Here is a 487,587-nt window from a genome sequence, read left to right as displayed (position 1 = left end):
CCTCACCATTGATGGGGATGTTAAACTCTAAGCTTCATTTTTCACATTACCAGAAGGTGCTTTAAAGTGTTGTCCACAGTGTCAGTGGTTCAGTACCTGCCAACAACAGCAATCTCCTACAGTAGATTCCTCAACACTTTTTCTGCTGCTCTTCCTGGAAAACGGAAATATCAGATGGCAATGGGCACTTGAACACTATAACCAGTATTCTAGGTAGCATACACCAGCCTGACCGACAGAGATAGCCATAAATGCCTGTATTCCTTTCTATTTCCACTGATTCAGGGATAAAAAAAAATTGAAGAATTAAGTTTCTCCAATGAGACTGCAAATCTGTCCGAGATAGCAAAGGACCTCAACAATGAGTTGAATGGAATGAATAGTCTCTCGAAAACATGTTGTAAAATGGAATCAGTAAAAGTAAAACATGGGTAAAGGAATGTAGTCAAATTAAATCAGGCAATGCCATGGGAACTGGATTAGGAAGTGAGACACTAAGAGTTGTAGATGAATGTTGCTGTTTGAGGAGTAAAATGACTGTTGATATGAGAAGTAAACACAGCATAAAATGTAGAATGGCAACAGATAGAGAAGCTTTAAATATGTGAGTGTAGTGCCAACTACACTGTGAATTTCAGTGTTAGGAAGTTGCAGGTGGAAGTATTTATCTGGGGTATAGGATTAACTGGAAGTGAAAAGTGGACGATATAAGGAGGACAGAGACTAAGTGTTACATAAGAGTGCTGAAAATTAGATAGGATAACTAACGAAGTGGTGCAACATAAGGAAATCAAGTTGTGCAAGGGAAAAAAAACTTTGTCACAAATTGACTAAAAGAAAGGATTAGTTGATAGGATTCATCCTGAGCCACAAAAGAATAGTTTAAGTGGTGAGGGGGCAATGGTAAAAATCATATAGAGATATCAAGGTTTGAATACAGTAAACAAATTCTAACTCACGAGGTAGGGTTGCGATGTTCTACTTACCTGTTTTGTTGCAATCGGTTTTGAAAATTTTTGACAGCTCGTATCTCACTTAACTGAAATGAAATACTGAGGACTGATTTCGAGTAGGAGGGATTCAAATGATGTAAATTGGACACAAAAGTTTTTGAAAGATAGTTCATCCCAATATATTTTCATTTAATTATAGCTGGTGGTCAGTTCCAGTTTCACGATTCACAGTATATACAGGCAAATGGAAGAACATCTTCTTTGTAACCCCACATGGAAGGAGAAACACCTCACCATCAAGCAACAGCACAGATTTGGTTAACGTTAACAGTAGCTGAATAAATGACGATGAAATTATGATTGTCTCAGTGCACACTAAAGCATTTACGGTATTATTGCAAGCATACCTAACACTGTCCAATAAATGCAGTTTGCAGATCATTAGCATTTTTGGGGTTAATATTTACTAGCTCACTACAAGTTTTGAGACCCAAAAATATTTCACAATTTCATACCCTTTACAGACACTCGTGATGCACAATTCATATCAAGACGCAGAATTTCCACCTCAACTGAACTTTTGTTTACATGCCATGAATCGATCAGTGACTGGAAATGGTTGTGTTCTGCTGCTTGGAGACCTTTTTCAGCTGTTCGTGGAGATCATGTTCCCAAAGAGCCAAGGAATTTTTATGGATGATAATGCACAATGTCATCAGACTACAATCAGTTGCAATTGTTTTGAAGAACATTTTGAACAATTCAAGCCAATGATTTGGCCACCCAGATCACCCAACAAGTCTGTCCATGTAGACACATGTCAATCTTATCACTCAAACTTAGTTCTGCTGCCAGTCTCCTCTCAGTGATGCTAGAGGTTCCTACTGTCATTTTAGTGCATATTGTTGTGGAAGAAAATGGAACACTTGTGGCACTGGAATCACGAATTTTTTTCACAGAGTTTATAGAGCTGCACCAAAATTTTCCTTGTCTCTGGAAAGTAAAGTCGAAGAATTACAGCAACCGAGACAAGCAAAACCAGGCATAAGCCACTTTGGTTAATAAGTAGACAGATGTGGATTGTGAATTAAAATTGAGTTGGTCACCAAAAAGATTAAGTCATTTTGAACAGTTTACAGCAAAGAGACTGTGACAATAAAAGCATCCACGAGATCTGGAGCTGGAACGGTAGAAATTTATAAACCCTCTTTGTGATACCTAGACTTACTTTCCTTCTTGAATGACAAAGATCATTGTCAGACATAAAAAATTCTGGAAACGAATTAATTAATAAAAAAATCACTTAATTTTTGTGACCAGCAACCATTATTTATCGCATTCCTCAAACTAAATTATTAGGCAATTCGAGGTCCTTGTAGTTCCTGCCAGTCACTAAATCCTTAAAGTTGCATTGAGTGTCTCATGGGGGCCGATAGCCACCCTTATACCACTATCTTCTTTTTCAGTTTCTGGGGTCACTAGTGTTGACAGTTTACTGTATGTTTCTACGTCCCTAAGTAATTGAACAATCTTCGGGTTCCTGCTGTAGTTCTTGGAGAAAATTCACATGTGAGAGAAAATTCACATGGGAGAATATTCCTCTCTTCAATAATCAATCCTAGGACTATCATGAATGATGTGTACACTTCATTTTTTTCTTCACATAGCACAACCATTGTCACTAGCATTTCTTCCTCCATGACTATTTCAGAACGACCGAGCAAAAGTTTGAATAGTGTAGCTACATGATTTACGTCAGTCTTTGATGATCATACACAACTGATGACACAATATTATATGTAGACCAGGCTTAATACTTTACTACTGTTTGGTTTATGATAAATATTTCAAGGTAAGTAATTCACAGTAGTGCATGGAACATTATTATCTAAATTGAAGGGGGGGAATGGGGAGGGAAGGGAAAAGGGAAGGAATTGATGATGTCGGCTGCATCCAGGTTTTATTCGGAATCGGTGGCAACAAGTGAAAATTTGTGCCAGAGCGGGACTTGAACCCAGTACCTCTGCCTTCAAGACACAGTGTTATCGCAAATGCACAGACTATCTCAGCATGCTCCCTGGCCGACTCACATTCCCACCTATCGACAGTCCCTATCCGTGTCCTCCATGCTCACTAATTTTAGATTTCTGTTGTCCAAAACACCAGACACCATGCATTCATATATAAACAGAACATTACTATAACACGGTTTGTGGAATCCTCTATTTACATGTATGGTATCCCTCTTGAAATGAATCTCTTTATTTTAAATCTTAATTACTGACTGAGTTAATGAGTCATGGTGTTTAATTTATAAGAAGAAGAAGAAGAAATACAGTAATAAAACTCTATTGTCAAAGTTCAGAATCTTCCAGTCATTAAAGAAAATAAGAGATTGAAATTTTGGAGAGTCCGAAATTTTGATGTCAATTATTTCATAATTTAATTACTTTTAGAGACTTCCAAATAAGTTCTCAAAGAGTTGGGAGTGCCAGCTTCCAAATGAGTGGTAACAATAACTCGCTGCTGCTTCTTAGCTCACCAAGTTATTTCCGTTATATGATGTTGGCATAAGTTCCATTTGCTGCAGTTTTTAGTTCCTACGGCTTTCAGTCAAACAAATTGCATTATTGTAAGCAAGAACGTAAATATAAACAACTGAGATATAAGTTTACAAGAAATTTTGCATCAATAATAACTTGACATATTCCCGTACATATGATGTATTACGTCTGCACCTGCATCTGATATGGAATTAAAAAGCGGAAAAAGTGTTATTCTTGGAAGCAGAAACATAACAGGTGGATTATACTCCAACTTTTTACTTCTCAAGGTGCAACATTTATGCGGATATGAGAAGACTTGCACAGGACAGACTAGCAAGGAGTGCTGCATCCAGCAAGTGATCATGGTGATGCATGCAGCAACAAAATTGTACGTAATCGCTGACTTTTTGTGAGCTGTGTATTTGCAGAACTTTGTGGCACAGGTGAATGAAGAAGGTGTTGTCACTTGAATGTAACAGGTGAAACTTATACGTAATATTTATTCAAAAAGTAAATATTGATTTCATGTTACATATTCAAATTTGTAAATGACAATTTTCTGTCTATACCAAGTTAGGCAAAATGTGTTTTAAAAGATTCTATGAAATAAGGAATATTGCATTATTATGTCAAAAATGGATGATGCAAATCTGAGCTTTGTTCATAAGATGACCTTTGTTTCGAAATAATAGTGTGCAAGTATGTGTGAGGGCCGTTCAATTAGTAAAGCAACACACTTTATTTTTTTTCCAGTCAATTTCAGTTGAAAACAACATGGAACTTATTGTGGCACATCGTGAAATATTCCTGCTACAGCCCCTATAGGTTCATGAAGTTTCAATAGGTGGGACCACATCATCTTCAAAATGAGGTCTGTAACAGAGATGCATTACAAGGAGAGAGCTGTCATTGTGTTTCTTTTGGTAGAAAGGCAGAGCATCACAGATATTCATAGGAGCTTGCAGAATGTCTACAGAAACCTGATGGTGAACAAAAGCACGAGTCCTCAGGTACCGCATCTTTCAACATCACAACAAGGTCAGACAGACCTGTCCAATCTCCCACGTATCGGTTGGTGACGCACAGCTGTGACTCGTGCAATGTCGGAATGTACGGACGTTCTCATTCGAGGTGATCGATGGATCACAAACAAACATCTTGCTGCTCAACTGGACGTCTCTGTTGGTATTGCATGGATCAACTCTGCAGTGTATTGTGCTACCCTCAGGAAATTGAAGTAATGACTTCAGCATGTTTGTCACCACAAAAATTAAATGAGCTTCTTCTCCATGACAACGAAGAGGCTGTGTACCTGAGAGCAGCTCACAAAATTTCATTTGACTTTTCTTCCTCATCCCACCTACAGCATGGATATTACACCTTCTGAGTTTCATCTGCTTGGCCCAATACAGGATGCACTCTGCAGGAAGCGGGTGTCCACCAGTAGAGTGGTGCCATGCAGGCGCACAGACGCTCCCAGTAAGGGAGGGTAAAGCCATCACAATGAACATAGATAATATTGAAATATAGGGTTTTGTAGCCAAAAGACTGGGGAATTATATGGTGTGTTGTAATCCTGAATAAAAACAACCTGCCTTCAGAAAAAATGTTACTTATTGAATGCCCCTCGTACATGCCATGACTAATGAAAGTATGTGCCAAACTGGGTCTCAAATCTGTATCTGCTACTCTTTTTGTGCAGTCACCTTAACTACGAGGCTTGTTCATTTGTGATTTCCAAACACTACTACGAACATTGATAAAATCAAGATAATGGATCAATGAATGGACACCTGAGGGAAATATATTAGTTAGAAGTACACAATTCCAAAGAGTCACAGAATATATCTATCTGGGTCAACTGATAATCATGAAAGGAGATTTAAAACCAGAAATATTATGACAAATTAAATTGGGCTGGCAAGCTTATGGGAGGCACTCTTCAATTTTGAAATCTAAGATGTTGGTTGAGCTGAAGAATTCTATTTTTGACCAGTGTATATTGCCAGTAGTAACTTATGACTGTGAAGGATGGACATTAAATGAGTTCATTGTTAGGAAGCTAACAGTAGCCCAAACAGGAATGGAAAGAGGAAGAGACCAGTTGAAATAAGACAAACAATGAAGATCAGCAACATAATAGAAAGAGTGAATACATTGAAATGGCAGTGGGCTGGACGTGTTGCTCGGACAAAAGATGGTAGATGGTCTAAACATGACCTAGACTGATATAAAAAAAACCAAGATGACTTACCAAACGAAAGTGCTGGCAGGTCGATACACACACAAACAAACACAACACACACATGAAATTCTAGCTTTCGCAACCAACGGTTGCTTCGTCAGGAAAGAGGGAAGGAGATGGAAAGATGAAAGGATGTGAGTTTTAAGGGAGAGGGTAAGGAGTCATTCCAATCCCGGGAGCGGAAAGACTTACCCTGGGGGAAAAAAGGACAGGTATACACTCGCGCGCGCACACACACACACACACACATATCCATCCGCACATACACAGACACAAGCAGACATTTGTAAAGGCAAAGAGTTCGGGCAGAGATGTCAGTCGAGGCGGAAGTACAGAGGCAAAGATGTTGAAAGACAGGTGAGGTATGAGTGGCGGCAACTTGAAATTAGCGGAGGTTGAGGCCTGGCGGATAACGAGAGGAGAGGATATACTGAAGGGCAAGTTACCATCTCCGGAGTTCTGACAGGTTGATGTTAGTGGGAAGTATCCAGATAACCCGGACGGTGTAACACTGTGCCAAGATGTGCTGGCCGTGCACCAAGGCATGTTTAGCCACAGGGTGATCCTTATTACCAACAAACATTGTCTGCCTGAGTCCATTCCTGCGAATGGACAGTTTGTTACTGGTCATTCCCACATAGAAAGCTTCACAGTGTAGGCAGGTCAGTTGGTAAATCACGTGGGTGCTTTATCACGTGGGTGCTTTCACACGTGGCTCTGCCTTTGATCGTGTACACCTTCCGGGTTACAGGACTGGAGTAGGTGGTGGTGGGTAGATGCATGGGACAGGTTTTACACCGGGGGCGGTTACAAGGGTAGGAGCCAGAGGGTAGGGAAGGTGGTTTGAGGATTTCATAGGGATGAACTAAGAGGTTACGAAGGTTAGGTGGACGGCGGAAAGACACTCTTGGTGGAGTGGGGAGGATTTCATGAAGGATGAATCTCATTTCAGGGCAGGATTTGAGGAAGTCGTATCCCTGCTGGAGAGCCACATTCAGAGTCTGATCCAGTCCCGGAAAGTATCCTGTCACAAGTGGGGCACTTTTGTGGTTCTTCTGTGGGAGGTTCTGGGTTTGAGGGGATGAGGAAGTGGCTCTGGTTATTTGCTTCTGTACCAAGTCGGGAGGGTAGTTGCGGGATGCGAAAGCTGTTTTCAGGTTGTTGGTGTAATGGTTCAGGGATTCAGGACTGGAGCAGATTCGTTTGCCATGAAGACCTAGGCTGTAGGGAAGGGACCGTTTGATGTGGAATGGGTGGCAGCTGTCATAATGGAGGTACTGTTGCTTGTTGGTGGGTTTGATGTGGACGGACGTGTGAAGCTGGCCATTGGTCAGATGGAGGTCAACGTCAAGGAAAGTGGCATGGGATTTGGAGTAGGACCAGGTGAATCTGATGGAACCAAAGGAGTTGGGGATGGAGAGGAAATTGTGGAGTTCTTCTTCACTGTGAGTCCACATCATGAAGATGTCATCAATAAATCTGTACCAAACTTTGGGTTGGCAGGCCTGGGTAACCAAGAAGGCTTCCTCTAAGCGACCCATGAATAGGTTGGCGTACGAGGGGGCCATCCTGGTACCCATGGCTGTTCCCTTTAATTGTTGGTATGTCTGGCCTTCAAAAGTGAAGAAGTTGTGGGTCAGGATGAAGCTGGCTAAGGTAATGAGGAAAGAGGTTTTAGGTAGGGTGGCAGGTGATCGGCGTGAAAGGAAGTGCTCCATCGCAGCGAGGCCCTGGACGTGCAGAATATTTGTGTATAAGGAAGTGGCATCAATGGTTACAAGGATGGTTTCTGGGGGTAACAGATTGGGTAAGGATTCCAGGCGTTAGAAAAAGTGGTTGGTGTCTTTGATGAAGGATGGGAGACTGCATGTAATGGGTTGAAGGTGTTGATCTACGCAGGCAGAGATACGCTTTGTGGGGGCTTGGTAACCAGCTACAATGGGGCAGCCGGGATGATTGGGTTTATGTATTTTAGGAAGAAGGTAGAAGTTAGCGGTGTGGGGTGTCGGTGGGGTCAGGAGGTTGATGGAGTCAGGTGAAAGGTTTTGTAGGGGGCCTAAGGTTCTGAGGATTCCTTGAAGCTCCGCCTGGACATCAGGAATGGGATTACCTTGGCAAACTTTGTATGTGGTGTTGTCTGAAACCTGACGTAGTCCCTCAGCCACATACTCCTGACGATCAAGTACCACGGTCGTGGAACCCTTGTCCGCCGGAAGAATGACGATGGATCGGTCAGCCTTCAGATCACTGATAGCTTGGGCTTCAGCAGTGGTGATGTTGGGAGTAGGATTAAGGTTTTTTAAGAAGGATTGAGAGGCAAGGCTGGAAGTCAGAAATTCCTGGACGATTTGGAGAGGGTGATTTTGGGGAAGAGGAGGTGGGTCCCGCTGTGACGGAGGACGGAACTGTTCCAGGAAAGGTTCAATTTGGATAGTGTTTTGGGGAGTTGGATCATTAGGAGTAGGATTAGGATCATTTTTCTTCATGGCAAAGTGATATTTCCAGTAGAGAGTACGAGTGTAGGACAGAGCCACTTCCTCATCCCCTCAAACCCAGAATCTCCCACAGAAAAACCACAAAAGTGCCCCACTTGGACAGGATACTTTCCGGGACTGGATCAGACTCTGAATGTGGCTCTCCAGCAGGGATACAACTTCCTCAAATCCTGCCCTGAAATGAGATCCATCCTTCATGAAATCCTCCCCACTCCACCAAGAGTGTCTTTCCGCCGTCCACCTAACCTTCGTAACCTCTTAGTTCATCCCTATGAAATCCCCAAACCACCTTCCCTGCCCTCTGGCTCCTACCCTTGTAACTGCCCCCGGTGTAAAACCTGTCCCATGCATCCACCCACCACCACCTACTCCAGTCCTGTAACCCGGAAAGTGTACACGATCAAAGGCAGAGCCACGTGTGAAAGCACCCACGTGATTTACCAACTGACCTGCCTACACTGTGAAGCTTTCTATGTGGGAATGACCAGCAACAAACTGTCCATTCGCATGAATGGACTCAGGCAGACAGTGTTTGTTGGTAATGAGGATCACCCTGTGGCTAAACATGCCTTGGTGCACGGCCAGCACATCTTGGCACAGTGTTACACCGTCCGGGTTATCTGGATACTTCCCACTAACACCAACCTGTCAGAACTCCGGAGATGGGAACTTGCCCTTCAGTATATCCTCTCCTCTCGTTATCCGCCAGGCCTCAACCTCCGCTAATTTCAAGTTGCCGCCACTCATACCTCACCTGTCTTTCAACATCTTTGCCTCTGTACTTCCGCCTCGACTGACATCTCTGCCCGAACTCTTTGCCTTTACAAATGTCTGCTTGTGTCTGTGTATGTGCGGATGGATATGTGTGTGTGTGTGCGCGAGTGTATACCCGTCCTTTTTTCCCCCTAAGGTAAGTCTTTCCGCTCCCGGGATTGGAATGACTCCTTACCCTCTCCCTTAAAACCCACATCCTTTCGTCTTTCCCTCTCCTTCTCTCTTTCCTGATGAGGCAACAGTTTGTTGCGAAAGCTTGAATTTTGTGTGTATGTTTGTGTTTGTTTGTGTGTCTGTCGATCTGCCAGCACTTTCATTTGGTAAGTCACATCATCTTTGTTACGTCAGTGCATAGGTATGATTATAAAAAACCAAGTAGATTACATTTTATTAGTGATGTAATAGTATTATCTATGTGAAGTATAGTGGCTCATTCTTTTTTTAAGATCTGATGGTCTATGTGCTCAAGACTGATAGTCAATAAAAAGTTTCTGTTCAAGCAGAACCTATCATAGTGATGATTACATTCTTTAGACATACAATCATCTGTGTCATGTCCACAGTGGAGTTTCCACTGCTTATAGTTGAAGACCAGTTGTTGAACACAGGGCATCATTACACAATCTTGCAGAATGCATTTAATGTAAGGGTTACCAAAACACGGTCTGAAGAAAGCCACAACAATGTATGTGAAATTATGCATCAGCCGTCATCCTAATTGAAGGAAACTGTACCTGAGGATAGAAACTTACAAGCTCAGCCACAGTGAAATTTGAGGAGGATGTGTTCAATCACGTGAAAGTAAGTAACTTCGTCAGTAAGCTTAGTCAATTTGTCTGCCAGGGGGACACATCAAAGAGTGTGGAGAGTACTGGTGAAGCTGCAATTACATTCTTGAAATAAACAAACACCTGTATGGTTTTGACTCTATAAAAAGTCACCGATATGACATTTGTTGCTGGACACAGATCTCCCTCCTACACTTTTCTATGCACTACTGTCCTCCGTAATACACATCCTTGTCTGATTGGTATTAGATGCAATGATATAAAGAAATTTACTTTTATATGCATCATTTCATTTCAGTTTCCCACAGAGCTTAGTACAATCTGTGATGTGATTAATTCAGCAGTGTTCTCAACAGTGTCACTTTGTTGTCAGTCTTGTACTTTCTTATCTTATGTGTTTGGTTCCGGCCTGTCAGTGGCTTTACACTGTTTCAACCCTTCAGAAACTTCAATTTCTTTATTTTTTATTAGTACAGTGTTAAACAGTGCTACTATTAATCTTACAGGAACAGTAATAAGAATTAAAAATTTAACATTATCGTCAGTGAGTTTATTAAAAACTGACAAAAAAAGGTGAAGTCCCCAGAAAGGGAGGAGGAAACACAACGAAACTTCACGGGCTGAGAGGATACATGGTGTTATTTCAGTGATTACAAAACTGAGGTAAATTTACATTAAAATTAGCAGAATTAACCCACTTATCAAGATGACATGCACCTCCTCTGGCCGTATGCATCGCTTGGCAAGTATGTCAAAGCTGTCGTATCGTCTCCCTAGATAAGCTGGCCCACAATATTTTTTAATGGGTCCTTGATATCATGAATACTGGCACTGGGATGGAGTTGACATCCAAATTGGTCCCACAAGTGTTCTATTGGGAACAGATCTGGAGATCTTGCTGGCAACGGAAGTACTTCAACAACACAAAGGCAGTCAGTTCATAGAGACACGTGCCGTGTATGGACAAGCATTGTCCTGTTGTAAACTGTCACATGAGGATGCAGATGTCCATGACATACTGTAGTGGTTTAACAGTTCCCTCAGTCACTACCACCTATAACTTGGTCATACACAGTGGATACCCACACTATGATCTCAGGAGTAACATAGCTGCATCTCACCAAAACATAGGAAGAATGGGACCTCTCTCTACACCACTGCTATACTCACTGGTGATCATCACCTGGGATAATGCAGAATCGTGACTTATCACTAAACACACCATTATGCCATTCATCAGTAGTCCATGCTTCCCACTGCAAATAGGATTTTAGGCTCGGGATAATAATTCCATACTCTGGAGATGCTAGTCTTTGGCCAATGGTAAGGGATACCAGAAGGCTGCAAGAAATGCATTACTTGTTCTCAAATGGCATGTGCAGCTCTGAAGGGGTTCCAGTATGCTTGGTGCATAATATGGCAATCCATCCGTGTAGTTGACAGGAATCTTGATGAGTATGCCTGCCCTCACATTCTCATGCGGTCCAACAATGTGCCACTGTCTCTTCCAAATGTCCCACAAATTTGGATATTGCACAATCTGATCAAATGAAGACCCACAATGAGATCCCTTTCAAATTTGATCAGGAGTTGATAATGCTGTCTCGTACGAGTACACAGCATCTCCGTGCCCTTCACAGTGACCACTCCACATCTGACATTCTTCACGTCCCTTATATACCCAATAAGACTTGGTTTCGGCATTAAACATGAATAACAGTAAGGTCCACTGGTGGCTGTTCTACCAGTCACAAAGAATTGCTGCTCTAATCCACCAACGGTTTCATGTGTATGAAGCTATATTGGTACTGACCATGTCTCCTGGGTGCTTTACTTTTTTTTGCTAGGTGTGTGTGTGTGTGTGTGTGTCTTCATATTTTGGGATCAAACATAACAAATATGCGGTGTAACCAGGATGGGTGTAGGCAGGATGTTTTTATGGTGCATATAAAGATTTCTAAAAAATTATAATCCAGAATTGTGGGCCTTACTTACCTACAGTAGGTGAAATATTTAGTACTACCAGTAGACACTATGCTAGTTTTACTAATTATTAGGAAGGGAGAGAGAGAAATTTGGAAAAGTTAAAAGCATGGGTAGATCGTTCAGTCTCAAGAATGACAGGGACTCACCTGTTATCAAGCTTCCTGTTGTGTTTGACAAGTTAGGTCAGAGTTCAGGTGCAATAAAAAGTTGTGTAGGCCTAGGAAGAGAGAGAGAGAGAGAGAGAGAGAGAGAGAGAGAGAGAGAGAGTGTGTGTGTGTGTGTGTGTGTGTGTGTGTGTGTGTGTGTGTGTGTGTGTGCGCGCGCGCGTGTGTGTGCACTTTCTGTGTGTGGCTTTAACAATCAGAAAATTGCAATGTGTCACTTTCTACAACAGAATAAAGGCACAGCACTATTACAGAAATTTAGATTCTCAAATAACAAATTTTCGTGTTAGTATTAAAGGTATTTTCATTAGATTTATGTAGGGTGCATTAAGACAATAAATAGTTCCAGACACCTAGTAGAAATAAATACACAATGTTATTAAAAGTTTACAGAATCTTACAACAGTTCTTGAGTTAACTTTTAAATACAAGAGAACACTTCATACATTCAGTATTTGTTTCCCCGGGTAGCTCAAAGAAAAGAAATGTCCAACTGTGTAACAAATGGCTCTCTCTATGATAGGTCAAAAAAATAAAGCCTCCTCCATTTGCAAAATTTAAAAGGTTATAGATACCACTTAAATGCAAACAGCTGAAGTAATTTTCTTCAGTTAAGCTTCTGTAGGAAAGCACAGCACAGCCCAGCACTGCCTGCTGAACTATTTTAGCAATTGACATGACAGTTTTACATAATTATACTTTCTTCTTTTAAAGCATTATCAAGCTATACAGAGAAGGAGGGGAAGTGACTGGAAGTTAAAGTGAAAAGCAAGCACTTACACTATTTGGAAGAGTAATCTACAAAGTTAGCTCCATAACAGAACTTTATACACTAGAATCAAAATCCCAAGACTGAACAATGGAAATTTTCATTACTAATATAAAACACACAATGTAACAACACAAATGTATGTGTTATTATCACTTAGTGCTTCCTTCAGTTGATTAGAAGAACATAAGGATTAGGAACCACTAATATGAACACAAATTTTGAGGAAGGGCCATACAAAATTAGTTCTGCTGAGATCCAGAATATGATTCAAATAATTTAGTCCTAATGTGCTAAGACACTTAGTTCTGGCACTTTTCTGTTAACTTCCCTGGGATTAGTTGTTATGTAGATCTGAGCAACAATTAGAAGGACAGCAACTTTTTGTTAATGCGGTAATAGTAGCTGGAATGTTTTACAGATAAATAAAGTAAATGATTTTTGAGCAATAATTTTTGTTAATATTACAATTGATGGAAATTAAAAGGATGAGGAATCGAGCAAGTGCCACTAAAGAGGGAATTCATGAGGGCCAGAAAGTAATCTCTGTAGCATGGGAAGCAACAGGGGGGGGGGGGGGGGGGACAGAACAGTTACTACACTGACTCGTGCAGCAAATGAGTGGGCTCAGAGCTGCAATAGAGAGAAAGCTCCATTGCTTCTTGTTGGCCTGCAGTAGATGTTCAGGTGAGCACTGTAATTGAAAATCACAGTCAATGTAAAATCCATTCCATAAAATGGTTTTCAGTAGGAAAAAAAACAAAAACTTTTTGACATTCATAATGAGGAATGTGCTGCATATGGATAGAATGTCATGAATGAAGATGATTAAGAATGGAAGGATGAGTACTCATAATGGTAATAGACTTGGCAGTTCATATGTACCCAGCAATGAACTGGTTTTAAATGTTGAAGTAATTCATGAGAATAGTGCCTCACAATTATCTCACCTTTCAGATAACTTTACACATGTTTCTCAGTGCTTTGCCAAAGACCATGACTAAACAGCTGAGGTACATAAACTGCTGTGCTTAATGGTTCCAAAACTCCTTTCCAAGAGCCACAAAACTCAGTGTGTAACTGCTTGTTTTAAACTTCTTTTTTGGTAACAATACTTGAGGAGAAAACCTACCAGACACAATCGTGATCTGTAATGAGACAGGTATGTGGAGACAAAACAGCAGTCAAAGCTGTGAGATCATACCACCACAACAACATGCTGACTCTGTCAGCTACACCGATTTTCACTACCACTCTTTTGGGACACTAAAGGAATATTGTTGGTGGCTTTTATAGAATGTAGAATGATAAGCAATTCTGAAGTGTACTGTTAACCATTAAGATAACTAAGATTCAAAATAAAGTGTGGTCTCTCTACCACTGTTCTGGCTCAACAATTCTAGGTCATGCTTGTTGTCTGGTAAATAAGATTTGTTGTGCCAGTTGAAATGGCAAGTTTTTGAGCGTTCACCCTAAAGTGAAAATTGGGCACCATGAAACTTCCACCTTTCCACACACAAGAAAACTGGCTTGGCTGCCAATCCTTTGACAGTGCTGAACTTGAAGATGCTGCCATGGGTTGGCTGCAACTGCAGGCAGCAGGATCTTATGCAGAGGGAATTACTGAATTCATTAGGAGAGTTGGTAATTGCTTAAATCTGAATGGTGTTTTTGTAGGGAACTAAATGAGAGGTATAGTTTCAAGACATTTATAGTAAATTTGTTTTAAGTATTGCAACATTTTATTTACAGCCTAGCAGAGTTTACTTTCTGAATAGCCCTCAGTGATGTCTGTTCATCCCTTCACAGTTTAGTTAAACATGTATGTATTAACATTCAGCATCAGTTACCTCATTTAAAGCATGTGAAAGCACATATATTCAAGAGGTTTTGATTTGATTATAAGTTTTTTGAGGAACATAATTGTGATGCTGAAGTTTTTCTAAATGGCACTACTTTGTGTCATAAGCACTTAAGTAATTTATGCCAAAGTGAGGACCTAAACTTCCACTTAAAATTGCTACTAGTAATGACTGTATACTTGCAGCATCTGTTACATCATCAGTAACTGCCATATCTGAGATGCTACATGCATCATGTACATTCTAGACAACTACATTTGTTCCTGTTAATAGCATGCTATCGTGCTAGGAGCTACTAACAATTCATCATAAAAAGGATATGGAGAAATGGCATCTCAATAGATAATATTGACTGCATGGAGCATTCCATTCTGACTTTTTATGTGCTTTCCTCAGAATATTTATCTTTGGAGAATGTAAATCTGCTAGAAAAATTTTACTGTTATACTTGTCTATTTACTGATTTTCGTTAATAAAAAAGTGTACAAGGCAGTATATGCTTTGGCACTTCTGACAAAATCTTCCAGCTTCACAGTTAAGGAAATTTCTTACATATGCCACATCAGATAATTTTCCAATGTGATTCAAAAGTTCCCAGCAGTTATTTAGTATTGAAATCCAATTGATATCTGACATATCATGAAGTTTTATAATTGCATAGAAATAATGACACTATAATATGGGTCACGGAATATAAAGGTACACAAACTATATCATCACAAAAGCTCTCAATACTGTGGCCACCTGATAACTGAAACACAAAAATACAAACTTTTTTTTCTTTCACACTACTGCTTAATTCAGTTCTGTGAAACACAGTATTGTTAAGAGATCAGCCAATATATCTGCACTCCACTTTACTCTGATCTTTTAACAACAGCAGTGTAAAACATATCACAGTCTAGGAATATAAAATAAAGACAGGATGAAATGGTAAACTAGGGGAAGTATCCAATCTTATGCATGCAGTTCTTAGTTCTAATAACAATAAAACTGCACTAAATCATTATCCCCTAAATATCGGGATTCAGGTATAGCCTGACAAATGTTTTTAAACAAATGGGTCTATTTACACAAAAAAGATTACTAGATATATGCTCTATGCCTATCACTCAGCATTTACAATATAAATAAAGTCTTCATCAACAAATAAGCACTCCTAAAACACTGTTGACATTAAACATAGCTATTAATCTAACAACACTACTAGACAACCTCTGCTTACAGAGATGCAACCAATCACAACTTTTACAAAAAGTCCTCTCATCTTAAACAGGCAATAAGCACACAACATTTTCACATAGAATTTGTATAAAATGACATTTTTTCTCACAATCAGTGCCGTATTATAACCATCCAACAGTTATATCAGTATTGAAAGATATTCAATATCACAAGAACAACACATGGCAGTACATTTTTCAAATGAACACTTACTCTGGGCATTTTAATATTTTTGTTTCAGTATACAATACAGTCTGCACTACAGTTAGACAAACTGCAATGGAAGTCCAAGAATGTTCCTGCTGCCATGAGCAGTTTACAATCGATATTTTTGATGGACACACACCAAACCATGATGCATAAAAAGGAAGTTTTGAGTTCCGTGATCTTATATAAAAAGGAAATTGCAATACTTCTGATCAAAATATGGACGAAGAACAGTCAGCTACAACTTTTTATAAAGTGTGCTGCACCTACGACATAGGAACACAGTGGAATACTGTTGCAGAAAAGACTACATGCTACATTTATTCTGCAGGAACTAAAATGATGTAGAAAGAGACAATAAAACCTAATCTTACTTCAGAAATTAACTGGTTTTATCATGTGAATGTTACATTGAGCACCTGAACAAATGTGCACATATGAAATATTTCAAGCTTTGATAAACAATCTAACTACCTCTTACTGTACACAGCAGTTCACATTATATTAAGCAGTGACCTTAAACTTTAAAATGTTTGATGTACTGAAATATGGCAATTTCAAACAGAATATTACATGAGAAGTGATAGAGGTTTTCTTTTACACACCTGCTTTACAAATTTCTCTCTCTCTCTCTCTCTCATCTACAAGGCCAAAAATATACATTCTTGTTTTAACAGCTACTCTGGACAAAAAGTTCTTACTTTACATTATTATGCTGTTAAAATGAATTTTTTCATTCATTTATGATGGGAAAAAGTCTATAAATTCCAAAACTGAAAAACCACATTCTGAGCTATAGAAGAAATTAAAAAATCACCTTTCCAGTTTTTGTGTAAGTACAGTGCCTAAACTATGTTCATGACACTCAGCAAAATCTACTGCTAGGCACACAACAATATTAAGTACAAGATGATGTGAATATTTTCAACCAAGTTACACAACCGTATCTTGTTAACAGTGAATGTTTAGGAAAGCACATTTCTGAGTAGCAGCAATATGCTTGTGACTATGCAGTCAGATTTTTTTTTTCTTTTTTTCATTTACTCAAAATTCCAGTGTTTAGGACATTACAAAGGGCAGTAAATTTCCAAATGAAGAAAGAGATAAAGCAAAGTTTCTTTGTTGATTAGTTAAAAATTACCTGGTCCCTAAAAGTTTCTAACAGAAAACTGATTAACTGTGAATTGTCATTAACAAATTATTATGCAGCAGAGCATACATTTATAATCTGTTGACAAGTAATTTGTTTCTTTTTAATTGTGTAAGACATATTCTTCTAAGGCCACAAAATTTATTTTTGTGCACCAGAAATTCAGAACTACAACACCAGGAATGTCACGTATTCTATTCCACTGAAGATTCCCTGCTTAAATAAATTAATCTATTGGTAATTACCTAACTAAAGATACTTCCAAGTTGCAATTGGAGAAACAGCTATGAACTATTTTCAGTCCAATAGTGATACATTTCTAAGTCTTTTCAATAAAACCTCAACACATGAGGAAGCGTTGTGTAATGGTACCTTATATATCAAGACAATAAAAAAACCTTACAATTTCTCAGCGAACACATACATACACATTTACAAATGCACATGTTCACACACACACACACACACACACACACACACACACACACACACACATTCTAATGTTTAGACAGCAGATATAAAATTATTTCTAATTCAGAGGATATAACATATCCAACATATCACATGCAACCTCATATATAAATACCCAATTATGGAACTTCTTGGCAAACACACACATCTCAGAAATTAATTTCTAACAATTTAATAAAATATTACAACAGCTTACCAAAAAATAATTGCAGTAGTAAAAAATCTTCCTAACATTTTAACACGAGGCTTTCCTAATAAATTACCCACACTGCTATTCCAGGACATTGTGCGTACAAGATCTTGATAAAAGTAGCAGAGGAAAGCACTAAAAACATACACTGTCCAAGCAAATGGCAGCAGTATTCACCCTCACAGCCAGAGTTCTAAATTCACATACAATCCACCCACTGCTGGTTACAGAGTATGGCACAACGACAACAGCTAAAATGATTCCTTCCATTAATCTAGTGCTCGCAGCAAAATTCATTTGAGTAATATCAAGATACAGAGACTAGGGTCATTAGGAATAAATACAATTTATGAATCAGGAATCACAACAACAGTTTCCAGACTGGGTACCATCACACACAAAACTACAGTCAAGAATATGTGCAGCCAGGCGGAAGATCAATCACCTGGTTAAACATGTGGTATCATTAACTTCAATGTTCAGCCGTAACAGTGTCTTCCGAGTCACTTATGATGCATTTAAAATATTACAATTACCACTGCACAAAAAAACACTTCTTCAGAGTGATACACACATGGAGTATACCTCCAAATATAATGAACCAGTGTACGACATGAGATCAAAGAGACGAGATGGACAGATAAGTTATTAGATAATGTCCGCCAACAGAAGATGTACCTCCACTGAGACATTGGCCGCAGTACGACAGCCGATGGCCTGAGCCTCACTAACAGCGCCCATTTGCTGCCACTACTTAGCAGTCCGACGGCTTGCTTGGATGGCACGGCACAGTTCGGCCCAAGGGTGGCCGTAGGATGTGCAGAATATGCATGCTGGGCTCGGAGTGGGCACAGGTACGGATGCAGGCGTGGACACAGAATCCGGGAGCGGCGGCGGTGGGGCGGCCGGAGGGGAGGGTGCCGGGGGCAGTCAGTCAGCCATGACACCCTGTGAGACGCTCACCAGCTGCTCCTTCAGTGACCGGAATGACGGGCGGTCCTCCGGCGCATGGCACCAGCACTTGCGCATCACCTGCGAACAGAGGGCATAAGTATAGAATGTAAAAAAAAAAAAAATTCTCTTAACATATCAGATATACCAGCATCAAATGCTTGACTACTGTTTCCATTTGTACACAGCATATTAACATGTATGTATTTTTGGAGTAAAGGAGACCACTCACCAAAAAGCAGAAGTGCTGATAGTGTACAACAGAAATGCTTATCAAACGTCTGATGCTGGCATGTTTGAATTTCTTTATTGTATAACTCCAACCTGTTTACATTTACCTGAAAGATTTTGACTCCCAGACATGAAGATGATCATTATATTTTATCAAAACTAGCTGTCAGTCATTTATGTCATGCAACAGAGACTGTAAAAGTAACTCCCCCAACGAAATGTCATCAAACACACAACAATTTTCTCAAATGGATATACCTTTTTATACAGAAAAACTGTTTTGACATCCCAGCACATGTTTACACACCTGATACACCTCTTTGTAACACGCCTTTGGTCGCTCCAGTACAATGCCCCTTTGCACCCTTTCAACGACTTCAGTGTTCTTGAGACGCCCGTAAGGCATTTTGCCACATGTGAACACTTCCCACATCAAGACTCCTGTTAAACAACAAGATTATGCTTCATGAAACACTGGAAACTCCAGGTTGGAATATCAACAATATCAGGAAAAGATAGATTGCTACTCACTGTAAAAGTGACATGCTGAATTGCAGACAAGCACAATGAAAAGCATCTTTTCACTGTGCTTATCCGCAACCCAATGTGTAATCTTTACAATGAATAGCAATCTACGATCATGCTTCACCTTTTATACTAAACACACCTACAAAATATTAATTCAATTTCACACAATAACAAAACTTATTCCCTTGAGCTTGGGGACAAAAAATTAATGGTATTTTTCACAAGACTTAAAAGCTTCTAATTACACTCTTTACTTGGCGCATGAGAAACATTGTTCTGACATGTTCTTTAGAAGCACACAAAAATACGTTCCTCTCAAAATACGAAATCATTTGAGCATCCTAGAAACCGAAACAAAAACAAAAAAATCATTGATACTCAAGGTGTGGGAGGAAAGAAATAAATGGTGTTACAAGGAATTGGTAAAAAAATTATTTTTCAACCTGCAGAAAAAAGTTAGAACCATAAACTGTTCTTAGGTCAGTCTCAAGATGTACAAATTCATTCAGCACATTTTTATAATGAAAATGTCTTCCAAGGCAAAAATAAGATACTGCCATAGGTTTGAAATAATTTTGCCTTTGTAAGAAAAAAAGTTGTCCATTGAGTGTGTGTTGTGACAAATCTCTCAGAAAATTGAAGCCAAAAATAATTAAGAAAATGAAATTAATTTTGATAACATACACCACACCACTACGTAGAATTCCTCCCCTTCAAAAGATTCCGTGTGTGGATTCATGAAGTGCTAGCCACAGAATTTTTTAGAAAAGCTACCTTCCTTCCCCCCCCCCCCCCCCCCCCCCCCATGAACCACGGACCTTGCCGTTGGTGGGGAGGCTTGCGTGCCTCAGCGATACAGATAGCCGTACCGTAGGTACAACCACAACGGAGGGGTATCTGTTGAGAGGCCAGACAAAAGTGTGGTTCCTGAAGAGGGGCAGCAGCCTTTTCAGTAGTTGCAAGGGCAACAGTCTGGATGATTGACTGATCTGGCCTTGTAACAATAACCAAAACGGCCTTGCTGTGCTGGTACTGCGAACGGCTGAAAGCAAGGGGAAACTACGGCCGTAATTTTTCCCGAGGGCATGCAGCTTTACTGTATGATTAAATGATGATGGCGTCCTCTTGGGTAAAATATTCCGGAGGTAAAATAGTCCCCCATTCGGATCTCCGGGCGGGGACTACTCAAGAGGATGTCGTTATCAGGAGAAAGAAAACTGGCGTTCTACGGATCGGAGCGTGGAATGTCAGGTCCCTTAATCGGGCAGGTAGGTTAGAAAATTTGAAAAGGGAAATGGATAGGTTAAAGTTAGATATAGTGGGAATTAGTGAAGTTCGGTGGCAGGAGGAACAAGACTTCTGGTCAGGTGACTACAGGGTTATAAACACAAAGTCAAATAGGGGTAATGCAGGAGTAGGTTTAATAATGAATAGGAAAATAGGAAGGCGGGTAAGCTACTACAAACAGCTTAGTGAACGCATTATTGTGGCCAAGATAGATACGAAGCCCACACCTACTACAGTAGTACAAGTTTATATGCCAACTAGCTCTGCAGATGACGAAAAAATTGAAGAAATGTATGATGAAATAAAAGAAATTATTCAGATAGTGAAGGGAGACGAAAATTTAATAGTCATGGGTGACTGGAATTCGAGTGTAGGAAAAGGGAGAGAAGTAAACGTAGTAGGTGAATATGGATTGGGGCTAAGAATTGAAAGAGGAAGCCACCTGGTAGAATTCTGCACAGAGCACAACTTAATCATAGCTAACACTTGGTTTAAGAATCATGATAGAAGGTTGTATACATGGAAGAACCCTGGAGATACTAAAAGGTATCAGATAGATTATATAATGGTAAGGCAGAGATTTAGGAACCAGGTTTTAAATTATAAGACATTTCCAGGGGCAGATGTGAACTCTGACCACAATCTATTGGTTATGACCTGTAGATTAAAACTGAAGAAACTGCAAAAAGGTGGGAATTTAAGGAGATGGGGCCTGGATAAACTGAAAGAACCAGAGGTTGTACAGAGTTTCGGGGAGAGCATAAGGGAACAATTGACAGGAATGGGGGAAAGAAATACAGTAGAAGAAGAATGGGTAGCTTTGAGGGATGAAGTAGTGAAGGCAGCAGAGGATCAAGTAGGTAAAAAGACGAGGGGTAGTAGAAATCCTTGGGTAACAGAAGAAATATTGAATTTAATTGATGAAAGGAGAAAATATAAAAATGCAGTAAATGAAGCAGGCAAAAAGGAATACAAACGTCTCAAAAATGAGATTGACAGGAAGTGCAAAATGGCTAAGCAGGGATGGCTAGAGGACAAATGTAAGGATGTAGAGGCTTATCTCACTAGGGGTAAGATAGATACTGCCTACAGGAAAATTAAAGAGACCTTTGGAGATAAGAGAACCACTTCTATGAACATCAAGAGCTCAGATGGAAACCCAGTTCCAAGCAAAGAAGGGAAAGCAGAAAGGTGGAAGGAGTATACAGAGGGTCTATACAAGGGCGATGTACTTGAGGACAATATTATGGAAATGGAAGAGGATGTAGATGAAGATGAAATGGGAGATACGATGCTGCGTGAAGAGTTTGACAGAGCACTGAAAGACCTGAGTCGAAACAAGGCCCCCGGAGTAGACAACATTCCACTGGAACTACTGACGGCCTTGGGAGAGCCAGTCCTGACAAAACTCTACCATCTGGTGAGCAAGATGTATGAAACAGGCGAAATACCCTCAGACTTCAAGAAGAATATAATATTTCCGATTAAGGAAAGGCAAACCTACGTTTCTACCATTTGTATATTTAGAGAAAGCTTTTGACAATGTTGACTGGAATACTCTCTTTCAAATTCTAAAGGTGGCTGGGGTACAATACAGGGAGCGAAAGGCTATTTACAATTTGTACAGAAACCAGATGGCAGTTATAAGAGTCGAGGGACATGAAAGGGAAGCAGTGATTGGGAAGGGAGTAAGACAGGGTTGTAGCCTCTCCCCGATGTTATTCAATCTGTATATTGAGCAAGCAGTAAAGGAAACAAAAGAAAAATTCGGAATAGGTATTAAAATCCATGGAGAAGAAATAAAAACCTTGAGGTTCGCCGATGACATTGTAATTCTGTCAGAGACAGCTAAGGACTTGGAAGAGCAGTTGAACGGAATGGATGGTGTCTTGAAGGGAGGATATAAGATGAACATCAACAAAAGCAAAACGAGGATAATGGAATGTACTCGAATTAAGTCGGGTGATGTTGAGGGTATTAGATTAGGAAATGAGACACTTAAAGTAGTAAAGGAGTTTTGCTATTTGGGGAGCAAAATAACTGATGATGGTAGAAGTAGAGAGGATATAAAATGTAGACTGGCAATGGCAAGGAAAGCGTTTCTGAAGAAGAGAAATTTGTTAACATCAAATATAGATTTAAGTGTCAGGAAGTAATTTCTGAAAGTATTTGTATGGAGTGTAGCCATGTATGGAAGTGAAACATGGACGGTAAATAGTTTGGACAAGAAGAGAATAGAAGCTTTCGAAATGTGGTGCTACAGAAGAATGCTGAAGATTAGATGGGTAGATCACATAACTAATGAGGAGGTACTGAATAGGATTGGGGAGAAGAGGAGTTTGTGGCACAACTTGACCAGAAGAAGGGATCGGTTGGTAGGACATGTTCTTAGGCATCAAGGGATCACCAATTTAGTATTGGAGGGCAGCGTGGAGGGTAAAAATCGTAGGGGGAGACTAGGAGATGAATACACTAAGCAGATTCAGAAGGATGTAGGTTGCAGTAGGTACTGGGAGATGAAGAAGCTTGCACAGGATAGAGTAGCATGGAGAGCTGCATCAAACCAGTCTCAGGACTGAAGACCACAACAACAACAACAACCTTCCTTTCCTCGATGTGTTGGTCAGGATGTAGGGTGACCATACATTGGAACATGCCGTTATTAGAAAGTCAACTTACATCGATTTGTTTTCACAGGCTGACAGCTGTCACCAAGGCTCAGCATGAAGGAGTACTTTATACCTTGGTTCATATGGACCATGCCAGCCCAGACTGTGAAAGCATGTCAGCTGAGGCAGCCTACCTCAGAGTCACCTTCCATCACACTGATTATAGTGAAAATAGCAGAGGGAAACATTCCACGTGGGAAAAATATATCTAAAAACGAAGATGATGTAACTTACCAAACGAAAGTGTTGGTATGTTGATAGACACACAAACAAATACAAACACACACACAAAATTCGAGCTTTCGCAACCTAACGTTGCTTCATCAGGAAAGAAGGAAGGAGAGGGAAAGACGAAAGGATATGGGTTTTAAGGGAGAGGGTAAGGAGTAATTCCAATCCCGGGAGCGGAAAGACTTACCTTAGGGGGAGAAAAGGACAGGTATACACTCGCACACACACACATATCCATCCGCACATATACAGACACAAGCAGACATATCAATATGTCTGCTTGTGTGTGTGTGTGTGTGTGTGTGTGTGTGTGTGTGTGTGTGTGTGTGTGTGTGTGTGTGTGAGCGCGCGCGCGAGTGTTTACTGAGCTTTCACATGTCACTTGACATGGCAGGAAATTTTATTGAGGGAATCTTGTTCGTGGCTTTTATAGAATGTGGAAGGATGATTAATCTGTTAGATGTTAAGCGAACTGTGAAGAGCCATCTCTCCACTAATAACTATGCTCAGCCTCAAGCTGCCTGTCACACAATATTTGCATTAATTCAAATGGTACACTTTCAAACATCCATCCTATGATCCAGAAATGACTCCAAGTTTCACTTCTCCACACACATGTCAAAACACTTTGACTCCGATGAGAGCTTGAAGAAGCTGTCATAGTCTGGATGCTATCTCAGGTGGTAGAGAGGGAATTTACCAACTCATTAAGAGAGATGGAAAATGCTTAAACTGTATGGCGAATATGTAGAGAAGTAATACAAAAGTGTAGTTACAACATTTTTCTAATAAATTTGCTGCACTTATCACAATATTTTATTTGTATCAAAATGCAAGCTTCTTTCCGAATAGTTCTCACTAAATGCACATATGACAATCACAGTGCATGAGAAGGTGATGTGAAATTCACACTTGCTAACTATTTATTTACCATATGCCCAAACATCGGACTTCGATGAGAACCTGGTGTAGTTGAGCACCTCAGGGGGTGCCCACTTGATGGGGAATTTGGTGCCACCAGAGCTCGTGTACTGGTCATCCAAAACATACCTGCAATGTACAAAGAGTAATTTAATTGCTAAAAAGATAGCCTTATCAAGACAAATTTTTTTCCACAGAAAGTTTGGATGATAATAAACAATAAGATTACTTCATCACAAATCAAACGCAGTCAGCGGTTTATTTGTATGAAACTTTGTTACAATCTGTAAGTACAGTAGCAGACAGCTGTGGGCGGAAGTCAGGAAATATTTCCAACAAATCTTGTACAACATATTCCCTACATTTTTAAGCCAAGGAACTTCCTCCAGATGACTCCACTGGCTGTTGTGTATAGGAAATGTTGTCATTGAATGACTGTTAACTTGGGCAGAATTTTTATTTGGTATCATAAATGGCAGCTTGCTTTAAATGTGGATACATTTAAGTTCATTCAGAAGAATACGAGAAAAATTCTAGTAATATTTGAATACAGTATTAGGGGCATGCTACTCCACTGTGCTGTCATTTAAATATCTATGTGTAACACTACGAAAAACAATGAAATGAAACATGCACATACGGTCAGTTTAGGGAGGGTCAATGGTCTACTGCAGTTTATGGGGAGAGTTTTGGTAAAGTGCAACATCCGAATCCAACACACTTCTGTACATTTCCCAACCAATCAACTTCCACAGTACTCCTATAAAAATACACTTACTAACTGCTCAGGCTCTCATGGGACCAAACTCCATGACGGCTAATCCCTTACCTTTGATGTATTAATATGTCATGCTATTCTGTTTCTCATACAACAAGGATGGATTCAAACACACCAGTGTGCCCTTTCTCGCAATGCTGCAGACCAGTCAAATATCTGTGTGCTATTGACATGACATGCTGAAATGTCTGTGGGCCACAGTGTCATTCCTAATATAAAAAAATACTTTTTTTCCTTACCTTAGTTATGCACAGTAGTTAATTGGTACCTAAAAATTTAAAATTGTGGTGCAAACTGTATTTCCCTGTTTCTTATAGTTTTAAGCAGAATTTATATTTGGCTGACTACCAACAAATGCATATTCATAGAAACATTTTATTTCAGGCAATTTACTAATACTAATGCTATCTATATTCAAAATTTTGTGTCTGCTACAAGAGTTTCTAGCTTAGGAAATATTGCTGTTAAAAATGAGTGTACTGTAAGAAATGAAACATTGTACAATTTCTGTAATAAATTCCTTCAAAACTCCAGTATTACCACATTACAGCATGGATTTTCAGTTTCTAAAAAATGTATACGATTCCTAGAAAAATATGGCAATCAAACATTTCTGTTGTAACATTTTGTTTCTGGAATAATCTTGATGAGCTCCAATAGAAGACATTGGAGAAATTTTTGCACCTAAATATCCATTCACTAACACAGACCCAAAATTATTTAAAGATTAGTGTTGCAATAGTTAAGCAATATACCTCTATTTTGGAATTCGTGTAAATATTACCAGTAATTCCAGTTTTCTACAATACTACTGAAAACATAATTGAGAAGTATTTCTCCAATTTGCAATAATTTGAAAATAGTTTCCTATATACGTATGGCGTGAATCTATAAAAACTCCTAGTGCTCAAAGCCGAAGTCAGTCACACCGAAGAATTTAAGTGTGAGGAACGTTTGTTAATCTGTGAAAACTTTCCACTCAGAAAACTGTGTTCGCACTGACTTTATCTGAGTCAACGTAAGTTATGGTCCATTATTTTAGATGAACCTCTGCTAGGTTCAACTGTAAGCTGGCCACAAACATTTTAGTGTGTTTATAAAAATGAAAGTGTGTCAAAAATACTTTAAATATATTTAGTATTGCCTGCATCATTTAGAATTTCCTAGCATCATTTACAACGTTTATCAACAATTAAGGCAAAGAGAAGAACCCAAATGAGTGTTGCACATCAGCAGCTCGACAATGCACAGCTGTTCGTCCACCACTACTTCCCACTAGCTGTTGAAAGGTAAGGTTGCTCACCTATCACGCATGCACATTTGCTGATGTGGTCTCTCATTCCCTTTTCCTACTTTGCTTTGTATCCGAGTATCTTCAGGATTTTATTCTCAAATTTGTTTATTCTGCAAATGAAAAAATATCATTTTCTGTAGAAAGAAAAAAGGAAGAAATTCTGGATATTCTCAGTGAATGACAGGATGATTTATTTTATGCAGATAAAAGTGATGACTTGCCAACAAAATTTCAAAGTAACACTTCTGATCTATGAACATCAGCAGGCGCAAGAAACCAGCCTTTTGTTTTCAGAGTAGATATAGATCTTCAAAGAAAGTAATCAGATATGACACCAGTAGAATTACTATCAAGACAGAAAACATAAAAAAATATAGAAAGGGAATTGAAACAACTAAAACAGTTGACCGGCATGAACACTAATAACAAATTGCAGTAGTGGCAGAGAAGACATAAGGTTTGCCCAAGGATAAAGGGAAGATTTGCTGGAACGAATAATGTAAAGCAGTACTAGAAGAAAAATGCACCAAGACCAAAACCACTTGGCCTATGGCTAGAAAAACAGCACATACTATTACATTATCGACTGCTTTGTATTTCCACCAATACATAAAGATGTTTATGCATTATATGGATAACTATGAAATGCAGCACAGTCCTTGTGACTACAACCTCGAGTGCAGTCAACTGTCTGACAGTGTGGGGCTGTCACATGGAATGTAAGTCAACACAGGCAAGAAATGGAAAATAGTTTGACAAGGAAGACTCTGTATTACCCTAAATTCAGCTGACCATTCTGCACTAGCCTACAGATAAGTACTGATCACAACATAATTATTGCCCTGACAACACCGAATCGTATAATAAGAACAACACATGTTTCCTAAATTTTGATTGTGATGAAATATTTCTTCTTCCAAGTCTCAACAATCCAAACATTGCTATGGATCACAAAGCATTGCAAATAATGTCAACACATCTTAATAACTACTTAAAACTGCAGGTGGGAAAACTACTTTGCACAGCAGAAAAGAAAACCAGTAACATCCACAAAGGAACTCTCAATCCCACACCCCTGCACACAGCATGCCTATGACCTGGCAACCTTTCTGCAGGCTCCACAAAGGGGATACATTATAATGTGCAGTGCAGTAAAACTAGGAATTCTGTGGTGACACTTTACACAAGTGCAGGTCTCATTCTTTCTGTGGAAGAGTATACAATTGTGGGTCTACATGGACTCCTGGACACACTGAGTAGAGTTGTTGTAAGGTTGACATCTGTCACTGCAGTTGTGCAGGATGCAAGTATATGACATCACATGACGGGAGGAGAATAAATTTTTAAACACTTTTATAGCTCATAGTGAAACTGTTAACAGTTCTAGGTTGTGTCAAAGTTGATCTTTAAAGTTACACAGTCATCTACCTTGCTAAACCAAAGTCGGCAACCTTCACGACATTTTCTGAACCAACCAGACAATTCCGTGCTGCCAGGTCTCTGTGGATATAATTGTGGCGCTCCAAATACGCCATCCCGTTGCACACCTGAAAATTGCACAAGCTATGAGAAACGCACTTCTACTCTAGAGAAAAGCATGGTTAATTGCTCAAGGAGTTTGAGTAGAAATAAAAACTGAAACAACAAAACGTAAATTTCTGTATAATTTACACCCAGAGTTTGACCTATTCATCAAAAATGTGTGGAATTTAATGAAGGTTTCTTATATATAAGATAAAACTGAAAATTAAAAATCAGATACAAATTGGAGATTATGTATAAATGGAGCAATAGGCTGTCACTCAAATGAAAATTGAAGATAACCCAGTAGCTGACCCATGGTCTGCACCCGGACAGAAAATAACAGACTTTCTGACAAAATGTGGCAAACAGATAGTCACTTACCACAAGAACTGTATGGCAATTGGTTCCCCTTGCCCTTTGATAAATCAACACATTGAGGCATGTTAACAGTACTTCCATCTCGCTCCATCATCAGAAGCAGCCCTGTTGTGGCTAAGCAGTATGTTTCCCTAAGCACACACATGCTGTAGTCAATCACCTCCAGGCACCCTGTTCCTCCACAAGGGCGAATCAGTACGATAGGTGTCACTGCTAATGAAAGTTGGTGTGCCCACCATGTGTTACATGGCAAAAAATGAAACTGATGGTAATTCATAGGTTAGTTCTGATTTGGCAGCCATTTGAATATGTTATGATATGTTATACAGTTTTTGCCAACATGAAGATATTACAGTATTGTTCAGTGATTTGCTGTTTTGCATTTGGATAAAGAAATGGGTAAAGAGATAAAAGTGAAATCAAATTCTGTTTATGGTACACTTCAAAATCAATGACAACATTTAGACTTTTTTTCAATGAATTTAAATGTGGTGTAACGTCGGGTTTTGTAGAGAATTATTCAGGACACTCAGCAGATATGGTTACCAAAAAACATCATTGAGAAAGTCCAGGACACAATTCTATGTGGTGGGACATCAGGGAAGAACCTGTGAGTCTGTTGGATACAGATGGATAATAGTAGCACATTACCCACGAAGATGTTTTTAGTTGCCATTGCTGTGGTGACTGTCTATATGTACTAAGAATAATGGTGCCAGAAAAGACACACTTAGAACTGACTTCCATTCTACTGTTCAAACCAATATGACATAGGGGCTCAAACTTTATATCACAAACAGTGATATGACACCATAAGGATGGGTAGCTAGCCCACAAAGCTGTGTTGATGGGAGCTTTCTGAGAATGGCAGTCCTCCAAGTGGTATCTGAGTCTTACTCGAAGTCTATAAGATATTTGCAAGTTGTTCCTCATGAGAGACAGTTTGTTAGAAACTCGCATCCAGGGAGGATGGATGATCAGGTTGTCCACAGCAGAATTATATTTCCTGAACCTACATTGTAATTGACAAATATCACTAGAGGATTTGAAAAACCATGCGAGAGGGCTGTCATTCCTACACAATTTTCATGTGCAGCACTGTAAGTACCATTTGCATATTCATGATCGCTCCCTTGTTCCAATGTGCCATAGAGGGAGTTATTACTTTTTTTTTCATTCTGGCTATCTTTTCTTTTTTTCTCTTTGAAATTGTGAGAATAATGTAGCTTTAGCACAAATTTCTGTTGCAGTCTTTTCTGGCAAAGAACTATGGTCAATTCTGGTGGCCCACTGATATCAGGTAGCCACTATTATTATGAGTGGCAGCTAAATGAAAATGAGACAGATGGAAAAAAGTAAGTAAACTGTTTCTTATTTCAAAAGTAGTCACTGTAACTGTTATTACATTTATCCCACTGAGAGACAAGACAGTCAGTGGCTTCATAGAAAAATGTTTGTGGTTTCCTATAGAACCATGAGTGTACCCAGGCATGCACCACTTCGTCTGAAGCACGTCAACAGCCACAAATGTCTTTCTGTAGGGCTTCAAAAATATGGAAATCACATGGGGAGGGATCAGTGTTGTATGCAGGATGTGTGCAGGCTTCCCAACAAAACTTCTAAGCATAGTCAAAACCACCAGCGCAACATGAGCCTGGCTTTACAGCCAAGAGAAACCCCCAAAGAAACTGGATCAGAACTACACTACTGGATTCATTTTTTAATTTATTTTTGGGAGAGTTTTGTCCACTGTCCTAAGCAATTTGCATCAACATCTACATGACTACTCTGCAATTCACACTAAGTGTAAGGCACGGGGTTCATCAAATCACCTTCAGACTATTTCTCTTCCATTCCACTCTCGAACATCATACAGTAAAATTGGATAGATTACCCATACGGTGAGTCTCCCCTGACCTGGACCTGCGGTTTTGTGTGACTTTCCCAGTATCTACCCCTTTTCCTAGACCTCTCCAGTCCTTTTCCTTAACCCTTCTTCCTTTCCCTTCAACCCTTCTGCCTGAAGAAGGAGCCACTGGCTCCAAAAGCTTGCCAATCACAACAGTATTTCGTGTGATTGTTCTGCCGCTGCTTGGTGAGTAGATTTTTTATCTCTCCAATTAAATAATTTTATCAATAATTGATTGGTTTTGTTATTATGTACAGTAAAAATGGATACTTAAATCTTTCTGTGCAAGCTCTGGTGTCTCTTGTTTTATTACAATAAATATTTCTTCCTATGTTGGTTGGCATCAACAAAATATTTTCACATTTGGAGGAGAAAGTCGCTGATTGAAATTTTGTGAAAAGATCTCGCCACAATGAAAACTGCCATTCTTTTAATGACTGCCACCCTAACTCACGTATGATATCTGTGACACTCTTCCCCTCCCCCCAACCCCCACCTCCCCCCCCCAACCCACAGCTCCCCCTTCCCCCTCCCCCCACCAACTTCATGATAATACAGAACAAGTTGCCACTTTTTGAATTTTCTGGATGTCCTCCATCAATCCTATTTGCAACAAATCCCATACCATGCAGTAAGTAATACTCTAGAGGAGTACAAACAAGCCTACTGTAAGCACTATCTTTAGTAGACTTGTTGCATCTTCTATGTGTGTGTGCCAATAACATGCAGTCACTGGTTCACTTTCCCCACAATATTACCTATATAATCATTCCAATTTAAATTGTTCTTAATTTTACCTCTTAGGTATTTAGTTGAATTGACAGCCTTTAGATTTATGTGATTTGCAACCAAAATTTAATGGATTCCTTTTAGTTCTTACGTGGATGACTTCACACTTCTCATTATTTAGAGTCAATTGCCAATTTCTGCACCCTACAGATATTCTGTCTAAACCATTTTGCAATTGGTTTTGATCTTCTTATGACTTTTACTAGATGGTAAATGACAGTATCATCGTAAAAAATCTGAGAGGACTGCTCAGAGTGTCTCCTAAATAATCAAAAATTTGTGTTCATTGTGTAAAGGCCATGAAATAAGAGGAGGGGAGGATGGGAGGGTGTAATGTGTCCATGCCTGTCTTTATCCAATGTACATTAACCTGCAACAACTATGTCAGGTAAATAAAATGTTGAAAATTCCACATATGAGGACAGATTACATTTTTACTTGCTTTACATTGAACAGAAGCAAAACATACAAACAAACAAAGTAAGTAAGCAAGGCAAAGGGCACTGTGCCATGCCCACCTGTATGCACATGTCGAGCAGCAGGCCGGTGTTGCCGCCGAGCGAGGCCTCGTGCCGGCGGAGGTAGTTGAGCAGCGAGCCGTGACGCATGTACTCCGTCACAATATAGATTGGCCGGTGCTTGCTGCACACGCCGTACAGCTGGACCAGGTTGAGGTGCTGCAGCCGCGTCATGACCTTAGCCTCCTCAATGAAGTCATCTTCTGACATAGTCCCCTGCTTCATCATCTTTACGGCGACATCTATAGATCCGCGCCATTTGCCACGGCGAACGACGCCAAACTGCCCGGAGCCGAGTTCTTCCAACAACATCAGTTCTTGTGGGTCAATCTCCCACTTATCTGTCAAGGAGAGAGGCAGGATAGCTAAGTAGTAACTTAATGCAGCATCAATGTGTGATTGCAGCACAATTACAATACTGTCATTACCAGAAAGTAAAGATATGAGAAGAGAATAAGTTAGCAGCAGATCAGAATGTAGAATTAGTTCTTCTTATAGACAATTCAAGCATTATTAAGAAGCCAAGTGAAAAAGTGTCAACTGAGAAAATAGATACCCATGTTTTTATTAATGTTATTAACTGGCTTTCCACAAGCAGTACTGCTTTAAACGTTCAAAAAACACCCCTCAGCCAGTTTCGTGCTTTTAAAAATTCTCGAACACTTCTTAATATGGCATACAAATATTGTTACTTAGATTCACAACTCCTTTTGTCATAAGAATAATTGCCAAGCATAACAACAATGGAAATTCCTGGAAGAAATAATATGTAAAATAAGGGAAAGGCAACCACTCACCTATAGTGGACTGATGTGTGGCACATAGAAACACGCAACAGAAAACAGTATTCAGTATTGATAACCCCACACTCACCTGACCAGAAGTACTGTTCTTCCCGCCACTGCATTTCACCAATTCCCTTTTCTCAGACTTCAACCTATCTATTTCCCTTTTTAAATTATCTAACATACCTACTGAATGAAGGGATCCAATACCCCACACTTTGATCCACAGAAGACCAGTTTTGTTTTCATGATGATAATATCCTTCTGAGGAGTCCTCAACTGGAGATCAGAACAGGGGACTGTCTTTTATTGACCAATACAGTATAGCTGTATTCTCCATAGAGAAAACTAACAGCTGTAGTTTTCCTTAGTTTTCAGCCACTCAAAGGGAAGCACAGGAAAGCCATACTGGCTGATGTTACAAGGCCAGGTCAGCAGGTGCCCCTGCAACTGGCGAAAAGGCTACTGTCTCTCTTCAGGAACCATGGATTAGTCTAGTATCTCCACAAATGCCCCTCTGTTATGGTTGCACCTGTGGTACCATTATGCACATCACCGAAGCGTTTAAGCCACCCCATCTTGGGAAAATCCATGGTTACGTACCCTGGTGTAATGATAAACACTCCTTCTACTTGGCTAAGTCTACAGTAAATCCAGTTTTCTGTGTGATGACATGAGTGATGGCAGGTACGTACCATGGCTGAGGCCAGCGGTGGCAGGAACAGGGCGGTCACAGGGGCTAGCCTTGAGCCGTGATGCAAGGCCACCACTGTTGTGGCGGTGGTAGTTGACCAGGTCCGGTATGGAGCTGCAGCAGTGCTTCTCGGACAGGAAGAATTCTCCCCGAGAGTTCTGTTTGATGTGATAATGTTTCACGTGGGGATGAGGACTGTAAAGAAATAGTACCTGTAAGTAGTGTCTGCATCACACACACACACACACACACACACACACACACACAAACTACATGCACATTCTGGGAATTTGTAAGTGTGAGTATGTCATGTCGGATACGGAACTACAACAAGCACACAATGTTAATAACAACCATGCTACAAAACCATATATTATCAGACATTTCTTCCTTTAATTAAAGCCAATGCTTGGTACTATTAGACTTCTTTTGGCTAGACATGAGATCTTTCTCTGGGATAATCTACATTTTAGATCGTCTTTGCTTCACCTGTCATGTTATTTTCTTTCAGGGCAGTAGAACTCCTTAACTTTGTCACCAATTTTGATATTAAGTTTCTCACTAATCTCATTTCCCTACCCTTCATTACTGCCACCTTTCTTTGATTTACTCTCGGAATACATTCTGTAATCATTAGATGTTTATTTCATTCAACAGGACCTGCAATTCCCCCTTACTTTCACTGAGGATATTGATATTATCAGCAAATTTTATTACCGATATCCTTTCACCGTGAATTTTTATCTCCCTCGCAAACCTTTCTTTTATTTCTATCACATCTTCTTCAGTATATACATTCAACATGAGGGGCAAAAACTGCATCCTGTCTCAAATCCTTTATAAACCATGAATTTTGTTCTTGTTTTCCCATTCTTATTGTTCCTTCTTGGTTCTTATACATCTATACTATTATTTAAAGACAAGGCATTTTTAACATTGTTATCAAAAATCTCAAAAAATTCTTGACTAATTTACTTCATATTTGCACATGATGTTTTAATAAACATAATGATGGAGATATATATATATATATATATATATATATATATATATATATATATATAAAGAAAGATGATGAGACTTACCAAACAAAAGCGCTGGCAGGTCGATAGACACACAAACAAACACAAACATACACACAAAATTCTAGCTTTCGCAACAAACGGTTGCTTCGTCAGGAAAGAGGGAAGGAGAGGGAAAGATGAAAGGAGGTGGGTTTTAAGGGAGAGGGTAAGGAGTCATTCCAATCCCAGGAGCGGAAAGACTTACCTTAGGGGGAAAAAAGGACGGGTATACACTCGCAGACACACACATATCCATCCGCATATACACAGACACAAGCAGACATTTGTAAAGGCAAAGAGTTTGGGCAGAGATGTCAGTCGAGGCGGAAGTACAGAGGCAAAGGTGATGTTGAAAGACAGGTGAGGTACGAGCGGCGGCAAATAGAAATTAGAGATTAGCGGAGATTGAGGCCTGGCGGATAGCGAGAAGAGAGGATATGCTGAAGGGCAAGTTCCCACCTCCGGAGTTCTGACAGGTTGGTGTTAGTGGGAAGTATCCAGATAACCCGGACGGTGTAACACTGTGCCAAGATGTGCTGGCCGTGCACCAAGGCATGTTTAGCCACAGGGTGATCCTCATTACCAACAAACACTGTCTGCCTGTGTCCATTCATGCGAATGGACAGTTTGTTGCTGGTCATTCCCACATAGAAGGCTTCACAGTGTAGGCAGGTCAGTTGGTAAATCACGTGGGTGCTTTCACACGTGGCTCTGCCTTTGATCGTGTACACCTTCCGGGTTACAGGACTGGAGTAGGTGGTGGTGGGAGGGTGCATGGGACAGGTTTTACACCGGGGGCGGTTACAAGGGTAGGAGCCAGAGGGTAGGGAAGGTGGTTTGGGGATTTCATGGGGATGAACTAAGAGGTTACGAAGGTTAGGTGGACGGCGGAAAGACACTCTAGGTGGAGTGGGGAGGATTTCATGAAGGATGGATCTCATTTCAGGGCAGGATTTGAGGAAGTCGTATCCCTGCTGGAGAGCCACATTCAGAATCTGATCCAGTCCCGGAAAGTATCCTGTCACAAGTGGGGCACTTTTGGGGTTCTTCTGTGGAAGGTTCCGGGTTTGAGGAGATGAGGAAGTGGCTCTGGTTATTTGCTTCTGTACCAGGTCGGGAGGGTAGTTACGGGATGCGAAGGCAGGGATGCAAAGGCAGAGCCACGTGTGAAAGCACCCACGCGATTTACCAACTGACCTGCCTACACTGTGAAGCCTTCTATGTGGGAATGACCAGCAACAAACTGTCCATTCGCATGAATGGACACAGGCAGACAGTGTTTGTTGGTAATGAGGATCACCCTGTGGCTAAACATGCCTTGGTGCACGGCCAGCACATCTTGGCACAGTGTTACACTGTCCGGGTTATCTGGATACTTCCCACTAACACCAACCTGTCAGAACTCCGGAGGTGGGAACTTGCCCTTCAGCATATCCTCTCTTCTCGCTATCCGCCAGGCCTCAATCTCCGCTAATCTCTAATTTCTATTTGCCGCCGCTCGTACCTCACCTGTCTTTCAACATCACCTTTGCCTCTGTACTTCCGCCTCGACTGACATCTCTGCCCAAACTCTTTGCCTTTACAAATGTCTGCTTGTGTCTGTGTATATGCGGATGGATATGTGTGTGTCTGCGAGTGTATACCCGTCCTTTTTTCCCCCTAAGGTAAGTCTTTCCGCTCCTGGGATTGGAATGACTCCTTACCCTCTCCCTTAAAACCCACCTCCTTTCATCTTTCCCTCTCCTTCCCTCTTTCCTGACGAAGCAACCGTTTGTTGCGAAAGCTAGAATTTTGTGTGTATGTTTGTGTTTGTTTGTGTGTCTATCGACCTGCGATTCCACGTAGGAAAAATATATCTAAAAACAAAGATGATGTGACTTACCAAATGAAAGTCCTGGCAGGTCGACAGACACACAAACAAACACAAACATACACACAAAATTCAAGCTTTCGCAACAAACTGTTGCCTCATCAGGAAAGAGGGAAGGAGAGGGAAAGACGAAAGGATGTGGGTTTTAAGGGAGAGGGGAAGGAGTCATTCCAATCCCGGGAGCGGAAAGACTTACCTTAGGGGGAAAAAAGGACGGGTATACACTCGCACACACACACATATCCATCCACACATATACAGACACAAGCAGACAAGTTTTATTTATGGCTTATAGAGGCTGATATCTGCATGCAGTCTGGAGCATTTCATTCACAGACATTCTGGGGCTGGACGAGATATGGAATGCATTTCTCTGCAAAGAAAAGTGAAATAATTGTCACAACAAGGAAGAAGAATAGGCCAAATGTGGATATAACTTGTGGAGGGGAAAAACTACAAGTGGTAGAGAGCTTCAAGTACCTGGGAAGCATGATTGAAAGTAAGGGGGGAAACGCAACGGAAATAAATGAAAGGTGCAGAAAAGCAGGGCAGTTCTACAAATGCATTAGGGGGCTTATTTGGAGCAAGGAGGTCCCACGGAAATCCAAGGGAATTATATACCAAACCTACTTTGTCCCCATATTGACATACGGAAGTGAGACATGGGTAATGCACAAAAGCGACAAAAGTAGAATACAGGCTAGTGAAATGAAGTTCCAGAGGAGCAGGTTGAGTGTAACAAGACGAGACAGATTGCGAAATGTGTATGTGAGGGAAAGACTAAAGGAGGAACCAGTACAGGACAGGATAGAAAAATCAAGACTGCAGTGGTATGGACACATGAAGAGAATGGATGAGGGAAGAATTCCAAAGAGGATGTTTGATCTGCAACTGGAGGGGAAGAGGCCCAGAGGAAGACCAAGAGATAGATGGGTGAAGGGAGTGAAGGAATGTGTGACGAGAAGAGGAGAGAATTGGACGAAGGTGGAAGAGCGGGAATGGTGGAAAGACAGAACACGATGGAGAGGCTTGTGTTCCCGACAGACCCAGCCAGTGGCTGGAAACTGTCCAAGATGATGATGATGAGATATGGGTTAAAATGTCACACACTGACAAAGGGATGGACAGATCACATAGCATGACGAATGATGAAAGCACCAATAGGTAAAGGTGGCAAGATAATCATCCTCCATGTTGTCTCTGCTAACAGCTTCATTGGCAACTATTTATTGCTGGTCCATCCCAGAAAGCAAGATGACTGTCACGAGAGAATGAACACCAAAGTTTTAATGGAGTGATTTTCTAGTGATCTGCTGCAAAATATTCCTCCAAATTTGACAATAGTAATGGACAAAACATCATACCACCCTGTTGTGATGGATAAAGTTCCAACAATGAACTGGAGGAAAGAGGATACTTTGCTCCAAGTGCAAAGATATGTTCCATCAGATACAATTTAACCTGGCATGAATAAGGCAGAGTTAATGGAACTTGTCATGCTTTACAACCCAGTAACTCCACACAATAAGGATGACTTGCGGCTAACGATAAAGGCTTCCTCCATATCATATGCATAAAAATAAGACTGAGTATATATATGGGCCCATGTGAAGGAGGGGTAGGTGAAGAGGGGGGGGGGGGGGGACGATGACACAAACAAACAAGAATTTTACACTCAATGAGGTTGAAATGCTGCTGAAAGAAGTCACTGCAAATGTTACCCCACAGAACTGGTCTTGAGTTATCAACAACACCAAGAAGTATCAACAATGTAGGACAGGCAGAATGCTACTTACCGTAAAGAAGACATGTTAAGTTGCAGACAGCCACAATTTAAAGACACTCACACAAAGCTTTCAGCCACAGGCTACATCAGCAAAAGAGAAACACACCATTCATGCACGCACGCAAGGGCTAGAATGCCATAGTTGATGAGATATGGATTCTTGGAGGACTGCAAGGGGAACAGATTGAAGAGATGGTAATTTCAGTCTGCTCCAGTACCAGTTCTGGGTCCAAGGAAGAGGACACTGATGGTTCTTCCCTTGGGGTCACACCACTTACACAATAAGTGTAAAAGATCCATTGCTATAATCGCTCTGTTCAGTATTGTTGTTTCTTTAACATTAAAGAATATTTGCCTGGCAGCCAGCTGATGGTTGTGACTTAAGGTAAGCGTGGTGTTATTGCCACCTGCTGGCACGCTCAGCACATTCTGGCAACTATGTTTCCCTCCACTCACTCCATACTGAACTGTCAAAAGTCACAATTTATTTTAAACACACAAAGTCACAGTTTATTTTAAACACACCACGAGTATAGTATCACCAATGTTAGTTCTCATACTTTTCTGAGTTGTATCCCATGTCTCTGTTAATTAAGTCATTAGTTACATGCATCTCGACTGCTTCTTTAATGACGACGACCAGTAGGAGGAGGCAGATGAGAGGACCTCGGTCTCTCTCTGTACCACGTCAAGACATTGTTTGGCAACAGCAGATTTTTCTCGTTGCCTCAGTCTGGAGTTATGTATGTACATTGTATCTGTCTTAACTTTGCAATACAGCTGACGAATGCAAGATTTCCCACACTCGCATGGAATTTTATACGTCCAGGGTCTCCATAGTCCTGTTTCATCTTTAATGAAACCCAGAATCATTTGCACTCATGCAGAAGGGCGGAAGGCACACTTCATTCAATGTTTCGTGTATAACCCATCGATCTATAAAGGACACACCACCAACAGAAGGTAGAAAATTCAATCTTATGGGGTCCTCCGTTTCTTTAGGCTCCTCTTCAGGTTTTGTGTGTGTTGGTTAAAATGCCTTGCCAATCTGCTTATCGGAGTATCTGTTCTGTACAAACACAAAGCAGAGATGGCTAAGCACTGCCGATAAGCTCTCTGGATCTGAGATAGTTCTAAACCTATGAACAAGAGCCTGTAATACACTACGGTGCTGAACTAGGTACTGACATCTCATAACTCATAGATACAAGTCAGTGTATTAGGTTTACAAAACACACTGGGACCCAAGGAGCGTGCTTTCTGTGAACCATGACATCTAGAAATGGGAGGTCTCCACTTTTCTCCACTTCAATGGTGAAGCAGATGCTTTGATAGAGGGTGTTAAAATTTCACAAAAATTCTGTTCCATGTGGCCATAATGCAAAGGTATCTTCAAAAACATTTAGGTTTCAAAACTGCAACTGGAGCGCTTTGTCCTCCAAGTGTTACATAAAATGTTTTGCTGCAATGGGAGACAGCAACACTTTCAGTTGCTCAAAATATTAGTCACTTAATAAAAAGTAATGTGATGTAAGCACATGTTTGAAAAGAAGTAAGACATCCTCTTCCACCTTAGCTCTTACTAGTTGCAGTGAATCCATCAGAGGCACTCGTGTAAACAGAGAGACACATTGCAATTCACTCATACACTGGCTGGTTTGAGATACAGGTTTATCAGTTGCTGTATAAAATCTATCAAATCTCAAATATGGTGTGCACATTTCCCTAATAAAGGGCTTATACTTTTCAAGCCTTTTTTCAGTTGGTCAAGAAACTGGCTGGATGGGTGGAGTGTGGATGTCTTCCTTTGAACTGAACCTGTTGGATCCTTTGGAGATGATCTTACAATAAATACTGCAGCAAATCCATCATCTTGCCAAAATAAAATGTTGTAGAAGAATGGCAGTGTTTCCCTTGTTAGCAAATGAAATTACTATTTCTGTGTCTTCTCTTAAAGAAAGGAGTGCTTTTCTTTCCTCAGTGGTGACTTCCAGCTTGGATGAAGGTGACCTAGTTGTGGCCCTATTAGTCTCTTTGCCTTTCTTCAGCAGTCTCACAGGATGTTTCAAGAAACCCTGCTCAAAGGCATTCATAAAATCTTTGATGGGCAAGGTCTTTGGGCTGGGAATAAAATATAGTCTCTTCTTAAACATAAATATCACAGTGGGTTAACTCTTAAATCAAACACAGTGCATCTGTATAGTTTATCTTGTTGCAATGATTAGTGTTTATGGGGATGGAAGTTAGAAGTTTGATGTGCTGTTACTTACTGCAGCACCCAGTCCACAAGCAACCATGTAGTACTGGCCACCCACTCCCAGGAATTCACTGACAGACATGACAAGATATTAAAATGAAGTGAAAGCAAACATCTGGAAACTATGTAGTCATTTTCGCACTCGATGGAACAGCAGGTCACGGCATGTCAATCTTTCAAGTTCCTAACATCCTACATGTCGATCATCGAAGATAAACTATGCAGACACATTGTGTTTAATTTTACAAATAAGCCACTGAATGATGCTGTGATATCAATGTTCGAGGGACAAAAATTTTGTGCCCACTTTAAAGACATTGCCTATCAAATATTTAGTGCTCTTGAGCAGTGTGTTGAAACTTCCCAGTGAGACTGCAGAAGAAATAAGGCAAAAGACTTGCAGGTCCATAACTAGGATGCCTGCTCCCAAGCAGAATGTCACCACTGAGGAGAGAAAACTGCCTCCATTACATTAAGAAAAGACACAGAAATAGTAATCTCACTTGTTGACAGGGGAAATGTACAACATCTTACAGAGTGTTTCAAAAAGGACTTAACAACTTCAAAAATTCATATAAATTAATTCATAGTACCTACAGAGATGACTGAAGTGTAGGGAAATATATCAAGTTTTGTCTCAAGTATTTTGCTAGTGCCGAATTGCACCTCAAGGAGCACTAGTGGCAGTTGCATTAAAGATGACTGCCTTCACTGGACCCAAGCACGCTAGCTGCGTGTTTTGGTTCAAAGAATCAAAGTCGGCGACAACAGTTCGGCGTAATTTCTGTACTGAGTACGCTAAAGATCTTCCTAGTAGTCCGACAATTTATGAGTGGCACAAGTGTTTTGTAGAAACTGGGCGCTCGGTAAGACACGGGAAATCATCAGGTCATCCAAGCACACCTAATGATGTTGTCGAGCGAGTGAGACAACGTTTTGTCAACAGCCCTACGAAAATGACCTGGAACGCATCTCACGAATTTCAAATCCCACATACAACTGTTTGCCATTTGTTGAGAAACCATTTGCATTTGAAACTGTACAGATTGAGCAAGTTACACCTGCAATCCTACAGCGAGTTTGGGAGGAAATTGACTTCCGATGGAATGTGTGCAGGATAACCAATGGGAGCCACATACAACATCTTTACTTCAACGAAAAAAAATTGATGTGTTTCCCAACAAAATAACACTAAACCCTGCTCTATATCTTCTTTCAATAAATTTATATGAATTTTTAAAGATGTAAAGTCCAGTTTGAAACACCCTGTACTTTGGCAAGATGATGGATTTAATGCAAAATTCATAGTTGCCTCAAGAAGGATCCAGCAGATGCAGTACAACAGAAGACACCCACACTCATATGAAAAAGAGTTTAAGGGTACAAGTGCCAGCTCTACATTGACTTTACAGCCTGCCAAAGATACGTAAAGAAAATCAGCTTCACCCCACACTGAGAAATAGAGGAGCCCCAATGAAAACATCTAGCTTCTCTTTTGAGCCATTTAGTAGGGAAATATGAGCACCATATTCGAAATTCAGCAGATTTTATATGGCAACTGAAGAAGTGGTGTGCCTCAAACCAACAGTGCATTTCAGTGCAGACTTTCTTCAGATGAATGCCTCTGATGGATTAACTACAAGGAACTATCCTGGAACCCAGTACCAGTTGCAGGTTGCCTGCCTAACAGCATCCAAAGGAAGCAAATTTGATTTTCAATATTTTGTGCAATTACTTACCGAATTTCAAAATTTAAATTATTGTCATAATCTACCCACTAAGGGTAAAATCTTAAGTTAAACATTTAACACAATGAAGCAGGTACAACAGTCAGAAACTGTGTGCGTCCTGAGGCAGCGTAGTTGACGGCATGCAAATACCAGGACTCGAATATCCAATATTCGAGAATGAAAAAATTTCTTCTTCTAACAAACCTTATACATAATTTGAAAAGTATTCAAAACTACTAATATTTGACATGGGAACATTTATAGCCTTCTACATTTTCACTGTTCGAACAGTAAAACTTCAGCATCGGACACGGTGTTTTAATTTATTACTTCCTTACTACTCACTATTCACAACACAGTTTCCAGACATTATCCACATACACCACCTAATGTAGTTGCACAATTATATCATAGTACAACACACAGTTCAGGAGATATCATGTCATACACATTGAGAGGCACGAAAAACCAGTTTTGCTTAAAACAGAGCACAAATTATATTCATCCAGTGTTTCTCATTATGAGAGAACTTAATGTCTTCTGACAAACATGAAGCTTAGTAACTCATTTGTAAAAGAATTACACATTTGAAGCTGTTTTATGCATAAGAAGAGCTAAGCTGGAACAGCTGTGGTGTGTCATCACATGCGTTGGACTGCTGTTGGAATTGATCGTCAATATTTTATAAAGTTTAGCCTTCAGTTACTTATTTCAAAGATTATTTGTGTTAATATTTGCTGTAAAGTAACTTATTAGTGGATTTTCATTAATCTCAGTCTTTCTTCCTGTGTTATTGACTCAAGTGTCTTATTTGTGTGTGTGTTTACGTCATTCATCCAAGCCTCACACCTCAGTAGCTGTAGCAATTATAAAGCTAAGTACTGACACAGTTATTTGTGCACTGTTATGCAGTTATTAAATTTAATTGTTTTCAGTGGTGTTTCGTGCAGTTTGTGGCGAAATAACAATTTAATAAACTTTTGGAAACATTCGCTCGCTGTGTTTTTTTACAGTTTTCTGTGTGTTGAAGTCATTTAGTAAATTTCGTGCTTTAGTTTTCAGCTGACGTTTCTTATTGTTCCTAGTGGAAATATTTCAGTAAAATATTCATTTAGTGTTTTAACTTGGTTGAGTGCTTCAGTGGCCACTTGAAGTTTTGGTTTTAGCTAATAATTTTGTGAAGTTTTGTTGGTACTGGTATTAGCTGTGGTGTCGTAGTATTTATATAAGGAGTTGCTTTCTTAGTAGACAGAGAATTTTGAGACTGCTACTGTTAGTTCTATAAATAGTTCTACTGGTGAAACTGAACTTAGGTAACACAGACGTATAGTTTTTTTCCAGAAACTGTAAAATTTTACCACAAGTGAGAAGTGTGGGCTCTATCATAGGTTGGTGAGTAGTGGGTTATGGGTGGGATTTGTTCAAAGTATTTTCATTGGGGAAATGCAGTGGGGAAGCCAGTGTGCATTCTAGCGAGCTCCTCTCCTGGGACGCATAGTCTGTAGTAGAAATAAGTTGATAGAGGAGCAGGAGCACAAGATCTGTGCCCTTCAGGTGCAGTTACAATGCACAAAGGAGGAACTAGATAAGTTGAGGAGGGTGAAAGGTGGTGGAGAATGGGAATTGGCAATTGGCAAGAAGGCAGCTAGGAGGAGGAGGTGGTATTGAGACAGTTTTACTTTGCGTGTATGCAGTAGATTTGACCAACTGTCAGAGTAGAGTGGAGAGGAGCCTCTCGTAGCTGTCGATGTAGGGAACATGCAGCAGTCCTCAGCAGTTAGGAGGCCTAGGTCAGTTGTAAAGTCCAACAGAAAGAAGAAGGTTCTGCTGTTAGGTAGTGCACACGGTAGAGGTGTGTGCCAGCAGTTCCAGAAAGTGTTGGGGAGTGAGTACCAGGTCACCAGCATTGTGAAACCTAGTGCAGGGTTGGCTCAGGTGACTGACAGCATAGGGGAGTTATGGAGGAATTTTACGGAGGAGGATTAGGTAGTGATAGTGGATGGAGCAGTAAATAGTCTTGATAGGGATGGGGAATATGACGTAGATGGTGACCTGTCAAAGGTAGCTAATCATACTGGCGGCACTAATGTGCATTTTGTGCAACTGTTTCAGCGTCATGATTGGCCTCATCTTGATGCGGCTGTTAGGCACGTTAACATGGTGCTGGAGAGGATGCTGATGGCAGAGGGCATGGGTCACATTTCAGTGGTGCCAGTTGCGTCTATCAGTAGATCGGGTTTCACTAGGCATGGCCTGCACCTAAATAGGTATGAGAAGGGGAGGCTGGCAAAGCTTATATGTGACAGTGTAGTGGGTGGTGCTGGGATCACTCATGGAAAAATTCCTGTAGTAGTTGGTGTTAGAGCTGCACCTTTTTTTAGATTGAAGTCAGCTGACAGTTAGAGGGGCTTCCTTTAAGCAGGTATACCTAAGGGCTCACCTTCAGAGGATGTTATGTTTCCAATTAGACAAGGAGTTAGCATATTTCATCAAAATATAAGAGGTCTTAGAGATAAAGTATATTGGAGCACCACTTAAATAACTTGACAATTCAGAGGCTTCCTTTACCAGGACACAGATTAGCTGGCTGTTTTACAAGAAGTTCCTTGTGGGGTGGGGGAGTGGCTATGTACGTAAAAAACAGTATTCCATTTGAGTCCATAGACGTATCATGGCCCTGCACTGAACAGATATTTGAATGTTGTGCCGTGGCAGTTGAATATAGTGAAACTAAACTTCTAATTGTTGTTGTTTATAGGTCCCCTAACTCTGACTTCAGAGCATTTCTGCTCAAGCTAGAGAGGGTTCTTGATTCACTTTGAAGGAAGTACCAGAAATCAGTTATGTGTGGAGACTTCAATATAACTTTTGTATACGATGGTGCAAGCAAAAGGATGCTGGTAGATCTCGTAAATTCATATGCTCTGATGCAGACTGTGATTTTTCTGAGTAGGGTGCAGGGGAACAGTAGCACAGCCATAGACAATATTTTTATTCATTCTTCACTACTAGATGGTCATCCTGTTAGTAAAAGGATGAATGGCCTTTCAGACCATGATGCACAAATTTTAACACTAAAAGGGTTTTGTACTTAAACAAATGTCACATATAATTACAAACTATGTAAGAAAGTTAATCCAACAGCACTTGAGAGTTTTTTAAACCTTGTCAAGGAACAAGAGTGGTAGGATGTTTATAGTGCCAATAACACAGATGATAAATATAATGCTTTCCTTAATACATTTCTCATGCTGTTTTAGTGTTGCTTTCCACTGGAATGTTCTAAACGGAGTACTAGCAGTAATAGGCAGCCTGGGTGGCTGACTAGTGGGATAAGGATGTCATGTAGAATAAAGCAGGAATTATGTCAAAATGTTAGAAGTAGTCACAATCAAGCTACAGTACCCTATTACAAACAGTATTGTAAGGTGCTTAAAATGTGGTATGCAAATAGAATAGCAAATTCACAGGAAAAAATTAAAACCATATGGTCAGTGAAGGAAGTGCCTGGTCAGCAGCACACCATTGACGATATAAAGTCAGTTTGCAGTAAAAATATCTCTGTTACTGATAAACCAGATATATGTACAGTTTTAACAATCATTTTCTGAGCATTGCTTGTGAATTAAATAAAAATTTATAGTTTCTACAGGGAATCATATAACTTTCTTGGCAAATGCCTTTCTGAGATTGATGTCTGAAATACTACTCTTTGTCTTTAAATATGTCTGCTTGTGTCTGTATATGTGTGGATGGATATGTGTGTGTGTGTGTGTGTGTGTGTGTGTGTGTGTGTGTGTGTGTGTGTGTGCGCGAGTGTATACCCGTCCTTTTTTCCCCCTAAGGTAAGTCTTTCTGCTCCCGGGATTGGAATGACTCCTTACCCTCTCCCTTAAAACCCACATCCTTTCGTCTTTCCCTCTCCTTCCCTCTTTCCTGATGAGGCAACAGTTTGTTGCGAAAGCTTGAATTTTGTGTGTATGTTTGTGTTTGTTTGTGTGTCTATCGACGTGCCAGCGCTTTCGTTTGGTAAGTCACATCATCTTTGTTTTTAGATATACTACTCTGTGATACAGACAAGGGGGAGATTGAGTCAGTACTTAAATCACTGAAGACTAAGGACTCTCATGGATATGACGGAGTGCCTAGCAGAACATTAAAGAATTGTGCTGGGCATATTAGCCCTGTATTTAGCCATATTTGTAATTTTTCCTTTAGGAATGGTCAGTTTCCTGAACAATTAAAGTACTCAGTAGGAAAGTCGTTTTATAAAAAGGGAGAAAGGGATAATGCACAAAATTTTAGACCTATTTCTATACCATCAGTGCTTGCTAAAGTTATTGAAAAGGCTGTGTAGGTAAGGATAATCAATCATTTTATATCACACGATTTGCTATCAAATGTACGTTGGTGAATAACTGAAAATGCTATATTCTCTTTACTCTGTGGGGTACTGGATGGGTTAAACAAAAGGTTTTGAATGGTAGGCATATTTTTTTTTTATTTAACTAAGGCATTTGATTGTGTTGATCACAAAATATTGCTCCAGAAGTTGAACTATTACAGAATACAGGGAGTATCTTACAATTGGTTCACCTCTTACTTTAGCAACAGACAGCAAAAGGTCAGTACCATATTTACTCGAATCCAAGCCGCACTTTTTTTTCCGGTTTTTGTAATCCAAAAAACTGCCTGCAGCTTAGAATCGAGTGCAAAGTAAGCGGAAGTTCTGAAAAATGTTGGTAGGTGCCGCTACAAGTAACTTATGTTAGCACTACACAGGCATGCTTTGCAGGCACAAAGATAAATACTGGCGCCAAAACCTCTGCGTCAGTAAATAAATTAAAAGAAAAGGTAGAAGAATGTAAACATTATGCCATGTATTCTTTCGTGTCTGCTGCTATCTCACTTAAATCCTGTCTGCCTAATAAACTACGAAACTAGAGTGAGACAACAGCAAATGCGGAAGAATATACATACCATGTCATGTTTATATTCCTATTATTCTTATGCTGAATAGTGATACAATCAGAAATGAAGCACGGCAACTGACTAGATGTTTAAACCTAAGATGAATCTAATTTCTGTGCAAAATGTAATGTACTAAAGAGGCGTCTGCAAAGATTTTCAAACGTAGAAAAATTTTCGCAAAACTCCCGTTCAGAACATCTATCATACGCAGTCTATTATTTGGTTCTTGTTGATCATTATCAAGGAAAGCTGCAGTGTAAGTAGGCCTAATAACAAATAGAAGTCTCTTGCCATTGTTTCGCTTATAAGACAATTCCTCTCTTTTTTTACTGTAAGCCGTGGAACGCGCACAAAAGCAAGCCATGTCGCAAGCAGCGACAGGTCATAAACACTCATTATCAGAATGCGACAAACAATGCATGACACAGTACAATAATGCATTTTCAGCTTAGAGCGACCTAAACACCTATAACAAAGATAACGGCACTTATCAGATCAAAGCAAAATAAGCAATCGATTCGAACCAGACGAAGCACGTGAAAAAGGAAGGATACCTGTATAAATACGGACAGAGTGCCTGACATAACAATGGCTACTTGGTGAAGCTTAACTGTTAAGCTTACGACTCACACCAAACTACTGTAGCTGTATCTTCATCCATTCGACCTCAATTGTGTCTCATGTTACAATGAACCAACTTTGTTTCGATTTGGAGGTGCAGTCTAAAACTTTTCTCTCCTCTTGAATTTAGAGTCTCAAATTTCAGGTGTGGCTTAGATTCGAGTGCTTCTTAGATTCAAGTAAACACGGTATTCACAATGTTGAGAATGGCTGTGATGTGGGTTTGAGTGGGGTACGGGCAAGTGGGTGGGGAGTGCCCCAGGGATCAGTGTTGGGGCCACTCCTATTACTTATTTATATAAATGATATATGCCCTCTAGTATTACGGGTAACTCTAAAATATTTCTGTTTGCTGACAACACTAACTTGATAGTACAGGATGTTGTGTGCAACATTGGCCCAGTTTCAAATAGTGCAGCTCATAACCTAAGATTAATTAATGACAAATTTGTTTACCAAATCGACAAAAATAACTTCATGTTCTGAAAGGCAATCAATACCTGACTCCCAAAACCTGGAAATAAAATAAAATCAGAAAACTGAGACTAATAACATATTTTAGCCTTCCATAATTATGTTAATATTTTAATTCCCTTTATAGCTCCTTGCTACAGAAATCTGTTTTGTTTTTGAGAGCTGCAACCAAGAGGAAACAGCAAATTAAATGTAAACACGGTTCACGTGGAGACTAGCCCTCATACCGCTACAACTCAAGCTGCTCTGCGCATGCGCGAATCTGGAACTTGGGTGTGTCAGAGAAATGTTTGTGGGTAGCATCTGGCTACTTCTTTCTACTGCTGATACAGCTCGTGTCTAGTTACCTTGGATACAGCTAACAGCCACACTTCAAGTAGCCAGAAGCATGAGAAGGTACTGCTCATACGCGAATCAACTGCGCACGTGCATAAGTCCACTGGCAACTTCTCAAATGAACCTAATGTTAACCGTTGTGATGTCACGCCCACTGGAAGCAGTTTGTTGTTATAAATTATTGCAGTCTTCGTCCTAAAGCCTTCGACACATTTTGCTGTTGGCAGGCCCTCGTGTATGTACTGTGTTTTGTTGCTGTAAATGGCGCATTTCCTTTGCAACTTAGGTTTTTATTTATTTATTTTTCCCCCTCCTCGTTTGCATTTTATTGCCGCAGTATTACATTGCAGTAATGGCCTAAAGTACAATTCTTTGTGAGAGTATCAGTTCTTACCAGTCAAAACTACAAAAATTTAACTGAAAACTAAAACATCAAAACATTCCCAGAATTCTTAAAAATTCCCAGATTTTTTCCAGTTTTCTCCCGGATGAAAAAATTCCTGGGTTTTTCCCAGATTTCCCGGAGTGTACACACCCTGTTTTAAAACATGTGCTTATCTCAAGTTACTTTTTTAATCACCAATATTTTGAGCAAACTTAACAGTATTGCTTTGGATAGAAATTAAGCCATTAATGTAAGACTTCAAGGACAAAGCACTCCAGCCAGCGGTTTTGAAACCAGAATGTTTTTGGAGTTATGTAGACATTATCTCTCTGTTCCAGCCACATGGAACAGCAATGCTTCCTTCATGTTTGGAACATCTTGACTCTCTCCAAGCACCTGCTTCACCATGAAAATGGGGACCTCCCATTTCTGGATATCATGGTTCACAGAAAGAAGAAGACTCCTAGTGTCAATGTGTGTTTCATGATCCTACACACAACGACCCATATCTATGAGCTGTGTATTACAAACAACAGCTATCTCAGATACAGAGAGCTTATCAGCAGAGCTTAGCCACCTCCACTCTATGTTTGATCAAAGCAGCATACGTCTCTGGCTTTTAATGTGGCAAAATGTAAGTTATTGCAGCGGAGTAGGAAGGACAAATCCTTAATGTTCAGATACAATATTACTAGTATCCTGCTTGACACAATCAAGTCATTTAAATATCTAGGCATAACATTGTGAAACAATATAAAATGGAATGAGCATGTGAGGATTGTGGTAGGCAGGGCAAATGGTTGACTCTGGTTTACTGGGAGAATTTTATGAAAGTGTTGTTCATCTGTAAAGGAGACTGCATATAGGATGCCAGTGCGGCCTATTCTTGAGTAATGCTTGAATGTTTGGGATCCGTACCAGGTCAGATTGAAAGAAGGTATCGAAGCTATTCAGAAGTGAGCTGCTACATTTGTTATTAGTAGGTTCAATCAGCATCTAAGTGTTATGGATACACTTTGGGAGCTCAGGTAGGAATCCTTGGAGGAGAAAACACATTCATTTTGAAGAATGCAACTGAGAAACTTTAGAGAATGGGCATTTGAAGCTGACTGCAGAACAATCTGACTGCTGCCAACATACATTTTGCATAGGGACCACAAAGATAATATACAAGAAATTAGGGCTCATATGGAGCCATATAAACAGTTATTTTTCCCTCACTGTATCTGTGAGTGTAACAGGAAATGACTTGTTGTGGTACAGGGTACCCTCTGCCACACATTGTATGGTTCTTTGCAGTCTGTATGCAAATAAGTAGATGTAGATGTCTCTAGAAATGTTATGTAGGCTTGACTAAAGGCATGAAATGCATTCAAACAGTGAAACAGTAAACTAGAACTGATTGCATTAATATCCTGTAAGCAATGTCCTTTACAGATACATTGCTCATTGCCAGAGCCATTTCAACAAATCTGTGTTGGCCTTTCACCACATCTATGTTCACCCCATTTTATATCATTTCTTAAAATAATGCCTAAATATATAAATAATGTAGTTTGCTTCTTATGTCCACAACAGATCTTGTAACCTGATAGTACATTGTTCTTTCTCTTTGTTCTCGGTGTAATCTTATCCTTATGCATATTTAAAGAGAGCTCCCATTCGTTACACCAAGTGGAAATTTTGTCCCAGCCTTTCTACGGTTCATTATAGCTAGTCAACAAAATTTCTCTGTATATACTGTCACAATCCATATACAAACAAACTGCCATGACACTCAAAGAAAATGCATTAGAACATGAAGCAGAGCCTGCTACAATGTTTGATGGGTGTATCAAACAAGGAAATAGTGATAAAGAACTTGATATCCACTTACAATTACTTATTATAGCAAGGATAGTACTGAAAAAATGAAGTGCCTAAATGTCATATGCTGCTGTGGCAGCTATCAAAACAAACATTCCAAACTGCATTCACACTGAAGAATGCACCGCATTCACAAAAGAACCCACAGAAATGTCTGAGACACAGAAGAAAAGAATTATTGTGCCAATGGATAGTCATAGAAGGTATTCACAATATTTGATTAGCTCTGAACCAGATGATACACATGCAGAGTGAAGTAGCATAAAGGCAGGTGCGCCATTATACGAGGTGACAAAAAATGTAATAAAACTGACTGAAGACTTCGGTCAAAAGAATACAGTAATAGTTCTAGTGGGAACAAATGGCACTGACAACACTTTTAACTGCAGCAGTACCACAAACATTGCAGTCACAGTACAGGGCTATTACAAATGATTGAAGCGGTTTCATAAATTCACTGTAGCTCCATTCATTGACATATGGTCACGACACACTACAGATACGTAGAAAAACTCATAAAGTTTTGTTCAGCTGAAGCCGCACTTCAGGTTTCTGCCGCCAGAGCGCTCGAGAGCGCAGTGAGACAAAATGGCGACAGGAGCCGAGACAGCGTATGTCGTGCTTGAAATGCACTCACATCAGTAAATCATAACAGTGCAACGACACTTCAGGACGAAGTTCAACAAAGATCCACCAACTGCTAACTCCATTCGGCGATGGTATGCGCAGTTTAAAGCTTCTGGATGCCTCTGTAAGGGGAAATCAACGGGTCGGCCTGCAGTGAGCGAAGAAACGGTTGAAAGCGTGCAGGCAAGTTTCACGCGTAGCCCGCGGAAGTCGACAAAGAAAGCAAGCAGGGAGCTAAACGTACCACAGCCGACGGTTTGGAAAATCTTATGGAAAATGCTAAAGCAGAAGCATTTCTTAAACAGGAGATTGGAAAACCGATGGATCGGTAGTGGTGGAGATCATGATCAACAATTCATGTCATGGCCTCCACGCTCTCCCGACTTAACCCCATGCGATTTCTTTCTGTGGGGTTATGTGAAAGATTCAGTGTTTAAACCTCCTCTACCAAGAAACGTGCCAGAACTGCGAGCTCGAATCAACGATGCTTTCGAACTCATTGAAGGGGACATGCTGCGCTGAGTGTGGGAGGAACTTGATTATCGGCTTGATGTCTGCCGAATCACTAAAGGGGCACATATCGAACATTTGTGAATGCCTAAAAAACCTTTTTGAGTTTTTGTATGTGTGTGCAAAGCATTGTGAAAATATCTCAAATAATAAAGTTATTGTAGAGCTGTGAAATCGCTTCAATCATTTGTAATAACCCTGTACTTTCTCCATTAATCATAAGATTAATGTAATTTTTGGTACAATACCAGACAGGAATGACACACCAGAACTAAATAAGAGTATTGATTTATTTAATAGAATTCTTATCTCCTATGTAGGTAACTCCAATTTCAACAAATGCAGGGCAGCTTTTAATTTTCAAACTGAGAGACTAATGAGATTGTATTTTAATATCCATGGGCTGCATATCAATAGGCTAGGCAAAGAAAAGATTTCCTCCAGGTATTCACAAATAATAAAAAACAGGACAAAGTTCACTCAACACAGAAAAATCACAACATCCTGCCTTCATGAAAATAATCAAAACTCTACACATAAGAAACCTGAACAATACACTCTACATGAAAACAGTGCAGAAATAAAACAAATATATCTTGATGAGTGGCTGATGAGAAGCCATGACATACCGTTTTATGGGAAAGCCAAAGGAAAATACCAATGTGACAACTAATAAAACAATCTATCAAGCATGCACCAAAACATTCAGCCCTTAAGAAGTAAACTTGTAAGTGCAGAAGCACTATTGAGTGATGATGATAGACACACAGTGGTGTGTTTCACTGAACACTGGTTCCATGAGCAGGAAATACCTTTGTACAATCCACAGAACTATTCAGTAGCATCACACTTTTGCAGGTCACATAACAGAAATGGGGGCAGCTGCATATACGTTTAAAAAAAAAATGGCTTGCAAACATGTTAAAGACCAGAGTCAATCTAGTAAAATACAGTGCTGAAAAAGTTTTTGAGCGTTCAGCAACTGAAATTGTAGTTCAAAATACAACTTATATCATCATCATCAATATCAATGGTTCACCTGACAGTAGTTCCAAGTCATTTTTAACTAAATTAGGTAGTTTGTTAAATAAGGCTAGCAGTTGTAAAGGAAATAAGAAAACTGTACAGTGTGGTGACTTCAAGACTGATTATAATAAGGTATTGAAACTGAGAGAGGATCTTTGTTCACTCCTGATCTCATACAATTTGCATAACACAGTCAATGACTATGTCAGAATTACTACAAACAGTGCTTCTACTATGGATTATATGGTCACCAATATACAGGCATAAAACTATAAATTAATAGTAAAACTGTAAACTACCTGTCTGATCATAATGGACAAATAATCTCAGTAGCACAAGTTTGAACCCCAGGTAGGTCTACATTAAAGATCAATAAATGCATGACAAAAATGTAAATAGCTTCAGTCACAATTTGGCTAAAGAAAGCTGGGATGAAATTCAAAGTGAAAAGGAAATGCATGAAGTTTTGGCTTCTTCAAAGTCAAATATTGTGAACATATTAAGGAGACATCACCTATCAAAAATAGATGTGTAACAAATAAAGAAAGACAGAACAAATGAATTTCAAAGGGCATCACTGTTTCAAGGAAAAGAAAAAGCACTTCACAGAACAATTAAACAATGGAAAATCCAGGATGAAATGTAACAATATTATGAAAAGGATAGTTGCTACTCACTATATAGCAGAGATGCTGAGTTGCAGATAGGCACAAAACGACTGTCACAAAATAAGCTTTCAGCCAGAAGGCCTTTGTCAAAATAGAAGACAGACGCACACATACACTCGCAAACACAACTTGCACACATGACCACGGCCTCTGGTAGCTGAAGCCAAGTGTCTTTTTTTTGACAAAGGCCTTGTTGGCCAAAAGCTTATTTTGTGACAGTCTTTTTGATATGACTTTCTGTGACTCAGCACAGAACAATTAAATATAAAACTAACTGCTTGCATTTAAAATGTTACTATACAGAATATAAAAAATCTACACCAGAGTAATAAATACACAAAGAAAATGGACGTTAAACAGGGCATTACAAACTCTGACAACACGGCAAAAAAAAGTATGGATAATCATAAAGGCAACAGGAAAAGGCAACATAAAAAATAATAGGTCCAAAGAAATCAGATGGGAAAATTCACAACAGGGAAACCCAGAAACTATGGCCACAGCATTAAATGATTATACATGTGTGCAAAAATCTAACAAAGGATATGTCTGTCATCTCTAACTACAAGTGATATGAATGCTTCAACAGAGAAAAGACATCCACAACTAAATTTTATATACCTAAATCCAACAAGTGAAGGAGGAGTAATGAGAATCATAAACAAGATGAAAAACACCAAGACCCACGACATCTACAGTATGTCAAATAAGATTACTAAAATTTCATACAAGTTCTTCATTAAAGCTTGAGCAAAATGGTTCAAATGGTTCAAATGGCTCTGAGCACTATGGGACTCAACTGCTGAGGTCATTAGTCCCCTAGAACTTAGAACTAGTTAAACCTAACTAACCTAAGGACATCACAAACATCTATGCCCGAGGCAGGATTCGAACCTGCGACCGTAGCGGTCTTGCGGTTCCAGACTGCAGCGCCTTTAACCGCACGGCCACTTCGGCCAGCTTGAGCAAAATGGTTAATGAAACAATCACAGAAGGACTGTATTAAGATAGTTTAAAACTTGCTAGGGTGGTACCACTGTACAAAAAAGGTGACACTACAGAACCTGAAAACTGCAGACCTGTTAGTATTATTCTAGTAATATCTAAAGTCTTTGTAAGCATTCTGTATAACAGACTAATAAGCTTCTTCATGTCACAGAATATCATAGCCAGGAGCCAACATGGGTTCCAAAAAATCTATTACATTAACAATGTAGGAAAAGATAAATTGCTACTTACTGTAAAGAAGACACGTTAAGTTACAGACAGGCACAATTAAAAGAAGACTTACACTTTAATTGTGTCTGTCTGCAACTGTGCCTTCTTTACAGTAAGTAGCAATCTATCTTTTCCTATATTGTTGATATTCCTACGTGGAGTTTCCATTGTTTAATCTACTACCTCAGCAACGCAAGAACGTGTGGACTGTGTAATGGGCCATTCCATGTCAGTTCAACCAGGGGCTCCAGTTCATAATCTCAGATTTGACTGAAATTCAGTACACTAATTCTACCATGTGTGGAACACTCATGTACAAAGTATTAGTTTCCCCTGCCAATTAGTTCCAGAATTATGACTTGTGAAAGAAGATGGCGTGATCCGGAAATTGCAGCCTGCATCTGGCAATCTATCTTCAGACCCAACTTCAGGTCTTAATAACTTTGGAACTATTCCACACAGTCCAGTGAAACTTTTACAACCCAGTAACATTCACTTAGAACACACAGCCTATGAATCAAAACACCAACAACATATTTCTGAGGGAAAATAAAAAATTCCAAAATGTGCTTAAAAATATGTAATATGTTAAAAGATACATATTGTAGGTGCCCTCTGTGCCAAATATAATTCACTCAAAAAGGGTATAAATTTTTTGTGGTAAGCTTAATGTGGTCTAAACACATACAGAACTCATCATGCCCATATCAGTCACAAAAACTGAGTTACAGGCACAAGAAAATACAAAAATTTGAAAAATTACCTTAAAAACATGGATTTTCGAAGTGTGGTAGCACAAAAGGGACAAATGGTATCCAAGCCAAATTTCACACACTGCATAAGTAGACCATAATGATATATATCTCAAAATTTCAGCATGTTGCTGCAAGACATTTGTTTACAATGGAAGTTGACAGATGTATTTGGTGATGTGGCCATTATTCCACAACAAAATTTTGTAAAAACATATCGTAAACTGTTCTGCCTCTTCTTATCCTCTACCACAACTGTTTAATCACTAAGTAACAACATATACACAGATTAACACAACCTATCATTAATGTTTACTGCACCTTAACTGCTAAAAACCAGTCGATTGTGCTTCGAACAGAAGTTCTCCCACACTTTAGCTACTGTACTCTGTACATTGAGTGGCAAATTGCACTGTCTTCCTGACACTGTGGCAGGAACTGGAACTGTCATAAGAATATTTTCAAAAGGAATCCAACACCTGTCTGCCAAACGTGGCCAATGAAATGATCTTGCTGGTCCTGCTGGTGCCATGAAGTTCACAAATACATCACCTTCTGCTTCACAGCACTCTGCAACACATCCTAAGTACCATTTGTCATCATAAACAGCAATAACATAGCAACCTGGTTGTATGTTGCTGCTTTTGCTTCTGAATCCTGAGTCAGACACAATGTGAAGACACATGTTGTGCATGAACCTATAGTTATAACCGGACAGTCTGCTCATCTGCACATTGTCAGAGTCTGCTGGAGAGAAGTGATGATGGCTCCTTGTGCTTGCAACAGTTTTAACGTGTTCTAGTCTGCATTTTAGCAACTTTTCGACTGATTTCACCTCATCTTTCGAAACATAGAATGACTGTATGTCAGAGATATTTTTCCATACCCAGGTAAATAATTGAAGAGGTGTTAGAATGTGACCTTCTGTAGGGTGCTGCAGACTAGCTCGTGATGCCATGTGCTTAATGGTAGCACCAATACCATCACATACATTTTTACCGTGACTTGTTGCGAAAAAATTCCATTCTGCGTGAATCTGAAAATCATGGTAATGCACGCATAAATTTTTGAGATTTTTACAGTTTTTGTACTGACTAGCTGCCCCATCACTGAAGTATTTCACAAAATGCGTGTGAGGCAGCTTGGTTTTCACATATTCCATGGCAGTGCGAGTGTGGGCACGAACTGCAATGGCATCATGAATTAAACAATCACTAAAAACGCACAGGTTCATGACAGACACATCACCTGATTCACCTCTATAGTAAATCACAAATGGCTGGAGAGTTGCTTGACTGCTGTCCAAGTGATATCCTTTGGTGGCATCTTGAACTATAAATGCATAATTTTCAGAAAAGTCTAGTATTACTATAATTTCATCTAGTTTCAAATTACCCTTACAAAACTGAAGATAAGCCGATTGTGCTGTTGCTGTGAAACTGAGTGTGGTCAGTTTGTCTGTTTTTTGACAACACATTTCAACAAAATCTTCCACTGTACTTTGCTTTCGTTTCAAGACTTGTGCGATCCATGTGTGTCCATTGTTTATAAGAAACAACATCGTAGTCATCCATAAGGAGTTCACCGTACAGTTTGTTATTCATGTGTTCTGCAAGATTTGCCTTACCAGGACACTTTTCACACCTGTGTATCATGCTCTGGTAGGAACTGATGTCACACACTAGCAGCTTCATTGCACCTTTGTAATCCAGACCATAATCCTTTATAGCAGCAAACATCAGCTTAGCATTTTGATGGGTCTCACATACACAAACATTGTGTGTGCCCCTTGCACTTACAGGCACAACCCATTTTGACCAAAGATTGAAAAAGATGATAAACCTAGGTTGGTATTGGGATACTTTTCCTTGAATTCTACATATAGTTCTGATATGTTGCATAACAAAAGTATTTTTTGCATCTGTACACACACATTTCCCATTTTCACTGTTACATAGTCTTTTTCTCCAGGTATTATTCGGCTGTAGTCATTTTTTTCATAAAACTCCGACACTAGCACCTTTATTTCTGAACTCAATTGCTTACCCTGAGCCTGCTGAAGTTGTGAAAGCACTCCTTGGGTTGCTTTTATTTTCCTAGCTTGCTTTACCATATATGTAGAAACATTGAATTCCTTTGCAGTGTAGTCAACAGACCAGCTGGACGTTGCACAGGTAAGAATAGCTACTTTTTTATGGTGTGTGGATATGGCACATTTTCCTTTCAAATCATGCACAATTTTGTCCAAATCAGAGCATTTCTGGCATGATTTCTGTTCCTTTGGAGCAGACAAATCTTCCTCTTCCACCATTAGTGTGTCAGCTATTTTGTGTTTTAATTCCATTTGAGCTTCTTGTAGTTTCCTTCTGCCTGTCTCTTTTCCCAACTTTGTGTGTCTTCATGGGAGACAAACCAAGAGCAGTCACTGAAGTATTTAACTGCTCATCCACTGTGGTTGTAGGTGGCTGATACTCTTCATCACTGTCATGTAAATTATCAGAATATTCTTCATTTTTTAGCAGTGTAACAGACCTGGAACATAACTTTTGTCCTGGTTTCATGTTAAGCCCCATGCACTGATTCACTTTCAATACTGATTTTATATCAATTTCTCTGAGGTTACACTTCACTGTCTTCTTATGAATCTGAAATGGATCAAAACAACTTCTTTGTAGGAAAGAATACTTATCCAGAAACATTTCATATGATGATAACAAACACTAAATTTTCCTGGAACTGTACTTCTTGTGCCCACAGGGTGTGTCCCAGATCTCCATAGCAACAAATCTTCGTCCGATTCATCCAGATCATACAGTACAAAGCGAATGCCACATTTTGTTCCATATCCTGTTTTATGACATTCAGATGCTTGTGCTCTACCAATACTGCAACTTGTTTGAACAAAAGCACCACTAGTACACTCTTCTGCCTCCATACTGACTTTCCACAACAGTACTGACCAGTCTGAACTAGAATCTGAAAAACATGAGTAACCTGTAATTGTTGCTTGTTTCCTTTGTTGTTCCTGCCAAACAATGACTCATTCTCTCCCTGAAAACTACCATTGTTTAACTTTCTGTTGCCTAATGGTTCCCAACAATTGCTGCAGCTTTATCTGAAACAAGCTGTCTGCATCATCACTGTTACTTGCTAAATCGTGTTAAAAGAAACGTAACCAAATACATTTCTGTCAACTTTTATTGTACACAAATGCCTTGCAATAACAAGTTGAAATTTTGCCACATATTATATTATGGTCCACTTACGCAGTGTTTGAAATTTGGCTTGGATACCACTTGTCCCTTTTGTGCTACCACACTTCGAAAATCCATGTTTTTCAGGTAATTTTTCAAATTTTTGGTATTTTCATGTGCCTGTAACTCTGTTTGTGTGACTGATATGAGCAAGATGAGTTCTGTGTGTGTTTAGGCTACATTAAGCTTACCACCAAAAAAATTATACCCTTTTTGAGTGAATTATATTTGGCATAGAGGGCACCTACAACATGTACCTTTTACCATATTACATATTTTTAAGCACATTTTGGAATTTTTTATTTTCCCTCAGAAATATGTTGTTGGTGTTTTGATTCGTAGGGTGTGTGTTCTAAGTGAATGTTACTGGGTTGTAAAAATTTCACTGGACTGTGCGGAATAGTTCCAAAGGTATTAAGACCTGAAGTTGGGTTTGAAGATAGATTGCCAGATGCGGGTTGCAATTTCCGGGTCACGTCACCTTCTTTCATAAGCCATAATTCTGGAACTAATTGGCAGGGGAACTTAAAATTTTGTTCATGAGTGTTCCATACTTGGTAGCATTAGTGTGCTAAATCTGAGACTATCAACTGGAACATTTTCTCAAATTGGTTAAATTGACATGGAATGACCCTAACGCAAACACTTGACAGGGAGAAATCAATAATTGGAGTATTCTGTGATCTATCAAACGCTTTCGACCTAGTTATTCACAAAATTCTCCTTGAAAAACTAAAATGTTAAGGGGTTTGAAGCAATGCATTCAGTCTTCTAATAAAACTACTTCATGAACAGATACCAAGAAGTGGAAATAACAGATGAGGAGACAAATAAATACTACTCAGACATGGGGACGATACAGAACGGCGTATCCTGGAAGTGTCCTATATGAGGAAATTCAACAATTTGCAGATGACACAAACATTTTAATTAAGGGAATGGGTTTCGAAAAAGCTACAAATGCAACTGAAAGTGTTTTATGCAGAATACAAAACTGGTTTAGAAATAATAACCTAACGATTTTTTTTTAAAAAAAAAGCATCACAAGCTGTTAAACAAATGCCCAAAAGATAATAAGTTAGTATTAAAAATCAAGCAATACAAACTACAACAAGAACCATGCGTGAAATTTTATCTTGATAAAATAACATGGCCAGAGCACATCAATAGTATAAAGAGTAAGTTAAATTCAGGCTGCTATGCACTACAAAAGTTAGCCAAAACTTTAATATTTAAAAAGTCCGCAAAATGTTTTAGTTTGCACACTTTGAATCAGTAATGACATTTGGAAAAGAACTGTAGAGAAGCTCAGCACATACGAAGAAGGCGCTCATCTACAGAAAAAAAGCTATGAGCATAACGACCAATGTGAAACTATGAACAAGCTACAGACCAAAATTTAAACTGCTAAACATTTTACCAATAATAAATACTTATACAGCTTAAGTACTAGTACACACTCCATAAAATGTTAGTAATTTTAAGAAAAGTAAAGAGATTCATTAACATGAAACAAGGGACTGTTGGAAACTGAGAGCAGTCCAACACAGGTTATGTCACTATGATGGGAATGTACCTATTCAACTGCCTTCCAAACAGCATCAGCGAAATAAAGAACATTAATATCTTTAAGCGTGCAGAGACATACTGGAGAAAAATTCATTTTATTCTGTAAATGAATTTACTGATTATTGCAAGAAAAACTCAAAAATGTGATAAGAAGTAACCATCATTCAATTAAAAAACAGAGATAAATGTATACATGTAAACTTCATTGTAAGGGAAACAGTCATATACTGTGAAAAAGGACTATCCACACTGAACAGTACCATAAAAGTATCATGCTGTAATCGGTGCCATAAATGCACAAGTTTTAGAAAATTGTTACGGTATAATCAAAATGTCAAGGCCTATATGTAACGATACAACATGTACCAACTGAAATACATCAGGTGGCTAAATAAATAAATAGATAACTGCATTATTAGAAGACAATCTTATATAGTTTTTGATCCTATCTAATAAATTGTTTGTGTATAGTGTGAACATTGGAGATCTTGTCAGGCTTCCTTGGAGAACACTTTTGTTCCAGTTGAACATTCACCATCTATAGTTGAATCAGCATAAGTAGATCCCTGACGGGTGCATTATGCTGGGCACAGTAGCTTCACAGGATTACCTCAACCAACAACATTAAGTAATTTTGTTAACATCTCTATCTACATCTGCATCTACATCCATACTCTGCAAGCCACCCGACTGTGTGGCAGAAGGTACCTTGAGTACCTCTATTGGTTCTCCCTTCTATTCAAGTCTCGCATTGTTCATGGAAAGACAGATTGTCAGTATGCCTCAATGTGGGCTCTAATCTCTCTGATTTTATCCTCATGGTCTCTTCGCGAGATATACGTAGGAGGGAGCAATATTCTGCTTGACTCCTTGGTGAAGGTATGTTCTCAAAACTTTAACAAAAGCCCATACCGAGCTACTGAGCATCTCTCCTGCAATATACTGCTTGACCCCTCAGTGAAGGTATGTTCTCGAAACTTTTGTTGAAGTTTCGAGAACATACCTTCAACAAAAGCCCATACCGAGCTACTGAGCGTCTCTCCTGCAGAGTCTTCCACTGGAGTTTATCTATCATCTCCGTAACTCTTTCGCGATTACTAAATGATCCTGTAACGAAGCGCGCTGCTCTCCGTTGGATATTCTCTCTCTCTTCTATCAACCCTATCTGGTACGGACCCCTAACCGGTGAGCAGTATTCAGTCTGTGGGCGAACAAGTGTACTGTAACCTACTTCCTTTGTTTTCGGATTGCATTTTCTTAGGATTCTTCCAACAAATCTCGGTGTGGCATCTGCTTTACCAACGATCAACTTTATATGATCATTCCATTATAAATCACTCCTAATGCCTGTTCCTAGATAATTTATGGAATTAACTGCTTCCAGCTGCTGACCTGCTATAGTGTAGCTAAATGATAAAGGATCTTTCTTTCTACGTATTCGCAGCACATTACACTTGTCTACATTGAGAGTCAATTGCCATTCCCTGCACCATGCATCAATTCGTTGGAGATTCTCCTGCATTTCAGTACAATTTTCCATTGTTACAACCTCTCAATATACTACAGCACCATCCGCAAAAAGTCTCAGTGAACTTCCGATGTTATCCACAAGGTCATTTACATATAGTGTGAATAGCAACGGTCCTACGACACTCCCCTGTGGCACACCTGAAATCACTTTTACTTCAGAAGACTTCTCTCCACTGAGAATGACACGCTGTGTTCTGTTATCTACGAACTCTTCAATCCCATCACACAATCTGTCTGATAGTCCATATGCTCTTACTTTGTTCATTAAATGACTGTGAGGAACTGTATCGAACGCCTTGCGGAAGTCAAGAAACATGGCATCTACCTGGAAACCCGTGTCTATGGCTCAGTGCTGTCACAGCTCTGTAGACAGCTACTGTTTTCACCTGCAGCCATTAGTGTTCTGCAGTTGAAAGATGGAAATAGTGCTGCAAGCTGTGTCAGGGATCTGCTTAACCATTGACTATAGCATAATGCACAGTGACCTATTACCCAAAAAGTCACTGAACCAATTACACATCTCTATGATTTTCCTAAGTCATTTCAAGGCAACTGGTGGGACAGTTCCCTGATAAAAGTCATGGCTGACTAACTGCCCCGTTTTCTCCTAATTAAACACATTTTTTTGTGTACCCATATGTGGGTGTTTTGCTTGTATTAAGCTGACAGATACTATGTTAATGTAAACTGATCCTCAAAAATAATTACTGATGCTGACAAAAGCTATCTGTGTATTGCACGAGTTGTGACTACTATCTAAGCAACTACATTATTATGACTTGAGTATTAGAGCAGCTGCTGCTGCTACTGCAAAACAGTCAAAGCAATTTTTGTAAGGTGATGGTCTGTTGAATATTAGTACCAAAAATTAAGATTTCACACTGTTACTGAAACTGAAACAATTTTATCTTTTATGCAGTTCCTGCCCTATCCCATTTCTCTGTGTATTAATGGACACACAAGAGCCACAAACACTAAGTTGGCAGCACTGAAAATTACAGAAAACAATAACTGATGGAACTTACACTTTGGTATATAGTGAGAGTGTGTAGAGACCCTTTGTGGACGAATTTCGCACCACAAAGCACCCTTCCTTGTCTTCCTGCTTCAGAAGTGACTCTGCTCTCTGTCTGGACATGTCTCCAACATACCACCTGTTAAACAGTTGTCACAAAGTGTAAAAGACAATACTACTAAAGTACAGGAGATGGCAAATGCAAAAAGATCTGAGTTGTCCTAACTTTAAAAACTTTATTTAGGTTGATACCACTAACACTATTATTGGGCTCTCCACAGTAAAAAGACCATGAAAATACTATGTTACATGCAAAAGAACTATGAAATAACCATTCAGTTGGTTATGAAATTACATCATTTCCAATATATTCCATCTGCATAATATAGTTACTGATCTGTAACAGCACAGTATTTCAGAAAGATTCAGTAATGAATTTTAACTTACTCATATTTCTGAAGGCCCAGTAATTCTTTCTCCTTCACATAGTTACTAGGGATGTAACCTATGTTCCTGGAATGAGACGAACAAAATTTTATTAGATTTTACCTGGGTAATGTACCTGGAATACATTTTCCTAAGTAGGATAATTTTGGAAATTTTTGTCAGATGAATTTAGAAACTACAATATGTCATCAAAAGTATCCGGACACCTCACTGAAAATGACTTACAAGTTCGTGGTGCCCTCCACTGGTAATGCTGGAATTCAATATGGTGGTGGCCCACCCTTAGCCTTGATGACAGCTACGGTTCTCGCAAGCATACGTTCAATCCAGTGCTGGAAGGTTTCTTGGGGAATGGCAGCCCATTCTTCACAGAGCGCTGCACTGAGGAGAGGTATTGACGTCGGTCAGTGAGGCCTGACCCGACGTCAGCATTCCAAAACATCCCAAAGGTGTTCTATGGATTCAGGTCAGGTCTCTGTGCAGGCCAGTCCATTACAGGGATGTTATTGTCGAGTAACCACTCCGCCACAGGCCTTGCATTATGTACAGGTGCTCAACCATGTTGAAAGATGCAATCATCATCCTCGAATTGCTCTTCAACAGTGGGAAGCAAGAAGGTGCTTGAAACATCAATGTAGGACTGTGGTGTGATAGTGTCACGCAAAACAACAAGAAAAACACGACCACACCATAACACCACCGCCTCTGAATTTTACTGTTGGCACTACACGCTGGCAGATGACGTTCACTGGGCATTCACCATACCCACACCCTGCCATCAGATCGCCACATTGTGTACCATGATTCATCACTTCACACAACATTTTTCCACAGTTCAATCGTCCAATGTTTACACTCCTTACACCAAGTGAGGCGTCGTTTGGCATTTACCGGCTTGATGTATGGCTTATGAATGGCTGCAACCATGAAATCCAAGTTTTCTCACCTCCCGCCTAACTGTCATAATACTTGCAGTGGATCCTGGTGCAGTTTGGAATCCCTGTGTGATGGTCTGGATAGATGTCTGCCTATTGCACATTACAACCCTCTCCGACTGTCGGTCGTCTCTGTCAGTCAACAGACGAGGTCAGTCTGTACACTTTTGTGCTGTACATGTCCCTTCACATTTCCACTTCACTATCACATTGGAAAGGGCGGACCTAGGGAAATCTTGTGTACAGACTATGACACAAGTGATACCCAATCACCTGACCATGTTCGAAGTCCTGAAGTTCCGCAGTGTGCCCCATTCTGCTCTCTCACGATGTCTAATGACTACCGAGGTCGCTGATATGGAATACCTGGCAGTAGGTGGCAGCACAATGCATCTAATATGAAAAACTTATGTTTTTGGAGGTGTCCGGATACTTTTGATCATGTAGTGTATATTAGCCGATCTGGGGAATATAATCAAATAAGCAACTGATTTGCAGAAAGTGATTGCAATCTCACTCTTAAAATTTCTATTAAAAATATTTCAGAAATAAAACCTTCAAGATTTTCACTATCAAACTTTCCACTCGATAACAACCACTGTTTAATTTGTTATTTTTAAACAGTAAGTGAGAAGTTATTTTACAATGAGAGATCAATAATGCAAGTATTAATACAGTATAGTTAATGCTGTGCTACATGTAGTTCATGTACTCTACACATTTATCTCTATACAATTATCTTTTTAAAACTGTAAAACTATTTCCATTAATTATTAGTCTAAAAAAATACTTATACAGTACATGGTTATACAACAATTTCCACAGTCACTTTCAATGTCATTATTGTAATGCTGTATTTCAAACAAACCTTCTGTTCACTTGCAGTTTTGTAAAATGAACAGCTGTGGCCTTTGAGAATATCAGGACAACCAGAAGACTAGTGAAAAAAGAAAATATTTTGACCTACAAAGGTTACAATGAAAAGAGGAACAAAAGTAGAGCAGTAAGAATGATTTTTGCATATAGACAAAATGGATGCTGTGAGAATGCATGGAAAATAACAGGCAAGTGAGAGACTCTTTAAACATACTTGAAGAGTGCTAAAAGGCAGATAAGGTGGCAATTGGAGGAAAATCACTGAATACATAAAAGGATTTGCACAAAAAATAAAAATGAGAAAAACACACACACACACACACACACACACACACACACAGAGAGAGAGAGAGAGGGGGGGGGGAGGCGGTGAGAGGGAGGCGCGGAGAGGGAGGTGGTGGGAGGGGGAGGCAGGGGGAGTGTGCGGGGGGGAAGGGGAGGATGGGTGGGGGGAGGGGAGGATGGGTGGGGGGAGGGGAAGGGGAGGGGTATGGGGAGAGGGAGGGGAGAGTGAGGGGGAGGGGCGGAGGGAGGGGGAGAGAGGGAGAGGGAGAATCAACAGAAGACTGTCAAATGAAGAAAACCAAAGAAAAAAAGATCACTAAATACAGAAAAAAGATTAATGAAAAATTAAGAAAGTCACTGAAGATGTAAAAAAGATTTTCAAATATCTAAAGAATGTAAACAGTTCCAGAATCTAAATAAATTGTCTGCTGAAATAACTTGGAGAAAATAGAGAGTAAAATTGAAGCAAGAGATGGTTGTTAAATGTACAGTAAATATCACTAAAAAGCAAGTAAGACAGTAACGCGATGTGAGAAGGTTACTAAGTTCAGAAAAATGTAGGCAAGCAATAAAACAAGCCAATAAATGTGGGGAAACAATTGCCAAACAGGGAAAGAAGACTGTTCAAAAAGTGGATTGCCAAATAATGAAGAGAGATAACCAGGTAAAAAATAGATCTCATAACACTGATAAAAGTATGCCATATAATGGAAAAGTATTGTCGAACAAAGTGAAAAGGTCACCAAACACAAAGAAAAAAATATTTTTACACACTGAAAGAGGATCGTTAAACAGCTAATAAGGATCAATAAACATGGAAAAAGGTTGCTAAATACAGAATATAAGTTCACTAAATACAAAACACAAGAAAAATATTACTGAAAACATAAAAAGATCACCAAATGATGAAAATGATGTTAGGCAAAATTGCAAATAACGCACAGACAGAACAGGCAACAGACAGAATGTCAGAAAGGCTGTTTATTGTAGCAAAGGAAAATTCATGCAAGAAAACTTATTTATTCTAAACTACTGAGTTTTGAGATAGAATAGCTGTCCAGGACTTATCTGTTTTGAGTGGATTATTTAATACTATCAACAGACATGTAAAAGTATATACACTACCTAGCTTTTGGAACTCATAGTTTCTTCCTGAGGGATAGGTTGGGGAAGATCAAAAACGAAGGACAGGTCACTCAGACAGAACCTGAGAGGAACCCACATGTTGAGAGGCCAAGATAAAAGACTATGAGGTAAGGGATAGATAAAAATATGACACTAACCCGTGCTCGTCTTTCACCTTCCACCAGTGTTCCTGTGAATCGTCAAGCACCTCATACTCAGCACCCTGCAAAACAGGAGGCAAAGAGAACCATTTAAGTATTTCCAAGATACATTTGATACTTCATAATGAACACAGTTTATATGTACAAACTATATAGATGGGAGCTCATCTACGCTACAGCAAGGACAACCACAATTCTGTTGAATCTCTGTCTATCAAACCACCATTAAAATGATCAGATTACAATTACTGTCACATTTTTTGATACTACAAGTACTTTCAAACTTATTTACAGTTTTAAAGAGCAATAGGTGGCAGTACAGTTTCAGGAATATTGTAAGTGATCAGTAGCAGTTGCAGTGCTGTAAAATTTCAAACAAAAGCAGCTTGATGGAGAAGAATCCTTAACGATACCACTGAATGATATGAGTAATATTTTGTTCTCTGTAGTTTCTGTTATACATTTTTACAACATGACAGAGGAAACTGATCTTGCACAATAAATGGCAGGGCAATAAGTTGTGCATTCCATCTTCAGGAACAGGAGAGAGAGAGAGAGAGAGAGAGAGAGAGAGAGGGGGGGGGGTATAGTTTAGAATAAATAACAAAAAAAGAAGCTAATGTTTTTCACCTTCTCCAATGATATGTCACCACCTTCAATTGCTTTGAATGGGTAAAGAGCGACCACCACCTTTGGCCGGATCATTAGCTTTTCCTGTAAAAGTGGAAAAAAATGAAGGTATGTAAAATTAAAATAGCGATGATAAATAGACACATTTTCAAAATGAAAGATCAGTTACACATATTAATACTATAAAAACATCAAAACAAGACTCACATACAGTACACAAGAAAATGTTTACTATGATTTCAGTGTGAGGTTACATTTCTCAGGTTGTTACTTATTTCAGTACAGCATATTCAATTTAAATGTAATAAGTGTAGTTCCATACAGTGGAAGCATAATGAAGGCAAAAGAAAGATTTGAGCATCAAATTCTAACACAGCATAATACTTAGATTCCAAACAGTGCAATTAAATGATTAAAACATTTTGCTACATATAATGTCATGTAGACAATGACAGAGATCAGTAACTGCTTATTATTCTGCATAAATGTGAAACTGAGTAACTAGAATTATAAGATACACAAAAAAGGAAAGACCTCAGTTCTTACGAAACAACTAGTCATACATTCACAACTCCCATTACCTTTACTAAACATACCCCATTAGTTACTCTTTGTTCAGTGTATCAGAATATTTGGACTCTGGAATCTAAATCTAACATTTGTTAGTATATGTAGTCAGCTGACACTAGTCTGTATGAAGTTTTACAGATGCTTTGTCTGGATATTTAGATAAAATCAGCAGAAGAGAAGAGGAGTAACAGCAGCTTTTTGAACAGTAGCTTGTTAGTATACATAACAGGAGTAACCTACAGTGGCTTTTTGTGTTGATTTTCAGCTAGATTTGTTCCAGATTTTTTTTCATCTGAAGTTTGTTAGGCTACTGATAATAACTGGGAGTGTAAAAGAGTAGTTATGTTTTGGTAATTTTAAGAAAAACAAAAGTATTCCCTATTGGACACTTACCCTTGAGTAATTTTGCATGTTTTAAATAATAGAACACTACATCAGTTATGCTTCTTCATGTGTATCACAAAACATTTCAAGAATTTTTTTACACCTGTATTTTATGTGATGTCCGCTTGTGTGTTGTTCTGCAGCCATCTTGAGGCAATGTGCCCCAATTATGAAGAATGAAATTAAATTTTGTATGTGTAGTTGGCAACTGTAGTCATATTCTGTCAAATATCCATTTGGTAGCACTCTTAACTTCTCATTGTCTCACCCCAGACTGTGTCATAGGACTCAGTTAATTTATTTTCCATCCTTGTACATGTATCATGTCAATTATTTATTACTTCTGACTTTGTTGAATGGGCATCATAAATATTTCACTCTGAGCTGACGTGAAGCTTCAGAACAAGAAGTGGCAAATTTGGCAGCAATGTGATATTTATGTTATGATTGTGACTAATTCTTTACACTGGGTGTAAGAAATAACAAGCATATCCAAGATGCCATACATGATTCAGGTTTTGAGATATGGAGACGCTGCTTAATTTCTCAAAAATCTAAGCAAGAAAGATGGCAAAAACGGAGAAAAATAACTGAAGAAAACTGAGATTTAAAAGCAGTATCCTTCAAGAAAGAGACAATTTGAAAAAGAGAAGGAATGTCTTTCTTGTAACTATGAGGAACAAAAGAGAAATTTAGAGGAAGAATGCTGCAGAAATGGCAAGAAAGAAAAGTGAGATACAAAAAAATTCTGTAATAATACATATAATGTGTCACAAATCTTGAAGGATGGTGGTCTCACCTTAAGTTTTGGGTTGCCAAGGCAGTGGCAGGACCAAAACCGAGCACACCAAGGCCATCAACAGAGCAAGTAGAAATCATGAAACACATGAAAAATTTGAGTTGTACCTCATGTACTCAAAAAAGTCTAATATTTTCTGGCAGACTAAGTAGAACAAGTACTTACACATTGTAAGTGATTTATGAATTTTTTCTTCGGGGTGATATATGCTAATTGTGCAGTAGAGGGATGAGTGCATAAACAAAACCATTTCTCAGCCTTTATGTGAAAGAAGCATACAAATTTTTTGAAAGGAAATATCATGATATGGCATAATATGTTTTAGGAACTCAGGACTCCTGCATTATTATGGACAAATACTGTTTCTTCAACACACAATGTATCATGTATGAAATGAGTGTGTGATATGTGCAGTGTTGACAGGACTGACAAATACTTTGCTTGCATACCTCATTCACAAGAGCATGTGCTTAGGTGTAGCGCCTGTTGATCTCACTGCGGACTTCTAGATTGAGCCACACACAACTGATTTCAGCAAAGTGTACGGGCCTGAAGATGGCATTGACGCAATGCCGAAACTATTAGTGAAGTAAATAAAAAAATCTTAAGTACAGCTGGAGGAATTTCATTTTTAATAAAAATTATACAAGCTGTGTCCCACCTTCATTCAGCTTAAATATGGATGTACGAAGATTTATTGATAAAGGTCATAAGCTTATATTTATGAAGTCAATCCACGTGACCGAACAATTTTTATGAATTTTTTCAGCATTTAAATAAGTATTTCAAACTAAATGCCACAGGCAAAATTTTATTAAAATGCAAATTTTCCATTTTCCACCTTGCCTATATTATCATTGCATATTTTCACACTATTAAAAAAAGAAGTAAATATCTGCTTCCAAACTGAGAAGGGCATACATTGGATAGGTTGATGCACTGCATAAGCAACAAAACAGACCCCTTGTCAAGGTCTGGGATTAACAAAATAGCTGTGACAGATGGCAGAAATTTTATATAACAGAAATGTAATTTTAACACCAGCTTTGATTAAATTAGATGTACTTTTTGTTCTGGTTGATCCATAGTGAGGAGTTCTTCCATGATGTAGAACATGGCAGAAAAACAAGAATATACACATGCTTATATTTAAAAACAAATATGCTAGTGTACCTTCACAGATCACCAGGGAGGTCTCAGGGTGTTGTACCAATTGTCCCAACCAACATGTTTGAGGTGCTGTCTTTCACTGAAACTGAGCCATTGGAACTCATTTCACCTGTTTTTAGTAAACTTGTTTTGTCTGGAGTCAAGAGGAGGCAAACACAAAAAGGTATGGGTCTATTAATCATCGGCAGTTCAAACATATACGGCGAATGATGGTACTCCTTAGGAAAATGGCAGCAAGGGGCAGGAAAGGACACCAGGTGCACTCAGTGTGTGTGCCTGGGGCCCTCATTCAACTTGTTGAAGAGGCTATTCTAGCAGCCATTGAGGTAAGAGGGTGCAACCAACTGCAGATTGTAGGGCATGTTGGAACATATGATGTATGTCGTCTGGTTTCAGAGGTCATACTTGGGTCTTTCCAGTGACTGGCAGAGAAGGTTGAGAAGGCCAGCCTTGTGCTGGAGTTTCAACTAATTTCAAAATTTGCTTCATTGCCCTCAGATCTGATCGTGGCCCTTTGGTTCTGAGTCGGGTGGAAGGACTGAACCAGAGACTTTGAAGCTCGGCTGCGACTTCCTGGACTTGCGCCATAAGGTTGAGAACTGTAGGGTCCCCCTAAATGGATCACGTGTGCACTACACATCAGAGGCTGCTACTCAGGTGGTTGAGACTGCGGGTGGGCGACTCTCCATCCATTCCCGATGATGATAGCTGTAGGAATCCCAGAAGTATCGGTATAAGATTGAAAGAATTGCCTCCAACAGGTGAGAGTTTTAAAATCCTAATAGTAAACTGCCAAGCTGGTAACGCGACAGAATTTGAAGCGCTCATGAAAAGCACTGAAGTTCACATAATACTAGGTACAAAAATCTGGCTTACCTGAAACTGACAGCAGTGTATATTGAAAGGATAGGCAAGTGGGAAATGGGGGGGGGGGGCGGTATTTCTCGCAGTAGACAAGGAACTCAATTCCACTGTGATAGAAATTGAAGCAGCATGTAAGATTGATTGGGCAAGACTCAGTATATGGGGTGGACGTAAAATAACAACTTAATTCTTCTATCGCCCACCAGACTAATGTAGTTGTGCTGACAGGCTAATCTTTACCTTAACCCATTCGAAAAAATTGTAACATTCACGCTACAGTCGCCATATTGTTTACGGCGTTTGTCGCATGTTTCGTATGTCCCTGGTCAAGGCCGACGACTCGCATCGAACATTGCTCTAGAGTGTAGAGTATAGACCCACCGGTTCCTTATATTATATTTACGTAAAATTTTGTGGCGCGGAACGTGTCAACAGAACAAGCACGGAAAAACACGATGTTTTTTGGCGGCATACTGACTTCCGTGCCAAAGACAGACTCATTATTGGATAATGCACAAGGTTTTTTCCCTACCACTATTGCAATTGTGAATATCTCTGTTCCTCTCAAACTCGGATGGATTATTGATAACAAATTTCGTAAGTGAATAAATATGCTGTGAGGCTGTGATTAATGTTCCCCCAGCTGCTTAAGGGGATGCCTGCAAGACGTACATCTAGCAATCCTTTACATAATTCTAATTACTTTATTTTGTCTAATAAATGCTTCGTGCGTAAGTGAGAAGTTACCCCAGAACACTATTCCGTAAAACATCAATAATTAAAAAATTGGCAAAATATGTTCACGCGCTGAATTCTATAAGCCCAAGTTAACAACTACGACAAAAATAGCAGAAGCTGATATGTTGTTTCCACCTTTTCATCAATATGCACACCTAAGAACTTAGAATTTTCTACTCCTTTTATTACTTCTTGTTGGTATACCAGCTTAGATGGGAGCGGAATTTTTGACAGTACAAAACTGAATGAGCTGTATTTTTTCAAAGTTTAAAGCTAATCCACTTTTCTGTCGATGCTTCTTTTCTCGACTCCGCAACAATGGTCGTAACATCTGCGAAAGAGAAGTTCTGAGGACGTTATCAACGTGGGAGAGTCAAGGTTACTAAATAAGAGTGAAGAGATGATCTAGTCACTTACTTGTTAAAAGTCTTGCAACTGTAATAGATCACAGTACACTTGCCGCTGTAATACATTACCTAATCATTAGACCTAGGGTTTTTGGGTGGTCAAAAAATGATGTTACATTAGGCGAAAAATATGCCCGCCCTAAATGCAAAAATGTATTATGAAATGCATATACAAGTGACTAAATCACAAACATCCCGAAAAAATTCACTCCAGCGTTAAAAAATCTAGTCAAAAACAACAGAACACAATGACCTACTTCATCACTCATTCAGAAAACATGTGAAACAAGTAACATTCTACAAATTAAACTTTTTTAGTTTATCTATTTATTTGTTTAATTGTGTTAGTAGACAGACTGCATATCCACGTCGTTCACTTCATGATATTTGGCTAACAAACGACCATTATGCAGTCGGATTTATGCATGCTTTTCTATTTATGGCACATGAAGATAAGAACTCAAATATCAGTCACCGACAGCAGTTCGGTGCACCAATCAAAATCGACTTTGAAGTATTCCGAGCGTATTTAATATCCTAAAGCAGTATCGATTTTTCGATGGGCTGCGTGGATCTGTGGTAGAATCCTCGTCTGACAAGGTGGGTGGCACGGTTTAAATTCCTGGCAGTGTCTTTAAAAAAAAAAGTGTACGTTCTATGGACGTTTCTGTGAAGTGTGAAATACATGAAGATGACAAAAACAATCATTTGTATTTTTTTTCAAAATAAACAATCATAAAAATCGGTACCTAAGTACGAATTTACATTTTCACAAGCTGCGACATGGTCACGAATAAAACAGTGACCAGAAAATAGAATAAATTTCCTTTACTTTACGTCTATGTTCAAATTTTTTTGTCATCAGACTACCGGACCATTTCAAATCTGTTGTTGGACATGTTTCTATAAAACAGATCTGAAGATGGTCATTACAGACCGAAACCGGTAGTCTGATGACAAAAAAATTGTGACGAAAGACGTGAAGTAAAGGAAATTTATAAGAATTTAAAATTGCACTGAAAACTGGATTATTGTGTGTGATTCCTAATTAGTTATAAGAAGATGTGCGTTTTTCATAAAATGGCAATTAGGTATGCGTTAATTAGCATTCACTACGTGATCAAAAGTATCCGGACACCTCGCTGAAAATGACTTACAAGTTCGTGGCGCCCTCCATCGGTATTACTGGAATTCAATATGGTGTTGGCCCACCCTTAGCCCCTAGCCTTGATGACAGCTTTCACTACCGCAGGCATACGTTCAATCATGTGCTGGAAGGTTTCTTGGGGAATGGCAGCCCATTCTTCACGGAGTGCTGCACTGAGGAGAGGTATCGATGTCGGTCGGTGAGGCCTGACACGAAGTCGGCGTTCCAAAACATTCCAAAGGTATTCTATAGGATTCAGGTCAGGACTCTGTGCACGCCAGTCCATTACAGGGATGTTATTGTGGTATAACCACTCCGCCACAGGCCGTGTATTATGAACAGGTGCTCGACCATGTTAAAAGATGCAATCGTCATCCCCGAATTGCTCTTCAACAGTGGGAAGAAAGAGGGTGTTTGAAAGATTAATGTAGGCCTGTGGTGTGATAGTGCCACGCAAAACAACAAGGCCTGCAAGCCCCATCCATGAAAGATACGACCACACCATAACTCCACCGCCGCCGAATTTTACTGTTGACACTATACATGCTGGCAGATGACGTTCACTGGGCATTCGCCATACCCACATCCGGCCATCGGATCGCCACATTGTGTACCGTTATTCGTCACCCACACAACGTTTTTCCACTGTTTAATCGTCCACTGTTTACGCTCCTTACACCAAGCGAGACGTCGTTTGGCATTTACCGGCGTGATGTGTGGCTTATGAGCGTCCGCTTGACCATGAAATCCAAGTTTTCTCACCTCCCGCCTACCTGTCATAGTACTTGCAGTGGATCCTGTTGCAGTTTGGAATTTTTGTGTGATGGTCTGTATCGATGTCTGCCTATTACACATTACGATGCTCTTAAACTGTCAGTTGTCTCCGTCAGTCAACAGACAAGGTCGGCCTGTAAGCTTTTGTGTTGTACATGTCCCTTCACGTTTCCACTTCACTATCACATCGGAAACAGTGGATCTAGGGATGAGTGTGGAAATCTCGCGTACAGACATATGACACAAGTGACACCCAATCACCTGACCACGTTCGGAGTCCGTGAGTTCCGCGGAGCACCACATTCTGCTCTACCACGATGTCTAATGACTACTGAGGTTGCTAATACAGAGTACCAGGCAGCACAATGCACCTAATATGAAAAACGTATGTTTTTAAGGGTGTTCCGGTACTTTTGATCACATAGTGTATATCTGATGAATTTTATATTTAAACGACGCGGGAGACACTATACATCGATTACCAGTATCAATTGCTATTATTTTTTTTACACCTTTATGAATTTTACGCTTCGCGGAAATGCTCGTAGAACACACACCTTTGGGAATCGAACGCAAGCCGCCCACGTGACAGGCGAGCATTCTACAACTTTTTTCCAGTTATAAACTTTTTTTGAACAGCATGCAATTTCATTATATACAAACTACAAGACATCGTTAAAAAAATATAGTGTCGGTAAACATTTATTTACATCATAACTACGCCATGGGCCCTGTCGGAATATCAACTTTACTTAGGGTAGGGGTTCCCAAACTTTTCTTCTGGTGGAATACTTCGAAAATCCTGTACTTTGATGGAATACCTTGTTTATTTTGAAGCTCAAAAAATTACTTACTCGCGGAAATGCCTCTGATATTTTGCAGATCCGTTGCATGTGAAGCAAACTGCAGTAAATATGGTGAATTTTATTATAAAACTCGTCAGTAGTAGGGCAACAAGGACGTCACCCCACTCTCGGTTGTTGTAAAATTTATTCAAGATGGCGGCGATGTGTATGACAATGTCACAATGACATCATGGAGGGAAGTTCAAATTTTGGCTGGAAGATAGGTCAATTGGGCTATCTCCACTAACCTAACCCCCTCCCCTCGAAAATGGCGGGAAGTTTAAATTCCAGCAGGACAATGCAACACACCATGGCTACCTCCACTAACCTAAGAAAATGGCGGGAAAATAGCTCAGTTGGACTACCGCCATTAACCTAAGTCAACCGACCAAAAACTCTTCCTACAAATTGGTGGGAAAAGGACTCGGCCTGTACTGGGCTGCTGGATAGGATGGACATAGATCTTTATTTTGCATGTAGTGTTTATTATTTAAGCAGTTTGAGGCAGTGTGTTCACCATGAGGCCTGAAGTCCAACTAACCTAATGCACAATACCGCCACCAGAGGGCGTTGTCATCCCATCCATAATGTATTCCAAGATGGCAGTCTGGGGAGGGATTGGGGGGGGGGGGGGGGATGGCGTGAAAAGGACTCGGCCTGTGCTGGGCTGCTGGAGAAGGGAAGAAGTGTACTTATTTTTTAACAATTTATTTAGGCACTGATTTCATGTAGTTTATTTATTACACTAATACAAAACAATCGCTCTGACGTGCTTGGGGTCACAATACACAGCCTACAGACCTGCAAAGTACTTGTAAGTCACCAAAATAATGTAGTACACTGATCTACTGACACGCAAACAACTCGAAAACTGTCGAACTAATGCATGTATAATGCTTTGCAAACACCTACACAACTAGAAACTACTCGTAAATCACTGAAATAATGCAGTTCACTGATGTGCAGACATCCTCACTAATTATAAACTGTCGAAATAATGCATACATTTTATTTAGGGACGGATTTCACATAGTTTATTTATTACACTGATACAAAACACTCACCCTGGCGTGCTTGAGGTTTCAGTAAATAGTCTACAACACCTGCAAACTACTCATAAATCATGAAAATAATGCAGTACCCTGATGTGGAGGCACACAAGCAACTCATAAATTGTCAAAGTAACGCATGTAAAAGACTCTGCAAACATGCTTGCTAATCGTCAACTGTCGAAATCATGCACTGCACAATTGTTCACAAAATAATGCAACAGACACGAAAACAACTCGTAAATTTCTAAAAGATAATGCATGTGTAACGCTACGCAAACACGCTCACAATGCTCAAACAGCCGAAAATATGCAGTGCACAAGCACTCATTGCACGTGAAAAACACATTCAAACTATCGTCAACCACGACGTATCGGTGAACTGCTCTTCCCTACAGAACTCCTAGGCGTGCACAGCAGTCCCATATGCAAGACTCCTCTGGGCAACACGCATGTGTTTACCGTTGCTGGTGCGATACATCTCTACCTGTGGATACTCGTGACACATGTCGTGCTAGAGCAATCTGTTCCAATGCTTCCCAGAATAGCACAGGTTGCATTGTTCCTAGCGACCCTAATGGGACATGCGAGCTGTGTCTAGCCATACATGCGTATGTAACAGTCCAGCGTGGCTGATGCATCATTGCGAAATATCAGCGTAGCGACTCACCATCACACACGCACCTAAAAGGTTCTTAATGTTATGTGGACGTCACATGGCTATGTAAATAAAAGCCAAGTCGACCTCTCATAAATTGTAAAGTGTCGCAGAAATAGTTAACGCTCACTTGTGTACGAGCTTTCGTGATGTCTCAGCTTGCCCGCATGGAAATTCTTGTCCTAACAGAACCTTTTTACGAAAATAGCCCAGAATAACGCTGAATGCGTTCCTCCTGATGGTTGTAACATAGCACTCCGTCCATCACACGTTACCCTTCCTGGAAATCGTTAAGACCTGCTTTCAACAAACGTTTCCGAAATGCAAATGTTCCCACCGCTTTGTAGAGGCTCCTATGTCCTGGCACAAAGGACGTCTTGTGAATGAATTGAGCATTATGAAAACTTCCTGGCAGATTAAAACTGTGTGCCCGACCGAGACTTGAACTCGGGACCTTTGCCTTTCGCGGGCAAGTGCTCTACCATCTGAGCTACCGAAGCACGACTCACGCCCGGTACTCACAGCTTTACTTCTGCCAGTATCTCGTCTCCTACCTTCCAAACTTTACAGAAGCTCTCCTGCGAACCTTGCAGAACTAGCACTCCTGAAAGAAATGATATAGCGGAGACATGGCTTAGCAGGAGAGCTTCTGTAAAGTTTGGAAGGTAGGAGACGAGATACTGGCAGAAGTAAAGCTGTGAGTACCGGTCGTAAGTCGTGCTTCGGTAGCTCAGATGGTAGAGCACTTGCCTGCATTAGGCAAAGGTCCCGAGTTCGAGTCTCGGTCGGGCACACAGTTTTAATCTGCCAGGAAGTTTCATATCAGCGCACACTCCGCTGCAGAGTGAAAATCTCATTCTGAATTGAGCATTATGATTGGCTCTTCCTGAATTTACCCGCCAAATTACTGTTGCCGCTGGTGTGGAAGCAATTCTTGCCTGTTTTTTCTTTCTGCAGAGGAGTCTTTCAGCGGCTAAACTATTTTGTACAGACCGCCATATTGCACTGACAATTAAACCCTGCAGAGTGGCCTACAGATCTTCAAATACAGAAAGACTCTTACTCAATTACACGGCTCTCCCATCGAGGACGGATGCTTGAATATTAGAGCGTGAAACCGATCTACAATCTGACAATATATCAAGTCGCACCATGTCGATGTAGTAAACATATAATTCATATCCTGCACCATACAAAATCGCCCCTTTTGCATCATGCATACAGCTATCGACTGCCAGACACTCAAACATATACAGTGAAGACAGACAGCATAAGCAGATGCACCGTAGGTATACTCTTCGCTGCACTAGATATTTCGCGCAAGGTCGGGTGGTCACCCACTCCCAAAACATGACCAGAGTGCCCTCAGAACTTTAGTACAAGTCAGGGTCAGCTCCCTTGTCACAAAGACCTTACTCTTTCTGGCACCGACCGGCTTGCTTGGTTTTCACAACCATCTCCAGACTCTGGGATTACAAGAACACATGTATTTTCACATGGTTTGCCTGATTATTATACCTTTTAAGCGATACTTCTCGATACCAAGCACATAGCAATATTGTTTGCATAGCAGTATCGCTCATGCAACATAATTCCGAAGATATATAGACTGTAATTTTTTTTGTCATCAGTCTACTGACTGGTTTGATGCGGCCCGCCACGAATTCCTTTCCTGTGCTAACCTCTTCATCTCAGAGTAGCACTTGCAACCTACGTCCTCAATTGTTTGCTTGACGTATTCCAATCTCCGTCTTCCTCTACAGTTTTTGTCCTCTACAGCTCCTTCTAGTATCATGGAAGTCATTCCCTCATGTCTTAGCAGATGTCCTATCATCCTGTCCCTTTTCCTTATCAGTGTTTTCCACATATTCCTTTCCTCTCCGATTCTGCACAGAACCTCCTCATTCCTTACCTTATCAGTCCACCTAATTTTCAACATTCGTCTATAGCACCACATCTCAAATGCTTCGATTCTCTTCTGTTCCGCTTTTCCCACAGTCCATGTTTCACTGCCATACAATGCTGTACTCCAGACTTACATCCTCAGAAATTTCTTCCTCAAATTAAGGGCGGTATTTGATATTAGTAGACTTCCCTTGGCCAGAAATGCCTTTTTTGCCATAGCGAGTCTGCTTTTGATGTCCTCCTTGCTCCGTCCGTCATTGGTTATTTTACTGCCTAGGTAGCAGAATTCCTTAACTTCATTGACTTCGTGACCATCAATCCTGATGTTAAGTTTCTCGCTGTTCTCATTTCTACTACTTCTCATTACCTTCGTCTTTCTCCGATTTACTCTCAAACCATACTGTGTACTCATTAGACTGTTCATTCCGTTCAGCATATCATTTAATTCTTCTTCACTTTCACTCAGGATAGCAATGTCATCAGCGAATCGTATCATTGATATCCTTTCACCTTGTATTTTAATTCCACTCCTGAACCTTTCTTTTATTTCCATCATTGCTTCCTCGACGTACAGATTGAAGAGTAGGGGCGAAAGGCTACAGCCTTGTCTTACACCCTTCTTAATACGAGCACTTCGTTCTTGATCGTCCACTCTTATTATTCCCTCTTGGTTGTTGTACATATTGTATATGACCCGTCTCTCCCTATAGCTTACCCCTACTTTTTTCAGAATCTCGAACAGCTTGCACCATTTTATATTGTCGAACGCTTTTTCCAGGTCGACAAATCCCATGAAAGTATCTTGATTTTTCTTTAGCCTTGCTTCCATTATTAGCCGTAACGTCAGAATTGCCTCTCTCGTCCCTTTACTTTTCCTAAAGCCAAACTGATCGTCACCTAGCGCATTCTCAATTTTCTTTTCCATTCTTCTGTATATTATTCTTGTAAGCAGCTTCGATGCATGAGCTGTTAAGCTGATTGTGCGATAATTCTCGCACTTGTCAGCTCTTGCCGTCTTCGGAATTGTGTGGATGATGCTTTTCCGAAAGTCAGATGGTATGTCGCCAGACTCATATATTCTACACACCAACGTGAATAGTCGTTTTGTTGCCACTTCCCCCCAATGATTTTAGAAATTCTGATGGAATGTAATCTATTCCTTCTGCCTTGTTTGACCGTAAGTCCTCCAAAGCTCTTTTAAATTCCGATTCTAATACTGGATCCCCTATCTCTTCTAAATCGACTCCTGTTTCTTCTTCTATCACATCAGACAAATCTTCACCCTCGTAGAGGCTTTCAATGTATTCTTTCCACCTATCTGCTCTCTCCTCTGCATTTAACAGTGGAATTCACGTTGCACTCTTAATGTTGCCACCGTTGCTTTTAATGTCACCAGAGGTTGTTTTGACTTTCCTGTATGCTGAGTCTGTCCTTCCGACAATCATATTTTTTCGATGTCTTCACATTTTTCCTGCAGCCATTTCGTCTTAGCTTCCCTGCACTTCCTATTTATTTCATTCCTCAGAGACTTGTATTTGTGTATTCCTGATTTTCCCGGAACATGTTTGTACTTCCTCCTTTCTTCTGTTACCCATGGTTTCTTCGCAGCTACCTTCTTTGTACCTATGTTTTCCTTCCCAACTTCTGTGATGGCCCTTTTTAGAGATGTCTATTCCTCTTCAACTGTACTGCCTACTGCCCGCATCTCGTGGTCGTGCGGTAGCGTTCTCGCTTCCCACGCCCGGGTTCCCGGGTTCGATTCCCGGCGGGGTCAGGGATTTTCTCTGCCTCGTGATGGCTGGGTGTTGTGTGCTGTCCTTAGGTTAGTTAGGTTTAAGTAGTTCTAAGTTCTAGGGGACTTATGACCACAGCAGTTGAGTCCCATAGTGCTCAGAGCCATTTTGTACTGCCTACTGCGCTATTCCTTATTGCTGTATCCATAGCGTTAGAGAAGTTCAAACGTATCTCGTCATTCCTTAGTACTTCCGTATCTCACTTCTTTGCGTATTGATTCTTCCTGACTAATGTCTTGAACTTCAGCCTACTCTTCATCACTACTATATTGTGATCTGAGTCTATATCTGCTCCTGGGTACGCCCTACAATCCAATATCTGATTTCGGAATCTCTGTCTGATCATGATGTAATCTAATTGAAATCTTCCCGTATCTCCCGACCTTTTCCAAGTATACCTCCTCCTCTTGTGATTCTTGAACAGGGTATTCGCTATTACTAGCTGAAACTTGTTACAGAACTCAATTAGTCTTTCTCCTCTTTCATTCCTTGTCCCAAGCCCATATTCTCCTGTAACCTTTTCTTCCACTCCTTCCCCTACAACTGCATTGCAGTCGCCCATGACTATTAAATTTTCGTCCCCCTTTACATATTGCATTACCCTTTCAATATCCTCATACACTTTATCTGTTCATCTTCAGCTTGCGACGTCAGCATGTATATCTGAACTATCGTTGTCGGTGTTGGTCTGCTGTCGATTCTGATTAGAACAACCCGGTCACTGAACTGTTCACTGTAACACACCCTCTGCCCTACCTTCCTATTCATAACGAATCCTACACCTGTTATACCATTTTCTGCTGCTGTTGATATTACCCGATACTCATCTGACCAGAAATCCATGTCTTCTTTCCACTTCACTTCACTGATCCCTACTATATCTAGATTGAGCCTTTGCATTTCCCTTTTCAGATTTTCTAGTTTCCATACCACGTTCAAGCTTCTGATATTCCACGCCCCGTCTCGTAGAACGTTATCCTTTCGTTGATTATTAAATCTTTTTCTCATGGTAACCTCCCCCTTGGCAGTGCCCTCCTGGATATCCGAATAGGGGACTATTCCGGAATCTTTTGCCAATGGAGAGATCATCATGACACTTCTTCAATTACAGGCCACATGTCCAGTGGATACACGTTACGTGTCTTTAATGCAGTGGTTTCCATTGCCTTCTGCATCCTCATGTCGTTGATCATTGCTGATTCTTCCGCCTTTAGGGGCAATTTCCCACCCCTAGGACAAGAGAGTGCCCTGAACCTGTATCCGCTCCTCCGCCCTCTTTGACAAGGCCGTTGGCAGAATGAGGCTGACTTCTTATGCCGGAAGTCTTCGGCCGCCAATGCTGATTATTTATCAAAATTTAGGCAGTGGCGGGGATCGAACTCGGGACCGAAGACGTTTTTGATTATGAATCAAAGACGTTACCCGAAACTTTAGTGAAGAGGAGTGTTCTGTAAACCACTGAGTAACTAGAAACCTATTCTGTCTGCGAAGGCCTTTATGTGAAAACTCGAAAAAAAATAGAGGGAACTGATATTTCCAGTCGCAAATATCGATGTCGGTGATGTAACAGATTCCAAATCATTCCTGTTTTACAAAGTCAACAAGGTGTTTTTCATGTCATGAGAACCAGCAAACGTGTCTTCCAATAGCCTTTCACCTGCTAGATGCACTCACCACATCCGATGTTCCCTGAAATAAATAAAGGTGCGAAATGTGCAGAAGCAATCAACCGAACAATTTACATGGGATAGAATAATGTCCAGCGAAAATACACGTCCATTTTGAAGCTTCTCAAATTTCCACACAATCAGGAAAGCTGTCCAGCACATACTAAGCACTAGTTCGCTATTCAGCTGTCTAGAGGATGACATGGTTAAGTCAGCTACATTCCTACACCCCAACAGCCCTCTCCATTTGGACAGCTCCTACCGTTAGCCGGAAACGTGAATCATTCCCGCCACAGGTCATCGATGCTGCACGCCAAAGACGCATGGTTCTACAGGTGCACAGAAGTATCCATATTAAAAGCTATACTGGCTTTATAAATCTAAGTATGGCATTACCTAGAAATGAAGTGGTTTTTCCAGACAAATACCGCAACACTGAATACAGGCAGTGATAGCCGAAGTGTACAGTATCAGACCAACAGTGCGGTTACACGTCGCCTACGGTGCAACCTAGTACTAAAATTACTTAATTTAGAAATTGATTCGGCTAAGGAACGTGCCGCCTCTAGATATTTCTCCAGTATTTGTAATGCATTCTGTCTCAATGCCATGTCAGAGGTTCTCTGATATATCCATTGTGTTATCGGCGAAGGTTGATTGAAAAGGATCACAAATAGCAGATGGTGTGATGATTAGGTTGTAAGAAATGTACATGGGCTTTTCAGATCTCTAGTGTTACGCTATCCGCTAGAAATGCTGTCTGGGATTTGGAATCAAGTCTTTCCATTCGACCATATACCTGCCTTGGATCCTTTGGAGAAGTCCTTTAATGATTACAGCCAGTAGTGAATCATTTTTCTGGCATTGTCACGTCTCGAAACGAGTCACTGTTCTCGAACCTATCTGCTGCTGTCAAATTCCAACGTAGTTTTAGGTAGCCCCTATGCCTCTAGCAACTTTGCACACGTGATCATTCCAATTTAAATCAGAACTTAGAAGAAGTCAGAGAGTGCTATACCCACCACCTGCTGCAACCCGAGTACAAACAGAGTAACTTGAGTTAGTGTGACAGGTCCGTGTTTTGACCATTCGGTGGAAATGGGAACAAGTTGTCGTAGCTCCACCAACAGTGTACGATTTGTAAGGTCAGCGCCAAATGAACCCTGCTCCTGCAACACGAGGTAGTAGAAAAGACAGTACGGGAACTGGGTGAAGGACAAGGATTTTGCTACAGCATTGTGGTGCGTTCCAAACCACATACAGATACTGCAGTACGAAGCAGATTTGTGTCCCTCAGTGCCCATTCACCTCTATCACTCCAACATGCTATCACCGTTATTCTGTACCATCCAACAACAACAACAAAAAATTACGAACTATGAAAGCTCCACTAACTTCATCCAACAGAGAACTCGATAAGATTTTTACTGCATCATCCCATATGTGGAAAACAAATACCATCTGTGTGCTGGCATCAAGCACATGTTAAATATACAAGTATTGATCCACTGCACAGACCAGTTTACGGTTGGACCGCCTGTACTGTAGGACTATACTGTAAATCGCATAGCCGGCCGAAGTGGCCGTGCGGTTAAAGGCGCTGCAGTCTGGAACCGCAAGACCGCTACGGTCGTAGGTTCGAATCCTGCCTCGGGCATGGATGTTTGTGATGTCCTTAGGTTAGTTAGGTTTAACTAGTTCTAAGTTCTAGGGGACTAATGACCTCAGCAGTTGAGTCCCATAGTGCTCACAGCCATTTGAACCATTTTTTGTAAATCGCATAAGCTCCCTGTGACCCTGTGTCCTTGTTTGAAACATTGCTTTTTTCCCTACTGTAACACACTTTGTACACTGCCATACATTTTCTTTTTTCCAGCACGACTTCGAGGTCTGTGTCAGGTTCTAAATTGACATTAACACGTTCTGATCCATTGCCTCCCGCAGAGAACTAGATGTTGCATGGTGTAACTGTTACTGTTGCTACTGTTACTGTTGCTACTGTAACACACCACAACCACTGGGAGATTTTAAATAAAAGACAGTTACAACATAAGGAATCTGGAAGAGTTTGGCAGTGTTGTGGTGCGTTTCCAAACTGCAGTCAGAAGGTGACTGACGACCTTTACATTTAAACTCATCTGTCACAGTGACAGAATAGCTGATGGCTCTGTGTTCTGTTTCCACTGATTCCTCATATTGCTGTCATGTATGCTATCACTGTTTCGGTGCTAGCCATCAACAAAAGGTGCTGCGCCTCCACCAAAACTCTTTCTCCATCCCAAACAAATGATGTCAGTCAATCATTACATGGTGACCAACAGCGTACCAGACAGATGGTATGGAAAAGACGCTGTCGATGTACTGTAATAATATGCATCACAGTTGATAGTGTGAACAATTTCAGCATCACCGCTGTGATGCTCCCAATTTCAGTATCACCGCTAAACCGTCCATTCTCTGCTTTGCGAGTACCATTCCGAATGTAGATAGATGACTGTGCAGTACATCCATTCACTGTTAATTCTTGAATATATACATCATCAAACTATACCAGACAGCACTCTACGTATTTCTAGCATCTCGAGCATGGTGCAAACTTTACTATCTCTCTCTATGCGTATGAGAGTCACGGAGCATTCTAGCAATCTTATGATAAAATTAGAGACGGAAAGACCTCGCACTGCCTTTCACCAACCAACCCTACAGTACCATTACAGATTTAATCTGCAGCTGACCAGAAGAAGACCACTATATCCCCCGTCTCGTGAATGAATGGATCTTGCTGAGTACTCGCCCATCGAGTGCACAAGATTTCTCCAGATGCTCCCATGTGGAGGAGGTTAGCACCCTTTATCCGTGTATAGTAATAGATTTGAAAATGTTGTAATAGCAGATGATTAAGAAGAAATGAGTGGTTTTTACGCATGATGGAGCTCCAGACGGATGGTCTTCAAAGAATTTTACATAAATCAACTACACTATCAATTTTAAAGTATGTGGTTGAATGGAAAGACTTGACTCCAAATCCCAGACAGCATTTCTAGCAGATAGCGTAACACTAGAGATCTGAAAAGCCCGTGTACATTTCTTACGACCTTAATCAGCACACTATCTACTGTTTTTGATCCTTCTCAATCAACCTTCGCCTAAAACACAGTGGATATATCACAGAACTTCAGACATGGTATCGAGACAGAATGCGTTACAAATACTGGAGAAATATCTAGCAGTGGCATGAGGGAGCTGCAAATACCGGTTTCATACCATGTACCTTAGCCGAATAACTTTCTAAATTCGGTAATTTAATTAGGAGTTTGCACCTTATTTGACTTGTAACCGCACTGTTGGCCTGATAATAGACACACGGACGACCACCGTCCATATTCAGTGTCGCGGTATTTGTCTGGAAAACCACTTCACTCACATGTAATACCATACTTCCATTTACAAAGCCGGTATAGCTTTTAACATGGATACTTGTCTGCACCTGTTGAACCAAGACTACTTATGACAGTAATATGGTCATGTATTTTAACATCTGGCGGTTTGTAAGACGAATACGTCCCTCTTTCTAAGACACAGTGGTACCACTCACAAGAAAAACTTATGAGACATGTTCACCCATCGCTGATTTTCGGTCAGTATTATTTCATGTCGCCGGCAATCAGTTATCGGCCAGAATTACAATTAGTGGTATGGGATGCGTGATAGGTTCTCACTGAGCATCAGGCTTATAAAGTCTGAGTGTGTGTGTATTTTCCGACATGTGCAAAGGAAATAACTGTCCAGTCGTAAGGAAGGTCTGGATTTGCTGTGGAATGCCGTGACAGCAAAGGGAAGAGTATGTCAAGTCATAAGAATGATACAGATGTTTATATTTCTACAGAGACAACCGTGAGCATGGTGTATTTCCGATGCTTCACTCATTGTCGAATGTCGTCCAGTTGAGATCGCGATCGTAATATTTAATTGTAAATACAGTGATAAAATATATGTGTGGCCCCGAGGATGATTCTGCTTATGCTTGCTTGGTGTGCAGCGCTAGTGACCTGTGGCGGAAATGATTCACGTTTCCGACTATCGGTAGGACCTGTCCGAATGGAGAGGCCTGTTGCGGTGCAGGAATGTACAGTACATGATTTAACCGTGTAGTCCCATAGACGGCTCAGTAGCGAACTAGTACTTAGTATCTGTAGGACAGCTTTTGTGATCGCGTGGATATTTGAGAAGATTCAATATGGACGTGTGTTTGCACTGAACCATTATTCCCTTGCACGTAAATTGTTGGGTTGACTGTCTTCACATTTCGCGCCTTTATTTATTTGAGGGAACATCGATTGTGGTGTGTGCATCTAGCAGGCGAAAGGCAGGTGGAAGACATGTTTGCTAGTTCTCTAGATATGAGAAACACCTTAGTTGACTTTGTAAATTATAGGAATCATTTGGAACCTGTTACATCACCGACATCGACATTTGCGAGTGGAAACATCAGTTCCCTCTATTTTTTTCGAGTTTTCACGTAAAGGCCTTCGCAGACGGAATAAGTTTCTAGTTACTCAGTGGTTTACAGCACACTCCACCTCACTAAAGTTTTGGGTTTCTAGAGACATAATTTAAAGTCTATATATCTTCCGAATTATGTTGCTCAAGTGATACTGCTATGCAAGTGATATTGCTATGTGTTTGATATCTAGAAGTATCCCGTAAATGGTATAATATTCTGGCAAACCATGTGAAAATACATGTGTTCTTGTAATCCCAGAGTCTGGAGACTGGTGTAGAAAGCAAACAAGCATGTCGGGACCAGAAATAGTCATGCGTTTGTGCTGAGGGGAACCAACCCAGGCTTTGTACAACAGTGTTCACGGAATATGATTAAGTGTTTCGTGAAAGTGGCATGATATTGTGGCAGACCATGTGAAATTACATATGTTCTTGTAATCCCAGAGTCTGGAGATGGATGTGAAAAGCAAGCAAGCAAGCAGGTCGGGGCCAGAAAGAGTAACGCCTTTGTGACAATGGGAGCTGACCCCGACTTGTACTACAGTTCTGAGTGTGATTTTGGTATGCTGAGAGCGCTCTGGTCACGCGTTGGGAGAGGATGACTGTCCGACCTCGTAGGAAATATCTAGTGCAGCTAGGAGTACACCTACGGTGCATATGCTTATGCTGTCTACCTTTGCCATACATGTATGAGTGTCTAGCGGTCGATAGCTACATGCATGATGCAAAAGGGGCTAATTTGTAGTATGGTGCAGGATTCGAATTATGTTTCCTAAATCGACATGCTATCCCTTGCTATATTGTCGGATTGGAGATCGGTTTCACGCTCTAATATTCAAGCTTCCATCCTTAGTGGGAGAACAGTGTAATTGAGTAAAAGTCTTTCCATATTTGACGATTTGTAGGCCACCACTTTGCAGGGTTTAATTGTCAGTGCAATATGCCGATCTTTACAAAATAGTTTTGCAGCTCAAAGACTCCACAGCAGAAAGAAATAAAAAAAAGGTGGACAATGCTTCCACACCGGCAGCATTAGTAATTTGGTGGGTAAATTCAGTAAGAGCCAATCATAACGCTCCATTCATTCACAAGACATACTTCGTGCGGGGACGTAGGAGCCTCTACATAGCGGTGAGAACATTTGCGTTTAGGAGATGTTTGTTGAAAGCAGGACTTCACGATTTCTAGGAAGGGTAACATGTACTGGATGGAGTGCTACGTTAGGACCAGCAGGAGGAACGCATTCAGGGTTATTCTGGGCTATTTTCGTAAAAAAGTTCTGTTAGGACAAGAATTTCCATGCGGACTAGCTGAGACACTTTTCAATTTCTGAGAGGTCGGCTTGGCTCTTATTTACATAGCCATGTGATGTCCACATAACATTAAGAACCTTTTAGATGCATCTGCGATGGTGACTCGCTACGCTGACATTTCGCAGTGATGCGTCAGCCATGCTGGGCAGTTACACACGTGTGTACAGCTTGACGCAGCTCGCATGTCCCATTAGGATCGCTAGGAACAATGCAACCTGTGGTATTCTGGGAACCATTGGAACAGATTGCTGTAGCTCGACCTGTGACGTCAGTATCCACAGACAGAGGGGTATTGTGCCAGCAATGGTAAACGCACACACGGCCCAGAGGAGTCTCACATATGGGACCAGGGTGCACGCGTTGGAGTTCTGTAGGGTGGGGTAGTTTGCTGATATGTCGCAGTTTACGATAGTTTGAAAGCGTTTTTTATGTGCGATGAGTGTTTGTGCACTGCATTATTTTCGGCTGTTTAAGCGTTGTATGTTTCCATAGCGTTACACATGCATTATCTTTTGTCTATTAATGAGTTGTTGCATTATTTTGTGAACAGGTGTGCAGGCTCTGCAGTGCATGATTTCGACAGTTGACGATTACCAAGCATATTTACAGAGTCTTTTACATGCATTATTTTGACATTTTACGAGTTGTTTGTGTCTCTGCACATCAGTGTACTGTATTATTTCAGCAATTTACAAGTAGTTTGATGGCCTATGGACTATTTACTGAGACCTCAAGCACGCCAGGGTGAATGTTTTATATCAGTGTAATAAATAAACTCCGCGAAATCAGTGCCTAAATCAATTGTTAAAAAATAAATAAAACACATTCCTTCCTCTCTCCAGCAGCCCAGCACAGATCGAGTCCTTTTCATGCCATCCCCCCCCCCCCACACACACACCACACTACACTACCATCTTGGAATACGTCACGGAAGGGACAATAGTGACCTCTGGTGGTGGTACTGTGCACTAGGTCAGTTGGACTCCAGGCCTCATGGTGAACACTGGATAGGGCTACTGCCTCAAATTGTTGGATAGGGCTACTGCCTTAAATTGTTTATTATTTAAACACTGCATGCAAAATAAAAACCTATGTCCATCCTATCCAGCAGCCCAGAACAAGCTGAGCCCTTTTCCCGCCAATTCGTAGGAAGAGGTGGTGATCGGTTGACTTAGGTTAATGGAGGCAGCTGTGGTGTGTTGCATTGTCCTACTGGAATTTAAACTTCCTGCAATTTTCTGGGGGAGGGGACGGGGTTAGGTTAGTGGAGGTAGCCCAACTGACCTATCTTCCCACCGAAATGTGAACTTCCCGCTATGTCATTGTGACATTGCCGTATCTATCGTTGCCATCTTGGATCCATCATCTTGAATAAATCTGGGAACAATGGAGAGTGGGGTGATGTCCTTGTTGCCTTATTACTCTCTTCCTCTGAAAGGTTGACTTTTTTGGACGAATGCGTCACAATATTATTTTATACCAGTTCTCATTAGCTCTGAAAGAGAAATTTACTAATGTGTATAGTTAAACTTTGCTGAGAAGTCTGTTCTTTTCTGGAGGTTGCATACTTATATGATATATGTGAGAAGTTAAACTGATTGAGTAATTCTCTGCAAAGAAATGAAACTGATTTCATTCAGCTTATTGACCAAGTTTTGGCCTTCAAAAAGAAGCTCCTTTCTTGGAGAAGAAAAATGAATGATGGAAATGAAATGGACTACTTTCCAACTTTGCAGCATGTTATAAACGCCAATGAAGTAGGCCTTAGATTTCAGAGGGTTCAAAATCCCTTCAGTAATGCCTCTCCTCCTGAGTTCACTACTGCAGAAGAGAAAGATCTGACAGACCTTTCATTAAGATTATTCGCTAAAAGTGAAGCTTCCATCAATGGCCTTGCCGACATTTTGATACTCAGTAAGATAAAGAGTTACGAAGCTTGAGCAAGAAAGCACTGAAGACACTGATTCCTTCTGTAATATCCTATCTTTGTGGGAGTGGGTTTTTGGCAGTGACTGTTGTTAAAACTAAGTATGGATCAAGATTTGGTGGAGAAAATGAGGGTAGCTGCATCTCATCTCATACGGCGCCATGATTTGACAAACTGTGTAACAAGAAACAAGCTCAAGTATACGCACTCAGGTGACTAGTATTTCTTTCGTATCTTTTTTTATTAATTACTTGTTGGGGTACCCAGCATCGCTTGGGGAGTTGATATGAGATTGTGTGATAGTTGGAATAAAAGGGTAAACTTTAAAATATAAGAGGTAAAAGTTTTTTTTGAACTCATATAGTTGAAGCGAAGCAGGAATCTGAAGTTGACGCAGTAATATTTTGAAGTGGTCCTTGCACTTTTTTAATTGTAAAACTGTAGCCGATTCTGATTGGAAATTGCAGTCTTTTAAACTGGGGTGGCAGTTCCGTAGAGATCAGTGGTATTCTGGGTATAAATAGTGTGTGTCCTTTCCAGTCAAGTTCGGCTTCGACGATGTTATTCGATAGCTGTTTGACGACATCCTTGTTGCATTACATAGATTTGGTGAGTTGAGATTTCTGAGTAGGGTGATCGGAGATCCAATTTTAAGTCAAAGGCAGTGTAATGGCATCCCTGGTGCTCGCAAGGAGTTGAGAAATTCTATAGGGAAGTTCACACAGTCTTCAGCGTTTATCATCGTGTCGATCGATTTGTATTTTCTCTCTTCAGCGGAAATTTTCTTATGAGTATTAAAGTTGATATCGTCGATAGTATTATTTTCAGTTGCCAAAGCTGCTCCTTCAAATAGCCAGATGGTATACTTGTGAACAGTGTTTGGATAAATTTGATTGATGAGTTCGTTTCCAGCAGTAGCTATGTTGCAGGAAGCACCGTTGAGTTTAATGAGGCAGGTCGTCTTGTCAGTAGGACATATGCCTTCGCCTATTTGTAAAAATTGTGGAGCAAAATGTTCTATTGTTTCGTCTTTCGATAGTTCAGCTCTCATATTTCTTTTGTTAGTCGCAGTATTTGTACGTGTGGCCAGAGATGTGATTTTTTTAATGCATGCATTTATCTCGTTTGCTGGTGTTGATTTGGGTATAACTGGAAGTGTTTGTCGAAAATTTCCTTACAGTACGAGTAGAGCTCCTCCCATCACTTCAGAGTTTCCTCGCAAGTCTTGTAATGTTCTGTCCATGGCTTCGAGTAGATTTTTTATATGCCATTGTGCATTCGTTGCTTGCTTTAGAAGTTCACCCTGTCCAGATGCTCTTGAGGTTTTACATAACGGAATTCTTGTTCGGCTATATTCAACGGTATTTGTACGACAGAATGGGTAATTAGTCCTGGCGCTGTGGTTAGCACAGTGGAATCGCATTCGTAAGGACGACGGTTCAAACCCGCTTCCAGCCATCATGATTTAGGTTTTACTTGATTTCCCTAAAATACCTTCCTTTGAATAGGCACGACCGACTTCCTTCCCTAATTCGACGAGAGCGATGACCCCCCGCTGTTTGGTCCCCTCCCCCAAATCAACCAACCGTAGTTCTTCCACAAGTGTGGCTGCAGTGCCGGATGATACCACTGCAAGTGCGACGTGTTGTTTAGCACGTAATTACGCCAGCTGTAGATTTATTACGAACGTTTTATCAGTACCGCGTCGCGCGTCGAAGTAAATAATTCCGTCAGAGTTTTGTCAATCCGATCCCTGATAACATTGTAAATTTCCTTTTGATGGTCACGGAGGAGTGGTTTGTTGTGAGCAATGTACTGAAGTAATTCTTTGATGTTGTAGTATTTTCCCTTTGCAATTTCTAAGTTTAGCAGACTGATAGCGTCTTTTCATGGTGCTTGCATCCCAAATTGTACTAAGGTCTGGTTGTTTATCGCTAAACATTTATGTTCTAGGCGAATAAGTGTTTCATTCAAGATGTCGTCGTTGAATTCGCTGGTCAATTTTCCGATATCCTACAATATGTCGTCACTCACACTCTCTTTGAAGGAGTCCCATAGCCGTTTCGGATTTGATGGGTTATATGTAGTTAGAATTAAAGCGAATCAGCTCTCACTTGTTTGGCTGGGGCTATGAGTGTGGCTTCGTGTAGCGTTAATTCCCAGTGACTGTCGTTTCCCAGTAGTCCTGAGCGTTGGCACGCTTCTCTCTACGTAACCGTCAACAGTTCTGAGATTTGTGGAACTTGTTGGTCCCCGTATTTCCTGTTGCAACATCTGGAGATAGAAACATTCGGCGTTGTTCGGATGTACGGTGTATACTCCACCTACTGCGCCACTTTTCATGACTCCTGGATGATCTGGAATTCCTTGTTTTCGTCGTTGAAAGACTTTTCTTGTTGTGTTCCATTTGTAATAGGTAGCGACGCCACACAGAGTAATGTTTTCGCGAATGGGTCTGTCTGGCACAGTTGGTAACATGCAGTTAATGTTGTGTTCCGAGGTGGTTTGCTTGCAATTTTTCTGATGGTGTCTTCTGTGGAGTAAACTCTCTGTCCATTCTCCAAATGTACTGCTACATGTTGCACAGTTGGTTCCTGTTCGTGTGTGAGAAAACCGAAAATCCGCCACAAAGCTTCGTTACTGTAGCTGTATCATCCCATTTGGTACATGAGAATCTCGTCGTTTCTATGTTATTATTCTAACAATATTATGAGAAGGAACGTTGCCACTCACCATATAGCGGAGATGCTGAGTCGCAGATATGCACAACAAAAATATTTTCACACTTAAAGCTTTCAGCCAATGGCTTATGTCAACAATAGACACACACGCACGCACGCACGCATACACACAAACCCAACTCACACACATAACTCAGTGACAGGCAACTGATACCACACTGTCAGCAGTATCACAACTGCATGATGGGAGTGGCGACTGGGTGGGGGAAAGGAGGAATCTGTGGCGGGGAGGCGGAGGGATAGCACGGTGGGGACGGCGGACGGTGTAGTGCTGCAAGTTGGGTGACGGGCAGGGGAGATGTGGGGAGGGGGACGAGAAACGTAGCGGAAAAGGTGAGAAATAAATAAACAAAATAAATAGATGAAATAAATAAATTAATTAAAAAAATAAAGACTGGCTGTGGTGGTGGAATGACGGCTGTGTTGTGCTGGAATGGGCGCAGGAAAGGGGCTGGATGGGTGAGGACAACAAATAACGAAGGTTGAGGCTAGGAGGGTTGGGGGAACGTACGATGTACTGCAGGGAAAGTTTCCACCTGCGCAATTCAGAAAAGCTGGTGTTGGTGGGAAGAAGGGTAGGCTGCACCATTGTGGCCAGTTACTGTGCCCCCACTGAGAGAACCTCAGCTCTTGCACACCAACACCTTCAACCTATTACCCAGAACCTAAGCTTCTATATGAAAGATACCAACCATTTTCTCCACCGACTCTCCACAGTTCCTGTCCCTTTACCACATGGTGCCCTGCTCTTCACTACTGATGCCACCTCCCTGTACACTAACATTCAAAATGTCCTTGGCTTTACCTCTATTGAACACTACCTTTCCCAATACCCGACAGATTCCAAATCGACAACCTCCTTCCTAGTCGCCATGACCAACTATAGGCATCACCTACAAACAAATCCAGGGTATGGCTATGGGCACCCGCAAGGCACCATCCTATGCCAACCTATTCACGGGTCATCTAGAGGAATCCTTCATAAACACCCAGAATCCTAAACCCCTCACCTGGTTCAGATTCATTGATGACATCTTTGCTATCTGGATCGAAGGTGATGACACCCTATCCACAGTCCTCTAGAACCTCAACAACTTCTCCCCCGTTTGCTTCATCTGGTCCTACTCAACCCAACAAGCCAACCTCCTAGATGTTGACAGCTGCATTAGTACCTCCGACAATATCAAACCTACTAACTACCAGCAATACGTACTCTTCAACAGCTGCCAACCATTCCATACCAAGAAGTACCTTCTGTACAGCCTAGCCACCTGTGGCCATCGCATCTGCAGTGACAAGCAGCCCCTCTCGAAATATACCAAGGCTCTCACTGAAAACTTCACTGACCGTAATTATCCTCCCATCCTTGTACAAAAACAAATTTTCCGTGCCCGATCTTTTCAGTCTCCCACCACCTCCCAAAGCCCCACCGTCCAGCCACAGAGGAGCATGGCCCTCGTAACTCAGTACCACCCAGGACTGAAGCAAATGAATTACATTCTCTGCCAGGGTTTTGATTACCTCTTGTCATGCCCTGAAATGAGAAATGTCCTGCCCACTATCCTTCCCACCCCTCCCACAGTGGTATTCTGCTGTCCACTGAACCTACGCAATACACTCAGCCATTCTTACACAACCCGTGCTCTCATTCCCTTATCTCATGGCTCATACCCCTGTAATAGACCAAGATGCAAGACCTGTTCCATACATCTTACCACCACCACCACCACCACCACCACCACCTACTCCAATCTGGTCACTAACATCACCTATCCCATCAAAGGCAGGGCTACCTGTGAAACTAGTCATGTGGTCTACACAGTAAAGGTGCAACCCACTGTGCTGCATTCTGTGTAGGCATGACAACCAACTAGCTGCCTGTTTGCATGAATGGCCACAGACAAACTATGGCCAAGAAACAAGTGGATCACCCTGTTGCTGAACATGCCACCAAACATGATATCCCTCATTTCCATGACTGCTTCACAGCCTGTGCCTTATGGATCCTTCCCACCAACATCAGCTTTTCTGAATTGCGCAGGTGGGAACTTTCCCTGCAATACATCCTACATTCCCGCAACCCTCCTGGCATCAACCTTTGTTAGTCGCTGTCCTCACCCATCCAGCCCCTTTCCTGCTCCCATCCCAACACTACACAGCTGTCATTCCGTCACTACACACAGTCTTTATTTATTTATTTCTCTCTTTTTCCGCTACTCCCCCCCCCCCTCCCCACATCTCCCCTGCCCACCACCCAAGCTGCAGCACTTCACCATCCATCGTCCCTACCATGCTATCCCTCTCCGCCCTAGCCTCTTCCTTTCCCCCACCCAGTCGCCACTCCCATCATGCACTGGTACTGCTGCTCACAATGTGGTTTCAGTTGCCTGAGACTGCAGTTGTGTGTGTGTGTGTGTGTGTGTGTGTGTGTGTGTGTGTGTGTATGTGATCCATTGTTGACAAAGGCCATTGGCCAAAATCTTTAAGTATGAAAATCTTTTTGTTGTGCCTACCTGCGAATCAGCATCTCAGCATGTGGTGAGTAGCAGCTTTCCTTCTCATCATAACATTCCATCCTGGATTTTCCATTGTTTGCTATTTTGTCATTCAGTGTTTTTGGCTATTTGAAATGCAGCCATGTGACTGCCTTTGTTCACACAGTTACAAACATATTTGATGGATTTCAGTGAATTGCAGTTTCTATGTTTAATTGAACTTGAAACATTTTGGAAAATAGTGTGTTGTATGGTACTATCCACTGATTATCTATTTCCAGTTCATCACTGCTTCGTATTCGTAGTTTTGTTGTGAAGCCACCATTTTTGGGTGATCGTCTTTTGTATTTGGGATAGCCATCAACTACGGTTTTGTGTGTCATCCAAGTATGGTTTTCGATAATTTTTTGTACGTTTTCCATCATTCATGCATGGCGAACTGGGGTTTAATGGCTCGCATGATCAGTGAATCATGATTTCACTACTATGTCGTACAGATCCAGGTCTTTTTTGTGGATTGGGAAATGTAGATTGGATGATTTTGTCGGTATGCCTGAGATGAATTCTGCCATCTAGCCATATGAGATGGTGTAAGTGAGGCATTCCTCGTTTTTGCCAACTGATTGCGTACATCCAGCATCTAATGGTTCCAAAGATGTGGTATTTTGCGATGACTTCAATAAATCTGATTTGGTTTTGTCCGAAAACGCGGGTTTTCAAATCGTGTCGATCCAAAGCGGCTTGTCCGTTTCTTGGATGGTCTTTGATTTCTGGCCACGACGAGTTGTATGTGAATGATATGAAGAGGTCTGGTCGTCCATATTTTCTTATGTGCGTCATGGCATCTTGAGTGTATTCACGTATATGTCTGTGACTTCCAGTTATGATGAGGGTAATATTACCACTGTTGCAAGGTCATTATGTTTCATCATTTATGACTGCGTCTCGAAGGTGGATGTATACTTCGGCGCATAGTTTCTTCCCATTCAGTCTTATGTAAACCATCCGTTCCGCTTCTATTTTTGCATACACAGCTACCAGGAATTGTTGGAATAAACGGCGAGTGTTGAGAATGTGATTGTATGTTTTATTGTTTCTGATCATTAAGCGGTGTAAGCATAGAACTATTTGGAAGTGATTTTTTTATTTGATTCTACGCCTGTTTCAGGGTTGATTTGTTTCATGTTAAAATGCTATCCGTCCCTTTCCTGCAGAAATATTAATGGATATTGGAGGGCATCATATGTATTGTGTATGAATGCAATGCGATGTAACCCTTCTCTTCTTCGTTGTACAATTACGTCACAGCTTCTGTTTTCATTGTCCACAATTACGACGGCGACTTCGTCTATTTGAGGTGCATTAAATGGGCGTTCGTGTTCTCCTGGTGGTCATTTGTCGGCTTGAATTATAACTTTATAGTCATCAGAAATCATTCGGTCTAGTGCTGTTCTGAATATGTGTATCACTGATCAATTTCTGTTTCTTCAAAAAAAAAAAAAAAAAAAAGAGAAAGGGGGGGGGGGCTCTAAGCACTATGGGACTTAACATCTGAGGTCATCAGTCCCCTAGACTTAGGACTACCTAAACCTAACTAACCTAAGTACATCACACACAACCATGCCCGAGGCAGGATTCGAACCTGCGACCGTAGCAGCAGCGCGGTTCCGGACTGAAGAGCCTAGAACCACTCGGCCACAGCGGCCGGCTTCTGTGTCTTCAATTCCTCTGCAATACACTTGCAGAAATTTGTGGTCGTCGTTGAGTAGTGGTAGTAAAGATCCCATGTTGTGATAGATTTGTCCTAGGATGGAAAAACATAATCGATTTCATCCCTAAATGTTGATCGAACTGACACCGAAAGAAGCCATTTGGAAGCAGGCGTTGTACGCTTTTAAGAAAGTGTTTTTATTCTAGTTTCCCCGGTCATATAATGTAAAAATTCCTGCGGAGGTGCTTCCAGTGGTGGTAATCAAATTTTTCCATTCACGCAACAGAATCCTGGTGTTTTTCTACTGAACGTTTCGCGTTGCAAAATTGGCAGATGTTATCCATTTTTCCGCTTATGAAGTGTGTGTTATATTCTTCCGTGGGATCGCAGTGGAATGCTTCATTTGTAAATTTGTTAGGTTGTGCTGTTTACTTGTCCTAGTCTGCGCTTCCCGTAGGGTGATATTTTCAAGGCTGCCTTGAGTTCACAGTCTTTTATTATAAGACTGCGTCGCAATTCTTTATTCTTCAACCAGTTCCTTTCCTCGTCCTTCGCTTTCTCTGTTTCTCATAGTGCTCCTTGCCATTCGTTGGAAACTTAAACGTGCTTCGCGCTCTGCGTCTGTTTCGTTCTTTCGCTGTTCTTTCTGTTTTCGCAGATCTCCTCCTCTTTTACGTCTGGGCATTGTATAAAATATAAATCAAATGCACTTTTTATTAACAAATACACTAAGTACACTTTACACACTTTATTTTCGATTTATATTCAGACATTTTTATCACTTCGACTACTCACTCTTAACTGGTTCCTCCCTTCGCCACTGATAAGAAACTAACGTTCGAACCAACGACGGGTCTTGTTTTATATACCCCTACCAATTGGTAGCCCCACCAGTGCCGAATTCCAGAACATACTAAAATGGCTTCGAATGGTCCACAATGTTCCAGAACATTCCACAACATTCGAGAGTGTTCTGGAATGTTCCCGAACGTTCTGGAATCTTCCCGAATGTTCCAGACCATTCCGGAAGAACATTCCAGAACATCCCGGATCATTGTGGAACACTCTGGAATGATGTCAAATGCTCTCGAAGACTCTCAAATGTTTTGGAATGTTCTAGAAATTTCTAGAGGACGAAACTTCCCAGCCCTTATATTTTCATAAGCACGCCATTCAGGTAAAAACGGGAACCTTCTTTATTGATGGGGGATGGAGGGCTACTACACCATATAACTCCCTTGATCGTACGGGGCCTCGTTTCTGAGTTTTAGGCGGCACACACATTGTCCACTTACTTTTTACAATACAGCAGCACTCCGTCTTCAGGCCACAAGTGGCCCATCGGTACCACCCCACCGCCGTATCATCCTCAGCTGAGGATGAGGATAGGAGGGGCGTGTGGTCAGCACACCGCCCTCCCGGTCGTTACGATGCATTTCTTTGACCGGAGCCACTACTATTCGGTCGAGTACCTCCTCAACTGGCATCACGAGGCTGAGTGCACCCCGAAAAATGGCAACAGCGCATGGCGGCCCGGATAGTCACTCATCCAAATGTCGGCCACACCAGACAGCGCTTAATTTCGGTGATCTGACGGGAACCGTTTTAACCACTGCGGCAGGGCCGTTGCCTACTTTTATAATACACACGTCAAAAAAAGCTTCGCATCACCTCGGCTCCGAGAGCTCCGGAACCTGTACAGAAAATTGGAATAGAGACCAACATAAACATCATTTCCGCCCTTTTTATTACTCATGAAAACAACACATTGCATGTTGTACCACCATACAGCGAGAACTTCAGAGGTGGTGGTACAGACTGCTGTACACATCGGTACATCTAATACCCAGTGGCACGTCCTCTTGCACTGATGCATGCCTGTATTCGTCGTGGCATATTATCCACAACTTCATCAAGGCACTGTTGGTCCAGACTGTCCCACTCCTTACGGCGATTCGGCGTAGATCCGTCAGAGTGGTTGCTGGGTCATGCGTCCATAAACAGCCCTTTTCAATCTATCCCAGGCATGTTCGATAGGGTTCATATTTAGAGAACATGCTGGCTACTCTAGTCGAGCGATGTCGTTATCCTGAAGGAAGTTATTCACAAGATGTGCACAATGGGGGGCGCGAATTGCCGTCCATGAAGATGAATGCCTCGCCAATATGCTGCCGAATGGTTGCACTATCGGTCGAAGGATGGCATTCACGTTTCATACAGCCGTTACGGCGCCTCCCATGACCACCGGCGGCGTACGTCGGCCCCACATAATACCACCCCAAAACAGCAGGGAACCTCCACCTAGCTGCACTCGCTGGAACATGTGTCTAAGGCGTTCAGCCTGGCCGGGTTGCCTCCAAACACGTCTACGACGATTGTCTGGTTGAAGGCATATGCGACTCCCATCGGTGAAAAGAACGTGATGCCAATCCTGAGCGGTCCATTCGGCATGTTATTGGGCCCATCTGTACCGCGATGCATGGTGTCGTGGTTGCATAGATGGAACTCGGGAGTGAAGTTGCGCATCATGCAGCCTATTGCGCACAGTTTGAGTCGTAACACGAAATCCTGTGGCTGCACGAAAACCATTATACAACATGGTGGCGCTGCTGTCAGGGTTCCTCCGAGCCATAGTCCATAGGTAGCGGTCATCCACTGCAGTAGTAGCCCTTGGGCAGCCTGAGCGAGGCATGTCATCGACTGGTTCCTGTCTCTCTGTATCTCCTCCATGTCCGAACAACATCGTTTTGGTTCACTCCGAGACGCCTGGGTACTTTCCTTGTTGAGAGCCCTTCCTGACACAAAGTAACAATGCGGATGCGATCGAACCTCGGTACTGACCGTCTAGGCATGGTTGAACTGCAAACAACATGAGCCGTGTACCTCCTCCCTGGTGGAATGGCTAGAACTGATCGGCTGTCGGACCCCCTCCGTCTAATAGCCGCTGCTCATGCATGGTTGTTTACATCTTTGGGCGGGTCTAGGGACATCTCTCAACAGTCAAAGGGACTATGCCTGTGACACAATATCCACAGTCGACGTCTATCTTCAGGAGTTCTGGGAACCGGGGTGATGAAAAACTTTTTTTGATGTGTGTATAAATATTGATACACTGATTTCAGTTTGTACAATGTATCCAAAAGTGGAATCACAGAAGCAACACAGCTGATCAGGGGAGCCATGAACTCAAAATGGTTGAAAACCCATGTCTGTATGGTACTAACGACCCTAGGAAAACCTTCAAAGTCGATTTTGACAGTTGAATCTAAGTGCCTTGGTCTACTGATATTTCAGTGCTGAACTCCACATACCTAAACATAAAAAATACAAAAATGGCCATGTGATTTTGTAAGCTTTGTTCGGTCATGTGTTTGGCGATACCTTCTTCAAGTGCTGCCTTTACGCCTGTCAAATGGTTCATCGCGCCTTTTCTCAGAACCCTCCCCATCCAGACGGCACTTTACAGTATACTGTCCAGAAAGTGCAAATGAAATCATGAAAGCCTCTGAATGAAATATCGCAGACATTTGCAGTTTATTAGCAAAGATTAAAAATATGTTCTCAATCACGTAATGCAAGTTTTCAGAAAAACTCTTCCAGATAATAGCCCACTTGAGATCCAGTGGGACATATCTCTTTCTCTTGCTGTCTTTTAAAAACCAAAATGCTGGACAAACGTTTGAATACATGCCATCCACAACAAATTGTTTCAGGCGAAAACCTGAACATTCAGTAGTGGATCTCAAAAACAGGGTAGACGAAAACTTATGTAAATGCTAAAGGTGCAGAAGAACAAAAAACGAGAGGTGATGATGCTGGAAAACAAGCAACTAAATTGCTGTTAGGAGTGTATATTTAACCACTGAAAGGGAAAAACAATTTGAAACGCAGCACCTAAAAGTGATAAACATATAAATCAACTACTTGGAAATGCTTTTATAAACAAATTAAAGCACTTAATAATTCAATTAATTTTATTGTATTCTAAGATACGATACTATTTTGCGTATATCTGTTATAATTATTGTATGAATATATTAATGTAAATGTAAAAAAGTAAATATTATTATTTTACCTATTTGTATGTAAACAGTAATCCGAGAAAAAATAGGAGAAAGGGCAAAAGTGTCAAACCTTTCACATATGAAACTCTACAGGGTGCCCAAAAAACGTACTGACGGGCTCTCTCAATTTGAATCATCAGTTATACACCAATTCAAATATTACCTGCGAGATGAGAGTTATGATCGAGTTCGAGTCCTCGTCAATATGATCCTGCCACCAACAAACGTTGCTGTTTTCAGTCATTTTAAATTATTACTGTGCGTCACGAATGGGAGCAGCTGCGTGGTACGCCAGCTTTTGTGATTACATTCTGAGTTTATTCTACTCCTGCTGAGCTGGTCCTCCCCTTTTCATTAAGAACACACAGCGCCATCCACACAAGACAGATGCCATAACAGCATTGTGTTGAAAGAAGAAAGTTTCTTTTTCAGATATACACAAATTTCCTCTGCAAAACTCCCAGTACTGTAGAAAAACCTTATGGAAAATGACCCTTAAAGCGAATATACTCTGCTCAGGAAACCTGATCGAATACTTCATAATACAGCTACACAATTTCCTCGACTGAAAGATTTTTCTTCCATTTATGGAGTTTATAACTTGTAGTTGTAGGATCTTATGCAAAAAATGGGAATTGCCTTCAGCCTAAAAAAATTCGGATAATACCTAAAAAATAAGTTGGGCCACAAAAAGGGATAATTATGTATACCATATACTTCGTGTTAGCATTGTTAAAAGCAAAACAATAACAGTTCTTAGTTTTAAATTTCATTTTACCTTTTTTTGAGAGGTATGAAAGAGAAGATTATAACAAATTCCGTGATTTATGAACTAGCGTGCTGCAACTGCTGATGACTACTGGTAATTTGATTTTTTCTATGCAAACTTACTTTGGCTTTCGCTGAGGGAGTTCCAGGTGCCCCACCAGGCATGATGGGAGTTGATGGTGGACCTAAAACAGAACGAGAATATTCTGCATTAGATTACTACTTCAGTTAGTCGTTTATGTAGTAACTAGCCGTGTACCAGCGTTGCATGTGTGTGTATTTATTCAACTTCTATTGACCCATTCCCCCCCCCCCCCCTCCTCTGTCTGTCCATCTCCTCCTCTTTTATTACTCTGCTCATGTCTCTCTTCATCCTCCCTCTAACTCATCATCTTCCCTTTCTCTGTCCATCTTTCCCTCCCCCCTCTCCATCCATCCCCAGTTCCACCCTATTTGTGTCAGTCACCCCTTTCACCCTCCCTGTCCATCTCTTCCTCCCCCCCCCCCCCCCTTCTCTCTCCACATTGTCACCTCCAACCCAATAGGAGGTTACTGGTTCTTATTCCCACAGTATTTCGTTCAGATAGTAAAATTTGTACCAAGTTCGGTAGAAATCGATCCAGAGGTTTAGGAGGAGCTTTTTACCGGCAGCTTCGTCCAACGCGCGCATCTCACGTATTTCATACGTATTTAACATATTTGTATAAATATTTCACCTGTATCTCTAGCGAATTTCGCCTTGCAGTTTCGTTTTCGCGCAGCTCAACGTTAACGACATCATATCTTCTGAACTACGGATCGTACAATGATATGATTTTGGAGGTAAAGAATTGATAAATTAAAAGGTCATGCCTGATGCGGCAATTTTGTTGCAAGAATAGCAAAAATGTAGCAAGTAACAAACTTTTTTTCGTTTCACCATTTTGTGGTCGATGTAGCGCCAGAAAGCCTCGTAATAGTTTTAAATTGTGTGTAAAGTCTGTTGCAAGTCGCTAAGTGCTCTCATTCTGAAATATTGGAAGGATATAGTCAAGCTATTAGGGCATCATGGGCTACGCTTCTTTTTCATGCCCACCCCAGTCCCTTTGATAGGAAGGTAGTTCTTACCCCACAGTGGTCAGTGAATGTTATGCGTTCCAATGTTGGCTGAAGCCGAACCAGTGAGTTTGGAGGAGATGTCAAACATACGCCCACTTTTATAACAGGTATGGATATTATTGTTTCCTTTCCCAGATGAAACCTACGTCATCTACAGCAGCGTAGCAACTTTTTTTCCCACTGTTCACTAATTTCGTCTCCCGTGATTTAGACATGCATTTTTCATAAAAAATCTGCATGGAGCGCGGAAACTTTCTTGTACGACGTATCACCAATAAAAGCAATTAATTTACACGTCACTGGAAGGAGATAATTATACCTCTACCACCACGATAAAAATTATTTCGGTATGTATGCTTCATTTGGTATGCTGCAATAAAAGACCTAAATGTACCAACATTAAATTATCCACTGAGACCACCTTTCATTGTAAATTCTTCGAATCACGTTCAGTGATTTACGGTACTTCATTTCGTATCATTATAAAACAACAAACATGCCAAATTTAAACAGACGCAAAATCCCCAAGATTGGCGATCTTTTACAGAAGCATGAAATTTAGCGCGGACTTCAATGAGAGATGCTTATAGCAGTTTCACACAACGAAACTTTGTCTCGAAACCTGGTAGAAAATCCAAAGAGATTCTGGTCATATGTGAAGTATGTTAGCGGCAAGAAACAATCAATGCTTTCTCTGCGCGATAGCAATGGAGATATTATCGAAGACAGTGCTGCCAAAGCAGAGTTACTAAACACAGCCTTCCGAAATGCCTTCACAAAAGAAGACGAAGTAAATATTCCAGAATTCGAATCGAGAACAGCTGCCAACATGAGTAACGTAGAAGTAAATATCCTCGGAGTAGTGAAGCAACTTAAATCACTTAATAAAAGCAAGTCTTCTGGTCCAGACTGTATACCAATTAGGTTCCTTTCGGTGTATGCTGATGCATTAGCTCCATACTTAACAATCATATACAACGGTTCGCTCGACGAAAGATCCGTACCCAAAGACTGGAAAGTTGTACAGGTCACAACAATATTCAAGAAAGATAGTAAGAGTAATCCACTAAATTACAGGCCCATATCGTTAACGTCGATATTTTAGAACATATATTGTTTTCGAACATAATGAATTACCTCGAAGAAAATGGTCTATTGAAACACAGTCAACATGACTTTAGAAAACATCGTTCCTGTGAAACACAACTAGCTCTTTATTCAGATGAAGTGCTGAGTGCTATTGACAAGGGATTTCAGATCGATTCCGTATTTCTGGATTTCCAGAAGGCTTTTGACACTGTACCACACAAGAGGCTCGTAGTGTTACGTGTATACAATACAAGTGGAGACGTAGAGTCATAAGCAGATTTACCAAAGTCTTTATTACCAATTTCAAACATATGATAAGTGCGAAACGAAATTACATATCTATTATTAAAACTTTCGAGTCCAGGTACACTTGGACGACCTCGTCGTCGCACAACAGTTTACAAAAATATAGAAAACATCGAACTAACAACAACAACAGGCGACAAGAAGAATCGCATCCCAGTGAAGAGTGTCGCCGCCAGCGCTCTCGTTGATGGACCATGTGTGTTTCTTGGATGTACTCTTAATTTTAGTTTGGACATAAACGATACCTTCTCTCATGGTAATGGATGGTTGACAGTTGCCATAGTAAGAAGAGGTAGCGGAGTTCCAAGTGTACCTGAACTCGAAAGTTTTAATGATAGAGATGTAATTTCGCTTCGCACTTATCATATGTTTGAAATTGCTAATAAAGACTTTGGTAAATCTGCTTATGACTCTACGTCTCCACTTGTATTGTATACACGTAACAAAAGAAAACTCAATCCTAATGAATCTGTATTTATTTGGATAAAAGGTAAAGGTGTATGTGAATATGTAAAGTTTGTTGGTGATTGTACTGTATATTTCCATAAATAATGATCTGTAGCGTCAGCCACTAACTGGACAAGGGTACATCTAGAACCGGAGGCTCAAGGATGCAACAGTTTTGTTATGTAAACACTCTTATCGCATGGCCTTGGCGGCGCGGCGGCGACACTCTTCACTGGGATGCGATTCTTCTTGTCGCCTGTTGTTGTTGTTAGTTCGATGTTTTCTATATTTTTGTAAACTGTTGTGCGACGACGAGGTCGATATCTCCTGTAAGGCATGTTGGCGGTGTTCAATGCAGTTGCCTGTGCAGCAGCAAGACAGATTGAGCGTAGCGCGAGAGCGCGCTCGCTCATATAGCGTGCGAAAACTTTGACCTTAGATAAGGGACTTACAAGGGAACCTCCCCATCGCACCCCCCTCAGATTTAGTTATAAGTTGGCACAGCGGCTAGGCCATGAAATACTGAACACAGATCAATCGAGAAAACAGGAAGAAGTTATGTGGAACTATGAAAAAATAAGCAAAACATACAAACTGAGTAGTGTATGCGCAAGATATGCAACATCAAGGATTACAGAGCTCAGGAGCGCCGTGGTCCCGTGGTTAGCGTGAGCACCTGCGGAACGAGAGGACCTTGGTTCAAGTCTTCCCTCAACTGAAAACTTTAATTTCTTTATTTTCGCAAAGTTATGATCTGTCCGTTCGTTCATTGACGTCTCTGTTAACTGTAATAAGTTTAGTGTCTGTGTTTTGCGACCGCACCGCAAAACCGTGCGATTAGTAGACGAAAGGACGTGTATCTCCAATGGGAAACGAAAACATTTGATCGCAATGTCATAGGTCAACCGATTCCTCCACAGGAAAACACGTCTGATATATTCTATACGACACTGGTGACGGCATGTGCTTCACATGAAAGGAATGTGTTGTCGACCCACCTAACTTGTACATTTGGCGAATGGGTAAAAAGATTCTTCTACCTTGCCCGATTTAGGTTTTCTTGTGGATGTGATAATCACTCCCAAAAAAGTGATGAAAACATAAGAGTTTGTCACATAAACTGCAACAAATGAATGCAACAGTTTCACAGTCACACACTTTTCCCTGTGCCCTGTCAAAACATATGTTTTTAACATTTTCAAATTTTTCCGTGTGTAGACCGTCAAATCCTGCATGTGTCCAAGCAAATCTGAACATGTCCTGGAATTTTGGAGAGTGAAGTTGATTATGTGTGCGTGCCTGAACTTTGATAATTGTCTGAAAACAAAAAATAAATAAACTTTTCACTCGAAGGTATACTTGAACCGAATTTTGGAGAGCGAAGTTGATTATGTGTGAGTGCCTGAACTTTGATAATTGTCTGAAAACAAAAAAATAAACTATTCACTCGAAGGTATACTTGAACCAAGGACCTCTCGCTCCGCAGGTGCTCACGCTAACCACGGGACCACGGCGCTCCTCAGCTCACATTATCCTTGATGTTGCCTATCCTGCACATGGACTACTCAGTATGTATATTTTGCTTATTTTTTTCATAGTCCCACACAACTTAAGGCCTATCCACTGTGCCAACTTACAACTAAATCTGAGGGGGGTGCGATGGGGAGGTTCCCTTGTTAGAGTTTTCTATATTGTACACTACACTTCACGCCCTATACAGCCGCAGTAAATACTCCAAACATTACTAACTTGCACTCATTGTTCGTTTTACGTTTAAAAAGAATCGTATTATAAGATCGCTGTTCAAATGGAACTGCCCGATTCTTCCGCTTGGCGCTGCTTAAATAGTTCCATCCCCGTGCTACTGATGATGGCGCTCGATTTATAAGGTGTGCTGGCATCGTCGATACAGGATGCGCAACATACAGCGCCGTCTGTGAGGCGACCATGTCAACAAACTTTTTGACATAAATAAAACTAGCTGAGTATGCATTTACATGTTGAGCTAACAGATGGCGTTACTTCAGAACTTTGAGCCGAGCACGTAACAGTGTTTCGCAAAATCGGGACAAAATTGGGTCTTGTCGGGATGTCGGGGCGAGAAGGTCCACGGCGGTGATGGTCCCGAAGTATCGGAACGGATGGCAACCTCACACTAGGCGACGAGATAGGCGGGCGACACGGCAGCAACGCAGGACACCTCTGTGTGGCGTGGCGTGCGGTCGAGCGTCGAATGTGACGCGTTGCGGCGAACGCCAAAATGTATCCCGTACTGGATACAGGAAACAGGTACGGTTTCCTTCCAGCGCTAAAAGCAATTTACATATGTTAGCTACATTTCATACGTAGCAATATATGCTGTGAAATGCACCAAAGGTAAACTCGCCGGCGACTACAAGTGAACTTCTCAAAACATGCGCGGTGTTAAATTTTACTTTGAAGTATCACGGTACCTACGGACAACAACGCTAAGAGCATCACTTCATTATACGCTGTGATGTGTGGCTATAAGATGCGGAAAAATAAATTTTTTCTACCCAATAGTTTCCTTAAAATCGAATGAGAAAGACGGCGTAGCGGACGACATGCACAAATCTCGAAACAGTGGTTTCTAAAAGGGGCGTTCAAATAGAAACGACCCGGAGGCATGATTACAGAAACCAGTACCTGTATGTTAGAAGTATTGACCCTGGGTGTTGAGGCACTAGTCCCACTGTGACACAAGGCGGTGAATGGCTGTCTCATAAAATTCCCGGGGCTGCGATGTTAACCAGTTCCGCACGTACAGCTGGACGTCGTCATCCGAGGTGAATCGTTTGCCCCTCAGAGCCTTTTTAAGAGGACCAAAAACGGCGTAATCACAGGGAGAGAGGTCCCGGACTGTGTGGAGGGTGGCCGAGAACCTTCCACTTAAATTTCTGCACGAGTGCCGCGACTGCGTTGGCCGCATGTGACTTTGAACTGTCGTGGAGCAGAAAGACCCCACGGGTGAGATTGCCTGGTCGTTTTGATTTGATCGCTTGGCGAAGGGTCGTCAAGGTTTGCGAGTAACGCTGGGCATTCACTGTTGTCCCGTGCTGTAGGAAGAGAAACAGAAGGGGGCCATCTTGGTCAAAGAAGAACGTCAGCATAGGGGCAAACGACTCACCTCGCACTACGACGTCCAGCTGTACGTGCGGAACTGGTTCACATCGCAGTCCCGGGAATTTTATGAGACAGCCATTCACCGCCTTGTGTCACAGTGGGACAGGTGTCTCAATAGCCAGGGCCAGTACTTCTAAAATACAGGTACTGGTTTCTGTAATTATGCCTCCGCCTCGTTTCTTTTTGAACGCCCCATATAATTGTGAAGCGAAAAGTAAAAGCTTTACTGGCAAAGAAACTAACTACTGAGACGGATGTAACTTTGCTTCATCTGCATAAAACAACTTTTTAGACAAATCGAATAACCTGAAATTTCATTCTCCGCGTATCGTGTACGATACGGGTTTCGTGAAGCGACTAGCACTCCGTGTTGCGCCGGGCGCAAAGTTTTGCACCTCCAGCATATCTACGAAAGGGTGACAGCCTCAATTCAAGGCGAGCAAGGAATGAAAGAAAAAGCGCGTGGAATTAAAGCTGTGCGCAAAACAGTACTGAGTAATACCTTACGGTTCAAAAGAGACACAAACTATGAAAGTGTCATAAGACTGGTGAAAAACTTGTTTGAACATAATATTATTACGCAGGTCTTAACTACGCAAAGATACAGAAAACACGATACGTTTAAAGTTGCAGGATTTTTGCCTTAATTTTGGCGCCCCTCCCCCAAAATTCTGCAGGCATAAACTATGAGCGCAGCGCAATTGTTTTTGGTGCTAATAATCGACATACGAGATACAACTATTCGCGTCCGCGAGGGGAGGTGGCTGTAAGAGGTGACGCCCCCCCCCCCCCTCCTCATCCTCCTGGCCATGGAATCTAGAGTGCAGAATATTCACGCATTTCTAGAACTGATCGCCTGCGATTCTGGTGAAGAGCGGGTGAAGAGCGGATTTAGCACTGATGACGTTTCCCACATTCTTCATGTTGAATGCTGAACTTGGGCTACTCTTTACCCAAACGACCGAAAAAATACAGCTTTCGAGAAACACGTTTTGTTGAACTTTAAATACAGCGGTTAATAGTAAAAAAAAAGAAGGTATGAAAATAAGGCACTATATCCGTTAACTAGGTGAGATATGATGTTCTGAAAACATAATGTCACACATGGCACAAAAGTTGTATGAGTTGTTTTTCTTCATTCTGAGGCGTTGCAGTCAAAGACAACTGTAAGACTTATGTTCGATCTCGGTGCTTCACTTCTTTGTTTTCCTATGTGTAAAGTAATATCTGTGTAACAATGTCCTTTGAGTCAACATATGTGGAAACAAAGGAAATGGGTCCTACTAAGCCCCTTGAAGATAGTCCACACCACACATGAACCCCTGGTAGATTGACTGCTTTTCCACATAAACATGCAGAATTCCGGTTCCCAGTACACACGGTTCCATTACATTTAAATTGTGCTTCGTCACTCCACACTACCTTCGTCACAAATTGTTCGTCATCAATTATCATTTGCTGGTACAATCCTCAAAATTGCATACTGCGATCAGGATCGTCATCAGTAATCGTGGAATGTACACTTTCCACTTTGCAGCTTTCAGAATTCTTCGTACACTCGTACTGCTAACCCATACTTCACGTGCACATTGCGCAGCAGACGTCTGTGGAAAATTAACAAACGTTTCCAACACGAGAGCAGACGGAGAAAGACTTGTAGCTGTACGCTGTCTTCCTAATCTTCCTTTGTGAATATCACTAATCGTTCCATACAATTCAAACTTGTCAATGATGCATTTAATTGTTAGGCGGGGCCGCGGGTTGGCGGTTCCGTTTCAAACTCCCGCCTCCACTGAGGTTGCACTTCAACGGAATTATCGAACTTGAAAAATCACTTAACAATAAGTTTCGTTGCTCGAATATCACGCGAGCTCCAGCCATCTTGTTTTCTCAATACCAAGATGAAAGAACTAACATCTGTTGAGCCAAAGACGATATTACAACACACTCGTAACTCAAACCGAACGACAATATCGATATGTCAACAGAGGCTGACACAGAGTGTAAACATATTTCTGGCGGACTCTGTAGAATGAAGACAGAAATGCTTAGTGCACGGTTACGAATTAAAGTCCATCTGTAGTCTGTTGATAGGTCAGACAAACGTGTAGTTCCTGAAGAGGGGCAGCAGCCTTTTCAGTAGTTGCAGGGGCAACAGTTTGGATGATTGACTGATCTGGCCTTGTAACACTAACCAAAATGGCCTTGCTGTGCTGGTACTGCGAACGGCTGAGAGCAAGGGGAAACTATAACTAAGGTTTAATGATGATGGCCTTTGGTATCGATAGCTACCATGCCACGGCTTAGGTGCCAGTTAAGTTGGCACTACGACATACAACGATGATAGCGCCCTCTAGCAGGCGCAGTTCAGCTCCACGAGCACCACGACAGATTAGGCCCATTTTCATCAGGTGCAGCCAGCCAGGACACTTCGCTTCAGCATCGCACCTACGTACAAAGTTATGTAATCGTTTATCACCTTGTTTTTGCACCAGTAAACCATTTTCTTGCAGTACCGACTTGTATTACCTTTTCCCGATCCTACCCACGCGCCGCCTCCCTGGCGGGATACAAAATGGAAGAGCAGCTGAACGGAATGGACAGTGTCTTAAAAGGACATAAGTGAAAAACGAGGATAATGGAATTTACTCGAATTAAATCGGGTGATGCTGCGGGAATTAGATAAGCAAATGAGACGCTTAAAGTAGTAAATGAGTTTTGCTCTTTGGGGAGCAAAATAACTGATGATGGTCGAAGTAGAAAGGATATAAAATGTAGACTAGCAATGGCAAGGAAAGCGTTTCTGAAGAAGAGAAACTTGTTAACATCGAGTATAGATTTAAGTGTCGGGAAGTCGTTTATCGAAGTATTTGTATGGAGTGTAGTCATGTATGGAAGTGAAACGTGGATGATAAATAGTTTAGACAAGAAGAGAATAGAAGCTTTCGAAATGTGGTGCTACAGAAGAATGCTGAAGATTAGATGGGTAGATCACATAACTAATGAGGAGGTATTGAATAGAATTGGGGAGGAGCTTGTGGCACAACTTGACTAGAAGAAGGGATCGGTTGGTAGGGCATATTCTGAGGCATCAAGGGATCACCAATTTAGTATTGGAGGGCAGCGTGGAGGGTAAAAATCGTAGAGGGAGACCAAGAGATGAATACACAAAGCACATTCAGAAGGATGTAGGTTGCAGTAGGTACTGGGAGATTAAGAAGCTTGCACAGGAGAGAGTAGCATGGAGAGCTGCATCAAACCAGTGGCATTGTTGGCCGGGAGGCCCCATCGGGAGAAGTTCAGCGGCCGGGCTGCAAGTCTCATCTCAGGTGACGCCATGTTGGGCGACATGCGTGTCGGTGGAGATGATGAGAGGATGATGAGGACAACACGACACCCAGTCTACGAGCAGAGTAAATCCCTAACCCGGCCGGGAATCGAAATCGGGCCCGCTGCATGGTAGGCAACCATGTCACCACTCAGCTTAGGAGGCGGACGCTAACTTCAGAAGAACTGCATGGTGTGGAGGAAGGAAGCTCTGACTTCCTTTTTCATACAGCCACTATACCGATAATTTATGATTTGTACCTACATCTACCCCACGGTGGATACTAATCTATCGGCACACGATAGATAAGGAACGGCTTCATCACTCACTCTAGTATAAAAATGATTTAGTTTCTACCAAAGAAATGTTTGCTAAGATTCAGTACCTCAACTTATTCAAGAGATGAATCCAGCAATATTGAAGAAGATGAAAGTGATCGTTTTGTAATCGAAGGATGCACGGAAATATCCCTCGCACAAATTTGGTATACTGATTCGTGAACCACTTCATGTTATAAGTTCACGAATTCATAAATATGATATTTAAATGTACCTGTATTTGAATTTAGTAACTACTGTACCTTATAGATTCTCATTATTGCATTTACAAATGACTGTACTTTTAATGGCTTCACAGCTCGGTGGCTAGTGTGCCTGGATTCAATTCCCAGCTGGACTCGGGAAATGTTTTTTGAAGAAGTAGGTTACTCGGTACGTCCAGTAGGGCACGTGTGTGTGTGTGTGTGTGTGTGTGTGTGTGTGTGTGTGTGTGTGTGTGTGTGTGTGTGTCGCTGTCTGTCCGTATGACAGTTTAGTCTATAATTAACACAACTAAGTTAACTGATTAAAATGGCGACAGTTTGGCTATTTTTGCTACCAAAAAGGTGGCGACATTTTGGCTATATTTTGTGCAACAACTGGCTACAGAGGAGTGGAAGAACCGTGCAACCCTGGTTCCTCCGGAACGAAAAACTATAGGCGAGAATGTAAAACGTGATTTCCTGCGAAGTACCACAAGGAGTCTTTGTTGCTAACATTCGAACACTTAACATCTTGAGCGCTAAAGGACCCAAATATAGCATCAAGATTGGATTATTTATGCCTCGGATGTGAACTTATACTGGCTATTTTATTTTGTGTTAAGAACACTGATTTACTCATCAGTCATTTACCCTGACAGGTTCCATTTCCTTGTGATGCAATCAGTGTGTCTGAGTTTTAGCGAGCTACAGACATCGTGGCATTTACTGTTTTGGTCTGAAGCATAACATTCCGGCGCTAAGAAGACAATTTACAGAGAAATTTTACATCAAGATTTCATACTTTGGACACAGAAAATCGCCACATGGGTGTGTTTATTTGCATGGACCAGTAAGATGCCTAATGAGCAAATAATGTGTGATCTAATTTCAAATTTGTGCTAGGAACACTGATTTACTCATCAGTCATTTAGCCTGATAGGTTTCATTTCCTTGTGATGCAATCGGTGTGTCCGAGTTTTAGCGAGCTACAGAATAATTACTCTTTTAAATGTGCTTATTAACTTCCCTCAGGCAATAATGTTCTCAAATATTCAGTTAATCTTTTGTATCAAAGTTCAACGTGATCAGTAAAAAATGAATAATTAAAGGACTTCAAAACAGCGAGTAAACAGAAAGGGCCTAATTTCAATACATAATTGTCATTCTTATTAAAAGTTATACTCAGTACTTGAAGTAAGACAATAGAATTGTGGTTGTACTAAGCATTTGCAATCCATTACAGCTGAAATGCTTATTCAATTACACTCCTGGAAATGGAAAAAAGAACACATTGACACAGGTGTGTCAGACCCACCATACTTGCTCCGGACACTGCGAGAGGGCTGTACAAGCAATGATCACACGCACGGCATAGCGGACACACCAGGAACCGCGGTGTTGGCCGTCGAATGGCGCTAGCTGCGCAGCATTTGTGCACCGCCGCCGTCAGTGTCAGCCAGTTTGCCGTGGCATACGGAGCTCCATCGCAGTCTTTAACACTGGTAGCATGCCGCGACAGCGTGGACGTGAACCGTATGTGCAGTTGACGGACTTTGAGCGAGGGCGTATAGTGGGCATGCGGGAGGCCGGGTGGACGTACCGCCGAATTGCTCAACACGTGGGGCGTGAGGTCTCCACAGTACATCGATGTTGTCGCCAGTGGTCGGCGGAAGGTGCACGTGCCCGTCTACCTGGGACCGGACCGCAGCGACGCACGGATGCACGCCAAGACCGTAGGATCCTACGCAGTGCCGTAGGGGACCGCACCGCCACTTCCCAGCAAATTAGGGACACTGTTGCTCCTGGGGTATCGGCGAGGACCATTCGCAACCGTCTCCATGAAGCTGGGCTACGGTCCCGCACACCGTTAGGCCGTCTTCCGCTCACGCCCCAACATCGTGCAGCCCGCCTCCAGTGGTGTCGCGACAGGCGTGAATGGAGGGACGAATGGAGACGTGTCGTCTTCAGCGATGAGAGTCGCTTCTGCCTTGGTGCCAATGATGGTCGTATGCGTGTTTGGCGCCGTGCAGGTGAGCGCCACAATCAGGACTGCATACGACCGAGGCACACAGGGCCAACACCCGGCATCATGGTGTGGGGAGCGATCTCCTACACTGGCCGTACACCACTGGTGATCGTCGAGGGGACACTGAATAGTGCACGGTACATCCAAACCGTCATCGAACCCATCGTTCTACCATTCCTAGACCGGCAAGGGAACTTGCTGTTCCAACAGGACAATGCACGTCCGCATGTATCCCGTGCCACCCAACGTGCTCTAGAAGGTGTAAGTCAACTACCCTGGCCAGCAAGATCTCCGGATCTGTCCCCCATTGAGCATGTTTGGGACTGGATGAAGCGTCGTCTCACGCGGTCTGCACGTCCAGCACGAACGCTGGTCCAACTGAGGCGCCAGGTGGAAATGGCATGGCAAGCCGTTCCACAGGACTACATCCAGCATCTCTACGATCGTCTCCATGGGAGAATAGCAGCCTGCATTGCTGCGAAAGGTGGATATACACTGTACTAGTGCCGACATTGTGCATGCTCTGTTGCCTGTGTCTATGTGCCTGTGGTTCTGTCAGTGTGATCATGTGATGTATCTGACCCCAGGAATGTGTCAATAAAGTTTCCCCTTCCTGGGACAATGAATTCACGGTGTTCTTATTTCAATTTCCAGGAGTGTATTTACTTTGCAAGTTTGTAATAGTACTTTTATTCACATATTTTTGTTTGCACATATGTACTAAACCCAGTCGAGAACAGTTCCTGGGCCTCCCTTTAAATGTAGAGCCAGTATTACTTGTTGTCAAAGTGTTCTTGAGACTTTTGTGTTATTGTAAATGGAACTGGCTACGACTCAGTAAAACCACAACGGATTCACGTTCCATGGAAAGTCTCATACAGCAGTTACTTTTCCTGGTTAACAGTATGTTTGCTTGGAGCCACTTTACCTAATCACGCCGGCGACCATCTTTGATTAACGTAAGTACAGTTTTACTTTACAACCACAGTAACATTAGTTCGGTTCCCGGTAGTATAACTGCTGTTTTCCTTCAAAACATAGTCTTTCAGGTAACGAAACATAGTTCGATTGCTTCCCATTAGTACCTATTCACGCTCAAACTTAAATTCCTTTCGAAAGAGTAACTCTAGTGGAGACTTGATCTTTTAAGTCCTATCCAGGAACGATGGCAGTTTGCGCATGTCGAGGCACGGACAGGGACTGCATTGATGCCGATTCCGGGCGACAGGTGCGGTACGCGCAAGTGCGTGTTTTGTGCTTGAAGAAAGAGTGTATCCCGCAAATCATGTCTCTTGCTTCTTATGCAGAACTGTCGGTTGCCACCATCAGCGATGACAGCTAGCAAGAGTGGAATAGAAATTATCTCAACAACTCGCTACGATCACGTTTAATGCTCGCATTAGCTAAAGCATTCACAGCAGAGCGCTCATAACACTACCGAATGCTCATTGACTGTCGGAGAATGCGTGACGTAGATGCGCAGAACAAGCCTAAACTCGACCGCAATCGTTGGTGACTGCAACTATAGCAATGGCCGATAGTGTTATGCAACCGTCACCAAAGGTAGATGATTCCTGCAACACATGCCACGGCCCCTGTGCTATGAGAGCCCCGACACCGCTCTCCGGCAGTTTTTCTTCTTTTCTTGCCTGGGAAAGTGTACATAAAATTCTTGTCAGTTTTTAATACTGTAATAATAAAACACAGTTGCGTCAGCTACATTCTTTAAACGTTCGAAAATGCAATTTTACGACACTGATTTAATGCGCCAGTGCTTTAAAAATCATGTGCACGTTATCCTAAACCGTCTTAATTTTCAGAATCATGGGCCATATACTGTACTTTCATATGTAATGTTATGAGTACGTAGGCGAGTTATTCGTCCACCTAAGGATGGTATTGAGTACACCTAAGGATGGTACTGACAAGGGAACCTCCCCATCGCACCCCCCCTCAGATTTAGTTACAAGTTGGCCTTGAAAAACTGAACACAGATCAATCGAGAAAACAGGAAGAAGTTGTGTGGAACTATGAAAAAAATTAGCAAAATATACAAACTGAGTAGTCCATGCGCAACATAGGCAACATCAAGGATAATTTGAGCTCAGGAGTGCCGTGGACCCGTGGTTAGCGTGAGCAGCTGCGGAAGGAGAGGTCGTTGGTTCAAGTCTTCCCGCGAGTGAAAAGTTTAATTTTTTATTTTCAGACAATTATCAAAGTTCAAGCACTCACACATAATCAACTTCGCTCTCCAAAATTCCAGGACATGTTCAGATTTGCTTGGACATATGCAGGATTTGACGGTCTACACACGGAAAAATTTTAAAACGTTAAAAACATATGTTTTGACAGAGCACAGGGAAAACTGTGCGACTGTGAAACTGGTGCATTCATTTGTTGCAGTTTATGTGACAGACTCTTATGTTTTCATCACTTTTTTGGGAGTGATTATCACATCTACAAGAAAACCTAAATCGGGCAAGGTAGAAGAATCTTTTTACCCATTCGCCAAGTGTGCAAGTTAGGTGGGTCGACAACATATTCCTGTCATGTGACGCAAATGCCGTCACCAGTGTCGTATAGGATATATCAGACGTGTTTTCCTGTGGAGGAATCGGTTGACCTATGACCTTGCGATCAAATGTTTTCGGCTCCTATTGGAGAGGCACGTCATTTCGTCTACTAATCGCACGGTTTTGCGGTGCGGTCGCAAAACACAGACACTAAACGTATTACAGTGAACAGAGACGTCAATGAATGAACGGACAAATCGTAACTTTACGAAAATAAAGAAAGTAAAATTTTCACTCGAGGGAAGACTTGAACCAAGGACCCCTCGTGCCGCAGCTGCTCACTCTATCCACGGGACCACGGCGCTCCTCAGCTGGCATTGTCCTTGATGTTGCCTATCTTGCACATAGACTACTCAGTTTGTATATTTTGTTTATTTTTTCATAGTTCCACACAACTTCTTCCTGTTTTCTCGATTGATCTGTGCTCAGTTTTTCAAGGCCTATCCACTGTGCCAACTTATAACCAAACCTGAGGGGGATGCGATGGGGAGGTTCCCTTGTGAAGAGACCTGAATTTGCTTGCTGGGTTGGGTACGATACCGTGCCGGGAGAGTCCAGGTACAGAGACAAGCAGCGCATGGCCGAAAATGGGATGAATCCCAAATGTGCTCCAAATATGGCGGGGTGTCAGACAACTCAAAGATGGCTAAGTTACAGCTCTTTTTTGAGATTCGACAATAACTTAAATCAAATATTCATACGTGCTTTAATGTGTAACCCATTAATATACGACAGGCGCTCATTATTACCTGCAGTGCCAGGTTTTTGCAGCTCCCACCACGAGGCACAACGCGGATCAGACTTTCCCAGCCAGTCTGCCACGACATTGTCGTGGACATGTGTAGACGATTTGGCCAACCGGAACCGCGGACCAACTTTTCTTGTAGGTTGGGTACCACCACCCGACAGCCAATCCCTACACCAGTACACTAGACCCCACCGCTAGTTCACGCAAAATTTGAACAGTGTGTGGCGTTGCAGTGCCAACCGCCCAACGGAAGTTCGTCTTTCTTCACTGCGCGCGTGATTAAATGCTGTTCTAATATATGTGGCAGAGTGTGAGGTAGACAAAACTCAAATGACGGTGTCTCGAGAAATTTAAAGCCTGCAGATGTTTGTGGGCCACGTCGTGCGCGGAGTACAGAAACAGACAGACAAGAAATGAAGCACTTGTTCCATGTTTTAACGAATCCGTAGTGGTTTAATGTAACAAAAAAGATAAATGTTTTATGAATAAAAATCCAGCGACCTTCTGGGGGGAGTCCACGTAACATAAAGGAGGTACTGAATAGAATTGGGGAGAAAAGAAATGTGTGGCACAACCTGACTAGAAGAAGGTTTCGGTTCTTAGGAAACATTCTGAAACATCAAGGAGTCTCTAATATACACTCCTGGAAATTGAAATAAGAACACCGTGAATTCATTGTCCCAGGAAGGGGAAACTTTATTGACACATTCCTGGGGTCAGATACATCACATGATCACACTGACAGAACCACAGGCACATAGACACAGGCAACAGAGCATGCACAATGTCAGCACTAGTACAGTGTATATCCACCTTTCGCAGCAATGCAGGCTGCTATTCTCCCATGGAGACGATCGTAGAGATGCTGGATGTAGTCCTGTGGAACGGCTTGCCATGCCATTTCCACCTGGCGCCTCAGTTGGACCAGCGTTCGTGCCGGACGTGCAGACCGCGTGAGACGACGCTTCATCCAGGTAGAACGATGGGTTCGATGACGGTTTGGATGTACCGTGCACTATTCAGTGTCCCCTCGACGATCACCAGTGGTGTACGGCCAGTGTAGGAGATCGCTCCCCACACCATGATGCCGGGTGTTGGCCCTGTGTGCTTCGGTCGTATGCAGTCCTGATTGTGACGCTCACCTGCACGGCGCCAAACACGCATACGACCATCATTGGCACCAAGGCAGAAGCGACTCTCATCGCTGAAGACGACACGTCTCCATTCGTCCCTCCATTCACGCCTGTCGCGACACCACTGGAGGCGGGCTGCACGATGTTGGGGCGTGAGCGGAAGACGGCCTAACGGTGTGCGGGACCGTAGCCCAGCTTCATGGAGACGGTTGCGAATGGTCCTCGCCGATACCCCAGGAGCAACAGTGTCCCTAATTTGCTGGGAAGTGGCGGTGCGGTCACGTAGAAAAGGGAGCGTGGCACTCGCTATTGGTCCAAGATGGTTTTTACGTCGTTTGCAACACGAATTAAACTCTGAAAGATGGAGAAAATATTTTTAACATGCTACTGAATTATCTGGTGGCAAAAAGGTTCATCGTTTTTGACCAGTTTTACATAAATCCCCCATAAGCTGTGCTCTTAGGTTCTTGAAGTAAACACACCCTAGGAGTTCACGACATATTCGATAAAATTTTAAGGTGCGCTGTTGAGGGCTGAGCCTAACCGCACCTTAGAAAATTTGGGGAAAAATTAGCCAAATATTTTTTACATGCAAGATTACAAATTTCACCCCTGCGCATTAACCTACAGCGCAGTCTGTCACCGCGACCATATTTTTTGTTTTCACATTCGTAGGCTTAGCCAACTCACAACTAAACTGTTCCCTTCCACCCTAACACAAACTTCGGGATAAGCCCTAACCGAAACTTCGGAATAAGCTACAAATCAGAATGAAATTTTTCACTCTGCAGTGTACGCTGATATGACAATTTCTCCTAGATTAAAATTGTGTACCGGACCGAGACTCGAACTAGGGACTGGGAAGGTCAGAGACGAGGTACTGCCTTGGGACTGGGAAGGTCAGAGACGAGATACTGCCGGAAATAAAGCTGTGAGAACGAGTCGTGAGTCGTGCTTGGGTGGCTCAGCTGGTAGCGCACTTACCCGCGAAAGACAGAAGTCCCGAGTTCGAGTCTCGGTCCCATTTTTAATCTGCCAGGCAGTTTCCAGCTCAAAATCAGTTTGCAAGTACAACCATGCTTTTAGTGGCAAAACAAGCTGTGCTTAATGAAATCCTCTGAAACCGCGACATATTCGCAAAAAAAAAAAACAGCCAAATTTTCTCACAACCAGAATACAAGTGTCATTGCTTGTTGTTGTTGTTGTTGTGGTCTTCAGTCCTGAGACTGGTTTGATGCAGCTCTCCATGCTACTCTATTCTGTGCAAACTTCATCATCTCCCAGTACCTACTGCAAACTACATCCTTCTGAATCTGCTTAGTGTATTCATCTCTTGGTCTCCCTCTACGATTTTTACCCTCCACGCTGCCCTCCAATGCTAAATTTGTGATCCCTTGATGCCTCAAAACATGTCCTACCAACCGATCCCTTCTTCTAGTCAAGTTGTGCCACAAACTTCTCTTCTCCCCAATCCTATTCAATACCTCCTCATTAGTTATGTGATCTACCCATCTAATCATCAGCATTCTTCTGTAGCACCACATTTCGAAAGCTTCTATTCTCTTCTTGTCCAAACTATTTATCGTCCATGTTTCACTTCCATACATGGCTACACTCCATACAAATACTTTCAGAAACGACTTCCTGACACTTAAATCTATACTCGATGTTAACAAATTTCTCTTCTTCAGAAACGATTTCCTTGCCATTGCCAGTCTACATTTTATATCCTCTCTACTTCGAGCATCATCAGTTATTTTACTCCCTAAATAGCAAAACTCCTTTACTACTTTAAGTGTCTCATTTCCTAATCTAATCCCCTCAGCATCACCCGATTTAATCTGACTACATTCCATTATCCTCGTTTTGCTTTTGTTGATGTTCATCTTATATCCTCCTTTCAAGACACTGTCCATTCCGTTCAACTGCTCTTCCAAGTCCTTTGCTGTCTCTGACAGAATTACAATGTCATCGGCGAACCTCAAAGTTTTTACTTCTTCTCCATGAATTTTAATACCTACTCCGAATTTTTCTTTTGTTTCCTTTACTGCTTGCACTATATACAGATTGAATAACATCGGGGAGAGGCTACAACCCTGTCTCACTCCTTTCCCAACCACTGCTTCCCTTTCATGCCCCTCGACTGTTATAACTACCATCTGGTTTCTGTACAAATTGCAAATAGCCTTTCGCTCCTTGTATTTTACCCCTGCCACCTTCAGAATTTGAAAGAGAGTATTCCAGTTAACGTTGTCAAAAGCTTTCTCTAAGTCTACAAATGCTAGAAACGTAGGTTTGCCTTTTCTTAATCTGTCTTCTAAGATAAGTCGTAAGGTTAGTATTGCCTCACGTGTTCCAACATTTCTACGGAATCCAAACTGATCTTCCCCGAGGTCCGCTTCTACCAGTTTTTCCATTCGTCTGTAAAGAATTCGCGTTAGTGTTTTGCAGCTGTGACTTATTAAACTGATAGTTCGGTAATTTTCACATCTGTCAACACCTGCTTTCTTTGGGATTGGAATTATTATATTCTTCTTGAAGTCTGTGGGTATTTCGCCTGTCTCATACATCTTCCTCACCAGATGGTAGAGTTTTGTCATGACTGGCTCTCCCAAGGCCATCAGTAGTTCTAATGGAATGTTGTCTACTCCCGGGGCCTTGTTTCGACTCAGGTCTTTCAGTGCTCTGTCAAACTCTTCACGCAGTATCTTATCTCCCATTTCATCTTTATCTACATCCTCTTCCATTTCCAAAATATTGTCCTCAAGTACATCACCCTTGTATAGACCCTCTACATACTCCTTCCACCTTTCTGCCTTCCCTTCTTTGCTTAGAACTGGGTTGCCATCTGAGCTCTTGATATTCATACAAGTGGTTCTGTTCTCTCCAAAGGTCTCTTTAATTTTCCTGTAGGCAGTATCTATCTTACCCCTAGTGAGACAAGCCTCTACATCCTTACATTTGTCCTCTAGTCATCCCTGCTTAGCCATTTTGCACTTCCTGTCGATCTCATTCTTGAGACGTTTGTATTCCTTTTTGCCTGCTTCATTTACTGCATTTTTATATTTTCTCCTTTCATCAATTAAATTCAATATTTCTTCTGTTACCCAAGGATTTCTATTAGCCCTCGTCTTTTTACCTACTTGATCCTCTGCTGCCTTCACTACTTCATCCCTCAGAGCTACCCATTCTTCTTCTACTGTATTTCTTTCCCCCATTCCTGTCAATTGTTCCCTTATGCTCTCCCTGAAACTCTCTACAACCTCTGGTTCTTTCATTTTATCCAGGTCCCATCTCCTTAAATTCCCACCTTTCTGCAGTTTCTTCAGTTTCAATCTGCAGTTCATAACCAATAGATTGTGGTCAGAATCCAAATCTGCCCCTGGAAATGTCTTACAATTTAAAACCTGGTTCCTAAATCTCTGTCTTACCATTATATAATCTATCTGATACCTTTTAGTATCTCCAGGATTCTTCCAGGTATACAACCTTCTTTTATGATTCTTGAACCAAGTGTTAGCTATGATTAAGTTATGCTCTGTGCAAAATTCTACAAGGCGGCTTCCTCTTTCATTTCTTGCCCCCAATCCATATTCACCTACTATGTTTCCTTCTCTCCCTTTTCCTACTGACGAATTCCAGTCACCCATGACTATTAAATTTTCGTCTCCCTTCACTACTTGAATAATTTCTTTTATCTCGTCATACATTTCTTCATCATCTGCAGAGCTAGTTGGCATATAAACTTGTACTACTGTAGTAGGCATGGGCTTTGTGTCTATCTTGGCCACAATAATGCGTTCACTATGCTGTTTGTAGTAGCTAACCCGCACTCCTATTTTTTTCATTATTAAACCTAGTCCTGCATTACCCCTATTTGATTTTGTATTTATAACCCTGTAATCACCTGACCAAAAGTCTTGTTCCTCCTGCCACCGAACTTCACTAATTCCCACTATATCTAACTTTAACCTATCCATTTCCCTTTTTAAATTTTCTAACCTACCTGCCCGATTAAGGGATCTGACATTCCACGCTCCGATCCGTATAATGCCAGTTTTCTTTCTCCTGATAACGACGTCCTCTTGAGTAGTCCCCGCCCGGAGATCCGAATGGGGGACTATTTTACCTCCGGAATATTTTACCCAAGAGGACGCCATCATCATTTAATCATACAGTAAAGCTGCATGTCCTCGGGAAAAATTACGGCTGTAGTTTCCCCTTGCTTTCAGCCGTTCGCAGTACCAGCACAGCAAGGCCGTTTTGGTTAATGTTACAAGGCCAGATCAGTCAATCATCCAGACTGTTGCCCCTGCAATTACTGAAAAGGCTGCTGCCCCTCTTCAGGAACCACATGTTTGTCTGGCCTCTCAACAGATACCCCTCCGTTGTGGTTGCACCTACGGTACGGCCATCTGTATCGCTGAGGCACGCAAGCCTCCCCACCAACGGCAAGGTCCATGATTCATGGGGGAAGTGTCATTGCTTCGCTCACAGAAATTTAAGCTGTGCTCTTACGACCCAGTCCAAACCCATCCTCAAAAAAAAAAAAAAGCCAACATTTGTGACTACCAAAATTACGAGGAGCGTTCAATAAGTGACGCAACACTTTTTCTGAAAGCAGGTTGGTTTTATTCAGGATTCCAATCACCAAATTATTTTCCACTCTTTTGGCTACAAAACCCTGTTTTTCAACATAATCTCCGTTGACTGCAACGGCCTTACGCCACCTAACTAGGAGGGCCTGTGTGCCGGCATGGTACGAATCTACTTGTCGACATCGGAGCCCACGTCTCGTTGCCTCAGTAACCTCCCCATAATCCACGTACTGCTTCCCGCGGAGTGCATCATTCATTGGGCCAAATAGGTGGAAGTCGGAATGTGCGACATCCGGGTCGTAAGGTGGATGAGACGAACATTCCAAACAAGTTTTGTGAGCTGCGCTCGGGTACGCAGTCTTGCGTGAGGCCTTGGATTGTCATGAAGATGGAGTAGTTCGTTTGCTTTATTGTGGCGACGAAAACGACGATGTCGCTTATTTAATTTCCTGAGGGTAGCGCAATGCGATTCAGAGTTGATCGTTGAACTATGAGGAAGGCTATCAAACACTAAAATGCCTTCAGAGACCCGAAGACCGCCGCCATGACTTCACCGTCTTTGAACTTTTTGTCGGAGGAGAAGTGGTGTGGAGCCGCTCCACGGGCGATACGCATCGTAATACGCAAGCATTTCCGCAGAGATGGTCCTTCGTTGCCCTTTACGGTCTTCTGTTAGGCAGCGAGGGGCCCAGCGGCCAGACGCGACCGGTGGGCGCGTGTGTCTGCACTACCAACAGTTGTGTACCGAGGTGTTTGATTACCATCCGTCCATCACCTCGAATGAGAGTGTTCGCACACATGAGTGTCTTCGCACGCGCTAACATTGCAGGAGATCAGACAGGTTTGTGCGACCATGCTGCGGTGATGACAGACGCCTCTCCCAACGACTCGCCGTGCTTTTGTTCACTGACAGGTCACCGCAGGCATTCTGCAAGCGCTTATGAATATCTGCGACGCTCTGGTTTTCCGCCAAAAAGAACTCAGTAACAGCTCTCTGCACGGAACGCATCTCTGTTACAGACGCCAATTTGAAGGCTACCTATAGCGCCGCCACCTATCGGAACTTTATGAAACTACAGAGGCTGAGGCGGTAACATTCCACGATGTCCCACAACAAATTCCGCATTTTGTTTTAACCGAAATCGGCCGAGAAAAAGATGGGTTGCGTCACTCACTGAACGTCCTTTGTATATGCAGGCAGAGCTTAGCTTGGTCCTATGCTGTACGTACAGAATGAAATTATTGTGCATAGCATAATGTGCTATCTAGTGTAGCCTACCTGTTGTGCTTTCTGTACGTCATTGGATATAGGCGATGTTCCTGTATCCACAATTACTTTCTGTTGGCTTTATTTGTGCCACTGACGAAACAAAGTGGTCGTTAACGTCCGTAAGAAGTTCATGTTATATATCAATCTATAAATAATGTAACAAAAAGAAAAAAAAATACGCAAGATACCACATTTTTAAGGTGCAAATTGGACACAATACGATGCTTTAACTGTTTGGCACGAACGCGACTCTAACATCAGGGAGTTCGCATATCTGTTCCCCATGGCATTGCCTCGTCTCACTGAGCTAATGGGGCAACTCTGGCGCAACGCACAGTTCTTGCTACCTGTTCTTGATCAGTCACGCTGCACGCACTTACAGCGTTGCAAGAGCCTCGTTTTTTAAATCGCATTTCTATTAAACCTATCGGCGTTACTAAGTTTGACTAGGTACACTTTTAACTGCAATGAAGAATCGCATGCCGATCGCCAAGAGCAGCATTTTTTTTCTTCGCCCTGTAGAATGGGTGAACATGTAACATGAGTCGTTGCTGAAAACTGTAGCTGAAGGGGTGATGGAAGGAAAGAAGCCCAGGAGCAGATCCGGAGTGAAGGCACGAATGCAAGTCGTAGCGCGTCTCAGATTCTCTGTTAAAGAATGGGCTAAAATTGTACAAGATCGACTAATAGGATCTCATTTGGTGGCACGTTACCTGCCGTCGATTCGAGACGAGCTGCCACAATTGTTCGATGAAACCACAGTCTCTCGAACAACAAGAAGCCGTACAAGCCCGCTTCGATATTTAAGTCCGTGTGCGCCTCACCTCTACAACTAAATCTACATTTATACTCCGCAAGCCACCCAACGGTGTGTGGCGGAGGGCACTTTACGTGCCACTGTCATTACCTCCCTTTTCTGTTCCAGTCGCGTATGGTTCGCGGGAAGAACGACTGTCTGAAAGCCTCCGTGCGCGCTCGAATCTATCTAATTTTACATTCGTGATCTCATCGGGAGGTATAAGTGGGGGGAAGCAATATATTCGATACCTCATCCAGAAACGCACCCTCTCGAAACCTGGCGAGCAAGCTACACCGCGATGCAGAGCGCCTCTCTTGCAGAGTCTGCCACTTGAGTTTGCTAAACATCTCCGTAACGCTATCACGGTTACCAAATAACCCTGTGACGAAACGCGCCGCTCTTCTTTGGATCTTCTCTATCTCCTCCGTCAACCAGACCTGGTACGGATCCCACACTGATGAGCAATACTCAAGTATAGGTCGAACGAGTGTTTTGTGAGCCACCTCCTTTGTTGATGGACTACATTTTCTAAGGACTCTCCCAATGAATCTCAACCTGGTACCCGCCTTACCAACAATTAATTTTATATGATCATTCCACTTCAAATCGTTCCGCACGCATACTCCCATTGGTACCTCATCGTTCGGTTGGAAAACAAAGTGCTGTCTCACAGCCACTGCGACCTACAGCTATGCCTTGCTCCTGTCCATCCCTGTGTGGGTACACAAAATCAGTGGAAGGCTTGGAATGCTTTCACTGTACAGCACACAACAGGGATATTAGAGGCCTAAGTTTGAAACGTAAAGTAAGCTTTTTATGGATCACGCTTCACACATATTTTTCATTGGAGACCGCGTAACGCCTGAAATAGTCTTTCTTTCCTTGTGTCGTCCGTCTCTATAGCTGAGTGGTCAGCATGGCTGACTGCCGTCTTGGAAGCCCCAGATTCGATTCCCGGTAATGGCAGGGGTTTTTCCTTGGCGTGAGGACTAGGCCGGGATCCACTCAGCCTCGTGACACTCCACGAACCTCCACACCGCACGTAAATGACGCCACTGTCTGAGGTTGACGTGGCGTTCGGTCGGTCCCGATTGGCTTGTCTGGGGCCAGAACAGTGGAGTTTAGTTTTACTTACCTCAGAAGATTCAGTTAGGATGCTGTCTAATCAGATAAATCTTTAGGTGTGAGAACCTCTAGCACAGGGCAGTAGCCGTGTCAAAAAACTGTATCGAAATGCGAGAAGATCAACAGATGATGTACGTTTCATACCAAAACTGGCAGTTAACCCTCAACTAACATGAACATAATACAATGCACAAAAATTCGCGGAAAGGCCAATTATGTTTTATTATGTATTTGGCGATCAATTACTTCAAAATGAACACCGTTAAGTAGAGGGTTATGCACGTGGAGAACTTTCAACTGAAACGACGACAACAACAACAACAACAACAACAACATACTGCTGACAAAAGGACTGCGCCTACTCTTCACCAGTTTCGTCCAAATTTGTGTTGTTTGCAGTTCTTGGTCAGTTATGAAAATGACCCGTGTGAACTCCAGCGATCAGAAAAAAAAAAAGCAGCACTTCTGGCGCAGGTCGTTCGAGGTATGAACCATTTTTGTTTGCGTACTTCCCAGGCAGCGGTTGACGCAACGGAAATAATACAAAGCGGTAATCCGAGGGTCGTGGGATCGAGTCCGTAAGCGGGAACTTTATTTTCTATTTAATTACATCGAGATAATACTCAACGTATTTGATGTGACGAAACCATACGTGCAGGACAATATTTTTTCCGTTAAGTGACTCGTAGAGGGGGGCGCGGGGGTGGGGAGGGGGAAACAAATTCACAATTATACGACGGGATTTTTCAAGCTGAAGGCTTGCCATAGCGGAGCACTAAAGTGACCCCCCGAACCCCCAAATGCACGCCAATAATGCAACCCAGCAATATCTATTTTTATCTTCAGCTCAAAAGTTTTATCTGAATGCTTCAAAACTGCTCTTGTCGAGAGAGAAAAAGAATTCTCGTCCCTAGAAGTCCGCATCAAAATACATTCCATTGTACACCACAAGCCAACCTTGCCAGTATTTTACTAAACGATGCGTTACGAGTCGTTTACTATCAAAACTGTGCTATGAAAGCGCCCCTTTTATAATTGTAAACCACGTTTGCTTTAATGTAGAACCTTTACGACAGCCAACTAATAATAAAAATTCGGAGTTTATAAAGTCTACAAGACGCCGAAAAATTTACTGCTTCCCTTACTTTTACGTTACTATCCTACCACGTGTAAATCACGTGCATTTCTATGTCACAAAGATTCAGAGCCCCCATGTCTTAGTTACTGTGCGGTTTAATAATCAACTTTTATGTAAAAATATCTTAGTTACACTCTACCTATTTGTATATAACAGTTTGGTCAAAAATGCAGTGGTACACCATAAAAGATTCTGGGTCCCTGTGCTGGCCATTAGTCAATTGACGCTCACTAAAGAACATAGGGTTAGACAGTTTGTCAGCTAGTACACGATAGTGTGACAAAAATTTATTGCTCTGTTTATACCTATCAATAGACAAAGGGAAAGTGATGAGAGAGTCTTCTTGTGTACTCTGAAATTATTTTTGTTTTACAATTCGGAAGTAGAGAGAATTTAAAGTTTATTTTTCCTTCTTGAAGTGCTAAAATTATTAAGATTTGCTTTTCTGTCTGCTCGATTTCAGCTGGAGAACGTTTGTGTTTATATTGCAACATACAGTTACTATTGTCTCAGGAACTTTTGTTGAAATCTCATTATTGCTTCAGTTCATTCCTTTTAGTTAAAGAAGTTACACCGTGAAAAACAATTCATAGTTCGATTGTTCAGTTCATTAGACGGACGTTCACACTCAACTAAAATCCTACAAAAGGGGTAACATTATTTGGTTTGAAATAACAGCGACGATTACTTATTGCTGTAATGTATGTCGCATCACTGCTAAATACACCAGGTTAGTGTTAAAAGCCTGTGTTGTTACTACAAGATAATGCAGCACGTCCGCATACGGCCAAAAACATGACCGATGCGACTGCTAAACCTGGTTGGTAAGCGCTTCCCCACCCTCCATGTTCACGAAACTTAGCCTCTTCTGATTCCTATGTTTTCCAGTCTCCCTCCAACAGCATTCATGGACAAGAGGTTCGTGACGTTGCTTCTCTTAGCAACTGGCTGATTTCTTCAGCTTGAAATCACAAGGAGAGGCACAGAAGTCCTACCTGAATGCTGGAAAGTGATCATTGACAAATATGGCGATTATCTCACATCTCACTAAGTAGTGTATCAGTGTTATTTTGTATTGTATTGTGCTGTAATGTGGTGTATTTAATAGAAATAAAATAAAATTATGGCATTTTAAAAAGTCGCGAACTTGTGCACCAGTCCAATGTATTGTGGTGCACGGCAGCGGCCTAAAGCTGAACAGGAAGAGATCAGTCAGTTAGCTGCTGAGCGCCAGAGAAGAACTTGACGTAGCGGCGCGCCGGTGATGAAATAAATATGAAGGCTGTGCGGCCGATATTGGGGAATAAAATCGGAGGCTGAGAGCCGAAGATAACGGTCGGTCTAGCCAGGCCGTGGCAGTTAAAAATATTCCGCCCACCAGCTCTGGACGGGCAACACTTCTACTGTCAAGATGTGTCACGGAATGCGCCAAGTTTCTGCCACCTTCGGCTCAACGTAAGCAAGAAACAAACTGCTGCTAGGTGGTCACTGAAGATGGGGAAAGCATGTTCACTTGATAAAAAAAAATGGCTCTGAGCACTATGCGACTCAACTGCTGAGGTCATCAGTCGCCTAGAACTTAGAACTAATTAAACCTAACTAATCTAAGGACATCACACACATCCACGACCGAGGCAGGATTCGAACCTGCGACCGTAGCGGTCGCTCGGTTCCAGACTGTAGCGCCTTTAACCGCACGGTCACTCCGGCCGGCACACTTGATAAAAGGTTGAATAAATATTGTTATGTCATACGACTTCTTAGGTATTTCTGTAAAACTGAGACGGTACTTTGTGCTTACCATACCATGCAAATGTGGAAAACCTGTATGGTGTGCCGTTCTGGAGTAATGCAAGATAAGCAACACAATCGTAAAATTAAATACAGAAGAATACGAATACAGACGCAGATTCCTCTCCACATAAGAGGATACAATCTAAGTGACGGTGTACGAACAGTAATTGACTATATGAATGCACTTCACTATCTGCTGCATTCATGAATTTTATTACTGGTAGCTGTTTCAGGGACCTAAGGTGATTTTTTATTTTACGAGGAGGATTCAATACATAATGTAAAACTTTTCTGAAAGCACGTTGGTTTCACTCAGGATTCCAATACATCAGATTATTCTTCTTCACTCTTTTGGCTACGAAACCCTATTCTTCAACATAATTTCCTTTCGATGCGACGGGCTTACGCCACCTTATTCGGAGGGCGTCTATGCCAGCACAGTGCCTGTACACTGGTCGACGTCGGAGTCAACATATTGCTATATCAATAACATCTTCCTCCATCATCCACGTAATGTTTCCCGCAGTATTCACCTCAAAAAATAAATAAATAAATAAATTCAAATGGCCCTAAGCACTGTGGGACTTAGCGTGTGAAGTCATCAGTCCCCTAGATTTAGAACTATTTAAACCCAATAACCTAAGGACATCACACACATCCATGCCGGAGTCAGCATTCGAACCTGCGACCGTAGCAGCAGCGCGGTTCCGGACTGAACTGCCTAGAACCGCTCGGCTACAGCGGCCGGCTCCTCATAGGACCAAGCAGTCGGAAGTCGCAAGGTGGACAAGGAAGAACAGTCCAATGAAGTTTTGTCAGCTTCCCCGGGTGAGCAGACTTGTCGGCAGTACAAACAGAGACGCCCAGTTATGTAGCGAGGTGTCCGATTGTGATCCGTCGATCATTTCGAACGAGAGTACCCACCTTGCAACACTGCAGGAGTCACAGCTGTGTACGGCCGGCCGGCACGCGACAGGTCGGTCTGTGCGACGTCCCTACGATGATGACAGACGCCTAGCTCTACGACTCAACGTGCTGTTGTTCACCGCGAAGTCTCCGTAGACATTCTGCACGCGCCTATGAATATCTGCGACGCTCTGGTTTTCCGCCATAAGAAACTCAGTGAGAGCTCTCTCCTGGAACGCACCACTGTTACAGACGCCACGCAGAACGCTACGATTAGCGCCTTCAGCTATCGGAACGTCGGCCAAGAGCGGGTGGGAGGGAGGGAGGGAGGGCGCAGTATGTCGTCTTGAATGGAGAGTCACCGTCAGACGTAAAAGTAACTTCAGGTGAGAACCAGGGAAGTCTGTTAGGGCCTTCGCTCTTCATGTTGTATATTAATGACCTTAGAGAGAATGTTAATAGTCACCTCACACTTTTTGCAGATGATGTAGTTATCTATTATGAAGTACTATCTGAAAGAAGATGCATAAACGTTCAGTCAGATCTTGATAAGATTTCAAAATGGTGCAAAGATTGGCAGATCGCTTTAAACGTTCAAAAATGTAAAATGTGCATGTCAAAAAATGAAAAAAAGTAGTATCCTATAACTACAATATCAATGAGTCAATGTTGGAATCGGCCAACTCATACAAATACCTGGGTGTAACACTTTGTAGCGATAGGAAATGGAATGGTCACACGAGCCAGTGGTGGATAATGCAGGTGGCAGACTTCGGTTTATTGATACACTCCTGGAAATTGAAATAAGAACACCATGAATTCATTGTCCCAGGAAGGGGAAACTTTATTGACACATTCCTGGGGTCAGATACATCACATGATCACACTGACAGAACCACAGGCACATAGACACAGGCAACAGAGCATGCACAATGTCGGCACTAGTACAGTGTATATCCACCTTGCGCAGCAATGCAGGCTGCTATTCTCCCATGGAGACGATCGTAGAGATGCTGGATGGAGTCCTGTGGAACGGCTTGCCATGCCATTTCCACCTGGCGCCTCAGTTGGACCAGCGTTCGAGCTGGACGTGCAGACCGCGTGAGACGACGCTTCATCCAGTCCCAAACATGCTCAATGGGGGACAGATCCGGAGATCTTGCTGGCCAGGGTAGTTGACTTACACCTTCTAGAGCACGTTGGGTGGCACGGGATACATGCGGACGTGCATTGTCCTGTTGGAACAGCAAGTTCCCTTGCCGGTCTAGGAATGGTAGAACGATGGGTTCGATGACGGTTTGGATGTACCGTGCACTATTCAGTGTCCCCTCGACGATCACCAGTGGTGTACGGCCAGTGTAGGAGATCGCTCCCCACACCATGATGCCAGGTGTTGGCCCTGTGTGCCTCGGTCGTATGCAGTCCTGATTGTGGCGCTCACCTGCACGGCGCCAAACACGCATACGACCATCATTGCCACCAAGGCAGAAGCGACTCTCATCGCTGAAGACGACACGTCTCCATTCGTCCCTCCATTCACGCCTGTCGCGACACCACTGGAGGCGGGCTGCACGATGTTGGGGCGTGAGCGGAAGACGGCCTAACGGTGTGCGGGACCGTAGCCCAGCTTCATGGAGACGGTTGCGAATGGTCCTCGCCGATACCCCAGGAGCAACAGTGTCCCTAATTTGCTGGGAAGTGGCGGTGCGGTCCCCTACGGCACTGCGTAGGATCCTACGGTCTTGGCGTGCATCCGTGCGTCGCTGCGGTCCGGTCCCAGGTCGACGGGCACGTGCACCTTCCGCCGACCACTGGCGACAACATCGATGTACTGTGGAGACCTCACGCCCCACGTGTTGAGCAATTCGGCGGTACGTCCACCCGGCCTCCCGCATGCCCACTATACGCCCTCGCTCAAAGTCCGTCAACTGCACATACGGTCCACGTCCACGCTGTCGCGGCATGCTACCAGTGTTAAAGACTGCGATGGAGCTCCGTATGCCACGGCAAACTGGCTGACACTGACGGCGGCGGTGCACAAATGCTGCGCAGCTAGCGCCATTCGACGGCCAACACCGCGGTTCCTGGTGTGTCCGCTGTGCCGTGCGTGTGATCATTGCTTGTACAGCCCTCTCGCAGTGTCCGGAGCAAGTATGGTGGGTCTGACACACCGGTGTCAATGTGTTCTTTTTTCCATTTCCAGGAGTGTAGAATACTGGGGAAGTGCAATCACTCGTGCGATTGTTCTAGAATATTGCTAAAGTGTGTGGCACACGTACCAGACAGGACTAACAGGGGATACTGAACGTGTACGGAGAAGGGCTACACGACTGGTCACGGGAGAGAATCACAGAGATGCTGAAGGAACTGAACTGGAACACTCCTGAAGATAGGCGTGAACTATCCCTACAAAGTCTACAATTTTCAAGAACTGGCTTTAAATGATTCCTCTAGGAATATACTATCGCTCACATAGGGATAGTGAGGCTAAGATTAGAATAATTACTGCATGCACAGCGGCATTCATTCAATCAATCATTCTCCCGCTCTCCATACGTGAATCTAACGTGAAGCAACCTTAATACCTGATACAATGGGACGCACTCTCTGTCTTGTACCTCATGGTGGTTTGCAGAGTATAGACGTAGATGTAGGTAGATGTCCAACAACAAATTCCCCATTTTTCAACCGAAACTGGCCGCGAAAAAAATGCGTAATATTATTGATCGCCCCTCGTATTTTTGATGTCACTGTATGAACGTTGTGTGAAGACACTACTATGGTGCGATACACTTTTTTCTCATTTATGCGTCCTTTTTCTTTTCTTTTCACATCAAAGAGCATTGCAATAGTGCACGTTTTGTGTTCTCTTCTATATACGTTCTGTTGCTGCCGACTATAGAATCGTTATTTTTCATTTTCTCCTGGGACGTGCGTAAAATATTTTTACTTGCGTAAAGTTGTGTACTAATATAAAATAATAATTTCCCTTAAAAATATAAAATGATGTGATCTATGTAATATTCTTCGAGAGATGAGCTTGGAGCGTCCAAGGGAACGGAGCGTTCGTGTTCGTAGCATCAGTATTTCAGAATGTGTTTTTGATGTTCATCATGGAGTGTGACGTAAAACGATAAACATATTAGAGTGCTTCTTGTCGTGGACTGTCATATCACAATATAAACTTAGTGTGCGGACAGGGCAGTAACGTGTTTACTGAGTCTAGTGTTTTCGAGGTCAGCGTGAACTGTGCACATATGTGATTCTCGTTATAGACTATTACGTTAGACCATAATACTGTACTGTGAAAGGTACAAAATCGGCATAATGAAGAGGTGGCTTTATAAAGTTCGCTGGTTTCAGTGCACAGCGAGCACTGTAAAGTTAAGTTTAAATATGCTTTCGCCTACGCGCTAATATTTCAAAAAATAATAACCTGAAATCTTCGAACTTTGGGCAATGGAATAAGGCTTTTTCTAAGTTTTCGGCACATAGTGCGGACCGTGTAATATTAAACGTACTGCAGTGCTTTTCGCAGGAAAAGCCGGCCGGAGTGGCCGAGCGGTTCTAGGCGCTACAGTCTGGAACCGCGCCACCCCTACGGTCGCAGGTTCGAATCCTGCCTCGGCCATGGATGTGTGTGATGTCCTTAGGTTAGTTAGGTTTAAGTAGTTCTACGTTCTAGGGGACTGATGACCTCAGAAGTTAAGTCCCATAGTGCTCAGAGCCATTTGAACCATTTTTTTCGCAGGAAACTAATATCCGGTTATGTAGCGAGGTGTCTCATTGTCTTCTGACTGCTTTGATGCGGGCCACCGCGAATTCCTCTCCTGTGCGAACCTCCATCTCAGAGTAACACCTGCAACCTACGTCCTCAATTATTTGCTGGATGTATTTCAATCTCTGTCTTTCTCTATAGTTTTCACCCTCTACAGCTACCTCTAGTACTATGGAAGTCATTCCCTGATGTCTTAACATAAGTCCTCTCTTCCTGTCCCTTCTTCTTGTCAGTGTTCTCCACATATTCCCTTCCTGTCCGACTCTGCGCAGAACCACCTCATTCTTTATCTTATCAATCCACCTAATTTTCAACATTCACTGTAACACCACATCCCAAATGCTTCGATTCTCTTCTGTTCCGGTTTTCCACGCTCGAAACGTACATTCTCACAAATTTCTTCTTCAAATTAAGGCTTATGTTTGATACTAGTAGACTTTTCTTGGCCAGGAATGCACTTTTTGCCAATACTAGCATCCTTTCGATGTCCCCCTTACTCCGTCCGTCATTGGTTATTTTGTTGCCCAGATTCAGAATTCCTTAACGTCATCTACGAGTACTTCGTGACCATACATCCTGATGTTAGGTCTCTCGCTGTTTTCATTTCTGCTGCTTCTCATTACTTTCGTCTTTCTTCGATTTACTCTGTCCATATTCTGTACTCATTAGACTCTTCACCCCATTTAGCAGATCTGCTGATTCTTCATTTTCATTCAGAATAGCAGTGTCATCAGCGAATCATATCACTGATATCCTTTCACCTTGAATTTTAATTCCACTCCTGAACCATTCTTTTATTTACACCATTGCTTCTTTGATTAGCGCTCTAAAAACTGTCGTGCTCTACGCATTTTTTGCTCTTAGTGCTGATCAGAGAGAGCTTTCGGAATCTACTTCGCACACACTCTGTGACACGGAAGCTGTTCAGTTTTGGAATACACCTGAATTGAGGTTCTAGCATCCGCCGCTCGAAGTGATCGGCGACTGACGATTAGTGGTCTGATCAATGAATTCCAAAATATTGCTCCGAACTCAATTTACAGGACTGCCACTGAACAGCTTCCGTGCCACGAAGTGTGTGCGAGGTGGGTTCCAAAAATACTCACTGACCAGCACAACGAGCAAAGAATACGTAGTGCACGACAGTTTTTGGAGTGCTATAGAGAAGATGAAGATGATTTGTTTTCCCACGTAGATACGGGCGACGAGACTTGAATGTCGCACAACAACGCAGACTCGAAACAACAGACGATGTAGTGGCCCCATTCAAGATCAACCAAATCAAAAAAGTTTAAGCAATCTCCGTTCTCGAGTCGAAAAATGACAGCTGTCTCTTTTTGGGACGAAAAGGGCGTCTTTTTGATTGATATCATGAACCGTGGAAGCCAAAACCAAGGAGAAGATCAAGATTTTTCGCTGGTAATTTTCTGGCCATTTTCCATAGTCTCGGCTTGCACCGAGCGATTACTTTCTTGTCTTGCATTTGAAAAAGTGTCGACTTGGATCACGATTTCAAAACGACGACAAAGTCAATAGTGGTGTTACCAGCTGGTTCAATTCCCATGTGGCAGACTTCAATACGGAGGGGTTAAAGAAGCTGGTGCAGCGTTACAGAAAGTGTATACAGGGTGTGACAATAAGGTACGGCCAAACTTTCAGGAAACATTCCTCACACACAAATAAACAAAAGATGTTATGTGGACATGTGTCCGGAAACGCTTAATTTCCATGTTAGAGCTCATTTTAGTTTCGTCAGTATGTACTGTACTTCCTCGATTCACCGCCAGTTGGCCCAATTGAAGGAAGGTAATGTTGACTTCGGTGCTTGTGTTGACATGCGACTCATTGCTCTACAGTACTAGCATCAACCACATCAGTACGTAGCATCAACAGGTTAGTGTTCATCACGAGCGTGGTTTTGCAGTCAGTGCAATGTTTACAAATGTGGAGTTGGCATATGCCCATTTGATGTATGGATTAGCACGGGGCAACAGCCGTGGCGCGGTACGTTTGTAGCGAGACAGATTTCCAGAACGAAGGTGTCCCGACAGGAAGACGTTCGAAGCAATTGATCGGCGTCTTAGGGTGCACGGAACATTCCAGCCTATGACTCGCGACTGCGGACGACCTAGAACGGTGAGGACACCTGCAATGGACGAGGCAATTCTTCGTGCAGTTGACGATAACCCTAATGTCAGCGTCAGAGAAGTTGCTGCTGTACAAGGTAACGTTGACCACGTCACTGTATGGAGAGTGCTACGGAAGAACCAGTTGTTTCCGTACCATGTACAGCGTGTGCAGGCACTATCAGCAGCTGATTGGCCTCCACGGGTACACTTCTGTGAATGGTTCATCCAACAATGTGTCAATCCTCATTTCAGTGCAAATGTTCTCTTTACGGACGAGGCTTCATTCCAACGCGATCAAATTGTAAATTTTCACAATCAACATGTGTGGGCTGACGAGAATCCGCACGCAATTGTGCAATCACGTCATCAACACAGATTTTCTGTGAACGTTTGGGCAGGCATTGTTGGTGATGTCTTGATTGGGCCCCATGTTCTTCCACCTACGCTCAATGGAGCACGTTATCATGATTTCATACGGGATACTCTACCTGTGCTGCTAGAACATGTGCCTTTACAAGTACGACACAATATGTGGTTCATGCACGATGGAGCTCCAGCACATTTCAGTCGAAGTGTTTGTACGCTTCTCAACAACGGATTCGGTGACCGATGGATTGGTAGAGGCGGACCAATTCCATGGCCTCCACGCTCTCCTGACCTTAACCCTCTTGACTTTCATTTATGGGGCATTTGAAAGCTCTTGTCTACGCAAGCCCGGTACCAAATGTAGAGACTCTTCGTGCTCGTATTGTGGATGGCTGTGATACAGTACGCCATTCTCCAGGGCTGCATCAGCGCATCAGGGATTCCATGCGACGGAGGGTGGATGCATGTATCCTCGCTAACGGAGGACATTTTGAACATTTTCTGTAACAAAGTGTTTGAAGTCACGCTGGTACGTTCTGTTGCTGTGTGTTTCAATTCCATGATTAATGAGATTTGAAGAGAAGTAATAAAATGAGCTCTAACATGGAAAGTAAGCGTTTGCGGACACATGTCCACGTAACATATTTTCTTTCTTTGTGTATGAGGAACGTTTCCTGAAAGTTTGGCCGCACCTTTTTGTAACACCCTGTAGATGTGAACAGCGATTATGTGGAAAATTTAAGTACATACGTAGTTAAATATCAGTATCAATAAAAACTTTCTCATTAGCTAATTTTTTATGACCAAACGAGAGTTAGTTTTGGAATACGCGTCGTTGACTAGTCAGAGCACGCGCAGAGACATTTAAGCGGTCTATCTTATAGCGCTCGATACGCGAGTGGGATGCGAAGAAACGCCTAGTATGTGGGACCGTAGGAAGTAACCCGCGCCACGTACTTCTCAGGCGTAGCCGGCGGCGTGCCCCCTGGAGCCTGGCGAGTTCGAGCGCCCAGCAGCGCGGCGCAGTTTGGTCTGGCGGAACGGCGGGCGCGCCGTGTTAATATTAAACAGCGCCGCGCCGGCATCAGGATGCAGATGCATGCTAACGGCCGCGCTCGGCCCTGGGCGTGGCCGGGGGTCTAACCCACGCCCCTCCCGCCTTCTGACGACGCGTCCCACCCGGACGCACGACCGCGCTTGCGTGCCACGAAAAGTCTGGAACATGAAAGCCGAAACTCGGAAACAGATTTTCTCTGACGCATTTGCGTGTCAAGACTGGATCACTTTCACTAGCGCGATCAAGTTACTGTTAGCGTCTGCAGATTTAGACGAGTGGTGTCTGTAAATAAACTGTACCGATTTCGTCAGCACTACGAAGTGAGATTATCAGTACTTTCGTAATGTTTATTATTATTATTATTGTTGTTGTTGTTGTTGTTGTGGTCTTCAGTCCTGAGACTGGTTTGATGCAGCTCTCCATGCTACTCTATCCTGTGCAAACTTCTTCATCTCCCAGTACCTACTGCAGCCTACATCCTTTTGAATCTGCTTAGTATATTCATCTCTTCGTCTCCCTCTACGATTTTTACCCTCCACGCTGCCCTCCAGGACTAAATTGGTGATCCCTTGATGCCTCAGAACATGTCCTACCAACCGATCCCTTCTTCTAGTCAAGTTGTGCCACATACTCCTCTTCTCCCCAATTCTATTCAATACCTCCTCATTAGTTATGTGATCTATCCATCTAATCTTCAACGTTCTTCTGTAGCACCACATTTCGAAAGCTTCTATTCTCTTCTTGTCCAAACTATTTATCGTCCATGTTTCAAATCAAATGGCTCTGAACACTATCGGACTCAACTGCTGTGGTCATAAGTCCCCTAGAACTTAGAACTACTTAAACCTAACTAACCTAAGGACAGCACACAACACCCAGCCATCACGAGGCAGAGAAAATCCCTGACCCCGCCGGGAATCGAACCCGGGAACCCGGGCGTGGGAAGCGAGAACGCTACCGCACGACCACGAGATGCGGGCTATCGTCCATGTTTCACTTCCATACATGGCTACACTCCATACAAATACTTTCAGAAACGACTTCCTGACACTTAAATCTATACTCGATGTTAACAAATTTCTCTTCTTCAGAAACGATTTCCTTGCCATTGTCAGTCTACATTTTATATCCTCTCTACTTCGAGCATCATCAGTTATTTTGCTCCCCAAATAGCAAATCTCCTTTACTACTTTGTCTCATTTCCTAATCTAATTCCCTCAGCATCACCCGACTTAATTCGACTACATCCCATTATCCTTGCTTTGCTTTTGTTGATGTTCATCTTATACACTCCGTTCAAGACACTGTCCATTCCGTTCAACTGCTCTTCCAAGTCCTTTGCTGTCTCTGACAGAATTACAATGCCATCGGCGAACCTCAAAGTTTGTATTTCTTCTCCATGGATTTTAATACCTACTCCGAACTTTTCTTTTGTTTCCTTTACTGCTTGCTCAATATACAGATTGAATAACATCGAGGATATGCTACAAACCTGTCTCACTCCCTTCCCAACCACTGCTTCCCTTTCATACCCCTCGACTCTTACAACTGCCATCTGGTTTCTGTACAAATTGTAAATAGCCTTTCGCTCCCTGTATTTTACCCCTGCCACCTTCAGAATTTGAAAGAGAGTATTCCAGTCAACATTGTCAAAAGCTTTCTCTAAGTCTACAAATGCTAGAAATGTAGGTTTGCCTTACCTTAATCTAGCTTCTATGATAAGTCGTAGGGTCAGTATTGCCTCACGTATTCCAACATTTCTACGGAATCCAAACTGATCTTTCCCGAGGCCTTTTCTACCAGTTTTTCCATTCGTCTGTAAAGAATTCGCGTTAGTATTTTGCAGCTGTGACTTATTAAACTGATAGTTCGATAATTTTCACATCTGTCATCACCTGCTTTCTTTGGCAATTGAATTATTATATTTTTCTTGAAGTCTGAGGGAATTTCGCCTGTCTCATACATCTTGCTCACCAGATGGTAGAGTTTTGTCAGGACTGGTTCTCCCAAGGCTGTCAGTAGTTCTAATGGAATGTTGTCCACTCCCGGTGCCTTGTTTCGACTTAGGTCTTTCAGTGCTCTGTCAAACTCTTGACGCAGTATCATATATCCCATTTCATCTTCATCTACCTCCTCTTCCATTTCCATAATATTGTCCTCAAGAACATCGCCCCAGTATAGACCCTCTATTTACTCCTTCCACCTTTCTGCTTTCCCTTCTTTGCTTAGAACTGGGTTTCCATCTGAGCTCTTGATATTCATGTAAGTGGTTCTCTTTTCTCCAAAGGTCTCTCTAATTTTCCTGTAGGCAGTATCTATCTTACCCCCTAGTGACATAAGCCTCTACATCCTTACATTTGTCCTCTAGCCATCCCTGCTTAGCCATTTTGCACTCCTTGTCGATCTCATTTTTCAGACGTTTGTATTCCTTTTTGTCTGCTTCACTTACTGCATTTTTGTATTTTCTCCTTTCAGCAATTATTATTATTATTATTATTATTATCTTTACTTTCTCAGACGTTAAGTCTGGTGAGGAATGGAGTGACGCGGACCTTTATCAAGCGTCACTTCCTTTTTGCTGTACGGTATGTGTTATATTGCATTTAGGAACTTTCGGGTAATTGAACATGTATCAATAATTACGGATTTCTGTAATTGTATATATATGTTTGGATGTAGCTGTATTGCATTGATGTATTGGTGGATATTGTGTGGTATGACTCCTGTAGTTGATAGTATAATTGGTATGATGTCAACTTTATCCTGATGCCACATGTCTTTGACTTCCTCAGCCAGTTGGATGTATTTTTCAATTTTTTCTCCTGTTTTCTTTTGTATATTTGTTGTATTGGGTATGGATATTTCGATTAGTTGTGTTAATTTCTTCTTTTTATTGGTGAGTATGATGTCAGGTTTGTTATGTGGCGTTGTTTTATCTGTTATAATGGTTCTGTTCCAGTATAATTTGTATTCATCATTCTCCAGTACATTTTGTGGTGCATACTTGTATGTAGGAACGTGTTGTTTTATAAGTTTATGTTGTAAGGCAAGCTGTTGATGTATTATTTTTGCGACATTGTCATGTCTTCTGGGGTATTCTGTATTTGCTAGTATTGTACATCCGCTTGTGATGTGATCTACTGTTTCTATTTGTTGTTTACAAAGTCTGCATTTATCTGTTGTGGTATTGGGATCTTTAATAATATGCTTGCTAAAATACCTGGTGTTTATTGTTTGATCCTGTATTGCAATCATGAATCCTTCTGTCTCACTGTATATATTGCCTTTTCTTAGCCATGTGTTGGATGCGTCTTGATCGATGTGTGGCTGTGTTAGATGATATGGGTGCTTGCCATGAAGTGTTTTCTTTTTCCAATTTGCTTTCTTCGTATCTGTTGATGTTATGTGATCTAAAGGGTTGTAGAAGTGGTTATGAAATTGCAGTGGTGTAGCCGATGTATTTATATGAGTGATTGCCTGGTGTATTTTGCTAGTTTCTGCTCGTTCTAGAAAGAATTTTCTTAAATTGTCTACCTGTCCATAATGTAGGTTTTTTATGTCGATAAATCCCCTTCCTCCTTCCTTTCTGCTTAATGTGAATCTTTCTGTTGCTGAATGTATGTGATGTATTCTATATTTGTGGCATTGTGATCGTGTAAGTGTATTGAGTGCTTCTAGGTCTGTGTTACTCCATTTCACTACTCCAAATGAGTAGGTCAATATTGGTATGGCATAAGTATTTATAGCTTTTGTCTTGTTTCTTGCTGTCAGTTCTGTTTTCAGTATTTTTGTTAGTCTTTGTCTATATTTTTCTTTTAGTTCTTCTTTAATATTTGTATTATCTATTCCTATTTTTTGCCTGTATCCTAGATATTTATAGGCATCCGTTTCTTCCATCGCTTCTATGCAGTCGCTGTGGTTATCCAATATGTAATCTTCTTGTTTAGTGTGTTTTCCCTTGACTATGCTATTTTTCTTACATTTGTCTGTTCCAAAAGCCATACTTATATCATTGCTGAATCCTTCTGTTATCTTTAGTAATTGGTTGAGTTGTTGATTGGTTGCTGCCAGTAGTTTTAGATCATCCATGTATAGCAAATGTGTGATTTTGTGTGGGTATGTTCCAGTAATATTGTATCCATAATTTGTATTGTTTAGCATGTTGGATAGTGGGTTCAGAGCAAGGCAGAACCAGAAAGGACTTAATGAGTCTCCTTGGTATATTCCACGCTTAATCTGTATTGGCTGTGATGTGATATTATTAGAGTTTGTTTGGATATTAAGTGTGGTTTTCCAGTTTTTCATAACTATGTTTAGGAACTGCATCAATTTAGGATCTACTTTGTATATTTCCAATATCTGTAGTAACCATGAGTGGGGTACACTATCAAAAGCTTTTTGGTAATCAATGTATGCGTAGTGTAGTGACCTTTGTTTAGTTTTAGCTTGATATGTCACCTCTGCATCTATTATCAGTTGCTCTTTACATCCTCGTGCTCCTTTGCAACAGCCTTTTTGTTCTTCATTTATAATTTTGTTCTGTGTTGTATGTGTCATTAATTTCTGTGTAATGACTGAAGTTAATATTTTGTAGATTGTTGGTAGGCATGTTATGGGGCGATATTTAGCTGGGTTTGCTGTGTCTGCTTGATCTTTAGGTTTCAGATAGGTTATTCCATGTGTAAGTGTATCAGGGAATGTGTATGGGTCTGCAATGTAACTGTTAAATAATTTAGTTAGATGTGAATGTGTTGAGGTGAACTTCTTTAGCCAGAAATTTGCTATTTTATCATTTCCAGGGGCTTTCCAATTGTGCGTAGAATTAATTGCTCGGGTGACCTCATGTTGCAAAATTATCACTTCAGGCATTTGTGGTATCATCTTGTATGAGTCTGTTTCTGCTTGTATCCACCGTGCATGCCTGTTATGTTGTACCGGGTTTGACCATATGTTGCTCCAGAAGTGTTCCATGTCTGTTATGTTTGGTGGAATGTCTATTTTAATGTGTGTGTTATCTATTGTCTGGTAAAATTTCTTTTGGTTTGTGTTGAATGTTTGGTTTTGTTTCCTTCTATTTTCACTTTTTTTGTATCTTCTAAGTCGTTTGGCCAATGCTTGTAACTTCTGCTTCTTTTCATCTAATTGCTCCATTGCTTCTTGTTGTGAGATTTTACCTAACCTTTTTCGTTTTTTGTCTGATATTTCATTTCTTATAAATTGTGTTAGCTGTCCGATGTCTTTTCTCAGTTTTTCTATTCTGATCTGTAGCCTGTGTTGCCATGCTGGTTTTGTGGGTTTCTTCTGTGTGTTGGTTGGTTCTGATCTCTGCCTAGTGTGTATATTTAGTGTAGTGAGTGCTCCTACATAAACCAGTAGTTGTAACTCTTCCATTGTTGTATTTTCATTTATTTTGTTGTGTATGATTGTGTTGATAGTTGTTATTGTTGTTTCGACTTGTGGGTTATTTGGTGGTCTATGCAAGAATGGTCTAATGTCTGTATTTGTGTCTTTGTATTCTATATATGTCAGCTGAAATTTCTCTTCTATATCTAACATGTGTGTCACTTCGTGTTCTATTTGTGCTTGTTCTGGTGGCTGTCTTAAGATGTCGTTTTCCTCTGATTGTTTAATTGATGTGTGTTGTTCTTTGTTTGTTTGCTCTGGGATGTTTGAGTCCATTACTGTATTTTCTTCTTCTTCTTCTGATTGCACATTATTTTGTTCTAGTATTTGTTGTACTTGTTGTTTGATGTTTTCTAATTCTGACTGGGGTATCCTGTTATTTTTGATTATTACACGGATCTGATCAGCTAGTCGTTGTTCTGTTAAAAATTTTAATTCTGGGTATCTGGTAATAAATGTTGTGTGTACTTGTGATCTGTATCCAGTTGTGTTGGTTCCTAGGTTTGTTGCTTGGTAATAACAGAACATGAGGTGTCGATTAACTTCATCTGACCATCTCATCCTCTGTCTTTGTTTTCCTTCTAGGGTGGTTGCAGGAAGCATATCCTGCAAAACACCTCTATTTGGATTTAAATCATTTTCCAGTTGGCTAGCAGTGTCGTTACCATTGTGGGCGGGCATAGGGTTCAAGCGTCGTCCCCGACCATGACGGCGCTTGTCCGAGGCTTCTTTAGTTCTGTCCTGAATCAAGTAATCACACTAAAAGGGGGGTTAGCCCTATTAGTGGTTTGTTCTTTTCGTCGGCTTTTACGACTGGCAGAACATACCGGAGGCCTATTCTTTTCCCGGGCCTCCACGGGATTTATTATTATTATTATTATTATTATTATTATTACAGAATTTGGTCAATTTTAGACCGCTTAGAAGTTAAGACAAAGGCGCGATATTTTTCTCTTTATCGTTCCAGAAGTTCTTCATGCGTTTGCTGATGGCCTGCCTGTGTTCATTTGACGTCACCCTCCTAGGATGTGAACTTCACTGTTGTACAGGAAATTTTGCAGAACTGATCAGCAGTTCGAAATTTTCCCTGTTATTTATGGTATTTGCTACGTTAAATTTTATCAAGTCCTTTCTTGTCTCTTTCAGTCATCTCGCGATGTTTTCTAATTTGTAAATGAAGGTGTGGCCGAGCGGATCTAGGCACTACAGTCTGGAACCGCGCGACCGCTACGGTCGCAGGTTCGAATCCTGCCTCGGGCATGGATGTGTGAGACGTCCTTAGGTTGGTTAGGTTTAAGTAGTTCTAAGTTCTAGGGGACTGATGACCTCCGAAGTTAGGTCCCATAGTGCTCAGAGCCATTTGAACCATTTTTAAATGAAGGTAAAAATTTTCTTCGGTAGTCTATTGACGTTATTCTGTACATAAGTAAAGTTTTAATCTCCTCTTTCTTACTGTGTCTATTATTCTTTCTCTATTTCTATATAGGTCATTTCTCCTCGTTCTTTTGTGGCCCTAAAATGTTACATCTGTGATCGAATCATCTGGTGGGGTAATTTTTTTTAATAGAGAGAGTTTTAGATTTTATTGTTGACGTTGTAACTCGACATCTTCCCCTAGCATTACTTTTCCTCGACATTAATTGTCGATACCAGTATTATTCTTCGAATTTTGGACTGGTCAATATTATCTCAGTTGCTTTTCTTAAAACTTTCATATAATTTTAGACTCAGTAAGCTATGTTTCAAGCTAAAATTTATGAAAATGAATTACTTTATAAAATGTTTTGGTCTCGATGTTACAATCGATGAGGTTCACAAGATCGATCATGTTTCGCACCGTATGCAAGAGCTTTAATTTCCATGCCATATATATTTTAATATCTATTTTCATCTATTGGCTTCATTTTACATCTCAACCGTTGGAGATGTTTGACAATGATGGTGTTAAGAAGCTGTATTTCATGCGTGATGTAGCTCTTACACTGAAGAATCTCAGAAACCATTTAACAATATTTCCAATCACATTACGGTTCCCAAACAAGTCGTTGAAGACAATAATTTGCAATTTACAATTGTCTCCTTGAGCCTGTTGTAAGGCTGTATGATTTTGACAAAGAGAAAAAAACATAACATTGCTTGGAACCTACGAGAAAATGTAGCAAGGTCAAGGCGTTACGATAAAATGAAAGTTGGTCCTGCTTTTGGATCAAGTGTTTTAGCAGCAGTTAAGTATGCACTGCAATAACAGGTACTTCGATATTCTACTGTGCCTGCACAATTTACCGGTGGGTTAAATTACTGACCGACGGGAACAGGAAAAACTGGAATGTGTGAAGCTGTTAGAGGCGAACACGATGATGCTCTTCAGTTCCCCACGAGTGTTATTACGCTGTTTGAGAATTTAAAATTTGGAAAAAAGTTAGCTGGAAAAAGCAGTAGTTCTGGCAAGAACAGCACCAATTAACAATCAGAATTTTCAATCAGAATTAACTTTCCAGTCCTTTTTATTGTTCAGGCTTTCACAACATGTCCTGAAAAACTTTTCGGCATGGTTCAAGCATATAATCCAGTTCGAGATTTCTTCAGTTTTAAAACAGTCCCGCGGTGTGTCGCCTGCCGTGTCACCGTATTCGTAGCAGTCGCCACGCACTCACCAGGCGGAAAACGCTCGGCGCCCCCCTGGAGCACAGCCGTACTTTGAATAAAGGAACTGAAAATAAATTTGTGGCTGGTTGGTGTCTCAATGCCATCAACATTCGTCTTCAAATAAAGGCCACGGTCTCCAGCCGTGTCATCATATGACAAAATTGCACATCCGTACTTGCTTTGAGACATACGCAACATCGAAACAGCCATGTCTATAAGTGCAAATTTAGACATAAGAGACGTTGATGACATTTAACACGAGGAAGAACAGTATCTGAAGCATCTAGCTTGAGAACGGTAAAACAAGCAGAAATACATGTTATACTATGTTATGTGTACTGTGTCCTACTTTCTGCAGAAATACATGTTACATTATGTTATGTGTACTGTGTACTACTTTCAGCAAATGGACAGTCTGAATGAGAAAGAAGTCGTAGATTAACCGAACTCAAAATTGCACGACCGACGACACAGATTTCAAGGTCTACCGCAAGCAGCGTTAAACATTAATCAAATGGCAAAACAGTTTTCGGTGTCTATAAAAAATAAATTTTAGAATCGAAGTTGCTTCAAATACTGACGGTAGTTGAATGTAAAGCAGACAAGAAACTTCCTCATAGTACTCCGTCCTGCCACACTGTCACAGAGAATAGTACACATGTATTTTTGACAATAGTGTATATTCTTTTGATCAAACATAATCGCCAGGTAGAGATGGACGCCACTGCAATAGTGGCCTAAAAGTATAGAAGTGAGAAATGCGGTAAGGTTATTTTAAAAAGTTTTCACCAGGCAGATAATTTATTTCCTGATTTTTTCGTTAGTTATGTAAGTCTGAAGAGAGCTATAATCCGGAAAACTAACAGAATCATGAAAGACGTTAATAAGTAAACAAAATATGCACTTGAGTTTCAGTATAGTCTACTGTTCCCAAAAATATCCCTCAAACAAACTGAATGACCTCCATATACAATGTTATTACAGCGAGAGTATACACAGAGGTTCGTGTGGGACCTTCCTTTCCCCGGCGTAATGCAGCAACTCGCCGTGGCACGCACTCCACAAGACGGTGGAAGGAAGTCCCCTCCAGAAATACTGACTCACGCTGCCTCTACAGCCGTCCATGATTGCGAAGGTGTTGCCAGAGCACGATTGTGTCCCACAAATGTTCGATGGAATTCATGTTGGGCGATCTGGATGCCCAAATCGCTCGCTCGAATTGTCCAGAACGTGCTACAAACCGACAGCGAACAACTGTGGCCTGCTCATCGTCATCCATAAAAATTCCACCGTTGTTTGGGAAATGAAGTCTATGCAAGGTTGCAAGTGATGTCGATGTAGCCGAACACAACCAGCACCCAGACCACTCTGTGTAAACACAACTCACACAATTGTGAAACAACCACCAGCCCGCACAATGCCTTCTTCACAACTTCGCTTCATGGCTTCGTGGGGTCTGCGCTACACTCTGGAGCGTACTATCAGCTCTTACCAACCGAAATTCGGGACTCATCTGACCAGGCCATGTCGTCTAGGGTCCAAACGATAAGGTCTCGATGCCGGGAGAGGCTCTGCAAGCGATGTCGTGCTGTTAGCAAAGGCTCTCGCGTCGGTCGTCTGTTGCCACAGCCCGTTAACCCCAAATTTAAACGTTCATCGTACGTTCCCCATTGATCTCTGCGGTTGTTTCACACAGTGTTGTTTATCTGTTGGTACTGACAACTCTACTCAAACGCCGCTGCTCTGGGTCGTTAAGCGAAGGCATTCGGCGACTGCGTTGTCCGTGATGAAGAGGTAATGCCTGAAATTTGGTACTAGCGGCACACTCTTAACACTGTGGATCTCGGAATATTGAATTCTCTAACGATTTCCGAAATGGAATGTCCCATGCGTCTAACTCCAACTGCAGTTTCCGAGTTCAAAAATCAGTTAATTTCCGTCATGCGGCCATAATCACGTCGGAAATCTTTTCACGTGCACCGTCTTTTATACCTCGTTTGTGCGGTAATACCGCCACCTGTATACTGTATGTGCACATCGATGTCCCACGTCTTTCGTCACTACCACAAAAGTAAGTGCGAGGAAGTCTTACCCGCTTTATGAGAAAAATAACATGCCATGATTTCAGTGTCGGGACTTGCGAAAGTCGTCAGTTTATTCGCTTTATATTTGCGGTAGAAACCAGGAAACAAAAGCTGCAGTTCGCGGTTTATTTTACGCAGCAGGATATCCCACGCACATATAGTTTCGTTCACTTCCACATAAATAAGAATTTAATAGTTATGTTCACAGCGCTTCTATCGCTGCATGGCGGTCGCCACCGAGCTGGTGGTATTTACTTTATTCAGGGATTTTAAGTCTAGCTGCAGCAGGGAGACACGTCCCGGCAGTCACACGAACGCCCAACTTACAGCAGGCGGCAAGGAAAAACCTTTAGCTGGGATGCGTTAAGCAAAGATTTACCGCAAGTTGCGTGGACAAGATAAAGTCTTGTGAAATTAGGTGAAACTTTTTAGAAAACCCTGTATTAAAATCAAACCTGCACCTACTCAATGTAATCTGAACAATATTACAAGAAAACGTTTATTAATACTGTGAACTAGGGATCACGGCATAAAACAACTAAGAGAACCAAAACACTTACACTGATAAGACAAAACATTATGACCACTGCCCACCGCGCAGCTGAATGCCACCTGGTGGCGTCGCGGGAAAGTGACGCGGTAAGGAACGTATGTGAGTGGAGCAAAGGCGTCTGGGGCATCATTCTAGCGACGATACGGACCGCAAAGGGGAAATCCACTAACATCAGCGACTTTGACACAGGGTCGATTATTATTACTCGGAGCCTATGAAAGAGTTATCTCGAAAACGGCGAATCTGGTCGAATGTTCACGTGCTGCTGTCGTGAACATCTACGGAAAGTGATACGACGGTAAAACTACCACTAGTCGCTAAATGTTTGGACGTCCACGACTCTTCACAGAATGTGGGGTTCGGAGGCTTGCCTGCTCTGTAAACTAGGATAGATGGTGTTCTGTGGCATCTCTTCCGAAAGAAGAAGAAGTGTTTCGGAGTCCACAGTTCAGCGCACAATGTAGAACACGGAGCTTCGCAACAGACGACCCCTACGTGTTCTTAAGCTACCCAACGACATGGTCTGTTTCGGTTGCAATGGGCACGGGATCATCTTGATTAGACCGCGCATGAATGCAAACTTGTCGGCTCCTCGGATGAATCACGTTTTTGGAACACCACGTCGACGGACGTCTCTACAAGCGCCGTTACCCAGGCGAACGGTGGCTAGAAGAGCGTACCGCAGTACAGCTGTGAGAGACACTCCGCCGGCCGCTGTGGCCGAGCAGTTCTAAGCGATTCAGTCCGGAGCCGCGCGACTGCTACGGTCGCAGGTTCGAATCCTGCCTCGGGCTTGGATGTGTGTGATGTCCGTAGGCTAGTTAGGTTTAAGTAGTTCTAAGTTCTAGGGGACTAATGACCTCAGATGTTAAGTCCCATAGTGCTCAGAGCCATTTGAACCACTTGGGAGACACTCCCCTGTCCTTGCATGAGATCTATGGTAGCAATCGAAGACTGACCACCTGCGTCGCTTCATTCTTGATGTCTTCCCCGACGGCGATGTCACATTTCAGCTGTATTTCAGTACCAAAGACGTCTGTCGCTTTGGATTGGAGGGGATTCTCTCAGGTTTTGGGCGGCTAGCGGAAATGCTAAAGACTGCCAGTCCTGCTTCCGAGATTACGGCGGAGCTCACCATCTGCAGCATCGTCGACAGAACCCACTGTGACCCTTTGGTGCAGAGCCGAGTGGACGGTCTCAACCAGAGGCTCAGGCGGTTCCGTGACCGTGTAGGCTGCAGATTCCTTGACTTACGCCATCGGGTCGTGGGTTTCTGGGTTCCGGTTAATAGGTCCACTATACACAGGAGGCGGCTACATGGGTAGCGGGGGCTGTGTGGAAGCGACTGGGCGTTTTTTTTTTAGGTTAGAAGGTCTCAGGGGACCACAGAAGGGGCGTCCGTCAAAAAGTGGGCAAGTGAAACACAGTAAGGTAGTTGTAGAAACGGTCGGTATTGTAGTTGTAAATTCTCATAGCTGTGTTGAGAAAGAACCAGAGCTCCAAGCCCTAAAAGGAAGCACTGAAACTCAAATAGTTATAAGTACAGAAAGCTGGCTCATGCCGGAAATAAGTTCAGCCGAATTTTTTTCAAACGATCTAACAGTATTCTGAATGGATAGATTAAATACAGTTGCAGTCAGAAGTAGTTTGGTTGGTTGCTTTGTGGGATTAAAGGGACCAGACTGTTACGGTCATCGGTCCCAGAAGTAGTTTGCCTTTTAATGAAATTTAAGTAGATGGTTCATGTGTATGTATGGGTAGAGGTTATACTTGACAATCGGATTAAACCACTAATTGTATCGTTTTGCCGACCCCCCCCCCCCCAACCCAGAAGATATAGTTGCTGAACAGTTCAAAGAAAATTTGATTCTCATTTCAAATAGGTACCCCACACATAGAATTATAGTCGGTGGCGACTTCAATCTGCCCTCGATATGCTGGAAAAATTATACGTTTAAAGCCGGCGGCAAGCATAAAACCTCATCCGAAATTGTACTGGATGCTTTCTCAGAAAATTATTTTGAACAATTAGTTCATGAGCCTACTTGAAGCGTAAATGGTTGCGAAAGCAACAAATAATCCTGACGTAAGCGTTGAAAAGATGTGGAATGATTTCAAAGAGATAGTATTGACGTCAATTGAGAGATATATACCACATAAATTAATTAGTGATGGTACTGATCCCCCATGGTACAGAAAACGTGTCAGATTGCTGTTCTAGAAGCAACGAAAAAAAGCAAGCCAAATTTCAAAGAACGCAAAATCCCGAAGATTGGCAAAGTTTTGCAGAAGTTCGAAATACAGCGCTTGCTTCAGTGCGAGATGCTTTTAATAATTTCCACAATGAAACTGTCTCGGAAATCTGGCAGAAAACCTAAAGAAATTCTGGTCATACATAAAGCACACCAGCACAACAGCTGCAAGACGCTATCAATACCTTCACTACGCGATAACAACGGTGAAGTCACTGAAGACAGTGCCATCAAAGCAGAGTTATTAAACACGGTTTTCCGAAACTCCTTCACCAAAGACGACGAAGTAAATATTCATGAATTCCAATCAAGAACAACTGCGAAGATGAGAAACATAGAAGTAGATACCCCCGGTGTAGCAAAGCAGCTTAAATCACTTAATAAAGGCAAGGCTTCCGGTCCAGATGGTATACCATTCAGGTTCCTTCCAGAGTGTGCAGATGCAATAGCTCCATATTTAGCAATTATATACAACCGCTCGCTCACAGAAAGTTCCGTACCTGAAGACTGGAAAGTTGCTCAAGCCACACCAATACCCAAATATGGAATATCGGCTCAGTTGTGCGAGCGACTGGATTAGTGATTTCGTGTCAGAAAGGTCACAGTCCGTAGTAATAGACGGAAAGTCCTCCAGTAAAACAGAAGTAATATCCGGCGTTCCCCAAGGAAATGTTATAGGCCCTCTACTGTTCCTGATCTATATTAACGAGATAGGAGACAAACTGAGTAGCCCTCTTAGATTATTTGCAGATGATGCTGTCATTTACCGTCTTGTAAAGTCATCAGATGACCAAAATGAATTGCAAAATGATTTAGGGATCTGTGTGATGCGAAAAGCGGCAGTTGACCCTGAATAAAGAAAAGTGTGAAGTTATTCACACGAGTACTAAAAGAAATCTGTTAAATTTCGATTACGCGGTAAGTCACACAAATCTGAAGGCTGTAAATTCAACCAAATACTTAGGGATTGCAATTACATATAACCTAAATTGGAACGATCACACACATAATGTTGTGGGTAGAGCAAACCAAAGACACCGATTCACTGGCAGAACACTTCGAAGGTGCAACAGATCTACTGAAGAGACTGCTTACACTACACTTATCCGCCCTTTTCTGGAGTACTGCTGTGTGTTGGATCCGTATCAGGTGGGACTGACGGATGAGTTCAAAGAAGGGCGGCTCGTTTTGTACTATCGCAAAATAGGGGAGATAGTGCCACAGAGATGATACGTAAAATGGAGCGGCAATCATTAAAACAAAGGCGTTTTTCGTGGCGACGGGATCTTCTAATGAAATTTCAATGACCAGTTTTCTCCTCCGATAGCGACAACATTCTGTTGGCACCCACCTACATAGGGAGAAATGATCATCACGATAAAATTAGAGAAATGAGGGCTCGCACAGAAAAATTTAAGTGCGCGTTTTTCCCGCGCGCCGTTCGAGAGTGGAACGGTAGAGAGACAGCTTGAAGGTGGTTCATTGAACCCTCCGCCAGGCACTTAATTGTGAACAGCAGAGTGATCACGTAGATGTAGATAACTGTCCGTGTCTCGAAGCCAGAAGCGTACTATAGTGGTTTGAGCTGCACGACTGTGAACTCACGTTGATGTCTTGGCCACCAAATTCGCCTGATGTGGATCCGATGTAACCTACTTGGATCGTTATGGGCGCCATACGGGCGACGGTCACCTTGGTATTCCACCACTGTCCAGGAGGTCTCCAGACACGTCTTCAGCAGTAATCTCATTGACTGGAGTAGATTTGTCTTTAGTGATAAAACCCGGTTCGAAATGCGCCCCGATGAAAAGCGAAGCCGTGTCTGGCGACAGTTTCTGCTGCTTGTCTCCGTGCTCGGCCAGCGAGGTCGCCAAATCTCTCCACGACTGAGAACGCCCGGAGTGTTGTGAGCTTGCGGCCCTCCAACGACCTAACGCGCCAATAAGACAGAATCTGGCACGTCATCCGCGGGGAGGACATCCAGCAACTCTTCCAATCAGTTCCGCCTTCCGCCCAATTCGGATAAGCCCTTCGTGGCGAGTCTTTTTCTTTTTTTAGTGTATGTTCAAGTGTACTGGGGAACGACACTTTGTTGACGGAGATTTTTGGCAACTATGCCGAAACGGCAGCGCGAAGAACTACACACCAGATCCTCCGGAAAATGAGTAGCGATGGAAGGAAGAATAATTAGGTGTTAATGACCCGCCGACGACGAGGTCACTGGTGACCGAGCACAGGCACACATTGTCAAAGGACGGGGAAGGAAATCGGCCGTACCTTTTCAAAGAAACTGCAACAGTATTCGCGCTGAATCGATTTGCGGAAATCACGGAAAACTGATACCTGCACGGCTAGACGGGATGATAGCTTTCTACGCAGAATTTAATTCTTATTCTAGTGAAACTTGTGGGAGTATGCAAAATAGTGACCGCCCAAGTTTGTTTTAACACGTTATACACTGACTGACTGAGTAGGATACACTTCCTTCATCTCTTTTCACTTGCCAAGTGATTTACTTTGCAGTCCAACATTACAGCATTTACTTTAGTTTGATCATCCTCTTTAATTCATTATTTTTGTGAGCACTTTGTAAGGAGCAGATAACTTAAGGGCAACACATACAAGATACTGCGTAACCAGCAATCCGCAGCACACTCCGAATTCCAAACTTCCAGCAATACAGTCACAAGTAAATTCTTAACACTGTGTAAATTTTAGAATCCTAAGACGGAATGCATGCAGTACAGATGTTTCATCGTATAGTTCCTTTCAACTTGACTTAAGGATGTTTTTGCTAGTAGCGAAATTATAGAATGGAAGCCATATGCTTACCGATGCGGGAATGGGCAGCAAACGATTACACTCTGACGCTTACCTGGAACGAGAAAAAGAATTAATTACCACACAAGTATGATCAATGGGGTTGTATAATGACTTGGATAAGGCTAAGGCTCGGTTAAGGCCCTACCCTACATGAAAAGCATATCTGCATACTCGTCGTTACAGTGATGTTCCATGTTGGCACCAACACTTGCACAACCCAAATGACGCTCCGCAAACAACTGACGTGAATGACACACAGTGTACTGTACAAGTCAACCACGGTATTATTGAACCTAGGACTGAGGGCGATCGGTCGACTCGTGTGTTTACCTGTGCACTTCAAGCTCATAAGAATGTGATCTGCTAAACTTGCTCGTGAATCTACAGGGTGTTACAAAAAGGTACGGCCAAACTTTCAGGAAACATTCCTCACACACAAACAAGAAAATATGTTATTTGGACATGTGTCCGGAAACGCTTACTTTCCATGTTAGAGCTCATTTTATTACTTCTCTTCAAATCACATTAATCATGGAATGGAAACACGCAGCAACAGAACGTACCAGCGTGACTTCAAACACTTTGTTACAGAAAATGTACAAAATGTCCTCCGTTAGCGAGGATACATGCATCCACCCTCCGTCGCATGGAATCCCTGATGCGCTGATGCAGCACTGGAGGATGGCGTATTGTATCACAGCCGTCCACAGTACGAGCACGAAGACTCTCTACATTTGGTACCGGGGTTGCGTAGACAAAAGCTTTCAAATGCCCCCAGAAATGAAAGTCAAGAGGGTTGAGGTCAGGAGAGCGTGGAGGCCATGGAATTGGTCCGCCTCTACCACTCCATCGGTCACCGAATCCGTTGTTGAGAAGCGTACGAACACTTCGACTGAAATGTGCAGGAGCTCGATCGTGCATGAACCACATGTTGTGTCGCACTTGTAAATGCACATGTTCTAGCAGCACAGGTAGAGTATCCCGTATGAAACCATGATAAAGTGCTTCATTGAGCGTAGGTGGAAGAACATGGGGCCCAATCAAGACATCACCAACAATGCCTGCCCAAACGTTCACAGAAAATCGCACATGTTGATTGTGAAAATTTACAATTTGATCACGTTGGAATGACTCATCCGTAAAGAGAACATTTGCACTGAAATGAGGATTGACACATTGTTGGATGAACCATTCGCAGAAGTGTACCCGTGGAGGCCAATCAGCTGCTGATAGTGCCTGCACACGCTGTACATGGTACGGAAACAACTAGTTCTACCGTAGCACTCTCCATACAGTGACGTGGTCAACGTTACCTTGTACAGCAGCAACTTCTCGGTCGCTGACATTAGGGTTATCGTCAACTGCACGAAGAATTGCCTCGTCCATTGCAGGTGTCCTCATCGTTCTAGGTCTTCCCCAGTCGCGAGTCATAGGCTGGAATGTTCCGTGCCCCCTAAGACGCCGATCAATTGCTTCGAACGTCTTCCTGTCGGGACACCTTCGTTCTGGAAATCTGCCTCGATACAAACGTACCGCGCCACGGCTATTGCCCTGTGCTAATCCATACGTCAAATGAGCATCTGCCAACTCCGCATTTGTAAACATCGCACTGACTGCAAAACCACGTTCGTGATGAACGCTAACCTGTTGATGCTACTTACTGATGTGCTTGATGCTAGTACTGTAGAGCAATTAGTCGCTTGTCAACACAAGCACCGAAGTCAACATTACCTTCCTTCAATTGGGCGAACTGGCGGTGAATCGAGGAAGTACAGTACATACGGACGAAACTAAAATGAGCTCTAACATGGAAATTAAGCGTTTCCGGACACATGTCCACATAACTTCTTTTGTTTATTTGTGTGTGAGGAATGTTTCCTGAAAGTTTGGCCGTACCTTTTTGTAACACCCTGTATACGGACTTCCACAGTGTGTACATTATTCGACAAAATTGGTGTGGTTTTCGTTCACTGTAATGACACGGCGCGTTCCCGATCTTGGCCAAGGGAATGCAGTAATGTCATGGTTGGACAGTACTGTCATATCCATTCTGTTTACAACTCTGTGCCGAAAATGTAAAGAAAGACTACACCATGGACCAGCATGTGGTGTTTAGACAGAATCACGTCAGTAGTGGCTGGTAACCGCAAAGTCGCAGTTATATCGCAAACTGTTCGTCTGTGGACCTGTGTTTACTGTGTGAGTCTTGAAGTTTTCAAGCAAAAGTTAAAAATACTGCTGAATAGCAGGCACAGCAGATTCGTGGTCGTTATCTTATGTGAATAACAGAATGCAGATTATCAATTCCAAGTGATTACTTGACAATGGGCACTCATAATAGGAAGCAGTCAGACATGGTGTACCACGCTGTTGTATTTTTGGTGCTCTACTTCAGTTATACATAAATAGTTTTCCACTTTCAGTTCAGGAGCTGCAAGTTTGACCCTTTTGCAGGTGATGTACTTATATGAATAGGCACTACCAGTTCTCTTATTGAAAAGGCAGCCAACGAAATGTTCGTAAACACAAACAAATGAAACTTCCTGGGAGATTAAAACTGTGTGCCGGACCGAGAATCGAACTCGGGACCTTTGCCTTTCGCGGGCAAGTGCTCTACCAACTCAGCTACCCAATCACGACTCACGCCCCGTCCTCACAGCTTTAATTGCGCCAGTACCTCGTCTCCTACCTTCCAAACTTCACAGAAGCTCTCCTGCGAACCCTGCAGAACTGTGAGGACGGGGCGTGAGTCGTGCTTGGGTAGCTCAGTCGGTAGCCGGCACGGTAGCTCAGCGTGTTTGGTCAGAGGGTTAGCAGTCCTCTGTAATAAAAAAACTGATTTAATCGATCAACAACGAACCTAAACGGCTGTCTTACGACGTTCGCCCCGAGCAGATGCAACGAACAAAAGCGAACAAAATGAGATTAAAAAAAAAAGTCGGTAGAGCACTTGCCCGCGAAAGGCAAAGGTCCCGAGTTCGAGTCTCGGTCCGGCACACAGTTTTAATCTGCCAGAAAGTTTCATATCAGCGCACACTCCGCTGTAGAGTGAAAATTTCATTCCACAAACAAATGGTTCGAAGCAAATTAAATTTTGACAACATTCAATACATGCAATTCAGTAAGTGTCATTCATCTCTACAAGCTTAAAAATAATCTACACCAACAACTAAATACCAGTTTCTACTATTAAGTTTTGGGGACTGCTGATACATCACTACCTTAAGCGGAAGATCCACATCCTACAATTAAATGAACGTCTTACTTCAGCTACACTTGCAGTAAACATGATTACTGCTATATATGATTTTAAAAATTGAGAGCTTAGTTTATTCTACATATATTCTTCCTTATACTAATGGGCTACAGAATCATTGCTTAGGGAAACTGAATTTATAGCAAAAGTACTTTGAGTACAGAAGTGTATTGGAAGAATTATATTTGCTATTAGTTCTAGAATATCCCGCAGAGACCTCTTCGAAAAAGTTTGTATTTTGTCTAGAGCTTCATTATACATAACGTTCCTTGTCGTTACCAATATTTCTCTTTTCTACAAAACAAAAACCTGTATTATTTCAAAATGTGATGTAATATCGTATCGTACGTTCTCCTCACGAAATACAGCATTCTCAGTAAGAGCCAACGAGTATGACAATCATAAAGAAAAGTTATGCAGTACAGTTCAGTAATGAACACAAACACGTAACGAAAAATAGTTATCAAGTGTGATCTTGAACTTACTACCTTGATTCGACTCGTTCAATCTCGGAACACCCTGAGAAAATGGAACGGCCTGGCACACGTATATACGCATTTCATCGCTCATATAGTATGAAATCGTCCGGTGTTACGCTAGACTCGTGTTGAAATGAGAGATGATACTGGTCGGATGTCACAAGTACGTGGCGCTTGCAGTGTGTCGACGGTCCGGTTAGGTGTGGCATCTAATTTTCATGAATTGTGCTACGACAAGCAATGTCACTAATTACGAGGGGGTATTAAAAAACGGGGCTTGTGCAGTATGCATTTTTTGCCGCTAGCCGCGTGCAGCGCAACTCATCGCCAGTTCAGTACCGCCTGTGATGTCGACCTGACTCGTTCTGTTCGTCTCCAGTGATTGTTTTGGCTAGCGCTGTTTTGTTTGTGTTTCATTTTTTTTGTGGCAAGTTTACGTGAACAACGTGCAGCTGTGAAATTTTGTTTTCTACTCGGTAGAAATGCTGCTCAAACTGTTTTAATATTGAAACCAGCTTACCAAGATGACGCTACGGGAAAAAACTCAAGTGTACGAGTGGTTTGCTCGATTTAAAAATAACGACATGAAGACTGATAACAAACCTCGTTCTGGACGTCCATCAACTGTCCGGTCGACGAAAATATTGAAGAACTTGGAGAGCTTGTGCTCAAAGAACGTCGACAACTACTGATCAACTGTCAGAGAATAGTGGCTTATCTTGGAGCTCGGTTAGGCGAATTTTAACGGAAGATTTTGGAATGAAAAGGGTTGCTGCCAAGTTTGTCCCTCGGGTTCTGATTGACAGTCAAAAGAAACGTCGAGTTGAAACATGTCTTGCTTTGAAGCAAGAGCTTGAAACTGATCCAGACTTTTTGTCAAAGGTTATTTATTACTAGTGAAGAGTCATGGTGCTCTGGTTACGACCCGGAACAAAGCAAGTCAAGCCAATGGAAGACGTCTTGAGTCACCCCGTCCAAAAAAGTAGTCAAGTCAAATCAAACATCAAAACAATGCTGATTTGCTTTTTTGATGCCAACGGGCGTAATTCTTTCTGTGTTTGTTCCCCCAGGTCAGACGGTCGATCAAACCTTTTATTTGGAAGTTTTAATAAGATTGCGCCTGCACACACAACCATCTCTGTTAGTTTTCGGCTAAAAATTTCATGCTCTTTACTCGCCTGACCTCAATCCATGCGACTTTTTCTTATTCCCACGGAACAAAAGAGGAATGAAAGGACACTGATTTCACAACATGAAGTTAAGAAAAAAACGAGGGAGGAGTTGTCAGCAATTTCTAAAGATGACTACAAAAACACGTTTCGGACGATGGAAGTACCGGAGCGACAAATGTATTAGTTGTAATGGAGAGTATGGAAGGAGATAAGGTTGTTTTGTAAACAATTTGAAGCGCGACCGCTGTGCCCGAGCGGTTCTAGGCGCTTCACTCCGGAACCGCGCTGCTGTTACGATCGCAGGTTCGAATCCTGCCTCGGGCATGGATGTGTGTGAAGTCTTTAGTTTAGTTAGGTTTAAGTAGTTCTAAGTCTAGGGGACTGATGACCTCAGATGTTAAGTCCCATAGTGCTTCTACATCTACATCTACATGATTACTCTGCAATTCACATTTAAGTGCTTGGCAGAGGGTTCATCGAACCACAATCGTACTATCTCTCTACCATTCCACTCCAAAACAGCACGCGGGAAAAACGAACACCTAAACCTTTCTGTTAGAGCTCTGATTTCTCTTATTTTATTTTGATGATCATTCCTACCTATGTAGGTCGGGCTCAACAAAATATTTTCGCATTCGGAAGAGAAAGTTGGTGACTGAAATTTCGTAAATAGATCTCGCCGCGACGAAAAACGTCATTGCTTTAATGACTTCCATCCCAACTCGCGTATCATATCTGCCACACTCTCTCCCCTGTTACGTGATAATACAAAACGGGCTGCCCTTTTCTGCACCCTTTCGATGTCCTCTGTCAATCCCACCTGGTAAGGATCCCACACCGCGCAGCAATATTCTAACAGAGGACGAACGAGTGTAGTGTAAGCTGTCTCTTTAGTGGACTTGTTGCATCTTCTAAGTGTCCTGCCAATGAAACGCAACCTTTGGCTCGCCTTCCCCACAATATTATCTATGTGGTCTTTCCAACTGAAGTTGTTCGTAATTTTAACACCCAGGTACTTAGTTGAATTGACAGCCTTGAGAATTGTACTATTTATCGAGTAATCGAATACCAACGGATTTCTTTTGCAACTCATGTGGATCACCTCACACTCTTCGTTATTTAGCGTCAACTGCCACCTGCCACACCATACAGCAATCTTTTCTAAATCGCTTTGCAACTGATACTGGACTTCGGATGACCTTACTAGACGGTAAATTACAGCATCATCTGCGAACAACCTACCACAGGACAATAATTAACCACTCTGGAATGGCTATAGAGCCGAAACTGCAGTAGTGTCCTGAAGGAAATAAGAGAATAAATAGTCAAATGGTGGAAGTGCTTATCACGTAGACAACTCGAGATTTAGTCGGGCGAGTATTCTGAAAGGACCGCCTCGTACACGTGTAAACGGCTGCTGGTTGTTCCAGGTTTCTCTTGGCACGCCTTTTGTGGCCGTTGGAGATGTACGAGGCGGTCTCTCCGGGCCCAATGAACCGGTCGGTGCAATCCGTTCGCCTCGCCCGCCGCAGCGCGCTCTGCTACTTTGCACGCAGCCGGCTGGCGCCGCTTTGTTTGAATTCCCCGTAGTGCAGCTGTGCCGCCATTAGCGGGTCGGTGAATCACGCCTGCCCGGGCTTAAACGAGGCGTCGCCGTCGGTCCACGCCTCGCGATTCTTTCCTCCCACGCCGCCGCTTTCACGAGTCACAAGCACATTGCAAGTGCACAGGCTAGGCATTTAACCTTAGGGTAACAGAACGTACGACCTTTGATGATGTCAAACGCGAAGAACTGAAAATGAAATCGTTGTACTTATAGATAAAAAGCTTTTGAACAGGTTGCTCGTTCTTATCCTAATAATTAAGTGAGATTACACTCCCGTACTGACAAACAAATTCGATATACAGGGTACTCGCCGTATACGTGCCTTAACATGTAACAACTTCAGTGTGTTAGTTGTTTTCCCGCAAACACGTTACCTAATTTGCTACCAATGTTTTCTGGTACGGTCGTAACTGCACCACTAAGCGGACTACACCTATCAGTGTAGACCAGGGGTTCCCAACAAAATTTTCTCGAGGACCCCCTCATCGAGCATGATTGGTACCTTGTCATATCACAGTATCAAGTACCTAAAAAAGCCAAGTTAAGAGTCTTTTTATACGTTTTCTATTTTTTGGTACTTAGAAAAAACATTGACATATGCATTATTGAAAAAATACTGAGCTTCAAACTTTTCCAATTTAGTCATCATTGTTATTGATAAATTTTTGATTATTGCTCAAAATATTTGTCTTCAAATCTGGGTGTTTAGTATAACAAACTAAATAAAAAAATAATGGCCGCTAATCGTCTGAAATGCGAGGTTCTGTGTAAAGTGATTGTCAGTTGTCAGCTGCAAAGAGGCAGCGCACGCAGTCTAAGGCATGCAGCAGAACTATTTGCCTCTAATTCTAGTTTTGCGCTAGAGTGTGCTTGTGCTAGTGTCTGTTGGCTCTAGGAAGACGCTAGACGCAGAAGATAGCGTTCGCTCAAGCTCTGCCCAGGCAGGAAGCGGCCAAAACAAAACAAAAAAAAACTGTTATCATACGAAATATATTTAATATATTTTTTATTCTAATAGCATCTTGCGGACCCCTCTGGCATAGCTCGCGGACCCCTGGCGGCCCGCGGACCACCTGTTGGGAACCACTGGTGCAGACTAAGGCCGGTATTACACTATCACATTTCTTTGTCAAAAATCTTTGTCAAAGATCTTTGTCAAAGATATTTGATGGTGTAATAGGAACTTTGTCAAATGTCTTCCAATATTTTATCAAATCTAGGGCCTCGCTGTAGATTTGATCAAAGAAATCGTTTGTCTTCTGTTCACTGCAATGTGACATGTAACCACATGGGGCGCTAGCATCGCTGCAGCGTTCTGTCGTCTGTAGTGTGTTTATAAACATTGCCGGTAAATACAATTGGTGTGTGCCAACAACTACAAAATTACCCCAAAATATTATACCATATGACATAATGGAATGAAAGTAGGCAAAGTATGCAAGCTTTTTCATTTTCATGTTGCCTATGTCTGCTAACACTCGAATTGCAAATACAGATTTGTTAAGGCGTTTCTGCAGTTCTGTGGTGTGAACCTCCCAACTGAATTTATTATCAAGTTGTAATCCCAGGAATTTAAGACTGTCAACCTCGTATGTATGGTTCCTTTTTTCCCCCCACTTCTTTTCCGCATGTGCACACAATGCAATTGCGGTACGTGCAACTGCTGCGGTTAATAACAAGTTGTTGTCAGCCATCTTGAACTTTGACGAAAAAATTGATGACAGTGTAATACCCCTTCTAGCGCTACGTCAAAGATCTTTGTCAAATATATTTGACGGAATATTTGATCACATCTTTGATCAAATCTTTGACAAAGAAATTTGATAGTGTAATACCGGCCTAACCGCTGCACGGTCGTAACTGCACCACTAACAAGTAAGCCGACTACACCTGTCACTCCACACTAACTGCTTCGCGCCCACAATTCAACGCCGGCCCTGCAGCTCAGTGGAAAATAAGCATTAATAGCATACTCTTGCCACATCTACTTGGAGGTACTAAGCACCCTCAAAACGTACTCACAGCTATAATTATTAGTCTGCAAATGAAGTAAATAGTGATGTAATGTTGTTGAACGCGCCGACCTCAGTCACCGATAAGAATATCTACACTTGTATCCCTAAGACCCTTTATAGTGGGACATAAAGAAAGAGTAGTCCATACTAAGGAAACATAAATGCCACTTACAGCAAAATTAAAAGAGTTCATGGAGAAAAGAGAAGAAACTGTGTGAATATCAAGAGTTAAGATAGCAAGGCAGTACTAAGCAAAGATCTGAAAGCTAAAAGATGAAAAGAATGTTTACAGAAGTGCTGTTCAAGGGAAATGAACTTGAATGGAAAGCAAGAGTTGGGAAAAGAATTTTTAACAGAGTGCTGAAAGACCTATGTAGACCCCTGGAGTAGGAGGTAATACTCAGAATTATTGAGATCCGTGGAAGAGCGAGCCACGACAAAACTACTCCACCTGGTGAGCAAGGTATATAAGAAACACCTTCCAATTTCAAGAATAGTGTAACAATTCCAATTACAAAGAAGGTAGCTGCTGGCCAGTATGAATATGACCGTACTATCAGTTTAATAAGTTATGCCTGCAAAATTCTGAAACGCCTTATTTACAGGAGAGAAGAAAAAAATGGTAAAAGCGGGGAGATATGTTTGCGTTCTGTGCAAATGAAATAACACGCGAGGCAATATTGACTCTTCGAATTGTGAGAAAAAGGAACTCTATTAAAAGAAAGTATAGGTTAATTGAGGACATCCAGAGACATTAAAGAATCTCAATTTGGTAATGGGGGGGGGGCGGGGAGGGGGGGGAGGAGGAGGTTTGACAGCTATATATGGCATACAAACTACGTGGTATGTTTCCGAAAGACGACGCGCGTCGAGCATCTATGTTAGCTCTGCTGAATCGCACAGTTGCTCCACTGTCCATGTGGTTCTGCCAGTAGCGTACATTGCACTGAACTTGGGAGTGAGAATCAACCAGTTACGTAGACAGCAACCTTGCAAGTAACAGGTCGATATTCTCCGAGTCGAAGAAACTCACTTGTCAACAGAGAGCACTCATATTTATACGTAACAAATACACCAGAACGAATTTGTATTAACTTCATAAGAAAGCCCCAGAACATTTTATTAAACACAAAGGTGAATAAAACAAATAGTTGCATAAAGCAGTACGCATCCTGACAGTCTTTCAGATGCAGTTCGCATCCAGCCCACAACACTGCAATACTGACGTCGTAAATAAAGTCATTGTCTCTGACTTTACCATGTCCGAAAGGCATTAACCGCCGACATGTCCTGACCTGACATTTAATAATATTATAACAAATCGCAGGAAAAACGAGTCGTTTTCATAATATTCACGAGTCAGTGCATACTTTCGGAGCACGCAAGTCATGATACCAATAGCCTTTAACTACCGATACGCTGCATTTCCGACACATACTCAATGTCATGGTGCTTTGGAACAGCATACATTCATACCGCCGAACGCGCGCTTCATCTGCAAACGACGTAATTCAATATGGTGTCTCCTAAGTTCCCCTTGTGACGTAGAAAGGAATCTCGCATCTCATGCACTACGTTCCTTTCCACGCAACAAAAGTTCTCCGCTTCTGCCTCTTACAAATGGCAATCCTGCGCAACGTAGAGTTCCACGGAGTGCCGCCGCAAAACTCGTCCAGCTCCACGTTCGGGTTCGCTTTCACGTCCCGTGTGACGACAGCTTGTCAGCTGAGCGCTCACCACGTCCCCCACACGGAGAGCCAAGACTGACTCAAGTCACGAAGCTTCGTCGGTTCGGTTGAACGCCGTTGCAGCGCTGAGCAGGATGAGCGCTGGGGTACTTGGGTGGATTTTAGGAGCAACAGAACAGATAGTTATGTTAGCCGCGTCTCCACACATGATACTGTAGCTCACACTCGGTATCTGTTACACTGGATCAGTTTGTGATGACTGACATCACACACACACACACACACACACACGTGTTGTCCTGTACAAGTGTTAGTCTAGATTGTTGTCGGTGGCAGTTAGATTGAAAATGGATACTAGGGAGTGAATAAAGCATCTGTGGAAACCAAATGTCGCGCCCTTCCCATAAACACGAGTTTATCTCGGAAAGCATACGTTTATGGACTCACGTTTACTAGACTTCCTTTTCTCGTTTCGGTGGTCACTGGCAGCTCTCAGAGTGTTTGACACTTTTTTTTGTGCACCCTGTACAGTTGGGCCCGCAGTATGAAACACGTCGCAATATGGCATTTTAAACTGAATCTCCCAAGTTAGCCGCTAATAATTTTATTTTATTTCGCCAGGCGCTACAGTCTGGAACCGCGCGACCGCAACGGTCGCAGGTTCGAATCCTGCCACGGGCATGGATGTGTGTGATGTCCTTAGGTTAGTTAGGTTTAAGTAGTTCTAAGTTCTAGGGGACTGATGACCTCAGATGTTAAGTCCCATAGTGCTCAGAGCCATTATTCTATTTCGTACAACAGGCCTATTTCGGTAATACTGTCATTGTCAAGTACACATGAGAATATTACAGTTGGTAAATTTCATTTATTTTTGCGACATTTGTATGCGGAATTAATTGTACATGTATACTTCCGTCCACCTAGGCGATACGTACATATTGCATCACTGATGAATCCTTTTTGAACAGTCGCTGTTTTTATGATGGTAAAATAAAATCAGAACCTTCAACATCGCAGCGCGTCAGCAATCGTTGGTTAATATATTAAAAAACTAGAAACCCGCCTCGATTGCGAAAAAAGCACCTAGTGTTAACCCAGGTTTCGGCGTAGATAACTACACCTTCTTCAGAACAATAAAACCCACAAGTGCCTAAGAAGACCTTTGTCAATGATTAAAAGAACACCATAGCTATGCATTTACAAACGAAAAAAGGGGAACACAAACAGTACATATGTACAAAGTCTAAACCACTACTTAACTTAATGGTGTACGCTCCACCTCACACCGGCCTATGTTCGATGGGCCATGACCCGTCATAAACTACACTTCAAATCTTACACATGATATCCATAGCAGACAGCTAAATCAAAGGTGAAACTTTAAATTTCGCGTTTAAAAATTCATTAGCGCAAGAGGACTGTACAGAAATACTATCGCTTGACCGTCGCACAGACTTCCATATGGTGGACACAGAAAAAGGCATCCTGGTCGTTGAGAAGCTACTGGAAGACTTGAAAACAAAATGTCGCCCGGTCCCACCGGAATCCCAATTCAGTTTTACAAAAAGTTACACAGAAGCAGTCCATTGCTTAGTATCCATTTATGGCGAATATCTTGGCCAGCTCAAAGTCTTAAGGGAAGGAAAATGTCAGAAGTTGACTCCCACATATAAAAGGGTAAAAGAACAGACCAGCAAAACTACAGACCAATATCCTTAACATCGGTTTGCTGCAGAATTCTTGAGCGTGTTCTGTGTTCGAATATAACAAATCAGTAGGGATTTGGAAAGTGTCGGTCGTGAGAAACTCGGCTTTCCCTTGTCCCTCACGATATTCTGCGAACCATGGATGAACGGCAACAGGCAGATTCCCTGTTCCTAGGATTGCGGAGCGATTTTGACACGGTGGCCCTCTGCAGACTGTTAACGAAGGTCCAAGCATATGGAATAGACTCTTAGATATATGGGCGTCTGGAGGACGTTTTAAGTAAAAGAACTCAATACGTTGCCTGGACGACGAATGTTCGTCACAGACGAGGGCACCGTCTCGAGCAGGGTTGTTGACGAAATATCGAAAAATCGATACGTTTCCAGAAAACATCGATGTATTTTGACATTTTTCACCGATATATCTATACCGAAATAATATAATCGAGTGCCGATATTTTCATTTTATATTTTTTTCGCAATTTTCGATAAATATTTGAAATTGTTCTTTTGAAACAATAGTAGAACATAATTTTACATTCACTGTGTAAAGGAGTCTTACCAGTTTTTGAGTTTTCATCGAGTCCAGTCTTTCTCTTTCAATTTTTAACGCAATTAGTGTGCTGTTTCTTCGCATCGGCTACTTCAAAAACAGTTGCTGAAAATGATGAACAAAAATGTGAATGAAAAAATTTGTCTTCGCGGTGGGCGGAAATGTGTGAGGGGAAATGCTGACGTAATCAGCGCTTGGTGCTGCGAGCAGAAGCTGCAACGTCCAACTTCACCACGCAATTCTGACACCACAGCTGCTGGATCGTTGGCGTTTCCAGAAATGAAAAAAAAAAAAAAACAGGGAAGTCGACATGAAGTGTTTACGGCAAATTCGGTATGTGACGCAACCTAATGACGGAACCATCGGACACCTTTTAATGTGTCACATACAAGCGGTACCCTTAGTTAGCAAAGTGGCTATCGTCAATTCTTGCTCTAAGGGGGATAAACAGGCTGCTGGCTTGTTGACGTACAGAATGTCTACTAATAAACCAACACTTAAGGATGCGGCTCCAAGACCGGCAGTATATTCACAATATGCAGCTGATACTTTTATAGGCCGGTATAACGGTACTTATTTCGTCGCTATATCGATGCTTTCTTCAACATTTCGGGGACCGATAATTAATTTTTTTAAATATCGATTTATCGGATTCCCGATATTTTTTAAAATGTCAACAGTCCCAGTCAGAAGTGCCCCAGGGAAGTGCGAAAGGACCACTCTTGGCCTGTTTATACGTCGACGATATGAGCGATGTGGTGAGGAGCAGTCTGAAACTTCGCTGACGATGGGAAAGTGTCGTCGGTGAGTGAGTGAGTGTCGCAGGACACAGCATGACTGGCAGCTTGCTGTGAACGTAGAAAAATACGCGAGGGTTGGAACCTAAGTAGTGGCAACTATTTATTCACAACCGATACAAAAAAGTTACATGTTTGCAAATGTTACTGTCATTCAAAGTAATCACACGCGTTGTGTAGAGCCCGTTGTCAGCGATGTGGAAGGCGTAGTATACCGTTAGCAGAGCCTGTTCTGTTGAAGGTGCGAATGGAGCGGTCTACTGCCTGTCGAATCTCTGGAACAGTTCTGAAGCGAATGCCACTAAGTGCTTCGTTCATCTTCAGAATCAAATCAAAGTCACAAGGACTTAAGTCCGGGGAGTGTGGTGGATGGTACAGTACTTCCCAGTCCCATCGACCGAACAGAGCAGTCACAGCACGCGCTGTATGCGCCCGCGCATTGTCGTGCAAAATGATGGGTGGGTTGCGCAGAAAGTGTCGCCTCTTCTTTCGCAGAGCTGCTCGCAGGTGATGCTCCAAAAACGAACAGTAATACGACTTAAGTCCTAACATTTGCAAACATGTAACTCTTTTGTATCGGTTGTGAATAAATAGTTGCCACTATTTAGCTCCAACCCTCACACGTAAATGCATATGAGCAGGAAAAACAATTCTCTGATGAATGAACATAGTATCAGTGGTATGTCGCTTGACATAGCTACGTCTAGCACAGAAGGTCGGTTATAGAGTAGGCAAATGGTCGACATCGGTTTATTGGGAGAATTCTAAGAAAGTGCAGCTGACCTATAACGGAGCACCACTTGCGCGACTGCGATCCATTCTTGACTACTGCTCCAGTGTTTGGAATCCCCACTGTGTCCGACATCGAAGGCATCTACTAAGAACGTTATAATGAACTGAAGTCTCTTTCTTTTTTAGAATTACATCATATGCATATGAAAAACTGCAAGATATTGAGGTTACCTAATGAAGTCAGTTGTGTTTCCTCTAGTTTTCTCGTCGTGGCCATTACGACAGACATATGTGAGGGCAATCTTTCTCGACCGTAGTACACGACGCCTCTCTTGCAGAATCTGCTACTGGAATTTGTTGAGCATCTCCCTAACGCTCTTGCGTTTACTGCAGGATCCGGAGACCAAACGTGCCGCTATTCATTGAATCATCTGTGTCTAATTTATTACTGCAAGCCTGTAGGGGCCCAACACTGACCAACAGCAGTCAACAACCGGTCGAACGGGGGTGTTTTCTAAGGCACTTCATTTGTCGATGAAATACACTCCTGGAAATGGAAAAAAGAACACATTGACACCGGTGTGTCAGACCCACCATACTTGCTCCGGACACTGCGAGAGGGCTGTACAAGCAATGATCACACGCACGGCACAGCGGACACACCAGGAACCGCGGTGTTGGCCGTCGAATGGCGCTAGCTGCGCAGCATTTGTGCACCGCCGCCGTCAGTGTCAGCCAGTTTGCCGTGGCATACGGAGCTCCATCGCAGTCTTTAACACTGGTAGCATGCCGCGACAGCGTGGACGTGAACCGTATGTGCAGTTGACGGACTTTGAGCGAGGGCGTATAGTGGGCATGCGGGAGGCCGGGTGGACGTACCGCCGAATTGCTCAACACGTGGGGCGTGAGGTCTCCACATTACATCGATGTTGTCGCCAGTGGTCGGCGGAAGGTGCACGTGCCCGTCGACCTGGGACCGGACCGCAGCGACGCACGGATGCACGCCAAGACCGTAGGATCCTACGCAGTGCCGTAGGGGACCGCACCGCCACTTCCCAGCAAATTAGGGACACTGTTGCTCCTGGGGTATCGGCGAGGACCATTCGCAACCGTCTCCATGAAGCTGGGCTACGGTCCCGCACACCGTTAGGCCGTCTTCCGCTCACGCCCCAACATCGTGCAGCCCGCCTCCAGTGGTGTCGCGACAGGCGTGAATGGAGGGACGAATGGAGACGTCTCGTCTTCAGCGATGAGAGTCGCTTCTGCCTTGGTGCCAATGATGGTCGTATGCGTGTTTGGCGCCGTGCAGGTGAGCGCCACAATCAGGACTGCATACGACCGAGGCACACAGGGCCAACACCCGGCATCATGGTGTGGGGAGCGATCTCCTACACTGGCCGTACACCACTGGTGATCGTCGAGGGGACACTGAATAGTGCACGGTACATCCAAACCGTCATCGAACCCATCGTTCTACCATTCCTAGACCGGCAAGGGAACTTGCTGTTCCAACAGGACAATGCACGTCCGCATGTATCCCGTGCCACCCAACGTGCTCTAGAAGGTGTAAGTCAACTACCCTGGCCAGCAAGATCTCCGGATCTGTCCCCCATTGAGCATGTTTGGGACTGGATGAAGCGTCGTCTCACGCGGTCTGCACGTCCAGCACGAACGCTGGTCCAACTGAGGCGCCAGGTGGAAATGACATGGCAAGCCGTTCCACAGGACTACATCCAGCATCTCTACGATCGTCTCCATGGGAGAATAACAGCCTGCATTGCTGCGAAAGGTGGATATACACTGTACTAGTGCCGACATTGTGCATGCTCTGTTGCCTGTGTGCCCGCATCTCGTGGTCGTGCGGTAGCGTTCTCGCTTCCCACGCCCGGGTTCCCGGGTTCGATTCCCGGCGGGGTCAGGGATTTTCTCTGCCTCGTGATGGCTGGGTGTTGTGTGCTGTCCTTAGGTTAGTTAGGTTTAAGTAGTTCTAAGTTCTAGGGGACTTATGACCACTGCAGTTGAGTCCCATAGTGCTCAGAGCCATTTATTTGTTGCCTGTGTCTATGTGCCTGTGGTTCTGTCAGTGTGATCATGTGATGTATCTGACCCCAGGAATGTGTCAATAAAGTTTCCCCTTCCTGGGACAATGAATTCACGGTGTTCTTATTTCAATTTCCAGGAGTATACATACTCCTCAGATTCTGCCAATTACAGCTCGGGATGCGCTAGTGTTACAATTACACTACTGGCCATTAAAATTGCTACACCACGAAGATGACGTGCGACAGACGCGAAATTTAACCGACAGGAAGAACATGCTGTTATAGGCAAATGATTAGCTTTTCTGAGAGTTCACACAAAGTTGGAGCCAGTAGCGACACTTACAGCGTGCTGACATGAGGAAAGTTTCCAACCGATTTCTCATACAAAAACAGCAGTGGACCGGCGTTGCCTGGTGAAACGTTGTTGTGATGCCTCATGTAAGGAGGAGAAATGCGTACCGTCACGTTTCCGACTTTGATAAAGGTCGGATTGTAGCCTATCGCGATTGCGGTTTATCGTATCGCGACATTGCTGCTCCCGTTGGTCGAGGTCCAATAACTGTTAGCAGAATATGGAATCGGTGGGTTCAGGAGAGTAATACGGAACGCCGTGCTGGATCCCAACGGCCTCGTATCACTAGCAGTCGAGATGACAGGCATCTTATCCGCATGGCTGTAACGGATCGTGCAGCCACGTCTCGATCCCTGAGCAACAGATGGGGACGTTTGCAAGACAACAACGATCTGCACGAACAGTTCGACGACGTTTGCAGCAGCATCGACTATCAGCTCGGAGACCATGTCTGCAGTTATCCTTGACGCTGCATCACAGACAGGAGCGCCTGCGATGGTGTACTCAACGACGAACCTGGGTGCACGAATAGCAAAACGTCATTTTTTCGGATGAATCCACATTCTGTTTACAGCATCATGATGGTCGCACCCGTGTTTGGCGACATCGCGGTGAACGCACATTGGAAGCGTGTATTCGTCATCGCCATGCTGGCGTATCACCCGGCCTGATGGTATGGGGTGCCATTGGTGACACGTCTCGGTCACCTCGGTTCGTATTGACGGCACTTTGAACAGTGGACGTTGCATTCCAGATGTGTTACGACCCGTGGCTCTACCCTTCGTTCGATCCCTGCGAAACCCTACATTTCAGCTCGATAATGCACGACCGCATGTTACAGGTCCTGTTCGTGCCTATCTGGATACAGAAAATGCTTGACTGCTGCCCTGGCCAGCACATTCTCCAGATCTCTCACCAACTGAAAATATCTGGTCAATGGTGGCCGAGCAACTGGCTCGTCACAATACGCCAGTCACTACTCTTGATGAACTGTGGCATCGTGTTGAAGCTGCATGTGCAGCTGTACCTGTACACGCCATCAAAGCTCTGTTTGACTCAATTCCCAGGCGTATCAAGTCCGTTATTACGGCCAGAGGTGGTTGTTCTGGGTACTGATTTCTCAGGATCTATGCACCCAAACTGCGTGAAAATGTAATCACATGGTTCTAGGAGACTGATGACCATTGTGCTCAAAGCCATTTTTTGTAATCACATGTCAGTTTTAGTATAATATATTTGTCCAATGAATACCCGTTTATCATCTGCATTTCTTCTTGGTGTATCAATTTTAATGGCCAGTAGTGTAGTTGTATGTGGTCATTCCATTTGAGGTTCCTCCGGACGTTTACTCGCAGATATTTTACGGTAATTACTGTTTCCAGCGACTTATTGCCAATAGTGCAATCGAACAGTAGCGGTTGTTTTCGAATATTTTCGCGCAATACGCTACATTTATTTACGTCAGTCGTCAAATGGCGGTCCCCGCCGATCATATGCAGGGCTTCCCACACATCACCACAGACTGGACTGTACTTTTGCTAGAACTTGTCCGCATCGCATACCAGCTACCGAGCACTGCGTCTTGATTACGTTCAAGGCAGACCACACAGGGAAGGCTGTTGTTCAAAAGCGAGGGAAAATTTCCTTAACGACAGTGTTTCCTCAGTCCTCAGTGAGAGTAATGGTTCAGTAGGAATTAATTTTTTCTGAGGAATCTGCAGAAACAAACATCAGAGACATAACGCTGGGGGAACTGCAAGACTATAATTGCGACGCCGTCTCACGGAGTGGCAAGGGAGTCACTACAAACCTTTTGAGCTGAATAAAACGCAAACGTTACACAGTGCTGGTTGCACTACTGTCGATGGAAATCTTAATGGTTACCTGCAATTTGTACAGACAGCACACTGCCCCCCCCCCCCTCCCCGGGGCTCCCTTCGTTCCCCGTAGCCATGTTATTCAATCTGTACACAGAGCAAGCTGTGAAGGAAACGAAGGATGAAAATGGAAACAGAGTTAAAGTAAGGAAGATAAAATAAGATCTAATGCAAGTATCAGAGACGGCAATCAACTTCGAAGATCAGCTGAACAGAATGGATAGTATCTGAAGAAGAGGTTATTCGACGAACATCGACAAAAGTAAAACAAGGGGAATGGAATATTAGCGAATTAAACAGGCACTTCTGTAGGAATCATATTAGAAAATGAGGCACGAAAAGTGGAACGCGATTGTTGCTGTTTGGGAACAATGTGATTGATGGAGGCCAAAGTAATGAAGAAATAAAACATGTAATATACATCTAAGCATTAAAACATTTTTATTTGGTGTCCGTTCGGATTGAAGACCACAAGTACGACGACAGCAGCAGCAGCAGCAACAACAACAACAACGACATCGGAACTGTGCCTAAAGTTCCTTCCGCGAAAACTGTACATCAGTTTGTTATATCACTTTTTGTGCGTCACTAGACGCAAATGGCCTTATGTTCGTCTGTTAAATAGTGACTAACATACAGGCGTTCAAACATTCGTGACTCCACGAGAATGGTGCAGCATTCTGGACACAACTGGAGAGGAAATCTGAAGCGTCTCTCAGATGTCCTTAAATTTAGCTCTCCCCCATTTTAACCATTGTTGCGACGTTTTCCACCGCTCATCTTCCGATAAACTTCTGCAAGAACTATAGGAAAATGCCACATGGGGAGGACGAGCCCATTGCGAACGCTCAAAACAATAGTAGATCATGATCTGATTTATCCCCCTTTCTAGAAAGTGAAATAACGGGTCATGACCCAGGCTACCTTAAAGCTGTTTACTGGGGCTTCCTTATCCGGTACATCGTAAATAAATTTACTAATAATAATTTTAGTTGGCCACGCAAGCAATCCAATACCGCTCATGAAAACGCTGCCAGATTTCAGGTGGAGCAGTCGATTATCGCTCTATGTGAGCGCTCCACCGCATCTGAATCGGGTTAGCTCGGTACTCTCTTTTGAAGACTTACTTAAAGTGCACGATGCGGTTTTGTACGGATCAAACGTAGAGCACCTTTCGTCGAATGATCAGAAGATTCCTCGTTTCATTAATGATGTGCTTCCGGGTTCCTGAATATAGTTTACGGATAAAATGCAGTGCACATCTAGGCTTGAAAATCTGAAAGAGACCTTTAATAGATCACGTTGAGAAAGACTGAGAGCTCACATTCTTCCATTACCTTTACTTAACTGAAGAGAGACTCATTTTATCTTTATTAGACGGAAGATGGCTGAATTAACCAAGCCGAAGTACTTTACAACAACGTTGCATAGCTGGATAATCAATAAGCTGCGGTCCCACTCTTCCTTTAGTGGCAAAGGCTCTCGTGTACATTCGATGGCTGCTAATAAAACATTCGCTAATTACGCGCACGCGATTAGCAACGTGCCTATAGCCGAACGCAAGTTTTCCACGCAATCTAATTCTCCAAAATACTGGAGTTCAACAATTTCTACCAGCGATCACTTCGCACTTTTTTTCAACAGTCTGAAATTAGACATTTTGGCGCAAATTAAGTGGCGTGGTTAAGATTTTTAAAGATATATTATTGAACAAATTCCTCTTCCTCCAGAAGAAGAAGAAGGAGAAGTAGGGGAGTAGGACTTGCGCACCGAGGGTTCTCTGCAAACTTCATTATGTGTATAGCTACTTCATCCGTCCTGGGAATTGAGAATTTCGCCGATTTTTGCAAGGTATCGATACAGGCAAGATACCAAAATATATTACAAATTATATTTTAACTAAAGTTCAGTCTTGATCACAACACTTATGTCTCAATAACATAGGTGAACGGTTTCGGTTGTATTTATATAATCATCTTCAGACCCATGGCTTCCTTTCAGGATGGTAGGCGGAGCTCTCCTCAGCTGCTACGAAGTCAACTGATGAAGCCATGGGTCTGAAGATGGTTATATAAATATAACCGAAACCGGTCATCTATGTTATTGAGACGAAAGTGTTGTGATCAAGACTGAACTTTAGTTAAAATATAATTGCCGGCCGCTGTGGTCTAGCGGTTCTAGGCGCTCAGTCCGGCACCCCGCGACTGCTACGTCGCGGGTTCAAATGGTTCAAATGGCTCTGAGTACTATGGGACTTAACATCTGAGGTCATCAGTCCCCTAGAACTTAGAACTACCTAAACCTAACTAATCTAAGGACATCACAGACATCCATGCCCGAGGCAGGATTCGAACCTGCGGCCGTAGCGGTCGCGCTGTTCCAGACTGAAGCGCCTAGAAACGCTCGGCCACACCGACTGGCCCGTCGCGGGTTCGAATCCTGCCTCGGCCATGGATGTGTGTGATGTCCTTAGGTTAGTTAGGTTTAAGTAGTTCTGAGTTCTAGGGGACTGATGACCACAGATGTTAAGTCCCATAGTGCTCAGAGCCATTTGAACCATTTTTTTTATAATACTCTATTGATCACTGTTTCCAAAAATGTTTACCAAAATATTACACACTGCCATTCCATTGACGTAGAAGCTTAAAATTTTTACACTGGCAAGAGCCAGTTGACTTCAACAGGTGACATAAATTGTAAGTTGATACGTCCACCAGTTCCTGAGAAAAAGGGATCTGAACAGGACGGATAACAAATGACAAGAAATATTTTTTTCATGTTATGTAATCAGTGTTATACAATAATAAAGTATTAATTTTCGGATTTTTTTCATTTTTTTGAACTGTGAAACCTTGCTTCTTGCGAAATTTCATGATTCTACGGCAACAGGAAGTACCCATGGGTTGTAATGAATAAGTCTGCGTGTATCAAAATACGTGACACAGAAGGCCGTATCTTCTAACTGCTCTGACATAGAAGCTTAAAATTTTTACGTCGGCAAGGGAGCATAGATCTTACTATGTGACATAAATACCAAATTGATAAGTCTATTCGTTCCTGAGAAGAAGATGATGATGACGATGTTTGGTTTGTGGGGAGCTCAACTGCGTGGTTATCAGCGCCCGTACAAATTGCCGACCATTGCTAAGTCCAAAGTCGCCACTTTCATGAATGATGATGAAATGAGGAGGTCAACGCAAATAGCCAGTCGCCTGGGAAGAAGAGTTGTCAACAGTCGGATACACAGCCGGACAACAAAGTGGTCGGCCCTACAAGGGTTCTGCTTCAACCGACCGAGGTACGTGACTCTACAAAAGCTGCGGCACTGACAGCCTGAGGTCCAGGAAACCGGTATATGATTGGGCTAACAAAATCGATTCAGTCTTAACACGTAAACACGGCAGTGGAGATCGGTCTGTGGCATCCGATTTGCGTCTTCACCAAGATTTTTTTAAAAAATTTTTTTCTGTACGTGCCCATTCAGTCATGTCAGTATTGAGAATATACAGTTGTTTTGACAGTGCAGAGTATACATTAGTTTAAGTCGTACTCTGATACGAAGTTACACAGGTTTTTTTTTTCTGTCGTTTGACTTTAGGTTTCCTTTTAATCCAACTCGAAAAGCTCTCTGGGTGAACACTGTGAGAAGAGAAATTTGGAAACAGACTAAACACAGCGAAATACGTCCTCAGCATTTTCGGAAAGTGAACACAGACTGAATTAAGGAACATGTTGGATAACGACACCAGCCTTTTCGTATCAGATACTCCCGTTCTTGATCTTTCGGAACTTATAACAACAACGAAGCTACATTAAAGAGCCAAATGCGTCGCATTACTGGATTGAGTATGCATTTAATACCAGAAAAACTTGTGAAAATGCCTTCCTTACGCTCTGTTGTTCACGAAAGCACTGTAAAATTTCGTATTTAACACGTTCGTTGCACACACACGACACAAATTAAGAAAAGCAGTCCGCTAATATTTTGGGGCTTCTAACACGGCCGGCTTCAAGGCAACGTACAGCGTCGTCTATACCGCGATCTCCCATTTTCGTAGCTCCTCAGGTGGACCGGCACGGCGATACCAAACTCTGTCAAGCTACGTCACACTTACGTTATGTCCACACGGTAGGCGCGATGCGTCCCTGTGAGCACACGAGTTGATTTCTAGTCTCGCGATTCGTGGTCAGTAACGGACGTCCTCGCTGAATGTCGCCGACGTCCGCTCGTCGCAGAATCCTACAGCAAATTCTGAACTCCAGCACTGTGGCGTTCCTGGGGAAAATAAGATTCTCACAGTACGGCTACAGGAAAAAATTCTCTCGAGTGAGACAAGACATGCATTATTCATGCATGATATCTCGCAAACATTAAATGCAGGTAAACACGTAGATTACACTTTCCTGCATTACCGTGATGTCGCCAGTGACCTAATGAAGAGTAATAGCACATCTCATGTTCTTAATACAGATAAATGCTTTATCTGGCAGGATCAGCAGCGTTGTAAGACTGCTCGCTGACGATGCTGTTACGTAAAAGAAAATATTGTCAATGGAAGATTGTAAGGAATTTAGGTTGTGCACAAATGTAGGCGACACTGAACCTAAAAGGCAGGAATGGTTACAGAACAAATGTAAGGCTGTAGAGCAATGCGTGAACGAGAGAAATGTAGATGCCATCTATAGTAAACTTAAGCAAACTTTCGGGGAAAAGAAGGGAGAAAGGAAGGAAGGAAGGAAGGAAGGAAGATTAGAGCTTGGCGCCCAGTCAACATCGAGGTCATTAGAAAAGGAGCACAACCTCTGACTGTTTCGAGCGCGGGGAAGGAAACCAGGCGTGCTCTTTTAAGAGAACCATTCTGGTATTTGCGTGAAACGATTTAGGGAAATCACGGAAACCCTAAATCAGGATGGTCGGAAGCGAATTTGAACCGGGGTGTCCCCAAATTTGAGTCCAGTGTACTATCCACTGCGCCACCTCGCTTGTACGGAGAAAAGAGGAGCTCCTATCTCAATATTTATGGCACACACCGTAAACAAGTGTTAGGCGTAGAAGGGAAGGCTGAAAATTGAATGAAAAGTATATAAGGGCGCTACAACGGAAACTAATTTGCAGACAGTGTTGTAAAATGGCAACGGAAGGATGTGATGGTGAGATGGTAGACACGATAGTGCGAGAAGAATTTGACAGAACAATGAGACACCTACGTCCAAACAAGATCCCTGGAGTAGACGACATTCCATCGGAACTACTGACAGTCTTGGGAGAGCCAGCCATGACAAAACTTTTCCACCCGGTGTGCAATATGCATGATCAATGATTATTACAGTGTGTGGTGTGCGCACTGTAAGACCTTCGCTACAAACACCATCAGATTATTTGACTTGTCGCTCTAACGAAGTAGGCGAGTGTCAGCAATATGTCTCGTGGTCTTATCGTGGCGTGTTTATCTTCTGCCGTTAGGTCAGACGATAGAAATACCACTTGCACGCTTAGAGTAGCAGATTGACGGTGACCAACTTTAAACAGAACTTGATTAATTTTCACACACATTTATTAAAATGATAAAAAGCATAGATATTACGTAACTTGATTCTGGATGCTGTTTACAATTGACAATCTGAAGTTCCTTTAGTCTTGGTACATTAATCTTATTCTCACATATATCTCTGATACTTGACAAAGTGTCTATACATTTCTCTTCATGGCTTTGTACAGGAATATGATAGTCTTTATCAGGCGCAGACTGAAACTTGACTACAGACTAATGCAGACTGAGTAATTTGAGGTCTGTACACTCGTTATAATACCTCGAGCGTTCAGGCATCACTGTGCGAGTGTGATCCGCGAGGACAAAAGGTTCTACGTTAGCAGCAATCTCATTGGCTGCGTTACATATTAATACGCGGATCGGCGGAAGCAGAATTTGGTCCGTCTCTAAGACAGCGCCATCTCGTAGTGCGGAGATGGACGAGCGCTGCGCCAGCGCTGTTGTGCTTAGCGGGGCGCGCTCTAGTGTCCAAGTTGGGTACGCGCTGACTACGCGGAACTATGTACACAACACAGTGTGTGTTTATACAGTGTCTGTACCTTACATTAGCATCTTTTTAAGATTCCAATTATTGTAAATATTACTATGGGATTCGCATACTGCAAATACGCATCGGTGTCAGCTGTTTTGAGACAAATGAAAATTTGTGTTTGACCCGTACTTGAACCCGGATTTCACGCTTATCGCAAGCGCTCGGTTTACCCACTGCGGCTATCCAATCACGCCTCCAGGACCGATCCAAACTCCATACAGTCAATTTCATACCCCGTTTCTGTGTTTCCCACTCTTCGTTTGGCTAAGAAAATTCGGACAAGAATCCATTGTGTAATTTGTAGAAGAGTCTTGTTTCCGCTCCGCTCAAAATACTATTAAAATTTATCGCAAAATGTAAACAACCACTGTTGAACTGAAGTCAGATGACAATTCTGATTTGATGACATGCGCAGTGCTCTATGCTCACTCCATAGCTATTATTGCTCAATGAGCTGCAAGGATTTGACAGCTCGCATAGTCGCTTCCTTAGAGATGCAATGCGATGAGCCGAGATTAGTGTATTTACAAGCTAACGTGCGTGGAATACCGACGCTAGCATCTGGAATTAAACACCACAGAGGCCGTATCACCTCAACACACACACACACACACACACACACACACACACACACACACACACACAGCTGCGGCGGGAATGCAGGCACGTGACTGGTGGCTAGGAAGGCACGAACAGTAATTACTCGTACTTGCTGGTACAGTACACGTGACCCGCGAAGGTCGCGCACTCGAGAGTAGAGTGGAGACACGGCAGATGCGCTGCGAGACGTTGTCAACTGCGTGGCGGAGGGTATTTATTATTACACAACGTGTAAGGATTTCTTCTCGTTGCTTTCACGGAATGCATCGTGAAGAATCTCCGCTTGTACGCCTCTGAGCGAGCTGCTGTTAGTCTATTTTTGTCTACAGGACAGGCACGTAGGCGGCTGAAGTTTTTTCCTTGTTCAGAAACACACGTTCCTTCAAGTTTCCTACGCACACTGTAGCAAGATGTGCAGCTTTGTTATCGAGTATCTGCTGGTTAAAGTTTTTTAACAGTTATTTACGCCAGCCAACAAGCCTGAAGTCGTCCGCGCCACCCCTTTCTGTATAAACGGTGGCTGGGTGGTTACTATTAAACTTTCGCTACTTGAGAGGGTCCCCTTGCAAAATGAGTGATCGTAGGACAATGAAACTCCGTAAAAGCATTTGTAAGGACAGAAATAACGAATAAACCGTTGAGAGAAACACAAGTTCATTTCTAGATTATAGGGTAAGATCTTATTAGTTACGTACCATGATTACGTTCCAAGTTAGAACCGTTGCTCAATGTGACAACCATCTGCGTCTGCACCTATCTTGCAACTGTTCGCAGCATTTTTGAACCGTGGGCCATGGAATGTTCAGCTGTCGTGACACAGCTCATGCAGTGCTTCAAGATCAAATGGTTCAAATAGCTCTGAGCACTATGGGACTTAACTTCAAAGGTCATCAGTCCCCTAGAACTTAGAACAACTTAAACCGAACCAACCTAAGGACATCACACACATCCGTGCCCGAGGCAGGATTCGAACCTGCGACGGCAGCGGTCGCGCGGTTCCAGACTGTAGCGCCTAGAACCGCTCGGCCACGCCGGCCGGCGCTTGAACATCGCACAGTGTCTCCAGCATTCTCAGCCATGGCAACAATAACTTGAACAATTCGTGGCGCAATTGGCCATCAGCCTCTTCCACCATTGGCAAGTCGCCAGTTATTCCGAAATTCCGAATAGTGTTCTTCAACCCCGGTGAGGAAAGAGGACCTCTCCTAACTCCTTTAATGCGTCGATAATCGCGAAGACCAGCAGCACTGTTGATTGGCGCCCTGCTCACCTCGTCCAGACCCACGTCGACTGCCTGCAACTGTAATGCAATGCATACTGACGCTTGTGTTTGAACCCTACGTCGCCGCACCTGTATCGGCAACTCAGCGACACCACTGACAGCGCGAATCCAACAGCGCACTGCCTGATCGTCCTTCCTATAAAGTCGGGTTCCCCTACAGTACACAGTTTTCCCGTCTACACTGGCTCATGTAGCAGTCACCCTGTACGCAAGATAGTCCACTTTATTCCGACCAGCAATGGGGCGAATACTCGTGAGCACTATTCAACTATGATCCACAAAAGTGTTCTGTGATCGTATGTAATCTTTTTTGTGTGCAAACTACATTTTGCCAGTAACCTACCTATGAGACGTAGAGTGTCATTTGCTACACCTACAATTAAATCTGTGAGGTCATTCCACTTTATATTTCCAAGTACTGTTACCTCCAAATACACTACTGGCCATTAAAACTGCTACACCACGAAGATCACGTGCGACAGACGCGAAATTTAACCGACAGGAACAAGATGCTGTGATATGCAAAGGATTAGCTTTTCACAGCATTCACACAAGGTTGGCGCCGGTGGTGACACCTACAACGTGCTGACATGAGGAAAGTCTCCAACCGATTTCTCATACACAAACAGCAGTTGACCGGCGTTGCCTGGTGAAACGTTGTTGTGATGCCTCGTGTAAGGAGGAGAAAAGTGTGCCATCACGTTTCCGACTCTGATAAAGGTCGGATTGTAGCCTATCGCGATTGCGGTTTATCGTATCGCGACATTGCTGCTCGCGTTGGACGAGATCCAATGACTGTTAGCAGAATATGGAATCCGTGGGTTCACAAGGGTAATACGGAACGCCGTGCTGGAGCCCAACGGCCTCGTACCACTAGCAGTCGATATGACAGACATCTTATCCGCATGGCTGTAACGGATCGTGCAGCCACTTCTCGATCCCTGAGTCAACAGATGGGGACGTTTGCAAGACAACAACGATCTGCACGAACAGTTCGACGACGTTTGCAGCAGCATCGACTATCAGCTCGGAGACCATGGCTGCGATTACCCTTGACGCTGCATCACAGGAGCGCCTGCGATGGTGTACTCAACGACGAACCTGGGTGCACGAATGGCAAAACGTCATTTTTGTCGGATGAATCCAGATTCTGTTTACAGCATCATGATGGTCGCATCAGTGTTTGGCGACATCGCGGTGAACGCACATTGGAAGCGTGCATTCGTCATCGCCATACCGACGTATCACCCGGCGTGATGGTATGGGGTGCCATTGGTTACACGTCTCGGTCACCTCTTCTTCGCATTGACGGCACTTTGAACAGTGTACGTTACAATTCAGATGTGTTACGACCCGTGGCTCTACCCTTCATTCGATCCCTGCGAAACCCTACATTTCAGCAGGATAATGCACAACCGCGTGTTGCAATTCCTGTACGGGCCTTTCTGGATACAGATAATGATCGACTGCTGTCCTGGCCAGCACATTCTCCAGATCACTCACCAATTGCAAACGTCTGGACAATGGTGGCCGAGCAACTGGCTCGTCACAATATGCCAGTCACTACTCTTGATGAACAGTGGTATCGTGTTGAAGCTGCATGGTCAGCTGTACTTGTACACGCCATCCAAGCTCTGTTTGACTAAATGCCCAGGCGTATCAAGGCCGTTATTACGGCCAGAGGTCGTTGTTCTAGGTACTGATTTCTCAGGATCTATGCACCCAAATTGCGTGAAAATGTGATCACATGAAAGGTCTAGTATAATATATTTCTCCAATGAATATCCGTTTATCATCTGAATTTCTTCTTGGTGTAGCAATTTTAATGGCCAGTAGTGTAACTGTAGTGTGAGCTACGTTAGTAATGAACATCGATGTTTTAGGGCTTTCTAGCATTTATTACATTCAACTTACGATTGTAAGTATACATAAATAAAATGAAGTCCAACGCCCACAGTTTAACTGTATACCTGTGCGCATGCGCATACACTGTTTTCCTGTGGCTTCCCTTAGAATGTACGTGTTGAACAAGTGAAAGAATTTTTCATGAGTAGCTCCAAGAAATCAGTCCGAGACGCTAATAACTACGCACTTATCGTTTTCAGTTGTTACAAGCTCTAAACCTACGGTTCAAGTGCCAAGTTTGAAAACTAAACGTTGCTGCATGACGATGATAATTTATGGATTGTATCCTCTTCAATGATGAAGCAAATGTGAATACGCATAATGTGCGCATCTGTGAGTCAGAAAATCTCCACTGCCCATAACCTTCAAAGATGAGAGAAGCACACTATTGAAATTCGGACAGAATACGATCCAGGAAGAGTCAGCCAACATAACACTTCTTCCCACATATGTCTTGCAAAGATCACGACGAGAAAATCCGAGAAATTATAGTACGGAGGCTTACCGACAATCATTTTTCACACGCGCCATCAACGAATGGAACTCGGAAGGGAGGAACAAATGGTGGTACCATAAATAGCCTCCGCCACATAACGTCAGGTGGCAGCGGAGTGTAGGCTTACAAGGGCACACCGTCACCAGTACGATCATGACGATAGTTACACTACTGATGAAATGTGTTGTTTTGATTGGATTCTAGTCGAGTGTAATCAACGTTGCTGAATAAGTCACCCTTCATTTGCCCATCAATATAAAAAAGATGGGTTTGGTAATCTGTTTCGGGGGGAGGCTCTGAATAGGCAATGGAACGGACACACGCGTGAATGTCGCCACGGTTCAGCCTGGGATTTCGTCGCCGAGTTGGCGCATCCGCTGCTCGCTGGCAGGACAGCCGCAGCGAGCAACGGCCAAGTCACGGCTGGCGCCAGTAATGCTGTGTTGAACTGGCGCCACTCATTAACGGCGCTTTGCCCAGCGTGGGTGGCGCCAGTGGGCTGGCTTTGACTGCGCGCTCGTTATGCACGCAACTTTCGCTCCGCAGTCTCTTCAATGGCAGCCATTAAGCTGGCACGAGCTCTACGGCTGTGCTCGACGAGTTTCCCGGAAGGGCAAAGAGTGCTTATTGCAACAGTCTCCCCTCGTACCTTTCCATCCTACTACACAGGACTTACGAACTTAATATGTCTACACATTTAGTGCTGAAGCTTTCAAAGGTACATCTGTCAATACGAATGCTGTACCGAAAGTAATGCAAAAACAGTCATAACTCGTTTACGAGTTGATGTAGATCCTTCAAACTGCCCAAGCATTTCCTCTGGACGCTCCTGCACACAGCTGTTTCAGAATATGCTCACTATGAGCCGAGAACGGGAAGAAGTGAAACGAAACTGCACGCCTTCAGAGTTAAAGTATTTTTATTTCAGTGATAACAAAAGAAAGTTATACGAGGGCAGTTCAATAAGTAATGCAACACATCTTTTTCTCGGCCAATTTTGGTTGAAAAAACCGGAAATTTCTTGTGGAATATTTTCAAACATTCCCGCTTCGTCTCGCATACTTTCATTGACTTCCGACAGGTGGCAGCGCTGTACGGAGCTGTTAAAATGGCGTCTGTAACGGATGTGCGTTGCAAACAACGGGCAGTCATCGAGTTTCTTTTGGCGGAAAACCAGGGCATCTCAGATATTCATAGGCGCTTGCAGAATGTCTACGGTGATCTGGCAGTGGACAAAAGCACGGTGAGTTGTTGGGCAAAGCGCGTGTCATCATCGCCGCAAGGTCAAGCAAGACTGTCTGATCTCCCGCGTGCGGGCCGGCCGTGCACAGCTGTGACTCCTGCAATGGCGGAGCGTGCGAACACACTCGTTCGAGATGATCGACGGATCACCATCAAACAACTCAGTGCTCAACTTGACATCTCTGTTGGTAGTGCTGTCACAATTGTTCACCAGTTGGGATATTCAAAGGTTTGTTCCCGCTGGGTCCCTCGTTGTCTAACCGAACACCATAAAGAGCAAAGGAGAACCATCTGTGCGGAATTGCTTGCTCGTCATGTGGCTGAGGGTGACAATTTCTTGTCAAAGATTTTTACAGGCGATGGAACATCGGTTCATCACTTCGAACCTGAAACAAAACGGCAATCAATGGAGTGGCGCCACACCCACACCCCTACCAAGAAAAAGTTTAAAGCCATACCCTCAGCCGGTAAAGTCATGGTTACAGTCTTCTGGGACGCTGAAGGGGTTATTCTGTTCGATGTCCTTCCCCATGGTCAAACGACCAACTCTGAAGTATATTGTGCTACTCTTCAGAAATTGAAGAAACGACTTCAGCGTGTTCGTAGGCACAAAAATCAGAACGAACTTCTCTTTCTTCATGACAACGCAAGACCTCACACAAGTCTTCGCACCCGAGAGGAGCTCACAAAACTTCAGTGGACTGTTTTTCCTCATGCACCCTACAGCCCCGATCTCGCACCGTCGGATTTCCATATGTTTGGCCCAATGAAGGACGCAATCCGTGGGACGCACTACGCGTATGATGAAGTTATTGATGCAGTACGACGTTGGCTCCGACATCGACCAGTGGAATTGTACCGTGCAGGCATACAGGCCCTCATTTCAAGGAGGCGTAAGGCCGTAGCATTGCATGGAGATTACGTTGAAAAATAGTGTTGTGTAGCTAAAAGATTGGGGAATAACCTGGTGTATTTCAATGCTGAATAAAACAACCCCTGTTTCAGAAAAAAATGTGTTGCATTACTTACTGAACTGCCCTCGTATGAACGAACTGGTAGTACGAGCACAGATGGATTTCGACAGCTGATCCCATAGGTGCTCCGCTGGAGACAGATCGAGCCATCTTGCCGAACAGAGGAGTACCTCAACATCACACGGGTCGTCCACAGTGACACGTGCCCTCTACCGGCGTGTTCTGTGCCGCTGACAGGCGGTGCCAGCAAACTGTCTGGTCATAATGACACGGGATGACTACGGCGATACACTAGGACAGGGGTCTTCAAACTTTTTAGTCCGCGGGCCACTTTGACTCCTCCACGGAGTCATAAGGGCCACTCACGGTGAGTGGTTATGGAAGCTGGCATTTTATACAGACTGAACTGAACATATGAATCACCTTAATTTAAAATTGCAAGGTGAAAATCCGCTTCTGCCTGATTTATACACGCCTGTTAAGTCCTTTCGACAAAAGATTGCTTTGTTTCAGTCTCAGTTGAACAAAGTATGCTTCACGCATTTTAATACATGCCAAACATTCAGTCAGCAAACTGAGATTCCGTTTCCTGTAACTTTCCCAATTGAAGCTTTGGGCGCTTTAAAAATTAATTTTTAATCACGTTTTTCAGATATCGATGCAAAATCAGACAACATCGAGATATTTCAAAATCCCTTTGACGTCGATACAGAAGCGTTACCCGCAGAACTTCAGTTTGAAATTATTGATTTGCAATGTAGCGACTTTTTTAAAAGAAAAACATTCAAAGTCAACATTACTGGAATTTTATAAGTGTCTTCCATCCACACAGTTTCCAAATTTACATAAATTTGCCCGTGACTTTTTTCCGCTTTTGGCACTCCTTATTTGTGTGAAAAAATTTTCTCCAAGATGAATCATGCAAAATGTATTTACAGATCAAAATTAAGTGATGAGCATTTGAAGTCGCTGATGATTATATCTACCAGTAAACTTGGTCCAACTGGAGGTAATTATGAAAGGAAAGTTACAGCTTCATAAAAGTCACTAATTATCACTAAGATGTTAATTTCTTTACGTGAATATTCTAACACTGTGAGTTTTCAAGAGATAAATAAACCACAGCTATTTTTATACATCAGTTACAACTAAAATATCCAAAATCATATGTACACCAGGTATTGTATTTTCTTTGAATTGCCTTTAAATAGAAATATTTTTACGATTTACTTGTTATGTGTACATTACAACGTAATAAAAAGAAAGTGAAACCTCGCTTAAGAAGCATCTTCCATAATGATTGATTACTAAGGCTAGTCGCCGAAGTGCGTCCATTTGAAAGACTTGCACCAGACTCGCGAGTAGAATAAAATGCAAAGAATTTTTTTACTTAAAATGTTTTCGCCAACCTAATCTGTTAACCGCTCTTTTTTTTCCACTATCGCACGGAGAATGGTCTGTCTGTTTATTGTGGATAGCCACAAGTTCAAACATGACCTTCCGCTTTGTAAAGATAGGGCTCCGACAGTGTCGCAGAGTACTGGTCGCCATAGGCCTCGAAACTCAATTGTTGGCAGTATAGGTACCACCTCAAATATTTGGCGGGCCGGATACCGGGGATGTCCGGCCAGCTAACGCCGGCCGGTTTGCCGGCCCTCGCGGGCCGGTTTCGGCCCGCGTGCCGTAGTTTGGAGACCCCTGCACTAGGATATGGCTGGTAGCGAGCGTTGTACGCTATGGTTGGTAGGGTAGGTATATTTGAGGATGGAGACGATGGTTGGGAGTGGAAGTTGGTTGAAGTTCCGGCGTCAGACAGTTTTGGTTTTTACGTTTCTTCCCTAAATTTACCTTATATGTAGATGATCCAAACTAATGTTTGGTATACATCTTCTTCTTGTACATACAACACTATATACTGTTTGTCAAAACAAGTAAAATAAAATTAAACTAACTAATATATCAAAATTCAGAGTCGAAGTGAAGTGGTATACACTACTTTAAAAATTCTACAGTTACTATATTTGAAAAATATAGCTACGTAAGGTCTGATTTATGCAGAAAAGTGTGGAAATTACGCAGAAATATATAAGTGTCCACTGACGTAAAACTTCGAAACTGTCTCTGCAAACAAGACGACGCTTAAGCCGCCCAAGTCCCCTGCACTGCCTAGCGAACGCAGTGCCCTCTGGCGTGGCCTGGCGGGCCGGCTTGCTGGTCCCGCAAGAGCAACATGCCAGTTAGTATGATGCTGAGAGTATCCGTGGAGCAACCAAGCGGAAAGGAGTCCTTTTTCCGCCACTCACATGTCTGTGTTGGCGTAAGCTGGGAAGGATACGCAGGGGTCATGTTGGCATGAGTTTGGCTTGCAGTGCCGAGGAACCTCAGGAGTGGATTGCTGAAAACCCGCCGAGCTGTCAGAGGAGTGTTTACCGGAATTTCTGGATGTTCCGGTTCTATTTACTGGTACTGAAGTCCGCGCCCCCATAGAATTTGCAGACTGAATTGTATGAGCAAGGTGCTCGAATTCAATACGGTGTTGGCCCATTCCTTAGCTTGACGACATCTTCCACTCCCGCAGGTATACGTTCAATTAGGTGCTGGAAGGTTTCTTGGGGAATGGAAGCCCGTTCTTCACGGAGTGCTGCACTGAGGACAGGTATCGATGTCGGTCGGTGAGGCCTGACACGAAGCCGGCGTTCCAAAACATCCCAAAGGTTTTCTATAGGATTCAGGTCTGGACTATGTGCAAGCCTGTTCATTACAGGGCTGTTATTGTCGTGTAACCACTCCGTCACAGGCCGTGCATTATGAACAGGTGCTCGATGGTGCTGAAAGATGCAATCGCCATCCCCGAATTGTTCTTCAACAGTGGGAAGCAAGAAGGTGCTTAAAACATCAATGTAGGCCTGTGCTGTGATAGTGCCACGCAAAACAACAAGGGGTGCAAGCCCCCTCCATGAAAAACACGACCACACCATAACATTACCCGCCTCCGAATTTCACTATTGACACTACACAAGTTGGTAGATGACTTTCACCAGGCATTCGCCATATTCACACCCTGCCAACGGATCGCCACATTGTGTTTTCCCACTGTTCAATCGTCCAATGTTTATGCTCCTTACAAAAAAAAATGGTTCAAATGGCTCTGAGCACTATGGGACTCAACTGCTGAGGTCATTAGTCCCCTAGAACTTAGAACTAGTTAAACCTAACTAACCTAAGGACATTACAAACATCCATGCCCGAGGCAGGATTCGAACCTGCGACCGTAGCGGTCTTGCGGTTCCAAACTGCAGCGCCTTTAACCGCACGGCCACTTCGGCCGGCCTTACGCTCCTTACACCAAGCGAGGCGTCCTTTGGCATTTACCGGCGTGATGTATGGCTTATGAGCAGCCGTCAGAGTACTAGCAGTGGATCCTGATGCAGTTTACAATTCCTGTGTGATGGTCTCTATAGATGTCTGCCTATTAGACATTACGACGTTTTTCAACAGTCGGCGGCCGCGCGGTTAGAGGCGCCATGTCACGAATCGGGCGGCCGCTCCCGCCTGAGGTTCGAGTCCTCCCTCGGGCATGGGTGCGTGTGTTGTTCTTAGCATAAGTTAGTTTAAGTAGTGTGTAAGTCTGTGGACCGATTAAGTCAGCAGTTTGGTCCCTTAGGGATTCACACACATTTGACCATTTTTTTGAAATGTCTGCGGTCTCTGTCAGTCAGCAGACGAGGTCGGCCTGTACGCTTTTGTGCTGTACGTGTCCCTTCACGTTTCCACGTCACTATCGCATCAGAAACAGTGGACGTAGGGATGTTTAGGAGTGTGGAAATCTCGCGTACAGACGTATGACACAAGTGACACCCAAACACCCGACCACGTTCGAAATCCGAGAGTTCCTTGGAGCGTCTCATCCTGCTCTCTCACGATGTCTAATGACTACTGAGGTCGCGCCGGCCTTAGGTGGCCGAGCGGTTCTAGGCGATTCAGTCTGGAACCGCGCGACCGCTACGGTCGCAGGTTCGAATCCTGCCTCGGGCATGGACGTGTGTGATGTCCTTAGGTTAGTCAGGTTTAAATAGTTCTAAGTTCTAAGGGACTGATGACCTCAGAAGTTAAGTCCCATAGTGCTCAGAGCCATACTGAGTTCGTTCTGGAGTACCTGGCAGTAGATGGCAGCACAATGCACCTAATATGAAAAACGTAGGTGTTTGGGGGTGTCCGGATACTTTTGATCACATAGTGTAGCATCTCATTGGAAGTTTGACCTGTGAATTTTAAGTGTCCGTAGCGTTTTAATTTGGATTAATGTCAATATTCGCTTCTAGACGGAAGCTTGTTGTGAAGTTCGTTAGCAGTGTAGTATTTATGTGTATTTAATTGATTCTGTTGCCTGTTACTAATTCTCGCCTTCCTTGAGGCAAATAACTATTAGGTGACAGTCTGGCGCGGTATTGGTCAATGTTTAATATCACAGATTGTCTATTCCTGGTGTGAAAGTGCACTTCAGTGTTGTTATCAGAGTTACTGTTAAGAACCGTGTGACTTAATTTTAATTTGAACATTGTGGACAAATGCTGTGTTCAATGTGTAGCTGTCGTCTGGAGGAACATCAAACGTCTTTCTAGAATTGGCTCCACTGTGTCTTACTCATCGAGGATAAAGTCCTGCTTATTCTGCTTCAGATCATATGTATCGCGTGTTTATTTTATTTAAGTGGCTTATGGAGAAATTTTAATTTGTTTTAGGACACACTGCCCGTTCTGACCTTAGCTTGGACTCTGTACGTGCTCAGAAGCCGTAGAATTTAAGGCAATTGGCTCGAGGTTTGCTTAATTACTTTAACTACTTAATTCTGAAATTTCCTTAGCCAAGTGGTGTCTTAAATTTTCTGCTAACTTCTTAGAACACTTCTAAATCTCGAGTATCGCTCCGTAAGAAATTGCATTAACTATTGGGAGCGTAATCATTAGCATAATCTGCGCCGCGACTTGAACTTGCAGTTTTTGGAACTTATTTGTGCTGCAGGAGATTTTGTACTCTGGCGTCGGCGCTGTTTACCCATCCCTGTGAGGCCCACCCATCGGGACGTAGTCGGCCCACACAGCCGCCTGTTCATGCGATCCCGTGCACAAGCCCTGGGCAGCGAAGGCTAGCGCTGCCCGTCTTCTGCAGTGGTATCTCTTCCAAGCGCAGCTGTGGCCTTTAGTGCTGCTATTCAGAGTTAAGCTGACATTTTAGAGCAATTTTGAGTCATTCTATTTGTTGATTAGAAGAGGTTCCCGTTTTATAACCTTCTTGCTTCTTTAAGTTTTTAAACACATTGCTATTGGTTGAGACCTCTACAGTCATTCTTATGTAACATAAATTTTAATTATTTGAATATTGCGCTTCTTTGATGACGTTGTATTTCAGTATAAGAATTTTGTAGCTGTGGTCTATTACGTGGCCAGTTCGGTTTTATTAAATTTTTTATTGGTTCTTCTGATCTGCAAGTTGTAATTTTTATGACTGTTTAAATTTAGCTTAAGGTTTTTATTGTGTCTTTAATGTTATCGTCTGGCCAACAGTGATTGCGTCCGATTTATGACTGTCTTTTCTGCCATCACTGACTATTGTTCAGTATTCATAATAGTTGTTGTTTAATTAATTTCTTAATTGGGTTTAATGTAATTCAGTCTGTGCAAAATAAATTTGTACGTTGTAGCAGTGAATGGACTGTGCTAAATCCCCATGGGTCTAGCCCTTGATCGTTTTCCTTCCTGGCCAAATCACGAGGCCATGTTTTCAGATTTCAAAGGGGAGGTGGTAATATAAATTATTAGTGTCTACCTCCGCGCAACCCTCCCCCTTCCCCCTACCCGATCACGCCACGTATGACCTGTTGCGATCTCCACGCGTACGACATAAATAATAATAACTAAAATATATATAAAAAAAATTAAAACCGTCGTGTCTGTTTGATCAAGTTAATCTCCAAAACTACTGGACGAATTTTGTTCCAATGTGTGTGAATACCCAAGGGACCAAACTGCTCACGTCTTCGGCCCCTAGACTTACACACTACTTAAAGTAACTAAGTAACTTAAGCTAATTTATGCTAAGAACAAAACGCAAAAATGGTTCAAATGGCTCTGAGCACTATGGGACTCAACTGCTGAGGTCATTAGTCCCCTAGAACTTAGAACTAGTTAAACCTAACTAACCTAAGGACATCACAAACATCCATGCCCGAGGCAGGATTCGAACCTGCGACCGTAGCGGTCTTGCGGTTCCAGACTGCAGCGCCTTTAACCGCACGGCCAAACAAAACGCACACACACACACACACACACACACACACACACACACACACACACACACACACACACACACACACACACACACACACATGCCCACACACACATGCCCACACACACACACATGCCCGAGGGAGGACTCGAACCTCCGGCGGGAGGGACCGCGCATTCCGTGACATCACGCCTCAAACCGCGCGGCCACTCCGCGCGGCGGACGAATTTTCATGGGGTTTTCACAGCTAACTTAAGCGTTGCTTGGGGCAAAATTTAGGCTTCATTTCGTCAAAAGCGGAACACGGAAAGAAGATACCGTAAATTAAAATTTTATCTAAAATAATTTGTTCAGCTTATTAGTTCGGATGCTTAATCACCACGGAGAAGTACAAAGAACTTATAATGGCGCTGTTAGTTTTTTAGACACCCACGGAGCCATAGATCGAGCTGTTAGCGTTTTCAACAAGGTGACAGATGTTTTTTTGTGAAGTTTACGTCAGTGACAGCATTACGTGCCGCAGCCTTATCTTTAGGAATACAAACTAACATTGGATTTACTTGGCTAGGATGTACGCATTTCACTTTGTGTACTAATGAAATTGCTTTGCCTTTAGATAGGTTTTATTCATATTGTTTGCTACCCAAAGCGAATTTAAGTCTACTTTGTTACTTGGACGCCTACTCATTAAATTTTTATTTCGTTTTGCTTACAAATAATAATGTCCAGAAAACAGTCGTGTCTTCTTAAATACACAAGAACGCCTAAAAGACTGAACCATGTGGTCTCAAGATTCCAATGAATATCGTGAACTGAGACTTGATGCGGCTCGAGAACATCAGGCTACATCTACTTCCGAAAGTGAGGCGCGATGTAACTCTGATAAGGAGCGTCATGCATTATCTTGCTCCTTAGCACCCTTCATCCAGAGGCATTAAGTTACTTCTCTCCAACGTAACATCATAGAATCGGCAATTCTGACGGGGAGTTGCGCATGCGAGAGAGTTTTTACAGCCCGAGACCCGCTTATTTCTAACAGTTTACCAGTTCGCTTTAAAGGATTGTAATTCCCGGTGAGCTTATGTTATGCCTTGACCATAAAGTGAGCCCAGGGCCAGGCGCCGGCTGCTTTCCGCGCGGTCCAGATCTGCGTGGCTGCCAACCGTGCTACTGTAGCAAACAAAGCACTTCCGTTAATTTCCCCAATAACACTATTTCAGACAATGTATACAAAGGAGCTTAGTAAGCAGTAGCAGAATACAAGTTTAGTGGAGCACGTAACACCGTCTAAATGTTTACAGGTAATACGAATTTTAAAAAGCGATATGAAATGGGAAAATACTTAAAATCATTATTGGGGTAGGCGAATGGAAGCCTTCAGATTTGTTCTGGGAATGTGCAGAGCATCTGTGAAGGAATTTGCCTGGAACAGGCCAGTGCGACCCATGCTAGGGTATTGTTGCGGCGTTTGGAATCCTCTCGAGTAGGCACGACAGCAGACATTGAATTCAGAGACACCTTGGTACGATGGTAACAGGTCGATACAGCCAATACGAAAATGTAACAGGTGTTCAAGGAACCTAAATGGAAAGGTCTGGAGGAGAACCGACGTTCTCGCCAAACACTATTCAGTAAATTCAGACGACAGGTATTCCAGGGCAGACTGTGTGATACTTTTTGTGCTACCATCGTATATATACCGTGGGGATCAAGAGAAAAAAGGAAAACCACACCCAGTCAGCCCAAAAAGTTTCGAGACTGGATTAATAAAGCAATTATTTAAATAAAAAACTTTTTAATATAATACGTTTTTAAAAGGGAGTAGAAAGTATAAAATAATTTCTGCTTGGTCTATACACATTCATAATCCTCTACTCATAGTCCTGATAATTTGTCGTTGTGAATTTTTAATACCTATGGCAGTACTTGTAAATTTTAAAACGAAAAATGCGGGGTGCAGGCAGCAGATAACTGATGCTTAAATAGCTCACCCATGTCACCAACAATCATATTGCATTGCAAATGATAAGATGTGCTGGGTAATTTTTCTGATCAACACTGTTCACACTCATTACTATTATCCATGGCTTGCCCCCACGTTTTTCGTTTTAAATTTTACGAATATCGTCAAAGCTATTAAAAATTCAGAACGACAAATTTTCAAAACTGTTTGAGGTCAGCAATCTATATAGTGCTAGAGAGAAATTATTTTATCCTTTTATGGTCCGTTTTAAAAAAAAGTACACTACTGGCCATTAAAATTGCTACACCAAGAAGAAATACAGATGATAAACGGGTATTCAGTGGACAAATATATTATACTAGAACTGACATATGATTACATTTTCATGAAATTTGGGTGCATAGATCCTGAGAAATCACCGAGCGAGGTGGCGCAGTGGTTAGCACACTGGACTCGCTTTCGGGAGGACGACGGTTCAATCCCGTCTCCGGCCATCCTGATTTAGGTTTTCCGTGATTTCCCTAAATCGCTTCAGGCAAATGCCGGGATGGTTCCTTTGAAAGGGCACGACCGATTTCCTTCCCCATCCTTCCATCACCCGAGCTTGCGCTCTGTCTCTAATGACCTCGTTGTCGACGGGACGTTAAACACTAATCTCCTCCTCCCTCCTCCTCCTGAGAAATCAGTACACAGAACAACCACCTCTGGTCGTAATAACGGCCTTGATACGCCTGAGCATTGAGTCAAACAGAGCTTGGATGGCGTGTACAGGTACAGCTGCCCATGCAGCTTCAACACAATACCACAGTTCATCTACAGTAGTGACTGGCGTATTGTGACGAGCCAGTTGCTCGGCCACTACTAACCAGACGTTTTCAGTTGGTGAGAGATCTAGAGAATGTGCTGGCCAGGGCAGCAGTCGAACATTTTCTGTATCCAGAAAGGCCCGTACATGATCTACAACATGCGGTCGTGCATTATCGTGCTGAAATGTAGGGTTTCGCAGGGATCGAATGAAGGGTAGAGCCACGAGTCGTAACACATCTGAAATGTAACGTCCACTGTTCAAAGTGACGTCAATGCGAACGAGAGGTGACCGAGACGTGTAACCGATGGCACTCCGTACCATCACGCCGGGTGATACGCCTGTATAGCGATGACGAATACACGCTTCCAATGTGCGTTCACCGCGATGTCGCCAAACACGGATGCGACTATCATGATGCTGTAAAGAGAACCTGGATTCATGCGAAAAAATGACGTTTTGCCATTCGTTCACCCAGGTTCGTCGTTGAGTACACCATCGCAGGCGCTCCTGTGATGCAGCGTCAAGGGTAACCGCAGCCATGGTCTCCGAGCTGTTAGTCCATGCTGCTGCAAACGTCGTCGAACTGTTCGTGCAGATGGTTGTTGTCTTGCAAACGTCCCCATCTGTTGACTCAGGGATCGAGACGTGGCTGCTCGATCCGTTACAGCAATGCGGATAAGATGCCTGTCATCTCGACTGCTAGTGATACGAGGCCGTTGGGATCCAGCACGGCGTTCCGTATTACCATCCTGAATCCACCAATTCCATATTCTGCTAATAGTCATTGGATCTCGACCAACGCGAGCAGCAATGTCGCGATACGATAAACCGCAATCGCGATAGGCTACAATCCGACCTTTAGCAAAGTCGGAAACGTGATGGTACGCATTTCTCCTCCTTACACGAGCCATCACAACAACGTTTCAGCAGGCACGCCGGTCAACTGCTGTTTGTGTATGAGAAATCGGTTGGAAACTTGCCTCATGTCAGCGCCAACCTTGTGTGAATGCTCTAAAAAGCTAATCTTTTGCATATCATTGCATGTTCTTCCTGTCGGTTAAATTTCGCGTCTGTAGCACGTCATCTTCGTGGTGTATCAATTTTAATGGCCAGTAGTGTATTATACTTCAAAGTTTTTTATTTAAATAATTTTCCGTTTTTTAGTCTTGTGTCTGTGAAACTTTTTATTCTATTTCGAACATTTTGTTGATATTACAACAGTATCATAAGGTTAATTTCATGTTCATTTCAGTTTATCTCCACAGAAGTTAAACAGTGTATTTCTTCCTCCTACATATCTTGCGAAGCGACTGTGAAGGGAAGAATAAGAGAATCAAGCTCACACGGAGGCTTACCAGCAACCGTTTTTACTGCGAAACATTCCTCACTGGAAGAAGAGGAGGGGGAGGAGGAGGAGGAAATAGTAGTGCTACACACATTCTCTCCGCCAGTCCGCCTGCTTAGCCGGATGGTAACGTGCTTGCCTCGCATGCAGCGGGTCCGGGTTCGATTCGCGGCCGGGTTGAAGATTTTCTCCGCTCGTGGACTGGGTGTCGTGTTGTTCTCATCATCATTTCATGTGGCGTCTATTGAAAAAGACTCGGCGGTCTCCCGGCCAGCAATGCTATATGATCATTTCATTATTTTCTCTCCGCCACACACCAGACAATAAGGCGAATTAATATTGTGTTGTCATCCAGATCTGAGCTATGCTGAAAGCTTCAAATATCTCGTTCACTGAGAAGTTAGTTTGAAATCAATTTCAAAATGTGTACCGAACAGAGAGAGAAATAAAGTACCCTCTGCCACACATCAGCCACGAAAGCGACTTAATATAGCACTGTCATTCACTGTGAGCTTTGTTGAAGGTTTCAAATCGACTGCAACATTTGTACCGATCACACAGACAAAACAGTGACCTAATGAAAACGAGTTACAAATAAAGAAAAGTGAAGATTGTAGTTTTAATGCTGCAAGTCCCTACACAGTCTTCCCCTAATTACGTACAACTCGGAAGGTGTTCATTCAACCATGTGAAACTCAGAAAAACCATTCTTTGCGATGTTGTTAAACTCGTGCGTGACATTGTTTTCAATGTCTGTTACGTCGCAAAGAAGCTCTTGGTCGGTTTGTGGTAGGTTCGTACTGATAAAACCAAGTCTCATAATCCGTGACGATTTTTTTCAAGAAAAGAATCGTCCGCGTTTAGCGTTCCCATCACGACGCGGCAGATTTCCCCAAGTCATTTTCGTTCGGGAGTCAATGTGTGAGAACTAAGTTTGCACACAATTCTCTCTTCTTCAAAAACTTCTAGAGAATGGGCTGAATGCTTGATTTACAGATATCGCTCCATTGTGGTTTTTGACACAACAACGTGAACACAGTACGGCCGTGCGTCCATTACGTAACACTTGCGTAGTTCAAGCCGCCGCCACCGTAGTTACTGCGCTGATGTTTATACGCCAGGATCAACCAGTCTCTGAACTCTTTGGTCGGAATCAGTATACAGAGTTATTTTTCCCTAACTCAATACACACAAGGAGTAGGATAGTAATTCGTCAGTATCGTTGAGAAGTGCTGTGGCTTGCGGAGAAGATACGTAGATGCAACCACGACAGTGAGGCGCTAGGAAAAGAACTCCTGCGTGTTTTTATTCCCGGAAATACTACACAATATGTGTTTCCTAATTTTGAGTCGTATTTCTTGCACCTCGTCTCCCAAAGATAGGAGCAATACATCTGTGCATTCTGCCAGGTGATTTTAATCGGTTTCTCTTAAGCGAGTTTACTTATTAACGTGTACACTGCGACAATACTGTGTAGACTGCAAGACGCGGAAGAAGAAAGTATGCCAAGATTTGGTCCAGTCCGATACTTAACTGTTGTGGTGTCCAACACTTCCAACTGAAGGAACACAATTAACCGAGGAGGCCGCTCCCAGAGTTCGTCTGAAAAAAAAAAAAATCTTGCACGGCAGCTTTGTTTCGAAAAGCGGTAAAACAGCGTTCGTTGGCGGGAAGTGGTGCATCCGTAGGATGTGGTGTTGCGTAAAATGCGCGCCTGTGACTTAATGAGAGAAGCGTGATGGAACAACTATTCCGCACCTTACCACCAAATGCGAGTTCCTAACAAAGTACTGTATTTTGTCATCTCATGTGCAAGTCGAAGGAAATAATGCAGAATGATTGATCATCTACAATCTGATAGGAATTCCTACATACACTGCATTGCAGTAGCGTTTAACACTTTCGTGAGCCGCGGGAAACATGCTTCCCACTACAATGAACTCGCTCCTAGTCCCGTGGGATTCACAGTTCCCACCTCTGTACAGTGCTACCATCTAGTGAACAGTATAGGGTACTACTTCCAGTAGGAAGTTCCCGCCGTTTTTGCTGTACCTTCACGCAGAGGCATTATATAGCTGAGTGTTGCTCTGTAGAGGAGCCTTTCAGTGCTGTTTGCGTGACATTTCGTGATTTTTTTCCTCAAAGCTATTGTGTAAGGTAAATGCTTTTGATTTACCCAAATTTAAGAAGGAAAACGTAAAATTGGGACGAGGAGAAGTCCAGTTTGAAACAAAAGGAGCCATTTCTGCAGTAAAATGGATGGATAACCGTCCAGTCACTTTCCTGTCCTCAATTCATGACCCATGAGAAACAGCCACAGTGAAAAGGAAAAACAAGTATGGTACTAGTACAGAGATTTCTTGTCCTGAAGTTGTGGAAGAATACAACAAAATAATGGGTGGTGTCGATAAGTTTGATCAATTACGAGAAAGGTATGCTATTGGCAGACGTTCTGTAAAATGGGGGCACAGAATATTTTATTTCCTGGTGGACGTTGCTGAAGTGAACAGTTTTGTCCTGTGGAAAATAAGTAAAAGAGAAAGTGGACAGCATGCTCAGCTCACATACAGGATCCATCTAGCCAGACAATTGATCGCTGGCTTCTCATCCCAAAAAAGGCGTGGGCAAAAACATGTCTTTCTGGCAAAAAGGGGTAAAGTACCTGAAGATTTTCGTCATGTGGCTGCAGGGGAGCATCAACCCATTTTAGGAGAAACCTACTGGACGTGCCGTCATTGTAGTAGCAAAGCTGCGGAAAAGAGCACTCGCTGTGTTTGTACATATTGTCAAATATCACTTATAAAATTTCATGGCAAGTAATTGTGAACAATCATTGTAACAAGAGAAGTAAATTTATCAAATAAATATGACATATATTGAAAAAGTTGTTTTTGTCATTTAACTTCAAGGAAGGGCAGTGGGAAGAATATTTCCCACCTTGTTGGGCGCCCTCACTTTCACAGTTGGAGCAAATTTGATATTCCGTATGATAAATATACCTATCTGTTAACTACTATCTGCTCTCCCATTCATTAAAAAAACTGCTCAGTAATTTTGCCCACGAAAGGGTTAATATGCTGAGTTGAGTATGTTGTATTTCCTTACCAATCAGTACCCGCCCCACTCTCGATTCCTCAAAGAATCTAACTACCTTTTAAGAAAAATAGTTTATCACGCATCTATATATCTATGACGGCATATCTCCCGAACTGTGGGTCATACAATGGCATAATTTTGCATGTACTTTCTGTGCTAAATGTATATCCTGCCTCCAACATGTGTTGCGAATAAAGTTAGCAGTAAAGAAGTAAGAAATTGAAACCTCAGCCGGCAGCGGTGGCCGTGCGGTTCTAGGCGCTTCAGTCCGGAACCGAGCGACTGCTACGGTCGCATGTTCGAATCCTGCCTCGGGCATGGATGTGTGTGACGTCCTTAGGTTAGTTAGGTTTAAGTAGTTCTAAGTTCTACGGGACTGATGACCTGAGATGTTAAGTCCCATAGTGCTCAGAGCCATTTTTGAAGTACTCACCTTACAAGAGACGGCTCTCGGTTCGAACAAGAATTTGGATTTAAACATTTGTACACACCTCTCTCACATTTCTAACCACGCCTGCGACGGCGTGTTGATCTTGGTTTGCACATAACAGCGCTTGCAATCTTGGAGGAGGGGTGGGGGGTTAACACGCCAGTTACCTCAGCGTAGCCGATATGTTTAGTATACATGTTTCAGTGTTGTCATGCATATACGGCGAAAATGTAAGAGAATACTATTGTTTCGAATGTTTTAAATACTGTGGCATTCACGTTAAAGGCACATGCAAGAAGGATAACAGACTCTACAAGGACTCTCTGCGGTTATTTCGACACTGAACTAGGAACAGAATTTTCGTAATGAAAGTGTATTCTATTTTCATAACCAGCTGTCGGCTCCATTGTATCCGCATACGCCTCCGTACAACCGGCAAATGGCTGGATGCAACACTCCCGCACATGTTGCTGAATTCAAGAATGTGACTGAAGTGGCTTTTGATTTTGTAAGTCAAGAATGTATTTCTTAGAATTGTCCAGATATTGCTTTTGCCAAATGTGCCTATTATGGTTCTGCACATTGTTTCATGCATTTTGTTGAAGAGCCTCGATAGTGGGCAAACTAAGAGTTACAGAATGGAATGCTTTCACCATCCTAATCACGGTGGTACGTACAGCTTCTAAACACAAGTGTAACACCGAATTCCTGTTCGAGCCGTGGCACTTCCCCTGTTAGTGTGTTAAACCCCATTAGATAAAATTTCACCTCTTCATGAGTAGATTATAAGAGCATTTTCAGTTAAGTTCGATGAACAATCATCACATGTATTACATCTCTGCGGTGTTGGTTTTGTCGGTACGGCAATTCTCCGCCGTGCGGAATGGCCGCGCTGTTTGAGGCGTCCTGTCACGGACTGCGCGGCCCCTCCCGCCGGAGGTTCGAGTCCTCCCTCGGGCATGGGTGTCTGTGTTGTTCTTAGCGTAAGTTAAAGTTAGTTTAAGTAGTGTGTAAGTCCCCGGGCTTATGACCTATGCAGTTTGGTCCCTTAGGAATTCACACACATTTGAACATTTGCCACTTCTCCCAAATCTATATAAATAAAAATCAATTGGGCATGTACGAAAGATCATTACCTGAGTATGGCTTGATGTTTTGTTATTGTCAGGACAATATTTGCATGAAAGAAAATTTTGGAAAATCCAATGTAAAGGTCGGAAATTAACATTAAATGCACATGTATGAAATAATATCAATTAAGAAAAGCTCGACAGATTTGGTCTTTGTTGTATTGGTAATTGTCAAGGCAAGGTTTGTATGAAAGAAAATTTTTGAAAAATCCACCGGAAAGGTCGTAAATTAAAATCAATATAAAAGATCAACACTTGAGAACGGCTTCCTCGCACATGGTTCATCCAACCACTTCCACACTAAATCTTTATCATCCGATTCTCGAACAGCGCGCGTAAAAAAAACGAACACCTATATCTTTCCATGCGAGCTGTGAATTCCATTATTTTATTATGTTGATCGTTGCTCCCTGCGCAGGTCGGCGTCAGATAATTACTTTCGTTTTCGGAGGAGAAAGTTGGTTGATTTTTTGTGTGTGTGATCGTAATTGTGGATGGTTGGATGGTAATGGTACTTTTGGTCTGAATAACAAAATTTTTAAAAAATGGCGTTCACTTGACAGTTCTACTGTCACATTTTCATAAAAAAAAACAGTTTAACAGTTATATATGTAACATCAAAATACGTATATAAAGGGAAAACGTTGTTACCGAAAATCTCGAAAAGTTCTTGACATATTTATTTCGAATTTTTGAACGATGCTCTAATGAACATTCGGACTGACATAAGCTATATATTTTTGTAATATTTTACGTACATAAAAATATTACACACATACGAGGTATGATTGGAAAGTTTTAAGAATGGGCATCTAATTGTACATTGGTGGTACTTACAAGCTGCTGTGATGCATCTCTTCCTGACTGAACACACCGACTCCAACGTTGTTTCCACTTTTGGAAACAGCGCTGGAAATTTTTTTATTTATTTATTTTTTCCTGAAGTGTATTAAGGTCGCTCCCCGTATTCGCCTGGATGTATTCAATCGAGTCAAATCGCCTCCCTTTCAGTGAAAATTTCAGTTTAAGAAACAGGTAGAAGTCCGCAGGGGCCAAATCAGGGGAATATGGCGGTTGTGGAAGCACAGGAAATCTGAATTCGCTCAAAAATTCAACGGTGGAGAAGGCACGATGAGCCGCAGCATCACCATGGTGTAGCACCCACCTCCTGTCTTTCCACAATGCAGGCCTTTTCTTCCGCACCTTTTCGCGCAAACGCTGAAGGACACATTTGTAGTAGTCCTGGTTAATTGTATGTCCTCCAGGGGTAAATTCATGATGCACAATACCGGTAGAATCGACAAAAAATCACCAACATTGTCTTCACGTTCGACCGACTTTGCCGTGCTTCTTTCGCTCGTGGTGAACCCGGAGTCTTCTACTGCGAAGACTGCACTTCGGTTTCAGTATCATGTCCATATACCCATGATTCGTCACCTGTAATTACACTATTTAAAAAATCTGGGTCATTTTAGTCAGATTAATCAGCTCTTGGCACACTTCAAGTCGGTATTGTCTCTGACCACTTGACAACACTTTTGGAATGAATTTTGCGGACACTCGACGCATGTTCAGATCTTCGTTAAAATTGACAAACTGCCTACTGGCTTCTGTCTCGGGTTCTTCGGCCGACGTTCATCTAATGATTTTTCTGACGTTTCGCCAGCACGAGTGGCTGGCATTGTCAAAGCTTCACCCTCCATTGCCGGTGGTGAAGTGGAGGCGAGCTCGCGGCCGCAGACTATATGTACCTGGCGCGCCAACGTCCGAGGGCTTCTCCGCGGTCATTTCCGGTGCGGTTCTCCTCTTGCTACCTGCGACGGTCGTTCGCTGCAGTACGGGAAGCCAGGATCCGTTTACCTTAAGGCTTTCCTCTTTCTTGTTGAAACTGTTCGCGTGTTTTTGGCTTTCTACAGCTTCTCTGAACAAGCGCGTGTGATAGTGCTTCTCTACAGCCAGAACTTCCGTGTCGGCGAATTTTATTACGTGGTCGGTCTCATTCAGTGCGTGTTCTGCCACGGCCGATTTCTCCACCTGCCCCAACCTGCAATGTCGCTTATGCTCTTTGATCCTGGTGTTAATGGATCGTCCAGTCATTCCGACATAAACTTTTCCGCATGTGCAAGGTATACGGTATATTCCCGACATTGCAAGTGGGTCTCTTTTCTCCTTCGCCGATCTAAGACACTCTTTGATCTTCCTTGTCGGTTTGAAAATCGTCTTTACGCCGTGTTTGCGCAATATACGGCCGATTCTGTCCGTCACTCTGGGAATGTATGGCAGAAAGGCCGTACCCGACATTTCTTTTTCTGGTTCCTTACTTCGCCGAGTGTCTGGCTCTGTTACACTTCTAATGTAATTTGTGGAGTACCCATTGCTCCTCAGAACAGTTTCCAGGTGTTGCATTTCTCGTGGCTGCAACTCAAACGAGAAATGCAACACCTGGAAACTGTTCTGAGGAGCAATGGGTACTCCACAAATTACATTAGAAGTGTAACAGAGCCAGACACTCGGCGAAGTAAGGAACCAGAAAAAGAAATGTCGGGTACGGCCTTTCTGCCATACATTCCCAGAGTGACGGACAGAATCGGCCGTATATTGCGCAAACACGGCGTAAAGACGATTTTCAAACCGACAAGGAAGATCAAAGAGTGTCTTAGATCGGCGAAAGAGAAAAGAGACCCACTTGCAATGTCGGGAATATACCGTATACCTTGCACATGCGGAAAAGTTTATGTCGGAATGACTGGACGATCCATTAACACCAGGATCAAAGAGCATAAGCGACATTGCAGGTTGGGGCAGGTGGAGAAATCGGCAGTGGCAGAACACGCACTGAATGAGACCGACCACGTAATAAAATTCGCCGACACGGAAGTTCTGGCTGTAGAGAAGCACTATCACACGCGCTTGTTCAGAGAAGCTGTAGAAATCCAAAAACACGCGAACAGTTTCAACAAGAAAGAGGAAAGCCTTAAGCCGAGCCTTGGTTGGAGAAATGGCGTGTTAGAGTAAACGTCGACAAGTGCGAAGCCGTTCTGTTCACTAGAAGACCGAAGCAACTGCGCAAACACCGTTACTGCAGACCAATAACCCTACATGCACGTCCAATACGTTTCCGCGAGAAAGTCAAATACCTCGGTGTCTGGCTGGACCGGAAATTACTCTGGGGGGACCACATACATGACCAACCGAGCTAGCGCGAGGCTCAAACAGCTCTATCCTATGCTCAACAGGCGTAGACAACTGAACAGAAGGGTGTCGAGGTCCATGTACATGACACTTATCCGACCCCTGATGACGTACGCAGCTCCTGTCTGGGGATACGCTGCGCCTACACGCCTGCGCCGTCTGCAGCTCATACAAAACAAAGTACTCAAAATCATAAGCAATGCTCCACGACACACACGCATCGCGGACCTTCACCGGGAATACCGACTTGAGACTCTCACGGAGGTAATCCACAAACTCACCACAAGACTATACAGAAACTCCAGACATTCGCAGAACCCGTTTATTCTGAATCTGGGGAACTACGACCATAACCATAGATGGAAACATAAAAGACCAAAAGACATACTTGTAAGGGCATAACATCTATGGCCAAGCATACGCAAACATAACGGCACAGGCGAGCCCCTGTTAATCAGACGCTATTACTGGATATCCAGCTGAAATACACTGCCGAATAACTGGCACCACACAGGGAAGCCGTACCGTACACCGCATGCAAACAAGCTCCACACATCCCCCACACAGTGAGACGATCTATGGCCGATATCCCACTACTGTATAACGATCTTGAATGTTCCAGGAATGTAGCAGCTGCAGCCACTGGGATACATCGCCATCGCTTGTCACGGTAATGATGCATGATACCCATACTAACAAATCCAACCTTGCATGAGCTATCGCAGCTAGTAAGCCACTACTGCTCTTACTACCCATCCCACTGTCGCAGAGGTTTTTTTCCCACGGCACGAGCCATGGCACTTTTTTCCCTCTGCTCTTCAAATCGCTACCCTCACTCGCGTTTCGTCCACTATCTATCACCTGATGGACCGTGTTAATGCGTAGCCTTACCCAGACGCACGGACAACATCACAGCCCAGCATCCTGTGACCCACTTACTAGATAACTAACATGTTTTACGGAGGTGACAGTAGAACTTTTGGTTTGGTCACCACGTTGGTGCGGGCGTGGAGGGGCCCCATCTTATAACGATATGTTTACGTAAAGTGTATACATAAACATACAGTTATAAATGTCCCCGTTCGTAGTCTCTACAATATGTTACTTTTGTGCTGTAACATATAGCTATAATCAGCGGTGGAAACATATTTGCGAACGCCGACCGTGTGCGGCTGTTTGTTGTTGGATCGTCTGATCAGTCGGAAGTTGCATTGCAGAGGAGAGTAAATGCCTATTCAAAATATAATTATTTTGGATAGCTCAACATGAATTTCCTAAGGGACCGTAGTTTATCATGCATTTACCAATAGAACATGGCGCGGAGAAAATATTTCACCGCATGCAACTTCCGTCCGAACTCGACGAAAGAATTCGTGACTGTGAACTCTCTATTTGGCAGAAACATATAGAAAATTAAATAATTTCATGAAGAAGTGAGACATAGATTCTATAGTAAATGAATAGTCCATACACCAGTTCCATTTAACTCTGAATTTATGGCAATTAATAGACGAACTTACACTGCAATGAAGAAATTAACATGGATGCCGTTTTGACTGGCACTTCTCTTAATGAAAACAATTCCTTTGACGTTTTCACATACACGTCGCACAATAAATTTACTGCTAGGCACTTTTAGTATTACACATTTACTTTACACTAGAACAATATTAATTTTGACAATAATAATACGGCGGCAAGACATGCGCGTCCGACACAAATTACAGGAGACAACAAAAGAATGAGTAACTGTTCATCGAGAATATCTCGTACATCTAAACAAAATGTGTAAAAATGTTCTTCTTCTGTCCGTTTTTCGCGCCGCGGTTTTCAAAGTCAATAACTCACAGCATCTCTGACGGCGCTTCGACAATAAACAAGTTACGTCACAGGTCGTTCACCTTTTACATTCTCGCAACATTATTTGCTAACTGTAGCTGTTGCCGAGCGACTGCTCGATTAGTGAATGATTTAAAATGATAAGGCAATCACATAATGTTACAATCTCTATAAAAGCTCGCCTCCACTTCACCACCGGCAATGGAGGGTGAAGCTTTGACAATGCCAGCCACTCGTGCTGGCGAAACGTCAGAAAAATCATTAGATGAACGTCGGCCGAAGAACCCGAGACAGAAGCCAATAGGCAGTTTGTCAACTAGTGGCCACGAAAGCCTTAACAATTTTGTATTCGTTAAAATTGACTGAACTGCACAGAAACTAAATTAAGTTCATCAGCCATCTCCCTAATTGTAAGTCTACGATCAGAGCGCACTAAGTCACAAACTTTCACAACATTATAAGGGAGTAGTTTGTGTTGTTGCCCTGGACGATAATTATACGAAATATTTGTCAGGATTTGTAAGCGGTGGGTCCTTGAGGTACGGCAATACGCGAACACGGAGAAGTAAGTTTAAACAGTTTTATTAACAAAGGCGGATTATAAAACACGCACGCTTCACGTACCCGTCATCACTGTGTGTGACATCCTAACATGGCCTAATTACGGTCGTATCTGAAGGCTCCGTGGTGAGCTAAGAAGAGAGACATATTCGCGCCCGAGGCCGCGCTAGTTAATAGAGCCCGCTGCAGACGGCGGCCAGTCACGTAGCCCCCATTGCAATGCGGCAGGACGCACGTGTACTGACCGAGCAAATTGTCAGTATCCCAGATAGGCCGGCTGGCGAGCGGGTGTTAACGTACCGTACGGCTGCATGCAACCCGTAGACCCTTACATTTTCATTCATTTTTGAGGTGGAACGACGGCCGGACCGTGGTTCACCTTCAAACCGTTCGCTGTCCTTTTTAAATCTGTTGAACCAGACAAAAACATTTGACTGACTCATATAATTATCTCCAAAAGATGTTTTTAATAGTTCGTTATCTCGAAAAGATTTTTTTAATAGTCCGTAAGTCTCAGAAGCTGATTTCCCGGTTTTAAAACAAAATTTCACACAAACTAGTTGCGCCGTTTTTAGGTCCACTTCCACGCACAGAGAATCCAGTAACAGGCCCAAGCCCTAACAGACCCGCACTCAACCAGCTGCCACAACGAACTGAATAGAGGAAACGCAATTTCCTGTCAGAGGGCGTTCAAGCACAAGCAATGTCTCACTCCCCACCCTCCATATACTGCCCGCCAAACCAGTAAGCAAAAAAATGGTTCAAATGGCTCTCACCACTATGGGACTTAACTGCTGCGGTCATCAGTCCCCTAGAACTTAGAACTACTTAAACCTAACTAACCTAAGGACATCACACACATCCATGCCCGTGGCAGGATTCGAACCTGTGATCGTAGCGGTCGCGCGGTTCCAGACTGTAGCGCCTAGAACCGCTCGACCACTCCGGCCGGAAAAGCAGTAAGCAGCAGCGGATACATTCTTAAAACTTTCCAATCACACATCGTATATAAAGAGAAACGTTGTTATCAAAAATGTCAAAAAGATTTGAACAGATTTACTTCAAATTTTTACACCATACTCTACTGAACGTTCAGACAGAAATGGACACAGGGAGAGGAGGAGGAGGAGATTATGCACAGAGGGAGGGGGAGGACGTAATGCACAGAGAGATGGGGGAAGCAGAAGATGTACGGAAAGACAGAGGGAACAAGGAATTTAGGATCAACATGCAGATCTCATACATACCTAGCAACTGTGAAGAATTGCTGTGTTCGCTAGTTACCTAATAAAAATTTATGACTGAGACATAATTTTCAAGATTTCGCTCCCCGTTAATGACGGATAATACAAAAATTGTTTAAAGTTATTGTTCTGGCCAAAAATTCTATTTTGAAAACCTTTATATAAAAAATCACTGTAGAAGGTACCACCCACTGACAGTCTATTTAAGTAACATACACGACAGCTGTTGCAGCTGTCTAGATTCTTTACGCAAGCGTAATCTATCACGCGATTTCTGTCGTACACGTCATTTAGCACCCGCCATCTATTTTACTAGCATGCACAGACTTATTTACTTTCTTTGAACATGCGTTGTGTACTGCGCGAAAATGACAAGAAAACGGTGTCCAACAAAAGTTGGCTTCGCTATGATCATTAATGAAGCACAAGGGCAGCCTCTTCAGAGGACAGGGCTGCATTTACCAGAACCTGTCATTTCGCATAGATAGATATATGTGGCGTGGCTTTTTCACGAGTTTGCACTTTCAGTGATATTTATGTTAGTTCTTAGAAACAGCCGAAAAGTAATCGATCATATTATAACAGCTAAAATTGTTTTCCTAGAAGTTTCGTAAAATAAAGACGTCTTAAAACCAAAATTAATCTGACAAAAACAATTTCTGCTTTTTGTATGTTCCACAGTTAATCATATAGTGTATAATAAAATCGACTTTTCAGACTGAAACTAATATTTGTAACTACTATTCACAATGTAATACCTTTTATTATTAAATACTTGCATTTATTTATTTATCCATTACCACAGTACATATCGGTGACTGATCTGGATATACTGCGAATACTCGCAGAGGTCAACAAGTCGCATGAAATATCGAGAATCAAATTTTTGTTTCCCCTGGAAGCCATTAGATAGGCAAACTGGGACCTGCACCATCAACCATGAGCAGGGTTATCCGTTTAGTAACAGGGGTACAGACATCGTAATACTATCTGCTAAATGAGCTAACTCTGTCAGGTGATGAACACATATTGAGCCAGAATAACAATCCAGGCGATAGGAAAGCCGGCTGGGGTGGCCGAGCGGTTCTAGGCGCTTCAGTCTGGAACCGCGCGACCGCTACGGTCGCAGGTTCGAATCCTGCCTCGGGCATGAATGTGTGTGATGTTCTTGGGTTAGTTAAGTTTAAGTAGTTCTAAGTTCTAGGGGACTGATGACCTCAGAAGTTAAGTCCCATAGTGCTCAGAGCCATTTGAACCAGACGATAGAAACAAAGAGAAGTTGAAGGCGCGACACTGACTGCTACGAAATGGTGACGGACTCGCCGTGTATCCAGACGAAACGATGGCAGGTGGAGGCTGTGTGTTGTGTTCACCGAAATGAGAACAGTCGAAGGCGCCTTCTTTGCGCGGCAGTAATGGAAATGCTATCGGTGAGAGTGCTGCTAAAGCAGAGTTACTAAACACAGCCTTCCGAAAATCCCTCACCGAAGAACACGAAGTAAATATTCCAGAATTCGAATCAAGAGCAGTTGCCAACGTAAGTAGCTTAGAAGTAGATATCCTCGAAGTAATGAAGCAACATAAATCACTTGACAAAATAAGTCTTCCTGTCCACCCCGTATACCAATTACGTTCCTTTCAGAGTATGCTGATGCAATATCTCAATACTTAACAATCATATACACCCGCTCGTTCGACGAAAGATCCGTATCCGAAGACTGGAAAGTTGTAAGGGTCACACTAATATTCAAGAAAGGCAATAGGAGTAATCCACAAAACTACAGGCCCGTATCATTAATGTAAACATGCAGCAAGATTTTGGAACATGTATTACCTAGAAGAGAATGTTCTACCGACGCATAGTCAACACGTGTTCTTATGAAACACAGGTAACTCTTTACTCACACCAAGTGTTGAGTGTTATCGACGATGGATTTCAAATTGATTCCATATTCCTAGACTTCCAGAAGGCTTCTGACACCGTACCTCACAAACGGCTTGAAATCAAACTGCGTGCTTATGGAATATCGTCTCAGTTATGTGACTGGACTCGCGATTTCCTGTAAGAGTGGTCACAGTTCGTAGTAACTGACGGAAAGTCATCGAGTGAAACAAAAGACAAGAGAGATTTCTGGCGTTCACCAAGGCAGTGTTGTACCTCTCTGCTGTTCCTACCTATATAAACGATTTAGGAGACAATCTGAGCAGCTACCTTAGCCTGTTTGCAGATGGTGCTGTCGTTTATCGTCTAGTTAAGTCATCAGATCAAAACCAATTGCTAAACGATTTAGAAAGGATATCTGTGTGGTGCGAAAATTGGCAATTGACCTTAAATAAAGAAAAGTGAGGCCATCCATATGAATGCTAAAAGGAATTTGTTAAACTTCTTTTACACAAAAGTCAATCAAATCGAAAGCCCCTCAATTCAATTTAATACGAAGGTTTTACAATTGCGAAAAACTTAATTTGGAAAGAACGCACAGAAAATATTGTAGGGAGGCCAAGACTGCGTTTTGTTGGCAGAACACTTGGAAGATGCAACAAATCTACCAAAGAGACTGTCTATTCTACGCTTGGCCGCCCTCTTTTGGAGTACTGCTGCGCGGTGTGGAATCCTTACCAGGTAGGATTAACGTAAGACATCGAGACGGTTCAGGGAAGGGCAGCACGTTTCGTACTATCGACAAATAGGCGTGACAATGTCGTGGACATCATTAAAACAAAGACGTTTCTCGTTGTGGTGGGATCTGCTATCTCCCCGGAATGCGAAAAATATTTTGTTTACGCTGACCTGCACAGGGTGAAACTATCATCGTAATAAAATAAGGGAAATTAAAGCTCGCACGGAAAGATGTAAGTGTTCGTTTTTTCCGCACGCTGTTAGAAAGTGGAATAACAGATCATTAGTGTGTCGACAGTTCCATGAACCCTCTGCCAGGGACTAAAGTATGATTTGCAGAGTAGCGATGCAGACGTAGATGGGAGAGGGACTGAAACATGACGCTATGAGCAGGGCCAACTCGGACGCGAAATGTTAAAGGTCGTCATATCTGGAGAAGTCTGGGAGAAGCCTGTGTCCAGCATAGTGTAACGAATAATTGACGACGACGAAGACGACGACGACGATGACACACAAGAGGTCGGGACTGGTCCAGGCAGCAGCAGCTGCTACAGGTTGACAACACATTACTGTGATGGCTGTCCCAAAGTGGCAGGCGAGGCGCTTTGGCGCTACCCGCCTGCAGCAGACTTTCCACCACTTGGAGAACATCGTTCAAGGCTACCGGCGCCCGCAGTTACGCCACAGTGGATGAACAGCGGCCGTGACATAGCGTAGCTCCCATTGTGTAACTTCCAGTTCCCAGTGGCGCTGAGGTACGAGGGACCCAAATTCAGCACAAGCGGCTGCGGACAGGCGATTCCCAGTACGAAGACGCGTTCGCAGTTCGCTCAGCTGCCAGTCCACGTTGTGTGGTGGACGGTACTTTCCGCCACACGCGAGAGTCTTGCGGCAGTACGTACTTGGCTGCTTTGACGTGCAACAACCGGAAACACACATCACGTGACCATACTTTCAGTCCTTACTCGGCTGCAGTGACAGGTTACGCCACAGTTCCGCCTCTGACGGCTGCTTGAAGAACCACTGTAGACTGGCTGTACCGTGAGCGGCGTAAGTCGTCCCCCCCCCCCCCCTCATTTCGCCGCCATACTTCAGCTATTCATCTAGCCTATAAAAAACAGCCCGTAGCCTCAGCTAATTAACGAGTAAAAAAACACTGTGCTTTTTTAGTTTGCTTAAGGACCTCTATTTCACAGGAAAGAGTGAACTACACTGTTCCCAATACAAGAGCGCGCATAGGTAATTTGTAGGGTGGGGGGGAGGGGGGGTAAGCCTGTGGTATGGAGTGCCCGCCCCCCCCCCCCAATACAAACACAAATGCGATGTTTCAATACTGAATTCAGTATGGCAGTTTATTTTCTCAACACACAAGCTGTCAAATACAACACCTATCACGCTAAGAAATACACTGGTGTGCGGACGTGCGTGTACATTTGGTCGTAACCAGAATCAAGCCTGTCAAGAACTGTCAGAAGTCTTTCAGAAAAGCTCGTTCTGCTTCATAAACAACAAGCAACAGAAACTGCGACCTGATGATGTAGGATGAAGCTAATAAAATCCGTAAGTAGTGCTTATTCCGCTATCACGAAGAGCACTAAGTGCGACAAGAAGCAGATTACTTAAGTCTTTTATCATAATCTCCTTCTCATTGGAATCTTTTTCACGAACTCCCTACTTTCTTTTTTCAAGGTAGTTATGCACTAAAAGCATTGGTAATCTTAAAATAACATGGACCCGTTATAATTTGATTCATTGTCCGATGCAGTTTCGTGTCAGAGAGATATGGTTATCATTCAACGAAAGCGTACGATTTCAGTTACTTAATGACGCTACATAGTTGGATACCTTTTAGTCTAAATTAATTAGCCGGCCGGAGTGGCCGTGCGGTTCTAGGCGCTACAGTCTGGAACCGAGCGACCGCTACGGTCGCAGGTTCGAATCCTGCCACGGGCATGGATCTGTGTGATGTCCTTATGTTAGTTAGGTTTAATTAGTTCCAAGTTCTAGGCGACTGATGACCTCAGAAGTTAAGTCGCATAGTGCTCAGAGCCATTTGAACCATTTTTTTCTAAATTAATTTATTTCCAAAACTGAAGAAATACAGTTCGTCCTCATTTTTATTAATCTCGTGAAATCTTCTGTAGCATATAGGATTTTTCGCGTTTTAAACTCGGGAACTGCGTTTCTCACCTTTGTGAGGCATTTCTTTTGAATTCCACGAGAATGTGGCACTCACATTCACTCAGTTGAATGAAAGTAAACAATACAGACGAAATGTCAGCAACAACGGAAACATGTACATGGAGTGCACGACGTTGGTTAAAAGATCGAAACGCACAGCTCGGCGTTTGTAAAATGAATGAATGGTCGAGTGACATCAGTAAACAGTCGCTAAACATCACTGCAGCAGAGTGCTTCCTGGCGCAAGACACTCCGCTGCCGCGCCTGCCGTTTCCCTACTTGCTGCACGTGGGATGAACGGCTACGTAAATCTGACCGTATGAGCTCTAATTTTCTCGTTGTGCTCATTTCGCGAGGCGTATGTCGACCTGCTCTTCTTGGAACGCACGCTCTCGGTAAGCCAGCAGTAAACCTCTCCGTGATTCACGACGCGTCTCTTGCAGCGTGGCCCCCTGAACTTTGTCGAGCATCTGCACAGTGTTCCGCAGCCTACTAAACGAACCACTGACGACAAGCGCCGCTCTTCTTTGGACCTCCTATTAATCCTTCCTTCGATTCTTCCTATAAATCTCAACATGACATCTGCTTGCCCTACGCATCGCTTCACGTGGTGACCCGACGTAATTACTCACTGCTACTGTACTGTTGTTACTGTTTTCATCGATTTCTCGTTTATATCGAAATCAAACAGTGTCTAACCGCCTGTTTATGCCTAATATGAAACATTTATTTCCTCTGACTCCACGTCTCTGTTCCAACAGGATACTGCATTTCCTCGTAGCGTGCCGCTTTTTCTGCCAAAGGGTTTCGCTTACAACTACGCGTATCCAGCCAAAAGCACGCACGGCCTTCAGACTAAGACGTGGACACATTTTTAAACAGTTTATGTACCAAGCACGGACGGAAGAATCCGTATATATTATAAAAATGTGTGTGTGTGTGTGTGTGTGTGTGTGTTCCACATCTGCTCCTAAACCAATGGACCGACTTCAACCAAACTTGGTACACGTATACCTCACTGTCACGAGCAACCGCTGTGGGGGTGAGAACCACCCACCTACCAGGGACGTGTCAGTGAGGGTAGGGATGAGAAAGAAGCGTGACCCACGAAGCGTGAGCCGGCTAATGTGGCCGAGCGGTTCTAGGCGCTACAGTCTGGAACCGCGCGACCGCTACGGTCGCAGGTTCGAATCCTGCTTCCGGCATGGATGTGTATGATGTCCTTATGGTAGTTAGGTTTAAGTAGTTCTAAGTTCTAGGGGACTGATGACCTCAGAAGTTAAGTCCCATAGTGCTCAGAGCCATTTGAACCACGAAGCGTGAATTCCTAGACTTTATTCATCGAGTACTTGAGAATATTTAGCGACTTGCAACAAACTTCACACATAATTTTAAATCTTTACGAAATTTTTTCGCGCTGCAACTCTACAAAAGGATGGAAAAAAAAAAACAGTTTATCGGTAACACTTTTCCACTATTCACATGATAAAGATGTCGCATGAGGCATGACATTATAATTTCTTACTTCTTTACTACTAACTGTATTCGCAACACATTTTACACACAGTATATACACATGCCGCTGAATGTAACCGCAAAATAATATCATTGTACGAAACGTTCACGAGGCATGGCGTCATAAACAATGAGATGAGTGAAAAACTGCCACACGGTGCACGACGTTTGAATTTATTACTTCGTTGCTACCAAATCCATTCGAAACACATTTTGCAGACAGAGCCTACACGTGCCCCTGAATGTAGCTACAAAATTATGTCATTGTAAGACACGTAGTTCAGGAGACACGTAGTCCATAAACATCAATCACGAGAGCAGACGCTGCGATGTACGGACTTGGACGCACAGCTATATACAGGGTGGTCCATTGATAGTGACCGGTCCAAATATCTCACCAAATAAGCGTCAAACGAGAAAACTACAGAGGACGAAACTTGTCTAGCATGAAGGGGGAAACCAGATAGCGCTATGGTTAGCCCGCTACATGGCGCTGCCATAGGTCAAACGGATATCAATCGCGTTTTTTTTAAATATGAACCCCCATTTTTTATTACATACTCGTGTAGTACGTAAGGAAATATGAATTTTCTAGATGGACCAATTTTTTCGCTTTGTGATAGATGGCACTGTAATAGTCACAAACATAAGGCTCACAATTTTAGACGAACAGTTGGTAACAGGTAGGTTTTTTTAAATTAAAATACAGAACGTAGGTACGTTTGAACATTTTGTTTCGGTTGTTCCAATGTGATATATGTACCATTGTGAACTTATCATTTTTGAGAACCCATGCTGTTACAGCGTGATTACCTGTAAATACCACATTAATGCAATAAATACTCAAAATGATGTCCGTCAACCTCAATGCATTTGGCAATACGTGTAACGACATCCCTCTCAACAGCGAGTAATTCGCCTTCCGTAATGTTCGCACATGCATTGACAATGCGCTGCCGCATGTTGTCAGGCGTTGTCGGTGGATCACGATAGTAAATATTCTTCAACTTTCCCCACAGAAAGAAATCCGGGGACGTCAGATCCGATTAACGTGCGGGCCATGGTATGGTGCTTCGGCGACCAATCCACCTGTCATGAAATATGCTATTCAATACCGCTTCAACCGCACGCGAGCTATGTGCCGGACATCCATCATGTTGGAAGTACATCGCCATTCTCTCATGTAGTGAAACATCTTGTAGTAACATCGGTAGAACGGTACGTAGGAAATCAGTGTACATTGCACCATTTAGATTGCCATCGATAAAATGTGGGCCAATTATCCTTCCTCCCATAATGCCGCACTATACATTAACCCGCCAAGGTCGCTGATGTTCCACTTGTCGCAGCCATCGTGGATTTTCCGTTGCCCAATAGCGCATATTATGCCGGTTTACGTTACCGCTGTTGGTGAATGACGCTTCGGCGCTAAATAGAACGCGTGCAAAAAATCTGTCATCGTCCCGTAATTTCTCTTGTGCCCAATGGCAGAAATGTACACGACGTTCAAAGTCGTCGCCATGCAATTCCTGGTTCATAGAAATACGGTACGGGTGCAATCGATGTTGATGTAGCATTCTTAACACAGACGTTTTTGAGATTCCCGATTCCCGCGCAATTTGTCTGTTACTGATGTGCGGATTAGCCGCGACAGCAGCTAAAACACCTACTTGGGCATCATCATTTGTTGCAAGTCGTGGTTGACGTTTCACATGTGGCTGAACACTTCCTGTTTCCTTAAATAACGTAACTATCCAGCGAACGGTCCGGACACTTGGTTGATGTCGTCCAGGATACTGAGCAGCATACATAGCACACGCCCGTTGGGCATTTTGATCACAATAGCCATACATCAACACGTTATCGACCTTTTCCGCAATTGGTAAACGGTCCATGGGTAATGTATCACTAAGCAAATACCGTCCGCACTGGCGGAATGTTAAGTGATACCACGTACTTATACGTCTGTGACAATTACAGTGCCATTTATCAGAAAGCGAAAAAAGTGGTCCAACTGAAACATTCATATTTCTTTACGTACTACACGAATATGTAATAAAAATGGGGGTTCCTATTTAAAAAACGCAGTTGATATGCCTTTGACCTATGGCAGCGCCATTTAGCGAGCCAACCATAGCGCCATCTGGTTTCCCGCTTCAAGCTAGACGAGTTTCGTTCTATGTAGCTTTTTCGTTTGATGCTTATTTCGTGAGATATTTGGCCCGGTCACTATCAATGGGCCACCCTGTATAAATACCTGGGCAACGCAACGTTTCTCTGCTATTAACTAATATAAAATTTTACTGTATTGCAGCCTTTCCATCAATACACTAACGGCTGGAGTGATTTAGACATCTTGTAACCTGCAATGAAATATTTTTCGTATTCATACGAGGAATCTAAAGCACGGGCATATCGGAGAGCGTTCCACGAAATATGTACTAGCGTGGTTTGAAAAGTAGTCAGTCTGATAGTGGAACTGAGAATGTGTGTTTTTTGACATTAATGTAACTCATCCAGTGGCATTATTCCATCTCTGTTGTATTCCTCTGAACATGCTGCAAAATACTCGTCTGCAGCTGCAGTTGCCTATTCGTTGTACGAAAATCGCTGACCTACAAGGAAGACTGTTTTTGATATGGAAGTGCGTTCGAAGCCATACGAAACCTTGGCGCCCAAAAGTCTTTTTCCATAAACAACAAAATTCATCGCTAAATCTTTCATAAAGTCAGTGTCTATGTGAATCCGAGAACGTTACCCTGACAGATGTTTACAACAGGAATCAGAAAGAACAGGTAGAATGATGTTACTCTATCTATTGCATCCATCTTATGAAACCGGGTCAACGTAATACATCTAAACAAGAAATTACGAGTAGTATTGTTGTTGTTGTTGTGGTCTTCAGTCCTGAGACTGGTTTGATGCAGCTCTCCATGGTACTCTCTCTATCCTGTGCAAGCTTCATCATCTCCCAGTACCTACTGCAACCGACATCCTTCTGAATCTGCTTAGTGTATTCATCTCTTGGTCTCCCTCTACGATTTTTCAAAAAATGGTTCAAATGGCTCTGAGTACTATGGGACTTAACATCTATGGTCACCAGTCCCGAACTACTTAAACCTAACTAACCTAAGGACATCACACAACACCCAGTCATCACGAGGCAGAGAAAATCCCTGACCCCGCCGGGAATCGAACCCGGGAACCCAGGCGTGGGAAGCGAGAACGCTACCACACGACCACGAGCTGCGGACCTACTATTTTTACCCTCCACGCCGCCCTCCAATACTAAGTCGGTGATCCCTTGATGCCTCAGAACATGTCCTACCAACCGATTCCTTCTTCTAGTCAAGTTGTGCCACAAATTCCTCCCCAATACTATTCAATACCTCCTCATTAGTTATGTAATCTACCCATCTAATCTTCAGCATTCTTCTGTAGCACCACATTTCGAAAGCTTCTATTCTCTTCTTGTCCAAACTATTTATCGTCCATGTTTCACTTCCATACATGGCTACACTCCATACAAATACTTTCAGAAACGACTTCCTGACACTTAAATCTATACTAGATGATATCAAATTTCTCTTTATTGTAAGAAAGAAAAAAATAGGGGCGCAATACGCAAATGCAAAGTCCGATTGTACAGCCAACTTGTTTGACTTGAAACCGGAAAAAAGAATACCCTGCCACATGGACGAAAAATACAGAGCCTCAGAGGAAATGGCCAAGCAACCAAGCAACCAGAAGACACACAAAAGTGGAACATATTTAGAATAGCTATAGTGACTCTCGTAAATAAGGTAAGTAACGGACAACTGGTAGAAAATTACATGAATGCCCCGCTGGATACACTAAACTGCTGAAAAACATTCGGTTTAGGCGAAAAAGAATAATACTAGTAAATTTGTACATGCTTGCTACAGTTACGGTTAACCTTAAACTGGTGGCATTAATTAGAGCCAGCCCTGACAGATATAGACTCCAAAATGAAGTTCGTTGGAGGCATCTCAGCTTCCTTTGAGATCAAAAGTGGATCACACAAAGCGGATGAAATGTCTCCAATGTTTTTCAACATTACTCTTGAAAAAGCCATTGGGAACTGGCGAACGAGACTGATGGAAACCGACTAAAGCCCGATGATAAGTGGAACTAGATCTAAGAGAATCACGGTAGACGGTTTTGCTTTTACCAACGATATTGTCATTCTGTCACACGAAGTAGAAACTGGTAGGATTCAAAGCGAACTCTTCAAGGAAACTGCCGAACAAACTGGTCTGTAGATATCATCTGGAAAAAAAAAGAAGAAGAAGAAGTAATGACTAACATCAAAGATGCCCCCCCTGGGTGACGTCCTTATGAAAAAGGGACTGAACAAGGAAGCAACAAATCGAAAACCTGGAACAGCCTACCTAAGGTCGCATTCGATGTACAACAAAAAAACTGCGTTTCACAGAACTCGAAGTTACATCACTATGAGACTGTTCTGACGCCAGTAGCTACGTATGCAGCCGAAATACCATCCCTAAATCCACACAACCACCTCCTCGAAGAACTGGAGAAAAAAGAGCGTAGGAACATTAAGGAAATCATGAGATCTAATTACACGAATGGCATCCATTTAAAAAAACATCAAGGACGTCAATGTGAAAATATACAAAATTATAGATTCAGTCTGCAAAAGACGTGTTCGATCTTAGTCTCACCTCAAACAAATGGACGGGAACTGGGCGACCGAGAAGAGCTTCCACTTTTTTTTTTTAATTCAATCCGCAAAACCACAATGTTCTGGATCAGAAATACCAAAGAAGGCCTTCAATTCCAACAAATCGAACCCGGAGACGCCAGTGACCGGTATCTCTTCCGTAAAAAAGACAGTGACGATACGGCTGCACCGAGATGGACAACCTTGGACGGAGGAGCGTAAGCAAGACCACCCACAAAGGATCAAGAAAATCTGGATTTCGAGGAAAACAGAGTTCACTGCCAAATGCAACAAGACAGGACTTGGTGCTAGATGGCCCAACGAAGTAATAATAATAATAATAATAATAATAAATTTGTATAAGTCAGTGCCCGGTCAGCTTACGTGGGGGTCTAGCTCTGAACTGAGTAAGAGCTAGCCATAACTCTGCGTACGACACTGGGATGGGGGCCCTCAACCCCGACTAGCGCGTCCCAATGGCTGAAGAAAAAGTCGTATAATAAGATGTCCAGAAACGTACATGTGTTGCGATATTGGCTTCTGGATACCTGCACTTCGTAGTCTGCACTGTATTTACAGGTGAGTCAGGATCCAAAAGAGATGGCATAGTAAATGACCACAACACACACATGTGGGCAGGTGCAAATCCTTGAACAATCGTGCAGGTTGGAACATGAATATCGCTTCAGTATCGATGTACAGGCAGGAGCTGTCAATGACAGATGCACACAGGCATACATGATTACCAAACACACTAGCAGGTGTTGTGTATCAGAAACTTCTGTGTGATGAATTACCATCAGTTTTGGGGATCTCCCTTGCAGAAAGCCGGCCGTTGTGGCCGTGCGGTTCTAGGCGCGTCAGTCAGGAACCGCGTGACCGCTACGGTCGCAGGTTCGAATCCTGCCTCGGGAATGCATGTGTGTGAAGTCCTTAGGTTAGTTAGGTTTAAGTAGTTCTAAGTTCTAGGGGACTGATGACCACATATGTTGAGTCCCATAGTGCTCAGAGCCATTTGAACCATTTTGAACCTTGCAGAAAGACAATGACTGATTTATGCATGACTGTGGAGCATGTGACATTTCGTTTTAAACACCCTGCATAAAGGAAGCAGTGTGAACACTGTTCTAAGCACACAGTTCAAACAACAACTGTCTGCATAAATAATGTACCAAAACTGGTTTAGACTTGGCAGATTCCAGAATGAGATTTTCACTCTGCAGCGGAGTGTGCGCTGATATGAAACTTCCTGGCAGATTAAAACTGTGTGCCGGACCGAGACTCGAACTCGGGACCTTTGCCTTTAGCGGGCAAGTGCTCTACCAACTGAACTACCCAAGCAAGACTCACGCCCCGTCCTCACAGCTTTACTTCTGCCAGTATCTCGTCTCCTACCTTCCAAAAATACAGAAGCCCTCCTGCGAACCTTGCAGAACTAGCACTCCTGAAAGAAAGGATATCGCGGAGACATGGCTTAGCCGCAACCTGGGGGATGTTTCCAGAATGAGTTTTAATCTGCCAGGAAGTTTCACTTGGCAGATTGAGTTTTCTTTTCATATAAACAAAGAATATGGAGTTACAAGCAGCAAATCCAAAATGCGTTGGAAGTAACGAGCAAGAAAAGTGTGTTGAGACTGACGACGAAGTACTACGGGTAAAAAATATCCCTAATCGAGAACACGATGGACACGCGAAGGCACTGCTGAAGATAAGCGACTCACTAGAAAGCTCACCGTAGCCTTGCTTATTTGCGACAGTTGGGCTTTGGAGCAGCCTGAAGCACGGTGCACCTGACCATCTGAGGCTCGCAGCAACCTGAGCGAGGACGCGCCAGCTGCAGCTGCGTGGTCCACTTCCGACCTGCCGGGGGTCGCGACGACGTGTGGGTCATTAAGGCCGGCGAGGGCGGCCGCCTCAAGGAGAGTACAGACAAGTGGAGGTGGAGCAGAGCAGAGCGGAGAGGAAGAGCACAGGACAGGAGAGGACAGAGAGTGCGTGTCGCCTTGGTGGGAGTGGTGGGGTCACCCGTCTCCGCAAGGGCGGCTCTTATTTATGTGCCTACTTGCTCAGCGTTACGGCGAAACTGGAACGTCAAATGTCACACGATTTATCAGGCAGGGTCAGCGGCACTCTCGGACCGTTCGCTAATGGTGCTGTTTATTACCGTTAACAATGAACACAGCAGGTGTGTTCACCACGCTCCATTTCGTATTGTGTCACTAGTCACGCGTGAGGCAATACTGACCTTACGACTTACCTTAGAAGAAAGATTAAGGAAAGGCAAACCTACGTTTTAAGCATTTGTAGACTTAGAGAAAGCTTTTGACAATATTGACTGGAATACTCTCTTTGAAATTCTAAAGGTGGCAAGGGTAAAATACAGGGAGCGAAAGGCTATTTACAATTTGTACAGAAACCAGATGGCAGTTATAAGAGACGAGGGACATGAAAGGGAAGCAGTGGTTGGGAAGGGAGTAAGACAGGGTTGTAGCCTCTCCCCGATGTTATTCAATCTGTATATTGAGCAAGCAGTAAAGGAAACAAAAGAAAAGTTCGCAGTAGGTATTAAAATCCATGGAGAAGAAATAAAAACTTCGAGGTTCGCCGATGACATTGTAATTCTGTCAGAGACAGCAAAGGACTTGGATGAGCAGTTGAACGGAATGGACAGTGTCTTTAAAGGAGGATATAAGATGAATATCAACAAAAGCAAAACGAGGATAATGGAATGTAGTCTAAGTCGGGTGATGCTGAGGGCATTAGATTAGGAAATGAGACACTTAAAGTAGTAAAGGAGTTTTGCTATTTGGGGAGCAAAATAATTGATGATGGTCGAAGTAGAGATGATATAAAATGTAGACTGGCAATGGCAAGGAAAGCGTTTCTGAAGAAGAGAAATTTATTAACATCGAGTATAGATTTAAATGTCAGGAAGTCGTTTCTGAAAGTATTTGTATGGAGTGTAGCCATGTATGGAAGTGAAACGTGGACGATAAATAGCTTAGACAAGAAGAGAATGGAAGCTTTCGAAATGTGGTGCTACAGAAGAATGCTGAAGATTAGATGGGTAGATCACACAACTAATGAGGAGGTATTGAATAGAATTGGGGAGAAGAGGAGTTTGTGGCACAACTTGACGAGAAGACGGGACCGCTTGGTAGGACATGTTCTGAGGCATCAAGGGATCACAAATTTAGCATTTGAGGGCAGCGTGGAGGATAAAAATCGTAGAGGGAGACCAAGAGATCAATACACTAAGCAGATTCAGAAGGATGTAGGTTGCAGTAGGTACTGGGAGATGAAGAAACTTGCACAGGATAGGGTAGCATGGAGACCTGCATCAAACCAGTCTCAGGAATGAAGACCACAACAACAACACTGGCCTGACATTTCTTAAGCGTCTAGCACTGCGAAATGTGTCGGCGGATGGTTCGTGCAGCTTCCAGTACGATCAGTATTTGCAGTTGGCGGATGAATATCAGTCACTGACCACTCTGGTGTGGCAGTAGACAATAGCAAAAGTAATGCCGAAGTTTTAAATTCCGCATTTAAGAAATCGTTCACGGAGGAGAGTTGTACAAACGTAACGTTGTTTGACCAAAACTCCCATACGGAGGGCATAGCAATCAGCATCGCTGGTGTAAAGAAACAACTGAAAGAGTTGAAAACGAGTAAGTCGCCAGGTCCTGATGGAATCCCAATTCGTTTCTACGCATGGTACACTACAGCACTGGGCTCTTACTGAGATTGCATTTATCGCTAATCCCTCGCCCAGCGCAGAGTCGCAAGTGACTGGAAAAAAGCGCGGGCGACTCCTGTAAGTAAGAAGGGTAAAAGAACGGACCCGCAAAATTACATAGCAATGCCTTTAACATCGGTATATGCCAAAATCATCGAACATATTCTCAGTTCGAATATAATAACAGCTTGCCATTTTCTGACATGAGAGCCTGCAAACCATGGATGAAGGGTAACAGGCGCATTCGATATTCTTATATTTCCGTAAGCATTTGACACAGTGCCACACCGCCGACTGTTAAATGGCTCTGAGCACTATGCGACTTAACTTCTGAGGTCATTAGTCGCCTAGAACTTAGAACTAATTAAACCTAACTAACCTAAGGACATCACACACATCCATGCCCAAGGCAGGATTCGAACCTGCGACCGTAGCGGTCACGCGGTTCCAGACTGAAGCGCCTTTAACCGCACGGCCACACCGGCCGGCGCCGACTGTTAAAAAGAAGGTAAAAGCATATGGAACAGGTCCTAAGGTGGCTCGAAGACTCCTTAAGCAACAGAAAACAGTATGTTGTCCTCGACGGCTAGTGTTCACCAGAGACACGGGTGGTGTGATAGCACCGCTGTTATTTTCTATGAACATACATGATCTGGCGGCCACGGTAGGCAGCACTGTGCGGCTATCTGATGACGCTGCGGTGTATGCGACGGTATCGTCGTTCGGCGACTATAGGAGGATACAGAATTCATTTCCAGTTAGTGTGATGAATGGCAGCTAGCACTGAATGTACCAAAATGTTAACTTATTGCAGACGAGCAGGAAAAACGAACTCGTAATGTTCGGAAACAGCATTAGCAGTGCACTGCTTGTCACAGTCAAGGCGTAAAGTTGCAAAACAATATGAAACGGTATGAGCGTGTAAGGATTGTAGTAGGGAAGGCGAATGGTCGACTTCAGTTTATTAGGAGAATTTTAGGAAAGTGTGATTCATCTGTAAAGGAGACCGCATATAGGACAGAAGTTCGACCCACTATTGAGTACTGTTCGAGAGCTCTGGACCGCACCAGGTCGGATTAAAGGAAGATATCGAAGCAATTCAGATGCGGGCTGCTGGATTTGTTGCCGGTAGGTTGGAACAACACGCAAATATGACGGAGATGCTCGGCGAAATCGGAGATGCTTCAGGAACTTAAATGGGAATCACTGGAGGGAAGCCGACGTTCTTTTCGAGGATCACTACTGAGAAAATTTAGAGAACAGGCATTTGAGACAGACTGCGGGACTATTCTAATGCAGCCAACGTACATTTTGCGTTAAGGACGATGAAGATGAGGTTACAGAGACTAGAGCTCGTACGGAGGCATACAGACAGTCGTTTCTCCCTCGCTCTAGTATTTGCGAGTGAAGCAGAGAAAGATATTAAGTCCCATAATATTTCACACACATTTTTATTTTACCTACACCAAAGTTTTCAGGTGCCCGGTAAGACCTTTTGGCGCTGCTCTCTGTGTGCCGCGTACCACTGGGCCCATTTTCGTCAATTCTGTCACCACCTGAGGAGACGAAGTCAATGATCCATGCCTTCTTTCTCCTCACAGTTGTGATGTTTGATGTTTTGTGTCCCAGAATTCGACCTGTCTGAAGTACGACACCCCACAGTACGTTCGTATGTTCATTGCCCAGAACTGTCTTCTGCTTGTGATCCCACCAGTTCCTTGCCACCAGCACATGGTAATTTACGCATAACTTCCAGGGACTCATTCGTGGCACATTACTTACGCCTTTGCTTATAATCATTCTGAGTGACCTTTCTTCAATATCTCAAGAGATGGTCAATTCAGTGTATCCTCAGTTTCTTTGCAAAGTATGCATTTCGTGTCTTCCGTCAATTTCTCGACACTGGCTTTGGTGGCGTTAGTTCTGATTACTTGTTCCTGCGCAGCAGAAATCACTTCTTAAATTTCCTTCTTTAGGGTTCCGTTTGGAGACCCGGTGTTTTCTTTAGTCACTTTGCTTTCTATCTTTTCCAAAGCCTGTCCATGCATTACTTAACAACGCAGGCTGTCAGTCCGGCACGTGGGATTGTTTCCACAACGTACAGCGCGTGGTGGAAAAACAGGCTGTTTAAATTCGTTTCTAAAAGCAGAGTGGCGTTGTTGGAAAGACTTAATGTATGTAATACGAGGGGCGATCAAAAAGTGTCCGCCTGAGGGCCCTGCTGAGCATGTATGCAATCTAGCGAGACTGCGATGCGCGTATATAAGCACCGACATGAAGGCAAACGGTTAGCATGGCCTCCTCACATGTTTCGGGCGGGCACGCCATTAGCTGCGATGGAGCGGGTCTGAATGTGGCGTGGCTGTGAAGGCCGGTGACTGTTGCTGCTGCTAGACGGCAGTACCGTCATCATTTCAACCTTCAATGATCCTGTTACTATCGGCGCATGCAGTCTGGTAACAGCCGAAAAACTTTGAAGGAAAAGGAATTGCATCACAGCTGAAATCGCCAGTAAGGCCCAGAAGTTGTCCCTCACACGAACGGACAGAGGAGGTGCCAAATATTGTAGGTTCTGTGAGACATACTGCGGCAGTACTGGGACTGTTCACTCATACTGCTTACAGAATTTTACGGAAAGATTTAAAGTTGCAACCGGACAAGATACAGGTTATGCAACTGTTAAGTGAAAGTGTTCATAAAAAGTGAATGGCAGTCTGTTCTACATCTCCATCTACATCCATACTCCGCAAGCCACCTGACGGTGTGTGGCGGAGGGTACTTTGAGTACCTCTATCGGTTCTCCCTTCTATTACAGTCTCCTATTCTTCGTGGACAGAAAGATTGTCGGTATGCCTGTGTGTGGGCTCTAATCTCTCTGATTTTATCCTCATGGTCTCTTCGCGAGATATACGTAGGAGGGAGCAATACCTGCTTGACTCCTCGGTGAAGGTATGTTCTCGAAACTTCGACAAATGCCCGTACCGAGCTACTGAGCGTCTCTCTTGCAGAATCTTCCACTGGAGTTTATCTATCATCTCCGTAACGCTTTCGCGATTACTAAATGATCCTGTAACGAAGCGCGCTGCTCTCGGTTGTATCTTCTCTATCTCTTCTATCAAGCCTATCTGGTACGGATCCCACATTGGTGAGCAATATTCAAGCAGTGGGCGAACAAGTGTACTGTAAGCTACTTCCTTTGTTTTCGGATTGCATCTCCTTAGGATTCTTCCAATGAATCTCAGTCTGGCATCTTCTTTACCGACGAACAACTTTATATGATCATTCCATTTTAAATCACTCCTGATGCCTTCTCCCAGATAATTTATGGAATTAACTGCTTCCAGTTGCTGACCTGCTATATTGTAGCTAAATGATAAAGGATTTTTCTCCGATGTGCGATTGTGTTTCAAACTCTACTAGAGTGCTAATTAGAACAACCGAGAGAAGCTTTCCGCTGAACTGTTAACTAAATATACGTACAGAGAAGGCTTCTTACATTTGATATGGATGGCTGACGAGGAAGAGTTTCATCTAAGAGACTCACGAACTCAATCAATGCCCCCCTATACAGCCAGAAACTCACAGTGTGATGCGCTGCCTTTATTGGGCAAAAGTGATATTTTCCTGTTTTTTCAGAATGAACATGAAAATTAAGAAAGGCTTCCAAATTTTCTGTACACAGCGAACGCCGTCAGAACTGAAACGAGCGAAGCGCAAATAAAATTCACCATCAAACAAGTTTTCCGAGTGAAAATGACGAGGACGACTACAACAACCAGTAATCATATCTCCGATGCGCGATTGTTTCAAACTGTACTAGAGTGCTAATTAGAACAACCGAGAGAAGCTTTCCGTGTCAAGTGCAGCACAGTGGTCGCTGTATTCACAATTTGCAAGTAACTGCGTCCCACTACACGTGAACCGTATTTAAGGTATAGTTTCACGGCAACGGCGACGGAGATACACAGCGTGTTTCACAATTCATGTTACAAACTTTTAGAAGTTGTAGAGGGAACTTAGTAGGCAAAATTTTACAAAGGAACCCATATCCGGAAACATCATCCAACGACGCTATAGAGTGTGGAAGTTGTAGGCGTCAGCGCCTGTAAATGTATAGACAGGGTGATTCCGTCATGAAATTACAGACTTTCTAGTATGATGGATAAGGATAACTGTATCAATTTGAGTTAAAGTGTTCCTGTACTGGTAAGAAAACGAGCCGAAAGTTATAAGCGAAAACATTGCTGATATCTGTGACAGCAAATACATATACCGGTACTGTTCTTGCTAAAATTGTAGGATAGGCAACTTTCAGAGGTGGTGATACGGACCAAAACAAATGAAAATCTCCAGCAAATAAGTTCTTTAAAATGGATACACGAAGATGTATAGCCACTTGTTCCATCGAGGAGATATGTTTCACAGTAGCGAAGATGAACAGGTGTTCATCGCTCCTCAGGTATGCATTTTAGAGCCGGCCGGCGTGGTCGAGCGGTTCTTGGCGCTTCAGTCTGGAACCGCGCGACCGCTACGGTCGCAGGTTCGAATCCTGCCTCGGGCATGGATATGTGTGATGTCCTTAGCTTAGTTAGGTTTAAGTAGTTCTAAGTTCTAGGGGACTGACGACCTTAGAAGTTAAGTCCCATAGTACTCAGAGCCATTTGAACCATTTTTCAATGCATTTTAGAGCCCGTGTCTACTGGACACTTTTGCCTTGTTTTGATCCATACTACCACCTCTCAAAGTTGCAATATTAGCAACAGCAGTACTGGTACATGCATTCCACTATCAGAGATATCAGAAGGGTTTTCGCTTATAACTTTCGACTAGTTTATTTTCGGTACAGGGACTCTTACCTCAAACTTTTACAGTTATCGTTCTCCATCATCCTATAAACTTTGTAACATTATCACGTAATCACCCTGTATACGCATACATTTAGAGGCGCCAGCGCCTATGACTCTGACGGTCTGTAGCGCCGTTGGATGACGTTTCCGGACATGAGTTCCTATGTAAAACTTGGTCTACTAAGTTCCCTCTGCTAACTACAGAAGTGTGTAACATGAATTGTGAAATACCATATATACTTGCCTTTTAGTATGTTGTAGGTGCTATATATACATACATACATACATACATGTTATATAGATCATGAATACATTTCGTAATGTTGTGAAACGTGTCACTTTGGCATAAGTTTTCTTTACACAAAATAACTAAATTTATTTATTTATTTTACAGTTACCACTTCATATCTAAAAATTCATCTATTGAGTAGAAGGAGTTGTCATTCAGAAATTCTTTTAATTTGCTTTTAAATTTTCATTGGCTATGTGTCAGACTTTTAATGCTATTTGGGAAATGACCGAAGATTTTTGTGACAGCATAATTTACCCCTTTCTGTTCCAAATAGATTTAATCCAGAATAGTGAAGATCACCCTTTCTTCTAGTGCTTCTAGTGTTGTAGCTATGCACTTCGCTGTTATTTTTTAATTGGGATGGGTTATTAATTTCAAATTTCATAAGTGAATATAATTGCGAAGGTACTGTGACTACCCCGAGTTCCTTAAATAAATGACTGCAAGATGATCTTGGGAGGATTCCGTCTATTATTCTGATTATACTCATTTGTGCAATGAATACTTTTTCTCTTAATGATGAATTACCCCAAAATATGCCATATGAAAGCAGTGAATGAAAATAGGCATAGTAGACTAATTTACTGAAATGCTTATCACCAAAACTTGCAATAACCCTAATGACACAAGTAGCTTGCGACGGAGCGGAAAATAAGTGCGGTTGAAGTGTTCACACGAATGTGCATATACAAATGTTCGTTAAAAAATGTTAGTGCAAATTCTGGCTCTCACGTAAGTCTCAGGGGATGATTTCCACACTTGGTGCATTAGTACACTGTTCAACACTCGCGCATTAGTTATAGTTTTGAATTAATATTCAGTATGACATGAATACAGTTTATGCTAGGGAACAAAATTAGGCGATTATTATAGGAAAATTATTTTTCACGACACAGTTCAATTAAGTTTTTTATCATCACTATTTATTGGCGTCGTCCTTTTCTTTCACACAATGAAATTAGCACTGGTGAGACGGTTTACAGTTTTACTTTAATAATAATTTGACTCCGAGCCCCCAATAGCAGTAATGTAGGCTGCTATAATCCAAAATTACTCAATTCGAACAGAACCACAAGTTCCACTGTCCTCTTTGTTCTAACAGTTTTGGCGCAAAATCACAGATCGGCACATGTTCACTTACGCCGATGTATGCCTCCTAATTCGTACGCACACAAATAATCGTAGCACTTCCAGTTCACCAAATATATGCTTGCACACTTGCACTATTACATAATACTCTTTGAGGAAATAGATCGGCGCGAAAAATTCTTACTCAAACGACCACATGGGCCACCCACATGTGGGGCTCGGTCGCCACCCACCGGCCAACTCCGCCAATTACTGACCCCTGGCCAAGATGGCCGCTCGCTTATATAGGATCGAGCGCCCCCCCCCCCCGCCCCTCCCCGGCTATGCAAGTACCAATCTCACCAGTTAAGGTTACAAATTTTGACACATACATCCCTCAACAGAAATAAGTACACCATCGGAACTGCGCTAAAAATTACATCTTATTTACTATCTTACATTAATTTCTAGGATTATTCTATCGCTCGTAAATAAAGTTTTAGTTTTTTTGCAAAATTTCGCCACTTAGCTCAAAATCTTCATATCTATAATGATTAATTAATTATGGGCGATAAATGTTAATAATAATTTGAACACAACGAAAACTATTGCTAGTTAAGTGAATAGTATAACTTAACTAGTTTAAAATACGTGTGATGCCACCCAAAATATTATACAGTGCCGTTGTTTACGTCATGAATTTTATAAACAATTTCCCATCAAACTTTGTTTATTGCTCTTTACGAGCTTAATTATTTATGAATCTTAACATATGACTACGGCACTCATTCCGCTATGACGAGACTTTTTTATGAGCGCTCGCTCATCCATGTAAGTTGTTATTTACTATTTTTATTAATCTTTCAGTATTCGTGATATTAAACAATTTTCAAGTTACTATAATTTTTGCGTCTAGTGACTTAAAATAAAGATCGGTCTTTCAGAAGGTGCATATTGCTGAACACAATCCACTGCCGCATCGCTCTTCACCGTAAGTTACATAGTTTTCGCGTAATGCACGAAAAACCAAACAATGCCGCAAGCTGCGGGCCACGTGGCCGCCCGGCAGCGGAGACATCCCGTCGACACGTGGCAAATACCGCGCGGGCGCGCCACGCGTTTCCGCGAAAGGCGCACCGTGTCGCGCGCTCGCTCTCCACAAAGCAATCATTGCATACTAGACCTATTCATCTAATAACGGGGGTTTGTACCGTCACAAGCTGAACCTGTTTCAGGTGATCATTGATGTGTTTCTTCCAATTCAATTTCTCATTAATGCACGCACGCACGCACGCACGCACGCGCGCACACACACACACACACACACACACACACACACACACACACACACACACACACACACACACACACAGAAATTTTGAATATTCTGCCTTAGCAACAGACTTCTGTTCATACTTTACATTTATCAATGGTGTTATGCCATTTACTGTACAGAATTGTATAGACTGTATTTTCTCAAAATTTAGTGAGTCCATTTGCAGAGAACCACACAATAATTTTCTGAAAAACAGTATTTATAATTTCCTCAGCCGATTCTTGTTTGTTGGGTGCGATTACCACACTTGTATCATCAGCAAAAAAGAACTTACTTGCATCTTCATGAATGTAGAGTGGCAAGTCATTAATATATATTAAGAACAATAGGGGATGCAAGACTGAACCCTGTGAGACACTATTCTTGATACCTCCCTACACAGAGGACTCTGCCGAGTTGTGCAAACTCTGTGCTGTTAATTTCAACCAATTGCATTCTACCAGTACAGTATTAATTAAACCATCTGTGCACTGTCCCTCTCATACCACAATACTTAAGCTTATCTACAAGAATTTCATGATTCACACAATCAAAAGCCTTTGAGAGATGACAAAATATCCCAATGGGTGATCTTCGGTTATTCAATGCATTTAATATTTGATCAGTGAAAGCGTGTATAGCATTTTCTGTTGAAAAGCCTTTCTGTAAACGAAATTGACATTTTGTTAGTACTTCATTTTTTACAAATATGTGATGCCACTCTTGACTACATTACTTTTTCACGATTTTTGGATAAAGCTGTCAGAAGTGAGATTGGCCGGTACTTGTTAGCATCAGACCTATGTCCTTTTTTACGCAGTGGTTTAACTGTATCGTATTTCCGTCTCTCTGGAAAAATGCCCTGTTTCAGTGAGCTACTACATATGTGACTGAGGATTCTACTTATCTGTTGGGAACAAGCTTTTAATGCCATCAATTCCACGCGAGCTTTTACTTTCGAGTGAATTTATTATTTTTCTAATTTCAGTAGGAGAGGAGGATTGAATTTCAGTTTTATCAAATTGCATAGGTACTGCCTCTTCCATATACTTCCTTGCATTTTCTAATGAGTAGCTGGATCCTATTTTCTCTACAACACTTAAAAATGATTATTAAAAATGTTTTCTACTTCTGACTTGTTGTTAACAAACTTTTTACTGAGTTTGATAGAAATACCGTCTTCCTGTGCTCTCCGTTGCCCTGTTTCCCTTTTAACAGTATTCCAAATTTGCTCTCCGTTGCCCTGTTTCCCTTTTAACAGTATTCCAAATTGTTTTAATTTTATAATCACATGTGCTAATCTCAGACGTAATGCACATACTTCTGGACTTTTTAATAACTTTTCTTAATACAGTGCAGCAGTTTTTCAAGAAGAGGCATGGATTGTTTTAATCAGTACGTTACTGCGAGACGTAGGTTGGGTGGTGCTTTTTTTATTTTTTAATAAATTCAGTTTGAGCTCTGGTAGCTAGCAGCAGTGATAAATAACGTTGCGGACAGTGGTGCGTGAAGTGAGGCTAACTGGCTCTCCTGGAGGTGTACGGCTGCGCCAAGGCAGTCCACACTCCGGGAAACAGCTGGGAGGCCGCCGAGTAGGGGAGGGGCACGTCGTGTTCCCGTGTGCTGTCCAGCTCGCTGCTCCAGTTGCGCGAGCTCAACGTGAAGGAAAACTGGAGGTCTTTCAGAACGCGTTCATCGCTATGAAAGGGGTGCACGATGTTTCAAATCCTCTGAAATCTGTACAAACGTATGAGGGCAGGGTCGTGCTTACACGCTGGCTGTGTAAGCTGCAGCCGCTGGGGGCCCGCACGTTGTAGCCACGTCCTATTTGCTGGAAATCGGGACTCGGGTATCGGTAAGGGGACCTAAAAAGTCGGGGCATATATGAGGGACGCAAATGTTCAGTCATTAGACACGTGTATATTATTTTGTTTTAGTGCAACTAAGGACATCTCAGACACTCCGTCTTCAGGCCGCGAGTGGCCTACCGGGACCATCCGACCGCCGTGTCATCCTCCGAGAAGGATGCGCATAGGAGGGGCGTGGGGTCAACACACCGCTCTCCCTGTCGTTATGATGGTATTCTTGACCGAAGCCGCTAGGAATCGGTCGAGTCGCACCTCAATTGGCATCACGAGGCTGAGTGCATCCCGAAAAATGGCAACAGCGCATGGCGGCCTGGTCACCCAGCCAAGTGCCGACCACGCCCGACAGCGCTTAACTTCGGTGATCTCACGGGAACCGGGGTAACCACTGCGGCAAGGCCGTTGCCGAGGACACCTCAGGTTAACTATTTATTTCTCTTTCACTTCATCCTTCTCCGAAGTTTTTCAATTTGTCAGAATGAGTAAGAGGAAAACTCTTACCTAACCATTTGACTCTGGTCGTTTTTCAGTTTTGTCTTTCTGAAATCCTTTTAATTTCTTGACTTCTAGACTGAATTCGTCTATGCTGAATAAATTCTCCTGTTCAATCAGCATTATTCTAAGTCTTTTTCTACCTTACCTCCCCTTCCTCGCCATTTTCATGTGTGTTGTCCTGATGTGAAAGAATGTATCTTCTTTGTCAATCAGTTTTCTTTTATTCCCTCTAAATGTCCATAGAGTGTAACATGTCTTTTCCTGATCTCATCTCTTATTTTAAGGCAGAAGGAGTATGGCTCAAATGGCTCTGAGCACTATGGGACTTAACTTCTGAGGTCATCAGTCCCCTAGAGCTTATAACTACTTAAACCTAACAAACCTAAGGACATCACACACAGCCATGCCCGAGGCAGGATTCGAACCTGCGACCCTAGCGGTCGCGCGGTTCCAGACTAAAGCGCCTAGAACCGCTCGGCCACTCCGGCCGCAGAAGGAGTATATTTCCTTATCTGATCTCATTATCCAATCTACGCATTTGTTCTTGATTGGACGTAATATTTTTCCCAAGTGTCTTCTTTCTTAAACAAAGATGAGTAACTGGTCTATAAATTCTTTCTGGTGGGATGAGAACATTTCTGACGATAAGAAAAGAGCGGGTAGGCTAACTGTCCCATGTGATGGCTCAGAACCAGGGATTTTCAATTCTGACCACGAAAGAAGACTAATAGCCGTGTAAATGTGTGATTTACGAAACAGAGCCAGAATATCAAGAATCGAGAAGAAACTAATGAACAAGGAGGAGTCAGAATGAATGGAAAATGAAACAGTGATAGAACTGATAGGAAACCATTAAAGTGGCATTGATATTTGTTGAGAATCCCAGCTCATCATCAGTGCTTAAAGAAAAGTTTTGAATGAAAATCATCTGGAAGATGTAAATGTGGCGGATCGCGACGTTCCTGGAATAACCACATCAGCGACATATTGGAGCACCGCAGCGTACGCAAGGAGGATAAACTGAATAGAGGCTCTGGCAGAAGATAACAGGAATACAGCAAAATGTTGTTATTAATTGATCTTTGTATAAATTAATTCTGTAATAATAATTTTTATTTCTTTCCCAAACCTTCTAGTGTCTTTCGAATCCAAATATAAGTAGTGTTTCCGAACCCTAGGGGACTTATGGTTTTATAACTGTATAATAATGTCTTAATTTCACATCTTTTTGGTGGGATAAGAACATTCTATCAACAATTAGAAAAATGCTGGTTTCTTTCTTATTATTTAGGAACATTCTGCATTTTTTTTTTTTCACAGCCAAAGAGTGGCAAATGGACAAACGTGGAATCAAACTGACCAGCGTGAGGTTTACCTCTCCAAAAAAAAAAAAAAAAAAAAAAAAAAAAAAAAAAAAAAAAAAAAGACTCAAATGGTCAGAGTCATTAAGAATATTTATGAAGTCATTTGAGAAAAAATTGAAAATTTCAGAAACAGCTTGTATAAATGAAGTGAGTTCATTCCTTCAAGGCCTAGCTATTTTGTGCATAAAAAGCTAAGTGGGTCTGATATTTCATGGCTTCTGGACGAAACACCAAAACAAATTTTGAAAGAAACACGTTAGAATGTTTTGTGAAACAGTCTGTTTAAAAATAAGGAATGAAACACATTAGGCAAACACCTGGTGCGCGGTTGAATCGTGCTCAAAATCATGCACAGCACTATCATCTCAAGGCCACAAAACAGCGCAGTCCACCGCCTAAATAATCGACCAGGGACATATTAAGTAACATTTGAAATTCCAAGTTAAACACCGAGCTCCAAATTTCTCACTTGGTACCTCATTCTCCGTACATGATTTCGCGAATCATTCAAAGACACGTCAAATGTTTCTCTAATCCATTTTATTTCTTACTTTTAGACAAACCAATTCACGAAACATTTGACCCTTATTTTATTTAACGAAAATTTTTTATTCTTCTTGCTACTACGCAATCGCTATTTTTGTATTCCTCTTTGCTAATCACAGCTTTGAGAAGATTTTTTTGGTGTTTTATGAAAATTTTTGTGTGGTGCCGTCCGAAGAGTGAAGTGCCACTGCAAGGTTGGTACCCCGCAACGCAACCACGAGAAAAGACAGTCGCTGCAGGCCGCAGCGACCAATCAGCGACAGCGGCGCAGCCACGCCCAGAAACGTTTCGCTACGCCGCGCTGCCGAAGCCGCCCTTCTTACCGCAGAGCACGGGACCGCCCAGCACAGTCCGGCCACAACACTGGCATCACGGATTTACTTCAACTTTGTTCATATTTAGTAGGCCATAAAACAACGCAATGTGCGAGTACTAAGGTGCACTACTCTGACAATTCCGAGAAAATCTCAAGAGAAGTTTTACGCGTCTATTATCTAACCGATGTACCTGTGCGATGGTGCCGGCCGTTAGGGGTCACTGTAGTCAAGTGTAAATTAGTATATAAAGTAACGAGTTTGCCAGCAGCAACTGACTGCCTAACCAATATATGGTACATAATTTGATGTCATATCGTAATATATCTCTCAAAAATCTCTACAAAAAATTCCGCGAGGACGTACGTTTCTTTTATGGTTCACCTAGAATCATCATTTTTGTGATGTCTTTCGGATTTACTGCACCATTTGTAACGGGACATCCTCCTCAAGCATTAACCCATCTATGAACGCTACAAATAATTCAATGCCTTCTCTTGCTGGGGTAATGTAACGGATGATGATAAACAGAAGGCCGAAATTCTAAATCTAGCTTTCAAAAACATTCTTATCCATCATCTACCAGAGATCATTGGAACAGCGGAGAGTTCCACGGGACTGGAAGGAGGCCCACGTCATAGCAATCTATAAAAAGGGTAGAAAATCGGACGCACATAATTACCGGCCAATTTCACTGACATCGATTTGTTGCAGAATCATGGACATATTTTGTGTTCAGGCAAAAAGACCTTTCTAGACTGTGAGCAGCTCATCTGCAGGAACCAGAACGGTTTTAGGAATCAGCGGTCATGCGAGACACAGCTGGCCCTCTTTGTGCATGATATACAACAGGCTCTAGATACCGGCTCCCAGGTTGATGCCATATTTATCGACTTTCGAAAGGCGTTCGACTCAGTTCCCCACTGTCGCTTGCACCAAAAAGTGCGCGTTTACGGTTATCCGATGACATATGCAGTTGGATAGAAACTTTTCTAACAGACAGAGCAGTATGTCCGCCTGAATGGGGAGACTTCAACAGAAACAAGCGTAACTTCAGGTGTGTCCCAGGACAGCGTAATAGATCCGCTGCTTTTTACGATTTACATAATCGATCTGGTTGATGGTATTGACAGCGGCATTAGACTGTTTGCCGATGATGCTGTAGTCTACAGGAAAGAAGTATCACACGAAAGTTATGAACAAATCAATGAGGATTTGCAGAAAATTAATGCGTGGTGTAATGACTGGCAGTTATCTCTCAATATTAGTAAGTGTATCCTACTGCGTATAACAGGGCGTAAATCCCCATTAACGTACGAGTACAAAATAAATGCCCAGTCTTTGGAAGCGGTAACATCCGTCAAGTATCTGGGTGTGACTATTCGAAATGATCTCAAATGGAACGATCAGATTACACACGTAAGGGGCAAGGCGAACTCTAGATTGCGGTTTATTGGTAGAATCCTAAAAATGGTTCAAATGGTTCTGAGCACTATGGGACTTAACATCTGTGGTCATCAGTCCCCTAGAACTTAGAACTACTTAAACCTAACTAACCTAAGGACATCACACACATCCATGCCCGAGGCAGGATTCGAACCTGCGAACGTAGCAGTCGCGCGGTTCCGAACTAGAACCGCTAGACCACCGCGGCCGGCGGTAGAATCCTGAACGATGCAGTTCTTCAACAAAGGAAATTGCTTACAATACATTAGTTCGTCTAGTCTTAAGAGTACTGCTCGTCTGTGTGGGACCCTTACCAATTGGGTTTGATTCAAGAGATTGAGAAGGTCCGAAGAAGAGCGGCAAGATTCTTGACCGGTACATTTAGCCATCGCTAGGGCATTACAAATCTCATAGAAAGCTTGAAATGGGATACACTTGCAGATAGGCCACGCGTTAAACGCAAGGGACTGCTCACTTAATTCCGAAATCCGATCTTCGCCGAGAACGTAGAGCATATATTATTACCACCAACTTTCAAATCACGCATTGATCACCATTCAAAGATAAGGGAAATTAGAGCTCGTACTGAGGCGTTCAGTTAATATTTTTCCCTCGCGCGATTCGCGAGTGGAACAGAGGGGAGGGGGGGGGGTTGACTTGGCGCGAATTGTGCCCTCCACCACACACCGCTTGGTGGCTAGCGGAGTATATATGTAGATGTACCGTCCCTCATCAGTAGTTGTCGATACCAGTATTATTTTTCGAATTTTGGACAGGTCCATATTATCACATTTGCCTTTCTGAACACTTCCATATAATTTTATACACAGTATATTGAATTTCAAACTAAAATTTATGAAAAGGAATTACTTTATAAAATATTTTACTTTCGATGCTATAATCGAAACATTTGAAATTACGAATTATTTGCGCACTTAAAATTTCTATTATTAATTAAGCAATCCTGTGCTGTTTACTATGTTTATTTCTGGATTCATTTATGAGATGATAATCGAAATTAATAATGTAACGAGATCTCGTAGGAATTCATTTGCTAAGAAAAATTGTAAAACCTTTAGAATATTGTTATTTCCACAGAGTGTGAGAGTCGTAAGCTTGCCTCTGATGTGATCGGACGTATTTTTATATAATGGGTGCGAAGAACGTAACTTCCGCTTTGTTAATGTGAAAAATCAAAATATGATATACTAAAATGTTCACTCCTCTCAAATCTTCATAACAACTTTGCTTATTAATTACTTGAACTGGACATTGTTTAATATGGGTATAGATAGAAACAAGAAGGAGGGGGGGAGATTATACAGTTCCAATCAAAAGACAAAAATTATTATGGATGAACCGTAAAAGGTAAGCATATGCTCTCATGGATTTTTGTGTAGATCTTTTTGAGATCTGCAATTTTGTACAATTTTGACGTAGCTCTTGTTCCCAACAAGGATTTTGCTGTCTTGATTCAGTATTATTACCTCTGCCTACTAATTTAATTTGTTTAAGTAGCCTATTTTCTTTCTTCCGGTTGAAACTATCCCCATAGCGAACATCATCAAATACGATTCAGTGGTTCTGTCATGAAAAGGTGAGAGGCAGACAGAGTTACTTTCACATTTACAATATCGGTATCTTATGGATTAATCACTGTGCCTTTCAACAAGAAGTGAAGTGCTATACCACGATTGAAATACGCTTGTTCCTAATAAAAATGACAAACAGGACGAAAGGTACTATCCGAAAAAAAAGAAAAAAAGGCTTTGGCGAAATGTCAAGGTGTATAGAACAACAAATGTACTGACTATAAGAAGCGTGATGATGGTGGAAAATCGAAAGGTGTAGCTTCAGATAAAGCTGTTTGTAGCACTAACACGTGGCAATACCCAGGAAAAGAATCCAGGGAGATCAAATATTTACCGTAAATATCTGAATGTGTGAACCTGAATGCAGCCCTAGAAATTTAACATTTTTTCTCAGAGTAAAAGATTTAAGTTGCACAGTGCGTCCGAGCTTTGAAAGAGGGTCGTGGACGAGACGACGGTTCGAATCCCACGAACACTTATTTTTTAATCTATATTTTTTTCCATCACTGGTCGCATTATTTAATTTATATGACACCTGAGAGGTAATATAATGAAAAAGATAATCCCATGTGCATTTTCAAGAAGCTATAGTGAATTTCGTAAGTTACTTGACTAATTAAATTTTCAGGACACGCTTGGAAAGCCCAACTCAAACCTCGCTAAAGAATGATGGTAATGACGTTATTCACAATCAGTGGTATTGTAAGTCACAATGTGCCAGACCAGACGAGTAATGTTCAAATTAATTTTCGGATGTGCTCTCGACATCACACGTTGCAGGATGGTGTCTTACACACGTGGAAAACCTAAATTGAAACGGCATCTGCTACATCGAAGGAATGCAGTTTTCCCGCAATTACACAGAATGTTTCTAAGGCAAAGCACCTCGTTGACATTTTGAAAATCAAATAATATCACCAGTGATGAAAAAAATTGAGTCGAACCGTCGCATCATACACGTTCGTCTCAGAAATCTCGAACGCTAATCATTTGACCACCATGAACTCTAACGTCCAGCACCTACGCCCAGATACATAAGGTACATAATATAAGCGTAAAACTTCTCTTGCGATTTTCTGGGAATTGCCCGAGTACGGCAGCTTACTACTTGCCAGTTACGTTGTTTTAATGGCCTACTAAAGGTGTACAACGTTTGAAGTAAATCTGTGATCCCAACGTCGTGGTCCCCCCTTGTAAGACGACAGCATCGCCTTATAGTAGGCCAGCTGCTTCATCAGTGCACCAGGCAGAAGCCTACGTGCAAGTTATTGTTAAATGTACTCTCGAGTGAGACAATTTTGTCTGTATCAAGTGAGACAATGTTCACAGACAGTTGTAAATACTGAAGACATTTCTATGGAAATGGATTATTGTGAGCCGGGGGCGTCCACTTTGACGAATATCTCCTGCCGCTGAAAAAGACTAAATAAGGTGTCCTGGTAGGACGGACTTGTGGGTTCTAGAACAGCGCGCACGCGCACACACACACACACACACACACACACACACACACACACAGACAATGAAAGTAGCACAGAACAGTGAATAGTAAAATATGTTACTAAACTTTGGTAAAGCTGGTTACAGCAATTGTAGAGTGCAGTTTTAACCTACCTGTCCTGTGTTGACTACAGTTTCACGAACACAAGAGTCTGAACTAAAGTCGGAAGAAAACTAATCTTCTGTCTTGATACACTATTCGAAGAATAGTTCCAAACTAACAGTACTCAGGTAACTCTCTAGGCGTGCGGTCTCTGTCCACACAGAATTCTATTCAACGTTCTATTTCTACTGAAAACTAAAAAATGTCTGTCTATAGGCCACTGTCTCTACCTCACTCGAAAACTTGGAAGACATGACGAACATTCTGCTGGAACACCCTAGCAACACTCGGACTGACTTACAACTTGCGACTGACGACTTCCAGTTCGTGCACTGTTACTTAAGCGCGCCGCGTCTCTCTTCCTGATGGCGCTGCCGCTTTAGGGGGCGTGATTCTCGCGGGCAGCGATGACTGATTTGCGCGCAGCGACGTTCCTGCTGCGGATGGACATCCGCGGTACTTCTGCAACCAGCTGCCGTAAACTCTTTGTAATATCTTTGGCTCTGTAAGCATCATATTCAGGTACAAGAAGTTCTTCTTAGAGCAGTTAAGAAGGCAGCAGCGGCACGATGACGTAATGTGGTGTGAAATACCGATGACAGATGGTTTGTTACGTACGGGTATCGTAAGAAAGACCGCCTAAATTGTGGTCCTTCTCCGCAACTGGCTGCTGCATTCGGAAGTTGCGCACCAAAGTGACAATCTTATGTTATTAATATCATAGAAACTACACAGCGCATATACTTGCATTTCACATTTAAAGCATCTCTCAATAGTGTGTTATCATTCCATTAGTTCACAAGTATTAGTAACTAGCGGAATAATAAACAACTGCGGAACGAAAAGGCACACGAAGCCTATCTTGGATGGCGGGCGAAGTGGTTCGGCTGTAAGAGCAGAGCTGGATCGGCATTGTCGGAGGACAGACGGGTTGTCTGCGACGTTCGGTGTTAGTTAAGATTTTCTTTTCTTTGGACATATAGTTGAGAATAGTGTGATACTAATTACGGTAATATGCAGTTCATTAATTTGTTGAGAAATAGAAATCATTTGTGACTCTAAAGTCGAACGTAATTGTGCAGTTTCTCGTGTTCTGCTAATAAAAAGCGAGTGGTATTCCGTATAAACAAATTGATTGGAAATTTAATCATTTTTAAAATAACCGTTCCTCGCTAAGAGTTTCTTACAGCCTCAAGATTACGGATTCACGACCTACGAGCTGTTTTCTGCACAGGAGACGACAACTACAGAAGACTGCAGATTGGTGAACATTTATTGGAAGCAAATAGGCACCTCGTATATACTTCAGTCTTAGTACAAATGAGATCAGTGACACGTCATCTGTGGTAGAGGAGGTATGAAGAAGATAAATGTTTTTGATGGAAGAGATTTATAATACGTATTTATCACTTCTCCCTCACAATCTCTTTTTCAACATGCCGTATCTTCTTGTGTGGTTTCTCAGAACATCACATGGACCGAACAAAATTAAGAAGTCCACCTTATATATGTTCTAATAAAGTGAACTATTATAATATGTGTTATACTCGTAGTATCAACTCGGCCGCATCCTGGAGCAAACCGAAGAACCGACTGTTGTACCGATGAGAGTCTTTTCGTCCGGTACAACACTTTACAACTAATTTTAAAGTTTTTTAATCCGAATTTCTGCTTTCGGTTATCTGCTGTTAAACGATAGTAAATTCAGGACCATGATAATAAAACCTGAAAATATCGCGAAATTATCCCAGAGAAACCTCAGAAATTGTGTCACGAGAGTTCAGAGTCACCCTGGACACGAATGTATTGTAATGATAAGTACGATTCATGACGCGTTTTAGATGCCAAAGTAATGGGCTGTAATTGTGGAAGCTCGACAAAGCACTGAAAAGATTTAAGTCGAAACAAGACCCCAGCAGTAGACAACATTTCGTTACAGCGGCTGATTGCCTTGGGGGAGCCAGCCATAAACAAAACTCTTCCAACTGATGAGCAAGATGTATGACACAGGCGAAGTATTCTCATTCTTCAAGAATAATATAATAATTTGAATTCCCAAGAAATCAGGTGCTTACAGGCGAGAAAATTACTGAAAAATCAGTTTAATAAGTAACGGCTGCAAAATATTAACACGAATCCTTTACAGAATAATGGGAAAACTGGTTGAAGCGGACCTCAGGGAAAATAATTTTGAATTCCGGAGAGACGTAGGAACGGGCGACGCAATGCTGACCTTACGAATTCTCATAGAAGATAGGTTAAGGAAAGGCAAACAAACGTTTATAGCATTTGTAGACTTAGAGGAAGCTCAGTTTTTGACAATGTTGACTGGAATACTCTCTTTCAAATTCTAAAGGAGGGAAGCAATGGTTGAGAATGGAGTGAAACAGGGTTGTAGCCTATCCCCGATGTTACTCAATATGTACATTGAACAAGCAATAAAGGAAACAAAAGAAAAATTTGGAGTAGGAGTTACAGTCCAGGGAGAAGAAATAAAAACTTTCAGGTTTGCCGATTAGACTGTAATTCTGTCAGAGACAGCGAAGTACTTTGAAGACGAGTTGAACGGAGTAGACAGCATCTTGAAACGAGGATATCAGATGAACATCAACAGAAGCAAAATGAGGATAAGGGAATGTAGTCAAATCAAATCAGGTGACGCTCAGGGAATTAGATTAGAAAGTGAGACACTTAAAGTAATGAGTGAGTTTTGCTATTTGGGAAGCAAAATAACTGATGATAAAATGCAGACTGGCAATGGCAAGAAAAGAGTTTCTGAACAACAGAAGTCTGTTAACATCGAGTATAGATTTACGTGCTAGGAATGTCTTTTCTGAAAGTATTTGTACGGAGCGTAGTCATGTATGGAAGTGAAACATGGACGATAAATAGTTAGGACAAGAAGAGAATAGAAGCTTTAGAAATTTGGTGCTACAGAAGAATGCTGAAGATTGGATGGGTAGATCAAGTAACTAATGCGGAGGTACTGAACAGAATTAAGGATAAGAAAAATTTGTGATACAACCTGACTAGAAGAAGGGATAGGTTGGCAGAACACATTCTGAAGCATCAAGGGATCACCAATTTAGTAGTGGAGGGAAGCGTGTGGTGTAAAAATCATAGAGGGAGGACCAAGAAATGAATACAGTAAGCAGATTGAAAAGGATATACGTTGCAGTAGTTACTCGGAGATGAAGAGGCTTGGACAGGATAGAGTAGCATGGACACCGGCACCAAACCAGTCTTTGCACTTACGGCTACGACAACGACACAGATATAATTCAATAACTGATTTTATGTTATACATTACAAATGGTTAGTGAGTGCTTGCGACTGTAAAAATTATTATTTTGTTTGTTATGAAGTAACTTTTACTGCTGTCGGTCACGATTTTTTTTTATTTCCCGCACGAAGTGGTTCGCGAAATAATTCCCTCTATCAAGAGCGTTTTTCGTGTATTGTGGGTTTATGTGTGGTTTTTGCGGCGTGTGAGCTATTGAATCATTGTGACGCCCTTATTGTAAAATGTAAGTATCGAAAAGCATCACGCGTGAAAGTCGCAATAAACGATAACGCACTCGATAGTGGGACTTATTTCCCGAAATGAAGGAGAGAGAATCGTACAATGAAATGAACACCCTTAGCTGCTTACAGGTGTTGACATACGTCAACGGGGACAGATGAAAATGTGTTCCCCGAAGGGGACTCGAACTCGGGATCTCCTGCTTACATGGCAGACGCTCTATCCATCTGAGCCACCGAGGACACAGAGGATAGCGCGACTGCAGGGAGCCGGCCGGGGTTGCCGAGCGGTTCTAGGCGCTACAGTCTGGAACCGAGCGACCGCTACGGTCGCAGGTTCGAATCCTGCCTCGGGCATGGATGTGGGTGATTTCTTTAGGTTAGTTAGGTTTAAGTAGTTCTAAGTTCTAGGGGAGTAATGACCTCAGAAGTTTAAGTCCCATAGTGCTCAGAGCCATTTGACTGCAGTTATTTATCTCTGGCACGCCTCCGGCGAAACCCACATTCTCAACGTATTGTCCCGCACTACATTCGTAGTGCCCCGGCCCATTACTCGCGGCGCGTTGCCGATTCCCGTAAGAGTTCGGGCACTGTTTGTGCATTCGCACAGAAGAAGAAGATGGTCAAGTGGCCGGCGAGCCTAAAGCCGTCGGCACACGAACCGTGCATCCGAACGTTGAGCGTTGAGCATCCCGAGTTTCTCACGTCATAGCGTGGAATAGCACGTTCGGGAGTCTTTCCGAACGTGCAGAGCAATATCCGGTATGTCAGATATTCTGAGCGTGCGTCTGAGCGTTGACCAACGAGATGGCACAACGCCACCTACGTCACACGCACGCCGTCTCCCTTCAGAACAGAGTTGTGACGCGCCATATTGGCATTCACTTCAAGCCTATATGTATATATGCCATTTCTGAGCACTAGCAAATTGAGAATCACTGGAAAACCCGTTGTTAACTGTGTGATTCGTTCCAATAAAATAATGAGAAACATCATATTCGTGGCAAAGGAATTATTGTAACTTGCGTATTATGAGAATAGGCTATTTGAAGCCAGCGACACACTAAGATCCACCCAAAACGCATTGTTCTTGGGATAATTTGTTATAATTAAATTTCAATTAGTAACATATCTACGATTATGGTTTTCTGCAGCGTCCAAGACACTATGACAAAGAATTAGGAATCTGTTATTGATGTAGCGTAATGACTAGCGTCACAGCCTACTGTACGGATTATTGATGGGGCGGAGGTTCGCGTCTTGCCATTTCCAAATTTTTTTTCCTAACATTCGTGTTTTTATTGGGTTCTGATACTTTATTATTAGTTTTATATAAGTATATACTATAATATTTGATGTTATGTAAATATAAGTTCACCTTATTTTGAGGGGTGACTTTGTTCGATTGGTTTAATCTACAGAACAGCTTGCGCTACTTGTATAAAGATATTTTGCTCCTTTTTCTTTCACGCTTCGTAATTCACATGTTGCAAAGATCCTGCTAGTGGTTAGGAACACTGATCAAGTAAGACTGACTTTGGGGTTTCACTAAAATGTGGGAATGATGAAATAATGTTTATCTTATGGGGAGAAGTATTCCAAATTTGTACCGCACTGTTTGTAATGGAACTTTTATAAGCCTGTGTCCTTATTGATTGGACATGGTACTTTCCTTTTCGTGGACGATGGAGGAAATGTGCGTTTTAGTAGAGCTAACGTGAGAATTTTACGCGCGCCCGTTGAGTAAACAGTGTAATTTACGAACTAGAAACATCCCTCAACTGCCACTGGAGTGCGTATACAACGTTGGGGCCCACGTACCGTAAGCACAAGTCGCATCGTTCCAGAGCGTTCAGCAGCACGTTGAACTTGGCACGCTCAACGTTAACGTTCGACAGCACGGTCCGTGTGCCGACGGCTTTAACTATATATATACTAAGATGGTATCTGTTCCTTCGGACATGTCCGAAGGAACAGATACCATCTTACAAGGGAATCTCCCCATCGCACCCCCCTCAGATTTAGTTATAAGCTGGCACAGTGGATAGGCCTTGAAAAGCTGAACACAGATCAATCGAGAAAACAGGAAGAAGTCGTGTGGAACTATGAAAAAATTAGTAAAACATACAAACTGAGTAGTCCATGCGCAAGATATGCGACAAGGACAATATGAACTCAGGAGCGCCGTGGTCCCGTGGTTAGCGTGAGTAACCTGCGGAACGAGAGGTCCTTGGTTCAAGTCTTCCCTCGACCGAAAATTTTACTTTCTTTATTTTCGCAAAGTTATGATCTGTCCGTTCGTTCATTGACGTCTCTGTTCACTGTAATAAGTTTAGTGTCTGTGTTTTGCGACCGCACCGCAAAACCGTGCGATTAGTAGACGAAAGGACGGGAACCGAAAACATTTGGTCGCAAGGTCATAGGTCAACATATTCCTCCACAGGAAAACACGTCTGATATATTCTATCCCCGACACTGGTGACGGCATGTGCGTCACATGACAGGAATATGTTGTCGACCCACCTAACTTCAACACTTGGCGAATGGGTAAAAAGATTCTTCTACCTTGCCCGATTTAGGTTTTCTTGTGGATGTGATAATCACTCCCAAAAAAGTAATGAAAACGTAAGAGTTTGTCACATAAATTGAAAATAAAAAATTAAACTTTTCACTCGAGGGATGACTTGAACCTAGGACCTCTCGTTCCGTAACTACTCTCGCTAACCACGGGACCACGGCGCTCCTTGACCCATTGGAGAGGCACGTCCTTTCGTCTACTAATCGCATGGTTTTTCGGTGCGATCGCAAAACACAGACACTAAACTTATTACAGTGAACAGAGACGTCAATGAACGAACGGACAGATCATAACTTTGCGAAAATAAAGAAAGTAAAATTTTCAGACGAGGGAGGATTTGAACCAAGAACCTATCATTCCGCAGCTACTCTTGGTAACCACGGGACCACGGCGCTCTTGACCTCATGTTTTCCTTGATGTTGCCTGTGTTACGCATGGACTACTCAGTTTGTATATTTTACTAATTTTTTTCATAGTTCCACACAACTTCTTCCTGTTTTCTCGATTGATGTGTGTTCAGTTTTTCAAGGCCTGTCCACTGTGCCAACTTATAACTAAATCTGAGGGGGGTGCGATGGGGAGGTTCCCTTGTTAGTATATATAGAGAGAATCGTGTGTGGCAGCAGCAAATGTTACTCGACAACGAGCAAAGCCGGTAGTTGATTATCCGGAAGGAGGACAGCACGAGGCCGGCACTCCGGAGGACCCCCACAGCCGCAGCGCAGCGCCGGCTGGCCGTGCAGAGAACTCCCTCTCCTGCCGCAGGTCTCAGCGCCCGCCGCCACCTCGTTAACGGCGGCCGTCTCCGGGGCTAGGCGCGCCTTCCGCGGCCTCCTCGCAGCCGAGCGGCAATTAAAGGCCGCGACTGATGTCATTCCGCGAATTTCGCGCCCCGCGCGGCTGCTGCGCCGGCGTAAAGAACTCGACGAGGTCGCACACGCGTCATATCGCCGAGTGTTATGACCGGCGCGGCAGTAAAACTCGCCGAGTGCGAACAACAGGCGCCCATTACAACGGCCCTGTCGTACAGGAACACTCTCGCCTTATTACGGCCCCGGCGCGACGGAACCTAACTGCACAGATGGTCTACGCGCTAACTGTTTTGCTGAAAGCAGCGTGTAGCTCCTTTTGCACAGACTACCGACGTTCGATTCGAGCTTTCGCTAAAATACCGAGAACAATCAAACGTACACACAAGCAGCTCGAATAGCGGAGCGGACTTGACGCGCCACTTCCGCTATTTGGCGAGGAGAGCCAGTCCCAGATGGAATCCAACTCGCGATTTAGCGGCGAGGGCTCACTGGCAGGCCACCCTGGACGTGCCTTCCAAGCTGTTTTCCACATCCAGTTAGGCGAATAGCGGGCTTGGACCGACGTCTCGTCACTGATTGATAGTGACATAACGAAAGTCATGGAATAGCGATGTCTACATATACAGGGTGACAAGTATTTAAACCGACAAACTCTGGGAGGTTGTAGGGGACATCAAAACAAACATTTTTCCCTAATGTCATTTTTTCCTATGAGGAGTATTTAAACCGGTAGAGGAAGATTTCTCTGGCGGAAAATTAATTAAACCAACAAACACTTTCCCCTTTTTTATGACCAAGAGACAACACATTAACAAAACACAATTTCATTTACAGTAAATTTTCAAAAATGCCTCCATTGACACGTAAACAAAGGTTACAACGTCGGATCATGTTCTGACTGACACGGGCAGAAACCCCAGGAGTATCCTGAATTGTTCCTGCTGCTGCTACTATCCGGGCAACCAGATCCTCTTCTGATGCAACAGGAGTTGCGTAAACAAGGTTGTGCATCTCTCCCCACACAAAAAAAGTCCAGAGGGGATATGTCTGGGGATCGAGCAGGCCATGGTACAGGACCACCTCTGCCAATCCACGTTTCTGGGAACTGTCGGTCCACGAATCGACGCACACGACCACTGAAATGTGCCGGCGCCCCGTCATGTTGGAACCGCATGCATTGTCTTGTAGGGAGTGGGACGTCTTCCAGAAATTCTGGCACTGCTCTGGCGAGAAAATTGCAATAGTGCCTGCCATTTATTGGCCTATGTAGCAGATACGGCCCAATTAAACAGTCCCCAACAACACCGATCCACACATTAACGAAGAACCGAACTTGGTGAGCGCTAGTAACTGTGGCCTGTGGGTTATCCGCACTCCCAACATGCGAATTGTGCATGCAGAAGACTCCATACCGCCCGAACGTTGCTTCATCGGTAAACAACGCAGAGGATGGAAATGCAGGATGCATTTCACACTGTTCCAGGTACCATGCCAAAACTGTGCTGTGAGTGGATAATCAACTGGTTCCAGGTTGTGGACACGCTGTAAGTGAAATGGATGTAACAATTGCTCTCGAAGGACTGTTCTTACATTCGTCTGATTCGTCCCCACGTTACGTGCTGATTGAAGGATCCCGCTCCGCATGCTGCAAGACAGCTTCCTCAAATTGCAGTTTTCTTACCGTGCGACGGCGCCCCTGTCCAGGTAATCTGCTAAATGACCCGGTCTCATGCAGACGTTGGTACACAGCAGCAGAGGTCGTATGATGCGGGATACGGCGATTAGGATATTGTTGTTGATAAACCCGATGTGCATCTCGTCCGTTGTGGTGCGCTACGTAGTATGCACCAACCATATCAGTGTACTCACTCTAGGTATATCGCTCCATTAGTAAACAGAGACAATGCACTGCTACACTGGTGGACAGCAGTTGCCTACAACTGAAGAGCGTAATACGGCCTCCACCGGTTTAAATAATCCTCATAGGAAAAAATTACATTACGGAAAAATGTTTGTTTTGATGTTCCCTAAAACCTCCCAGAGTTAGTCGGTTTAAATACTTTTCACCCTGTATAGATGGCGGTAGTATCGCGTAGACAAAGTAGACAAAATGCGAGTGCATTGCCGGAGCTGTTTTTTGTACTCAGATGATTCATGTTAAAGGTTTCCGACGGGAATCAACAGACTTTGAACGCGGAATGGTAGTTGGAGCTAGAAGCGTGTGACATTCCAATTCGGAAATCGTTAGGGAATTCAACATACCGAGATCCACAGTTTCAAGAGTGTGCCGGGAACTCCAAATTTCAGGCATTACCTCTCACCACGGACGACGCAGTGGCCGACGGCCTTCACTTAACGACCGAGTCCAGCGGCGTCTGCGTAGAGTTACCAGTGCTGAGAGACAAGCAACAGTGCGCGAAATAACCGCAGAAACCAATATGGGACGTACGACGAACGTATACATTACGACAGTGCGGCGAAATTTAGAATGCCTTTGCTAACATCACGACATCGTCTGCAGCGCCTATCCTGGGCCCGGGACAACATTGGTTGGATACTAGACGACTGGAAAACTGTGGACTGGTCAGAAGGCTCCTTATTTCAGTTGGTAAGAGCTGATGATAGGGTTCTACTGTGGCGCAAACCCCACGGAGCCATGGACCCAGGTTATCAACAAGAAACTCTGCAGGCTGGTGATCGCTCCTTAATGGTGCGGTCTGTGTTTACATGGAATCTACTCTGCCCCAACTGAACAGATCACTCGCTCGAGATGATCATGATCGGCTACTTGCAGGCTGTTTCAAGCCTTTAATGGACTTCATGTTCTCAAACGACGATGCCATGTCACCGGGCCACAGTTGTTCGCTATTGATCTGAACAACATTCTGAACAATTCGAGCAAATGATTTGGCCACCCAGATCGCCCGACACGATTCCCATCGAACATTTATGAGACGTAACTGAGGTCAGTTCGTGCACAAAATCCTGCACCGGCAACACTTTCACAATTATGCACGGCTGCAGGGGCAGCATGGCTCAGTATTTCTGCAGAGGACTTCCAACGACTTGTTGAGTCCGTGCTACTGCACCGACGTCACGCCTCCGATATATGTTACGCAAACATTTAGAAAACGTTAACACACTTGAACATGAGATTCGTGAATAATCGATGGCAGGCGGGGTACACAAATTCCGTTCGAAAGCGAGTTGTGGCGGAAGGGGGGCACCTCTCACAAACATTGGAAATATACATGTATAGGGTAAAGAAACAACGCGCCACTTGGCGGTCGGTATGCGATTCCTCATCCCAATTGAAGACAAAAGTGTACGAACAGAACATAGTTCCGCGAGTAGCTTAAACAGAAATGCGATTAAAAATCGGGGCTCTTGCAACACAGTTATGCGTGCAGCGTGGCCAGGAACAGGTAGAACGAATTCTGCGCCGTGACAGACCTGTCCCATTAACCCAGTGAGACGAGGCAATGTTCGTGTCGCGTTGGCACCACACTTACCTTTTTTTCAGTCAAAGCATCAAACTGTATCCAATTTACACCACCACAATGGGTGTCTTGCGTCTTTCTATTACTGTTACCTTTATTTAAACATTAAAGAGATGATAAGAACTCCTTACAGACGTAAATGACCACTTTGTTTCGTCTACGATACAAAAAAAGCAGATAGACGTCCAGGACATAAATAAAGCAAATAGTAAACAACAGGGGATACAGTAACATTGTCTGCATCCAATGAGGAACAAAAACACGATTGGCAGAAAAAAATGGTTCAAATGGCTCTGACAAGGGAACCTCCCCATCGCACCCCCCTCAGATTTAGTTATAAGTTGGCACAGTGGATAGGCCTTGATAAACTGAACACAGATCAATTGAGAAAACAGGAAGAAGTTGTGTGGAACTGTGAAAAAATAAGCAAAATATACAAACTGAGTAGTCCATGGGCCACATAGGCAACATCATGGACAATGTGAGCTCAGGAGCGCCGTGGTCTCGTGGTAGCGTGAGCAGCTGCAGAACGAAAGGTCCTTGGTTCAAGTCTTCCCTCCAGTGAGAATTTTACTTTCTTTATTTTTACATCGTTATTATCTGTCCGTTCGTTCATTGACGTCTCTGTTCACTGTAATAAGTTTAGTGTCTGTGTCTTGCGACCGCATCGCAAAACCGTGCGATTAGTAGACGAAAGGACGTGCCTCTCCAATGGGAACCGAAAACATTTGATCGCAAGGTCATAGGTCAACCGATTCCTCCACAGGAAATCACATCTGATATATTCTATACGACACTGGTAACGGCATGTGCGTCACATGACAGGAATATGTTGTCGACCCACCTAACTTGTACACTTGGCGAATGGGTGAAAAGGTTCTTCTACCTTGCCCGATTTAGGTTTTCTTGTGGATGTGATAATCACTCCCAAAAAAGTGATGAAAACACAATAGTTTGTCACATAAACTGAAAATAAAAAAATTAAACTTTTCACTCGATGGAGGATTTGAACCAAGGACCTCTCGTTCCGCAGCTGCTCACGTTACCACGAGACCACGGCGCTCCTGTGTTCTTAGAGTCCTTGATGTCGCCTATCTTCCCATGAACTACTCAGTTTGTATATTTTGCTTATTTTTTCACAGTTCCACACAACTTCTTCCTGTTTTCTCAATTGATCTGTGTTCAGTTTTTCAAGGCCTATCCACTGTGCCAACTTATAACTAAATCTGAGGGGGGTGCGATGGGGAGGTTCCCTTGTGAGTACTATGGGACTTAACATCTATGGTCATCAGTCCCCCAGAACTTAGAACTACTTAAACCTAACTAACCTAAGGACATCACACAACACCCAGTCATCACGACGATTGGCAGACTACACTAGAGTGCGCATTACGCTACCCACAATAATTGCATTCTGTACGTTTGACGTCCAGGATTATTTTCACAGACCTGGTAGTACACGTACGACCAACATGAGATGATGTTCAAAGCGACCACCTCGCATTTGCAAACACTTCGCCACTCGTTGAATCATACTTTTCTGGATCCTATGCAACACACCTGCATCTACCATTGCCGAAGCGGCATGCACGCGAGCTATTAGGTCTTTTACATCCATGGGTGGAATGCTACAAACTTATCCCTACAAGTGTCCCCACAAATAAAAATCTAGTGGATTAAGGTCCGGGGAACATGGAGGCCAGAACATTACCTTCACGACCAATCCCTTTTCCTGTAAATTCTTCATTTAAATAGGTCCGTACATTCATTTCAAAGTGTGTCGGTGCACCATCCTACTGAAACCGTAGCTGTCGCCCAATACCAAGTGGAAAGTTTTTTAATGCGTCAGGCAAAGTATTGCAAAGAAACGTATGATACAGGAGCGCATTTAACTTGTCCGTCAACAGCTAAGGGCGCAAAAGCACTCCTACCCACGATTCCAGCCCACATGTGAATGCCCATTGCGTGCCTGAAAGCCACGTTCACGGGCGATATGTACGTTGTGCTTCGACCAATAATGGCTGTTGTGGAGATTGCAACTACCTTCACGAGTGAAGCTAGATACGTCAGTCCATATCACGTTATTTATAAAATGTTTGTTATCTTCCACTTGGTGTAAAATCCATTCAGAACACTTTACTAGTCGAACACGGCGTTCTGGCCGCAGATGTTGAGGTAACATCTAATTGTATGGATGTAGTTCGTCATCTTACGACATTTCAGCAGCCAGTCTTTGAGATACCTCGAACTGCCTTGCATTTCGCCGAGGTGGATGGTGAAGGGTTTCAAGAATCGTGTCCTCTGTCTGTGGAGTTGGCCTAGTTCTTGGACGATCTCTGCCTATTACTTGTGGACATAGATTACTAGCTTCTCGAAGGTGATGCTCCTGGCGACGAAAAACATTTTTATCAGGACGGCGCCTCTGAGCATAAACACGAGCAGCAGCAGCTCGATTATCGGATGCGTTCGGCATGAAAAGCATATCGACGTATTCATGGGGAAGATGCCCTACATGAACTCGAGAGGCCCCGTTATGGCTGTGCACTGCACGGTTAATAGACACACATGCAGTTTAATCGATCCCACTGTCATATGACAGGCTAGTGTCATATGACGAAATGATTTCCTGCTTATAAACGTCGAGAACAAAGGAACGGAATTCTAAAAAATAAAAAAGGAACTTGAGGAAAACTCGAACTATGGCTCCATGGTGGATGTGGGTTTGATATCCCAGCAGTCTAACCAGTGAGTTGCGACGGCTGGTACGGTAGTGGGGCGGTGATATACATTCCTCTGTACACTCCGATGAGCAGCACGATGCGACAGCGTGGTCAGCTTCTCGCTTTCATACATTTTTCAAAATGCAACCTATCTGATTTCGCTAGACTCTCTTTTGTCTTGAATCTGGATGAGGAATCGCATGCTGACCTCCGAGTGCGGCATATTTTCTTCACCCTGTACATAAGCTGGCCCCTTGGAGAAACGGGAAAAGGCGAAGAAATGGTTCAAATGGCTCTGAGCACTATGGGACTTAACATCTGTGGTCATCAGTTCCCTGGAACTTAGAACTACTAAAACCTAACTAACCGAAGGACATCACACACATCCATGCCCGAGGTAGGATTCGAACCTGCGTCCGTAGCAGTCGCGCGGTTCCGGACTGCGTGCCTAGAACCGCTAGACCACCGCGGCCGGCAAAAGGCGAAGAAGAAGAACTATATCTACATATAATGAATATGAGGTAACAACTGAAAAGAGCTAAAGATGATGTTGCTCGTAGCGAAAAATTATAGAATGGGACTCATGTGCTTACCAGAGTAGAAATGCGCAGCCAACGACTACACTCGCACGCTTACCTGCAACAAGAAGAGGAGCTGATTAACATACGGCACTGTCAAGTAGTTCGCACAATACAAAATAGTCTTTACGTAAATTTTGTGGCTAGCCACCAAGGACCGACTCCACTGTTCACTATGCGTCATCAACATCTACAGATAATTCTGAAGCCTCTGTAAAGTGCGTGGCGAAGGGTCGAAGGGTAATTCTTGGCTATATTAACGATTACAATGATCGCATCGGCTTAGTCGAAGATAAAGCGGGTGCCAGACTTCGGATACTGAAAAAATATGCTACAAAAGAGATTGTTTACAAAACACTTGTCGGTTCCGTCACAGCATTATCGTTGAAGTGTGTGCGACCAGAACCAAACAGAGCTAACAGGGGATATTAAACGTACACACAGAGGAGCAGCACGAATACTCACAGGCTTTACCGACTCAGATGAGAGGATGAAGAAAATGTTCAAAACATGCGAACAACTGGATGACAGACATTGAAATACAGTTATCTCGCGAAAGACTACTCAAGAAGTAATTTCAAGCGAATACCGTATAACGACCTACGAATTCCTCTCGTACGGAAAGCGATGACAAGGATAGGCTAATTACGGCAAGCAGAGAGGTATTTAAGTAATTTTTGTATCCGCACTCTTTACGCGAATGAAATGGGTAGAAGCTCTAATAAAGTTTACATCAGGAAGTACAGTTTGTTGTGCACTTCACAGTCTTTTGCAGAGTATGTTATTGCAGTTCTTCTGTCAAATTCCGTTCGCAAATGAAGCAAGGAAGGAATGACTGTGTATACACCGAGGTGACAAAAGTCATGGGACCGCGATACGAACATTGTGGAGTGGTAGTTGGATCTCGACGTATGGGACATTCCATTTCAGAAAACGTTTGCGAATATAATACACCGAGATCCACAGTATCAAGAGCGCGATGAGTACAGCAAATTTTTAGGCATTACGTATCGCCACGGACAACGCAGTGGCCGACGGCCTTCGCTTAACGACCGAAAGCAGCGGTATTTGCGTAGAGTTGTCATTGCTAATAGACAAGTAACACTGCGTGAAATAACCGCAGAAATCAATGTACGACGAACGTGTAAGTTAGGACAGCGCAGAGAAATTTTTGAGTTAATGGACTATGGCAGCAGACGAGCGATGGGAGTGTCTTTGCTAAAAGCACATAGCCTGCAGTGCCTCTCCCTGACTCGAGATCATATCTGTTGGACTCTAGACGACTGGAATACCGTGGCTTGGTCAGAAGAGTCCCTATTTTAGTTGGTAAGAACTGATGGTAGGGTTGGAGACCCCATGTAGCCATGGATCCAAGTTGTCAACAGGTCACTGTGCAAGCTGGCGGTGGTTCCGTAATGGTGTGGGCTGCGTTCACATGGAATGGACTGGTCCCTCTGGTCCAAATGAACTGATCATTGACTGGAAATGGTTAACTTCGGCTACTTGGAGACCACTGCAGCAATGTGCCACGTCACCGGGCTACAACTGTATGCAATTGGTTTGAAGAACATTCTGGTCAATTGGAGCGAATGACCTGGCCAACCAGAGCGCCCGACCTGAATCCGGGACACAGTCCAGGTGTCAGTTCGTGTACAAAATCCTCCACCAACAACACTTCCGCAATTATGGACTGCTACAGCCACAGCGTGGCTCAATATTTCTGCAAGAGACTTCAAGCGACTTGTTCAGCCCGTGCCACGTCGAGTTCCTGCACTGTGCTGCACAAAAAGGAGGTCCGACACAATACTGGGAGGTACCCCATTACTTGTGTCACGTCAGAGTAGTTAGTATGCTTCTGCATGCGAGTACCGAGTGACCGGAGACTACGGGTCGCTGTACCAAAATACTCGGAAAATACTCACGAACAACCTCGGGATATGCAATTTTGTCAAATTAAGAGATGAACGGAGACCGTGACTTTTATGTGAAACAAATTGTCGATTTGTACGGCAGCACAGCAACAGCCATCAATAAATTGGCTGGTTGCTGCTGTACACCACTGACAGTTCGAACATCCAGATACTTTTCGACGGCGCTTACGTTTACGCGGTACACGAACTTCGCAAGACATTTTACCGCGCACGGCGGAGTGTACATTGTACCAGTATTTTCGACTTTCTTCCCTATTCCACTCGCGTACTGTGCGGGGACAAATGATTCTCTATATGCCTCTGTAATCCCACAATCGTTCTTATCTTATTCTCAGCATCTCTACGTGAGAAATACGTTGGCTGCAGCACAATGGTAAGTATTCCACGAATACATGTTCTCCAAATTTACAGAAAAAGGTTAAGCGAAAATTACTACATGTTTCATCCGAGCATCCCCATTTAAGTGTCCCAAATATCCCTGTTACGTTTTCCTATGGGACCTACCGATCTATAACGATGCCCGCAGCGCGTCTCACAGTTCGTTAGCTGACCATTGTCACGCTTACTTTACAGACTGTACTTTCTGAGAATTATTCCAAGGCCGTCTTACCCAAAACTGAATTTCCTTGATCGTCCCATTTCATATCAATTCTTAGCATTAGCTAAAACTTAAAACGATGTGACGTGCTCTAGACTTTGGTCACTAATCCTGTAATCAGATAAAATCTGGTTGATAGCCATTGTCTTGCACTTGTCAGCTCTGTACTAAGCCCTTGACAACAGCGTTGCAAAGTGCCTCCCTTGTTTACAATTGACGGTCTGAAAACCGACTTGGTCTTTCACAGTCGAGATTACGTGTGCTTACCTATGAGAGGGTAAACACTCATATCAGGCGCTGTCACGTGGACGCAGTGCAGGTTGCAAATGGCACGTTGGAATAAAAATCCTTGCCCTGCCCTCAACAGCAGCCGCTAAGAAGGGAAACGCTTCCTGTTAACAGCACGGTTGCGACGTTAAATTGACACAGTTACCGAACATGAGCTGAGGGCTGACAGTGAACAAAGTAAAACACTTAGCAAACATGAAAATTTTATTTATTACTGATTGTTACAGCTTTCAACTAATTTTTGTTAGCTTGAATATTTTGGTAAAAGTTGTCGCGTGTTGCAAACATCAAATTACAACGAATGCATAATTCTGGTTTTACTATATCGACAGTCAATTTGCTTGTAGCGCCAGACCGTACGTCTCTTTCCACACAGGTGGTTATCCTTGTGGTAATTTTCTAAATCAATAAATAAACTGGTGATATGTATGAAATTCTAAAAAGAACCGAATCACTCACACTTCGATACCGAATACGGGGCTAAAATACCGAAGAGTTCGGAGAAAAACCGATTGCGCGGCAACATAGGTTGACAGTGCACACAAACGGTGGAGAACGTGCGAAGTGTGTGTTGACGGAAAAGACGTGGAGTCGAGAAGCTGCACACTGAGAACTGTGCATGTTGCGAGGGTGCTACTCCCCCAGTTTCGCCACCTCTGGCGTTTTGGCAGCTCCCAGAAGCGATTGCCTCCTTTTCTGGTACCAAACAGCGTTCAGGGAGCCGTGTAGCGTGGGACGGCTTCGAACACATCAGGGGCCGTTTTGCTCCCAGCTGGGGTGGGGGCTTTGGTTGCTAGGTGATCGGTTTTTTACCGAACTGTCCGATATTTTAGTCCGTGTTCGGTATTGAAAGCTGTAACAAGTAATAATAAATATATTTTTTGTTTACGAAGCGTTTTATTGGGTACAACCTCAGCCTTCAACTCGACAAATCCTTTCGCCAGGCAATGTTCCGGGTGTGAGTTGTGGGTGGACGCCCCCTGCCTCCTGCCACCGTTAACACAGGCCGCGCATCGCAGGCCACTCTGGCAGCAGCATGGCATGTAGTGTGAGGAGGGCTATGCGAGAGGCGTTCAATGAATTCGAAAGTACTGACTTGGCAAAAAATCCCAAGAAATTTTGGTCTTATGTCAAAGCGGTAGGTGGGTCAAAACAAAATGTCCAGACACACTGTGACCAAAATGGTACTGAAACAGAGGATGACAGACTAAATGTCTTTTTCCAAAGCTGTTTCACAGAGGAAGACTGCACTGTAGTTCCCTCTCTAGATTGTCGCACAGATGACAAAATGATAGATATCGAAATAGACGACAGAGGGATAGAGAAACAATTAAAATCGCTCAAAAGAGGAAAGGCCGCTGGACCTGATGGGATATCAGTTACACTTTACACAGAGTACGCGAAGGAACTTGCCCCCCTTCTTGCACCGGTGTACCGTAGGTCTCTAGAAGAGCGTAGCGTTCCAAAGGATTGGAAAAGAAGGGCACAGGTCATCCCCGTTTTCAATAAGGGACGTCGAACAGATGTGCAGAGAATAATGACTTTTCTGGAGACTAGAAATCTACTCTGTAGGAATCAGCATGCGTTTCGAAAAAAACGATCGTGTGAAACCAAGCTCGCGCTATTCGTCCGCGAGACTCAGAGGGCCATAGACACGGGTTCCCAGGTAGATGACGTGTTTCTTGACTTCCGCAAGGCGTTCGATATAGTTCCCCACAGTCGTTTAATGAACAAAGTAAGAGCATATGGACTATCAGACCAATTGTGTGATTGGATTGAAGAGTTCCTAGATAACAGAACGCAGCATGTCATTCTCAATGGAGAGAAGTCTTCCGAAGTAAGAGTGATTTCAGGTGTGCCGCAGGGGAGTGTCGTAGGACCGTTGCTATTCACAATATACATAAATGACCTTGTGGATGACATCGGAAGTTCACAGGCTTTTTGCGGATGATGCTGTGGTGTATCGAGATGTTGTAACAATGGAAAATTGTACTGAAATGCAGGAGGATCTGCAGCGAATTGACGCATGGTGCAGGGAATGGTAATTCAATCTCAATGTAGACAAGTGTAATGTGCTGCGAATACATAGAAAGAAAGATCCTTTATCATTTAGCTACAATATAGCAGGTCAGCAACTGGAAGCAGTTAATTCCATAAATTATCTGGGAGTAGGCATTAGCAGTGATTTAAAATGGAATGATCACAAAAAGTTGATCGTCGGTAAAGCAGATGCCAGACTAGGATTCACTTTAAGAATCCTAAGGAAATGCAGTCAGAAAACAAAGGAAGTAGGTTACAGTACGCATGTTCGCCCACTGCTTTAATACTGCTCACCAGTGTGGGATCCGTACCAGATAGCGTTGATAGAAGAGATAGAGAAGATCCAACGGAGAGGAGCCCGCTTCGTTACAGGATCATTTAGTAATCGCGAAAGCGTTACGGAGATGATAGATAAACTCCAGTGGAAGGCTCTGCAAGAGAGACGCTCAGTAGCTCGGTACGGGCTTTTGTTGAAGTTTCGAGAACATACCTTCACCGAGGAGTCAAGCAGAATAATGCTCCCTCCTACGTATATCTCGCGAAGAGACCATGAGGATAAAATCAGAGAGTTTAGAGCCCACACAGAGGCATACCGACAATCTTTTTTTCCACAAACGACACTGGAATAGAAGGGAGAACCGATAGAGGTACTCAAAGTACCCTCCGCCACACACCGTCAGGTGGCTTGTGGAGTATGGATGTAGATGTAGATGGCGCTCCACACGCTACCATTTGCGCCGTATGGCGAACTGCCGTAGCTACTGTTCAGTCTTCACACTTTGCGTCTATGTGCTGGTTCCGATAGCTAGCGATTGGCTCGTCCGATTTCGTCTCTATAAAAGCATTTTAACCTAGAAGAGGATACAGTAAACCCTCACTAGTTCGACCTTCATTAATTCGGAATTAGGTATAATTTGGTCTTGCTTGTTGTCACATGGGGAATGCCGACGTACAGTATCGGACATCATTCACGCCAGGTTGATTTATTGTAAAATGTTGAGAGAATCCTCTCCTTTCCCATTAGCATCACTCGCGGCCCGTCATGAGCAACCAGTGTGTATCACTGCTCGCCACAAGAACACAGCGAAGTTAAAGCCCGTTCAGTTCGCTTACTGAAGCCCACTGGACGAGTTACGTCAAATTGCATCTCCGTAATCGCTTGAAAGTGTAGTCGAGTGTCGTATAGTGCAATATGGCAACCGAAATTAGTGTTAGGAAAACACAAATCGTTAAGTTTAAGAATACTTGGGACGAAAACATTGCCGTGTAGTGCGTCTTCACATGCTGTGGACCATACAATCTTACATCAAGGTGACAGCACCAAATGACCAGTAATGCACGTACATTAAATGTAGCATATAAATTTCCAGTACAGTGCAGACTTCCATTCCTGAAAAGATACAGTAGTGTGTTTTTGCAATAAAGCATCTATCAAGTTTGTTTAATGTAACCTTTGAATACATAACTTTTCTTTGGTCGATACTGTTTTATTTTTGTATCATTTCGGTAATTGCTTTTAAATGAAATACACTGAACAGTAGTTCACATAAGATTACATCTCACAGATTTTTTGTTTATCCTCTACACACAGTATGTGTTGTACTTGTATTTAAACTCTCCAGTCACATTAATGTGACATCTGCCAGGGTTGTAGCCTATCCCCGATGTTATTCAATCTGTATATTGAGCAAGCAATAAAGGAAACAAAAGAAAAGTTCGGAGTAGGTATTAAAATCCATGGAGTAGAAATAAAAACGTTGAGGTTCGCCGATGACATTGTAATTCTGTCAGAGACAGCAAAGGACTTGGAAGAGCAGTTGAACGGCATGGACAGTGTTTTTAATGGAGGGTATAAGATGAACATCAACAAAAGCAAAACGAGGATAATGGAATGTAGTCGAATTAACTCGGGTGATGCTGCGGGAATTAGATTAGGAAATGAGATACTTAAAGTAGTAAAGGAGTTTTGCTATTTGGGGAGCAAAATAACTGATGATGGTCGAAGTAGAGAGGATATAAAATGTAGACTGGCAATGGCAAGGAAAGCGTTTCTGAAGAAGAGAAATTTATTAACATCGAGTATAGATTTAAATGTCAGGAAGTCGTTTCTGAAAATATTTGTATGGAGTGTAGCCATGTATGGAAGTGAAACGTGGACGATAACTAGTTTGGACAAGAAGAGAATAGAAGCTTTCGAAATGTGGTGCTACAGAAGAATGCTGAAGATTTGATGGGTACATCACATAACTAATGAGGAGGTATTGAATAGAATTGGGGAGAAGAGGAGTTTGTGGCACATCTTACCTAGAAGAAGGGGTCGGTTGGTAGGACATGTTCTGAGACATCGAGGGATCACCAATTTAGTATTGCAGGGCAGCGTGGAGGGTAAAAATCGTAGAAGGAGACCAAGAGATGAATACACCAAGCAGATGCAGAAGGATGTAGGCTGCAGTAGGTACTGGGAGATGAAGCTTGCACAGGATAGAGTAGCATGGAGAGTTGCATCAAACCAGTCTCAGGACTAAAGACCACAACAACAACATCTGCCAAAAGCCTGACCAACCACTGTTTTGCGGCGCGGACCACTGCGAGACGTGCAGGTAGAGAGGCGGTGAAGTTCTGAAAGATCCGCTGAACCGTCGTCGTCGAGGAGACGTTCCTGGTGGCAGTCGCCGCTCGGTGCGTCTGGGCGGCCAGCTGCTCGACTGCCGCGCGTCTGCTTCCCTCCAGCCTTCGTCCACGCCTGTCTGTCATCTGCAGCCCGCGGTGAACCACAGTTGCCTCAGCGCCGGTTTTGGTTAGCGCCATTTTGCCACCCGTACACTTAACCACGGCGGTTAGCGAACAGTTTACAAACGTGGCCGTTTCGGGAACACACCCAGCCTTGGCTCGAAGGCCACTGATCACACCCTCCTGGACGTGAGGTACGTCGCCCAGTTCCAGCATTACGACGACGGCTTCGCTGTCTTCCGCGTCTCCCCTCCACTGCCAGTGCTCCTGCACTGCACAAGAATATTCTAGCATTTAGCGCTACTATATACACTACTGGCCATTAAAATTGCTACACCAAGAAGAAATGCAGATGATAAACGGGTATTCATTGGACAAATATATTATACTAGAACTCACATGTGATTACATTTTCTCGCAATTTGTGTGCATAGATCCTGAGAAATCAGTACCCAGAACAACCACCTCTGGCCATAATAACGGCATTGATATGCCCAGGCATTGAGTCAAACAGAGCTTGTATGGCGTCTACAGGCCCAGCTGCCCATGCAGCTTCAACACGATATCACAGTTCATCAAGAGTAGCATATTGTGATGAGCCAGTTGCTCGGACGCCATTGACCAGACGTTTTCAGTTGGTGAGAGATCTGGAGAATGTGCTAGCCAGGGCAGCAGTCGAACATTTTCTGTATCCAGAAAGGCCCGTACAGGACCTGCAACATGTGGCAGTGCGTTATCCTCTTGAAATGTAGGGTTTCGCAGGGATCGAATGAAGGGTAGAGGCACGGGTCGTAAAACATCTGAAATGTAACGTCCACTGTTGAAAGTGCCGTCAATGCGAAGAAGAGGTGACCGAGACGTGTAACCAATGGCACCCCATACCATCACGCCGGGTGATGCGCCAGAAAGACGATGACGAATACACGCTTCCAATGGGCGTCCACGGCGATGTCGCCAAACACTGATGCGACCATTATGATGCTGTAAACAGAACCTGGATTAATCCCAAAAAATGACGTTTTGCCATTCGTGCACCCTGGTTCGTCGTTGAGTTCACCATCACAGGCGCTCCTATCCGTGATGCAGCGTCAAGGGTAACTGCAAAATGGCTCTGAGCACTATGGGACTTAACTGCTGTGGTCATCAGTCCCCTAGAACTTAGAACTACTTAAACCTAACCAACCTAAGGACATCACACACATCCATGCCTCAGGTAGGATTCGAACCTGCGACCGTAGCGGTCACGCGGTTCCAGACTGTAGCGCCTAGAACCGCACGGCCACTCCGGCCGGCAAGGGTAACTGTAGCCATGGTCTCCAAAAGCTGATAGTCCACGCTGCTGCAAACGTCGTCGAACTGTTCGTGCAGATGGTTGTTGTCTTGCAAACGTCCCCATCTGCTGACTCAGGGATCGAGACGTGCCTGCACGATCCGTTACACCCATGCGGATAAGATGCCTGTCATCACAGCTGCTAGTGATACGAGGCCGTTGGGATCCAGCACGGCGTTCCGTATTACCCTCCTGAACCCACCGATTCCATATTCTGCTAACAATCAGTGGATCTCGACCAACGCGAGCAGCAATGTCGCGATACGATAAACCGCAATCGCAATAGGCTACAATCCGACCTTTATCGATGTCGGAAACTTTATGGTACGCATTTCTTCTCATTACACGAGATATGACAACAACGTTTCACGAGGCAACGCCGGTCAACTGCTGTTTGTGTATGAGCTATCGGTTGGAAATTTTCCTCATGTCAGCACGTTGTAGATGTCGCCACCGGCGCCAACCTTGTGTGAATGCTCTGAAAAGCTAATCATTTGCACATCACAGCATCTTCTTCCTGTCGGATAAATTTCGCGTCTGTAACATGTCATCTTCGTGGTCTAGCAATTTTAATGGCCAGTAGTGTATGTTGTTTAGACAGTAAAAACGTTCTGGTGCGACTGCATTTATTTAGACGGAAGGCGAAACAGCTGTACACACTTCCATATATTCCATTTGACGGTGCTTTATGTTGCTATAGTCTTCATGCTTTTCCAGGACAATGTACAACCTGTTGCAGTCCAAACAGCACACATATTCTAATTACATGACTATGGCATACAGATGCTTCAGAATGTTCTAAAATATTCCTAATGTCACTCACTGCGATTCATTGATACTGCAGTGAAATAATATTACCTTTTTTCGTTTTCTGAACTGATTAATTTTAAATGTACAACCATTTAAAGCAAACTGCCTGTGTTTGCGCCACTCTCAAATCTTACCACGTCCCGACTGCACATTTGTGCAGCCTCACTGTAGATAACTGCATCATCTGCGAAAAGTTTGAGGTTACTACTAATATCGTCTGCAAAGCCTTTAATATACCACATGAACATCAAGAATTCCAATACACTTCGATGGGCACCCCTGAAGTTGCTACAACAACAACTGTCGATAACTCTCCATCCATGAAAACACACAGCGTCCTCTGCAATAATAAACTTCCATTCTGGTCAAAAATTTCACTCGATTCTACATGCAATCGTACTTTCGATAATAAGCATAGGTTTTGTACTGAGTCAAATGCTTTACAGAAATCAAGAAATATTACACCTAACTGATTGCGTTGATTTCAAGTGGAAAAGGTGCGAGCTGAAATTCGCACGATCGATATTTTCAGAACCAATCATCGGGGTCTAGAGCTTTGTTCACATTTAGGGATTTAACATTTTCCACAACAACACCACTGACACTAATATCTGTATCAGTCGTCTTTGCAACTGAACAAGGTGGCGCAGTGGTTAGACACTGGACTCGCATTCGGCAGGACGACGGTTCAATCCCGCGTCCGGCCATCCTGATTTAGGTTTTCCGTGATTTCCCTAAATCGATCCAGGCAAATGCCGGGATGGTTCCTTTCAAAGGGCACGGCCGACTTCCTTCCCCGTCCTTCCCTAATCCGATGAGACCGATGACCTCGCTGTCAGGTCTCCTTCCCCGAAACAACCAACAACTCGTCTTTGCAGTGGTGCGAGAATTAAATTGGGACACTATTCCTGTAGTTTAGCATTTCTACTTTTAGAATTCTAGTTAATTCCAGTCACCACTGTGAAAAACTCTCTCTAAATCTACATATCCTTTAAACGTGGGCTCGACTTTCCTTAACCTATCTTCTAAGTTCAAACTTCGGTTCAATACTGCCTCGCGTGTCCCTACGTTTCTCGTGAACCATAACTGATCTTACTAGTGATCGGCCTTTACCAGTTTTTCCATTCTTCTGAAAATGATTCGCGTTAGCGCTTTGCACCTTGTAAATACGAGAAAGGAAACTGGTTTCTGAAATTGGTATTAATTCGCCGCAAACTGTGTTGGCATGCAAGCGCAGCGTGGAATACAGACAAGTGTGCTGCGGACCAGCATGGGAAGGCGCGGGTCAGCCTCGGACGCAAGGATGCGCACAGTCGGCAGCGCTCGGCTCTCCTCGGCCTCACGCGCCGGACCGGTTACCCGCTCCGCTCCCTGGTACCTGCTGTCAGGGCCGTATTACATACAACGTAAAACATCTCTCACAAAAGACGTTTCCTTAGATCTTGTACGCTGCTCTGGGGTATTTTTATCTTATCTTTTACAAATGTTAAATCGTGGTCCTAGCTTTCATAGAAGATCTATCGCAGAATTCTGACAGTGTACTCCGGAATAACCCGCAGCCGCTGTACTTCGCGGTCAGTTCTGCTGTGGGTGCCCAAACGGCTCGCGGCGCGACCCCACAGCTAACGGGACCGGGTTCGACTCCCGGCAAGTGGGGCGGCCGCCCGTAACTGGGTGACCATAGATAATGACGAACAAACTGCTGCCCGTCTGGGGAGCAGTCCAAAGCTGACAGACGGAACCGAGCGATTAGAAAAAAAAACAGCAGGGCATTTCCAGGAAGCGTCGTTGTGCAGACGTATATACGAGGGTCATTTCAAAAGTACTGCGCATGCCCGAGGGTTACGGTAGAGTGATCAAGTTGAAATTAATGCCAGCTGCGAGAGACACTTTAGGCGTTTCGATCGTACGAGGTTTGTCCGAAAAATACGTATAAAAGTTGAATAATGTCTTTATGTTACAAGTTGCAGTCACCGCCAGGTGGGACTACTGCTGTAATCAATCCCATCAACGCTCAGTTCGAGTCAGAGCACTCTGCGTGAAGGTGGGAGCGTGCGGCAGCTTGTTGACAGTTACCCTTTTTCACCTGCCGTCGGCATGGAGCTCTCTCTGATTGAGGAACAGCGCGTCAACATCAAGTCTCGTGCAAAGCTAGGCAAGAATGGCCGTGAGATTTTTGAGTGTTTGAAACGGGTTTACGGAGACAATTCTCTGAAGGAACCAACCGTGGACAAGTGGTTAAAAAGGTTCCGGGATGGCCGAGAAGAAGTGAACGATGACCCTCGCCCAGGACGCCCGTCGACATCGAGTTCCGGTGCAAATGTTGAACGAATTCGGGCTTGTGTTCTTAAAGACCGTAGATTGACAGTCAGAATGATTGCTGATGAGTTGTCAATCCCCAAAACAATCGTTCACGAAATCCTGACACCAAAACTTGAAATGAAGGAATTGTGCGCGAAAATCGTACCGAAGCTCTTGACGCCAGAACAGAAAGCAAAGAGGGTTGAGTTCTGTGAGGATTGGTTGGAAGCAGAGGAACGAGGGGACTTTCTCAACCGAGTCTTCACTGGAGACGAGTCCTGGTTTTACGAATTCGATGTGGAGCTCAAATCTCAAAGCAAGGAATGGAAACTAGCAGGAGAACTGAGAACAAAAAAGTCGCGAAAATCAAGATCCAATGTGAAGACAATGTTGATTGTTTTCTTTGATTCTAGAGGCATTGTTAACAAGGAATTTGTCCCTCTCGGGCAAAGAGTGAACGGAAATTTTTACGTTGAAGTTCTGGCACGTCCCAGAGCTCGTGTGGCCCGAGCTCGATCGGAGTTGGCAAAAGGGGGCAGGTGGATCCTTCATCACGACAATGCGCCCGCTCACACGTCGCTCGTTGTGCGCGAGTTTTTGACCCGAAGCTGAATCACCGTGACAGACCACCCGCCTTATTCGCCCGATTTAGCCCCGTGACTTCTTCATGTTCCCGAAATGCAAAATGGTGCTTCGGGGGCGGCACTTGGGAGATGTGGAAGCCATCAAGGCGGAAACGACACGGCAACTGAACAACATCACAACTGAAGACTTTCAGCAATGTTATCAACAGTGGAAACGGCGTTGGCAGAAGTGTATCGCGTCTCAGCACGAGTGCTTTGAATGAGACCATATTGTAATACCTGAATAATTGTAAAATGAAGTTATTACTCAACTTTTATAAGTATTTTCCGGACAATCCTCGTATATGTGCTTGCAGGTTCGCATGGCTGTGTCGTAATTTAGTTTAAAATGAAGCTGAAAGGCAATCAGGGGCCAGAGTTCCAAGAGTAAAATCGAGTTCCTACGTGGAAATAACCCAACGGAAATTTGCAGCGCCTTGAGAGAGGTGAGTGGAAATAGTGTAGTGGATCGTAGCACAGTGTCACAGTGGTCTCCTCGTTTCCGTGAAGGTCCGATAAGCATCGAGAACAACCCGAGAGGTGGAAGGCCATCAACTGCAACAGACTACACCTCTCAGGTTATTATTAATAACATTTTGAGAGAGGATCGACGAAAAACATGTGAGGAAATTGAATACGAGGCCAAACCGTTCGTTACCTCCGTTTACGGAATCATAACCGAAAAGTTAAGGATGAGAAAAGTTGTTGCCAGACGGGTTCCTCGTGATCTGTGTGAAGAACAGAAAGCAGGTCGCAAAATAATCGCACAAGAATTGCTTTAAAGTTATCGAACAGAAAGAGAACTGTTTCTGAAAAGGATTGTTGCACTTGATGAAACTTGAATACGAGATTTTGAGCCAGAATTAAAGTCTCAGTCGCCCAGTGGAAAAGTTCCGATTCTACACGCCCGAAAAAATTCCACCGTCAAAATCTTTCCGTATGATATGAATGGAGCCATAGCTACAAACAGTGCCGCATATGACGTCTGCAATAGCCGCGTACTACAAACTGTTTCTGCAAAATGATTTGTGTCAGAGTCCGCCGCTCGTGATCTCGCGGTAGCGTTCTCGCTTCCCGAGCACGGGGTCCCGTGTTCGATTCCCGGCGGGGTCGGGGATTTTACCTGCCTCGAGATGACTGGGTGTTGTTGTGTCGTCTTCATCATCATTATTCATCCCCATTACGGTCGGAGGAAGGCAATGGCAAACCACCTCCACTAGGACCTTGCCTAGTAGGGCGGCGCGGGTCTCCAGCGTCGTTCCCCTACGCTCTGTAAAGAAGTAAGGGACTTCATCATCATCATTGGTCAAAGAATGCCTGACACGCTTGTACTTGGTGTCATGCACGATAATGCAAGACTGCATATTGGCGCACCAGTGGGAGAAATGCTTGACGAATAGTGATGGGAAATACTTCCCCACCCACCAAACAATCCGGAATTGCGCCCACCAGACCTTGATTTTTTTTCTCAAACCTAGGAAACAACTCCGTGAAGAACGTTCTCATACAGCTGATGAAGCCTCCATTGAGATGACCCGAGTAATCAGAGAGTTGAACAAGGAAGGTGCCCTTATTCTGAATACGGAAATTGCGAAGCTGTCATAAGCAAGACTGGAGCTTATGTTGAAGGCCTGCACAGGTACTTCATAAAGGAAAGTATTTTCTTCAGTTCTGTATGTCAGAGTGAAGAACTTTTGAAAAGACCCTCGTAGTTATAGCTCTACACTGCTGACGCCAATCTGGTGTAGTAGAACTACAGAACATCAGTTGTTATTCTCACGTGTCTTTGAATGTTTTGAGAGAACGAAAATCTCCTCCATGAAAAATCAACATCGGTGCCGCAAACGGAAATCTGCGAAACTCAGTTCGCTACACAGAGAACGGCGGCCAGGTTGATGCCGTATTCCTCGGTTTTCGGGAGGCATTCGGTACGGTTTCGCATTGGCGTTTAGTGAGCAAAATACGAGCGTACCGAGGATCGAATGAGATTTACAACTGTATTCAGGGCTTACTAGCGGACAGAAATCTGTAAGTCGCCTAGAACTGGGTAAAATCGACAGATGTAAAGAAAACTTTGGGAGCATTCCAAGAAAGTGTTATAGCTCAAGTACTAGTGACAGTTTATACCAGGAACATTCAATAATTACAGACATATTGATGTAAGAAAGAAACAGTTTGTGGGAAGACATTTGTACTTTCATGATCTTAGGTTGGCATTACTGAGATAAGCTGACAAGGGAACCACCCCATCGCACCCCCCTCAGATTTAGTTATAAGCTGGCACAGTGGATAGGCCTTGAAAAACTGAACACAGATCAATCGAGAAATCAGGAAGAAGTTGTGTGGAACTATGAAAAACATAAGCAAAACATACAAACTGAGTAGTCCATGCGTAACACAGGCAACATCAAGGAAAATATGAGGTCAAGAGCGCCGTGGTCCCGTGGTTAGCGTGAGTAGCAGCGGAATGATAGGTTCTTGGTTCAAGTCCTCCCTCGTCTGAAAATTTTACTTTCTTTATTTTCGCAAAGTTATGATCTGTCCGTTCGTTCCTTGACGTCTCTGTTCATTGTAATAAGTTTAGTGTCTGTGTTTTGCGACCCCACCGCAAAACCATGCGATTAGTAGACGAAAGGACGAGCCTCTCCAATGGGAACCGAAAACATTTGATCGCAAGGTCATAGGTCAACCGATTCCTCCACAGGAAAACACGTCTGATATATTCTATACGACACTGGTGACGGGATGTGCGTCACATGACAGGAATATGTTGTCGACCCACCTAACTTGTACACTTAGCGAATGGGTAAAAAGATTCTTCTACCTTGTCCGATTTAGGTTTTTGTGGATGTATTAATCACTCCCAAAAAAGTGATGAAAACATAAGAGTTTGTCACATAAACTGAAAATAAAAAATTAAACTTTTCACTCGAGGGAAGACTTGAATTTAGGACCTTTCGTTCCGTAGCTGCTCTCGCTAGGCACGGGACCGCGGCGCTCCTTAACTTTCATTGTCCTTGATGTTGCCTATATTAGCATGGACTACTCAGTTTGTATATTTTACTTATTTTTTCAAAGTTCCACACAACTTCTTCCTGTTTTCTCGATTGATCTGTGTTCAGTTCTTCAAGGCCTATCCACTGTGTCAACTTATAACTAAATCTGAGGGGGGTGCGATGGGGAGGTTTCCTTGTGAGAACAGCTGCCGGCCGGGGTGGCTGAGCGGTTCTAGGCGCTACAGTCTGGAACCGCGCGACCACTACTACGGTCGCAGGTTCGAATCCTGCCTCGGGCATGGATGTGTGTGATGTCCTTAGGTTAGTTAGGTTTAAGTAGTTCTAACAACTAGGGGACTGATGACCTTAGAAGTTAAGTCCCATAGTGCTCAGAGCCATTTGAACCATTTGATAACGTTGTGTGCTCCACTAGGCTATTCGCGGAAGGTGCCGTCGTCTAGCCCCTAATGCATGTTGCAACGACAAAAGTCTGCAGCGAAATGCAGGGGGGCCTGCAAAGGGTCGACACTTGGTGTAGGGACTGACAGCCGACACACGGCGTGTAAAACTGCAGCCTATTGTGCACTGATAAGCGCGGAAATCCACTACTTTTTCGATCATACTATTGGCGACAAATCAGTAGAACCAGTAAAAGCCGTAAAATACGTCAGTCGCCAGCCGGAGCGATTCAGAGTGGAATGGCCACAAAAAAAAAAAAAAAAAAAAAAAAAAAAAAAAAAAAAAAAAAACCTCGTTGTAAGAAAAGTTCGTGCAAGGCCGAGGTTAAATGGGAGAACATTAAGGGTGTGTAATTCAGCCACGGAAAGTGTGGCTTATAAAACAGTCGTTCGACGGAGCCTTGACTGTCAGTCCGACACTTTTTTCATGTCAGAGCGTCAGCAGAGGTGGCGAAGACTCAAAGGCGAGCGCAGTGTTTCGTCACGGGACCGCTCAGTAGCGTTACGTTACACAGTGTAGGCGCTGCAGCGGCGGGCGCCCTTGGGAGGCGTTGCGCATCACGGAGAGCTTGGTCCGCTGCTGGAATCCCGAGAGCGTACATCTACATCTACATGATTACTCTGCAATTCACATTTAAGTGCTTGGCAGAGGGTTCATCGAAGCACAATCATACTATCTCTCTACCATTCCACTCCCGAACAGCGCGCGGGAAAAACGAACACCTAAACCTTTCTGTCCGGGCTCTGATTTCTCTTATTTTATTTTGATGATCATTCCTACCTATGTAGGTTGGGCTCAACAAAATATTTTCGCATTGGGAAGAGAAAGTTGGTGACTGACATTTCGTAAATAGATCTCGCCGCGACGAAAAACGTCATTGCTTTAATGACTTCCATCCCAACTCGCGTATCATATCTGCCACACACTCTCCCCTATTACGTGGTAATACAAAACGAGCTGCCATTTTCTGCACCCTTTCGATGTCCTCCGTCAATCCTACCTGGTAAGGATCCCACACCGCGCAGCAATATTCTAACTGAGGACGAACGAGTGTAGTGTAAGCTGTCTCTTTAGTGGACTTGTTGCATCTTCTAAGTGTCCTGTCAATGAAACGCAACGTTTGGCTCGCCTTCCCCACAATATTATCTATGTGGTCTTTCCAACTGAAGTTGTTCGTAATTTTAACACCCAGGTACTTAGTTGAATTGACAGAATTGAGAATTGTGCTATTCATCGAGTAATCGAATTCCAACGGATTTCTTTTGGAACTCATGTGGATCACCTCAAACTTTTCGTTATTTAGCGTCAACTGCCACCTACCACACCATACAGCAATCTTTTCTAAATCGCTTTGCAACTGATACTGGGTCCGCAGCTCGTGGTCGTGCGGTAGCGGGTTCGATTCCCGGCGGGGTCAGGGATTTTCTCTGCCTCGTGATGACTGGGTGTTGTGTGATGTCCTTAGGTTAGTTAGGTTTAAGTAGTTCTAAGTTCTAGGGGACTGATGACCATAGACGTTAAGTCCCACAGTGCTCAGAGCCATTTGAACCAAACTGATACTGGTCTTCGGATGACCTTACTAGACGGTAAATTACAGCATCATCTGCGAACAACCTAAGAGAACTGCTCAGATTGTCACCCAGGTCATTTATATAGACCAGGAACAGCAGAGGTCCCAGGACGCTTCCCTGGGGAACACCTGATATCACTTCAGTTTTACTCGATGATTTACCGTCTATTACTACGAACTGCGACCTTCCTGACAGGAAATCACGAATCCAGTCGCACAACTGAGACGATACCCCATAGGCCCGCAGCTTGATTAAAAGTCGCTTGAGAGGAACGGTGTCAAAAGCTTTCCGGAAATCTAGAAATACGGAATCAACTTGAGATCCCCTGTCGATAGCGGCCATTACTTCGTGCGAATAAAGAGCTAGCTGCGTTGCACAAGAACGATGTTTTCTGAAACCATGCTGATTACGTATCAATAGATCGTTCCCTTCGAGGTGATTCATAATGTTTGAATACAGTATATGCTCCAAAACCCTACTGCAAACCGACGTCAATGATATAGGTCTGTAGTTCGATGGATTACTCCTACTACCCTTCTTAAACACTGGTGCGACCTGCGCAATTTTCTAATCTGTAGGTACAGATCCATCGGTGAGCGAGTGGTTGTATATGATTGCTAAGTAGGGAGCTATTGTATCAGCGTAATCTGAAAGGAACCTAATCGGTACACAATCTGGACCTGAAGACTTGCCCGTATCAAGCGATTTGAGTTGCTTCGCAACTCCTAAGGTATCTACTTCTAAGAAACTCATACTAGCAGCGTACGTTGTGGGACAAGTCCGGCGACGTATTACCTGTCGCCAAATGACTGTGACGAGAATTAGAGGCACGGAATTCTCTTTCCGCCGTCGAGTGCACAAAATACAGGACGACAATTACTGAACTATATGAAATAAAAACGTCATAACTTCTGAACGGTTTGCGTTAGGACGCTCAAACTGCACGGTTGGTCGCGGGGCATGATGGGAATTAATATGCGCATGCATGGTTTGGTTTAACGATGAAGCCCACTTTCATTTGGATGCGTTCGTCAATAAGCAAAACTGGCGCATTTGGGGTACTGAGAATCCGCATTTTCCGATCGTGAAGTCTCTTCACCCTCAACGATTGACTTTATGGTGTGCAATGTTCCGCCACGGAATAATCGGTGCAATATCCCCTAACGGCATGGTGACTACCGAACGGTACTTGTAGGTTTTGGAAGATGATTTCATTCCCATTATCGAAAGTGACCCTGATCTCGTCAAGATGTGATTCAAGCAAGACGGAGCTCGACCTCATCTAAGCAGGAGACTGTTTGATGTCCTGCAGAAGCATTTTGTCGACCGCATTCTGGCTCTGGGATACCCAGAGGCCTGGCCCTCAATTTCACTAATGAAATATTAAATGCTCTGAGTAACCGGGAGTCACCCGTTGGTTTTTTTTGTGATCTACCAAAGGCTTTTGATTGTGTACGTCATGGAATACTTCTAGATAAGCTCAAGTACTGTGGTGTGAATGGGACAGTGCTCAAATGGTTTAAGTCATACCTAACTGGAAGAGGTGCATAAAATTGAAATAAACAGTTCACATAATATGCAAAAAACTGGTGATTTCTCAAACTGGGGAACAATCAAGAATGGGGTGCCGCAAGGTTCGGTCTTGGGTCCTCTGCTGTTCTTAATATATATTAATGACTAGCCATTCTATATTCACGAAGATGCAAAGCTGGTACTTTTTGCCGATGATACAAGTATAGCTATCACACCCGACAGACAAGAATTAACTGGTGAAATTGTAAACGATGTTTTTCAGAAAATCATTAAGTGGTTCTTTGCAAATGGGCTCTCATTAAACTTTGACAAAACACAGTACATACAGTTCCACACAGTAAATGGAATGACACCATTAATAAATATAGACTTCGATCAGAAATCGGTAGCTAAGGTAGAATATTCAAAATTTCTAGGTGTATGCATTGATGAGGGGTTGAACTGGAAAAAACACACTGAGGATCTGCTGAAACGTTTTGAGTTCAGCTACTTATGCTATTAGGGTCATTGCAAATTTTGGCGATATACATCTGAGTAAATTATCTTACCACGCCTATTTTCATTCTCTGCTTTTCGTGTGGCATAATATTCTGGGGTAACTCATCATTGAGTAAAAGAGTGTTCATTGCACAAAAGCGTGTAATCAGAATAATTGCTGGAGCTCATCCACGATCATCTTGCAGACACTTATTTAAAGAGCTAGAAATCTTCACTGTAGCCTCACAATATATATATATTCACTTATGAAATTTGTTATTAACAATCCGAACGAATTCAAAAGTAATAGCAGTGTACATGGCTACAACACTAGGAGAAAGGATGATCTTCACTACTCAAGGTTAAATCTGACTTTGGCTCAGAAGGGGGTGAATTATGCTGCCACAAAAGTCTTTGGTCACTTACCTAATAGCATCAAAAGTCTGAGAGATAGCCATATAGCATTTAAAAGGAAATTAAAAGAATTTCTTAATGGCAACTCCTTCTACTCATTAGATGATTTTTTTGGATATAGTAAGTGGGTAATTTCCCAACCTCCACAAAAAAAATAAAAAAATAAAAATAAAAAAATAAAAAATATTGAGTGTCATGTAATATTTTGTCTAATGTAATATCTTGTATAGACACCTTTTTGTATTCATGATCTATGGAACAAGTACTAATGTAATCTAATCTAACCTGGCCGCCATATTCCCGGATCTGAACATATGCGACTCCTTTTGTGGGGCTATATTAAAGATAACATGTACAGCAATAGCCCCAAAACCACATATGAGATGAAAACAGCCGTTCAGGAGGTCATCGACAACATCGCTGTTCCGACACTTCAGCGGGTCAGGCAGAATTTCACTATTCGTCTGCGCCACATCATCGCCATTGATAGACATATTGAACATGTCTTAACCTAAATCCGAATATCTGTAGTGACGGTTACATGTTGAATAAAGTGTGCGCACGCCGTAGTTTGCAACTAATTTACGTTTTCTTCATACAGTTCAATAATTCTCACCTTTCATGTACACACATTGAAACTGCAGAAAACGGTCATATAACGAGTAAAGAAAACTAGCAGTGTCGCTCATTGTAAACAACTGTTTAAACGTTGGAGGCTATGGTAAACCGCGAGTACATAACAATGAACTAAGGATGGGTCCGCCTTTTTGCATGTACACGATTACTGTTTGTCTTTAATACCCAAATATGTTCCACCACATTTGCGGTATCTGTAATGGGCTCTTTTCTTTTATTTTTCTGAAATACATACATACAGATAACGTTTAGCTAATGAAAATGTTCGCTCGGATTTTGTCGTCATTTAAATTACATATATAATATAACTTTCGTTTTATATTGTATGTCCTGTGGCTGCCAACCGAAATTAGAACAGGCCTAAATTAAATACCATGTCATCTGCAAGCATAATAGATATCATCTGGATTGAACTTTTGTTTATAATCCAACCTTGAAATATATATTCCGGTAAAAGCCGAGCCATATACCCCTTTTTGGCCATGTCATTGCTGTATTTGCCTCGTCCTGAGCTGTCGCTGTTTTGTGTTTGTGTGCTTAGCGTGTTTTTGTATACTTGCAACGAGATGTGGACATCGATAGGGAACAAAAAATCACGTTTTGCACACATGCACAAAACAGTCACATCTCAGGACAAGCCTAATACAGCAACGATAAGGCATAAGGGACATATCCACGATTTTTACCGGAATATACAGGGTGTTACAAAAAGGTACGGCCAAACTTTCAGGAAACATTCCTCACACACAAATAAAGAAATTATGTTATGTGGACATGTGACCGGAAGCGCTTAATTTCCATGTTAGAGCTCATTTTAGTTTCGTCAGTATGGACTGTACTTCCTCGATTCACTGCCAGTTGGCCCAATTGAAGGAAGGTAATGTTGACTTCGGTGCTTGTGTTGACATGCGACTCATTGCTCTACAGTACTAGTATTAAGCTCATCAGTACGTAGCATCAACAGGTTAGTGTTCATCACGAACGTGGTTTTGCAGTCAGTGCAATGTTTACAAATGCGGAGTTGGCAGATGCCCATTTGATGTATGGATTAGCACGGGGCTATAGCCGTGGCACGGTGCGTTTGTATCGAGACAGATTTCCAGAACGAAGGTGTCCCGACAGGAAGACGTTCGAAGCAATTGATCGGCGTCTTAGGGAACACGGAACATCCCAGCCTATGACTCGCGACTGGGGAAGACCTAGAACGACGACAACACCTGCAATGGACGAGGCAATTCTTCGTGCAGTTGACGACAACCCTAATGTCAGCGTCCGAGAAGTTGCTGCTGTACAAGGTAACGTTGACCACGTCACTGTATGGAGAGTGCTACGGGAGAACCAGTTGTTTCTGTACCATGTACAGCGTGTGCAGGCACTATCAGCAGCTGATTGGCCTCCACGGGTACACTTCTGCGAATGGTTCATCCAACAATGTGTCAATCCTCATTTCAGTGCAAATGTTCTCTTTAGCCGGCCGAAGTGGCCGTGCGGTTAAAGGCGCTGCAGTCTGGAACCGCGAGACCGCTACGGTCGCAGGTTCGAATCCTGCCTCGGGCATGGATGTTTGTGGTGACCTTAGGTTAGTTAGGTTTAACTAGTTCTAAGTTCTAGGGGACTAATGACCTCAGCAGTTGAGTCCGATAGTGCTCAGATCCTTTTGAACCATTTGTTCTCTTTACGGATGAGGCTTCATTCCAACGTGATCAAATTGTAAATTTTTCACAATCAACATGTGTGGGCTGACGAGAATCCGCACGCAATTGTGCAATCACGTCATCAACACAGATTTTCTGTGAACGTTTGGGCAGGCATTGTTGGTGATGTCTTGATTGGGCCCCATGTTCTTCCACCTAAACTCAATGGAGCACGTTATCATGATTTCATACGGGATACTCTACCTGTGCTGCTAGAACATGTGCCTTTACAAGTACGACACAACATATGGTTCATGCACGATCGAGCTCCTGCACATTTCACTCGAAGTGTTCGTACGCTTCTCAACAACAGTACGGTGACCGATCGATTGGTAGAGGCGGACCAATTCCTTGGCCTCCACGCTCTCCTGACCTCAACCCTCTTGACTTCCATTTATGGGGGCATTTGAAAGCTCTTATCTACGCAACCCCGGTACCAAATGTAGAGACTCTTCTTACTCGTATTGTGGACGGCTGTGATACAATACGCCATTCTCCAGGGCTGCATCAGCGCATCAGGGATTCCATGCGACGGAGGGTGGATGCATGTATCCTCGCTAACGGAGGACATTTTGAACATTTTCTGTAACAAAGTGTTTGAAGTCAGGCTGGTACGTTCTGTTGCTGTGCGTTTCCATTCCATGATTAATATGATTTGAAGAGAAGTAATAAAATGAGCTCTAACATGGAAAGTAAGCGTTTCCGGACACATGTCCACATAACATATTTTCTTTCTTTGTGTGTGAGGAATGTTTCCTGAAAGTTTGGCCGTACCTTTTTGTAACACCCTGTATATGAATCTCGGCAAAATAAAGAAAAAGCGCACTGAGAGCGCCATAACTGTGGTGAAACATGTTTGGATATTGAAGAAAAACAATAACTGTGGTGAAACATGTTTGGATATTAAAGAAAAACAATAACTGTGTAATGATTATAAAGAATCCGCCTCGATTGCAAATAGAAACCGTATGTTGACCTAGGTTTCGGCGCGGATAACCACGCCTTCTTCGCAACACACAAAAACTACAAACTGCCTAAAGAGGCTTGGTCCAACATTAATACAGAAGGCCCAAAAGGACAAAAGACTCGCATAAAATGTAAAATAAACTGTACGTGTGTACCGTGTCAACACCTGTGCTTAGCTCAAACGTCAGAAGCGTGCTTCCTCACCCCAGCCAACGTTCGGTGGGCCGCGGGCTCTTAGGTAAACTGTGTAACTTGCAAAAAGGCAGACCCGTACTTAATTCATTATTATTTTCTGCAAGCATAGGAACTGAGTTCATAATTCCAACATGAGTGTACATTTACCCGTCAGGTCAGGTCTTAAAAAATATTTGACGATTATTGCTTAAACAGCTTATTTCGTGACTATGAAACACGATGCAAAGTAATGTTGCAATGTCAATAAACAACAAACAGTAAATTGAAAACACCATTTTTACCATGTAGTAACATTGTTCAACAAACTTCCTAACGAGATTGCCACAACAAACTTAGTTAAAAAAAATTGAAGTGTGCCTGTTAAGCAATAAATTTTACACAGTGAAGGGCTACTTACATAACAAAGAGAGCGGCTTTACTGAAAAAATTAACATACGTAAATAATAATAATAATAAAGAGTTTTCTTTCATTTCTCACCACGCTTTCGCACTATTAAATCTATTTTTCTTTCCTGGAAAATGTCATACCAAAGTTCTGCAATGGACAATACTAACAACTTATCCTCTACCTGATCTCATCATCTCGCTCACTGTGGAGGAATGGGCACTGTGGAGGAATGTGACTCACTTTTTCAGGCAAGCTAATGGGAAGTTGCTGCGCACAAAATGGAAACCAATCATCATTGTCATTATCTTGATGTTGGCTGACAGTGGTTGCAGCGAATGGTGGTGAAAAATAAACGACCTTTTCAACACTAGTTTTTTACACTATTACCTAACTCATACACAAGAATGTATTAAGGAAACACTGGAGATAGAACGATTGAGGTAGCGCTGTTTATTCAGACTGGTATTCAGAAGAATGGAGGCTCTAATCAACAGTTGGTCGTTCTGATTTAGGTTTTCCATGGTTTCCCTAAAATACATTCTACACAATCCTACCTCCCGCTCCCACTCTCACTCTCTCTCTCTCTCTCTCTCTCTCTCTCTCTCTCTCTCTCTCTCTCTCTGTGTGTGTGTGTGTGTGTGTGTGTGTGTGTGTGTGTGTGTGTGTGTGTGAGCGCGCGCGGACACAGTTATTCTCCGATCTCCGAATGTAGTCGACAGTTTTAAAGTCATTAGGCCAGGCAAACAACACGACATGATAGACGCCTAAAATACCGCACACACATCACAGTAGGCTCCTGCTGCATACTGGGAGAAAGGACGAGAACTCGCACAGAACCACTGGTACGAAGTCCGAATTGCTGCTTTTTGCTTCGGAGTCAAAGTCGAAGGATAAAAGTATTGCGAATAGTTAGCAACCAGTCAGTTTTCTTATGACTTACGTAGTATATAAAATGAATATTTGTCTGATTTGTTTATTTTCTATGCGTTTATGTACCATTCATACAATTACGAAGAAGCTTCAATCAGTTGTGTGCACGCCCGCGAAGGTTTCCGAAATAATACAAACACACCCCTTCGAATCGACAAGGGTTGGAGGTAGTAACCATGACTTGTAAAAATATTTGATAACGACCAATATTGGTATCGAATCCATAGTTTTCGTCACTGGTGGTAGGGCTGTTGGCGTTCCACTCCTGGAATGGTGGGGTAGGGTAGCAGGAGGAGTGGACACGCAGTGTGACTTATCAGCCTCAAGGAGTTCCTACTGTCCTTGGCACACTTATCACTTGCTATATGGGAAAAATCACTGCGGCAGTCAAGGCACCCCAAGTAGCCCTGTGGCTAACGTCAGAGTTAAAAGATTTGACATATAGGGTGTGCACCAAAGTACTCCCTAATTTTAAAATCAAACAACATTGAAACAAAGATCGATAAAAGAATGCAACAAACTCTACGATTATCCCGAAAACTGTAATACTTTTACACAGTAGTTTCCAAGTAGTCGTTACAAAAACTTCTCACAGATGGTGCTGCAAGCGCGCAACGTATTGCCTATAAATAGTACTCCGATGACCAGAGCGATCAGTTCCACCACTGTGGCGTGAAAGGACGTTAGTTTACCGAAGGAAGAGCATGAAATCGTGTATCCCATTGAACAACGTGTTTTTCAGGTACTGGAACGTCAGAGGCTGGTGGTGGTGGTGATAATGATGATGAAACGAAGGACACACAAACAGGTGAAGATGATCGAAATATAAAATAGTTCTAGCGGTTCTAGGCGCGTAGTCCGGAACCGCGCGACTGCTACGGTCGCAGGTTCGAATCCTGCCTCGGGCACGGATGTGGGTGATGTCCTTAGGTTAGTTAGGTTTAAGTAGTTTTAAGTTCTAGGGGACTGATGACCTCAGATGTTAAGTCCCATAGTGCTCAGAGCCATTTAAACCATAAAATAGTTCCTCCAACTTCAACTGTTGGGGAAACTGCTTCAAGTGGAGAAAAGCACATCCAAAAACTAATAGCAGAACAACACAACATAACATTGTGTTCCAGACTCCTGGTCTACGACTTAGGACCAATGCCTTGGGTACGAATCCAAAAGTTGAGCAAGAATGGGGTGTACTTTTTACTCAAGACACTTTAGATGAAAGTTATCTCAAAAGAAGCTTTCATTTGTACCTGATGATGATGATGATGTTCAACTGAGAGCTTTTAAAGGCTTACTTGTGTTCATAACAATCTGCAAATCTGGCAATGAATCCATAGATAACCTTTTCTCAGTGAGTGGAACCAGACAAAATACTTTTCACAGTGCTATATGAAAAGGCTTTTATCCGTATCGACAGTTCTACGTACTGGAAACTGTCATCAGCGTTACTTTCCAGCCTGTTCTATGTGCATTGATGAAATGCTTGTGCTGTGTAGATTTCGGACGTACATGCCAAGAAAACCGGCAAAGTATGCGTTAAAGATTATGTCTTGGACAGTCAACAGGACCATGTAATTTACATGACACCTACACTGCGGCCTCTAAAAAGGAATTGGAAATTTAACATCAAGATGGGAATTTATCATTGAAATTTCGCAACAGGTTTGTTTCTGTTTCTGATTCTTGGTTTTCATAGAAGACTGGCGTAGCAAAGGTTAAAAAATTACATATCTAACTTCTAGAATTTTAAGAAACGTAGGAAAGTCCACTTTTCTGGGATATCACTTGAGAATTTTCTGAATTTTCTTCTTGGTTACTAATACTTTGCGTGTCATTTCGCTTTCATGTATTTGAAAATGCGCGCAACTTGAGTTAAATAAACAACTAATAAGTTGAGACAATTATCTGAATAGTAAACTTCTGGAGTCTGACGACAACGCAGTCCACTGCTACGTTACAAAACCGTGTGGTAACAGTGAAAGGTTAATGGTCCGCAGTGTGTACAACATCTGATCCTTGCAAAAAATAAATAAATAAATAAATAATATTTGATGCGGCTAGTGAAATGTGTTCAAAGCCTTATACTCTGGTGACCAGAATAGCAACAAACGGAAATTTTGCAAGGTTGCGTTTATTTTACCACAAAACAGTATAAACAGGTGACAGTGAAGTAAAAACAATGTAAGGAATACAGAACGTAATCAACTGCAACATGCCTAACGGCAGATAAAAATTTTTTTCGTTGTTTTCTAAGTTAACGGATTTGCAGACACAGTCTGCCAATGGTTAATGTGCTCAGTACGTATAGCGCCAGTACAGGCTTGACACCAAAGACGGGACATGCTATGAATGATGTCATCAGTCTCGTGTTGAGGCAATGACGCCCGCTGTTCCTGCAGAGCTGCTCGCAAGTCTTGGAGGGCAACCTGTCTCCCTTATGCATCTCAGATATGCTCTATGGGATTCAAATCGGGAGAGCGAGCAGGCCACGCCATGCGTGCAATATCTTCCGTTTCCAAAAGAAAACATCAACCAACCGTGCTCTATGAGGTCGAGCATTATCGTCCATCAATACGCAGTCTGGGCCCACAGCACCTAGCAACAATCGCGCATGAGATCTCAAGATCTCCTCACGATACCTAGCAGGAGTTAACTCTTGCTGATTCACCCACACGGTGTTCAAGTGATCAACACAATCCCTGCCCACACTATTAGGGATCCTCCCCAACGCATTCTCTTTCCACATTGTTTGGGTCCCGACATCGTGTTCCACGTCCTCTCCAGATGCGAATCCGTCGAAAATCATTCTCCAGGCCCAATCGGCACTCATCTGTGAAAAGAACATTGACCCACCGTTCGACGATCTAGGTGACGGCTCCACTCTAGACGTTTTCTTCTGTGAAGACAAACCAGATGTAAACAGACAGCAGGTTTCCAACAATAAAGGCCACTCTGCCGAAGCCTTCTGTACACCGTTCGCCTCGATACAACGCGTCCAGGGGATGCAGCGGGGTCAGATGCCAATTGCCGTGCAGTACTAAGGCGGTACTGTCGTGTCTTACCGCCAAATAACGACCCACTCTCTAAGATGACACACGTGGTCGGCCCTGTCCTGGTCTCTGGGATACAGTGTCGGACTCTATAAACTGTCGCCTCATGGTGCAGGGAATGGCAATTGAATCTCAATGTAGACAAGTGTAATGTGCTGTGAATACACAGAAAGAAAGATCCCTTATCATTTAGCTACAATATAGCAGGTCAGCAACTGGAAGCAGTTAATTCCATAAATTATCTGGGAATAGGCATTAGGAGTGATTTAAAATGGAATGACAATATAAAATTAATCGTCGGTGAAGCAGATGCCAGACAGATTCATTGGAAGAATCCTAAGGAAATGCAATCCGAAAACAAAGGAAGTAGGTTACAGTACGCTTGTTCGCCCACTGCTTGAATACTGCTCAGCAGTGTGGGATCCGTACCAGATAGGGTTGATAGAAGAGAGAGAGAAGATCCAACGGAGAGCAGCGCGCTTCGTTACAGGATCATTTAGTAATCGCGAAAGCGTTACGGAGATGATAAACTCCAGTAGAAGACTCTGCAGGAGAGACGCTCAGTAGCTCGGTACGGGCTTTTGTTGAAGTTTCGAGAACATACCTTCACCGAGGAGTCAAGCAGCATATTGCTCCCTCCTACGTATATCTCGCGAAGAGACCATGAGGATAAAATCAGAGAGATTAGAGCCCTCACAGAGGCATACCGACAATCCTTCTTTCCACGAACAATACGAGACTGGAATAGAAGGGAGAAACGATAAGAGGTACTCAAGGTACCCTCCGCCACACACCGTCAGTTGGCTTGCGGAGTATGGATGTAGATGTAGATTTGTTGACAGTTTATATGATTATGTCGCGAAGTAGACACAGGACGGGGAAATAGGAGTTTCTTGCTTTAATTTTGGATACCAGCGTATATAAACGCGGCGGCGATCATAGGTTTCGGAAACTGCGCCACGCTTGCCCCTGGCGAGTGAGGTAGAGGTAGAGAGGTGTCGGGCGGCGCGGATTTACAACGCGGCCCACGACCTCCAGCTGCTGTGTGTGTGTGTGTGTGTGTGGCGGAGCGGAGGTCGCGGCCCGGCCGGAAGCGAGTCGGCGGGACGTACTGCGCACGCGTGTAGCGCATTCTGATCTGCTGCACAGCAAACTGCAGGCACACGGCATCACCTGCAGGATGGCCAGGGCACATCCAGCCTTGCCGGAACATGTTTCAACAGGAAAACCCACACCATACAATCGACTGAAGTGCGCGGCAGGGAGTACTTTCCACTCTGGCGACCTAGGCCGAGCGTAACTCGGGCCACAGCACTGTGTTCAGGACACTGCGCCGGAGTACAGGTGACGATATACACGACGTGCGAGCTGCCTGTCGGACAGCAACTGGACTCATTTCGTAGGAGGACACTGTACGGTCGTGTCGTCACGTGTCCTTTGAAAGGTGTTACCTTCTGTCATCAGTTTGTAGAATTATTTCGCAAGAAACAGCAGCGAAATATTACAAACAGCTGCTGTCGCAATTGACTGGGTCAAAGTAGGCTCGCGTTATAGTGAGTAGTGAGTTTCGTGCATGTACTCCTTGGGTTTCGCAGTCTGCTGCAATTCTGTTACTAATACGTCACATCTGTTGGGCGCGCAAGAAATTTTTGAAGCTCAAGGGGAAGAATTCAGTGATTCTGGACGGAGGGAGAAATATCTGAGTCCGAACAATCTGAAGAAGATTCAAGTTCAGGTGAACTGCAGTATGTTCTAATTATAATTTGTCTTCATCTCGTCTTGATCCCCCCCCTCCTCCCCCCCCCCCCCCCCCCAGGCGAATATCATGACGAATCAGCCCCCAAAACCGGTTTTTGAGATTTCCTTGGAGAAGACGAGACAGTTTACTGGTAAAAGAAGCAAATAAAAATCAAACTAGTACTGCCCTGATTACAACATGCCTCTCTGTATGTCAAAATACTTCAGACTTCACCGTGCAACAGAAAAATACATACGAAATTGCTCAATAGCCCTAATAGAGTTTTTTTTAAGTGAGTTATACTTTCCGTCATCATTATTTCAAAATTTGTAATCTATTACAGAACTACAGTAAATATGAAAAATAAGCCTTGAAGCTTGGTCTTTCTTAGTATGTTTTACCCTTTAAGATATATCAAACACAGACGTGCCATTAACACTTTAAATAATGACATCACTTACTGGTTTTTTAAGCCTGAAATTCTTCTAAGTGGCAGAACTTCAGAGCGTTAAACATTGTACTAGGTTTACTAAACACCGTGACCTGCACTAGGAATGTTTATTTGCCAAAACTGGATTTCACAACATAGTTAATGAACAGAGTTACGGAATAGGACGTATATAGAAAATTTCAACAGCGTTTTAACCAAATAATTTTGGTTTTGAGTGTAAGTCCTGTGTGTAAATTTGTTTAATTTGACGTGATATGTTAGACTATTTTGCGGTTTTATGCCTTCTATATAATCTACCTGCATATAATAATCGCAGAAAGATTGTAATTTACATACAGGTTGGTTCAGATGCCCCTACCCATGGGCTTTATGCAACCCGGAACGCGTTCAAATATCACGCGAAATATTTTCACATACTTTCGATTGCTACACACAAACTATTAGTCCTATGGAAAAAATTACCACGACCTTTTTGTAGGAAACTTAATGTAGTTCAATTTCGCAGTGGAATATGGTTTCGGTATAGGCCGCAGTTTCTCAGTCATTCAAGACAAAGGGTGACCTTCAAACGCCTTCTTCTTGAATAACCCGAAAACCGTGGACCCTAGCGAAAACACATCGCAGTACAAAATTAGCTCCATTAAATTTCCTACAAAAAGATCCCGTTCTTTTTAAGTCTAATAGTTTGCGAGTAGCGAGCGAGAAAATACGAAAATCTTGCACGTGGTTTTTGAAGGCATTGTGGGTTGCATAAAATCGATCGGTAGAGGCAGCTAAATCAACCTCTAAATGAAGGCATGTCACAAACGTATACAAATATGATGTTATAGACAACAAAAGACAGGCAATGTAGACTCTTTCACCTGTCAGTTTCCTGTTTACACTACGAGATACCATGTGATAGGACAGATTTCATCACGTATGGTATTAATTGTCATGCATGTCACTGCTACAGATGTACAAAATGTAACTAAACTTATATTTCTGCTAATATATAGACACAGTTCTCATTTTGTAGAAATCGATGTACATACAGTAGTTTGTTCCTCTGTGTCAGATGTCACTGATGATGGGCTACAAACCACAAAAATACACGTTTATAGTGCAGCTCTCATGGTGTATATATGGTGTAATTTAATAAATATCTTAAGGTTTAGAGACACCAAGCATTCAAGATTGTACCAGATATTAGGGTTTTTTTCTCATGACTGCCTAAATCTCTCTGTGCGCACTCTTAATTAGTTCGTCTTCGTGGTCTCTACGGGGACGATATGTAGGGGGTTGTGGTATATTATATGTTTCACTCACCGTAATACTCGTTCGTTATATACTCTCAGACAGTCTCCCGTGAGTTAACCAAAACTGGGCTATAGATCTTCGCGAGCACGGGCAACACGCAGTCTTGCGTCGTCTTGTTGTAAGATAACGTCATGAAGACTTCGAAGACGAGCGACAGACACAGTTATTAAGCAGTCAGAAACATATCGACTGCTGTACAAATTACCGGGTATGCGAAGCAGAGGTGATCGTGTTAAGTACCCAATGACGCTCTTTACCAGCACGTACGATGATGACAAATTCAATCTGACAACATTCGTTCTCTGTACGAGGATACTTCCAGTATGACACTGAACGCAGAACCGAAACTCGCCGCTGTCGTGTCGCTGGGTGCACCGTTGATGGCAGGCCCCTCTCTGCTGTCTTACAAAGTTCCCCAGAACAGCGGACGCCGTGCAAATAGTGGCGATCGAGACGTCATTACTGTCCACATATATATATATGATATGGCTATACGATCCTGCGCGGCAGACTGTACGATATGCCAAGTCCTCTCGGGCGTTAGTCGCATAGGAATGCTGATGTTCTGAATGGCCTCGAGTAAGGCAGTCCCGAAACCACCGAGTCTTTAAATCTATGGCAATCGTGGGATCCCGAAAAAACGCAAGTAGCAATAACATGGAACGGTAAACCGAAGTCCCGCATTTGGATTCCGACATGTGGTGGTATATGTTGCTCCTTCTTCTACAAGGCATTCACGAATTTCTCTCAAACAAATAACATTCACATGTCGTTTTTAAATGTTGCATAGTCTTGCCTTACATACAGAACGAAAGATGGCGTCAATGCTACAAACTTTGCACAGTTGCGCAAATATGCACATTGTTTGCATGTCCAAGCACGTTCTACAGTTCATACCGAGTGAGGTGGCGAAGGGGTTAGCACACTGGACTCGCATTCGGGAGGACGAAGGTTCAAACCCGCGTCCGGCCATCCTGATTTACGCTTTCCGTGATTTCGCTAAATCGGTTAACACAAATGCCGGGTTGGTTCCTTCGAAAGGGCACGGCCGATTTCCTTCCTTGTCCTTTCCTAATCCGATGGGGCCGATGTCCTAGCTATTTGCCCCCCCCCCCCCAAAAAAAAAAATCAACCAGTCAACTACACTCCATATCAATTTGATGTGTTTGCTGCATGCCCCATCCATGTGTAGCAACTGCAATGGCCAGCAGTGTGCATTTCACTGATTCTAACTTGTCGTTTGCGAAAACTTTTGTTGAAGCGCGTGCCTACTAAGGGAGATTTTTTGGTGTTTCGTAGAAATTTTTTTACGTGTTGCCATGAAAGATCATGTAAGCACACTGGACATGGGAGTGCCAGACACGTAGTGACCGTTACTTCTGCTGGGAGAACACCCACTCTGATGAAGCGCTGTTAGACGCCCCTGTACAGCCGACCAGTGCTACAGTAGCAGCAGAGGGACACACTAGCGTGTTGCGTGTGCGCAGAGCGTCCAAAACAGCCTAATGCCCTCTTCCATTACCAGTCTCTCTCGCTGGCACCATTACCGTACATCGTCTGTGATAATTCAGAGGCGCAGAACTGGATTTTATGACGCCACAACATATTGCCTCCCACGTCACTTCCCCTTGTGGTACTTACCTACGAACAGTAACTTCCACCTTTACCGTATTTCGATTTGCATTCGTTGTTGTTGTTTTTGTGGTCTTCAGTACTTAGACTGGTTTGATGCAGCTCTCCATGCTACCCTATCCTGTGCAAGCTTCTTCATCTCCCAGTACTTACTACAACCTACATCCTTCTGAATCTGCTTAGTGTATTCATCTCTTGGTCTCCCTCTACGATTTTTACCCTCCACGCTGCCCTCCAATGCTAAATTTGTGATCCCCTGATTCCTCAGAACATGTCCTACCAACCCGTCTCTTCTTCATGTCAAGCTGTGCCACAAACTCCTCTTCTCCCCAATTCTATTACATACCTCCTCATTAGTTATGTGATCTACCCATCTGATCTTCAGCATTCTTCTGTAGCACCACATTTCGAAAGCTTCTATTCTCTTCTTGTCCAAACTAGTTATCGTCCATGTTTCACTTCCATACATGGCTACACTCCATACAAATACTTTCAGAAACGACTTCCTGGCATTTAAATCAATACTCGATGTTAACAAATTTCTCTTTTTCAGAAACGCTTTCCTTGCCATTGCCAGTCTACATTTTATATCCCCTCTACTTCGACCTTCATCAGTTATTTTACTCCCCAAATAGCAAAATTTATTTACTACTTTAAGTGTCTCATTTCCTAATCTAATTCCCTCAGCATCACCCGACTTAATTCGACTACATTCCATTATTCTCGTTTTGCTTTTGTTGATGTTCATCTTATATCCTCCTTTCAAGACACTGTCCATTCCGTTCAACTGCTCTTCCAAGTCCTTTGCTGTCTCTGACAGAATTACAATGTCATCGGCGAACCTCAAAGTTTTTATTTCTTCTCCATGGATTTTAATACCTACTCCGAACTTTTCTTTTGTTTCCTTTACTGCTTACTCAATATACAGATTGAATAGCATCGGGGAGAGGCTACAACCCTGTCTCACTCCCTTCCCAACCACTGCTTCCCTTTCATGTCATTCAATTCTTATAACTGCCATCTGGTTTCTGTACAAATTGTAAATGTCCTTTCGCTCGCTGTATTTTACCCCTGCCACCTTTAGAATTTGAAAGAGAGTACTCCAGTCAATATTGTCAAAAGCTTTCTCTAAATGCTAGAAACGTAGGTTTGCCTTTCCTTAACCTTTCTTCTAAGATAAGTCGTAGGGTCAGTATTGCTTCACGTGTTCCAACATTTCTATGGAATCCAAATAGATGTTCCCCGAGGTCGGCTTCTACCAGTTTTTCCATTCGTCTGTAAAGAATACGCGTTAGTATTTTCCAGCTGTGACTTATTAAACCGATAGTTCGGTAATTTTCACATCTGTCAATACCTGCTTTCTTTGGGATTGGAATTTGCATTCGTAACAGAAACAATTACTCGCCTTTGCTGTTACCAATAAACAAGCGTATAAAACAGTAAAAATCCGTCTAACATAAAAGTTCCTGTTTTAGCGCAAAATGTAAACAACAGCGTTATACAGAGAATCATGTGACAATTCCAATTACATGTTGGCGACACTGGAAGTACGCTATACTGCTTCCAGACATATTCCTGCTCTGTGGTCAGAGAACGGATCCCCAGGAGTGACCCCATGTTGAAGCGAGCGACGCAATAAATCACACAGAAAAGACCACCACCCGCTTTATTATGCTTGCGTAGTTCTGCCACATCACCGGTTCAAAACCGCCTTAGATTCCCATAACTGTACGGAACTAGGGCGGTTCCTCCAAACTTGTGCCGGGTTGTCGTAGTCTACAATGAGACCGACTTTGCATTCGACGAGCGGCCTGGTGCACGTGTTTAACGGATAAAGTGCCACCAGACATGCGGGAACAAACCAGTTCTAGGTAGTGGTAAACACCGACTGCCTACCTCCAGGTGCTGGCCAGCCAAGCACGTGTCCACAGGGTCTTCCTGCCGGATTAGTTCTTTGCACCGGTCGACACTCGAAACTGGAACATTTGCCTTTCAGTGCCAAGTACTCTACCGGCTGGTGAGCTATCGAAGCATGTCGGTTTCAGTCCGCCACTAAGTTTCAAGAAGGAGCACACTCCACTGCAAAGCGAAAATTCACTCCGGGGACATGGCCACAGGCTGGTCACATACGTCGCTGCGTAGGCCAACGAACTGCTATAAGGCGGTGAGTGGCGCCAAAATTTTTGGATCCCTATACAACAAGGCATTAGCATTTGATGCGTATTGAAAATACTTTGTACTCGTACGTATTTCTTGGCATAAAAGTTCCTAGATGGGATGAAACAGCAGAAAACATAATGGCGTCTATGTGCACGAGCTCTGGTAAGGAGCGGTGCTTTTTATCGGCGTCACATTGTTAGACAACCAGGTTTCAACGATAGCCAAATACTGGTGCGAATGACAAGTTTTCGACGTAGCGGCCGAATTCCTGAGCACAGAGAAGAAATATAGGTGGAGTGAATATGATGTACTGCACTTGTTGCCAGCAAGAAACCGAATTTTCACTTGACTTTTTGATAACGCCGTCTGTTTACATTTCCGCACTAACGCCGAAACTTTAATACTACATGTATTTCTCGTGTTTTTACGTAATAACAGTGGTGAGCAATTGGTGTTGCTGCTGCTACGTGTACAAAAAAAAAAAAAAAAAAAAAAAAAAAGGTGAAAGGAGAGACAGCTACTTTTCATAGCTAACAAGGGAACCTTCCCATCGCACCCCCCTCAGATTTAGTTATAAGTTGACACATTGGATAGGCCTTGAAAAACTGAACACAGATCAATCGAGAGAAAACAGGAAGAAGTTGTGTGGAACTATGAAAAAAATGAGCAAAATATACTAACTGAGTAGTCCATGCGCAAGATAGGTAACATCAAGGACAATGCCAGCTGAGGAGCGCCGTGGTCCCGTGGTTAGCGTGAGCAGTTGCGGAGCAAGAAATACTTGGTTCAAGTCTTCCCTCGAGTGAAAAGTATACTTTCTTTATTTTCGCAAAGCTATGATCTGTCCGTTCGTTCACTGACGTCTCTGTTCACTGTAATAAGTTTAGTGTCTGTGTTTTGCGACCGCACCGCAAAACCGTGCGATTAGTAGGCAAAAGGACGTGCCTCTCCAATGGGAACCGAAAACATTTGATCGCAAGGTCATAGGTCAACCGAGTCCTCCACAGGAAAACACGTCTGATATATTCTATATGACACTGGTGACGGCATGTGCGTCACATGAGAGGAATATGTTGTCAACCCATCTAACTTGTACACTTGGCGAATGGTTAAAAAGATTGTTCTACATTGCCCGATTTAGGTTTTCTTGTGGATGTGATAATCACTCCCAAAAAAGTGATGAAAACATAAGAGAGTGTCACATAAACTGCAACAAATGAATGCAACAGTTTCACAGTTGCACAGTATTCCCTGTGCTCTGTCAAAGCATATGTTTTAACGTTTCCATACAATGACCCCATACTACGGCGCAGTTACATCGCATCGGACGGACGGACGGACAGATAATAATTGTCTGAAAATAAAAAATTAAACTTTTCTCTCGAGGGAAGACTTGAACCAAGGTCATCTTGTTCCGAAGCTGCTCACGCTAAACACGGGACCACGGCGCTCCTGAGCTCCCACGAACCTTGATGTTGCCTATCTTGCGCATGGACTACTCAGTTTGTATGTTTTGCTTATTTTTTTCATAGTTCCACACAACTTCTTCCTGTTTTCTCGATTGATCTGTGTTCAGTTTTTCAAGGCCTATCCACTGTGCCAACTTATAACTAAATCTGAGGGGGATGCGATGGGGAGGTTCCCTTGTAAGCAACACAGAGTGACGTAATTTTGGAAGCAATTTACGTAGCGACTTCAGAATGTACATGTACACAGAGCGTCCCACGCGTAAGACCATTGCGCATTAAGATTGACGCACTGTAGAAGAAAGTACATGTTCCGGGTTTCCTGCATAATCGGTTCTGCTGGGGGCCCGTGGCTCGTGGTCTAGTGGCTAGTGTTGCTGCCTCTGGATCACGGGTCCCAGGTTCGATTCCCGGCCGGGTTGGGGATTTTATCTGCCCGGGGCTGGGTGTTTGTGTTGTCCTCATCATATCATCATCATTCGTGACAGTGGCTATAACGGATTGTGAACAAACTGGACTGTGTCAAATTGGGACTTTGTACGGGCTCTGATGACCGCGCAGTTGTGCGCCCCACAACTCAAACATCATCATCATCATCATCATCATCATCAGTCCTGTCAGGGCGACTGGGAACTTATTCCGCAGGTGTGATTCGTGGGACAGTACGGACCTTGGGGGCAAAACGTCGAAACCGCACACAAACTCACACATCGCAAAATTCTGGCGACATACGGACCAAATGCAACGTCGCCTCCAGAAGTACTGAAATGGTGCCAACGGTTTTGCCGAGGCCTTGCAGACGCTGGTGATGCTGATTTGGAAGTGGAGAACGTGCGTCGTGCGACTTCCATCTTTTTGACTAGCTGAAAGAATATCTGGGATGGGTAGGTGTGGGCGGGGAGAGATATTTTTGCAACGATGAAGACCTTGACACAGCGTTTCCCGAATTTTTATCGTCGATGAACTGAGCAGATGGCAGAACGTTCTGAGCTTTATTTACACAAGCGTGGTGACTATGTTGAAAAACTGTCATGTATGCGAGCCTCTTTCAAGTGTAGTGTAGCATTCAATAAAACTTACTTGGCCTGACACAATGATTTGTATCTTATTTTCTAAAGTCCTCTCGTACACCAACGTTAAAAGCTCTGTCCTGGGCATATCAATTTTTACTTCATGGATACCCCTAATCTTTGTCAGCCTTACTGTGGCGAGCTGTTGACAGCGGCAATACATCGCGCCACGTATCGTCCAGTCATTCAGGGAGCAAAGTTCCACGCTGTGCCGCATGCAGAAACGCATGTGAGAGCATACAGGTGTCGCAACTATCCAACAGATAAAATACGCGAATATACGATAAAAAATGTCGAGTTAGAACATTTTATAATTTATACGAGAGCAGAATATATCAATAATTCACGACATACACCGTGAAAGGTGCAGGAGCCTCGATGTAAGTCCTGAAAAATCTCTTAGAAAGAGCTGTTGTGAAAACATCGTTGCTCATTAAGAATAGAATGTGGAAGACCAGCTCACAAAATGAGTTCTGCCAGATTTGCCAGTACGCTTCCGCGGGATGCGATTACTGTGCTAACATCCGACTGAAGGCTGTTTCGTACAGTACGCTATCGTCATACCAAAGAGAATACGCACCACTAGAGAGTGGACTCTCATTAATTTTGAGGAAAACAAGGGGTGAGGTGAAGAAACAAGCATTATTTCATACAAGTAACACAACTACTGGAAAAAACGTGTTTCTCAATCATCGACAACACAAAAATACTACCAACTATAAAAGGTACCTAGTACCTAGATTGCATTTGTCACAGGTGCATAGTTTGTGATTATATTTGTAATATTAATTTTCTTGTCAAGCAGGTAACGTTCATATACATGCTGATATTCTCTGTTGATATTCTTTTCGTATTGGTCACCGCCGGTTCACGCTACTTGAACTGTGATTTCCGTTTTCCTTGCGGAAACAAAAGTGCTCCTGGAGTATCTTCTTGAGCTGAATGCGCTTGATGGATATTCTCCAGTGTTATCCCCACTTCTTGGAAGTTTTCTGCTACTTCAGTGCACCAAACCTCCTTGATTTTTCTTGTTGAGAAAGTAACGGAAGATCCGATTGCTCAGCCTTGTAGGACTCTTACGGCCGATGTTGCCGTAGAAAACAACGCTCACGCTACGTATGGTGGCCGAGCGGTTCTAGGCGCAACAGTCTGGAACTGCACGACTGGAAATGAAGAGGCTTGCACAGGATCCTCTAGCGTGGAAAGGTGCACCAAAACCGTCTTCGGCTGAAGACTGCCTTGTTGACTTCGATTTATAACGGAGCGAAACTGCTATACACACATTTCACGTTTCTGTGCCATACGCGATTCGTGCCTAAATGTATGAAGCTGCATACGTTATTCTTCTTCAGGCAGTTTCATTGCCAATAACCAGAATGATACTACCTGTTTCATGAGGGAGTGTGACGGGCTGCTACTGCTTTTGTGTTCCGTGTACCAGAAAGGGATTTTGTACTCTCATAGCAAACAAGGCGAAGTTTGTGTTCCATAGTGTACAAACTGGTACTAACCACCTATAATAGGTATTATTTTAACGTACACACCTGGTTCTTCTTGCCAAATACATATATTCGATCTTATTTCGCTTTAAAACTTCGATCACATCATTGATGTTCGCGTCACGTCGATTCGACGATGCCATTTGCTGACGGTCAAGTGGATTTTTCAGGATAAGAGAAAATGATGTAAGCGTTTTTTCTCACATTCCTCAATGACAGCAATTTCATGATAAGACTTCGCTGCTGATTCGACGACGCCATTGTCGAAGGTCAGGTGGATTTTTTTCCGCATTAGACAAAGTAATGTACGCGGTTTTTCTCACATTCCCCAATGACAGCCATTTCATGATAAGATTTCGCTGCTGCGACTGTTATGCTACCTTCAGAAAACGACTCAAATTGCTTTATCGTCTCAGAACAAAGCAGCACGCTGAATGCTTAACGCTCCCCAAACTGGGCACTGGCCCATACAGACGACTTTCCGACTTCACAGCGACATTACTTACTTTTTAAACTTCATTAGTATATTTGTTTTACAATTAAAGTTTCTAGTCGCACTTTTCCTTTTATCTTTAGTTTTTTCTCGCCCCGAAAGATGACAATTAGATACTTTTCCAAAATCATATCGTACCTGCGAATAACGTCTCATCATAATCCAATTTTTGTGAGTTGGCTTCGAAAATTTTTCAACTAATAACGACACTTTGCTTTGTAATTTTATCACTATCAAAAGAAAAAGTTTTAATCGTTTACAATATGAACAATAAAAATTTCTTTCAATAGTTCCATAATTTTTAGTATTTACTTGAAAACTTCAAACGCCCCACAATGAAAAACAAATGTGACTGCCGGACGAAACGTGAGCGGCGGGAAACAAGCGCAGGAACTGGATGGCTATGTTTCATGCAGCGCCTTCATCACGTGTTTGGAAGAACAGTTTGCGTTGCAAACCCATACACGACTGGAGGACGCGCGCCTTGAATTGAACACGAGTTTAGAAAGGAAATTAGCGTAGCAAACCCGTGCGTGTTTCAAGGCAGCACTGCTTCCTAGTAAACACGGAAAACGCAGTACGAAGTCCTGTTGCTGCTAGCCTCCAACCGACGGTGCGCAAACGCCGAATGTAGCAGGCAGCCCACTATACGAGGGGCATTTGAAAAGTCCGTGCAAAGCCCGGGAGATGGCACGACAGGCGCTTATCGAGGTCATGTTTCGTTAGTAGCATCTTTGGAAAGAACGCACACCAAGTTTCAACCATATTGGTCCATTTCTTTGTGTTTGGCATTTGCGTGAATCAAGGAAGTCGAGTGATTGTCAAAAAATGGACGAAAACGAATTTCGTATGGTGATTAAACATTACTTTATGAAAGGTAAAACGCCTCAGGAGACTAAAGAGAAGCATGATAAACATTGCGATGACTCTGCACCTTTGATTAGAACAGTTTATAAGTGGGCACAAGTGATGCTGAACGTTCTGGACGCCCTGTGGAGGTTACGACTCCAGACATCGTTGACAAAATCCATGATATGGTGATGGATGACAGAAGAGTTAAGGTGCATGAGATTGCTAGTGCTGTGCCCACAGTACATAATATTTTGCATAAACATTTGGACATGAGAAAGCTATCCGCAAGATGGGTTCCACGATTGCTCATGCTTGGCCAAAAACGGAATCGTGTGAAGTGTTGCAAGGATGGTTTGCAGCTGTTCAGGAAGAATTCGCAGGACTTTAAGCGTCGTTTCGTCACTGTGGATGAAACATGGATACATTATTATACTCCTGAGGCCAAACAGCAATCTAAACAATGGGTTACCAAGAGAGAATCTGCACCAAAATAAGGCGAAGACTATTCCTTCGGCCGGTAAGGTTATGGCGACTGTATTTAGCATTCGCAAGAGATAATTCTCATTGACTATGTGGAAAAGGGTAAAACTATTACAGGTGCATATTATTCATCGTTATTGGACCGTTTGAAAACCGAGCTGCAAGAACAACGTTAGCGATTGGACCGCAAAAAAGTCCTTTTCCATCACGACAATGCGCCATCACACACATCAGCAGTTGTGGTCGCAAAATTAATGGAAACAGGATTCCAACTCGTTTCACATCCCCCCCTATTCTCCGAACTTTACTCCCTCGGACTACCATTTGTTCCCCAATTTGAAGAAATGGCTGGCAGGACAAAGATTTTATTCAAACGGGGAGGTGATTGCAGCAACTAATGGCTATTTTGCAGACTTGGGCAATTGCTATCATTCGGAAGGGATCAACAAATTAGAACAGCGTTTGACGAAGTGTACAAGCCTAAAAGGAGACTGTGTCGAAAAATAAAAAATGTTTACCCCAAACACGTGAGTAGTTTTTATTTTTGCACGGGCTTTCCAAACGCCCCTCGTGTGTTACCGGCTGGCAGACGCAGATGTGAGGGGAGGGCGTGCTTCCTGCATAACTCAGAGGCACTGCTGTTACGGCGTCTTGCCGCGGCCGACTGGAACCTTGACGATAATTATGGCTCCCCTCAAATTCCCTTGCTGCCTAACATCGGGCCACTATCACACCAGAATACCCCACAAATCTGAGTATAGCACGATTCGACAAGTCGGCCAAACGGAAACCTGCATTGAGGCCTATTTCAAACTGTCGGGTGCTGATAATACTGTGACATGAGCATGGATGGTAACTCCTTGTCTCTCACAGTGATCACCCAACATCTCACGCTGGCCATGGCCGTTATACAGGGTGTCCCGTTTATCTTGACCACCCTAAACAACTGTTTGTCCAGATGCACATTACAAAATGTTTCAAGCAAATGTTCTTTAGCCGTCAGGGGGGCATCAATCAGCATGACTGCCTGCGTTGTAGCTTTGTTTCTTACAAAGATATGAACTGGGGTATGATTTTTAAATGGCACCCAGTATATTTTATTCGGTAATTCATTTCCTTTCCTAAAGTCCTATTCAAAAACGTATCACAGTGCACTGAAACACGTTATTAATTAAATAACACAACAATGACGTTGACGCTCCCAGCGCTTAGTGCAGGTACTCGGAGTAATGGAACACATCCACGTGCTGACGTTGACAAAGGATAAATGTAAACATAAGCAGAATGCACACCCGTCATTCCGTCAACCATCGTCAGTTGAAGAGTAGTGTGAGTAGAATATACACCAACGAAGATAAGGTAGAAATGTTACTCATCTAAGGAGAATGTAAGTTAGCAGAACAGTAATTGCAATACTGTTTTCTTATGTACAGGTACATTTAGTACAGTAGTTTAGTCCTTTTAAATATTGTTGTGTAGAGTAGGCATACAGTAAAGGCAGCCCTTCCTACAAACTGCGTCGACATAACGTTTCTTTTAAAGTTGTTGTTGAAGGTAGGCGAAATCCTACGCAGGCTGCGCAACTATACAGAGAGCGATATCCTGACAAGAACCCATCTTCTCGACGGATGTTTTCTCGTCTTGTTGCGACGCTTCAGGAAACGGGAAGTTTGAACCCACGACAACGCAATCATCGTAGCACTCGCACAGACGAAGCTGCCGAAGTTACTGTTCTCGCTTCCGTTGCTATGAATCCACATGTCAGCACGCGACAGCTTGAACACAAGACTGGCATTCCTAAAACCAATGTACATCGTATTCTTAACGTCTGGTGTGGGATGCTTGGTACTACAATTATTGGCCCTTATTTTATCAATGGTAGTTTAAACGGCAAAGTGCATGCCAACTTCCTCACAAGGGAACCTCCCCATCGCACCCCCCTCAGATTTAGTTACAAGTTGCCACAGTGGATAGGCCTTGAAAACCTGAACACAGATCAATTGAGAAAACAGGAAGAAGTTGTGTGGAACTGTGAAAAAATAAGCAAAATATACAAACTGAGTAGTCCATGTGCCACATAGGCAACAGCATGGACTACGTGAGCTCAGGAGCGCCGTGGTCCCGTGGTAGCGTGATCAGCTGCGGAACGAGAGGTCCTTGGTTCAAGTCTTCCCTCGAGTGAAAATTTTACATTCTTTATTTTTGCATAGTTATTATCTGCCCGTTCGTTCATTGACGTCTCTGTTCACTGTAATGAGTTTAGAGTCTGTGTTTTGCGACCGCATCGCAAAACCGTGCGATTAGTAAGACGAAAGGACGTGCCTCTCCAATGGGAACCGAAAACATTTGATCGCAAGGTCATAGGTCAACCGATTCCTCCACAGGAAAACACATCTGATATATTCTATACGACACTGGTGACGGCATGTGCGTCACATGACGGGAATATGTTGTCGACCCACCTAACTTGTACACTTGGCGAATGGGTAAAAATATTCTTCTACCTTGCCCGATTTAGGTTTTTTTGTGGATGTGATAATCACTCCCAAAAAAGTGATGAAAACATAAGAGTTTGTCACATAAATTGAAAATAAAAAATTAAATTTTTCACTCGATGGAAGATTTGAACCAAGGACCTTTCGTGCCGCAGCTGCTCACGTTACCACGAGACCACAGCGCTCCTGCATTTCCAGTGTCCTTGATGTTGCCTATGTTGCCACGAACTACTCAGTTTGTATATTTTGCTTATTTTTTCACAGTTCCACGCAACTTCTTCCTGTTTTCTCAATTGATCTGTGTTCAGTTTCTCAAGGCCTATCCACTGTGCCAAGTTATAACTAAATTTGAGGGGGGTGCGATGGGGAGGTTCCCTTGTCAGACGAATTCTTCCTCCTCTTCTGTATGAAGTGCCGTTAAGAGACAGAATGATTATGTGGTATCAACACGATGGATGTCCAGCACATAATGTCTTGCGTGCGCGTCGTGTTCTGAACCGAAGGTATCCTGCCAGATACAGGCAGCACTGGAAGCAGCAAATAGTTCTTTCATTCAACAAGGGCATCTGTGTATCGGTGTCCAGGGTCACCACTTTGAGCACCTAAGAATGTTCTACTCCTGCACAATGGTACAGGAGAGTCAATTTTCTGTAATGTATTTATTTGGTTTTCAGTTGTTTTCTGACAACTTCAGCAAGTGGACGAGTTTGTGATCCCGGGTTCAAAGTCAATGTTGTCTCATTTAATTAATAACGTTGTGTTTCACTGAATGGTACACTGTGATACATTTATGAATAGGTCATTATAAGAGGAAATGAATTACCGAATAAAAAATACAGGGTGCCATTTAAAAAAGTCATACCGCTGTTCATATCTTTGTAAAAAACAAAGCTACAACGAAGGCAATCATGCTGATTGATGTCCCCCTGACGGCTAAAGAACGTTTGCTTGAAACATGTTATAATTTGCATCTGGACAAATAGTTATTTAGGGTGGTCAAGATAAATGGGACACCCTGTATACCCTAACAGGCTTGGTAACAACAATAAACACGAACAACAATAACGCACTCTTGTGGCCGTCCTATATGCCACAGAGAACTGCAACTCATTTACGAAACCGCCAAACGCGTGTATGTGTTAGACTGACATTCGACAATGCCTTATGGTTTTCTTTTTTTGTCACGAAGTCTATAATTAACCACCTTCTGTTCGGTTTTTATTTTAATATTTTTGTTTTCGTATGTTCTTAGCCCTTCTATCGTGTTGTCAACCCGATTCAACCAACATGTTATTGAAACTTCCTGGCAGATTAAAACTGTGTGCCCGACCGAGACTGCCAGGAAGTTTCATATCAGCGCACACTCCGCTACAGAGTGAAAATCTCATTCTGGCAACATGTTATTACCATATTTGCATGCGAAAAGAACCAGCAGTCTGTGACGGTCCCCAAATTCGATTTTGAACGACTGAACCATGCTTCAAATTGGTCTTCCCCGTAATTTCAAACTGTGTAGGCCTAAAGTATAAGTTGATTCCAAAGAAATTGAGTAATGCCTAGGTAGGGCTTGGCTGAGACGATTAGAATCACGTCACAGCGACGGAATGAAGAGCTACCTCATCTGAAGATGGGCATTTTATTTTTCCGTGAGTTACGGCAGTTCTGCCAAAGTGACAGCTCCAGACGACACCGAATAAATTCGCTTCTGAGCAACAGTATGATGGCAACACTGATGACAGCTAGATTGAAATGCAACAGAGACATGTGTTTATTTTGTGCTGGAAACCAATAATAATAAAACGTTACGCAATGTATCTGTTAGTTTTCCAATCATCAGTATGATGTTAAACTTCAAACCAAGGTGTGATGCTGCAACCCTCGACAAAGCAGCAATCACACGATGAAATAAATCCACGGCAGTTGATGATCAGAGAAGCTCTCGAATACGGACTAAATTTATGCACCAAAAACTGAACTTGGTGGATCACAGGATCAAAATTGATTAACGAAAAGCTGTTTTTCAAGTACAGCTTTTTGAGGGTGCGAAACGTGGACAACGGCCAAGACAAGCATGAAACGATTAAAAGGGCTTGAAATTATAGTGCTACAGGGAATGCTGAAGATGAGGTGAGTTGGTGAAGTTAACATTGACGGAATCCCGCTAAGAGTCAACGACAAAAACTGTCGACTACAGAGCACAATGAAGCGAAGACACAGGACGGTCGGGCACTTAGTGTGGCATCAGTCGTCGATGAAAACGGTAGTTGGAGACAAGGTAGAGGCGAAAAAGTTGAAGGGGTAGACCTAGGTATGAGCGCGTGAAGCAGGTGGTACACGGCGTGGGATGCAGCAGTCATGCTGAAATGCACAAAACAGCTGGCAAGCGACAGATTTGAAGGACTGCTTCGCAACATGCTTACGGTTGATGGGCGACGCTGCAACCTATCTGACACGGCCAACTAAAATACAGGGTGATAAAAAAGTCAGTATAAATTTGAAAACTGAATAAATCACGGAATAATGTAGATAGAGAGCTACAAATTGACACACATGCTTGGAATGACATGGGGTTTTATTAGAACAAAAAAAAGTTCAAAACATGTCCAACAGATGGCACTTCATCTGATCAGAATAGCAATAATTAGCATAACAAAGTAAGACAAAGCAAAGATGATGTTCTTTACAGGAAATGCTCAATATGTCCAACATCGTTCCTCAACAATAGCTGTAGTCGAGGAATAATGTTGTGAACAGCACTGAAAAGCATGTCCGGAGTTATGGTGAGGAATTGGCGTCGGATGTTGTCTTTCAGCATCCCTAGAGATGTCGGTCGATCGCGATACACTTGCGACTTCAGGTAACCCCAAAGTCAATAATCGCACGGACTGAGGTCTGGGGACCTGGGAGGCCAAGCATTACGAAAGTGGCGGCTGAGCACACGATCATAATCAAACGACGCGCGCAAGAGATCTTTCACGCGTCTAGCAATACTTTTTTTTGTTCTAATAAAACCCAATGTCATTCCAAGCATGTGTGTCAATTTTTACCTCTCTATCTACATTATTCCGTGGTTTATTAAGTTTTCAAATTTATACTGACTTTTTGATCACCGGGTACAGCCTCTAAAAGAAGCGTTTCCCGTGCATCGTTACGCTTCAATAACTTACTGGCGAGAACCGTTTTTCTGGTCGGGAATTAGGAATATTCTTCAGTTCCTTATGCACTTACGTAGTAGAGATGACGGAGGTAAAATCAAGCAAGTAACAATGAGCAAAGAGGCGTCCAAGCATCCCTTCCATTAGTGCAAGTAAAGGAAAGATATCTCAATACAATGGATATTAAAAAGTACCTTTTTCCAGAGACGTGACAGCGAATCGCAGTCTACAGACGAAAATTTAAAAAGGAAGCGCATACAGACACATAAAAAATTATTGTTCCATGGATTGTCAATAGTGTTATATTAACCAACCCAAGGACTCTATGCAACGAATCGGCATCTACCAAGTGCTGAATAATGACGACAAGTGTGCCACAGGGATCGATATTGGCTCTGGTCTTGTTCTTATTACATCTACGAGCGGCGTTCAACAAGTAATGCAACACATTTCTTCGGCCAATTTGGGTTTTAAAAAAATGCAGGATTTGTTGTGGAACATTCCCGCTTCGGCCCAAATAGTTCCATGAAGTTCCGATAGGTGGCAGCGCTATTTATAGCCATCAAAGAGGTGTCATTGAGTTTGTTTTAGTAGAAAACTAGAGCATCGCAGACACTCACAGGCGCTTGCAGAATGTCTACGGAGACCTGCCAGCGAACAAAAGAACGGCGAGTCGTTGGACGAGGTGTCTGCCGTCGCCGCCACAAGGTCGCGCCAACCTTTCCGAACTCCCGCGTGCCGACCGGCCGGCCGCACGTAGCTGCTGCGACTCCTGCAATGTCGGAACGTGCGGACACTCTCCGTGGAGGTGATGGACGGATCACAAACACCTCGCTACTCAACTGGACGTCTCCGTTGGTAGTGCTGACACATTCGTCTACCTGTTGCGGTACTCAAAAGGTGTGAGGCCGCTGGGTTGCTCGCCGCCTGACGGAAGACCACAAAGAGGAGGGACGCACTACTTGTGAGGGACTGCTTGCGCGTTACGAGGGCGATCGTGACAATTTTTTGTCGGACATCGTCACAGGCGATGAGACGCGGGTTCATAAGTTCGAACAGGAAACAAAGCGGCAGTCCACGCAGCGGCGCTACACCGCCTCTCCTCGAAGCAGCACCCTGAGCCGGTAAAGTCACGGCGACGGCCTCCTGGGGCTCTGGAAGTGTCAGTCATTCTGTTTGACGTCCTCTGTCATGCGGCAACGATCAACTCTCAAGTATACTGTGTTACTGTCAGGAAATTGAAGAAGAGACTTCAGCGTGTTCGTCGCCACAAAAATGCAAACGAACTTCTCCTTCTCCGTGACAGCGCAATGCCTTACACAAATCTGCTCACCCGAGAGCTTTGGACAGCTCTTCCTCATCCACCCTATAGCCCGGATCTCGTACCTTCCCCGACTTGCATCTGTTTGTACCAATGAAGCGCAATGTTGGGCATACTTGCATCAGTTTCTCAGTCAGTTTGCACGTTGTCAACAATAAATCGCAATTCTAAAACGACAGTGGCATTCACAAAAATGGTTCAAATGGCTCTGAGCACTATGGGACTTAACTGCTGAGGTCATCAGTCCCATAGAACTTAGAACTACTTAAACCCAACTAACCTAAGGACATCACACACAGCCATGCCCAAGGCAGGATTCGAACCTGCGGCAGTAGAGGTCGCGCGGTTCCAGACTGTAGCGCCTAGAACCGCTCGGCCACCCCGGCCGGCTGGCATTTACAGATACAATAATAAAACAGAAGTGAGCTGCACTATACATCAATCGTTCTGAGTCTGACACATAAAAGTGTGGGGTATTCACACATGTGGGGTATTCACACATAAAAACGTTAGACCAACATAGTTCAGTATACATCGCTGTATGAAAAAAGTAGGTGGCGTTCATGTAAGTGGTCAGCATGCTGCCAGAGGTAGTTTTAACTGCGGAAATGTATTAACATCATAAATAATTGAACCGTTTCCATCACAACAGACGTCACAGTTATATCCCAAGGAACACACCAATAAGTAGTTAACTGAGTAAGTAATTAACTAACTAACTACTTTCAAATGTGTATCGCGCTACATATAATGAGAAAACGGACCAATGACTTCTGTAAGCTGTCACCATAAAAAAAGCGTAAAAATGTGTGAAAGCTGTGGTGTGCACATCTCGCTCACGTAATACCAACTGTTGTTTCTTCTTCTGTGTAAGCTCTATAGCAATGGGAGCATGTCCGTCAACATAGGGCGCTGAACCATGCTCGTCTTAGACATATCGGTAAAGACTGATATAGGTAGAAACTAGAAGTCTAAAGTAATTACGAGAAAGTCATTAACTGTGGCCTCTGATAACAAAGTTGGACGGTTCCATGTAGCAACTGAACACGCATTATTCGCGACTCGTTCATCCTTCACCAAACTTCCTCAGTACGAGTTTACAATCGGTCACTAATGACCCAGTCGTCGACGGGAAGTTAAATATTAATGTTTCAGCCTTCCTTCCTACCTGCTTCGTTCACGAATGCCGCTTATACAAGACGCACAGTATAGTACAATAAAAAGCACCCCCCGTATCGGATGAAGGCAGTCTTGACTTCGGAAACGTTTGACTCACTGCCACACAACGCTTGATATTGAACATAAGATACCAGAACGTATATCTTGAGCGGCGAGTCGTCGACATATGTGGAACTAATTTTGGCGTTCCTCAAGGAAGTATCTTGGAGCCCTTGTTCGTCATGTTGCATATTAATCACCTGACTGCCCGCAGCTCGTGGTCGTGCGGTAGCGTTCTCGCTTCCCACGCCCGGGTTCCCGGGTTCGATTCCCGGCGGGGTCAGGGATTTTCCCTGCCTCGTGATGGCTGGGTGTTGTGTGATGTCCTTAGGTTAGTTAGGTTTAAGTAGTTCTAAGTTCTAGGGGACTGATGACCATAGATGTTAAGTCCCATAGTGCTCAGAGCCATTTGAACCATTTTAATCACCTGACTGATATTTCAAAGTTTTCGCAGATGATACAGTTTTCTATAATGAAATACTGTGGGAAAAACTACAAAATTTTCAATCATATTTTGATAAAAAGAAAAACATCGAGTGTGAAGCACTTGTGAGATATTGAAACTGATATTAAGAATATTATGAACTACGCTACTGTATTTTGTTCATGACGTGTGTGCTGTTTGCAGTGCAACAGCTTCTACTCCCATCTGGAAAGTCCTAACGAGCACTGCAAAACAAGTCGCTATCCACTGGAACATTATGCTGGTGCAGGAGCTGCCGACCAAAACGTCAATGTAATTGCAAATGTTACCCATCTGAAGATGGGCACGGGTGCCCGAATCCGGTTATGTTACTGAACCAAATCATTTTAAAACTACTTGTGGTTCGTCGCGTTATTCACTAACAAGATTTCAAAGTCGTGCAAAGATTACCGACTTACTTTAAATGTAGAGAAAGGTAAAATTACCCACTTGACGAAACGCAAGGAGATTCCCATATCTACAAAAGGAATGATTCACAATGAGAATCAGTCAATTTATCCGCTATCTGGGTACAGCAATGTGTACGGATAACCACATCGGCTCAGTCGTAGAAAAAAAAGGTGGCAGACTTCGGGTCATTGGTAGGATACTGGATAACGCCGTTTGTCAAGAAAAAAGCTTATTTACAGATCACTAGTAAATCACATCTTAGAATATTGCTCAAGAGTATGGACCTATACAAATAAGACTAACAGGGGGTATTGGACGTAATCAAAGAAGGCAACACGAATGGGCACAGTTTGTTTGCGAAAAAAACTGAACTGGCAGAAGCCTAGGAAAGCCTACTTGCAAAGTTCTGAGAGACGGTTTTTTGTGGAGAATGTAGAAATAAGCTACATTCCGCTACGTATCGCTCCTGTACGGACCGTGAAGTCAAAGAATAAGCTTACTACGGCACCCAGTGAGGCATTTAAAAGGTGGTTGTTCTCGCGTTGCGTCCGCCACTGAAACGGGAAGACGCAGTGGTTAATGCTGCATCGGCAAGTATCCTGTGCTGTGCACTTGTCAGTACGGACGCAGATGCGACCGACTCCGCGCGGAATCCTGTGGCATGTGGCACGGCTTACCTGGGGCCACGCTGTGCAGGTTCCAGAAGGGCCAGCGACAGCCGAACACTCTCATGGCAGACGCTGCTCTTCACATCCCCTCGCCTCCTCACATCACGGCGCCCTCACACACGCGCACACAAACACACACACGCGCACGCGCGCTGCACGGGCAGACAAAGGCGCGCCGGTGTCCGCCCGGCGCTGCAGCGGCAGCTAGACTAGCCGGCGAGGCGAGGCGAGGCGCAGGTTGCCAGTTGCCCGCAGCAGCCGTGGTCAGCGACCTGGCGCGGCGTTGCCGCACTGCAGCGCCGGAGGCCCGCCGGCCGCCGCTCGGGGTCACCAGCTTTGGGCTCGGACGCTGGGCGGCGCGGACACCGGACGCGGGCTTCCGACAACTCGGCCGCTGGCTGGACACGGCACGGTACTGGTGCACCTCGAGCCGTAACAGGAACGCGCGTGCGCAGACCACTGCCAAGTGAGCATGTGGTCGACTCGCTACCCCGGTTACTCTACATCCACTCCCACACACGATACATTCATGAGCCAAAATACACCGAAGCACCAAACAAACTGGTATAGACAAGCGTATTCGAATACAGACACGTTTGTTGTGGTCTTCAGTCCTGAGACTGGTTTGATGCAGCTCTCCATGCTACTCTATCCTGTGCAAGCTTCTTCATCTCCCAGTACCTACTGCAGCCTACATCCTTCTGAATCTGCTTAGTATACTCATCTCTTGGTCTCCCTCTACTATTTTTACCCTCCACGCTGCCCTCCAATACTAAATTGGTGATCCCTTGATGCCTCAGAACATGTCCTACCAACCGAGCCCTTCTTCTAGTCAAGTTGTGCCACAAACTTCTCTTCTCCCCAATCCTATTCAATACTTCCTCATTAGTTATGTGATCTACCCATCTAATCTTCAGCATTCTTCTGTAGCACCACATTTCGAAAGCTTCTATTCTCTTCTTGTCCTAACTATTTATCGTCCATGTTTCACTTCCATACATGGCTACACTCCATAAAAATACTTTCAGAAACGACTTCCTGACACTTAAATCTATACTCGATGTTAACAAATTTCTCTTCTTCAGAAATGCTTTCCTTGCGATTGCCAGTCTACATTTTATATCCTCTCTACTTCGACCATAAGATATTTTGCTCCGCAAATAGCAAACCACCTCCTACTACTTTAAGTGACTCATTTCCGGAACCGCGCGACTGCTACGGTCGCAGGTTCGAATGCTGCCTCGGGCATGGATGTGTGTGATGTCCTTAGGTTAGTTAGGTTTAAGTAGTTCCAAGTTCTAGGGGACTGATGACCACAGATGTTAAGTCCCATAGTGCTAAGAGCCATTTGAACCATTTTTGACTCATTTCCTAATCTAATTCCCGCAGCATCACCCGACTTAATTCGACTACATTCCATTATCCTCGTTTTGCTTTTGTTGATGTTCATCTTATATCCTCATTTCAAAACACTATCCATTCCGTTCAACTGCTCTTCCAAGTCCTTTGCTGTCTCTGACAGAATTACAATGTCATCGGCGAACCTCAAAGTTTTTATTTCTTCTCCATGGATTTTAATACCTACTCCGAACTTCTCTTTTGTTTCCTTTACTGCTTGCTCAATATACAGATTGAAGAGCATTGGGGAGAGGCTACAACCCTGTCTCACTCCCTTCCCAACCACTGCTTCCCTTTCATGTCATTCAATTCTTATAACTGCCATCTGGTTTCTGTACAAATTGTAAATAGCCTTTCGCTCCCTGTATTTTACCCCTGCCATCTTCAGAATTTGAAAGAGAGTATTCCAGTCAACATTGTCAAAAGCTTTCTCTAAGTCTACAAATGCTAGAAATGTAGGTTTGCCTTTCCTTAATCTAGCTTCTAAGATAAGTCGTAGGGTCAGTATTGCCTCACGTGTTCCAACATTTCTACGGAATCCAAACTGATCTTCCCCGAGGTTGGCTTCTACTAGTTTTTCCATTCGTCTGTAAAGAATTCGAGTTAGTATTTTGCAGCTGTGACTTATTAAACTGATAGTTCGGTAATTTTCACATCTGTCAACACCTGCTTTCTTTGGGATTGGAATTATTATATTCTTCTTGAAGTCTGAGGGTATTTCGCCTGTCTCATACATCTTGCTCACCAGATGGTATAGATTTGTCAGTGCTGGCTCTCCCAAGGCTGTCAGTAGTTCTAATGGAATGTTGTCTACTCCCGGGGCCTTGTTTCGACTCAGGTCTTTCAGTGCTCTGTCAAACTCTTCACGCAGTATCATATCTCCCATTTCATCTTCATCTACATCCTCTTCCATTTCCATAATATTGTCCTCAAGTACATCACCCTTGTATATACACTCTACATACTCCTTTCACCTTTCTGCTTTCCCTTCTTTGCTTAGAACTGGGTTTCCATCTGAGCGCTTGATATTCATACATGTGGTTCTCTTTTCTGCAAAGGTCTCTTTAATTTTCCTGCAGGCAGTATCTATTTTACCCCTAGTGAGATAAGCCTCTACATCCTTACATTTGTCCTCTAGCCATCCCTGCTTAGCCATTTTGCACGTCCTATCGATCTCATTTTTGAGACGTTTGTATTCCATTTTGTCTGCTTCATTTACTGCATTTTTATATTTTCTCCTTTCATCAATTAATTCAATATTTCTTCTGTTACCCAAGGGTTTCTACTAGCCCTTGTCTTTTTACCTACTTGATCGTCAAACTATGAAAATACATTGCATCAGTAATACCAAAACCATGGAACAGGACTACAATATTAAAAGCTCTTTCAACCTGCTCTGCCACAATAGTCAGCTATTGTGCTATATAAGGTACTCCATAACATTCTACCAAGGAAACGTGAGTTCACTATTATGCTGTGACCACTGTAGCAGAATTCCCAACTTTAATGCTCTGCATAGCACCAGTATAGCTTGCTCCCGTCTTAACAAACACCGGGATGAGGCGGGAGGGGGGAGGGGGGAGGTGTGTGCAGGAGGGTTGAACGACGACAGCCGCAGTGATGAGGAACTGTTGGGTGGGGTGGGGGGGGGGGATAATTTTCGCTCTCTTGCTCAGTGTTGACAACATGCGTGCGGTTTTTGCATCTTGCCGATCAACTACTTTGTGTTTTACAGATTGTTTCATGTTAATATGTGGTACTTATTTTTAGCAAATAATATGAAATTAAATATAGACAGAGATATTCAGTGAGTAGTAGAGGAACGACGTTTAAAAAAATAGCTCTGAGCACTATGGGACTCAACATCTGAGGTCATCAGTCCCCTAGAACTTACAACTACTTAAACCTAACTAACCTAAGGGCATCACACACATCCATGCCCGAGGCAGGATTCGAACTTGCGACCGTAGCGATCGCGCGGTTCCAGACTGAAGCGCCTAGAACCGCTCGGCCACTGCGGGACGTTTAAAATATTTGTTAAAATTTAACATCACAAACGATATACCACCGCACTCTCCGCTGCGGAATGATAACTTCATGCTGGAAACATCCCCCAGGCTGTGGCTAAGCCATGTTTTCGTAGTATCCTTTCTTCCTGGTGTGCTAGTTCTGCAAGATTCGTCGGAGAGCATGTGTTAAGTATGGAACATAGGAAACGAGATACTGCCAGAATTGAAGCTTTGAGGGCTGGTCGTGAATCGTGCTTGGGTAGCTCAGTCGGTTAAGCACTTGCACGCGAAAGGCTGAAGTCCCGAGTTCGAGTTTCGGTCCGGCACACTGTTTTAATCTTCCAGGAAGTTTCAACATAACCAGTTGTGCAATAGATTAATAAACTGAACATGAAGGATAGTAAATTAGAGACAAAAGACTGGCTTCAGTTGCGAAGCAGCTCGAAAACTTTAATGACCGACAAGACCCGATCAAAATATCGCCGACATCAAAGAAAATCATGTCGGGCCAAGGCAGCGACTGCTAATGAAGGGAGGGAGGATTTTGGAGGACAAAATCCAACTTTCCTGTGTCCTGCGTGCGTTCAGAAAGAAATATGAACAGCGGTAAATTCATTTCCTTTAACATTACACAAGTTCCACTTTTTATCAGTCAGTTTTCTCAGTATAATTTTACTTTAAAGTGTCGTAAGAGAATAATTTTACTTCATTTCACTGTGTGTTTTGTTCACTTCTACGCAGCTCCTGAAATGTTGTTGCGTACCACCAGTGGTACAAAGTAGCGTTCAAATATGTGTGAATTCCTAAAAAAGGGACCAAACTGCTGAGATCATCGGTACCTAGGCTTACACACTACTTAAAGTAACTTATGCTAAGAACACCACACACACACACACACACACACACACACACACACACACACACACACACGAAGGAATGTAGCGTACCTTAACTGGGATATTTTTTTTTCTCTCATGATTTGTAGGAAGATGAACCTAACAGAGTTAAACAACATGTGGTACAGAATGAGATTTTCACTCTGCAGCGGAGTGTGCGCTGATATGAAACTTCCTGGCAGATTAAAACTGTGTGCCCGACCGAGACTCGAACTCGGGCACACAGTTTTAATCTGCCAGGAAGTTTCATATCAGCGCACACTCCGCTGCAGAGTGAAAATCTCATTCTGGAAACATCCCCCAGGCTGTGGCTAAGCCATGTCTCCACAATATCCTTTCTTTCAGGAGTGCTAGTTCTGCAAGGTTCGCAGGAGAGCTTCTGTAAAGTTTGGAAGGTAGGAGACGAGATACTGGCAGAAGTAAAGCTGTGAGTGCCGGGCGTGAGTCGTGCTTCGGTAGCTCAGATGGTAGAGCACTTGCCCGCGAAAGGCAATGGTCCCGAGTTCGAGTCTCGGTCGGGCACACAGTTTTAATCTGCCAGGAAGTTTCAACATGTGGTACAGAATCAATGTTGAACTCAGTAATTTCAATTTTTTAAATCTTCATTTCTTAACAGTTCTTTTATTTATCACTTATCTTGTTTCGGGCACCTCCTTGGCAGGATGTTTTATGGAGACTCTCCGTCTTTTTTGTGAAGATAAAAAGTGTAAACTTGTATTGAAAAATATTCAGTACAATGTTTATTACAAGTTTGGAGTGGTGCTTTGTTTAGTAGCAGGAAAAACCTACGTCTCTTAAGGTTCACAATACGAAAATTTTATGTCACGAATACAGTGCCTTATCGAAGCGGCATGGTCAGAAGAAATGCAGTTATCTAGTTAGAGGAAGGCCGCAGAAGAAGATTCCGGAGCTGCTATTACTAAGAAGAAACAATGTAAAGTGGTAACTTGCGCGGACGATAGTTTGAAATACATTGATGAGAAATAGTAGTGTTACAGGTGAACGTAACAATAGCAGCTGTTCGGTCTGCAATCCTGCCCACAGATCTTCAAAGAGTGACCATTGTTTAAACAAATTTAAAAAAAACTAAATCATGTCGCCACCGCTTCAACACAGACCACCGTCTGGGACTCCCTGCACCAGATCGCGATTCTGGTGGCCTTGTGACGTGAACATCCATCCTGGTGGGACATACTATCGCCGTCGGGGAAGATTGCAAGTATTGAAAGTATGCAGACGGTTCGCAGTATTATTCATACAGTCCTCAGCTGTCATGGTGCTTTCGAACACTGCCACGGATCCCACGGAAACCCAGACGAATTTCGCCCATAGCATAATACTGCTTCCCCCGACCTGCCTCCCCCATGCATGTTTCGGACAGCCGTTTGTGTAGGTAACGGCGTGTCTCGACACGACCTTCGATCTGGTGTAACGAGAAACACGATTCATCCAACCGGGCGACATGTTTCCATTTTCCACAATCCTGCCTCGGTGGTACCGCATCCACTGCAGTCGTAATTAGCCGCTCGACGGTGCTCGGCGAACTGCGTTCGGTCTGCCTGACGGCGCTGCGCCGAGTGCTCGACGAACGGCGCACGAGCTCACAGTTGGCAAAGTGTGTTTAGGGTTTCGCACTAGCCGCAGCAATTCACTTGATATTTTCAAATTCGTTTTTGACGGTAGGTTGTTAACAGTATCGACTGAGACGAACAAATGTGCTGAACAGTTTCAAAATTCGCCTGTGCGTCCACTGAAACAACGATCGCAGGTGCACAGATGGGTACCACCCAGCAATTGATATTTCTGTTGTTTTTTCACAGTGTTATTCCTACAGGGCACAGTTCAGAAATCCCATTTTGAAATGTATTACTCTAGGAAAGAAATCCTTGAAACATCGATTTTACGAAGAGTATTGTGTATGCGTTTGCTCCCCCAGTAAAAAACCTTCATGAGACTCAAAATGAAGCAGCTGTAACGTATTCGCTTTCGTAGTACACGCACACGCCAAAAGCTTTGATTGTTGACTTCTTGCGATCGCAACCGTCAGCTGATTTGAGAAAAGTACACCGAAACCTCCTAGGATGTCAAATCAAACACCTAACAGCCGTCTCATTTCCAAACTTATTTTATTTCGCTACCAGTTTCGGCGTTTTACTACACGATCTTCAGGCTCCTGACCGACGTGTAGGAAGACTCCACCTCGGATTTTTGAGTGGTTTGGTTTGAATGTTCTCTAACAATCGGCAGATGACGGTTGCAGTGACCGCTATAGCTATGGCCCCTGTTCAGAACCGCGGTGGAATCTTCCTACACGTCGGTCAGGGTTCTGAAGATGGCACAGTAAATGGCCGAAACTCTTAGCCAAATAAAATAAGTTTGAAAATTAGACGGCTGGAAGGTGTTTGATTTGACATCCTGTAGCTATCAGCCGAGTCCCGCAACCATCTTTGAAAAGACGGCCATCCATAAACGTCTTTGGACTACGGTGCACTGCAAGAAAGCGCCGCGAGGCACGGGGTTTATCACGTGGATGGAAACAGCTAGTGGCGCTAGGAACATCCCGGTAACGGGTAGAGGTTTCCTGCTGCGGAGTCCCATATCCAACAGTGCACGCTCAGCGGTGTGCCCAGAAATACTTGTGCCTGCTCCAGAGTTGTCCTTTCCGTAAGATCTAGCACAGGCCGCCACCTAGAGTCCTTTACGGAGCGGACAAGCTTCCGATCTCCACGTTCTGTGACGAGGCGTTGACGCCCAACACCTTGAGGCCTGTTCGTCGTTTCAGCGTCCTTCAACCACTTTGTGTGGATGCTCACCACAGTAGCACGCGAACAATCTGACGAGCTTCACCAATTGCAAGATGCTCGATACCAGGTGCTGTACCATAAAACCTGCTCTTTGTCAAAATCGCTTACGTTGCTCGGTAACTCCATTTGCGGCCCGTACCGTCGACAGAACGATTCCCCATTGGTCTCGGGTCCGCTTATATGCTTTCCATACCGCGTCACATACCCACTACGCCAGCAGGCCGCGTCAAACCTCGCGGTGGATAGTGGTCATAATACACTGCAGAGGTTATGAAACTCACGTTGACGTCGTGGCCACCAAATTCGCCTGATACGAACCCGATGGAACAAATATGGGACTCTATCGGGAGCCAGCTCCGCGGCTATAAACCACCGGCCCGTAATATACGGAAGTTGCGTAACCTGCGCTTAGTCACCTAGTGCCACACACCTCTGGAAACCTACCAAGAACTTGCCTGAATCCCTACTATGTTGAACCGCTGCTGTGCCGCGTTCCAGAGGTCCGCTATCACGCTATTAAGCAAGTAGTCATAAAATTTTAGTTCCCTAGCGTATCTATACGTCGCAAGCAACTAACGCAAATCGTGCAAACATTCTTTCAAGATGGGATTAGTAAGGACGCAACAATTCAGATTTCAAAGGTGACTATTAGCAGAAATGCAAGTCCACCCAACGGACAATGATGTTCGATGAGAAGAAACGGCAACAGAAAAAAAAGCAAAGAAAAATATGAGCAAACAGCGACAATAATTCTCAAAAACATGCTGTAACATACAATAAATAAGGTAGTATGAGAGTGTTGTTGTTGTTGTTGTTGTTGTGGTCTTCAGTCCTGAGACTGGTTTGATGCAGCTCTAAATGCTACTCTATCCTGTGCAAGCTTCCTCATCTCCCAGTACCTAATACAGCCTACATCCTTCTGAATCTGCTTAGTGTACTCATCTCTTGGTCCCCCTCTACGATTTTTACCCGCCACGCTGCCCTCCAGTACTAAATTGGTGATCCCTTGATGCCTCAGAACATGTCCTACCAACCGATCCCTTCTTCTAATCAAGTTGTGCCACAAACTCCTCTTCTCCCCAATTCTATTCAATACTTCCTCCTTAGTTATTTGATCTACCCACCTTATCTTCAGCATTCTTCTGTAGCACCACATTTCGAAAGCTTCTATTCTCTTCTTATCTAAACTATTTATCGTCCACGTTTCCCTTCCATACATGGCTACACTCCATACAAATACTTTCAGAAACGACTTCCTGACACTTAAATCTATACTCGATGTTAATAAATTTATCTTCTTCAGTAACGCTTCCTTGCCATTGCTAGTCTACATTTTATATTCTCTCTACTTCGACCATCATCAGTTATTTTGCTCCCCAAATAGCAAAACTCCTTTACTACTTTAAGTGTCTCATCTCCTAATCTAATTCCCTCAGCATCACCCGACTTAATTCGACCACATTCCATTATCCTTGTTTTGCTTTTGTTGATGTTCATCTTATATCCTCCTTTCAAGACACTGTCCATTCCGTTCAACTGCTCTTCCAAGTCCTTTGCTGTTTCTGACAGAATTACAATGTCATCGGCGAACCTCAAAGTTTTTATTTCTTCTCCATGGATTTTAATACCTACTCCGAACTTCTCTTTTGTTTCCTTTACTGCTTGCTCAATATAAAGATTGAAGAGCATCGGGGAGAGGCTACAACCCTGTCTCACTCCCTTCCCAACCACTGCTTCCCTTTCATGTCATTCAATTCTTATAACTGCCATCTGGTTTCTGTACAAATTGTAAATAGCCTTTCGCTCCCTGTATTTCACACCTGCCACCTTCAGAATTTGAAAGAGAGTATTCCAGTCAACATTATCAAAAGCTTTCTCTAAGTGTACAAATGCTAGAAACGTAGGTTTGCCTTTCCTTAATCTTTCTTCTAAGGTAAGTCGTAGGGTCAGTATTGCCTCACGTGTTCCAACATTTCTACGGAATCCAAACTGAGCTTCCCCGATGTCGGCTTCTACCAGTTTTTCCATTCGTCTGTAAAGAATTTGCGTTAGTATTTTGCAGCTGTGACTTATTAAACTGATAGTTTGGTAATTTTCTCATCTGTCAACACCCGCTTTCTTTGGGATTGGAATTATTATATTCTTCTTGAAGTCTGAGGGAATGTCGCCTGTCTCATACATCTTGCTCACCAGTTGGTAGAGTTTTGTCAGGACTGGCTCTCCCAAGGCTGTCAGTATAAGAGTACCCATAGAAAACTATATTTAAAAAAAAATGGCTCTGAGGACTATGCGACTTAACTTCTGAGGTCATCAGTCACCTAGAACTTAGAACTAATTAAACCTAACTAACATAAGGACATCACACACATCCATGCCCGAGGCAGGACTCGAACCTGCGTCCGTAGCGGTTGCTCGGTTCCAGACTGTAGCGCCTAGAACCGCACGGCCATTCCGGCCGGCCTATATTTCAAAAAATGAATAGAAAAAAATGTAATAATGTGTCACTGTGCTTCTATAACTATGCTATTTTCTGCATGTTTTAGGTTTAAAAACTCAGTGATGATGGTGATATTTGTCACCGAAACTAGTTTGGGGAAATAAACAAGTAAACAAATACCAAGGTCTTTTGCATCAAGGCGGACTCAATATCTGATGATGTTTTTTGGACAACTACGTGCAAGGAACAATCATGACACAACTGAAGAAAAAAATTCAAGGGTGAAAAGGTTCTGTATTTGGATACCGCAAAGGCCGATTCTCTCGTCGATCTAGCATAATAATGTTTACATCAAAGACTTTTCAACAAAATCAAATGTAAAATTTGTCCAGTATGCAATAGACTCAGGGCTTTTCACTACTGGACAGCACTATGGTCTAATGCAAAAGAACTAAATCGTTTTCCAGTGCAAACTGAACTCGCACAAATAAAACCAAAGCGGTATATTTTAAGAAGACAAGACCAAGGCTGGATCTCACGCAGATACAGGGTCACCGAATCCTATGGTTCCCACAAGTTAAGCATTTCGTGGTTACACGCGACTATGCACTTTTGTTCTACATCCACTGCAAAGAGAACTGGCAGCAGTCTCTTCGTATGGCGATGGCATTGATAAAATTCATCAGTGAAGAACATCAAATACAAATCAAGATTACATTATCCAAAGGAACTCCCCTTTCAGCCCTACTATATGAGGGCCAAGGTTGTCGAATACCCAAGTGCCAAAGCTACAGGCAGTTGGGAACCGAAACAAGACATTCAGTCCGTCATTGAAATGGACACCTGAAGTCAAAGACTATCTGGAAAAAAAGGTGACTCAATTGTTGCAAAATATGGCCCACCCTCCACATACATTATTAAAAGATACTCCTATCAACAACCTAGTAACAGCTCGTGCTCAGTTATCACGACGTCATAGCACCCCTATGCCTCAAACGAAACAAAAATAATTATTAGACTTGGGCTCATCATAAACAGATGGCAGTCATCCGGACGACGACATCCTGCGTAGTCGGATGAAGGCCCTGGAGATCCATTACTATAAAAAAACGAAATAATACTGATTTCACCAATACACGATACGTCCGGCCTCCAGCGAGTGGTTAGCGGGCCTGGCTGCCATGCGGAGGACCCAGTTCAGTTCGCGGCACTGCCAGGGATTTTTCTTTGGTGGGAGGTCTGGAATGAGGTCTACTCAACCTCGTGATGACAGTCGAGGTTTGAATAACAATTAACGGATGCACTGTGTGGAAAGCCGAGAACGGCCGGGAGAGCGTTGTGTCGATTCCGCGTGCCTGAACGTGGAAGAGAATGAACACGGTGGCCGCTCGGCATCGCGGGCTCCTCTGTGTGTGATAGCTAAGTTGATTTTTGTTTTAGCACTAATGGCAGTTTTCGGTCTTCTTTCATACGTCAACTAAGCGAGGGGAAAATGGTTGTCCGTGAGTCTCTGTACACTCCTTAATCTATCTTATCTTCACAATCCGAACGCGAGATAATACGATGGTGCTAGCAGAATGTTCGCACAGTCTTTTTCGAATACAGGTTTTCTAAATTGACCCAACAATGTTTTACGAAAGATTCGCTGTCTATCTCGTAAATATTCCCATTTAACTTCTCTGCACACCTTTGTGACACTTTCGTGTGGACTGCGACTATATGGTAACGATCCAAGTTGTCAATCTCTTATTTCCTTCAATGGCTGCTGCCATGCCTATTCGATAAACGTAAAGCTGTATACAATACGAATATTTGTTTGGACACCGCAATGCTTTACTTATCGTTCTGTTCGAGGTGCTAGGCCGTTGCATTTCTCTGATACTGGAACTATAGTCCGATTAAAATTACTTGATAGTTGACACTTCACGATTGGACCTGGTTTCCTCCAATCAGAGCGCTCAACTACACGTCCGAACCGTTAGCAGTGCCGAACTGCAACAATTGGTCAATTCATTTCCAGTTCCTTGTTCGGCTTATTTTTTTGTTGTGTCTGGATTCCGAATCATAAGTCTGGCACTTTTATTTTGCATTTCATCATGTATGATAACCATACCAAAAACAAGACGTACACACAACGATGCTAATGAAATACGCACGTTTCATACGCAGCAAAAACCAAACACTACTGGATACATTCGCACATGACGCGATTCAGCGTCACATATACAGTTATCGTAATCAGAGAGATCGGCTTACATTAGCTAAGTTTCGCACGACATTACGTGGGGCCGAATTTTTGAATGCTGCAATTCATCATTGCGACTGTGGTTCCTACAGTTATAAATACAGCTAATTACTTCAGAGTTGTCGAGCGCAATAGTTAGCGTAGAAACTTCATGTGTAGAGGGTCGTAGGTTCGAATCTCATCAAATGTAGCGAAATTTTTTTATTTATAAATCAAATCAAAGGAGTTTGATTATTATGTTTATTCAATTATTTGGTTTAAATGTAATTTTTTAAATTCCTAGTACACTGCCGAGTCATTTTCACCATGGTATTGACATTTTGATTTGCTCTAATTTTTCTTCCCATCATTCTTTTTCCGTCACCTATAATCTGAAGTAAAGTGCCAACCAGGACTGTTCACCTGTTGGTAAGACGGCATCTCGTGTGAGGACTGTTTCAAGTAACCAGTGACACCCAGAAATTACAGTTTGCTTTGACCGCTAAAACTGAAATTTTGCTGCACAAGATGGCTATGCAAACACACATATTACGAAATTTTTCCATCTTAGGTTTGCCCTTAGAGATTAGCTTTAATCGTCGTGAACCAAACGATCGTGATTTTAGTTCTGCTGCAGACTGCTGACCGCCGTTTTCTCGGATACATTGCACATCACGAGGTTGTGGTTAGCTTAGGACAAGAATTTAATTTCAGAGCTACAAAACGCATCGTCTGCCGCAGTTCAGACACTGGTCACTTAAAATCAACAGTCGACATAGCATCACGCATGTTCGACATACTCGTACATCGTTGCGGCCACTTCCAACCTTGCTCCGCGTTACACATTAAGAGCCTTTGCGAAGTGACCGGCCGTGTTTGTGTGTCACCTATAACCGAGCGGTACGCGGTACCCTATGTGGCAAGTGCCCCATGTCAACCATCAGGTAACTTTAATCGGAGTATAGTGGGATCTGCTGTTTACCGTGGACACTGAATCGCTGTGCAACTCAACATTTTTGACAAAATCATTGCCAGTGGTGAAGTAAGCGGTAAGTAGGAGAAAAAATTCTTTTGCCGACAGTGTAGAATTCCTTATTTGTGCCCTAGATCCTACCCTGTTAACTACCGAACCGCTCAGCCTACTTGTGATAAGAGCTGCAAACGCTGGAAGTGTACTCTAGAATGGGTCACACCTGCCTTATACAGGGTGTTTCAAAAATGACCGGTATATTTGAAACGGCAATAAAAACTAAACGAGCAGCGATAGAAATACACCGTTTGTTGCAATATGCTTGGGACAACAGTACATTTTCAGGCAGACAAACTTTCGAAATTACAGTAGTTACAATTTTCAACAACAGATGGCGCTGCGGTCTGGGAAACTCTATAGTACGATATTTTCCACATATCCACCATGCGTAGCAATAATATGGCGTAGTCTCTGAATGAAAATACCCGAAACCTTTGACAACGTGTCTGGCGGAATGGCATCACATGCAGATGAGATGTACTGCTTCAGCTGTTCAATTGTTTCTGGATTCTGGCGGTACACCTGGTCTTTCAAGTGTCCCCATAGAAAGAAGTCACAGGGGTTCATGTCTGGCGAATAGGGAGGCCAATCCACGCCGCCTCCTGTATGTTTCGGATAGCCCAAAGCAATCACACGATCATCGAAATATTCATTCAGGAAATTAAAGACGTCGGCCGTGCGATGTGGCCGGGCACCATCTTGCATAAACCACGAGGCGTTCGCAGTGTCGTCTAAGGCAGTTTGTACCGCCACAAATTCACGAAGAATGTCCAGATAGCGTGATGCAGTAATCGTTTCGGATCTGAAAAATGGGCCAATGATCCTTTGGAAGAAATGGCGGCCCAGACCAGTACTTTTTGAGGATGCAGGGACGATGGGACTACAACATGGGGCTTTTCGGTTCCCCATATGCGCCAGTTCTGTTTATTGACGAAGCCGTCCAGGTAAAAATAAGCTTCGTCAGTAAACCAAATGCTGCCCACATGCATATCGCCGTCATCAATCCTGTGCACTATATCGTTAGCGAATGTCTCTCGTGCAGCAATGGTAGCGGCGCTGAGGGGTTGCCGCGTTTGAATTTTGTATGGATAGACGTGTAAACTCTGGCGTATGAGACGATACGTGGACGTTGGCGTCATTTGGACCGCAGCTGCAACACGGCGGAAACCCGAGGCCGCTGTTGGATCACCTGCTGCACTAGCTGCGCGTTGCCCTCTGTGGGTGCCGTACGCGGTCACCCTACCTTTCCAGCGCGTTCATCCGTCACGTTCCCAGTCCGTTGAAATTTTTCAAACAGATCCTTTATTGTATCGCTTTTCGGTCCTTTGGTTACATTAAACCTCCGTTGAAAACTTCGTCTTGTTGCAACAACACTGTGTTCTAGGCGGTGGAATTCCAACACCAGAAAAATCCTCTGTTCTAAAGAATAAACCATGTTGTCTACAGCACACTTGCACGTTGTGAACAGCACACGCTTACAGCAGAAAGACGACGTACAGAATGGCGCACCCACAGACTGTGTTGTCGTCTATATCTTTCACATCACTTGCAGCGCCATCTGTTGTTGAAAATTGTAACTACTGTAATTTCGAAAGTTTGTCCGCCTGAAAATGTACTGTTGTCCCAAGCATATTGCAACAAACGGTGTATTTCTATCGCTGCTCGTTTAGTTTTTATTGCCGTTTCAAATATACCGGTCATTTTTGAAACACCCTGTAGATGCAACGTACTTCCCACAACTCTTGCAACAAATCCCAGACTTTCATTCGCCTTGCCTAATACAAGTTTTGTGAGTTTTGTCGCCTTTCATATAGCTTCTTAGTATTCTTGCTAAATATTTATAAGATGCGTTTTGTGTTCTGTTCACCACTTTTTTGTAATCTGATACTATCGGTTTCTTTCTTTGTTACGCGAATTTACTTGCAAGTAACTACATTTACAGAAAGCTGCGAACCATACCAACTTGGAAATTTTGCCCAGGAATTTCTGTATTTCCATTCGATCGCCTGATGACGATTCTTTCCTGTTGCGAACAACATCCTTAGCGATCAATCTGACAGTGCTGCTAGCCTTGTGTGATGATCCGTGGCACACACCTCTTGAACATGGTGCTGGCCTGACTGTAGATAAGAGTACAGCCTTATCTATTCGCTGCGGCATTAGGAGCGGGAGGGCACAAAATCTTCTGAAAAGATGAATCTTTTGTTTACAGCAAAATAAAATTCGGATGACCTCAAAAAACATTTAAAAGTGTATTGTCTGCAGTGTAGTATTGTGTGGCGGCGAATGATGGAGAGTTGGACTGATATGAAATGGAAAAGTAGAGAAAATGACGACTCAAAAGGTTATTTGAAAAAGTGGGGAGGAAAGAAAACTAGCTGAAATTACAGAAATGAGGAAAACATTTCGACTGGGTCACCGTTATCTGATCAGAAGTATCCGGACAACTATTAACGTTCATTAATACACTACGCCTCTATGACGACTTTAACTCTACTGGAGACTCTTTCAGTGAGCTTTGTGAATGTCTGTGGAGGAATGGCGGCCTATAGTTCCTCAAGAACCGAGATCAGAAATGATAGCGATGTTGCATGCTAGGGTGTGGAGTAAAGTTGGTGTTCTACTCGTCCCAAAGGTGTTCCACAGGGTTGAGGTTGGGACTCTGGGCAGGCCAGTACATTTTAGGAATTTTACTGTCCAAAAACCATTGTCTCACAGATGCTGTTAAATGACAGGGTGTACTGTCGTGGCAACAGCTGGCAACCATCGTCTGCGCGCCGTTCCTCTCCTGCACGTAGTAAACAACGCTGCAGACTGAATTCATATTTTTGCGCGTTTCGAGTTTCCTTCTGGACAGTAATGGGACCACACCCAAAACGCGAAAAACCCCCATACCTTAACATTACCTCCTCGGTACTTCACTGTTGGAACTATACATCATAGCAGGCACCGTCCTCAGGAATTGTTCAAACCCAAATTCTTCCATCGGGTATCCACAGAGTATAGTGTGATTCGTCGCTGCAGTTCGTACGTTTCCAATTACCCACTGTCCAACGACGTCGCTCTTTACTCAAACTCGCCGGCCGAAGTGGCCGTGCGGTTAAAGGCGCTGCAGTCTGGAACCGCAAGACCGCTACGGTCGCCGGTTCGAATCCTGCCTCGGGCATGGATGTTTGTGATGTCCTTAGGTTAGTTAGGTTTAACTAGTTCTAAGTTCTAGGGGACTAATGACCTCAGCAGTTGAGTCCCATAGTGCTCAGAGCCATTTGAACCATTTTTGAACCTTTACTCAAACTCAAGCGTCGCTTAGCGCTGACTGCAGAAATGTGTGGCTTGCTAGGAGATGATCGATCACTGTATGCCATTGTCTCAAACTCCATACGCACAGTCGTTGTGCTAGCTGGACTGCTGGAAGAATTCGGGAACTCGCGAGCGATTCCTTCTGCTAATTTCATCCGATTTTTTTTGCAGTCACCGTCGACAGTGCTCGACGGGCTCTGTCTGCCAGTACATGAGGTGTGGCTGGTCCTGATTTAGATGCCGGCCGGAGTGGCCGAACGGTTCTAGACGCTACAGTCTGGAACCGCGTGACCGCTACTACGGTCGCAGGTTCGAATCCTGCCTCGGGCATGGATGTGTGTGATGTCCTTAGGTTAGTTAGGTTTAAGTAGTTCTAAGTTCTAGGGGACTGATGACCTCAGATGTTAAGTCCCATAGCGCTCAGAGCCATTTGAACCATTTTTGATTTAGATGTGGTTGTTCCTTCGCGTTTCCACTCACAAGCACTGCACCGACGCCCGTCTTAGGCAGCTTTGGAGGAGTTCAACTGTCCCTGATGTATTTGGTTCTCAGATGATTTCCAATGACTAAACTGCGCGACAGCGTTTGTGGCCTCTATGCTAGGTGTACGGAGTAGACAGCTGCGGAGCCAGCCAATCAGTACTCAGAATGTTTCCTTGTCCCGTACTGCGTAAACTTCTGTCACATTCGAGCACTCTATTGCCTTTTACGCGCGCGAAACTACGACTGAATGATTTCGGTGGCATTGCGGGTGTCCTGTGAATGTTCTCGTAATGGCTGAATAATCTAGAAGATGCAAAGGCAAGGGACCGTATATTGAAAGTGTACTCGTTCTTCAAACGTGAGGCAGATTCAGGCGAGCCGGTTTGCGACGTTGCCAAAGTGCAGGAGCGTAACACAGTTGCTGTCTATGCACTTTCAGCCGAGTTGACATCGCCGCGTGCTTCGTGAGCTGGGCGGCTAGAGGCTGTTAACGCTGTCGCGGACTATAGTCAGTGGCTTCGCCTGACCGACCCATTCCCCCGTTGGCGCATCTCTGCTTACTGTGTGTGTGTGTTTGTTCCCCCTTGGGAGACCCACAGGGCTACGCCCGTTTGACTTCCAGCATGGCTCTAATGATTAAACAAAAATGGCGGTTATTATGTACCAGAATGATTGTGTGCTTGTATGATTTTTGTCTCCAATCTATTACAGCCTAAACTGTATGTTGAGTATGGATAGAGGTCTCTTATCTCAAACATTGGGGAATGTACCTAACTGGTGAATAAGATCATGGGGCAACGTAGAAGCCTTCTTCTCTTAGAGATTTTCAGATTCTTTATGTGTGTGAAGATGGACCGTTCGCCTAACAGGTCCCTAATATTTGGTTTGAAGCACACCTGTCGGCTTTGGAAAGACCCGACATTGTCCATGTCCACACTCGCTGCAAATACAGGACCGCCGGCAGAACGACAATTCTGTCCTTTCTACAGGGTAACAATTATTGTACTATAAATAAAATAAAAATCTTCATAACTTCTAAACGGTTTGTGTTAGGACTTTCAAACTGCACGGTTGGCCGCGGGGCATGTTGGGAATTAGCATGCGCATGCATAGTTTGCTCGTTGGCCTCGTGTTTGATTTAGCGACGAAGCCCACTTTCATTTGGTTGGGTTCGTCAATAAGCAAAATTGCCGCATTTGAGGAACTGAGAATCCGCATTCCGCGATCGAGAAGTCTCTCCACCCTCAAAGGGAGACTGTGTGGTGTGCAATGTCCAGTCACGGAATAATCGGAGCGATATTCCTCTTAATTGCACACTGACTACCGAACGGTACGTGAAGGTTTTGGAAGATGATTTCATCTCCATCATCCATAGTGACCTTGGTTTCAACAATATGTGGTTCAAGCACGACGGAGCTCGACCCCATCGACACAGGAGAGTGTTTGATGTCCTGGAGGGCCATTTGGGGACTGATTGTGGGGGTACCCAGAGGCCACTGGCATGGGCCTCGATTGGCCGCCATATTCTCTGGAACTGAACACACGTGACTCCTTTTTGTGGGGCCGTATTAATGACAAGGTGGACAGTAATAACCCCAAAACCATTTCTGAGCTGAAAACAGTCATTCCGAAGGTCACCGACAGCATCGATGTTCCGACACGTCAGCGGGTCATGCACAATTTCGCTATTCGTCTGCGACACATCATCGGCAAAGATGGCAGGCATATCGAACATATCATAACCTAAATCCGAATATCTGTAGTGACGTTTACATGTAGAATAAATTGTGTGCACACTGTAGTTCGTCACTAATCTACATTTATTTTCGTACAGTGCAATAATTGCCATCCTGTACTTACAACACAACGCCTCCTTTTATATCGACAGATCCGCCTCTCATGACGTTTACTTATTAGTTCCGCATTAGCTACGGCTGTCGGGGCCCGCATCTCGTGGTCGTGCGGTAGCGTTCTCGCTTCCCACGCTCGGGTTCCCGGGTTCGATTCCCGGTGGGGTCAGGGATTTTCTCTGCCTCGTGATGGCTGGGTGTTGTGTGCTGTCCTTAGGTTAGTTGGGTTTGAGTAGTTCTAAGTTCTAGGGGACTGATGACCATAGCTGTTAAGTCCCATAGTGCTCAGAGCCATTTGATTTGAACCATTTTTTACGGCTGTCGGGGTATTTTGATCACACAGTGTGCACTGCGAAGAAACTGCATTCAATAAACAGTCATCGAAGGGAAGATTGCAGACGAAAGAGTGACGTGGAGAAGACTTGGCATGCCGGATAGCACTGGAAAAAGACAAAATGACCGACGGAGCCAGGAAGATACACAGAACAGAGGAAAGTGGAAATGCACCTGTCGGGCGCAACACAGATGCACGAAAGAAGAATATACTGATACTGATGCTAGACATCTTGTTTGGCTTCCTCGGGGCGCGCGCGGCGCTAGTCCGATTTCCGCAGAACACTGGCGGTACAGCAGAGAGCAGCGGGTTGTTCTGCTGGACGACGGCCCCTCACCGGTATAATACCGGCGGCGCCGCCTCGCTTCCCACGCACTGCGCCAGGCGTGACCGCTCGTCCGGAAAGCGGTCGGCTGCGACTGCTGGCATCGCCCGCCTACCCGCATCTGTACTCGGCACACCACTGCGAAGTGTGCGCCAGAGGGTACTTAGTTAGCACTGCATCGCTTGTTTCTTCCCTTTCCATTCGCGTAAGGAGCGCAAAAAGAATGGTTACTCTAACGTCTCTCTGCGCGCTGAATACGGTCGAATGTTTGAGCGGAGTGGAAACGAGAATTTCCTAGATTTTTGTACGAATTTTCACAGCCAAATAAAGAGTTGGAAATAGACAAATGAAGTATAAAATTGGCGAAGTTTGGTGTAGTTTTGAAAAAAAAATCTACAAGGTAATCAGTGTAATTAAGAAAAACTTAATTACTGTTTTGAGAGAAAAATACACAGTTAATTACTATTCGAATTTTCGTAGCCGAACGAAGAGTCAGGAATGGGCAAATGGATTGTGAAACTGACCAGCGTGAGGACTAGTTTCGCAAAATTAAACATTAATTACTTGAAAGTAATCAGCCCAACTTCGAAAAACTTAAATAGCGATTTGATGGATAATTGCAAAATGGATTTTTGTCCAAATTTTCATAGTCAAATGAAGGGTACAAAATGGAAAAACGGCGTATCATACCGATCAGATTGAAAAATAGTCATGAAAAAAGAAGTTTAACTGCTTGATAGCTATTAGTCTAATTAAGAAAAACTTAGCTAGTGATGGCAGGGAAAACTGAAATATTTCACGAATAGCTGCTGCTAGTTACAAAAATGAGGCGTCAAAAAATTACATTTGTGTAGAAACGGTGAAAAATAATCTTCCTTTCATGTTGAAAAAATAAAACAAATATCAAATTACAACATAAACTCAAACTTTTCTGCTTTTTCGTGATGTATATATTTTTAATAATGACAGAATACCGTCATGTTAATTCTTAATAATAGAATACCTGTGAATATTTATATAATTGTATTTCACGGCTAAAGGACACAACTAGAAAATTAAAAAAACAAACTGAAAGTAGGTGAAACGTTTTGCGAAATGATTTCTCTAATAGAAAGAAATCAAATAGATCAGAGCAACACTTGACGAGAGTCATTTGCTGTACATGATTTCGAGGGCTTTTCAACAGCGCGTTAAATGTTCAATCTACTTCGTTTCTTACTTTTAGGCAAAATATTTTCTCCAAATTTTTTTCAGTCTAATTTTATTCAGCGGTCCATACGGAAGCGATACATAGGAGGTTGAAGAATACCTCTAGATTCCTCACTTAGTACAGTACTGGTTCTTGACACTTCGTAAGTACACTTTGGCGCGATAGCTGACTTCTACCTCCCAAGTTTTGCATAGTTCAGACTTTTGCAGCGTTTTCATCAGTGTCTCCCATGGGTCAAAAGAACCTTTGGTCTTTGTGCTCCCTTCTACGTATACGTTCAATATCCCCATTCAATCCTATTTGCTAACTGTCCCAAACAACAGAGCGACACTGTAACTTGCATCTATTTGCTTTGTAACAAAACGCTTTGTTATGGACTGACTGCATTTCCCTAGTATTCTACGAATGAACGGAAAGCTCCCACCTGCTTCACTTACGACTGAGTCTATGTGATCAAACTGTTTCATATCCCCACAAATTTTTAACAGAGGACATTTGTATCAGTTGACCGATTCCGATTGTGATTCACTGATACTGTACTCATAGGAGCCCACATTTCTACATTTTGTCCAGGGCACGATTTTATATTAATGAACGTTTAAAGCAATTTACCCCTATTTGCACCACACTGGAACCTTATCAAAACGCGACCTGGTGTTTGCGCAGCTTTTTTCAGATAGTACTTCATTATACATACGCCTAACTGCATTAGCTGCAAAAGTTCCGAGATTATTCAATGGTTCAAATGGCTCTAAGCACTGTGGGACTTAACATCTGAGCTCATCAGTCCCCTAGACTTAGTACTACTTAAACCTTACTAAACCGTATAAAGTTGTTTTAATAATGTCTGAAAAAATCATAGCAGGAAATTAATAGATTTCATTAGTTGCATGGTATCACCTGTATTAATACCAATAATGTGTAGCGCAAGATTAGTAGCGTAGTTATAGCCCGAACGAGTGTGTGAATTATTATTAAGTGATTCAGTGCTACAGTATATTAAACCTATACGAGTAGTAATACCCATATCAACTTTCCAACTATCTCCAATATTTTTTTTCTTTTTACTTTTCTCATTTATGTGTACATAAAAATAAAGTATTACCGCGTGTACTTACAAATTTCTGCTGTAACACGGCGTTAGTGTCCCGGACTATGTTTTTGAGACGAACGGAACTCGAATAATGACCTTAAACATGTCACTATACTTGTTACATAAATGGATCAAAACTACACTACAGGTCATTAAAATTGCTACACCAAGAAGATGACGTGCAACAGACGCGAAATTTAACCGACAGGAGGAAGATGCTGTAATATGCAAATGATTAGCTTTTCAGAGCATTCACACAAGGTTGGCGCCGGTGACGACACCTACAACGTGCTGACATGAGGAAAGTTTCCAACCGATTTCTCATACACAAACAGCAGTTGACCGGCGTTTCCTGGTGAAAAGTAGTTGTGATGCCTCGTGTAAGGAGGGGAAATGCGTACCATCAGGTTTCCGACTCTGATAAAGGTCGGATTGTAGCCTGTCACGATTGCGGTTTATCGTATCGCGACACTGCTGCTCGCGTTAGTTTAGATCCAATGACTGTTAGCAGAATATGTAATCGGTGGGTTCAAGAGGGTAATACGGAACGCCGTGCTGGATCCCAACGGCCTCGTATCACTAGCAGTCGATATGACAGACATCTTATCCGCATGGCTGCAACGGATCGTGCAGCCACGTCTCGATCCCTGCGTCAACAGATGGGGACGTTTGCAAGACAACAACCATCTGCACGAACAGTTCGACGACGTTTGCAGCAGTATCAACTATCAGCTCGGAGACCATGGCTGCGGTTACCCTTGACACTGCATCACAGACAGGAGCGCCTGCGATGGTGTACTCAACGACGAACCTGGGTGCACGAATGGCAAAACGTCATTTTTTCGGATGAATCCAGGTCTCTTTACAGCATCATGATAGTCGCATCCGTGTTTGGCGACGTCGCGGTGAACGCACATTGGAAGCGTGTATTCGTCATCGCCATACTGGCGTATCACCCAGCGTGATGGTATGGGGTGCCATCGGTTACACGTCTCGGTCACCTCTTGTTCGCATTGACGGAACTTTGAACAGTGGACGTTACATTTCAGATGTGTTACGACCCGTTGCTCTACCCTTCATTCGTTCCCTGCGAAACCCTACATTTCAGCAGGATAATGCACGACCGCACGTTGAAGGTCCTGTAAGGGCCTTTCTGGATACAGAAAATGTTAGACTGCTGCCCTGGCCAGCACATTCTCCAGATCTCCAACTGATAACGTCTGGTCAACGGTGACCGAGCAACTGGCTCGTCACAATACGCCAGTCGCTACTCTTGATGAACTGTGGTATCGTGTTGAAGCTGCATGGGCAGCTGTACCTGTACACGCCATCCCAGCTCTGTTTGACTGAATGCCCAGGCGCATCAAGGCCGTTATTACGGCCAGAGGTGGTTGTTCTGGGTACTGATTTCTCAGGATCTATGCACTCAAATTGCGTGAAAATGTAATCACATGTCAGTTGCCGGCCGAAGTGGCCGTGCGGTTAAAGGCGCTGCAGTCTGGAACCGCAAGACCGCTACGGTCGCAGGTTCGAATCCTGCCTCGGGCATGGATGTTTGTGATGTCCTTAGGTTAGTTAGGTTTAACTAGTTCTGAGTTCTAGGGGACTAATGACCTCAGCAGTTGAGTCCCATAGTGCTCAGAGCCATTTGAACCATTTGAACATGTCAGTTCTAGTACAATATATTTGTCCAATGAATACCCGTTTATCATCTGCATTTCTTCTTGGTGTAGCAATTTTAATAGCCAGTAGTGTAGTAAAGTATCTATACAGCAACCACGGGTCGATGGCATTGCACACAAAAATTTTCGCTGAACTCCTCACTTCTATTTTACTGGTATTAGTGATATTATGTCAACGTTCTGCAGTACCTGCCATCCAAAGCAGGGCAGTCCACGATTAAGGCTCGCAGACCGTGCCCTGACCCGATTGCTTAAGCGCTTTGCCTCGCTGAACATTTCCCCCACCGCCGTGTGACGCTGTCTGAGCGGGAAGAAGGTAAAACTGCTAACGCGCCGCATTTAAATGGAAATGCAGTCGCATTGCATACAACTTGGTTTTTGGAGTTAACATTTCTCAACAACATAGATCACAAACGAAACACATTTTCACTATTATTTAATTATTTTTGGCGTGCTAAAGACACAATATAATTTTTATCTGGTACAAATTGTCGGCATACGGACAGATGCACACAATTGCACATATTTTCACACTCGAGCTGACACGTAATTCAAATGGCTCTGAGCACTATGGGACTCAACATCTTAGGTCATAAGTCCCCTAGAACTCAGAACTACTTAAACCTAACTAACCTAAGGACATCACACACACCCATGCCCGAGGCAGGATTCGAACCTGCGACCGTAGCAGTCCCGCGGTTCCGGACTGCAGCGCCAGAACCGCACGGCCACCGCGGCCGGCTGACACGTAATTGTGACTTGTTTAGTTTCATAATCGAAAAAAGGTCTTCTAGGCAAATCTGTCAATCGAAATATTGTAGCACTTGCGCAACCTCATTATGAAAATGTGAAATTACACTTGGGAAAATCAATGTAGACGCCATGGATAATTTTAATGTAGAAAGATTTGTCGTTAAAACTGAAATTACCTTGCAGGTCAATTAGTTACATCCGCACATGCACAGGGGCGCTTTTAACTGAAATGGCAAACAAGTCTCTAAAAACATACCATGACTGACATTGTCTTCAAAACCTCTAGGAAACTATTTCTGTAATTCTTTCATGGTGACAACTTCCACGTTTTCTTTCACGGCAGGGACCTTAGGGAACTGGGCTGTGTTTGTCACAATGTGTCCTTGCTATATCGTTATTTTCTTTTTAAATGCAGTCTTATCAAATAAGAAAGAAGTTGATTTTCACCTTTTAATTTCTTACTGTGGGCAGTGTGCACTCAAGTAAGATCTGTAATCCATTCAGGATGTTTTAATTTTCGTTCCTGCACTCCTTTTTACTTCATAAATTTAGCAGCAGCCAGTTTGAAATCGAAAAATCGTTCTGGGTATGCGCTTTGCAGTAATATATAAGGTTTTGCATACTCTTCGTTCAGTTCCATCAAAGGCTGTTGCGAATGACAGTGGAATAATGCATGTTACTTCACAAATTTTACTATTCAAACCACTGATTTCTTTCCGTGCGGCATGCCTGAAAATTGCTTCTTGATGTCCTGAACAATGAATCCCGTCTGCCAATCTTTGCAGTTTTCTGCTTTTTCACTATCTACTAAATCCTCAAACTTTTTCTACAGGGCACTGTAATATCGTTTCACAGCAAATTTGCAATACCCGTCCTCTACGCGACTGCATAAGGGATATTGAGGTCTCTCATTCCTCTCTTCTGTCATTCCCATTCACGTTTAAAGGCCTGTGACGATAAAACGCCAGATTGCCTCTTTTTGTGCAAACATCCACTGACCTTGTGAACGTCCATCATACCACGAACAAACAGCAAAGGGCAAACAGCACTGACATCACAATTCTGCCGAACTGAAGAAAGTTGTGCTTACGGAAAAATGTGACAGCGCAGTATTAAATGAAATGTCACGCCGTACTGAGTACTCTCGGGAAGGAGCGAGCAAAGTCGGGGGGAGAGCCCGGCCGTGGCCCGCGTGTAGTCTGGCACGCAAGGACTGGTTTTTACGCAGCTCTCCACACTGGTCTGCCCTGTGTCACGTCTGCATGCCTACTCGAACCTACAATCCACTTGTACGAGCTTACTGTAATCAAGCCTATGTCTCACTACACAATTCCCACCCCCCTCCCCCTTTCCCTTCATTAAAAATATTTAAAAAGTGACTGGTCACAGTTGCCTGCATTACTTATATTCAACTTATATTCTTTTGTTTGTTGAACTACAGAGTGACAATTATTGAACTGTATGAAAAAAGCGTAAATTAGTTACAAACTACGGCGTGCACACACGTTATTTAATATGTAAACGTCACTACAGATATTCGGATTTCGGTTATGACATGTTCAATATGCCAGCCATCATTGGCGAAATTCTGCGTGACCCGCTGAAGTGTCGGAACATCGATGCTGTCGATGATCTCCTGAAGGGCTGTTTTCAGCTCAGCAGTGATTTTGGGGTTATTGCTGTACACCTTGTCTTCAGTACAGCCCCACAAAAAGGAATCGGATGTGTTCAGATGCGGAGAATATGGCGGCCACTCGAGATCCTTGTCAGTGGCCCCTGGGTACCCGAGAGCAAGAATGCAGTCCCCAGAGTGCTCCTCCAAGAAATCAAACATTCTCGTGCTTCGATGTGGTCGAGCTCTGTCTTGAATGAACCACATCTTGTCGAAATCAGGGTCACTTTGGATAATGGGGATGAAATCATCTTCCAAAACCTTCACGTACCGTTCGGTAGTCACCATTCCACGAAGGAATATCGCATAGATTTTTCAGTGACTGGACACAGCACACCACACAGTCACCCGTTGAGGGTCAAGATATTTCTCGATTTTCGTCTACATCTACGTCTACGTGATTACTCTGCTACTCACAATAAAGTGCCTGGCAGAGGGTTCAACGAACCACCTTCAAGCTGTCTCTCTACCGTTCCACTCTCGAACGGCACGCGGGAAAAACGAGCACTTAAATTTTTCTGTGCGACCCCTGATGTCTCTTATTTTATCGTGATGATCACTTCTCCCTATGTAGGTGGGTGCCAACAGAATGTTTTCGCAATCGGAGGAGAAAACTGGTGACTGAAATTTCATGAGAAGATCCCGTCGCAAGAAAAAAGGACTTTGTTTTAATGATTGCCACTCTAATTCATGTATCATGTCTGTGATACTATCTCCCCTATTTCGCGACAATACAAAACGCGAAATGCGGATTCTCAGCACTTTATCATGTCTGTGATACTATCTCCCCTATTTCGCGACAATACAAAACGCGAAATGCGGATTCTCAGCCCCCCAAGTGCGCCGTTTTGCTTACTGACCAACCCATCCAGATGAAAGTGGCCTTCGTCGCTAAAGCAAACCATGCATGCGCATACTAATTCCCATCATGCCCCGCGACCAACCGCGCAGTTTGATCGTCCTACGCAAACTGTTCATAAGTTATGACGATTTTGCTTTATATAGTTCAATAATTGTCACACTGTATGTATCGTCTACGTTTAAGTTCTGTGTAACACCACGTTCCAAAGAGCAGTCCTTTCAATCAGTCTGCTACGTATTTTCCCATCTATTACAAAAAATACAAAGTTTGAAATACTTTTCTCTGAACTTGAATTCCCTTTCCAAAATTCTGTTTAGCTCCCTTGACTGTTGCTCTGTGTGCAAAATTGGATAATATGGGGGATGGCCTAGAGCCCTGTCTCACTCCCTTTAATGTTGTCAGACTAACTGCATTATGGTTTCTGCTGTAGATACCTTTCGCTCCCTGTATTTTATCTCTGTTACCTTCACACCGTCAAATAGGTGCACCATTTTAATCTGTAATGGAGTGTAACTCGTGACAGAGATGAGATACAGAAAATGTTGTAGATAAAAGTTGTAGGTGGCAAAGACTGTCATGCACTGCTACTAACGGCCGTGGCCTTGATTTTCAAGGTGATTTGGAGATTAATGTGATTTTTTTAAAAAGGGAGCCCTAATATTTGATTAAATATTTGAAGACAGCAGCAGATTTTACGTATAAAATGATACATTATTCAAGGTCATGGCGAGGTTCAATGAAGGTCAAAAAAGCAAATCTGTTTTTAGTTTCTTCAGCTTCTCAGGATTAACTTAGAATAGACGAAGGCTACAGCAAAACAGAATGTTGGTTACAAACTGGGAGGGGTATAAGGGGTCTCGTATCATTACCAATAACTATGATCGTAACGGTAAGTATTGAAGGTCGTTCGGAGGCTCATTTCCGTTTCGAGGAAACCACTACTTATGATATCGGATTTGGAAAATAGCGAAGAGAGATTACTACGTTAAGTTTTAGATAACGTGTTCACTGACAAAAATAAATACATCACAATTTAAATGTTATTTTGACAGAACAAACATGAATAAAACGTAGATCACTGATTTACAAGTCGCTGAGTGAGTCCACTAGCCTTTCATTCCTCGGATGTGCCAATTTGTGTCTAACATTGTATTTCGCTGTATCCCTACGCTATTGTGAGTTAATCTGTACTACAACTGATAACATATTTGTTCATCTGACCTTAACTGGACCTTGCCACGGCCTTGAATAATGCAAGACTTTGTATGTAAAAATAGCCGCGCTTTTCAAATCTTAAATCAAATTTTAGGGTTCCCATTTTAAAAAATCACTTTAACCTCCAAATCACCTTGAACATCACGTTCAAGGTCACGACCGTTAGTAGCAATGCCTGACCTTCTTTGCCATCTATAACTTTATTCCAAAACATTTTGCTCTCTCTCGTCTGTATCCCCAGCTATTCCCCATTATGGATTAAAATGGTTAAAAAAAGCACCACGTAGGAAATATCTGAACGGGACGGAAATTGGTAGGTATGATGTACATTTACTCAAGAGAAAGAGCTTCACAAATTGAGCAAGTCAATAACGCATTGGTCCACATATGGTCCTTATGCAAGCAGTTACCACGCTTATCATTAATTTTGAGTTTCGTTAAGAGTCCTCCTAAGGTACATCGTGCCAAACTCTATCCAGATGGCGCGTTAGGTCGTCAAAATCCCAAGCTGGTTGGAGGACCCTGCCCATAGTGCTCCAGATATGGAACCCGTGAAACAACCATGAAGGAAATAACTGTGTTGCGGATGAAGATGCAGACTTTCCCAGTTATTTTACGCCATTTTTTTCAAGTATACGTTTCAGCAGGACGTAACAGTGGGTTTTTGATATATAGTAAAAGAGTGCTCATTTTTCTAGTACGGAAACGCAAACACCATAGTGATCCGTCATGAATGTGGTGGAAAATGCTATTTAGCCTATTGGATAATGAAAGAATATTCCTAAAAGAAGTGGGTACACACAATTGTTTTAAATGACAGACGTGAAAATATTTACATACCTGTAATCTTTTTTCCTTGCTCTGTATTTTGCAACTATTAAAATCAAAGAATCTGAAGAAAATTTGACTTGAAGAAAAAATTCAAGGGTGAGTTAGTGCCTCCCTATAAAACAAACAAACAAACACACACACACACACACACACACACACACACCCCGGGAGATAAGGACGGTACAACCGCTGTTAATTCCGCCCCTGCAACTAGAAAACAAGCCTATAACCGATGGTTTAACGTGATGCGGGTGAATGAATACCGTAGCCACTCAGCTAGTCATGAAGGGGGGGGGGGGGTAGGTGTGTACTGTGGCCTTTAAGAACCAGCCCGCTCTCCTTGCACTGCTGGGCAGGGCAGGTACACCGGCGCTCCCGTGTGGCAGGAGCAGCAGTGGAAGGAACACTCCCGTGCCCGCCGCGGTTGCCTTCCTGCGAGGACATCAGCCGCAGTTGGCCCTGAGCCACACTGGTGCTGCTGATAGCGCGCAGATAGGCCCATAGCGCGTTAGTTAGTGCCGCTGTCGTGCATTTTCCGCGTTCTCACCGCTTTCCTCGTGCGTATATTCTTTCAGTTATTCCCAACAGTCCCCAAGGGAGTCTTACAGGGCCATCACCGCTTACAGAGCACACAATGAGGAAAAATATTCCGAGCAACACATACTGCTATGCCCACCAAGTCAAGAAACACTTTTTTTCCTCTTGTACATGGGAAAAAAGCTGATCGTATTAAGAATGGAAATGTCAAACAAACTGCCTGTTGGCTTCTGTGTCGGGTTCTTCGGCCGACGTTTGTTTCGTGATTTTTCTGACGTTTCGCCAGCACGATTGGCTGACATTGTCAAACCTTCACTCTCCACTGCTGGTAGTGGACTGGACTCGAGCTCGCGACCGCAGATTGTGTTGTGTTGGCAGAAGAGCCAATACCGTGTTACTATTGGAGGCCGAAATTCATGCGTCTTAGCTCACGCAGGCTGGCGTGAGGAGGGAAGAACTATAGTGACGTGAGGTCTGGAACATGACAAGGAATTAGAATTCAGAAGGCGGACGTAATTAGTTTCGTACTTAACTTTAATCCATTAATGATGAACGTCGCTCTTGACGGTACATGAGTCACTCTCCACTGCTGGTAGTGGACTGGACTCCAGCTCATACTGTAATGTATGTCCTGTTCAGAAGACATAGTAACTGAATATGGCGCCTTGCAAGGTCGTAGCAATTACGTAGCTGAAGGCTATGCTAAACTGTCGTCTCTGCAAATGAGAGCGTATGTAGACAGTGAACCATCGCTAGCAAAGTCAGCTGTACAACTGGGGCGAATGCTAGGGAGTCTCTCTCGACTAGACCTGCCGCGTGGCGGCGCTCGGTCTGCAATCACTGATAGTGGCGACACGCGGGTCCGACTTACACTAACGGACCGCGGCCGATTGAAAGGCTACCACCTAGCAAGTGTGGTGTCTGGCGGTGACACCACAGATTGTACGTACCTGGCGCGCCAACATCCAAGGGCTTTTCCGCGGTCATTTCAGGTGCGGTTCTCCCCTTGCTACCTGCAACGGTCGTTCGGTGCACCACGGGAATCCAAGATCTACGATAATACAACAGCCGAGGTGGTGGGACTTCTGTGTTGCGCCCGTTCCTGTATTTCCGCCGAGTGAGAAGACGTCTTGATTAACCTATAAATTAAATAATGTTCTATTGAGACCGATTACTACCGCTCCTGGCTCACCGGCGTATAAACTGGCGAAACAGTAGGCCTCTCCGCTACAGCTGCATGTGGGGAAGACTGACACATACATAAAGGACTCATGACATTTCACTGAGAAGCTGAAGAAACTAAAACTTGGACCAAATGACATCCTGGTCAACTCTGACGTTTCTTTATTTACTAAAGTGCCACTCAGTGACTCTCTGGAGATTATCTGTTCCATTTTCCCGCAAGACATCACCAAGTTCTTACATGCATGTCTCAGAGCTATTTCACGTGGACTGGCAACTTCTACGAACAGCTGGAAGGCGTCGCCACGGCTAGTCCTCTTAGTCCAGTAGGGAGTCAACTTCTTCATGGAAGATTTCGAAGCACAGGCAACGAAATTGGCACCATGTGTAAACCTAAAGTGTGGCGGGGATACGTCGATGATGCCTCCGTTGTGTGGAGCCCTGGTGAGCAACAGCTCGGCGACTTTCTAAGAGACTTGAATAGCCTCCAAATCAACAAAAAATTTACCACGGCGCTAGAAAATAACAAGCAGCTACCCTTTCTAGATGTGCTGGTCTGAAGGGATGGTGAAAACCTGGGACACAGCGTGTATCGAAAACAGACACACAGGACCGATAGCTGTACAAACTGTCAAATCACCACCCGATCCACAAAGGAGGCTTGATTAATAAGTTCGTAACGCGAGCAAATCGAACATGTGAGCCGTATTATCTCAGACGCGAGATGAAACGACTGGAAAGAGTTCCGAGGAGCAATGAGTAATTCACTAATTACATAAGAAGTGTCACAGAGTTAAACACTCGGCGAAGTGACACATCGGAAAAAGAAATGACGGGTACGCCTTCTCTGCCATACATTCCTCGAGTGACTGACAGGATCAGCTGTATATGGCGCAAATACAGCGTAAAGACGATCTGTAAGCCGACAAAGAAGATCCCAGCGCCCTGTCGCAGATAAGCACAGGAGAAAAGAGACCCACTTGCAATGTCGGGAATATACCGCATATTATGTACATGCGGAAAAATTTATGTTGGAATGATTGGACGATCAATCAACACCAGGGTCACAGAACACAAGCGGCATTTCTAGGTGGGGCAGGTGGAGAAATCGGCAGTGTCAGACTACGCGCTGTGAGATATCGACCACATTGTAAAATTCGCCGACACGGAAGTTCTTGGTGTAGAGGAGAGCTATCACACCCGCGTGTTCAGAGAAACTATAGAAATACAAAAACATGAGAACAACTTCGAGAAGAAAGAAGAAAACCTCAAAGTGAACGGATCATGGATTCCCGTGCTGCACCGAACGGCCGTTGCACGTAGCAATGGGAGAACCGCACCGGAAATGAGCACGGAAAAGTCCTTGGACGTTGGCGCGCCAGGTACATATATAGCCCGCGGCCGCGAGCTCGACTGCACTCCACCAACAGCAACGGAGGGTGAAGCTTTGAGAGTGCCAACCACTCGTCGTGACGAAACGTCAGAGAAATCATCAAAATAACGTCGGCCGAAGAAGCCGACACAGAAGCCAGCAAGCAGTTTGTCAACAAGTGCTCTGTGGGCCATTTTCAGTGCTGTGTGTTCCCGGTGAGCGGGCAATGGTTGTTTAACTAGGACAGAGACTGTGCACTTACAGGGAAACGAACAAGGGTACGCAAGGCCTTAACTCCGCAAAATTTACACAAGATTGTTGAGTTAGGTAAAGCTATGAACCCATTCCACGTAATTCCAATGCATACAACTGAACTGATCCACCTTATATACCTATTAACAATTCTTTCTCTGAAACAGAAGAATGGAAAAATGTCAATGTATTCAACAGAGGAAATACCATGGCTGGTGTATGCCAATGAAGTGTTTCATCTGAAAAATAAGCTATGTTTATTCCTTGCGAAAAAGGGAAGTCTGCTGACGGTTATTCGACAGCACAGGGACTTCAACAGTAAACTTAGCAACATCTGATCCCAAGAATGGAGTTGTGCAATAAACAGAAGTCAATACTGAGAAATTTTCTTCCTTGAATTTAACTTTGTTATTTCCTTGTAAATAATTTTAAAATATACAGGGTGTTACAAAAAGGTACGGCCAATCTTTCAGGAAACATTCCTCACACATAAAGAAAGAAAATATGTTATGTGGACATGTGTCCCGAAACGCTTACTTTCCATGTTAGAGCTCATTTTATTACTTCTCATCAAATCACATTAATCATGGAATGGAAAGACACAGCAACAGAACGTACCAGCGTGACTTCAAACACTTTGTTACAGGAAATGTTCAAAATGTCCTCCGTTAGCGAGGATACATGCATCCACCCTCCGTCGCATGGAATCCCTGATGCGCTGATGCAGCCCTGGAGAATGGCGTATTGTATCACAGCCGTCCACAGTACGAGCACGAAGAGTCTCTATATTTGGTACCGGGGTTGCCTAGACAAGAGCTTTCAAATGCCCCCATAAATGAAAGTCAAGAGGGTTGAGGTCAGGAGAGCGTGGAGGCCATGGAATTGGTCCGCCTCTACCAATCGGTCGGTCACCGAATCTGTTGTTGAGAAGCGTACGAACACTTCGACTGAAATGTGCAGGGGCTCCATCGTGCATGAACCAGATATTGTGTCGTACTTGTAAAGGCACATGTTGTAGCAGCACAGGGAGAGTATCCCGTATGAAATCATGATAACGTGCTCCATTGAGCGTAGGTGGAAGAACATGGGGCCCAATCAAGACATCACCAACAATGACTGCCCAAACGTTCACAGAAAATCTGTGTTGATGATGTGATTGCACAATTGCGTGCGGATTCTCGTCAGCCCACACATGTTGATTGTGAAAATTTACAATTTGATCACGCTGGAATGAAGCCTCATCCGTAAAGAGAACATTTGCACTGAAATGAGGATTGACACATTGTTGGATGAACCATTCGCAGAAGTGTACCCGTGGAGGCCAATCAGATGCTGATAGTGCGTGCACACGCTGTACATGGTACGGAAACAACTGGTTCTTCCGTAGCACTCTCCATACAGTGACGTGGTCAACGTTACCTTGTACAGCAGCAACTTCTCTGACACTGACATTAGGGTTGTCGTCAACTGCACGAAGAATTGCCTCGTCCATTGCAGGTGTCCTCGTCGTTCTAGGTCTTCCCCAGTCGAGAGTCATAGGCTGGAATGTTCCGTGCTCCCTAAGACGCCGATCAATTGCTTCGAACGTCTTCCTGTCGGGACACCTTCGTTCTGGAAATCTGTCTCGATACAAATGTACCGCGCCTCGGCTATTGCCCCATGCTAATCCATACATCAAATGGGCATCTGCCAACTCCGCATTTGTAAGCATTTGTAAACATTGCACTGACTGCAAAACCACGTTTGTGATGAACACTAACCTGTTGATGCTACGTACTGATGTGCTTGATGCTAGTACTCTAGAGCAATGAGTCGCATGTCGGCCTTAAATACGGTTCTCGTGTAGTGGGACGCAGTTACTTGCAAATTGTGAATACAGCGGCCACTGTACTGCACTTGAATCGGCCGAAGTGGCCGCGCGGTTCTAGGCGCTGCAGTCTGGAACCGCGAGACCGCTACGGTCGCAGGTTCGAATCCTGCCTCGGGCATGGATGCGTGTGATGTCCTTAGGTTAGTTAGGTTTAACTAGTTCTAAGTTCTAGGGGACTGATGACCTCAGAAGTTAAGTCCCATAGTGCTCAGAGCCATTTGAAGCATTTTTAGTCGCATGTCAACACAAGCACCAATGTCAACATTATCTTCCTTCAATTGGGCCAACTGGTGGTGAACCGAGGAAGTACAATACATACTGACGAAACTAAAATGAGCTCTAACATGGAAATGAAGCGTTTCCGGACACATGTCCACCATAACATCTTTTCTTTATTTGTGTGTGAGGAATGTTTCCTGAAATTTTGGCCGTACCTTTTTGTAACACCCTGCATAAAAGAAACGATTTTTGCTGTCTACAGTCCCACTAGTTAAAACATTACCGCTGCATTTCTGTACCTGCATTATCACAAATAAAACATAGTGCTTCAGCATTAATGGAAGTAGAAGCAAATATTTGTTATTGCAACTTAGAACTAGTCAGTTGCCTAGTACAGCATCTGGAACGTTATTAAGAAACTATTTATTTCTTATTTGTCTGATTATTTTTTCCAATGATGGGGTACCAGTATAATTCTGTGGTATGAGAATACCGTGTCAGTCTTTTGAAGAACAAATAACGGATTTACAAAGGAGATGCACTTTTCTTCGAGTCTTCCTACCACTTGTGCATTTGGCACTTAGAACGTTTTACATTTCAACTCTACATATAAGGAAACACTGGAGAATCTCGATCTCAAATATGTTATTCTCCAAAGATCTGTCACATCCATTGCCTTAAGAGTTATGTGCATACTAGACTCTGTATCAGCCACGCACCTCGCCTCATCACCGTGAGGGAAGACGAGGGAAGGTGTTGCAAGCTTGTGCTTCTGCGACAGTGACGTGTGTTTGTGAGGAATAACGTACGAGTGGAGCGATTTAATTTGCTGCGAGTGATTTTGTTAGCGTGTGGTTCGGTCCCCTACAAAGCTGTAAGCACTGTACACGATCGAGGTCAGCACGACAGTTCGTGCATAAGGAAGGTATATCGCTGCTACAATAAGAGGACTTTTTCTCGAACTTCCCATTAGCTATTGGTCATCTATAGGGCTTTCATAAATATGGTAAAATTCCATGGAATAATGGAACATTTTTTGCGCCTTCTGGTTGGTAAGCTTGATTATTTAAAAAATCGTGTAAAGAATTTCAACGATATGCAGCATACAGTGCACTGTTGACAGCCGTATGAACTTGCCGGTGTGTCGAATGCAGTTGACAATTGAGAAATCGAAGTTTCTTGCCGTTATCAAACATTTTTTCAGTTAATTATGTTCTTCACAGGTATGTTGCGGGTATAATCGTCTTCAGTACACGATATTTCGGCGATCCATCTGGCCGCCATCTTCAGGTGCGATCGCTGAGACACAATCACGCCGGAACTGAATGAACATCAGAAACGGCGGCATTCATTTCCGGCGTGATCGTGTCTCAGCGATCGCACCTGAAGATGGCGGCCAGATGGATCGCCGAAATATCGTGTACTGAAGGCGGTTATATCCGGCAGCACACCCGTGAAGAACATAATCATATAACACGCTGGGCAAATCTACGGGATTACATTTTTTCAGTTGATTTGTTGGACTGCCGCACAAATCAAAACAGAAGTGGATGAAGTTCACGAGCGTTCTGCACCATTACTGATGACCATTTACTTTTGCATTGATGAATTTAAACGTGGTCGGACAAACACCGAAGCTTCAGCCATCCAACTGAGGTCACCACAAAGGAAACCATAGATAAAATCCATGATATGGCAATGGAAGACCCCTGAATAAAAATACTAAACATTTCTGAGACTTCAGCGCATCCGTCACAACATTTCAACACAATGTTTGGTGACGTTTACTCGCAATCTTCAACATTTTTTGCGCCGAACTGAGACTTGATGAAATCTGGATCCATCATTGCTAGGTGGCAGCCTTTAAATCGGCCGCGGTCCGTTAGTACACGTCGGACCCGCGTGTCGCCACTATCAGTGATTGCATACCGAGCGCCGCCACACGGCAGGTCTAGTCTAGAGACTCCCTAGCACTCGCCCAAGTTGGACAGCCGACTTTGCTAGCGATGGTTCACTGTCTACATACGCTCTCATTTGCCGAGACGGCAGTTTAGCATAGCCTTCAGCTACATCATTTGCTACGACCTAGCAAGGCGCCATATTCAGTTACTATTGATATTGATATTGTGAATCATGTACTGTCAAGAGCGACGTTCATCATTAACGGATTAAAGTTAAGTATCAAACTACTTACGTGCGCTTTCTGAATTCTAATTCCTTGTCATGTTCCAGACCTCACGTCAGTATAGTTCTTCCCTCCTCACGCCAGCCTGCGAGAGCTAAAACGCGTGCATTTCGCGCACTAGTAACACGGTGTTGGCTCTTCTGCCAACACAACAAAGTGCACCGAAGAAAGCAAAGACAATTTTGTCAGCTAGTAAGATGATGGCTTTTTTTTTTAAGATTTCCAAGGAATTATTCTCATAGATTACTTGGAGAAAGGCAGAACCGTAACTGGTCCCTATTCTGATTCATTGTTGGATCGTCTGAAACTTGCCTTGGCTGAAACAAGACCAACGTCTGTACGCAAAAATGTCCTCTTTCACGAGGAGAACGCACCATCCCACAAATCAGCAAAAGTGTCTGAACTGCTCTCTGAATTGGTTCCTTATCCACACTATTCGCTAGACGTAGTTTCAAGTGAATTCTGTTTCTTAACTTGAAATGTTCGCTCGCTGGGGAGAAATTTTCATCAAATGAGTAAATGATAGTTGCAGTCAACGAGTATTTTGCAGAGCTTGAAAGAAATAACAAAGTAATAATGAACGATTGAACAGTTTGTTTTGTTAACATTTCCATATAGGGCGTTAGTAGGGTTCGCAGTCCACCCCGACAGGTATTCGTCCCGGCAACCGGCAACACCGCACAAGTCGATGTGGGGGAAAGGGGGGGGGGGGGGGAGCAATTGTTTTTCCAGGCATGGACTGTACAGAGATACCAATAAACCCCAGAATCTTTAAAGCACCAGGTATTAAACAACTTCAAACGTCTGATTACTTTACAACTGAGTTAATGTGTTAAACATTTAAAAAACGTTTGAAATTATGTTTAACCTTTGTTGGAAGTCGCTTAGTGTTCTCAGAAGTATAATGTGGGTAAATGCGCTCAGTTTTACGTAAAAACTCACTGTTATGATGTCATATCCATTACGTAATAAACGTTAAATTCTTTTACATAAAACAATTTCCTTCTTAACTTTGAATGTCACGGCCAGTAGTCTTGTGCCAATGTGCTTTCTGATAAATAAATGAAGAACAAATGTAACTATTATACACTAAACTTTACAACAAATATTCTATTACCTAATGATTGAATAAGGTGTCATGCTGTCAACGTTCAATGTGTTTTGTGTGGAGAAAATGATGATCTGATGCTTAACTGAAAATACTGATAATTTAAATCTACTATATATTTTAGACAAAGTTACACAGTTGGTATTTGCAACATTTGTCGTTTTAGTGATGCGCTTCTATATGAGATGTCGACCATTAAGATCGACTAAAGCGTTAGGATTTTAGCATTCAGGTATTTGTAACAAAACTTGTTAATTTCACTTTATCAGTAAATCCTAAAGTATTATAGATATGAACAATATTCAAGTTTTATTGGGATCACCATGAAAATTTATGAAGGATGGTAGATTAAAATTACTGTGGCTTTATTTTCTGAATTACTACAGAATTAAACAGTTTCCATAAATGTTTCCCTTTATGGGCAATCTTAGGTCCGCCATATTTAACACTGCTACATCTCCTTGGCCACAAACGGCTTCTACTGGGTTTACCTATCACATAGGTTCTCGTCTGTCTCACTCGCACACTACAGCGCTTAGGCCTCAATTGATAATATACACCTGTGAGTTTCCCCGTATCGTGGCGAATCTGCGCTCTTTGTGGCTCACGGTCCAGTACGAAAGGGTTCGTTTCACAATTAATGTAGGATGAATCTTTCGGCCATATATTTAAATGAGAGCGCAGTGCTCGTTAACTCACACATAACATGATGGCGGGCCATATATGTTATGAAGTAGCACCCAAATTTACAAGAGACAAATTGATAATACAATAACATAAATATCCTAAGCGCCAGATCAATAGTGTAATTATTTGTACGGGTGTTGATGCAGCATGTTTTAAATTTAAAGAAACTTATATCTAACATAATTATGAATTGCAGCATATTAATTAAATGCCAAATAAGACTATACATTTATCAGAATCGACTGTCCACTGGTATGCCGCAGAAATATCAGCGTCACTGCACTCACTTTCACAGAACCTTTTTGTCGCAACGCAGTCTTCAGCGGCGCTCCACAGATTTTGAGCCGATTACTGTGCACAAATTCTATATGGCTCTGCATTCCATTGCCAACTTTTTTCATTAATATTTTCTTTTAATTTAAATAACTCCCTTAGACTCAAAAGCAACAACAAATATGAACAAATCTCACCCCTCGTTTTATTCCGTGCAGTGAAGCTGCATACACAAATCAATACTTCATACAACTATAAAGCCGGCCGTTGGTGGCCGTGCGGTTCTAGGCGCATCAGTCTGGAACCGCGCGACCGCTACGGTCGCAGGTTCGAATCCTGCCTCGGGCATGGATGTGTGTGATGTCCTTAGGTTAGTTAGGTTTAAGTAGTTCTAGGTTCTAGGGGACTGATGACCTCAAGTCCCATAGTGCTCAGAGCACAATAAGCCACAACTATAAATTATTCCCCCAAAATATTGTCAGATAAGTAGATAATCATACATGTGCCTTTCTGGGTAAGCATTATTAATTTTCATTTTCCAAATTTCTCCGACCTCCTCACACCCAAACGTGCGTCTACACTATCTCTTTATAACTGCACATACCTTGTGCCAAAAAAAGAGTCCTTATGCGACGAAACAACAAACAAGCTACAATAAATCCTGAAATAAAATATTGCAAATTACCCCTCCAGATAACCTTATAATCTAAATACAGATACACTTATTTCTTAACCTACTTTCCCTTCTAGACCTCTCGCTATCTTAATCTTCTCTTGAGTCCAGAAATGAAGCAATAACGATCGTAATGTTCTACCGCACCATCGCCAATCAGTTAAAGTAAAATCACATTCCTCCTTAAGATATGGTTCTGTCCAAATATCACTTTCTATACTAGAATCAAACTCACTGTGTTCTCCCTTAAAATTATCGACATTAGTAGCTACCACATCATTATCATGAAATAAAGCATTACTTTTTACTTCCACGTCATTGCAAACACCTTTACAGACAGCACTTCCAACAGCTGCCGATACATCATACGACTCACTACATAAAACCTCATTTACCTCCGTCAACGAATCACCAATATAAGAACTGTTCATAGTTTCACCATCCTCTGCCGTTACATCACATAACTGTAGCTACAGCGTCGTGGAATTTGAGAATCAACGCTACCATTAAATTCCGCTGCGGTTTGATTTAAACCTAAGCATAATACCTTTTCCTCTCCTACATGCTCCTGCTCCACATTAATTTCAGATCGCATATCAGCTTCAGATCCACATTCATTCTCAAACATTCAAGATCCACAGATCCATCCAGAATTTCCGGTTCGCCTCCATTAGTAGAAAGATATGCACAGGTTTCCTCCTCTGAAGTATCAATACCAGCAGCTTCAGCTTTCGTAACTTCAGCACATAAAACATCATTACTACCTTCCTTCAAAATTAATTCATCAAAATCCGCCGATACACACACACATTCATCAATAGCTGACTGGACTAGTGCTACACCGCCCTTATTAACCTTCTTAACAACTTTCGCCGTCAGACTATAGCCTGAAATATTATCACCTAATCGTTACCGCTGGTTAGTACCTCTTTAGAATTTTCTATACCATTTAACTCCATCAAATTCAGCTCCACCTCAGCTCCTTTTGGCACACAGAATCTTTCATTGTATTAACATTCACACATTCTGTCGTCCCACATTTATAAAACAAATAATTTAGTCCTAAATCGTTATCGTTATCTTTCATTATCTTAGGATTACGCCTTTTACCTACGACCTGCTTTGAAAATTTACCTATTTGATTCCCATCTCTTACTAATTTCAATTCAATAATCTCGCCTTTCTGCCGATTCATTAACACCTATCACATTTCGGTTTACTCGCGTCCTATTCATCGCCGGTTTATTTTAACATATCCGGACCTGAGATGCGGCGAAACTTGGTTTCCCAATCTCCCATTACGCTGGTTCATTTCGCCAGGTCCCGGTCCCTCAAATGTACGTTCTTGGTGTCGGTCCCTGCCACGAAAGTATCCGTTCCCATTACTCCGTTGAGATTTATCATTGTATGTGTTCCTGTTAACGTTTCGCTTATCAAAGCTGTTGTTTGCGTTCCCGGACGTCTTTCATAGTAGTTACTCGGACTGAAGTTATGATTTCCACTCTGAGAACTATTTGTCTGCTTACTTTGCGGTTTAAATTTCAACGCCTGTTCTAATTTTTCTACAAAGTCCTAAAATTCGTCTATTGAGTTGCTAGGACTGTGCACTAGATCCCACTGCAAATTTTCCTGTAACCGCCTTTTCAACGTCGTAATTTCAGTAAGCACTCCCAATGGACGTTTCACATGTATTAATTTCGCAAGTTCACGTTTACAAAATTCTCGCATCGACCCGTTCCCGTTTTTAAATTTTGGCCCGTTCAGAAATTCATTTTGGAGTCGCGTTTGCTTCGTTTCACTCCAGAACTCGTCCAGGAAACTGCTTTCAGATATTTCGTAGGTAGTGAGCTTTCAGATATTTCGTAGGTAGTGAACGTATCGCTGTGTATATTTGCACAGGATTGCGGCTCACCTTCCAAATGTCTTTTCACGAATTTTATCTTCGCCTCGTCGGACATACCCCTTATAAAACCATCCCTGCATGCTGCTAGAAAATTTACTGGGTGATATTTCCCGTTGTCAGCTAAACATTTGACCGATACCGAGTTCATCCACGGAACACCAATCACTGTAGAGGTTTGATGTGCTGCTGAAGAATTCAGTTCGGTTTTTATTTCATTGATTTGCTTTTTAACTTCACTATTTTCAATTTTAATGCCAGATTCTACTTGTTCTCTTATTTTATCCACTTCTTTCTCCCCTTTATCTATTTGAACGGATAGCCTCTGTCGTCTCAGCCATTAGAGCTTCTTGACCACTCTTACAATTTCTTACGTTGCCTCCCAGATCTGTCTGCAACTTCTCCACCTTATGACTGAAATTTTTCTCCGCTTGATCTACCTTAGAGTCAAGTACCCCAACGTCATAAGAAATCTTGCCCATTTCATTCCAAATGGTTTTTAATTTTCCGTCTATCAATTCCTCGATTCCACTAGTCGTTTTACCTAATTCGTCTTTCACAACCGAAGCTATTTTGGATTGAACCAAGTCAATTTTTAAATTTATGTCAACCATATCGGTTTTAACAGAGTCAATTTTTAAATTTACGTCAGCCATATCGGTTCTAACATAATCAATTTTGGACCCCATGTCGGTTTTCACAGAATCAATTTTGGATCCCAATCCTCTTATAATTTGCATTAATTGCGGCATCATGTCTCCCTTTCTGAGCCCTACAACAAAACAAACAAACAAACAATCATGTCTTCCCCATATTCATCTCCCTTGCCTAATTTCGGACTATTTGCCCTACTAAACACAAGGCCGATCACGCTCTCCCGCTCCGACTTCCGGCTAAGCGGCTCGCTAGTATTTTCGGACCCACACAAACTGGCAGACTGCTTAATATTAGACACGTCTGTCTATTATTGGCGATTGAACTACAGAATCATACAAAATCTCCCTATCAGACCAGGTACTTAGCTTTGTCCTGCTGGATCCTACTGCCATGATGTTGCTGCCGATACTGCAGTTGAAGCCGACCCTGAAGATCTCGTAGCCTCTGCTGTGGTACTGCAACCGCCGCTGCGCGATGAATCGCCGCTGAAGAAGCCGCTGCTGGCTGGAGCCACGTGCTTTCGATGTCGCCTCTTCTTCCGCGTTACTTCTTTATCACTCCTAACCACTGCTAAATTCGGTGCACACAACTGTTGCAAAATTCGTAGCTCAGAACACCCACGCAAAGTGCCTAAACTGCCACAGACTTGGACCTAGATCACAGAATGTCGTTAACTGTGAGAATTGCAATTATAATTTCACAACTATAAAAGCAACCTAATATTCAGTCCTAAACCGATCTCACGTTTAACTTTTGCGAGAGGTCCTGCCCATCGAAGTTCAGTTAATACTTTTGCAAACACTTTGCAGAATTCAAATCCAATTCTAAACTTTCCAGATTCATATTCCGCAACTAAGACTTCCCAAAATCCAATCCTGTTTCAAAACTTTGCAGGATTCTTATCCCACAACTAACACTTTACAAAATCCTACCCCGGACGATCCCCCAATTGCGAGCTAACATCCCAAAGATGTTCGGGCTCACATGCGGTTCCTCTTCGTCTTAATGTCTTGGCTCAAACTCGTCTAGGGGTTGAACCGCACGTGTCGTATTACAAGCCCTAAATTACATACTTGTGACCCTTTGGTTAATTTGTCTACCTGATGGCAAGTTTGCTAAATAGAAAGTTAATACAGGGTGATTCAAAAAGAATACCACAACTTTAAAAATGTGTATTTAATGAAAGAAACATAATATAACCTTCTGTTATACATCATTACAAAGAGTATTTAAAAAGGTTTTTTTCACTCAAAAACAAGTTCAGAGATGTTCAATATGGCCCCCTCCAGACACACGAGCAATATCAACCCGATACTCCAACTCGTTCCACACTCTCTGTAGCATATCAGGCGTAACAGTTTGGATAGCTGCTGTTATTTCTCGTTTCAAATCATCAATGGTGGCTGGGAGAGGTGGCCGAAACACCATATCCTTAACATACCCCCATAAGAAAAAATCGCAGGGGGTAAGATCAGGGCTTCTTGGAGGCCAGAGATGAAGTGCTCTGTCACGGGCTGCCTGGCGGCCGATCCATCGCCTCGGGTAGTTGACGTTCAGGTAGTTGAACCAATTTCAGACGATAAGGTTTCATAACTAACCTTTTTCGTAGGACTCTCCATACAGTTTTTTTGTGGAATTTGCAGGTCTCTGCTAGCTATGCGAGTCGATTTTCCTGGGCTTCGAACAAATGCTTGCTGGATGCGTGCTACATTTTCATCACTCGTTCTCGGCCGTCCAGAACTTTTCCCTTTGCACAAACACCCATTGCCGGCCGAAGTGGCCGTGCGGTTAAAGGCGCTGCAGTCTGGAACCGCAAGACCGCTACGGTCGCAGGTTCGAGTCCTGCCTCGGGCATGAATGTTTGTGATGTCCTTAGGTTAGTTAGGTTTAACTAGTTCTAAGTTCTAGGGGACTAATGACCTCAGCAGTTGAGTCCCATAGTGCTCAGAGCCATTTGAACCATTTGAACAAACACCCATTCTCTGTAAACTGTTTATACCAACGTTTAATACACCACCTATCAGGAGGTTTAACACCATACTTCGTTCGAAATTCACGCTGAACAACTGTCGTCGATTCACTTCTGCCGTACTCAATAACACAAAAAGCTTTCTGTTGAGCGGTCGCCATCTTAGCATCAACTGACGCTGACGCCTAGTCAACAGCGCCTCAAGCGAACAAATGTACAACTAAATGAAACTTTATAGCTCCCTTAAATCGCCGACAGATAGTGCTTAGCTCTACCTTTTGTCGTTGCAGAGTTTTAAATTCCTAAAGTTGTGGTATTCTTTTTGAATCACCCTGTATAATATGTAATAACAGTAATAATAATATCGGGAACTAAATTAACGACCCATAAATGATGTAGGCCAAACAGTTGCGATTTGGTTAGAATAATGTTTATTCAGAAAGCAAACTAATAGCGAAAGTGGTCGTATTTAAAGTTGGCTCTGAGCACTATGGGACTCAACTGCTGAGGTCATTAGTCCCCTAGAACTTAGAACCAGTTAAACCTAACTAACCTAAGGACATCACAAACATCCATGCCCGAGGCAGGATTCGAACCTGCGACCGTAGCGGTCTTGCGGTTCCAGACTGCAGCGCCTTTAACCGCACGGCCGTATTTAAAGTTACTCGAGCGCATATCCATTTGACACAGGTCGATCATTCACAATCCCATCGCTAATTACAAGTTCACACCAGGAGCGCGGCTGCTCACCGCTCAGAGACAAAGTCCCGCGGGACCAGACAACGCGAAATTTTCTAAGTCGTTTCACTTCCTAGCTGCCTAAAGACCGACCGTTCGCTTTCGCGTCAGCACCCGAACTGTAACCTTTGGTGCCTCCAGCCGAACTGCACACACCACTGTCCCTCTGCCCGTCCCCGGCCGCGTTTCCCGCGCGCCGAATATACTCGCTCGAACTGACTAGACCAGTTCCCTTTCCTGAAGGCGTCCATCTGATCGGCTACACCTCATTCTACATTTTAACATATTTAAATAAGGAAAGCTTGACCACTTTCACGTTCTAAATAAAGTAACAATATTAGCCAACATAATAAAAGTTAAATTCTTTTACATAAAACAAATACAATTTCCTTCTTAACTTTGAATGTCACGGCCAGTAGCCTTGCACCAATGTGCTTTCTGATAAATAAATAGCAGCGCGGGATTAGCCGAGCAGTCTACGGCGCTGCAGTCATGGACTGTGCGGCTGGTTACGGCGGAGGTTCGAGTCCTCGCTCGGGCATGGGTGTGTGTGTTTGTCCTCAGGATAATTTAGGTTAGGTAGTGTGTAAGCTTAGGGACTGATGACCTTAGCAGTTAAGTCCCATAAGATTTCACACACACATAAATAAATAAATAAAGAACAAAAGTAACTATTATGAACTAAACTTTACAACAAATCTTCTATTACTTATTGATTAAATAAGGTGTCATGCTATCAGCGTTCAATGTGTTTTGTGTGGAGGAAATGATGATCTGACGCTTAATCGAAAATACTTAAAATTTACTATATCTTTTAGAAAAATAAAGTTACAAAGATGATATTTCAGTTTCAGCACTTATAAGGCTGATCTCCATTAAATTATTAAATAAAATTATATCCAGCTCTTAAAATCTTTTAAACGACTAAACCTCTTGGAGACTTCATCAACAATGGAAGTAAATCTTGAAAATTTAACTTCCTTTTACTCTTGTTTCAGTTCATAGCAACTCTGGAAATGACAATATTGCAATGTAACACTATAACTTTACACCGGGGTCTCTTAAAATCAGCAAACATATCCCAAATACAGCGTTCGTTTTCTGCAAACATAAATTCAAATTATTTAAATTCATAATATCTGTCAAAAACGCTAATTTTTATACAAAATTGAATCCCTCGGTTTATTTTCAAATACCATAGTGTCCGATTTTACCTCTTCTTCATTTATAAGTCCGAAAAAAAGAGCTTACCATTTTCTTCCACTCATCCAACGGATTTCGGAATGACGAAACACGTCTTCGTATTTCGCGTCACCTTTCTCCAAAAATTGTTTAAATTTTCTATGAGACAGTGATCGATTTCCTCCGCGTGTTATAATTAGTTTTCGTTACATCTTTCGTTGCGAACAGGATTCTGACACTTTCCTACCATAGTGCTTACTGATAAATAACGCAATTAAATAATTTATTCCCTTTTTCTAAATTGACAAACGAGGACTTTTTGCTACCGACCATAACTGCTGCACCATCGGTACGAATTGCAAAGCATTTTTGAAAACCACCAATTTTGTCAAGCAACGGAACTAATGTGACTGTTGTTGTTGTGGTCTTCAGTGCTGAGACTGGTTTGATGCAGCTCTCCATGCTACTCTATCCTGTGCAAGCTTCTTCATCTCCCAGTACCTACTGCAGCCTACATCCTTCTGAATCTGCTTAGTGTATTGATCTCTTGGTCTCCCTCTAAGATTTTTACCCTCCACGCTGCCCTCCAATACTAAATTGGTGATCCCTCGATGTCTCAGAACATGTCCTATCAACCGACCCCTTCTTCTAGTCAAGATATGCCACAAACTCCTCTTCTCCCCAATTCTATTAAATACCTCCTCATTAGTTATGTGATCTACCCATCTAATCTTCAGCAGTCTTCTTTAGCACCACATTTCGAAAGCTTCTATCATCTTATTGTCCAAACTATTTATCGTCCATGTTTCACTTCCATACAAATACTTTCAGAAACGACTTCCTGACACTTAAATCTATACTTGATGTTAACAAATTTCTCTTCTTTAGAAACGCTTTCCTTGCCATTGCCAGTCTACATTTTATATCCTCTCTACTTCGACCACCATCAGTTATTTTGCTCCCTAAATAGCAAAACTCCTTTACTACTTTAAGAGTCTCATTTCCTAATCTAATTCCTTCAGCATCACCCGACTTAATTCGACTACATTCCATTATCCTCGTTTTGCTTTTGTTGATGTTCATCTTATACCCTCCTTTCAAGACGCTGTCCATTCCGTTCAACTGCTCTTCCAAGTCCTTTGCTGCCTCTGACAGAATTACAATGTCATCGGCGAACCTCAAAGTTTTTATTTCTTCTCCATGGATATTAATACCTACTCCGAACTTTTCTTTTGTTTCCTTTATTGCTTGCTCAATATACAGATTGAATAACATCGGGGATAGGCTACAACCCTGTCTCACTCCCTTCCCAACCACTGCTTCCCCTTCATACCCCTCGACTCTTATAACTGCCATCTGCTTTCTGTAAAAATTGTAAATAGCCCTGCCACCTTCAGAATTTGAAAGAGAGTATTCCAATCAACATTGTCAAAAATGTTCTCTAAGTCTGCAAATGCTAGAAACGTAGGTTTGCCTTTCCTCAATCTTTCTTCTAAGATAAGTCGTAGGGTCAGTATTGCCTCTCGTGTTGCAATATTTCTACGGAATTCAAACTGATCTTCCCCGAGGTCGGCTTCTATCAGTTTTTCCATTCGTCTGTAAAGAATTCGCTTTAGTATTTTGCAGCTGTGACTTATTAAAATGATAGTTCGGTAATTTTCACATCTGTCAGCACCTGATTTCTTTGGGATTGGAATTATTATATTCTTCTTGAAGTCTGAGGGTATTTCGCCTGTCTCGTACATCTTTCTCACCAGATGATAGAGTTTTGTCAGGACTGGCTCTCCCAAGGCTGTCAGTAGTTCCAATGGAATATTGTCTACTCCGGGGGCCTTATTTCGACTCAGGTCTAATGTGACTACATCTTCGTAAATCTTCGTGTAGTACAGATAAGCAAACCGAAGGCTGCGAAGAGCCACAACGGTATCGTGCACGAAGAACTGGAGATGAAGGCGCTTGCTGGAAGGGAATGGCTCGCTAACGTCGGTTTGCCAGCCCTGCTCTACATCCTAGACCGTCCACGTGGGAGACGAAACGTCAGTCTGTGGACATTAACTACCGGCAGGCGGTACAAACACACAAAAGACGTCACAAGAAAAGGGAACCTGGCTGGATTAACGAAAGGTCTTCGGTGGCCAGAAGCATGTGGTAGTCACACATGGGAATTTCAATCGTAACGTGTTTTTCAGATGGTTGGTTTGGTGGATAACCAAATCGGAACTGAGAAGACACGGTGCAAGCAACGACTTCGTAACGCCATACCTCAATGACTGGAGAACGGAGCAGAGAGAGTAATCCATGGCACAAAGACGAGCAAGGAAAGAGAATCTTTTGAGACCGACTTCCGTTCGGTTGGAGCCTTGGAGAGGAACACTTTGTGCCAGAGAGTTCTCTTCTGCTGGAGTCTGGGAGGAGTCAAGGTGTCCGAGCAGCCGCCGCCGCCGCTGCTGCTGCTGTGAGATGGTAGTTCCGTCAATTAATGCCAGCGCCGACTCATCCGCACTTTGCTGGTGCTGGCGTCACTGCTCGCCCTTCCTCCCGCTGGTGGATCCGCTACTGCTCTCCTCCCTCTGCTAACGCGATGCCGGCCAGACTCAAAGGCGGCAGTAATCATCGGCCCTTTCTTAAGCCTCGTCCCGCTGTAGATAACTTGTAATCCCGCGCCGCTTTGAGTGATCCTGAGCAGTTGGGTAATACCCGCTTTTGCAAAGTTAGTCATCCACTGAAAAGATTTCATCGTATTGATTATGCTCATTTCAGGAGTTCAATTTAAGTGACAATGTTAATGTGTCTTTGCCTGATATTTCATATTTTCGTATCCGATTCCTCACATATCCTGTTCCAGGAATGTATGCATACTATAGAATTTTACAACTGCCTTGTTAGCAACTACAGCCTGTTGTTCACGTAATTGAATAACTTGAACCCCTATATAAATTAATTATCTTTTAAATTCAAGTCTCAATATACCTCGAACTGTACGAATGGAAAATGTAACAACTGTTCAACTACGTATTCAGGCCGGTCGGAGTGGCCGAGCGGTTCTAGGTACTACCGTCTGGAACCGCAGGCCGCAGGTTCGAATCCTGCCTCGGGCATGGGTGTGTGTGATGTTCTTAGGTTAGTTAGGTTTAAGTAGTTCTAAGTTCTAGGGGACTGATGACCTCAGAAGTTAAGTCCCATAGTGCTCAGAGCCATTTGAACCATTTGACAACAGAAACTTGAACGATGAACCATTAGAAAAGTAATGAGTGCAACACAAGCAAAAGAGTATTAGAAAACGAGAAGCAATGAAGAGATTTATCAAAATATACATACAATATCAGAAGTAAGGGCAAGGCGAAAATTACTCTTTTTTTGTCATCTCTATCGAACGAAAGAGAACAAGCACTGCTGAATTTCTAGGAAAAGAAGTCAGCGATAGTCTCAATCAAAAAACATGGTAAAAGAACCAGAAGGATACAACAACAACGCATCAAAAACAGCAGACAGAAAGAGTCTTACAACTTCTTGTTTCGTGCGATTAGGTCCTCCCGTCGGGTAGACCGTTCGCCGGGTGCAAGTGTTTCGATTTGACGCCACTTCGGCGACTTGGGCGTCGATGGGGATGAAATGATGATGATGATGATGATGAGGACAAGACAACACCCAGTCCCTGAGCGGAGAAAATCTCCGACCCAGCCGGGAATCGAACCCGGGTTCTTAGGATTGGTATTCTGTCGCGCTGACCACTCAGCTACCGGGGGCGGACAGTCTTACAACTGGATCCTCGGAAGGCTGACAAGGCGGGTAAAATTTAAAGAAGAAAAAGGTCAGGAACAATATGTAGACTCTACAGTGTAGAGGAACTGTGGTGATTACGTGATGAGTGGCACGTAAAGTGCCCTCCGCCACACACCGTTGGGTGGCTTGCGGAGTATAAATGTAGATGTAGATGTAGTTGGTCAACGCGAAGATGAAAAACAGAACAACACTGCAGACAATGCGCAAAATAAAGAAGCCCACAAAGCCAGAGCAAGAAATACGGGAAAAGTTCTTCAAAACACTTGGAACACTCACAACAAACGTACGATAAGTACGGAAATTCACCGTCACAGCTCTCTTGTGAAGCCGATGTGTGTCTGTGTGCAAGTGGGCGTTTTTTACTCTCAAGGAGAGACGTTTCCTAGAAGAGAGACATTTTACACTGTACACTGGGTCCAAATTATAAAAAATGGATGTACATAAAATAATCAAAACTAGAAATATATGGAAAAAAGAAAAAATTACGGACATAATGAGCAAATGTAGAGTTCTGTTTTAAAGTCAACTTCTCTGACTCGAAACTTGACACAACACTACCTTAGTACATTTTCGTCAAAATCTACATGAAATCGGCATGCAACCAAAAGAGACACGAAATAACGGAACTGAAACATCTTCAGACTGTCTGTAGTGTTATTTGGGATATGGATAGTTATACGGGAATTGAAGATCAAACGCACAACATTCAGACGAACGCCGTGGTAGACACGGCAAAATGATGAAAAACATCTGGTTTAAACGAAAGAAAGAGAAAAGGGAACAACTATCCTAATGCTTGTGGGCTTACCGTAATCCTCAGATGACCAACTAGCGAAATAAAATAAGTTCAAAAAATAAAAAAAAGTGGCCAGATGGGAGGAGAACTCGCTTCCTGAGGGTTCTGTACAAACATAATTATGAATACGGACAGTTCATCCACCCACGGAATCTAGAATCTCGACGACTTTTGTCTGTTAGCGACATTGGGACTGGCAAAATACCTGTCCTGGTAATCTCAGGACTTTAGAGAACGTTTTAATTCTGAAGCCGAATAACAAACGCCAAAATAAATAAATGTATTGTATGACATAATCAGAACTTACCAATTTCGGATTTTTCCCATCACTTGTACTGTGAGCACTTATTGCCAAATATCATGATTCTAGGCCAACAGGAAGTACCCTATAGGTTTTGATGAGCGAGTTTGAGATAATCGAAATATGTGACAGAAATTAACGTATCTTCTGACACTGACTTAGCCCGCATTTATTACAGCGCCAGCGGCTATAGACTTTATTATGAGACAAAAAGTTTAACTCGATGCGTGTACCCGTTCCTGAGAAAAAAGGGGATCTTAACAGACGGACGTACGGAAGGACGGACAGAAAGACAGTCGGATAAGGCAAATAGCAAAATTTTTTCTTCCTGTGATACAATTACAAATTACCAATTTTAGGACTTTTTTTCCTTTATTGGTAATGTGAAACCTTGCTTCTTGCAAAATTTCATGATTCTAGGTCAACGGGAATTACCCTACAGGTTTTTATGAGTCAGTCAGCGAGTATCAAAATATTTGACACGCATGGCCGTACGTTTTGTTTGCACTGACTTAGAATCTTCAATTTTTTTCACTGCCAAGCAACCGTGAACCTTAGTACGTGAAAGATTTCAACTTGATACGTCTACCGGTTTTCTGAAACAATGCATTTGCAGCAGTTGGACAGACAAAAAAGTAACCCTACAAGAGTACCGTTTTTAGAGACTGAGGTACAGGACCCTAAAAGGAGGTCAGGATCAGGCTGGGAAAGAATGAAAAGCTTTCCAACCGCTTCTTTTCGGCTCATTTTCTGAGCAAGTTCAACATACATCCGTCGGAGCTGTTTGACACCGGCCGTACTCAAAGCAGCCCGCACAGAAACGAAGGCAGCGTACAGCGTACGAGCAAGCAAGAAGACGTGCTAGTGTCTGATTACACGACAGTCTGGCACTACGCGGCGTACAGTGGGAATGAAAAGTAGAAGAGCACATCAAACCGATCGTTAAAAAGGCAGATGCCAGGCTGAGAGTCACTGGAAGAATCGCCAGGAAATGTAATCCACCCCTGAAGGGGACTACTTACAAAACCCTCAGCCAATCCATACTTGAATAGTGCTCCTCTGTCCGAGGCCCTTACCAGATAGGAACGGTAGAGAAAACAAGGAAAACTCGAAGAAGAGCAGCGCGAAAGCGTCACGAAGATGACGGTCAAACTTCCGTGACAGACGCTACAACAGAGGCGTGGGTAGAGAAAGCCAAACTGATAATAAGGCCACAATAGGATGGAAGACGCCGAACAGAGCAAAATGTAAATACGTAAATCCCCCAACTAGTCACATTTCTGAAATAGTTATTTATGCATTCCATGAACCGGTTTTCGAACCTTTTCAGGCTCATCTTCAGACGTTACATACCTATTTCATGCACTATGCTGGGTGGTGGCACTGTAACAAGAAGGCGGAACATCCTTTAATGCGTCTTGGCTCTAAGCACTATGAGACGTAACATATGAGGTCATCAACCCCCGCTACGGTCGCAGGTTCGAATCCTGGTTCGAGCATGGATGTGTGTGATGTCCTTAGGTTAGTTAGGTTTAAGTAGTTCTAAATTCTAGGGGACTGATGACCTCAGAAGTCCCATAGCGCTCAGAGCCATTTGAACCATTTGATCATCAACCCCTAGACTTAGAACTAATTAAACCTAACTAACCTTAGGACATCAGACACATCCATGCCCGAGGCAGGATTCGAGCCTGCGACCGTAGCAGCAGCGCGGTTCCGGACTCAAGCGCCTAGAACCTCTCAGCCACAGCGGCCGGCTTTAATGCGTCTCCATGATTAATGTTTACCTGTCGATTTGGATGACATACAAACAGTACTCATGGCGATGCATTAAAGCCTGTTCTACCTTGTCACAGAGCCAGCACCAGCAATATCCTTGAAATAGCTATGTAACTTCTGAAAACAATCTGAAGGTGAGTCTGAAAAGGTTGGAAAACTGGTTCGTGGAATTATTTGCTCTAAAAGAGCCGTAATCGATAAGTTTAATCGAGTGCAAAATGTGTCACAATCACAGGTCGGAAGTGTGGCGCTGTGGAGTTACGTGCATACGATGAAAGCCAATGACGACGACCGGCGCGGGAGTGTTTGCATTTAAAGTAGGCTGCCCCGCCCGTCAGTTGTTATGCTAAACAGTACAGTTACTAATTAAACACGCTCAAGTTGATGGTTTCAGCTCAGCAGTCGACGTTAGGGAAACTTTAAGTGCCTGACCATGGATGGTTACCTTTCACGCGAATTTTCTGTGGTATTTACTGTGTAGCAGCTGACCATTAAATCAGCTACTCTAAAAGTGCCATAATTCCATTAATTTGTTAAGATAATATGCTAGCGCAGAAACAGCACCAGAATACGATAGCAACATGCGGTACTGTTAGGTGCAATGTTATCTAATAAACCCGGTGATCAAAAAGTCAGTATAAATTTGAAAACTGAATAAATCACGGAATAATGTAGATAGAGAGGTACAAATTGACACACATGCTTGGAATGACATGGGGTTTTATTAGAACCAAAAAAATACAAAAATTCAAAAAATGTCCGACAGATGGCGCTTCATCTGATCAGAATAGCAATAATTAGCATAACAAAGTAAGACAAAGCAAAGATGATGTACTTTAGAGGAAATGCTCAATGCACCATCATTCCTCAACAATAGCTGTAGTCGAGGAATAATGTTGTGAACAGCACTGTAAAGCATGTCCGCAGTTATGGTGAGGCATTGGAATCGGATGTTGTCTTTCAGCATCCCTAGAGATGTCGGTCGATCACGATACACTTGCGACTTCAGGTAACCTCAAAGCCAATAATCGCACGGACGGAGCTCTGGGGATCTGGGAGGCCAAGCGTGGCGAAAGTGGCGACTGAGCCGACGATCATCACCAAACGACGCGCGCAAGAGATCTTTCACGCGTCTAGCATTATGGGATGGAGCGCCATCCTGCATAAAACCCCATGTCATTCCAAGCATGTGTGTCAATTTTTACCTCTCTGTCTACATTATTCCATGATTTATTCAGTTTTCAAATTTATACTGAGTTTTTGATCACCCGGTATAAAAATCAATATTTGTTTGTTCGTCTTCTACGCAGTTCTTTGCCATTCACTCGATTACTATCAAGGTTTGATGAGTGGCTGTGCCCGCGCCCTATAACGACTGATATTAGTATCGAATTCATAGTTTTCGGGCACGCAAGGATCAGTGGTGACAGATCGAAGGAGAGGAGGCCGGGGGGGGGGGGGGGGGGGGCAAGCAAGACAGTGACACATCGCCATCGAAAAAATTACGGTGACTGTCAGACAGCCCAAGTAGCCCAACGGCTGAAGGTGTGACATACAATCACAACTCAGGAACGCCTGAATCAATTTCAAGCAAACTGCATTTGTATAAAACTATTGTGGGAATAAGAAACCTCTACTGCACCTAGGAGTGGAGGTGCAGATGAAATAAGGTGACATGTGAAACTGTGCGACAAGAACCTGTTGGTATTTCCTTTCTGTACTAAGCTGATCTGGAATGCTTTAAAAGTATGAAGCGCAAATTGTGTTGTTCAATGCGTAAACCAGGTTGCGAGAATGTGCCAATAATTTTGTCAGGATGTTTTGAGGCGAAGGATTATGTTATAAGGCTGAATATCACAAGTACATCTCTAGCGTAGCAGGTAAAACAGCGGAAAACCAGACAATTTCCTCGGGATTCAGATGAAAGTGCACGGAAAAAGTGATATACATATATAATACGAGATTATCGCAACCGGAAGGGGTCAAAGAAGTTTTATCACACAATCAGTAAGTAAAGTAACTGTATAATGTATGCAGTGCCTTTTTGTAGTTCTTTAATTTGAACAGGTACATCTGAAGATGAGGCTACTAATCTCGCAATCGATAATATTACGAAAAAAAACTGGAGATCGTTTAATTGCAGTCTGAGGAAAATTCATTTTTTCTAAACATACCATTAGATTAGAGGCGATAGGAGGGGATAGTGTTCATTGTAGTTGACAAAAGTGTTGTCTCTATTGACGACGAATTACGTGTGACAATGAGTTGTATGGTCGCGTATAACATGTGTAGGTGAAACCAAGCTAATTGTTGGGTATTTTTACCAGCCACCCCACTCCGCTGTGACAATTGCTAGAGTCATTCAAAGAAAGTCTACGGCCAGAATCGCGCAAACACCAAGATCGTGCAATACTAGTTGGAGGCGATTTCAACCTACCGAGTATAGACTGGGTCGTCTATGGATTCATTACAAGGGTACAGAAAGACAGTCACGCTGTAATGGGTCAACCTTTTCTTTTTTTTCTTTCTTTTTTTTAAAAAAAGTTCCCGATACCAGGATTAATCACGAATCTGTTATAGGTGAACTTTGTCGGCTGTTTAACTGAATGAACTTCATATCATTCTGTATACGATGTATTATATTTGAGGCTAAATTGTATAAAAAGAAATCAATGAGTTACAATCGATATGTACTAACAGTTAAAATCACTCTTTTTTTTAAACATATTTGAAATTACGAAATATCTGGCATATTTAAAATTCATATTATTAATTGCACAATCTAACGCTAATTATTAAATTTATTTCTGGATTCATTTATAAAACAATGATATATTTTAGCGAAAATTCTGTCCGCCCCCGTTAGCTGAGTGGTCAGCGGGACAGAATGTCAATCCTAAGGGCGCGGGTTCGATTCTCGGCTGGGTCGGAGATTTTCTCCGCTCAGGGACTGGGTGTTGTGTTGTCCTTATCATCACATTCTATCCCCATCGACACGCAAGTCGCCCAAGTGGCGTCAAATGGAAAGACTTGCACCCGGCGAACGGTCTACCCGACGGGAGGCCCTAGTCACACGTTTTAAAAGCGAAAATTCTTCTTTTGTCAAGAAAGTCTGTATACTCTGTTGCTTTGTAAACTCTTTGGAATTTTGTGAGTACCGCAGAATGTGGTTGGTAGTAGTGGGCATACCTCTGATGGAGACAGAGGTGTTTATATGATCGACACTAACAATGTAATTTGGAACATTAAGGCCGCGTGGGATTAGCCGAGCGGTCTGAGGCGCAGCGGTCATGGACTTTGCGGCTGGTCCCGGCAGAGGTTCGAGTCCTCTCTCGGGCATGGGTGTGTGTGTGTTTGTCCTTAGGATAATTTAGGTTAAGTAGTGTGTAAAGCTTAGGGAATGATGACCTTAGCAGTTAAGTCCCATAAGATTTCACACACATTTTTAACATTTTTTTGGAACATTAAGTGGAAATTTTAAAAAACTGTACGATATTGAAAAATGTGCCTACGAATACAATTCAAGAAATATACAGGCAAATCTTCATCAGTTATTTAGTCATCAGGAATCCACAACGTTAAATCAAATTTTCAGCCGCAAGACTGTACCCGTAGACGCAAGAAGTGGAGCCAACAGCAAGAAGAGAAAAGGTTTCTCTTTTACATATCTTACGCCTCTGGAAGCTTTTGGAAGTAATGAAGACACTTGGAAAAATGTAATAGTGATGTGTGGGAAGGTAAGATTACAACTCGAAATACTTTTGAACACGTTTTCTGAAAACTGTCTTGAGCAGCTAAGTCGGCAGCCCACGCGCAGTGCAGATACCTTAGACCTTTTAGCTACAAATAGGCTGGATCTTATCGAAATTTCGGTATAGAAACGGGGATTAGCGATCATGATGTGATTCAAGCAACTATGGTTACAAAAGTTAAGAAATCAGTCAAGAAGGCTAGGAGAGTGTTCGTGCTAGATAGCGCAGATAAGCAGTTATTAACAAGCAGTTATTAACATCCCACTTAGACAGTGAACTGGCATCACGTAGTTCCAGTAAGGCGGATGTAGAGGAATTATGGGCACAGTTTAAGCAGATTGTAAAGCGAGGTCTGGAGTGTTACGTGCCTAGTAGTAAGTGGATAAAAGACGGAAAAGAACCACCATAGTTTAATAACGAAATTCTGAGGAAGCAGAGGCGGTTTGCACTCTCGGTTCAAAAGGGAACGCACAAATGACGACAAGCGAAGGCTGGTAGAGATTCGTGCGTCTGTGAAAAGATCCATGTACGAAGCCTCCAACAACCACCACCGTCAGACGTTAGCAAAATATCTGGCAGAGGACCCGAGAAAATTCTGGTCGCGTGAAAAATCGTCAAGCGGGTTTTAGGCTCCCATTCAGTCCCTTGTTTATCCGTCTCGTGTGGCAGTTGGAGATAGCAAAACGAAATCCGAAGTTTTAAATTTGACATTTAAGAAATCATTCACATAGGAGAATCGTACAAACATACCGTCATTTAACCATCGTACAGACTCCCATATGGACGACATAGTAATAAGCATCTGTGGCGTAGGAAAACAACTGAAAGATTTGAAAGTAAATAAATCACCAGGTCCGGATGGAATCCCAATTCGGTTTTACAAAGAGTACTGTACGGCACTGGCTCCTTACCTACCCTGCATTTATAGTGAATCTCTCGTCCAGCAAAAAGTCCCAAGTGACTGGAAAAATAAGCAGGTCACTCCAGAAAATTCTGGTCGCGTGAAAAATCGTCAAGCGGCTTTTAGGCAAAGAGCAAAAGAACAGACCTACACAATTACAGACCAATATAACCAGCTTCGGTTTGCTGCAGAATCCTTGAACATATTCTCAGATCGAATATAATAAACTTACTTGAGACTGAGAACCTTACGTCCACGAAACAGCATGGTTTAAGAAAGCATCACTCGTGTGTAACTCAGCTTGCCTTTTTCTCACATGATATACTGAGAATTACGGAGGAAGGGCAATAGGCAGATTCCACATTTCTAGATTTCCGGAAAGCATCTGACACTGTGCCCCATTGTAAATTGTTAACGAAGGTACGTGCATATGGAACAACACAGATTTGAGAGCTGCTCAAAGACTTTTTAAGTAATAGAACCCTGTATATTGTCCTCGGCGGCGAGTGTTCATCAGAGACAAGGGTACCGTCAGGTGTGCATCAGGAAAGCGTGATAGGACCGCTGTTGTTACCTAAATACATAAAAGGATTTGGCGGACAGGGTGAACAGCAATCTGCGGTTTGCTGATGACGCCGTGGTGTACGATAATGTGTCGAAGTTGAGTGACTGTAAGAAGATAGAAGACGACTTACACAACATTTCTAGTGGTTGTGATGAATGTCAGCTAGCTGTAAAAGTGGAAAAACGTAAATTAATGTGGATGAGAAGGAAGATCAAATCTGTAATGTTCGGTTATAGTATTAGTAGTGTCCTGCTTGACGCAGTAACGACGTTTATATATGTGGGCGTAACGTCGAAAAGCGGTATTAGGTGGAACGAGCATGTAAAAAGTGTGGTAGGGAAGGCGGATAGTCGGCCTCGGTTTATTGGGAGAATTTTAGGAAAGAGTGGTTCACCTTTTAAGGAGGCCGCATATAGGACGCTGGCGCGACCTATTCTTGAACACCAGGTCGGATTGAAGGAAGACACCGAAGTAATTCAGAGGCGGGCTGCTCGACTTGTTACTGGTAGGTTCGAACAACACCCAAGCCTTACGGAGATGCTTCGGGAATCGGAATCCCTGGAGGAATGGCGGCGTTCTTTTGGAGGAACACTACTGAGAAAATTTGGAGAATCGGAATTACAAGGTGACTGCCGAAAGATTCTACTGCCGTCAATACACACAGCGCGTAAGAACCACGAAGATAAGATGCGAGAATTTAGGGCTCATGCGGAGGCATACAGACAGTCGTTTTTCTTTCATTCTATTTGCGAATAGAACAGGAAAGGAAATGACTAGTAGAGCTACAGGGTACCCTCCACCGCGCACCTGACGGTGACTTGGGAAGTATCTATGTAGATGTAGATACAGATATCATATGTATGCGTTCCGCAGTTGTGTCAATGATGGAAAGTTTAAATATTATCATCGGGTTGTTTCTCTCGGTGCTACATATTTCACGGTACTACCATGACGGTAAAAATTTAAGAGATATTCGAGGTTATACGCAGGCTTACCAACAGTTGTTCACAGTTATTCTTCCCGCATACCACTTGCAACTGGAGCAAGAAAGGGGGGCTGTGACAGTCACACATTCCCCGGTGGCTTGCTGAGTATAACTGAAGGTGTAGATACAGGCTGCCTAACTACAGGGCCAAAGTTTGCAGCATTGTCTTCCAATACGGGAACCGTGGCATTGCTACATGTATTTTCCTATCACTTACAGGAAATAATTCACCGTTGGTATTTCTGTCTTCTCGGGAGGAGAGTCTGGAATTGGCTTTTGCATTCGTGTTGTGGAGGTGACATTTAGCCGGCAAATTTTCCGCTGCAACACCTGCCCTCGCTTGTCTACAGCTGATATTCCAGTTTCCGAGAAGTCCATAAAGTGTATACAGCTGATATTCCTAACAGTTTCCGAGAAGTCCATAAAGTGTATTCTTATGATATCGAATTCGTTCACGGCAACAAGGAAGAAAAATATGTTTTCTGGCGCCAGGTTTATCATCCTGCCCCGAACTACGTTTAAGAGCTCGTTAAGCTATTGCCCTATAACTGCTGCGCGTGGCCAGCGCTACGTGTACCTTCAACAGTGGCGTCTCGGACCATACTGTGGGTGCCACAGATATGTACTATGGCACTTCCGACCACACGGTTTTGCACTGTGCACTTCCCGACCAAAACCTCCCACACTTCTAATTTAGGACAGTCCTTCACCAGCAGCGGATGTGTTCGTGACAACAGCCATGTTGTTCGATTCTGAAGAAGCGGAGAAAATCCTATGTGAATGTGCAACTGTTGTAATGGACAGAACACCTGACAGATCTTAGGAACATTTCCAACAAGTTTACACAACACACGTCGGCATCGCAAGCACAAACAACATTCAAAATATACAGGATGTTACAAAAAGGTACGGCCAAACTTTCAGGAAACATTCCTCACACACAAATAAAGAAAAGATGTTATGTGGACATGGGTCCGGAAACGCTTAATTTCCAGGTTAGAGCTCACTTTAGTTTCGTCACTATGTACTGTACTTCCTCGATTCACCGCCAGTTGGCTCAATTGAAAGAAGGTAATGTTGACTTCGGTGCTTGTGTTGACATGAGACTCATTTCTCTACAGTACTAGCATCAAGCACATCAGTACGTAGCATCAACAGGCTAGTGTTCATCACGAACGTGGTTTTGCAGTCAGTGCAATGTTTACAAATGCGGAGTTGGCAGATGCCCATTTTATGTATGGATTACCACGGGGCAATAGCCGTGGCGCGGTACGTTTGTATCGAGACAGATTTCCAGAACGAAGGTGTCCCGACAGGAAGACGTTCGAGGCAATTGATCGACGTCTTAGGGAGCACGGAACATTCCAGCCTATGACTCGCGACTGGGGAAGACCTAGAACGACGAGGACACCTGCAATGGACGAGGCAATTCTTCGTGCAGTTGGCGATAACCCTAATGTCAGCGACCGAGAAGTTGCTGCTGTACAAGGTAACGTTGACCACGTCACTGTATGGAGAGTGCTACGGGAGAACCAGTTGTTTCCGTACCATGTACAGCGTGTGCAGACACTATCAGCATCTGATTGGCCTCCACGGGTACACTTCTGCGAATGGTTCATCCAACAATGTGTCAATCCTCATTTCAGTGCAAATGTTCTCTTTACGGATGAGGCTTCATTCCAGCGTGATCAAATTGTAAATTTTCACAATCAACATGTGTGGGCTGACGAGAATCCGCACGCAATTGTGCAATCACGTCATCAACACAGATTTTCTGTGAACGTTTGGACAGGCATTGTTGGTGATGTCTTCATTGGGCCCCATGTTCTTCCACCTACGCTCAATGGAGCACGTTATCATGATTTCATACGGGACACTCTACCTGTGCTGCTAGGACATGTGCCTTTACAAGTACGACACAATATGTGGTTCATGCACGATGGAGCTCCTGCACATTTCAGTCGAAGTGTACGTACGCTTCTCAACAACAGATTCGGTGACTGATTGATTGGTAGAGGCGGACCAATTCCATGGCCTCCACGCTCTCCTGACCTCAACCCTCTTGACTTTCATTTATGGGGGCATTTGAAAGCTCTTGTCTACGCAACCCCGGTAAGAAATGTAGAGACTCTTCGTGCTCGTATTGTGGGCGGCTGTACGCCATTCTCCAGGGCTGCATCAGTGCATCAGGGATTCCATGCGACGGAGGGTGGATGCATGTATCCTCGCTAACGGAGGACATTTTGAACATTTCCTGTAACAAAGTGTTTCAAGTCACGCTGGTACGTTCTGTTGCTGTGTGTTTCCATTCCATGATTAATGTGATCTGAAGAGAAGTAATAAAATGAGCTCTAACATGGAAAGTAAGCGTTTCGGGACACATGTCCACATAACATATTTTCTTTCTTTGTGTGTGAGGAATGTTTCCTGAAAGTTTAGCCGTACCTTTTTGTAGCACCCTGTATACAAAAGGCTTTCTTCCGAACTGATAAATAAGATTCTTGGTTGTTCACCGAAAACTGCACTCTTAGACTTTCAAATGGCTGGAAATACAGCAATGAAAACAGTGTTTCCCGAAACATTCTTTCTTTCCTCCTTGCAATTTTCAATGCCTCTAAAAGAACTATGATTAACGGACGAGTATAGGGATGGGGAAGAAGTGCAACTGTATCAATGCGTGGTGTCTGCTCTTTCGGACATGTCCGAAAGAACACACGCCCACGCATTCACGCTGTGGAGTCGCTTGGCTGGGCAATGGATCCACGTTCCTCAGAGCGGATGCTCAGGTACGTCCCACGTCCTGCTGGAATCTCAGTGCAACGAGCACGGAGTCAGTGGACAGAGACTGCGGACAGGTGATGCTCGGTGGGAGTGGTGGTCGGTGGTCGGCCGTCAGGCGTGCCGAGACAGTCCGCGCAGCTGCGCCGACCCCGTGTCCCGGAGGGCGCAGTGAGTAACGCACCCAGCAGATTCCAGGTTCGAATCCTGGTCTAGCACACATTTTCACTCGTCGCCGTTGATTCCGCAGCTGGCATCAGTAATCCCTTCCCTTTCCTTTCTGCCCCCTCCAACCTCAATTTACATATAGAAGTGCAACTGTTCTGCCGCATGTGTGGCTGCAGTGGCACGTCTTCCACTAAACAATGTTGATGAAGCGTGGGTGGTTTAATGGAGGAAATGCCGAATGGAGAAAAGGTCGAGCAATTCGCAGACTGCATGGTCTGTCAATGAATGGAAAATCATAGTATGCCAGCTGAAATGTTTTTAACCGGCAGCACTGGACCACGAACGCTGTTGAAAGTTAGCATTAGAAATTAAAGTCCCCAGCAAATCGAAAATATCCAAACGTATAATTTCTGATAAATAGCTGAAGGAGGAATCCGTACACGTTTTATCTGAAATTACAAGAGATTCCATTGGCCTGTCTCTTCAAAAATGAAAAAAAAAAAAAAACGATACATAAATATTGACAAGAGGATAAAATGTGTTATAAAATATATAATGACACGATAAATTTAGGATGATATTTAAATTCTCTGGTTTTCTTATAAAAAGTGACTGAGAAATTAAAATTCATTAAATAAAACAAAACTTTAATCATACATGAAAATAAAAAAGCATACGATCGTCCAGATAGACAAACTATATCCTATTTTCTAGAAGAAAGCGGACTGGACACCAAAACCCGAACAAATACTGACACAAACCAAATGCCGAGCGGTCTGAGGCGCTGCAGTCATGGACTGTGCGGCTGGTCCCGGCGGAGGTTCGAGTCCTCCCTCGGGCATGGGTGTGTGTGTGTGTGTGTGTGTGTATATTTGTCCTTAGGATAATTTAGGTTAGGGACTGATGACCTTAGCGGTTAGTCCCAGAAGATATCACACACATTTTATTTAGAAACCAAATCAAAAATTCAATCCATAGATGAAATTTCGGAACCATTCTTCGCTAAAACAAGAATAAGACAAGAAGATGGTATCTCGCCACTATTATTCCACATAGTTTTAGACAAAGTAACGAAGAATGGGAAATAGAACTAAGAAAACAAAACTTTTAGAAGACAATCGAAGTAGGAAGATGTCAAGGAAAATTGAACGATCCATATTTACCGTTTGCAGATGACTTAGCTATTCTAACCGACAGTGAATAAACAGCAGTAAAACAAATAGAGACCTTCAAAAAATGTGCAGAGAAGGATGGCCTGAAAGTTTCCTTTGAGAATACTGAATTCATCTGTTCCAAGTTAGATATTCATACACTTAAAACAACTATGGTGAAATCGACAGAGTCACACACTTTAAGTGTCTATCTGAAATTATTGAACCAAAAGGGCTTGAAAAAATGCCACAAAAAGTTACGGATAATCAAGAAAGCGTACGGACTTTTTCAAAATTTGAAAACAAACGATGCCTGTCAACAGACAACAACACAATAATGAAACTGACAATCACATATGCAAGTAAAACACTATCACTGAATCGAAAACCAGAACTACAATAAATTAAGAAAGTAGAGAGAAAGATAGATAGAAAAATTCTGGGATCACGATGCACACCAAATGGATACAGATTGCGAGCCATCGAGGCAACAGAAAAAGTATCAAACATCGAAATTGACATCAGAAAGAGACGAATGAAGTTCTGTGGACACTTATACAGATTACCTGGAAACATACTATCTAACCGTCTATTGCACTACGTGACATCACTTATGCAAGCGTCAGTACCTTGGGGAACTGAAGTCAAGGATTTGACAAAAGCAAAAATTGACGTAACAGACACATCAAACAGAGATACATTCAAAAACAAAACTGACAAGTGGAAGATTACTCCAGAGATGGGACCAAAACCATACCGACCAGAGTGGACCGAAGAAAGAAAGGTCTTTAGGGAGAAAATGAAGAAATATTGGGAAAATATGAAGTACCTTAAAAAACATTGAAAATCTGCTGCTTATCGTTCTCTACTGGGTCATTCGATAATAATAATAATAATAATAATAATAATAACAATAATAATAATAATAATAAGTCACCCAAGCAATTAATTCTACTCACAATTGGAAAGCCCCTGGAAATGATAAAATAGCAAATTTCTGGTTAAAGAAGTTCACCTCAACACATTCACATCTAACTAAATTATTTAACAGTTACATTGCAGACGCATACACATTCCCTGATACACTTACACATGGAATAACTTATCTGAAACCTAAAGATCAAGCAGACACAGCAAACCCAGCTACATATCGCCCCATAACATGCCTACCAACAATATACAAAATATTAACTTCAGTCATTAAACAGAAATTAATGACACATACAACACAGAACAAAATTATAAATGAAGAACAAAAAGGCCGTTGCAAAGGAGCACGAGGATGTAAAGAGCAACTGATAATAGATGCAGAGGTGACATATCAAGCTAAAACTAAACAAAGGTCGCTACACAACGCATACATTGATTACCAAAAAGCTTTTGATAGTGTACCCCACTCATGGTTACTACAAATATTGGAAATATACAAAGTAGATCCTAAATTGATACAGTTCCTAAACATAGTAATGAAAAATTGGAAAACCACACTTAATATCCAAACAAATTCAAATAATATCACATCACAGCCAATACAGATTAAGCGTGGAATATACCAAGGAGACTCATTAAGTCCTTTCTGGTTCTGCCTTGCTCTGAACCCACTATCCAACATGCTAAATAATACAAATTATGGATACAATATTACTGGAACTTACCCACACAAAATCACACATTTGCTATACATGGATGATCTAAAACTACTGGCAGCAACAAATCAACAACTCAAACAATTACTAAAGATAACAGAAGTATTCAGCAATGATATAAGTATGGCTTTTGGAACAGACAAATGTAAGAAAAATAGCATAGTCAAGGGAAAACACACTAAACAAGAAGATTACATATTGGATAACCACAGCGACTGCATAGAAGCGATGGAAAAAACGGATGCCTATAAACATCTAGGATACAGACAAAAAATAGGAATAGATAATACAAATATTAAAGAAGAACTAAAAGAAAAATATAGACAAAGACTAACAAAAATACTGAAAACAGAATTGACAGCAAGAAACAAGACAAAAGCTATAAATACTTATGCCATACCAATATTGACCTACTCATTTGGAGTAGTGAAATGGAGTAACACAGACCTAGAAGCACTCAATACACTTACACGATCACAATGCCACAAATATAGAATACATCACATACATTAAGCAACAGAAAGATTCACATTAAGCAGAAAGGAAGGAGGAAGGGGATTTATCGACATAAAAAACCTACATTATGGACAGGTAGACAATTTAAGAAAATTCTTTCTAGAACGAGCAGAAACTAGCAAAATACACAAGGCAATCACTCATATAAATACATCGGCTACACCACTGCAATTTCATAACCACTTCTACAACCCTTTAGATCACATAACATCAACAGATACGAAGAAAGTAAATTGGAAAAAGAAAACACTTCATGGCAAGCACCCGTATCATCTAACACAGCCACACATCGATCAAGACGCATCCAACACATGGCTAAAGAAAAGGCAATATATACAGTGAGACAGAAGGATTCATGATTGCAATACAGGATCAAACAATAAACACCAGGTATTACAGCAAGCATATTATTAAAGATCCCAATACCACAACAGATAAATGCAGACTTTGTAAACAACAAATAGAAACAGTAGATCACATCACAAGCGGATGTACAATACTAGCAAATACAGAATACCCCAGAAGACATGACAATGTCGCAAAAATAATACATCAACAGCTTGTCTTACAACATAAACTTTTAAAACAACAAGTTCCTACATACAAGTATGCACCACAAAATGTACTGGAGAATGATGAATACAAATTATACTGGAACAGAACCATTATAACAGATAAAACAACGCCACATAACAAACCTGACATCATACTCACCAATAAAAAGAAGAAATTAACACAACTAATCGAAATATCCATACCCAATACAACAAATATACAAAAGAAAACAGGAGAAAAAATTGAAAAATACATCCAACTGGCTGAGGAAGTCAAAGACATGTGGCATCAGGATAAAGTTGACATCATACCAATTATACTATCAACTACAGGAGTCATACCACACAATATCCACCAGTACATCAATGCAATACAGCTACATCCAAACATATATATACAACTACAGAAATCCGTAATTATTGATACATGTTCAATTACCCGAAAGTTCCTAAATGCAATATAACACATACCGTACAGTTAATAGGAAGTGACGCTTGATCAAGGTCCGCGTCACTTTCCATTCTTAACCAGACTTAACGTCTGAGAAAGTAAACAAATAATAATAATAATAATAATAGTAATAATAATAAATAAATAAAAACATTGAAACGTGCCTGTGTACTAATTATTAAAACAGCCGTGAAGTCCACGGCTAAAACATTTGTAGTTGGTACCATTACGCTGACGTCACGGTTCGTCAGGTCCGTAATGGAGGCCAGTTCTCTGGGATCACTCAGTGGATGCAGTAGCGGTCCGAAATTAACCCACAAAGTACACGCAGTACGCACGGAGAGGGCCAGTTCCATCGGAGTAGAATTTGGGAGCTGTCGCATACGACCGTTCTTTTCCTTTAACCAACCACGTGGTTGATGTTGGTTCCGAAAGTACGGATTTTACGAATATGCTTTATTAAACTCATAGGTGTTACTACTTCTTTGAGAAGATCAACGTAGTGAGCCGAACAATCGTATGTTAACACGTCAAGCAGGTCTTCTTTTAAAAGCTGTTGCATTTTTATTTTTATTAGCAGTGCAAAAAGCAAATACTGTTTTCTGAAAAATATCTTCACAGATTGTAATTGAATTTTTCAAAGATTTTGCTCAATATTTAGCTGTCTTTTGGTTGGCTTCACAATAAATTGCGTTTAATAGAAATGCTTGTTGGCCTATATAGATACTGGTTGATGTCAGTGGGTCATTCTTTATATTAGACCACCCATCTTGTAGTAGTAGAATGCTATTATGCTCTTTTAACTCAAGTTTGATATTTACATCAACCTGATCTGGTACTTTAAAAAGCAACATCCCACTTCATTTGAAGAGATTAGGAGCAACGTAACCAGGTCGCAGGCCTGTTTTTTACTTCAAGTTGCACAGAAGGTTAGGCTATTAGCGTAAAAGACAACTGTTATCACTAGGTGCAGTTGTTCCATCTGTTGATCAGTGGTTTTAATTAATAACTCCCCCATGCTAGTCTGTTTCCTCTTCAATGGCGTTGAAGTTAATCTTGACTGCCGTGATCTACTACCAATGTGCCATTATTACTGCTGCTACTGGAAGGTTAAGAGGGAGAATCAATTTCAATGCAGGAATGTTATTATAGTGTGTTGCTGTAGCTAAATCACACATTTCTAATTCCAGAGGAGTTGAAAAGTCCTTCCTCTTGCAGTACTTTTTCAGATGACATTCTTTCTTTCAATTTTGTCAGTGACTTCAACGTTGCAGGTTTTCACAACTACATGGTCTTTATAATCATGTGCTTCAAGAATTGTGACGAGTGTGTAAGGCTCTGGCTGCCAACATAAGAAAATTTAATTTACCAATCTGTCTATTTAGTTTTTTTCCAATGATAAATCAGTTGTAAGAATGGGTTAGTGTTTGAACAAATTACTGATAAGAATTTAAACTGAACTATTTGTCACTATGAAAAAAATTCCTCAAAAGCCCATAAACACCCAATTTAATCCACTGTTTTTTTTAAGAATACCCAGGTTTTTCTCAATTTTGTTAATAGTTTTGCTTAAAATCGTTGAAGCACGCAGTGTCTGTTTCAAAGCAGTTAGCTCATATACTGACAGGAATTACTGCAGCTCATACTCTGCTAAAACTGTCTGAAAGAACATTAAGTGCACATGTCCTCGCCTTATAGTAAATGTGGTTGTTTCACTGCTTTTTAAATCCAAGGCAACTTTCAAAAATGCACACATTAGTTAAATGATAACAGGACTGTCGTGACTTAGCTATCTCAGAAGCCTACATAACAAAAAGGTGATAAAGTGAATACACTTTTACATTTGGACAAAAGTGAATTAATTTTTGGTTTTATTATTCAGTGGAAATGCACATCTTGGGTTTTGCTAATGGCACACAGGTTTTAGCTTCTCTTACTAAGTCCAGGTACTTTAACCATTGTTGAAGTCACATATCCTCAGCTTAAAAAGCAAATGCAATGTTACTAGTTTTCGAAATTCACATAGAACGATAACTCAAAGCTTTTACAGTGTTAGATTTTCCACTGGAACAGTGAATCTACGTTATTCAACTTTCTGCATCACAACAACTGTAAAGTTCTGCCACGGGTAATGATTTTTAATACAAAGTTTTTAGTGCTTATCAAAGTTAATGGTTACAAGTTATACTGAGATCCTGATAAAGCTAATTATTGAGTCTCAAGCTTTCACTGTATTTTTAAAAATCAAGAAACTTTCACGTGGATGGTTTAATAGTCAGTGCTACCTTCTATCATAGATGTGTGTAGTCCACTGCAACAAAGTTTGCTGATGTGGAAGAAGAATAAACAGACAGGAAGTGATGTTTAGTAATGTCCAAGGTTCTGTACGTCACTGTGTATACTGATTGCCTTTCGTGCTAACTAGGTCGCGCTTTACGCACACTGTAACTGTTTCAGAGGTCATCAGGTTAGGTACTGTGTAAAGGAGACGGATCTCAGTTGTTATTTCTCTCCGTAATCTGAAGTAATTATTTGCATTCCTTTCTTCTGTAAAGAGGTTTCTTTAAAACAATTTTGTAAGCCGACTGTTTGCCTAATTTAATGAAAGGGGGCGGGGGCAGAGCGGAGGAGGTGGTGGGAGGGAGGAGGGGAGGGAGGAGGTGGAGGGTGGAGAAGGGGGGAGAGTGGAGGGGGGGAGGTGTGGGAGAAAGGAGGGGGTGTTAAAGCCGATGATGGCTGTTAAACACCATCTCCAAACGTCACCGTTTATCTGACGCCGGCCTGATTCGGCCGAAATCGATCGGCAATATACTGCAGCAATGTGATGTTTTAAACACTCTTGGGTCGTAGGAACTTGTGGACAGACTTCATCTTTGAAAAGATGAAAAGACCTGCAGCGTCAAATAAGGAGAATGTGCTGTTTCAAATATATCCATGAAGTTAAAGTTGCATTTCCTCTAAGAGAGCCGACAGCACTTCGGTGAGAAACTGCGCGTGTCATTTACCCGTTAAGGTTTCTTCAATGAAGGTAGGACCAATCATGTAGTGTCAGAAACTCTGAGCTCGAACGTTCATACTCCGTTGCCTCTGGTGTTCAGCCTGCAAGTGCGGATTCTCAGCGGCTCAGTAACGCGTGTTTCTTACATTCAGTTTTCAATGATTCGTAAAGGTAGCTTCGTCAGTAAAGAGAATTCTTTGAAGAACGGTCGTATTGCCCTGATTTCGCATCGCAACGGTCCTTTGTAGCAAATCTTGTTAATCTGCTGGTGAAGTGTCGTATGATTTCAGTGTGCTCTTTATTTCTTTTTTTACTAATTATATTGCTACAAATATGTTTATACCAGAACTCTTGTTTTCTTCACCTGTAAGGATGTGTTTGGTTTCTATGTATTTGTTGTTTAATCTATGTTTCAACCCCTTTTCCAAGAGAAGTTCTTCTTTTTCGTGTAGTTCTGTCTCAACATGTTCCTATTTGGAAAAAACACAGAGTTGATACGGATATCTCTAAAATTCATATAGTTATCAAAAGAGACTATACGTCATTTAGTGACAACTTTCTAACAAGCCATCTGACCTTACGCCAGATGATTCCAGAAATATTTAAGATTATAGTGCGAATCGTTTAAGAGATTTCGTGTTTGGTAAGTTGGTGTACCGACACTTGTTTGTGCAGCTGCCAGGTACGATGTTGTGTTTGCCTGTGTGTTCCTTGGGTACAGTGCGGCTTGCTAGTCAGTGTTAGACAGTCCAAGCAGTAACTCGTGAGCGGTACTGTATACGGAGAGTGTAGGAAGAATGGAGTTCGCTCTTGTACGGTGTATGCGGCAACATACCCCAATAGGCGTCAATCATCTCGGCAGTTATTTATGAGCCCCTTCAACCAGTTACGTAGCAATGCTAGTGTAACGCCTTGACAACGTAACAGAAGGAAACAAGCGACGACAGAAGAGGGGGAAATTAATGTCCTTGCTGCTGCTGCAGTTGATCCGCACGTTAGCTCCCGCTTAATCGCACGAGGAAGTGGGACGAGTCAGGCTAGTGTACAACGTACTCTCCATCGACATAGGTTCCATCCCTATCCTATCTTTCTCCATCAAGAGCTGCATGGAAACGATTATGAGAACCGCGTTAACCTCTGTGCAGACGTATTAAGGCACGATACTCCAGATCTCTCACGTATCTTGTTCAGTGGTGAAGCCACATTGACCAATCACGTCCAGGTAAACCGTCGAAACACGCACGTCTGTTGACACTTCCCGCTGGCTTCGATAGGTGGAACGTCAGCGTCCATGTAGTGTAACGTGTGGAGTGGGATAATGAACCATCAGCCCACAGCCCTGTTTTTCATAGACGGGACACTGAAGGCGCATAAGTATCGCAGCTCCCTGAGAGAATATCTTCCACGGATCCTAGAAGACGTTCCCCTGCAAACTAGGAGAAACCTGTCGTACCAACATAATAGCTTTCCAGCCCATAGTGCACGAAGTACTACAGCATGTTGAAGGAAGCCGAGCGCTGTGTCGTGTGTGAGATACAGAGGCGAGTGAGCGTGCCGGGACTTAGCCCAGACCACTGCTAGTAGCGCTACGTAACCTTAACGCGTCTGCGCGTAGCGCGTATTGCACCACAAATCAAAATTTATGTTTCACACTTTGTTAAAATATAGTTTAATGTTATAATGTTCCAGATACCAAGTCTTTATGTTCTAGACTTAACAGTTTACGTAAAAATGCCGTTTTAAGAGAAAAAATAAGTGGTGCTAAATAATGAAGCTAGAATGCCATAATTTGGTCAGAAGGTCCAGTTAGAGCTCATAAATAAGTGGTGTAGGTTTCCAAAACCATACAACAAAAATTAACGCCGGAATCGACATTTTTAGCAAAATTAAGAGACGCTAAATAATGGAGTTAGAAACATGAAAATTTGTTTTATGCTTCAGTTCACCCCAAAATTAATAACTGGAAGACCACGTTAAGCTACCTCTGATAATTTTTGAGTAATTAAGTAAAAAACCAATTTTGAGCTAAAATGTACCCAATTGTTGTAGATTAAGTTCAAATGGCTCTGAGCACTATGGGACTCAACTGCTGTGGTCATCAGTCCCCTAGAACTTAGAACTACTTAAACCTAACTAACCTAAGGACATCACACACATCCATGCCCGAGGCAGGATTCGAACCTGCGACCGTAGCAGTCGCACGGTTCCGGACTGCGCGCCTAGAACCGCGAGACCACCGCGGCCGGCTATAGATTAAGTACCTGTGATTTTAATGATAGAGAATTTTGATTATAGTGCATGATAAAACATACCAAGTGATAGGGCTATACTAAATTTGAGAGTTGTAGTATTAATAACAGCTGAGATAAGTTCTAGTAAACATATGGTTCAGAGGTAACGCTCTACCGTTAGTTCCACGGTAAAAATTATAGAAGGCAAAGTTTTCATTTTAGCGAGCTGAAACCTTTTCTGCACTTTCAAACAGCTTAACTGTATACAAGTTAAAATTAAGAGGTTTCTGAAGTAATTTTTAACTATATTATTAAAGTTTATGTGCCCCAAAAAGCGGTCGTTCGGAGGCTGCTGCAGTATGCAGTACGCAGTATGCAGATAGCTGTAGACAGCAGATGCCGCCTCAGCCTTCCGCTACGGCACCTGTATAAATGCAGCCCGAGAGGCAGTAGGAAGGTTCACTTCGCACTCAGCTACGGTAAGATCCACGTCTGTCAAACGTCGGATCCGGGCTGTGCCAAAGCGCGTATTTTGCGGTAAAAACGGATGGTGAACTCGCGAGGACTGTACACCGTCCTGGATCGCTTAGAATTCGCCAAAGTAACTGACAGCGAGCCGTCCGTGTGAATTATAATTCCGCGTGGCAAGTGGTGACTTTATTTCCACTTTTATGGCGAGCATTGATTTTGAACATTTACTGCAAACTTTCATTTGAGTAATTTTAGTCAGGGCGAAAGGCAATCTGACAGGAACGTACCGTAGAGGTCGCCTTTGAACTGCTAAATGTGCTGTTAGAATAGGAAGGCTTGTTTTCAATTGCCAATAGTGAATTTGCAAGTGTTGTATGTTAGAAACTTTACGCAATACAATTTTGATTGAAACTTTATACTTTTATTTAAAATCATAGTCCTGATCCCGCAAAGAAATGAGAGAATATAAACTTTTCTTTCAGTGAGCTGGAACAGAATGTGGCCGTGCAGAATGGAAACTAAGATCAGTATGTTTCCCTTCGCTTTCTGGCTGACCACAAAAGTAGTTGCCAGGCTCGCGTGAGAAAAACGGCGAATAAGACGGCATTAATGATGAACTTTTATCCGCCGCCCCACAATTTCTAAATAGTTGGACTAGATGCACAGGACCTGTACACTGTCCGGCACATTCCCCGGATTTGACGGTCGCAGACTTTTTTTTCTGCTGGGAAAGCTGGAAGGACACTGTCTAGAAGGACGTACCAACTACACCTGATGATATGCAACGACGTATTACTGCAGCCTACTCGGTAATATCCGCTGAAATGCTAGCACGTGTGCAGCAGGCGTTCCATGCCAGACTCAAAATAGTATTGCCGCTGCCGGTGGCCATTTTGAACACAACCTGTGATGATCAGTTGTCTCGTTACTGGCCGGAATCCACATAACTAGCACGTGTGTGTTTATTTAGTATTTTTAGTGTATGCTACCATAGGTATTGTACAAGTGGGTCGTGAGAATTTTTCAGAATCAGATCTCTTGTAAACGACTCGCACTAGAATACTGCGACAAACACCACTGACATTCTAATTTACCCTACTTGTTGCATTTAAAAAAGTGTATGCTTGGACAAAATACACTTTTAGGTATTATTACAATTTATTAGCGTGGAGAGCTGCACCAAACCAGTCTCAAGACTGAAGACCACAACAACAATAACAATTTGTTAATTAGCTAACAATACGAGACCCTCACAACAAGTGCATTCTGTGAAAACCGCACATCGATAGCGCTTTCCACTTCCGCAATATGTGCGGTGCAAGTTTTGGGTGATTCGCCCTGTATACAGATATAACCCTTCTTCACGGAGAAAAGTCATCATCTGCTTAATTCCCTATCCTATGTTCCTCGACTTTTCAGAGCAACCGTTAAGATAGTTCAGCTATGGGCGCCATACAGAGACAGCAGAACTGCTTTTCTCCCATCTCAAGTCAAATTCTAACTGGGGAACAAAGGCTGACGGACAGCTTGCTCTGAATATAAAACAAGAAAACTCCCACTGATCGGAAGCTAGTCCTTAAGTTGATCCGCCACAGAATGCTAAATACTGTTCAGTGGCATTCAGGTCTCAGATAATTTCGCGGAGACTTTATTCTTGTCGTGGGTCTGCAGTCTGTAACAATCCCGAATCATGAATTCAGTATCAGGTAAATTCTCCCTTTGACGGTGGCGTTGGTTCAGAGACGTTTCCTCTCAGGTTGTCTAGTTACTAGCCACCTCCCGGGCCGAGGTCGCTAACGCACGACTGTGCGGCAGTGCTTGACTCGGAGGTGGACGTAATTTTCACTGCTAGCTTTTGCTCGGCAAGGGAAGGACAGACTGTGGCGTAAAGTTCTTAATCCGCACTTTTTGTGCCAATGTCCTGGATTAAATTCCAAACTCTCTGCAGTGTGTCGTGAAGTGCGGGTATGTGACGCTATTTATGCTAACTCGTGTCAGAGAACTGTCCTACTTGAGGACAACCTAATTCGAATTTACTATGTTAGGACAGAACGCTTTTATCCCAGAGTTGGTCTCCTCGCAACTCGCATACTCATAAAAAACATTGATCACAGTGCGAGGCAACAAAAACTCGTTACCGAGTCAACGCCGATGATGGTTATTGCAGTTCGTTTTGGCTGGCTTTTATTTTCTATTTGATTTAGACTCCGGTTCAGTCTCACTTATCTGGTCAATAAAAAGGGCGTGACTTTTCGCTGTTCGGGAAGCAGTGGAAGACTTATTACGACCGAAAAAATTTCTTCTGTCTTTGAACTGTTGTTATACTGTCCTCTGCCGTTGCGCACCACACAACTGCATCCGATAAGTTTTTCGCTATCTAACTTCTTGGGCACTATCGGAGTGTGACTGCAGTTTGCTTTCGTTTATTCAGCTCGTCTCCAAATCTGTCATGACATTGTATTCATCAGTGACGAGCATATCTGCAGCTAACAAAAGCATTTATTTTGATTTGTATTTCTCGTTAGAGCTCTGTTTATCTCGAAGGATAAATTTCTGGGTTCTGTACAGAAGTGACATGTGCCGGTTTCCTTTGCGTGGCGGTTGTGTTAGGACATCTTTGTCCATAAAAGTATGGCGTTATTCTTTTCGTCCTAAAATGTCATATTTCAGTTTCGATACGCTGTTGTCTAAATTGTTGATAAAATTTCAACGATGAAGCACAAAATGTGCTTCCCTTTGCTGTTCTTAGGTCCTGTTTAAAGCTTTCACTGTATAAACAAGAATAATTATGCCGTAGAAGCGCCAGGAACTTCTTGTGTACGGGGATCACACATGGCAGTCGATAACATCCAACCACCTGAAGAAATTCAGAAGAAGATATGAGTAGTCGGATTTAAACAATGGTTTGAACAAGAATTGGACGCTATGAAGTGGAATTTTTCTCTCTTTTAAACCAAGAAGTCCCTCGGTAAGGTTTTCTTCGCGTTTATATTGTTTTAGACAAGAGTTTAGACAGGAAAAAGACGAATTGCCACAATATCGTCACTACCTTCCACTTTCGAGATCACAGCAAATGTCACGACGAAAATATAAAGCTATTCTAGTGAAGCGAGTGTAATGTTGTTTTATGGTCTTCAGTCCGAAGAATGGTTTGATACAGCTCTCTACACTACTCTATCCTGTGTAAGTCCCTACATATCTGCATAAATACTACAACCTGCATCCATTTGAAACTGGTTACTATATTCAAGCCTTGGTCTACCTGTACAATGTTTAGCCATCACAGTTCCCTTCAGTACTAAATTGCCGATCCCTTTATGTTTCATAATGTGTCGTATCAACTGAAACCTCTCTTTCAGTCCACTTATTCCACAAATTTATTTTTTCCCCATTTCTATTCATTCCCATCTCGTCACTTATGCGATCTAATGCTCAACATTCTTTCGTAGCACCACATTTCAGAACCTGTTCTCTCTGGACTGAACTTTTTCGTCGACATTTCGCTTCCAAATGGGGCTACATGTCAAAAAACGCCTTTAAAAACGACTTACTAACACTTCACTCCATCCAAAATTAATTTTTCATTCTGTAGCGGAGTGTGCGCTGATTGAAACTGGCTGACAGGTAAAAACTTTTTGCCCGGAAAAGTCAAAGTTCCCGGTTTCGAATCCTGACCCGGTACACATTTTTAACTGTCAGAAGTTTCTCTACTGTTTATATTCGACTCTACAGTTTATATTAGACGTTAACACATTTGCCTCTATCACGAGAGCCTGCGGCGGCGCCATTACCTGCACCTCCCTGCCTCTGAACCCGTTGCGCCGGCCGATGTGGCCGAGCGGATCTGGGCGCTACGTCTGGAACCGCTCGACCGCGACGGTCGCAGGTTCGAATACTGCCACGGGCATGGATGTGTGTGATGTCCTTAGGTTAGTTAGGTTTAAGTAGTTCTAAGTTCTAGGGGACTGATGACCTCAGATGTTGAGTCCCATAGTGCTCAGAGCCATTTGAACCCGTTGCAGCAGATAGCCGGCAGCGAAGTCGAGCAGAAAGAAACCTACGGTACTACAACTCGCACCGCACACAACGTAGCTATTCCAAGAATCGGGAAAAAGCCTTAATTTTGAATGAGGTAGAAATACTGGCAAAAATTCGGTATATTCTGAACCTTGATAATGAACTCGTTCACTGCCAAGCCCGTGCTAATCTTAACACAACCAGGCACAAACTCTTTCATTCCCGTTACCAAGTTTATGGTAACGTCCTCCCCGAAATCTGAACAGCTGCTAACCACAGATTGTTCTTAAATGAAAATGCTCGCCATACTGTTAAAGTTATCGGTGTCTAATGCACTCAAGTTTTTAGTCACCGATCTGCTCAATATGCCACGCGGAATTACTGTCTTTTCTCATACACAAATTTACTTTAAAAAATCCGTACTTCCTAAAAACACACCGTAATAAATCTGCCTTCACTTTAAATCAGTTTTGAAACATGTAGCACAACAAAAACCGGCAAATTATAACTTCCTTCGGAGCCATTGAAAGGCTGGGCTCCGACTTCTTTAGACTGCTGTAAGCATTCTGTATGTCCAAGAGAAAAGACGCGCGATGAATACTCCGACCTGATTGGTCAGCTTTAAGGCAAACAGAAAAACATTATGCTCCAGCGTTAGTCTGTGCTTTTCATGACTAACCAATTAACAAATAACACACTTTCGAAATGTACTTTTTCCCCAAATAAATATTTAAAATTATGATATTTTGTTTATACTTTACGTTAGTAACTATTTCCATTTTCACTCGAATTTGCTTTCCTTTTACCATAAACTTACTTAACATACGATACAAAATTCCCCGTCGTCTGCATTTACATTGTCTTAAAACTTTCTCACACTAGATCATACAGCGTTCATCAGTAGATTGGATTGGATTGTTTGGGGGAAGAGACCAAACAGCGAGGTCATCGGTCTCATCGGATTAGGGAAGGACGGGGAAGGAAGTCGGCCGTGCCCTTTCAAAGGAACCATCCTGGCATTTGCGTGGAGCGATTTAGGGAAATCACGGAAAACCGAAATCAGGATGGTCGGACGCGGGATTGAACCGTCGTCCTCCCGAATGCGAGTCCAGTGCGCTAACCACTGCGCCACCTCGCTCGGTGTTCACCAGTAGAACAATGATCTACACATTTACCATATTCACGCATCATTCACACTACTAAAAACATATACAAAACTATACAAACATAAACAAAAAAAGTCTTCAAGAAATAAATATAACAATTCACTAAAACATTCTCTTTACGTTTCTAGAATGTCTCTGTGCACTACTGTCCTTGCAGATGAAAATTGGAACTACGTACTCGACTGAACCCGCTTCAGACCATCTGCCACTGTGCACGCATGAGTCATTCTCCCGATACACAAGCTCTAGACAGGAGCGATATAAGGTGCCACGCCTCAAGCCTTTCTGCCCAAGTGGCGAGAGCCGCCTTTTACTTCTAGCGTCTCATTTGGTAATCTAATTCCCTCAACATCACCCGACTTAATTGTCCTGTAAGGTGCATGTGTAGCACCTCCATGATTTAGTGGCCAGGGCCGACCGTACATGTACAGTGGGGACGACGAAAATAATTTGTTACAGACAGTTGCGGGGGACGCCAGAATTTAACACCAGGTCTCTCGCCACTGCGGTCAAAATGTCACAATCTAATGTTATGCGAATACTTCAAAAAAACCATTAGCATACCTTCCACATGCAGCAAGTACAAGCATTGTCGCCGAGAGGCTACCATCGGAGGCTGTACTTCACATTTCTAAATATTATAATATTCAGTTGCATAGCCCTATAGAGACGTAGGAAAGTGGGGAAAATGAATTTCTGTTTGTAGCTCAATGTGTGACACTTTGCACGAAACATTTTCTCGCTATATTTTGCATACCTAATACAACAGTTTCGTCGTCGGTTGTTTTTACTTACATTATTGCCGAGTCAGAAACATACAATTAAACACTGACAATCAAATCAGGAAATAGAATAATTAGCCTTCCAAAATAAAATATCTTCGCATCACATGTGTCCAGAACTTCGTGACCATCATCATCTTCTACGAATGACCGTTGGCCACAGGAGGAATTTGAAGCATGTGGCTTACGATTTGCTCTTGTCAAGGACCTTAACAATTCTGACGGGGTGTCGTCTATACTCAAAGCGTCCAGTTGCGACTTAAGTGAGCTGTCAACTTCTTCTTACAATATCATATTTCCCATGTCATCTTCTTCCAATACTGTTATTAAGTCCCTTTTCTATGTACAGATCTTATACAGATTGCATCCACCCTGCAGCCTTCCATAGTACTGGCAAATCGGCATCTTCGTTCGCTAACGTCTTTTTTTTCTACAGCTTCTGCATTTCTCCTCTGGCCATTCCCGCTTTATTTCCTGTCAGCCTTATTTTTAGACGTTTGTATACCATCTTGTTGGTTTCATTTACTGATTTTTTTTATATTTTTCTTTTTTTCATCACGGGAAGGTAATATCTACTGTGTTATGCAAGTGTTTCCGGCGGCCTTCTTATACACCGAGTTTAACCTATACTATCAGCTACGTGACTCAGTGACACAGTGGTTAAGTACCAGAATAATCGATAATTTCGTATTACCTTAGCCCTAGAACACAAAAAGGGGTAAAGTGTAACATTGTTACTAAACCGTCGTAAATTTTAGTCCTTCACATTTTATTCGAAGGACGTCATAATTTATAATTTAAGCACTACTGAATTACAATTTTCCCAAATTTTAGGCCTCTAATGGTATGTCCCACACAACATTAGTACAAAAGTTCTGTTTTGCACCCTAGCCGGCCGCTGTGGCCGAGAGGTTCTAGGCGCTACAGTCTGGAACCGCGCGACCGCTACGGTCGCAGGTTCAAATCCTGCCTCGGGCATGGATGTGTGTGATGTCCTTAGGTTAGTTAGGTTTAAGTAGTTCTAAGTTCTAGGGGACTGATGACCTCTGAAGTTAAGTCCCATAGTGCTCAGAGCCATTTGAACCATTTTGCACTCTATACTGACGGTACCACACGAACTGGTAGCAACTGCATTTGTAAATTTTACGAGGGCTTTGTAGTCTAGAGTTAAATATCGGCATCTGGAATATTGAATGGTATTGGGCGAAATAAGGCGCTTTCAGTGTTAGTTGTCAGACCTGATGGTATCAAAGCCGAGAGGTCGCAGGATCAAATTCCATTTCGAACCACGGAATTTCCAGCATGCAAGTCGCCGAAGTGGCGTCCAATTGAAGGATTTGTACCAATACGTTGAGGCATTCGAACTTTATAATAATAAGCGCCAGACTACGGATCCAAAGAACGCGTATTCGATCCCCGACCAGTCCTACCATTTTTGGCACTCGTAACTTGTTTCACCTGTAACAATGTTTGTCAATGTTATAAATGAGGAGTTGGGCCGTGGATCGGAATCACGTTAAACTGTAGGTTTTACTGCAACTAGCTGGATAAGTGCGTTCAAAGGTAGGAGGAAAGCAACGGCATCGCACCTTCAGTAGCAGCGTGCGTACTACAGGGCACACACTGTGGGTCTGCTACCGGCCCACGTGTTGATGACGTGCACTGAGGTGACAAAAGTCGCGGAACACCTGGCCACACCGTACAGTACAGCAGCTCGACGTCACGTGGACCAAACAAGCCGGCGGAAGTCCCCCACAGAAATTCTGAGCCTTGCGACCTGTACAGCCGCCCACAGCTGCGGAAGTGTTGCCGGCGCAGGATTCTGTGCACGAACTAACCTCTCGGTTATACCCCATAAATGTTCGAAGAGATTCGTGTCGAGCGATCTGGGTGTCCAAATCATTCGCTCGAATGGTCCGGAATGTTCTTCAAACCAATAGCGAACAATTATGGCCCGCGTACATGGCGCTTTGGCATGGGAACACTAAATTCGTCAATGATTGAAAACGGTCTCCAAGAAGCCGAACATGACGATTTCTAGTCAATGATCGGTTCAGCTGAATCGTAAACACAGCCCGCGCCATTACGTGGCCACCACCAGCTTGCGCAGTGCCTGCCTTGTCGGTAACCCCCGTCGGATCTGCGTCATACTCGACCCCTACTATCAGATCTTGCCAACTGAAATCTACATCTAAATCTAGATTTATACTCCGCAAGCCACCCAACGGTGTGTGGCGGAGGGTACTTTACGTGCCACTGTCAGCACCTCCGTTTCCTGTTCCAGTCGCGTATGGTTCGCGGAAAGAACGACTGCCGGAAAGCCTCCGTGCGCGCTCGAATCTCTCTAATTTTACATTCGTGATCTCCTCTGGAGGTATAAGTAGGGGGAAGCAGTATATTCCGTACCTCATCCAGAAACGCACCCTCTCGAAACCTGGACAGCACGCTACACCGCGATGCAGAGCGCCTCTCTTGCAGAGTCTGCCAATTGAGTTTGCTAAACATCTCCGTAACGCTATCATGCTTACCAAATAACCCAGTGACGAAACACGCCGCTCTTCTTTGGATCCTCTCTATCTCCTCCGTCAACCCGACCTGGTACGGATCCCACACTGATGAGCAATACTCAAGTATAGGCGAACGAGTGTTTTGTAACCCGCCTCCTTTGTTGATGATTTTCTAAGGACTCTCCCAATGAATCTCAACCTGGTACCCGCCTTACCAACAATTAATTTTATATGATCATTCCACTTCAAATCGTTCCACACGCATACTCCCAAATATTTTACAGAAGTAACTGCTACCAGTATTTGTTCCGCTATCATATAATCATACAATAAAGGATCCTTCTTTCTAAGTATTTTCAATACATTACATTTGTCTATGTTAAGGGTCAGTTGCCACTCCCTGCACCAAGTGCCTATCCGCTGCAGATCTTCCTGCATTTGGCTGCAATTTTCTAATGCTGCAACTTCTCTGTATACTACAGCAACATCCGTGAAAAGCCGCATGGAACTTGCGACACTATCTACTAGGTCATTTATATATATTGTGAAAAGCAATGGTCCCATAACATTCCCCTGTGGCACGCCAGAGGTTACTTTAACGTCTGTAGACGTCTCTCCATTGAGAACAACATGCTGTGTTCTGTTTGCTAAAAACTCTTCAATCCAGCCACACAGCTGGTCTGATATTCCGTAGGCTCTTACTTTATCAGGCGACAGTGCGGAACTTTATCGAACGCCTTCCGGAAGTCAAGGAAAATTGCATCTACCTGGGAGCCTGTATCTAATATTTTCTGGGTCTCATGAACAAATGAAGCGAGTTGAGTCTCACACGATCGCCGTTTCCGGAATCCATGTTGATTCGTACAGAGTAGATTCTGGTTTTCCAGAAACGACATGATACGTGAGCAAAAAACATGTTCTGAAATTCTAAAACAGATCGACGTCAGAGATATAGGTCTATAGTTTTGCGCTTCTGCTCGACGACCCTTCCTGAAGACTGGGACTACCTGTGCTCTTTTCCAATCATTTGGAACCTACCGTTCCTCTAGAGACTTGCGGTACAGGGCTGTTAGAAGGGGGGCAAGTTCTTTCGCGTACTCTGTGTAGGATCGAAATGGTATCCCGTCAGGTCCAGTGGACTTTCCTCTGTTGAGTGATTTCAGTTGCTTTTCTATTCCTTGCACACTTATTTCGATGTCAGCCATTTTTTCGTTGGTGCGAGGTTTTAGAGAAGGAACTGCAGTGCGGTCTTCCTCTGTGAAACAGCTTTGGAAAAAGGTGTTTAGTATTTCAGCTTTACGCGTGTCATCCTCTGACTCAACTGACCAGGCCGTAGTTCTCCAGTCGTCTGGGGTCCAACCGATACGGTCACGAGCCCAGGAGGGGCGCTGCAGGCCGTGTCGTGCCGTTAGCAATGACGCTACGTCGGTCGTCTGCTGCCGTAGCGCATTCACTCCAAATCTCGCCGCACTGGCCCGACGGAGACTTTCGTCGTACGACCCACACTGATTTCTGCGGTTATTTCGCGCAGTGTTGTTCGTCAGTTAGCACTGACAACTCTACGCAGACGTCACTGCCCTCGGTCCTTAGGTGAAGGCCGTCGGCCACTGCGTTGTCCGCGGTGAGAGGTAATACCAGCAATCTGGTATTCTCGCGAGACTCTTGACACTGTGGACCTCGGAATGTTTAAATGAAAAATGATTTTTGGAAATGGTATGCCCCACGCGTCCAGCTCCAACTTCCATTCCGCTTTCAGTCTTTTAATTCCCTTCGTGCGGTCATTATCACGTCGGAGACCTTTTCACACGAATCACCGGAGTACAAATGACAGCTCCGCCAGCGGCTGAGTCCAAGAATTTTTTTAATTTTTTTTTGGTGCAACGGCGCTTCGGAATGTCACAGGGATTAACAATTGATGCGACGGGCAGTCGTGGCGCCAGCAGAAGGGGCGGTAGCGGATTTAACCCGCCAAGTGCTGAGAGGGGCGGAGGGGGCGGAGACTTGAACTGATGGCGCAGCCCGCCTCTCCGCCGCCATTGTGGTGCACCCCTGCGGCCCTCCAGTCGCGCATTGTGAGCTCTGAGCCCGGCCCAGGGCTGCGCCGGTCATCCACCCCGGCGCTGATTCGGCTATTCACGCCCACGCGCTGGCGGGGCGGTGGGGTGATTAACCCCGCGGCACAAGTCTCCCTGTCTGGCAGAGTGGAAAGGGGGGGGGGGCGGATGCGCGCAGCGTCCCTCGTCACCGTCACAGACACTGACACAGTCACGTCATATTCTAACGTACGTAGTGGTTAAATATTTGTTGACTCTTTTACCACCTTAACCCTTTCACTGCTCCAGACGTAAATATTCGCTAATCGTTTCAGTGCTCCAGAAGTATATATACTATTTGCTACAAAAAATTCTTACAGCAGTTCCTTGCTACAGTCGTATAGTTACGTACAGCCCCGACAATCGGGCCAGCGAGTGCGAAGTAATTGTTGCGCAAGTATGCAGTTTAATTGTTGGAATACTAGGAAATACCATAACGACTATTGAATGCTGAATTCTCTTTCTGCTGAGTTCATTCGTATCGTTACATTACCTAGTTTGTGTGCCGCCGTTTCCGCGTTACCGAATAAAATGACGCGACGTTACCGTCCGTTTACAGACGATGAGCTGCTGGGTATTCTAAACCAAAGTGACGACGAGGACATCATCATGCCCAATCCAGCTGATTATGGGTGGACAGATAATGACGACGACGAGCTGGCAGATAAATCTGTCACCACAAAGATAAAAAATATTTGTGAACCAACGAATGTTGAACCAGTAAATGCAGATTTTGATGTTATCGTGGCTTCTTTCTACGATTCCGAAGAAGAGCCTGAGCGTATGCCTGAAAAATCCCGTAAGAGACACAAAACAGTTGATTTTAGATGGAAAGACTCTGATTTGAAGCCTGAAGTGTATAATTTCGATAACAGTGGTTCCGGTTGCAAAATCGTCAATTTAGATGATTTATGTACTGCATACGACTGCTTCCAAGTTTTTTTTAGCCAAGAAATTGTGAGCTACATAGCTGAGCAATGCAATTTATATTATGAACACCTTTGCAATGATGCCAGCGAAAACTCAAGACTGCGACGTTGGAAAAACACAAACAGTGACGAAGTTTACTATTTCCTTGCTGTAAATTTTCTGATGGCTCAAGTGAGAAAAAATGAAATAAACAGTTATTGGACCAATGACCAGTTACTGTCTAATCCAATGTTTGCGCAAATCATCTTCTGTTACTTAGAATGTTACATTTTGCTGATAACAGTAAGGACCGTGGAGATGACAAAATCTGGAAATTACGTCGAATTGTGGATCACTTAAGAAAAGTATTTCCAGGTGCTTTCTACCCTTTTAAAAATTTGTGCACTGACGAAAGTTTATTTCTCTTCAAAGGTCGTGTCTTCTTCAAGCAGTACATTCCTTCCAAACGCCACAGATTTGGTGTAAAATTTTTTGTGTTATGTGATTGTGAAACTGGTTATATTCTTGACTTAATTATTTATGTGGGTGCAGCAACAGATGTAAAAAAAAAAGAAACTGACTTTGGTGTAAATGTTGGAATACCTGGAAGCATTGTTCTCACTTGACTTGAACGTTACCTTGGTAAAGATCACACATTATATGTTGACAATTGGTACACTAGCCCAACGTTATTTTCTTATTTGCATGACAGAGTGACTAATGCCTGTGGAACTGTGAGAAAAAACCGCAAAGGCATACCTGCTTCATCAAAAAAACTTTGAAAAGGCGAGATCGAGTTTATGTCAACAGATAAACTTCTTGCTCTGAAGTGGCAGGACAAGCGGGAAGTGAGGATGCTTTCAAATCTTCATACAAGCGAAATTACAGCGACTGACAAAATTGACAGAACCACGAATGAACCAAAAACAAAACCGGCTTGCATCGTAAGCTACACTGAAAATATGGGGGCCGTCGACAGGAGCGACATGATAATAAGTTCAGTAGAATGTGTACGAAAAACTGTAAAATGGTATAAAAAAAAGTATTTTTCCATTTGGTGGATTTGTCTCTACTCAATGCGCATACATTATATAAAACTCAAACGGGACGAAATATTTCAGAATATGATTTTCAACAGAAACTTATCAAGGAGATACTAGAGATTCACCACAAACCGCAAACAGAGGGACGTCGTGGAAGGAGATCGGCTGATGGTGACAATCCCTTACGCCTAACCGAGCGCCACTTATCTCACTAATCCCAGGGACTTCAAAGAAGGCCGCCCACAGAAGGTGTATTATATGTGCAAAACATGATAAATGACGTGACACATGACAAATTTGTGTAAAATGTAATGTGCCTTTATGTTTGAATTTTTGTTTCGAGATATCACACTCTGAAGTATTACTAATGTAATATGTTTTGTATTTTTTTCTCCTAATACAGTACCTTTTTTGAACAGAATAAGACTTTTTGAACAAAGATTTAAAAAAAGGAAACGATTTACACCGACAATATTTGATTTTGCGTCTCATTTTTATCTCAATTATAACGGTACACTGTTACAGTCGTATATATACGCACCGGGTGAAAATAACGCGCACAGGGCGTGAGCCGCTGAGAGTAAATGCACTGTGAAAGGGTTAAGTAAGGGAAGGAGAAGTACGGATGTATGTCTATACAAAAATAATTCAATGAAGTTGTTTGTTTCTAATATGAACGACGTGAGACGAAGTGGGTTCGGTGAGCTCTCGGACGAAATAAGAGTGCAAGAAACAGTTATAATAATAATGACAGATGATACATCATACTCACAGCTTGTTATCCAGAGACAGCAAAAGTTACAGGCAGGCTCTTTGTGTGTGTGTGTGTGTGTGTGTGTGTGTGTGTGTGTGTGCGTGTGTGTGTGCGTGTGTGTTTTGTCCTTAGTGTAAGTTAGTTTAAGTTAAATTAAGTAGTGTGTAAGCTTAGGGACCGGTGATCTCAGCAAGTTTGGTCTCATAAGACCTTACCACAAATTACCAAAAAATTTTGCCAAGCAGAATCTCTATGACCCCACGCGACTAGCGCCCAAAAGGAAATACACACTGTTTGCTCGGCTGTCTGTGATGGTACAGTAACGTCACGTACCTGCCGTTGCAAAATGTGCATGTCTGCAGAAATACAAACACTCACATGGTGAGTGCAACGGCGTCTGGGGCAACACTGACTATCTGTACGGCTTCTGTTGCGGCTTCCCCTATCGCGACAGCAAAGGGAGCTGCGCCGACAGTGGTGAGCACAACACAGGAGCAGCAGACGAATTCCGGTTCAGCGTATAGCATCACGAAGGACGTTTCCTTTCGCAGAAGCTTGGAGGAGTACTAAGCTTGTCATATCGCTTTCGTTATCGTCATTTGGGCCTAGCACCTGGCGTTATGGCACAGGGTACCATTAATGGGGTTTTCCGTCTCGAGATTTCAAAAAAATTATTTTATTTTCACGAATTTTGACTCCTCAATCTTAAGAATACCTGCTCAAAAGTATTCTGTTCCCAAATTATTCACGTTCCAATGGAAGCGTGCATACGCCCACTCCAACCGCTCTCGACGCTTGCCCGTTTGTGACTCTGATCGATATCTCTTTCTGTACAGCTATTGTAACACTCTGTGTCGAAGAAAATATCGATGTGGGTGGTGTACTTGCTCAGCAGATTCTCAAGTATATGCTTTCGACAGACGTGAGATGAAAAAGCGGTTACAGCAACACTATCATAGGAGTTCAACGAATGACGGTGTGTGTGTGTGTGTGTGTGTGTGTGTGTGTGTGTGTGTGTGTGTGTGAGTGAGTTTGGAACGCCTCGGGCAATTTTAAACAACCGTTATTGGGAACTGACTTACTATCTGGAAAATGTACTGTGACGGTTGGTTGGAATGGAGAGTTGGGATAGTAACGCACCCATATCATCACTAGGACTGGTGTGAGGTTGGAAAGGACACAAGACATTAAAAGAATCTGAAACGACCGATATTAGTGTCGAAGCCATAGTTTTCATTGTTGCAAGACTGACGGGCGATATAAAAAAAATGTTCAAATGTGTGTAAAATCTTATGGGATTTAACTGCTAAGGTCATCAGTCCCTAAGCTTACACACTACTTAACCTAAATTATCCTATTGACACACACACACCCATGCCCGAGGGAGGACTCGAACCTCCGCCGGGACCAGCCGCACAGTCCATGACTGCAGCGCCTCAGACCGCTCGGCTAATCCCCCGCGGCTGGCGATAGCACCAATGAGATGAAACCTATAGTGATTTTGTGAGGGTGGTGTCAGAAGTGCCTGACATATAAAGTATACATAGGTACCACCAGGTTTTTGGAAAAATTCTGGAAGGAATACATTCCTAAGACTCTCAGGCAAGGGAACAGATGTGGGGAACGGCTGGTATGGAAACGTATCGAAAGTAACTGACACTGCAGACATACGTAAAGGCCTTCTCGGTTGCTGGCTGAGTAGAGGCATTTATTCTGGTACCGGTCTCTCAACTCTGGCTCAGCCCATGTATGTATTACACACACATATATTGAACACACCTTCTCCTCACCTTCTGTGTCTCCACATCTTCCTTCCTCAGTGTGCCCCCCCCCCCCCTCATAGGTATCTCCACCTTCCCACTCTCCCTCTCTCTTCATCTCATCTTCCTCTCCCCCACTCTCTCTGTCACCATATCTTCCTACCCCTCTTCTTTTTCCACCTGCCCGTCTGTCTCATACACCTCCCCCTGCTGCCCTACCATCTGCATTTCCCCCTCCCCTCACTATTTCAATTCCCTCCTCTATTCATCTGAATCTGTACCCAGCCATGCTCATTGGCACATGTAACTCCTCCAACATGGTTCATTAAAGTAGGCTGATACTGCTAGCACAACATGCCGGTCATCAAGGTCAGGCTACACATCAGGGATTTGAAGATAAATTATTTGCCCCTGACATACTGGTTGTCATGCAGAGCAGATCGAGAAAGAAGTCTGATACTACTGCAACACAACATATCTGTCATGCAGGGTAGCCTGCATGCCAGGTCCCAGGAAACTGTTTCTTGCCCTTCACATGTAGAGCACCCTGAAACGCAGCTTGTATTCCAGGGACTGGGAAAACGCCTTTTTGCCCATACCTCCAATCCTGTTGCAACTATTCGATATAAACCCCATAATGCTGATACTCATAAGGGTGGTGTTTCCATGCCGAATTTGGTTGAAATCGATACAGGGATTTAGGAGGAGATCTTGGACTCTCTCTCTCTCTCTCTCTCTCTCTCTCTCTCTCTCTCTCTCTCTCTGCTATGTATATAACATATTTTGCCCATTGGTGGTATAAGGGTGGGAATCGGGTGACGTAAAAGTAGCAACCTGCAACACCTGGTAACAGGCTAGTTTTTGTTAAAAGGAGAGCATGATTTGCTGAAGGGGGGCCAATTAACTCGTAAGGGGGACTAACAGAAGGATGTTGCTCAAGAAGAGATATTAATGCATTGAAAACCATTTTATTGTACCCAGCTAGGTTACATGTATGGTGAAAAATCTGCAAACAGAACACTGCAAGAATGCGACTATAGTCCAACAGTATTGAGGGTTGCAATAGATAGAAATCTTCAGATCCCATACAGGAACATTCCTTTTACTGTTTACAAAATTAGCAAATGTTTTTTTCATTAACTATTGAATATGTATGAGACACACTTTGCCACTAAAAGAGAGTGATACAATAGTAGTTTACAAATAAACAATTACTCCAAGGTATTCCATTTTGCTAATCTAAAAATACTCTACTGGCCATTAAAATTGCTGCACCAAGAAGAAACGCAGATGATAAACTGGTATTCATTGGACAGATATATTATACTAGAACTAAAATGTGATAACATTTTCACACAATTTGGGTGCATAGATCCTGAGAAATCAGTACCCAGAACAACCAACTCTGGCTGTAATAACGGCCTTGATATACCTGGGCATTGAGTCAGAGCTCGTATGGTGTGTACAGGTACAGCGGCCCATACAGCTTCAACACAATACCACAGTCCATCAAGAGTGGTGACTGGCGTATTGTGACGAGCCAGTTGCTCGGCCACCATTGACCAGACGTTTTCAATTGGTGAGAGATCTGGAGAATGTGCTGGCCAGGGCAGCAGTCGAACATTTTCTGTATCCAGAAAGGCCCGTACAGGACCTGCAACACGCGATCGTGCATTATCCTGCTGAAATGTAGGGTTTCGCAGGGATCGAATGAAGGGTAGAGCCACGGGTCGTAACACATCTGAAATGTAACGTCCACTGTTCAAAGTGCCGTCAATGCGAACAAGAGGTGACCGAGACGTGTCACCAATGGCACCCAATACCATCACACCGGGTGATAAGCCAGTATTGCGATGACACATACACGCTTCCAATGTGCGTTCACTGCGATGTCGCCAAACACGGATGCGATCATAATGATGCGGTAAGAGAACCTAGATTCATCCAAAAACATGACGTTTTGCCATTCGTGCACCCAGGTTCGTCGTTGAGTACACCATCGCAGGTGCTCCTGTCTGCGATTCAATGTCAAGGGTAACCGCAGCCATGGTCTCCGAGCTGATAGTCCATGCTGCTGCAAACGTAGTCGAACTGTTCGTGCAGATGGTTGTTGTCTTGCAAACGTCCCCAACTGCTGACTCAGGGACAGAGACGTGGCTGCACGATCAGTTACAGCCATGCGGATAAGATGCCTGTCATCTCGACTGCTAGTGATACGAGGCCGTTGGGATCCAGCACGGCGTTCCGTATTACCCTCCTGAACCCACCGATTCCATATTCTGCTAACAGTCATTGGATCTCGACCAACGTGAGCAGCAATGTCGCGATACGATAAACCGCAATCGCCATAGGCGACCGTTATCAAAGTCGGAAACGTGATAGCACGCATTACTCCTCCTTACACGAGGCATCACAACAACGTTTCACCAGGCAACGCCGGTCAACTGCTGTTTGTGTATGAGAAATCGGTTGGAAACTTTCCTCATGTCAGCATGTTGTAGGTGTCGTCACCGACGCCAACCTTGTGTGAATGCTCTGAAAAGCTAATCATTTGCATATCACAGCATCCTCTTCCTGTCTGTTAAATTTCTCGTATGTAGCACGTCATCTTCGTGGCGTGGCAATTTTAATGGCCAGTAGTGTACATCTTCTCTCACATATATCTTTTCATCTGTTAAGCATAGAGTGAGCTTTTCTTTAATTAAATGAAATGAACAATTCCAATTCAGTCCAATACTTACTGTTTTCCTTCATTTAACACAATTATTTCATCCACATTAAACAATATGTTAAAAAGCAAGTAGCAATGTGACAACTCAAATGTGGTAGTGTGTTTACATGGAGCGAAAATTCGTTGTGGGACATGGAATCCAGAAGCAAAACTCCCATACCCAGAATCGATATGGGATTGCTAGACTCAGCAAAGGACTTTGAAGAGCAGTTGAACGGAATGGACAGTGTCTTGAAAGGAGGGTATAAGATGAACATCAACAAAAGCAAAACGAGGATAATGGAATGTAGTCAAATTAAGTCGGGTGATGCTGAGAGAATTAGATTAGGAAATGAGATACTTAAAGTAGTAAAGGAGTTTCGCTATTTGGGGAGGAAAATAACTGATGATAGTCGCAGTAGAGAGGATATAAAATGTAGACTGGCAATGGAACGGAAAGCGTTTCTGAAGAAGAGGAATTTGTTAACATCGGGTATAGATTTAAATACCAGGAAGTTGTTTCTGAAAGTATTTGTATGGAGTGTAGCCATGTTGTTGTTGTTGTTGTTGTTGTTGTCTTCAGTAGCCATGTATGGAAGTGAATCGTGGACGATAAATAGTTTGGACACGAAGAGAACTGAAGCTTTCGAAATGTGGTGCTACAGAAGAATGCTGAAGATTAGATGGGTAGATCACATAACTAATGAGGAGGTAGTGAATAGAATTGGGGAGAAGAGGAGCTTGTGGCACAACTTGACTAGAAGAAGGGATCGGTTGGTAGGACATGTTCTGAGACATCGAGGGATCACCAATTTAGTATTGGAGGGCAGCGTGGAGGGTAAAAATCGTAGAGGGAGACCAAGAGATGAATACACTAAGCAGATTCAGAAGGATGTTGGCTGCAGTAGGTACTGGGAGATGAAGAAGCTTGCACAGGATAGAGTAGCATGGAGAGGTGCATCAAACCAGTCTCAGGAATGAAGACCACAACAACAACAACAACAGACTCAGATAAAACCAGTGTCAGAAAAAGTGTACCAGTAGCGCAAATCAGTTTCCCAACCGAGAGAGCCTTAATTGTTTGTGCGATGTTTTGTGTTCCCAGTGTCACACATCTTATGTCGAATCTTAATTATGGGATTTGGTTGGGCGCCTAACTCTCAGACTATTTAGTGAACTCAGTTTGAGCGAGGGTGGTTGTTTTACTAAGGGATAACAGTAGGGTAACTGCTCACTTAGGCAAACAGTATCTATTGGAAGAAAAGAAAATAATCAGAATTATCTTACATTCATCTGATTATACAATTCGGAAGATTAACCACAGATGCCACAAGAGAGGCACTGGGCATCATGGACAGGTTTACTACCGAAATTCCAATCTTAAGTTCCAGAAAGACTCGGGCAACATATTACTTCCTCCCAGATGCGAAGAGAACCAGAGGGCTAAATTGTCTCCCTCTGCGACAGAAGTAGGTCAGATAGGTGTTAAGGAAATTCATTGATTATAGCTTTGAATAGAGAAGAGAATATGGTTCAAATGGCTCTGAGCACTATGGGACTCAACTGCTGAGGTCATTAGTCCCCTAGAACTTAGAACTAGTTAAACCTAACTAACCTAAGGACATCACAAACATCCATGCCCGAGGCAGGATTCGAACCTGCGACCGTAGCGGTCTCGCGGTTCCAGACTGCAGCGCCTTTAACCGCACGGCCACTTCGGCCGGCAGAGAAGAGAATATATTTCTGTCTGCACACAGTAAGACGAGCAATACATTACTGCTTGTGTGCAGTATACTTTAAACACTATGCAGGATGCCATTGGGGAGGACGAACCTCGGAATAAAAGTTCTTCGAGGCTTCTCCTCCCGAGCGACATTACTTCATTACTGCAGTCTTAGTATGTGGTGCCAGTGTCTTTTGCTTTATGATTGTTGTGTTGTTTGTGACTGTGTTGTGGCATGCAGTGTCATACATTGTTGGTTTTGGTCCCTAACATGTTGATCCCTTCTGAGTCATGTTCATTTAGTGTTCCTTCCTCGGTATCGGAATCTGTTGTCGTGTTTGTGTCCTCCCATGTGGTTTGTTGTGTTGTTTGCGCTTGTCTACGTCTCCTTCCATATCGGTTTTGGTGCTTGTATTCTTCGTGCAGTGTTCGATACAATATCGGCTACGTTATTTACTGTGTTCCCGTCATCGGGATTACGTATTATTCTGGCGATGTCATTGTCATTCTGTATACGTCTCGCTTGTGCTAGCGTGTTGCACAGCAGTGTGACAAGTCGTGGTGTCCCAGTTTTTCCGCATACATATACCTCATCGTTAGTTAGTCCCATACGGTTTACATATACCGGATATGGCCCGTGACCTGTCAGGAAATGGACTATCCCCCGGCTTGGGTCGATGTGTTTCAGTTGTAGTCTTTCGTGTACATCAGGAAAGAAAGAGTGTACTCGGCGACCCTTATCGGATGCATCCCACTCTCTCTGCCATGTTTGAATCCGCCATTGTTTCATTTGTGTTTTGTTCATAATGTTGGTTCCCGTAATTTCGGTGACTTTATCGAGCCTGTCCCTCTTAAGCCAGTAAAGTGCAGCTCTGTGACGTATTGTTACGTCTATAGGGCAGGTCCCCATCACAATGCAAAGTGCCTCTAGTGACGTGGTGTTGAAGGCTCCTCTCATTCTCAGGAGTACACTAGGTTGACCTCGTCTTGCAATTGTCTTGTTAGTCTGTATGTTCAGTCAGGGAGCCCAAGCACTTGCGGCGAAGCATGCGATGGATTCAAATATCGCAATGTGGTAGGTCCTTACCGTCTTGATAGGTAATTTGTACTGAGTTGTGTTTAGTCTTGCTATTTTGTGCATAACTTTTGAGGCTTTGTCAATTGACTGTTTTATATGGTGGTTGAAAGTCTGTTTTCCGTCTAGATGCAGTCCGAGATAACGTGTGGCTTGCTTCTTCTTCTGTATGCTTGTATTGTCTAATTTTAGAATTGGATTCGTCTGTAGTGTCTCTCTGAGCAGTAAATATACAGTTTTGTTGGGAGCTATTTTTAATTTATTTTCTTTGCACCAGCTGTTAATTTTCTGAAGCAGTTGCGTGCCTTTTGTCTCTAGTGCTGCTCTCGAGTTGGCTGACACCATTATGAGCAGGTCATCATCGTAAGCCACCACACCTCTTACCCTGTCGTCACTGTCCAGGGTGTTCAGCAAGGGCTCGATTGCAATATCCCAGAATATTGGTCCACAGATCGAGCCCTGTGGACATCCGTTCGTTATTCTTTTGACAACCTTCCGTGTACCAGCCCTCCACTCCGCCACTCTGCCTCTGCAGTAATCGAGGAGGCTATTGTAGAGGGAAGCTGATAGCCTCATTTCCCTTAACCTGGAGAAGAGGTACGGCCACAACAAGTTGTCAAAAGCCCCAACTATATCGATTAGAATGGCGGCCGCGTATTTGCCGCTGATGCTATTTGTAACTGTCAGTGCTCGGTTGACGGCGTCTTCTATTGATCTACCTTCCCTGAAGCCGAACTGGTGGGGCGTTAGGCCGAGGAGGCGCCTGTGCGATTGTAAACGGTCACACAGGAGCCTTTCCTGTACCTTGCCGAGAGTGTTTAAGAGACAGATCGGTCTGTACGTTTTGGGATCTGTTGGCTCTTTGTCTTTGTCCTGATTATTACTACAGTAGCAGTTTTGCGGAGATTTGGAATTCTGGCTGTTAGTATTGCCTCGTTGAACATGTTAGTTAGAAAAGGTGTGATTTGTGTTACTGTTTCTGAAAGTATTTTGTCTGGGCCGGGTGCTTTTCGGTTTTTAAGCCTGCCGATCGCCATCGCGACTTCTTCTTGCGCGAATAGGTCAGCATGGTGTCGCTCGTCTTGTGTGGGGTCGTCATCCGGGAGGAGCCTGTTCAGAAGATATTCTGCTGTGCTAGTTGGGTCGCAGTGCCACTGGAACAGGCTCGCTGGCTCACGCAGCGACGGGCACGCCCCTTTCAGCGGCCGATGGCCGGCGCTACTGACGCGGCCGGAAACTTCATCTCCGCCGTGAGCGGACGGGCTGGCTGGCTCTGTAAGCCAGCCACGCCGTGCCGCGGCTGTCAGCATTGTCTGGCCGCGCAGTACGCGGGTAGTGACCAGCCCCACACCACGAAATCTCCACACTACTGAAAAGCTGCTGCCACTCAAAGGCTTCAGCCACTCAATAAAGCGCAGAGCTTTTTTTTTTTCCTCCGAAATAACATTCCACATCTCACGCCGCACCTCTCCAGCCTTTGAAAGCATCCATCAAAAACTTTTATCTAACCACTTTTCTGGTAACTGTAAACGTTGAGAAACCACATGCAATCAGTCGGCATCCACTGTGAGTTAAAGCCCTCAGAACGTACACGACACGAAACGTTGCAGTCTTACGTCCAAAGGCTGGCTTCAAGCAGTTATCCTGTACCTGTACAAATTGAGGCGTAGCGCCATATACCGATCCTGCCTTGGAGGCGGTTAAGTGGGAGATGTGTCTCAGAGCTGGAGAGTGACAGATGGTGACGCGAGACTGGATGCGCACGTACTTTATGTAACAGCCGATAGAGGACAATATTGAATAAGGGGACTGTGATTTTAGTTTCGATTGTGCCCACTAGAGTGCACTAAATTAATAGAATGTTTTTCATAAACTGTTCTAGTATTTTCATAAAGTGTTATTATGTCTTTTTGTGTATGTAAAATGTTATAAATATGTTTTAGCAGTATGAATGATGCGTGAGTGTGGTTTAAGTTTAATATGAAAATAATTGTTTAACGTGTTATGTAGTGGGATTTAGTGTGGGAACATTTCGAAGAAGTATGGATGTGGACAAAGAGGATTTCTGTAGAATAGATTTGTAAACTAAGTTTATGGTAAAGGGAAAGTTAATTCAGGTATAAATAACAATAGTAAATAACTTTATGCATAAGCAAAACTTCAGCATATTAGATAATTACATCGGTAAAAAGTGCAGTCGTTAGGTTTACTATTTTGCGATTGGTTATTGATGAAAAGCGCAGACTGACGCGGGAGAATGTTGTTTTGCTATTGCCTGTTGAGTAAACTGACCAATGGTAAAGCAATATTTTCGCGCGCCTTTCTCTGCAGGTAGAGAAGACTTAGAGTGTTGTAGAGAAGTAGTCGAAGCCTAGCCATGAAACAGATCGGACATGTGTAGTAGTAGTTCCGATGGAAACGATAAGTTGCCGGGTCCAGCAGTGTTTCATACATCAAAAGCGTTGGAAAGTGACGGCATAATTATTCCGATTTGTGTGTAGAAATTTTGGAATTTTTAAGTGAATTTTGTGACGAGAAAAGACATAAATTCCGGGTGGCGTATTGAGCAGGTCGGTGGCTAAAAACTGTGACTGCATTTGGTACCGACAGACTTACTATTTGGCGACCATTCTCAATCAAAAACAATCAGTATTTTTGTAGCTATTACGTTTTCGGGCAATGCAACACCATAAACTTGCTAACGTGAGTGAAAGGGATTGTGAGTGACTGTGTTAAGACTAGCACGGGCTTGGCAGTGATACTTGTTCACCTAAGATTCAGAATACATTAATTGAGAACAAAGTTTCCAACCTTTCATTTCATATGAAAACTTTCTCCCGAAACGTAGATTAGTGACTTTAATTGCAGCATGGTTCACGTCGAAGTACAGTAGGTTTCACTCGGCTTCCCTACTGATGATCTGCTGAGACAATGTTCACAGGTAGGTGCAGGTCCGTCGTAAAGGGACGGAAAAAACCGCGCCGCCGCAGAATCTTTTCACGTCTGCACAACTACTGCAACATAAATCCATTAGAATCCACTTGCTGTAGTCAATCCTTGGTCTTAAACTACAATGTTTACCCACCACACTTCACTCCATAACCAATCTAACGATTCGTTGATGCTTCAAGTCGTAATATAAGTTGAACCCTTATTTTATACAACATGTACCATAAATTTCGTTTCCGTCTATTTCGATTTAGTACATCACATTGTACTGGGTTATCACCCGCTAACGGTAAAGCAGATGCCAGACTGAAAAAAATGGTTCAAATGGCTCTGAGCACTATGGGACTCAACTGCTGTGGTTATCAGTCCCCTAGAACTTAGAACTACTTAAACCTAACTAACCTAAGGACATCACACACATCCATGCCCGAGGCAGGATTCGAACCTGCGACCGTAGCAGTCGCACGGTTCCGGACTGCGCGCCTAGAACCGCGAGACCACCGCGGCCGGCATGCCAGACTGAGATTCATTGGAAGAATCCTAAGGAAATGCAATCCCAAAACAAAGGACGTAGGTTACAGTACACTTGTTCGCCCACTGCTTGAATACTGCTCACCAGTGTGGGATCCGTACCAGATAGGGTTGATAGAAGAGAGAGAGAAGATCCAACGGAGAGCAGAGAGCTTCGTTACAGGATCATTTAGCAATCGCGAAAGCGTTACGGAGATGACAGATAAACTCCAGTGGAAGACTCTGCAGGAGAGACGCTCAGTAGCTCGGTACGGGCTTTTGTTGAAGTTTCGAGAACATACCTTCACCGAGGAGTCAAGCGGTATATTGCTCCCTCCTACGTATATGTCGCGAAGAGACCATGAGGATAAAATCAGAGAGATTAGAGCCCACACAGAGGCATACCGACAATCTTTCTTTCCACGAACAATACGAGACTGGAAAAGAAGGGAGAACCGATAGAGGTACTCAAGGTACCCTCCGCCACACACCGTCAGGTGGCTTGCGGAGTATGGATGTAGATGTAGATGTAGATGCTGTGTTATTTTGAGATCTGAGAGTAGCTGTCTAAACCAGTTCTGGATCTAAAAACTCCCAAGAAACGCACCGCAGCGCCCTCTTGGCCGCCAGCACTTAGACCGCCGCTGTGGACAGGAGAGCCCACCCATTCACCCAGGAAGTCGACGAGCTGAATCACCTGTTGCAGGGACGGACAGAGCCTCCGTCTCAGGCAGCTCACAGCGACCAGACTAGTGTACACGGCGGACCTGTACTTCACCAGTAGTGAGCTAACGTAGAATGTTTAGGAAGACCTTGTACAACAACTAGTTTAAAGACAAGTACGAGGGTCATTCAATAATTATAGAGGCAAATTGGTCTGGGGAAAAAACTGTTAGTAGGCCAAGTTTGGTACTTTCATGGCTTTAAGTTGGCATCATTGGGACGAGCCCTGATCAGCTGATGTATCAACATCGTTTTGTTTACAACCTCAAAAATACATGTCAAGATCGCGAATCCGCTTCAAACGTCCTCATTAATTAACAACGTTCTGTTATTCGTTTTTTACTTGTTGAAGGCGAGAAACCAGTGAATATATACTCTAGAACGTCTAACAGTTCATGCTGAAGGTTATATGAATCGTGCAAATTTTTACAGATAGAGCAGCGAAAAAATGGTCGCGATTCACTGACTGACGAAAATCGTTCTGGCCGACCACTTGCAGTTTCAACTCCCTCTCTTGAAAGTCGAATTGATGACATTATTCGTGCCGACCGTTGTGTGACTGCGGAAATGACAGTTGATAAGGTTCAAGTTAGCACTGGTACGGTTCCTAACATTATCTGTAACAAGCTGAAGTACAGCTGACGCAGCTACACAAGGAAACAAGGTTGAGAGTGTGCACAGAGCTAAAGGAACGTTATGAAAGAGAAGGTGAGCACTTCCTCAACAAACTTTTAACATGTGATGAAACTTGAGTTCATTATTATGAGCCAGAATCAAAAAGACAGAGCATGGAGTGGAAGCACACCAACTCAACTGTCAAGAAAAAATTCAAAACCCAAGCATCAGCAGGATGGTGTTTTGGGATGCTGAAGGTCCAGTATTTTGTAATTATCTCGAAGAGCAGCGTACAATGAACAGCCAATACTACTCGGATTTGCTTTTAAACAAGGTGAAACAAGCCATGAGGGAGAGAGACCTTGGACCTCAGAGGAGAGGTGTGACTCTTCAACAAGACAACGCACGTCCTCATATTGCTCAACTAACCCGTGAAACCATCGACAAAATGAGCTGGGAAGTACTGCCTCATCCCCCTTCCAGTCCTCATTTAGCACCTAGTCATTTCCATTCGTTTGGTGCACTGACAGAGGCATTACGTAGGAAGAGGTTCCAGGACAACGAGGACGTGAAAAAGTTTGTGGGAAATGGGTTCAAATATCAAGATAAAGAGTTCTTCGCAGCCGGAATAAAAAAGCTTGTTGCCCGTTGGAACAAGTGCATAAATGTTCAAGGGCATTATGTTGAAAAGTAGAAGAAGTGTTGTTTTGTAAAAATAAACGCCTTTTTCTCCAGACCGATTTGTCTCTTTAATTATTGAATGACCCTCGTAATTGCTTATTCCTATGAATATACACTACTGGCCACTAAAATTGCTACACCACGAAGATGACGTGCTACAGACGAGAAATTTAACCGACGGGAAGAAGATGCTGTGACATGCAAATTATTAGCTTTTCAGAGCATTCACGCAAGGTTGGCGCCGGTGGCGACACATACAACGTGCTGACATGAGGAAAGTTTCCAACCGATTTCTCATACACAAACAGCAGTTGACCGGCGTTGTCTGGTGAAACGTTGTTGCAATGCCTCGTGTAAGGAGGAGAAATGCGTGCCATCACGTTTCCGACATTGCTGCTCGCGTTGGTCGAGATCCAATGACTGTTAGCAGAATATGGAATCGGTGGGTTCAGGAGGGTAATACCGAACGCCGTGCTGGATCCCAACGGCCTCGTATCACTAGCAGTCGAGATGACAGGCATCTTATCCGCACGGCTGTAACGGATGGTACAACCATCTCCCGATCCCCGAGTCAACAGATGGGGACGTTTGCAAGACAACAACCATCTGCACGAACAGTTCGACGACGTTTGCAGCAGCATGGACTATCAGCTCGGAGATCATGGCTGTGGTTACCCTTGACACTGCATCACAGACAGGAGCGCCTGCGATGGTGTACTCAACGACGAACCTGGGTGCACGAATGGCAAAACGTCATTTTTTTGATGAATCCAGGTTCTGTTTACAGCATCATGATGGTCACATCCGTGTTTGGCGACAACGCGGTGAACGCACACTGGAAGTGTGTATTCGTCATCGCCATACTGGCGTATCACCGGGCGTGATGATATGGGGTGCCATTGGTTACACGTCTCGGTCACCTCTTGTTCGCATTGACGGCACTTTGAACAGTGGACGTTACATTTCAGATGTGTTACAACCCGTGGCTCTACCTTTCATTTGATCACTGCGAAACCCTACATTTCAGCAGGATAATGCACGACCGCATGTTGCAGGTCCTGTACGGGCCTTTCTGGATACAGAAAATGTTCGACTGCTGCCCTGGCCAGCACATTTTCCAGATCTCTCACCAATTGAAAACGTCTGGTCAATGGTGGCCGAGCAACTGGCTCGTCACAATACGCCAGTCACTACTCTTGACGAACTGTGGTATTGTGTTGAAGGTGCATGGGCAACTGTACCTGTACACGCCATCCAAGTTCTGTTTGATTCAATGCCCAGGCATATCAAGGCCGTTATTACAGCCAGAGTTGGTTGTTCTGGGTACTGATTTCTCAGGATCTGTTGTTGTGTGTTGTGGTCTTCAGTCCTGAGACTGGTTTGATGCAGCTCTCCATGCTACTCTATCCTGTGCAAGCTTCTTCATCTCCCAGTACCTACCGCAACCTACATCCTTCTAAATCTGTTTAGTGTATTCATCTCTTGGTCTCCCTCTACGATTTTTACCCTCCACGCTGCCCTCCACTACTAAATTTGTGATCCCTCGATGCCTCAGAACATGTCCTACCAACCGATCCCTTCTTCTGGTCAAGCTGTGCCACAAACTTCTCTTCTCCCCAATCCTATTCAATACTTCCTCATTAGTTATGTGATCTACCCATCTAATCTTCAGCATTCTTCTGTAGCACCACATTTCAAAAGCTTCTATTCTCTTCTTGTCCAAACTATTTATCGTCCATGTTTCACTTCCATACATGGCTACACTCCATACAAATAGTTTCAGAAATGACTTCCTGACACTTAAATCTATGCTCGATGTTAACAAATTTCTCTTCTTCAGAAACGCTTTCCTTGCCATTGCCAGTCTACATTTTATATCCTCTCTACTTCGACCATCATCGGTTATTTTGCTCCCCAAATATCAAAACTCCTTTACTACTTTAAGTGTCTCATTTCTTAATCTAATTCCCTCAGCATCACCCGACTTAATTCGACTACATTCCATTATCCTCGTTTTGCTATTGTTGATGTTCATCGTACATCCTCCTTTCAAGAGACTGTCCATTCCGTTCAACTGCTCTTCCAAGTCCTTTGCTGTCTCTGACAGAATTACAATGTCATCGGCGAACCTCAAAATTTTTATCTCTTCTCCATGGATTTTAATACCTACTCTGAATTTTTCTTTTGTTTCCTTTACTGCTTGCTCAATATACAGATTGAATAACATCTGGGAGAGGCTACAACCCTGTCTCATTCCCTTCCCACACCCTGCTTCCCTTTCATGCCCCTCGACTCTTATAACTTCCATCTGGTTTCTGTAAAAATTGTAAATAGCTTTTCGCTCCCTGTATTTTACCCCTGCCACCTTCAGAATTTGAAAGAGAGTATTCCAGTTAACATTGTCAAAAGCTTTATCTAAGTCTACAAATGCTAGAAACGTAGGTTTGCCTTTCCTTAATCTTTCTTCTAACTTAAATGGTAGGGTCAGTATTGCCTCACGTGTTCCAACATTTCTACGGAATCCAAACTGATCTTCCCCGAGGTCGGCTTCTACTAGTTTTTCCATTCGTCTGTAAAGAATTCGCGTTAGTATTTTGCACCTATGACTTATTAAACTGATAGTTCGGTAATTTTCACGTCTGTCAACACGTGCTTTCTTTGGGATTGGAATTATTATATTCTTCTTGAAGTATGAGGGTATTTCGCCTGTCTCATACATCTTGCTCACCAGATGGTAGAGTTTTGTTAGGACTGGCTCTCCGAAGGCTGTCAGTAGTTCTAATGGAATGTTGTCTACTCCCGGGGCCTTGTTTCGACTCAGGTCTTTCAGTGCTCTGTCGAACTCTTCACGCAGTATCGGATCTCCCATTTCATCTTCATCTACATCCTCTTCCATTTCCATAATATTGTCCTCAAGTACATCGCCCTTGTATAGACCCTCTATATACTCCTTCCACCTTTCTGCTTTCCCTTCTTTGCTTAGAACTGGGTTTCCATCTGAGCTCTTGATATTCATACAAGTGGCTTTCTTTTCATCAAAGCTTTCTCTAATTTTCCCGTAGGCAGTATCTATCTTACCCGTAGTGAAATAAGCCTCTATAACCACACATTTGTCCTCTAGCCATCCCTGCTTAGCCATTTTGCACTTCATGTCGATTTCATTTTTGAGACGTTTGTATTCCTTTTTCCCTGCTTCATTCACTGCATTTTTATATTTTCTCCTTTCATCTATTAAATTCAATATTTCTTCTGTTACCCAAGGATATCTACTAGCCCTCGTCTTTATACCTACATGATCCTCTGCTGCCTTCACTACTTCATCCGTCAAAGCTACCCATTCTTCTTCTACTGTATTTCTTTCCCCCATTCTTGTCAATTGTTCCCTTATGCTCTCCCTGAAACTCTGTACGACCTCTGGTTTAGTCAGTTTATCGAGGTCCCATCTCCTTAAATTACCACCTTTTTGTAGTTTCTTCAGTTTTAATCTACAGTTCATAACCAATAAATACTGGTCAGAGTCCACATATGCCGCTGGAAATGTCTTACAATTTAAAACCTGGTTCCTAAATCTCTGTCTTGCCATTGTATAATCTATCTGATACCATCTCATGGGTTCTTCCATGTATACAACCTTCTTTCATGATTCTTAAACCAAGTGTTAGCTATGATTAAGTTGTGCTCTGTGCAAAATTCTACCAGGCGGCCTCATCTTTCATTTCTTAGCCCGAATCTATATTCACCTACTACGTTTCCTTCTCTCCCTTTTCCTACTACCGAATTCCACCGAGCGAGGTGGCGCAGTGGTTAGCACACTGGACTCGCATTCGGGAGGACGACGGTTCAATGCTGCGTCCGGCCATCCTGATTTAGGTTTTCCGTGATTTCCCTAAATCGCTTCAGGCAAATGCCGGGATGGTTCGTTAGAAAGGGCACGACGATTTCCTTCCCCATACTTCCCTAATCCGAGCCTATGCTCCGTCTCTAATGACCTCGTTGTCGACGGGACGTTAAACAGTAATCTCCTCCTCCTCCTCCGAATTACAGTCACCCATGACTATTAAATTTTCGTCACCCTTCACTATCTGAATAATTTCTTTTATTTCATCATACATTTCTTCAATTTCTTAGTCATCTGCAGAGCTAGTTGGCATATAAACTTGTACTACTGTAGTAGGTGTGGGCTTCGTATCTATCTTGGCCACAATAATGCGTTCACTATGCTGTTTGTAGTAGCTTACCCGCAATCCTATTTTCCTATTCATTATTAAACCCACTCCTGCATTACCCCCATTTGATTTTGTGTTTATAATCCTGTAGTCACCTGACCAGAAGTCTTGTTTCTCCTGCCACCGAACTTCACTAATTCCCTCTATATCTAACTTTAACCTATCCATTTCCCTTTTTAAATTTTCTAACCTACCTGCCCGATTAAGTGATCTGACATTCCACGCTCCGATCCGTAGAACGCCAGTTTTCTTTCTCCTGATAACGACATGCTCTTGAGTAGTCCCCGCCCGGAGATCCGAATGGGGGACTATTTTACCTCCGGAATATTTTACCCAAGAGGACGTCATCATCATTTAATCATACAGTAAAGCTGCATGCCCTCGGTAAAAATTACGGCCGTAGTTTCCCCTTGCTTTCAGCCGTTCGCAGTACCAACACAGCAAGGCCGTTTTGGTTATTGTTCCAAGCCAGATCAGTCAATCATCCAGACTGTTGCCCTTGCAACTAGTGAAAAGGCTGCTGCCCCTCTTCAGGAACCACACGTTTGTCTGGCCTCTCAACAGATACCCCTCCGTTGTGGTTGCACCTACGGTACGGCTATCTGTATCGCTGAGGCACGGAAGCCTCCCCACCAACGGCAAGGTCCATGGTTCATGGGGGGAGGTCTCAGGATCTATGCACCCAAATTGTGTGAAAATGTAAACACATGTCAGTTCTAGTATAATATATCTGTCCAATAAATACCCGTTTATCATCTGCATTTCTTCTTGGTGTAGCAATTTTAATGGCCAGTAGTGTATAGCCCAATACATGTGTGCAGTTGTGTCACAGGAAGAGGATACCGGCCACCAAACAACGTCCTCTCCTTGCTTCCAACGGTACAAGCCTGTAGTGAGAACGAGACGACACAAAAGAAACGGTGTACAGAAGGCTTCGGCAGAGTGGCCTTTATTGTCGAAACCCTGCTGTATGTGTATCTCTGGCGCGTCTTCACAGAAGGGAACGTCTAGAGTGGAGCCGTCAACATGCCACCTGGCCGGTCTATGTTCTTTTCACATATGAGTCCCTATTTGCCCTGCAGAGTGATTGTCAACGGATTCGCATCTGCAAGGAACGTGGATTCAGATGTAGAAACAAGCCTGGCAACTTCCTTTTATGTCGCAATCTCTTTCTCGGTGTTGCGAATTTTTTTTTCTCTCCGTATTATTCGACACGCACAAATTGGCGAGGTTTTATTGTAACAAATGACATTCTTTTGCGTAGAAATTTGAGTGTTATCGTTGAAGAGTCATCTTTCCTGAAAGTAGTTTGACAGACGGCTTTTAATTACTGACTTTGGAGTTATGAGGAGCTAACCTTGCCTCCCGGATCACAGCGTGGTTGGCGACACGTACTTAGCTCGATTTCAAATGCGTAGCAGAGCAGAAAATTAATGTGGATCCACCACTAAACGTCTGCGATTAAATGCGCGGAGGAATGCGTCGCGTCGCTTGTCTCGCGCACCGCACACCTGCCAAGTGTGCGAGAGAGAGCCTTGTGGCAGCGGCCGGGAGTGTGTGGCTCCCGGCGACGGCAGTGGAGCTCCGACGCGCGAACGAAGGGCTCAGCGAGACACACCGGCACGTCGGTCTTCTGCAGCAGGCAACACACAGCGGCCGTGTCGGATAGTCAGTGATGTCAACAACTGACCTCGCGGTACGCGTTACTCTCTTACGGAGTCCCACAATGTTTAATTTTCGATCTACTACTATTCCTTACATCAGGGGAGGGCCGGAAAACCGGCCCGCATTAGCTGGCCGGACATCTCTGGTATCCGGCCCGCCAATATTTGAGGTGGTGCCTATACTGCCAACAATTGAGTTTTCGAGGCCTGTCATGACCAGTACACCGCGACATTGTCGGAGCTCTATCTTTACAAAGCGGAAGGTCATGGTTAGACTTGTGGCTATCCACAATAAACAGGCAGATCATTTTCCGTGCGATAGAGAAAAAAAAAGTTAACAGACTAGTTCGGCGAAAACATTTTAAGTAAAAAAATTCTTTGCATTTTATCCTACTCACGAGTCTGGTGCAAGTCTTTCAAATGGACGCCACTTCGGCGACTAGCCTTAGTAATCAATCATTGTTCAAGATGCTTCATAAGCGAGGTTTCACTTTCTTTACGTATTTCAATTTTCAGATTTTCCTTGTCTCTTCGAATTCAAACATTGAATTGTCCCACACCTACTAGTACAGCGTCGCAACATAGACACAATCACCCAACAGCTCTGACTCTGCTACTCGCTACAAGACTACATAACTAAACTTATTGTTGCGCTGCTTGAAATAACAATGTGTTGACATACTCTACCTCTGTTACGTCTTGTAGTAATAGTGTTGCTAACTATGATTTTGAGATTTCGTTAACTTTGCAGGACGCTTTCGTGAAGAATGTGCAGTGACACTTTCTTGTCGGTGAAATTCGCCAGAATAAAATATGCCAGAAATTCGGGCAGGTACGTCCACCAATCAAAATTATATAATTAAACAAAAATCGTAGTTCGTTTCAGTGCTAGCTATTCTCACAACCTTAGATTTTTGCGATTTCATCTCTCCTTTAGCCTTACATTACGGTGATCATGGAGTGCTAGGGTTCTTTAATCCCACTAGCTAGATCTTGGCCCTTATGACTTCGTGGAGGAATCAGTGTGGCCCGCAGACTAAAACGTTTGGAGACCCCTGCCTTACATGAACCGCCTGACATAAAAAAAAAATGGCTCTGAGCACTATGGGACTCAACTGCTGAGGTCATTAGTCCCCTAGAACTTAGAACTAGTTAAACCTAACTAACCTAAGGACATCACAAACATCCATGCCCGAGGCAGGATTCGAACCTGCGACCGTAGCGGTCTTGCGGTTCCAGACTGCAGCGCCTTTAACCGCCTGACATAAAATTAGTAGCCGGCCAGTGTGGCCGAGCGGTTCTAGGCGCTTCAGTATGGAACCGCGCGACCGCTACGGTTGCAGGTTCGAATCCTGCCTCGCGCATGGATATGTGTGATGTAATTAGGTTAGTTAGGTTTAGGTAGTTCTAAGTTCTCGGGGACTGATGACCTCAGATGTTAAGTCCCATAGTGCTCAGAGCCATTTGAACCATAAAATTAGTAAACCGTTTCAGATGTTTCCAATTCACACAAGATTTATTGTTGCAACAGCGCATATGGAGTACATGAAATTATTACATTTACAGATAAGTCGCACGAGCAGTTCTGAGGTACCACCTGTCGACCCATGCTGAAACGCCCGTATTATTTCGTTGTGTAGTGTCCGTGGTCGGCAATGCGGGAGGTGACTGTGGCATCCAGTCGATTTTACAGGGGGGCGAATACTGTCCAGGTATACGTTATGCCACGCCCATTCGACCTATTCACGTCGTTTGATGAGCCACGCGACTAACTTCTCGTTCCATCGTATCCCACACGTGCTGGCCAGGGAAGTTGCTGCACGTCTTGCAGACCGCGTTGAGTTTAGTGGGATGTGTGGGGCCGAGCATTATCCTCTCGGAACAACACCTCAGCTTCCTGTTGCAAGAACGCCAACAGAATGGGTCTAACACCATTCTGCACGTACCGAACGCCGGTCAGCGTCCCCTCCAGAAACGATGAAGGGAGAGTTGTAGCTTATCACACCCTAAGCCATGTTGCCTGGGTTGGGGCCAATGTGTCTTGGACGAATGCACTCTACGAGACAGGTTTACGTCGTACGCGCAAACGGTCATCAATTGCGTGGACGCACCATCTGTTTTCACCGCAGAAGACCACGGACCGTCATTCCATTGTAAGACATCGTGGTCTCCTGACCATCATTGCTTACATATTCCCCCCTCACAATCATATTCCGCACATCAAGACGCTTCATTCGAACCCAAACTCGATAAGATAAAGTCAATGTTGTATGAATTCATGTAAACGATATGCAATTAACAAGTAAGCGCACCGTGGTTGAAATACTTGAGGCTGGCGTACACACATACATTCCAGACAAGACGGTCACAGAAGCTTTTAGTTCGGGAGGGAAACCGCACAACGGGACGCCGGTCCCTTCAGAGGACGACCCAGTCTATATCGGTAGCGGACAGCGTGGGCATGAGTGAAAGGGGGGAATGACCCCGTGTTCGGCTTAAAAGCAAATTCCGCTACACTGTGTGGTAGCGGCCAGCCTACGCATTCTTTACACATAGCAAGCAGTTTCAGAGATTTTCACAGGGAGACAGCAAACGCCAAACGCCAATGCTACAGGTTTCCGGATTGGTCGCCTTAAACGAAACGTCATTCTCCCGTTTTAAAAGAGCAATGCTGACTGGCAGACGATATTTCTGACGCCTTGAGCTGAAGGAATAATGGAAGAGACCAAAAGATATACCCCTTCACGTCTGGCGTGGAGAGGCACCGTTTCGTTGTCGCTCTTAAAGCGAGGAACAAGTCTCCCCTCAGTATTTCACTGGGAGAGCACCTCTGTCGAGAGCGAATCGAAGTGCTACTCTATATTGAGTCATTGCGATTAAGCGTTGTTCACTGTGTTGGCCGACACACTTATTGTGCGGTGTGAATGGACAGAGTTATAGTTAAACGCCTGTGAGCGAATTTTTGAGTGGCATCGCGATGGACTGGTTATCTGACCGGTGTACCACGCCAATAGTTAGACTAGGGGCGAATAGGAATCCTTGACTTCATCAAGGTATAGGGAGAGTTTGATTGGCAAAGGTCAATCCAGATAGAACGAGAGTTATCTTATTTGTCAGCAGCGAGCGGCGCAGAAAGCAGTCATCGCAGCTTACGGTATTGTGCGCTACAGCTATTGCGAGCCCCATATTTCCTCCACAACAGTACACTTCACTGCATTTCACACGCGATAGCCTCGACCGTACCAAACAACATTCTAAAGGATAATTATTCAAGTTGAGTAGGCGCGCCTCTCTGCCATTCTGCCAAGTCAACAACCATCTTAGACTTTGTATAGAAATTTCATTAGCGAATCCTATCCTTGAGAGGTAACTTCACATTCCGAAAAGAACCAGGATATAACTTGTTCAATTCATAACTAAAAGTGCCATTGTTATTTCTCAGAATTTTTGCAAAATAAATAATAACTTTCGTTAGTTTCATGTTTTTCTTACACTAACTAGCACTACTCCAGTACCCAAGTATCTCACTAGTTACGTAAGAAATTTTGTGAATTTTTGTGTCATTTCCTTACAGCGGACGACTCCAGAAGATATTTATTGCTGGAAGTTTTTCAGGCATTTCTCTTTAGAACGTTAGGAGCGTCTGTCTGACTTCTGTAGTAGTGTGGGGGTGGAAACTGCACTTTGCAGGAGCCACAGGGTAAAGGGTACATCGCAGATTAATCCGTTGCGCAGAATAACAGATCAACCCCACGCTCACACCATTTATTTTCCAAGTTACCATCTGACGGGACCAGTCGAGACGTGCACGTCGATGTACGGCCTGAACACAAGCTAGAGCTGTGGGCGTCCATAGTCCTGCTAACAACCAGTTCGCAACAGGTGGTGTTGACACGTCTGGCCTGACGAGCCCTGCCGCCCGTGCTGTTGCAGCTGCTCCACCTGCCGCTGCCGCTGCTGCTGCCGCCGCTGCTGCTGCTGCCGAGCGCGTGCCTGTGCTACGCTGCCGTCCAGAAGCTCGTCTATGAGTGTGTGAATCTACACATAACTACTTATACCGGCCTTGTTCCACTAATGACGGAACATGTCCAATTTGTGTGGCAATTCTCCGAAAGGGCCATCCCGTCACTCTGAAGGCCAAACACGACCAGTTGGTGCAGGAAGTATGAGTGCATCTCTGTGGCACAGTTGCCTGCTAGTTCACACGTCTGTACCACACTTAGCCTTCCATGGGCATTGCCTATTAAAGGGGAGAGACAGCTGGCGCTCTGGCAGCCGAGCCATTACGCTACCTGTTGGCGGAAGACGTTGAAACCATTACATCTACTATCTCCCACGTGGTATATGCCGTCATCGGAACAAAATCGACGTCGTCTTTCCGGGTATACTAATTTTTTTTTCTGCTAGCATATGTGAATGACTTCCCACTTAATATTCAACAAGCAAAACTGGTACTTTTTGCAGTGTTATAATAACTCCCATTAGAGAAAAAGCAACAGAAGAGTTAGTAAATGATATTTTCCAAAGAATTATCAAGTGGTTCCTCTGAAAATGAACTCACCCTAAATTATATAAAAAAAAACACTACATTCAGTTCTGTACAACAAATAGTGATACCAACAATTAATGTAGCACATGAGCCGGAGTCAGTAATTAGGGTCCAACACGCCAGATTTTTGAAAACTTGAAATGGAAGAAGCATATTATTTAGTTTCTCGAACAATTAAGTTCAGCTACTTTTGCTCTTCGTACAATTGCTAGCCTTGCAAACAAACTTTTCAACGTCGTGACATATTTTCCCTATTGATCTCAATGATATCTTATTGAGTAATTTTTGGAGTAACTCACCATTTAGAATGAAAGTACTGACTGCACAAAAGGGAGCAGCAAGAATAATACGTGGTGTTCACCACGGACGTCACGTAGGTACCTCTCGAAGGAACTAGGCATTGTAACTGCGCCGTCACAATACACACATTCGCTAGTAAAAATTCTTTATAAATAATCCATTACAGTTTAATAACAACAGTGAGGTCCATACTTACAACACTAGACGTAAAAATGATATTTTATACTCACTGTTAAAATTTTCACTGGCTCAGAAAGGAGTTCCAAATGCAGCACAAAAATTTTTGATCATTCGCCCAATAACATAAAATGTCTGACAGGCAGCAAAGCAAATTCTGAATTTAACTTAAAATCATTTCTTCTGGATAACTCTTCCTATTCCATTGACGAATTTCTGCTTCAAATGTGGTAGCCAGAAAAAAAAACACTCGTTTTTAAGCGTACTTGCATGCGTAGGACTAAAATGTGTTCATTAATGTTAACGCACTAATCACGTATACATATCCATCATATCCTGTACAGTGACTCGTTCCACATCATTCCAATAAAAGAATCGTTCAAGTGATCTTGGAACACGTAAATAACTAATTAACGTCCCATGTTGGTGAAAGACTTTGTAATGGTACAGCAAAGTTAAGTTTATCGAAATATTTTTTTGCTTGCTAATGCAAGAATCCAATGTATGGACGCACAACTATCTCTGGAAGTCGACGTGAAGCACCGGTCGCTGGGAGTTGGAGATGCTGCCGGGATTCCACGCGCTGCGCGATCATCGAGTCAACACGTGGGCACTGCTGTGCGGGCGGACTGTGAATTTACTCTAAACGATCCACTATGTACAGGTAGTACTAATTCACTTTGTGTACATCGTGATATTGAAATACTACATCAAGTTTTAGACAGTAATTAACAGAAGATGACACCTGCAAGAACACGACCTAAAATGGGCGAATGAATAACCTCCACCCATCAGCTTCATTCCGACATCGACGAATACCGGCCACGAAACAAAACGCCGCCTAAATCCAGAGACTTACGCGAGGAATAACACAAATAGCAAGCTCTTATAGGCACTAAATTATATACGAACAACTTTTTATTTAAATTTCAAATGCAATTTCTGTTATAATTAATGTTGGGTACTACAATTTATTCCAAATTTGAAGTGAGGGTAATTGTAGACCATCAAAACTCAGCAAGCGTACGAACCTACATAATCTCTGCCTTGTTTCTGATTGGTCAAGAGCCACTGATCGTGAAGCAGACACACTAGACAGCTGACGAACTCGTATGTTATTGTTTACGTTGGTGTTTTGGCAATTGTTTCTGTTTACAAGTGGGGTGAAATGTCACTAAAGTTTTGAGTGTTCGTTGCTGATTTTTCTCTCAGTATTCGTGCTAAAAGTTAATCAGTAACTAAATTCAACGTCAATGAGGTGTAATTTTCTGGATTTTGAGTTTTGTATTTTAACAAGAGATAATGTGTTTCGGTTTTAAGAACGATAAGTGGTCCATAAATGAGTTGAATAGTGAATGAAATCCACTTTACTGGTAACGTTACAGGGGGAATTTAAATCATTTCGTAATTAATAAATTTTAAGAAATGAACGAGTATACGAGTTTAGTTCGATAGACATTCTATTTTGTAAAAACAGTTCGACTAACCCGCTTTGTTACAACGTGTACCAACTAAAGCTCGGTGCAGGGAGAGTACGGTCATCCTTGTTCTCTGCACTTGCTGCCGTCTGCAGTCGTGATTGGCTGATGTCACCCCGCATGACACTTCTGGCCATATTGTGCTCTCTGTAGCAAAGGAAGTGTTACATATTTTCGGATATTTCTAGTGAAATAACGGCACAGAGCTGTGCTTTCGGCTGCACTCTTCAAGGCTAGATCGGAGAGAAACTTTATGCGGAGTCTGTTGATGTAGAGATACAATAAAAAGAATTTTTATGAATTAACTAATGGTCTTAAGATCTAATATTCACTGACGAGAATGCCATGTAACAAAAAAAAAATGGAATGTGTTAACTCGAACAAATTAGTGTTCACAGGTGCTGCGTAATGGTGTTTAGTGAAATTTTTGACGTACTGGTGCTTTAATTTGTCTCCAACTGGTTGAAACACTCAACACGATATATAACTGAACCCACAGATCTAATTATTGTTTCGTGTAGTTGGCAGTAAACATTATCAAGACAGCTACGTGCTTTTCTCATTCGTTTACTTGCGTTTAGGTTATCATTAAACCAAACAGTCATAAAGATAAAAGTATGAAGGACATGGAGGTGTAATCAGAGCAAACATAGGCGATGTTTTAATTCTCATTTTCTTTTCTTTTCTTTCGAGCTGTCTGTCATGCTTGAATAAGAAACTTTACACACGTATTGTAGGTAAAATGTCTGCGCCATAAACAGTTATACATTTGTAAGAAAGTCCGAACCCTAGATACAGTCATCTGTATATGATGTACGTATCGATTACGCCGTAGTCGAGTTATGCGTGTACGGGCTGTTACGTATGAAACGAGGATACGGTGAATGCTTCATGCTTGGGTGATATATCTATTCGGAGGCTATTCTTCATTGCATGCTCATTGTCGCTAAGACAGTACGAGGTCCGTTCAATAAGCAACGCCCCACTTTTTTTTTTTTTTTTTGAAAAGCCGTTAATATACATAGACAAATGTCCTTGTTGGTGCTTCACATTTGATGTTTGTTCTGTGCGCTGGTGAAGTTTCGAACCGTTCTGGCAGACGGCAGAGCCGTAGCACGGCGTCAAAACGGCGTCTACATACGACTCACGTTACAAGCAGCGTGCTGTTATTGAATTCTCATGTGCAGAAAAAGGAACCATGGTGAACATCCATAAACGTTTGTGTGCAGTGTATGACAATGCTGAAGTTGATAGGAATACAGTTGGGCGATGGGTAAAGAAAGTTACAGCCTCAGGAAACGCAGAAACAGAGCTCCATGATCAGCCACGCTCGGGACGTCCTGTCACAGCCACTGCTCCAGAGAAGCTGAATCGTCCAGATCTGGCTCCCTCGGACTTCCCTGTCTTTGGGCTGCTTAAATAGTCTCTGCGGCGAACCCATTTTGAAGATGACGAGAGTGTCAGTCGTGTAGTGAAAACATGGCTACGCCTGCTGGACCAAGAGCTGAGGTTTTACCAGCAGGGAACAGACGCTTTTCCACAACGTTGGCGCACGGCCACAGAAAGTGATGGAGACTACGCAGAAAAATAGGACACGGACAAGACATGTTGATGTATATTGTCACCAAATTCTGACTCGTAACAACAAATATGTTCTGGGAAAAAATGTGGAGCATAACTTACTGAACGAACCTCGTACATTTAGCACAATATACTACTTGAGTAAAAGTAAGATGATACTGCTAAACACAGAGCACGTAACTCATTGTGGTTCTATCTCCGTAATAAATGAAATATAATGAAAGCACAGTAATAAGGTACCATGGAGGAGAAAATTTTCCTTATTTCATCACTTAAATAAAACTTACTGCTGGAGAAGTATGGTATGTGTACTAGTACTCGATTTATTTTCAATTTCATTAGCGAAAACTGCTACTGATTTCTGGTGTCCGACCTGCAACACTGATTGTCTTAGAGAGCTGACTTTTTTCGATCAAATATAGGTTACCTTTGTTTTTGTTGCAGATCATTTGGGATCAGTTTCAAGCTAATTACGACACTATTACGTATTTGAGCTCGCTGCCGCAACAGAAACTAGGAACTCTATAGCTGTCGCTGTTAATAAATAACACCAAAACGAAAACTGAGATTTACCCCCATCAGAAAAGACATTGTGTTTGGTTACACTTTGCTTCAATTTTTTTCTGCTGACAAGGGGAAGGCCCCAGACACGGCCAACCGATTCGGCTCATATTTGGCAGGTCGCTTGTGTACAACCTAAAACGAAGGACTCTTAGATATTTTGGGTCAACACCCCCGCAATTTTGAGAAAATCACCCCTAAAGGTTATGACGAGAAATCTACTCAAAATTGGAGGGCTCGATAGATAATCGTAAATAGAGAATCTTTCATCATTAGGTATGGGGTCCGCAAACGCAAAATTTTCCGGAAATCGAGGAAAGAAACTTTTACAACTGCCGCTTCTGTACCCACACGGTAAACGCCTTTCGCCGACAGCGTCGATAGCGCAATGGCCAAGGTAATTGGCTGGGAATAGGAAAACCCGTGTTCGGATCTCGAAGAAACGTAGCGGATGTTATTCTTTTCGTTTGTATTTTTCCATATCTCAATTGATAGGGATAGGAGAGTTAATAAGGTAAGTAAATCAATAAGGAATGATAATAATACTTACCTTATTAACCCTCCTATCCCTATTAATTGAGATATGGAAAAATACAAATGAAAAGAACAACAACCGCTAGGTTTCTTCGAGATTCGAACCCGGGTTCTCCGAGTCCAGCCCGTTAGCTTTGCCGTTGCGCTGTCAGTGTTCCTTACCTCGATTTCTAGAAAAGTATGCGTTTTCGGACCCTATACCTGATTATGAAAAATGCTCTGTTTACAATTATCTATCGATCCCGCCAATTTTGAGTCGATTGCTAGTGTAATATCTCTTTATATTCGATGAACTATTCTGATACAATTCTACCCTTGAATGACGTTTACTAATTTTCTATCTTCATACTCGCAGAATCCATGCGCAAAGTACTTTCATACAATAGCTGTGCCATGAGCACATAATTATTCTTTGTAGTACTCTCTCTGAGGGTTGTTAAAAAAAAAAAAGTTCCGAGACTGTCTTCGTGCCGATTAGCCTAGGCTTTATTTGAAGAATTGTAATCTGAATATTGAGATTTATGACAAAATATAACTGATACGAAATTGTACGATAAAAAGGGAAATATATATATTGCTCCTTCATACAAAAGGTGTGTATTTGACATTTGAGAATTAATGATATTCATCGATATATTGCGTAGTTGGGAACTTCCGAAAGACTGGATACGAACCTGCACTTAATAATCCAAGAGCTCCATTACTTCTTCGGAAGGTTAAACTTCATTAAAGCCAAATATCCGCTTGATCTGAGGTTTCCCGACTGATTATACAACGCTCCCCGAATTACGAGGCATTTTGTTTGTACAGATTAGCAGACTGCCGCAAAGCACGAGATTGCAGAGAAGAAGAATCATCGCCTGATTTCATTCTAACAAGTAAAACTTCTGAGTCATTTTGAGTGACTGAGTTATGATTGTGTTTCCTATGATGAATGACTGATTGCTCGAACGAATTGAGAACTACATAACTACATAATTACATAGATAGGAGGAAAAATTACACTAGTCATAACCTTTAGGGGCGATTTTCTCAAAATTGCGGGGGTGTTGACCCAAAATATCTTAAATTCCTTCGTTTTAGGTTGTACACAAGCGACCTGCCAAATTTGAGCTGAATCGGTTGACCGCGTCTGAAGCCTTGCCCTTGTGAGTATTAGAGACGTCGAGTTTGATTTTACAGCTGGACCTAAGCAATACACGAGGTAGGTGAAGTCGCTGCATTAACAGAAGCGGCTGAACGCACTGTCGGCGAACGCGCGAGCAGCGAGCTGGCGCCGCGCACTCACCTAGCCGGAGCGGCGTGTGGTTGGCGGCCGAGAGGGACTCCGAGGAGCCGCGGCCGAGGCCGAGGGCGAGCGCGGGCGCGGCGGGCGAGGGTCCGGGGTTCGCGTCCCAGGCAGAGCAGGGCTCGCAGCCGTCGCAGTGGCGGGCGGGCCCGCGGCAGCACGACCACCGCTTGCCCGACCACAGGCCCGGGTGGAAGCGGCCGGCCGGCGTCGCGGCGCTGTCCTGGCACACTGCAACACCAGCCGGGTGGTCTCAGCTGCAGGCGAGTCAGTGCTACGGGTCGGACAGTATCGTTGTGGTCCACCAAACTATCCAGTTCCTAACATTTCGCCTGATGCTGCTTCGTAGGTGCAACCGATTTCACTGAGACTTGACGACCGACGGGTCAGACCTGTCGATCACTGGTGTGGTCCAAGTTTATACGTGATGGGCAGAGATAATCCTTGTCAGAGATAAAACTTAACTGTAGACATCTACATTGGAACTACCGACAGAAGCGTGAATACACGGCTGAAAGGACATACGTGGTTGGCTGAAAAGACCATACAACGGTTTGCCCACTAAGGTAAATAGAAAACAAACCATTTTCTTCGTCAGGGAATCGTGAAGTGAAGTTTTCCGAAACCAAATATTTTATCTGACTACAACTACATGGTGACAATTATTGAACTATATGGAAAAAAAACGTAAATTAGTTACAAACTACGGCGTGCACACACTTTATTCGACAAAAGGGAAGCAGTGGTTGGGAAGGGAGTGAGACAGGGTTGTAGCCTCTCCCCGATGTTATTCAATCTGTATATTGAGAAAGCAATAAAGGAAACAAAAGAAAAGTTCGGAGTAGGTATTAAAATCCATGGACAAGAAATAAAAACTTTGAGGTTCGCCGATGACATTGTAATTCTGTCAGAGACAGCAAAGGACTTGGGAGAGCAGTTGAACGGAATGGACAGTGTCTTGAAAGCAGGATATAAGATGAACATCAACAAAAGCAAAACGAGCATAATGGAATGTAGTCGAATTAAGTCAGGTGATGCTGAAGGAATTACATTAGGAAATGAGATGCTTAAAGTAGTAAAAGAGTTTTGCTATTTGGGGAGTAAATAACTGATGATGGTCGCAGTAGAGAGGATATAAAATGTAGACTGGCTATGGCAAGAAAAGCGTTTCTGAAGAAGAGAAATTTGTTAACATCGAGCATAGATTTAAGTGTCAGGAAGTCGTTTCTGAAACTATTTGTATGGAGTGTAGCCATGTATGGAAGTGAAACGAAGACGTTAAATAGTTTGGACAAGAAGAGAATAGAAGCTTTCGAAATGTGGTGCTACAGAAGAATGCTGAAGATTAGATGGGTAGATCACATAACTAATGAGGAGGTATTGAATAGGATTGGGGAGAAGAGAAGTTTGTGGCACAACTTGACTAGAAGAAGGGATCGGTTGGTAGGATATGTTCTGAGGCATCAAGGGATCACTAATTTAGCATTTGAGGGCAGCGTGGAGGGTAAAAATCGTAGAGGGAGACCAAGAGATGAATACACTAAGCAGATTCAGAAGGATGTAGGTTGCAGTAGGTACTGGGAGATGAAGAAGGTTGCACAGGATAGAGTAGCATGGAGAGCAGCATCAAACCAGTCTCAGGACTGAAGACCACAACAACAACAAACGTCACTACAGATATTCGGATTTAGTTCGTGACATGTTCGATGTGCCTTCCATCACTGGCGATGATGTGGCGCAGACGAATAGCGAAATTTTGCATGACCCGCTGAAGCGTCGAAATATCGACGCCATCGATGACCTCCTGAATGGCTGTTTACAGCTCAGCAATTGTTGCGTTGTTTTAGTGTTTTGGGGGAGCAGACCACACAGCGAGGTCATCCGTCTCATCGGATTAGGGAAGGACGGGGAAGGAAGTAGGCCGTGCCCTTTCCAAGGTACCATCGCGGCATTTCCCTGGAGCTATTTAGAGAAATCACGGAAAACCTAAATCAGGATGGCCGGACGCGGGATTGAACCGTCGTCCTCCCGAATGCGAGTCCAGTGTGCTAACCGCTGCGCCACCTCGCTCGGAGGCTCGTCAATGGTTTTGGGGTTATTGCTGTACATCTTGTCTTTAATAGAGCCCCACAAAAAGGAGTCGCATGTGTTCAAATCCGGAGAATATGACCGCCAATCGAGGCCGATGCCAGTGGCCTCTGCGTACCCCAGCGCGAGAATGCGGTCCCCGAAGTACTCCTCCAGGACATCAAACACTCTCCTGCTTCAATGGAGTCAAGCTCCGTCTTGCATGAATCACATCTTATAGAAATCAGGGTCACATTTGGATAATGGGGACAAAATCATCCTACAAAACCTTCACGTGCCGTTCGGTAGTCACCGTGCCATCAGGGAATATCGCACCCATTATTCCGGAACTGGACATTGCACACCACACCCGTTGAAGATGGAGAAACTTCTCAGTCGCGAAATGCGGATTTTCGGTCCCCCAAATGTACCAATTTTGCTGATTGACGAACCCATCCAAATGCAAGTGGGCTTCGTCGCTAAACTACACATACGAAACAAATTAATTCCCATGATGCCACGCGGCAAAGTGCGTAGTTTGAACGTCCTAACGCAAACCGTTCAGAAGTTATGACGATTGTATTTCATATAGTTCAGTAACTGTCACCCTGTATTTATCCGTGGCTATGCAGAGAAGACTTCGAAATACACTCTACAACAAAAAAGAAGATAGAAGAAAAAAGAAGGAAAGGAAAAAAAACGAGACACCACGAATGAATAGCCCGAATGGGACGAAGATGTGATGTGCATGTAGCGACAAACAAATGATTACAGTTTCAGAAAAACTGGATGATTTATTCACGAGAAAGAGCTTCACAAATTGAGCAAGTCAACAGCGCGTTGGTCCACCTCGGGCCCTTGTCCAAGCAGTTATTCGGCTCGGTATCTACAGACACACTGACTGGCGTAAAACTGTCTTCAGTGACGAGTCCCGCTTCGATCTGGGGCCCGACGACGAGCGGAGGCGCGCCTGGAGGCCTGGAGCCACAGCTTGGGGAAGTTTCCAGAATGAGATTTTCACTCTGCAGCGGCGTGTGCGCTGATATGAAACTTCCTGGCAGATTAAAACTGTGTGCCGGACCGAGACTCGAACTCGGGACCTTTGCCTTTCGCGGGCAAGTGCTCTACCAACTGAGCTACCCAAGCACGACTCACGCCCCGTCCTCACAGCTTTACTTCCGCCAGTACCTCGCCTCCTACCTTCCAAACTTTACAGAAGCTCTCCTGCGAACCTTGCACAACTAGCACTCCCGGAAGAAAGGATATTGCGGAGACATGGCTTAGCCACAGCTTGGGGAAGTTTCCAGAATGAGATTTTCACTCTGCAGCGGAGTGTGCGCTGATATGAAACTTCCTGGCAGATTAAAACTGTGTGCCGGACCGAGACTCGAACTCGGGACCTTTGCCTTTCGCGGGCAAGTGCTCTACCAACTGAGCTACCCAAGCACGACTCACGCCCCGTCCTCACAGCTTTACTTCCGCCAGTACCTCGCCTCCTACCTTCCAAACTTTACAGAAGCTCTCCTGCGAACCTTGCACAACTAACACTCCCGGAAGAAAGGATATTGCGGAGACATGGCTTAGCCACAGCTTGGGGAAGTTTCCAGAATGAGATTTTCACTCTGCAGCGGAGTGTGCGCTGATATGAAACTTCCTGGCAGATTAAAACTGTGTGTCGGACGGAGACTCGAACTCGGGACCTTTACCTTTCGCGGGCAAGTGCTCTACCAACTGAGCTACCCAAGCACGACTCACGCCCCGTCCTCACAGCTTTACTTCCGCCAGTACCTCGCCTCCTACCTTCCAAACTTTACAGAAGCTCTCCTGCGAACCTTGCACAACTAGCACTCCCGGAAGAAAGGATATTGCGGAGACATGGCTTAGCCACAGCTTGGGGAAGTTTCCAGAATGAGATTTTCACTCTGCAGCGGAGTGTGCGCTGATATGAAACTTCCTGGCAGATTAAAACTGTGTGCCGGACGGAGACTCGAACTCGGGACCGTTGCCTTTCGCGGGCAAGGTCCCGAGTTGGAGTTTCGGTCCGGCACACAGTTTTAATCTGCCAGGAAGTTTCACCCCTCTGGTTGTCATACGCGGCAGTCTGACAGCACAGCGGTATGTCGAACGAGGTTTTACCCCCCTTTTTTCTTGCCCTCGATGGGAAGTCATCCTTGGCTAACATTTCAGCAGGATAATGCCCGCCCGCACACGACGAGAGTTTCTATTGCTCACCTTTGTGCTTGCCAAGATGTAACTCTACCAGCAACGTCGCCGAATCTCTCTCCATTTGAGCACATTGGGAGGATTATGAACACGGACCTCCAACCAGTTTCTAGATTTGGACTATCTAAAGCGTCAATTGGACAGAATTTACCACGATGTCCCTCAACAGGACAGCCAACAACTCTTACGAGTCAATGCCAAACCGTATAACTGCTTCCATAATGGCCAGAGGTGGAGCAATGTGTTACTGCCTTGCTCAATTGGTGTCTCTCTTCCTCTTGAATAAACCATCCAATTCTTCTGAAATTGTAATCATTTGTTTGTCTTTACAGATACATCACATCTACCGATTTCCGTCCCTTCGTTGTGCGTCGTTTTGCTGTGTCTAAACTCTATATAAACATGAGATAAGTATAAACGAACAAAAGCCATAAAATTTGGTGATTAATGGATAGTAGCTCTACAGAATCTAGGGATAAGTTTTATCTTTGATGGACGACATTCGATAATTTTGTCCCTTACAAGGATTATGTCTCCAGAGCAAGTGTAAACTTCGACTACGCCCTTTTTCCATAGTACTCAACTAGCTCTCCGACGTCCTGCCCGACAGTGGAAAAAAAGCTACAACAGCTACCATTTAGTAACAAGTAAAGGACGACATATTATGCAGTAATTAATCGCTTTTCTAGTATGTACCGTTTTGTAGGAGGTAAAGCCACAAGGTTACTACTGCGACATCTAACAAGGGCAATAAAATGTCGCTCTTCTCTAGACACTGCAGCCGCCGACCCGTCAGTCGGCGAGACTCGGCGGAATTATAAGCATCCCTCGCAGCTCTGGAAGAAACGTTACGACCAGAAAAGTTTCGCGCACCACGGCCATACGACCCGGACGCGTCACCAACACCAGTCAAGTACACGTGAGGCAGTGCGTGGCCTTAAAACCAGGGCCGTAAGCAGGCGAAGGCAACGGGGGAAATGCCCCGGGGACCTCCCAGGACAAGAGGGCTTCTACAACCCAAAGATAGAATTCAAGAATAAAAAGTTGAAATAAGTTTTTCTGTCGCTTGCTTTGATGTACCTATGTCCATCTGCACATAACTAAATATTCTATAAGGGGGCGATCAAAAAATTTCCGTTAGAGGGCGTTGCTGCAGAGTAAATGCAACGTAGTGCAGCTAAGATTCGGTTATATGAGCACCGACATGTAGGCAACGGATTAGTCTTTTTCCGATGCGCGTGCGGTAAAAGCGCAAAAGGGACCTACGGAGACGTTATTACCAAATCTGTCCAAACAGGACCAACGTGGTGTTATTCTTTTCTTGGCTGCCGAAGGACAATCGCCGATGAAGAACGTGTGTGGGGCAGCATGTCTGTTGCAAACCAACGTTGTGGAACTGTGCGCCATCGGATGCTTCTGCTTCATGATAACGCACGGCCCCATACCGCAGTTGTCGTATTGCAGAATTTACGCCAACTCATGTGCGAGATACTCTAACACCCGCCCAGTAGTCCTGGTCTCTCCTCTAACCGGCATACCTATTCTGGACTGTACGGTACAACCTTCGAACGAAAACTTTTTATCGTTCCTGAGATGCAGGTATACCTTCGCGAGTATTCTGAACTGTGCAACAATATGTGACTGCCCTACCATTTTAAATCATTCACTAACCGAGCAGTCGGTTCTAGGCGCTACAGTCTGGAACCGTGCGACCGCTACGGTCGCAGGTTCCAATCCTGCCTCGGGCATGGGTGTGTGTTACGGGGTGATGAGAACTGACGGAATATGATGGCGTACAACCGAATGCGAAAGAATGTGTCGTGGAGCTTATCGCGAAACTGGCCGTCCTTCAAGGCGTAACTGCAGGTAGTGCAACTAAATTTTTTATAGACAGTGGTTCCAGGCGGTTTGAACTGCAATGTCACACACTTTTCAGGAGGGATAATTTGCTCTAAAGGAGTACAATTTTGATACTCAGACCAGGAATCAAGTCAAATGCAAGTTATTTTGACCAGCTATCGGCCAAAATCAGCGCTCATACCATAGTTGTAATTCTCTTCCGCTTATTTTCGCACTCTTGCTTGCTGTCACGTAAATATTCCCTACTGCCCTTGCAGGTTCACGCACCGCACACGAGAAAGAATCGCAGGGGCAGAGCATCTCCAACTTATCGCAGCACAATGAGTAACTTTCTAGAGAATTTATCATTCAAATTAACAGTCGGGATAATTGTATACGAGTGCGTTAAGGTACTGATGTTAGTTGCTCTCTTGATACCTCTAATTTCCAGGATTCCTTTCATATGCATTTCCTCTTCAAATCAGGATTGGACAGATTTGGAAACAAATCCCTCACTGAACGATCGGCTAAGTTCATCACATCTCCAAATTTAAGGGCCGATTTCGCAGTTTGTTACGCATCGTCAGATTGACGTTTTGTTTGAAATTTCGTTATCTTACGTCTTCCAATTCTGTAGCACTGTTTGAAATTATGCAACTGTCCACTGATTCCCTTGAAATCACTGTAAGCTATGTCGTGCGCTATATGTTGAGCATAACGCAATAGGTTACTATCACGCACATCCCTGAAACGTGCCTCTTGTCTTCCCTTGAATATCCGCAGTTTTTCTTACGCTCTATACGGTGATACTCCTGTGGACTTATTCAAAATCTGTTCGGAATTATTTTTTTATTATGCTGCGGAGATTTTCCATGATCGTAATTGTGTTTAGTATCCGCTCCTTGGACAACGATTGTCCTCTACTACGTCTCACTGAAGACGGGATTTTTGGCTCCCTTTCCGACTGGGGTGATGAACTACATGGATCGACACCTGTTTCACTATCACTCTCACTTGTTGGGCACGTGTCGTCATCGTTGTACCCTCCATGTACAGGGTGTCCAGAAAAGGGTTCCCTGATTTCAAAATTAAATATCTCGAAAACAAAGATCGATAGAGGAATGCAGTAAACGGTATGTTTATTGTGAAAGCTGTAAGAAGTTTATACAGCAGTTTGAAATAATAGTTACAAAAGCTGCTAACAGATGGCGCTGTACGCGGTACAGCTCATATCAGCATACATAAGTGAAATAATCGTATGAAAACAATCTTTGCAAACAATCACATCACAACGTTTTCAAAATATTCACCATTGGAACTACAGAGGTGGCGCAAACGAAGAATGAAATTCGCCATCACATTTCGTAGTGTCTCAACCGAAATGGATTCACATGCCACAAGGATCGCCGATTCAAGCTCGTCCAGAGTGGCGGGATGCTTCGGGTAGACCATGTCTTTCACTGTGCCCCACAAAAAATAAGTCACAGGGAGTCAACCGGCGAATATGGAGGCCAATCCATGCCTGCACCAGTAAATTTGGGATATTCCAAAGCAATGACTCGATTCTCGAAGTATTCCTCAAGAAAGCGAAACACTTATTCGGTCCGATGTGGTTGGGCTCCATCTTGCATAAACCATTCAGTACCTGGTCGATCCTCTAACGCTTGCTGTGTGGCGCCAAATTGTTCCAGAATTGCAACGTAAAGTGCACCAGTGACCGTTTCTCGAATGAAAAAAGGGCCAATAATGCCTCTGCTGCATATTGCAGCCCACACAGTAACTTCAGGAGAATACAGGGGTTTCGCTTCACACCAATATGGCTTTTCGGAACCCCAAAATCGCCAGTTCTGCTTATTCACGAATCCATTCAGGTGGAAGTGTGCTTCATCTGTAAACCAGATGCAGCCAACATCAAATCCTTCACTATCAATCATTGTGAGCATCTGATTAGCAAAGGCAACCCTTTGTTGCACAGCTCGTACGGGTATGGCCTGGTGCGTTCGAATTTTGAATGGAAACATGTGTAGGCTCTTTCTAAGTATTTTCTGCGTGCTGGAACGCTTCAAACCAGTTTCAGATGCAGTTCTACGGACGGATGACATTGGATTTCACTGAATAATTCCAGAAACTCTGACGATATTTTCAGGTGTAACTGCGGTTTGCTTGCGGCCATCATGCCCCACTAGATCACCAGTTACGCTGCCTGTTCGTTGAAATTTTGCGAAGAGCGTACGAATGGTTTTCGCATCGGGTCCTTTTGGAACATTCAATCGTGCTTGAAAACTTCGCCTTGTTGCCGCAGGACTCTCTTCTAACCTGTGGTACTCTACCACCAGAAAAACGCGTTGTTCAATGGAGTACATGGTTTTAATCTCTTCCTTTGGTACGCTAACCTCCTTCCACGTTTCAATAGTGGAACTGATCGCTCTGGGATTCGGATCACTATTTATACTAGGCATTACGTATGGCGATTACAGCGCCATCTGTTAGCAGCTTTTGTAACTATTATTTCAAACTGCTGTATAAACTTCTTACAGCTTTCACAATAAAAATACCGTTTACTGCATTCCTCTATCGATCTTTGTTTTCGAGATATTTAATTTTGAAATCAGGGAGTCCTTTTCTGGACACCCCGTACATTGTCCACACAGTCGAGCATATACGACACCACACATTCCACTGACTCATCTTGCAGAAACGCTAATACGTATTTATTTCACCTGCCCCTTCTTTCTCACTCTGAGAAATTTTTTTGGTTCCTTTCTGACGAAATGTCAACTTCGGCAACTGTTATTGTAGATATAGTGTAGTGTTTGCTTTGTTTATCGCTGCCATTGCTCCCCTTTGTATCAGCACAAGTGGTACAGAAGCAGTGTTGTGAGTTAGTCGTCGAATAAGCCGAAAATTCAACTAGAAACCTAGGAATTACAATTACGAACAACTTAAATGGGAAGGAACTCACAGAAAATGTTGTGGGGAAGGCTAATCAAATAGAGAAGAAAAGGGGTATGGCTGTATATTAGAGAAGAGTCTTGGTGAGTTGGGAAAGGGGGCTGTGACGTTTGGAGGAGGGGGAGGGAAGATCGAATTAATGTATTCGCCCGAGGAGCCCTCAAGACTGTAGTTACGTCACTGCTTAAAACACAATGCCACTCAGTTCACTGCCACCAGCCAGCAGGCATTTGGAAAAACAGCCGTCATGAGAAACTCGTCTTCTCCAGATAGTCCCTTCTATCACACGATGAAAACTGGCTCTGCTGCCCTCGACAAATCCACGGCTGCGCTACGAACGATGTTACAAAACGCTACGTGTTTGCAACACGCAGTGCCACATTCAGTTAAGCTGAACGCTATAATGGGGGCCATTTGCACTCGCTTTAGTATCTGGTGACCTTTTTACGGTAAGTTTGCATAACTCTCTGAGAAACCGTGCACTAGCAGCAGCATATCCAAAACACCCTATTGAGCAGAGTTGTATCAGTATGGGAAACTGCTATGTCTACATCTGTACTCTGCAAACCACTGTGAAGTACAGGACTGCCGCTCGGTATACAACGGTTTTACTCGTGTGTTTCAAAGCAGTTTACAGTGCAGCCAGTTGCAGAAGTCAGAGTCGTCAGCAATTTGTAACGAAAACAGCAATCGCAGAAGGCTACAACGGTTCGCTATTTACACGCCGCTACCAGCGAGGCATTCAACCCGTCGCCTTGCCGTCATTGTTTTCCTTGAGAAAAGTCTACTCCAGGCGGGTGGCTACGAGAACTAATCTGCTGAGTACACATGGTTAAAATTGCCAGAGGGAGGAAATGAGCGGGGAAAGGAGGGGGGGGGGGGGACGCGAACCTCTGGCTGCTCGGCTTCGTAATTTGAAGAGGCCTCTGCGAAGCGCCCAAACTCAACTGCGGAGCGAAAGCCAGCGTCAGCGTCGGGACCACAAATTACGCGGGATGTCTGGTGGCTTGTTCGTACTGCCAAATACACCAGTATAATTCCTATTCATTCGACACAGCGTTCCTCTGGACACTTGAAAGAATTAATAAGCTAGTGGTGAAGGCTGCATTGCGGTTAGCTTTGGTCTCACAGAGCTGTCTTGGGCTTGTGATCGTTAACGCCACAAGGTGCCGCATATTTTGTGTATTCTGCTCATTTTACGTCAAGCGAAGTTAGCTTCAGCTGTGGACTCTCAAAATTCGTCATTACGGTAAATGACCAAGACAGCAGTTGAGAGGCAAATTATAGTCATCGTTGCCACGTAAAAAGAGGGCCCGCGAGTCAGATGCTCCTGTAAAATGAGGCAGTGGAGTGAATCTGGGCTCCGAGCTCGTGAGGAAAGCCGCTGGAGGTATCTACTATACAGCAGGAACCGCTCGCCGTTTAGGTGCCAAATTCTAATACACTGCCTGACCAAAAAAGTGAAGCACTCAGAAGACATGGTCGGAAATCAGTGTAACTTCCTACACATGCACACCATAGAACGGTATGTAAATGATTAGCATTGCAACCCTCAGCTACCGGAATGCATAAGTGGTGTTCGTGTTGGCACCAGGCCTAGTGAACAGCTTCACATCTTGACTGATCACTGTGAAGGACGCTGAAATGCTCCGTACTCGCGTGAGACAGCGCTATCAGCACCTGATAAGACTTTGAAAGGGGCCTCAGTTGCGTCTCCATTTGGCCGGCTGGTCGAATCGGGAAATATCGAGATTAGTGGGGCATTCAAACTTGCAAGTGGCCCGATGTTGGACTCCATGGGACTTGAGGGCAGGGAAACTCTTCGTCAAAGTCTCGGTCGACCGCGTCTGACCACCATAAGGAAGAGTTGCCGTATTGTGCACCGAGCAGATCCCAACACCTTAAAGTCAGTGATTGCCCTCCGAGATCAAATAATGGACTCCCTGCAACTTTTTATATCATTCGGAGACTAGCAGCAGCCAGATTAGGAAATTACCGTCCCACGTGTAGGATCCCATTAACATCGCGACACAAATGGCTGCGTCTGAAATGGTACCATGGCCAGGTTAGCATGAATTGTTGAAGAATGGCGCCTCATTGCGTTCAGTGATTAACAGCGAGTCTTCACTACCCCCGGTGACCATCGTTGGTAAGTATGATGCAGACATGGGGAAAGGTCCAGTTCTTCCAACGTTTTAGAGAGACACAACGGCGTTGCTCCTAGCGACCTGGCGTGGAGAGCCATCAGGAAGGGAAGGAAGGAAGATTGGGCTTAATGTCCTGTCGATATCGCGGTCACACAAACCTGGATTTCGTCACAGATAGGGAACGAAATCGGTCGTGCGCTTTCAAGGGAACCATCCTGGCATTTGCCTGGAGCGGTTTAGGGAATTCACGGAACAAATGGTTCAAATGGCTCTGAGCACTATGCGACTTAACTCCTGAGGTCATCAGTCGCCTAGAACTTAGAACGAATTAAACCTAACTAACCTAAGGACATCACACACATCCATGCCCGAGGCAGGATTCGAACCTGCGACCGAAGCGGTCGCTCGGCTCCAGACAGTAGCGCCCAGAACCGCACGGCCACTCCGGCCGGCAATTCACGGAACAACTAAATCTGGATGGCCTGATGTAGGTTTGAACCGTCGTCCTCCCGAATGTGAGTCCAGTGTGCTAACTACCTCGCCCGGTTGTGAGGGGAGCCATCAGGCAAGGTTGACAGTGACTGAGGGAACTCTGACAGCAAAACCCTATGTCACAGACACAGTGCGTCCTGACGTGTTAACTCTCATGCGATAGTGTCAACAGGGCATACATGGCACATCTGTCTATGCATGGCACTTCACTCCTGTGGCCAGTAAGATCGCAAAGTCTGTCCCCAATAGAACATGTGTGTGAACATCTTGCACGTCGACTACGTCCCAGTGGCAGTTAGCAGGATATCAAGGACCAGTTAAACAGCTGCGGCCCAGCTTGCTTCGAGACGATTCAAAGGCTTTATGACACCCTTCCCCACTGAATTAGTGCAGGACAGAGACGGTGCAACGAAATGCAGATGCGTGGACTCATACCGCCAATTTCTTTGTACTTTTGACTAGATTCTGTAATCAGTTAAATAAAATGACATCCTCTCTCATCCTCGAATACTTACGTCAAGGAACGTACAAGGAGCCGCATCAGCAAAAGGCGGTCAGTGTTCGACAGTTCTAAGACAGTGTTGAGCTGGTCACGTCACTTAATAGCAGAGTGAATCTGCAGATTCATTAGCAACACTCGCTACGGCTGGTGGATGTGAAGTAATATACACTGAAGAGCCAAAGAAACGTATACTTGCCTAATACAGTGTAGCGCCCCCACGGGCACGTACACTGCCGCAGCACGACATGGCAAGGACTCCACTAATGTCTGAAGTAGTGCTGCAAGGAATTGCCACCATGAACCCTGCAGGGCTGTCCTTATACGAGGTTTGTCCGGAAAATACGTATAAAAGTTGAATAATGTCTTTCTGTTACAAGTTGCAGTCACCGCCAGGTGGGACTACTGCTGTAATCAATCCCATCAACGCTCAGTTCGAGTCAGAGCACTCTGCGTGAAGGTGGGAGCGTGCGGCAGCTTGTTGACAGTTACCATTTTTCACCTGCCGTCGGCGTGGAGCTCTCTCTAATTGAGGAACAGCGCGTCAACATCACGTTCCTTGCAAAGCTAGGCAAGAATGGCCGTGAGATTTTGGAGTGTTTGAAACAGGTTTACGGAGACAATTCTCTGAAGGAAGCAACCGTGAACAAGTGGTTAAAAAGGTTCCGGGATGGCCGAGAAGAAGTGAACGATGACCCTCGCCCAGGACGCCCGTCGACATCGAGTTCCGATGCAAATGTTGAACGAATTCGGGCTTGTGTTCTTAAACACCGTAGATTGACAGTCAGAATGATTGCTGACGAGCTGTCAATCCCCAAAACAATCGCTCACGAAATCCTGACACAAAAACTTGAAATGAAGAAATTGTGTGCGAAAATCGTACAGAAGCTCTTGACGCCAGAATAGAAAGCAAAGAGGGTTGAGTGCTGTGAGAATTGGTTGGAAGCAGAGGAACGAGGGGACTTTCTCAACCGAGTCTTCACTGGAGACGAGTCCTGGTTTTACGAATTCGATGTGGAGCTCAAATCTCAAAGCAAGGAATGGAAACTAGCAGGAGAACCGAGAACAAAAATGTCGCGAAAATCAAGGTCCAATGTGAAGAAAATGTTGATTGTTTTCTTTGATTCTAGGGGCATTGTTCACAAGGAATTTGTCCCTTCCGGCCAGAGAGTGAAAGGAAATTTTTACGTTGAAGTTCTGACACGTCTCAGAGCTCGTGTGGCCCGAGTTCGACCGGAGTTGGCAAAAGGGGGCAGGTGGATCCTTCATCACGACAATGCGCCCGCTCACACGTCGCTCGTTGTGTGCGAGTTTTTGGCCCGAAGCTCAATCACCGTGACAGACAACCCGCCTTATTCACCCGATTTAGCCCCGTGTGACTTCTTCATGTTCCCGAAATGCAAAATAGTGCTTCGGGGGCGGCACTTGGGAGACGTGGAAGCCATCAAGGCGGAAACGACACGGCAACTGAACAACATCACAACTGAAGACTTTCAGGAATGTTATCAACAGTGGAAACGGCGTTGGCAGAAGTATCGCGTCTCAGGGCGAGTACGTTGAAGGAGACCATATTGTAATACCTGAATAATTGTAAAATAAAGTTATTATTCAACTTTTATACGTATTTTCCGGACAAACCTCATATCCGTAAGAGTACTACGGGGTGGAGATCTCTTCTGGAAGGCATGTTGCAAGGCATCCCAGATATACTCATGTTTGGAGAGTAAAGTGGCCAGTGGAAGTATTTAAACTCAGACGAATGTTCTTGGTGTTCTTGGAGACACTCTGCACCAATTGTGGACGTGTGAGGTGTCGCATTGTCCTGCTGGAATTTCCCAACACCGTCGGAATGCACAATGGACATGAATGGATGCAGGTGATCAAACAGGAAGCTTGCGTACAAGTAACCTGCCAGAGTCACATCTAGAAGTAACAGGGGTCCCATATCTGACAACTCCACACGCCCCACACCATTACAGAGCCTCCATCAGCTTGAACAGTCCCCTGCTGATATGCAGTGTCCATGGATTCACGAGGTTCCCCCAAACCCGTACACGTCCATCCGCTCAGTACAATTTGAAACGAGACTCGTCCGACCAGGCAACATGTTACCAGTCATCAATGTCGGTGTTCACGAGCCCAGGCGACGCGTAAGACTGTGTCGTGCAGTCGTCAAGGGTACACGAAAGGGCCTTCGGCTCCGCAAGCCCATATCGATGATGTTTCGTTGAATGGCTCGAACGATGACACTTGTTGATGACACAGCACTGAAATCTGCAGAAATTTACCGAAGGCTTGCAATTCTTTCAAGCTGAAGGATTCTCTTCAGTGGTCATTGGTCCTGTTGTTGTAGGATGTTTTACCGGATTCCTGATAACCACGGTTCACTCGTGAAATGGTCGCACGGGAAAATCCCCACTTCATCGCTACCTCGGTGATGCTGTATCCTATCGCTCGTGCGCCAACTATAACACCACATTCAAACTCACTTAAATCTTGATAACCCGTCATTGTAGCAGCAGTAACCGATCTAACAACTGCGCCACACACTTGTCGTCTTGTATAGCCGCTGCCGTCCGCAGCGCCGTATTCTGCCTATTTACATGTCTCTATATTTGGATACGCATGCCTGTACCAGTTTGTTTGGCGCTTCAATGTACCGGGTGATCAAAAAGTCAGTATAAATTTGAAAACTGAATAAATCACGAAATAATGTAGATAGAGAGCTACAAATTGACACACATGCTTGGAATGACATGGGATTTTATTAGAACCAAAAAAATACAAACGTTCAAAAATGTCCGACAGATGGCGCTCCATCTGACCAGAATAGCAATAATTAGCATAACAAAGTAAGACAAAGCAAAGGCCATGTCCTTCACAGGAAATGCTCAATATGCCCACCACCATTCCTCAACAATAGCTGTAGTCGAGGAATAATGTTGTGAACAGCACTGTAAAGCATGTCCGGAGTTATGGTGAGGCATTGGCGTCGGATGTTGTCTTTCAGCATTCCTAGAGATGTCGGTCGATCGCGATACACTTGCGACTTCAGGTAACCCCAAAGCCAATAATCGCACGGACTGAGGTCTGGGGACCTGAGAGGCCAAGCATGACGAAAGTGGCGGCTGAGCACACGATCATCACCAAACGACACGTGCAAGACATCTTTCACACGTCTAGCAATACTTTTTTTTTGTTCTAATAAAACCCCATGTCATTCCAAGCATGTGTGTCAATTTTTACCTCTCTATCTACATTATTCTGTGGTTTATTAAGTTTTCAAATTTATACTGACTTTTTGATCACCCGGTATATGAATGTCACATAAAGTTTTCCTTTGTTATTTATAAATGTAGTACTACCACCAACGTAAAATGAGGCAGTGCACCAACAACCTTGGAGACACCAAGGGTCACAAGGTAAGTATACTAACAGGAGTTGCTGATTTTAGAATTTTTGAATCTGCTGATGGGGGCTTGTTTTTAATAAAACAAAACAACGAACTAAAGGTAGACGTTGCTAGCAAGAGCTCACATACTGAGGAAGTAGGGGACACACCGTCGGATCATGGCGTGTAAGCATTCTGCCCGCGAACGGGCCATCGCGTTTATAACCACACATTACTGTCCGCCGGGTGACAGGAAACATGGGCGATGCCGGACCACAGGGTACGCCCGTAATCGCCTCCGTATCTCAGAACATAACGACTTAGACGGGAAGAGCCAAAAGAAGAAGAAAGCGGAAACGCAGTGTACGCATGCAGATAAGGGAGCCGCGTTTTGGGTACGTATGTACGCAGTAGGGGGAGGCGGGGGCGGAAGCACGGGCCGTGACCAGAATAGTGAAGTCGACTCTTCTCTGCTCTGGCCCGCTCTAGTGTGCCACAGCGCAGACCAGGCATACACAGCGACTGCTGCAGGCGTCGTTTCCTAAAACAGTGCTCAAAGCGCGCAGGTAAGTAAAGAGGTGAATTGTTGTGACTGTCTTCTTCCGTCGGGAAATAGGTTTGATGCAGGTATCCACGCGCTCCACTACCGCGGCGCTATAGACAAATTACGCGACGTACAGCGCTCCGCGGATTTAATCGGAAAGGCTTATTAATGGTCCAAAATTAATTCTTTGTACTGCTGCACATGTAAAATCAGTATAAATAAGTGTCCTCCGGCCTCGCTTTGAGGCGTGACAAACATCTGAAACTTCTCACTTGTCCAGTGTCAATCATTCTAAGTCCTTTAGCTATGGACTGCATATGTACTTCGTTAACATATCCATACACAGCCTACAACTGGCTCCTAGCCATTATAATTTACACAAGAATAAAAGAACACATTTTAATGCCAATAGGTAAAGAGCACACAGCATTCAAATGTCTACGGAAACAGTTGGAAGGCAGGACACGAGGTACTGGCGGAAGTAAAGCTGCATCGACGGATCATGACTTGTGCTTAGGTAGATCAGTTGATAGGGCACTTGCCTACGAAAGGCAAAGCTCCAGAGTTCGAGACTCGATCCGGCACACAGTTTTAAACTGCGAAGAAATTTCACTTCAGCGCACACTACGCTGCAGAGTGAAAATTTCATTCTCAAATGGACATTACTTGCTTGAATTGAACCTCGCAAGTCCGCTTCATTCGGCGAATCTCCAACTAGCTACTGCCTCCAAGCTCTGATATAAGACGCGTCTTCCTCTCGAAGACACGCGCTTCTGCTAAAACGTAGCGGGGTCAGGGATTTTCTCTGCCTCGTGATGACTGGGTGTTGTGTGATGTCCTTAGGTTAGTTAGGTTTAAGTAGTTCTAAGTTCTAGGGGACTGATGACCATAGATGTTAAGTCCCATAGTGCTCAGAGCCATTTGAACCATTTTTTTAAAACGTAGCACTCGCCGAGAAAAACAGGGAACTGCCTTAGTCAAATTGCGGGAACACATTTTCGAATGGTTTGTAGGCTTTTCGCTACCGAGAAAATAATCTCGCTGATCACGAAAGATTACTAACTCCCGACTTCGGAGACAGTAACCACTTATAAACACCAGCACCGCCCTGCACCTCAATCCCGCCAGGACTGCCGGTCGACTCCCCAATATCTCGAGCCCTTTTCTCTCTACAGCAGTCTTCTGTAGTAATACATTTCTAAACCTTCTATTTTGTTCTTCTCTGTACTGCCTATCCTCCTTATAAAGCTAAACTCCGAATACTTTCAGAAAGGCCTCCCAAACACTTAAATTTACATTCTATGTTAACAATCGTTTTCGGAACAACTTTTCTTACTGTTCGCTGTCCATAAGGTCTACACTTCCGCCGCAGTGTTATTTGCTTTCTACAACATACCTTGTAAAGTCAGTCAGAAAGTCAGTATTGCCTTGCATATTCTCACAACTCACTTGAACTTCCTCCATGTCCATTTCAACCACTTGTGCAGTTCATCTGTTGGTGGTTCGTATTTCTGTGTTGCAGCCAAGGCTTTTTAAACTGATGGTTCAGCAATCTCCACACCCGTCACCACCCGCCATCGTTGGAAATGTAACATTACGTTCTACGTAAAGTACGAGGGGATTTGACCCGTCCCATATATCCTGCCCTCGTGGTAATACAGTTTTGTCATGGTTGGTTCTTCCAATGATCTCAGTATATATGAGGGGAGTCCGCTTGCTTAGCTGAGTGGTAACGTGCTTGCCTCCCATGCACTGGGCGCGGGTTCGATTCCTGGTCGGGTCGGAGATTTTCTCCGCTCCGGGACTGGGTATTATTTCATTCACATCCTCGGCCACAAGTCACCCAATGTGGCGCCGAATGAAATAAGACTTGCACTTGGCGGCAGAACCCGAATGGGACATCCCGGCAAACAATGCCATACGATCATTTCATTTCATATGAGGGGAAATGCCTCAACGCGCCTTGTTTCGATCTGAATCTTCAAGTGCTCTGTTAACTCCTCCTCGCAGTATGCATCGCTCACTCCATCTTCATCTATTTGCTCTTCATTCGAAGCGCAAGTTGCCCGATGTGGCGTCACCTGAAGTCAGTCTTGCAACCCAGCGGCCGAGCTTCCCCGCACAGGACCTCCCGAGTGCCAATGCCACACGATCATTTCATTTCCTCTTCATTTTCCGTAATACTGTCGTCAAGTTTCACGTGCAGAAAAACATTGTAATAATAAAGTGAGGAGATGTAGAATTGAACGGTAGTGTTCTGTTAATTACGAGAGTAAGTCAATTATTATCCGCAAAGTAGTTATAAAATTTTATTGTAATCAAATAGCAAACTTACAAGAACATCATTTTTAGACATAGTGTCCTTGCGTTTCAACGCACTTGGTCCATAGTTGTACAAGCTTCCTGATGCCCTCATAAAAGAGGATTCTCGGTTGAGCTGCGAGCCAGGAATGGACCGCTTCTTTTACCGCTACATCCGAGGCAAATCGACGGCCCCTTAATGCCTGTCTGAGTAGACCAAACAAGTGAAAGTCAGAAGGGGCAAGATCGAGACTCTATGGAGGATGATCCAGTACTTCCAATTTGAGTTTCTGGAGCGTTTCAGCAGCATGGCTGCAGTATGCGGACGGGCATTGTCGTGCAACAACACAACACCTTTTGACAGCAATTCTCCGCGTTTGCTTCGAATTGCAGGTTTTAGCCTGGCAGTAAGCATCTCACTGTAACGTACACTGTTTATTGTTGTGCCCCTTTCTCCATAATGTTCCAGTACTGGACCTTGGGCGTCCCTAAAAACCCTAAGCATCAGTTTTCCTGCGGACGGTTGGGTCTTGAACTTTTTCCTGCACGGCGAATTTGGATGTTTCCATTCCATACTCTGCCGTTTACTCTCCCGCTCGTAATGATGGATCCATGTTTCGTCACCAGTAACGATCCTGTCTAAGAAGTTATTCCCTTCGTTATCATAGTGCCCCAAATGTTTTTTGCAGATGTCCAAGCGCTTTGTTTATGCAACTGTGTGAGTCGTTTTGGGACCCATCTTGCACAAACTTTATGAAGCTTAAGTTTGTTGTGCATGATTTCGTAGGCAGAACCGTGACTAATTTGCAGACGATGTGCCACTTTGTCAATAGTTAATCGGTTGTCTAAGACAATCATTTCACGTGAACGCTCAATGGTTTCTTCAACTGTGGCGGTACACGCACGTCCGGCTCCTTCATCGTGCTTAACACTTGTGCGACCATTTCGGGATTTTTCAATCCATTCGTAGACACTCCGTTGTGGCAAAACACAGCCGCGCGATTTGAGGCTCCATGTCACGGATTGCGCGGCCCCTCCCGCCGGAGGTTCGAGTCCTCCCTCGGGCATGGGTGTGTATATTGTTCTTAGCATAAGTTAGTTTAAGTAGTGTGTAAGTCTAGGGACCGATGACCTCAGCAGTTTGGTCTCCTAAGAATTCACACACGTTTGAACACTGTTCCCGTACTGTACCGAAAGTCTTCGATGAATTTCAGCCCTTGATACGCCTTCCGACCACAAAAAACGGATCACTGAACGTTGCTCTTCTTTGGTGCAAACAGACAGCGGAGCAGCCATGATTAACAGCACGGCAGCGATAACGAAACTAACTTAGCAGCTTGAAAATTGCAAAAATGTAACAACAAATAAACAAAGCATGCGTCACCAACGTAAAAAGATAGTACTACCAAAATAAACAAAAACATAACTAAATTGCGGATAATAACTGACTTACCCTCGCATACGTCCGAAAGGCACAACTGGCCTTACGCCTTAAAAGACAGCCAATTAGCGAAGAGCGTGGGGAAGCGCGCAAATCTAGACTAACTTGCCCCAGGTAGTATCTGTTATGCAAAACTCCGCAGTTATGATTAAAACAACTGAAGATACCTGTTTCAGCTGAACAGTCAATGACAGGCGAACCTTAAATGCCTAGCGTTGACCTGTTACCTTAGATGCCACTGATGTTTGCTGGAGAAAGTTTGATCACTATCGTAATGTCATTAATTTGTTCAGCAGTAAGGTAGTGGACAGGAAGTACTTAATAGTAATGTTACTATTAATGAAATTCAAGGACACATGTTCTAATAAGCACACTTTTTCTCACGAATCACATCGAAATTCCTGTCTTCATTGTTTATGCAACGTTGAAATCTCCGAAGAAATGACTGGCGTAATGTCTCGAAATTGCTGCCACAGTACAAACGATTGTAGCCGCCTGAAAATTTTTTGCGACCAGCTCTTCACGGGTGTTTACTTTTGCAAGCTCGCCGCTGATTTTCCGTAACGGTTTCCGACCTGAAGGTTATCTGGCAAGCATTGCTCGATCGGACGTCCGCTACCCTGCTTTCACCTTACTATGTGGTTTTCCTGCATTCTTCACTGCCTCTGAATATATTTCTTCAGCTGCTTCTCTTTCACGAGCGCACCGAACGATCTTGTTTTCAAAGGAGAGCCTCAACATTATTCTGTAAGCATTTCGGAAGCGATGCCGAACGTTCCTAGCCAACCGAAACGCTATTATGAGGTCTCCTAGCGCCAACCAATCAAAAGCAATCTGCCTCAGATCCGCGCATGCGCAATGCAGCGCCACGAACCCTTGAGCGGCTAGCAGCCGACACAGGCACGCTATTCTTCACAGTGCAGAGAAGCGTGGTTAGGGTAGGTAATAGTGTTCAAATTTCGTTTACCACGTGCTTCCATGAATGCACGATAACGATAGAATATTAACTGTGTTCTGGAAACTGGCATAAATGTCATATTAGGTCATTTTACTCTCATTCACATTGACGTCTTGTTTTGGATTTTACGTTTCGGAATATGAGTTAGGGATGGAATGTGGTACTACATCGTACAAATACATGTATAGAAACACCCAAAAAATTCGCCATTTTTCTGTTTTCCGTCGTTCCTTAGTTGCTTCAAAATTCGTGGGGGTACGTTCCGTCTATGTAACTAATTTGAAGGGAGTTTGTGTATTGCTGTACGCGTTACGCTTCTTTTATTCGTGAAGATGCTTAACAAATAAAATAAGCGAAACGCGTATGGCAATTAAAAAACTGCCTTAAATTAGTTGCACAGACGGAACACATCTCTACGAACCCGAAAAATTGTTCAAGAGAGTGTCAAAGAATAAGAACATGCATAGAATGTGGCTGTTAACTCGCTCCTAGAGATCAAAATGATGAAGTAGCGTACTGACCTATATGATACATCAGCGATTTGGTTCATAAAAACAAAATTAAAAAAAAAAAGTCTTTCCGAGAGCGTGTGGCGATTGCAGTTATAGAAGTTCCTTGTAGTTTATAACATGCGTCTGATGAATCAAAATGTTTCATATGTGGTGGTATAGACTAAAAATATTGTGTCGGGAATCTTTCGTCTCTGTCTACTGTTGTTAAGGATTCGATCGCAGATAAATACTTGTGACAAGCTAAAGTATAAAGACGATTGCTGCTAGTTTGATTCGCAGTAATTTATGTTGTGCACTCAGATTCCTGTCTGACCACACACTCGGAAACCGCTACGTATTCAGAAAGAGAAAGTGAATTATTTGTGACAAGAAAACGTATAAATGTCACCGTCACTTGTTTCACGCACAGCAATTTCATCTTTCATTTCTTAAACATATGGAAGTCACGAAACCGAAGATACTCATTACTGAGAAAGCGCGCTCTTACGAGTAAATAACAACGAATATAACAGAAAAATGCTTAACTTTGACGATTAAAGAAGTCTCAGAATGTGTTACAAACACGAAGAGGAGAAAAAAATGTTTTTGTAAGCAGCAGCACGCGAACCTACGACCTTTTTAACACGCCAGTTCGTTGCCTTACCCGCTTTGCTACTACAACTCGCTTGTTTGCAGCGCTTTGACATAATTCCAATCGCGAAAGATGCAGACTGACTTCGTTGCCGAATGATGCGGGCGTAAGCCGTAAATGAACGAAATTTTGGAAGGTTTCCAATATCAGGCTTCACAAAATTCCTTTCCATTGTTACTAAAAAGTTTTACACGCGTTTTAATAATTAATAAGTATACCAGCTGCGGGAAAAAATACGCGAAGTCACTAATAATTTCAGCTAACACTCAAGTTATATACATACACAGAGCAGACTTTTTGAAATTTAATGATTTTTTAAACAATTACATAAAATAGCAGGTATTTTGTGAGAATATTGACCGAAACTGTTTTTTATGTTATAATCATTCACGATAACTACAATCCAAACTATATTTCTAACAAAGGAAAATAGTCTATTATGAACTCACTCTCCACTTTGATGCATCCTGGTGATTCTTCAGTAACAAAATGGCTAAATCCGAAGCTAAAACCGCTCAATATGTTTAAAATAACAAATTCTAGGTGTCAATAAACCACACCGAACCGAACGATAGGGCCATACCGAATCCAAAACCTCTCGGCGGGAGGACCGGTTGGTTCAAATGGCTCTGAGCACTATAGGACTTAACTTCTGAGGTCATCAGTCCCCTAGAATTTAGAACTACTTAAACCTAACTAACCTAAGGACATCACACACATCCATGCCCGAGGCAGGATTCGAACCTGCGACCGTAGCGGTCGCGCGGTTCCAGACTGTAGCGCCTAGAACCGCTCGGCCACCACGACCGGCACAACCGGTTGGTAACAGGTCTTAGAAGCTTACTAAATAGGAGCTACGGATAAAAGAACCGAAAATGACGTCACTACCGAGGCCAATCTACTGCGCCGATCGGTATGAACTGCCAACACGGCATGGCCCCGGTCTCGAGGCATTTTGGGCCGCCAGCACGTCCACTTATTGTAGAATCTACACTGTAACGCCTCACAGAGTACACCGCAACTAGACTATAAAGTACTCTACCGCACCGCAGGCATAGTATGAAGGAACGGAATCCGGCAATACTGGTTTGAATGTGCAGAATGTTGGGAATGGGAGAACCCAGGGAGCGCCATTCCGGCAAAAGCGCCTGCTGGTGGCTGGAGCCCCTGACGTCATGGCGTCAATACGCGGTGCGCCGCAGCAAACGTACCTCACCAAGACGCTGTGGCGTACTACTCGCTCGTTTTCCTTTTGGTATGTTCAACAGACAGCTGAAAAATATCGAACCAAGCGACGTGAAAGAGGTATTACATCATAAAACTAAAGAAAAAGAAAATTCGTAGTGGCTTTATTCTTGAGCACATTTCTTCACGGTTTCCAACTCATCTTCTTGATTTAGATACCCAGTTCTTATAAATGTCTTTGTTCTTAAATGCAAAGCAGTAAGAGTTTCACTAAAATCGGGAATCAGATTTTAGGACTTTTTCGTTTACATTCTCCGCTTCCATGAAAAGCTTGAAACAGAAATACTTTGACCTTGCTGATGTTGGAGAGTAAAGACCACCATGAGATATAATCGACATCTGGTCTGTATTAGCCTCTCCTACTTCACTTCTTGCTGCTGGATAACCCAATGATTTATCAGTGTTTCTACATTTAAATGCAAAATAGCTTGCAACGTATTTCACCTCATCTGTAGGATGATTCGAGGTTACGGAGTCATCGCACAATGTTACTACATCGGTTAATAACTATACTATCGAGAGTGGCTGTGTAGCGTAGCGGTTAAGATACATTTTTGACATGCTGAAAGTTGGGGGATCGAATCCCAGCAGGTGTATTTCGGTTTTTATTTTAAATCTTCATCGAAATGGTTTTGAACATTATTTTTATTCAATTACTTGGTTTAAATTTTGCTTTTTAATATCTACTATTTGCCGTGTCATTTTAATCGTCATACTCAGCTCTTTTTTTGCTCTCATTCTTTCTTCCTACTATTTTTTTTTCATTTGGTGTGGCCACTAGGGCGAATGGCTGTAGGGTGTGATAAACTGCGACACTAACCTATACAACCGTAGAGTAGGTTTCAGTCGATCCCCGCCGTGGGGGGCCTCTCCTTGTTGGTCGTTTTCTTTTTCGGTAACATCACTGCGTACGGAATGTGCAGGCTTAGAGTTCAATTGCAAGTTGTACCATATTCTCACACTGAACTAGTTAACACGTCTTGAAAATACGACAAAAAATAATGGCAGTTTAAACGAGAACTGAAGCTACAACGCCCAGTAGCAAAAGCTAACAAACCAGAGCAACATAATTTATTTCCTACACAACGTGGAGAGTCATTCACTGTTGTAGAAAAACACAGTAACGCTTATAGCAATAAATATACGGGAAATAATTTATGTTAAAAAATTTTTTGAGTTTTAATTGTTTTATTTATGTAGTGATTTCTTACGTTTTCGTTTGCATCACTGTTGTCTGTAATTTCTTCATCCATGCGTGTTTGTAATCTTTTCATAAGGGGTTGCTGTGGGTAATAGCTTCTTTCTAGTAGGTAACTATAGAGGTTCGGTTCTCAGACATCGTTCAGGCCGGAAATGAAATGAACACGTGTGCAGTTTTCACAGCCTCTTTCTCAGCGCTTTTGCGTCGATAATCGAGGTTGCGAGTGCTCGTCTTTGGGGTAAGTGAGGTAAATAACATGTGTCGTCTTTCGAGCAATATTAATGCGTTGTGCCACGGAAGAATTACAGTGACTCTTGTTCATGACTTGCTGGGTGCAGGAATGGCCTACCTTCTTTTTGTACCATACGTAGAATTGTTGTCTCAACTACTAAAGATGCCGAGATGGCTATCTTTCTGATATCCCGCACAACTACACACGCAACTTGCCTCCGCCGTACCAGAAAATGCCTTGCCTCCCAGTCATTCATGTTTCGTTCTGATTAACAGAGGTCGATTACGTAATTAGCGGAAGCTCTGACAGAACGTGTAAAATTGTACTTGCTGCTGTAGCTGCGCGAGTAAGTAAAGAGAGAGATAATCCACACCACAAGGTAAAAATGGCTACCTCACCTAGACTCTTAGTGTGGGAAACTCCTGATGGAGTGCTACTTTTGTCCTTGACCGACGGGAGATCTAATTAACAAATCTAACAATGCTGAAGCCTTTATAATACTTCATAATACTGACGTCTTTCTACTCAAAATTTTATTTACTGAAAAATAACACAGCACCGTTAACAAAAAGATTACACCACTGTTCACTGTTACGAATAATGGCGGGAAAGGCGAACTGTCAGGAAAGTGCGCACTACACCAGCAGAAGAGAAATAGTTAAGGCTCTGTCTACAGCTAGGCTTAAGTCGCCATCCATCATGTGGACACGTATGTGAAATTGGTTTAAATTCTAATCTTGTTTAGATCTAAACACGGTGAATTAATTTTAATATATTTATGATGCTCGAAGTAGTATGAAGGAAAGAGGCTTCAGAGTTTGAAGCCCCGTCGACAGCGCGGTCATTAGAGACGACGCACAAGCTCGGATTACAAAAGGATACGGAAGGAAACTGGCCGTGCCATTTTTAAAGCAACCATTCCGGCATTTGCCTGGATCGATTTAGAGAAATCATGGAAAATCTAACTCTGGATGGCCCGACGGGGATTTGAACCGGCATCCTCCCGAGTGCGAGTCCAGTGTGTTAACCACTCGGCCATCTCGCTTGGTCTTACAGTAGTATGATAAGAAGCGCGGTCGTTAGTCATGTATCAGTTTCAACTGACTACCATGTAGGACTGATTGTATTACATTGATAAGGCACTTCCTTCTTTACTTGGAGCAATAAATAAGGTAATATCACATTTTATGAGAAGCAGTTAAATGAAAACCGAACACCCGATACAACGGGACCATGGAACGGTTCCATTCAACATGGAACGGTCCCATTCAAATCTGATCACCACAAGCGTTTAGCCGTTTATCCCACTGGGGGACGAAACGATTCAGTACATGTTTCGTAGGAAACGGTCGCCCGATGACGGATCCATCGCCGGCCGCGGTCGCCGAGCAGTTCTAGGGGCTTCAGTCCGGAACCACGCGACTGCTACGGTCGTTGGTTCGAATCCTGCCTCGGGCATGGATGTGCGTGATATCAGCGCACACTCTGCTGCAGAGTGAAAATCTCATTCTGGAAACATCCTTAGGTTAGTTACGTTTAACTAGTTCTAAGTTCTAGGAAAGTCATGACCTCATATGTTAAGTCCCATAGTGCTCACAGCCATTTGAACCATTTTGAACGGATCCACAACCGCAGTGGATTGGCGATTGTCGCGTCAAACGAGTATATCTTTTTTATGAATATATAATTGATTGGTCTTTGGCATTAACCACTTAGCGACAGAAGTGAATAACTACCAGATTTGGCATACAATACCATACACACAGCATGTTGTTGTTGTGGTCTTCAGTCCTGAGACTGGTTTGATGCAGCTGGCCATGCTACTCTATCCTGTGTAAGCTTCTTCATCTCCCAGTACGTACTGCAGCCTACATCCTTCTGAATCTGCTTAGTGTATTCATCTCTTGGTCTCCCTCTACGATTTTTACCCTCCACACTGCCCTCGAATACTAAATTGGTGATCCCTTGATGCCTCAGAACATGTCCTACCAACCGATCCCTTCTTCTAGTCAAGTTGTCCCACAAACTCCTCCCCAATTCTATTCAATACCTCCTCATTACTTATGTGATCTACCCATCTAATCTTCAGCATTCTTCTGTAGCACCACATTTCGAAAGCCTCTATTCTCTTCTTGTCCAAAACACAGAATACAAATTAGAAATTACATTAATTCCTGATAAACTTCATGGTACAGACCGCACATTCACGCACCCAACACAGCCCATATATCTTTACTTCTTACGCTGGAATTTTTTAGCCTAACTTATAGATAGATATAGAACAATGGAAAATCCAGGACGGATTGTACCAATATTAGGATAGTCGTTTCTCACCATACAGCGGAGATACTGAGTCGCACAAAAGGACTGTCACAAAATAACCTCTCGGCCAACAAAGACTTTGTCAAAAATAGACCCCTCCGACACACACACACACACACACACACACACACACATACACACACACACACACACACGCACACGCAACTCTCACACACATCACCACAGTCTCTGGCAGCTGTAGCCAGTTGTGGTCGTGTGTGTGTGTGTGTGTGTGTGTGTGTGTGTGTGTGTGTCGTCTATTTTTGACAAAGGCCTTGTTGCCCGAAAGCTTATTTTGTGACAGTCTTTTTGTGCGACTCAGCAGCTCCGCTGTATGGTGCGTAGCAACTATCCTTTTCATAATATTGTTACAACTGGATATCGGCTTCTTGCAGAAACCAGGCAATACTGACTAGTCCATTATGACAGCTGCCGAAACAAGTTCGTCAATGATGTAGGTAGGGAATTCCTGTTCTGATCAAGGCCTTAAGAAACTTGCGGCGCAGTCTGTCATAGCGTGAACATCTTAGTACCACATGGCTGAGCTCTGCAATTTCAGCTGGGTGGTCTTCGCAGTATGGAGATGGCTGTACTTTCATCGTATAAAGATGTCAAAGGTAACAGCCGTGGCCCAGCCAGATGCGTGTTATGGTAGTGATATGACGTCTAGATAGCATGATTTGGGAGAACCAGTTTTTTCGCTGAATACTCGGCTGTATTGCGGCATAATGTCTTCCTTTGGACTGTTGTAAGATCTCCCACGTATGTGGCCATTCTTGATGAACCTTTCTCATCGCGCCAGCAACAAAATCCGAATGTGGAAGGCAGGTATAGTAAGGTTGGCCATCAATCACTTTGTTTCGCCAGGTGGTCCGCCATTTCGTTACATGAGATAACAGAGTGTCCCTTGATCCGTAATAACTGGACAAGTTTATGTTGACTTTCACACTGATAGAGTAACGGAATTACATCGTGTAGGCCTACAAGATGGTTTGTGTTGCTGCCTTTCCCAGTTTTTCAGTGCACTCCTCGAATCCATGACAATAACGATGTCGCTGAACTGATTTGCTGTATACTGAAGTTCTTCCTTAATTACAAGGACTCGGACAAGAGTCAGACTAGTAGTATGAACGCAGCACGAGGGTACCCTGCGCGGAAGAAGAGGCCGGGAGCTCCACTGGAGAGTCGTGAAGAGAAGAGACGTCGTCCATGTCAACTCGACTGTACTGTGCCGAACGGTACGCACTGTTTGGGTGGGAGGAAGCCACCTTGTTTGGTAAAGAACTGGAGGGTCACAAGTTACCTGCTACTGTGACCGACACTGAAAAATATTTTAGCGACGACACGAAGCCAGCAATTGCTGGGCATTCATCTGATAGTGTAGCTTTAAATTAAAATTTAAGACCTTCACTTTTAATTTATACTGACATCTTATTAATAGTCAGTCTTTTCCTTTCTCTAAAGTGTTTCAGGTATTCTGTGTTGTCACTGTATTCCAGTGTTTTCTGTAATATTTGTATGCGGCAGAAGTAAGTGAACTGTAGAGCTGTTCGTTTAATTCACTTTATTGTTGATATCCCTCAAGTTCGATGATCCTTCGAACGGATGCTGGGTGTTCGGGAAATGGGCTGCCAGAAGGACCTGATGAGTCAGTTAGTGAATTACCCTTGCCTCACGAAGTGAAAAGTTTATATATTTTTTACTATTTAGTCCTTGACAGGGTTACTATTAAACGCAGTCGAAATCGAACAACTTTATTGAGGTAGCTAAATAAAGGTGTGGTACGTCAGACATCCATTAGGAACTTTGCATGATGGTCCGATTCCCGTTTATCACACATGACATTTAATAAAGTTCGGTATAAAATCAGTGACGCAATCAATGATTCTCTTAAAAATATTTTCAAGTACACAATCAACGCTTTAAGATGTCTAACAGGTTACATTATTTAACATTATGGTGAATGAACGTACATCTAATAAACGAACTATGTGGCTAACACCGAGCAATTCAATATCTGACGATAACTGGTAACACGGCTTCATTATACTCTTCAAAGTTCACGAGATATTCTGCAGAAAATTTCACGAAATCTGTTTCAGTGATTACGACAGAAATTTATACTTTACGAAACGTATCAGCAACGTGAGAGACTATGTTATATTAAAATGTGTTCATGATAAGGACAACTGTTTTGCTCTATGGAATGTAAATTACTAGTTTTGATTTCAGCCGACAAAATTTCAGACCATACGCAAGCCCACCGTCAGAACTGCAGCGTCCTAACGGCTTAAAATAGTGTACAGTATATGGATACCCACGGTTTCGGAAAAGGTGTGGTGCGGATAGCTATTAACTACTCTGTACTGCACTACTGCTACGCCACAAACTAGGAGTTTTCAAACCTTGCGTGACGGTCGTTTCAGAAAAATAATAATTTGGTTTACTTGCTTTCTACGAGAAGAAAAACATGTGCGATACTAGTGGTATCTAGTGGGCCGGCAAGCAAGTGTTGTTACCGTAACAGCGTGGTAGATGGCGCTCGAATTGCGCTACGTGATTCTTTTGTCTTTACACATCAACGTTTGTTGAACGCAAATATTTAATAATTGTTGTTTGCCTTCTGTGACGTGTTTTTCTCAGTCAAAATGGATAAAATTTTAAGTGTACGTACAAAACACGATACAGGGTTATTACAAATGATTGAAGCGATTTCACAGCTCTACAATAACTTTATTATTTGAGATATTTTCACAGTGCTTTGCACACACATACAAAAACTCAAAAAGTTTTTTAGGCAATCACAAATGTTCGATATGTGCCCCTTTAGTGATTCGGCAGACATCAAGCCGATAATCAAGTTCCTCCCACACTCGGCGCAGCATGTCCCCATCAATGAGCTCGAAAGCATCGTTGATGCGAGCTCGCAGTTCTGGCCGTTTCTTGATAGAGGAGGTTTAAACACTGAATCTTTCACATAACCCCACAGAAAGAAATCGCATGGGGTTAAGTCGGGAGAGCGTGGAGGCCATGACATGAATTGCTGATCATGATCTCCACCACGACCGATCCATCGGTTTTCCAATCTCCCGTTTAAGAAATGCCGAACATCATGATGGAAGTGCGGTGGAGCACCATCCTGTTGAAAGATGAAGTCGGCGCTGTCGGTCTCCAGTTGTGGCATGAGCCAATTTTCCAGCATGTCCAGATACACGTGTCCTGTAACGTTTTTTTCGCAGAAGAAAAAGGGGCCGTAAACTTTAAACCGTGAGATTGCACAAAACACGTTAACTTTTGGTGAATTGCGAATTTTCTGCACGAATGCGTGAGGATTCTCTACCGCCCAGATTCGCACATTGTGTCTGTTCACTTCACCATTAAGAAAAAATGTTGCTTCATCACTGAAAACAAGTTTCGCACTGAACGCATCCTCTTCCATGAGCTGTTGCAACCACGCCGAAAATTCAAAGCGTTTGACTTTGTCATCGGGTGTCAGGGCTTGTAGCAATTGTAAACGGTAAGGCTTCTGCTTTAGCCTTTTCCGTAAGATTTTCCAAACCGTCGGCTGTGGTACGTTTAGCTCCCTGCTTGCTTTATTCGTCGACTTCCGCGGGCTACGCGTGAAACTTGCCCGCACGCGTTCAACCGTTTCTTCGCTCACTGCAGGCCGACCCGTTGATTTCCCCTTACAGAGGCATCCAGAAGCTTTAAACTGCGCATACCATCGCCGAATGGAGTTAGCAGTTGGTGGATCTTTGTTGAACTTCGTCCTGAAGTGTCGTTGCACTGTTATGACTGACTGATGTGAGTGCATTTCAAGCATGACATACGCTTTCTCGGCTCCTGTCGCCATTTTGTCTCACTGCGCTCTCGAGCGCTCTGGCGGCAGAAACCTGAAGTGCGGCTTCAGCTAAACAAAACTTTATTAGTTTTTCTACGTATCTGTAGTGTGTCGTGACCATATGTCAATGAATGGAGCTACAGTGAATTTATGAAATCGCTTCAATCATTTGTAATAGCCCTGTACTTAGGATAGACAAAAACGTAGGAAGTATGACGACACTTCTTTGAATGTCAGTTTTATTTTTTCTGTTGTTGGAAATGAAGGGCAACCAATGTGTGTCATTTGTTTCAAAGGTCTAGTTCCTGAGTTCATACATTCTAATATGATAAAACGACAGTGGGACTTAAATCACGGTAATGGTAAACAAACTATGTGAACTCTTTTACCAAAATCTGAAAGAAAAGACAGAACAAAGAAGTCTCCCCAACAAGCTACAATTCGTACAAAGGCTCTTCTTTCTTCTTCCAAAGATATCTAGCCTACAGCAAAGAACAGGGAACCTCACACCATAGCGCAAGATCTTATTTTACCATCTACTCTGTACATGGTATCTATTACGACAAGCGACTCAGCTGCCAACCAGATGGCAAGTGTACCATTGTCAGACAACACTATTAGTCATCTAGTACTCTAATGACAAAGAGTTCAATGATGATGTGGTTTAAAACTCACAGATAATGGTGATTTTTCTGTTCCGTTGGATGAAAGTACAGGCAACCACAATGATGCCCATCTAATTTGTTACGTGCTGTTTATGCATAACATATTTAATGAAGATCTTATTTTTTGCAGGAAAATAAATCTTGGAACAAAGGCACCTGACTTCTTTGAAATACTACACCCTTTTATAGAAGAAACCAACAGTGATGGGGAAAATTGTGTACACATGTGTCGCAGTAACGGCTGGCTGTTTCGCCGGACTGTAAGTACTGATCCTTAAAGAGGATCCCCATGCCATTTGGAGACACTGTTATACTTACCGATAAGAACTAGTATCAAGAAAGCATGAGCCCTGTCCATCAGGAGGTTCTTCAGTCAGTGCCAGTGGCGGATTTAAAAATTTTGCGCCCCTAGGTACACAGTATTATATGCGCCCCCCCCCCCCAAAAAAAAACAAACACCACATGTTTTAAATAATAACTATTACCCGATCATTCCACAATTGCTGTTTTGGTTAGTAGCTCTGTGAGTTCCAAGCTCTGCTATTCGTTGTTCTAAAGGACGCGTGTGTGGTCTAGTCGCGCTCAATCAAAGTGTAATATAGTTCGTGAACTAGCGGATAAAACAAACTTAAAACTGCATCGTGTTAACACATTCTTCTGTCGAAAGACAACAGAAACGAACACAAGGAAAATAACTTTTCTTTTATGGCCCAAAAATTCTCCAAAGCGTGTAGGAGAAAAGGAGAAAACTGATTGTTGTTACACTTTCACTTTTAATATGTTCTTTTACACGAAACCGTTGAAAATGAAAATAAAAAAGTTGTGTTACGATCTAAAAATTGAAGCGAACGTGTCATACATTAGAAATTAATACGTATTTTCACAGAGATGCGTTCAAAATTAAACTGTCGTTTTACTACCTAATAACTTGAATGTGTAGCAGATAAAAAAAAGAAAAAGAAAAAACACGTTCGGTATTAATACGTGAATCTATAGGAAATCGTAAGAAATGAAAATGAAATAGAGATTTCGGTGCATGAACTAATAACTAAATACAGACGAACAAACACAGAACTGGATTTGCTATTACGTAATTTTACAGGTTAGTTTGGAAAAATCAAATTTCTTTTATAATCTAATAGTCAACGTGTAAAGCATTAGCGTCTGTGCTAGATGCTGCATAATAAGTGTACACAATACCTTTAATCCACGTAAGGGCTGAACAGTTTTGTACTGCAGCTACTGCTCTCACCATAGCTCTTTCTAACGGTATTAGCAAAGCTTTTACGTATTTATCGACAGAACTGAACTACGTTATTAACACTTTTTCATTTGAGCGTACTCTCCGATAACGTATATCTCCGCGATAACTATATATTTCAGCAAACGCCAAGAATCTGCATCAGTTGTAATATACTAGAGTATCAGTATGACGACTGTACAGCGCCGAGCGGCGTGGGTCATAGTCGGACGCCTTCGGTCACGTCTGCACGTAAGCGAGGTTTACTTCCGCGTTCTGCTATCGGCAAGTGTAGAATAAACAGGTAATATGTAGCTTGCAAACCCAATGAATGTGCTCTAAGTTATAATAAAAATCACATTATAAATTTAAATTTATAAAACTAATATGAATAAATAAACAACTCACCAGTCAGCAAAGTTTGCATCTGGCTTTAACGGCAGAAAACTCGTTGATCTCTCCTCATAGTTCAGACGGTTATCAGTTAGAAGGTCGGCTTCGATGTGAAGAAAGGACAAAGCATTCAATCTCTCCTCAGACAATGCAGAACGAAGATACGATTTGTGTCTTTTGAGAGCCGAACGAGCGTTCTGCTCAACAATTTGTAAGTGCGATACATAGAAATATTCTAAGAGCAATGTCAACATTCGGAAACACGGACTGTAACCCCTCTTTCCGTACAAATTTACTCATTTCGACTGGTATATCACTAATCTCAGAAGATTTCAAAAGTTCCGCGAAATGTACACATTCAATAGGGAAGGAAGGCTTAAATCTGTGTCATATGACGCTTGGAGTTTTGCTGCACGTTCAGCAATATCGTCAGGTGAACTGTTCTTAAGATTACCGCAAACTGTGAAGGAGTCCAACAGTGTTCTATAGCTTTTCTTCCTCCTCACTAATTCGGCATACAAGTTGTCGAGTACTGGAAGAAATGTATCGATTCTAAAATTTTTCCCTTTCAGACCGAAAAACTTCATCATGAAGTTTGCGTTTTCGTGATCTTTTATAGGTGCAATCATAGTCTATATCAGTCACAATCTCCATGGATTTATTTTCAGAATAGTCGAACATGCCACGAATAGCTATGATAGATCCTACAAGTGATTGATATAATTCATGCACTATTTTGGTATCAATATTTAAACTTTGCAATTTCAGATTTACACTAATAAATCTCTGTGGAGTATGTCCTTCCAAACTGTCATCATGAATACTGTTTCTAGTCTGCTGAGTTTATTCTATAGAGCTGAAGCCTCATTTCGCACAAGTGGTTTTTCAAACGTATTATTGGCAATATGTGTTAGGGCATTGATAACGCCCTCCCATATTTCATATAGACTTACACACGTTTCCTATCTTGCTGACCAACGTGTTTTTGATAAATTTTACCGTTTTGCTTCCTGGTTTCATGAAAGAAAGAAGTTTATTCCAGCGCTGTGTACAAGCAGAGAAAAAATTATAAAGATTTTGCAATACATTGTAAAATGAACATGCTTTCCGACAACAGCTTGCAGCACTAGTGCCGACTAAATTCAAAGGCACGTAATGCGCTTTCGTATCGCGTTCTTTAATGCATGACTGCAAACCAGTGTAGGTTCCTGACATATTGCTTGCGTTGTCATATGACTGACCTCTAAAGTCAGTAATATCAATGGAATTTGTAGACAGGACTCTTAGTACGACCTAAGTTTTTGGACTTGTGTCCCGGGTTTGGTAAAAACAGAAGGAAACGTTCATCAGGTTCACCATTCTTAATATAAAAGAAAACTGATCAATATGTGAAATGTCCGCAGTAGAATCTACTATTATAGAGAAATATTTGGCTTGTTTTATGTCACGTATGATAATTCTTTTTATTCGTTTAGAAAGAACCTCTATTATTTCATCACAGATTGTTGAAGAAAGATAACATGTATGTCCCTGCCCTGGATTTCCATGTAGTTCCATGTGCTCTGCGAGAAAAGGATCAAACTCGGCTATAAGTTCAAGAGACATCATAAATTGACCATTATGTAATGAATGGACTCTTTTCAACGTGTCCACGTATGGGAAGTCCACGACATGTTAGATTCTTCAATACTGCAAACACCCTTTTCAACACACTGTACATTTTTTCTGTTTCAACATGTGACTCGAAATGGTTATCTATTGTTCCAAGTGACTTTTTTCTTGTTAAGAGTGATAACTCAGAATTTTTGTGTTCAAGTGAATTCTCATAATGAGATAAAATTTCCAATCTGCAGTACCATTAGTAGCAATCGCGGCCTTACCTCCGAACAATTTTAGAAAAAAAAATTTAAAAAAAGGTTCAAATGGCTCTGAGCACTGTGGGACTTAACTTCTGAGGTCATCGGTCCCCTAGAACTTAGAACTACTTAAACCTAACTAACCTAAGGACATCACACACATCCATGCCCGAAGTAGGATTCGAACCTGCGACCGTAGCGGTCACTCGGCTCCAGACTGCAGCGCCTAGAACCGCACGGTCACTCCGGCCGGCAATAATTTACATGGTGCACGAAAAACAGCACCGGTGCTACAGGAGTATACTAGAAAATCACGCAAAGTTGATTCACTATTTAAAAGTTTAATACATTTTTTTCATATATCTGGTTTTATCGCCTATTGATCTTCTCGAATTATAAAAATCACCTTTACAATTTTGATTAATGCCACGTTGTAGGAGAATGACGATTGTTGATTCACTGACACACCATTTCGCAGGATCATCACTAACGATGTTATTTCTTTTTGTAATGACTGACGCGACACTTAGTTCTTCGAAAACTCGAAATCAGGAACAATTTGCTTTTCTTAGTTTGCAACTTTTGTTTCGTCTGTATTTTCTTCTTTTACAACAGCTGCAGTGCCAGAAATATCATCCGTACTACTTGAGGTCGAGGTCGAACAAGCAACACATTTTGCGGAAAACTTATCTACTCTGCCAAGCGTTTTAAGAACATTGGCTTCTCGTTCTCGCCTTTCCTTCGATAATTTCCAAAAAACCAACAGTCAAAACAAAAGAAAAAAATTTTTAAAAGGAAAGAAAGAAAGACTGTATCCAGTTCCAATCGTACTACACCGCACATGAACACAAATTTTTTTACTTTAAACACGGCACACGAGCACAAAGATTTTTCCTTTCAACAAGGAGCAATGAACTGACCAACTCGGATTATTCGACATAACTGTGCCATGAAAGAACCAGCGTTGCCAACTCTAAAAAATCCGAGTCGCTAGATTCAATATCAAAAGTCGCTAAAACTGATTTTACTATGGGTGTACTGAAAATTTCGTGCTGTGAATAGTGCAGTAAGCCAGTGGGGGTGGGGGGTGGGGGATAATAAAATATTAATAAAAATTGTCTCATACGTAATTGCTATATTGTCTTAATTAAATCACGCATCGCTTGCAACAACATACATATAAAATACGCTAACGTATAATTAAACATGTTATCATAATTGAAGCAACACATAAATTGTTTCAATCACAGTAGTCAAATATACTAGAAATATACAACTACATTTGTAACAAAAGAAAGCAAGAACTCAAATTAGGTTACAAAATATATACATACTGGTATGTGAGCTATTCATCGTCGTCACTCAGAAGATCGAATAACTCTTCTGTTTCATGCTCTGACAGAACTGTAGTTGATGTAGAGGGTTGAACGTCGCTCAAAAGATGATGTTGCAGTTAGCCTGGTTTTGTCGCAAAAGAGTAACTTCTGTTCGTTCCAATAAGCTCCAATACGTCTGACGGTATGTCAAAAGATGCCACAATGTTTATTTTGTTTCCTCAGCTGGTCTCTTAATATGATCAAAGCATTAATTCTCTTTAACGATAATCTGTTACATTGTTTAGTTTTTGTTATGTTTATAGAACTGAATATTCTTTCCACTTCTGCCTTTGAATGCGGTAGGCATAGAACAGTCATTGCTAGCTGTGAAATCAGAGAAAAAGGATTCTCCCCTGCGGCATTTTTATACTGCAAAACCTCACTCCAAAATCGAACAGTGTTAGTAGTGTTATTCCACCTAATGAAGTTGATATTATGCCATTCTTGCAGCATACCGTCTATGAAATCGCCACTAAAACCCAATTCTTTGGCTACATCCGCTACAGCATTATTTTTATTCACTTTTAGTGTTTCTTCAACATAAAGCATTGACATTTTTTTTAGGATCGTAACGTTACTTGGCAGTCTTTATTGAATTTCTTTTATGAATTTCAGAATAAATTGCATGCATCTCTTCTTCAAATAAACTTTATTTTCTTCTGACAAACTTGACTCAGACAATTTCTGTTCAAACATAAAGCCAAGGTTCGGATTTGCGTACATACATTCGCTTGGAACTGGTGTTGTCAACAAATCACAGTTGGAAAAACTATGTTTTGTCCAAGTGACTGCATGAGAAATATAAGTGTATCTATTAATTTAGTGGAGTCATTGTCGTCTCCTTCAAAAGCTTTTATTGCTATTTGTACGTCTTTTAAAGCATGTCTGAGGTAAAACATGTAAAGATGATTTGAGTCGTCACAATACATCTTGTACAAAAGATCGGCCGTGTAACAATTGTCTTGAACCATGGCAAGTGAAAAATGTAGCTTTAGTTGTTTCCACTGCTCCAGAATTCTTCGTATTGCTGGTTCAATTGAAAGCCAACGTGTTGCACAGACCTTCAAAAATTTTAGTGGCTGTTTCCCACAATTTCTCTCATAAACTTTTTTATATTCCTCTTGTCTTTTGGGTGAAATGGAGAACCAATTGTAGGTGTCCCGTACAAGAAACTCTATGGTATACTCTATGGTATTCACTGAGGCGTGCGAAACTGCAAGATGAAGAGAGTGAGAAATGCAACGGATCAATACCAAATGCTTCAAATCATATTCTCTCTTGAGTTGTTCGAAAAGCCCATTGTTTATTCCAACCATTGCAGAAGCATTATCTGTGCCAATTCCTACCATATTAGCGATTGGAAGTTTGAGATATTTCAAAGAATTCACAAGAACAGCAGCCAGATTTCTTGCGTCTGCAGTTTCTACTACAGCGAGTTTGAGAAATGCTGATCTAATGGTTTGGTTGTTTACACTATAGTACCGTATAACGATACCTAGCATTTTAGATATTGATACATTTGTGGATTCATCTATTAGTACACTGTATTTTTGGTTACCTGTATCTTCAACCAATGATTGTGTAAAATATGGAGCCAAAACTTCAGTTATAATGTTAGTGCACTTTGTACGATGTAATTGCATGTTTTTAGCGCCCTCATCACCGGAAAACACCTTCTTGCACAGTATTCCTAAATGATCTACAGCTAAAATAGGACAATGTTCAGCAATAAATAAAGAAAGGGCGCCTTCCGCTCTGCTTGCTATTATAACTGTAGTTTTCGGAACAATTTTCACAGGTAAGGTGGTTTGTGTTTTCTTTTTTTTTATCAATTTTTTGTTTATGCTTAATAGTTTTCGAATGCTTTCTAATATCACACAATTTAGCATAAAACTCTGTTGCACATACTTGACATCTTGCCTTGGATAAGTCTCCAACGACTGGTTTCAGCCACCCATTGAATTCAGGTTCTGCTTCCCACGCATCCCGATATTTTTGAGCGTACTGCTTCTTCTTCTGCGGTAAATCCATTATGTAAGCCGCCACAACATAAGTTTCACCAATTTATAATCACTGAAAATACATTAAAACTCAGGCGAACTAGAGGTCATGAAACAATCTACTCACTCGGTGACTGGATATTAGTACAATTGTTCATTGTTTAAAACGTAGTAATGTCTGAGATACCCCCATCGAATTGTTCTTGCGTTACCACTGTGCATGTGGTAATAATTTGACTGCGAGTTAACATTTCGAAAAATTAGAGGTTGCTGGACAGAAATGTATTTTATTATACTTAATATTACGTATGTTTTTTGTCAATTCGGAAAATAAAGGGAGTTCAAAAGTTGAAGAATTGTAGAGCGATACGCTATCGACGATAACAGGCTAGTGGGTAATGAATAATGAATTCTTCTATAGTCAAGGTTTTCTTACTCTGTAGGCAATTCCCACATTCAGGTTTACTAAATGCTGAACAATACTACATGATCTGGCTCTGAGCACTATGGGACTCAACTGCTGTGGTTATCAGTCCCCTAGAACTTAGAACTAGTTAAACCTAACTAACCTAAGGACATCACACACATCCATGCCCGAGGCAGGATTCGAACCTGCGACCGTAGCAGTCGCACGGTTCCGGACTGCGCGCCTAGAACCGCGAGACCACCGCGGCCGGCAACACATGATCTGCTAAGAACTTAATTTAACTTGTAAATCTAGAACAATGTCAGTGTAGTACCCATTCTATAGTTAAAATCTTAGTTTTGTTAATGAAAATACTGGCCCAAAATAGTTTTGATTTGTACTTCAAAAGTCGACAGTATTCAAAAAGTCGCCAGATAAGTCGCTAAATAATTTTTGTCGCTGAAAAGTTTTTTTTGTCGCTAAGACGAAGGCAAAAGTCGCCATTTCTAGCGACAAAGTCGCTAAATTGGCAACACTGGAAAGAACGACAATGCAGTATAACTTAATTTCATTGTCGCCTGTTTCTCTGTTGTCAGTGAACGGTAGAGGCACACCTGCCGACTGGAATTCGTCTCGTAAAGAAAACAGGACAATCCCTTTTTTGGCTTCTGTTTCCCGTGTTGCCGGAATTTTAGCTGGGACGCAAACATGTTCTGAATATTCTTGACACTGTCCTTCTAATTCAAGAAGCATGTAATTTTTGGAATTCCTTGCAGTTAAGGTGTGCTGGATCGACTCTTATCCCACTTATTCTTATAATATTTTAGCAGTTTCTAAGGGCAGACAAGACAAATTACAAAGTTTAAGTAGTCTTGTTGGCAGTTGATGTGGTGTGTTGTCGTTTGTGTGAACACTGTGTGTAAACACTGTCGTTATGTCTACATGCAAATGCACCTTTTGTTCTAACATAACATAAAAATAACCTTTCCTCGAAGAAAAAAAGCTTATTTAAGAAGTATAATATAAAATTTGCAGTGCCACGAACTATTCGATTTCACACAGTGGGAACTTTGGTATCGTGCAGGCTGCAGCACAATAAATGAGACAAACGAAAGTTGGTTTCTTCTTCTTTTTTCGCCAAAAAGGTAACTAAGTAAATAAATAAATAAAATTTTTAAAATGTTGTGAAGTGTATTTCACACATTATTAGATATTCTGGTTATGTTCTTTTCGTATAAACGTTTGTTTAAAAATTTAAAACATTCCCAGTGTCAACATGTTTTGTTAAACCGGTGTCATTAAATCAAAGCTCAGATACTGAAGACCACAGCGCTTTCACGTTAATTACAGTAATGGAGGGTTGCCCCTAATACTTCACAGTAATTCCTACAAGAAATTTTACGTACTGAGGCCCACACATGTTGGAGTATTTAAGAAACTGCTGATTAGTATTATCATAGCTTTTCAGGGGTCCGGTATTTTCACGGGGAAAATATGGTAGGGTTAAGCAGAAGCCGAGAACATTCTCGGAATAATAACGTTTCAAACATTGTATTGTAGATTGGCGCCGGCCGCGGTGGTCTCGCGGTTCTAGGCGCGCAGTCCGGAACCGTGCGACTGCTACGGTCGCAGGTTCGAATCCTACCTCAGGCATGGATGTGTGTGATGTCCTTAGGTTAGTTAGGTTTAAGTCGTTCTAAGTTCTAGGGGACTTATGACCACAGCAGTTGAGTCCCATAGTGCTCAGAGCCATTTGAACCTTTTTTTTTTTTTTTTTTTTTTTTTTGCGTCCCGACAGCTTACTTAAAAATGTTTTGAACATCATGAAGATGATACCAGACAGAATCCCAAAGTTAAATTTCCATTCAGTCACCAAGTAGACTATGTATATTTCCAAGCTTGTATTGTCGAATTTCGTTCTTGAAGGCTTATTTAAACTAGCAAGTAGTTTGAGAATATTAAAAATTATTGTCGTTTACAAGCACAGTTATTTTAAGACGTAAAAGGTTAATATGTGTACAGAGCGAAAAATGCCGCCCTCCTTAAGGTGCCGGTCCTAGGTCGTGCCTAGTGGACCTATATGTAAATCCGCCGCTGCACTGAAATCGAGACGTTTCCAACAAACATTATTTTATCAGTTTTGGCTGGAAAACACCGCAGCTATTCTCGTAAATTACATACTGTAGGAAATATTGCAACCAGCCACAAGTTTTCTCGAAATGATTTTATTATACCATTAGTATTTTCGGGCCTGAGCCCATCGTTAGATGGTAACGTTGACTTCTTTTACACTCGTGTCTTCCTCAAAAGCCCTCCTTTATATATTATAGGACAGAGGTTTGATTACGTTTTCCGATCTGTACTGATCAATGAACTGAACTAAAAACAAGATGACTTTTCAGGAAGACACAAATGTAAAAGAAGTCAACGCTACCATCTGATGATGGGCTCAGGCCAGAAACTACTAATGGTATAACATAATCACTTCAAGAAAACTTGTGGCTGGTTGCAGTATTTCGTACAGTGTCAGTTTTCAACAAATGTGCGCTGATATGGGGACTAAGAAAATTCTGCGTAATTTATTACAATAACTCTAGCTGGCTTTTACGTGGGAATTTGTTGAAAAGGGTGTAAAACTCTGGAATAAGCTTTATTTGCACCTTGTTCAAGAGAAACGTTTGAGTTCAAATGGTTCAAATGGCTCTGAGCACTATGGGACTCAACTGCTGTGGTCATAAGTCCCCTAGAACTTAGAACTACTTAAACCTAACTAACCTAAGGACAGCACACAACACCCAGCCATCACGAGGCAGAGAAAATCCCTGACCCCGCCGGGAATCGAACCCGGGAACCCGGGCGTGGGAAGCGAGAACGCTACCGCACGACCACGAGATGCGGGCTAAACGTTTGAGTTCCGAGAAGTTCGTACACAGCGACTTTGTTCTGAAGCTGGCTTATCTTTTTGACATCTCTGAAAATCTCAACTCACTGAATGTATCCCTTCAAGGTAATGTAAGGCAACCATATTTTTTGAAACATGAAAACGTGACATTTTAAACTTTTTGTCAAGAAACAAGGGACAAAAGAGAAAGCGTAAAATTGTTTCTCATAAGTACGAAGGTTCCGAAACTAATAATAAATAAATAATGTGTAACTTACATTCTCTGAATTCGCTCCAGCCAAACAATCTTAGAGCTATGCCTCATTCATTTTTTTTTTCTGATCAATGGATCTTATTCAGTAAGTCTGCTTTACCATACAACATTTCGTAAAATCACAAGTGTGATTAAAGATCATCTCATTAATCAACACAGCTTTCAAAGTGTGATTACTGTCTGGAGTACTTTCCAGAAGAAGTTGATCAACACACCTGGCCAAAGGCACTTTCAATACAGAACTTCAATAAACACTTACTACTGATAAAAAGAGCAATTTATCAGTCATATTTCTTCAGACTCTACGTTGAAATCGGAAGTTCCTTTCTTTATCACTGCTTGCGTTTTGAAGCTTGCCGATGAGGGATTACCCGCCAAGTAGGGAACATGGCCATACGAGTTTTGATACCTTCGGCAGCTTCCTCGTGTGAGGTAGGTTTTCCAGCATTGGCAGTCATCAACACGAAATATAGATTGCGAAAGGATGTGGAAAAAAGAGATGCGGTCGCAATTTCCAGTCTGGTCGCGAGATTTGAAGAACTGATGATGAAGAAGCAAGTTCTGCCGTCCCACTGATTCCGTTCAAGAATAAGATGTAGCCTAATAACATTAAAAGCTGATTAATATGCGTTATGTCAATAATTAAGAAAGAAGTAACTGCTTTTATTAATTTTTTCGAAACTTTTTGTGTTGATGAGTGCCAATGCTGAAAACCATACAGGTAATGTCGCTTCAGCAACTCGAAAGCTTTTTTCCCCGTACTTAAGAGTCGGGTGTCATGCGCGAAAGGAGCCGCGGCTGTTTATGATCAGGTCGAGAGTGCTGTGGACGCAAAAACTTTGGCAAGCACTGCCATAAACTAGAGTAACCGTGTTAACGGCAGATTGGACGAAACAAAACGTGTGACAGCGCGCGTCCTGAGTCCAATAGCGACGATACGCGGCACACGGCGCGTATGGGCGGCCGGATAAATTCGATTACGAGCCGGCACCCTGCGTCCGAATTCCGATAAATAAATGTCTAAACGAGGCAAATTTTTACACGGTTTTGCTCCCAGGCTAAGGCTCGCCGCTGCTGCAGTCGGAAAACAACGCTCTAACGTTCTGTGCGCTCTCACTCGTGAAACGAGAACACAAAACGTGTCCGACGCACACCCGGGGCGTAGCGTGGCCATAGCTTAGAACGCCCTTACCGCCGTTCTGCTGCAGAGTGACCCACTTCTATTTCACGCTAAAAAAAAAAAAGAAGACGAAAACTCCAACATGTACAAATGTACTGCTACCAGCATCTGTTTGTAATAGCAAGTACAAAGCGGAGCAATTCTTTACATCTGTCGATATCTGGTAGACAGTGACCGGAGACTAAATAGATGGACAGTGGAGGGTTGTGGAAGGCCGGCCGGAGTGGCCGTGCGGTTCTAGGCGCTACAGTCTGGAGCCGAGCGACCGCTACGGTCGCAGGTTCGAATCCTGTCTCGGGCATGGATATGTGTGATGTCCTTAGGTTAGTTAGGTTTAAGTAGTTCTAAGTTCTAGGCGACTGATGACCTCAGAAGTTAAGTCGCATAGTGCTCAGAGCCATTTGAACCATTTTTTTGGTTGTGGACGGAAAGGCGGTAGGCGAGCTGTGTGAAAAGCATGGACGAATCGTTCTATGGCAATCACTCTTTGGAGGAACATTTCAGAAAAGGTGATTCAAAGAATTAGTTGATACGAAAGGTTTAATGATAGTAACTGGCTTGAGATTGATGGAAATATGTACAAACTGTGATAACGAAATTATCTTTGACTGGATACTGACGTAGCCACACGAGTGTGGATCGGTAAGCAACTAATTATTAGACGCAAGAGCCAAAATTATTGGCGACAACTTAGTTTGTAGTTTAAGTGTTTGTTTTTCCACTTCGAATAGTGTTACCCATTACATTCAGTCACCAGTGAATTGTTTCACGCCATAGGTATACTGTAAATGAACGAGAAGCCATAAAGGAAAGGTGCATGGTGAGTTAGAGTGCTAGAAATGTATAACTGTGAGTAATGTTTCTCCGTTCCATGTCAGGGTATCCAACAGACTTTCTCATCAAAAGTAGTTGAGAACAACCGTTCTTCCCAACACTAGCATACACATCGATTTACCACAATTCACTGAAAAGCAGTTGACTATACATATTTCCTAAGTTTGTGGTCTAAGAACAATGTTAACTTAATTACTGTGGTTAACAAAATAAAATTATTAGCCAAACTTTATTTTTCAGAAAATTTAAAATTTTGAGGAACTTGAATTACACCAGTGTAATTCTGACAACTGATCACTGGATTAGAACTGTTAATGCAAATAGTAATTCTTTTCGATACTTCGATTTTGGATACGCTCATAATTTCACGTATTTGTATTTTATGGTGCCAGACAATGTTTGCACTTATTGTGGCTTACATTAAAAATTGTGCCTTTAAGGGCTTGTTTCGATCTCTTATTGTGCCTATTGAGTGGCTCAATTTTGTTGGTTTGTGGTTTGTGTATACATGCTATAGTCTGTTGCATTTAGGCATTTAAACAACTATATTTTTACGAACTCCAGTGTGGTTAAGTTCCTTGTTGATCAAGTTTTACTATACACCGCCAAGGACGATGAGTAGCGAACCATCATCGGGAAAGTTGATACTGAGGTTTTTTTTGGAACTACCATGCTGTGGTGCTAACAGATTACGCTCGTCAGAAGAGTATTTAACAATAAAACCGCTGTGTCGGAACACGGACAACAGATCGCTGCAATGTAGCCTGTTGCCGTGATACATTCTCCCAAATTTGTCAGTCTTTTCCAGGTAATGTTAGCTCACATTGGAAAATCGAACGTGATTTTCTGAATGCCTGAAAACATGCTCTTTCCAACTGAGATCTGTCTGAAAAGAATAATGGAAAACAGATTTTCTGAAAGTCAATGAAATGTGACATATTTTTGCAACTTTTACGAAAATCACGGTTGAACTTATTTTGTAGAAATTTGGAAAGCAGTACGTGAATGATATTTTATACTGGGAAACCGTACGTTATTAAGTTGTTGCCAAAGTTTCATGTCTATCATGCTTTTAATGAACGAGATATAAAAAAGCAAAAATTAAAACTTCATTCGCAGCTTCGCAATTTTTCCGGCTACTTTGCCTCAATTTATGTAGCATTGTTAGCCCATGCTGTAAATTAAGCCCGTTGTTCTGTGAGAGGAGGAGGGGGGGCGTTTAAAACACGATGTTTCGAATGAGACTAGGTTTGAAGCCCTAATAGGAAAAGGTATTTGTAAAAGGTATTTGTAAAAGCTTCCCCCATGAACCATGGACCTTGCCGTTGGTGGGGAGGCTTGCGTGCCTCAGCGATACAGATGGCCGTACCGTAGGTGCAACCACAACGGAGGGGTATCTGTTGAGAGGCCAGACAAACATGTGGTTCCTGAAGAGGGGCAGCAGCCTTTTCAGTAGTTGCAGGGGCAACAGTCTGGATCATTGACTGATCTGGCCTTGTAACATTAACCAAAACGGCCTTGATGTGCTGGTACTGCGAACGGCTGAAAGCAAGGGGAAACTATAGCCGTAATTTTTCCCGAGGACATGCAGCTTTACTGTATGATTAAATGATGATGGCGTCCTCTTGGGTAAAATATTCCGGAGGTAAAATAGTCCCCCATTCGGATCTCCGGGCGGGGACTACTCAAGAGGACGTCGTTATCAGGAGAAAGAAAACTGGCATTCTACGGATCGGAGCGTGGAATGTCAGATCCCTTAATCGGGCAGGTAGGTTAGAAAATTTAAAAAGGGAAATGGATAGGTTAAAGTTAGATATAGTGGGAATTAGTGAAGTTCGGTGGCAGGAGGAACAAGACTTTTGGTCAGGTGATTACAGGGTTATAAATACAAAATCAAATAGGGGTAATGCAGGAGTAGGTTTCATAATGAATAAAAAAATAGGAGTGCGGGTTAGCTACTACAAACAGCATAGTGAACGCATTATTGTGGCCAAGATAGACACAAAGCCCATGCCTACTACAGTAGTACAAGTTTATATGCCAACTAGCTCTGCAGATGATGAAGAAATTGATGAAATGTATGACGAGATAAAAGAAATTATTCGGGTAGTGAAGGGAGACGAAAATTTAATAGTCATGGGTGACTGGAATTCGTCAGTAGGAAACATAGTAGGTGAATATGGATTGGGGGGAAGAAATGAAAGAGGAAGCCGCCTTGTAGAATTTTGCACAGAGCATAACTTAATCATAGCTAACACTTCGTTCAAGAATCATAAAAGAAGGTTGTATACCTGGAAGAATCCTGGAGATACTAATAGGTATCAGATAGATTATATAATGGTAAGACAGAGATTTAGGAACCAGGTATTAAATTGTAAGACATTTCCAGGGGCAGATGTGGATTCTGACCACAATCTATTGGTTATGAACTGCAGACTGAAACTGAAGAAACTGCAAAAAGGTGCGAATTTAAGGAGATGGGACCTGGATAAACTGAAAGAACCAGAGGTTGTAGAGTGTTTCAGGGAGAGCATAAGGGAACAATTGACAGGAATGGGGGAAAGAAATACAGTAGAAGAAGAATGGGTAGCTCTGAGGGATGAAGTAGTGAAGGCAGCACAGGATCAAATAGGTAAAAAGACGAGGGCTAGTAGAAATCCTTGGGTAACAGAAGAAATATTGAATTTAATTGATGAAAGGAGAAAATATAAAAATGCAGTAAATGAAGCAGGCAAAAGGGAATACAAACGTCTCAAAAATGAGATCCACAGAAAGTGCAAAATGGCTAAGCGGGGATGGCTAGAGGACAAATGTAAGGATGTAGAGGCTTGTCTCACTAGGGGTAAGATAGATACTGCCTACAGGAAAATTAAAGAGACCTTTGGAGAAAAGAGAACCACTTGTATGAATATCAAGAGCTCAGATGGCAACCCAGTTCTAAGCAAAGAAGGGAAGGCAGAAAGGTGGAAGGAGTATATAGAGGGTTTATACAAGGGCGATGTACTTGAGGACAATATTATGGAAATGTAAGAGGAGGTAGATGAAGATGAAATGGGAGATAAGATACTGCGTGAAGAGTTTGACAGAGCACTGAAAGACCTGAGTCGAAACAAGGCCCCGGGAGTAGACAACATTCCATTAGAACTACTGATGGCCTTGGGAGAGCCAGTCACGACAAAACTCTACCATCTTGTGAGCAAGATGTATGAGACAGGCGAAATACCCACAGACTTCAAGAAGAATATAATAATTCCAATACCAAAGAAAGCAGGTGTTGACAGATGTGAAAATTACCGAACTATCAGTTTAATAAGTCACAGCTGCAAAATACTAACGCGAATTCTTTACAGACGAATGGAAAAACTGGTAGAAGCGGACCTCGGGGAAGATCAGTTTGGATTCCGTAGAAATTTTGGAACACGTGAGGCAATACTAACCTTACGACTTATCTTAGAAGAAAGATTAAGAAAAGGCAAACCTACGTTTCTAGCATTTGTAGACTTAGAGAAAGCTTTTGACAACGTTAACTGGAATACTCTCTTTCAAAATCTGAAGGTGGCAGGGGTAAAATACAGGGAGCGAAAGGCTATTTACAATTTGTACAGAAACCAGATGGCAGTTATAAGAGTCGAGGGGCATGAAAGGGAGGCAGTGGTTGGGAAAGGAGTGAGACAGGGTTGTAGCCTCTCCCCGATGTTATTCAATCTGTATATTGAGCAAGCAGTAAAGGAAACAAAAGAAAAATTCGGAGTAGGTATTAAAATTCATGGAGAAGAAGTAAAAACTTTGAGGTTCGCCGATGACATTGTAATTCTGTCAGAGACAGCAAAGGACTTGGAAGAGCAGTTGAACGGAATGGACAGTGTCTTGAAAGGAGGATATAAGATGAACATCAACAAAAGCAAAACGAGGTTAATGGAACGTAGTCAAATTAAATCGGGTTATGCTGAGGGGTTAGATTAGGAAATGAGACACTTAAAGTAGTAAAGGAGTTTTGCTATTTAGGGAGTAAAATAACTGATGGTGGTCGAAGTAGAGAGGATATAAAATGTAGGCTGGCAATGGCAAGGAAATCGTTTCTGAAGAAGAGAAATTTGTTAACATCGAGTATAGATTTAAGTGTCAGTAAGTCGTTTCTGAAAGTATTTGTATGGAGTGTAGCCATGTATGGAAGTGAAACATGGACGATAACCAGTTTGGACAAGAAGAGAATAGAAGCTTTCGAAATGTGGTGCTACAGAAGAATGCTGAAGATAAGGTGGGTAGATCACGTAACTAATGAGGAGGTACTGAATAGGATTGGGGAGAAGAGAAGTTTGTGGCACAACTTGACTAAAAGAAGGGATCGGTTGGTAGGACATGTTTTGAGGCATCAAGGGATCACAAATTTAGCATTGGAGGGCAGCGTGGTGGGTGAAAATCCCAGAGGGAGACCAAGAGATGAATACACCAAGCAGATTCAGAAGAATGTAGGTTGCAGTAGGTACATGCATACATAGGGGCAGAAATCCATTCCAGTACGATTATGCCATAGGTGGTAAATCATTGGAAGCGGTAACGACCGTAAAATACTTAGGAGTTACTATCCGGAGCGATCTGAAGTGGAATGATCACATAAAACAAATAGTGGGAAAAGCAGGCGCCAGGTTGAGATTCATAGGAAGAATTCTAAGAAAATGTGACTCATCGACGAAAGAAGTAGCTTACAAAACGCTTGTTCGTCCGATTCTTGAGTATTGCTCATCAGTATGGGACCCTTACCAGGTTGGATTAATAGAAGAGATAGACATGATCCAGCGAAAAGCAGCGTGATTCGTCATGGGGACATTTAGTCAGCGCGAGAGCGTTACGGAGATGCTGAACAAGCTCCAGTGGCGGACACTTCAAGAAAGGCGTTACGCAATACGGAGAGGTTTATTATCGAAATTACGAGAGAGCACATTCCGGGAAGAGATGGGCAACATATTACTACCGCCCACATATATCTCGCGTAATGATCACAACGAAAAGATCCGAGAAATTAGAGCAAATACGGAGACTTACAAGCAGTCGTTCTTCCCACGCACAATTCGTGAATGGAACAGAGAAGGGGGGATCAGATAGTGGTACAATAAGTACCCTCCGCCACACACCGTAAGGTGGCTCGCGGAGTATAGATGTAGATGTAGATGTAGATGTACTGGGAGATGAAGAAGCTTGCACAGGATAGAGTAGCATGGAGAGCTGCATCAAACCAGTCTCAGGACTGAAGACCACAACAACAACAACATTTGTAAAAGAAGTGTCGAATAAACCCTATTTTCCCACTAAAACCGTCATTTTCGTGACGAATACTGGAAAATAGTAGATGAGTAAAATTTTGTGTCCCAGATCCTTGTGCTACCAATCTGTTGCGTATAAAGTTTCGTGATTAACATGTGTTCGCACTACGAAATATAAAAATCCGAAGTTTACATTTCTTTCGTGCCGCTATTTTCGCGCCCAACTTTAATTCAAATAATATAGCATTGTTAGCTCATTGGACAGTCAAATAATTTTTTTTTTTTGCGTTTAAAACCATTGTCTTTCTAATGTGGTCAGTTTGGAAAGTTTTATAAAACACAGTTTTTCTTGCAATATCATGTCGAAAATACCGCAATTTTTATCATTTTACAAAATCTGCAAAACCGGACTTAATCTACTCAGTGCTGGAAAGTGGTACATAAATGAAACTTTATATTTCAGAACGTTGTGTTGTTAGGTTACTACATGCCAAGTTTCACGTTCGTCATAGCTTTAGTCGGAGCTACGTATAAGAAGCCAAACTTCAAAATTTTTTCGGACGCTGATTTTTCGGGCGATTTTGAAGAAAATTTTCTGTCAATATGGCTCTTAAAATTCTTTTCATTATTACTCTTCAGAGAAAGCGCGAAGTTGTACAAGATGACACAATTTCATTTCTTTCAACAAAATATTGCCCGAGATATAGCAGCTCAAATTCGCCAGGAATTCACGCTTGCTCAACGCAAAGTCGAACAAGTGACTATACCTCGGCCAGTATTCCTTCGACGAACGTTAAACTTTATCAGTGTTCATTGGGGACATGTGCAAATGTTCACATAAATTTCAACGCAATCTGTGACGGTCGAGCAGGGAGGCTGAGGTGAGTTCACATGGAATGACTCACGTAAAACTATAATGTTTAAGCTATTCGCTTATGTATATTGTCACAATTGTAAAACCCTATCACACGGAAGTGATCAATTCAGGCCAATGATTGTATGACAACTCCAAGTTATATACGATGTCGCAGAGGTGTTACGACAAACTTCGAGGGGTTGTAGAGGGTGTCTTGAGGAACAAATTGAGGATAGGACGCCGTGTCCGGAAACTTTATCCAACATAGCAAAGTGTCGAAGTTACATGATCCGGTGGATGCTACTAGGTCACACTTTCAGCAACATACTTAAGGTGGAACGCCTGCGGAACATCTCGCAATGTGGGGAATGTCGAAGTAAACACCTTTCAGTTGTCAATTTTCAACTTTATTTTATTGGGCAACCAGTTTCAGCGTTTTACTACGCCATCCTCAGGAATAATGTACCTCGCTTGTGATCAAAACAGGGGCCAGCAATACTGGTATTGGTAGATATTTGTTACAGTGAGCATTTCACCATCAGCTCGTCGGCAGGTGATGGTTGATGTGGTCACTGTAAGAGATATAACCAATACCAGTATTGATGGCCGCTGTTTTGATCACAAGCGAGGTAGATTATTCCTACACGTCTGCCAGGGGCCTGAAGATGGCGAAGTAAAACGCTGAAACTGGTTACCCAATAAATTAAAGTTGAAAATTGGCGGCAAAAAGGTGTTTAATATGACATCCTCTATCGAACAGCCGAGTCCCGCAACCATCTCTAAAAAGATGGACATAGAGAGATCTCACAATGTCGTTCAGTGAACGCGACTGATTGCCATGATTGCCAGTGGAGTGGATGGAGATAACAACTGCAAAGACAGGCCTTCTGTCCTAAGAACGCCTAGGTGGATGACTGTTTCGTACACGGGTTTCCATTTGGAGTTTATCTTTCTCCTGATACCGAAAACACTGGAGATTTTAAAGGGCTCCAGGAGAAAAAATACAATGATGATAGACACTTGTGTCTGAAATGTCATCCACTGAAGCAACAGATCATCGCATTCATAGGAGACAAGGCTTTTCTACACAGCAGCCAGCTCCATCTTCTCCACTGGCGATCGTGTCAATCAGTCAGCGTACAAAATCACGTTTGCTGCCAAAGGGATGGCACAGTGACAGGCGCCGACCACTACAACTTCGCGTCATTGGATGATGTTTCCGGACAATGGCTTCTGTCCTCGATTTGTTCATCTTCATCAAGACACCCTCTACAACCTTTTGTCGCAACATTTCTGGGACACGCTGCTTATGAAGCAATCAGAAAGTTGGTGTTCGAAGGCTGTGTAGTCCAGAATTACATGCCAGTCAAGCAAAATCTCCGTGAACATTGTGTAAGAGATCCATGACTAAGGAATTTATTGCTAGCGCTCTCTAGCAGATGTAATTTCGATGGATTGCTCACGCGCTGCCTGCGATATGTAAACTATAGGAGAACCTCAGACCCGAGAGCAGTGTTGTATGCAGTAGGAACTGTGTGGTAGTAGGAGTAAGTAGTTGTAGCGAGCAGTCGTGTGTATGAACTTGGCTGGGCCGGTCGTGGGGAGCGATGGCGGTCCCTGAGCGTTGTAGTATAAGGTAAAAGCTGCGTCGCGCATATGTAGTGTTGTTATATCAAGTCCCATGGAAATGCTTTTAAAAAGAAATCTCTTAATAATAATCTTTCTTATAAAAATTAACTTTTGACAATAATTCAACTTAATTTAAAGATTTACTAATCTCTCCAATCCATGGTCATCCTGATTATTGTAAAGAAAAATCTGTTGTTTCTTTTTATACATGAAAATCTATCGACCAGCATTGCACTGAGCTGTGCCATAAAAATTTCTTATAGGAACAGATATATACGCGTTATCCGGTGACCTTATTGAGGTAAGAATTTTCAATTTATTCAGAATGATCTTTCAGGGCCATGACGCAGCGCTGCTGACGTCAAAAATTTACCTGTTTAAATTCACAGTCATTATTGAAAAGTTATAAGTGAGCGACAATTTTATTGAGAGGTTAGTCACGTTATTATTGCGAGGTTACTGAATAATAAACTGTTGCGAGGTTACACTGAATGTGAATGATATAAATAATTATATTTTTTCTGTTAGGGGGTTTCGGAATTTTTCTGTTGGGAGGTTAGAATTGAGTCAATCATCCCACAAGGTTGGATGCTGCATGAAGAAGTCAGTAACTGCCTGCTGTACATCCTCGTCCGCCCTTTAAGGCCTTTTTACGGGACCGAAGGCGGGTTAAGCACATGAGGAAAGATCAGGACTACAGGACGGGTGCTCGACTATCTCCCACTTGGGTCTGCGTTACGACATTTGAGACAAGGGGACGTGCGTTGTCATGAAGCAGGAGCACCCCTTGGTGCTTCATTCCACAACGATGGTGTTCGACAGACATGCTGCTGCTGACCCACACGCATTCTTCATTCTCTGATGTGTATCTACAGGCACTGGTCAAGAAAAGAATAACAGCACGTTGGTCCTGTTTCGAAGCGTTTGGTAATAACGTCCCTATAGTTTAGGTTTCCGCATTTACCGGACGCGAGCCCGAAAGACACGAAAGCCACACTAATCCCTTGTCTACTTATCGGTGCTCATATACCCGCATCGGAATAACGCTACGTCGCTAATACTCTGCAGCAACGCCCTCCATCGGAATGCTTATGGACACCCCTTATACATAGTATTTCTGGTACTTCAACTGCGCTAGTGGGAAAAATACCCCCCCCCCTTCCCCGACCACTTGTGCATATCTTATTTTGTTTTACTGTCTATGTTATCAACCGAGTTGTCAGCGAAAAGCGAAGTAAGAAGAAGAACAAGAAGCCATGTTGGAGGCACAACTTTAGGGCTAATACTCCTCAACACTCAGGGGGGATCTGACGATTATGCTGAGAGGTACGCTATCAATAGAAGAAAAAAATTAAACGATCGTGTGGCATTGTTGGCCGGGAGGCCGCATCCGGGGAAGTTCGGCCGCCGAGTGCTATTCTTATTTCAGCCGTCGCCACACTGGACGACTTGCGTACCGGTGAGGATGAAATGATGATGAGGACAACACAATACCCAGTCCACGAGCGGAGAGAATCTCCAATGCGGCCGGGAATCGAACCCCGCCCCGCTGCATAGGAGGCAAACACGTTACCACTCAGCTAAGCTGGTGGACGCTGTCAATGGAGAAACAGTAACAGCAGTATAGGACTGCCAGCAGAGCTCGGTGACTTCGAACGTGGACAAGTGATTTGATGTCTGAGTGACAAATTCATAAGGGACATTCAACCCCTCTACAACCGCCCAAAGTAGACCGTTGGTGCAGATACTGTGAAGTGGAAACGCGAAGGAACAACAACATTTAAACCGAGACCAGGCAGACCTTATATACTGATGGACAGGAACTGTCGAGCTGCGAAGCGTGGGTGTAAAAAATTGCATGAAATCAACGGAAGGAATAACTAGCGAGTCCCAAAGTAGCGGTGCATTTCGCACAATGACTGAGCGGAGACAGTAAAAAAAGAATGGGTTAGAACGGTCGTGTAGCTGTTTCTGAGCTACTCTTTTCTGTAGTCAGTTTCAGGCCATGTTTGACGTGGCGTGGTGTAGAGAGGCCACTGGACAATGTATGACGGAAAAGAAGTGATCTGCAGTGACTAATGAAGCTATATCCCATGACCAACTGGTGAAAGGGGTGGTTTTGGTGGATGCCTGGAGAACGTCACCTACCAGGATGTGTCAAGTGCACAGGAGGTGGTGTTGCGGTGTGGGGGTGTTGTTCGTGGTTAGGGTGTGGTCCCTTAACTGCGCTCCGGCAAACGCAGAACGCGGAAGGATATGAGCACACTTTACAGCACTGTGTACAGTAGAGGAACAGTTCGGAAACGATGATTGTATCAGAATGACAATGGACTGTGTCATAGAGCAGCATCTGCGAGTCAGTGGTTTGTGGTCAGTAACATTCGTGAAATGGACTGGCCTGCTCGGAGTATCGACCTGAACACAACGGAACACCTCTAGGATGAGTCACAGCGCCGATGTCGCTCCAGGGCCACCTTCTCTGATTTTGGCCGTTGAGGAAAAATGGGCTGACATTTCTCCAGACATTCAGACACGTGTCCCTGGCAGAGTTCAAGCTGCCACAAAGGCGAACAGCATAAACGCTCCATTTTAATGGTGTCCGAATAGTTTTGATCAGATAATGTAGGTTCAATGTGCGCATTTAGTCGTATTTGGTGTGGGTCCCGTAGACCTGAATAACATTCGAAGATGCGACGCACAAGTGCCTTGTAGGCACAAGGGCAGTCCGTTCTGTCAGAGGATAATTTATAGTGCGTTTAAAATAAGTTGCAACTTTCGACAATTCAGTACGAAGCAAGTGGAGGGAAGCGTAGTTGCCAACGTGTGCTGGGCGCCTCAGAGGCTGACCACCAGTATAATGCGGGTCTGCTCGGTAGTAGGTAAACTACTGGAAGATAGTTTGCAGCGAAAAATAGGTGTCGCTATGAATGTGTGTTTGGTGCATGTTCTGCGTATTAAATACAGATAACACACTGAATTCTTCTTTAAACTTGGAAGGCTAAGACTATATGTTTCCAGTTTCGAAAAAATGAAATATATATAAAGCGCCCCCCCCCCCCCCCCCGGCCCCATGAACCATGGACCTTGCCGTTGGTGTGGAGGCTTGCGTGCCTCAGCGATACAGATAGCCGTACCGTAGGTACAACCACAACGGAGGGGTATCTGTTGAGAGGCCAGACAAACATGTGGTTCCTGAAGAGGGGCAGCAGCCTTTTCAGTAGTTGCAAGGGCAACAGTCTGGATGATTGACTGATCTGGCATTGTAACAATAACCAAAACGGCCTTGCTGTGCTGGTACTGCGAACGGCTGAAAGCAAGGGGAAACTACGGCCGTAATTTTTCCCGAGGGCATGCAGCTTTACTGTATGATTAAATGATGATGGCGTCCTCTTGGGTAAAATATTCCGGAGGTAAAATAGTCCCCCATTCGGATCTCCGGGTGGGGACCACTCAAGAAGATGTCGTTATCAGGAGAAAGAAAACTGGAATTCTACGGATCGGAGCGTGGAATGTCAGATCCCTTAATCGGGCAGGTAGGTTAGAAAATTTAAAAAGGGAAATGGATAGGTTAAAGTTAGATATAGTGGGAATTAGTGAAGTTCGGTGGCAGGAGGAACAAGACTTCTGGTCAGGTGACTACAGGGTTATCAACACAAAGTCAAATATGGGTAATGCAGGAGTAGGTTTAATAATGAATAGGAAAATAGGAATGCGGGTAAGCTACTACAAACAGCATAGTGAACGCATTATTGTGGCCAAGATAGATACGAAGCCCACACCTACTACAGTAGTACAAGTTTATATGCCAACTAGCTCTGCAGATGACGAAGAAATAGAAGAAATGTATGATGAAATAAAAGAAATTATTCAGATAGTGAAGGGAGACGAAAATTTAATAGTCATGGGTGACTGGAATTCGAGTGTAGGAAAAGGGAGAGGAGGAAACGTAGTAGGTGAATAAGGATTGGGGCTAAGAAATGAAAGAGGAAGCCGTCTGGTAGAATTTTGCACAGAGCACAACTTAATCATAGCTAAAACTTGGTTTAAGAATCATGATAGAAGGTTGTATAGATGGAAGAAGCCTGGAGATACTAAAAGGTATGAGATAGATTATATAATGGTAAGACAGAGATTTAGGAACCAGGTTTTAAATTGTAAGACATTTCCAGGGGCAGATGTGGATTCTGACCACAATCTATTGGTTACGACCTGTAGATTAAAACTGAAGAAACTACAAAAAGGTGGGAATTTAAGGAGATGGGACCTGGATAAACTGAAAGAACCAGAGGTTGTACAGAGTTTCAGGGAGAGCATAAGGGAACAATTGACAGGAATGGGGGAAAGAAATACAATAGAAGAGGAATGGGTAGCTTTGAGGAATGAAGTAGTGAAGGCAGCACAGGATCAAATAGGTAAAAAGACGAGGGCTAGTAGAAATCCTTGGGTAACAGAAGAAATATTGAATTTAATTGATGAAAGGAGAAAATATAAAAATGCAGTAAATGAAGCAGGCAAAAAGGAATACAAACGTCTCAAAAATGAGATTGACAGGAAGTGCAAAATGGCTAAGCAGGGATGGCTAGAGGACAAATGTAAGGATGTAGAGGCTTTTCTCACTAGGGGTAAGATAGATACTGCCTACAGGAAAATTAAAGAGACCTTTGGAGATAAGAGAACCATTTGTATGAATATCAAGAGCTCAGATGGAAACCCAGTTCAAAGCAAAGAAGGGAAAGCAGAAAGGTGGAAGGAGTATATAGAGGGTTTATACAAGGGCGATGTACTTGAGGACAATATTATGGAAATGGAAGAGGATGTAGATGAAGATGAAATGGGAGATACGATACTGCGTGAAGAGTTTAACAGAGCACTGAAAGACCTGAGTCGAAACAAGGCCCCCGGAGTAGACTACATTCCATTGGAACTACTGATGGCCTTGGGAGAGCCAGTCCTGACAAAACTCTACCATCTGGTGAGCAAGATGTATGAAACAGGTGAAATACCCACAGACTTCAAGAAGAATATAATAATTCCAATCCCAAAGAAAGCAGGTGTTGACAGATGTGAAAAATACCGGACAATCAGTTTAATAAGCCACAGCTGCAAAATACTAACACGAATTCTTTACAGACGAATGGAAAAACTAGTAGAAGCCGGCCTCAGGGAAGATCAGTTTGGATTCCGTAGAAATACTGGAACACGTGAGGCAATACTGACCTTACGACTTACCTTAGAAGAAAGATTAAGGAAAGGCAAACCTACGTTTCTAGCATTTGTAGACTTAGAGAAAGCTTTTGACAATGTTAACTGGAATACTCTCTTTCAAATTCTAAAGGTGGCAGGGGTAAAATACAGGGAGAGAAAGGCTATTTACAATTTGTACAGAAACCAGATGGCAGTTATAAGAGTCGAGGGGCATGAAATGGAAGCAGTGGTTGGGAAAGGTGTGAGACAGGGTTGTAGCCTCTCCCAGATGTTATTCAATCTGTATATTGAGCAAGCAGTAAAGGAAACAAAAGAAAAATTCGGAGTAGGTATTAAAATTCATGGAGAAGATATAAAAACTTCGAGGTTCGCCGATGACATTGTAATTCTGTCAGAGACAGCAAAGAACTTGGAAGAGCAGTTGAACGGAATGGATGGTGTCTTGAAGGGAGGATATAAGATGAACATCAACAAAAGCAAAACGAGGATAATGGAATGTAGTCGAATTAAGTCGGGTGATGCTGAGGGAATTAGATTAGGAAATGAGACACTTAAAGTAGTAAAGGAGTTTTGCTATTTGGGGAGCAAAATAACTGATGATGGTCGAAGTAGAGAGGATATAAAACGTAGACTGGCAATGGCAAGGAAAGCATTTCTGAAGAAGAGAAATTTGTTAACATCGAGTATAGATTTAAGTGTCACGAAGTCGTTTCTGAAAGTATTTGTATGTAGTGTAGCCATGTACGGAAGTGAAACGTGGACGATAAATAGTTTAGACAAGAAGAGAATAGAAGCTTTCGAAATGTGGTGCTACAGAAGAATGCTGAAGATTAGATGGGTAGATCACATAACTAATGAGGAGGTATTGAATAGGACTGGGGAGAAGAGGAGTTTGTGGCACAACTTGACCAGAAGAAGGGATCGGTTGGTAGGACATGTTCTGAGGCATCAAGGGATCACCAATTTAGTATTGGAGGGCATCGCGGAGGGTAAAAATCGTAGGGGGAGACCAAGAGATGAATACACTAAGCAGATTCAGAAGGATGTAGGTTGCAGTAGGTACTGGGAGATGAAGAAGCTTGCACAGGATAGAGTAGCATGGAGAGCTGCATCAAACCGGTCTCGGGACTGAGGACCACAACAACAACATGTAAAGCGCTGCCTCACGAATTGGTGGGTGAGCGAAAAAACAAGAACAAAATATTCATAAATTCCTCGTATCTTATACATGGTCTGAGATGTCGAAACAAGATTTTGGCAAATGATTGCGCACACACACCAGATTGATTGGCTATATGATTAATAAGCGAAACATCCACAACTACCGCAATATTCAAGCGACTACAGATTTTTTCAGTGAAATAATGTAATTATTGAGGGCCATCGATAGCTGGTGAAACGAGAAATGCTGCGGATTTTGTAACAATGTAAGTGAAGAAGTTACACGTTTATTTTTACACTGAGATTGGACTGTTTCATAAACAATTGGCCTGACTTGCAATCAGTTGCTAGCTTAATAATGCACATTTCAGGATTCTGTCGCAAATTCAAAAGCATTAGGGTGTTAGTGAGATGAATATTTCTAAACTCGGCTGTGTTTTGACAAAAGAAGCAGATTTTAACACGGCAATAAGTTGCGTATTACAACAAAACTTGTCACAGTCCTTCGCGAATCAAAGTCTCCTCTACTACCTTCTTGGCACGGTTGATAAATCAAGGCTATTCCTGTCGTGTAACACTGGCAGTGGCTTCTTTTGTCATCATTTCAGCTTCAGTGACGGAATATTTCTTGTTGTTTTTTGCCACATTACTTTTCACCTAGGCCCACACACTTTAAGTAAGGTTTAAACGAGCATGGTACGGAGGAAGCTGATAAAACTATGCCTTTTACGGTTAGCCAGTTCGACGACCTCGTAGTGTGAAGTTTTGGCTTGTACAGCACTATAAAATCCATTAACTTCGCCTTATACATGCTAGATTCAGCTTTAGCTCATGGAACATTTCTTTGTACCCACAGCAGAATATCCGCTTTCCTCCACTCCATTGTTGGAGTTTTGCGCATCACAACAGAATGGTACTGCGTTTTGTCCATTACTATTGTTAAATTCGGAGGAATGTTTTGCAGCAGATCGTTACCTTCCCAGCCGGCAAACGTGTTCTTGGACGACATTTTTATTGCAGATCTCGTATTCACATGTGCTGCACTGTTGTTATTATTGCAAAGCCAACACAAAACACTTGTTCACAGTACCTGGCAACTACAGAACACTTCAACGCCAGAAAATACGACTTTGCAACGAGAGCTGACGAACGTTGAAGCATCTACTGCGTGACACCCCGTGGTACTTACTGTTCAATCGCGGTGTGGCAACATGGGCGCTTTACCAGCAGAATCGCTGGCGGCGCGGTAGGGAAAACCGCCTCACACTGGTGTTACCTGTGCAACGGCGTCACGTCCCCCTCCGGTCTGCCAAACGTCAAAAGTCGCAACTAATTTTAAACGCACTATAGTATTCGCGAAAGCGCTCCTTCAGCGACACACACTTCAAGAGAAGCTTCTTTAAAACCGGTTGACTGTTGGAACTCCGAGGTCGAAATTTCCGAGAATAGTGAAGGGCGATATTAGTTCCTCCCACATACGAAGGGAAAATGGCGGAAATTACACACTACTGGCCATTAAAATTGCTACACCACGAAGATGACGTGCTACAGACGCGAAATTTAACCGACAGGAAGAACATTCTGTGATATGCAAATGATTAGCTTTCCAGAGCATTCACACGAGGTTGGCGCCAGTGGCGACACCTACAACGTGCTGACATGAGGAAAGTTTCCAACCGATTTCTCATGCACAAACAGCAGTTGGCCGGCGTTGCCTGGTGAAACGTTGTTGTGATGCCTCATGTAAGGAGGAGACATACGTACCATAACGTTTCCGACTTCGATAAAGGTCGGATTGCAGCCTATCGCGATTGCGGTTTATCGTATCGCGACATTGCTGCTCGCGTTGGTCGAGATCCAATGACTGTTAGCAGATTATGGAATCGGTGGGTTCCGGAGGGTAATACGGAAAGCCGTGCTGGATCCCAACGGCCTCGTATCACTAGCAGTCGAAATGACAGGCATCTTATCCGCATGGCTGTAACGGATCGTGCAGCCACGTCTCGATCCCTGAGTCAACAGATGGGAACATTTGCAAGACAACAACCATCTGCACGAACAGCTCGACGACGTTTGCAGCAGCATGGACTATCAGCTCGGAGACCATGGCTGCGGTTACCCTTGACGCTGCATCACAGACAGGAGCACGTGCCATGATGTTCTCAACGACGAACCTGGGTGCAGAAATGCCAAAACGTCATGTTTTCGGATGAATCCAGGTTCTGTTTACAGCATCATGATGGTCGCATCCGTGTTTGGCGACATAGCGGTGAAGGCACATTGGAAGCGTGTATTCGTCATCGCAATACTGGCGTATCACCCGGCGTGATGGTATGGGGTGCCATTGGTTACACGTCTCGGTCACCTCTTGTTCGCATTGACGGCACTTTGAACAGTGGACGTTGCATTTCAGATGTGTTACGACCCGTGGCTCTACCCTTCATTCGATCCCTGCGAAACCCTACATTTCAAGCAGGATAATGCACGACCGCATGTTGCAGGTCCTGTACGGGCCTTTCTGGATACAGAAAATGTTCGACTGCTACCCTGGCCACCACATTCTCCAGATCTCTCGCCAATCGAAAACCTCTGGTCAATGGTGGCCGAGCAACTGGCTCGTCACAATACGCCAGTCACTACTCTTGATGGACTGTGGTATTGTTTTGAAGCTGCATGGGCAGCTGTACCTGTACACGCCATCCAAGCTCTGTTTGACTCAATGCCCAGGCGTACCAAGGCTGTTATTACGGCCAGAGGTGGCTGTTGTGGGTAGTGATTTCTCAGGATCTATACACCCAAATTGCGTGAAAATGTTATCACATGTCAGTTCTAGTACAATATATTTTTTCAATGAATACCCGTTTATCATCTGCATTTCTTCTTGGTGCAGCAATATTAATGGCCAGTAGTGTAATTTAAACGCGTACCAACAATCGTACTTATCACGCATAACTCGCCAACAGAATAGGAAATGGTGTTAATGATGTTGGTAGCAGAAGTACCCTCTGCCACGCATCGTACGATGGCTTCAGGGGACTGTACATGTAGATGTGGGTGGAGTTGCCCACAGCTCTGCCCACTGTGTTCTCACAGTCTCTCTGTTCCCCTTGTCTCTCGCGCCTCGCACGCTACTCTACGGGACACGTCCGCAGGCTCCCACGGCCGGGCTATTAAAAATAACGATTACGGTCCTGCGCGTTATGGCGCCGTAGACGCACACGCGCAAAGAACCGCCCAGATCAAATTAACATGGGGGGGGGGGAGGGGGTTCCGTTAGCGCAGACCCATACACGAACACCTGCAGTTACCTGTTTCGCGTACTCAGCAGGAAAAAGAATGCCTGGGGCCAACGCGATCAGCTCTGCCGTCTTCTAACGGAAGCACCAGTGCAGTGCACAGGCCGGACGACCGCAGACTCTGCGCGGAGCAGCAGTCCTCCCGATTCCGGCGATTCACAGATTAAATGCAGTATTAAGTATTGGCAGTTTCAAAAAGGTCCACACGACATCACAAGTACGTATCATTCTATAAGAATCAAGTCAGAAACTTGGGGTTAATTTTAACTTACTCCTCGCAACTAAAAATTAGGTTGCCGCCAGTTGTAAGTTGCCGCTAGAGTCTGTCTGCTGCAGCTAAAATGTTTCCTCCCTCGCTCTTACTCGTACATTACCAAATAAGATACCACACGAGAGAGAGAGAGAGAGAGAGAGAGAGAGAGAGAGAGAGCAAACGCCGTAATGACAGTCAAGCAAACCAAAAAACCCTCTGTCACGTTTTATTCCGTCAAAAAAAGGTGGTTTAGAATAGTGGTAGATAATGTCATGTAACTGTAATAGTTGTTGTTGTGGTCTTCAGTCCTGAGACTGGTTTGATGCAGCTCTCCATGCTACTCTATCCTGTGCAAGCTTCTTCAGCACCCAGTACCTACTGCTACCTACGTCCTTCTGAATCTGCTTAGTGTATTCATCTCTTGGTCTCCCTCTACGATTTTTACCCTCCAAGCTGCCCTCCAACGCTAAATTTGTGATCCCTTGATGCCTCAGAACATGCTCTACCAACCGGTCCCTTCTTCTTGTCAAGTTGTGCCACAAAATCCTCTTCTCCCCAATTCTATTCAATACTTCCTCATTATTTACGTGATCTACCAATCAAATCTTCAGCATTCTTCTGTAGCACCACATTTCGAAAGCTTCTATTCCCTTCTTGTCCAAACTAGTTATCGTCCATGTTTCACTTCCATACATGGCTACACTCCATACAAATACTATGACAAACGACTTCCTGACACTTAAATCTATACTCGATGTTAACAAATTCCTCTTCTTCAGAAACGCTTTCCTTGCCATTGCCAGTCTACATTTTATATCCTCTCTACTTCGACCACCATCAGTTATTTTGCTCCCCAAATAGCAAAACTCCTTTACTACTTTAAGTGTCTCATTTCCTAATCTACTTCCCTCAGCATCTCCCGACTTAATTCGACCACATTCCATGATCCTCGTTTTGCTTTTGTTGATGTTCATCTTATATCCTCCTTTCACGGTACTGGCCATTCCGTTCAACTGATTTTCCAAGTCCTTTGCTGTCACTGACAGAATTACAATGTCATCGGCGAACCTCGAAGTTTTTATATCTTCTCCATCGATTTTAATACCTACTCCGAACTTTTCTTTTGTTTCCTTTACTGCTTGCTCAATATACCGATTGAAGAACATCGGGGAGATGCTACAACCCTGTCTCACTCCCTTCCCAACCACTGCTTCCCTTTCATGTCCCTCGACTCTTATAACTGCCATCTGGTTTCTGTACAAATTGTAAATAGCCTTTCGCTCCCTGTATTTTACCCCTGCCACCTTTAGAATTTGAAAGAGAGTATTCCAGTCAACATTGTCAAAAGCTTTGTTTAACTCTACATATGCTAGAAACATAGGTTTGCCATTCCTTAATCTTTCTTCTAAGATAAGTCGTAAGGTCGGTACTGCCTCACGTGTTCCAACATTTCTACGGAATCCAAACTGATCTTCCCCGAGGTCGGCTTCTATCAGTTTTCCATTCCTCTGTAAAGAATTCGCGTTAGTATTTTGCAAATGTGAGTTATTAAACTGATAGTTCGGTAATTTTCACATCTGTCAACACCTTCTTTCTTTGGGATTGGAATTACTATATTCTTCTTGAAGTCTGAGGGTATTTCGCGTGTCTCATACATCTCGCTCACCAGATAGTAGAGTTTTGTCATGACTGCCTCTCCCAAGGCCGTCAGTAGTTCTAATGGAATGTTGTCTACTCCCGGGGCCTTGTTTCGACTCAAGTCTTAACTACGAAATATTCCACTCACAGCGTTCAGCAGTTGCAGCCGGAAGCGAAATTATCCCTGATAATTACACAGAAATACTTTTTGTCTTTCAGCAACGACTGTAATACATAAATAATAAACACACACACTCTGGTCCTAGACGAGCTATTGCCTGACAATTAGAATGGGAAGACATGGACTGGAAAATTCGGTTTAGGATCAGTCTCCATGTGGTTTCATAAGTTTACTACATGTAAGATACATGTAATATAGCAAAATTTCAAAATCAGTTGGAAATATGTGTGAGGAGGAGGAGGAGGAGAATAGTGTTAAACGTCCCGTCGACAACGAGGTCAGTAGAGATGGAGATCAAGCTCGGATTAGTTGAAGGATGGGGAAGGAAATCGACCGTGCCCTTTCTAAGGAAAGGGAAACCACGGGAGACCTAACTCTGGATGGCCGGACGCGGGTCTGAACCGTCGTCCTCCCGAATACGAGTCCAGTGTTCTAACCACTGCGCCACCGCGCTCGGCTGTTTGCTTTTATATGAACTGTTTATAGCGTTTGGTTAAACTTGTAATAAGTGAAACTGTGTGTTAGTGGATAAAATAAGAAAAATACGACTCGTACATAAGGTACATTACGACTCAACACGTACAACCAGTGGGTTATACACCGATCTTGTTAAATGATCGTACGTTTATGGAATTAATATTTAAGACACTGCCCATCTTTCTCTTGGATTACTTCATCATGTGTTCATTATATAGATCCAAACTTTTCACAATGAGAGCCTATGTGCAAAACGATAAAAAAAAAGATATTTCAGAGCAATTTGCATTTTTTACTTTGCTTACAACGTGAATTCTAATTGAAAATAAGTAACTATCTACTCAGAGGAAAATTACGCATGTTTGCCTATATTCCATATTTTCTAGTGTGAAACTATACTCCATTTAAAATATACAAAAAGCAACAAAAACTATAAACTGCAACGCCTGTTGCAGCAGTAAAAAACTGAATCACTTTCTATATCCATGTAAACAAGGGCATAATATACCATACCTCCAATTCAGCAACGAAGTTATCAGTCACAACAAAAAGTTTACTACCTTACGTTCCTGACGTTTCGGAAAAGTTGCAAAATTAGTCAAGATTCTCATTCGTCAAAAAATTGTCGAAATGTCATGTGGCTTTAGGTGTAAGACAAGGAGAACTTGGACGAAACAAGCATTATTACACAAGTAACCAAAAACACTCATGTACACATTGATAAGCCAGATCCTAATGACTACCAACCTACTATCGAAATAAGGTTCAAAATGGCTCAAATGGCTCTGAGCACTATGGGACTCAACTGCTGTGGTCATCAGTCCCCTAGAACTTAGAACTACTTAAACCTAACTAACCTAAGGACATCACACACATCCATGCCCGAGGCAGGATTCGAACCTGCGACAGTAGCAGTCGCACGGTTCCGGACTGCGCGCCTAGAACCGCGAGACCACCGCGGCCGGCTCGAAATAAGGCCCTTCCAGGCGATAGCAGAGTCATCTGGCGACAAATGACTGCTAGTCAAACGTACGCACGGTGCATGTAGTATTCAGTGAGCTGTCTGTGTATAGAGGAGGGAAGGCGCGCAGTCTATGTGAGTTTGACCGAGGGCAGACTGTGATGGCCCAGAGGCTCGACACGGGCATTTCGGAAACTGCACGACTTGTCGAGTGTTCGAGGAGTGTTGTGGCGTCTTCAACACCTGGAGAAATCAAGGTGAAACCACGTCCAGACGTTGTGGGGTTGGGCGGCTATCCCTCATTACAGATGAAGGACGTCGTATGTAGGACAGGCGGCGACCTAACATCAGCCTTTAATGCTGGGCACAGTACAAGTGTGTCTGAAGACACAGTGCACCGAACACTCCTAATGACGGGGCTGCCATGCATGTGCCAATGTTAACGCCAGGACAGCGGTAACTATGACTGAAATGGGCACGTGACCATCGACACTGGACGTTGGCGCAGTGGCAGAGCGTTGTATGGTCTGATGAATCCCGATACCTTCTTCATAATGCCAATCTGAGGGCGCGAATCCATCGTCTTCCAGGAGAACAGCTCCTTGACACCTGTACTGCGTGACTGGTACAAGCTGGCGGTGGCTCCACTATGCTCTGGGGTACGTCTATGTGAGCATCCATGGGTCCAGTGGATCTCGTGCAAGGCATCATGACGGTCAAGGAATATCGTACACTGGTTGTAGGCCACGTAGAAAGGGCGTTCAAAAAGTTTTGCACAGTCGTCTCTAATTTTTTTGGTTTTTGTGCAGGAGGAGAATGAAATTTTTTGTGAACATATTTGGAACATTTAGCTATACATTGAGCCTATTCAATGTAGCCTCCATCAGCTGTGACATATCTGGCCCAACATTCTTTCCAATATGTAAATGCACTTTGATAAAATTCTGGACTTGACTTTTACACCATCGCTTGACACAGGAAATACGGTCTTTCTCACTATCAAATGTTTTACCGTGCAGGTGGGTCTTCAGACGACCAAAGAGGTAAAAATAAGATGGAGCCAAGTAGAGAATGTATGGAGGATGAGGAACAATTTTCCAACCCATTTTCCTGATTTTCTCCTGCGTCAAGGGCTGCATTGGGTTTGGTATTGTCATGATGTAGTCTGATGCTGTGGTCTGTGGGTGCTGATGACACATCCCTTGTCGAAACAGTAACAGTCCCGGTTAAGTCAATGAAAATGACACCACACTGATTCCAGAAGAAGGAGGCCATCACCTTTCGGCCTGCTGTTCGTGAAAGTCTTGGTTTCTTCTTCCGATGGGAACCCGGATGACGTCACTCCATGGATTGGGTTTTGCTCTCAGGACAAAAACAACCATGTTTCATCCTGGGTAATGATGTCATCAAAACACTGTTTCCACTCTTCAGTAAAGGTCTTCATGAGGCCCTCACACACATTCTTCCTCATCGTTTTTTCTCTTTGAAGTGCCTAGGCTAGCAGGACAGACCGGATTAGGTTGTGGAAAGGGGCCAAAATAAGTTGCTGTCAGTTGGATTCAACAGACAAACTTTATCAACACACAATATTACAACACGGATGTAAAATACGCACAACTTTAATCGACCTCTTTGATTAACTTTAGATCGGCTACAAAGCCACACTCAAAATCCAAGACACAAGGCCTAAGCAAGAAATTGAAATACAAGATTCTTCTGTAGGTTTCACCCAAAAATATTTTCTAAGTCTTCAATCTAAACAGGCTGAAGGCCTTAGCAATTTAATTTTAATGGAACTTGGCTGGAGGCCGCATATTAAGCAATAATAAGAGTTTCAATCAAAAGGCAGAGGGCCTTATCTTAAAACATTTTATGCAAAATTCGGCTGAAGGCCCCGTACAAAAGCATAACAATCTTATGCCTTAAGGGCAAGACAAGAACATTAATTTAAGAGATATTAAAACTCGGCTGAAGGTCGCACATCAGCAAATAATTTGACGGCATAAGCCCTAGAAGGAAGAGTTTCAATTTTAAAAGGCAGAAGGCCGTATCTTAAAACATTTCATATAAAATTCGGTTGAAAGCCCCTATAAAGAATAATAATCAAATGCCTTAAGGGCAAGACAAGAACATTAATTAAAGAGATATTGAGACTCGGCTGAAGGCCACACATCAACCAAATAACTAAAACCCAAACAGGGAAATTACTATGAAACACACAAGGAACGGCGCTCAGAAGTTTCCAAGGGTCGGCCTGAGATTGTAACACTGACGCCCGTTTAGGTGAAACAGTCAGCCTGTCCAATGACTTCTTAATCTGAAGGCAACCCAACCGACAGACAGCCGACCGACCAATCAACAAAATCATTTCCGTTCCACGCAACCAGTAAAACGATCACACGATTTCAATACAACGACACACAGAATATTGGGCGCCCACAACGACCAACAACAACTCAGCTGTCTAACTACACGCCGCACTGGACAGCAACAACACGGAATACACTGCCCAAAATTACGTCAACGACCAGTGCAGGTATCCGGAACCTCAACGGCTACAAGGCAGAAGGTACTGCTGGTCAACTTCAATAACAGGGAATAATATAAGTTAAACTCCACAGGAAGACGGCTGGAATCTTAGCCGACTTGAATACACACACGTTGTTGCTCACGAGAATGTCCGAAAAGCGACAACTAGGATCAAATGAAGAAATGTAAACAGTTGAGGCTCGATGGTAGGTTAAGTGAGGACTCAACTTTCATGTCCAAGATCGGTGAGCGACGAACTTCGTAGCACCTCACACCCCAACCGCGCGTGCACACTGCCAGTGGCCCCGGCCAAAGTATGCGCGAAGGAGACTTCCTTGCTGCTCCACGCCAACCGACCGACTGCCCAGGCCCGGAAACGGTGAAAAGACCAAATATACGTCGGCCGATGAGACGACCAACCAACGGTCATCCCGCTCCAATCTCCCTCCGTCGAACAGTTCATGTATGTCGTCAACGGTCGGCGAGCACTGGCTGTCCGCGCCTCACCGGCGCCCCGTCCCCGACTTGACTGCTGCTGTGTCCCGACTGCACTCTGGTCCGCCTTCCACCTCAACTGACTTCCTTCGGACGGACGACGTTCCGGAGACACGGGCTCGGACCCAATCGTGCAGAGGGAACACAACCGACATCTCTGCACAGGAAGGAACCGACCAAAATATACGTCGTCGATGAGACCAACCAACGGTCGCCCCTGCTGGTACTGGCTGTGCGGACCTCGCTGGGGCTCCGTCCCCGACTGCACTGCTGCTGCGTCCCGACCGGCCTCCAACTGACTGCCAGACACACGACGGCCCGGAAATAATATCGGTCGTCCAGAGATGGTACGACAGTGCACTTACCGATACGCGCTGCTGCTGCCGCTCACGGGCAAGTAAGGCAGGAAGTTAGTGACGCCAGTAAATGGAATAAGAAAACGAGGCGGCAGTACCGTAATAGAAGATGACAAACAAGTGAACCAAAGCGATGTTCTTCGGACATGGAGGAGATACAGAGAGACAGGAACTGTCGATGACACGCCTCGCTCAGGCTACCCAAGCGCTACCACTGCAGTGAATGGCCGCTACCTACGGATTATGGCTTTGGAGGAATCCTGACAGCAACGCCACCATGTTGAATAATAGTTTTAGTGCAGCCACAGGACGTCGTGTTACGACTCCAAATGTGTGCAATAGGCTGCACGATGCGCAACTTCATTCCCGACGTCCACAGCGAGGTCCATCTTTGCAACCACGACACCACGCAGCGCAGCACAGATGGGCCCAAGAACATGCCGAATGGGCCACTCAGGATTGGCATCAAGTTCTCTTCACCGATGAGTGTTGCATGTGCCTTCAACCAGACAATCGTCGGAGACGTGTTTGGAGGCAACCCGGCCAGGCTGAACATCTTAGACACATTGTCCAGCAAGTGCAGCAAGGTGGCGGTTCCCCGCTGTTTTGGGGTGGCATATGTGGGGCCGACGTACGCCGCTGGTGTGTCAAACGATATGTGAATGCTACCCTCCAACCGATAATGCAATCATATCGGCAGTGTATTGGCGAGGCATTCGTCTTAATGGGTGACAATTCGCGGCCCCATCGTGCACATCTTGTGAATGACTTTCTTCAGGATAACGACATCGCTCGACTAGAATGGACAGCTTGTTCTCCACACATGACCCCTATCGAACATGTCTGGGATAGATTGAAAAGGGCTGTTTATGGACGACGTGACCCACCAACCACTCTGAGGGATCAACGCCGAATCGCCGTTGAGGAGTGAAACAATCTGGACCGATAGTGCCTTGATGAGGTTGTTGATAGTATGCCACGACGAATACAGGCATGCATCAATGCAAGATAACGTGCTACTGGGTATTAGAGGTATTGGTGTGTACAGCAGTCTAGACCACCTCTTCTGAAGGGTTCGCTGTATGGTGGTACAACATGCAATGTGTGGTTTTAATGAGCAATAAAAAGGGCGAAAATGATGTTTATGTTGATCTCTATTCCAATTTTCTGTACAGTTTCTGGAACTCTCGGAACCGAGGTGATGCAAAACCTTTTTTGATGTGTGTATTTGGTGTCCAAGAAATTTTGCGACAAACTTCTAGAGGTTGTAGAAGGTGTCTTGAGGAAAAAATCGAGGATAAGAACCTGTGTCCGGATATGTCAAAAAGTAACGCTACACAGCGTCGAAGTAGTAAGCGCCGGCGCCTGCCACTACGCAACCTGTTCAGCAGCAAACGTGACTTTGTACACTCACGAACCGTGAACGCACGTTCCACGTATGTTGTTTGTTATTCAGTGATCTGGATTGCTTGCCACGATCGTCATTTGGACCTAGCTGCTCCGTAGACAGGTCTTGTCTCTCATGAATGCGATGCCCTGCTGCCTTGGTGGACGACGGTTTCGGACGCGGATTTCCATCTGCAGCTTATTTTTCTCCTCTGTACCCAAAAATATTTGAGATATTAGAGGGTTCTAGGAGAAAAATAAACAGCGGGTAGAAACTTGTGCCCGAAACAGTCATCCACTGTAGCAAAAGAGCATCGCATTCACATGGAGCAAGGCTTGTCTACACAGCAGCTAGCTCCATCTTCTCCGTTGGCGATGGTCGCAATCAGTTGCTAATAAACAACATTGCAAGACGTTCCACTTATTGTCCGTCGGCGTAGAAAGTCACGTTATTGTTGCCGAAAGTATGACCCAGTGGCAGGGACCTGCGCCTGTAACTTAGACCTTCTGTAGCGTCGTTAGATGATGATCGCAAACTCAAGTTCCTACTCTCGATTTGTTCCTCAAGATATCTTCTACAACCCCTCCAAGTTTTTCAGAACATTTCTGGGACACCCTGTAGAGTGTTAACTTACATTAAAATGATCGTCATAGAAGTAAACGGTTCGACCACTATCTCATCTACATCTCTACGAGCGAGTTGCAACGTTACATATCTTCTTATTCTTTTGGGACACTCACAAACAATTTTTCACAATCCATTTTTCGACAATTTGTAAACTCCAAAAAAAAGATATCACTGTGAACCAGTTTTACGACAGTAGGAGCAGTGAGCTAGCCAGTGATGTCACAGGCATCACGTGAATCAAATGGATAGTTTTAGCAATTTTTGAGGTTATTTGAATTTAATTTCCGTTTTTTTACAAAGTGAAAAATTCATGATGTAAAACAGCATATTATGTGCATAAAACGACATAATCAATAGTTGAAGGCGGTTTCCAGAAAAAAATGAAATACCCAATAGTAATAAGTTCCAAAATGACGAGAGCGCAAGCAAGCAAGAGAAATATACTTCTTTTGAACATAAAAGGTTTGTAGTCCCATGTGCAAGTTAAAATTTACCCTAACTTTAAGCCTAGTTTACAGAACTATATCTACTGCATACGTGAAGATAGCAGCGTAAAAGATTAGAGCAATAACGGAAAATCTAAACCTGAATGGCCCGAATGAGGATCTAGTGGGCTAACCACTTCGCTTCAGACTATTTACGTGTTAGAAATCGTAATAAAATGAGACTGAATCATAAAAGACCGTCCTTTAGGTCTTCTCGGTAGGTCACGTAAAATATTTTGTTCGGTGAATGACGATAATTATGATAACGAAATTATTCTGACTAAAATATCGGTGTCCTGCAATAGGAGAAAAGTGTTCCAGCCGGAAACGTGAGCAAAAAGTATAAAACCACGATCGCAGCTGAATACATCCAAGTCGACTGTTCCCTTTTGCATGCATAAAATGAGCACCAAATATTGTTTCCAATTATGGCGAACGCACTGTGGTAGCAGCGCTACTAGATTGATTAACGTCTATGTGCTGCGCGCGTAAATGTTCTGTGAGAGAATTTTAATTATTAGACGTGAATGTGATTAGAGGACCAGTATAGGAGTTCTGGAAAGTTACATGTTTACAGACAATCAGGTAGGTCAAAGGTTAGCTTACGAAAATGCTGAGTACGTTACGAATTTTTATGAACGCCGTAATCACAATTTCAGGGAAGAGAACAGTTTATTGGCGGAACCGAAAAATAAAAAGACGTACCATACAGGAAGCATTTACGCCTATTATAATAGAAAAAAAGAGTGCGTCAGAAAATGTATGCGTCACTTCGCAGAAAAATAAGAAATTAAATGGTATATCTGACGCAATGGCATCATTCATTGCAAATAGTGAGAAATTAAGAGGATTTGCAGCTCCCATGGTGCCAAAGAGGGCTGAAAAAATTGCAGTTTTCTCATGCTGATGCTCTTTTATTTCCGTGGATGCTCAGAAAAAAATGGAAAGATATTTCGCCTTAAAACCGCAAAACACTGAGTTTTACATCTCGCAAACATATTTCAGTCACATCTTGTGCTCTATTCAGAGGAATTTTTTTATCGTTCAGTTTTACATAATGCAAGCAAATTGTTTTTATGCTGGTAGCTTTAAAGCTACCAAACATTTTAACACCCTATCGCCAGCTTCGATTCTCTAGCGTTGTTTCCCGTTATTTTCGATGCGTTAAGCCACCTATTCTCTGTGTTAACGGAAATGTTGATAGTTTTAGTTATTTTGTGACATAAACACAAGTGTTCAGTCGCCATGTAGCACGAAATTCGGAACCATTTACGAATTTTTGAACATACGATGTGTAACATTTCCAATTGCAGCACTACCTGCGACTGATGTCGATACAATAGTGTTGAAAGTACAATTTCAATTTTTAACCGAATGTGTAACATTACAACCATTTTTATGAAATTTGAATAGTTTTAAAGGTTTTCGAAAAGTATTCTTTTTAACATTTGTGATGTTTGTATGAGAATGTAATTCTGAAATTGAGATACGTACACTAAGAGGTATCATTTGAAATAAGCAAAGACAGACCGGTGCTGTGGCGTGACGACACCACACCTGAACACGAGCTGAACAGTCATGGCATCAGTGTACTACACTCAAACACATCTGCTAGGTTACCCTGCTGTATGGAAGTCAACTGTGCTAAGGACAGATAGTCCGAAAGCATAGTGTAAGAACAGGGCAAATCTTTTATATCCACTGATGGAAAAAAACACCAAGAAGGAGTTGTGCTACATAAACGAAAGTTAGTAGGCTTGTTTTTACATCTGAAAAATAATGTGTCTTCAAATTTCGTTTCAGTCGCATAAGAATGGCGCTAGTAGCGCCACTATGAAGATGCAAATCAAGTTTAATTTAGAAATAAATACTGAATGATCATGAGCTTTAGTTCCTTTGAGACTGGCCGTGGTG

At 43.1% G+C, this 487,587-nt stretch overlaps 1 protein-coding gene across 1 annotated transcript; it reads right to left on the bottom strand.

Moving 5' to 3' along the window:
* Positions 1-16,632: 16,632 nt before the first annotated feature.
* LOC126198922 (tyrosine-protein kinase Btk29A) lies at positions 16,633-301,704 on the bottom strand. Its single transcript, XM_049935555.1, has 12 exons — positions 301,530-301,704; positions 101,715-101,776; positions 67,300-67,383; positions 66,667-66,731; positions 63,288-63,353; positions 62,851-62,979; positions 33,313-33,506; positions 31,833-32,173; positions 28,143-28,261; positions 24,653-24,771; positions 19,314-19,447; positions 16,633-18,856 (listed from the first exon to the last, which is right to left on the bottom strand). The coding sequence occupies exons 1-12, from the start codon at positions 301,582-301,584 to the stop codon at positions 18,755-18,757; spliced, it is 1,470 nt and encodes a 489-aa protein (XP_049791512.1). The 5' UTR covers positions 301,585-301,704; the 3' UTR covers positions 16,633-18,754.
* Positions 301,705-487,587: the final 185,883 nt, after the last annotated feature.

This window comes from Schistocerca nitens, chromosome 8 (assembly GCF_023898315.1).
Source record: "Schistocerca nitens isolate TAMUIC-IGC-003100 chromosome 8, iqSchNite1.1, whole genome shotgun sequence".
Lineage (NCBI taxonomy): Eukaryota > Metazoa > Arthropoda > Insecta > Orthoptera > Acrididae > Schistocerca > Schistocerca nitens.
This window is presented reverse-complemented; position numbering and strand designations above follow the sequence as displayed.

Coding starts and splice junctions, on each gene's coding strand:
- LOC126198922 (XM_049935555.1), bottom strand. CDS start 301,584: ATGAGAGTGTTCGGCTGTCGCTGGCCCTTCTGGAACCTGCACAGCGTG. Junction 32,174..33,312: donor CACCGCTGGCCTCAGCCATG/GTACGTACCTGC, acceptor TCTCCTTGACAG/ATAAGTGGGAGATTGACCCA. Junction 28,262..31,832: donor TGCTCGACATGTGCATACAG/GTGGGCATGGCA, acceptor TGCAATTTTCAG/GTGTGCAACGGGATGGCGTA.